General features: G+C 39.4%; 8 protein-coding genes and 3 non-coding genes across 18 annotated transcripts; 5 read left to right on the top strand and 6 right to left on the bottom strand.

Moving 5' to 3' along the window:
- Positions 1-28,546: 28,546 nt before the first annotated feature.
- Positions 28,547-54,882, bottom strand: FASTKD2 (FAST kinase domains 2). Of its 3 annotated transcripts, none has more exons than XM_070731975.1 (12): positions 54,783-54,882; positions 52,354-53,062; positions 49,606-49,709; positions 45,585-45,693; positions 44,203-44,326; positions 43,263-43,402; positions 40,787-40,959; positions 37,789-37,952; positions 33,526-33,741; positions 32,044-32,131; positions 29,868-29,982; positions 28,547-28,904 (listed from the first exon to the last, which is right to left on the bottom strand). In XM_070731975.1, exons 2-12 carry the CDS (start codon positions 53,014-53,016, stop codon positions 28,809-28,811), a joined length of 1,992 nt encoding a protein of 663 aa, XP_070588076.1. In that variant the 5' UTR covers positions 53,017-53,062; positions 54,783-54,882; the 3' UTR covers positions 28,547-28,808. The 3 variants fall into 3 exon arrangements, with proteins under 3 accessions (XP_070588076.1, XP_070588078.1, XP_070588077.1); XM_070731977.1 differs by having other exon boundaries at positions 54,787-54,876; XM_070731976.1 differs by lacking the exon at positions 54,783-54,882 and adding an exon at positions 54,658-54,754.
- Positions 54,804-80,705, top strand: MDH1B (malate dehydrogenase 1B). 3 transcript variants are annotated; one of them, XM_070731980.1, is made up of 12 exons: positions 54,804-54,864; positions 56,402-56,514; positions 58,378-58,512; positions 59,268-59,410; positions 62,387-62,889; positions 64,528-64,669; positions 65,866-66,029; positions 67,826-67,965; positions 71,637-71,688; positions 76,854-76,913; positions 78,466-78,531; positions 79,458-80,705. In XM_070731980.1, the coding sequence occupies exons 4-12, from the start codon at positions 59,292-59,294 to the stop codon at positions 79,520-79,522; spliced, it is 1,311 nt and encodes a 436-aa protein (XP_070588081.1). In that variant the 5' UTR covers positions 54,804-54,864; positions 56,402-56,514; positions 58,378-58,512; positions 59,268-59,291; the 3' UTR covers positions 79,523-80,705. The 3 variants fall into 3 exon arrangements, with proteins under 3 accessions (XP_070588081.1, XP_070588079.1, XP_070588080.1); XM_070731978.1 differs by lacking the exon at positions 54,804-54,864 and adding an exon at positions 54,884-55,000; XM_070731979.1 differs by lacking the exon at positions 54,804-54,864 and adding an exon at positions 54,884-55,000 and having other exon boundaries at positions 62,483-62,889.
- A 20,860-nt stretch (positions 80,706-101,565) lies between these two features.
- ADAM23 (ADAM metallopeptidase domain 23) lies at positions 101,566-192,906 on the bottom strand. 4 transcript variants are annotated; one of them, XR_011557313.1, is made up of 26 exons: positions 192,202-192,906; positions 190,669-190,895; positions 176,580-176,656; positions 172,999-173,062; positions 165,230-165,312; positions 163,595-163,658; positions 160,602-160,674; positions 157,856-157,926; positions 155,741-155,806; positions 154,027-154,098; positions 152,367-152,533; positions 150,055-150,139; positions 148,287-148,377; positions 147,023-147,074; positions 144,962-145,061; positions 142,614-142,685; positions 141,387-141,473; positions 141,036-141,116; positions 138,581-138,631; positions 136,931-136,994; positions 136,437-136,542; positions 134,748-134,867; positions 134,128-134,296; positions 131,506-131,617; positions 106,847-107,214; positions 101,566-102,031 (listed from the first exon to the last, which is right to left on the bottom strand). XR_011557313.1 is itself a non-coding variant. In XM_070731982.1 (26 exons), exons 1-26 carry the CDS (start codon positions 192,383-192,385, stop codon positions 107,169-107,171), a joined length of 2,475 nt encoding a protein of 824 aa, XP_070588083.1. In that variant the 5' UTR covers positions 192,386-192,906; the 3' UTR covers positions 106,307-107,168. The 4 variants fall into 4 exon arrangements, 3 of the variants coding, with proteins under 3 accessions (XP_070588083.1, XP_070588085.1, XP_070588084.1); XM_070731982.1 differs by lacking the exon at positions 101,566-102,031 and adding an exon at positions 123,770-123,860 and having other exon boundaries at positions 106,307-107,214; XM_070731984.1 differs by lacking the exons at positions 101,566-102,031; positions 106,847-107,214; positions 131,506-131,617 and adding an exon at positions 134,382-134,476 and having other exon boundaries at positions 134,178-134,296.
- Positions 192,907-203,281: 10,375 nt separating this feature from the next.
- Positions 203,282-236,099, bottom strand: ZDBF2 (zinc finger DBF-type containing 2). Its single transcript, XM_070731985.1, has 6 exons — positions 236,048-236,099; positions 219,219-219,309; positions 219,026-219,077; positions 218,076-218,181; positions 214,605-214,732; positions 203,282-208,346 (listed from the first exon to the last, which is right to left on the bottom strand). Exons 1-6 carry the CDS (start codon positions 236,051-236,053, stop codon positions 205,814-205,816), a joined length of 2,916 nt encoding a protein of 971 aa, XP_070588086.1. The 5' UTR covers positions 236,054-236,099; the 3' UTR covers positions 203,282-205,813.
- A 353-nt stretch (positions 236,100-236,452) lies between these two features.
- Positions 236,453-267,086, top strand: CMKLR2 (chemerin chemokine-like receptor 2). The gene is made up of 5 exons (XM_070731986.1): positions 236,453-236,487; positions 252,518-252,691; positions 254,702-254,744; positions 255,391-255,440; positions 265,240-267,086. Exon 5 carries the CDS (start codon positions 265,270-265,272, stop codon positions 266,329-266,331), a length of 1,062 nt encoding a protein of 353 aa, XP_070588087.1. The 5' UTR covers positions 236,453-236,487; positions 252,518-252,691; positions 254,702-254,744; positions 255,391-255,440; positions 265,240-265,269; the 3' UTR covers positions 266,332-267,086.
- Positions 267,087-274,750: 7,664 nt separating this feature from the next.
- EEF1B2 (eukaryotic translation elongation factor 1 beta 2) lies at positions 274,751-283,113 on the bottom strand. Its single transcript, XM_070731988.1, has 6 exons — positions 282,860-283,113; positions 281,161-281,283; positions 279,206-279,329; positions 277,431-277,497; positions 276,247-276,372; positions 274,751-274,944 (listed from the first exon to the last, which is right to left on the bottom strand). The coding sequence occupies exons 1-6, from the start codon at positions 282,937-282,939 to the stop codon at positions 274,790-274,792; spliced, it is 675 nt and encodes a 224-aa protein (XP_070588089.1). The 5' UTR covers positions 282,940-283,113; the 3' UTR covers positions 274,751-274,789.
- Positions 276,651-276,786, bottom strand: LOC139158212 (small nucleolar RNA SNORA41). The gene has a single exon (XR_011557614.1). It is a non-coding gene; the product is annotated as a small nucleolar RNA SNORA41 (small nucleolar RNA).
- On the bottom strand, positions 277,565-277,640 carry LOC139158200 (small nucleolar RNA SNORD51). The gene has a single exon (XR_011557603.1). It is a non-coding gene; the product is annotated as a small nucleolar RNA SNORD51 (small nucleolar RNA).
- A 34-nt stretch (positions 283,114-283,147) lies between the features above and the next one.
- On the top strand, positions 283,148-323,561 carry NDUFS1 (NADH:ubiquinone oxidoreductase core subunit S1). Its single transcript, XM_070731987.1, has 19 exons — positions 283,148-283,294; positions 290,482-290,549; positions 291,264-291,355; positions 293,951-294,058; positions 295,066-295,142; positions 295,419-295,500; positions 295,592-295,722; positions 300,617-300,802; positions 301,251-301,385; positions 306,865-306,979; positions 307,792-307,937; positions 308,534-308,662; positions 311,787-311,916; positions 312,031-312,191; positions 313,389-313,543; positions 318,768-318,943; positions 321,330-321,468; positions 322,896-322,964; positions 323,248-323,561. Exons 2-19 carry the CDS (start codon positions 290,486-290,488, stop codon positions 323,337-323,339), a joined length of 2,187 nt encoding a protein of 728 aa, XP_070588088.1. The 5' UTR covers positions 283,148-283,294; positions 290,482-290,485; the 3' UTR covers positions 323,340-323,561.
- A 5,938-nt stretch (positions 323,562-329,499) lies between these two features.
- INO80D (INO80 complex subunit D) lies at positions 329,500-386,651 on the top strand. Its single transcript, XM_070731989.1, has 11 exons — positions 329,500-329,855; positions 345,112-345,207; positions 345,293-345,539; positions 355,300-356,039; positions 356,667-356,775; positions 362,844-363,068; positions 363,446-363,549; positions 366,148-366,281; positions 377,047-377,264; positions 380,107-380,264; positions 381,701-386,651. The coding sequence occupies exons 3-11, from the start codon at positions 345,322-345,324 to the stop codon at positions 382,870-382,872; spliced, it is 3,078 nt and encodes a 1,025-aa protein (XP_070588090.1). The 5' UTR covers positions 329,500-329,855; positions 345,112-345,207; positions 345,293-345,321; the 3' UTR covers positions 382,873-386,651.
- Positions 386,652-526,193: 139,542 nt separating this feature from the next.
- On the top strand, positions 526,194-526,300 carry LOC139158266 (U6 spliceosomal RNA). Its single transcript, XR_011557657.1, has one exon. It is a non-coding gene; the product is annotated as a U6 spliceosomal RNA (small nuclear RNA).
- Positions 526,301-576,716: the final 50,416 nt, after the last annotated feature.

The raw sequence follows: 576,716 nt of genomic DNA on the forward strand, positions 1-576,716 counted from the left end.
GAGTTGAAAGGGACCTCAGAGATCTTCTAGTCTAACACCTGTTCAAGCAGGAAACCTTATATTATTTCAGACAAATGGCATTCCAATCTCTTCTTAAAAAGCTCCAGGGATGGAGCGCCCACAACTTCTGAAGGCAAGCCTGTTCCACTGATTAGTTGTTCCCACTGTCAGGAAATTTCTCCTCAGTACTAGGTTGCTTCTCTCCTTGGCTAGTTTCCAATCATTGCTTTTTGTCGTGGTGCTTTGGAAAACAGATTGACCCCCCACCTTCTTTGTGGCAGCTCCTCAAAAATTGGAGCACTGCTATCATGTCTCTCTTGGTCCTTTTCACTAGACTAAACAAATACTGTAGTCTACAAATAAGAAATTTCTGCAACTGTTCTTCAAATGTTTTAGCCTCCAACCCCCAATTATCTTGGTTGCTCTTTTCTGTACACTTTCCAGAGTCTCTACATTTTTTAAATATTGTGGTGACTAAAACTGGTTGCAGTGTTCCAAGTGTGGTTTTACCAAGGCAGAGTGGTATTAACACTACATGTGATCTTGATTCTATCACTATGTTGATGCAGACAAGAATTGCATTGGCTTTTTTGGTGGTTGCAGCACATTGTTGGTTCATATATAAGTGACTGTCCACTAGGACATGGACCCCTCTCACAGTTACTGACACTAAGCCAAATTTTATCTAGTTCACGGTTGACAAACGTGATCTTGTGGTGTGACATATTGTGATGCATTGTGACATTTTTTGGAGGGGAAAGGAATAATTTTATTTAATGCAATATGGTTGCTAGGATTGATTTGGTAGGAGTATCTCTAAATGGAACTATGTTGGATATCCCTTTCATCAGCAATTTAAATTATTTTAAAATATAAGCAATTTAAATATAAGCAATTTAAAAGCAAATTAGAAGACTTTTATCCAACAATTTAAAATTGAACCAATTTCTTTCAGAGCCTTACACTGTTTATTCATATTGGATTGGATTGCAACACTATTGTCAAGCCACCTGTGTACAGTACTCCGGAAAATTTTCATTTGATATTTTTTTCCATGCTAGTGTGTCATACTTTGCTTTACTTTTATTATTGGAGGACATTTTAAGCAGAGTTTAGAGATAGTTATTTTCAATTTCTCAATGCACGGTCTTTGGATTTCTGCCTGTGTTGGGAACGTTTTTGGTTGCTGCATGCTAGGAATGAGGAACTCTTATCTTTGTAAAGAGCCAGTCCTAATAGTTTACTCTGAATTGATACTTGCAGCACACAGATTTACATACTATTTTCATATGATTTTTTTTTAAAAAAAAATCTATGTACTCTGCTTCAAATTGTTTGGGAAAGTTATGTTATTGGTGATTTTTCAACCTAGTTCAAATGAAAGGCATCACACATTTATGCCTGTTCTGTATTTTATGCTGCTGTTTTCTCTTTAAAATATGTTTTACTTGAATACATTTTTGATACAATAAAACAACTGCTAACACAAGCAGTTCCTGAGGCTGAAAGATCTAACCTTCCTCCAATCTGCAAAGCCTTTGTGAAATAGCCATCATGTTAACTTTAAGAATAGATTATCATTATTGAGGTTGTATTACTTTGGCTGTCAGCCCAGCATGTCCTTGGAACCTGAGGGTCACAAAAATGAATAATACTCTCTTACTACTCAATAAGGCATGGGATTCATATGATTAAAGTGGCTTTTGCATTCAGACAATCCTTAAAAAAACCGGTTCTCAAATTAGATTTAAAGAGATTTTATACTGGCTACCTTGAATTGCCATTAACCCCTCACCACTCTTCTTCCCATTAGGAAACATTTATCTTTTGCTCAGGTGCTAGGATAGGCTTGAAATGGGGGGAAATAAATGAAGGAAGGAATGATTAGTGATGGTCTTCCTTCTTCTTACCAAGAGGGATGGATGACTTAGAGCACATTAAATAAGATTTCTTGCTCTTCGCTGATTTCAGGAATGGCTCAGAATGACAGTTTGATCTATAAGGAAAATCAAGTCCCCGAAAGAGTCGATTCTCTGCACAGCAAGCCCTCCCTATTCTGATTTTCTGCATTGTAAATCTAGATATGGAAGTATTTATCTTGCTGAGAGGGTTAACCTTACTGTGGCACCAAAGCTATACATAGGGGGCGAAATGACAAAATCACAAAAGGCACCAAGCCTTTTGTGTGTGGATTATGATATTGTGCACTCATATCAAATAGGCAGAGCTCGCCTTGCCATACCATGCTTCTATCACTTTAACAAAAACCTCTGTTCCTGCAGACAATTCCCCATCGACAATATTAATTGTACTAAAGATACATCATATTTGGGCTGCAAACAGCTATGCCGCCACTAGGAAATTCTGGTGGTTTTTTTTGCTGTCCTCTAATATTTTTCAGATTTTTGGCAGACCGATATGGTAGCTGTAGAAGTGGCAGAATGTGGCAGAATGTTACACACCTTCAAGATCCTTAGTTACAAAAGGTAAGCTGGACTGACAAATCAGAATTCCAAGTGTGCAAGTGGCCTTCACTCCATTGTTTGGGACATTCTACATATATCTTCATTCCCAATACTGTATTCTCCTATCTCAGATCAGCAAATGATTCTGCCTTTTCTTTCTTTCTTTCTTTCTTTCTTTCTTTCTTTCTTTCTTTCTTTCTTTCTTTCCTTCCTTCTTTCTGTCTTTCTTCCTTCCTTCTTTCTTTCTTTCTTTCTTTCTTTCTTTCTTTCTTTCTTTCTTTCACAACATTCTTTATTTTAAAATCTAGTGAGAATTGAGCCTGAAAATCAAAGCCATTTGGAAAGAAAAGGATTGAATCTAAGTTAACTCTTACCCGAATTTCATGGAAGAAAATAAAATTTCACTTTATTTAACTTAATTGACCAAAGATAAATCGAAATACTATGAATAGTTTCTACTACAATTTTCTGACACAATATTCACCTAAATGTCTACCCCTTCATTTTACATGGAGCTGCCCTTGGAGACTATCTGAAAATTATGACTGATCTAGATTGTAGAATGTGGTGGCACAAACTCTTTTGGACACCTCTCTTTTATTTAATTGTTGAAGAATTAAAGAATATTGATTAGGGTGTCAGGATTTGATTTTGGATGCTTTTATTGTTTCATTTAGTTTATTGCGGTTTTGTGCTCCACCTAGAGTTGTGACACATAAGATGGGTAACTATAGAACTCCTTTAATTAATTAATTCAACAACAAACATCCATCTATTTATAATTTGTAGCTTTATGTAGTACTGTACTGAATTCCCTGGAGTTTTTTCCTGATGAAAATTGAAGGTAGCTAGATATTTTTTAAAAAAAAATATTTTAGAAAACATATTTTATGATTAAAATATCAGAACGCTATGAATCGCATTTTAAATTTGGCATTCCTCCTCGGCCTAAAATAGAAGACAATGTTAAGAAAATGGCCTCAGGAACCATAAAAATGCTTGGCTTTGTTTGAAAACTGGATTATTTGCCCAGCAGAATAAAGTAGAACTACTGGTTATGACCATTATTTGTTCGATAACCTTGGTCACAAACTGATTTGGTCATGACCAGAACCTAATTTTGGAATTTTGGGGGGGGGGGGGGGTTGTTGTATTTTTTTAATTGGAACTCGACTTAGTCATGATCAGAAGCATTCGTGACCAGAGGCTCTACTGTATATGGAAAATTTGATACAAAAGGTGCTTGAAACCAAGGGAAAAGTATTACAGAAACCACAAAAGTGTATGAAGTTAAGCTAATGGGGAGCATGGAAAAAGGAGCTTGGTGGAGTAATGAATAGAAAAATGCAGCAGAGCATATAATATCACAATTGCTGCAAAAAGGAAAATGAGATGCAATTTTATTCAGAGAAAAAGATAGACAGTAGCTAAAGAAAGAAGGATCTGTTATGATTTTAAAAAGAGTAAATGGATAGCAATTTTAATGGAAATAAAATTTTGTATTTTAATGGAAATAAAATTTTGTATTTTAATGGAAATAAAATTTTGTATTTTAATGGAAATAAAATTTTGTATTTTAATGGAAATAAAATTTTGTATTTTAATGGAAATAAAATTTTGTATTTTAATGGAAATAAAATTTTGTTCTGGAAGCAGGTGGAGAAAGCTGAAAAGATTTTCTGGTAGAGTAAATGTGTTATAAAAGGTTTGAAATGATTTTGGGTGAAACTGGTGAAGAGGGTAATTTAGAGATTCATTTATACAGAAACATTGATGATATAATTGTGGAATTGAAATGTGATAAATGTTAGTGTCCTATTCCCCCCCCCCCACTCCCATGCTACAATAGCAACAAACAATCCTCATATGTAGGAGATGATTAAACTGAGCCCAAAGGAGTGTAGTTTGGAGTCACTCTACCCCCACAAAACATCTATGTTAAGTCCAGCCTCCCTTGAATTCCATTCTAACACCATTTTACCTTGATTGTTAGTAGATCAGATCCTTGTGTATAGATAGCATGTAATGAACTGCTTTGAACTAAGCTCCTATTCTTGGTTACTTGCACCTGACATGATGAAAAGATGCTAGAATATTGGTAAATGGTAAGGCTGCAGTAAATGAAAAAGTTATTAAAATATAGATCTAACTTGCTTTTGAAGGTGACTTCTTTGATATACGTATGTATGAAGACTATAGCTATGCCTGGTAACTGGAAGAATACCATTATTGCTTCCTCTCAGTGAATACTGGGGATTAATGTTTTAAGCGTGCTTAATAAGAAAGTGTTTTGCAGGTCCTGCCAAAGGCATCAGAGCCGTTAATGAGCAAAAACAGAAAAGTGCTGTGCAGCTTTATGCCAGGTCTGTGATATTATACACCACCTAAAGTTGGTCCACGAAGGAGAGGGTTGCTCTCTAAATATGATAAATAAAAAAATAAATAGTACTGCATGTGGTCCAGTGTTTTGCCCTTTAGCAAGCCTTTGAGAAACATGAATGTGGGACAGCTTGTTTATTGTACTTTTATTGATTTAGAAAAGGTGTAAGTCTAGAGGAAGGGAAGCTTTGCAGGACTTCAGAACTGAAAGCTGGTTGCTGAATGTGGTTAAAATACTTTAGATGGGTTGTTTCCCAATATATATATGCCCAGGGTGAAAAATAAGAGATTTCCATGGAAATGAAGAATTAATTCCAAATTTTTAAAAACTGTGTGTCTACTTCACCAGAAAAACAAATCAATCAAATCAAATCTTTATTGTAGCTGTAGATTAGCATAAAGTGAATCAATCAATCAATCAATCAATCAATCAATCAATCAATCAATCAATCAAAAGACAGTGAACGTCTCTACTTTTGTTAATTCAGGTCATTTCTCTTTCATTCCTATTTCTACTCACCAACCTCTTCAAAATAGTCTGAAGCCAACCTGTTATTATTTTCCTGTTCACCAGTCTTGAAATTCTGAGACATCCATCCTAAACTACTACCACTCCCAGAGTTTTCATTTATTTATTTTGTTTTATTTGTATATTGTCTGATTCCCAGCAACTCTGTCATCACAAAGTAAAATGACTGTAAAATAATACACAATAGAACAATGAAAACAAAGAAATGATGGCAAAACCAAGACAACAGCAAATAATGCAGGATGGGTTTTAACCATTCTAGCCCAAAACCAGGGCAAATAGCCAGAACTTCAAGGTCATCCAAAACATCAATAGGGTGGGGAGATACCTGGATCTCAGCGGGAAACCTCATAATGGGAACAGGGGCTGTGAGAGCAAAAGCACACTTCTAGGGTCCTGATGGATGCATCATCAAAGGAATCCAGAGTAAAGCAACATTCCTTAACTCTTCAAGGCTCAAAAGAAAAGTAACAGATATTGCAATGGTTAAAATTCATGTTGAGCCATTTATCCAGTTGCACACCTAATTATACCAAAATACACTGAGACGTTACTATGAGAGTGAGTGCCTAAGCCAGTAATGATGAACCTTTTTTGGTTTGTGTGCCAAAAGAGGAGGGAGCACATGTGTGCGCCCACACCCATAATTCCATGCCCCCCTGTACATGGGGGTATGACTCTCCCCACTCCTGGCACATTTGTTTTTTGTTCTTCCCCAGGCTTCAGAGTCTTTCTAGGAGCATGGAGAGGACAAAAATGGCCTTCCCTCCCCTCCCCAGAGGTCCTCCAGAGGCTGGAAAAATTCAAGTTGGGAAACAAGGCCATTTCTGGCCTCCAGAGGGTCTCTGGAGAGGGAGGCTGTTTTCACCCTCCCCAGGTTCCTAGAAAGGCTTTGAAGCCTGGGAGAGCAAAGCTGACTATTTTTGAGATGGCCTTCTACCACATATCTCCCAGCCCACAGGGTTGGGCTTCTCCGGGTCCTGTCAGCTAAACAGTGTCAGCTGGTGGGTCTGTGGGGGAGGGCCTTCTCTATGGCTGCTCCAACTCTCTGGAACCAGTTACCTCCTGAGATTTGAACTACACCACCCTGATGGCTTTCCAGAAAGTGGTGAAGACCTGGCTTTTCCGGCAGGCCTGGGGCCATTGATCTGATGATGATAACCATTGAGATCCGGTTATATATGTTATGCATGGGTTTTATTGTTTTATTTTAACTGTTTTTAAACTGTTTATTATAGGTTTTTAGTATTTTGGATGTTTATATTTGGTTGTGAGCCACCCAGAGTCCCTAGGGAGTTAAATAAAAATAAATAAGGGAGTCCCTAGAAATTAAACAAACGAACAAACAAACGGTCTTCTCCAACCTCTCCGGAGGCTAAAAACAGGCTGTTTCCTACTGCAAAAAGCCCAAAAATCAGTTGGCTAGTGCGCACATGCGCCTCGAACCTGAGCTCACATGCCTACCAATATGGCTCCAATTGCCACTTGTGGCATGTGTGCCGTAGATTCACCATCATGGGCCTAAGCAATAGCTTATCATCAGTGAAGGGCTGCACTTACTTTTTCCTACTGGATTGATCCTAGAGGCCGGTGGGGGCATGTGCGCCGGCGGCGGTGGGTGCGCGCACTCCCATGTAAGATTTTGCTTTTACATATTTGCGGCAGCAAAGAAATTGGCGAAAATCACCAAAATCTTGCGTGAGGTTTTGCTTTCACACCTGCACAGAAGCAAAGAAAGGCCGAAAATCACCAAAATCTGGCGTGTGCAAGCATCCTCACATGTGAGATTTTGGTGATTTTCACCAATTTCTTTGCTTCCATGCATGCGCAGAAACAAAATCTCACAGCAGGGTACATGTGGTCCTGGTGGGGATGCACAGATGCACACACATTGGCGTTTCCGCTACCGGAATGGCGATCCCAGGCATACCGGGGAAGCCCACCCCTGATTTTCATGCTTCAAGATCCTGTGATATTGGATCTCGGTGATGAAATGAGGCAAGAGTCCCTCTTTGAGAAAACTCAAGGAAGCTCTGCAGACTTTGTATAACAAAACCAAGTCCATGTTTTTCCCTTTGGTTTAAAGTCCACTGTTGATCTGAAACTGTGGTTGACCTGGTATAAGTTCTTTGTTTCCTTCAATTAATACAGTATTTATTATGTAGCTGTGTTCATGTAAATTTGGAAGCAAACACATTTCATTGTTCTAACACTTGCCCAGGCAGCAACTTGTGTTGTATCCCAGTGGGAGGTAGAGAACTATGTTGAGAGGAAGTATCTTAGGCCATTTCCCATCACTTGTGACTCACCGCATCTTCATAACATCACCCAGCATTGTTTAAGTGATATTAAATCTGCCCTCATTGCTGTAGCTTTGTCATAATACATAGGGCAATCTAGAAGAAGGTAATTGTTAGTAAGGAAATGACTTTCCAGCTGCTTTGACAAAAAAATCCATTGTTAATATGTGTCAAAGATGGGCCAGGGACAGCTGGAATCGAGTTGAAATCTCGTAATTGCCACATTGCCAAGCAAAGTTCTCCGTGCCTTCCAACACAACCATTGCCCCAAAAGTCTCCCTTCAGCCTCCCTCGAGGACTGAGCTCATGAAGAAGCTTTGTGCTTACTGTTAAATTAAAATGTTCAAAAATATTGAAAGCTACATTGTGTGCTTTGTAATGAAGGAAGACCTAAGTTGGACCTGGGACTCCTATCGGTGGCATATGAAGAGATTCATGTGAGCAAGCACTGAGAACTGAAGGAAGATTTATTCTCCAACATTGAGTATGCCATGGAATAAACTCATACAAAACTCAAGAGTGGGTGGCATTAGCAACATCCGTGGTTAAAAGGAAGTTCATTTTAAATAGGTCTCTGTATTAAACAGGCGCACTGGGGTCTGTACATTTAGTCCTTGACATAGGAACACAATTGAGCCCAACACTTCCATTGCTGAAGAAGGCTGCTGTTGTGAGTTTTGCCCCATTTTATGACCTTTTTCAACAGTTGTTATGTAAATCAATCAGTTCAATGTAGAGAAAAGTAAAATCCTGCACCTAGGTAAAAAAACAAACAAAACATACATACATACATACATACATACATACATACATACATACATACATACAAACAAACAAACTGGGCAAAACCACAATCACCATAAGTGACTGTGAAAGGGATCTTGGAGTCCTGGTGGATAACCAACTAAAGATGAGCCAGCAATGTGCAGCAGCAGCTAAAAATGCCAACACAATCCTAAGCTGCATGAACAGAGGGATACACCCCAAAACTAGAAAGGTAATAATACCACTCTATAATGCCCTGGTCAGACCGCACCTGGAGTATTGCATCCAGTTCTGGTCACCACACTTCAAAAGAGACATAGAAACTCTGGAAAGGGTGCAGAAAAGAGCAACTAAAATGATAAGGGGACTAGAAACCAAGCCATACGAAGAGAGGTTGCTGGAACTGGGCATAGATAGCCTAGTGAAAAGAAGCGCCGGGGGGTGGGGGGGCATGTTAGCAGTATACAGGTATTTGAGGGGTTGCCACAGAGAGGAGGGGGTCACACTATTTTCCAGGGCACCAGAGGGCCGGAGAAGGAACAACGGATGGAAGCTGACCAAGGAGAGATTCAACCTGGAGATAAGGAAGAACTTCCTGATGGTCAGAACGATCAACCAGTGGAACGGCCTGCCATCGGAGGTTGTGAACACCCCAACTGTAGATGTTTTCAAGAGGAGATTGAACTGCCATTTGGCTGGGGAGGTGTAGGGTTTCCTGCTTGGGCAGGGAGTTGGACTTGATGACCTGTAAGGTCCCTTTCAACTCAAATAAATGCATGAATGAATGAATAAATAACTGAAGTTGTTAAGCTAGTAACATGGTTGTTAAGTGAATCTAGCTTCCCCTTTGATATTGCTTGTCAGAAAGTCTCAAAAGATGGTCACATGACCCTGGGATACTATAACCATAATAAAAATATGCCTGTTGCCAAGCATCCAAATTTTGATCACATGACCACAATAATCATATAACAGTCTACAACAGTTGTAAGTGTGAAAAATTGTCACAAGTCACTTTTTTTAGTGCAGTTGTAACTTTGAACGGTCACTAAACGAAAAGGTATAAGTCACAGATTATCTGTATTGAGCATGTATGAAGAGGATCAGCAGTGGGTTTGTCCTGGTTCAGACTGGTTCTTAGAACCGGTAGCACTGAAAGCAGGATGTTTCACCCACCTGCCTGGGATGCTTCTGCTCATGCGCAGAAGCCTTGTGTGAGTGTACACTCGAACTGGTAGAAAAATATTTACAATCCACCACTGATGAGGATGTACTATAGCTGGTTCACTTCATTTATTAATTAGACAATTAATTAGACAACTCAGAGAGTGACTTGAGTGGCTAGCCAGATTGAAGGATATTCTCTTCCAGAAGAAATGGAAGAGAATCAAAACAACGCTGACATGGGGCAAGTGTGTGCTTTACTCAAAGTATTCTTTCCAAGCTCTGCCCAGCCCAGGTTTCAAACAAGAGACATTGTTTTATGTGCTACAGGCAAAGCCTTATGTGCTACAGGCAAAGCTCCCTTTCGGTGTATGGCCTTCAGAGTGCGGCACTTCTAGAAATCTCAGTCAGAATGGCGAGCAGTTCATACTACGTATGGAAAACCTTTGAGGATTTAACTTCAGTGCTTCTGGCAGCTCAAATTTGGGAAGTTGGTCAATCATGACCCATTGAACTGAAATCCCAGTTAATGTGAAGGCAGTCTAGATACTTCCAGGAAGGTCACAAAGAGGAGAAAAAGCCTCTGGTTGAAAGATACTCTGATCTGCTCTTCCCTTTACTGCAGTCTTCTTTTTTTTCAACTATGCTTGACCCAGTGGCTGATCCTTAAGATAGACCTTATTGGAAGCTGGTGTCAGTAAACATTAGAGTCTAAAGATGGCACAAATTTTGTATTCACCCTCACTGGCTGAAAGCAAGGCTCTGCAGCTTTAACCCTTTGCCAAGCAGCCTCTGCTTATACGGCTTGCCAAGCCACTGACGAAGGACCCACACTGCCCTGAATACTTGGCAATCAAGAGATTGCTTACTCCCCGGGGTGTCTTTACTACACAGGATATGTGCAAGACATTACTGTCAAATCCTGGGAACTCTCCTGGCAGAGAGACGATGTCTACACTGACAGAATGCAGCGACAGCAAAAAATAATAATAATAATTCTGTGCGCATTCTGAGCAATCTTCTATCGTGTTTCTTTCAAAAGGCTGCTCGTTTGCCAAGTGTCTTGATGAAGCTTGGGCCCCACAATGCACTATAGATTTCGCTTCCTTTGTCTTGCTTCAGGTAACTTCTAGTGAATCTAAATTAAGGAATCAGATGGTGAACTCTACCCTCCCCCTCCCCAGGGCATGTTTTACTGGTGAGCAACACACAATCTCTTAGAGAGGTTAGTTGCTGCTTTCCAATATCGTTTCCAAGAGCTAGCAACGTTTGCCTAAAATCTGGTAAGAAACATGCAGAGACAGCATCTTATCTAGGATTGTATTTTCCACACAATTTATGGATCCATTTAACTCAGGAAACTATCATTTCATAGTTAGTGCTCTTTCTCATTGTGATACAGCCCCATCTACTGTCCGTAAGAACTACAATGAAATAAAACATTACACAGGAGGCATCTGTGAAAGGATTTCAAGGGAACGGACTTTGCTATTTTCAAATGGGAGTCCCCTTCAGTATAGGAAGAACAGTAATATTAATTGTGGCAATTGACGTAGGAATATGTTCATCTTGGGAGGATTTTCAAAATGCAAAAAATAAAATGAAATGAAATGGTATTAACTTTTATTTTAACCCCCTTTTTGTAGTTTTCATCGTTTATTTATTTCCATCACTCCTATCCCCTAAAACTTCAGGGAGCTTTCATTGTTTTAATAGCCATTCTTATTCTTCAGTAATTCTAAACGTATATCACATTAAGAAGATAGGAGCCGCCTTGTTTTATCAGATAAGCAACAAGCTACTTTTAGCTAGCAGTTGCCTCCTGCAGAGATCAACCAATAAATGTTCCTTTTACCATATCCTTTGGACACATGTCAATCAAACTTCAAAACACAAACAAAAGTTTTCTTTCAAGCAAAATTGAGAATGTTTGTTGAAAAGCAGCCATATTGTTATGCATGTGAAAATCCTACAACCATATTAAGACTTTATTTCTGCAGCATCAGTGAAGGTTTATCAAACAGCGCGCAAGATGTAATACTTCTAAGATAATTAGATCTGGTGGGATCTGGAACAAAAGGAGAATGGAATGAAAATTCCAGGCACAAAACTACAAGGGAAGATTCTGGAAAATTGAGAGCAAATACTGTGCCCACCCTGTCTATACATACCAAATTTGCAAGGAGAATTTGCAGATGAACTTTCCAGGCAGGACTGTATCACATTCACTCATTGATTGTTGAGGGTATGTAATGGACAACAGGAACAAGATTGGGAGGAAGAGCCACAACCCAAGCAATAATCAGATCCAAAAAAAAAAAAATCTGAGTTAGGGGTAGAAATATAATTTGAGAAAGCTTCTCATCCTTCTCATGTCAATAAAGGGAGGGAGTAAACACTCCCTGGACTGCAAGTATTACATTATGTTACTGTAACTTTTTGAAGAAAGTGTTATTAGCATTCATATCTCTGGCATCCCCTACTCTACCTTGAAGGCATGACAGGGAAAGGCATCCAATCTTTGCTTCCCATTATTCATGGGATGGCATCTATTATGGCACTCTCAGGCAATCTGGGAGCATCATCCAGAATTCCTTGCTTTGGCTTTCAGTGATGTTATGAAAAAGGAACAAGCGGCAGTCACATTTGGAGTTAAATTTTGATCATCAGCAATGATGCGCAAAGTTTGTATTCTTTATACTGTACGGTTATTTTGTTCCATGTTTTTGATGATGCTTGGGTTTTATTAATTGTAAATGGCCACTTTTTTCCATTTGAGTAGTCCTTTGCAGCCTTCACTCTACACGAAAGGAGTGGCAATTAGCTGAGAGTATTTGAAGAAAAAGGATGATGTTGGCCCTAGCGGTAGACTCCTACTTACCTCGCTGCTGGTTCACTTTTTCACCACTCCGCATGGGCACACCCTATTGGCGCACGCATGTACGTGCAGTGCCAAAAACTCTGACACCCCCCCCCCCCAAAAAAGCCAAAAACAAGATGACGACCGCATGCACAGTGCCGAAAATGCAGTTTCTGCACTCATGGTCAGAAGAATAAAATTGCAATAGCAATAGCACTTATATACCACTTTACAGTGCTTTACACACCTCTCTATACTGTTTACAGACTCAGCCTATTGTCCCCTAACAATTTGCATCCTCATTTTACCACCTGGGAAGGATGGAAGGCTGAGTCAACCTTGAACCTGGTGAGATTTGAACTGCCAAATTGCAGGCAGCTGGCAAACAGCACAAATAGCCTGCAGTATTGCACTCTAACCACTGCACCATTGTGAAGCAACCTTCCCATTAAATTCTCAGTAATTTACCAACTATGCAAAATTTTAAAAAGACATCAGTAGGGGAGGGTGTCTTTATGTCCTGAAAAATGTCAGTCGATGGAGTGTCCTGCTGGCAAATCAATGCTGCTCTCTGTAGATGTTCATTCCCATATAGGAATTAAAATATGGAATGATGAGTACAATTCTGATCATGAAATAATCCAAAGATTGAAAAGAGACTTAAAATTACCAGGCATCTAGAGTAACTCTCCTATGGGGAAGGCTAACCTGAAGGAAAAAAGAGGCCCAGGATGAATAGGAAGAGAGGAGTGAAAAATAAAAAACTGCCTAGTGGCTTCGAAATATTCCCAATTGAATCGCTTTCTTAATAATGCCTTGAGTCCTATATTTTGCAACCCTAAGCAGTTTTAAGACATGGGGGCATTTTTGTCTGCCTGCCACTTTATTCAAATGAGATCTGATACTTTCACTTTGGGGCAAGGAGAAAACATTGGAGGCTCTTCCCCAAATTCCCATCTCTATTCCTTCATTATGCTAAGCTATAGCTTGTCTAACAAGTCACAGTTGGTTAGGCTCAAACAATAACCTGAAAATAAATCAGTGTATAAGCAATAAACAGTTGACTACATGCTACATGAAAATTACATTATAACTAAGCATGATTGATAAACTAATAAAAGAAGAGCAATTCTCTTATTTCTTGATTATAAGCACCTGTACCAGCACACACATCCAACTATAGAAGTTCTTTCGAGAAACAAGAGATTTTGGTTTTACATAGACATCACAATAACATGATCAATTTTATTCCTTGTTCTTACATCCAGGGCCATGACATGGAACACTTTCTACGTAAATTTTATAATCAAACACTTTCTTTTTTTAAACTTACATAATCAAACTTTTCATGTTTGGTTATGAACAATTCTCTCATTTCAATTGCTTCCCAATGTAATATTGTCATTTTTAATTTCATTCACTCTGCATGGGGTCCTTTGTTTAATTTCCTTCACTTACTTCCAAAAGCATTTTTAAAAAATGTCTATCAAAAGTATTCTGCATTTTTGTGCTTCTTTTATTTTTACCTGTCCCTTCCTTTGTTTGGCTATATTCTTTGTTTGGCTACATTCTTTGCATCTATCACTTCCTTTATATGTATAATAAGTTTCTCCCATCCTTAGTTTTGTAGTAATCATTCAGTTAGGTGCATTTTCTTCATTCACAGTCTCTTGCTCTTCATCATTAACACTAGCATCTTTTTCATATCTCATTAACTTAATTCTGCATTCTTCTGTGACACTTTGTAGCATACATTTTCATTTTGTTCCAGGTAACTTCCATATACGGTGCCTTTGCCTTTAAATTTACTTTCCATTCATTCTGTTGAGAGGTTTTGTCCAAGCAGTTTTGATAATACCATTCATACTTCCTCCTTTGCAGACTTTGAATTTCAGTTTGAAATATCTTGCACTCAGTTCATCTAATACAATTCTGCTTGAGACTTTCGAGTGTTGTGACAGTCAATCAGAATATACAGCAGCATTCTTGATGGCTTAACATCATGTAAGGAACTTTATCTATATTCTGTTGTGATTAAATGATTAATCAGATTAGTTGACTTTACTTGGGCCATGGGTCCCCAAACTTTTTACACAGGGGGCCAGTTCACTGTCCCTCAGACTGTTGGCGGGCCGGACTATTAAAAAAACCTATGAACAAATCCCTATGCACACTGTACATACCTTATTTAAAGTAAAAAACAAAATGGGAACAAATACAATATTTAAAATAAAGAAGAAGTAATAAGTAATTAAGTAATTAATAATTAAGTAATAAAGTAATTTATACTTCTTTATTAACAAGTAAATTTAAACTTAAATCAACAAACTCCATTTCTCCTTCCTTCCTTCCCTCCCTCCTTCCTCTCCACTTCTCTCTTCCCTCTTCCTTTTCTTTCATTTGTTTTATTTTCCTCTCCCTCGTTCTTTCTCTCTCTCTCTTTCCATCTCTCCCTCTTCCTTTCTCTCTCCCTCCCTCTCTCTCCCTCTTTCTCTTTCTTTCTCTCTCCTCTCTCTCTCACTCTTTCTAACTCTCCCTCTTTGTATCTCTCACACTTTCTCTCTCTCCCCCTCTCTCTATTTTTCCCTTTCTCTCTCTCCCTTTCTATCTCTCCTCTTCATTTCTCTCTCCCTCTCTATTTCTCCCTCTTATTATATCGATCGGTAAAATCTCGTGTGCTGTCGCGGGCCGGTTAAAAGACCTCAGCGGGCTGCATCCGGCCCCCGGGCCGTAGTTTGGGGACCGCTGACTTGGGCAAATTAACCAGGGTAACTTTAATTGGAATAATGTATAGCTCATTATTATTGCAGTTTTTAGTCTTTCATAATTCTAGCAGAGATGTTCAATTTAATTTGTATCATCAAATTCCTGTCTTCTCATAATACTGTTGATTAGTATTCCATGTAAAAGATTACTGGTACTTCCATAATTGTAAACACAAGGCACTTTTCTAGGGTACCAAACAGACTTCTCTATACTGTATTTGCAATGTGAAACATCTGTGAAGGGTACTTTCATTAAATTGTTAGGACTACTTTACTTGATGGATCTATTATAGTTATCCCTATCCAGGCCATTTGTAGCCTTCTCCCACAGTACTAAATATTAAAAGCTGCAGCATACACTCTTTCAGAGAGTCCACCTGTTCTCACCACGCTGTTTGCTTCTCATTGAGAAATATAGCACAAAGCAACCTTGCTTATGGAAGAGAATAGGTTGATACATTTGCCATGCTGGAATTAAAAATATTGGGAGAGAAATAATCAAGATGAATAATTATTGTCTTTCCCTACTGACACTGCATTTTAATTGCTATCTCCCAAAAAACAAAGCAAAAAACCCCCATGGCAGCTAATCAGATTGCTGCCAGATGGCGAGCCCTTATTTACTGATAAACCTTTTACAATAACCATTTTGAAGACAGCTAATTTTTGAAATACTGCGGAATTATATATGAGGTTATACACAGATACAACGTCATTGTGCATGGCCAAATTTTAACATGCAGATTTGTATAAAGAAATTGGCTGTTCAAGCAAGGCTTCAAATAATAATCTTTTATTATTATTTAATTAATTGCCACATGGTGATATCACCACCAATCTTGTTCATAGTTTGGAAAGTGAATGTCTGATAGAGCATCCCAGGGTGATTGATGCATTTGCCATTCCTTTGCATTTTTGAAAACCATTCAATGCCTCTAGTCTAGATTAATCATCTGCAGCTTTCATGCTGCTGGGAATTGGAGTCTGGCGATATTCAGAAAAGAGGGACAGGAGTCTCTCTAAGGAGGCAGAGCCTATTACAATTAACTTCTGGGTCTATTGTTCAGAAATAATCTTCAATATGTTCAGTGTTAAAATATTTTGTTTCCCTTTGTATTTATAATTTGGCTGCCCCCCCCCCTTTTTAAAAATTGCATTATTTAGGTTCTTCTAGCTCCCCCTAGTGCCTATTTTGTAAAGTCTCTTACTTTTTGGGAGGGAAGAATTTAAAACAAAAGCATACCAAAGGTGCTTTTTCAAAAAGCAGCTGGACTTTCATTGTTTTTCTTTGAAGATGTTTCACTTCTCATCCAAGAACATTCTTCAGTTCAAGGAAAAACAAAATAAGTCCAACGGCCTTCTGAAAAAGCACCTTTGGGGCAACCATGTCCTGGATGACTGAGAATCCCCATAAACTTTTTTTAAAAGCATTTTCATGTAGGGATGAGTATTATAATTAGTTAAAATATTTCAAATTTATCTGAAACTTTATAATTTTCTAAAATCAAAATTTTAAATGCCCGTTTGCTGTTTATCAAAAACAATGTAAAGTCCTTAAACTTCCTTTTAATTTTTTTTCCACTAAGGATTGAAGTAAACTCACCCAATACTATACTTGTCAGTCCAAAGGTCCATAAGTACATAATAAGCAATTTCAGAAATTGGTTAGAAAATAAAGTATGGGAACCCAGCATCCTTTCAAAGTTGCAAGATAGCCATTCCCTCATCTCCCTCATTAAGCCAGAGGTGTCAAATTCATGGCCCACAGGCCAGATGTGTCATGTGCTGGCCACCTCCACTCTTATTTAGCAAAAGGGGAGGGAGTCGTGATAGTCACTGCCTTAAGCTCTAAACCTAGTAGAAAGTGCTATATTGTGGTCTCCTCATTAGGAGGAGCTGTCTGGAGCACTTGTGGATGACCTCAAGTCCCTTTTGTCCAGACACAAATTACAAATAGCCTGTCTTCTTATCAGCTCTTTATTCTGCTACAATCATTAGCACCAACTTTCACTGAAGGGCTCCAGCACATTTCTTCCTGAGAACACAAAGAACCATAAGTCTCTTACGGGTAGCTACCAATGTTGGGAGGGGGGAAGAAAGCAAAGTCATTACAAGACTCTTTCCTAAGTCTATTCCTTAAAAGCCGTGGGAAAGTAGGAGTTACTTCCTCCTCCTTAGCCATTTATCCCACTCAAAGCCTCAATAAATCTTCTACAAAAATAATTATATTTCCCTCTTGGGCCAAACCTCCAATAGGGTAAGGTATGTGCTAAATATCAGATTATGCCACCATATGTTTACTCTTCCAGAACAACTGCTATTGTTTTTTTCAAAATGCTATTCCCACGATCGCTGATGTCATTTTATTATGCATGTATAGACTTGTAATAAAGCTGCACGTGCACAGAATAGTCACTAAGATAAATCCAAAAATTATGCAAAAAACAGTGCCAGTCACTTTGACCTTATGAGCAGCTGAAGCCACCCAGCACATTCCCCACAGAGAAAGCAAGATAGCAGCATCACAAGTGACACAGACAATGGTCTCATAGGTGGTAAATAAGGTTACCTTCTTTACAACACAGTGATGGGATGAACTGGATGGCATTGCTTAGAGCAGTGTTTCCCAACCTTTTTTGAGCCGTGGCACATTATTCATATTTTTAAAATCCTGGGGAACATTGAAAGGGGGGGCGGAGGGGGGCTAAAGAAAAGTTTGGACAAAAAAACCCTCTCTCTTCCTCCCTTTCGCTCTATTTCTCCCTCTTTCTCTCTTTTCCTTCCTTCCCTTCTTTCTCTCTCCATCCCTTTCTTTCTTTCTTCCTCTCTTTTTTGCTCTCTTTCTCTCTCCCTCCTTCCCTTCCTCTATGTCTCTCTCCCTTGCTCTCTCTTTCTCTCCCTTGCTCTCTCTCTCTGTCTCTCTTGCTCTTTCTTGCTTTTTTCTCTTTCTTTCTTGCTCTCTCTCTTTCACTGTCTCTTGCTATATGTCTCTTTCTTTCTCTTTGCCTCTCTTGCTATCTCTCTTTCTTTCTTTCTCTTTCTCTCTCTCTCTCTGCCTCTCTTGCTAAGTCTCTCTTTTTCTATTGCTATGTCTCTTTCTTTTTCTTTTTCTCTTTCTCTGCCTCTCTTGCTATGTCTCTTTCTCTCTCTTTCTCTCTCTCTTTTTCTCTGCCTCTCTTGCTGTCTCTCTTTCTCGCTCTGTCTCTCTTTCTCTGCCTCTCTTGCTATGTCTCTTTCTCTCTCTCTCTGCCTCTCTTATATGTCTCTCTTTCTTTCTCTCTCTCTCTCAGCTGACTGCAAGCAGGAGCCCTGACGGCGGCAGCTGGACGTGCTGCTGGACGCCGTATATGCCAGGCCCGCAGCGCCAGCATGTACGACGTCCAGCAGCACGTCCAACCGCCACCGTCACGGCTCCCGCTTGCAGTCAGCTGAGAGAGAGAGCTCCCTCTCGCCGCCTGGAGCTCCCTCTCGCCGCCGCCATCTCCCCGCGACTGCCTGCGGCCGCTGCAGCCACCCCCCCTCCCACCGCCAGTTCCCTCCCACCGGGCCACAAAGGACACTTGCCGCCGATGCCAGGGAAGCTCCAGCTGGGCGGGGCGCTGCCGGTGCCTCCGTCCTGGGGCTCCCACTCGCAGCTGTCCCCTGGCTCCTGCCTGATGCCGCGGTTTCTGGCGCTCTCCTGCTGGGCCCCAAAGAAGGAAGGCGGGAAAAAGGCGCGAAGAATGAAGCTCTCCTTCTTCCTTCCTGCCTTCCTTCTTTTGGGGCCCAGCAGTAGAGCGCCGAAAACCGCGGCATCGAGCAGGAGCTGGGGGACAGCTGCGAGCAGGAGCTCCAGGTCGGCACCGGCAGCGCCCCGCCCAGCTGGAGCTTCCCTAGGAGCTTCGCGGCACACCTGGCCGTGTCTCACGGCACAATAGTGTGCTGCGGCACACCGGTTGGGAAACGCTGGCTTAGAGCATAGAGCTTTATGGCTGAAACATTCCTCTTACTGTTTGTTCCCCTGAAGAAATTGATATTAATATGTAAATGCTTCTGGAAGTAAGAATTCCAGTAGGGAGATTGCTTCATAGAAGTTCTTAGGTCACTATTTGCAACTGGATGATATTAGCCCAGGGAAAAAGAATATGTATTCTGTATCTGTAAATGTTGTTAAAGATAGTAATTTGATTATATAGAAATGCAGCAATTCACTCATAAAAGTAGAAAACAATAATGAATTAACAAACTATAATCCACTCATGGAACCATGTAAATTATGAATTAATTAATATACCATTGTTTGCTTCTTGGACAGGGAATTACTTTTGAATTAATCTACATGGTTCTATATTGGTTTCATGGTTCTAAGCATTGGGCAACAGAACTACCCTGTCCAAGAAGCAAACAATGGTATACATACCATATTATGCAAGGAAAATAAGTTTGTTTGCATAAGCGCTCACTTCATCTTTTGTCATAGAGATAAGGCCAACAACCCCATTCCTTTCAGATCAATGTTTCCACTCTGCAAAGTGATTTATTGCATTGCTAAAATCACACACACCAAAAACTTAGTAGGAGTCTGTTTTTATCTAAGCATACTCAGAAACCAGTCAAACTAAATTCAGTTCCCATTCATTGCATTTTCAAGTATACTGTACACCATCAATAAATATTTCTTGACAACTGAACAAATAAAAATCAATCACTATTGCCTTAATGTTCACTTATCAATTTATTTCAATAGAAGAAAGTCTTTGAATCGTATGCTTTCAACTATGGCAAATTGAATCATACTTTCTTATAGTTTCAACATTCAGTTGGCTAAAATCTGGATTACAGGCAAGGCAATCTATCCCCTAGCCAAGGCCCGTGAGTTCAGTCTGTGTAGGGAGCTGCAGTTTTCGGAGTCAGTTGCCAGTGCTAGAGCACCCATCTCACTTAAGGTCATGTCTATTTTCCAAATGTCTCCACCCAGCTAGAGGAGAAATCCCTATACAGTACCACTATCATCTAGCTAGGTAATGCTGATGGTCAATGAAAGTTGAACACACTTCCACAATCCTTTTCACAAACGAAGTGGCTGTTACTAATTGAGTGACAGAAAAATGTCTGTTCCGAGGATTGCTGGTGCTCTTTATTGGCAAGCGGGGCAGTGTCACTTGGTTGTAACCTTCTCCACTAAGCAACGATTCTGTCTATTTCGTGAACGGGTTTGTATAATAGCTGATGTGTCAGTGCAAAAGAGCTTTGTAGACACAGGATAAATGTTTCACTGCCTGAATATAAATACATCAATTTCATGTTCATAAATGTTCCAGTTTACTTTCCTCAATGACTGAAGACAATATCTTGTATAATGTTTCTGCCTTCTCAACTGACATTACATCTTAATTATCCAAAAGGGAAAAAAATGCCTGTGAGTCAGATTGCTGCCAGATGGCCAGCACTTACGGATTGATAAAGCTTTTATAGTAACCAATGCGGGCACATAATTTCTTTAAATTTTATTTTAACAACTGTATGCTGAAATTAGAGATTGCCTCCTCTTTGTGATTATGGACTAGGTTTAGTTATTAAAAGTGCTTATGGCATTTGGCTACACATAGGAGAGCTGTCTCCATCCATCCAAACTCTTCGGGGGATCCACAAGTCCCGCTGGAGCTTGACCAGAACATCTCTTGAAGCATCTCAAGGAGTTTTGAAGATATAATGGCAACTATTTAGTACAATGTTTTGCTGTGTCCAGAATGCAGAATCATTCCTGACAGGTGGCCATCCGGATGCTTTTAAAGTACAACTAAGAAGAATTCACCACTTTTAAGGTCAAGCTGTACTCATTTGGTAGAAAATTTCTCCAAATATGCAGTTTGCAATTGCATGTTGTAAGTCGTCCTGAGTCTGTGGAGAAGGACAGCATAGAAATCTGACCAAATAAAAAATAAGGGTGATAACACGGACAGGATAGCAAACAAAGGGCTGTCTATACTATCATGGGATGTAGATCAATGGCAGGGCATGCAACCATAAATCACAAGATCACGGGGTCTTTCAGACACAGGTACCTACCCCCAGTCAACGATATGTTAACGAAGAGGAATTCCAATAGTGGATGTACTTAGGACAGTAGAAGTCAGCCACAAGCCAGTCCAAAATACATTGGTCTACGCTGTACTACCCTGAAAGTGCACAAGCCGGCCACAATCTGAAAGGGGGGCCATAAGCCTACGTCATAAGACAAAGGTAGTTTCATAAGTACACATCGTGCTACCCCGAAAGGTCCCAGGCTGGCCATAAGGCGAGGGGTGGATCACAGGTCTACGATGTACTACCCTGAGAATGCCCAACATTTTTTTTAAAGAAAAAAATATCTAATTATCTTTTACTGACACTTTTGAAACTCTCTCTGATGTTATCTTTCTTAAACTCCTTAACATGTCATTCAGAAGAAAATGTTGGGCACTTTAAAAAAAAGTAAAGAAAAAAAAAAGAATGTCATCAAATACAGGAGTTAAAAGAAAAGGTTTTTCTCTCTCTTTTTGTTCAACAGATAAGATTAAGAGGATTCACTGACATTTCTCTATAGGACAAATATTTTGATCATATTTATTCATGCATAAAATGTATTAGTAATGATATATATGAAGCAACCTACAATTTAAGAAATCCACATATAAAATTGAACAATTGGAATCAATGACCAATGAGAGGTAATGAGCTTCTTCTATTTTCTTCCTGGATAAATTATGTGCTATCTGCGATTCCTACACAGAACAGGAGCTGACCTTTGTTTTTGCTTTTAATATCAGGTTTAAATACAGCTCCGCTCATATCTTACTTAGAATGGTCCACATATTTAAAATTTTGTAATAAGATTAAAATACAAAGCAATAGCAATATAATAATTTACTTCCATTACTGAAACCAACCAATTAGGAACATTCCTCCTCCAGCGATACACATTTCAACCATGTCAAGTCGTCAGTCTTATTTGCTTTTTGGGGAGCATGCGTCAATGTGTAGAATAACCTTTTATTTAAAAAATAAATCCAGCATAGAATTTTATTCTAATTGAAAACCATTCTTGGATTATAATTTTATACATGGAATTTACTGCACATCCAAGATTTGAGTTCTAGAGTTCATATTTTGATTTGATAATTTACAATATTGATTCAATGTGTTTGATTTACACTCTTTTAAAGTGATTTGCACTATACAGTATTAACCAAGAATATTTAGCTTTATGTTCAACAAGGGCATGTTTTAATGGGTATTACAAATGCCTCTTGAGAATACACTGGCATATATTAGTATTATATTTCAGATTTGTTGTTTAGCTGCTGTTTTTCACTAACTGTACATTATTATTCTTGTATGATTCCTTTTGTTTAAAAAACATAAAATGTAATCTAGTTGTCCATATCATTCTCAAAAATGAATTTACCTGGATTAAAGACTATATCTACCACATGTACATCGAGTCAGGAATATTTGACTGTAAAGTATCAGCTGTATATTTATTCAGTATATTTATAAAGTATTCTCAATTGTAAGGACAAAGAGTTGGGCTGCAGGTGAAAGTGCTTGCACCTTGCATGCTAAAAATCACAAACCTAACTTTGTGGGTACTAAACTCCTGATGCTATGAAAAACAAACTGGAAACTGAGATTTCAATGTCAGTTAAATCCAATCCACCTTACACGGTTATGTGAAAAATAGGAAGAGGAAGGAATATTAGATATGTTTGCTGCCTTGACAAATCTGTCCCCTGTGAACATACACTATGTATTTTAAGTATCCCCCCCTCTCCAGTGTATATTTGGGTATCCTTATTGATGATACTGGATCTTAGACCACTGGATGACCTCCCAGAGCTTTTTAGAAGCATATACTCCAGAAGGACTTTGTGGGATGCCTATTTCCCACTTCTAAATTGTACGCTAAATTTCTATCAGTTCTACAATATCTATACTAAATCATGATCCCCATTTAGGATTAAATCATATTGCCTTCCCTCTGTCCATCCCAATCTGTCGTGAGTCATTTAAAATACGGTATCTAGAAATATGATACTTTGTTCAACCCGATCTAGACCTCTTATTTCATCCAGGAACAGAAAATTCGGATATGGGAACATAGCAATGGTGGGTTCCTGCCAGTATGGTCCAGAGCTGCACACTGGTAGGAACCGGATGATGATGTAACTTTTGGCAATTTCCCCCCAGGTTTAGATGGCGTCACTATGTTGAGAAAAAGCTCTCCCGACCACCCTCATGTTAATGCCGCCCTTTATTCTTCTTCTGAAGCACAGCTAAGAAGCTTCTCAGCTGTGTTTTGACTTGTAATGTCATCCTGAGCATGCATGGAAATGAAATTGTGTGGTGGGACACATGCACATGTGCAGATTCGCACCAGTAGCGAGATGCAACTGAAACCCAACCCTGGAACATGGATTAAGAAAAAACATCAAACCATGTGCCTGAATGAAATATTTGCAATTTGTGGGTTCTTCTGAGTCCTTCATATTTCATTACAAGAACACATAACTGTTTTTTTCTGCAAGCAAAATCTGATATCTAAGACTATTATCTAAGACTAATTTACTGAAGAGTTATAAAAAAGCCTCAAATGTTCCCAAAATTGGAATAAAGTTTTAAAAAACAAAACCCCAAGGACCTGGTTGATTTTAGGTTTATATTTTGTGACAAATTATTAGAGGGAGAGACTTATGCATATAGTAGGAGAATTTTTAATAAAAAGACTGAAATCTCAGTTGGTGCAAACAGTTGGCCAACTCAGCTGGTGAGAAAGGATTGCCTGGCTTAAACAAATAAACAAATCTAAAATTTAAAGGCCCCTAAGGGCATATAATAATAAAATTTATGAGGAGGAAACATATTTGGCACTGGTCGCATCCTTGATGTTCAAGCAAATGTGATGCAAACTGTTAATTATGTTAATGAAAACATGTAAATTAGATGCTATTTTTTTGGTTTATGACACATTTCAGGCCTAAACAAGCTGGGCACCTTTGAGACGTGATTTGTACTTTTTCCAGTTAATAGTAACATTGTAAAATGGAGACAGGGGAAAGGTTGTTAATCCAGATTTCAATGTTCTGATTTAATGGTTCAGCGTTAATGTTTTCATCTTTCTCTAAATACACCCTAATCAGTCTGTGACTATTAAGAGTGTTTATGCCCTTTGGCTGAGTCAGGTAACATTTCTGAGAAGTGGAAAAGGACAGACTCTTTGCCTCCCTGCCTGTTGGAGGGCTGGTTTACATTGAGCCCAACTGACCCAATGGAAGAGTTGGTAAGCATAAAAATCTCAAAATCCATTTGTCATCATGGTAACATCTGGTTACTTTAGAGTAGGTTTGCTACTTTACTCTCAGACAGCCTGGATAGCTTTTTCTTATCAAGATTTTGCATTACAACCTTCCTCACTTTATAGCAATAGCATTTAGACTTATATACAGCTTCATAGTGCTTTTATAGCCTTCTACGTGGTTTACAGAGTCACTCTATTGCCCCCAACAATCTGGTCATTTTACCCACCTCGGGAGGATGGAAAGCTGGGTCAACCTTGAGCCAGTGATGAGATCTGAACTGATGAACTACAGCTATAAGTTAGCAGAAGTAACATACAGTGCTGCACTCTAACCACTGTGCCACCCCGGCTCTTATATAACAAGAGCAAGCCATCCTATCCCTTTCTTGCCTACAATCAGTTCCAAACAGCCTTACTTTCATCTACGAAAAGGCTATATTCAGACAATCCTATCAATGCCTCCCCCCCCACCCCCAATCTGTTCAATTGTCCAATTGAATGTTTGACCGTTTTGCTTGTAATGACAGAATAAAAATCTTGCAGATACAGAATTTGATTACACTCAGCTTATCTGTAAAAGGAACCCAATATGAGTCTCAACCAAGCAAAAGAGATTACTCTAATGCACTAAGAGATAACGAGCTACTTATATTTTCAATTTTTTAAATGGCGAGCAATAAAAAACTGCCTAAGCACTGAATAAATGATATCAATTGAAAAATTAGAATATTACTGGAAGACCAAAGCAAAGTACTTATTCTCAATATAAAACATAAACTGTTACTATAGGCAAATATTGATTTTAATACTTTAAGATAATTGCATGCATTGCATTCATATGCAGGTTTCTGGATGTTTGAGATCCTGATTAGCCAGATCTTACCCAGCAAACTATTTTTCAGCTTTCACAAGTATGTACAAGTATGTGCATGTATATGAACTGTCTGTCACTCACTGCTCTTCCATTTTCTTAGTCTTCCACTTGTGTGGGTCTAATGCCTGTAGTAGTGACTGGGTTCACATCTGTCCATACCCTCACAAACCTTCAGGATGGCAGTGAATATTGCCCATGCTATACCAAACCCCAAAGAGAGGCCTAATCGGTCTAAAAAAAATTAAACAAAATTTTCAAAATTCTAGAAATATGGGATTAAGTTGTTCATACTTATTATGCCTTTTTTCTTATCCCTGTCTGAGAATTTTAGGGAAATAATTAACATTCAATATATCCATTTTAAAAGTACAGTAGTCCGGATTGATTTATTGAGTACTCCAAATTCATGTGAAGATTATATCCTAGCCTTAATATGAATTAATGAATACATAATAAGCAATACAATCTCAAGCCCAATTTAATGCTACCTGTACAAATTATGCAAATTGTATGAACATGGGGTGGGGTGGGGTTTGGGCTATTTCATTATTTAATCCAACAACCCCAGAAAATATAGTGGATAAGTGTATAAAAAGCCTCTCTGTAACTACAGGTGGTCCTCAACTTACAACAGTTCACTTAGTGACGATTCAAAGTTACAGCGGCACTGAAAATGTGACTTATGATCATTTTTCACATTTATGACCATTGCAACATCCCAATGGTCACACAATTTACATTTGGCTGCTTGGCAACTGATTCACATTTATGACGGTTGCAGTGTCATATGTTCACCTTCTGTAACCTTCTGACAAGCAAAGTCAATGGGAAAGTCAGATTCACTTAACAACTATGTTACTAATTGAACAGCCTCAGTGATTTACTTAAGAAATGTGGCAAGAAAGGTCGTAAAATGGGGCAAACTTAGCATCATAAATTTTGGGTTCAATTGTGATCATAAGTTGAAGACTACCTGTTCTTAACCTGGAGAAAAGATGAAAACCGTTTTAGTGAATATTCTGGATATCATTTTAATATTTTACATAATTTTTCTCAAAATATTCTTAAAACAAAAAGACCTACAATATCTGGGCTACTTTTCCAAGTTAGGCCTATTTGTGTTTTAGTTGAGTATTCCTAAACAAAAAGTTCACACCTGAAAATTGATGTCTGAACCTCTTACTGCCCAAGTGAAAAAAATGTGTGTAATGTTCTACATTACATTTTTCAACAACATACATTTATTCAGGATACAATATGATGAATTCTTGCAAGGTTATAGTTCTATGAGTGCTCAAAATATTTCATATGGATTACTTTGAAATAAGTACTGTATACTGCAAGATAGGTCACTAAATCAGGGAAAGCAGATAGTAAGGAATTCATCCAAATACTGAGTTTCCATTACATTTCATTATCCTTTAGTTAACCTGTTGCTGCAAGTTCAGGGTAGAATATGAATTGCTTTTGAAACATTATTTCTGCATGCATATGCATGTATGTATGCACGCGCACACATACACACACACACACACACACATATCATATGTCGCACCTCCCCCCATCTCGCTGGTGATATATGAAACTCTAGTGCCCACATAAAGCACCTGGGTTTTGTTATTCATTTCAATAAAATATCTGGATATTTAATATTTGGATCACTCAGAACCACCTCACTGATGGTGCAAAAGCAATCTGAACAACAGGAAAAGAATGTTTTTTGCCCATCTTGGTCTTTCTAGATACACTCAGAATAAGAATTACATAATTTGTAGTCATTTTGGTCACCCCTAACTCAGAAAAATTAAGAGATTTGAATTTTTCTCAAGAAACACATTTTTGAGTAATTTAGTTCTATTAAGGCAGAAATGGGGGGAAATGTTATCTAGCACTTTTCTTAGTGGGAGCAAAAGTTCTAAATCAAAAGTAATACAGAACTCTTCCTAAATGTGAGTTATGATCAGACAAATAGCACCACCTGTAGGACAAACAAATAGTACACATAAAATATCAGATTCAGCTTTAATAGAGCCTAGGGCCCTAGGCTGTCTTCCCTGGTCAGTTTGACTAGGGATGTTAGAAATTGGGCCAAATCATTTCTTCTAAAATATTTTAAAAACACAAATATCTCTGATTATTGAACTTTACAATGGATTTTCAAAACAGCATCTGTTAAATAATTATGAAGCTAGATAACAAAATACAGTGGTACTTCTACCTAAGAACGCCTCTGCTTAACAATTTTTCTAGACAAGAACCGGGTGTTCAAGATTTTTTTGCCTCTTCTCAAGAACTATTTTCTACTTAAGAACCTGAGCCTGGAAAAATTCCCCAGGAAATTTGAGAGCAGCACGAAGGCCTGGCCAGTTTCCTGCCATTCCCCCTTTAATCCCGGCCATTTCGGGGCTGCCAGAAGAGCCTTTCGGTGGCACTTAAGGAGGCTTTGGCAGTCCAGAGCGAACGGAGCGTTTTCCTTTTTCTGGGCGCTTGGGAAGGGAATAAACCATTTCGCTCTGGTGACTCCCTTGCGCTGCCTCCCATACACCCAGCATGAGGTTGCCTCCTGGGCCGTCTGGGCGCAGAAAGGCAAAAGGGGGTGCTTCGCCCCAGCCGAATCAACTTGGCTTCAGCCAAACCAAGGAGTCACCACAGTGAAGGAAAGGTGCCGGCTACAAAGCGAGCGAGCAAGAGGAGAGGGGAACCCTTCAGCATGAGAAAGAAGAGGAAGCAGGTAGCAGCAGCAGCAGCCTTTTGGGTTTCTCTCTCTGGTGCAATGTATGGGAGGTGCGTGCTCTTCTTGCCAGCTCAGAGACCCTCTTTTTTTTTTTAAGCCTTAGTTTTGGATTGTTTTTATTCTGCTCATCTCACCTTATTCCTTCGGCAGCGACTGTCCTCCTCCTCTTCTTCCTCCTCCTCCTCCCATCCAAATTCCAAGCTTTTATTTCTTTCCTAATCGGTTGGTACGCATTATTTGCTTTTACATTGATTCCTATCGAAAAAATTGTTTCTACTTACAAACTTTTCTACTTAAGAACCTGGTCACAGAACGAATTAAGTTCTTAAGTAGAGGTACCAGTGTACTTATATTTGTATGCAAGCCAACAAATTATTATGCAATCAAGTTCTTACTGAGAATGAAAACAATAGATATTTTTTATTCCTACTCAATAGTTAGAATCCACTGGATATGGTAAATATACTTGCAGTCACATACATATTCATCTTTAGAAGAGATATAAATTTAAGAGACAGGATTATTAAGGAATCTTATTCTGATATTTTTTCTTAAACTACAAAAGCAGCACAATCACTATGATTTAATATTCAAAGCCCAAATCTCATTGAACTCAACTGGACTTATTTCACAAATATTCTTTAAGTACAGTCATCTTTATTCAGACGCTAAATTTTCATCCATAAATATTTGTTTTTTGAGGAACAAAACTGCCTCGTCTTTCTCCAGCTTTTGGAATTCCTTGTAAGAAACCTTGACGACGACAACAACAAAAAGAATAGAAAAGAATTAACTATAAATTAGTACAATTTTTACATCAAAAATTACCATAATGAAATAAGAGGAGGGATATTGGAACTTGTGAGGACAATCTACCACTAATCTTAAAGGGGCCATTCCTAAACTAAAGAACCTAAAAGGAGGGTTTTTTTCCCAATTTATCAAGAAACAGTATAAGTATTAATTATTGTCAAGGTGTGTAAGAATAATTATTGCTTTATGAAGGATCACTGTAAATATTCGCATATATTACAATTTAATCTAATTATCACTCTGTAGATTCTATATTAGATTGTCCTTTAATGTTGACTGATTGCACAGTACTAAAAGCAGAAGTAATAGAAGTACCTGCCAAATTCAATTCACACTATATACACCAGATGTTCAGTCCAAGAGACAAACACTGTTTAATCTCTAAGGTCCCAGAAGATTCTGCTTTTCACTGCAATTGTTTTAACACCAAGTTCAAAGGATAATGCTTTCAGGTTATATTCCAAAGTGATATTTTATGTTAATAAGTAGTATCAATACTTTGTATTGAAAATGGGCCCTAGGCTGATGATACAGAACATATTCTGCAAGGGGAGGGGGGGATAGAACCCAGGATCACTCCATGGATCCAGAAGTTGACTCATGTAGCAACTTGTAGCACCGTAGCATAAAAGATCCGATATACAAATTAATATAAAATAAGATACTTATATCTACTAAGCCTTTTGATTAAAATGAACACAAAAACTTTGAATAAAAGATCTCAAACAATTTAATTATTTTTGCACAGAGGCATTGATTCACAAACTGCAGAGGTCATCTTGTCTGGTTTAATTTTTAAACTTGTTGCTCCTGATGTATCCCTTCCCTAACCCTTCTTTAAAAGGAAGGGCTTAAGTTCCAATATTATTCTCCCTTAATAATTTCAACAATATATTTTCTTACCAATACAACTTGATATCCCAGTTGATTTAAATGTCTTATTTTCATTGCCAACCTGCCTTTTGGGCGTTGTGAGGGATTTGAGAAAGCTCTTGCAAGTGGGCAAAGCACTGCTATCCTGTGAACAAGGACAAAAGAAATGCCTACAATAATAACATAATTAATTACAGCAGTCTTCCGAAGTATCAATACAGCGAAATAAGGATGAAAATTCCAAAGGCTCTTCACCAAAGCCTGTCCTACCTGCATATATACATTATGTAATTTATAAATGTATGTTTCAGTTAAATCCATTTCCATCTCTTTCTGTGGAATACCACTCCCTTTAGCACTGTGGTCATTCAAAGGCTGATACAACCTTCAGCTTAATGCCTGTAGCCCTGCTATAAATCTATTGCCTTTAGAATGACAGTTTAAAAAGATAATGAGTGATCATTACAAAGAATTCTTGTGTGTACATATTTTCCAGAGAGGATGCAGCAGGCACAGAGGGCACATGTTCAATCACAGGAAATGACATGGGCTCTTTAAGTGTGCACACATGTACATTTTGCCCTTCAAATCTGGATGTTTGCACAGAGAAATAAATGAAGTCTTTATTTCTCTGCAAATCATGACATTTAAATCAGTGGTCTCCAACCATGGCAAAATTTAAGACTTGTGGACTTCAACTCCCAGATTTCCGGTAGTTGAAGTCCACAAGTCTTAAAGTTGCCAAGGCTGGAGATTCCCTGATCTAAACAACTATCCCTGGAAATTCAGCCTACAAGACCAGTGATTTTCAACCTTTTTTGAGCCGCGGCACATTTTTTACATTTACAAAATCCTGGGGCACATCACCAACCAAAATGACACTCTAAGACACTCTCCTCTCTTTTTCCATCTGTCTCCTACCCTCCCCTTGTGTGTGTGTGTATACACACTCTTGAACCATTTCCAAAAACGGGTGAGGGCTGAGGCTTTTTCTCTCTTATTCTTTGGGTGCTTTTTATCATATGCTTTAAATCAAGAGTCATTTCTCTCTCTCTCTTGTTTCTTTTTCCTCTCATTCTCTGCCTCAATCATTTTCTCATTTCTCTTTTTTTCTCCCCCTTTGCTCTCATTTCTCTCTCTCTCTCTCTCCCTTATTCTCCTTTTCTCTCTCTCTCTTGCTTTCTCTTTCTTTCTCTCTTTCTCTCTCTCTTGCTTTCTTTCTCTCTATTTCTATCTCTTGCTTTCTTTCTCTCTTGCTTTCTCTCACACACACACTCTTTCTCTCTTTCTCTCTCTTTTGCTTTCTCTCTCTCTCTCTTGCTTTCTTTCTCTCTTTCCCTATCTCTCTTGCTTTCTTTCTCTCTCTCTTGCTTTCTCTCTCTCTCTTTCTGTCTCCCCTCCTTTTTCTCTCTTGTACACCACGCCGGCAACAGAGAGAGAAAGAGAGAGAGAGAGAGTAGAGAGAGAGCAGAGGACAGCTTGCCGGTCCACTATGCGGGGCCCCCTGGATGAGTGGCCCCGCATAGCCCCAGCACCGGACTCCGCCATCCACAGTGCCCAGCGCCCGGCCCCACACTGCCTCCGCCTCCTGGTAGTGCACCCGACTTCTACCTGCAGGAATGGGTGGTGGAGCTCCGCAAAGGGCGGCACTTGAAGGCCGCCACTGTTGTCATCGCGGCGCAAAGCCACGCAGTCCCGGATCGCTCCCTTCTTCGGCCAGCAAAGCCGGCTGCCTGGGAAAGCGGCACGCTTTTTAAACACGAACTTTTCAAACGCACCACTTTGCCGGGCAGCCGGCTTTGTTGGCCAGAGAAGGGAGCGATCCAGGACTGCGTGGCTTTGCGCCACTTCAAAAGTTTCTGTGTGGGGGGTTCCTAATGGCTGCGTACTTTCCGGAAACTCCGGGCAGGGCACTGCAGCTGCTGGTGCCTCAGCCCTGGAGTTCCTGCTCGCAGCTGCCGCCCTGAGGTTACTTCTCAGTGTCGCTGCTGCCAGTGCCCTCCCGCTCCCGCTGCTGGCGCCCTCCCGCCAGGCCCCAAAGCTCACCTGCCATGAAGAAGGAAGGCATGAAGAAGGAAAGTGAAGAAGGAAGGCGAAGAAGGAAGCTCAGCTTCCGGTATCACAACTTTTTGCTCTTCGCTTCGCGGCACACTGGTTGAAAAACACTGTACTAGACAACAAACTAAGTAAAATACACATTCAGTACCTTTTGAGGTTGGGATTCCCTGTCATCTGATCTGCTTCTGTGCTTGTCAATGCTATTTTTTGGTTTGCATCTATTAAAATTTCCAAATCTAAAAAAAAAAGGTCAAACATTATGTTTTTTATAAATAAATTGCCAAAATAGTACAAGGAAAAATGTATTTGAATAACATAATAAATGCAAATAAGTTGCATTTGTTTTACTAACATAAATGAAGAGAAATACCACTCTGATTATGGAGAAAAAAATAACAGTTGACTATAAACAACTGAAGTTTGGACAAAATATTTCCCAAATAATAAGGTTTCATAGAATGGCAGTGAATTCTTTCGCACATTGAAGCAGTGAGGCTATGTAAGCATGGAAACAGAATACCGGTACATACTATCAGTGAGAAAGAGCAGGTGATAAAATTGTATTATTACTAACATGAAAACTTTAAATTGATTTTTAAAAAACTGTAAATAAATTTTCTTTTAAAAGAAATTTTTGATTTCTTTTAAAATCTACATTTAAGCATAATTACCCATTAACTGCTAAGTTTTTATTTCATTATATTTTATATCATTATACGAGCTTTATACTTTGTATTTGTGAGAGTGCGGCTAGGTCAAGGCAATAATAGTACTATAAATAACAGCAGCTCAAAGCTAGCATCACAAAAAATAATGACTGAAAGTGAATCACTTAATTCCCATGTTCTCTTACAAGCTTTTAGTAGCTTTGCCAAATGAAAAGTGCATTTAAATGGAGTAGCCATAGAAAAAGCCAGCTTTTTCTGGGCTCATCTCCTCTTAAGGTGAGGAAAAGGCGATAGCTGGATGATACCCTCATAGACACAGGGCAATAGGCAAGAAACCTGTACGTTAGCCATTTCCATTTACATGCATTTTATTTTTATGGATTTTTATGGCTTGTTATATGTATAGTGATCATATTTTGTTGCAAATAATAAAGGACAAAACTGAAAAAGGTGCAAATCTGAAAGATTCTCCAGGATATTTTTTTCAATATTGTTTGAGAAAGGAAAAATCAAGAGCCAAACCAAGAAAAGCTCTACAAAAGCACATATTCTAATAAAAAATATCTAAAAACATATATTTATTTTTAAATAAATAAATGTTAATTTATCTTTAAAAGACAATTCAATTTTCATGTGTGAAAAGCTGTGTATTAAGTGATACCATTTGTATGGTAAAACTTAAATGACCAAAAAAAAAGTAGCTTTTGAAAAATAAGTAAATTTAAAGGACAACTTTCTGAAATAAAGAATTATCCTTGATAATAAAGTACGGTATGTATGTTCACAGTAATCATAGGTAGAGGGCAGTAAGCAAATAACCTGGACTTTAGTCATAGTAATATATATATAAATCGGTAAATGCTTTGAAAATGTATATGTATAAAAATCAGTAGATGCAATAGGTAAGCATCTGTTCAGGCTTCAAAGCAAATACTGCATATTAACACTGTGACATTTCATACCTAAGTAATAACCTTGAGTCAATTCTACATTTGTTTGTAACAAATTTTCATTTTCCAAAAGCGTAAGCAAGGCTTCCTGTATTTCAGGATAATTAAAATCATGTATTTTCTTTGATAACGATGACAATTTCTCTGATAAAATTGTTGCTGTTGTGGAAGTATCTCCATCAAGTTCTAGACAAGCATTTATTGCAGGCAACATACTCAGATTTTTTTCTACAGAAAAGAAATTGAAAGGAAAGCTGTTAGTCAATGAACTCTTTATCTGCTTGAATAAAAACATACTGTATTTTGCCTAAGGAAGGAAAACATAGGTTTTCAAATATAGGAATGATTTACTGGAGATCTGTTCAATTCTGTAAGCCTTTGTGAAAGCTACAAACTGCATCCTCAATCGGTATTAGCTTATGGTCAAATTTAATTTAATGTCTGCAATTTTCTCCCTATACAGTATTGCACCCTAGAAATAAAATGAATATACCTTGATAAGTACCTTCAGCAGGAGCCTTTGTCCCTTCATCTGTTCTAACTTTATTTTTATTGCTTTAATACACCAAAATAAAACAAAATATAAAAATGCTGTACAAAAAAGTGGGAAAGGGCAAAAAAGAAAAAAGTAATAAAATAAACATATCATTTGTTTCCTTTCTCAAATTTTAAATTAAAGTTTCACAGACACTCATATACTTTGTTCCTTCCACTGTATTGATAAAGAGTAGCTCTTTATAATCTGGCGTAACACTGTCTTTCTAAGGACATAACAATCTTTTTCACAACAATCAAAGCATAATATATCCAAAATTCTTCATAAATAGATCAATTCAAAATTTGGGGATGTAACTTAGCAGTATATTAATATACAGTATTTAAACACAATCTTCCTTGACAAAATGTTCTTGACTATGTGGATGATTTCCAGCCAATGGCCAAAATATTTGTTACTGTATCTTCACATTCATGACATCACTAGGATAGAAAATATAAGTAGCCTTTTAGAAACAGTCCAATAAAAACCCTCTCATAAAATGTTTTCTAAATTATTATCATCTCAAAATCTGAGATAATTTTTTTTTTTAAAAAGCTAAAGACATCAACTTGGAAGATTAAGATACTCCAATTCCTCAGTCAATGTTTGTAAAATTCCAAAACTGAAAAGCTGATTTAACTTGGGAGTAGGGGGATTATCTAATTTAATTAAAATCAGGAGAGTTTCCAAGTCCTCCAGTCTACAAGAATCAAATATGAATATAAAATATCTTAATTAGCAATCTTAGGCAGGTTGTATTCTTTTTGTGATCTCACAAAAATACAGACACAAAGAACAAAATGTTGATCTACAGAGTTAACCCTGCTCTCAGTCCAAATTTTATGTGCTATTTTAAAATAAAATGAGAAAATATGAATGAATCAGCTTTTCAAGTGAACAAAAAACCAACTTCAGTTTCTTCCCTAATAATTTTCAAGTATGTCTAGTGGTTTTCAATGCCCTGAATATAACTAAATCATGACTATAATAACAAAGATTTACGGTACTTGTCAGGAATCCTCTCCAATTTCTTTTTGAAATACATATTTAATTTTGTTTCCAAAACACAGAATAGAACAAAACTTAATAGAAGTAAATGTGTCTGACCAATGGCATAGGTGAAAAGTTTAAAATTAAACTCCCCACATTCGTATGGGAGTTACTGATGAGGGAGAAAGAAAACACATATTGGAACCTGACTGCTTAATAAAATGTTAACATCTATTTATTCATTTGTTTAAAGTATATTTGTGAAATAAACATGCTATCCCACTTATATACTAGAACCAGTACAATTTGTACTTGATGTATAACAGTTCATTTAGTGACTGTTCAAAGTTGCAATGGCACTGGAAAAAAGTGACTTAGGACCATATTTCAGTTATAATCTTTGTAGTAATCGTGTGATCAAAATTCAAATGTTTGGCAATTGGTTCATATTTATGATCACAGCAGTATCCAAAGGTCATATGATCAACTTTTGTGACCTTCTGACAAGCAAAGTCAATGGAGAAACTAGATTCATCTAACAACCAGATTACTAACATATCAACTGCAGTGACTCACTTAACAACTGTGGCAAGAAAGGTCGTCAAATAGGGCAAAATTCACTTAACAAATGTCTCATTTAGCAACAGAAATTTTGGCCGCCATTGTGGTCTTAATTCAAGGCTTATAGTAATGTATATAGTAATGAATATATACTAATCATGAAATTATATGCATTTTTAAACTTATGGATGTTTGCAAACTTCTAGTAATATTTTTCCAACTGAAAAGAGAGCTACTTTGGTTTAGTGGTTGTGGTAGTTAGGATATCAGGCTAGAAAATGGGAGACCATCGGTTCTAGCTCTGCCTTAGGGACAAAGCCAACTGGGTGAATCTGGGCCAGTCACTCTGTCTCAGTCCTGGAAAGCAGATACCCTTGCCAAGAAAACTGCAGGGACTAATCTCACCATCAACTTCAACATACACCTATCTACGGAACAAGTTGTTGTTGCTGTAAAAGTATATAATAGACACACAAACACCACATTATGCAGGATGTTACAAACTTTCATGCATCCATACATGCTAAGACAACTACCTCAAGATTGTTTTATTATAACTATTAACTGATAAAATATTGATAATCTGTCTCATGCAAACTTAATTTGCATAAACAACCTATTTTGCCCACCACATCTCTCCCCAATTTAAATTCTATGTACATGAGCCTGGCCACTTTATATGTCTGACAAGTGAGCTGTAGCTCATGAAAATTAAATAAAACTTATTACTCAGGAAAGATTGGATAAGGCCAAACTTTACCTGTACTGCAGTGGTTCTCAATCTTTCTAATGCCGCGACCCCTTAATACAATTCTGCATGTTGTGGTGACCCCCAAACTTAAGTCTAGCGCCAGTTCTCCCAACAGAGCTTTAAGCCGATTGGCAGGAAGGTCAGAGGGACACCCCCACTATAAACGCCTGATTGGTCAGATTGTAAAAATATGTTCCAAGGCGACAGAATGAGAGCTTTAATTCCTAACACCAGGGGAAATTTGTCCTTTTCGCATAGTCTTAGGCAACCCCTGGAAAACAGTTGTTCGACCCCCAAAGGGGTCCCGACCCATAGGTTGAGAACCACTGCTGTACTGGATAACCTTTTAAAAAAGGAAAATTAAAAAAAAATCACTTCCTCATAAGGTTGGATCTTGTGCTTGAAGGAAGATTCAAAACTATTTTCCCTGCTTTGGCTTTAGATTTGAATTATCTCATCTTGAGATGCTCTTCCTTCTTTTCAAGAGTTTGGACTCTGTTCTCATGAGATTCAAAAGTCATTTATTCAAGCTCTTTAATTTCCTCTTGCCTAGGATCCACAGTGCATCCAAGTGTTTCAACTTTAAGTATATACTTGGCTACAAAGCTTACAGGTTGAGTTAAAATGAGTAGCTCAAAGTTTGGTGCTTCTTTTGGTCCAATTTCAGATTGAATCATAATTAATCAGACTGTCAGCTGAGCAACCAACCTCTTTAAACTAAGAGTCCAGGAATCTTATTTCCAGCTAGGGACAATGCCTCAAGGGAAGAATATTTCTTCCCCATAGGTTCAAAATATATAAGGGATACATAACATTTCTTGCTTATCAATTAGGTTTTAACAAACAGTTGAACAGTTTTTTCTAGAGTCATGGAACAAGAGGAAACAGTCATCGGTTAATGTCTCTTCATGTTGCCCTGAAATATCACTCTTTTTCCTGCTTCTCTGTCATGGTGTGACTTTTTTAAAAATTTATACAGCGTGATGAGTCTAAGCAGGACAATTGCTACAGAAAAATAAAAGATGGCTTTTCCAGGGGAGAGATCTTTTATTTTGTACAGATTCTTTTATAGCAATTGGGGGGAAACACAACTATTTATAGCAAAGGGCCCACATTTCCCAGTGCCTTATTTTTTTTTACCTGATTGTGTCATATGCTACACTGCCTTGTTAAGTTCATTGCCTAACCCAATGAATTTTTGGAGTCTTTAAGCAGTTCCAATAAAGATATCACCGTAATACAGATGTTAGGATACTAATGAATAACGCAATATTAAACTGATAGTTTGGGTAATGGTATAAAACTGAGATATTTTGTTTACCTTTTATTACACAACAAATTTATTTTATATATGTACATTTGTCAGCACAGAAAACTACATAGATATGATCAGCACAGATTAAAGAAAGAAAATAAAAATAAAATAATCTCTAACCTGATTTTATTAGATCACTGAGAATTTCCTCTTGAAGCAGTTGATTAAGGGCAAGTTGGGGAAGATATCCAGTAAGACAGAATGAATATACAGCTCTTAGTAAATCCATATTTTGAATCTTATGTAGATGTTTATTCAATATACTATTCAGTGAGTCAATAAACCTTTTAAAAAATGGAAGTAAACAAATATATAAATTCCTAATAGGCTAAATAAATCTACAAATACTTGGGGCTTATATATCAACTCGCAGCTGAATATTCATGTGATAAATTAGGAAAATGTCTACATATCACTATTTTGCAATAGGAACTTCCTTCCACAATAAAAAACAAAACACATACTGTGTTTCTCAGAAAATAAGACTGAGTCTAAATTTTAGACTGAGTCTAAACTTTCAAGTCTAAAAGAAAATAAGACTGAGTTTGGTTTCATGTAGATATTAAACAGCAGGGGGAGAGGACCGACCCCTGAGGTACCCCACAAGGTAGGGACCTAGGAGTCGACCTCTGACCCCCCACTAAAACTGACTGCGACCGACCAGAGTGATAGGAGGAGAACCACCGTAGAATGATGCCTCCCACTCCCAACCCCTCCAGTCGGCGCAGAAGGATACCATGGCCGATGGTATCGAAAGTCACTGAGGTCAAGGAGTACCAGGACAGAGGATAAACCCCTGTCCTGGGCCCGCTAGACATAATCCATCCGCGCGACCAAAGCAGTTTCCATGCTGTAACCTGGTCTGAAGCCTGTTTGTTGAGAGCCTAGATGGAGAGCGTGAGAGGGCTAAAGCCACTTAACCCTGATTTATAATTGCCCACAACTACCTGTAGCCATTACTGTGTACCTACACTGCAAAGGGTTTGATAGGTAAGCGGAGGTTGCAAAGGGCTGCAGATGGGTTGACACAAACACACCCCAACTGCACATTGTGCAGAGATGTGCACCCCGAACGTTGCTTGGTTCCTACTTCCTGCTCGGAGGAGAAGGCACAACCCTTTCAAACAGGAAACATTAACATTTGCTGACATACAAAAAAAATGCCTATGCAACTATACCTAAATGACAGGTATGTATATTCCCTCACGGGCAATGCTCCAACCTTTAGTCTGCCAATGTCTTGTAAGCAGCAGCAGTTTAATAAAAGTACTTGAGTACTTAGAGCAGCCCAGGCAAGGAAACAGCCTTTTCCCTCTTTTCTCTTGATCCTGATGAATGAAAGGCTACTCTGAAGGCTACCCTGAAAGGGACACCCAGATTCAGGAATTACTCAGACCAAGTCAGCTCCCCCTTCAAAATATTGTTTCTACTACTAGGACTAAATCCAAAAAGTGGAGTTATTAATATAATATAAAATTTTGCATATTTATTACAACTTTACATTTATTACAATAACAGACTTTCCTTTTTTATATAGAAACGCCTATTCTGATTGAGGATTCCTATTTATATCAAATGCCTCTATTAGTTACTAAATATTGATTTCATTGGGTTGTAACACCCTGGCCCTCTTTTTGAAGGGGTGGTGGACCCTTAAGAGATGCTTTGGTTTGTTAAGTAACTTTGACTTTTCTTGGACTCCCTTTTAATGATACATTTGTAAGCTACCAACAGTTGTAACACATTGAGACAGCCTGTAAATCTCAAGGAAAGAAGGGAAGGAGGAAGGGAATCCTTCACAAATCTAATGTTATTATGAACATTATTCTGTTTAAATCTGTTTTCTATTTTCCTCTTTTGGAGTTTCATTTCTTTTTTACTCTTTTGTCTTGGTACCCCTTTCAAATATTTGTTAAAATAAAACAAAAAGAAAATTAAAATGTTTAGGTTCTGTTTTTTGTTTTACCTGGTGTGTGTGTGTGTGTGTGTGTGTGTATAATGTATCATCATATTCTTCCTTTACTGGATTGCAATAATCCATAATTTGAGAATCAATGTTATAATACTTACACCATTAAAAAATTACAGTAGTACCTTGGTTAACGAACGCCTTGATTAGTGTACTTTTCGGATAACAACCAAAAATTTCGACAAAAATTTGCTTCGGATACCGAACAAAAATTCAGATACCGAACAGAAATTTTTGCTTATTACTCGAAATGTTACACCCATTGTCCCTCACTCCCGCCCCCCCTCTCCTTACCTCTTTACCCCTTACCCCCCATTGTCCCTCACTCCCCCCTCTCCTTACCTCTTTACCCCTTACCCCCCCCCATTGTCCCTCACTCCCCCCCTCTCCTTACCTCTTTACCTCTTGCCTCTCTGCCTTCGTCCCCTCGCCAGGGGAGCAGCAAAGCATCACTTTGGCTATGACGAGGCAGACACTGAGTTTGATGGTTCCGGCGGCGGTTTCTTTTCGGGGACGGTGGCGGCGGCGAGGGCCTGGGGGCATGGGCATGGACGTGATGTTCCTGGCGCTGCTGTTCCTCGAAAGGAAGCTACCGGAGCCGCCACCACCACCACCAGTTCCTGGCGTTGCTGTTCCTTGAAAGGAAGCTGCCGGAGCCGCCGCCACCACCACCAGTTCCTGCCGCTGCTGTTCCTTGAAAGGAAGCTGCCAGAGCCGCCACCGCCAGCACTAGCTGGTGGTGGTGGCGGCGGCAGTTCTGGCAGCTTTATTTCAAGGAACAGCAGTTCTGGGAACATCACGTCCATGGCCAGGTCCCCAGGCCCCCGCCGCTGTCCCTGAAAAGAAGGGGATGGGAGTGAGGGACAATGGGTGGGGGTGGGGAGAAAAAATCCTCAATTTTCAATTTTCCCCATAAGAAATAAAGGCTGGGAACCAATTAAATCCATTTCCATTATTTCCTATGGGGAAAATTGTTTTGGATAACGACCATTTCAGTTAACAACCAACCTTCCGGAACGGATTGTGGTTGTTAACCGAGGTACCACTGTCTATATATTAATTTGGTGATAAATTTGAGATTATTCAGAAATGACCATAAATGTTTCAGAATTTATTTCTGAAATGAGTATTTACTAAAGAATAGCTTACTCTTGGCCTTGGCCGCTGGAGAAGTGATTGAAATTAGAGTAGGCTTGCAGAATAATTGTAGCATCTTTCAGGTTCAAGGATTCCGGGTCAAGCATCACTTCCTCAAGAAATTTATCCATCAGTTGGACTGGGTGAACATTAAGATTTTCAAAAGCTGAAATTAACAGAATTACCTGAAATCAAAAGGAGAAGTTAAAGTAACACACATATACTGAGATAACTTTATTAAGAGGATTTTTTTAAAGTAGCAAATGTTGTTGGGCCTGAGAATATACCACTGAAAAGAGAAGCAAATTCCTTTTTGCTTCTCTGCATCCCTGTTTACAATCCTGTTTCTATTCTAAGCTTGTCGGGCAAAATTCTCCCCCTCTGTCCTTTATGAAATAATACGAAACTAATCTGCTACAATAATTTAAAACCAAAGTTGCATACCTGGTTGCATTCCCCAAAGCCCAACTGTTAACTACTTAATGCCTTTCCAAATTGTAATTTTTCATAATACAGAAGGAAGTTTGATATGCATCAGAGTAACCATTATTAGTTATAATTGTTAGTTTACTTTAAATTAAATCCCAATTTAAAGCAAAATGGCTGGAGAAAATGCCCCTAGAGAATGTGAAAGAATAGTGTGTACAATTTGCTGCTCAGAACATACAGTATCAATCCGGTGTCTCTTCCCCCCCCCCCCCCCCCACACACACATTTTTCTTTTTCGCCTGACTTCCAGCCTCATAGGAAGCCCAGTTGTAACATGGGAAAGAATTGATTTGTGGAGTAATAGCCAGATTAAACATTGTACATTTCTCTTCTACTAAGCATTTAATAAATTTTATTTCAACAAAACAGGTATTTGGTGACTGATATATCCATTTCTACTTGTTTACATGTTTCTGGCTTTATAACTAGTGAAAGGGTCAAATTTTGTATGGAATTATTATTACAGTGGTACCTCGAGATACGAGTTTAATTCGTTCCGGTCCTGGGCTCTTAAGTCGAGCAGCTCTTATCTCGAACGACTTTTCCCCATAGGAATTAATGTAAATAATTTTAATTGGTTCCAGCCCTCAAAAAACTCACAAAGTTAGTCTAAATTATGCAGAAAGACATGTTTTTAATGAAGAAATGTACATGTACATATAAATGAATAATGAAGTTTCTTTCACTTAACTTGTAAACTTTCTTAAACTTTTAAATTTACATATGTTCAACTTCTCTGCCACCCAATCCTGTAGGACAGAGGTCCCCAACCCTTTTTGCACCAGGGACCGGCTTTAAGCGATCAAGAGAGGAATGGGTGAATGAATGGACGGAGGGTGGGAAAGAAGGAAGGAAAGAGGGAAGGGACAGGAACAGAGGAAGGAAGCAAGGAAACTTATGAAAGGGGAGAGTAAGAGAGGAATGAGTGAAGGGAGGGAGGGAGGGAAGAAGGTGGGAAGGAGAAAGAAAAGAAGAAATAGAGGAAGGGAAGGTAAAAGAGAGAAAGAAAAAGAGCAAGAAAGAAAGAAAGAAAGAAAGAAAGAAAGAAAGAAAGAAAGAAAGAAAGAAAGAAAGGGGGAAGGGACAGGAACAGAGGAAGGAAGCAAGGAAACTTATGAAAGGGGAGAGTAAGAGAGGAATGAGTGAAGGGAGGGAGGGAGGGAAGAAGGTGGGAAGGAGAAAGAAAAGAAGAAATAGAGGAAGGGAAGGTAAAAGAGAGAAAGAAAAAGAGCAAGAAAGAAAGCTGCAAGCACCCCCCCGAGCCCCCCAGGCCGGCTGCAACCTTTTAAAACACGCGCGCCGCTTCGCAGCTGTCTCCTGAAGCCGAACGCGGAAGTTAGCGTTTGGCTTCAGGAGACAGCTCCTTGGCGCTTGTATCTCGAATTTGGGCTTGTAAGTAGAACAAAAATATCTCTCCCCTCCCAGCTCTTATCTCGAGTTGCTCTTAAGTAGAGCAGCTCTTATGTCGGGGTTCCACTGTACTATATTTTATAAACATGTCCTGCATTGAAAACCTTTTTAGATTCAATGGCAAAGTACCACTGAATCTCTAACACATGGAAGAATTAAATCTGTCCCAAATAACTAGACCACAAAAACACCATATTGCACTGAACATATTTAAATCCGGTCATCCTGTTAAGAAATCCTACTGTATTTAAATTTTTATTTACATCTTTCCTACCTATTTTCACTTTCCTGATAACTTCTTCAAACAAACCAATGTCCACATTTCTAAACTTTTTATAGCTTATACTATTTATCATATAGATGAAACAAAACCCCTTTATTCACATTATTCATAGTCCAGCATAATCTGTGAAATTATGGAGACAGATTATTGTCCACATTGCAACACCTCTCCCAAGTCCAGTTACAGGGACTGTCCTAAATATCATTAATCTAAAATAAAATTGAAAACAATATCAACATCCTAGGTTACTATTAATTTACTCCTGAGAATGCCAGGAATAGGAATAGTGACATCCTATATATTTACCTCATTTCTGTTCCATGTATAGGAGACTGATGCGGCATAATCAGCCAATGCAGAATAAAGTTTCACATTTTGGTATCTTAATTGTTTGCCACTTCTCAAAACATTCAGCAGGTTGGAAAATTGAGTTCCTTCAAGGTTTTCTAATGCGTACAAAGAAAACTAACATTGGAAATTCACTTGGTTGATAACATGTGTAAAAAAAAACATTTGTGCTTTGAGTTTGTAAAAAGAAATGACATGTTAAATCCTGAAGCAGAAAATATAGCATAACTGCAAAACTAAAGAACCATTCAAGGAACATGATTTGGTCAAGTAGAGGTACACTTTTTTGAATAATGTATTAACATGGGATCCAACTTTGTGATCCTTCTTCCTATCCATGCCCACTATATATTGTTAAATAAAATCAAAATACCCCTTGTGCTGCTTTTAAAGTAGCCTAAGAATTATCTTTTTGAGCCAATTCTCTTACATTTTTATTTATAATTTTCACTATAAATGTTCAAGTCTAGTTTTATAAACTATAAGCCAAGGCTGAAATATCCAGATATAAGGGGTCTTCAACCATAATTCAGCCCAAAATTATGGTTGTTAATTGTGTTAGTCGTTAAGTGAACATTATGGTTATTATTTGAACCCATTGTCTGCAATGGATCTTTTTGGCCAGAAACCAGAAATAAATGCCTGCTCCTGGCCAAAAAAAAATTGTTACAAATTGCAGGCACTTGTCCGTAGGATGCTGCAAACATCTGCAGAAAAACAATCAAAAACTCGACAGTTCAATCATAACCTACGTATACTCCCTAATTTCCTGTTCTGCTCTTCATAAGCAAATACGTGTAAACCCATACAGCAAATAAAAAGAAATTGGATTCAAGAACATTATAATCAAATAATCTGATTTGAACATTAGTAATCTAATATGCTTGCCATGACTTACCTACTATCGTCTTACTACAAGCATTCAGGATTGGAACCGAGAGATACTCCATTTCACCCAATACTCTGAACATTTGAAAAGCATTCGGAACTGTAAAGTGACCTATCAGATCCAACATCTTGCTCTAAATGGAAAAAAATTCAAATTAGCCAAAAGTATAATTGGCTTACAAGACAAGGGCTATAAAATTGTTTGTTATCAGAGAGTTAACAAATGTCCTTCTCCTACTTTTACTTTGAAGATTTAAATTTTTTGAAAAAGTAATCAGCAATTTCATTTTTGTTCTTTAAAATGCCATTTACCCTGAATACCTATCTTTGATTTCTAACTTTCTATAGTTATGGTGATTTCATAATTATGTTGTTTTAGTTTGGTTGTCTTTAAACTTACTTATGCTGTTATTTTTACTTATTTATTGATTGATTTATATTTGTATGCTGCCCAATCCCAAAGGACTGATTTTTTTAAAATTATGTTTTTATATATGGCTAACCATCTGGAATTGCTGTGATGAGATGGACAACCATATAAATCAAATAAATGAAAACATGTTTCCTCTATCAAAGTTCTTGTAAAAAAGGAACATGGAAATAATGAAATCAATTCTGTAGTACCACAACTGCAAGGATTAATGTGTAATATTTATTTATTTTTATTTTATATTGAGTCCAACCTACTGTAAACCCAGCCTGGGTAGCTTACATAAAAAAGGAAGAAATAAAATAGAAAAACAGATGATGGTCACCCAAAAGAAAAACCATAAATATTAAGTAAAACAAAAAAACTCAACGAACACCCTGTTCTAAGGCGTGTGAAAATAGCTAGATTTTAAAAGACCTCTGAAAATTATCCATGTGAGAACCACTACATATTTTGGAGCGGGTGGGAATGCTGTTCTAGAGAGCAGGTGCTATGACAAAGACAGACTTCTTGATAGTGGAACAGGTTGTGAACGCCCCATCTCTTGACACATTCAAAAGAAAATTGGACTGCCATCTGGTTGGGGTGGTGTAGGGTTTCCTGCTTGAGCAGAAGGTTGGACTTGATGACCTGCAAGGTCCCTTTCAACTCTAATAATTAATTAAATAAACAAACAAACAAACAAAGCAGTGCCCGGAGATCTGCAATACCTCTTGCATATCTGATTTTTCCGCAAAGGCATATGCACCAAAGACAAATTCCTTGTGTGTCCAATCACACTTGGCCAATAAAGAATTCTATTTTATTCTAATCAAAGATAGGTATTTCATGATTCTTGGCATTCATGGCTCTTAAAATAAATGATCTTTTCCTCTGTGATGATAAAAGCGATAATAACTGATTCCTACAAACGTAATGCAGCAATTGAAAACACAGATGAAAGAACAGTATCAATTTTTTACCTCAAAACTTTTCTTAAGTGCCACTGGTACATCCTTCCCAATATTGCGCATTATGCTTTGCAATAAAAACACATTTGATATTTTGGGGACTCTGTCTTGTAAAAGTAACCTATTAAGAAAAAAACCCTCAGAAAAAGAATATGTAATGGACATAAACTATTGGAGCAGATATCATTGTACACATGTACCTACAGAAAGACTGACACTATGCATCTTCCAATTGAAACAACATATATTTTAAGCATTAGGAAGATTAAATTAAAAATACAATTAATTTTCTTGATTTACTATACACAATTGTGGATTGGAAATTTCCACAGCATCTCCTAAACTTGTCTGTCACACTTGGATGAGTTGCCAGTGTCATAAATTTCCTTCAATTACTTTTTTTTCATATGCCTGGTTTAGAAAGCATGATTTCATTTTTCATTCTGTGAAGGTTCTATAGAGTTAATATGTTTGCTGAGAGTTTGAGGGAAAATATTTATGTTTTTTATTTTAAAAATATTGTCTCTAAACATAGTTTAATAAATACCAACTATGGTATTAGTTTTCAGTTTGATGGTGCTTTGTCCCACATAAATTTCTGATAACATTTACTTGCAGAAATATGTACAAGTTTAAGAAATCTGAACAGCAGTGAGTACGTTTTTGCAAAATTGTATATATTTCCTCTATATTTTAAACTCCTAATCTTTTTTTTAAATTGAGACTCTGAAATTATTTGAGTCAAGGAAAATCTAAGAATAATTTCAAATCTAACTTACATCACTGGAATGATTTTGCCACCTTCTCCTATTTCCTTAATTCTTCCCAAATCAGAAGTTATGTTAAGGTATTTTGAAACCTGAAACTTTTACATTAAGCTCTACTTGAGCAAAAAAGGCAACAAAAACAAAAAAAGGCATGAGACAAAAAACCTTACTATTTATATCCTAATCTTCCTTTCAGAGCCCATATTACTCTACAGTAAAATCAAGGATGTTAAAAAAATCTATTCCAAAATTAAAACAAAATTAAAATAGTAGGCATTTTAAAGGTCTGAATCTCTAATTATTTTATGAAGACATCAGGACAACCATTTGTCATTGAGAAGGATTTACTGCTTGCCAATGAACTATAAACAAAATCCAGTGTTGGATCCACAAGGAAGTGCTTGAAGCTGATCTGAAAGCATGAACTGGATGGTATTAGGCAGACAGGATTCTGCATTTTGACCTACACTTGGTTAAACTCATGGAAAGATTTACACCACCTTAGCTGTATCACCTACAGTTGCTTGGTAAATCAATACGCTTTCCAGGATTCTTGGTGTCAAGAACATTCCCAATCACGAATAGGGAAAAAAGCCCTCTATATGCATTTAGAATTGATTGATTGATTGGATTTCTATGCCGCCCTTCTCCAGGACTCAGGGCAGCTTACAGCATAAAAAAGTACAAAATCAACAATATAAAATCCTAGGCTAAAAGCTACATTTAAGAATCCAAATAAGTAAAACTGTGGTATAGGCCAGTGTTTCCCAACCTTTTTTGAGCCGCGGCACATTATTAATATTTTCAAAATTCTGGGGAACACTGAAGGGGGGGGCGGGGGGCGGGGCTAAAGAAAAGTTTGGACAAAAAAAAATCTCTTCCTCCATTTCACTCTATTTCTCCCTCCCTCTTTCTCTCTCTTCCTTCCCTTCTTTCTTTCTCTCCATCCCTCTTTCTTTCTTCCTCTTTTTTGCTCTTTCTCTCTCCCTCCTTCTCTCCCTCCATGTCTTTCCCTCTCCCTCCTTCCCCCCTCTCTTTCTCTCTCTTGCTTTCTTTCCCTCTCTTTCTCTTGCTTTCTTTCTCTCTCATTCTCTCTCCCCTCCTTTTTCTCTCTCTCTCTCTCTTTCTCTCTCGTTCACCATGCCGGCAACAGAGAGAAAAAGAAAGAGAGAGAGAGAGCTGGAGAGAGAATGGAGGGCGCCGTTGTCTTCGCCTCCGCCCGCCGGCTCTGCAGCTAAGAGGCAACAGCAGCCATCAGCCTCCTCGCCCTCCCAGATGTTCCCAGCGCCCGGCCACGCGCCGCCTCCCGTTAGCCCGGCTGACCTTTCCCTGCTGCCGTTTTCTCTTCATGGCGCAAAGCCACACAGTCCCGGACTCCCGGATCGCTCGCTTTTCCGGCCAGCAAGCGCGGCGCGGCGCTTTCCTGGGCAGATGGCTTTGCTGACCGGAGAAGCAAGCGATCCGGGAGTCCGGGACTGTGTGGCTTTGCGCCATGAAGAGAAAACGGCAGCAGGGAAAGGTCGGCTGGGCTAACGGGAGGCGGCGCGTGGCCGGGCGCTGGGGACGTCTGGGAGGGCGAGGGGAGCCGGCGGGCGGAGGCGAAGACAACGGCGCCTTCCATTCTCTCTCCGGCAGCGAAGGAGAGGGGGCGGATCACGCCCCAAGACAGGAGGCGGCGGCGGAGGAGGAGGAGAGTGGGCGGATCGGGCAGGCAATGGGGCAGGGCAGAGAAGCCAGGGGCGCGTTTGGCCAGAGGCACCGTGGGGAGGCAGGGGCGGCCGCGGCTCCCTTTACTCCTACTGCCGGACCTCCCCGCCCCTGCCTCCTTTTTCCCGCCTTCCTTCTTTGGGGCCCAGCCGGAAACAGCTGCATCGGGCTGCGAGTGGAAGCTCCAGGTCGGAGGCACTGGCGGTCCGGCACTGGCAGTGCCCCGCCCACCTGGAGCTTCCTGCGGCACACCTGACCGTGTCTCGCGGCACACTACTGTGCCGCGGCACACCGGTTGGGAAACGCTGGTATAGGCTATTCACGAAGTTTGAACCTGCGAAAATCGAGGGAACACTGTACTGGCTATAGCTGTTGCAAACTGGAGATGGAAGAATACAGTGATCCCCTGATTATCGCGAGGGTTCCGTTCCAAGACCCCTTGCGATAATCGATTTTTCGGGATGTAGTGGTGCGGAAGTAAAAACACCATCTGCGCATGCGCGCCCCTTTTTCCATGGCCGCGCATGCGCAGATGGTGTTTTTAGTTCCGCACCTGGGAAGACCCAGCAGCTGAGGAGCCGCCTGCCTGCCCGCTTGTCCACCGCTTTTCAGCTTGTCCGCCGCTTGTCCGGCCGCCGCTTTTCTGCCCGCCGCTTGTCCGCTGCTTTTCCGCTTGTCCGGCCGCTGCTTTTCTTGTCCGCCCGCCACTTGTCCGCCGCTTGTCCGGCCGCCGCTTGTCCGCCGCTCTGGGAGTTGAAGACCCAGGGAAGGTTCCTTCGGCCGCCCAGCAGCTGATCTGCTCGGCAGCGCAGTAGCAGCGAGGAGCCGAAGATGGGGTTTCCCCGTTGCCCACGCAAAGGGGAAACCCCATCTTCGGCTCCTCGCTGCTACTGCGCTGCCGAGCAGATCAGCTGGTGGGCGGCCGAAGGAACCTTCCCTGGGTGCCGCCCGCCGCTCGAGAGCAAGAGGGGGAGAGATAGAGAAAGAGAGAGAAGGAAAGAAAGAGATGAGAGAGGGAGGAAGAGAGTGTGAGAGAGGAAGAAGCAAGATAAAGAGAGAGAGAAAGAAAGATGAGAAAGGAAGGGAGTGACATCATCGGGTGGAAAAATCGCGATATAGCGTTTCGCAAAGATCGAGATCGCGAAACTCGGGGGATCACTGTACTCTCCAAAAGCAAGCCTTAACTCAGTTCCAGTGTCCCATCTTTTTGCTTGCTCTAATGCATTCTGCTAGTGATGAACTGCATTAAAAATGTCATCTTGAGGGATCAAGGAAGCTGTCTTCTCTGTCACAAGATTTTCAACTCCTGAGTGGAGAGGTAGGGTGGTAAGGAAAGAAGTATGAGGTTGACTTCAAGAGAGGTTGCAGAGGTCCAATGCAGACTGTGCATAACTGTCTCTCCATTCAGGAGCTGAAAATTCGAATGGAACATCCGCAATAAACGAGGGGTCACTGTACACTGGAATAAGCTACAACTATTTAATAGGAAGAAACTTCTCCCACAAGTGTGGGAGTAACTGATGAGGACCAATGTGCAAACTTAATTAATCTTTTCTTACTGTAGTCCATGATGAAGAGCTTTCACATTCTTGCATTTTTCCATGAATCTCAAAGTGTTTGCAATAATTGAGATACACCGAGTATTAAATTCATTGACACGTTCCTATTAAAATAAAATCAAGTCATTTTAGAAGATTTTCATGGAAAGATAAAATTATAGGCCAGACAGAGGAAAAATTAACAAAGCAAACTCCTACTGCTATTTATTTATTAAATTTATTTGCTATCTTTCTGGCCATGGAGCTTATCTAGGCAGCTTAAAATAATAAAAAAGAAGAAAAATGAAAAAAAAAATGAAAAAAAATGAAACAACTCAAAACTTTATCAATCTGATAACAAAAAGATAGAGCAAAAAGATAGCAGAGAGCAAGAGGGGAGGTGAAATCTGCCATCAATCCAGCAGCCACCTCCAATGTGGAACTCCTCCATTTGGTGCCAAGGCCAACTGGCATCTTCAGGCTCCCTGCAGAATGATAGGAAGGTGGAAGCAGATCTTAAGAGGGTAAAATGTTCCAAGGGGTGGGCGCTGCAGGACCAAAGGCTCTTCTGGATCCCAGTAGTCAGAACCAATGGGATCTGAAGTAGGCCCTCGCTGCTGGCACAAGTAAGATCAGCTTGTCCTAGCGGGATGAGGTTGCAGGCAACGAGCCACAATGTACAGTGAACATTCTCATTCTAAACAAATATTCTGCATACAGCTCATTTTGAAATTGAGATAAAGGCAGCATATTATCTTAAAATTGCCCACTTAGGTGCTACAAGTTAGTTCAAATAACATGCTTACACATTCCAGCTAACCAAATCAGCTATTCTTCCACAGTAAAAACTTCTCTTGGGCACCTGAAATGAATGATTGCTAGAGTCCAAGTAAAAGGATTTTGCCATTTTTGTTGTCTATTAGCTGCCATAAAGACATCAAAACAAAAGGAAGCTCCCTTCAACCCTTTCGTATCTTCTTATCCACCCACATACATGGCCTTCTTGTTCTAGGGCTGCCCTAAAGTCAAACTTTTTCTGGGACCTTATTCTGTAAAAAATATCCTTTCTAGTCTAGATTCCAGGCCTTATAGTTTTTGGAAGATTCTTAGGTACAAACTAGCTCCAATTCTGATTGACTAAGTGATGCATCTGGCCAGTGATGCATATCAGTTTGGAAATAAGTTCTAAATTCAATTCCATTTTCAGATAAAAGAGTACAGACTAAATCGTAAATTAATAGTAACTTTTTCAATGCATAAATAATGAAATTGACAAAGTTGTTCAGAATCTAGGAGCCAGCCAAAAAATTTAGGAGCCAGAATTTTTTTTAAGCAAACTTGGTTTTTAATTTAACAAAAAAAACATTACAAACGTTATAAACCAGTGTTTCCCAACCTTTTTTGAGCCGCGGCACATTATTCGTATTTTCAAAATCCTGGGGAACACTGAAAGGGGGGGGGGGCGGGCTAAAGAAAAGTTTGGACAAAAAAACCCTCTCTCTTTCTCCCTTTCGCTCTATTTCTCCCTCTTTCTCTCTTTTCCTTCCTTCCCTTCATTCTCTCTCTCCATCCCTCTTTCTTTCTTCCTCTCTTTTTTGCTCTCTTTCTCTCTCCCTCCTTCCCTTCCTCTATGTCTTTCTCTCTCCCTTGCTCTCTCTCTGTCTCTCTTGCTATCTCTTTCTTGCTTTTTTCTCTTTCTCTTGCTCTCTCTCTCTCTTTCACTGTCTTGCTATATGTCTCTTTCTTTCTCTTTGCCTCTCTTGCTATCTCTCTTTCTCTCTCTGTCTCTCTTGCTATGTCTCTCTTTCTTTCTCTTTCTCTCTCTCTCTGTGCCTCTCTTGCTAAGTCTCTCTTTTTCTCTTGCTATGTCTCTCTTTCTTTTTCTCTCTCTGCCTCTCTTGCTATGTCTCTCTTTCTATTTCTTTCTCTATCTCTCTTTCTCTGCCTCTCTTGCTGTCTCTCTTTCTTGCTCTGTCTCTCTTTCTCTGCCTCTCTTGCTATGTCTCTCTTTCTCTCTTTCTCTGCCTCTTATATGTCTCTCTTTCTCTCTCTCTCTCAGCTGACTGCAAGCGGGAGCCCTGACGGCGGCAGCTGGACGTGGTGCTGGACACCGTATATGCCAGGCACGCAGCGCCAGCATGTACGACGTCCAGCAGAACGTCCAACCGCCACCGTCAGGGCTCCCACTTGCAGTCAGCTGAGAGAGAGCGAGCGAGCGATCCCTCTCGCCGCCGCCATCTCCCCCGACGCCCCCCCCCCCCCGCTCCCATCGGACACTTGCCGTCGACGAAAGAGGAGCTCCAGCTGGGCGGGGCGCTGCCGGTACTTCCGTCCTGGGGCTTCCGCTCGCAGCTGTCCCCCGCCTCCTGCTCGATGCCGCGGTTTTCGGCGCTGGCCTGCTGGGCCCCAAAGAAAGAAGGCGGGAAAAAGGTGCGAAGAATGGAGCTCTCCTTCTTCCTGCCTTCTTTCTTTGGGGCTCAGCAGGAGCGCGGCATCAAGCAGGAGACAGCTGCGAGCGGGAGTACCGGCAGCGCCCCGCCCAGCTGAAGAACACCGCCGCGGAACACCGGTTGGGAAACGCTGAGGCGCCAGACAACATTTTCTAGGCGCCACTGGCGACCAGGCGCCTGGGTTTGTCGAACCTTGTCCTAGGTTATTTTTTAAGACAAAAAAAATATGAAGTCTAGAGATATACTAAATAATAAATTTAACTGTTGGAGTATCCTTAAATTTTGTCTAGATTAGGGATTGTTTGGTTTTTTTGCTTACCTGGCAAGTCCTCAGTAATGTCTGAACTAACAAGGTATTTTGTGGAACTCCTAATTTTACCACAGAAAGTAGAGTGTGTGCCAAATCATTGCTATCCATATGCTTTGCTTCATCCATCACATGCTGACAAAGCTGTCGAAATTGAGGGTGTTCCAGTATCATCTTTGTCTCATCATAGCTCTGACTCGTAAGTGTCTTTTTTTTAAGTGTCCACATAGTTGAAAAACAGTTACTGACATATTTTGAAGAGACTTGACTTCTTGCAGCAAAGTCTAGTACATCACAGGGAGATACACATTTTTGAAGGTCACTGAAAAATTTCTTGGAAATGTCAAATTCTTCAGTGGTATTTTTAACTTCCTCTGAGGAGTCTAAATGAATGGGTTTGAAGTTCTGCTCATGGTCAAGATCAGTTATTTTCTGCTCATTTGCATCACTGTTTCTATCATAAACGAAAGTATTTTGAGAACCAGTTGAAATTGAAGAATGAAGCCAGCAAGAAGGGACATACAATGGACATTGAATACTTTGTGCAGAATTCTTATAACCACTAATCCCAAATGCAGTTATTTTGATTTCTTTTCTAGGAAAATATCTCCCTGCATTGTGACATGCCTGTAGCCTTCTTATTGACCTTATAAAATACTCCAGCTTGCTGTTCATCTTGCAGTTTCTTTATAATATCTTGCTTGGACAAACTTACTTGAATCTAAAAAAGAAAATCAGAATAAAGCTTTTAACATAACATTAAGTGAATTAATTAACCATTACAGTACATGAAATCAACTGCAATCAGTTTAAGGTTTTGTTTTTTGCTGCAATTTGTACAGTCATCAGTTTTCCAAATGAAGTGCTAACCTAACTAAATCTAAAATAACAATGAGAGGGCTGAATACTGCAAGACTGAGCCAACTTGGCCCAAAGTTTCCCAAATGAGACAAAACTGTGAACACTTAAAATTAATACAGTATTTAGGTTAGAATTACTTTCAGAATTTGCACTTTCATCTAAGAAAATATCATGCAAATTCTGAAAGCCATCCAAAATGTTAAATTTAGTTTGTTCAGTTTTGTCTCAGTTGGGAATTTTTTTGAATAAACTTTTGCAGACATAAAGAAAATGAAGACGTTTTCTTCTCAGTTAAATGTTTTTTTAAAATCTACTATATCTCATAAGTCAGTTTTAAAATAAAGGTTGCTAGCCTTTTTTAAAAAAAGAAATTGGGTTTTAATTCACTTCTCCAATTTTTTACATTTACAGAACCATGCAAGAATTTCAGTAGCAAGTAAACGTGTTCATTTCTCCGAAAACTGGAAGATTCCCATGGCATTAAACAATAATGGAGGAAGAAAGGCAACACAAAATTCTCTACAAGACTTAAGCTTCAGAGTTCATAGCCAGAAGATAAGGCTATGAAGATGGAGGAATATAAGCTAGAGGATAAGGGACAAAAAAACCCCAAAGTTACTCTCTCCTTACTGAATTCTCAGCAGTTAGTATGTTTCAAATATATTGAAACCACTGTCTAAGCCACACAGTTTTTCCAGAATAGAATAGAATAGAATTCTTTATTGGCCAAGTATAATTGGAGACACAAGGAATTTGTCTTTGGTGCATATGCTCTCAGTGTACATAACACAAAATATACATTTGTCAAGAATCATGACGTTCAACACTTAATGATTGTCATAGGGGTCAAATAAGCAATCAGGAAACAATATTAATAAAAATCTTAAGGATACAAGCAACACGTTACAGTCATACAGTCATAAGTGAGAGTAGATAGGTGATAGAAATGATGAGAAAAAACTAGTAGTAATGGTAGTGCGGCCTTAGTGAATAGTTTGACAGTTTTGAGGGAATTATTTGATGATGGCATTTGGGGGGAAAAACTGTTCTTGTGTCTAATTGTCTTGGTTGTGCCATATCTTTGAAGGTAGGAGTTGAAACAATTTATATCCAGGATGTGAGGGGTCTGTAAATATTTTCACAGCCCTCTTTTTGACTCGTGCAGTATACAGGTCTTCAATGGAAGGCAGGTTGGCAGTGATTTTTTTTCTGCAATATACAATTGTGTACAATTTCCTCTGAAATCAGAACCAAACCCAGACAGTTATAGAGGTGCGGATAATAGACTCAATGATTCCTCTGTAGAACTGTATCAGCAGATACACACACACACACACACACAGAGAGAGAGAGAGGGAGGGAGGGAGAGAGGGAGAGGGAGAGAGAGACTATACATGCATATACTGTACTACCAATAAGTACTTGACAAAATAAGATAAAGTAAAATGAAGGTGCCTTTGCCACGCCGCCGCCCTCCTTGTTTCCAAATCCCATTTTCCTCCTTGCTCTTTGTTTCCCGCATGTTCCTTGCTGTTTGATCTCCACCCTCCCAGACTGCCCAGCACTTCATTATCACTTACTTGCCTCGCCGCGCTTAGACGCTCAAACCAAGAAGCCAGGTGACGCAAATTTCACGCGCGACGCGAGGATTCTTTCCTCAAGGTACGGTTGCCTGAAGCGGTCAAAATCAGTCAGTCGCCGAGTGCTCACGATTTCGCCTCCCGTCGGACTGTGCGCGTCTAGTTGCCAGGCGACCCTAGCGGGTTTTCTTGGTCAATGGCGAAGTTCGTGCTGGCAGGTGAAGGGGAAACCCGCTCCAAAGCGACTCTTAGTCACCCTTACTCCCGGTGGTTGGGGAATAATTGAATACTTTTGGACTAAACTGGCGTCGCCTTTCCTCTCTTGAATTCCTGTTGGTTTCATGCGTCTTTGTAGATTGCTCAGACTGAGCGGAGCGGTTTGCGTCTGCAACACAGTCGATGCATGGCGAGAATAATCGAGTAGTTCTTATCTAGGAGAAAGGGTTTTTCCTCCCCTTCCATTCAGTCGTGCTCGAATCTCAGAAATTGCCTAGAGTCCCTGCAGCCTTCTTGGCAAGATTTCAGTTTGCCATTGCCTCCTTTCTAAGGCTGAGAGAGAGTGACTGATCCAAAGTCACCCAGTTTGGTTTCTGCCTAAAGTGGGATTAGAACACATTGTCTTCTGATTTCTAGATTAATGTCTTAATCACTAAACCAAACTGGCTCTTTTTTATTTTTATTTTTCGTTAGATTTGTAAGAGACTTCTCAATAAATTGCAAGGGAAAAACACAAATCCATAAGTACTGTGGATAGTGAAGAGCAACAGTAATCGACTGTGATCCTAAGATAAAATAATTGAAGACAAGACAAAATAATTTAAGCAAACAAAATTTAGTGGTTCTGGCTTAAAATCTAATTTGGGTTGTTTGGTTTTAGCCTTTTGGGTTGTATGAACCAGCCATTGAAACGATTTACCATTGTATGAAGTCAGCCTGTGGTGGATTATTCAGTAAATCTTGATTAAACAAATCACGGCTTAACATTATGCTTCTTTGTCAGAAACATTGTACAATATTAGGCCTGCTATATCTGGGCACCACAATCCATTCAACTGCTTGATAGCAGCAAAGAGAGACATAAACTTTTAAATATTTGTTTAAATCTTCTGAATTTTTTGTTGCTATTATACAGTAGAAGCTATTATATAAACTAACTTTAACCTGTTTTCTGGGTATTTTTAGTGTCTTCTATCAACCAGGGGCTTCAAAATTAAACTAAAAGAAATATGAATTATAAAGTTGTATATGACTATTGTGTCTTGACATAATGTGTTATTGATGTAGTTTAATCATCATTACATTCTGAAGTTCTTTAGTTTTTGATATCAAATTATGTCAACATTACCATGGCTCTGTGTTGATCAAGGTTTAGATTAAGATGTGGAGAACCCAAGTTCTAATCCACCCTCAGCCATAGAAGTTTCTAATGACTTTGGATCAGTCCTTCTCTTTCAGCCAAACCTCTCCCACTGGATGGTTACTATGGGGAAAAATAGGAAGAAATGGCATTCTACATACTGTTTGGGCTCTTGAATGAAAGCTGGGGTATACAGTAAATCCAATAAAGAAATCACATGTTTATAGTTGTGTACAATTTTTATTAACTACTTAATTTCCAGGTAGAGCAGATTGCCCTTACTATGCTAAGGCAGAACTCCTAGCTGATTATCTGGTGAAAAATTTGCCTAACTTCAGAATACACAAGATTACTCAACATCCTGACAACTGGGAGGTAACATTATTTCACTCTGGTTTGCTAATAAGATTCTCTACTTTTCTATTAACCAAAAGAAGTATCTTTACAGATAGCAGAAAAGAGAGATGGGATAAATGTACAGTGCATAAATGTAAAGTTATATGGAAACAATTATGAAGAAAACTAATGACCTCTGCTAACCTTTGAGTTTAATTATTTGCAACATCATATGTAGGATGGTTTAGGGGCATAAATAAAGTTTGGGAGATCTGCAGTAGCTTTTTATGGCTTTAATATTTATTGATGAAAAAAAGTGACATTGATGATACACAATCTCTTCATCTGTTTTGCTTCAGTTGAAACAGACAAATATAGATTTTTGGTTCTTTAGAAAGAATTGCATAATTTAGGTTAAAAGTCAGAGATTAAAAAAACCCTCCACAAATCAGTGGCAAAATGAAGTGAAAATATTATCCACTAGTTGATGTTGCTATATTTGTCTAGAACCTACTATTATGAGATGACGATTAAAGCAGTTAGTTGAGTTATTATATTATCATAGACTATATATTGTCTTTTTCTACTAAAATACTGAAAGTGAACAATAATTGATTAAGATATTTAGGTTAAATATACAATATTAAACCAGACTGTTTTCCTTTATTTTGTATAATGTCTTGAATAAAATGCAATTCTTCTTTAACTCTAAAATGCTTAGGTAAAATTAGTTGATAGAAATTGCAGAAAAACAGAATACGGTACCTTAGGGTTAGGTATGAAGTGTCTTTCACTGAAAGTATTTTCAGCAAAGATGTGTAGGTTTCCCTCCCCCCCCTCCCCCAAGGATAATGTGGATTCTTTAATGAGCAGGGAATTGGACCAAAAGATGAAAATGTCTCTTCCCACTTCAAAACTAAGTAAATAATAAGGATGAATGTATTTCATCTGCAGAATGAGCTGAGTCTGGGCATTCAAATAAGAGTGCGAAATATCTATGGAGATTCTCAGTCATCCAGGTCATGGTTGTCCTAAAGGTGCTTTTTCAAGAGGCAACTGGACTTTTGGTTTTTCTTTTGCTTCTCATTCAAGAAGCTTATGCAGCTCTGATGGGATAGTAGGCAATGGAATATAAATCCTTCCATTTCCTATCATCTCGTTAGAGCTGAAGTAGCTTCTTGGATGAGAAATGATGAGACATGGGTGCCAATTACGAAGTAGGTAAGTTGCTTTGCTAGTATGTGAGCATTCTTCCATCCCAATGAGTTTGCTAGTATCACATTCATAGATTCTATTCAGAAATATATTCTTTTTAAAAAACAATTTTATTCATTTATATACATTAAAAAACAAACAAAACATTAGACAAAACAAAAAAGAACAAAACAATTACATATATATATGTTTATACCTCTAGGATTTAATATAATTCTATAATAATTTCCCCTTTAAACATATTATTATAACAGAATCTATATTATATGTTATATGGAATAATATAACAAGATATATGAGTATCTTTACCATAATGATAATAGTAACCTATATCAATACAAAATTAGTCATTAACGTTTATTTTATTTTTTCAAGCCAATCATAAAGTAAATTCCAGATTTTGTAGTGTTCCAAATTTCTTCTCTTATTTCAATTCTATTGTCATTTTATCTAATTCTGCACATTCCAAAATCTGTTTAAATATTATGTTTTCAGTTGGTACACCTCCTTGCTTCCAGTATTGTGCTAAACTGATTCTTAACACTAGCCTCTTGCACTGTGTGAAGGGAGAATGCTTGGATAATTGTACGAAATGTATGGATTATTTCAACGTCAGATAAAGCCATTTATGGATGTGTACATATTAGTATTGCATGTTAGGCTTAATTTGAGGGCATTTATTTTTAGAGGTGGCTTCAGGATATCTGTAATGAAAATGGATGGAAACACAAACGTTCCCCAATTATTTGGAGAGAACTCTTGGACCGTGGCGGAAAGGGCCTTCTTCTAGGAGGATTCAATGAATTTCTAGAACATGCTCAGGTAAAAATTTGCATATTGACTTGTTGCATAATGATTTTTCTGCTAGCTTCTTTTCCTTACTCATCAATCTGGGTTTTTTTTATATTTTCAGACTGACCAAATTTCAATATACAGTATGTTTAACTGCACAATGCTTCAGTCAGCTTAATTAAAACTGTCAGGGAATTAATGAATGGGAATTTAAATATATCAGTAAAATATCTGAATCTCATTGAAGGACATTTGAAACAATTAATATAAAGCAGGGGTGTCAAACTTGATTTCATTGAGGGCCGCATCAGGATTGTGTTTGATCTCAGGGGGAGGCGAGAGGACATGGTAAGGGTGGCATGGCCAGCTCAACATCACTCATGTGATCAAATGACACTTTTGCTAGTTGTTTGTTTTGTTAGCACTCTGCCAGCGAAAACTGAACCCTGGAGGGGCGTGTGCAGCCCTCCTGGAATCCATTTTTGGTTGCGACAACTTCCTGCAGCCCCCTGCCAGCTATAAAACGGAGCTCGGGGCCCCCCTCCCGAGCTCCATTTTTGCTGGCAGAGGCACTGCAGGCCAGTCTGCTGTTTCTAGGGTGGCCCCATGGGCCAGATCTAAGCAATCTGCAGGCCACATCCAGCCCAGGGGCCTCAAGTTTGACACTCCAGATATAAAAGGATAGAATGTCATTATTATATTTCTATATTTTTGTAATTAAATGTATTTGGTCTTCAGAATTTGAGATAATTTTATATTTATTGATGAACCTTTTTGATCTTCAGCAATACTATGACATCACATCAAATATGATGACTGAAGAAATGTTACTAATAGCTAATGAGAACTTAGAGACTTGCATAGAAATTGAATCAGAAGAGAAAGAACTAAAAAGTCTTATCAATCCCTTGCACATTTGGCTTAATAGGTGAGAAGGTGAAAAAGAAACAACAGAGACTGAAAAACTTTAATTCATTTTTCTTATTAATATAATGGTTACTGAGTCATATTTGTGAACTGGAAGCATGTATACCACTGAGACAATTTCTTTTGTTATGATTCTAAGATTGCCATATCGGCATTCAAGAATTTGGATAATTCCTCTAGTGTCCAACTGCAGATTGTCACTGTCTTTCAGCTATGGGAAAGCAGCAGAATGGTCCTTGCCATCTATCTGACCATGCTGCTTAGTTGGCTCAAAATAGAAATCTGTAAATTTTTGCTGACTCCAACATGTGTTATTGCCATTGAATTGGTTTTCTTTTGTTCCTTCATGTATTATTTTGTGATTGAAGAAAATGGGAAAGAATATTTATCATGTAGTACATGTTTGTATATAATCACCTAAGGCAAATATATGCTCAACTATGCTAAATGCATAGGGCAAATGTTTGGTGTGGGGGGTGTTAATTTCTGTCAGATCATATAAATGATTTCAGTTACTATCAAAAAGCTAAGCTTGAAGAGGGGTGGAGCTTCACAGTGTTACCAGTCACAGAGAATGGAATTGTCTGTTCCTGTGGTGACTTCTCTTTGTTTGTGGGCTCCACAAAGCTGCCTTGTAGGGATGGCAAAGCTAAGGCGGTGCACCCTGTGAATTTGCAGAAGAGAGCGCAACTCTCCTGCTAAATCCCGGATTTTTTCCCTCTGTGCCATGATGTGGAGAAGAGGCAGTCTAGGATGGCTGCCAAGAAGCTGGGAAAGCAGATGACCATCTAAGCAAATGCAGGGGTAGAATTTGATGAGCAGTATGTGAACTGAGTGAGAAGAAGTCTTTTTATTCAAATTGCAAGCCCAAAAGAATTTCCAGGAAAAGACAATTATTTTTAAAGTAGCAGAGATATAACACTCTGAAAAAACTTTAAAATTAAAGGAAAGAAATAAAGGGGAAAAGGCAGAAAAATTACTAAAATTCAGAAAACTGGACTTTTAAACCGGAAAGGCACCACTTTGAAAGGCATTTTGAAATGCTAGAAATGCCCTACTTAAAAATCATTATTTTTACACTAGGTGAATACCAGTGCTCAGGCTTGTCCCCTTCTTTCCTCAGCCTTGCCCCATAAAAGTCTCTCTTCTCCCCTTCTCTCCCTCAGGCGTGCCCCCACAGAGGGAATAGGGATGGAAACTAGAAACTAGAGAGGTTTTTTTAAATAAAATACACATGTTTATATAATAAGAAATAATACTAAGAGGAGAAATTAGAATTTGAATGATGGTATTACTAAGTGTATTTAAATAATATGGTGACTGGCATAAAAACAATGTATCGAACTATTGATTAAATAAATAATGAAAGATTATACTTCAATATGAATAGGTATATGTTTACTAAATGTAACAAATATGATCAAAATACTTTATTTGTATTAAAATGTATGACATGCAGAATATGGTGGTTGAGATAAAAATAACATATTGAAATATTGAGTAACCAAATAATGAAGGATTATAAATTGAACAAGCAAATAAGATTTCAATTTAGCATAAATGTTGTGCTATTATTAGAATTATATAAGCTTGTTAAAAGTACTAAATATGATTAATATTATTTTTCTATTAAAATATATGACATTCAGATGCCACAGTGTTAATGCATTGATATGTTTGTAAAAAATAAAAAATAAAAATTAAAAAAAGCTAAGCTTGCTGGGCATGTGGTTGAAAAATCGCCAGGAAATCCAGATTCTAGGCCCGTGATGGTGAACCTATGGCACAAGTGCCATGCAGAGCCCTCTCTATGGGCATGCAAGCCATCAGCCAGCTCAGCTCTATCGCGCATATGCGTACCTCCTGCTGACCAGCTGTTTTTTGGGTCTGCCCTGCTTGTGTTAGACGTGCGCGCATGCACAGGGGGGCGGGGGGGCTACCTTTCTCCTCACTTTCTGCCACCCATGACTTCCCAGATCTCTGGAGAGTCCACCCCCCCCCCCAAAGTACTATTTGGGGACAGGAGACTTTTGCCCCCTCCAAGCACTGTTTGGGAATGAGATGCTTTCCCCCCTCCCAGCACTGTTTGGAAATGGGGGACTTTTCCTCTTCCAAGCGCCACTTGGGGATGGGAGGCTTTTTTCCCTCCAAGCGCCATTTGGGGATGAGAGGCTTTTTCTCTCTCTCACACTGTTTGGGGTCAGGAGGCTTTTCTCCCCTCCTAGCATCATTTGGGTACGGGAGGCTTTTTCCCACTCCAAGCACCGTTTGGGGACGAGAGGCTCCCCCCTACACATTGTTTTAGGATGTAAGGCAAAAATGAGTTTGTGCACACATGCGCGGAGGGAGTTGTGTGCATGTGTACAGGGGTGGTGTACACGGGAGGGGTGTGGGCAAGTGTACACATGCAACAGTGCATATGTGCACGTTTTTGATAGCCGAGGGAGAAAAAGTTAGCCATCACTGGTCTAGCTATGGGTTAGAATGGCCAATACAGAAAAATTGCTGGAAGAAGGCAGTGCAAGCCATTTCCATATTGTTACCAAGAAAACTACATGAAAGCTTGGTTTTATTTGAAAGATGGGATAGAAATCTCCCCAGTTATCTTTCAAAACTTCTCTTTAAAAAAGGAGGAAAGTACTTTACATATAGTTGGAAACTGCCAGTGCAGTTGTTTTTCTTAGAATTATTTCACCCCCATTCTAGGTAGCGTGTACTAAACCAAAAGAGCAGCAGCACATGAGGTATTTGCTATGTAATATGCAGTTATCCTTTCAATGTATACATATACATACATATAATCTAATATATTGTGAGGGATTTGATTGATTAAAGAGGTTTTGGTCTCTCTTGCCACTTGCTTTGAAAAATTTCACTATTACCACCAACCTGCCCGCAGTGAACTGAAAAATAAATTCTGTGGATACCAAAATGCTTCAAAATTAATGGTTTTCCTTATTGCTTTTTTCTTAATCAGAGCATGCAGTCCTGCCTGTTATAGTTTGATCCCATTGTTAACTAATGGAGAAATATTTGGAATGGAAACTGAGATAAGCCTTCATTTATTTGACAGAAGTGTTTTCAAAGACATTCTTCTGGGTATTGTTATGGAGACTGAAGATTTAGCATCCCCAGTCCTTCGTAGTGTCACTTTACATACTGAACTAGAGGGGATTTTTCTTGATGCTGATATCATCATTTTGTTGGATGACATCCTACAGGAAACAACATTCCCAACACTCGAACTCTGTATCCAACAAGTCACTGATCAATGTAAAACATATGGCCCTTTGATCGAGCAGAATGCCAAAAGCAATGTCAAAATTATTGTGATGGGTAAAACCTTTACCAACCTTAAGTCATTAATGCTTATGACATACGCACCCTCTATAAATCCTAGAAATATTATCACTCTTGCCATGTTGTTGGAAAGTGAAGCCAGAGCTATGGTAGCAAGAAAAATGCAAATGCACCCAGCAGGTATGTAACAGATTGATGCTTAATCGTTGAATTAGTTAGGATTATTTTTGTCTCATGTTTAAAACTGTAACAAAGACAAACTAAAAATGAAAATGAAGCATGTATGTAGAGGTCCAGAGAGATGACCTGGGAGAAGAGACTGGATGCAAAAGAAACACGTTAAATCCAGTGAGCCAGAAGAGTGTTACGAAGAACTCTGTGTTACAAAGAGACCTAGACTATTTCCACTTGATCCTCTCCTGCTAGCTCCCTGGGTACAAGAGAGAGAAAAGGGAAATTGGGAAGACTTCAAATGTTAATGTCTCCCTTCTTGGACAAACAGGTCAGGAAAAAGATTCCACAAGGACATTAGAGTAGTCGAGTCTAATCATATATACTTCATTGAGATAATTTATAATAACAAAATTTTGAAGATCAGTCTTACCCTAGGGGAATTGGATAAAGCTAGTCTGAGTCTTTTTGTACAATCCGTCTCTACATATTCCCAGGAAAATTGGTGTCAGGGCCATGGGAATTAAGTGCACATGTGTTGCTCCTTTTCTAGGTCTTTATTTTTATTTTTATTTATTTATTTGGGATTATATGCTGCCCAACTCCTGAAGGACTCTGGGCAGCTCACAGCCAAATACAAATAAAATGCACTAAAACCACTAAAAAATTCAGAACAATTAAAAATCAACAATTAAGAAAAAAATCATGTATGTCTCTAGTGGCCGGATCCCAATTGTGTGCCATCTGATCTATGACCCCAGGCCTGCCGAAAAAGCCAGGTCTTTACGGCTTTTCGAAAGGCCAGTAGGGTGGGGATAATCCAGACCTCAGGAGATAGCTGGATCCAAAGAGCCAGAGCCACCACACAGAAGACCCTCCCCCGTGGGCCCGCGAGCCGACACTTTAGCTGACAGGACCCAGAGAAAACCAATCCTATGGGCCTTTATCAGTTGCTGGGAGCTATGCAGTAGGAAGCGGTCTCGAAGATAGTCTGGTCCTAAGCCATGTAGGGCTTTAAAGGTAATGACTAACACTTTGAATTGGGCCCAGAGACCAATTGGGAGCCAGTGCAACCCATGGAGAATTGGTGTAGTATGGGTGTACCTAGATGACCCTAGGTCAGTAATGGCGAACCTTTTTCCCCTCGTGCCAAAAGAGCATGGGTGCACACTGACAAACGTGCAAGTGCCCACACCCATAATTCAGTGTCCGGGGAGGGCAAAAACAGCCTGTTTCCCAACTTCTGGTGGGCCCAGTAGGATAGTGTTTCACCTTCCCCAGGCTCCAAAGGCTCCTCTGAAGCCAAGGGAGGGTAAAAACACCCTCCCCAACCACCTGGAGGCTCTCTGGAAGCCAAAAATGCATCAATGTAAAGGCATCAATGTAAAGGAATTCTGATGCTTTAGGGAAGAGAATGTGAAGGACTCAAATAAAGGCCACACAAATGATAGCTGTTATTGATGCTGGTGACTATGTTGACTACATGGCATCTCCAAATTAGAAGAAATATATGCAGTTACTTGGACCATTATTGACTGCTTATGGGTTTGAGGCAATTTGGTGCCAAATAGGGTGATGGAATAGATTAATCTTTCATTTTGTTTGTTGCTGCTGTTGTTTTCAATTTTCCATTGTTGTCTTCAACAGGAATAAAAAACATCATTGTTTGGGGGAACATCAGTGGCAATAGCTTCGTTGACCTGAGCAAAACAGAGCTATATAGATATGACAGTGCCATCTGGGGGCCACCAAGTTTTTTTCGTCCGTTGTTGGATGTGCTATTTGATCGGTATTCCTTTTGATTTTTTTTTAAAAATTGGTATTATAAGGTTCTTGAAACATTATAGAAACAGAAAATGTATAAAATGTTTGTGCTGTATAAATCTACTTCAGTCCTTAACCTATTTCACATTCCTTTAGTCATTTTAACTTTTTGTTTTTTTTTTGGGGGGGGGGCTCTTTGTTGCAGTCGGAAAAGAAAAGCAGCATTTAACTGAAGGACTTGAAAAATTAGATAATAAATTATGTGCTATGGGACTGCTGGCCTTTGGCTGTATTAAAGTATACAGAATCTGCCTATATGCACTATTATCTTTAAGAAATACTGTCTGAGTCACAATTATCTTTAGGTTTCCTCATGTTAATTTAATAGATATTTTGTGACTGACATTAAAGTGTTAAGATTGCTGTCTACCTAAATTTAAAATTGCCTTGTAGCATCAATATTTTTGGTTATGTTCAACACCCAAAATTATTATCAGTAAAAGTATGTATATAAAAAGTATTTTTATATTAGGCATATTCCTATATCTTTACTTCTACCAACAGAGTTCTAGAACTCTGGTACAAATTAAAATTTCTGTGATATTTCTAACCCTGCATGTAACGCTGCGTTGTTAAGAATGTAATGACCTAAAACTTGGTATTTTCTTTTAAAATAATTTAGATTATCATATTAAAAAGTAAATAAATGGGCTGCTCTGGTAATTATCAGCTTTACAGAATACAAAATAACAGAATTGGAAGGGACCTTGGAAGTCTTCTGGTCCAATCCCCTGTTCAGGCAGGAAACCTATAATATTTAAGAAATGGATGTCCAGTTTTAATCTAATGTTCTTTTAAAGTCCCTGAATATCTGTTATAGATGTATTGTGCAAATCTAAGTGGCTTAAAGGTATAAAAGTATAAAAAATATGACAGTACAGTTTCTAAAGTCATAATAACTTAACTCCATAATACCGTAATTATTGTGTCTCTGATACCAAAATGACTGCCTTTTAACAGCTTTCTAAATATACTAACAAAGTGCATTTTTATTTTTAAGGACAGCTGTTTATACAGGAAGAGAGCTCCAGCACAGAAGCTTGTCTCCAGGACCTCTCCTGTTAATTTAAATTTCTTGATTGACAGTCATCTTGTCAGAAGACATTTTCACATTTGTTTTCTGTATTATGTTCTTTAAAAGCTGTAATTTCTTGTTAACAGTGAATGGATGCAAATTGATTTTGTGGCTTCAATGAGTTCATTAACTTCTTGGGGATCTCGTGGTTTAGGAATGGCATCTGCACATACAATCGCTACTATCCTGAGATACTGGTACCAAGGATCTCCTCCTGGAGAAATGATCTCCTTGGGAGTAATTAGCGAAGGTATATGTCTTAAAAAGCTTTTCTGACTCACTTCTTTTGGTGTCACTAAAGCCTTTTTCACCAAAGCTGAATATTTTCAACGTTGGATTCTTGTAGGGAAATCAAAAAAAGTCAAAATGACTGTGTTTTTAAAACTTTACACCTGTAAAATACACAGCCATTTTAGCCATGTGATCCGGATGCAGGGGCTGCAGATGGGGAGCCAGTGGTGCCGCCAATCCCTCTTCTTGGATTAGACCAGGTGTCAGCAACCTGTGGCTCCGGAGCTACAGGTGGTTCTTTGGACCCTTTGCTGTGGCTCCCTGTCAGGTGATCCCGCCACTGGCTGGCCCCACCCCTCCTCCTCCCCTCCCAGTCACTCCTTGCCTGTCCTGAGAAGGTAAGGGCGACGACGGGGGATGGAGATGCGAACAGAGAGATATGGGGGGGGGGGGAGAGACATAGACAGATACGGGGGGGGGGGAGAGAAAGAGATGTCAAAAGGGTTTTGTGTTCCCAGTATTTTCTAACAACCAGTTCTGTGCCCTAATGAGGTGCTGGGTAGGTGTGACTGGGGGTCATGTGACTGGTGGAAATGAGTGATTGGCCATGCCCATCCAGGCTTTGTGGCTCCTGGAGGTTTTTGTGGGAAATGGGTCCAAATGGCTCTTTGAGTGTTTAAGGCTGCAGAGCTCTGGATTAGACTAATAATTAATGTGATGATGATGATGACTTTGTGCCTTCAAGTCAGTATGACTCTTGGAAATTACAAAGTGTAGTTCCTGCAGTGTTCCTACCAAGGTTTTTCAGAAGTGAATTGCCATTGCCAGTTTCCTTAGTGCTGAGCATCCAACTGGCTTTCTGTCCAAGGCAAGACTAGGACACAACCTCTTGAACACTAAATTGGTTTTATCCTGTGATTATACAAGATCTACTTTAAGCATGAGCCAAATCTCTGAATCTCAATTTAGAAATCTAATTGAAATAGGAACATTAGATTAATCCACACAAATGTTTTTGTCTCTATCCATTGTCCACCTTATTGTAGATAAAAGTAGACATATGCACGAAGTCAACATCTACTCTTCCTTCTTTGTTTAACATGGCAACTTCTTCTCAGATGTTATATTTTTAGATATCTGAGAGTTGTTCTAGGGATCTGCATATAGTTCTGGCATGCATATTTCTTATTTGTTCGTTTATGTATAACCTATTTATTATATTTATTATAACAAACAGTCTGCTCCCAGCACTTATAATCAGTCCCTATTTTGAAGTAGTATTATGTGATATCCTCAAGCAAAATGAGAACGTAAAGTAATTTAAGAGGGTTTTTTTAATGAACAACTTGGTACAGTCAGAAATAATAATACTTGACTATTATTCTTGTTCTTGTTATTAACAATAATAATGGTGCTATGTTAGGTTTCTTTCAATTCTATAGATGGATTTCTAAAAAATCATGCATCAGTAAGATTTAATACAAGATTTTATTATCAAATTAATAATTTCTTTGAATCTGTAAAATATTATAATACCTTGTAGATCACGGGTGTCAAACCTCTGCTAGTGGCTATGTCTAAAAAATGTAGATTAAACCTAGGTTATAGTGGAAGTAATAATGCCTAGATCAGAGAGGAGTATTTATTGCTAAAAGTAAGTTCTAATCATTCTGTTTTACTTTCTTAAAATCAGAATGGAGGGATGTGCATTGTATTCTTGTGATGCTCAAACGGCATAGAAAAAGTATCTGGGTATTAATTATGCATTTGTTATTTGTGTATTTTATACACAAATCAATTATTTCTGTTTCTTAGGTCAATTTGGACTGCCTGAGGGGATTGTCTATTCAATGCCCGTAAGGTTTGAGAATGGCAGCTGGGAGATCGCTACAGAAATAGAAATTAATGAAAAAAATCAGTCATATCTTCTAATCCTGGCTTTTGATCTCATTCGGGTAAAATCATATTGTTTATGTATAATTTATTCATTTTTTTCATATTCATTTTTAAAATATCAAATTATTTGTATAATTTGTTCTTTTACTTTGGGTAATCTAGAAACCTTTCATCAAGATATTATAGCTGTTCTACAAAGTGAACCTCATTTGAAAATCAACTTAAGACAGTTATTTAGAATCTAGTGTCCAGTTCTTTTATATTATTGAAATTGAAATATAAACATTAAAATTAATTGTTAAATTATTATATTAAAATTATTTTCTAGATGGTTTGTTAGCTGCTTATTGTGGACAAAAGAAAAAAATATACATAATAGGACGTGATACATGAAATAATTGACAAATGTTATAAATTTATTGTGATTTGAATTCAAATAGATAAGCTGATGGTTTTAAAATAATCAGTTGTCAATGGCAACATGTAGTATATCTGTAAAATATTTCTGTAAACATAAAAATTGAGATGGGTGTGGTCAGTGCTGGAGCGGCATGGAGTTCTCCACACTCTGCAGGGGAACCCCAAATTCCAGTCACTTGGAGACCTGATACAAGTTGGTACTGGGTCAGAACCTCCCTGGAAGGGGCGGGGAAGAGGCACTGGTGGGTGGACTGAGGATGTGTGAACCCCCTCAGGGAACCTAACCAGACTTTCGACTGGCGTTTTGGAAGATGACCTGTTGTCATACTAGCTATGACGACCACAAACAGAAGGATTGCTTAAGAGATTGTGAGTCATCTAGTGAACAGGATCGAAGTGTGTGCTAGAGAGAGAAGAGAAAGTGTAAAAGATGGTGAATGTTCAGCTGATCTAAAGACTTATAAGAGGAATTTAAACATCAACAGGAAAGAAAAGCACTTTAAAATAGAGCAGCTATCCTAAAAGTTGAAAAATCATAGAGAAAATAAAAGGAACTTGATTTAAGGCCCAATTTTGAGGATGTTTTCTTTTAAAAGACTGGGTGAAACTAAAAGGACTGACAGTGACTGAAAAATAAAATTTGGAAGAGAATATCTTAACACTAAGTGAATTTTAATATACAAAGAATATATTTTGTAAAGGAAAAAATGGAGGTGTTCTGTTTGGAGTGGATGGTGCCAGTTACTGGTTGGAAGACTAATTGCATCAAACTCTGGGAATCTATTCATGTTGATAGCTGAGACTGTCCTTGGGCAGAAAGAATTATCTTGGAGCTGAAAAGAAACTCAAAAACAGTTTGTACTGGCTGAGGTTGTATTTGTGAAACTTGGTGAACTGGATTAAATTATTTTAAAAGATTATAAATGAAGAACTATAAAAAAGTACAAACTTTCTGAGATGATGAGAAGGAAATATAAGAAATATAAGAATTTGAAGAAAACAATTTTCAAAGTATTCATTGGACTTATGATTTTGTGGAGTGTGATTTTGAGAAGTTGGTTGGACTTCTAAAAGACTTAGTGAAGACCTAAAAAGGTATTTTATAGAAATTGGAGAAGGAAAGGAAATAGAAAAACAATTGGAATACAGTGAACAAATGAACAAATAATGTCAGCAAGAAATAGAAACAATAAGGATGAAGAAAAAGAAATGAGTAAAGAGGAGAAGAAAGAGAATGAGATTGTTTCTTATTGTAAGCCACTGAGAGTCCTTAGGGAGCTGGGTGGCATATAAATCAAATAAATAAAATAAATCTGAAAATGAAGGGATGATTGTACAGGAAATTGCAGTGACAAAAGGGAAAAAGACATTGAAAATTAAGGACAGGTTAATGATTATGTTGAGATTTATAATTACACTGGGATTTACAGTGATAAAAAAGAAACGAGAGGGGAAGTAGGGAGAAAAGAGTAGGAGGGATTGAAGGTACACATACACAAATAATACGCTTAAAGGGGGGGCAAGGACCTTGGGGGAAAAGAAGATATTGGTACAAAAGTAGAATAAAGAGGAAGAAGAAACTAAGAAAATGGGGATGGAGAAGATATATTTATAAGAAGGGAAGAGTGGAAAATGAAAGGAAAATGGATGATTTGTATTGGAATGTTATTAAAATATTTCTCTATTTAGAATTATTATATTACATTTAATTGTGATAATATCAATTGTTTATAATTTGGTATAAATAATCAGCATAATTGAGTAAAAAGTTTTTTTATAGTTTAATAATTTTAAATTAAATTGATAAAGAGTTGGTGGTGTTAGATTAAATTTTTGATTTAATATAATTAAATATACTATCAGAGAAAACTGATATTGGAAAGAATGAGAGTGGGTCAAGTGTTGGAAAATATATAATCTGAATAATTATTTTTGTATACAAGACTTTTTTAAACATTAGTTTTGGATAATTTATGAACTTGACACAAGACTGATAGGATTTAGATGACTATGGAAACTGTTAGAATGATGAAAGATTTTAATTTATTTATATTTATTAATTAGACTTCTATGCCACCCTTCTCAATCAATTCAGGGCAGCGTATAACATAATAAATACAATACCATATATGTATAAAAATCTAATTATTTTTAAAATATTACAAAATTAACAAAATGCTAAAAATAACAAATAATAACAAATAATTAATATTACAATAAGATTTTTTATTTGAAATTAAACTATTGATGAACTGGATTTTTTTATTATGGGCAATTTGGTTTTAAACCAATAGATGGAAGAGTAAAGACAAAGATTATTGCTGTGAGCCATCCTGAGTCTTCGGAGAGGGGCGGCATACAAATCTAATAAATTATTATTATTATTATTATTATTATTATTATTATTATTATTAAATATAGATAAAAGGCAGATACAAGTGAGAGAAAATTAGGCATTTAGAGCATTTAGAAATGTCAGAACTAGGGGGGAAATGTGAATGATGAATAAAGATATTAAGTGAGGGGAGGGAGCAATACAGCTTAGAATTAAGAGGCATGAGAGACAATAAATATTTTTGAAGGTAAGCTATAGAGGTTACTTTGAGAATAAAATTAAAATTAATTGGTGGCTGGCTCTGGGGACAAAACAAGGTTTGGAAGATGTAGCATCAGATGAGTAACATATATCTAGATTTTAAAAAGTTATATATACAGAAAATATATAAACATAATGATTATAGGAGAGTCACTGCTAGTCTAAAATATATATGGCATATGTAATCGGTCTGTTAAATATGAGGTGAATTGAGATAAGAAGCACTCAGAGAGAGGTAAAGAGGGAAAAAGAGGAATTAGAAAGGTGAAGAGAGGGAAGAAGAAGTGGAGGGAAGTAGGAGGAGGAGAGAGGGACTAAGAAGATAGTAGGAAAACATGGAGATCGAAGGAGGGGAGTATAACAGAATAAAGAAAAACAGACTAATAAACAGGATAAAAATAGGTCAGAAATAGTATGGTGATTGTTGATTGAATAAAAATGTATAAATATGTATATTATTGACATTTTAACATAAAAATTGTGAAGAAAAAAGTAAAATTACAAAAAAAAATTAGCAAAAATTATTTGAAAAATAACAAATTACATTATTCTGTGGAAATTATCATTTCCATTCAAATCAAATCCACTCTTATGAGATTAAGAGATTATTTTGATATGAGACACATCTTTTATTAATGAAAAAAATTATTTAAAAAGTCATTATAAATGCTATTATAAATCACCTCCAATTGATACAGCTTTTTTTCTATTCAGGAAAAACAATTTGCCTTAGGTGAAGTAACAGAACTGAATCCACAAAGAAGAGGTAAATATCAGTAACAAATTATTAGTACTTAAACAGTACAAATGACATTTAGAATAGAATAGAACAGAACAGAATACTTTATTGATCAAGTGTGATTGGACACACAAGGAATTTCTCTCCAGTGCATAAGATCCCAGAGTACATACACATTTAAAAATAATATTCTATTACCAATTTTTTAAACTGAATAAAGTGATGAAATAAATAAGTTTATATTTTAGCTGCCTCAACTCTCAGACTAGAGTGGTATAGCTGTTTATTTGTCCTCATAGTTGATCAAGATCTCCCCACATACTGAAACCTGGCTGGGACCCGAGGGAGGTGTTCCCCTCTCAGAAATGTGCCCAGACGGGTTTCTGGTCTTGCATCAGCCGTGACACCAGGGAAGGGGTAGGGGAGTAGCTGTCATCATCCAGGAGACTCTAAGCCCTCACAGGGTCCCTGCTCCTGAGATTGCCAGGTGTGAGTCTCTCCTCTTGAGGTTGTTGCAACAGCCCTGGCTGCACTGCTCAAGGCGGTAGCCAGGTTGGTGGTGGAGTTCCCCACGCTTGCGGTCCTACCATCTACCGTTGCCAGGCAAAATCTCGGAAGTGGCGCAGGAGTTCATGGCATCCATAACAACCATGGACCTGACCCAAGTAATCCAGGGTCCGACTCATAGAGGGGGATACACACTTGACTTGGCAGTGGGAAAATGATCTGGTGTTAAAGGGTATAGTCATCACGCCCTTGTCATGGTCAGATCACTCCCTGCTGAGTCTGGACTTTGACCGACCAATCCCCCACCGCAGGGAGATGGAGCGGATCAGGTGCCTAATGGACCCAGAAGGGTTTCATAGGGAGCTTGGGGATATTTTCGACTGGTTTGTCCGTAATCCATCCGAGTCTCTAGTGATGGCATGGAGTAAAGCCACATTGTACAATATTGTTTTATCGCTTGTTGTGAGCCGCCCCGAGTCTTCGGAGAGGGGCGGCATACAAATCTAATAAATAATAATAATAATAATAATAATAATAATAATAATAATAATAATAATTATTATTATTATTATTATTATTATTATTATTATTAGGGGCTCTGGACCGGATTGCGCCTTTGCGGCCTCTCTGAGGTAGTAGATTCTGGAGATCTCCTTGGTTTACGGAGGAACTCTGGGGGATGAAACACCAGAAGAGATGCCTAGAGCAAGCATGGAGGGCTAGTAACTCTGAATCTGACCGAACATGAGTAAGAGCCTACCTTGTGGCGATAGAGGCGGCAAAGTCTGTGTACATTACCGCCCTTATTGTGTCTGCAGATTCTCGCCCAGCCACCCTGTTTATGGTGACACGCTCCCTCCTGAATAAGGTGGAGGTGGTGGAACCCTTGCAGGGCAGAGCTGAGGAATCTGTTCAGTTTCTTGCAGATAAAATCACTTAGATTCAGAATGATCTGGATTCCAATTGGGCAATTCAGACCAAGGTGACAGGTTCAGGTCTTAGTTCCATCATTTGGGAGAGTTTGACTTGGTAAGAGCCTATAGGAAGTGGACAAGACCATGGGGGCTATGTGTTCCTCCACCTGCCTACTTGACCCGTGCCCCTCCCGGCTGGTCTCAGCCAGTCAGAAGGTGACATGCGGCTGGATCTAGGCATTGATTAACGCTTCCTTGAGTGAAGGGTTGTTTCTGCAGCTGTTAAAGGAGGCGGTTGTGTGACCCCCTCCTCAAGAAACCGTCCCTGGATTCAGCCAAATTGAGGAACTATAGACCACTCTCCAACCTGCCCTTTTTAGTAAGGTTGTGAGAAAGTGGTGGCACTCCAGCTCCAGCAGTCCTTGGATGAAGCTTATTATCTGGATTTCTTTCAGTCTGGTTTCTGGACCGGTCACACACAGAAACTGCTTTGGTCACACTGATGGATGATCTCTGGCAGGCCTGGGATAGGGGACATTCGTCTACCCCAGTGCTCCTCGAGCTCTCAGCACCCTTTGATAACATTGATGTTCTATCTCTCCAGTCGTTCTCAGTCGGTGTTGGGGGGGGGGCACAGGTCCACCCTTCAACCTCTCCTTTGTGGGGTACCACAGGGTCCATCCTCTCCCCTCTATTATTCAACATCTACATCAAGCTGCTGGGCGAGATCATCTGACGGCATGGGGTGAGGTATCATCAGTACGCTGATGATACCCAGTTATACATCTCCATCCCATGCCAATTCAGTGAAGCGGTGGATGTGATGTGCCAGTGCCTGGAAGATGTAAGGGTCTGGATGGGGGCCAACAGGCTCAAGATCAACCCAGACAAGACTGAATGGTTGTGGGCCTTTTGTCCTAAGGACTATTCAATCTGTCCATCCATTGTGCTGGGAGGAGAAACATTGACCACCTTAGATAGGGTCCACAACTTGGATGTCCTCCTGGACCCACAGCTGAACCTTGATCATCATCTCTTGGCTGTGACCAGGGGGAATCTTTGCCCAGGTTCGCCTGGTGTACCAGCTGCGGCCCTATTTGGACCAAGAGGCTCTACGCACAGTCGCTCTGGCCCTCATCACCTCCTGGGTTGATTACTGCAATGCGCTCTTCATGGGGTTACCCTTCAAAAGTGTTCGGAGACTCCAAATGGTCCATGCAGCCATGCAAGTTTCATGGGTGCACCACGGTACACCCATATAACACCTATACTCCACGAGCTGCACTGGCTTCCTTCAATTCAAGGTGCTGGTTATTACCTATAAAACCCTATATGGCTTAGGGCCAGATTGTCTACAGGATCGTCTCTTGCCACATACCTCCCAGAGACCAATTAGAGCACACAGAGTTGCCCTCCTCCAGGTCCCGTCAGCTAAACAATGCAGGTTGGCGGGACGGCGGAGGAGGGCCTTCTCTGTTGCTGCCCCAGCTCTATGGAATCAACTCCCCCTCCCTCCGATATTTGTACTGGCCCCACCCTGCTAGTTTTTCGTAAGGCCATGAAGACCTGGCTATGCTGGCAGGCCTGGGGGCCCTAAATCAACCACTAGCTTGACCACATATATGAATCTGTATGAATGGCAAGTACGTGTGTTGTTGAGTTGTTTTTATGAGTTTTAATTAGGTTTTAGAATTTAGACTGTTTTTTCTTGACTTCTTTTTATTGTTTGTAATTTACATTGTTGTAAGCTGCCCTGAGTCCTTTGGGATTGGGCGGCATAGAAGTAAAATGTTGTATGATTATCAGTAGTTATCACTACTGATTACTATAGGACTGCAAAACATGCCGGCCTCTGGGCTTCATAAATGCTGATTCACCTAGAATCATTGGTTGTGAGACAGGTGGCAAATAAATTTTGTAAATAAAAAAAATAACCTTCTGCATCACAAAATCTATAACAATAAATTTACTTGGTCAAGTCTGGGCTTTGACTTTTTACTGTACAGTAGGTGAAAGCATTTGATGATATTACATGAGAGATACTTCATTTTTTGTTCATAAAGATTTGTCAACTGTCACCAAACTATTAAGAATTAAGTTGCTCTCTACATGGGGCTACCTTTAAAAAACATTCGGAGACTGCAACTAGTCCAAAATGCAGCCACGTGAGCCATCATGGGCCTACCGAGTTATACCAGTGTATCACCATCACTCCATGAGCTGTATTGGCTACCGATTGGTCTCCAAGAGCAATTTAAAGTGTTTGTTATTATCTATAAAGCCCTACATGGCTTAGGACCAGACTACTTATGGGACCATCTTCTGCCTCACACTTCCCAGCGGCCAGTCAGATCCACAGGATTGGCCTTCAAGTCCCATCAGCCAGGTAGTATTGCCTGGCAGGGCCTAGGGAAAAGGCCTTCTCTGTGGCAGCTCCGGTTGTTTGGAATCAACTCCCCCAAAGATTTGCACCGCCCCCACCCTCCTGGCTTTCTGAAAGGTCTTAAAAACACCTCTGCCGGCAGGCCTGGGGTCATTGAGCATTGGCATTCTGCTCCAGCTGATTGGATGGTTTTGATTGGACAAATAGGGTTGTATGATTTTAATTGTTAGGGGTTTTAGATTAGCTTTTATCTTTGGGTTTCTCACATTTTGTATAATGTATTTGATTGGGTCCGCTGGAGAAGGGCGGCCTAGAAATCCAAGTAAGTAAGTAAGTAAGTAAATAAGTAAGTAAGTAAGTAAGTAAGTAAGTAAATTTGAGCTCTTGGAAGATTTCATCTGTACCATGAGCATACAAGGAACCCATGTTGTAGAAACTTTCCAATAACTAAAGAATATTAGTAATATGACTCATATGTTCCTGTGAAATTTCAAACTTGATCAGTGGATTGTTCTTGATTCATTAGTCTTTGTCACGTGGAATTTGTTGATTGCTGTTATGGGTTGTCAAGCTATTTATTCTTGTTCACATAAAACAACTCTTGTAGTTTCACAGGCATAACAGTTTTTGGCCCAATGATGCACAGTATTCACACCAATGTAGTACATCATAATCATTCAGCAGTGAATTTCAGTTGGAGGGATTCCTTCAGCACTGAACAATTCAGTGTTGCATAAGGTGCTATAACAAGTAATCACTGCAGGCTTCCATTTTATGGATCATAGCAACATGATGTTTTCTGATAGCCATTTGAAGTGAAAAACCAGATGCTAGGGAACATGTCAGAGCTTCCGGCATGTCCATATACCTTCTGTTGGTGACATGAAGCATTGCAGGGATTGATTCCATTCAACCATCATCATTTTTAATATTTTTATATATCAAGAGTTTTACAGTATCAGTCAGTGTTGTGACAGCTGGTTCATCTGACTGCTGTCATGCTTGAAATAAGAGTTTGTTCCTTGGCTTTGTCTTGATTCTTTTAAAAAATGCAGCTATTTTGCTAAATTGGACAGTTTCACAAATTTGTTTCTGTGGGGGGAAAAATACAAACAAATAAAGCAGCTCTGCTATAGATGTCTATGCAAATCAGAGTTCATGGAGCTAACCTCCAGACACATGGATATAATAATGCAGTTTTAACTTCAAACAGTAATAACAATAACATTTTAACTAGTTTATTATTTTCTTTGGATTCTGCCAGACTTCAAAATATAGACATGACAACTCAGTTTGTTATGGCCAATTGACAATGTGTGTTCTATTCTTCTTCATAATAATAGAAAGAGTTTAGCTAAATGAACAACACAAATATTTGTTTCTTACAGAAATCCATCCAATATATCGTGAAGTAGCAGAAGAAGAGGAAGACTTTAAAGTACCTGATGGTAAGGCAAAGAAATGTTTTACTATAATTAAAAAGAATTATTACCATTCCCAAAACATTCTTTTATTTTTACAAAATTAACACAAAAATGAAATAACAAGAATATTAATAATATAGAGTTTTAAAGAAGCGATACCTCAGACTAAACCAAGAGCATACTTGAAAAGAATGTTAAATGTTGATTTGGAATGTGTACATGGAGTTTGTATGTGTATCTCCTGGGCTGAAACAAAAGACCAAACTGGAGAATTGACTCTCAGTCTTCCTCTATGATGAATCCTAGGAAATCTTTATCTTCCTCTTTTTTTCTTGTACATACCTCTCAGAGCTATGTCTCACTTTACCTTCCCCCAGCTAAAGTCTTTCCATTCACTACTTATTCTCCTACCCACATCTTCCTAATCTCTAAGGCTGAATTTAGGTAACAAACCTCTTATGAAGAAAGTTTCTCTATTTCTTCACAAAATCTATACTTCTGTTTGTGTACCTTCCCATTTCTTCATAAAGATATGTCATATCTAATGTTGAGAATTGTTTCAATTTTGATTTTTAAACATCGTTAGGCTTGTTAATCATTTATTGAAATGGAAACATTATTGATTACCATTGTGGGCTCAATTTTAGTATTTAGTACTCTTGCGATCCTGACAGGTTATTGGTTCTAATTAGAGAAGGAATTTAGTTCCTGTTTTAACAGAGAAGGAATTGGGTATATTTTAGTCTTAAGAATTAAATTTGATTTTTTTTCTCTTATTAGAAATTGAAGCAATTTACATTTTAAAATGGCTAATTAAATTTCCTGCTTTTGTTGTTGAAAACCTGGGCTCATAATATGTTTGTTACCTTATTAACTGTATATTTATTCAATTGATACGTTGCCCATCTCATCTTCAAGAGCAGAATTATACTTTTCTATAAATCTATTGTGGTCAATGATAAGTAACAATGATATTTTCAAAACTTCTGAGATTTAACATAAGGCATACAGTTTACCTTAGACTGAATGGCAATGCATATTGTACTGATAAAATACTTATTTGGTATATTGTTTGGTTCCATTACCCTTATTTCCTCTGAAATGTGTGCTGGAAAAGGCCTTTGCAGGTAGTCCTTGTTTAACTATGGTGATGAGCTGTGGAATCTCCATGGTTAAGCAATGTGTCCATAAACACCAAGATCATATGACCATGCGGGCCCCAGTTACCATCGGCATTGAACTTTTTTTCTTTTTTCTTTCTTGTCTCACTATTTTTTTATAGAATAGATTTTGTTTCTTCTTTGTGAGTTTATAGTCTAAAAATACTAATTTTTTAAATTTAGTTATATACGAGTATATATAAAATTACAAACCAACTACTAAGTTTTTTAAGGGATGTTAATAGTAATACCTTAAATTTATATTTAAAAATTATTACAAATCAGTATACATAGATATAGGGGGGAAATAGTGTATAGTGCTCGATAGATGTCGTTATAGCCATCTTTTATTCTTGGAATTGCAATGCATGTTGCAAAAAGCTTTTGGGATTGATCTTTGATTTTGATTCTTTTAGAACCCACAACTTCCTTAATTGACCAAGAAAGACCCTTGGAAAGTGAAGATCAAACTGTTGTTGAGGGTAAATCTTTTTCTACATGCTTTTTTTTCTTTTCAGAATTAGTTTGAGCATGGCACTAGTCAAGGCAGATAAATTATAACTGGAAAAGGAATCCATTTCTCTGTGGCTTAATTCCAGGCAACAAATTACACTCTAGCCCCACTTTTCTTCCCTTTTGGTTGCAAGAGTTAGTAGTTGGCTGACTATTATAACTGGCAACAGCAATGAGTTTAAGTCAGGTTTGCTGACTGTAGCTAATCTAGACAATTGATCTTTTTGAAAAGTATTTCCTTTTAGGTAGCTGAGGAAGTATACTATATTTATAATGTAATAAATGATTATTATTTAATTTGAAAAGATGAAATTGTAAAGGTACTTATATAAATTAACTCTAAAGTGAAACATTAAGAAGCTGGCAAGAGACCCTTTTCTTTTGTATAGCTCTATATTGTCTCCAGTTTATTCAATGTTCATGTATCATGATTAGTCCACATAAATAAGTTCACTGTGAGGCCCTTGATCATTAGCATTAGTAAAGTAGCATTAGAAGCAGTGTTAAAAAGACAAAAATACAACTTCATGTGCATAAATATTTGTTCACATCTAAGTTTACCTGTGTGGCAGGAAATTGATTGCAGATAACCTGTAACAAGCCATTTTTTACAAATACAAATGTGGAAAAAAGATCACATTACTAAAACTAACATGAGTCCTTATTCAATCCTTGATTTAAATTCACCTCTACCACATCTGATAACTAACATTATTTCTCCTGGCATCCAATGACTTTTTCTTTCTCATTCTGAATTATTCTTTGATTAATTTGAATAAGTATCCATTATGCATTCAGTATTCATACAGAACACGCACACACTTTTCTTGAAGTGAAAAAGTATGACCACTATGTAGATGAGCATGTGTAAAACTAACAGTTCTGTCAATTACAGAAATGGAAGATTCTGACGAGTACAAAGATATGGAAGAAGAAAACATTGAAGGTGAAGATGATTAAGAAGCTAAATGCAAAACGGTTCTGTAATGTGTAACACAAGTTGTATTACTTTATTAGTGAATCCAGAAAAACTGTATGATGCACTTCAAGAAATACAATGTAAAGAAGGAATACTGTTTAACTTTGTCAAATTTAATCTACTATTTAAAGTTATTTTGGAATTTACTGTTGTCTGGCATTTTCTGAAAGCTTGAATTTTGACTTCCATTGAGTTAAGCTTTCAGTTAGACTTCTTGTTAGTAATAATTATTAACTGAATTGTAATTTTAGTTTTTATATCACCCAAAACTATAAAACTGGCAAAATGTGAATATGCAAAACTAAAAGTAAAAATGTATCTGACCCAAACATCTTAAAATATACAACTTGAATTGATGGATTGAAATTTGAGGAGAGCAATTTGAATTTGATTCTAGGACAAACCATGACCAATCACAACGAAGAAATCACTAGTAGCCTAACTTAATTTACAAACAAGATTTAGGGATTACGGATTATCTTTTTGTTCTTCTAGAATAAGAAAGATAATAACAAATTATGATTTTGTTCTCTGGTTTCTTCATAAGTGAATGAAGCCTGAATCCTGGGAGTATATAGCATACTAACACTGGTTACATAAATTAGGGATGATTTAATTGTGTCTTGCATAGAGTTTGGGTTAGATATTCTATAAGATCCCATCCAATTCAATCATTCTGTGATTTTATCATTTTGGCTAATCCAGTATCTGCAGGTGCATTATTCCTCACTAAGCTAATTTATGGATTTGTGTGATGTGTGAATGCAATTTGTGTTAGTTCTGTTAAGTAAATAAAGTGAAGATGGCAGCACTCGTGTCTGCATTTATGGGTGTATGCTATAATACTTCTTGGAATGTTACTCAGCTTATTCCTGCAGACATTAGAATAATACTATGGAATCTGTGGCCATCTAGATGTTGATGAACAGTAGATATAGTAAATGAGACTCCTCGGATTTATGGTACTACAATATCTGTAAAGTCATAATTAACATTCCTGCATGCATGTAATTTTGATGTGTTACCATATTTATTTATTTATTTATTTATTTATTTATTTATTTATTTATTTATTTATGTTGCTGTCTATTCGCACATGGCGATTCAAGGCAGCTTACAGAGTATAAAATCCCATATAAAAATATTAAAACTAACTGAAAAGCATCCTTTTGTTTGTGGTTATTTAAGTAACCAGAGTAGTGATGCAAGATAAATTGTGAAAAAATGTGTCCAAAGGTATACAGTTCATATGTGTATTTGGTTTTATTTTCCTTGATATGAAGTATAATTTCATATTTATTTTTTAGAAGGCATTTTTGTATGGGGAAAATATATATACTTGTGCATGTTTACACAGGGATCCATAAACATAAGATAACTCTTCAGTTGGAAGAGTACTAAATTAAGTATCTTACTAAAAAAGCAAGGACGGCAAAATATAGTAGCTTCTTATTTTTTGCATCTTATTTATTTTTATTCTATAGTTTATGATACTTCACCAAGTATAATGATTTGTTTTAAATAGAGGTTAAATTTGTGCAGAGTGAATACAATTAATAATTTATCCTATCAGTTGCAACTGAAAGCATTCCTGGGTGAATTGATTTCTACAACCTAACAGTAATAGATTTAGTGCAAGAAACACTGCCTTTTCATTCTGTATGCAATGGAGTACATAGCTATATAAAAACATAAGCCTTTTTTCTTTTATTATGTGTTAAATGTATTCACTTCAGCCAAATCCATGAGGTAAAGGAGTCAGACAAGCTTAGCCCTATTTTATTGCAATAACATTAAATGAAAGGTAATGTTCTGGAAAAGGCTTATAAATTCAAGGTGTGCTAGAAGTGTTAAATTCAACACTACCCTGCTATGGAAAGACTTCTATTCCATCTGCAATGCTGTTTAAAAATAACTTCACCTCCAATCCAGCCTGTACTTCTTCAGCACTTCAAATGAACACTGCAGACTTTTCCAGTCTGACTGCCAGCCTCTGTTCTATAATGCTTGGTTTAGACTGAATAAAAATACTAAGATACTATGGTTTGGGGATTTTTTTCCATAACAGTAATTCACTATTTCTTATATTTGAAATGTCTTAATGTGCTGTAAACCATAGAAATATTCTGTGGTTGGAGATCATTATGATGATGAGGTCCATCCATCGTTTTCAAAGAGGACTTTGACATCTTGAAGGGGATTTCAAGACTTGCGTGTGAATTGAATTAAAGTGAGGGAGAAGTGCACATAGTCAGCCTCACTTTCTCTTCCCAGATTCCATCTTGCTCCAATAGCAGGACAAGAGTCAAGACAGTTGGAGATGGTCTGGGCGCAGGGGTTGACCAGGGCATCTCTCGTGTCATGCCATGCTCTTACTGTACCACATCACTTGCAGAGACCCGCCCTCATGAACGTTATCATAATCCAGTAGATTTTATCCACTCAGTCCACTGGAATCTGTCTTCACATGCTTGGGATAGACAAGTCCCTATCTCACTGAAGGTCAATGACCCAACAGTTACTCTCATCTTGGTTTGGCCAGCCTGTTGGAGCTGTTGCCTGGGGTGTGGCCGCTGCACATGCTACAGCTACAGGGACCTACAGGTGAGAGCTGAATGACAAGTAGGGACCAAAGGTGAGTGAGCTGCCCTAAAAGCTGCCCTAAAATGGGTTGTCGTAAAAGGGCACAACATGCTCTTACACCAGAGATGCTACCAGTAGTAGATTGCTACTGGAATGGTAAAGGACGCTGCACCAGTAGCAAAAATTGAGCTGTGCGTGCAGCTTCACTTCGCCTGCGTGCGTGCACGTTCCAGCGACTTTTCCTTCTGTGCATTCGCAGGAAGCAAAATCTCACAAGGGGACACAGATTTTGGTGATTTTTTGCATCTGTGTATGCGTAAAAGCAAAGAAACGCCGAAATCTCTCTCGCATGCACATTCCTTTGTGAGATTTTGCTTCCTGCACATTTATTTATTTATTTATTTATTTATTTATTTATTCTATTTTTATGCCGCCCTTCTCCTTAGACTCAGGGCGGCTTATAACATGTTAGCAATAGCACTCTTTAACAGAGCCAGCCTATTGCTCCCACAATCCAGGTCCTCATTTTACCCATCTTGGAAGGATGGAAGGCTGAGTCAACCTTGAGCCAGTGATGAGATTTGAACCGCTGATCTATAAATCTGCAGTCAGCTTCAGTGGCCTGCAGTACAGTACTCTACCTGCTGTGCCATCCCGGCTCATGCGCAGAGGCAAAAACATGCTGGAACATACACACATGCACAGAGGCAAAACGAAGCTGCGCTTGCAGTGCACTGGTAGTGGCGAGAATAGGAATCCACCCCTGGGTGCTACCCCTCCCTGAATACCCCATACACCCCGGAGATTATTATAACAGTATTAGCAATACTGTACATCAATGAAGGCTTTCCTAGCCAGCACCAATTTGGTGGCGAAGAGCTTCAAGGCTAACAGGTCATATTTTAATTATATGACATCATGTTGTTTTGTCAGCAAACATGTCTGGGATCTAGAGCAGTGAAAGTGATCTGCTCTGTAGTGTACTACTTGGCAGCTCACAGGGAACTGAGGCAGAATGGACTTCTTGTGTTTGTAACTGAATTAATTTCTAATTAGACTGTATCATTGGAATTCTGGAAAGCAAGTTTCTGATTGGTTCTTCATCCAGGTGAATTTGGTAAATCCAGCTAATTTTTTAATATCTGTCTTTGAATATTGCTGATGTTTATTATTTTTCAGTGGCTGCTGAATGACTCAAGTGAGATTGTTATATGGTGTTTGTTAATTTAATGGATGTTCTATTTTAGCATTACTTTAGTAAGTTGAAAACAAAAAAAATTGTTAAATGTCCAGACTGTACCGCTTTTAGTTTATAAATCTCAATAGCTTCTGTTTGGAATTGTGCATGATGATTTAATATGATTGATAGTACTTGTCTGTCTTTAAACTGATTTTAGTGCCCATTATGTTTTCAGCTTTTCAACCTGGGTTTTTCCGGTTGTTCTAACCAGATTACAAAGCTTTTACCTCTGAAGATGCCAGCCACAGTTGGTGGGCAAAATGTAAGGATGCTGTTGTGGTTAGCTCTGGCCCAGCTCCTGCCCCAAGGACTGAGGATGTGGATGCAGGGGAAACATCAACATGTCATAGGCCCTTTTTGCTGCCGACAGAGTTAGACAGTGAATTGTCCTCTGCAGAAGGAAGTGACGGTGAGATGGAGGGGGGGGGCTTGGAAGACAGCCCAGGAAGAAGTCAATCATCCTAATCTTCCTTAGATTCGGATGAGGAAATAATGATAGACCCACGCATGCGTAGAGCTATGCATAGGAGTGAACAGCTTCAAAAGTATTATAGGAGATAATTGAGTCCACCTGTGGTTGGGTGGGGTTCAAGTAATTAGGGCTGCTGTTAAATTGGCAGAGTGCTGGCCTCGCAGTGTGGAGATTATCTGATCATACTGGTTCGGACTGTAACTTGCTGTTTCAGGACTCTGTTGATTTTTCAAGACTTTGAAATCAAAGCGTGTGTGTTTCAACTTGTGGAAGAAAGAGGGCTGTGACATTTCTTCACAGCTGCTAGCTAAGTACTTAAGGACTGTTTAAGGGGTTTTTACAGCCTACAAGTTTGTTTTGGGAAGAGTGCTCTTTGCAATACAAAAAAGGGTGCTTTGTTTCTTTTGAATTTTTTGATAAAAAACATTGTTTTTGAATTTTCAAGTGTGTGTGTGTGTCTGAATTTTTTACCCTTGAATTTTCGGGAAGCTCATACCATAGAGCCCAGATTCCATATGATTAGAATGTACCTGCTACCTCCAAAAGCTGGAGTATAAACATTTCAAAGTAACAGACAGAAAAACACTGAAGCCTACAGAATTAATTTTGTTGCGAAAATCTGTAACATTGAAAATTCTTTACCATTTTCAGTTGCTATATTCTTTCTCAGATCTGCCATTCAGTTTCTCCTTCTCAGTGTAATGTCAAAGTAGTTTGTAGGTGCTTTCCCAAGAAACAACTGGACTTTCTTGGTCCCCACCCATGAGAATGTGTTTTGCTTCTTTCTCAAGAAGCTTCTTCAGTTCTGCTGAAAATCTGAACTGAAGAAGCTTCTTGGATGAGAAGCAAAATATCTTCAAGGGGGGAAAAAACCCAAGAAAGTCCACTTGGCTTTTGGAAAATCATGACTTGTATGATTGAAAATTGTCATAGACATTTATAAGATGTTTACCAATGTCATTACTTTATATGTATTTAATGTTTTAGAAATATCAGTATTTTATATTTTGATTTTAAATGCTTTGACTTAATCCAGGTTGGAATTAAAATGTACTGTAAAATAAGTCTTTAAAAAACTGAAAATCTGTATTTTGCCTTATATGTCTATGGATAGAAGATCATGGATTGTTTCTGTTGAATATAAAAAGGGTGCCTAAAGTTCAAATTAAAATGTACTGTGTTGATTGGCTGCTGCATTTAAGGGGGGAAATTGTTACAATGTCAAAGCTTAGCCTTTTGCTGGGGGAAGTCTATAAATACTTAGAGTCACTGCACTTTCTCTCAGATTTTTCGCGCCTAGATTTATTTATTATTTATTTATTACTTGGATTTGTATGCCGCCCCTCTCCGGAGACTCGGGGCGGCTCACAACATGTAAAAACAAATCGTAAGTAATCAGGCAAATTTAAAATATTTAAATATTTAAAAAACCCCATATGCTAACAGACACACACACAGACATACCATGCATAAATTAAACGTGCCCAGGGGGAGATGTTTCAGTTCCCCCATGCCTGACGGCAAAGGTGGGTTTTAAGGAGTTTACGGAAGGCAGGAAGAGTAGGGGCAGTTCTAATCTCTGGGGGGAGTTGGTTCCAGAGGGCCGGTGCCGCCACAGAGAAGGCTCTTCCCCTGGGGCCCGCCAACCGACATTGTTTAGTTGACGGGACCCGGAGAAGGCCCACTCTGTGGGACCTAATCGGTCGCTGGGATTCGTGCAGCAGGAGGCGGTCTCGGAGATATTCTGGTCCAATGCCATGAAGGGCTTTAAAGGTCATAACCAACACTTTGAATTGTGACTGGAAACTGATCGGCAGCCAATGCAGACTGCGGAGTGATGGTGAAACATGGGCATACCTAGGTACGCCCATGACCGCTCTCGCAGCTGCATTTTGCACGATCTGAAGTTTCCGAACACTTTTCAAAGGTAGCCCCATGTAGAGAGCATTACAGTAGTCGAACCTCGAGGTGATGAGGGCATGAGTGACTGTGAGCAATGAGTCCCGGTCCAGATAGGGCCGCAATTGGTGCACCAGGCGAACCTGGGCAAACGCCCCCCTCGCCACAGCTGAGAGATGTTGTTCTAATGTGAGCTGTGGATCGAGGAGGACGCCCAAGATATTAGTAGCTTCCTAGCCTTTAGTGAATGCCTGTTGTTAGCAATAAAAACTGCTAATTTAATCAGTCAGAGTCTGACCTTTATTACAGTTTCCCACCAGCTGAGCTAAGCATCCTCAGACTTTTTCCACTGAGCTATGTTCTGAATATATTTACAGAGTTTTGGGGAGAGAAGAGTAAGGAAAGCAGGTATTGCACATCTGTGTTTGAAACCATTTGCATAGTGTTGCATATATCCTCTAATTTTTTCCCTTGAAAAAGATAACAGGTTGTTCTGGACATGCTCTCTTCCACTGATAATTTGGGGATACTTGGTGGGAGATGGAATCACCTGGGAATAAGCCCTTTATTCTGATACAGTGCTATGTAAATTTTATCTATCAGGGTTGGCAGGTGTTCAATTCTTCTGAAGAAAAAAACATTGAACCGCTACATATAACTGATAATAGGAATGCTTCTGCATTTTAAGCCACATCTAATAGAAATGGAATCATAGAGTTGGAAGGGACTTAGTCCAACCTCTGCCCAAGGCAGGAGTCGATACGAAATATTCAATTTTGTAATAATATTAGAAAATCCCTTGCTGAGCTCTTGTATCTTGAGAGCTTTAAAAATAAACTTCAGATCCAGCTTTTTAAAAAGAGATTATAGTGAAGCAAACCGTATAATTTTCTTTTAAAGGTATTAATGATGAATGCTTCCTTTTGCTTTCTGTCACCATAGTAGCGCTGTGTTTCTCAGCAAACCAGCAAATGCTTGTTCTCACATTCTAGAAAAGCAGAAAGTGAATTTGCTAGAAATAACCTTTGGAGAGCCAGATCAAATGCACTCTTTAATTATTCAGAATAGTTATTATAAATTAATGTACTTGAGGTTTTTATGGTAGTGAGGAGGGCCTAATGGCTAGAACTAAACAAGGCATTATTATGAAGTATTTTAAAGCGGAGAGCTTTTCTTGGGTTGCCCTAGTATAACAAGGGCAGATTGATTTGATCCCCTTTCCAGTTCTGGAGATCTTCAATAGCTTGTTAGCATAGAGGTAAGTCTTTCATTTAAGAAAAATGTATGTATTGAGGCTGGTGGGTTGCCAGTAGTTTTTCATTTTTGATATGTGATCTTTCTTAGGCACAATTGCAATGCTGTCTTCCAGACTCCCTGACTTAAACATCTATTAGGAACTGGAATATGCTGAATGAGCAATTTTTGGAAAAGAGTGCACCATCACTAGAAAGAAGTTAATGGAAGTGTAAAGTTAAGAACCTCACATAATTGATCACTAAGCTTTCCTGATAGTATTTATCAATACGGGGAGTAAATTATGTGTACAATTATTATGCAAATGTGTTACAAATGTGTTCTAATTTAAATTTTGTGGCAATTGCTTAAGAGTTATTAGTTTATAGATTATAACATGTTTGCTTGCCCCAATTTCTTTTAAAACATTACAATGACATTATTAACTGATATTATTAAAATTATTATTTGGTAGGATTTTATTAAATGGATCTTAAAATATCATCCTATTAGGAGAGCTAGAATCAATTTAGAGAGAGCAACAAATACATTAGAAACAGCATGCTTATGCACACTTCCTATTCCCTGTCCCAGTATAACCATATAAATGCAGCATGTAATTGTTATGAATTGCTATACATTCATACAGCCATGAAAACACCAGCAAATCAGTAACAAAATCTTATATCTTATGGAGTCATGAATTTAACTTGATACATAAATGGTTCCATATGTATGAATATCCATACATTCACAAAACACAGGTGCAGAAGCCCACCATAATAGAAATTCTCAATTAGAGCCTATTTATTTTATTTATCAACCTACCTATATATTTTTTAAATAATTGTATGATACATCAACCACTTTCAGGGCAGCTAACAGCATAAAACAATAAAAGCCTCACAAGCAAGCCAAGATAGCAGCTCAAACTTTCAAATAACAAATCAATAATATCTGTCTAAACATAGATTGCTGCAACCATTGCAACACAAAAGGATATTATGGTGAAGATTGAAAATCTATTGGAATGAAGACACTGAGAGAAGAGGCGAATTCGTCTTCCCTAGATGTATCCAAGCAGAAGCTAGTTAGCAGGCTATCAGGAATGTTTTAAGCTGGGGTTTCTGAACTGAACAGGGGACTACAGTCAACATCCTAAATGGCTTCTTCTGACACTAGGATTCAATTAATTTATCTTTGAATGCAACATCTGTAGGAAAAGTGAGTTTGGTGTAATTCTGTTTATTGGAGTGCAGCAGGATAATGGTTAGTGGTGAACACATGTTGGAGCCTAGAGAGATCTTTTCCCCATCACTTCCATCTAAGGCACCTCGAGTTCTTGGAGAAAAGGTAAGAAATACAACAAATACATGAATAAATATTGTCAAACAGAATAGGAAGACCTCAAAGAATAATTGGGTTATAGAAGCAAATTTCAAATAAATTTACTATTGGAAACAGATGATCAGGCTTAGAATGATCTTGCAATGAAGAATGAAAAATCCAGATGTAACCAAAAGAGTTAGAAGAATTAGAGTTAGACAAAGGAGAAAGGTTCACTTTGGATTGATAGACAGCTGAAGAACAGAAATCAGACTAGGAATAAATGAAAAGTTCATACTATCTGCCTAGCTAGATGGCAGCATCCAGTTTAATTTACTTGAACCTGAATGATTGAGCAGGTTGAAACCTGGTTAGTGTTTGGATGAAAGACCATTAGGAAGTCCCAGGGTTGTAGGCTATGTGTCATGGTTCGCTCACATCCTATGCAAATAGTTATGGACTCAGAGGATGCAGAGACTATGGCATCCTGTATCCCTGGCACCTGAGAGTGACAGTGAAGTAGATGACGGGTCAGAACAGCCAGGGCCTGCTGCCTTTCCTGGCATGGGTGAGTCAGCCCTTCCTGTCAGGAATGATTTAGCATTTACTGTGCTGAGTGACTAGAGTAGCGGAGGAGCCTCTTCTGGATGCCAGAGATCAGAGGGCATCTAAGAGACATGAATCGTTGGCTAATAGGAGATTGACCCATTAGTAATGTTGCTGGCTATTGGGTCACTATTTAAGGATGAGGCATGCCCCTCCTTGTTGCAGAAAACAACGTCATTCATTTCGGAATCATCTCGTCTTGACTCTTTAATTCAGTTTGTGTTTCAAAAGAGCACATTCTTAGCTTTGCTAATGAGATTCAGTCTTCCAGTTAATTTCTGAGAACTATGCCTTGGAACCCTTGCTACAGCTGGTAATTATTACCGTGTTTATGTTTGCTCTGGGATTTTGGCCGACTGATAAGACTTTGCTAGATTTGCTTTTCCCTTTGAAAAGCCTCTTAAAAGACTCTTACAATACTGAATCCTTTTATTAGTTAGACAATTTGTGTGCATCTGATTATTGAGGCTCGGCACTAAGACAGAACACTATGTATATATTTTACTTTAAAAGACTTGTATAATCATATTCTTTTGGAATATTTAAACATCACAGACTTCCTGTATGTCCTGAATTTATTAATGCCATGATATCATTTTTGTATCTTGTAGGTACCCCCAGGCAACAGATGAACAAATGGAAAGACAAAATACAACTTCTTCACTCTGCTCAAGAAGCCAGAAACTCTGTACTGGAAACAAAGTGGCATGAGCTAAAAACAAGCCCTGAGAATTACAAGTTTTTAGCTTCAGCAGACAGAAAGTGTATCCTAGAAATGAATTGTCATGACTTAATAGCAAGGCATGAGAATCTCAAGATGCAAGTTCAGAAAATGATACTGGACAGTCAGGTATGAATAACTGTCAGTCATATTGAATGCAATGATACATTTGGAACAGGTGTGGGTTCTAACTTACCTCGCTGCCGGTTTGCTTTCTCCCACGCCACATGGCCCTGCCTCATGACACACATGCATATGCGCAGTGTCGAATTTTTTTTAAAAAAAATAAAGCCAAAAAAAAGAATGTGGCAGCCACGACAGAATCGGTTCCCTGATTTCATCATGAGGTCACCAGAGGTTTGCTACCAGAGGAAACCACCTCTGATTTAGAATGCACTGAATGTGCTCTTCTAATACAAATTGCCAAATTGTAGAATTCACATGCTTTGAGTTCTTGAACTACATGTCTTTCTCAGGAAATAATATGTAAGGAAGAATGTGGCTGCTCTCTAAAGCCGAGTGCTCCCACACCTTCCAATGAATAAAGAAATCCACCCCTCATTACAGGAAGAAAGCTTTTGGGAGGGGAAAAGAGCTTTTAGCCTATTTTCTCCTTGATATATGTTACTTTTCTGTGTGTTTCTTTTGCAGAAGTGTGTGTGTGTAATATCACATTTATATAGCCACCCATCTCAAGAAAAATTGCATCTGATGGAACTGGATTTCCCTTTTCCCTTTTTTCCTTTTGGAAAGCAAGACAAAGTCAAAGTAGCAAAACAAAAATTATGCACAATCATTTTTTCAGGGTTAAAAAAAAACACCTCACAGTCCCTTTAGTTGCTACAGTCCACAATCCAGTCTAGTCCCATCAGTTGCTATAGTCCAGTCCAGGGTTGGGTTCTACCTACCTTTCCTGCCAGTTCGCATCGCGACTGAAGTGCACATTTTGCATGCGTGTGTAAATATGTAAATGCATGAAGTTTTCAGCAACATATTAATTTTAATTTAACATTTTATTCATTTATCATGTGTTTAGAGTATCGTTACAAGTCACCAAAAAACCTTGAAGGAAAGGAATATTCAGAATGGAACTGGTGAGACCCATCATTAGAGCTCAACCATGTGAGATGTTCAAATTTGCACTCATTTTGTACTGAAAGAAAATGGCTGACAGAGCCACAGGCTTATTTCCTCACTAAGAATACAGGATCATCAGAGATCACATCTAAGTCAGATTTCTTCCAAAACACCTATCCTGGAGTTACACATAATGAAACCCCTAGGGAGAGAATTGTACCTTTAACAAACAATTCTCGAAATAAAAAACGTGAAACATATAGGGTCCACTTCAACAAGGAGATTAAGTTCAGAAGTTCCCACTGTTCTTCGGCATCAGAGAGACCCCTTACTGAGGAGTGGATAGAGGAGGAGGAGGAACTGCAACAGTTGATAATAGAACTGAAGAAAAAACTAAGTCTCCAAGTGCAGCCAGGTAAAATGCAAATGAACAACCCCAGTCTTGCTGGTATTTGACATGGGGAATACTGATATTCAATGCTGGTGCTAATGCATTCCATGATTTAGAAAGTAATAATGAAGGAAGGGGTAGCCACTTTTTCGTGTATGGTCACATCCAAGTCCCCAAATTGTTGGATTAGGGAACTGCTGTACTTTGCAAAATGAATGTATATTTGTATGCCGCCTGTCTCCGAAGACTCAGAGCGTTGCTGCTGATTGCTGAAGAGTTAAAAAGAGTGGAAAAGCAGGAGTAAGTAGAGTAACTGGATTGAAATCTGCTAAATGCTTAAAATAAGTGAAACTATAAGAACTAATTGCAGCATGATGATTCAGCTGGACCTGTTTCTATTATCAATTTCCTATGATGGATTCTCCCTTTAAAATCCAGGCAATTGTAATTGGGCCAAAGTACAGAGAATGTCTAGATCTATTTTGAACAATTATAGCTGACGTGTCCTTTGGACCCTAGTAAATCAAATCTTAGAAAGGCCCTAATGAATGACATTTTGAAGAAGCAGGTAAACTCTTTTATCTGCTTTCTCAGTGAACACATGCACACACAGACACACACACACACACACATAAGGAGGCAATAGTATTTAGAAGTCTCTGCCTTTCTTGCATCTAATAATATTTTAGGTTTGAGGAGCTTTCCGATTTGTATCAAATAACTTCGAACACCAACTTGGATGCAGGTTATACTGGACTGAAAATATGTTGCTTTCTATGAGCCAAGTTTGTATAACATTTATTATTATTATTATTATTATTATTATTATTATTATTATTATTATTATTTATTAGACTTGTATGCCGCCCCTCTCCGGGGACCCGGGCAGCTCACAACATACAATGCAAACAATATGTATACAAATCTAAAATAATTAAAAATATAAATTAAAATCCCATTATTTTAAAAAACAGTCAATTTATTCAATCACACCCACATAACATTAATGGTCAGAACAGAGGGGGGGCATATACTAGTTGTCCTATGTCTGGTGACATAGATGGGTTTATCGTATCAGTTCAAATCTATACTGATTCTGCAAAACAGTTTTTGTTTTTGTTCTTCCAGGCTACCTCTCTGAACAGTTACTGCTTGGTGCTGAGCATCTTTGCAAGTCTTTCTCTAATCTCATTACTCAAGTGGCCTCACCAGCCAGAAAAACGGAAGATGGTGGTAATAGCTTTTCTGGACCCTCTGATCTTCCAAGTTAAAAGAAGATAACCATGTACTATATTATAGCTGTTTTTAAAAAATATATATATCCATACATTGAAATTGGCATGAACTTTTACATTCCACTAATCTTTTCTACTATGCTTTTTTCATACTCTGGTTTCTCTTAAAATCAAATAATTATTCTATTGACTGTATATCTTTTAAAAAGCACCTATATTAAGCACATGAAACTTGGTACATGTAATGGTTCTCCCCAAATATGTCTGCATGTCATCACAGGGGCTGTGCAAAGGCTTGAAGAAATATTATGATTCAAATCCTGAGGGGTCTGTAGCCATGGCTACAAAAGGTATTTAAAGGGGGTCAATTGTGCAGAAAAGTTGAGAACCACTGCAGTTGCTGAACTATAGAAATTAAATATGGGAACTCTGCTCATCATAACACTAGAATGCATATGAACCTCCCTGTAGTTTTGTTTGAATCCATGTAGTCAATTTAACAGAAAATGTGAAGCAAGGAACAAAGCAAATTTCTTTATACTTTGAGACTTTTTCCACAGTTCTAGAGAAACTCATGATTTACATCACGGAAGCTTTAACATAGTTTTAAGATGCAGTTATTGAATACTCATCACAAAAAAATTCACTTTAATTAAAGGGAAAAGACACATCTATGGTGTCTTATGCATTCAGTCATAAAAACGAAATCTTTGGGGAGATCAATATGCACGTTAATTTTAGTGTTAGTGTTAGTGTTATTTAGATTTCTATGCCACCCTATTCCTCAAACTTTATTGCAAAGAAGAGTCTAATGGCTGGATTATTGTAGTTTTACCAAAGATAATATGTGCTGCTTTCCATTGCTTTTCAACTTGAATATAAATTATTTAACCTGTTCAGATGCAGGAGTACAGCTCTGTCTCCCAAATTTGAAGATCCATTCTTCAGAGTTTTCTCCACCTCCCCACCTCTCCTAGTGCTGCGCTGCCCACTTGTTTTTGCTTATTTACCATTTCCCGGAATCTGGGCAGGGAGCCCAGTTCTCTAGGCGAAAATGTGAAGGTGGCAAATGTGGCTCACGTTAAGGAAATGAGCTGGAGAGGTTGAAAGGAGCCACTCTGTGGGCTCTGTGATTGAGAATAGAGTCTGCTCAGGTCCCCGCCCTCCTTGGTCAGCCTGCAGGACTCTCCGAGTCGAGTTTTCCAAGGATTCTGCATCCAGAGTGGCTGGCTCACACCAGTTCAGGCTCAGTCTTGGAAAAGAGGAGTTCTTGCCTCCATCCAAGGTGGGGAGATGAGCATTGGATGTGCAGGAATTGAAAAACCTAGGATCTCTATTGCAGCAGAAGTTGAGCCAACGTCAGGCAGTGTATCGCAACATGGGGGTTATTCAGAAAAGAGAAAGAGTCCCAGCACAGGGAAACTTTTTTCACTAGTAATAATAACAATTAAAATGATCCAAACAGAGATGAGTTAATGATGTCTAATATAGAGCCGAGGTGGCGCACCAGGTCAGCGGTTCAAATCTCATCACCGGCTCAAGGTTGACTCAGCCTTCCATCCTTCCGAGGTGGGTAAAATGAGGACCCGGATTGTGGGGGCAATATGATGGCTCTGTTAAAAGGTGCTATTGCTAACATGTTGCAAGCCGCCCTGAGTCTAAGGAGAAGGGTGGCATTAAAAAATCTAATAAATAAAATAAATGTTTAAAGTAGGATTAGGGTTATGCAAATAGCAATTAATAGCTGGAGAAATAAAGCAAGGAATGGGAAGAATCACATCTACAATGCCCTTTCTATGCTTCAGCTATGTTCTTAATAATATTCTCCCTCTATCATCTTGGACATTATAATGTGGTAGCCATATCTGGTCCAAAGGCCAGGAGTGCATGAAACTCCAATGTCCCTGATAACGTATCTCTGCTTTCAGTGTGAAATGTAGCCCCCCACTGGATCTAAATATCGAGAGGTGAGTTCCTCCCAGTTCATACTGTTTCTCCCGAACTGGTAGCAACCCACTGGTGAGATCACAATGACAACTCCAAATCAGAATGGTCAGTGCCAGTCCGTGGGTGCCACCATCTTTTTTTAAAAAAAATATTTTTGATTTTTTTTCAATTTATTTTTTGAATTTCCCCCCCTTTCTGAACATGTGCAGAAGCTGAGTTTCAGCACTGTGCATGTGGTCACCATTTTTGGGGGGAGTAGTTTGGTCCCCCCCCCCAGATTTTTCATTACTGCACTTTTACCCCAGTGATGTGACTTTTGCCTTCATTATATTGCCTCTTAATGAAATCCAATCCCTTTCTCTAAGGCAGAGTTCCGGCTTTGCAGCCCAGTGGTGTGTGTGTGTGTGTGTGTGTGTGTGTGTGTGTGTGTCAGTCTGAAGCTATTTTACTTGAGGCCTTTGGCCTGCCACACTTTATGCTATTTTAAAATATATTCTTTGCTGTGGGAATTTGGGAGGGCCAGTTGCATGAGAGATGTCTGCATGTAGCCATAACAAATTGCTTCTAAATTGTCAAGGTCATCCTTTGTCTTTGCACTCCTGCACCTGCACAGAAGGAGATGGGTGTTTCTGCCAAGTTGGCAGATGAAGATTGCTTAACGTGATGGACTTGTGGGTGTGGGGACAAGAGCTTGAGGACTACTGTTCCTTGGACTCTGATTTACTTTTGGATGCTATTTGGAACCCTGACAGCAGGGAATGGTTACGTAAAGTTGTTTATTATTAGATTACACTTGTGTACAAGCTTTTGCCTGACAAATGTCCATAAGGATGATTGAAGTTATCATCTACCCATGCTGACATAAGATAGTTTGCCAATTTAATTACTTTTGTATTTTAAACCTCTATACATCATGGCATATAGTAACAATCATGGTTACAAGAATAAAATACAGTAAGTTTGATTCTGCTGTCCTAATACTAAATATTTAATGTCAGTCTCGACGTGTAGGTACATTTCATGCAAGGTGTGGGATAGCTATTTTTCTGGGTTAGGGTTAGCTTTAACTTTAATCCAAACCCTAACTTGCTATGTAGATAAAAGTGTAGGAGGGAGGGAGAGGCAACTTACATGATGTATTTCAGAATTGCAAGAATAGCTCTTATAAATTTGGATTTGACAGCTTCCATAGTCCTTAATTTAGCTTCTTCCATATATTCCAATTCAAAGTCATTATTGTCCTCTTATGCCAAAGGCTAACTGAGGCCTCAGCTGAATTTATTTTATTTTTAATTTTTATTTATTTTATTTTGTCATACAAATATTTATATTGTAGTATGTTTAACATAAGTATAAAGTAGAGATAGAAAAGATAAGATGACATTAGAACAGAAACGGTAGGCACATAAGTGCACTTATGCATGCTCCTTACAGACCTCTTAGAAAAGGGGAGAGGTCTATTGTAGATAATGCAAGGTTGAAGATTTTGGGATTGGGGAAAGAAACAACAGAGTCCGGTAGTGAATTCCAGGCGTTGACCACTCTATTGCTGAAATCGTATTTTCTGCAGTCTAGTTTGGAGCGATTTACATTTAGTTTGTATCTATTGCATGCTCTTGTGTTGTTATTGTTAAAGGTGAAGTAGTCGCCAACAGGGAGTACATTGTGATGTATGATTTTATGAACAACAGTTAAATCAGTTCGTCGTGGCTGTAAATTTTCTAAACATAGTAATTGAAGTCTGGAGGAGTAAGGTAATTTGTTGCATGAGGAGTGGAGGATTCTTCTTGTGAAGTATTTCTGGAGTCCTTCAATTGTATTAATATCTATTATGCAGTGTGGATTCCATACAGGTGAGCTGTATTCAAGAATAGGTCTGACAAATGTTTTGTATGCTCTGGTTAGTAGATCAGTGTTTCTAGAGAAGAAGCTACATAGAATTAAGTGCTTAGTGCTTTTTTGGCAATGCTGTTGCAGTGGGCTCTGGCACTTAGGTCATTGGAAATGAGTACTCCAAGGTCTTTGACTGAGTGAGGGTCTTCTGCAAGTTCAGTTTGTCCAAGTGTGTATTTAGTATTTGGATTCTTTTTACCAATGTATAGGACGGAGCATTTGTTGGATGAGATTTGCAGTTGCCAGTTGTTAGACCATTCAGCTACACGGTCAAGGTCCTTTTGAAGGGTAGAAGTAGGGTAGAAAAAGGGTAGAACATGTACAGCAGAGCCTCGGGGAATTCCTGAAGTTCCTTCTGAAACCTCACTGGGTCCATCATGAGGCACTTTTTAAAGACTGGTCCAAAAAAGGGGCATGAGTGGAAGTTGAAATGGAAGCATGTACTCATGAACCAGGCTTCTTGGCTTAGTGCATCCTGAAAACATTGTTTTTGTAATGCAATATGAAAATGGTATACAAAGTTTCTTTATGGTTTTTTTTTTTTTACTGAATTTATCTTTCAATTAGAGTGCAGATACTCTTGAGGCAATTGTTATGAAATTGAGATAAAGTTGCTTTCCTTGAGAATGTAATATAGAAAATGATACATCCTTCCCTCCCTCCAGAATTCTCTGATTAGTCAAGTGCATATGCAATGACATTTTTTGGTCAAAAACATAATAGCAATAGCATTTAGACTTATATACAGATTCATAGTGCTTTGTAGCCTTTTCTAAGCGGTTTACAGAGTCATTATATTGTCCCCGACAATCTGGTTCCTCATTTTACTGACTTTGGAATGATAAAAGACTGAGTCAGTCTTGAGCCTGGTGAGAATAGAACTAGTCAAAATTGTGGAATTTTTGTGTATGAGGCCTGGCCTCATCTTTCAAAACTTCCTGGAAACAGCACAACGATGAAGATACTGGCAATTACGTTCATAGCCTTCGGATAATCTCCTCATTCAGGCCATTTGCAGTAATCTTAAAACAGACTTTATACTTAATTTTAATGAAATTCAGGACCTTTCAAGTCTATCATTTGCATAGTGAACATGTACTTCCTTATTGCTGCTGGTCCAATTAAGGATTTCTGACAAGGAAATGATGAGATTATGGTAGGTCATTGGGTGCTGCTTTTTTTTCATTCTTCCCCATTTCAAGTAATAAAGGAGCAAATATCTTAGTAAATCTCCATGAAAATTATGATTCACCTTGTTTCAATGGATTCATTAGAAGTCAAACAACCAGAATTATTTAGCCAACTGCATTGGACAATAAGCATATGGATATCAGGATACCTGCACAAATGACAAGTTCCAATTCCCTCCTTTCTGCTATGTTCTGAAACCATTAAGACAGCTCCATTCCTTAAAGTTATAGCTGTTGTGGGATCTTTAGCATCTAATTAATATGGATATATTCTAACATTCATCATCTTATTACAGAGCCTCACAACAAAGTGCATCATGTTCATTGTTCATCTACTTATCACCGACTTTCAAGATGCTATTGATTCTTTAGCTTCTGAGAAGCACATCCATTTTAAAGAACCACAATTAAATTCAGGAATATTTCAATTTCTCAAGGGCCTGGTTTACTTGTTCTGTATCTATGCTGAATATTCTTCCTCACAACTTATTAAATTATGTGAACAGTTGTTTCTTTTAAATTTCCTTGGCCCATATCCTCTGGTAGAAAAATAAAACTGTGGAGCTTCTCGTTTCCTCAGTTGCTCCAGTTCATTCGCTGATGTTCATATTTAGCAGAGCATAACCAAGACCATTAGGAGCATCTATAGGCAGAAGCCTAAAGACACAAGGGAGAAGTAAAATGTATAAAGAATGTATTAAAGATGCTCAAAAAAGCTTCTTTAAGGGGTGGAGAAATTAGTATTCTTTTGGCAGCAAGGCAGCGGTGGGTTCTACTTACCTTTCCCACCTGTTCGCATCATGGTTTCATTATTTTCTTAAATATTGCATAATAAAGCATTAAATCAGGCAGGCAAGTGCAGCTGTGCATTTTTGTAAAGGTGCTGAGTGAATACTTGTGAGAGTATGATGACAGCTATTGGAGACAAGTATCTAATGTGGTTTTGCTACATTGTAACTATATTCCACCATGATTAAAATGCTTTTCACTTCAGTCACCTGATCACCTTGACCATCATCATCCTTCTCCATATATTTCACCAAAAGCCTTCATCATGCAACACCTTATCAGTGATTGTAGTCAAAATGATGCCATGGTATTTTTATGTCAATGTACTGATGCTGAGGATGCTACCACAATGCATTAGCACTATGAATTAGCTAGGGCCACCTATGGCACACGTGCCACAAGTGGCACACAGAGCCATATCGGTGGGTATGCGAATTCAAGATGGGCAGGCATGTGTGTGCCGGCCAGCTGATTCTTGTGCCTTCTGGGCCCACTGGGAGTCGAGAAACAGGCTGTTTCTAGCTTCCGGATGGGGGTGGGAAAGGGCCATTTTTTGCTCTCCTCAGGCTTCAGAGCCTTTCTAAGAACCTGGGGAGGGCAAAAATGGCTCCCCCCCCACAGAAGCCCTCCAGAGGCCAGAAGATGCCTTTTTCCCAGTTTGAAATGGGCCATTTCTGGCCTCCAGAGGGCCTGAGGGGCATGGGGAAGGATGTTTTCACCCTCCTCAGGCTCCTAAAAACCTCCTAGGAACCTGGAGAGCAAAAAAAAAAAAGGGGGGGGGATACCAGTTTAACCAGAAATTGGCAAATTGGCCATTTTCTGCCTCCAGAGGGGGTGGAGAAGGTAGTTTTTGTCTCCCCCAGGCTCGTAGAAAGGCTCTAAAGCCTGGGGAGAGTGAAAAACAGGCATGCTATCATGTTCTGGGAGCAGGGGGGATCACACACACGTGAGGGGGCTGCATGGAATTATGGCTGCACTCCCTGACCTTTTGGCACATGAACCGAAAAAGGTTCTCCATCACTGAGCTAGGGTATTTATTAATTTATTATTTATTAATTTATTAAGTTTACTTGCTGCCCATCTCATCTCAAAGCAACTCTGGGCTGCTTATAGAATTATAAAAAACATTACAAACTATTAGTTATAAAATGACAATAACGACAAAAGAAATAAGTGACCCAAGATGGAGGAGGAGGGAGCTGGATGTCTGAGGGAGGGAGTGGGATTAGCTCTCAATTAATCAACCATTTCCAGTGTGAGGATCCTTCCTTATGGTCCAAGCTATCTGGCAGAACCAGGTCTTAAGGTTACTATGGAAAGCCAATTTCACCTCTTGGGATAAGATATTCCAAAGGGCAGGAGCCAGAGAATGCTTTTCTCCTGGACTCTGCTAGTCAAAATTCCTTGACTCGCATTATCTCCTTCTTACCAGTTTTCCAGAAAGCCGTTTTTTAAACCTGGCTTTTCCAGCAGTCCTGGAATTAAGATTGATTGATTGTTAGTGTGTATGGTTTTTTATTATATACGTGATTTTAGTGATGTTTTTACTGTTTTCTACTTGTATTGTATTTATAACCGTGGTTAGCCACTCAGAGTCCATTTCAGAGTGAGCGGCATATAAATGCAATAAATATAATAAATAAATAAAATTCCTTGACTGATGGGATCCTCCTAGAGTTCAGCTGAAAGCCTGTTGTCATCCAGGTCCCCACTGCCTCCAAGCATTGTGAACGGGCAGTCACAGCTCCACTTGGAACACCAGGGATGGAGATGTTGACATACAAATGATACCTCAACCCATGATGACAAATGATCTCACCCAGATGTTAAAAAACAGTGGAGAGAATACTAAGCCCTATGGTACAACACAAAAGGAGTGGCTGCAGGCTGAATCTCTCACTCCTTATCAACACAAATTTAGACCGGCCTTGGAGAAAGAAGCCAAACCATTGCAAAATTGCACTGTACTCCTAGCCTCAAGCCCCACAGATGGCCCAATGGTTACCATGATTCAGTGATGGTGAACTTATGGCACGAATGCCACAGGTGGCATGTGGAGCCATATCTGCTGGCATGCGAGCCATTGCCCTAGCTCAGCTCTAATGTGCATGTGTGCCAGCCAGCTGATTTTTGGCTCGCACAGAGGCTCTGGGAAGGCATTTTTGGATTCCAGAGAGCCTCCAGGCAGGAAAGCTATTTTTGCCTTCCCCAGGCATTGAATTATGGGTGTGGGCACTCGTGCATGCGTGATAATGTACGTGCATGCTCTTTCGGCACACGAGGGAAAAAAGTTCACTGCCATAGTTGATCATATTGAAGGCTTCTGAGACGTCAAGAAGAGCATAGTGTAGCAATGTGTATACCCAACACACAAAATTTTGGATGCTGTTAGGCAGTCAAATAAATGATCCCAGCTAGGCCTTTTTGGTTTCCAAAAACATACTTTAATCTATATATTTCAAGTTTAAAGAAGTGTTGCTTTCAACTGGCTTGCTTTCAACAAGTTTCTGGAAGGCCTGAATGGGTTCTCCCTGGTTTGGACTGGTTTGCCTGAATCAGTAGCAACCCGCTGGTGACATCACAATGACATCACAGAACTGTTTCCGTTGGTGCCAGTCAGTGGATGCCACCATCTTTTTTTAAAAAAATGATTTTTTTTTTAATTTTTGGGATTTCCCCCCCCCCATCTTATTTGTCTTTTTTGGGGATATTTCCCCCCCAGCAATGTGCATATGCATGTGCCAATGAGGCACAACCATGCAGGAGGAAGCGAATTATTATTATTATTTTTTGCGAATCAGGAGCGAGTTAAGTTAGAACCCATCCCTGGGCTGAATCATTATGAGTCCTCAGATTATCCCAAAAGGGTATTATTAATCCATAGGACATTCATTTCATGTATAATGATTCGTGTATTATATGCTGAACTATACATTCATAATGTTTCCCTCCCCTAGTGACAAGGAAAGCGGTGGGCTATGAGCCAAAATGCTAAATTGTGCTTGCCGCAGCAGCTCATAAGTTTTTGCAGGACCAGTGCGATTTTGCTGCTGCACCTGTGGAGGTAGTAAAATTGTGCCTGCGTTTTGGTGAGGTTTTACCTGTGGCTCTGTGCGCGATTTTGCTGCCTCCACAGGTGCAGCAGCAAAATTGCGCTGGTCCCGCAAAAACTTATGAGCCGCAGCTGCCAATGCAATTTAATGTTCTGTCTCATAGCCCACCGCTGGACAAGGACATCCAACATTACACATTTGCAATGCAGGAGAGATTAGCATCTGCAACAAGAGTGAACATGGAAACTACTTTCACAATGTTCTATTAAAAAATACAAAACAGCCTCCATTTTCTTGAAAATTAGGTCTGATGTGAAATTTAATCTACTAACAGCACAGGAAAGAAAAATACAGAAGCCAATTTCCATGTTTATGATATCTTTAATACTAATTTACTAAGATGCAAAACAATAACTTAATTCCCATTCATCTGCAGCCAACAAGATATGAATATTAGCTTCAGACAAAATAAATTTGTTAAATTGTGCACCTTAAAAATAATCACTATTTTAGATGAATATTAGTAATGGAAGCAACAATGAATAGAAAATGACTGATAGCTTTTTAGATCAAAAATAATTCAAGTATTTTGTAAAGTTCTTCAGACATTTGTCTTTGAATTTTAAGTTTGTGCAATACCTATCATTGCATAGTAAAGAAAATCTTGTACAACTCCAGTCCTATGTAATTTATTTTAACATGCACCTAGAATATATTCTTGTTAATTTGCGTAGTGGAGCTTTCCTCTCTGAGAATTGGTTGACTTCAATGGGATCATGCAGCATATCAATATAAGCAATATAAAATTTCCATACATTTCCTGTTGAGTTGAATCCTATCAATGAAACAAAAATATAATGACTGAAATGACCTTTTTATTGTGTTGAACACCGTTACAGTGATACCATGTTAAAAAAAACCTAAGTTGCATGTGTTCTTTACAAAATATTGTAAACGAATGCTTATAAAATAAGTATAGACCTTAGCAGGTTTGATGATGTAAGGCTAGGACCACTGAAAATGTGACAATTCATTTCTATGAGCTTTGTGGTTGTGTGGTCATTTATAGTCTATACATAATCTGTGTATTTAAATGTATCTATACAGAACCGAACAGCAGAGGAGAAATTTAGAAAAGAAATTATATTTCTTATGAAATCGTTAGTGTAACAAAAAGTTACTCCAACTCTTTATCATATGTACATAATTGGGGACCAGTGTGGTCTGATTTTTTAAAAAAAATCACATCGCACATTACAATGTTTTGTGAATTACATAAAGATTTTACTTAATATAACAGACCTTTGTAGCCATATTGAATAGCACTGTCTACTGTGGTTACCACTTCCCCCAAAACAAAACTCAAACTTAGCACCTATTTATTTTAATCTCCAATATACTTAAACACAAAGTGGCATTACATAAAATATTCTATAGAGCCATTTTATATTGGAAAAGAGAGCATTTGGGCACATCATATATAGAATCTATTCCAATTTGTTTTTCAGGTCGGGAAGAACAGGTAAAATTCATTGCTGACTTTGGAGAGTATTAACCTTAATACACCCTGCTGTTCTGTTCGGGTCCTATGTGACCCGAAACCAAGTTTGAGTCCCCGGTAAAACATTTTCCCTGCATATCTGAAACTTGAAATTTCATGACTTTTCATCATTTCTGGGGTTCTCTCTATGAGAATTTTTTTGGGGGGGGGCTTAGTTTTTGCTGGGCCAAAAAACTTCGTAATGTTATGTTTGGGTCAAATACGACCCGGACTGAAAACTCTTCATTTGAAGTGCTTATGTTTGGCCAATTTGAAAACTTTTTTCACTTGGAAAGTAGTCTGAACATTTCTGCACACAATGATATGAAAATTGAAATGAAAAAAGTAAATCTTATTGGTTTATTTTGCTGATATAATGCACGCCCCCCGTTTTTGTGATTTTTTTTCAATTTATGGATAGTTTTGCTTGCAAAATCCATTCTATTTTACTAAAGTTGGTGTGGGATTGGTAGCCTGAACATTTCTGAATATAAGAAAAATATAAAGGAACTGAAACAAATGATTCTTATTGGTTTTTTAACATCAGAAATAAGGTCTCCCCCCCCCCCCCTCGGCTGCTTGCAACCATTTTCACTTTTTATTTTTTTATGCTCCAAATCCGAAATATTCTTTAAAATCTTAGGCATTCATTTACTCAATTTAACAATGCTGATCATCAAAAAATATTTTTGGGGTGGTGGCTAATTGTTTTCTGGGCAAAAAAAACCCCATCACTTCGAGTCTGTTTCTGTTCATATGTGACCGGACCAAAAAGAATTTTTTTAGGTACTTGAATTTGAGCTTTTTGAAAACTTTTTCAACTGGAAAACTAGTTTGAACATTTATGAACATAATGATATGAAAATTGAACTGGAAAAACTGAGACTTATATTTTTATTTTGATCAAAAAGCCCCTCCCCCCATCCTTTCTGAATTTCGTGTCAATTTCTATTTTTTAGGGCTACAAATCCCTAAGGAATTTTCCACCAAAAGGTTTGATATACTAAATGGAACATTTATGAATATAAGAAAAATATAAATGAACTGGAAAAAATGGTTCTTATTGGTTTATTTTTGCCACCAAAGGGCCACACACCCCTCGGTCTTGCTGTGTGCCATTATTGTCACTTTTTATACATATTTGGCTAGAAATATTTGGGATATCCTTTTGAAAATCAACCACATTGTAGCCGGAGAACTAATTTTATGAAACAAATCCATTTTACTAAAAAAAAATATGTAAGTTTGAAATTAACAGCATAATTTTTATATAAATTGAAATAATTGAACACGGGGGGAGGCATACATTTACTGTATGTGCAAAATAAAGCAATATGCATCATTTTTTTCAGTTCAATTTTCATATCATTATGTTCAGAAATGTTCAAGCTACCAATCCCACACCAACTTTAGTAAAATAGAATGTATTTTGCTAGCAAAACTATCCATAAAGTGAAGACTATTTTTTAAAAAACGGGGGGGCATGCATTTCATCAACAAAATAAACCAATATGCATCAATTTTTCCAGTTCAATTTTCATATCATTATGTTCAGAAATGTTCAAGCTACCAATCCCACACCAACTTTAGTAAAATAGAATGGATTTTGCAAGCAAAACTATCCATAAATTGAAAAAAATTCACAAAAACGGGGGGGGGGGGGCATGCAATATATCCGCAAAATAAACCAATAAGATTTACTTTTTTCATTTCAATTTTCATATACAGTAATTGTGTGCAGAAATGTTCAGACTACTTTCCAAGTGAAAAAAGTTTTCAAATTGACCAAAAATAAGCACTTCAAATGAAGAGTTTTCGGTCCGGGTCGTATGTGACCTGAACATAACATTACTAAGTTTTTTCTAACAGAACAGCAGGGTTTTAAATATCAGTATAATTGCATTCCAGACATTCCCCTGCTTTTTTCACTCACTGTAAAACAGTAACTTTGATACATTGCAAGGATTATGTAAAGACAGCAACCTGCTAAATGGAAAAGTCTAACATTTTTGTGGCCAATGATGCACTATAAGCCGAATAAGCTGGAGTTTCAGGAAGGATATTTTTCTTATTTAGGTATCATGCTCTTTATTTTTTGCATTTCCCATTTTGAAAAATGAGGAACCATTTCTCTTATTTCCAACTGAATTTCAACAGTACAATCTCTAATAGTTCTGGGTCTAAATAAATAAGCAAATAAAGAAAAATTCAGGTGCTACAGTTGGCTAAGGACCACAAGTTGCCCACCCCCAAGTTAACTCAAAAGGAATTAAAAATGATTGTCATGCCAAACACAATGGCCAATAAAGCTTGATGAAAGGCATCCCAAAACATTGGTACAGTATTAAGTAATCTAAAAATAAATTCAAACATAACTTGAAAAGTATCAGATTTTGCTTTGCTTTGTTTTTTTAATGTTAATACACAATGGGTAATATATCTTAAAATAATAAAACATTTATATACAGATTGAAATATCTATATGATTCTGAATTATAAATAGCTCATGCCCAAATACATGTGACTGGGAAAAAAGTTTTTAAGTAAGTTGCTTTTTCATTATGCACTTATTGCATTAAACTTATTCCAAAGCAGTCTTCCATTGCAATGAATGATCAAGCATTTGGAGTTTGGGATATGATTGCAGGTTGAGTTTATACTGCTCTGATGTCATAGCAACTGTAATAAAGGATAACAATATGTTTGTTATCTTATGGCTGCTTTAATGACCTTGGTTGTTTAATTAACACTGGCACTGCATCCCAGCACATAGGGGTAGAAAATCCCTAAGTATAACTTCAGCACCAGTGCTAACAAAACCAGAGTGGGATGCTGCCTTGTATATTGGCATATTAACTTGCAGTTGGCCAGCAGAGATGCATCCATACAAGCAAGCTTCATTTCCACTATACTTTGGTAGTTTCTGGAATCTGTCATTATGGCTTTTCATATTTTCTAATTAGAGAAGTGATGAAACATTGTGATTATGGCAGAGCTTGAATGCTTGGATGAAGGGAAGAGGCTAAATTATTGTTTCATGAATGCCACTTCTCTGTTTAAGCAGGATTCAATGTTAATCTGGTTACGCACATGGCAAAATTCTCATTTTTTCTAATTCAAACCTCAATGATAGCAACCACATGTAGCCTAACAGGAAGGTTCAAAGCTATGCCTTGAAAAATAATTACTATAGAAATAAATTCAAAAAGACATGGATATCTGGATGCTATTTATCCACTTTAAAAAAATGAAAGGAGTCCTGAGGGTGAGGGGAGATTAGGCTTTATAAAACAATACACCAAATGCCTTAACCTGTTAAAAGCTCTCAGTATTTTACAAGTACTTAAGGCTTATTTAGGCTTCTTTCCTGACATACAATATGAGACTGAGAAAGGAAAACAACATGGCAAAATGAAAAAGATATAAGCTTGGCACTTCTGTGATTAATTTGAGAGGGTGTCTGCTTCTTACAATATATACAAAATATCTGCATGGATGCAAATAATGCATTTGAAGAGGAAATAATTATTGTATACATATGCATTTACACATATTGGTTTTGGATGGACCTTTTTTTTTTTGGTTTCAAGCATACATATTTAAAAAGCATATCTCTTATTTGTGGAATTTCCCTGCACTCTGCTCAAACCTCTAAAATATAAAGTGCTACCCCAAAATTAAATAGGAGCAACATTTTAAGAACATCTACAGCTTAAGATCACATATGGAATGAAACATTTTAATAAAAATGTATAATAATGGCATTTGATAAGATTTTACCCAAAACCTTTTTTAAAAAAAATATTTCAATGTAGTATGATTTGCCATTCTCCAAAGAGGCTTGCCCCAAAGCAATAAATAAACAAAATAAAGAATACCTATATCAGGTAGAATTAAGGAATTATCCTCTTTTTCATAGGTAAAACCTAGAATCAGCTGTTCTGTGTTTTGTTCTATCATGTTCTTGATAAATAGGTTTTATTCGGGACCCTCTTGCTAGCTCATTTGCTGTGTTTATGCCATGCAGTTCACCATTTCAGAAATTATCATGCCACTGGAGTCTGCCATTTAAAACATCATGCGAACTCAAATTATTAAGAAATTATTTACCTATTTAAATAGTCTGAAAGAGTTTACTTATTGCGCTTGGTTTGTTTGCTCCATTTTTGTTTAGAACAAAAAAATAGGTGAAATAGTTCCTTCCCAAAGTTTGTTTTGTCCCTAACATCCCTAAAAAAAGAGAAATGAGTGGAGGAAGTCCTTGAATTTAAATCTCCAGTAAAGGACAGTTTTCCTTCAGCCCTTTCATAAACATCTCTGCTTGCCACTGGTAGACAAGGACTGGTATGCTTCTGCTGCAGGAAGAGCCAGCTGCTTCAAAGAGTCTCCATAGTCCACATTCGAGCACTGCCACAGTCTTCCAAGAAATTCCTTAGATGCCTTGTTGACTTGGATCGTATCTTCTCTTTTTTACATTTCTTCCAATTAAAGGAGAGATAGGAAATAAGAAATAAACCAGTGAGGCATATGTGAACCACAATTGATAATCATCACATTAGAGTATGGGCTCACATTCAGACTTCCCAGATGTAACCTTGAAAAAGTTTTATATTTAAAAGATTTCAAAGCAGAGTTCTCAGAGCAGTTTTTAAATGAAAACGAACATTTAATCCTACATTCCATTTTGTACAGTATTAAGGACACATCACAGAGAAGAACTCTGGTGACATATCCAGAGTGTGTGATGTCTTTTGTGTCAGCCCATAACTGCAATGTGTAACATATACTTCTTTTTCTCCATACAGAAGCGGCTCTTAAAGCAGAATGGACAGCTATAGGTGTTAATTGCATGACTAAAATTGTGTTGATGTTATCAGCACAGAAAAAGCTTTCAGTATAAACGTCCATTCTATTGATTTATATAAATATAAACAAACAGCAAGGCATTACAAGGCAACACAAAAATTAGATGCAACTTCCCCATAGTCTGGCTTTATGTGGGGCATCAAGCAGGGATTCATGCATTTAGTTTTAACACTGTGCGTGTGCACTGCTCCACCACCACCTTATCATGCAATAACATATAGAACAGGATTTCACAAATTCCCTAACTTTATGAAACATAAAAGCCATTTTTCCACTGCATGCTCGAATTAAAAAGATTTTGCTGTTTTTATTGCTAGTATAGTACTTGCTTTGCTAGTATAGATGATTGTCAAAAGAACAAACGTGTACTATATACTTCTGTACTATATATTTGAAACATGCAGATTACAGCTACAGCTCTGTTATAACAATATTTGCATTGGCTTTTGTATATGTCATATATCTCCAAATATATACTACATCGCTGTGAGTGAATATTCCAGTATAGTACGGTAATACTTATGCTATGAAATATTGGCAGATCTGATATAACTATCCCAAGACATTAATTATTACAATCTCTGCTATCAGAAGTAGGTGGCTGTTTCAACTCTACAAATTTGCTACTTTTCATAGTGTACAGTATTTATCCTATGGTCAGTTATTTTTCTTCTGTTCTCATGTTACAACTCAGGATATTTCTTGTATCTTGTTTACAAAATCTGAAGATACAATGATTTTTTTTGACCTCACAGAACATCACAAAACATCACAGAACACTGCTTTTACTAAAATGGTAATAATAATAATAATAATAATAATAATAATAATAATAATAATAATAATAACAACAACAACAACAACAACAACAACAACAACAATAATAATAATTTATTAGATTTGGCGGCTCTTTTCCCACCATAGCATCATCCCTCATCTACTATTTTCATGTGAAAACTAGCCTTATGGAAATTACCTTATTTAATTTGCCAATTAAGTGTTGAATTTGTTAATTCTACATTTTGTGCACTAAATATAGATAGCAAGGTTATTCATACTTACAATTCTTCCATATTTAATCAGAATTAAATCTTGTTTATTTCTACCAGTTTTTTCCTCAACTAAGTATGCATAGGGTTGTAGTCTACTTCAACTACTGCTCTGATAAAATCCCTTTCTAGGGAATAATAACCATATGAAGTATACCATTAGCATTAATTTATATCTCTATGTTCATGCAGATCTCTTTCTTTTTAAGCTATTATCCTTGCCACTTCTACTGAAAATCGCAGTATCATCTATCTTATCTAGCAGTCTTTTAAATAGTTTGTAACTGATCTCATACTAAATAACATCTCTTCTCCCAAATAGGAAAAAATGCCAGACAAAGCTATGCATGTTGGAAGAAGAGACAAAGGTTACCACACTCATTTTAGAGTTTTACAGTTCATGTTTGATCAATACAAGAAGAATATAATTATATCAACTCATAAGTTAAATTTGCACATGGTCAGCAATTCTTTAAACATTCTTGGATGGTTTATTAATGTGAATTCAGCCCTCATAAAAATAAAATTTACTTTCATTTTATTTCAACTAAGATATGCTTGTAGGAAGTAATCTACCAGAACTATGTTTACTTACAATATCTTTCTAGATAATTTTGCTAAATCAACTTTGTTAGAATAATCATATAATGTGTGGTTTCAAAGGCAGAATTTGATTCTATGAACACTAAAAAGACAGAAGTTGAAACTCAAAGCAAAATATGAAACATACTTGGACCAAATCAAAATACGAAAATATACATCTTTGAAATTGTAATTAAAAAACAACCCTTCCATAAAGAAGGCAAAGAATGCCTATGGTAGGGATGAAGCAAATGCTCTTCAAAATTAGAAAGCAATTTATGTCATAGATCTAAAGGTCCTTCCATGCACTATCATTGTCCTGCTGAGAGAGAGTCATTGTGGTTGCTACCTGGAGCTTGGTGAATGAGGAAAAGAGAGAATGAATGGCCATCAACTGAACAAAGGAGGAAAAAGAAAACCAGCACTGCAGGCAATGCCTCATCCCAACCGTGACATTTTATTTCATAACAGGCAAAGCAGCCTATCAACAAACAGCCATCTCTTCAGCGTGAAGAATTGTAAAAACAGGAAGCTGGAAAAAGATCAGAAGTTCCCACAAACACCCAAGGGTGACATTTGGAAGAGAGGAGGTTCCTGGATTTTGGTCTTGTTTTGTTTTACTTCTGGTGTGTTAAGACTAAAGGAAGGTATGAACGTCTTTTAATATTTTTCACCTGCCTCTCTTTGGTTATCTGCTGAAATCCAGGAGTAAGATATCCCCTGGCTTTGGGCTATGTGCAGCTTCCAGTTGACATGATGCTCTTTCCCTTGTTTATTAATGAGTTGTGCTATTCATACAAGAAGCTCTGCTTCTCACCTTTTGGACATAGCTTTTTTTTTTAATGACCATTCCCATTAAAGAGAAGCTCATCAACATAGTATTTTACTCTTGAATGAAATGAGATGACCCAAGCCACGAATGGTGGTAGAGGACCACTCACTGAAACCCATGTTTCAAAGTGATAATTTACTATTTTTACTATGTTTGCATGACTGCATGATATTTAAATTTTGACAGGTTCAAAAAAAAAAAGGGACCTGCTTTCCTCTGCTGTATGAAATGGTATGTCATGTAGTCTTTAAAATCAGAAAGGTTGTAGTAACTGATGAGAGAAAAATATTTACTGAATACATTTAAGCTTACTGTCCTTATGGCCTGTCAAAAGAGAACAATATCTAATTTGTGTGCTGGTAAGTTTATGTTTTGCCCTTAGTAGATGTTTGTACACATTTCTTTTCCCCTGGAGTTGGGATAGGTTATTTTGCTATTTCTAAGACATCTGTCAACAATGGAATAGCTATAAACACCAAAGCTTCTGACAGATAGTGAAGTCTGAAAGCTGAGAATTATGATTTCTTAATTTGTAATAACAGGGATTTTGCAATCCTTGGCACCTGTTCAGTACATGAACTAACATGATTAAGATTACTAATTTTTCATTGAAGCATCTACAGAGGAAGGTTACATCAAAGGACATCATTTTGAATACCATTTACAGTTCTCCAAATTGGACAAAGGAATAATTATCTCAAATTTGAGCACAATGGTAGGCAAAAAAGATCTGAGGGAACAATGGGAATCACACTTCAGGACAACACATTGAATGCTGAGGTGGAATCAGCTTCCTCTTTAGATATTAAGGAACATTGTAGAGTAAGGAAGTAAAAAGATTCAAAGGCTTTATGAAAACTGTATAAATCTACAAAAAGGGGCTTTATTCTAATGGCAAATAGGAGAAATTTGCATTATTTAAGGAAAATTAAACCAAAAATCCTGAATCTTCTGTTTTAAATCATTGCTTGGGGTACATCGCTATTAACAGGAACAGGATTAGATGGAGTGCTCCCTATTTTGACCACTTATCTGTTTGATAGGAATGCAGTTATCCAGTCATGTAGGGGTCCAGAAATGTCGTAAGATTTCAGTTTTAGTAGTAGTTTATCATGAACCACTGAGTTGAAGCCTTTACAGAAGTCTATGTAAATTGCATCTATCTATCTATCTATCTATCTATCTATCTATCTATCTATCTATCTATCTATCTATCTATCTATCTATCTATCTATCCATCCATCCATCCATCCATCCATCCATCCATCCATCTATCCATCCATCCATCCTTCCTTCTACACCGCCCAATCCTGAAGGACTCAGGGTGGCTTACAATAACATAAAAATACAAATACAATAAAAAAGAAGTCAAATATAAAAATCTAAAACTATAAAACCCCAGTTAAAAACCCACAGTTCAACCATCCAATCAACAAACATGACATTCAACACAATTTGGCCATGATGGATGTCAATTCATGCCCCACAGGCCTACCAGCAAAGCCAGGTCTTCATGGCCTTGTGGAAGGCCAGTAGGGTGGGAGCAGTATGGAAGTCGGGGGGGGGGCAGTTGGTTCCATAGAGCAGGAGTGGTAACAGAGAAGGCCCTCCCCCACAGTCCCACCAACTTGCATTGCTTAGTCGACAGAATCTGGAGATGGCCAACTCTGTGTGCTCTTATTGGTCTCTGGAAGGTGTGCGGCAAGAGATGATCCCATAAATAGCCTGGCCAATAATTTGCCCTGGTTGAGATGTGTAGTCCATATGTTTTTGCAGTATAGGAATTGCAGGTTACTGGATAATTTTTTTCTGAAACCAAATTATTTGTTAGAGAGTAGGTTGTTACTTTTTAGGTGGAGGGTAATGGATTGGCTTATGATTGATTCCATGGCTTTGCATGTGAAGCAGCATAGAGAGATTGGTCTGTAGCTTTCTACTAGACTGGGATCCCCTTTTTTGAAGGTAGGGCTAACTGTGGCTAGTGACCATAGGTTTGGTAGGGAACTGGTCTTGAAGGATTTTTCAAAGATTATGCATAGTGGTTCAGCAATGACAGTGGAGATCTTTTTTAGGAAGTATGCACATAGTCCATCAGGCCTGATTGATAGAGAAGGTTTTAGGCCAAGTAGCACTTTTTCAACATTGTCTTCAGTGAAGTCTATTTGTGTTAAATTGTATTTGTGGCACGACTAGTCAATTTTGTGCATTATCTGTTGCTGTTTACAAAGACTGAGGCAGATAATGTGTTGAAGAGGTTAGCTTTGACTGTTTCATCGAAGCATTCTTTGTTGTTGGGTCCTTTTAGTGGTGGGATGGGTCTCGAGTTCTTGAGTTTGTTATTTACAAAGTTGTAGAAGGCACAGTTGGATTTGGTGCGCAAATGGTTTTCCTCGTTTGTTGTGATAGTTGAAGCATCCCATCTTTATTTGGTGGCATATATTTTTGAACCAGTTTTTGAAGTTGGCTACATAGCCTGTTTTATTTTTTCACCAGAGGGATTTTTATTTTGGATTGTAGCTTCTTTATTGATATGGGTAGTTTGTTTTTCTTGGTTATGGTGGTTATTAATGGTACATGTAGTCTGATAATTCTTTTAATCGAGCAAGATGTTATAGAGGTCATTTGCAGTGGTATAGCCAGAGAATAGAGTTTGCCAGTCAACAGTTAAGAAGTATGTGTCTATGAGTTCATAATTGGCTTTTTAAAAGTTGTATTTAGGTGTCCCATTATTAAGGTGATTCTTGCAGGGGTGTAGATTAAGGCTGAAGTCTATCATGCTGTGGTCACTGTTGGAAAATGTTTCTTTTATTTGTAGTCCATAAATTGCACTTTTGCTGTTGCAGAATATGAGGTTGAGGCAGTTGTTGAGTCTAGTATTGTTCATTACTAGTTGGTCGAGTCCTAGATTGGTAACAATGTTGTATAGCGTTCTATGGATGGATTCAGTCGTGTATTCATTTAGGGTGCAGTTAATGAGAGGTAGATTGAGGTCTCCAAGAAAGATAAGGATGTATGAGCAGGAAGCTGCTCACGATAGCAGTGGGGTTAATTTGTTCACATGTGTGATGTCGTAGTCTGGGGTTCCGTAACAAAGTAGGAGGTGTAGTGTGGCATTTAAGGATAGATCACAAAAAATGGTTTCAGGGAAGGGTGACTTTATGTGTAACTTGGATATTTATTAGGTTTAGTGTCTTTTTGTAGAATATAGTTACTCCGCCTCCTCTGCGGGTTTCACGGTTGGACCAGAAGACAAGGTAGTTTCTTGCTGTGATTATGGAGTTAGGGAGAGATGCATTTAGCCATGTTTCGCAGACAAAAATAATGTCGAAAGTGTCAGTGTTTAATAGGAGGAGGAATTCAGACATCTTGTTAATTACACTTCTTGCATTGATTAGTTTGCATTTGAGATTACTATTGGATTGGATTGAGGAAGGGGCACGCTTTCCTAGGCTTGGTTGGTGGTGTGTGGGATGTTGATTTGTTGTTGAGGAATGGTGGGTTGTATGTTGTGGGATGGATTGCGGGTCTTGTTTTTGATGCGTTCAGCACAGTAATCTATGAATAAGTTTATTTCACCTAGACCCAGTCACCTTTTGAGTTCCAAGCAGAGTTCACAGGAGTGGATGTGTTGTAATAGAGTTAGATCCGTTCTGGATCTAAGTTTGTTGTGATTGGTATTGTTTCTGACAATGGAGTTTATAGTGTATACAAACTGTCATTTGCTGGACTTTTTACATACCACCTTATTTGGTTTGTTGCATTTGCATTTTTCTGTGCTTGGATTTGTTTTCCAAGGATGTAAAAAGTGGTTCTAGGTATATTAGCAGTCATGCTTCTAGGCATGCCAGTAGTTGTGCTTCTAATTTTGTTTCAATGCTTTCTATAGTTGTTTGTTGGGTCCTTGTGGTTGTTTCTAAGGTATGGATCCTGTCAGACATAGCAATAAGGTTGTCCAGTTTTGGTGAGCAGGATGGGCATATAGAGAAAAATGAAGGAGTTTCTTGGAGAAAGTTGGCTACTTGGCTGCCTATCAGTGGTTGGCGGATTTGATGGAGGTGTGGCATTTCTTGGACACATCATGTTGGTTGATGGCAACATTGTATTTACAGCATGTGCTGGGGTTGTTTAGGTTGCTGCTGTTTCCCAGGTTTTTTGCTTGTGGGTTTTTGGAGTTTTTGCTTGGCATGGTCACTGTTTAATAACTTAGAGCAAAGAATCTCTCTCTCACAAGGCTTATCTTTCTATTTCTCTTTCACAGATGTATCTGGATGTTAATAGACTCACAACCAATTAGTCAATGTTGCAATATTCACAGTAATTAATCTGTTAACAATAGATCAGTAAACAATGGCACTCTAAACAATTAAAATAATTATTTAAAATTCTTATAAATCAATCTAAACTATTGTTGCCTATTAACTGGATAATCAATTAAGTATTGCTAATCAAATAATCAATTAGGCAATAATGTGACCGTTGCAATCACATTACAAGCAACTGTGTTCTCTTTGCCAATTATGTAAAACTCTTCAACACCACCGATAACACTGCTATTCTCCAAAAATACCTTGACATCTAGCAATCCAAATCTCAACCAACAAATTTTCTGTCGAACATTGGTAAAAAGATTCAGAACACCAAATACAAGCTGAATAGACAAGACCTTGCAGACAACCTTCACTCTATAAAAACCTTGGAATACTTATATCATATGACCTAAGTGCCAAAGCCCACTGCAACAACATTATCAAAAAGGCTTCAAGAGTTGTTAACCTAATCTTACGTAGCTTCTTCTCTGGTAATATCACACCTCTAACCAGAGCATACAAAACTTTCGTCAGACCAATCCTTAAATACAGCTCATTTATCAGGAATCCACACCACATTTCAAATATAAATACATCAGAAAGTGTCCAGAGATACTTTACGAGCAGAACCCTCCATTCCTCTGCTAGCAACATATCTTACGCAACCAGAGTGGAAATCTTAGGCTTAGAAAGCTTAGAACTACGTCATCTTCAACACGACTTAAGAATAGCTCATAAAAAACATTTACTAGAAAGTTCTTCCTGTCAACGACTACTTTAGAGTGCCTTCCGTCCCCTGTCCTATTACTCTCCTATATATCCTATATCTCTTCTTCTATTCTTTCATGATATACTCTATTCATATATATATATGTATGTATGTATGTATGTATGTATGTATGTATATGTATATGTATGTGTATATGTATGTATATATATATATGTATATGTGTGTATATATATATATATATATATGTAGATTGTTCTGAGTTCGGGTTTTGCCCTGTGTAATATTTTGCATGTTTATGCGACATTTCGGTGAAATCACATCCACCATCATCAGGCTGAAGTTTCCAAGCTTCGTGCTGTTGTAAAATGGAATGTCTGCAACTGTCATTTCTTCCTAGTGTATAGTGTGGGGGTGATTTGGTTTGAATGTAGCAAATAGATTGGGTGATTATGTTTCAGTGATCTGATTGGTTGGTGTAATCATAATTATTAGAAGGATTGACATGGTGATTTTATGAAGTGTTTTTTGTTTAAGGCTGGTTTCCAAATTTCAAAAGTCCAAAATCATAATTATTAGAAGGATTGAATGGTGATTTTTATGAAGTGTTTTTTTTGTTTAAGGCTGGTTTCCAAATTTCTGGTAGGCGGGACGTGTCATCTCTTTTATTCATGCAAAGGGGGCTCCTTTCAATTTCTATGGCTTCTAGGGCAATTCTTCTATATAAATTCTCTGTTTTGTGAAGTAATTTAGTTTTTTCAAAGTCAATTTTGTGCCCTGTTTTTTTAATGTGCTGGACAAGGGAGGAAGTTTTATCTTCTTTTTTAACTGCATTCACATGTTCTGCAAGGCGTGCACTTACTCTTCGGTTGGTTTGTCCAATGTATGTGGCTGCACATGTTTTGCAAGGGATTTCATAGATTCCTTGGAATTCCAATTGGATTTTATCTTTGGGGCTCCTTAGGATATTAGATATTTTTTGGTTGGTGCAAAATGAAGTTTTGATGTTATGTTTGTGCAGGATTTTACTAATTTTGTCTGTGGTGCCCTTGATGTAAGGGAGGATGGTGGTACCATTGTCCTGTTCTTGATCTTGTTTTTTGGGGGGTGTCTCTTTTTTGATTAGATTTGTGATTGTTTTCTCTTCGAATCCATTAGAAATTAATACATCTTTGAGTTTGTTCAATTCAGTTTTTAAGTGCTCATGGTCAGCTAAGCGTTTGGTTCTGGTGATGAGAGTTTTGGCCACTGAGGTGATTTGTGCGGGGTGGTGGTGTGAGTGTGTATTTAGATAACGGTTGGTATGGGTTTTCTTTTGGTAGATAGTGTGTCCTAGGCTGCCATTGGGTTTTTTATAGACCAGTACATCTAGAAAGGGAAGTTGATCATTGATTTCTGTTTCCATAGTAAACTGTATTTTGGGGTGTAGGCTGTTAAGATGTGTGAGGAAATTGTCTAGTTTTTCCTTACCATGTGGCCAAATTACAAAGGTATCATCAACATATCTCAGCCAAAGTTTAGGTTTGTATTTGGATTGCTCTAATGCATTATTTTCGAAATATTCCATATAGAGGTTGGCGATGACCGGTGAGAGAGGTGATCCCATGGGGGCTCCCTATATCTGTTTATATCTTTGTTCATTATAGATGAAGTATGTATTGGTCAGGCAGTGGTTGGTAAGGTCTAGGATATATTTGGGGGGTTTGTGTTTGTCCTGGATAGCTGTCAAGGCTTCTTTAATAGGTATTTGTGTGAAAAGGGACACGACATCAAAACTCACAAGTAGGTCATCGGGTTGTAGGTTTTGTTTTTTGATTATTTGTATAAAGTGGAATGAATTTTGAACATATGAGGTAATAGTTTCTGTATATGGTTGAAGGTATTTGGCTAAAAATTTGGCAAGGTTTTGTAGAGGGGAGCCTATAGAACTGACTATTGGTCTGAGAGGTATTCCTTCCTTGTGTATTTTTGGAAGGCCATAGAGTTTTGGACATATGGAAGATTTTTCTCTGGGGATGATTTTTTGCTGGATTTCTTCGCTGATGGGAGAGGCCTTGATTTTGGATTTGGCAGTTTTTTCTAGGTAGGTGGTAGGATCTGTGCTTAGGAGTTTGTAGGCTGGGTTTTGTAGTAGAGTTGTCATTTTTTCTTTGTAGTCTGCTGTGTTCATCACTATTGTGGAGTTTCCTTTGTCGGCTGGGAGGATGGTTATATGATGGTCTTTCTTCAAATTGATAAGTGCATCTCTTTCCTCCTTTTGTATGTTGCTTTTAGGAGGTTTACTAGAGCAGAGAATATTAGTGACTTTAAGTCTGATTTTGTTGGCTGTATCTGGGTTTATTTTATTTAGATTTGTTTCAATTCCACATATGATGTTTTCAGTTGGGATGCGTTTTGGAGTTATTGCAAAATTGAATCCTTTTGAAAGAATATTGGTTTCTGTAGTGGTGAGTATCCTGTCTGATATGTTATGTACTGTTTTGGTCATAAGTTGTTGTGGAGGGCTGGGTTTCTGCTGTATTTCTAGTTTTTGGAGTTTTTTATTATGTGTGTCTGTCTTATATTGGGTTTCTGTTTCTGCTCTCCAGATTGATATTTGTTTGAATTTATCCCAGAGTATAGGGTGTAATTGGTTGCTGATTTTAAGGTGAAGAGAGAGTAGACTTTTGTTGATTTCATCAAGTATGAATCTTTTTTTGTGGAGTTCATTTCTGATTAGGGCTAATTCAGATCTTTTTAGGATCCTCTCAATGGTTGGGGTTTTTGGGTGGAATTTTAGTTGGAAGTATTTGGGAATTATTCTTTTGTCCCTGCAGTTGCGTAGGAATGTGAGATCACATAAGATGGAGGCTTTTCTGACTTCAAGTTTTTCATAGGTCCTAGTCAGTAGGAAAGTGTCCTCCCCGTAGAGGTAAGATATTTGTTTTCGTAAATTTGCTACATTCAAACCAAATCTCCACCCCCACACTATACACTAGGAAGAAATGACAGTTGCAGACATTCCATTTTACAACAGCACGAAGCTTGGAAACTTCAGCCTGATGATGGTGGATGTGATTTCACCGAAACGTCGCATAAACATGCAAAATATTACACAGGGCAAAACCCGAACTCAGAACAATCTACATACATATACCCGTGAAAATTTACGAAAATATATATATATTCTGTTACTATATTCTATATATTCTATATATTCTATTCCTATATATTCTATTCCTATTTCTTCTTTTCTATTCTTTGTTAGATATATTTTACTATGAGTATCTCCTCTATAACCTTCATCATGTATTTTACTATGTATATATTGATATATACTCACTAAAACCCTCATTGTGTATTGGACAAAATAAATAAATAAAAATAAAAAATAAAATAAAAGTAAACCATTCCAAACATGACTGTAGAAAATACGACTTCAGCAACTGAGTAGCTAATGCCTGGAACTCACTACCTGACTCTGTAGGTTTCGTCACTAAACCCCTAAAACTTTACCCTTAGTATATCCACTGTTGACTTCACCCGATTCCTAAGAGGTCAGTAAGGAGCGTGCATAAGTGCACCAGCCTATCCTCCCTGTCCTAATGTTTTCCTCTTATTAATACCCATTTCATGTACATAATGTGTTATATCTATGTATACTACCAATACATACTTGACAAAATAAATAAATAAATAAATAAAAATATATTATTCAAAACAAATTAAGTAGAAAAGAAATATGGTTATACACATAAAATTTGTATTTCAGTATAGTAAATTGAAAAGATGTAATCACATCTTGCTTATTTAGAAAGAAGCTATTTATTAACTTTATGTAATTGACATAATTTAATTAATTTACTTCAATTAATCTTTATGTAATTATGAGGAGAAATTCAGAATAAGGACTAAAAGGATACAATTGTGATTGGGAAAAAAGAATGACAATATATCATTATAGTTCTTTTGTAAAAGGCTTGGAGGTATAACATGAAATTGGCTGTCTTTGGTATGGAGAAACAATATGCACTACACTGCAAAAACAGATTTTGCAAGCCTAACAGAAGGCAACTCCTTTTTTAATGCTAAACAAGAAAATAATTTAATTCCAGCCATACAATAAACTTAAACAAAAAATTAAAAAAACCATGTTTTGTATCCATCCATCCACCTCTGTACCTTATAAGAAATAAATGGCTTTAAAATGTATCAGTTTATCCTGCACAATATCAATATAATTATTTATTTATTCAATTTCTATAATAACCCATCTTAGTCAAATGACCATAATCGTGTATACTATGAATTTTATATTTTATTTAAAATTCTTTTGGATCGTAGATACATATTTCAGAGTGCTTACAAGTTGAGCAAGTTGAGATACAAAGAAGAAGGGAAAGATCAATTTTAATTCAGAGCTCAACAGGCCTATAAAACAACACTAATATCGTATTATTCCCCATAATAGTGCTGACTGTAAACAAACATTAGGTTTATTCATGTATGTAGCTTTCACAAGATTTGTCAAAATAAGAATTAATATTTTTTTCGACACACCAAATCACATAGAAATCTATTATCTTCACTGAGAAACCTTTGCAAAATGTTTACCCCAAAATTTTTGAATTCAACTTTTTATGCATCTGAAGAAAGTTAATAACTATCACATAAGTACTAGGAAGAATTTTAATTAGACAATATAATAAGAACATGAGTTGGATCCAGAAGTGCATTAATGAAAAGTCATATCACTCATTAGGGACTGTCCTTCCCCCTCGTCTTCCTCAAGCTACTCTCACGAATCTCATCCATTTTCTCCTATCACGGCAGATCTTGATGTTTTTTCACAAATGGGTCTCCTGACCCTCAGAGGATGTAGTGAGGATAAGGGGACAGAAAGGTTCGGCTCAGGGGTGGATTCTAACTTACCTTTCTGCCGGTTCACTTTGTCTCACGCAGTGCCGGAAAAAACAGGAAAAAGAAAAGAAAACCAAAAACAAGATAGTGACCGCATGCACAGTGCCGAAAACTCGGCTTCTGAACATGAAAACAAAGAAAAAAAATCATTTCCCCCCCAAAAAAATAATAATAATTTTTAAAAACCCCAAAACAAGATGGCGACCATATGCACAGTGCCAGAAATTCGGCTTCTGCACATGTTCAGAAGGAAAAAAAAAATCAAAAATATATTTTAAAAATTCAAAAAATAGATGGTGGTGCCTATGGACCAGCCCTGTCTGAACCAGTTCCCTGACATCATGGTAACATCACCAGTGGGTTGCTACCAGTTTGGGCGAACTGGTCTGAAACAGGAGAAACCTACCTCTGGTCCGGCTGGGTGAAGGGCTTTAATCATGATACAAACTAAGAATACTCAGAAAGAACATTCTCAGATAGGTGTTATGATGCCACACTAAAATGTTTAGCTGTTTCTATAGAATTATTCTTTAAAGTGTGCTTTCCATTTAACATTTGAAGACTTTTTAAACTTAAAATATACTCTTAAATTATAGAATTGGATGTTGTTGCATACAGTAATATTATTAACAGATAACACAAATTTTCTGAGTTCTCTCATACACACGAAATGAAGCAGCAAAATATGAGAAGACCTATCTAGATTCTAGTGAGGAAGTCTACCTGTTTTCCCCAACTTTACCCCAAAGAAACATGCACTTCAAGCTGAGAGCTAGGCGAGGCCATCATATTTGAGGTTCTGCTACAGAATAAAATAGTTTTCGATTAAAAAGCAAGAGAACTATTAAGATGTTTTACATTGCATGACTATCCATACAGAGATATCAATTCATACTATTTCATATAATATATATGTAGTAAATGTCACACAAGATGCAAAGTACTATTTGAGTGGAATTTTTTCAATGTAAGATAGAAAGATCTGCTTCAGGAGGCATTTTTCTTAGGTAAAAACCACTAATTTTTTTTGCTTTTTTCCCCCTGAGCCCTTCCCCTCTTCTTCCTCATTAAATGTTTTATTTTACTTTAAAAAAATAGGCTCCTAAATTTTTTCCAATGTCTTACTAAATTTTGGTGACATAATCTTGAGGCAACATCCTTTGTTTATAACTGAGGACATTGCATGAATCCAGCCAATTCAGGTTATTCAAGAAACTATGGATTAAACAAGTGTGTGAATCAAGTCATGATTACAACTTCTAGTGATTCAGTGCGGCTAGTAGTGAAGAATATTGAGAACTGTAGCTCTGCATAGAATAAGAGTTTTTTTTAATTAGTTTGTAAGAGAATCTTGCAAATACATTGAATGATGTGAGTAATATTCACTACAGTAAGAATTTCCATACTTGATATTATAGTTTTAATAATTAGTGCTTACTGTATTGATTTTAAAGACAGTTTCTGGTTCATGATTTATAAAGGAAATTAATTATGCTTGTGCTCCAGACCTAATAACAAGTCTCTAACTACAAACATTTGCCTTTTATGTGTGGGCAATAATGTGAATCAATGTCTTTATCTCAATTCCCTCTGAAAGGGAGTAGAATCTTGTTTTCATGACATTAAGAAGCAATGTATTTTTATTTGCATTTTGTATGTTGTATGATGATTTGTTTTAAATTCAATGAAAATATTTTTTTAAAAAGAAGTAAATTATTATCTCAATGATCTGAACAAAATTAAAAGCAGGACATGTTATTAGTAAGTATATTCCATATGTCCAAATAGTACATTAGCTACACTAATTGCAAAATTAGTATATTTTGTGTTTATTTAGTTTTATATAAAATTATACCTTATTTTTGTTTTATAATTTGTATCAACTGATACGAAAGAAATACTTCTTTCTAACTTCTCCACAATACGTTCTTTCGACCCTAATAACAACAAAAAAAACCCTGTCATAAGGAACTGGATCCAATGTGTTCATGGGATAGGTAGGTAGATTTAAAACAATCAAGATAACAGCTGCAATTGAATAACAGAATTTTTGAAATGTCATTTTGACTTTTTTTTAATCTCACCTGATATGTCCATTCTCATGTAGGGGACTTAGCCTCCAAGACTTCTTAGGGTCTGTCTGGGTGTAAATATTGTATATAGGTTGCGAAACCTCTTTGTATATAATTTGTGCTGTGTCTTGCCTTCTGTATCTCTTTATCATGAATTCCTATTGAGTGTTGTTGTTAGCTCCCCATGCCCTAATGGTGAAGATAAACTGTGAAAGCTCCTTCCACATGACTAGAGTATGAAGGTTTCCAGTTCCATTTTCCAATTCATACATAGGGCAATTGAATTAAAGGAACTGTTTACTATTAAGCTTTTGCGGAAACATTTTCATTAAGCATTCTACCCTAGAAACAAGTCTTAAACTTCACCCTATTAATAGAAAAATGTATATGCTCTCTCTGTATACTGTATATCTCTGTATGTAGTAAAAATAGGGGTTATTAGATCTTCCCCCTGACCAATGAATGTTTCTTAGTATGATTGTTGAATGGATTGTTATGGAAGGGGTTTTTTTAATTAGAATTTTAAGGATTGTTTTTTACGTATATTAATTGGATTGTTTATTACTGTCTCTTTTATATGCTATGAATCGCTCCGAGTCCGCAGAGAGGAGCGGCATACAAATCCAATTAAACTCAAACTTATATGGAGATACAAAAGTCCTAGAGTTCGCTCACCTTCTTTATTAAGTTTAAGGAGAAAAAATGAGACAATTATGAACTTGCAAACATTTCCTTCTTAATTTCAAATTCAGATTCTTGGAAAAATCCCCTGGACTTGTACAGAACAGGTTGTCATGTTTAAAATTGCATTTATGTTGGGCCATAATTACTAGCCTGCCATTTTCTTAGATATTTTTCAAATTTCTATTTTTTCCATTGTCAATTAAAAGAGTCAAAATCATTATATGTTTACTTTTAGGAATACATAGATAAAGCTACTAAACTGTGGTACAGAGGCATCAGCTGTATAAATCTACTTATTTTTAAAATATGTAAGTGATGAAATAACTCATTATAAAATAGTTCTAGTCAAGGTACAGAAGGATAGATGAGGTTATGAAATGAGTATGCATCTGTGTATGCAAAAGATTTTACACATTTTACAAATTGGGTTTCTGCCAAGAGGATATCTGTTTATACATAATACTTGATTTGCTCTTCCAAGATGAAAAAAATAGTTTTGAGATTTGGTTCAAATTTGAGTTTCATACTACTTGGGTGATTTTTCCTTCTGCAAAATTATTTATTTATTGTGTTCTTGGGATGTAATACAGTATTAATTTTGACATTTGGGAATTGATGTGTTTTGCATTCAGATTTTCTGGGCCCCTCAAGGTAGCTTTTATAAGTAACTACTCTTTTTAGAGCAACATTTTTGCACTGGTCATGTCCACAGCAATTTCACTAGCTACCTTAGGTTGAAGATCTCTAATACTATCCAATGAGTCAAATGCAGTAATTTGCTGCATTACAAAGATTCAGACTATGTTGGGTGACTCTGTTACAAACTCTATATTCCAACTTTGCACCCTGGTGACATTTCTGAGATTTCTTAAAAAGATACTTAGTCTTTTACAAAATATGGATTTTTAAAAAGTAAATAACTACTGGAGATCTTGTAGCAGGAACTCAAAATCTAGTGATGTAAGCAGGAAGAAGTGCTATAGCCACTGAAAAAAAGACATGCGGCATTGCTTACTTAAAGCCCCATCCTGTCCCCCCAAGGACAATAGCTGCTACCAGGATGGCACCAGCGATGGAACCTATTATAAGATTGGTGGCGCTAGGACCTGTGACAAAGGATGATGGGAAGAAACAGATCAGAACCAACCACTTAATTCATTCACATCCAGGGAAATGTAGTAAAACAATTTAAAATGAGTGAGCTATTAAATTATTTGAAAGAAACATTTTCAAACGGGCCAACGTTATTTAAAAACTACATGAAGAATTTTTTAAAGATAGATGAATTATCTATCACGCTCCCATATACAAACTAACACTTGCCTAAAATACTTCTTACTAGTGAAACTTTGGACTTCAATTTAAACTTATCTAAACATTTAAAATGCCACAAATATCTTACAATTTTGCAGTATTCAAACATTTTTAAATAAAAAAGTCAGATACTATTGTTTCTTTACTTGATAGATAACTAACTTTTTAAATTATTGGATGAAGTTTGGAAGAATTTTGAAGAGCAAAAAAGAAAAAAAGCAGCATCAGGAGAAACAGAAAAATTACGAAGACAACTAAAAATAACAAAAAACAATAATAGCTAAATCGGTCCATGAAAATAAATGCAAAACCTAGAAATGCAATCACCTGTGGGTGATAGAAGTGAAGTGATAAATCCTGGGTCTATTCTTTCAGATTTTATTTACATCCCATATACACCGAAAAATACTTTTGTTAGTGACTTAAGTAAATATCTTCTGTGGCATTCTAAATCATTGTGTACTTGAATATTTCCATAAAAGCTGACCCTTAAAATAACTAACACCATTACTATTTTACTTCTCAAATGCAATCAGGACAAAATGATACGTATATGATTTAATCTTTTGTCTTAGATTCACAGTAATGTCTTTTAAAAAGCAAGACACAGATTAGTGATTATTTTGAACATGTGCTACCATGGTTAAAAAATTCCATAGTTAAAACTAATATGGACATTTAAAAACAGTTTGTTTTTAAATTTTAAAAAGCAGGATTTCGTGCAAATGTTATTGGAAATTGTGATCATTTATACAAGAAGCAATTATTTATTTTATCCAGTCTTAATGCCCAGAAGCATGCCCTTCTTTGTTTATTCACTCCCCTGCTCCCCTCAGAGAGAGTGTAAATAACAGAAAGGGTGGAGTGCTATTAAAACGAAGAGCACTTTCTATTTACAATATGGGAAATTCTCCATGTTCCTTCCTGGCAAGGAATTTCTTACACCAGGTGTGCTTCTTGGCTTGAAGGTCATATTTAACCATCTACACATAGAAGAGTTTCACTTGAGTCAAGCTTGTAGCCAGTGATGGGCTACCAAAATTTTTACTACCACACTGTGGGTGTGGCTTATGCATTTTGTTTCAACATCTTTCAGTGCAAATTGGGTGTTCTGGGGTGGAGCTCCATTTTCGCTACCCCACTGCGTCCCCCCACCCCCAATCCGGGCAGTAGCCCACCCCTTCTTGTAGCACGAGGACAAATATCTAATAATGAATTCAAGATATATATTTGCAAACATCTTTTCTTATGAAAATGGTGGCATGCAAATATAGAGAGATAGCTTTTGGCAATTTAGAGAACAACAAATTTGATAATCCAAACTGGATTCCCATCGTGCAACAAACTAATTCCCTTTGCCAATCAGGGAATTAATCTGCTGGGTGACTGCTAGGTTAAAACATTCTCTTCTATTAGATCAGTGGTTCTCAACCTTTTGAGTACCACGACCCCTTGATACAGTTCCTCATGTTGTGGTGACCCCCAACCATAAGTCTAGCGCCAATTCTCCCAACAGAGCTTTGAAGCGGATTGGCAAGAAGGTCAGAGGGAGACCCCTACTGTAAACACCTGATTGTAAAAATAGGTTCCAAGATGCCAGAATAGCAGCTTTAGTTGCTAACACCACGGGGAATTTGTCTTTTCCCATGGTCTTAGGCAACCCCTGTGAAACGGTCGTTCGGCCCCCAAAGGGGTCCCAACCCCCAGGTTGAGAACCACTGTATTAGATTCTGACTAATGCAATCTGAAAAATCAATTCCTCTAGTGAGGGCTATCATACTTTTCTTTCCTTCAGATCCTTTATTAAAAAGGAGATGACCTACAAGATCCCTCCCAACTTTAATAATAATCTGAATCTTTGGAGAAGGGCAGCATATAAATCCAATAAATAAATAAATAAATAATAAATCTAGTCTCATCTCCACAAGCATCTTAATATCTAGCTACTGCTATATGGAAATTCAATGCTACTGTTATTTAATTAAATTTTACTGAAAAAATGTAATAGCTTGGATTAATGAATTTTCAGTAACATGCACATACAGTATTTATCATTTCTTAAAACAAAATTGTAGGCAGATCACACACTGACTACTAACAAATTATATTGATTTTTAAGAAAATCTAATTTTAGATGAATCATCGTAAGAAAATTGAGATCCTCTCCTTTTAGTGACCACTAAAGCTGTCTCTACTTTCTTTGGTAGCTTGATCTTCCTAACATCAGAAATGTCACCATCAGTTGAAGAACAGCATGGATTGATGAATGCAGTGTTATGGAAAATGTGAAGTTACCTGAAAAATCTGCTATTCTAGAAATAACATCAGAATAATTTATTGATTTTATAAATACAGTTCAGTATGCATTATTTAAAAGGAAATTAAATAAAAAAGACAGTAATTCTAATAATATTGCTATAAAGAATATCTAATGATGTTCCCATAAATTTCCTAAATGGTTGTTTACCAAATATATGGTTGACACATCAATATGTCAATAACACCCATGTTAACTATTTCAAAATGATTCATCTCATTTAATATAAATATTCATAATAGCTTTGATCCAGTTTTAGTAAAACACACAACTGATAAGCTCAGATGAGTAGCTCTATGATAATTAAAATAGCCACTTGCTAGGCCAAGAAAATGTACACGGTCCTCCAAGCACTGGTGAAAATGCACGTCCAGTGCATATTTGGATGCTCACTGGCTCTGTATAAAGAAAACTGTTTCCATGTACAGAGCTCCCTTACTCAGCTATGGTGCAACAGTGCCAAACATTATTGATCCAAGTCAAAGTTTCTAAATTTTAGTCATTTTAAGGTGTCTGGACTTCAGATCTGCTGGCTGAGGTATTCTGGGAGCTGAAGTCCAGACATCTTAAAGTGGCTAAGATTGAAATACAGTGGTACCTCTACTTAAGAATGCCTCTACTTAAGAACTTTTCTAAATAAGAACCGAATGTTCAAGATTTTTTTGTCTCTTCTTAAGAACCATTTTCTACTTAAGAACCCAAGCCCGGAAAAATTTCCCTGGAAATTTGAGAGCGGCACAAAGACTGCCATTCCCCCTGGGTTTCTCTCTCTGGCGCAGTGTATGAGAGGCAGTTCTCGTGCCAGGTGTATGGGAGGCGCATGCTCCTCCTTGCCACCTCAGAGTCCCTCTTTTTTCTTTTTAAGCCTTAAAGTTTTAGATTTTTTTTGATTCCTCTAACCTCACCTTCTTCCTTCGGCAGGGACTGTCCTCCTCCTCTTCTTCCTCCTCCTCCTCCCACCCAAATTCCAAGCTTTTATTTCTTTCCTAATGGGTTTGCACGCATTATTTGCTTTTACATTGATTCCTATGGGAAAAATTGCTTCTACTTACAAACTTTTCTACTTAAGAACCTGGTCACGGAACAAATTAAGTTCTTAAGTAGAGGTACCACCGTACAGTGATTTGGACAATTCTGCTTTTTAATTATTTAGTTATTTAAATCATATAATTTTACTTACTATTCCTCTAAATGCTTCTGTCAATAAACCAAATTATATCAAGTGCACTAAGTTATCTATTACACAATTGTTTAAACTATAATTTTTTTAAATGTAATTTATAATTTAGAGCATTGAAAACATGTAAACATTGAATTGTATTAATTATGGTGCTGCACAATTGACAAACTATTGTTTTATGCCCCACATTATCCCAGACAGGAGAAAGTTAAACACTGCATGAGCATATCACATGACACAAATATTCAAATCACATGACAAATACAGTCACCACAGAACATAAAGCTAGTTGGAGTACACAGAGGGATCAGATGCGTACAGTTACCTCACACAGTAGGCACCAAACATAAAACTCTGAAACTAATAAATATGCTTACTCTATTCCCCACCCTGTGCCTCCAAATATCACCCCCAGTGCCAGAATGGTCCCTGCCACTGCACCTATAAGCCTGTTAGTGGCCATGCTCACTGTATAGAGGGAAGAGGGAAGATCTTTTTAAAAAAGACAGTCATCACATATATAAAGATCTGAAAAGAAAAATCATATGGCACTTCAAAATGATATACCATTTCATGCATTTAGTAGGCTCCCATTAATGGTTATGTACCACTTATTAATTATGAGGCACAAATCATATCATGTTCAACATAAAATTCATTTATGCTGATGTAATGTGAATTTGGCCTGATTCTTCAAAACTAAGACAGGCAGCATCCATAATACTGGATTTTCCTGCCCAATTAGAAACACATAAATGTAAAAGACTTCAACTGTTTATAATTTCTAAAATTTTAATTCCACATAAAAATGGATTTCCTTCTCTAATCTAGCCTTACATTCTGCACTATTTCTAATAAACAACTGATGTATTCCAACTAACAACTACTTAGGATTAATGAAAGGAAAGATAAATATTCTAATCTATTAACCAGAATAATAAAGATTGTTGGTTGTGCGTGTTACAGTTATTTTTTTTATGTTATGGTAACATCTTATAAACTTTTTAAAAATTAATTTGGAAGATAGACTATATTGAGTATGAATAAAAAGCAATTTGAATTCAGAAGGAAAAATAGGATGTAATATAATACATACAGTATCAATATTCAACTGAGGTTCATCCTAACTTTTTACAAGATGAGAATTTCCTTTAGGAATTAGTTCAAAAATATCCTTCTGAAAGCTCTGGGTTTTTGATGTGTGGAATATGCTTCTTTGAGAAAATAAAAGTAATGTGAGAAATGTGCATCTGTCTCTGTGGGATAAATAGCAGTATAGGGTGTCTTCCCTGAATGTCAGATGTTGTCTTCCTCCAGTTCTCACAGAATCTCACCAATGCTAAAATACCCTCCACTGAAGCCTCTCTGGATCAGTTATAATATTTTACTAAATAAATACCAAACTGTATTTTAAATTCCCAATGACTCTCTAGCTTCATACTCACAATGAGATGTATTATCCTATCCACCTGGAAATTATTTTATTTGGAAAAGTTATTTAAATATTGATTGTATGAAAATACCTTGCAGTTCTAATTCTTAATATTACATTTCAAAGTTTATCTCTGACTTTAGAACCTGAAATATGTAAAAGGACTGAATGAAACGAAGAACGCAAATGCAGTGAAAACAACAAGATGGTTTGTATAATTCTTGTTACAATAGGTACATTTGCAAAGTATGACGATCATCTTCAACTTTCAAATTTTATATAAAAATCTCAGAGCTACAGGTATTCTCAACTTACAATCACAATTGAGGCCAAAATTTCTGCTGTTAAGCAAGGAAGTTGTTAAGTGAGCTTTGCCCCGTTATGACCTTTCTTGTCCCAGGTGTTGAAATGAATCACTGCACTTGTTAAGTTAGTAAGGCAATTGTTAAGTGAATCTGGCTTCCCTTTGCTTGTCAGAAGGTTGCAAAAGATGCACACATGACTCTGGGACACTGCAACTGTTATAAATACGAGTCAGTTCCAAAGTGTCCAAATTCTGATCATGTGACTGTGGGGCTGCTGAAACAGTTGTAAGTGTGAAAAAGAGTCATAAGTCACTTTTTCAGTGCTTTGTAACTTTGAATGGTTACTAAATAAAAGGTTATATGGTGAGAAATTACCTGTATTGTTTATCTAAACAGTCTATTGAAAGCCAACTGAAATAGTTTTACACTTTAAGAATGTTAAAAGTTACAGAGCATAGGAAAAACCATTTTTAAGGAACTAATATAACACTGAAAATATTTTTAGAGTGGAAGTTTTTAAATAGCCACTAGTTGGTTGGATAGAAAAAGAACATTCTTAAATATTGCAGACTTTTAATGACTAAAATTATCTTGAAATTATAGTTCAACTCCAGGGCTAGGATTATAGCCTCCCTTATGAATATGTAGGCAGAACTTTTGTTTCCAAATTGACATTATAATCTGCATTATGTAAACAAAATGAAAAGTTAGAAAATTTAAAACTAGGAATTGGAAAAATTAGGAGGCAAAGGCACGACTGTCTTCTATTTCTGTTACACAAATCTTTTCTTTGGAAACTAATGTTCTTTCAATACCAGTTTGTTCCCATTTGCTCTTTAAGTCTCCTACTCTAGAAATTCCTTATTTTTTTAAATCAAATCTGGATTTATCCAAAGGAGTTTCAAAAGATTTTCAAAACCAAAACTTCCTCCAGACCCATTAGAATTCTATTTTCCATAAAGAGTATTTGTTACTTTAGAAGTAAGACTGTCACAGAAGGACAACCTTAGTAATACTTATTTTCAGTGAATTTTATATCTTAAGGAATGAAATCCTTCTCTCACTAGAAACGGGATCTCTGAGATCATCAGGTCCTATATTACATAACACGGGACAATGAGTCTTTTATTACTGAAGCTTTCATTTAGGAAAAGGATAAGGCTGGAGAGAGAAGAGAAAAGCTGCAACTAAGGCTTGCTTTTTGTTATAAAATGGCACACTACAGGACTGGAAAAAACTTAAAACATGCTTGTACCCATTACTAGTCCCAGGGGTCCTCTAGTTTTGCCCTGTTACCATTTATGAATGTCTGATCAGTTTTACATAATTGGATGCATTTCTAGAATTTGTATTAGCCTTGCTCCTCTTGAAATTTTCATATGTTTACAATCTACCAGTAACATTCCATTCTTTTATTAGGATAGGCTAAAATGTATATACATTAAATGCACTAAAACTCCATATAAGTAATATATCTATCAGAATTAATTTCTGTATAATGATGAATATACAGTATAATGCCATTCAGAAACCCCATCCCCACTATCAGTAGATTGTGTTCTTATAGTCAATATTCCTTCCCACATCATAATTTATGGTTTTATGGTAGAATTAAATGGATTCTAAAATAATGGAATGATTTTTTGCATTCAGAATATTTAAATCAAATTAAATATTTAAATCAATAATCATGAAGTTTTTAAAAATTGATTAAGTTTCAAAAAATAAAAAAATAAGTAACTTGGATTTTACAAATATATATTAATATCCTGTAACTTTTTCATGTTAAACAATCCAAGGCTTTATTTCCCATATACACACTTCTATATAAATAAATATAGATTATTTCTATATATACACATTATTTTAATAAAGGTTTTTAGGTGTTAAAATATAAAAATGTAATCTTTATTATTAAATAAATATATTCATACATTTCAAATGTTAGACATTTTGTCAGAGCGACAGGTAGAATTATTATTAGAATTAATTATGATAATATATATTTTCTGTATTTTAGAAAAATAATAGAATTCAAAATATTTTCATATCATTGCTTTTTGTGAAATACCTTCTGGAACATAGATGTAAAACTTGTATACAAAAAATAAAATTCACATAATAGTTTTCAAATGCTTGGTTACAAATGTTGCTGTTAATAATATAATTATATTGTGGTAAAAGTAACTGAAATCACACAAACCCTTTGGTCCACTTGGTTTCTCTGTTTCATCTTTCCTTCTAGGATCAAACATGCTACAATCTGTTCCTGCCCAAGTAGTGTTACAAATGCAGGTGGCTTCATTACTGCACACCTAAAAAAAAGTTGGCATATATTAGTGTATCATTAAAATGGTGTGTTGGAGGAGACGGAATAGAATAAGGGCTTCTGTTTGGAGAATGTTTCACTGATATCTTTGGATAGCCACATGCTACCAGAGAAAAAGTCATCTTATCATCATAGGAGAATCTGATTTGCTCAGGGTTCCTTCAGAAGCATACATTGCCCAGTTAGCATAGAAACACACAGCAATTAGCAATTAATAGTGTATAAGTTAAAATGCTTTCATTCTAGAATAAAAAAGAATCTTTTTTTTTTAATAATAGCTGCAACTAGGTAAAGAAAACTGTTCCACAGCTTTGGGTATTTTTGACTGTCTGTACGTAGCCTGAAGAATCGCTATATGTTTTCATAAGCAAAAAGACAAATTATGTTAGGAAAAACATTTAGTCATGTCAGAAAATATAACATTTCACTATGGTTTTAAGTGAAATGTTAACCCATTAACTATTCAGATAATCACATAAGAAACAAAAATACTTTATTGTAATAACAACACAAAATTAAATGTATATGCTTGCCAAAGTCTCAAAAGCACACAGTAATATCTCACAAACACTGATAGATATTTATAGCTCAGAGTTGAAATGAGGGGCCTTTGGTGCTCTGTGAGTTTGGTTGTTTTCTTGCAGATCTTTCATTACACAAACCAGGTAAAATAATCAGTGCTCAATGAAGTTAATTAATGTTATCTAGTTCAAGCAATGAAACATTTGCAAGAAAACAACCAAGGTCAGAAAGCATCACAGGCATCTCATTTCACAAGTACTTAGACCCAAGCTCAAGAAATAGGATGGATACTGCTATACTTCCCACAGGCTCAATATTTTTAAACACTCCAGTGTGAGTACCAAAAAGTAACCAGAATGGCTGCCATTCTGCAGCTGGGAATATTCTAGCTAGGAAAGGAAGAAGAAATGGTAGGAAGAAGGAAACTTTGCCAAGAAAAATGTAGGGACATGTTTCAGGCAGTCTCAAGAAACAAATATGATTGAATGGAAGGGAGGAGAAGGAAATAGTTATTCTTTAGATTATTAGTTTCACCCAAGGGGTAAAATCTACGCCCCACAAAGGGGAAGGGGATAAATGAGAGCCACCAGATAAAAAGCTGTATTCAACTGAGGATAATGCCTTCCGTCCCCTGTCCTATTGCTCTCCTATATCTCCTATACATTTCTTCTATTCCTATATCTCTTCTTCTATTCTTTCATTGATATATTTTATTCCTATACAGTGGTACCTCATCATACGAACTTAATTGGTTCCAGGAGGAGGTTCGTAAGGTGAAAAGTTTGTAAGATGAAACAATGTTTCCCATAGGAATCAATGTGAAAGCAAATAATGCATGCAAATCCTTCCGAAAAATCCCAAACTTTAGAAGGGAGGCGAACAGAGGGCAGGGAGGAGCAGCTAAAGGGGGCGGGTGGAAGAAGCAAGGCTAGGCTAAAGGGTGAGTGGGAAGGAAGAAAGGCAAGGGGGGCGCCCCTCCCTTTTCTTTTTTCAAAAGACACAGTTTCAGTGCCTTTGCAAGCATGCAAAATCTTTACTCCTCCAAGCTGCCCCTCCCTTTTCTTTCTTAAAAAGACACCGTTTCAGTGCTTTTGCAAGCATGCAAAATCTACTCCTCCAAGCTGCCCCTCCCTTTTCTTTCTTCAAAAAAGGGGGGGAAAAGAAACCCCTTCATCCCAGCAGCAGCTGCTTGGGTCCGTAAGGTGAAAATAGTTTGGAAGAACAGGCAAAAAAATCTTAAACGCCAGGTTCGTATCTTGAAAAGTTCGTTAGAAGAGGCGTTCGTAAGATGAGGTACCACTGTATCTTCTCTTCTCTTCTTTCTTAGATATATATTTACTATGCATATATCCTCTATAACCTCCATCATGTATTTTACTATGTATATACCCACTAAAACCCTCATTGTGTAATGGACAAAATCAATCAATCAAGCAATCCTTTGCATAAGTATGCCAAATTGGGATACTCACAGTCACTGCTATCCAGCTTATATGTATACCTTTGTACCTAAGTGTAGGATTTTAATTTTCTCTACATTGAATTTCATGATAGGACCCAGTGGTCAGGTCTGTCAAGATCTGTCTGGATCTTGAGTCTATCTTCTAGGGTGTTAGCTATTCCTGCCAGCTTAGTGTCATCTGCAAATGGATGTCAGATTTCCAACATCACAGCGGCATCATGTGAGTATTGTGACTTTTTTCTCCCTTTGCTAAACCAGGCATGTGCATGGCCATGGGATGCATCAGGATGGTGGGCCATGGGTTTGACAGCATTGTAGCAGAAGAAAATATATCCAAGAGTGGCTTATTAATGAAAGTTAAACAATGAGATGAAAGAACAAATTCTTGTACATCCTACCAGGAATTTATGCTTCCTGTCTTTATGTGTAAACATATCCAAATAAATTAGAAGTAAGAAAAATGGTTTTCCATGAAATTGGTGTGTCATGTATTCTGCTGACCTGGGACTTACCCCATGTCCCGAACAAACTTTTCCATTAGCATCCATAGGACAGCTGCTTATGTTCAAGGACTGAATAGAGAGGCATCTTCGGTCCATGCACATCATATTAGGACCACAGGGAGTCCCATCTTCTACATATCCCAAATCTGTTTCATCATCTAAAAGTACATGGGCACAACTACAAGAAGAAGTTTCAAAATGTTACTAGCATTATTAAACTTCATCAGAATAAATAGATGTAAAACATTTATAGCATGCATAACCTGAAAATCCAAGAAGCAAAATAATATGATTATTTTCCCCTTTATTTATGGATGTTTGCTGTTTTGGATGATTGTGTGTCCAAATAAGAAACGTACTAAAAGAAAAGAAAATTAAAATTAATTTGGCAAAACTGAAACAATGAAATTTCAATTTATCTCAATAAAATAATAGAATAATTTTGCATCTTTATTAAACAACCTATTCAGATGCCAGTACAATGAAAAAAATCATAAGAAATTAAACTCAACTTAAATGTGGTTTTAACTTAATTGATTGAGAAACAATCTGTTTGAATGTGCTTGATGTTCAAATTTTTAGGTAAACTGAAAAGGCCAGTCTTGCACACTGAATCAATTTTTACATACCTGCAGTTCACTACAACACCTTGGTGGAAAAAAGAAGTTGGAATAATTTCTCCCTGAAGATGACCAATTCGTGGAACCCCATCAAGATTTGCACAAAGCAATAATCCACAGAATACATCACTGTAAGACAAAGTCAATATACATAACGAGCTATTTTTGAATGGGAAGAGAAGCATTTTTACACTCATTCAAGGCACTTTTTAAATTCACTTCATCACTTTCAGCTCAATAACAGCTTTAATAGTGACACATTTTGATACATTATCCATATTTTGATACATATTTTGATACATATTTTGATACATTTTGATACATTATCCATATTTTTCAGGTTTCTAATGGCTTGTAGCCCTTACTTATTTATTTTTAGTATTTATTTATTTATCTATACTGTTTAAACATAATCTTTCATAAACGTTAGCAATGCCTGATTAATTTTAGCATTTGGACAACTTGCATTCTACAAGTGAATATGTAGCATGACTATTTCTCACAAAGTTTAGACTTAAATTCTTAATTGAAAAAAGAATTAAAATCATTTGGAATTCTGCAACAGTGCAGTCCCAATTGTATTTTTCCCTAGAGGCAAATTTCCAAATTTGTCTAAATAGTCTTTCTCTGTTTCCCCATTTTCCAGCAATAAAGTATTCCATGTTATCATTTGGGCCCCAAAACTTCAGTAGTACTTTTTGTGGGAAGCAAAGATGTCTGTAATGCAGTGGAAAATTCTGCTCCTGTATCTTTTAGGCCAAGAAGCAAATCAGTTTAAGAACAAGGGACCGTTGGCTACCTCAAGGCCGGTGGCATTTGCAGTGGTGGCGGGAGCACATAGGATGTTGGCGATTGGAGCACTTGGGGAGGGGGACATTGGCGTGCAATTTGTATGCGTGGCCCCCTCCCAGCATGCCCTGCGCCCATTGCGGGGCATGACGAACTTCCCAGGGGATGAGCGGTGACCCGCAGTATAAAAAGGGGTTGCGTGCCGCTCACCCCTCCCTTTTGGCAAGACTGCCAGCCTGGCTTGCAGGCACCTATCCACCCTTCCCTTAGCTGCAATGTGACTGGGCTCACCTCCGGTAGCCGAGTAGGAATTTTTGGCAGCCGTAACACTATTAGATTCCGGCCGGGTTTTTTGCCTACTCCACACTGGTAGCTGGGAAGGGGGATGGTTAGGGGGCGTCCAGTATCTAATTTCAATAGGGTTATGTTAATTTGGCCAGAATTTGGAAAGTTAATTCGTCCTCTCATCCCTTTGATCACGGGGATTAGGCGGTAAGGGGCGGAAATAATTGGAAAAGCAGCAACTGTGTGATCTCCTTTGGACACCTATTGGAAGGTGATGGGCCGCTCTTCGCCATGATTACAAGGCTGGGCCGGCCCGGGTTATGGAGATGAGATGCCCCTGGGGCTCACCCACCGCATGCCCACAGACAACAACCTGGGTGGGTGAGCCTCCCCACACGCATGGCGTGGCAGGGAGCAAGGGAGGGCCCAGTTCAAGTCCAAGTTTAAGATTAAGGGTATCTTCCCTTGCTCAACAGGAGGCCTTCGCCCTTTAGTTGCCCAAGAATGTTTTTGGAACAGCAGTTCCATCCTCTTAAATTAATAAAGTGACTCATAACTCCCAGTTCTGTGTCCGTGTGCTTATTCCGCGTCCACCGCAATTGAATCCAGCATTCTCAAACTTACTGTTTGTGGCAAGGAATCCATTTGTCTCCATCTTTTCCACAGTTCCCTTTCTGTGTACCTTCTGTATTAAGCTTCTCGTAACAGTGTTTGTGAGACCCTGAAGCCTCTGTGGAAGAAAACAAGGTAATTTCCAATAATGCTCAATATGGTTTTATTTACTGGTCTCAATGTTTAATCATGCCACAAATAATTCTACTACAGTTAGCTATAAACATACTATGAACGTATTAGGAATGTTTAAAATATTCTCTCTTTCTCACTGAGAATTTTCTATATTCTTCCAAATGATTTTTTTTGAGAGAGAGAGAGAGAGAAAGAAGCTTTTGAAATATCAAAATAGGGTGGGGAGAATTAGTACTAAGGCTGCATATAAAAATTTCAAAAAAAAGTGCATTAAGGGCCCTCACAAATTATTTTTATACAGCATTACTTTTTAATTCATTCAAAAAGGTGATATAATATGCTCAGAAATATTTTTGTATAAATTAACTTACTATTGCCCCAGATGTATTTGCATTGATTATCTCTTGTCTTACACTCTCCACTGTAGCAACGTCCCTAAATAGGAACAAATTATAGTCAGCATCATATCATTCTTCTTTTTCTATAAAAAGCCAGATATTGCCATGAGCTTTGCCCTTTTTGCTAGCAGGGAGCAAACAAAAATTTTAATAATACTGCTTGGCTTTCAAGATAGCTAGGATGCTTGAAATAATTTTCTTTTCACCAGACTAATAAAATGTTAGTATAACTTTATATTTTGCTTCCAGGCAAGATAGGAGATTTGAGAATTTCCTCTTTAATAAAGGGACATTAGAATATGTGAATAAAAAGCAGTTACGTTGCTTTTTAACCTCAAGCCTGAAACTATATATCCCAAGTTGCAAAGCAGAATTTAAAAGAAGGTAAAAGTTGCAGAACAGAATTCCCAGCATAATGAAGTAAACTCAGAGGATATCAAATAGAGCTTAGAGCATTGTCCTATAAACTGTAAAAATAACACATACAATACCCAGTGATATATTATATAGAGATAGAATAATTACACAAGGAAATGGCAAAAGTAAGCTAGAGTCATTAAATTTACATTAATATTTACTTAAATAGTTCCTATATTTAAAGAAAGTTTAAAGTAGATAATAAACCAAATAACAATTTAAACAGCATAAGCCAGTGATGGTGAACCTATGGCACAGGTGCCAAAGGTGGCACGCGGAGCCATATCTGCTGGCACGCGAGTCGTTGCCCTAGCTCAGGTCCAACGTACATGTGTGCCGGCCAGCTGATTTTTGGCTCGCACAGAGGCTCTGAGAGGGTGTTTATGTTTTCCAGAGAACCTCTGGGCAGATGGGGAGGGCATTTTTACCCTTCCCAGGCTCCAGGGAAGCCTTTGGAGTCTGGAGAGGGCAAAACACAAGCCTATTGGGTCCACCAGAAGTTGGGAAACAAAGTATTTCCGGCCTCCGGAGGGGGTGGGAGGAACTGTTTTCGTTCTCCTCAGGCTTTGAATTATGGGTGTGGGTACTCGGGCATGCGCAATAGTGTGCGTCCATGCTCTTTCGGCACCCGGGGGGGGAAAGGTTCGCCATCTCTGGCATAAGCCATCCAAACAAAGAAAAAAAAGAGGTGGGGGACAACATCCAAAGAATAGCATCACCCATCAAGCAAAAAGTGGGGAAACACTGTAAAAAGTATTAATAATAATAACATAAGCAGGATTTATGCTGAAGCCTTTCTAACAATGGTGCACAACAATGGCAGCATGCAATAGGCATCAATAATATACAAAAAGTGACCATGAGGCATGTACCTCATAACTGTGGAGAAGGAAGAAGGAGAAGGAGGAAATATCACATTTTGGATGCCTGATGGCACTAGGTCTTATGGCTCCAGACGCTATATATGCTCCCCCTCCTCTTTATTTTTAAAGCAAAATTTCTGAACAATTGTTTATTCAGTCTGATTTATCTGATCATTTGAAAACAAATCCCTTCTTTAACTGCCAAACAGCCTGCTCCTATAACTTTAGTGAGCATCCATGAGTGACATCTGGTGAAGTGAAATTGAGAGTACTGCAACTTCCAAAAATACAGTCCTGATATACAATCATAGGCTAAGCTCATGCAGGCTCAGTTTTAATTTACCTGATTTGAATCACAAGCAAATCCATCTTGCTTATGAAGATTGGGTGGGCACTGAAAGGCAAAGTGTAAATTTAAAAACAGTGGAATTATCCCTTCGAATTTTTTTGCATTTTCTGTTCACACAAGGTTTTCCTGGATGGTGACCCCTCTATACATATTGATAGACAGTTATCTAAAAAGCATATGATATCTGACTAAAGCTCATTTTCTAACAAAAGCAGGAAAGGTGCAGATAATCTGAACTGAGCTTGGTCACACTAATACGCTTTATAGTTCAGAACTCCTGTAGTACCATAGGTGATTTATCCGCCAACAGGGTGAAACCTTTCTGCAATGGATGTAACAAGGAGAGTTTCGTAATCTAAAAGTTTCTTGATTTGAGATTATGGATAAGAGGATGAATTCGGCCAATGAAATTAATCTGTAGGAACTGATGGGACAATGGGACAAGGTAAGAGGACATGCAGCTAGTAGAATTCGAGACCAAGGTCTAAAGAATAAATTAAAATTACTTTATAATATGTAAATAGATAAACTGCTCTTGAGTTAAAATGGTATATAGAAAATATGCCCCCATTTTGGTGGAGGGGTATGAATGTTGTTTGGTGCTGGGCACTTTGAGCACTGAGTACATTGTTATGTGTTGTGTGAATGTTTTACTGATATATTGTTATTATAAAAATCAATAAAAAAATTTAAATCTCTAAAAGTTTCTTGATTTAAAAGTGTTTTTGTAACTACTATTGTACCATTTTGTACCATTGTAGTTTTAGTTGGTTTTTTTTTTCAGTTTTAGATCATATATAATAATAGCAATAGCACTTAGACCTACCTATATGACTCCATAGTGCTTCACTTCCAGGGGTGGGCTACTGTCCAAATGTGGGGGAATGCAGTGGGGTAGCAAAAATGGAGCTCCACTCCAGAGCTCCCAATTAGCACTGAAAGATGTTGAAAGAAAATGCAGGGAGTCCTGCATAAGCCATGTTCACAGTGTGGTAGTAAAAATTTGGGTAGCCCTTCACTGTTCACAGCCCTCTCTGAGCAGTTACAGAGTCAAGATATTGTCCCTAAAAATCTGGGTCCCAACTTGGAAGGATGGAAGGCTGAGTCAACCTTGAGTCAGGATTTAACTCCTACTATGGGCAGAGTTAGCCTGCAGTTCTGCATTCTAACCACTGGGGCACCATCACTCTTATCAACATATCTTTCAGACAGCCTAGCTTTTGTAAGTGCCTCTTGATTAAGCTACTACATGTCTACTACTCTAAAGGTCTGCCTTTAGAGTGCTCCAATAAATTTTGTTCTTCTAATAATAATTGAATTAAATCATTTCAGTGTTGAATGGATTAATAGCCAATGTAGGACTTCTGTATAACTTATCTAGAGCTTACTTAAAATAACTTTGGAGGTCCTTTCATTAGCCATCAGCAAATATAAGTAGTTACTAGAAAGAATCGTACTTACAGATACCACTCTAGGGAAGACTCTAATTAAAAAGGCACCTGCTGGTACTCTCTGATCACTTTTTCAGTGAAACCTGGCCCTGCTAAATAATTATGCATCTTATTTGAGATCTGAGAATTTTGCTTTATGTTTTATTTTGTTAGAAAGAGTCTTTAATTAAGCAACATTTAACTACTGATATAGTTTAATCATATTTTATTCCCATCCAGACAGCACATTCAAATGATGATTGGTCATGTAAGCATGATGAGTATGTACATAATTACTTATCCTTGAAGGAATGTCAATTTTAAGAATGTAAAATGTGAGTTAAATTACAAATGTAATATCAAAATAGGAACATTTCTTACAAAACATTGTCTGATAAAGTGCATGTCTTTCTCCATAGAATGATTGTGTTTATTTAAAGAGAAATGTATACATATTCAGTAGAAGAGTACTGTACTCTAATTGTTTTAAAGTCTTTCTTAAGAGAGAGCTCAATATTTATATACATGGAAGTCAACAATATGAATGAAAGCTCTTTGCTGGGATCCCAAATTGTTTTTCCACAAATGGAAGGATTCTTTCTACTCAAAACATGTCTACATTCTACTGTACCAATTTTTGTTTATTCCTGCTTCCTCCTGCAACCCTTACTGCCATTGCTTTCTGGATAAAATTTTGGAGGAGTGGGCAGAAAAAAGATGAGGCAAAAACTACCCCTTGTGTCATTTTAATTGTCTTATGTTCCTTCCACAGTAATGTGTAATCCCAAGCATTAAAAAAATATATGCATCTTAAATATGGATCCTAAATCATTTGGGAATATGTTTATCAATGCAGTTTAGGTTTTAGAGATAGAAAGTACATTTTTTTCTACCTTTCTCAAAATCAAATTTTGGTCCTAGGTAAAATAAATTTAGTATTGTTACACAAGTGAGAAGGAAGGAGATCACTTGACTGATAAATCAATATGTAACATCTTCAAAATACATTATGTCATTACCTGGCCGGAGTCACCAGTACAGATTTCTGTAATATCACATTCATTCACTGCATAGCGACACTCAAAGCCTCGTGGAAAAAACTGAAAGTCAAAGAATTCTCAGTTAAAAAACAGTGAAGGAACAACCAAGCATCTAAGACTTTAAAAGAAATCTTAGCCTTTTACTGGGTGAAAAAAAAATCATATAGAAGTATCATTTTCATTCATTGGTAGGAAAGTGGAGGGGGGATTGATATGATTTTCAGTGCCCAGGTCCCCTTGTTCCTAATAGTAGCTCTGCTTTTTATTTTTATCTTATGTAATTACATTTTCTAAATCGCACTTAGTAAATATGAAATTAAAATAACTTACAAGGCAAGTTTCATTACAACATGGACCATCACTGCAATGAGCTCCATTAGAAAGGGAACATTTTTTACAGCATTCTGCATGACAATCCTAAAAAAATATACAGTATATCAGTGATTATTATTTACTTATTTGGCATACGGCATATCATATACAGATGAAACTCAAAAAGAATATTATGCAAAAGTTCATTTATTTCAATAATGCAACTTAAGAGGTGAAACATAATATATGAGAGAGAGACATTACATGCAAGACAAGATAGTTCCAGCCATGATTTGTCACAATTGTGGTGATTATGGGGTACAGCTCATGAAAACCCCGAATCCACTGTCTCAGAAAATTGACTCCCAACAGTTCATTTAGTGACCATTTGAAGTTACAATGCCACAAAATATTTATGACCATTTTTCACATTTATCACCATTGCAGCATCAATTTTGACATCAATCAAAATTCAGATGCTTGGCAACTGACTCCTATTTATGATAGTTGCAATATCCTGGGGTCATGTGATCACGTTTTGTGACTTTCTGACAAGCAAAGTCAATGGGGAAGCCAGGTTCTATTAACAACCATGTACTAATTTAACAACTGCAATGATTCATTTAACAACTCTGGCAAGAAAGGTCATAAAGTGGGGCAAAACCCAGTAACAAATGTCTTTCTTAGCAACAGACATTTTGGACTCAATTGTGGTTGTAAGTTGAGGGTTACTTGTAATATCATATCAACAGCCCCCTTGTACAAGTTATGTTATGCGCCAAATATATTATAGAATGTTGAACCAAAATACTGTAATTAAGATAATAAATAACATTTAAAATACGGGTTGTTTTTCTGAAGGCTCAAAATCCCCACAGCCCGAACTGCAAGATTATTATTTTAATATTGGGACATGCCACCAAGTTAAAACATTTATGTATATAAGCTAAGTAAAGATCAGAAACATAGTTCCAATTAATTAGATAGGAAATGCAAAGTAAGAAAGAATGAAAATTTGAATTAACATTCTACTCAGCCTTATACCAAGCGAAAGAGAACTCTCCAAACAAGAGTTCTGATGATTTCCACGCCTGCTCAGATGATCTCAAAGGAAGTGGGTGCAGGAATAGAAATCAAAAATCTCTTACACCACCTTCTTTATTATTTATGGCACATGAAAATTAATAACACCTTATCAGCAATTATCTACTTTTAAACTTCCATTTTAAGATAAAAATATAGTACCGTTTGGATACCACAGTCACAGTCTTCGCCTGGTTCCACATACCCATTTCCACATTCAGTGGCATCAAACAACTGAAAAAAAACACATATTTAATTAAAAATATTATGATCTAACTACCATTAAAAGATTCAGGTATATATTTAAGTGGTGAATACTTATGCATTACTGTTCAAAGTTGATTATTAAAAATAAATATCAGATTTCTGCTGGAGGTTTTTCTCAGGAGTAATTTAATAGAGAGCAAAACTTCAGAAGAACTGGAACTTGTTCTTCCAAAAATATTTATCTGGCTCTACCATTTTCTGTTCTTTGGATGGATTGGTCATCCAATTAGATGTTGAGTAAAGATAGTAATATCATCTTAAAAAGAGTTAGGAAAATGGTCTAGTTTCCTCTGTGATTCTTGTCCTTACTGTATCTAATTTATTGAATAAATAGCACTGGTACCCAATCTGAATAGCCATTTTTCCCCTCTTTCCTGCATTTTACCTAAGCCAGGAGTACTTTCATGTGATAAAAATAGGAATGCCGAAATAAATGACAATGCCTCTAAAAGCTTAAAGCACCTGTTGAAAGAGGAAGTTGTTAGTTTAAGTGGTTTCTCAAACATGAGGGTATTGCAAGTTAAGTATGTTCAATTAATGCCCTTGGACACAAAGCAAAAATACTTTGTGCTTTGGGAATAAAGCATAACTCCTGAAAATCCTCTTACTTCCAAGACATAATTGCAGGGTTGGTTAAGTTTTACATCTTTTACAAAGTGACATTTCTCTGCTAAGTGAGAATATGTAACACAAAAGAGCACCAGGGCAATATTCTTCCTCTATCTATACCTTGCATTATTTGCACTTGTGACTTTGACTGTGAATTTGACTGAATTGAGAGACAGCTCTTCCCTAGATGATATAATCTTAATGCACAGATTAGAACAAAGGTGAATAACAGCAGATTTTGTGAGGCTGAGATCTTAATCATCCCTTTTGTGATTGTTCTCTTTAGCCAGAAATATTAAAAGAATGAATTCTATCATGCTAACATTAATTCAAAGTCTATACCAGTAGGCCAGTTTGCAATTCTGAGAGCTTTATAGTTCCCACAGGGAAATATTTGCCCACTTACAAAAGGAGCATTATGACACAGTCAAACACAAAAGAAAATATGGACATGGAGTTTGGACAGTACAAGAGATAGCAACTTATTCTTCATCCTTTAGGTTAAAAGAATGATATTTATACTATATGTTTCTCTTACATCCTTACAATGCATAGCATTTAGCTTTTTTAAAAAAACAAAAACCTTTGAGCTTTTGAACAAATTATAGTCAGGGATGAAAACCAGCAGGTTCTGACAGGTTCTGGAGAACCGGTAGTGGAAATTTTGACTAGTTTGAAGAACTGGCAAATATCACCTCTGGCTGGCCCCAGAGTGGGGTAGGAATGAAGGTTTTTCCAATATCCTTCCCTCAAGAGTGGGAAGGGAATGAGGATTTTGCAGTATCCTTCCCCTGCCACGTTCACCAAGCCACACCCACAGAATCGGTAGTAAAAAAAAATTGTATTTCACCATTGGCTGTTGTCCATATTATACATAAACATTGTGCAAATCAAAATCACAAATCACATAATGTTCTTGACCAGTGTTAACACATTTGTCAATCATAGATACGTATTAACTTTCATTGTATTATATCATCACAGATGAAGTTGATCACACAGAATCAAATTCCCACTCAATTGTGAGTCTCACTGTAACTTAAACCATAGTGTTGTTGTGAAGTTAAAATCCTGAGGTGAGGAAGAAACCACTTGAAGGTACTGAACTAAGTTGAAATACATATGAAAATTTATTATTATTATTATTATTATTATTATTATTATTATTATTATTATTATTATTCAGTTTTTCTTTTCATCCCTGTTAAATATTTTTCCATGATGTCTCTTAAGGGTTTGTTATCTACAGTTCATATCTCTTGCTCTGTGCTGTGTGCTATTGTTCGACGCAACACACACACACCTACTCCCTAGGGTAAAAAAACCACACTGCCCAGGGTCACACGCCCTCCTGGCATCACTCCACTCCCCACACAGGTGGCCCTGGCCCACTATTTGAGAAACACTGACTTAACCACTGTAGCAAAAATCAGGGGTAACTTACTTTAATGTGACCAGAAGTTAATAACAGAAGTTCTAGTCCCAATTGTGACCATATGTTGAGAACTAGCTATAGTACGCAAGAAGAGATGACATTTGCCCCCACTTCTTTCCTCCATTTCCTTATCAATCCACTCAAAATCTACCATCACCCAGTTTGCTACCTTCCTTATAAAGGATTATAAAAGGTGCACCTTTGTAGGCCTGTTGAAAAGACAAAAACCTCCTCCTCGGAGTAAAAAATCTCTGTATTCAGCAATGCTGCACTTGGAGAATTTTCTGGGGTGATAGACACTGAAATAAAACAACAACAACAAATATTAGAGATATGGTTCATAGGAAAAAATATAAGAAAATTCAAAAATAAAATAGTATGTGTATATATAATTTAGAAATGCATATAAACATTATTCTGCTTTAAGGTAGTTGGAAAAAATACATACTGGACAAATATGTAACAATGTTGGGTTAGAAATAGATATTCTTCTGTTAGAGGACTGTTAGAAAGAGGCCTTGTTAAAGGGGACATTCCTTAATGCTGGGAAGCTAAGAGATGCTATGTATACAAAATATTTTGAAGGTTAATGTATAACAGATAGATATGGATAGGTGCAGGAGATGCTGAAGAAAGTAACATGAGTAAACAAAGAAAAAGATAATGTATTCCTCCTGAGGCATCTTGGATTAGCTGAAACCCCTGGGGGCCTATCCAGTGAGTCTGGAGGAAGAGGGAAATGGGCTGACAAGATAGAACTGTATATAAAAGTATGCTTGTGAAATTAAAAGGTGTGGCTTTTGGCTCAAATTCTAATTTGAGGTTAGGCTGAAAGAACTACCGTATTTTGCAAACTGCTATGTATTTCTTTTTAATGAAATATCTTTGTTTTCACCAATCCAAGTTGTTTTGTTGATTGAATTCATTTTCAACAATAGCACAGCCATAAATAAATATATAGGTTTTTTTTTAAAGCAAATAGATCACTATAGTACAGTAGTATACTTTTGCAGCAGATATTAATAGGTCAATTCAAAATTTTAAAGCAGCCTTTTCATATTTTACACAGATTTTTGATTGTACTCTGTTTCAGACAAGAAGGATACTATGTTTAATCAAACATCTTACTCCCTATAGGATGTTTTTTTGACCAAACATAAATATTTGTAATCTTTATTTAGGAGTTTTGTTTTGGCACTTTGAAAAACAATTTAATTCTCTACATCTTTCTGTGCAAGCTGGCAAACCACAAATGGAATATTCTGTATTTTTGACTGACTTTGAAGATATTTGGAAATATTGTTTTCTATAAAATTCAGCTATCATGACATTTGTCGAAACAACTGAGCAATGATATTTTACCAATTCAACATCATTTTATTTTGTTTTCAGTGTATTTCAAAGATAAATTTAAAATGCTCTTGTAATGATCAATGTCCTATGAGGAAAGACCAAATTTGTATCACCAAAATAATGTTTAATAATGATACATATCTATGACTTTTCTCCTCCAAGTACAGTATTTCAATTGGCAATTTTAAACAAAGCTCTTTCATTGAGCTCTTTTTAAAAAGTCACAGAAAATTTGGTGTCTGTTATTTGAAAAGTAATCTTAAATCTCCCCCTCCCCCCATTTTTAGCATCATTGCTTTTATCTATTACTGAAGTTCCATTTTTGAGGAAATAAAACAGTTTTCTTTCAAGTTCTAATTTTTTTTGCATTGTGTTTATACAAATCAGAGAAGTACACAAATGAACATCTAGAAATTTTGATCAAACAAGTCAATATTCAATTGAATTCACTTGACCCTGTAATGTGGTTGATATCACACAGAGACAAATTGTAGCATAAGGCGTTATGCACTATTATAACCAAGTGAGAAAAAAACAAGTTATGTGATCCAACCCTATTTATGATTTAAACTTGTTTTTTTCTTTTAAAATTATACATATTTGGTATGCCCCTCTCTAATTTCTTGTTATGAAAACTTAAGAAAAATAAGAAAAACAGGTAAGACTTTAAAATCAAACATTATCTGACTTTTTTTTTTACAACTATTCGTAAAATAAATTCACACGCATAGGGGTTATTTTATGTAGGTTTTTAAAAATTAATTGAAATAATATTTTTCCTCTATGGTAACAGAAAAAAAATAAGATGAATAAGTTCTTCTTATGAACCACATTGTTTTTTAATTTGGCCTGAGCAAAATGAAAACAATAATTGAACTGTGTATAAGAATCGATTATCACTACAAACCCTGTTTCCTCCATGATGCATCCACCCCAGGATTCTGTACAATCACACCCTTCTTAAATGATATAAATGAAAAAGAGAGAGGGAGGGAGACAGAGGGGGTAGAGAAAAAAAATTAGTCGAGTAAGTAAGTACAGTATTTTCATTTTTCATATCTTTGTATTTTGAATAGTATATTTGATAAGCATAAAGGAATTCCACATTCACATCTGAAAGACTGCAATGAGTAAATTAATCTCTCCCCAACAAACACTATGTACATTGCATTTTTTGGAGTATAAGACACACCTTTTTACTCTCTAAAAGGCTTAAAATTCATGTGCGTCTTGTAGCTTTTTTCGAAGCTTTTTTCCCCAGCCCTAACTAGGTGCTAATGATTTTCCCAGCTCTTACCTTGCAGGTTTTTTCATTGTTACTCTCTGTGAAGAATATTTTCCAAGCCCTAAGTCTTTGCAGAGGTTTTTTCATTGCTCTAACTTGCTCCAAATAAGTTTCTTTCCAGCCCGATCCAGGTGCTAATGATGTTGCCAGCTCTTACCCACTTGCAAGCTCTTTCATTGTTACTCTCTGTGAAGAATATTTTCCAAACCCTGTCTTTGTAGGTTTTTTAAAAATTGCTCTACTTGTTCTGAATGCTTCTTTATAGGCTCTAACCAGGTGCTAACAATGTTCCCAGCTCTTACAAGCTCTTTCATTGTTACTCTTTGCAAAGAATGTTTTTCAAGCCCTAAGTCTTTGCAGGATTTTTTTCATTGCTCTACTTGCTCCAAATGTTTCTTTCCAGCCCTAACCAGGTGTTAATGATTTTTCCAGCTCTTACTGGCTCCTTCATTGTTACTCTCTCCAAATAAGTTTTTTTAAAGCCCTAACCAGGGGATAAAATAATGTGCTGAAGCTGACCAGACAAAGGACACTAGTCAGATGAATATCTGGTAGGCAGATTCTTTCCCCTTTTTTCCTTCCCAAAAACTAAGGTGCATCTTGTACTCTAGTGCATCTTGTACTCTGAAAAATACGGTATATGTGAATACATAGACATGCATGATTGATTAAGTGATTATGTACCATCAAATTATTTTTGATTTTTAGTAAGTGAATAGGTAAATTGTCTCCATGAGCATTCATGAGCAAAAATGTTACATGGGCAGAGAAATCTAGTTGCTTGAATTGACTTACAAGATTCTTAGACAACAAAATAGTTAGCTCTATTTAGAGAATATAAATCTATACAAACATTTAATTTAATAATAGGAGACTTGGAACATACTTGGTTTTCTGGATGCTGGCTCCCATTGTATTCCTAGATTCTGAGCCAAGCTTTGGGACAATTCTTGTGCTATTGCCCAGGAAAGCCCATACTATTAGGAAAAGATACCAACATCAATTAAATTAGGGTGAAAACAGAGGTAAATGCAGATTATTATAAATTTAACATAAAGCTTTCATCACAAAATGTTGTAAATATTTTATCTTGTTTTCTTTTACTTTATTTTAATGTATTTCTGTTTGCAAATCTGGTCAGTGACCAGAAATAAACATTATATTCTTTTTTATATAACTTAAAGCTAGATACCAACATTTCTGTAGAAATATCTTACTAATTTAAACAGACTTTATTTCTCTAAGTATATGCAACACTGAATCTGTTAGTACACAACAAACGCATGATGATTTTTTTAAAAACCATCATAAATGATCCTTGACCTGAAAAGTAAGAAAAAATAGAACTAACTTGGAGAATAACCTCCCAGAATTGGCCTTCCCAGTACTGCTATTAGAAATAGGCTTACTCTGTGAAATAAACTTACTATTTGAAAGATAAAAGAAGATGAGGAATCAAATATGAACAGAAAAGTATAAAAATAATTACAGAAAAGAAAGAAAATAAAAACAGGCAAACAAAGAACAATATAGTAAAAAATGTATATTATATTTATTTGTCCTTTAAAGGTGCTTTTTTCAAAAGGCAACTATAGACTTTATTTTTTCCTTTAAGTCGTTTTGCTTCTCATCCAAGAACATCCTAGGACAGAGTCTCTCTCCTAGGATATTCTTGGATGAGAAACAAAACATCTTCAAGGAAAAACAAAGTCCAATTGCCTTTTTTAAAAAGCACGTTTAAGTCAATCATGACCTGGATGACTAAGAATCTCCATAGACATTATATTTATTTACTAGTAGCTGGATACCCATGCTTCGCTATAAAACTATGTGATTGAGCTTGATAAATTTACAGTTAAGGTTGAAAATTTATGTAGAAAGTGTAAGTCCTTAGCATCAGAGCATGTTAATATAAGTTAAGTGGCAGTTGGACCACAGTTCTTTTTCAGGTGGGGATGAGGAGGAGAATGTCTAAACTCCCAGCCCGCAGGAGTTTAGCGAAGGGATAGCATCACAGCATGTTAATATAAGGCAACTGGCAGTTGGAACAGAGTTCTGTTCAGGTGAGGAGGGGGAGTATAATTCTAACTCCTTAGCATCAGAGTGTGTTAATATAATATTGTAGAAGAAATACTAATGATCTGATAATTATTTCGAAAAATCCTATCCTAGCAAGCATCTAGAAGCCAAGAGGAACATAGGTGCTAAATTTCAAGGCTTTATAGTTCTGGAGATTTTGTGATGAGTGAGTGGTATTTGGCTTTTTTATAGAGAGATTTACTGATGATCCATGACCTATTGGCCAGAGATATGTTCTTATCAAAACCAATGAACAAAATGACCACAGGCAGGTAAAGTGCATTGGAATTCCTGCCAGCTTCTACATTGGCTGTTTGTGCAAAGCTGGCAAGGTAGGTTGCAAATGTTGATCATGTGATCTTATAATACTGCAACAGTTGTAAGTGTACATGTGAGATGGTTGCTAAGCTCCCACTTTGCAATTATATGAGCATGGGGGTGGGGGAATGAAACAGCCAAGTATCATTTGTTCAACGCTTTTGCAACTTTGAATAGTTGCTTAATGAGTGGTCAGTAATCAAGGACTTCTTATATAGTCAGGAGACTTTATCATTTCTTCAAAACAGAACTATTACCTCATTTACTCCAACACCTCTAGCCACCGAACAAATTCCTCCAAAATAGCTTAGGCTACTTCTTTTATAATGAAATGTCACATTCCTTCAGAAAAAGATAGATAAAAAACAATATTAATATCATTATCTTCAAATGAAATAGTATAATATAAATTATGAGAACATGGGCTTGTCTTATATAGTTTCTTTAATGTCACTGAAGGAGAATATTCTTAGATATATTGGATACTTATAGTAATTCTATGTCGAGTGCCCTTGTGATTTTTTAAATCTTGTCTCTATTTATAATTAACTCAAGGTGGTGAATATACCCAATATTCCTTCTTCCTCCCATTTTCCCCATAACAACAATCCTATGAGGTGGGTTGGGCTGAGATAATAACTGGCCCCCAAATCAGCTAGTTTTTCTGCCCAAGATGAGACTAGAAATCATAGTCTCCTAGTTTCTAGGCCATCACCTTAGTGGCTATACTAAACTGGCTAAGGATTACTAACTTATTTTCATTTTTAGAAGATGTCATAGGAAGAAATAAATGAGCAAAAATGTAAAAATGAGAGAATACACAGGAAAATATTTTACTTAGAAAAAGGCTTCCTAACTGAGATAACATTTCTCTGAATAGGATTTATTCCTATTTACTAGTCAGGGATGAAATTCAAAAAATTTCCATACCAATTCTGTGGGTGTAGCTTGGTGGGCATGGCAAGGGAAGGATATTGCAAAATTGCCATTCCTACCTCACTTTGGGGCTAGCCAAATGTGGTATTTGCTGATACTCCGAACTACTCAAAATTCCTGCTATCGGTTCTCCAGAATCTGTCAGAACCTGGTGAATTTCAGCCCTGAAACCTGTACTATATAGAAATAATTCTTGGACTTTGTGTTTAATTTTGGGTACAATTAATCAAGTTACAAAACAATAAGGAAAATATTCTGATCAATTAATTTCTAGATTTGTACCCTATGATAACCATTAAGTGTTGTACCTCATGATTCTTGACAAATATATCTTTTCTTTTATGTACACTGAGAGCATACGCACAAAAGACAACTTCCTTGTGTTCTGTTCTATTCTACTCTACTCTACTCTAGTCCCAAAAGGCTAATATAATATCTAAAAGAAAATGTAGGTCCGATAGTATTTGGGTAATCCTTGTAAAATTCACTGGATTTATTTATTTATTTATTGGATTTGTATGCCGCCCCTCTCCGTAGACTCGGGGCGGCTAATAACAATGATAAAAACAGCATGTAACAATCCAATACTAAAATAACTAAAAAAAACCTTATTATAAAACCAAACATACATACAGACATACCATGCGTAAATTGTAAAGGCCTAGGGGGAAAGAATATCTCAGTTCCCCCATGCCTGACGGCAGAGGTGGGTTTTAAGAAGTTTACGAAAGGCGAGGAGGGTGGGGGCAATTCTAATCTCTGGGGGGAATTGGTTCCAAAGGGCCGGGGCCGCCACAGAGAAGGCTCTTCCCCTGGGTCCCGCCAAACGACATTGTTTAGTTGACGGGACCCGGAGAAGGCCCACTCTGTGGGACCTAACTGGTCACTGGGATTCGTGCAGCAGAAGGCGGTCCCTCAGATAATCTGGTCTGGTGCCATGAAGGGCTTTATAGGTCATAACCACTTGAATTGTGACCAGAAACTGATCGGCAACCAATGCAGACTGCGGAGTGTTGGTGTAACATGGGCTTATTTGGGGAAGCCCATGACTGCTCTCGCAGCTGCATTCTGCATGATCTGAAGTTTCCAAACACTTTTCAAAGGTAGCCCCATGTAGAGAGCATTGCAGTAGTCGAGCCTCGAAGTGATGAGGGCATGAGTGACTGTGAGCAGTGAGTCCCGGTCCAAATAGGGCTGCAACTGGTGCACCAGGCGAACCTGGGCAAACGCCCCCCTCGCCACAGCTGAAAGATGTTTCTCTAATGGGAGCTGTGGATCGAGGAGGACGCCCAAGTTGCGGACCCTCTCTGAGGGGGTCAATATCTCCCCCCCCCCAGGGTGATGGATGGACAGATAGAATTGTCCTTGGGAGGCAAAACCCACAGCCACTCCGTCTTGTCTGGGTTGAGTTTGAGTCTGTTGACACCCATCCACACCCCAACAGCCTCCAGGCACCGACACATCACTTCCACTGCTTCGCTGACTGGACAAGTGGTGGAGATGTAGAGCTGAGTATCATCTGGATGGGTCAAGAGTTGCTGTATTTAATAACATCCAAGGATAAAATGACTACAGATCCTTAAATCTCTTAAGAAGAACAGTGGACCAGTCCATCTCTTTTCTTTTTACATACGAGAGGAGATGTACAGCATCCGCACGTTGCTTGATGAAGTTCTGTCGATATCGGGAAAAATCATGAAGCATCTGCCGTGGGTCCGAGTGGACATGAATACGATCTCTGTCTGACCAGGTTTCAACAGCAACTAGAACAACTCTGGTGTTTAGTTGCTCCTTGTAAATCTGTGGGGAGAGACAGGACAAGCACAGGAGTGGAACACTGGGTCAAACATGCACAGTTAGCCAATCAATCAGTGGAAAGACAAACAGGGTAAAGTAGGAGAGAAACATTGGAATATAATTAGATAATATCCTTCCCTAATAATCAATACTCCATTAAATTTACAGTAATGGCAATACTATGAAAGACTATATAATTATCAGTACATGAATATGCAATATTTAATATATAGTTTGTGGCAGGATATAGTTTAGAATGGACAAACCTCACGCTTGTGAGATTTGTTTTTGCTTTAATTATAAATACACTACAAATTTAATAATTCTGAATCTAGGTGCCTGAAGTGAGCAGAACAACAATTTGTTGTTACAGCAAACATATTTAATTGGAAGCTCAGAACTTTTATTTTTTTCTGCTTGAATTCATGAATATCTCTTCAATAAAGTCACTTATTCTTCAAACTGCATTTCTAGCAATCATAATCTTCATTAGGTAGGTAGGTACGTCCTGTGATCCAGTTGGGTATTTTGCGCAACAACGTAACATCACAGATACATTTTCTGTTTAAACAAATAACACCTTGCTTTCATTTTTTTTTAAATGTCCCTATCTTCACTGTCAGGATCATTTCATAATAGGACTAGAATGGGCACAATGGACATGCACAAAATAATTCTATTTTTTAAAATCTAGATAGTCTTTATCTGCACAAAAAACTGAAGTGTTTGTTATACCGGAAGAAAAAGATCTAGCATTGTGTGATGGCTTATTCAATACACTACATTTATCAAGCTCTAAAGAAAGCTTATGTGGAAGTGGCATCTATAGCTGCCTGCATTGTAAGGCAGTTTTTTCAAAGACTTCATTGATTAGGGTCTCTTTTTGGCATTGCCTTTTCCCTTTCAAAGATTTACTTATTCATTTTCAGCACTGGCAACTTTCAAGTGCAAGGTGCTACACAGGATAGCATTACATGAAACTGCAATTCTATAACCTTTCAAAAGAATGAATATCTTCTGTAAAACTCAAAGAAAATCATTTCTCAAAATCGTGGATTTCTTTTCTTTGCATTCTCAGAGGACACTGGATATTTCTTTCTAGGATCAAGGATTCGTTTCTTTTTAGTACCTATGTGTGGATGGTAGCACAGATATTTGTTCAAGTCGTGATTACATCATGTGTGTCAAGACATCACACAAATGATACAAATTGTGCAATTTATGTCCATTGCATGGTGACATCATGACTTAGGCAATGCCCTCTTTGTTACATTACAATAAGGATTTTTTTCCAAGATTTTTTTTGTAGTTGTCAAACTTTGGTTTTTCTTTTGGGTAATATAAAAATTTAGACACACAAGTCTGCTATTGATATAAAACAGTTTTTGTTCCTAATATAAAAAGAAATATGGGAGAAAGGGTTGCCTTTTCAGTTTATCATTTCCTATTGAATTGAATATAGTGTTATTAATTTTATTGACTATGGCAATACTTACAGCATCCACGAGATTTACCACCGATTTCGCAAAGTTATTCGTATTAGTATGGGATGCCCGATGTTTTTTGAACTAGAAGAAAAATGTTAAGTCATAATCCAATTGAAACATTGATTCATTGCTTCCTGGCAAAGCCAAAAAAAGAAGCAACTCCAGTAATATTTCTCTTTGAACATTTTTGCATTGTATTAATAAGGGTCAATAGAATAAAACATGAATTTGCAATAACTTTCATTTATAATTCAAATTATTGATTGTAAGCCTTCTGTGACACATAACTCAATGCAGTTTATTTTTTATTTCCAGGACAAAATGTTATATGAAGGCTGTACTTAATTGTCTTAAATCTGCAATAATAGAAAGAAAACTAGATATCTGAATATCTTGCAGAAAATTTATTATTAAAGTTTTATTCACAAAAATAAATAAACCCTTCTTATAAATGAAGCCTGTTAACATTAATTACTTATTATCAATTTATTTATATACATAGTGCCTTTGGGTCAGTCTTCACTCTTTGACTATCTAAACCAGGGGTGTCAAATTCGTGACAACACATTGTTGTTACATGATGTATCGCAACTTTCCCCCCCTTTTCTAAAATGGGGATGGGCATAGCCAGTGCATGATGCATCTGGCCATGAGTTTGACACCCCTGATCTAAGTAATCCATATAAAATCATTGGGACACAACAGGGGCGAAATTCAAAAATTTTCCCTACTGGTTCTGTGGATATGGCTTGATGGGCATGGCAGGGGAAGGATACTGTAAAATCTTCATTCCCACCCCACTCCAGGGGAAGGATACTTCAAAATCTCCATTCCCCCCGAATCTGGGGCCAGCCAGAGGTGGTATTTGCTCGGTCTCCAAACTACTCAAAATTTCTGCTACTGGTTCTCCAAAACCTGTCAGAACCTGCTGACGTTCACCCCGAGACCCAACAAATGAAAAGAATACTTACTCATTTGGAAACATATTTTATTAATCTTTGGACAAAAGGGTTAAAAAAATTCCAGAACAGATCTCTCCAAACATTGTACTCTCAGATTATAAGCAAATGTGATAAATTTCCAACATCATGTACACATATCATCAAATTTCTAACCTCATAGACAGACACCGCACCAATCCTGACATAATTTTTTATCAGTATTATTATTACCACATTGCAGATAGAAATCTGAGGCTGAAAATGAGGTTTCTTGCCTACAATAATTGACAAACAAAATGGAAACAGGCACTTCCTGATTCATATCTCAGATTTGCTCAACTCTGTACTGCGTTAACACTGGTACTGCTATTAAGACAGGGAATCTCTGCTATATGGAAGTTAGAGTTAGGGAGACAGATCATGCAGGACAGGATAGAGCAGGCAAAGAAGATGGCTGTGATTTTTCTAGCCCCCTCACATAATTTTAATTGCATGACAGATGTAATGTTGAAGCAAACCTTGACAAAGACAAATAAATGGTCCAAAATGAATCAATCTTGTGGTCTTGCCTAGATGCGCTTCTGGAAATAAGACTGGATATGGAGGCATCAAGTAATACAAGTCTGGCTGTTATGATACCCATAACATATTCTTATTCCAAGAATTTTCTGTTGCATATTCCTTAACTCTTTATTCAAAAGTATAATATCATCATTAAGTATGTATGCTTCACAATAAACTTTTATGAAAAAGAATAGAAATAACTAATAGAATTAACTTACCATTTTATAGTCATTAACAATCATGAGCTCCAAGTACTTCATTTCTTCAAAGATGCCACGCACTGCCTATAAATTATTTTTAAAAAATAGATTTTTTTAAAAAAAATATGTTGCTATACTGTTTGTTGTGATAACTTGCACTGTGTTCCTAAGGTCTGTTTTACCAAAGCCAAGAGCAAATTATAGTGTATTAATTTAACTGAGGGATATCCAACTCAATCTTTTTTTCAGTCTTTTTCAAAATAAAAAGGGGGAAATTCTTTGGGGATATAGAAGTCTATTTTTCTAGTCACAGATATAGTTGCCTTTTTTGTTTTTTTCCTACAACTTCTCTTGTTTTAATTTTTAAAATTATATTTTTAAAAGGTTTGCCACTGTTTCAGATGATAGGCTAAAATAATTCCTGCCATGTTGTTGGGTGAAAATTCCATTAAGCCAATGAGCATGACAAAGATGCTTTTAAAAACCGAATTGCTGTGATACCACAGCAAGGGGTTTTAACTTTAGAAAAAAAGTATAAGCTCCCCTACCCCCATACACATGAAAGCTATTTCCTCTACAAGGGCAGGTGATGAATAGCTATGAGGGATGAAGAATTCTCTGGATACTGATCAAATAGAACCATGGTTTGACTCAGTGAAACTTCATGTTTCGTCATTACTGCACATGTATTTTCATGAAGGATCAACTTATATAATGCACAACTTACACCATGAGCACATAAACATTTCATTTGCATTTTCATTGTGCCTGTACAAAATCTTATATAGTTTTGTATCTTTAGTGCTGTATAAATATTTTTCTGCTAGTAGATAATCAATTCACTTTTAAGTGAAGTTTTACATTGTCACAGGGTGTGATATGAAAGCATATGATGCAGTTAATTTCCTGAAACAAAGCATAATTGAGTCAGAAACAAGCTGGAAGTTTTAGTCAAATAAAGATGAGATATATGATTAATAAACATTATTAAATAAATATGTAAATAACATCTTTTCAGGTTTGACATTATGTTTTTCCATTTCTTTGTTGTTTATATATTTATAGCTGTCCAATATCGCAGTGTTTAAGTTTGCATTAAATTCTGATTTTTTTTCCTCTCTGAGCCAGTCGGAGTCCATATTATACAAAAGTTAACAAAATATATGCAATTTGTTGGCCTTCATCTTCCCAGAAAGGTGATCAAGTTGTACACCTTGTTTGGTGGGGTTGGGGTTTTTTTTTGTTTCTCATTGGATTTTGTGATCCTGGCTCTCTTTTTCAAAATCAGAAACTTTGGAATCTCTGACCAGAAGTACAGGTATCTTGATATTTGCAAATAAATTTTATAATCTCTTGAACTTCTCACAGTTACAGAAATGGACTGTGCATAACAATGTATTTGCATTCGTAAGAGTTCAAACCACTCATTCTTTGAATGACAATGTTTAGAGATTTGATTTTCACTTAATAGATCATTGTTTCTAAATATTCTCTTCAGAAAGGTTTATGTTTTGTTGGTATTTTATTTATTTATTGGATTTCTATGCCGCCCCTCTTCATGTCACATAAACAGCAGCATTTTATTACTTAGCTCAACTGTTTCAATCACAAATTATATTTATCCCCAATCTTAAAAAATAATTAATTGTGGATGGCTACATATAAAATTTATATGACAATAAAATTACTTCTATTTAATCTTTAAAAACAGTTTTCATTAATTATATCTTGTAGCAGTCTACATTCTCTAACATAATTCCTGGTACTTCCCACCTCCCATCTTTCCTATAGATTTTCTTTGCCCCTATAAAAGTCTATATGATTAAATACATTAAGAGGGTCTCTTTTTTACTCAGTTGAGTAGCTGAGTAATTTTATCTACTTACCTACTACCTACCCACCTATGTACCTGCTGTTTGTTCAATGATTTATATATTTATGTCAGTTTCACCAATTTGCTGTTTGAAATGAAAAAAAATGTGAGGTGAAATAAATGGTCTCCTGCAGTACAAATCACTTCAGCATGAAAGCTGAGCTCTAACACAGTACTACATTTCACATGCTTTCCCATGTCTTTTAAAGGCAAAGAGATCTTTTGATTTGATGCAGTATTACTGACATCGTAACACTCACAGCCCTTCTTCTTCTTCTTCTTAGCCACTGCAACTCAGACAGGGAGGACCAATCAGATGTAGAATCGGTATCTAGAGATTAATAGCAAAGAATTTTCTATTTTATCACATATCATCTGTACCTTTATCTATTTAATGAAACATATTGACCATTTTCCTTATATTGGTAAAACTTTCCTTTGTTTTAGATCTGCTAATTTTAGCCAACAAGCTACTTTAAACTCTGTTTAAGCATTCAGTTCTCAAATTTATTAACCGCCATGAAAGTTCATCTCCAAATGACTGAGTTGATAATGATGGGATGATAAACTATTATTCAAACTACTCAAAGTGTCAATCCTATCTCTGAGACTTCTGACAGTGTTTGTTCTGCATATAATCATCCTTCTAGAATAAAATAAATTTAAAACACTTGTTTCAAACATCCTGCCTATTTCAGTGAAAGCAGTTACCAACAGCATGTAATATGATGATTATGGGTTGATAAGTTAACTATTTCCTTTCTTGTAACAAAAATTTTATTGTAAACATAGAGATTACTGTGAAAGTTGTATACAAATTAGTTACTCCAAAATATGAGAGCAATTGAACAGCTGGCATTACCAAAGGAAAGTATAAAGTCAGTTTTATAGATACCTTATCTGATACGATAATATTTGGGAAATGTGCTGTTTATAGTATTATAGCAGTCTATGATGCCAATCTCAATTATGAACCAGCTCCTTACTGTTCTTCAATAAAAATATTGTAGGTCTCACTTTGATAGATGTGGAATTTGCTCATTGTATTTCATTGTACAGAGGACAACTCACTCAGAGAGTTAATCTGCAATATCATATCATGGTATAAATTGGCCACACAATTTCAATGATATGGCGCAGTAAAAGCTTTCGAACAATTACACTGCTCAAAAAAATAAACACTTAAACAACACAATATAACTCCAAGCAAATCAAACTTCTGTGAAATCAACCTGTCCACTTAGGAAGCAACACTGATTGACAATCAATTTCACATGCTGTTGTGCAAATGGAGTAGACAACAGATGGAAATTATTGGCAATTATCAAGACACACTCAATAAAGGAATGGTTCTACAGGTGGTGACCACAGACCATATCTCAGTACCAGTGCTTTATGGCTGATGTTTTGGTCACTTTTGAATGTTGGTTGTGCTTTCACACTCGTGGTAGCATGAGACGGACTCTACAACCCACACAGGTAGTGCAGCTCATCCAGGATGGCACATCAATGCAAGCTATTTGCTGTGTCTGTCAGCATAGTGTCCAGAGGCTGGAGGCGCTACCAGGAGAGAGGCCAGTATACCAGGAGACGTGGAGGAAGTCATAGAAGGGCAACAAACCAGCAGCAGGACTGCTACCTCCATCTTTGTGCAAGGAGGAACAGGAGGAGCACTGCCAGAGCCCTACAAAATGATCTCCAGAAGGCCACAAATGTGCACGTGTCTGCACAAATGGTTATAAACCGACTTCATGAGGAGGGTATGAGGGCCCAATGTCCACAGATGGGGGTTGTGCTCATAGTTCAACACCATGCAGGAAACTTGGCATTTGCTACAGAACATCAGGATTGGCAAATTTGCCACTGGTGCTGTGTGCTCTTCACAGATGAAAGCAGGTTCACACTGAGCACATGTGACAGACGTGACACAGTCTGGAGAAACCATGGAGAGTGATCTGCTGCCTGTAACATCCTTCAGCATGACCGGTTTGGCAGTGGGTCAGTAATGGTGTGGGGTGGCATTTCTTTGGAGGGATGCACAGCCCTCCATGTGCTTGCCAGAGGTCTGAGATGAGATCCTCAGACCCCTTGTGAGGTTGGCCCTGGGTTCCTCCTAATGCAGGACAATGTCAGACCTCATGTGGCTGGAGTTTGTCAGCAGTTCCTGCAGGATGAACGCACTGAAGCTATGGACTGGCCCGCCTGTTCCCCAGACCTGAATCCGATTGAGCATATATGGGACATCATGTCTCGCTCCATCCACCATCATCACGTTGCACCACAGACTGTCCAGGAGTTGGCGGATGCTTTAGTCCAGGTCTGGGAGGAGATCCCAGAGGAGATCAGGAGCATGCCCAGGCATTGTAGGGAGGTCATACAGGCACACACACAATGCTGAGCCTCATTTTGACTTGTTTTAAGGACATTACATCAAAGTTGGATCAGCCTGTAGTGCGTTTTTCCACTTTAATTTTGTGAGTGACTCCAAATCCAGGCCTCCATTGGTTAATAAATTCGATTTCCATTGATGATTGTGTGATTTTGTTGTCAGCACATTCAACCTTATACAGAACAAAGTGTTCAATGAGAATATTTCAGTCTTTATTTATTTGAGCAGTATATTAGTCTAAGCTTGTCATAAAGACTGTGTATCTAGAAAAGTGGCTGTTAGCATAAGTGCACCAGCGTGCCTTCCGTCCCCTGTCCTAATGTTTCTTCTTTTACTTTTTTACTAGTGTCATGTATATGAATATTATGATATCTTTACATACCTCCGATATGTACTTGACAAAACAAACAAACAAACAAACAAGCAAACAAATAAATATAATCTAATTCCACATGGAAATTGATAATGTTTCTGTTATATCATGACATACTATTATGTACATTTCTGTTAACTGTACTAATAATTCCTCTGGGAGATGTGCCATTTAAATTATTTAAAGATTTATGGAGTTTATATAGTTATACTAACAAAGCTTATTAAGTACAGTTATGTCATACCAAGATCTTCCAATTGACTGAAAGCATTTGATCCAAATGTTCTCCGAACGACATGTGGTCTACCTGCACTGCTCTGAAGAAGAAAAAGAAAACAAACAGGATACTGTATTGGTGACAAATTCAAGCATTATATTGTCATCATTATATTATATTGATGAATACAGAGACAGATAAATTGAGGGATGGTAGACAGAGACAGACAGATAACATATAATGAATAAACTGAACTCAGTTTCGGGGATATATTTTTGAACCTAAAATTCTTGGCTTAACGATAATGGGTGAGAGGTGAGTGAGTGTGCATGTGTATGCGTGCGTGCGTGCGTGCGTGCGTGCATGTGTGTTCAATATATATATGTTCAAGTCCCAGTGAGGGTATGGCTAGCTGATGAGGCCAAAATAAGGCCGAAATAGATCTATCCTAGTCTCCCTTAATTTTCAAATTTAACAAAAAACATGTGACATGTGTATGTATGTATGTATGTATGTATGTATGTATGTATGTATGTATCAAATGTTTTTAGCTGAATGTTTTCATGAATTCTACACAGCAGGCAATTGCTGAGCCATCAAACCACACCCAGCCACCAGTATTTATAGAAGGAAGGCAGCTCATGTCTCGCTGTGTTCACCCTAGAACAAGGACAGAAACACCAGCCTGAAGATGACGAGTGGGACCTCATCGAAATGTCGCCAGAAATTTCCAAATCCTACACGGGAAGAAACCCGAATATACCAAGACCAAATGGTTTTTTTAAATGATACAAATTGAACTGCAGAATATTTCTCTGTGGATGTTCACCAATAATGCAACTGGACTGAACTCCTCTCCTACTGGTTAGTTATTATTTGGGTGGACTCTGACCATATTTTCTACTGAACTTTTGTTTGCTGTTTTTGGAGACTGTCATTAGTTTTCCAATGCTTCTCCTGGTGCTATTTTACAAATATATAAAGGGGAATCTAAGTCAAATCCAATTGAAACATAAAACTATAATTCCATGTCTTAAACTTACTTTTCCATATTTAATTCTCTAATAATCAATAAATGGGAATATTTATAGCTTGGGGTTGAAATGAGGGATCCTAGATACTCTCTGAGCTTGGTTGTTGTCATGAAAACATTTCATTACTTGAACTAAATATCATCATCAGTGCACTGATGGTGTTAGCTAACTCAAATAATGAAAGACCCCTTATCTCTATCAAACTATTTGCACTCAGTAACCAACAAATAGCTATAATGGGCTGTTGAAGGAAAACCTGAGAATCTTTGTAATTCTATAAAGCAAAGTTGTACATCTTTCCTACAGTTGCTCTATCATGTATATTTAGATATACAACCCCTTATCAATGTATGATATCCTTTGCTATCAAAGGTATTAAAGCATTCTTTTAATAGGAAGTTTTTGCTGCAAACTTCTTTATGTCTTTATTCTTCTGTCTCCTAGAAAGATGAGCATAGCATCCTGTAATAATCCATAGGCTACCAATATGGAATAATAATTGACGAGAGAGAGAAAACTTGTTTCTGCCATGTATCTACACCCATGGGAAAAACCTCCATTAGTGGAAAAAGCTACTATAGTCTATATAACTAAAGAAAATTTTAGTGAACATTTACCTTGATGCTCTAAAAGCAGGGCTATTTTTAGCATCTGCTATTATTTTTAGAACTAGAAGACATCTAGAAAGAAGTCTAGGAGGAGGAGGAGGCCAATGTTATTTACTGCGGCAGAAAAACCAAACAGTTCTGCAATTTTTCTAAACTATTTCAAGCAAAAACTCGGAAATTAGTTTTCCAGGTGGAGAAAAAGAAAGAAACATCTAGCTGCATCTCGAGAAAGAGTCCCATCAAATTTGCCAATGAACAGCCTCTTCATTTCAGAGTGAATAATTAATATATTATTTGATAAATATCAAACCAAAACAGACAATCATTTTAACAAGCTCAATTTTATTTTTAATGTCTAAGTTTAAAAGAAGCCCTTTTCATTTCATATTCCATTACATTTCACTATCATTTTCTGAAAACAATGGGAAATTTGGCTTTGGAAACATTACTGGAGGCTCTGAGAACTAAAAGAAAAAAAAACTGGTTTGGGGACCTCATGAGATTCTACCTGCATATGTAACAATGGCCTGAATTTTCAAATCCTGGTTAGGATTCTATCCTAAGGCCAAGCATGAAAAGAATAGAGTAGAGTAGAGTAGAGTAGAGTAGAGTAGAGTAGAGTAGAGTAGAGTAGAGTAGAGTTCTTTATTGGCCAAGTGTGATTGGACACACAAGGAATTTTTCTTGATGCATAAGCTCTCAGTGTACATAAAAGAAAAAATAACTTCATCAAGAATCTTAAGGTACAACCCTTAATGATAGTCCGGGTACAAATAAGGCCCCTTAAAACCCGCAAATCCCCTCATACACATGCTATATTCAACTGAACCATAAAACATAAATATTTTATATAGAAATAAACTAATTAAATATATCTGCTTATGCAATCCATTCCCTTGTTATTTCTTTATTTGTGCTTATTTTCTTTCTGTCCCTGAAAGAGTGCATGTTTCAGGACCTCCAATGTCATCTGGGGGAAGTAAGGAGGCATGCCTTCTCTCTCTCTCTCTCTCTGCCTTCCCTTTGGAACAGTGTAACACTCCTCCCAAGATGATCTGGTCTTGTTGGCTTTTTGAAAACATTACTCTTCTCAAAGGCTGTGCATTGGATCAACCTGCCTTGCAATGACTTATGAATGTGAATATGACTCTGATTTGGCCTCAGTTTTACAAAAAAAAAATTGCTTTTATGTTTCTAAAAAAATACAAAATATATCAAACACAGGGTAGAAAAAAACTAATGAAATATTCATTCAAATTCAGTGTTATAGATGATATTATATATTAAATAATAATGCTTTATTTAATTTACATTGGTTAGGATTTGCATCCTTTACAACAAAGCAAAGCAAAATATAGGTGGGTCAGTATTAACATACCGTGCTATGAGTTAACTCCAAAGGTTCTATCAGGTAGACATATGTATTGTCTTCAAACATGCCACTAGAATATGAGAAACACATTTTAAATACTTCAATATTAGGTAAATTGGAGTATATATTCATGTATTCCACACAAAATACAAATATCAAGATAAATGGTTTATGCTGCTATTAGGAAGGATAAAGCATCTGTGCATAAAGAAATTCATGAATGCCAATATGGTTGTGCGTTGTTTCAAATGGTTCAAAACCAACAACAACAACACATGGAACAATGGGGGGGGGGAATGCAGCCCAGAGTCCAACCCTTGTATGCTCCAAACACCATATTTGAATCAAATCCACACATATTCCTAGATTTATAACGAGAGAGGTGTTCAATATGTAAAATAGCCTACTTACAAACTTACTTGTTTGCGTGCTAACTTGAAAATATGACATGATCTATCTATAAATCTGAATGTGTAAGTAGAATTAACCTGCTTGCTGTGTTGCTGAACACATCATCGAGTCTCTTTGATGTATGAAATCCTTTATGTTCTACTTATCACAATGGCAGAAACTGGTTGTTGATGAATGAATATCGCAGTTCTTGTCATCTCCTTCAGAAAAAGAGCAACAGGGTATGAAGGAAATTAATCTGGCCAAAGAAGAAGGCGGGCCAAAGAGAATTTGTTTTCCCACTTCCTACACATCAGTTCCTCTTGACACTTGCTGAGGGACTCAGGAACTAGGGGCAGGAGGACCGGGCCTTTGGTAGATAGATAGGGACTAATCAGCCATCCATCAATGAAGAAAGAAGAGATATAAATTGCTGCTCAAATAAGAACAATTTCTACTAAAGGAAGAGCAGTTTGGCTTGGACTGAAATTATATCCATTACTTTCCATTTGTTTCTATTTCTCACTCTAACTTTTAGTTCTAATCACCTTTTCTATGTCTTGTCTTGTCTTTTTTTTAAAAAAAACAAAAACCAAAACTCTTGACAGATGAGACTGCTTAGGGTTTGTTTGTTTTTTTCTATGAGTTGCCTGAGAGGTGGTGGAAACAATATCTAAAATGTCCAATTAGAAAACATGAAGGATAAAATAATGTGCTGAAGCCGACCAGACTAAGGACGCTAGCCAGATGAATACCTGGTAAGCAGATTCTTTTCCCTATTTTTCTCCCCAAAAACTAAGGTGTGTCTTATACTCTGATGCGTCTTATACTCTGAAAAATACGCATATTTATTATAGCTGGGTTGGTTTATACTTTCCTGTATCAAATTCTGGTCTCATTCAACAACTTTTTTCTACAAGCCTTTCCAGAAGTACCAAACATTTTTTCCATTTATCAGCATTTCTTTCACTAATATCTTTTTTTTCTCTTAATGCTTTAATTATACCAACAGTTGTTCTCCAATTACATTGGATCACTGGTCACTTGCAGTCACAAGAAAAATTATGACTAATGGAGGAAGAAGGTTTTCTGTCAATGGGGCAGGTGTCCATGATGGGGAAGAAGGAATGAAAAAAGTCATATTTTTAGTTGCTGGGACACTGTCCCAAACCTATGGACAGTGGAAAACTATCTAATACAAAGGATACAGAGTGGCAATATAATGAGATATTTATTAGTAATTTTACTTACTGAAGTCCATTACAGGTAGAAATAGCAGCTTTGGATTTTGGGATGCCTCTGATACTTCCATGATAATAGCAGTGTTCCCCTCCCTGAAAATGAACAAACATATTCTGTGTTTTTATAATTACTTTTTAAGTGGACCGACGCATATCAGAATAATGGATTCATAGTTTAAGGCTGTATATGGCAATAAAACATAAGTAAAATGTTTGTGGTTTTCTTGAATACAGCTTTTGTGTGAATTGCAAAAAATAAAATGTAGTTTACTAAATAAAATCACTTTTATTCTTTTTTTAAAAAATCTATGGCTTTTCATCTCAGTTTCAAGTCATCACATAGAAGGGTGAAATAGAAATCTGATAGATAGATAGATTGATAGATAGATAGATAGATAGATAGATAGATAGATAGATAGATCAATCATAAAAAGTACAAAATTGCAGCTCTTTTAACTGCATAAAACAAACTTGAAAACAGTTTTCTAAACATGGAAGAAGTGTCCTATATTTAATCTCCTGGATAGTGAATTCACTATTTCTCCTGAGAATATTAGTAATTATATCAGGAAATTGGTATATAATCTCAAGGCTTTCCTCACTATTTACAAATGACTAACTCTGAAAAAATGTTTAAAGAAATCTAGATCAAGTTACTGCTATATGTTTTTTAAAAAGTCCCATTTATTATTTCTAGTGGAATTTTAGCGTTAAATGTGTCTCAAATGCTGTTGATAACATAGGAGTTTCTTAGTTGTCAATAAAAACTTTTAACAGTATTTATATTCTGGAAGTTTTTTGAAAGCCAATTCAGAAATTACCAGTACACTTCCAAACAAACCACAATTCATATTTGAAATGATACATCAATTAATGTTTAGCACAACCAATAAACATTTTACATGAAGCAAAATTCAAAACTATTTTCTCTATCCTCTCTTCTACCAGCACTGATAAAATCTAACATGCAGGTTTCTTCAACAAAGAATTCTCTTGATCTATGGAATCAGATAATAATGATATGTCCTGTGCAGACATAGTTTTTTCTGTGGAGGCTGAACCCAAAGAGTAGAACCCAAAGAGTGAGACATTTGCCTCATTCCATAAATGTATACATCAGGTGAATACAGTGATGGGCTCCTACAAGTACGATCAGGTGTGCAGAACCGGTAGAAAAAGTTTGGTCAGGTATGCAATACTGGTAGAAAAAATTTGAAAATTTTCTTTCTTTCCCTTCTGGGCTCTGGGTATGTTTTTCCTATCACAATAAATGAGATTGAATGTGTATAATTTTAGAAGAGCTATGCGTGTGTGTGTTTGTGTACATACACATACAGTTTATATAGTAGATAATGTATATTTTTGTGTACCTGTGTGTAATATGTATGTACACATATGTCATATATACATAGAATTAAATAGTATATTTTGGATGTTCAGTAGATTGGGAAATTGTATCTCTTTGAGGCAAGGAGAGGCCAGGCACCCGAACCCTAACCTGAACCCTTGATGTGAGTGATGTCAGGTTGGCCACCTTTAAGCCAGTCACATGACCTTTAAACCACCCAAGTCATATGATCATCAAGTCACTCCCACCTGGTCACATGGCCAGCAAGCCACACCCACAAAATAAGCCACGCCCACACAATGTAGTAGTAAATGTTTTTGCAGCCCTTCACTGGGTGAATATAATATAGGCACTATTTTACTACAACACAGAAAAATTTAAAAGTATTCCAGTTTAATATCTGATGAAATACCTATAGTAATAGAGCTTTTTTGACACCCCCCCAAAAATCTTAATTTTATTTAACAATTTGCACTTGCCCATATAGTTGATAATATTAACATTACTTGTCAGAATAATAAGATGTTCAGCAATGATGAAACTGAAGCTAAATTTAAAGCAATAGAATGGGACTAATAATATTCAGCATTTTGTCTGTTTTCCATAAGATTAGCGCCAGCGGACTTACCCGCCGGTGACGTTTGCAGGAGGGTCGGGCAGACACCGGACTCCTGGTGGCCGCCATCTTGGGTCTCGGTCGAAGTCTCGCGAGGCAAGACTTCGGCCGAGAGTCAGGCCAACGTGGCCTGACTGCTGACAGGTCCGGGCGGGGCTTGCCGGCCCTATTTAAGGGGGCGCTGGCCCGGGCTCGGCCTTTTCGCCCGGACCCTGCAGCAGAGCAGACACTCGGCTGGGTGCCTGCTCTCTCGGTGGCCATTTTGGACGGCCTCGTGTCACGCGTCCGCCATTTTGTGGCCTCCTGAGTTCGGCGGAAAGGCCTTTTCAGTGCGGCGGGAGCCGCTTCTTCTCTGCGGAGCCAGCATCGGCTGGTGGCCGCCCGCGGTTTGCCTGCTCCGGTTTCTTCGGGATCGGGGGGTTGTGGGCGCCCATTGGGGCGGTGCGGCTTGGCGCCTCCCTTCCTCGAGGGGGGTATTCGGGTTGGGGGGTGCGACTCTGCCCAGGGGTAAACACCCTGGGTGGGCTACTTCAACTCCGGGCTCCCACGGGGAGGAGGAGGGCGGTGGGGCTTTCTTTGCCACCGCTGTGTGGGTGGTCTGCATCTGGGCCTCCCTTGATAAGGCCTGGTGGTTGGCCTTGCTGCCCGGGGATAATTCCTTTAATATTAGCTATATTAATAAGGGTATGGCCCCAAAGAAGAGGCAAGCTCGCCCCCCCCCCGGCCCAACCAGCAGTGCGGCCTAGGAGGGCTCTGAGGCCTTCTGCCCGGGCTCGGGCTAGCATGGAGGGGCCCCCTGGGGTGGTCCCACCAGAGGGGGTGGTGGGGTTTATGCCCCCAGCCCCTCACCCCGATGTTTCTCCCTCTCTTTCTTGGGCCAGGGTCCTGGAGAGGTTGGATGAGTTGGAGCATTGGCGGTCCAGATCGGGCCCGGGCGGGCCCCCCCTGCCTACATCGGCAGCCTGGGGAAGAGATCCGGAGGAGGAGGTAGCCCAGGCCGGGCAGATGGCCCAGACCGGGCAGATGGCCCAGACCGGGCAGATGGCCCAGACCGGGCAGATGGCCCAGTCAGGGCAGATGGCGGCGTTGCAGGTCCCTGCACGGATGGGCCCCCCATGGATGTCTTCAACCCCGTATGGGACAGGTGAGGCTGCACCACACATGTCCTCCACTTCGCTCCTTCCCTTACCCGGTTCAGGGCTTAACCTGCCGGGTTTGGGGAGTGGGGCTAGTTTTATGGGGCCCCTGTCAGGTACATGCGGCCAGGTTTGGTCCCTGCCGGCTCTGCCGGCAGTGGCGCCGGGGGTAGTTTTTCCACCGGGGTCTGGGGTGGGGTGTTGGACCCCTCCAGCGTCCGCTATTATGCCCCCGCCCCCTTTGGTGTACCCACCGGGGCTAGGGGTGTTGGGAACGGGGGCCTCCACCGTGTGGGACCCGTTCGCCAGCCTCAAGGCTGGGGCCATCCCATGCGGGCTACCAGCCACTCCCCTGGGGTTCCACCTCCACCCGTCGGTGAAGGAGGCGATTTGGAGGGGGGAGTATGTGGACCTCTTCTCCCTATTGAACAGAGAGGTCCCCAAGCAGGACAAGGATGTAGTGCCCGGGGAAAAGCCTAAAAAGACCAAAGTCACCAAGTGTTTCAGCTCATGGCTGTACGCTTTCCTGACTTACGCCTCAGTTGTGATTCAAAGGCAGCCGGCTAGGGCCGCTTCCATGCTCAAATATATTGACCTAATTGCTAGGGCTCATTTTGAGTATAAAGGTACTATCTGGCAGCATTACGACACAGGTTTTAGGATGCGGCTGGCTCACGACCCCTCCCTGCCCTGGGATATGGTGGTGCCGGACCTATGGTTCCAGGCCACATATATGTCCGGCAAGGAAGGGTGCGACAGGACCGATAGCGGTCATTTTATGGAGGAGGAGCCCGCGGCTTCCACACCAGCCAAGGCGGCTATGGGGGGAGCGGGGAAGGGAGCCTCCCCTGCGTGTCATGAGTTTGCTGCAAAAGGGGCGTGTTTTCGTCCCTTTTGCAAATACAAACATGCATGCGGGAATTGTGGGGGGACCCATGCCTCCGTGTGCCCCCGCCCCAAGAAGGGGGCGGAAACAAAGGGTGGGGGTCCAGCAAAACCACCCCCACCTACTGGGGGGAAAGGGGGCCAGCCCAATTAATTTAAAAGCACTTGAGGGTTGGTTGGTTGACTACCACCCTCGCTCGAGAGCGGCTGCTCTCTTGCTAGGTTTCTCAAAGGGATTCAGGATCCCTTACATGGGGGTTAGGAAGGCCTTCATGTCCGACAACCTTAGATCGGTTGTGGGACATGAAGACACCGTTAGGGAAAAGATTCGGAAGGAGGTGGCCGAGGGCAGGGTCCTCGGGCCTTTCCCGGAGCTGCCCTTCCCGAATCTTAGGGTATCCCCATTAGGGGTGGTCCCCAAAAAGGCGAGTGGTGAATTTAGGTTGATTCACCATTTGTCTTTTCCCAAAGGGGAGTCAGTGAATGATTTCATTCCTGATGAACTTTGTTCAGTCCGGTACGCATCCTTTGATGCGGCTGTGGCCATGGTTAGGGAGTGTGGGGTTGGAGCCTTTATGGGTAAATGCGACATTAAGTCGGCATTCCGGCTCCTCCCCATACACCCAGACGACTTCGAGCTGTTGGGCTTCCACTTTGAAGGTGGTTTTTATGTGGACAGAGCTTTACCCATGGGTTGCTCTGTTTCGTGCTCTCTGTTTGAGAGCTTTAGCACCTTCTTGGAGTCGGCGCTCAGGAGGCGCAGTGGTCTGGGCTCGGTCGTTCACTACCTTGATGATTTCTTGATGGCAGGGCCTGCGCGTTCGGAGCAATGCTTTGCTCTAATGCGGGACTTCGAAGCCCTTTGTGCTCAGTTGGGGGTGCCCTTGGCCTCTGAGAAGACCGAAGGCCCCGCTACCAAGATTACCTTCCTTGGTATTGAATTGGACTCAGAGGAGCAGTCTTCTAGACTGCCCCTGGACAAGTTGAATAAAATCAGGGGTAAGCTTGATCTCGTCTTGGGCTGCAGGAAGGTCACCCTTCGGCAGCTCCAGGAGTTGGCAGGGATCCTTAATTTTGCCTGCCGGGTCATTGTACCGGGCAGGGCTTTTTCTAGGAGGTTATACACTGCGATGAAGGGGCTCCGTTTGCCCCTTCATCGTACCCGCTTATGCACAGGGGTCAGGGCTGACCTCTGCGTGTGGCGGGAGTTTTTGGAGCAATTCAACGGACTGTCTTTTTGGAGGCACGAGCTTCTTTTGGAAGCTGAGTTGCAGCTCTGTTCAGACACCGCGGGGACTTGCGGTTTTGGGTAGTGTTAGGGGACCAGTGGTGCTGGTCGGCTTGGCCTCCGGAATGGAGCGCCTCTACTCTGGTTAAGGATTTGACTTTTTTGGAGCTCTTCCCCTTGATAGTGGCCCTGGAGCTTTGGGGGGAGCAGTTTAGGGACAAGACTGTGCATTTTTGGTGCGACAACCTAGTGGTCGTCCACGTTGTGAATGCCCTGTCCTCTAAGAGTGACAGGGTCATGCGGCTTGTCCGCCATTTTGTGCACAGGTCCTTGTCCCTAAACGCGTTGTTTTTGGCCAGACACGTCCCTGGGTTGGATAACGGGGTGGCTGACGCCCTGTCCCATGGTCAGTTGTCCAGGTTTCAGACCCTGGCCCCGTGGGCCCGAGAGGCGCCAGAGGCATTTCCCGGCCACCTTTGGAGCCTGGGCGGGCTCCTGAGCAGTGGAGAGAAGAGGCCTCCAGGGCTATCGCCCTCTCGGTAGCACCAGGCACCCTGAGGGCTTACCAGCACGCAGGTAAGGAGTTTGGGGATTTCCGGCTAGATAGGGGTTACCCCCATAGTTGGCCTGCCCCAGTTGAACACCTGGCGGAATTTTGTGTCCAACTTAGGCAGCGTGGCCTTTCAGTTAGGACAATTAGGTCCCGGTTAGCCGGCCTCACATAGAGCTTAGCGCGGCCACGGACCAGTCTGTTTGTCCGGTGGCCGCTTTACAACACTATTGTAGCTTGAGGGGGTCGGGGCAAGGGTACCTTTTTAAACATCAGGACGGTACCCCGCTGACCCGTTATCAATTCTGGGTGTTAGTGTCCAGAGCAATGGCTCAGGTAGGCATGGATCCCGCCGGCTATGGAACACATTCGTTCCGTATCGGTGCCGCCACTAGCGCGGCACTTTCTGGTTTCCCAGCCCAGAGGATTCGGGAGATCGGCCGCTGGCGGCCAGCGGCATATTTGGGTTATGTTAGGCCCACTGAGGATTCAGGGCAGGGCTTAGGCTAGATAACCTCTCTGTCTCCTCTTCCAGGTCCCCATGCCAATACGAAACCAACGGCGCTGCTGTGCGGCCACAGCATGATATTTTGGGCCGGCCGCTCAGCAGCCAGAAGCGCCATCGGGACCAAGTTGTCATTGGGACGGTGGGTCAAGGTCGTTTGGATGGGCCGAAGAGGTATGTGGTGGGAGGGACTCCTGCCGGCGTTGCTGGGGGGGCAGCATCCCACGGCTGCACCCGGCGGTACTGGGCGGGCGGCTTCCCAGGGCCGCGCCCAGGTTGGACTGGGAGGGCGGCATCCCATTGCTGCGCCCAGATGGCTGGTCTTGCATCTCGGTGGCAATGACCTGTGCCTGCTTGGGGGTCTGCCATTGATCATCCAGGTGAGTGAAGACCTGCGGCGGCTTCGCATGGTGTGGCCCAACACGCAAGTGGTGTGGTCAGAGATCCTCCCGAGGATCACGTGGAGGGACGCCATTTCCCTTAGGGCCATTCACCGGGTCAGGCGTAGAGTAAATAAGGCCCTGGGCAGGATAGTCAGGGAATTAGGTGGGGTTGTAGTGGCCCATCCCCTCATCACTGTAGATCGGCCGTGGCTTTACCGGGCCGACGGCGTTCACCTGTCAGAACAGGGGAACGCCATTTTCTTACAGGACCTGCAGCGTTCTCTGCGTGAGCTGGCGCAGCTAGAGGGGGGAGTCGGGGGGCCAAGATAGAGATCTGACCCCCGCTCCGTGGCAGGTTAGGGGCGGAAAACTGGCTGGTGGTTTAGCAACTGCGTGTTCTCCCTTGGGCATCTTTGGGGATGATTGACAGGTTCTCTCCAAGCTTGTGGTGGAAGCGACCTGAGCAGTTGGGGGAAACCTGTCTTTGGGTCCCGCACCTTTAAGTCCCCTGTTAGGGGTTAGCCGGCGGGACCCCCCTCATGCAAGTGCATGGCAGGGTCTCAGGTGAGGGAGGGGACCCTCACCTGGACTAGCATGGAGCTATGCCCATAAGTTGCCCAGGAAGTTTATCTGACGTCATTTTCCGCCCCGGAAGCATTTGTTTGACCCTGCAGGTCCATTGTTTGGGTCATAGTTAGGTATGTTAATTTATGCTAATTTAATTGAATAAATTATGCTAATTTATTATTAATAAAAATGACCCAGTTTAAATCCAGCTCTTGTGTCCGTGTCGTTACTCCGTCTCTTCTGCAAATCCTTTGTATAGGATTTCCATATGGAATTCTCTGTTTTTCTGTTTCCTAAAGGAAATCAACTCTGACTTTGGAACGACAAATACTGAAGCTGAAACTCTAGACAAATAATACGGTGTTTTAAACTAAGCAGGCTAAGCCTAATCTTATTAAAACTTATTAAACTTGTCCTTCCTGTAATAGCAAAGAGACAACATATCAAATGCCACAGACATTAGAAGACAAAATGCACATTTCACACTTTGAAACATTTAACAAAAACTAAATATATGAGATATGATAATATAATCAAACACAAGAAAAATGACTATACTACCTTTGAATATTGTGGTTTGTCATCTTCATAATGAATTTCGACATAATCAGCAGATAATAAGTCACTACAAAGAAGCAAAGGAAAATGTGTCAGTATAATTTGCTATATAAAACTTTATTCATTGTGAATAAAGAATAACCAAGAGTAATTATTCCTGATGAAATATTATAAATGAAAATCTGGATTTGCATATTGCATATTATTGCATATTTAAGAAATATGGAAATTTTGCATTCTAGTCCTGCTTTAGGTACAGACTTTGGACAGCCCCCCCCTCTCTCTCAGACATAGAAAGAATGCCTGCATCACAAAAAATGTACCTGAAATAATGTTAATTAGTTTTATACATAAATAGCATTTATAGCATACATTGCTTTATTGCACTGCTCAAGAAAATTCACAGAACATTAAAGCCCATAATTCAATACATAGGCTGGCAATCAGTGCCCTCTTCAATGGTTTGCATAAGAAAGCAATAATTTTAGAAATAACAAATAGCTTAAAATAGCATACTTTTAAAACATTTGCATAATTGTCCTAATTCAACTTGAACGTCAATGTTATTACTGCTAAAACCAAACAACAATAAAAGATAAGGAAATAATGCCATACAAAATCAGTCATAGTGTATTCAGGACCATGCCATTAGATACCTCTACCTTTATCACACCTGATTCAAGGTATAGAGATTCACTAGAAACACAATAAGGCACATAAAGTGACACACTGGTGAGTTTGGACTGGACTTATTCCATGGAGGCAAAGCTAAAAAAATGTCCAAGAAAACTTTCCATTTAGTCATCTGGGACAAAGATTCAGCTTGAAATTACTTAAGGGTTGGTAGAATTCCTAAAAGGTCAATAAGGGGATTTCATAAGTGCACCAGCATGGCCTACCGTCCCTGTCCTAATGTTTCCCTCTTATTAGTATCCACATCATGTATATAAACAGTGTAATATCTATGTATACTACCAATACATGCTTGACAAAAATAAATAAAATAAATAAATAAATAAAATAAAAATAAACTTCCTTTCATCTCTGAGCTGAGCTTTTTTGGGCACTCAGAACAACAGAGCTGCCATGTGCCCTTCATCTGCTTGAGGCATGAAATCGCATGCTTATTACAATGAACCTTAATACTGTACAGGAATAGTTCTTTGGTCTTCTGGCCAAACCTCAATTTTATATGTTTACATACTGGCAGAGGATCCATTCAATCAACTCTGATAGGTAATTGCTAGTAACGAAGAGTAAGAATCTCCCATATTTACTTTGGCTAATTTCTTCCATAAAATATTTCTGTTCATAGAACCAAAACCCACATTGAGTTATATAACAGTGGTAAACAGTTTCCTGCCATTACAGTGATCCCTCGAGTATCGCGAGGGTTACGTTCCAAGACCCCTCGCGATACTCGATTTTTCGGGATGTAGGGTTGCGGAAGTAAAAACACCATCTGCACATGCGCACCACTTTTCCATGGCGGGTGAGCTCGCCGCTCGCCATGGAAAAAGGGCACGCATGCGCAGATGTTTTTACTTCCGTTACATACAGCTCGCTGCCCGCATGCCGCTTGTCCGCCGCCCGTACGCACGCCGCTTGTCCCCCGCCCGCACGCCCGCTGCTTGTCCCCAGCCCGCACGCACGCCGCTTGTCCGCACGCCGCTTGTCCGACGCACAGCCGCCCGCCGCTTGTCCCCCGCCCGCCGCCCGCCGCTTGTCCCCCGCACGCACGCCCGCCGCTTGTCCCCAGCCCGCACGCATGCCGCTTGTCCGCACGCCGCTTGTCCGACGCACACCCGCCCGCCGCTTGTCCCCCGCCCGCCGCCCGCCGCTTGTCCCCCGCACGCACGCACGCCGCTTGTCCCCCGCCCGCCGCCCGCCCGCCTGCTGCTTGTCCACCGCCCGCCGCCCGCCCATCGCTTGTCCGCACGCCGCTTGTCCGCACGCCGCTTGTCCTATACACGGCTGGCCGGACTGCCGCTGCCCGGGCACGTCTCTCGCCTCCCACAAGGAGTCACGGTCGGGGGCTCACTTGGTGAGGGTCAGCCACGCGTCTGTCAACACCCCCGGCAAGGCGCTTGGGTCCTCGAGGGTCTCCAGCAGGGCCCGCATGCTTGAACCGTCGCAGGGTCCCATCACAGATTAATGACTCGAACGGGGTGAGAGGAAAAAAAAACCGTCTGGGAAGTTACCGCCCCCGTTCCTGGAGCGCACTTCCCGCGCTCGCGTTCCTTTTCTCCCGGGTTAAGATGGGGAAGCGCGGGAGCCGGAGCCTTGGGGGGCCGCTCTCGCCCAATCAACGTGCGGCGCGAGCCGGGGAGGCAGGGCGCCGAGAAGTCGAGCGCAGCCAATGCCTCTGCTCTCGCTGTTGCGAGGGAGGGTGCGGAACCATCGATCGATATGATCGGGTTTCCCCTTTGCTTGGGTGGCGGGAAGACCTAGGGAAGGTTCCTTCGGCCGCCCAGTCATATCGATCGATGGTTCCGCACCCACGCAAAGGGGAAACCCCATCTTCGGCTCCTCACTGCTACTGCGCTGCCGAGCAGATCAGCTGCTGGGCGGCCGAAGGAACCTTCCCTGGGTCTTCCCCGCCGCCCACGCGCCACTCGAGAGCAAGAGGGGGAGAGATAGAGAAAGAGAGAGAAGGAAAGAAAGAGATGAGAGAGGGAGGAAGAGAGTGTGAGAGAGGAAGAAGCAAGATAGAGAAAGAGAGAGAGAAAGAAAGATGAGAAGGGAAGGGAGTGACGTCATCGGGTGGAAAAATCGCGATATAGCGTTTCGCGAAGATCGAGATCGCGAAACTCGAGGGATCACTGTAGTTCATTGTTTTGTTGTAAAGTGATGTAAAATAAAACAATTATCTACTGTGGAGCATCTGTCTAAATCCAGTTTGTTCTTTCATTAAGATATTTTTTTTTTTTAGATTAGTCAATCTTCTATTTTGCTCAAAAAATGTTAGTATACATTTTAACCACAATTCCAATAAGGCTGCAGTAAGATTCTGTTATGTTTTGGGGCACCTCCGTCTACCATTTATAAGGGCGACTTATCACTGAACTGGGATGCAACCTGTGTTATTTGTATAGAACCCCCCTGCTAACAATCTGGTTAATAACCATATGGGAGTCCTGATTGCATCTTTACACTTGGCAACACTTTCCAGGAAATTAGAGTACATTTATGAATTTTTCTTTCATTAAAATATTTATTTTAATTAAAATATGAGCCTACAGAGTTGGTCTTCTCTGGATCCTGTCAACTAAAAGCTACCTTGTAGGGTCCGGGCTGCCCCCACCCTACTGGTCTTCCAGAAAGCTGTAAAGACCTGGTTTTTTCAGTAGGCATAGGGCCATTGACTAGATGATGTACCATCGAGATCTGGCCATAAAAGGTACGTATGGTTTTTAATTGTTTTTATATTGTTTTTTAGATGTTTAATATTAATATTGTACATCTGGGTTTTTTTCTTTTTTGGTTGTGAGCCACCCAGAGTCCTTAGAGTGTTGGGCAGCATACAAATTGAATCAAATAAATAAATTGAACAAAATAAGTGAGAACCATAGAGATAGACTTACTTGTTCAGGGAGAGGTCAAGAATAAACATAGAATTGAAAGCTTCAATCTGGAAACTTGCCTGAGCTAGATGCACAGCCTGAAAAAAAAGAAGAGAAGAATGTGAGGACAGAAATGGAGACAAAAATATAAACAAGAATTTTTTTTACTGTTGCACTTATTCAACTGAATACAAATAATATGTACACATCTTGTGTACAAGTGCGTCATGCAAAGCTATCTGAGACTTTGTATTGAGTTTGTAGAAACCCCGCACCAAAAGTGGATTGCATTCTCTGTAATATGGACACCACCATCTGTGAGCTGCATCCATGATTTTCCTAGCTTCTTTGTACACTAAATTGGGGGGGGGGGGGGGGTTTGTCATGGGTGGCTAGATTTCAGTTATAGTTAATACTCCTCTGAAGTGATAGTGTGTTGCTATTAGCCTTAAAAGGGGCAGTGGAGTGACCTCTCTTGAATAAATCATACCTTGATCCAGCCTTGCATGATAGCCATCAACCAACTTTTTCTTCTTATTGAAGTTTGTAGATTTTTTTTTAGTGGTGGCTGAGCTATATATTATCTTAAATGAAATAGATTATCTAACTCTTGTCTGACTGGATTCAGGTTCAAGCATGAGATTGTTCACTCTAGTAAGCATCCTACAACGACACCTGTAGAATGGGAGTTTTCCCCTGCTACTAGATTTATTCAAAACTTGTAGCTTTTGGCTCCACTGATAATAATATTCTACTAGATTGTGTATGAGCCAGAGGCACAATTTTGCAGTAGTTCCACTCCTGCCATGAGGAAGGAAAAGAGCTCAAGTCTATGGGTATTTAAAGAATTTAAATTCTTTACCACTTCCATGTAAAGAATTCAGATCCTCCCCATTTCTTTTTAACATCCATACAAAGCTGCTGGTTTGGGCTGAGATATAATGCATTGATGATACTCAAGAAAATTTGTTAACCCAGGTTATATTAGATATGCTGTAGAAATGTTGGTGGTTATAAATTTACACTTAATCCAAGCAGGACAAAATTTCTATTTATCCAGATATATTTAGGATTTAAAATGCTATCAATATTGATACAGATTGATCTATTCCCCACGAAAGAACAGGTTTGCAGTATGGTTGCTTCTGAATGTTTACATAGCTGAGCATTTTTAATAGTTTTACTGTTTTCTACAATTTTCTAGAGTTTTATACTTCACTATTCCAGCTTTTGTGATTGTGGTTCCTGCTAATGCTATACATGTTTTCAGTCTGTTAAACTTATAATGAAAATAAAATAAAAACCCATACTTATACAAATCACAGCATCCAAACCCATACCCATAAAAATCATACCTAAAACAAAATGTGAAAGCACTAGAACTAGCAGATTAATTTTAGATGAAAGAGCTACTTAATTATAAATGATTTTGGTGGAAAGTATCAAGAAAAGAATCAAACAAGCCTCTGAAGTATAAGATTTTTACATCTTAATGCTGCTGTTAAAAATAACTTTTTGTTCCCACCAGAAGCACTTCAAAAACTGGCAAAATGAACGATGGGCCTATCAATAGTTTAGCAGGCACAGCAGGAAATATATATATATTAGCTTTCAAGCTACTTAGTAGCACTTTTAATTGAATCTGGGTTCAAAATGAATTCTTAATCTGTTAAAACAGTAACACAAGATTAGCATACTTGCTATATAATCAACTATCTGGGAATTTCACATTTCTCAGATGCATTTTATTACTTGAAATAATCCAGAAAGGATTAAGGGGGACCAGCAATGCCTCTTTAGTTAAAGAATACCCACCCACCCCATGTGTTAAGAGACAATTTTGCTGGAAACCAGTCAGACTTCCCCAAATATGCCTATAAGTAGCAGCTCAAGAAGCAATTTCTGGTTCACCATTCACTGCATTTGCACAAATGCTTAAGTAGAACTATAATAACCATTAGACAGCAGCAAAAAGTTGAATCTATAGAAGAGAATATATATAGCTCAGGGTTGAGTACTGTGAAATCCTGTGTGGCTTTGTAATTTACTTGCAGATGTTTCATTGCCAGATTAGGTGACATCTTTAATGTTATTTTGTTATCTAGTCACTAAAGACGTTGCCTTAGTATGGTGATGCAACATCTGCAAGCCAACAACCAAGCGCAGGAAGCACTAAGGACTCCACAAAGAGTTGAATACTTGAGGAACAGTATTATTAGTGTATAGAGTTGTTTCAATAGCTAGGAGATTACAACGCTAATGAAGAGTAGTAGTTTGGCTGGCAACTAACTAGCTCTGTTGTGGTGTATGTTTGCTTGTTTCCTAAGGTGCACCACAGGAGAGCAAGATAGTTTCACACCAAAGGAGAAAAACAAGCGGCTCTTCCAGCAGTGTCCCCCTCTCTCCACCAGAGCTGCCTTGCAAATAGGTGTGAAAATTAGGAAGGTTCAGAGCTGGCAGGAATCTGACCACCTGTATGAAGTACCAGTTTGTTCCCCCCACCGAAGTGGTACTTATTTAACTACTCTCATAGAACATACTTTCAAACTGCTAGGTGGCAGAAGTTGAGGCAAGTGACAGGAGCTCACTCCAACACACAGTGCTAGAGCTTGAATCGCAAAGCAGATGTCATTTCCAGCATCATTAAGTCACTGAGCCATCATGCCTCTTGAGGAAGAGTGAACATTTGGCAGATAGGAAGCAACAGCTTTAGCAATGAAATCAAGCTCAGGATTACTACTATATGAATTTTGCCAAATTAAAAATATAACAACTTATGCTCTCCCCAAATGGACATAGCTAGACAGGATATTCAATTATCATGAGCAGTAGCTGTTACTACCTAGAATCTAAACAAATATTGTGACCAAAAGGTATAAAGGATGTTTAACCCTCCTCTTCATCATAGCTGCTAAGAAAACTTTCCTCAATCAAAGTTAGTCACACCAAATAAAAGTTTCTGTTGATTCTAACAGAACCTTTTCTCTTGATACAAACAGCTGCTGGGGAGGGAACCCATTTTTGTCAGTACCTTCATGCAAAGGAAAAAGTTAAATAACCTCCCTTCAGTGCAATCTCAGGGTTCAACATATATATTTATGTCAGCTTCTTTAAAAACTCATTTGAAAATGCTCTCCAGTGAGTCCTTAATATCTGAAAATATCCACAAAGTGCTATATCAGTTTATATTACAGAGACAAAAACTAAAAAATGTGTTCCTTCTGAGCCTAACAAAATAGTTTGTATATGCATAGGTTTAGTCAAGGTTGGGTACACTGAAACTATATGGTGAATCTTGCAGAAATAGTTCTACATGGTAAAATGCTCACCATTTAAAACAGTATTTTTTTTAAAAAAACAATGACACATCATAATGACCTTGGGAGTCTTCTAGTTCCACACCCTGCTCAATCAGGAGCCTCTATATCAGTGATGGTGAACCTTTTTTCCCTCGGGTGCCGAAAGAGCATGCATGCACGCATGCTATTGCGCATGCGTGAGTGCCCATACCCATAATTCAATGCCTGTGAAGGGTGAAAACAGCTTCCCCCATCCCCCAGAGGCTCTCTGGAAGGCGGAAATGACCTGTTTCCCAACTTCTGGTGGGCCCAGTAGGCTTGTATTTTGCCTACCCCAGGCTCCAAAAGCTTCCTTGGAGCAGGGAGAGGGTAAAACGTCCTCCCCCATACCCTCGGAGGCTCCCTGGAAGCAAAAAAACGTCCTCCCAGCCCCTCTGTGTGAGCAAAAAATCAGCTGGCTGGCACATCTATGCACATTGGAGCTGAGCAAGGACAATGGCTTGCGTGCCAACAGATATGTCTCCGCGTACCACCTATGGCACCCGTGCCATAGGTTCGCCATCACTGCCCTATATCATTGCAAATAAGTAGCTGAATAGCTTTCCTGACTCTTCTTAAAAGCCCCCAGTGATGAAGCACCCACAACTTCTGAGGGCAAGCCATTTCAATGGTTTATTGTTCTGTTAGGACATTTCTCCTTAGTTCTAGAATGCTTCTCTCCTTGTTTAGTTTCCATCTATGCTTCTTTGTCCTGTCTTCAAGTCTTTTAGAGTTCACCCTCTTTTCTTTGTAGCAGCCCCTTAAATATTGGAACATTAGAATCATGTTCTCCAGCCCATTTTTTCATTAGATTAGATATATCTAATTACTGTAACCATTCTCCATATATTTTAGCCTCTAGCCCCCTAATAATTCTTTTTTGCTCTTCTCTACACTCTTGCTAGAGTTTCAACATCTTTTTTGATATTGTGGCAACCCAGCTGATAATTTGCATTATTTTAGAAAGTCATTGAGGCCACCTGGAGGTTTATCTGTGTCCGCAGGGTCACATAATAATAATAATAATAATAATAATAATAATAATAATAATAATAATAATAATAATAATAATTTATTAGATTTGTATGCCGCCCCTCTCCGAAGTAGTGCAAATGGAGCTTCTTGGAATTGATGAAAGGACTGTAGACTGTAGAGAGATGATGACATATCCCTCACCCTCTGTTAAGAGAGGAATATTCAATTTTGTAGACTGGAGATAGATGATGACATATCCCACCCCCCCAAGAGAGGACTATTCAATTTTGTAGACAGGAGATAGATGATGACATATCCTCCCCCTTAAGAGAGGGTTATTCAATTTTGACATAGATGGGCTTTTTGATCCCTCTTTCAAACCAGTAGTCCTCTCGGTCCAAAACATGGACTTTGCTATCTTTGTTTTTTAAATGCAGATGGACTGCCGAATCTAATCCTGATGGGTTTGTTCTCCTATGTTGTGCCATTTGTTTATTAGGTGGTTTTTTTTGTTTCCCCAATGTACAGATCTGCACAGCAATCATGTGTACTGCATATAACCAAGTTGCTCAATTTGTATCTGGGTGTTTTATGCTTGGATGGACAAAATCCACATGTATGTTCAGTGGTGGGTTGCTTCTGGTGCAGTAGGTGACTGTGCACGGTAGCAGCCGCCAGATTGTGCAATTTGTGAGTGACCGCTCCTCTGCCGGTCCTTCGGGCGCCACCATCTTTTTTTCTTTTTTAAATTTTTGATCTGCGCATGCACAGAAGCAAAATCTCATAAGGGGATGAACACACCAGTGTCCCCTCATGAGACTTTGGTGCATTTTTTTGCTTCCTGTGCATGCGCGGAAGCAAAATCACGCTGGGGATGCACGCAGGTGAGAATCCCCACGCTGCGCACACAGCGCACCGGTAGCAGCAGATAAGAGCAATCTGCCCCTGTGTATGTTGTGTTGCTGAAGAGCCTCCTGAGCTATTCAGATATTCCTGCAATGTATGGAATTGCTTCATTTCTTGTTCTCTTTGTCTGCTATGGAGGAGTTCCTGCTGGGTCTTTTTGGGGAGGGATTTGATGAAGGCCCTCTTGGGATAGCCACATGTTCTGAGGGATTCCTTGATGTGTTTTAGTTCTTTTCCTTTCACATCTTTGCTGGTAGGCAGTCCTTCAGCTGGCTGGTGTACGGTTCTGATAACTCCTATTTTGTGCTCCATTGGGTGGTGAGAAGCAAAACGTAAGTATTGATCTGTGTGTGGGGTCTTTTTGTAAACTTTAATGTTAAAGCTTCTTTCTTCCTTAATGTGTACTGCACAGTTCAGGAAGGGTAGATTATTTTCCTTAACATCTTCCCATGTGAATTTGATATATCTGCCCACAGAGGTGATATGTTTGGTGAAAAAATATGGCTGCGCCAGAGGTTCGCCTACATGGAAGAGATAGAAACCAAAGCCCTAACCTCCTTCACAGGAATTCCACCCACTCATTGGTGAACGATATTTGGGTCAAGGTCAAAATACCAGAATTGGAAGCATTCACCAAGCATATCAACTCTGCGGACAGATACATCAAATTCATTGTCTAGTCTTCCTTGTCTGTGCAGTACAAAGATGGAGGGAGGTGGGCTAAAATACATCAAGGAAGCCCTCAGAACATGTGGCAATCCAAATGGATTTCATCAAATCCCCAAAAAGACCCAGCAGGAGCTCCTCTATAATAGACAAAGAAGAAAAGAATAAATGAAGCAATGCTGTCATTCCCTACATTGCAGGAATATCTGAAAAGTTCAGGAGGCTCTTCAGCCAACACAGCATACGTGCACACTTTAAACCCATGAATACACTAAGGCAGAAGCTTGTCAACCCCAAGGATAAAATCACCCAGACACAAATTGAACAACCTGGTATATGCAATACAGATATGAGAAATGTACAGAACTGTACACTGGGGAAACAAAACAAACTACTTCATAAAATCATGCCACAACATAGGAGAACAAACCCATCAGGATTAGATTCAGTAGTCCATCTGCATTTAAAAGACAAAGGCCTCTTGTTTGAAGATAGCAAAGTCCACATTTTGGACAGAGGACCACTGCATTGAAAGAGGGGTCAAAGAGGCCATCTATGTCAACATTGAATAGCCCTCTCTCAACAGAAGGGGAGGGATACATCATCATCTATCTCTAGTCTACAGCTCTGTCTTTTCATCAGCTCCAAGAAGGCTCCACACCCATTTGCATTACTCAGGTGATGCTGAGGACACAGATAAACATTCAGGTGGCCTCAGAAACTTTCTAAAAAGATGCAAATTGCCAGCTGTCTGCAAGGAATATAAATCCATCTATTTCCCACCAGCCGGTCAGAATTGAAGAAGCTTTTTGTCTAAGAAGCAAAATGTGTTCAAAGTAAAACAAGGAAATCCATTTGCCTCTGGAAAAAATCACCTTTGGGATAACCATGACCTGGATAACTGAGAATCTCCATAGACACCTAGTAAGAAAACTTATAGTTTCATTTCAAATTTAAATTATAAGATTTTTTGCATTATACTACGTATGCCTTTTCAGCATTTTGGTGGGGGGTTTTTTACATGTCCATCACATATAATAAAAGTTCTTTCTGATTCATGACATTTTCAACATTGATTGCTATATGGTTTGTCAATCTTAGTTGTTATTGTTAGAATAGGATAATTTTTTTTGATACATCTCATTTGATGCAAAATGTTCTCTTTGGCTCTTGGGTCTCCCAGCTAGTTTTGTGACTAAATGGGGCTAGAATTCATGATGTCCCAGTTTCTACCCCAGTAAATTAATCACAACACCAAATTAGCCTTCTAAGATTAATTCATAGACTGTAAATGGCCTACAAGACCTGACATTTAGTATTCCATCACCTCCCTCTTTATATATATATATATTATATAATAATACAGTGATCCATTGTCCTACAAACTTAATTGGTTCCAGGACGAGGTTCTAAAGGTGAAAAGTTTGTAAGACAAAACAATGTTTCCCATAGGAATCAATGGAAAAGCGATTAATGCGTGCAAGCCCAAAATTCACCCCTTTTGCTAGCCAAAGCGCCCGTTTTTGCGCTGCTGGGATTTCCCTGAGGCTCCCCTCCATGGGAAAGCCCACCTCCGGACTTCTGTGTTTTTGCGATGCTGCAGGAGAATCCCAGCAGGGTAATCCCAGCATCGCAAAAACGAGCGCTTCGCTGGCAACGGAAGTCCAGAGGTGGGGTTTCCCAATGAAGGGATCATCAGTGAAATCGCAGCATCGCAAAAACACCGAAGTCCTCAAAACCCCACCTCCGGACCTCTGTGTTTTTGCAATGCTGCGATTTCACTGATGCTCCCTTCACTGGGAAACCCCACCTCCAGACTTCCGTTGCCAGCAAAGCGCCCATTTCTGCACTGCTGGGATTCCCCTGCTAGGATACCTCTGCAGCCTCACAAAAACATGGAAGTCCAGAGGTGGGGTTTCCCATGGAGGGGAGCCTCAGGGAAATCCCAGCAGCATAAAAATGGGTGCTTCACTGGCAACGGAAGTCCAGAGGCAGGGCATCCCAGCAGCGGCGGTGGGTTTGTAAGGTGAAAATAGTTTGTAAGAAGAGGCAAAAAAATCTTAAACCCCGGGTTTGTATCTTGAAAAGTTTATACGACGAGGCGTTTGGAAGACGGTATATGTAAAAACGTGTGAGAATTCTCAAATTGTTTCTATCTTCCAACAAGCTTGGATACAACATGAAAATTATTTTTAAAAAGATATTAATACTAATCGACATGTATCAAACTCTTCTTGGACTATACCTTAAGGGAGTGGCTGGATTTTCTCACCCCAGCTACTGCACCTGGGCAGGTAGCGAAATCGCGTGTGGACACGCCAGTGATTGGGTTATTTTTCAGGACTGAAATCATGACTCGTTAAAACACTCATTCAGATAAGTAAAGAAGCCCACAAAGAATACGTATGTGATTCAAGGTGTTAGAGTTTATTTAAGTATTAATACCCCAAAAAAGAAGGAACTAAATGATATGAATTATTTCTCCAGGTTAGGAGAAATAAAGTTTCAACCTATTTATATTTTTATATGGGCAAACATCCACTACAAAAAGCCTGTGTGTCAGTGGTATCCTTGCTACCTCCAAGAACTAGAAAGGGCATTCAAGGGATGCCCTGCAAAGAGACTTTTGTTACATATAAATGGAATGACAACTGAAGTTTGTTCGTTAAATTTATTTATTAAGTTTATAAGCCACCCATCATACCTAAGAACAGCGAGATGAATGCTTTGCCCTATAGTCAACAATGACTAGTGCAATAAAAGTTGCAGAGACTCCTTCCTTCCTTCCTTCCTTCCATCCATCCATCCATCCATCTCATCCAGAGGTGACTCTCTTCCAGAATTAGCAAAAAAACTTTCATCTAACACATATTTAGAGTTGCTTAACTCTGTCACACACTTTCTGCTGAATCATTCATTGGGCTCCACTGACCACTCCTATTTTTCCTACCTCAATTAGAATTTAGTTAATCATACTACCCTCTTTCCACGTACAGAAGTCTTGGCATGTACCGGTAATTAACTTAACAATTATATTAACTATATATTATGCTTGTCATAATATATAGATATGCTGAAAGAATATGCTCCAGATAATGAGTATTACCAATGCTCTGAGCTAGATCATTCTAGTTGACTTTCCCAAGACAATTTCATAAGGTTTCTATACAGCGGGAGTATGAAGTTAAAATGTGGGAAATGCAGCAAAATATTGCAGTACTATGTCTTCCTTTTCAGCCAGCCAGGGATCTTTCCTTGATATGCCTTTCTTCTTCTTCTTTATATTTATATTGGCTTTCATGATCAACCCTCACTGAATTGCTCTTCCTTTGCCCTATTTTTCTCCTGAATTATTAATGTAAAATCTTTAAACTTGCGTAAGTACTTTTTCTCTATATGGATAATGCTTTTTGGGCTATATAAGGATTAACATTTAGAATACTTGCTATTAAAAGATGTAACAATTACTTCAAACGTTTTAGCTGCGTTGGCAAAGCTAGATACTATTATATTCTTAATGCAGGCAGAATTAGTAACAATTAGATTCTCAGTGCAGTAATTAATTACTGAAATACAAAAAAGCACTTGAAAGACTTGATGGGTAGAGGAAGGAAACAGAACTTGGGAAACGAGCACCGCTACCCACAATAATCCTTATTTTTTCACAATAGTAACAGCATTTGTTTAATTCCAGGAATTTACCTTGTCTGAATAACTTTTCCACAAAACTAAGCCCTTAGTTACAGTATTTTACTAATTATCTATGTCACTTCATATATCTTGTGCAAAGTCATAATCTTTCTTAAAAGATGGGATCTTTTAGCTAACAAAATACATAGGTTTTCTTATTTCGTATAATGCTTCACACCCATCAACATAAATATAAGAGCAGTAAGTCTGCTTACAAATCACCAGGACCAGACGGACTTCACCCCAGAGTCCTAAAAGAACTGGCAGGCACCATTGCGGAACCACTTCTCCTCATCTACCAAAAATCCTGGACCACTGGAGATCTACCGGAAGACTGGAAACGAGCTGACGTAGTCCCCATCCACAAAAAAGGTAAAAAGACTGACCCAGGCAACTACAGGCCTATCAGTCTGACTTCTATACCTGGAAAAATACTGGAGAAAATAATAAAAAAACAGCTTTGCCACTACCTAGAAACAAACAAGATAATATCCAACAGCCAACACGGGTTTGTCAGAAACAAATCATGCCAAACCAATCTCATATCATTTTTCAGCACCATAACCAAATCAGTTGACCAATGCTGAGTGTTGTCCTCAGCGGCTCCAAATCCACATGGAAGAAGGTAGGCAGTGGGGTACCACAGGGTTCTGTCCTGGGCCTTGTGCTCTTCAACATTTTTATCAATGACCTAGATGAGGGAATTGAAGGGGAACTAATCAAATTTGCTGGCGGGGATATCCAACACCCTAGAGGACAGGCTCAAAATACAGAAAGACCTTGACAGACTAATGCTGTGGGCCCAAACCAACAAAATGTTTTTCACTATTGAGAAGAGTAAAGTCCTTCACCTAGGTAAAAAATAACCTAGACACGCATACATGTTTCTGGGAGAAACCCCACTTAGCAGTAGCAACTGTGAAAGAGATCTCGGAGTCTTGGTGGATAATCAACTCAACATGAGCCAGCAATGTGCAGCAGTGGCTAAAAAAGCCAACACAATTTTAAGCTGCATCAACAGGGGGCTACACTCCAAGACCAGGGAGGTATTAATACCACTCTATTACGCCCTGGTCAAACCTCACCTGGAGTACTGCATTCAGTTCTGGTCACAACACTTCAAAAGAGATACAGAAACTCTGGAGAAGGGGCAGAAAAGAGCAACCAAAATGATTAGGGAACTAGAAACCAAGACTTATGAAGAGAGATTGCGTGAACTGGGTATGGATAGCCTTGAGAAAAGAAGGGCCAGGGGGGACATGATAACAGTCTACAGACACTTGAGGGGTTGCCACAGAGAGGAGGGGGGCACACTATTCTCCAGGGCACCAGAGGGCCAGACAAGGAACAACAGTTGGAAGCTGACCAAGGAGAGATTCAACCTGGAAATAAGGAAGAACTTCCTGATGGTCAGAGTGATCAACCAGTCAAATGGCCTACCAGCGGAGGTTGTGAACTCCCCAACTCTGGATCCTTTCAAGAGGAGTTTGGATTGTCATTTGGCTGGGGTGCTGTAGGATTTCCTGCCTAGGCAGGGGGTTGGACTTGATGACCTGTAAGGTCCCTTTCAACTCAAACAAACAAACAAACAAACAAACAAATAAATAAATAAAAGTAAGTGATAAGTTACTGCAAAACCACCATTGTTCAAATGAAGACACAAACATATTGTGAAGGCATTGGGTTCAAATCAGCCTTGCACCACCTCTATTTATACAGGCAGTCCTCAACTTACAACCAAATTGAGCCCAAAATTTCTCGTTAAGTGAAACATTTGTTAAGTGAGATTTTACCCATTTCACAACAGTTGTTAAGTGATTCACTGCGGCTATTAACTGAATCTGCTTTCCCCATGGACTTAGTTTGTCAGGAAGTTGTAAAAGATGACCACAGGACCCTGAAAAACACAGCAACTGTCATAAATATAATCCAGTTGCAAAACATCTGAGTTTTGAATATATGACCATGGAGATGCTGCAAAAGTTGTAACTATGAAAAATGTTCATGACAGTTTTTTCAATCCTGTTGTAACTTTGAGTGGTCACTAAATGAACTGCTGTAAATCGAGGACTATATATATTACCTATATTAAGTGTCTCCGTGGTGTATTGGTTAGAGTACAGTATTGAAGGTCACGTCTGCTGACTATCGGCTGCCTGCAATTTGGCAGTTCAAATCCACCAGGGTCAAGGTTGACTCGGCCTTCCATCCTTCCGATGTGGGTAAAATGAGAACCCAGATTCTTGGGGGCAATAGGCTGACTCTGTAAAATTACTTAGAGAGAGTTTGTAAAGCACTGTAACGCGGTATATAAGTCTAAGTGCATGGCTGTTGCTATATTGCTTCCTAAAAAGTCACTTCCGATGGCTGCATTTTAGAGCTGTGTTAACTGAAACATAAAAGTCTATAGTAAGAAGAGAAAAATAATCTTGAAAGATCAAAGCAGCACACACTCTTGAGAATGTCCTTCAAGCATACTGTCACTCTGGATCTATCATTATTTATATGATCCACAGATATTAATTTCATGTTCTCCAGTGTTGGTCCTGTAGAGATACTGCATGTACCACTGGGAATGGCCTGTTTTCTTTATCTGACAATAGTTTCTTATGTTTCATCAGAAACAGCTGCCAAAGGTCTCCTGAGCTTCAAAATAATGGGTCAGGTGGCACAAAGACTTCACTCCTTTGCTTACTGAACTAATTAATAAAATCAATTTAAAAATCAACTTCTCTTATTTTTTTTTCTAACTACCCATCTTACCAAAGTCATGCATTTCTTCAGATAGATATGTTTCCTGAATAAGCTGTATTATTCCAAGCATTATGAGTTAATATCAAGTATGAGTCAATGAAAAACGCATCAAATTATTAATGATTTTTAAAAAAAATGCCGTTTAATTTGCGTTAACAGTATTATTTTAAAAAATTAAGAAGTTCCCTGTCTATTAAGAACACGTGTGGTTGGGTTTTCAATCCTAAACCATAATAATTGTGTCCAATAGCAATGTAACATATTTATATAACACAAAATTGGGAAATAGCTATTTGACTACTGAAATACTATGTTTAGAGAGGAAATGGAATATCTATAAATGTACCGCAATACATGATCTCATATCATAACAAGAGGGACAAATCACATTTATCCTAATTATTACATTGAGAAGAGATCAATAAAAACAAGACTCTAATACATAACATGAAATCACTGTAGACTAAATTCTAAGCAGTCTTCTAAATTGTGCTCATAATAAATTCACTCATATTGCTTTTCTGATGATAGATAGATAGATAGATAGATAGAGAGAGAGAGAGAGAGAGAGAGAGAGAGAGAGAGAGAGAGAGGAGAGAGAGAAACTTTGCAGGTCTCGATACAGCTACGGTTAATCATTTAAACATATGATTGAAGCAATGACATAAGTGAATCATAACTTATTTAAGTGTCATTGTTTTAAATAGCCATGACTAAGTTTAGCTACATGAAGATGCAGTGTTAGTGTGTGTGTACACATATACACATCTACCGGTACTAAAGATAAAGAATTTGGATCCATAGCACATCAACATCTCCTTTACCTGTCATATGAAATATATTAATTTTTACCATGTCCTTTTTCTAGTTCAGTGCTTCTCAATTATTTTGTTACCTTCCCTCCCAAAGAAGTAAACATTTCCCACCCACCCCTCCTCTGCAATCTGGGTCTCAATGGAATTTTAGTGTTAATATTGTTTTACTTATTATAAGCTGCAAGCTAGGGAAGGCTTATGTGGGAGTAAGTCACACTGAACTCAGTGGAACCTATTTTCAGTTAGGCAGGCATAGGCTACCGTGGTTAGGGCCCTCTTTTGATATGGAGCCAGGCCAACTTAATCAAGCTGATATTTTAGGATTGTCGGCCTGGCCTACAAGCGCCGCCTCTGCTGGGCACTCACAGCGAATGGTATGGAAGGAGACTTTAAGGTGCGATTCGAAGCTTTTGCCCAGCTGCAGAGGATGCTCCTCCTTGTCCAGCAGCAGGTTCTCTATGCCATTCATGGCTACTGCAACGCCCGCTGAGAACAAGAAGCCAAGCAGCTATCCCGCCTGGCCACTTTCTCTTCCGGACTCGGAGCAGCGTGCAACTGGAAAAACACTCCCTGTCCATGGGAATCAGTGGAGTGGGACCATGCATGTTCCCCGGGGTCATATGCATCCCCCTTGGCATTGCTCTGCGCCCACCCCCCAGGGGGCTCACCCCACTATTGGAAAAACACTGCTCTAGTTCAAGTAAGTTGGTTAAAATGATGAGAAAAAAATATAATCCTCTAAAGATGAGAGAAATTCAGGTTATATTCCTTTGTTTTATCTACAGTACTGATACTAAGCTTCACAACTAACTGACAGCATTCCTGGCACCTAAAGCCGATGCAGCAATAATATTAAAGCAGCATTACCAATCTGCTGAATAGACATTCTTGAAGTAAGACAATCCCTCAAGGGACAGAACTATTTTGAGCTACTGTACTGGATGTTCCTTTTTTAAAAATTCTTACCTTACTGTGTTTTTGCTGGTATCTTGTCCTAGTATCCAAAATATGGTAGGGACTTTCAGAGTCTTTGTTCAAATAATAAATAAGTCTTGAAGGCAATGTGATTTCTTTTTGGAATGCACTGCTGTAATTGTTATTTTTGCTACTACTATTGTTAGTCTGTTGAAATGCAGTGTCCTCATTTGCCAGTATGGTTTCTGTTTTTTCCAAAGTTTCATTCCAATGGATTGCTAGGGAAGACAGATAGGTCTACATTAAACCACAAAGGAACCAAACACTTTATATAAGCTGCTTTAAATTCTGTTAATTTTCCTTCAGGTGGATAATATCATTCCAATGATTCCAACATCCCTTATTAAAATATTTCCTGGTATACTGTTTAGGAAAGCAATGACATTAAATATTGGGTATTTAATACAATGTATCTTTAGATAATAATCCAAATGTTAAAAAAATCATTTTTCACAAGGGAAGCTCTTTTAATGAGATCCCAAATACCATGACTCTTGTGAATTTTCTTCAGAAATATTGATCAAAATTGGTAAATTTGCAAACTTCTCACAAATGGAATTCATGTGTCCACTGAAAATCAATCAATTCCCTTTACATAAGGGCATTGCTCATATAAACTGTAAGAATACAGATTCTAAGTACAGTATAGTTATTATACAAAGGTATCTCAATAAATTCAGTAAGATTTCTTTCAAAATAAACATTTAAGTACTAGAGATCATGCAGAAGAAATACATATTTCTTCATCCTTAAGAGTTCTCTTCACAGGGAGTTCTTTTTTGTTTTTCATGTATGAGTTCTCAACTCAATTCTAAATATATTTCCATAAACAGAAACCCCACTTAATGCGCTTCAGATACTTCTTAAATAAGAACCACAAAAAAAGAGCATTCTGACAACCTGCCAAGAACATTTTGCTGCATCAGCACCTTTTGAGATCACATCTTGCCCATCATCATCATATGCCTGACTTTGCACCATATAGCTATATACACCAATAAAGAATCTTCAAGATAAGAACAGGAGGTTTCTCCCTCTCTCTTCCTTTTCCAAACGCACAAAGGAAAAGAAAGAAAGAAAGAAAGAAAGAAAGAAAGAAATTCAGTTGCAGTCAATAATTTAATTAATAATTTGCTGCAGATGATCAAACAAAATGCTATAGGTCTTAGAAACCTGTCAAAGAATCTGGTGTGGAAGCAGGTGGATGCACATACTTAATGGGTGGTGAAAAGCTTCTCACCACAGGGAGCAAAAGACCGGGTGCTGTATGAGGTCTGTCACGAGCAGAAGAAACGAGCATGACAGGGGAAAGGAGGGGGAGGTCCAAAGGGACTCCGGGAAAGAAAAAATAACTAGATATAACGGGCTTTGCTAATATATCTGCATTGGCATGTAACTCGAAAGGCAGCAAATAATAGCAGGTCGAAGGAGAAGAGGGCTGACTTCCCAAACACCACACATGCACTGCGGAAGAAGAAAGAGAGATTCCAGCCCAATTTTCCCACCCCACCCCCGCGCACTCACCGGTGTCCGCAATGACCCCCCAACTCTCTGGCCAGAGCAGCAGGAACGCCAAAAAGAAACGGCGGAAGGAGCCGAGCGGAGGCAGCCGCGCCAGGCAGGCTGAGAAGGGAGCGTTAGAGGAGCGGCGGTGCCGGCATCTGCCAGAGAAGGGCTGCCGCAAAGAACTTCTGCCAGGCGGCTTCATGGCTCATAGCTTTGAGGGGGGGGGGGGGGCAAGGCGGGCGGTGATGAAGGGAGTCGCCTGCTTCGTCGGAATTGTGAGGAGCAACGGGGTGGGGGGAGCGGCGGCACTGCCCCCTTTCCTCCCCCTGGAAGAAAGCGGCGGTCGAGCCGGTCCCACAGCGGTCCTTTTTCCCCCTCACATTGCTGGAGGCGAAGGGAAGACGCGGCGCAGTGACTCCGCTTTTTGTGGTTCCGGTGCCGCCGCGGCGAAACCTTACTACCGCCTCCGCTCCATTATCTGCGGGCGTCCCTCCTGGGAAGAGCAGAAGCAAAACCTCGGCGGCGGCGCCTTCCTTCTGCTGCTGCTGCTGCTGCCGCCGCCGCCGCTACTGCTACGGGCTGGGCTGACAGTCGCTCGCGCTCTTCTCGCGCTCTTCTCGCCCTCTCTGCCATTCACCTTTCAATGCCCCGCGCACTGCACAGGATGACGTCGAGAGACCCGGCCGCGCTCTTCCTCCCCCGCCAGCTGCAGCCCCTGCCGTCACGGGGCGCGGCGGGGGGTGGGGGTGGGGAGAGGGCATAGTTAAAGAGCGCGCATGCGGGAGGGGGGGCAGAAGCATCCTCCGGCTCTTGAGAGGGACCGGGGCGGGGCGGGGACGGCGTTATAGAGGCGGGCGAAAATAGCGCGGAGGGAAGGAGCAGGTGCGTCGTGATGCAGCATCTCGGGAAAGGGAGGGGGGAAAACGAGCGGCTCGGCTCTGGGACCTGCATGCGACGTTCCGCCCGCTTCTTCTTCTTTACCCGGGCGGTTCTTGTCCGCGCGTCCTCTCCTCTCCTTTCGAGATTTGCTGCAGTGGCAAGGCCCCCCGCCCGCCCAAAAAAGGCGGGGAGGGCTAGAAGGGAGCTGCATTATTTTAACAGTTGAGAGGCTCTCGAATCATGTTCGCTTTCGCCGCCTCAGTTACCAGTTACCGGTATTTTATGTTGTTGTTTTAAAATAAACTTGGCGTCGGCTCCTGACTCTCCAGCCATGTATTTTATTTTAGTTATTATTTATTAATTAAACTTATATGCTCTCGAAGGACTCTCGGCGGCTTACAGCAGAAATAAAAACTGAACATCAAAAACAGTTAAGAACAATTTAAAACTCGCTTATATATATATTTTAAAAAACCATACAGTACATCGCTTCTTGTGGAGGGATCCTGGAGATAAACCATCGGATCAACGGCCCCAGGCCTGCCGGCAGAGCCAGGTCGTGGAAGGCTTTTCTCCTCAGTAGTTTCTGGCCAGTGAATAAATACCGCAATTATAAATAGACAACGCAAGCATTGCTTAATGTCATTAAATGAACGAGAGGGCTGCACTGTAGAGGTAGCCGCTTTTAAAACAAAAAAACTCCTAGAGAATGACTGTTGTGTAGAGCAGCGTTTCCCAACCTTGGCCACTTGAAGATATCTGGACTTCAACTCCCAGAATTCCCCAGCCAGCTGGCTGGGGAATTCTGGAAGTTGAAGTCCAAATATCTTCAAGTGGCCAAGGTTGGGAAACACTGCTGTAGGGCATAGGAGGGAGAAATCATTAAGGTGCAATCACCCAGGTCATAATTCACTCCTGGTTGTAAAGGTAAAGTTCCCTTGCTGGAACTGTGATCTTCCTGACAACTTTTGCTGTCCCCCTTTTAGTCATTCAAGACACAATGAACATCATTTCAAGAGGATGGTCTGTCAGCAACTGCCTCTCAGTTTTTGCAAACTTCTGCTGTCATCATGGTTGTCTACAGTGGACCTCTCCCCATTTCTAAGAAGTCTGTAAGGGGCGTGCAGAAGCGCACCGCTGTGCCTACCATCCCTAATGTCCTCTTTTATTTTATGTACGTTGAGAGCATATGCACCAAGACAAATTCCTTGTGTGTCCAATCACACTTGGCCAATAAAAATTCTATTTTATTCTATTCTATTTATCCTCACTTTTACTTATGTTTATACAAACTACTACTATCCTATACATGTTTGACAAATAAATAAATAAATAAAATAAATTGTCATTGAAAGATCTAGTTACCTGGTTTTCTGACAGCCCTTTTGACTGTTTTTTATTTTTTCCAAGTTTCGGGCTTTTCTCCAGTGACTTTGTATTTACCTGTCACCTATTTATTTAAGCTTTGGTGTCAGTATTAGTGCTTCCAGTGGCTTGATTGATTTCACCTAGCTTTGAATGGTTTGTTCTTTTTGCAGTCCAATAAATTTATCCTGCACAACTCAAAAGCACTTTTTTCCTGATTTGGCTTTTTTTTTTTTTATGATGATGATGATGATCCAGATTTCACAGTAACCACAACCTCGGCAACAGAACCTGTTGGTCCATTAGACATTTCTTCACTTAAATGGTATGTCATGTTTCTTGTCTCCCAAGCTATCTATTTCATGGCACTAGTTCCCTCTGTGTCTATTCTTGTAGCCAAGGAAGGTAAACTTCGTTACTCCTGCAATTTCTCCACCTATTTTCACTGGATCCAGCCTCATTGGATAGGAGGGATCAAAACAGGCATGATGGCAGCTATAATCAGTGCCCTGGCCTTTTTGTGTTTGTGTTTACTTTGTGTTATACAAAGTTACAAAAGAGATATTACTTTTGAAATATGGAGTTCTGAATATAATTTTAATATTTTCGATTCTCTTAAGATTTAATGAAAGTTATATGCAATAAGAGAAGATGCAATATGGCTCACTTTGCCCACGCAGGTAATCTGATCTTAACTCATTAAGATGTGGAAAATGACAACTGTCATTGTTGGGAAGAATTTCTATGGTAAAAATAAATGTATTGCCTAGAATGTTGTTCTTATTTCAGAATACCTTTTAGATAATTAATTCACTATTTAAACAATGCCAAAAAGACATATCCAGATAAGGAGCCATGTCTGTCTTGCCGTCTCTACCTCAAAGGATACAGGAAAGGGGCTTCTAGGTCTTTCAGTTGAATGGTTTAGGCTAGGCTCTTCCCATGAGAGAAGAGGATGGTCCCCTGGCATTTCCCCACCAAAAACTGAGGCCAGTGGTCCTTCCCTCTCCTTTCTTGCCAAGTTTAATTTCCCTATAGGAATACCTATTCTTTTTATTTTTTCAGCACAAAAAGTGGGGTTACTATGCTTGTACCTTGAGCAAGGCTTAATCTTTCTGTCATTACTTATTCAGGGATTCCTAATGCAAATTGCCTCTTTCAAAGATGGCCATCCCCTAAAGACCATTACTTATGAATAAATTCTATTGATTGAGTAGGCAAAGTGTACCTGTATGCGGAAATGGATTGCTATCAGGTTAAACTACAACCAACGATTCTGAAATATATGAATTTATGCTGATTAAGGAGTAATGCAGATGTTCATGATCTAAGATGAAGTACTTCTGCTTATAAACAAACAATGGACCATGTCAGGCTCTGCTGTATGAGCTATGTAGTAAATGATATAATTTAATTGAAAGTCTTAAGTCATTCAGTTGCATTGTCAAAAGAATCAGGTGGTTACATTTGTGAAATATGATCCTTGTAAACTTATGTTTGGTTGATTTATTGTCTTGCATCAGCTGAAGAACTCACTTTTAATAGGCGATATAAACAGTTTCATGACCATTTTCATATTTTGAACAGAGAACAGCAAATGAAAAAAAAGTTTATCTATTTATACATCTGGCATACAGATATTCTATGCTTTCTGTGCATATACTTTATTCTGAAATTTGTACTCATGCTTAATATCCATATATTTTGTATGTTTATTCTTTCTATCCTCAGAACCATTCTTGCAGAAACTCCTCTGTACAATAAAAAGGATTGTCATGCTCATCTAACATAAACATCATTAGTCATAAAGCCGCTTGTTTTTAACTTTTTGCACCTGGCTGCTGGTAAAAAAAGAAATATCCACAAGCTGCTGGTCAATAAGTATTAAGAAATCATGTACCTACTCTGGTGACAAAGCGGGATTTAAAGATCCACAGTATGTCTCTTTGCCATGTTCTATATAGCAATTTATTAATCTTGGCTATGAATATCAGTGCTGAGCACAAAAATTAAATAAATAACACTATGAACACTAATAACGTTAGAAAAAAAGAAAAAAATCAGTCATCATTGTACTAATAATTTATGGCATATTATCTGGAAATACAGTTGATAGTAGTTTAGTCCTACAGTTGAATAAGTATGTTTGAGTGTGGGAGCAAGGCATACTTCTCCATAGAGTTGCACAAATTCTCTTTTAAGGAGGGGAAATATTGGTGGTTAAAATAAGCCACTCAACATAAAATAGAAAAAATATTGAGAAACCTTTAAAATAACAGTTTTTCATATAGCTGAGGAAGATATCAAAATTTATTGTGCCATCAATATATACATATAATATGTTTAAATTGAGAGCTTGTCAGATAAAACTGTTAATGTAGTTTTTCTTATTGTTAGCAACCTTTAATGTTCTCAATAATTCATTAATTAAATGGAAGAGAGTTGTGATTGCTTTGTCCTAATGTCTTAACTGCAGAAGCCATGAGGTTGTGGAAGGAAACTTCAAAACCAGCCACAATCTGAAATAAAATATTATATGAATGGTAACTAATTACACAAACATTAAAAAGTTACTAACATTGTTAATAAGAAGTAAACACACTAAATCTCAGTTATATTTTTTTCATTCTGAAAATACACTATACTCTAATCATTGTTGCTAGCAAGTTTTCACTTCATTCTAAACATTTAATCAATTAAGTCTAATCATGAAAGGATTGAAAATATACTGTCTTATCCCAATAGGTAGCCCAGTTGAGGAAATCAATTCCAAATAAAGGAATTGTAAGTACTCTTATTAAGATTGGCAATAAAACAGAATCCTGCAAATCTGATTGTGCTCTACTTCTCTTTCTTCTCCAGTGAATTAAGGAAAAATCTGCCTGAGTCACTACCAGATATCTTGATAATCAGGACTTCAAAAATGTTTCCAGCCCTTTTGCTTAAGTAACAGTTTTGCATAGCAAGGCAACCACCTTACTCTCTGCAATATACTTACAGGTTTTCCACAGCGTTGTCATTCAAGTTAACTTTTGAAGAATTCTAAATTGGAAAGACTCCCCTTTCAGATTCTACCCATAATTTTTATTTAATTTGGTGTGGCTTTATATCCATTTATTTTCACTACTAATTCCTATGTACCATTTGTCTCCTACATGTCTTATCAGTGACATATTTGCTTCAATAACTCAATTCTCCTGAACAATGTGTATATTTTCAGTCCCAAAGTTCTCTGTTGATATTTTAGACTTGTCACCAACTAGAGGTGTGCAAAAATCACTCATCCTGTTTCAGCAACCTGGAGGTCTGGAAACACCAGCTAGTTTATTCTAGATCACCTTGTGGTAATCATACCTTATATGTTGCCCAAATGTGGAAGAGATTTTGGTTAAAAGACTATTAGTTTTTTTATTGATTTATGTGCAAAAACCTCAACTTTTACATTTTTATTTTTCAACAGAATGTGATTAAACCTGACCCCAGAGCCATGCATGAGAACAAAATAGGGCAATTTTAACTGAAATCAGTGTAGAGGTTTGGGATCTTTCTAAGCATCTTGAAAACTAGATATCCTGCAGAAAACAGAAGTTCTAACACTGATTCACAGAAGTTGAGGAATAAGAGTCTCATGCTGAGGAACTGGGGCATCTTAAGAACAAGAAGAGCTGGTGCTTGTTTCAGCAAGGAATCTTTTTTAAGGGATTACGGTGGCTCAGCTTGAGAAAAACAAACATTGATACAAAATGGTAAGAAAAAAAAGTATCAGGAGGATACCAGATGGTATTTATTCTTATTTATGGAATACTACTTGTTCTCTATGTATGATAGCTAATCTATTTTGGTTCAACAGATCTAGCACAGCTGTTTCGATGACTTTTCCCACTAGAGGATTAAAGAAAAATGCTTAGTTTGAGTACTGCATACTGTCATCATTTTTCTGGTTCTCTAGATCGGAACATCTGAGTAAGGAAAACAGGAAAATAGCATGCAGAAGGCTTAGTCTCACTAAAAGGTATTGCTTTCAAATGCAGTGAAGGAACAGACTCTTCTATTCATTGCCAAAAAACATTGTGGTACAGGAAGTGGCCTGATTGCTTGGATGAGATTAAATGGTCCCTCACATTCTTTTCCATCATGGTGTTTTATATAAATGAATAATGGAAGGATTTTTTTTTACTAGAGTTTCCTGCAGTGCTACTCTTTGCAGTCTATTAGATCAATCTTTGTGTGTGTAAGAAAAGAGCTACAGCCAAAACAGCATAGATCTAAAATCTCTATGGGGTGGTTGCAGATTTATTACATTAAAAAAAACCTCTGTGATTTGAGGTGAATATTATGGTTTATGAGAAATACTGTAGGAGAAAGAGCTGCAATTATTTTGGAAAATGGCAAGCACAGAATTATTCCAATTGCTTGTGTTTGCCCAGGTCCTCAGAGAGGGGCGGCATACAAATCCAATTAAATAAATAAATAAATTCTCCTGATCCAACTTATTGTTTTTTTCAGATAGAACTTGCTGCTGGCATCAACAATTTAAAGAAGGCTATGGTGAGATTTCTGGCTATAGCATAGTCTGTAGGAGTAATAAATAAATAAATAAACCAACAAATAAAACAAAATCAAAGCTCTCTAGGGATTTAAAAAAATTCTGCTGTGCTCTTAATGTTGTCTGACAGATTATAGCCTAATAAAGAAGTTACCTCTATGTCTGAAACATTGCATGGTAATTCCAGTTCTATAGCAAATACCTTTTGCTTTACAGAATAGGCAAAGTCCATTCTGTGACCAACAAATAGTTGGAAGACTTATTGTGAATGGCTGTTGAATATGCATCTCTTCAGCCAAACATCCATCCTATTTCTTAGATTTAGTTCTAAAAAAAAAAAAAGATAAACAGTGCAATAAAATTCAACCCATGCGTGTAAAGGCTAAAAGGGAACAATTAATATAACCACATTTTAATTATACCTTAATTTTCTTCCCACACATTAATATATTCACCTGAGATAAAACAATTATGGTTCTCCTGGACAGCATAAGATATGGAATCAAACCACATATTTGAGAAAGCTTTAAGTCTAATTTGACCAGAGTATAGCTGAAGAATGTAGGTCAATTTCTTAGCTGCTGTGATATGCCATATCAAAGAACCAACATCACAGATTTAACTTCCTAATGTTTAGCTATGGACATTCTAGTTGCATTCAATAAAAGTATCAGTTTTTTTAAAAAATGTATTGATGTTAGACCCTGAAAATATATTTGTCAAAGCAAATTGTAGACACAAGTTAATTCTTTGATTTCTAGTTTTATCAATAACCCAAAATACCCCAGACTATAAGAAAAAATCAGACACAATTGCTACAAGTGAAAATAAGTTCCATTTTCTTTACAGCCATTGAAAAAAACTTTTCTGCATGTTGCTTTAAAAATAATCACACATCATCTGTATATCATCTATTTAATAGTTTAAGCTAATTTTCTTTGAGTTGAAATGTTTTTCCCCAAGTCATTTTCAAACAAACTAGAACTGAAGTATTTTTTCTGGGACAATATTATATAATTTAGATAACTCTTTAGATTAATCTGAATGAGTCAATAACTCTGCTTCAAAGTTTGTCTATGGTCTGTTGCTTGAGTGTTGTTGAATTAAGAAGAAAGGATCTAAACTGTAATTGAAATAGCTGAGCACATTCTGAACTAATCACTTCTAATTTAATAGATCAAAGTCTTCAGTCTATATATTTTCTGACTGAACTTGGTATATAACATGTAGTACTAGACAGAATTTAGGACAGCTTAAAATAGAAGTATGGGTAACAAAAGGTTGCTACTATTTTTACTGACTGCATTCAGATTTTAAAATTAGCACTCCAAAAAAGATTGTAAAAGGCTCAAAATTGTTTAAAAGTACAGTATCTGGTAGGAATCAGCAATTTTGAGCATCCTGTGGTATTCTTCAGTGACTTCAATTTCAAGTTAGATTTTTATTTTCAGTTCTGCTAATAATCATTTTATTTATTTATTTATTTATTTTTGTAACTGGAAAGCCTCATAATGAAAAGATAAATTTGGAATTCCAACTCCACCACTCTGGGGATACTGTAACAATCGTAAAATGGTCATAATTCATTTATTTTCAGTGCTACTGTAAGTTTGAATGGTCACTAAATGAACTATTGTAAGTCAACGACTACCTGTATTACTAAAATGTACAAATAAAATGAAAGAAATTTATAATGTTGCAGCTAAGTAATATTTAATTTTAACTATATTACTCTTTTAGAGCACCTGCTGTGATTGAACCCATTCTCCTAAATAGGATCCTAGCAGTTACCTAAGGAAGTTTAAGTCAGCTGAGCCTAAGAAATAAAGTGTCTGTACTTTAAATATTAAAGATAACTTCAGTATGTAACTGAATTTTACAGTATCTGGCAAAACTAAGTGCCATTTCATTCAGTGTGTAAAGCAACGGTGTAATATGAGTAATTGGGGTGTATCTTCGGTATGTCACACTCACAAACACCCTTCTCATTCATTTATTTATTCATTAAATTTATGTGCCATCCATCTTGTCAGAGATGATTTTATTTTGATTTTAATGAAACTGAAATTAATTCAGTTCAATTTAACTTCAAGCATGATTGCTTTCCTCAGGACAAAAATACTTCAATTTTACTGACACTAGGATGTTAACAACTATAGTGTGCTTGCAGCTAAATGGATAGGTTCCCTCATTATAAATATATAAAATACTCTAGAATCCTAGGCATATAAACATTGTTTGTCAATGGTATTACCAAAGTAACTGGCAATCTGTTTTTGTGTATTTTGGTATGGAGATATTACAGGTAGACCTAAATTTACAACAGTTCATTTAGTAACCATTCAAAGTTACAATGACAATGAAAAAAGTGACTTATGACCATTTGCAACATCCCCATGATCATGTGATTAAAATTCAGATGCTTGGCAATCGGTTCATACTTATGACCATTCCTGAATCCCAAAGTCATGTGATCACCTGTTGCCACCTTCTGATAAGCAAAGTCAATAATTAATTTATAATTCACTTAACAATCGAATTAGTAACTTATCAACTGCAGTGATTCACTTAACAAATGTCTCACTTAGCAATATAAATTTTGGATTCAATTGTCATCATAAGTTGAGGAGTACCTATATGGAAGTACCTTAATGAATGCAAGTGAAATTAAACATTTTATTCATTTAATAAATAAAGGGAAACAATAAAAATGAAGAAAAGTTCGAATGGAAAACCAGCATTTGCACAGGTTTAATAAACTAATATCCAGATTTCTATGTTTATAAATTGCACAAAGGGTAAAAAATATGAAAAAAAATGTGTTGACCTATATTGATGGTAACTATTTGTGAAAATGTTACTATTTTTAAAAATGGCATTTCAGCTTTATTTGATCTATTTGCTATATTATTTTGAACATAACATATAATTTTTATTTTGCTCCCACTTTCCTCTAGAAGACATGTGAAGTGAAACTGTCAGAGCTTTGGAAGTTTTTCCCAATCTGAATTTACATGTATTTTAAGACGTTTATTTGCAAAAATGTAATTAGGGAAATGGTTCCCATGGGTACTCTGTAGCATCAATAGCAAGCCCTTCCAGTGATGTGGCAATCTTTCAGTGAGTTTTTAAACAATGTCTTTTATGCTAGGATCCTAGAGATATCTGTTTAAAATCTCAGTTCTGACATTTAAATAGAAATGGATGACTATCATTTTGGTCTGTTGTTTCTATTTTCCAAATTATAAATTATCCTTCACCCTTCTACCACAGTTGGTAAATATAACAAAAGAACTGAAAATTTATTTTAATTTTTGTACATGTCTAGTGTTGAAATATTTTTAGGGTTACATGCTTACTTTTTCCTTAACATAGATTAAAAGCTCTTTTCTTTTACAATATACATTTTAATTTTTAAACTGCATTGTATTACCCTGAAAAATAAATGCTGTACTGAATCCGGTGTGTGTGTGTTTCCCTCCTGGTTCGGACTGGATCCCCCGAACCGACAGCAACCCGCTGGAGACATCATGATGGCGTCATGGATCCGGTTTGGTTGGTGCTGGCATCTTTTTAAAAAATGATTCCATTTTTTTTTACTGTTTGGAAGTTTTTGTTGTTTGAAAAGGACCCCTCCTGCCCACCTCCGGGTTTATACTTACCTTTATTCCTTTACTGAAACAGCTGTGTTTCAAGCTAATTATAGCTACGGAGCAAGCATGGCAGCAGAATTGCACAAGGAGATGCATGCATACTTGCTTCATTCACAAGCATGAAACATCACAATGCGAACTGGTGGTGAAGGTAAGTGGAACCCGCCCCCGGTACTGATATTAGTGGCATCAGTCCCATAAAACAGATTTCTCTTCCATGCCTAAATTTAACACATATTCATGCAGCATTGATGAAATGTTCATTAAAACATTTCTATTGCTGTGCTCCTCTTCTTTGAAGCGAATCATTCATATAATATTCATTATCAGAAAAGGGGGCTTCTGTGCACACAAGGACATCCTCAAGAGTGGTAAAATCCCCCAGGTATACCTTATTCCAAAATTACTTGTTGCAACATGAGGAGATGTAATCTATGTTTGTTTAGAAGCTTCTGAGGTGCAAATCTGGGGATTCAGTCTGAAACTGGAAGCTGAAAAGTAGCATAAAAGGGAATGGGGCAGGCACAGAATGGGAAATTAATAGCAAATATATATATATATAACATATAATATATTTATATTTATATATATATAAAAAGACCGATATAGAAGCCAACCTCCTAACATTTCAAAATTTTGACAGCCAATAAAAATATGAAACTGAGTTAGTTTTTAATTAGAACACACAACAGGTATGCCCATGGCACAGGTACAGGAAATCATTTATAGATGTTTACACAATACGTTTTGGATCCTGAATGATTTATTAAAATGTTGAGCATTCCACATATTGTAATTATATAAGATAATAAGTTAAAAATCTATCCATAAAACCAATGAACTGATAAAATACAGTTTTAACCAAAATATATTCTCTCCAATATTTACTTTACCAACCATAATCTTAAACCCAGAATTGAGGCATATTCAAAAGTAATAGTTATAGAATTTTCAATTCTGCACAGTTTTCTCCAAAAGTATATTCCAAGCTCTTTACAGTACAAAAAATAAGATGTTATACTTCTTCCTCTTTTAAAGAAAATATATCAATATATCAATATAATTATCCAAATTTTTTAAATATAGCCATTTTTAAAAATATTCTATTTTAAAAATGGCTCTCTGTTTGAGGAACCAATTTATAAATCAAACAAACATACAATATAAAAAAATGTTTTATCATTAGACAGCCTGTGCCTTGTGCATCCTGAGGTTGGGAAACATGGAAACATTAAGAAAGCAGGATATAGAGAAATATGTACAATTTTAGAATTGATGAAGACAAGACAATGTACTCTTCTCAGAATACTCATAATAACTTACAGAACAGAATGTAAAAAAACAGCATGTTAGCTACAATGACATTGCTACCAATCATAAATGCATCAGTGAAATTTTGCAGATAAACACAAAAACTTGATTTTTTTCTTGCAATAAATCTTTTATCATGTTACTTTGTTACAAAATTATCAGCTAAAGTATTTTTGTTTAAATATGTTTGTATTAGCATAGTATATGTTCAGGGTCCCATTAATTACTATGTTACAATAGTTGGTGGTAATAGTATACTGGAAGTAATATCCAGTATAACATCCCAAACACTTGGAATGTTTGAACAAAATAGTTATTTTCATATACCTGTTGAAATCATCAGAAAACAGAAATTCAATCAATACAGATGGAGAATTTTTATATTAATTTATGCAGGTAGTCCTCGACTTATGACCGCAATTGAGCCAACAACAATTTCTATTGTTAAGGAAAATTTGTGAAGTGAGTTTTGTCCCATTTTACAATCTTTCTTGCTTCAGTTGTTAAGTGAATGAATCACTGCTAGTTGATAAATTAGTCATCTTGCTGTTAGCTAAATCCAACTTCCTCACTGACTTTGTCAGGTCACAAAAGGTGATCACATGACCTCGGGACATAGCAACAGTGAACCAAGTAGCTGAATTTTGATCACATGATCACGGGGTTGCTACAAAGGTGGTAACTGTGAAAAACGGTCATAACTCACTTTTTTCAGTGCTATTCTAACTTTGAATGGTCACTAAACAAACTGTTCTAAGTAGAGAATTACCTGTATTTCAGAGTAACATATAACTTAGTATATATGCTGTTAGAAAATGTTTTAACAAACATATTAATGCAAGTTAAAATAAAATCATTTACCTTTTTAAAAATTCAAGTTGGAAATCTATTTTAAGCATGAAGTAGCAGTTTTCAGAAACTTGCTTACATATTGAAATTGCTTTAAAATGCTTTCACAAATATATTGTGAGATAAAACTAAGTAGTAATGCATTCTAAGGGCAGACTGTGTGTAGAAATATTGCTTATACACAGCAGTCCTGATGAACCATTCTGTATGATCTTAAAAATCAATTGTTCTTTTAGAAAAAGTTTAAAAAAATAAAAGAAAAAACATTTTTCAACAGCAGCTTCCTTCTAGAAAGACATCCGATACTTTTGAGAAGGTAACAAATATAGGCAGGATGATTTTGTATTTGTGATCTTAATTTAAAATACAATCACTATGTGTTAATCCAAATTTAGATTATTGATAAGGTAAAGTTACTTCTTCAAATACAATGCATACATCGTAAAACTCCATGTGCAATTTCCAAAAAACCTGGTTCTACACAATCAAAGTTAAGGGGAAATTGACAATCTTAACAAATAGCAGGAGTGCCCATTTGGTTCCACACTGCTTTGGGATGAGTTTTAACATCAATGCTGAGCTTCATGTAAAAGATAAACTTCTTTCAATGACTGACACTGGTTTTATAAGAGGAAAATAATACTCTGCTTGAGAAAAATATATAGCAAGCTGCATAACTGGGCTTTTACTGCTTAAAAATAGTTTTAACTTAATATGTAATGTGCAGAACAGTCACAAACATAGCAATATGAACCACTTCTTGACTTATTAGCTTACTGTTTGACCTCGAAATTGTTCTAATTCTGATTTATTATCTTGAAAAGCCATTCCCACTTTTTTCTCTCTTTTCTTAAAGACAATCCCAAAGCAAATACATATGATCTGAACAACATTATTTCACAGTGCAAAAAAGATTCTTGTCTCTGGTCACTTCCCATGCCTTTACTTTGGAAGAAGTCCTTACAGAGGCTCTCTGCTTTTTTTCTGGAATACCCATTGCAGCTGCAGTGTTCAAAAATGTTATTTTTTACTTCCTTGACACTGTCAATTTTTTAATATCACCTTTTTTTTTCTGAAGATACTTTTTTATGGTAGTGTTCTTTGAGTGGTGCCTGAGAACAGGTGATTTAAGAGTACAAGAATTTTTCTTAATCTTTCCTTCTATTTGCTGAGTTGTACTTCTAGGTGGTTGTTTTCTACTGCCTTTCTTAACAAGATCATGTTTGATCAAAATTAGTTCTGAAGGTTTTTTTGGAAACCCTGATTCTCTACTATTGATTTTTTTCCTCTGCCATGTTTTCTTTGGATTGTCTCTTTCTAAACAATCAGCAGTATGGGGTTTCAAGGGACATTTGACTCCTTCCCTCTTAAATGGATTGAATTGAAAGTCACCTTCCTGCTGTGATTGATGTGACTTCAATGGAGAAATAAATAAGTGTTTACAGCATTTCTCTGAACAGTTACAGACCAGGCATTCTGATTTTTCGGATGAAATAGAAGGGTCCTCTGACTTATGATGATTTGAATTCATACCATTTTCCTTAACAGGGTCAAGCAAGCGAGGTGCTGTATGGTTGTCTGGGGAATTGCAGGGCTTTGATACATGCTGGATATCAGCTTGTTTCTTCCTGTTTCCATCAAAGTTGAGGTTCCTGAATAGCTGTCGAACATGCACTGGCTTCTTTGTTTTCCCCCCAGCTATGCATTTGGGAGGTGTTTTTAAAATTCGATTCGTCAGAGGATCGTAATACTTAATAGAGGTCTGCTTGTACTTGTACCTTACAGAATCTTTGCTATCTGTGGAATTGTGACTTTTAACTTTGGGAATCTCTTCAGCCTTGTTCCTAAATTGTTTCATCTCTGGACATGAAAGGACATAGACTAGTGTCTGTGGCTGTAAAGGGGTCATGATTTTGGTATAAGATTCAGGAAGCTTAAGAGCACATAACCTAGTTTTCATGGTAGGTGTTTTCTCATTTTCTGACCATAGGAGGTTGGCCGTCTGATTTTGTACTTGACAGTCCTTCCTAATTATTTTTTGCTTTACTACCGGATAGTGTATTAAACTTGTTTGTGTGCCATGGCTAACCTTGACTACTTGGCATCTTGAGGCAAGGCGGAAAATTCTTTTTTGTGGATTCCTCAGGGGCTTTGGAACATGTATTTCTGAAGTTGCAGATAAGTTGCTGAAGTCAGGACCATCACTTAGTCCATCCGTAAATTCTGGAAGCCCTTTAGTGGGCCCAGCCTCTGTTTTGTTAGGTGCAACTGCATTGATCCTCTTATCAATCTTTTGAGCTTTTTTCCTCGGTATACGATGAGCCAAAGCCTCAGTATCAAAATGGCAGCGGAAGCGGCCTTCTCTAAAATCCCGCACAAGTTCATCAATTTTCATATCATCTTCGTACATGATCTGGGACCAGGTTTTTCCTACAAAGGAAGGAGGCACATGAGGCAGAGCTGGAAGAACTGGTTCTTCATTTTGAATTGAAATATCATTTTCTGCTTCTATTTGCTGCACAGAAACATTTTTAAAAATGGAGCTGAGTTGGGTGCCATAGTTTTCATCTTGTAGATTTACTTTAGCTTCTTTGAGAAGTTCTAGATTTTTAGCAGCTAACTTGGACAGGTTTGCTTGTGAATCAACAGCTGGGTCAAAATCAAAACTCATATCTGAACCATGCAGACTACTATGATCCAAAAGTGACAGAATATTTACACAGGAATTTGTATCTTCTTCTCTGCAAGGCAACTCTTTGGGAGGAGGTTCATAACAGTATTTCAAAACGACCTGTTCAATTATTTCATTTATAGAATTTTCAGCACTTCTGCACAAATGTTCTTTTTGTCTTGGTGATTGGGAAACTGCTTGAAAATTCAGGGAATTGCTGGTGCCCACAGGTTCTCTAGCATTCCTGAGACAGACATTAATCTGAGTTGCATCCTGAGTTTCTAAGTCATCTTGCTTTAAAAAACATTGACCTGAGATTAAAGAGTTCCCTTTATTATAGACAGGACTCTCATGTAAACGTGACACAGTTTTTGACAGGACTGGCTGTAAAGCAAAATTTCTGTTTGAATTCAAAAATCCATCTTGGTTGCATATATCTTGGGTAGCCTGTTCACGTATGTCATCTGCTTTTACTGGATAGCTAATATTTTTTGCAAGTCTTTGAGGAGCAGATGGTACCTGGCTAACAGGTAATGGATGGAGTAAAACATCCTTAGCTGTAAATGAGATTTTCTGACTGCTCTTTTCGGTCAAAAGGTTTGTTGGATTATTTATATTACTGGAAATATCCATATTTTGTTGTGAAGCTCTTAGTTTGGGTTGTTGCCCCCTTCCCAGAGTCTGGATAGGTAGAAGTTCTACAGAAGCCTCCTCCTGCTTTTCATAGCCCTGGGAAATAAGGCAGTCTGATTCAGCAGGGAATCCACTCTCAGTGTTTGGATTTTCCACCCTGCTCGTCTCTCTTTCCTTCTCTTTAACTTCAACTGAAACAGCAGCCCCATCTTTTGCAAGAAGCTGGGAGTTGAATGGCATGTCATCGTAAGTTGGTCTAGAGAAAGGGGGGGAAAACATCAATATTATAAGTTATTGAACATTAAAGCAGAATGAGCAACTAAGGGATGAAAAGCCAGGAGAGTTAATAAAACTTTAATGCTCCTGTTACAGTAGGATGACTAGCAGTACAGCTGCAAATCAAACTGGCTTATAAACCACTCAGAAACTTACAAGTTTGATCTCTGAATTTCATGGATTTGTATGTTGTTTAAATCCCACTGCTATATAATGATGAAGCATGAAAGAGAACTTTCAAGATTCTGTATCATTGGGGAGACAACACCATGATCTCCATAATTATTCTTTGTGTCTAATATTTCAGTTCACAGTAATTAATATATTCTGAGATACAAGAATCAGTTCATGTCTGGGTCCACATAAGATACCAAATCATAAACTAACCAGATTAGTTGAAATGGCATTACAGAAATCTGCAAATTAATTAACTATCTTTTAAGCCAACATAGCTTGAAAAACTAACCTTAGCTAGGTTGATTTTTAAAGAAAATCAGAATAAGCAAAATGTATGACGAGAATAATTTATACTCAATATTGCTATATACACAAAAATAAAAAAAATTACTTCCACTAGAAATTCAGACAAATCTACAAATATCTAAGTAATAAAAATATTAAAGTTTATTTTAATTAACATGAGTTAAACAGGATTATTCTGGATTGTGGGATTATTTTGATGCTACTAGTCTCTCTCTTTATCCTTCTCATAAACAGTAATTTTAAAAATTGATCAGCCAAAAGTTATATGTAGCCCTCGACTTAACAAGAATTGGGGTTTCTGTCATTAAATAATAGTCAAAAAATGCAAGCACATTGCTTAGCAACAGCAATCCCTATACTCCCAGTTGCCGTCATTAATTAAATACCAGTTATTAGATGAGGCAATTTCCTGCCGACTTCCCACAATCAGTGGAGCAGCCAGTAGGAAGTTTCAAATTCTTGTCTTCCAGGAGGTAATGAGATACTGAAGGGGCGGGGGGTGTTAGAGGGGAAGGAGGGTGTGTAGATGACAGACTTGAGGAGGATGCATCACAGGTACACCATAGAGAGGGTGCACAAGGGGGTGGGGAGTGTGTGCAAGAGGCCTAGTGCAGGCAAGTGAAGTGTGCAAGCAAATGTGCACAAGTTGGTAAGCGTGTGCAAGGGTGCATGAGGGTTTGATGTCTTCATTATTTCAATATTTCCATATTTCCATATTTCAAAGTTTATGCTTTAAGTTTTAATTTTGCATTTTACAATGTTTTCATCTTTTCAGAGAGCACTTTTCCTTAATGGTATTAATATTATCAAACAACTTCAAATCAATGATGCTTTGTCCAAATATAAGTCCATTTATAAATCCAATCTAAAGTTAATAGAAACAATTTTTTGTAAAAATAAGATCTTTTGCCACGTAGTATATCCATAATTCTGCAGGTTTCTTTTCTTCAAATAATACTGTCCTTTTTTATTCCTTTCTTTGAATAATACTGTTAATATTAATGTTAATTTTGTCTTTCAAATTCCAACTCCATAGACCTTCTCCGACTGTATCACCAATTGTAAATATCACAACTAGAAAGAAACCCGTATATGATGGATTATTCTGTTAAACGTTCTTATAAAATCTCTCTGCTGGGCTCTTCTGTTAAAATCTAATTCTTTTCTATGCAGTAGCTCCTCAGATCAAAGATGGTGAATTGTATTCAAAACTGACCCGTCATTTCCTTAAATAAGCAGGGAAATAATTTCGATAAAATGCAAAAACAATAGTCCAATAGAAACCAAATCGGCTCAGATCCAAATTCCCTATTTTTAGCAGCCTTTAAAGCTCTTCAAAAAAAAGAAGAGAAGAAATTAGGCATTACGCTGAATTAAAGCTGTATGCCTTCATTCTCGAGCAGCCGCTGCGACCTATTTCTGGCTTTTCCACTTCCGATCGCAACAAATTCTCCAACAGTTCTTTTTAAGTTGTTTTAGCACTCCAAACTCACCAGTACACTGCTTAAGATTTCTTCACCTCGCCAATGCTTAATATTTATTCTCCTCCCAGATGTTACCGCTCTTCTTCTATCTCTTGCATTGCGTTGTCGTCCATGGCTAGCATCGACGCAGGCATTGCAGCCTCGCCGACTTCACGCCACTGCCGGCGCGAGACCAGGTTGGTTCGCCTGGCGGGGGTTTGCCGACCCCCAGCCAGGCCCCCAATAGCGTCCCCTACGTCACTTCCCCTTCAGGGAGGATTGGGCCCGGTTCAGCAGAACTGAGACCCCCAGATGGTGGGAATTTGGGACTATCCTCAGGAGAGCGAGGGCAGTCCCATGTTGCCATGGCCATTGACCCCAGTTAAAACTAATAGTTAATAGGCTGTTAAAGAAATATGATTTCATTATAATGGTTTGTATTAGCCGGCTTTATATTTGTAGTTATGAGATATGTTTATTGTGTTTCTTATTGTATTGTTTTGTTTTTCTTTTGTATTTGTCTGTTTTTGTTGATATCTGTATATAATTTCTGTTTTTAAAGGAAAACTCAATAAAATATTTTTAAAATAAAAAAAAGAATCTTACTCACATCACAGAAGAAAACCCAATATCTTCTTCCCCACTCATCTACCTTCTCTAATCGAAGACTCAAGAGCTTAGTTTGGTCATTCAGCAAGTGCTGCTCCTACCTCTCCCTCCATATAGCATTCTTCCCCATTTAAAAAATAATAATTTTGCAATAATAGTGTAGACCTAACCAGGCTTGGAATCTATTTATTTCAGTGGTCATAATATTGTTAAACAATACATCCAATTTATGAGTTGCTGCAAAATAGAACTTACAATTTCCCTTGAAGGAAACCTATGAAATTTATATCAGGCTTATTTCTTGCTATGATTAGAATCACTTATCAAATGAATCAGGGTTAGGGTACTCTGCTATATATAGAAAGCTAAAACTATTATCACAATGGCCATTATCTGAATATCATGCTAAGCAGTTCACTTTTAGTGAGATATGAACCAGCTTAGCCTCTTCCTGAAAGAGGAAGTCCCCTCCTGAAGTTTAGTGCATTCATTTACATTTTTATTAATGGAATTAGGAACTATTATACATGGTCACATAAAACAAGCCAGCTTTAGAAATGAAACAGCTTGAAATTAACTTTATTTTAAACTACAGTTTCATTCCTGTTAAATAAAAATGGAAGGAAATGGAGGAAGGAAAATTGTGTATAACCAGTAGGTTAAGAGCTGGGGTGGTGCAGCAGGTAGAGTGCTGTACTGCAGGCCACTGTAGCTGACTGTAGATCTGTAGGTCAGCAGTTCAAATCCCATCACCGGTTCAAGGTTGACTCAGCTTTCCATCCTTCCGAGATGGGTAAAATGAGGACACGGATTGTGGGAGCAATATGCTGGCTCTGTTAAAAAGTGCTATTGCTAACATTTTGTAAGCCACCCTGAGTCTAAGGAGAAGGGCAGCATAAAAATCAATCAATCAATCATCAAACAAACAAGCAAACAAACAAATATTGCACCAAACCTTGGTTGACTATGTCTCTACTAATTTAAAGTAGATGTCAATCTATTGTTTACAATTCTTCCAAAAGTTGCTATGAAATTTTAATTTTGAATATGACCAAGGGGAAAAAATTATATGGAGGGAATTGTAATACGTAATGTATTTAATTTAACATTTGTCCTGGCACCACTTAGTTTTTGCAATGCAATTGCTAGCACATCTCTTAAGTGAAATCAATTATTGACACATGGCACTCAATATATAACTTCACACTATACATCTTTTCTGATGTTTCTATTACTATTAATTTAGAAAATAGTTCAGAATATTGATTATACTGTACACTCAAAAAAAATAAAGGGAACACAACACAATATAACTCCAAGTAAATCAAACTTCTGTGAAATCAAACAATCCACTTAGGAAGCAACTCTGATTGACAATCAATTTCACATGCTGTTGTGCACATTCAACATTGTACAGAACAAAGTATTCAATGAGAATATTTCATTCATTCAGATCTAGGATATGTTATTTGAGTGTTCCCTTTATTTTTTGAGCAGTATATATGATAAACTTCAAATTCAATGTAGTTCCAGAACAAAAACACTAAATCGCAAAACATATCACTATATTAATTGAACTAAGTCTTAACTATCACATCAGAATTCCATATTTGCAGCTGCAAATGTCTTAATTCATAATTTTATTTTAGATCAAATTTTATTCCTTTCTCTTTCTTGTGTTTTTCACTTTTTATTTTAGTTTTCATATATTCATGGGCTGAAACAGATATGTAAATGCTCAAATCCCAGCTGATTTTGCTTGGAGTAAATAGCAAATATTGAAAATATTCCCTCTGAGCCTGTAAAGAATGTGCCTACAATAAAGTGTTGGCTTAGCAACTAAAGCATCTCTGGTTGAAAGTGTCTGAGTAATGATTCCTCCAAGTGAGAGTAATGGCTTTGCTCTAAACATCAACACCATGTGATATTTAAATGAGTTCCTGACAAGTTTCAAATTTATTGCAATGGGAACACCCAAAAATAATTTTTGAGATGTCCATGTGACAGTAGACTTTTTCTCCGCTCAGTCATATATTCTGAATATTTGAAATGCCACCCAGGTTTCAACAGCATCACCAACAAACAGTGCTCTTTCTGGATTGCTTTTTAAGAATATGAATGCAGGTGCTGATATATTGATAATAACTTTCGCATGACCAATCTAATTTTAAATACTTTCGATAAGACCTTTTATTAATTGTCCAGTTGTTGTGTAAATTGTTCAAACACAACATTCTTTTCAATCTCATAGGAAAGATCTAATTTATAACCATTTGCTTTCTAACACAAAATGGCCATTAGAATAGCAATTTGTAACTGGCAGGAAGTCACAAGTCTTGGTAGGAAAAACCCTGGCACAGGATCGATTGACATTGCACACATTGATCCACCAAGGCTGCCAGACATTTGAAAACAGAAGGACAACTATAGCACAAGAGAAGCGAGCACTCCACAAAGCCAGAGCTGCAAATGCTGCAACAGTGGTATCCAGAACATTCCGTGCCCATATAGGCCTTACCAGCCACCTGCGGACATACATGCACAGCCCACAACCTGTTAGATGTCAAGGTCCACTTCAAAAACAATGGGTGAACATTATTATTATTATTATTATTATTATTATTATTATTATTAACATTATTATTTATTAGACTTGTATGCCGCCCCTCTCTGGGGACTTGGGGTGGCCCACAACATACAATGCAAACAATAAGTATATAAATCTAATAGTTAAAAATACAGCTTTCTAAAAAATATATGTTTTCCTTTGAGTAAAATTTCTTCCTAAATGTTTCTAAATTGTATATCCTTTGTGCTGAGAAGCCACTACTTAGAGCCACATATGGGCAGAGGACATGGTGGTACTAGAAACTTAGAAATTTTGTACTAGAAACGTTGTCTTTCCGAACACATCTTCTCTTTTCAACAATTGAGCAGACTGCATTTATCCTCTCTTCAACTGTCCTTCCCTATATTGTTAGAATTAGCCAGTTCCCTTCTCTTGCTTGGCCCAGCTCAACTGCATAAAGAAAAATAAAAAACAATGTTATCTAGATGATGTCTTCACACAAGTGAATTTAGCCAATAATTTCATCAGGCAAACTGTCATTTGAACACGTTGACGAAGCATTTCATTCCAAAATGTGAATTACTATTAATTCACAGTGCTTAATGTTTATAAGATTACAATTGTAGACTCCCAGTGCAAAGATGGCAGGTACTAGTCTGCACAGTCACGAGGAGTTGAGAACAGTCTAATGGTACTTATCCAACATGATGTGTATATAATTTTTGCAGGAAATTACTACATTATCATCAGCAATAGCTTTATTATAATGACATCAGAGTGCTCTACATTTTCTCTGATTAGGCATTTAAATGACAGTGTATGTGTGGGTAAAGGCACTAAAAACAGATATTATAGTTTCTCCCTCCTCATTAAAACAGAAAAAAAGTATTGCTCTGGAGCAAAATTTGCTGAAAATGAAAGCAAAATTTAAAGCAAAATTAATCAGCACAAAACCACAAGAGGTTCAATCTAGATTTTTCTCACTTCTTTTACAACTTTTTTCCAAGTTGTCTCCAGCAACATATGTATTTCAGCTGGCCCAACAGGCTGTTAATTTGATAGATTTCTACCTTAATATACTGACATTGTATCGTCAAATTTTGACTAGTTTTACCTGTTGTCGTCGTATCTGTAGGGATGATGTTGCAGAACATCTTGCAGGAAACGCTCCATCAAGCTACTTGTACCCATGCGATTCCTACAGTAACTGACAAAATGTCTGTGCTGGGAACTATATACATGCTGAAGATAAAGAGAAAAGGGTATTTTGTATTTTCATTCACTATTGTTTCCTTTATAAGAGACAAAAATAAATTCCAGTAATTACAATTACAAAAGATTATAAGAAAAATAATACTTTAAGAGTGATATTGTTTGATGTTGTGGAACTTAGAAACACTGGTCAAAAACCAACTGCAGCAAACAAACTAAGAAAGAAAATAAAAAAAATAAAAATAAAATAAAAATAAAAACAACCCTACCCTATTTATTGGGGGGGAGTGGATAGCAGGGGTACCACGGTGTAAAATTTGGTACTTAAAGAAAAGTAAAAAGAGGATGTGCTAAAAGAATCATTTTTGTACCTCTGGTAATCCTCATCCCAATTCTCTAAGCATTTTTTGTCACATTTCATAGATATTACTTTTCAACACTAAACTAGGTTACAAATGAGTAAAATAGGTAGTTCATCAAGAAAATCTTCTAATAATAGTCTTTGCTGTAAGCCATCTACCAACAAGAATCCCAAGCCCTCCTTGCTTATGAATCCTATTAACCAGGTGTCAGTTCTTCAAAGAAAGGGGCGTGCAAAGATCCATATTTGAAAGGCAAATGTGAACTGCGGCATTTGGGAATATTCACACAAATCTATTGGCAACTGCTTAATTTAGAACTCACTTGACTCTCTCAGAGAAACATGGGTCTGATTCAAGGAAATGCTGATAGATATTGTCATACATACCAACTAATACCCCAAATCACCATTTTCCCTTCAAATATAGTCTTACAAGAAAGAAAACATCTTCTACTTGTGAAAGGAGTTGCAAGAGGGTAAGTCCATTTTGGACTGTCATAATAGAAGTGATACAGAAAAAAGAAAATTAAGACATATAAGTGAGGGACACTTCTCTATCATAGCTAATGAACATATTTAATTTTTTTATTTGACTAACTATGCTTTTCTCAAGGCAATAGCTTCAACACTTATAAGTTAACAACACAAATGTAACCGCAAGCTTGGAAGGAACTTTGCTTTGATCTTTTTAGATTTACTCTAAAAGACCAAAGCAATTTTTTGGCTATTTTTGAGAATTTTGAAAGCATGCTATGGATGCTCTCACAAAACTACTGTGATTGAAGAGCTTGTATCCCCACAAATGGCTGTCATGATAGAAGTTACCAATCACAAGACAAACGTTTAATCTATTTAATTTTCCATTACAGTGGTACCTCGAGATACGAGTTTAATTTGTTCCGGACCTGGGCTCTTAAGTCGAGCAGCTCTTATCTCGAACGACTTTTCCCCATAGGAATTAATGTAAATAATTTTAATTGGTTCCAGCCCTCAAACAACTCACAAAGTTAGTCTAAATTATGCAGAAAGACATGTTTTTAATGAAGAAATGTACATGTACATATAAATGAATAATGAAGTTTCTTTCACTTAACTTGTAAACTTTCTTAAACTTTTAAATTTACATATGTTCAACTTCTCTGCCACCCAATCCTGTAGGACAGAGGTCCCCAACCCTTTTTGCACCAGGGACCGGCTTTAAGCGATCAAGAGAGGAATGGGTGAATGAATGGACGGAGGGTGGGAAGGAAGGAAGGAAAGAGGGAAGGGACAGGAACAGAGGAAGGAAGCAAGGAAACTTATGAAAGGGGAGAGTAAGAGAGGAATGAGTGAAGGGAGGGAGGGAGGGAAGAAGGTGGGAAGGAGAAAGAAAAGAAGAAATAGAGGAAGGGAAGGTAAAAGAGAGAAAGAAAAAGAGCAAGAAAGAAAGAAAGAAAGAAAGAAAGAAAGAAAGAAAGAAAGAAAGAAAGAAAGGCAACTTCAAAGAAAGGCTCACTGAGCATCTCTCACTCTCTCTCTCTTTCTATCCCTCTCTTTCTCTCTCTCCCCCCTCTCTCTTTCTCTTTCTCTCCCCCTCCTGGACTCCCGGATCGCTCGCTTCTCCGGCCAGCAAGCCGGCTGCCCGGAAAAGCATCGCGCTTTTTCACTGCCCTTCCCTGTGCTTCGGAAGCCACCGAACGCCATCAGAGGGGCGCGTCAGCGGCTTCCAAAGCACAGGGAAGGGCTTAAGCCGCCGCCTTTTCCCTTCCCCGTGGGAGCAAACATGCTTTGCACCTTCCTAACTCCCTCCCCCCCAGCCAAACTCCCAAAGCATGTTTGCTGCCACACGATTTAGCCAGGACAGGAGCGAAGTAACGTGGACGATTGGGGAGCTGAAACCGGGCAGTTTCAGCTTTCCAATCCTTCACGTTACTTCGCCGCTAACTCCTGAGGTGCGGAAGTTCGCCTTTGGCGTTTGGCTTCAGAAGCGGCGCGGCTGTTTTAAAACGTCGCTGCCGGCCTGGGGGCTTTGCAGAACCCCCCCCCAACCCCCAACCCGGGTTCGGTGGGGGGCTAGGAGGCCCCCAGGCCGGCAGCGACGTTTTAAAACAGCCGCGCCGCTTCTGAAGCCAAACGCCAAAGGCGAACTTCCGCGCCTCAGGAGTTAGCTCGCAAATGGCGCGGCTGTTTTAAAATGTCGCTGCCGGCCTGGGGGGCCTCCTAGCCCCCCACCGAACCCGGGTTGGGGGTTGGGGGGTTCTGCAAAGCCCCCCAGGCCGGCAGCGACGTTTTAAAACAGCCACGCGGCTTCCCAGCTGAGTCCTGAAGCCAAACGCCAAAGGCGAACTTCCGCGTTTGGCTTCAGGACTCAGTTGGGAAGCCGCGCGGCTGTTTTAAAAGGTCGCCACCGGCCTGGGGGGCTTGCCAGCACCCCCCCGAACCCACAACCCGGGTTTGGGGGGGTGCTAGGAAGCCCCCCATGCCGGCAGCAACCTTTTAAAACAGCCGCGCGGCTTCCCAGCTGAGTCCTGAAGCCAAACGCCAAAGGCGAACTTCCGGAAAGTAAGGAAGGAAAGTAAGCCAGCCCGGCTCTTCTCGGCTCGTATCGCGGATTTGAGCTCGGGAGACGAACAAAAATGTCTCTCCCCTCCCAGCTCTTATCTCGAGTAGCTTGTAAGTAGAGCAGCTCGTATGTCGGGGTTCCACTGTACTTTCTAGCTGCACCATATGGTATTTAACACTTCAGTGAATCTTTGGAAGGGGATAATGGAAACAACTCAGAACAAAGCACTGATCTGCAAACATTTTTTTCCCTTCAGAAGTCATTCTCCTTTTGGAAGTACAAAAGAATTCTAGAAAATAAAAATTGTATAAGATTGTGCTGTGTAGCATGCATTTTTAAAAAATTCAAAGACGGGAGAGGGGAAAGAGAGCTTGGAGGCTACAAGAGAGATTTCCATGAGCATTTTGTTTCTATAGGAAAAGTCTTAAAAAAGGAACCAGTGAGCCAGAATTATATTTTTATTTGAATACCTGTTCCAGATTGCTGTAAGGTGCATGGCAACAGTTGCAGTAACCTTGTCTGTTCTGCATAACAGGCAGTCCAGTCTTTGACAGTTCTAATCCTTGTTTATTTAAACTGAAAAAATATAAATTTTGATATAATTTACTTTCAGAGATAATTATAAAGCATAGCAAATGAAACTAACTGCAGAGGAGGTTCTATTATTCAGAAATATCTACTGTATTGAAGACTAAGGCCTTGTGGGAATTTACATTAATTGTGTGATGGCATCACCAGGCAAATGAGGCCAATTACTGTCAGTTTGAAACATGTGTGATGTGTTTCAAACTGACAGAAATTATATAATTGGATTCATATGTGTGATGGGACTGCTGTGGCTCAATGGTAAGACGCCAGGCCTTAAGCACCACTGAGGTTGGTGGCTCGAGCCCCATGAGCAAATAAACGATATAGGGACAAGAAAGGAGCCTCTCCCCGATTGCCTACCAGCATTCAGGCATCCCACAGGTAAAGATAACGCCACCCGAAAAAAAATCCTTTCACAGAGGCAGCCAGCCGCCTCAGTGATCCCTGGCTAGCATGTGCCATAAGCTAATAAAGAAAAGTGTGGTGATGCTATTGTTCAAACAAATGACACTGCATGCAAATTCCATCGTATATTTGATGAAATCAAACAAAACAGAAAATGCAATGAAGTATTTAGTCTTTTGATCTGCCAGCCACACTGTCCTCCATCAGAAATGCCGGACATAACCAAATTAATTAATAAAATTAATTCATCTATTTGCTATGAAAATGATTTTAAAATCATCATAAACATGATAATCTATCTGGTCAGATTAATCTGAAATGATTTAACATTCATAATTCTACTGAATGAAACTTATTTTCTATACTTTTACTCATAATTTCTTTTCATCAAGTCTGCTGGGGATTCATGATTCTACATGGGACTTACCTACTGTTGCTGTCTTGCAAAAAGGAACCTTCATTAACCTTCCCTTGCATACCTGAATGAAAAAAAATTGAAATAGAACATCAAAGTATATTCTTACTTCCCAAGTTTCATTTATCTTTCAGAACAGACAATTTATTTCAACAGATGCTGAAGTTCTCATTGAACGTTTCTTCTTGTCGAAGAAGAGGTTTACCTTGTGCTGAACTGGTAGTGGCTTCATCAGCTTCCTTATTATGTGCTGAACTGGCATTGGCTTCATCAGCTTCCTTATTATGATCAAACATCTGTAAAACAAAACAGCGCAAAACACTGAAAAGACACAAAAGCTCCTCCAATAAATATTTTCTCAGGAAAAAAACCCCCTAAAAACAATATTCTGAATTTCATTAAAAGAGAAGTCCATTTCAGGAATAATCTCATTCTTAAACAAGAGTTTGAGAAGGAAAGTGTTATCTTTCTATGAAATTTATGTTTTTTAAAGAAATCTTCACTTCACTTAGCAGAGTATTATCGTAGCAGAATTGTGCAACACAATGTATATTGGGCACATAAATACACTGACTAAAATATAAGCTTATATATTTTATTTCTTCTTCTTGATGGAACTTGTTGCATGTATTTCACAAATAACAATTTGACAGCAGAATTATATTTCTCTTCTCAAGTAATAACATATATACACAGTCCTTGTACTTCATTTAGATCCTATCCTAATCCTAAATATTCTATCTATGAGCATTATATAAATATTCCCTCATGAACTCTAACATTAAGATAATACATCTTCTTTCTGTAATGCAGATTCACCAACAACCAACATACCAATGAATGGAATTCTCCCTTCTAACTACCAAAACTGACTATACAGTATACCAGTATGCAAATTAGCCTCCATATAGCATTCTACTCCCCATTTTTCATGCTGCATGCTAACAGAAGGCAATAAAATCTCAGGAGATTTAAAAAAAAAAGATGTCATAATGCAATACAGATAACAACTACACAACATACATAGAAACATAGAAGACTGATGGCAGAAAAAGACCTCATGATCCATCTAGTCTGCCCTTATACTATTTTTTGTATTTTATCTTAGGATGGATATATGTTTATCCCAGGCATATTTAAATTCAGTTACTGTGGATTTACCAACCACGTCTTCTGGAAGTTTGTTCCAAGGATCTATTACTCTTTCAGTAATATAATATTTTCTCACACACAACTTCAGATTGTGTCCCCTTGTTCTTGTGTTCACTTTCCTATTAAAAACACTTCCCTCCTGAACCTTATTTAACCCTTTGACATATTTAAATGTTTCGATCATGTCCCCCCTTTTCCTTTTGTCCTCCAGACTATACAGATTGAGTTCATTAAATCTTTTCTGATACGTTTTATGCTTAAGACCTTCCACCATTCTTGTAGCCCGTCTTTGGACCCGTTCAATTTTGTCAATATCTTTTTGTAGGTGAGGTCTCCAGAACTGAACACAGTATTCCAAATGTGGTCTCACCAGCGCTCTATATAGCGGGATCACAATCTCCCTCTTCCTGCTTGTTATACCTCTAGCTATGCAGCCAAGCATCCTACTTGCTTTTCCTACAGCCTGACCATACTGCTCACCCATTTTGAGATTATCAGAAATCACTACCCTTAAATCCTTCTCTTCTCAAGTTTTTGCTAACACAGAACTGCCAATACAATACTCCGATTGAGGATTCCTTTTGCCCAAGTGCATTATTTTACATTTGGAAACATTAAACTGCAGTTTCCATTGCTTGGACCATTCATCTAGTAAAGCTAAATCATTTACCATATTACAGACGCCTCCAGGAATATCAACCCTATTGCACACTTTAGAGTCATCAGCAAATAGGCAAACCTTCCCTACCAAACCTTCCCCTAAGTCACTCACAAACATATTAAAAAGAATAGGACCCAGAACAGACCCTTGTGGCACACCGCTTGTAACCTGTCTCTGCTCAGAATACTTGCCATTAACAATAACTCTCTGATGTCTACGCTTCAGCCAGCTGCAAATCCACTGAACTATCCAGGGATTAAGTCCAATCTTCACTAATTTATCTATCAGGTCTTTATGTGGAACCGTATCAAAGGCTTTGCTCAAGTCCAGATAGGCAATATCCACAGCACCACCTTCATCCAACACCTTTGTGACATAGTCAAAGAAATCAATGAGATCAGTCTGACATGATTTGCCTTCAGTAAAGCCATGCTAATTTGGGTCCAATAAGTTATTGTTTTTTAGGTGCTGATTGATCATCTTTTTGAGTAGAGTCTCTATCATTTTAACTATAACTGATGTCAAGCTAACTGGCCTGTAGTTACCAGCTTCTTCTCTACTGCCCTTCTTGTGGATAGGCACAACACTGGCCATTCTCCAATCCTCAGGAACATCTCTTGTTAACAGGGATTGGTTAAACAAATCAGTCAGGAGGATACCAATGACAAATCTGAGTTCTTTAAGAACTCTGGGGTGGATGCCATCTGGACCCATTGCCTTATTTATCTTTAATCGTTCAAGTTATTCTAAGACATCGGCTTCTAAGATCACTGGAGCTGAATCCGTACAGCTGGAAGCAATGCTAGATCCATCTATAGTATTATATTGTAAGGTGTCTTTTGAGAAAACTGAACAGAAGTAGCTATTGAAATGATCAGCAATCTCCTTATTCCCATCAATGCATGTATTATTCCCGGTACTAAGCTTCGTGATGCTGCAGTTTTTCTTCTTCCTATCACTAATATATCTGAAGAAGGTTTTATCCCCCTTCTTTACAGATTTGGCAATTTCTTCCTCTTTTGAGGCTTTAGCAGCATATATTATCTGCTTCGCCTCCTTCTGTCTCATTTTATACACCTCTCTATCAGCTATACTTCCAGACTCTTTATACCTCCTATAGGCAGCCTTTTTTTCATTGACTATAGCCCTTACATCATTGCTAAACCACAGCGGTTTTTTCTTCCTTTTACCTTTAGTTATTTGCCTTCATACAGTCCAGTGGCTTTTAGGATGGCCTTTTTTAATACAGTCCACTGGGTGCTCTCTCCCCTTTAATTCATTATTTAAATATTCCCCCATTGCATTAAAATTTGTTTTTCTGAAATCCAATACTTTGGTTACAGTACAGGATTGCTCACAATCAGTTTTTACATCAAACCACAAACATAGATGGTCACTGCAACCTAAATTTTCTCCCACCTTAACCTCTGAAACCCAATTCCCATTTGTAAAGACTAAATCTAGAATATTCTCCCCTCTAGTCGGTGTCTTAACCAGCTGTGCCAGAGCTGCTCCTGTAAAGGCCTCTACTATATTCTTATTTTGCATGTAAGGGCACTGGGGATATTCTAGTCAACATCAGGCATATTGAAATCACCCATTACCACAATATCTCCCTTTACTGCCATTTGGGTAATTTCATCCACCATCTTGTTGTCATATTCCTCAGATTGCCCTGGAGGCCTATAGATCACCCCAATTCTAATGACAGAACCTTCTTTATTTTGCATGCAAAACCAGAGTCTCCAGATCTTTACATGTATTTTGAATTAGTGTTGTTTTTAGACTTTCCTTAACATAAATGGCTACTCCACCTCCCCTTCTCTCTATTCTATCCTTCCTATACAGCGTATATACTGGTATGGATATTTCCCATTCATTAGAATTCTTAAACCATGTCTCAGTTATGGTAACCAGATCCAAATTATCTCTAGATATTATGGCCATTAACTCACAGAGCTTGTTGCTCAAGTTTCGAGCATTTGTGCACATTACCCGAAGAACATTGTTTTCATTATTAGTTTGCCCCTTATAATCAACAACTACATCTATTTTATTTGCAGCTCCCTTTTCATAAGCTTCCAGAAACTGATTTATCCTCACTGGTCAAGGACAGAAATCATCCACATCAGTTACATCTCTGTCCCCTTTACTTAGTTTAAATGCCTGTCCATACATGCTTACATACAAGTAAGGTCCTTTAATTAACATCATTTAATATGTTATAATTTCAGGCTGAAACTAACAACACTGCTAAACAACACTGCTACTAAAGGAGATGCATTAGTTGCTAATTTACACTACCACTGATGATATTACCTAGTTTGGGTAATGACACCTCTGCAAGAAAGCAGCCAAGCTCAGAGAGCACCAAGAACCCCTCATTTCAACCTTGAGCTACAAATATTGTCCTTTATTGTTACTAATATTTTACAGAAACACAATTGAGAGTGTTTTAACAAACTGCAGTGCTGTTTGGTTTGATGGCAGCAGTGCCTCAGAAGGAAAGTCTGCCACATACAGAGTGGTATGGACAGAGATTATAGTAAGTTTGCTTCCTGCTATTCAGGATACTGCTTATAAGCGCCTGGGTGGATTTGAGTGGATTTAAACCATGATTTAAATCATTAGTAAAAAAGGCTTGAATTAAATCAATTTAAATCATAATTTTTAAAGAGCAACTGTCATTTCTGTCCCATAGGGCAGTGTTTCCCATTTGCTGGCTGGGGAATTCTGGGAGTTGAAGTCCAAATATCTTCAAGTTGCCAAGGTTGGGAAACACTGCCATAGGGGCTCCTTTTATGACCTACTGTTGACTCACCAACAGTCCCATTCACTTTAATGGGACAGCTGATGATGCGGCAATGACACAACAAGATGAGGGATGTGGTGGGCAGTAGATGAGTAGATGCCCGCTAACAGGCACTGCCATGATGGATCTGAAATGACAAGTGCTCTTTAAATTAAGAACTCTTTCTTGCTGGTAGTTAGAATCTTTAATATTATTATTTGCAAACAAAATGAAGGTTTTCTATTTATTCTATTTAGCTTCAGGTTAGTAAAACAGCAATATGAGAACCAATTTTAGGTTAATAGGCTAATCACACATTTGGAAGAACTACACAAATTATTTTATTTCATTAGAACATTTTATTATATATTCTTGTATTTACTTAAACAACGTTTAGTCGCTGAAGTGCATAAATAAAATATCTTTGAAAAAACAAACAAAACTTAAACTGAATAGATCAGCTGGGTCCACATTAAAAAAAAATTCAGTCTTTTGCAGCTCATTCATTTTTATCTTCATTCTCCTGTTTGTTCATGATCTGGAAAAGAGAAAGAAGCTTTCCTATTTAATCAGGCCCCAGTCAATTTTTCAATTTAAACAAATCCAAAGGAAGAGAATATTCTTTCAATTCCAGTAGAAGAGGCCACTTGCTTTAAAGGTGAAATCATTACTTCAACACTTTCTGAATCCAAGTGCTTAAGTGACTTCTACCAATTCACTGGTGAAACTTTTTTTAAAACCTCATCAGCAGACATCTCTTTCTTGAATGGTTTCTCACTTAGCTCTGAAGTTTATTATAGTTGGCACTAGATATGGATGACTGTTCGATTCCCATGTCATGATGCTAATTCTTCTTCAACACTTCAGTTTGACCTTGGTACCGGATATTGACATTTGTGAGAAAATGAGCTAGAGACAATGCTTTTTCCATTCACTTTTTAAAATATTGTAATTTCTGCTTGTCAGTGTGTAGTTGTTTTTAATACTCACTCGGTTCCTTCCAAATTTCAACAGCAACAGCAATAAAACAGCTATTTTTTCTGGATTTTGTTTAAAGTGTCAGGGCTCCCGCCCAATACCATAATTAAACACCAGGCTTCCAAAGAAATCCAATTATTTATGTCCGCAGGGACCAAATGAACTCTGACCTCACTTAATTTACGTCCTGGCTCTGTCCCTGTTTCCCCCTCTCATGGTCTTCTTGTCATCAGTCATAATTCTTATCATCAGTCACATTCTCCAACAAAGCAATTTTGTGGGTTGTAGAGATCACTCCCCTCCAGCCACCGTGGGATCCCGTGGAGACAACTTGGGCGTTATCACTTGGAATGTCCCTTGTTTTGAATGAGATATCAGCTCCTTGCTGCAGTTGTAAAGTTTGTTTCCCCATCCCCCTTGCCTATGATAACTTGAGAGCAGGCCAGGGATGCTTTGTGAGTTGGCATAAAGCTTCAGAAATGGGTTTCAGAATGCTCAGCATATGTCCAACATTTCTCTTAAGCCCAATGTTGAGGATTTTGGCTGTGAAAGTGCCATCTATTTTTTCTTGATTTTGCTCACAAATGGTCATTAGAATAGGCCAGTTTTTTATATACTGTTCAAAACAGCCCACTACAGAGTTCCATCTAACATCTTGTGGGAGTGTTAGCTTGGTTCCACACATTATTTTCACAGGTGATGCTGCAAAATGATTGTTATGGAAATATTTAGCAATTTCAACATTACTCTATTTTTGGAACACAGAGATTAGGAGGTGCATCAAATGACTGCTACAACCATGTTATGAATTCAATTCCTGAACTATGAATTGTTTCTGCAAGGAAAACATTTCCTTCTTCTGTTGTTATACAACACTTACAATCAGATCATTGTGGACAATACATTTTATCTTCTAGACTTGTTGCACATTGCATATTTCTTCATCATATACTTTATCCAGCAGTTTCCCTACATCTAATCTACTTGGTGGACTTTATCTTGGTCTTAGAGATTGAATCATAGTGTGGGTTTTCAAGCAGATGAAAAGAAGTTTGTTGCATAAACAAATTGAGCAATTTTTTAATAAATTAATTATTTTTCTAAAATGCTGGTTTTTATCACAAACTTATTCATGGTGGTAGTTCCAGATGGTTTCTTTCTTTTAGGTGATATATTGCGGATATTGTGTAAATGATATAACTGATGCATTATCCCGGAGTGGTAACTCTGAAACTGTAGAACAAGAGGATGGCGATTTAGAAAGTAGAGTTTCCAAAATCTGGTTGATGGTGATTTCACCTAAACAAAAAAGTCAATGCTGTTATTTTTTAAAACCATGTATGCCTATTGTGAATTTCTCATTGTATTTGCGTACAGTACAGCCTAAAAAGGAATATTTACATATCTCAACTCATTATTTCTTTTTCTGGCAGCTGTATAAAAATGCAGTGCCATGCAGTAATAAGAGCACATATATATTATTGCTTTACCATACCACTACCTCATGGCAGTCTAAAAAATATGGTAAAAGAAAATTTACAAACCTGAAGGTCCTGCCTCTTCAAACATGGTCCTTTCATCACAGCACTTCTCATGATGTTTCATTTAGGCCAACAGGCCTTACATTTTTGTTACATTGCTTGCATTTTGCATGCATACCTGCTTTACCCATAGGTAGACGAACTTCATTAAAATATTCCCCAACTGGTCTCTACAGCCTGCTGCCATTTTGCTCCCCAAGGGAGGAATAAAGTGCTTCAAGCTATGTGTCGAAAGATCATAATGTTTAGAAGCTGCTGATTTCACTTTCATTTTTACTGCTTGCCCTTTCTCCTCACACTTAGAGCCTGGTGCCACAGATGCATTTTTCTTCAATCATAGAGTTTGTAGTGTACATAGATTCACAAAATAATGGGACAAAGGAATATTCCTGAACTTTGTTTTATTATTTATCTCACGGTTACTGTGAAATTGTGTGAATGCATCAATGTAGTGCATCTCAGCTTCCGGATCTTGGATTCACTGAATAAATTTACAAAAAATGTAAATATTGCAGAATATACAACCTCACGCTATATAACTAAGCTCAATTTCATGCTGAATAAACTAAATTATTAATGTATATTAAACAGAAAACTATTGTTAGATAGATTTTTACTCCAAAAGCATTTTAACATAAATTTGATTTAAAAAAAAAACAATTTAATTTTTAAAAAATCCTTTTTAAAAAATCATAAATTTTTATCTACCCTGATAAATGCTATGTGCTTAGAGCTCAAAGCATTGTTAGAGATCCCATGCACCCACTTTACAGTCTTGTTTCTCTTGCTCCACTCTAGGAGGAGTTTTCGAAGTACAGTGGTACCTCTACTTAGAAACTTAATTCGTTCCTTGACCAGGTTCTTAAGTAGAAAAGTTTGTAAGAAGCAATTTTTCCCATAGGAATCAATGTAAAAGTAAATAACCCGTGCGATTGGGGAAACCACAGGGAGAGTAGAGGCCCTGTTTCCTCCCAGGAAATTCCTAGAGAGGCCCCACGGAAGCTTCTCCCTGCATTTTCTGGCCGTTTCCTCCCAGGAGATTCCTAGAGAGGCCCCATGGAGGCTTCTCCCTTCCTTTTCCAGCTGTTTCCTTCCAGGAGATTCCTAGAGAGGCCCCACGGAGGCTTCTCCCCGCATTTTCCGGTTACAGTTTCGGAGGCTCGGGTTTGTAAGTGGGAAATGGTTCTTGAGAAGAGGCAAAAAAATCTTGAACACCTGGTTCTTATCTAGAAAAGTTCTTAAGTAGAGGCGTTGTTAAGTAGAGGTACTACTGTATTTGAAACATGTGGTAAACTTGTAAACTCGCAAGATTAATTTTTATTGCCATGTACATGTATACATTCAAATTAGACTACATTGTTTCTCTGTGCCATATATGTGGATATATGCATAATTTGTTTTAATTAATTAATTAATTAATGTTTATGTCGTGTATGTTGGAGGTGGTGACCCTTTGAAAGCGGTATACAGCAAAATTTCATTTTAATGCATGCCACTTATTGTACATTCAAAATGACAATAAAGTTATTCTAAGTCAATTTATTTTCAGTGTAATCCAAAGTGCTTGTTAAACTCTAGGCCAGTGATCGCCATCTTATGGCACGTGGAGCCACATCTGCTGGCATGCGAGCCATTGCCCTAGCTTAGCTCCAACATGCATGTGTGCACTAGCCAACTGATTTTTGGCTCACACAGAGGCTCTGGGAGGGTGCTTTTGGCTTCCAAAGAGCCTACAGGCATTTTTTACCCTCCCCAGGCTCCAGGGAAGCCTTTAGAGCCTAGGGAGGGCGAAACATGAGCCTATTCGGCCCACCAGAAGTTGGGAAAGCAGCCTGTTTCTTGCCTCCAGAGGGCAGGGGAAGCTGTTTTCGACCTCCCCAGGCTTTAGATTATGGGTATGGGCACTTGCGCATGCATGATAGTGCATGTCCATGCTCTTTCAGCACCCGAGGAAAAAAATGTTCACCATCACTGCTCTAGGCATTAAATTCAGGTGAATAGAGATTACCAGATTTTTCGGACTATAAAACGCACCTCCCCCCACCCTAAGAGGATGAAAACTTGGGTGCATCTTATACTCTGAATGTAACTTTTTTGAAGCTCTTTTTTCCAGCCCTAACTTGGCGCTAATGATCTTCCTGGCTCTTACCTGATCTGCTTTGGAACAAGAACATATGGTATACATCCAAACACTCTAATATAACTCAAATTTGGCTTTCATCCATATGCGAACATACCCATGCTGAAATAATTTTCATTTTTTTTCAAACTGAAACAATATAAATTCATTTCTTATTTCATTTGCTTGGAAAAACATTATTTATTTACATTTTCTTTACTGCTAGCAAGACATATTGTTGAATATAGGACATCATATGGAGACTTACTAAGATAGGAGTGATAAATTCTATTTACACACGTAAGCCTTTCAGCCCAAAATTTCCTTTCTAATTTGGCATCTGAAAGTATCACTCTAACTCCAGCACATAATGTCTGATGTTTCCTTTCAACAATTCCCCTTCTTTTGGGGTATATATTGGAGTGCATCTATGACTTATTCCTTGTGATATTAAATAATTTTCAAAATTTCTATTTGTGAATTCACTACCATTGTCACCTAATATTATAGTGATTGTATTTCCAAATTTCCTCTTTGACCACATAACAAAGAATTTGAACCATTTCAGTACCTTTGACTTACTCTCCATTGGATATACAAAGCAATATCTGGGTAAATCATTGATAATGGTTAAAAAATAAGATTTACCACTAACACTTTTACAATATACTGGTCCATGCACATCAATGTGTATAAGTTCCATTATTCTTTTTGACTTTCCATTACTTCTTATAGGAACTGTTTTTCTCTTTGTTTTTTCATTGTTACAGCAGTTACACACTATAGTTTCCACATTTTTGTACCTTTAAATTATATTCATCTTTTTCATTTATCGTCTTATTCAAATACTCAAATTTCACATGGCTTATCTTGAATTCTGAATGGCTTCACATTGATCTTGCTCAATAAGATACAGTAAGTCTTCAGACTCCAATAATAACTTCACTTTATACACCATGAACTGTAATTTTCTCCATTCAATTTGCTTAGTGACTTTTGTAACCAATCCCCAGACATTTTGATAAATCTTCAGAGAAAAATTTGCACTTTTAATACTGTGCCTTTACATTTTCTCCTCACACTGCCAACTGTCACAGAAATTCCATCTACTGCAGTTAACACCACCAACTGCCACAGCCTTCAACTGTCATCACAGAAATTTTTCTTTCTTCTTTTTATTATTAAATTTTAATGAAGCACATTCTGGGCCTGTAACCCATTATGTTGTATTTCTATGTGATTTTTTATTATTATTATTATTATTATTATTATTATTATTATTATTATTATTATTATTATTATCTAGATTTGTATACCGCCCCTCTCCATAGACTCAGGGCGGCTCACAACAGTGATAAAAACAATATATGGTAACAAATCTAATAATTAAAATCTAAAATAACAGTTTTACATTAAAAAGTCTAAAAAGAAAAAAAACCAATAGATAAAATACATACACACAGTCATATCATGCACAAAATTACATAGGCAAGGGGGGGATGTCTCAGGTCCCTCAAGCCTGATGACAGAGGTGGGTTTTAAGTAGCTTACAAAAGGCAAGGAGGGTGGGGGCAGTCCTAATCTCTGGGGGGAGTTGACTCCAGAGCGTCAAAGCCGCCACAGAGAAGGCTCTTCCTCTGGGTCCCACCACACGACATTGTTTAGTCTTCTCGACCAACTCTGTGGGACCTAACCGGCTGCTGGGATTCATGCGGCAGAAGGCGGTCTCGCAGATATCCTGGTCCGGTGCCATGAAGGGCTTTATAGGTCATAACCAACACTTTGAATTGTGACCAGAAACTGATCAGCAACCAATGCACACTGCGGAGTGTTGGTGTAACATGGGCATACCTAGGGAAGCCCATGATTGCTCTCACAGCTGGATTCTGCTGATCTGAAGTTTCCGAACACTTTTCAAAGGTAGCCCCATGTACAGAGCGTTACAATAGTCAAACCTCGAGGTGATGAGGGCATGAGTGACTGTGAGCAGTGAGTCCCGGTTCAGATAGGGCTGCAACTGGTGCACCATGCGAACCTGGGCAAACGTCCCCCTCGTCACAGCTGAAAGATGTTTCTCTAATGTGAGCTGTGGTTCGAGGACGCCCAAGTTGCGGACCCTCTCTGAGGGGGTCAATAATCCCCCCCCAGGGGAATTGGATGATCTCACCCAGCAGTTTCATGTACATATTAAATAGCAGGGGGGAGAGGACCGACCCCTGAGGCACCCCACAAGGGAGAGACCTCGGGGTCGACCTCTGACACCCCATTAACACCGACTACGACCGACCAGAGGTAGGAGGAGAACCACTGAAGAACAGTGCCTCCCACTCCCAACCCCTCTAGCCGGCGCAGAAGGATACCATGGTCGATGGTATCGAAAGCCGCTGAGAGGTCAAGGAGCACCAGGACAGAGGATAAACCCCTGCCCCGGGTCCGCCAGAGATCATCTATCAATGCGACCAAAGCAGTTTCCATGCTGTAACCGGGCCTGAAACCCGACTGTTGAGGACCTAGATAATCGGCTTCTTCCAAGGACCGCTGGAGCTGGAGCGCCACCACCTTCTCAACAACCTTCCCCATAAAGGGAAGGTTGGAGACTGGGCAATAGTTATTAAGTACAGCTGGATCCAGGGAAGGCTTCTTGAGGAGGGGGCGCACAAGTGCCTCCTTATAAGGAGCAGGAAAGGACCCCCTCCCAAAAAGGAGCATTGACAATCTTCTGGACCCAGCTCCGTGTCACCTCCCTGCTGGACGAAACCAGTCAGGAGGGACGCGGATCCAGTAAACAGGTGGCGAACTCACAGCTCCAATGGCCTTGTCCACTTCATCAGGTGTCACCAGATCAAACTCTTCCCAGACAGGTGGACACGTACGGGCCCCAGTCACCTCGACTGACTCATTGTCAGTTGACTCTGCTATCCAATCGGAGTCGAGGTCTGCCCGGATCCGAGTTATTTTATCAGTGAAAAATGTATTAAAATCCTCGGCACTACTCTGCAAGGGCTCCCCAACTCCCCCCTGGTTAAGAAGCGAGCGGGTCACCCTAAACAGAGTAGCCGGGTGAGATTCCGCTGATACAATCAAGGCGGCATAATAAGCGCATCTTGCCGCCTTGAGCACCACTTTGTAAGTCTTAATATGAGCTCTTACAAGTGTTCGATCGGATTCTGACTTACTCTTCCTCCATCACTTCCCTTGAAATCTCTTCTGGCGTTTCAACTCCCGGAGATCCTCGTTGAACCATGGGGCTCTACGGGGTCTAGTGCCACGGAGAGGTCGCAACGGTGCAATCTGGTCAAGAGCCTCCTCTGCAGCCTTGTTCCAGGCGTCAGCAAGAGACTCTGCCAAACTGTGAATGAGTGTATCTGGAATAACCCCAAGTGCCCTCTGAAATCCCTCTGGATCCATCAGCATCTGGGGCGGAACCTCCTAATTGGTTCAGCCTCCCTGCGGAGAAGGATTGGAGCAAGGAAGTTAAGCCACAGTAGAAAATGATCTGACCATGACAAAGGCAACACTTCTAAGCCCCTTAGTCTCAGATCATTACTCAATTGCTCAGAGAGGAATACCATGTCGGGTGCATGCCCCCCATCATGAGTCAGACCCTGTACTACTTGAGTCAGGTCCATGGCTGTCATGGTGGCCATGAACTCCTGTGCTAGTCCAGAGGTTTCACCGAGCGACGGCAGGTTAAAGTCCCCCAAGACAATAAGTCTGGGGAACCCCACCGCCAACCCAGCTACCTGCTCGAGCAGCACAGGCAGGGCTGTTGATACGCAGCTGGGAGGCAGGTTCATGAATAACAAGCCCACCTGAACCCCTAAGTCCAATTTCACCAGGAGGTACTCGCAACCCGCAATCTCTGGAGCAATGAGTCTACGCAGGTAAAGGCTCTCCGTGGCTATAATAGCCACTCCTCCCTCCCCTTCCCTGGGGTCGGGGCTGATGCCATATCCAAAACCCAGCTGGCCAAATTTCAGAGAGAGGAACTCCTCCCTCCGGGCCCAGCCAGGTTTCGGTCACACAAGCTAGGTCGGCCTCCTCATCCTGGATCAAATCCCAGATGAGGAGAGTTTTATTTACCACCGACCTGGCATTGAGTAGCAGCAGCCTGAGCCCAGGGCCAGAATTACACTCATCACCAGTGCCTTGAGTTGAGCTCATGGAGTCAGAAGAAGGGATTGCTACTGAGCAGCGATCCCTCCTTCCCCTGGAACGGCTAGCTCCACGGCCCCCATCATATCTGCCTCTCCCCAGCAAGACCGGGATATTTTGACCCTTTGCCACCCCAGAGATAAGTGCCTCCTCCCCTCCTGCCTCTCCAGCATCAGGTGTGCCATTCATATTGTATTCTTTCACTTCATACATATTATAATCCTACCCACCCCATTCCATCTACCATCCCCCTCCCATCCACTCCCATTCACACCATTCCATTCATTCCAGTAGTTACAGACATCCATTGTTAGGTGACCCTAATAATTAATTTAAAATGCAAATTAATTAAAACATTAATAAAATAGTCCATTCACTGATAACATATATAAGTTAACCCCTTAAATTAGTTTAAAAATAATTAATATACATCCATGCCAATTATCTATCAATTAAAATCCCCAGATAATTTAGCTAAAAACAATAAACATAAAAATTTGGCTATAAAATATATAAAATATACAAAAAATATATAGAACATATAAAATATATAAAATATGGAATCAGTTATTAATTAATAGTTCTTGGTCATAAGTCAGCTAGAAAGTCATTAAAAAAACAGCAGCAACAACAAGATGGCACCAGAGTACAGTCTGGCAAATTCTAGAAAGTCCAAGGCTGATATCCAGGTCTCTGGAAATAATGATAGGTAGTCCCCTCAGTGCTGGCACCTTATGGTTTTAAGTTATCTTCTTCACTTCATCCAGCAGTGACTCTTCATAGCAGAACCGTGCTACAATATTGAGTACACGATACAACTCCAATATAAAACTTATGCTTTTATTTCTTCTTCATATTTACACTAATAAACAATTTGACAGTATAATCCGGATAAGACGGAGTGGCGGTGGGTTCTGTCTCCCAAGGACAATTCCATCTGTCCATCCATGCCCTTGGGGGGGGGAATTATTGACCCCCTCAGAGAGGGTACGCAACTTGGGCATCCTCCTCGATCCACAGCTCACATTAGAGAAACATCTTTCAGCTGTGGCGAGGGGGATGTTTGCCCAGGTTTGCATGGTGCACCAGTTGCAGCCCTATCTGGATCGGGATTCACTGCTCACAGTCACTCATGCCCTCATCACCTCAAGATTCGACTACTGTAATGCTCTCTACCTGGGGCTACTTTGAAAAGTGTTTGGAAACTTCAGCTTCCCAAGGTATGTCCATGTTACACCAACACTCCGCAGTCTGCATTGGTTGCCGATCAATTTCCGGTCACAATTCAAAGTGTTGGTAATGACCTATAAAGCCCTTCATGGCATCGGACCAGAATATCTGCGAGACCGCCTTCTGCCGCATGAATCCCAGCGGCCGGTTAGGTCCCACAGAGTTGGCCTTCTCCGGGTCCTGTCAATTAAACAATGTTGTTTGGTGGGTCCCAGGGGAAAAGCCTTCTCTGTGGCAGCCCCACTCCTCTGGAACCAGCTCCCTCAAGATTAGAACTGCTCCCACCCTCCTTGCCTTTCGTAAACTCCTTAAAACCCACCTCTGCCATCAGGCATGGGGGAACAGAGATAACTTCCCCAGGCCTATATTGTTTATGTATGGTATGTTGTGTGCATGTTTTTTTAAATTATGGGTTTTTAGTTTTAATTATTAGATTTGTATTGTGCATTGATTTTTCTATTACTGTTGTGAGTCGCCCCAAGTCTACGGAGAGGGGCGGCATACAAATTTAATAAATAAATAAATAAATAAATAAATATATTTCTCTCTACATCTGTTTTCTATGATGTAGACTCACCAACAGTCAGCATACAAATCCCAGAATTCTATCTTCCAACTGCCAAAAACTGATTTACATACCAATATGCAAATTAGCTGTCTCTTAACATTCCATTCCCCTTTTTCCATGCTATACGCTAACACTGCTCCTCTCCTTTAAGGCAAGGATGGCCCCCTCTCTTACAGTTTTCTGGAGAATGGTTTAGAGGTGGCTTTTCTGGCCTGTCTTTTAATGATTAAGCAGAAGACAAAGATCCATGTCATTATTGTTGTATAACCATTGATAATTGTATTGTTGTGTTATTATACAACCTAGGCAATTATTAAATATATATTTTGTTTATGTGACTGCCTAGAGACCCTCTGTTATGAGCTGTATACAGGGAGAAACAAATATCAAATTTTAAAATAGGCACAATATTTTTCCAGCGACTTACTTCTTTATTCTGTTGTCTGAACTCCCTTCTACATCACTGGTCTTTGAAACCAGATGAAATAGTGAGAGGCAGCTTACAGGAGATAGAACCATTCAGTGCCTCTTACCAATATCCCCCTCTTAGATTCTTGTGTCCCCCTTTAATGCAATTGGAACAGAATAACCTGCATTCAAATGGACATATGTACTACAATTATATGTCATATGAGTTTTGGTCACCAGCAGCAATGTAATCTCATTTCATAATACAATGATGACAGACACAAAATTGGCATTAATCATAATCTATCAAATCTTCTTTCCTATCCCAGAGTAAATTGAATAAAATCTGTAAATTTACAAGTAACTAGACACAAAGAGAACTGAGGAAGAAAGCACTACTTTTTCAAGATCTGCAAAGAACCCCAACATAAATACAGCAGCCATTCACCTGTTTACAGAAACATGGAATGAAGGTCAACTGAAGCACCTCCTTTACGGAAGGGGCACCAGAATAAATAGGAAAAGGATGTAAATACAAACATTGGAATTATGGAAATGGGATAGAAAGAGGCAGGCTGAAACTCTTTTCAATATTATACCCATTTCTAGTTAGAGTTCTGTACTGGGGTATTTATGATAAGAACTTAATTACATAAGCTTCCACAAATATACCAAATCTTAGGTGTAGCTATTTTATATGACCTATTAAAAGATTTAATGTGTTCATACTGAGCAGAAAGCTAGACTCAAAAACATATTTCCAACTCTGTGATTTTATGAAACCGGCTCAAGTGAATTGATTTTGCCATTTGGGTGACCTCATGATTACAGGTTTAGCCTGGTGTCCAACTCTGCCTTATTCAATAGACCAGTAGCCCCGCCATTGCGAACCCAGCCATTTTTTTTCCTCCAAAAGTTGGTGCAGTCTAAAACCAACGTTTACGAATGACCATACCGCAAAAGAAGCTGCAGGGCTCTCACTAAAAGGACACTGGCTGGCTCACACAGCATGCTAAACCCTGGCCGATCACAACTGGTCAATCTACCTGTTGGGATTGACACCCAACACCTTTAAAGCCCAACTGAAATATAGATCGCATGACAAACTCAGCGTAAACCAGGACGTGTTGCCACACAACGTTCATAAGCAGGAACTCCCCCCACACCCGCCCCACTGCGAATAACATCTACGACTTCAGGGGTTGAACTCTCAAGAGGAGACATTACAGGGAGTGCGAGATGGGGGAGTGGGGAGTGAAAGGGTGCGCGCGCGCTCCGGAAGCAGCCTAGATGCCCCGCCCCTAGGCGCGTGCATGGAAGAAAGCGATGACGTCGGGGTAATCTTAACCGCTACTTCTTTCCTTTCGTCTACACCGCGGATTGACGCGCCCCATCTAAATCGTCTGCCGCTTTTCTACGTTCGTTTCTTACCTCCATTGCGCTTCCCCTCCCCCTTCACTGATTCCAAACTGTCAAAAAAAAAGCACTACCCCAACTTCCTCTTCCGGGTTATCAGAAAGACAATCGCTTCATTCCTAGAGAGGCATAGAAGTAACATACTGTATACTGTATACAGTACTGTTCCGCGTGCCTGGTGAGGAACGTTAAGCGTGCGGCGGCTTGGAAACGCCCATCAGACGAGTCGAAGCTCTGCCTGCGGCGGTTCGCTATTATCCTGATAGTCTTTAGGGCAGAGGTATTCAAACTTAGCAACTTTAAGGCATGTGGACTTCAACTCCCAGAATTCTCCAGCCAGCTATTGTTGGCTGGAGAATTCTGGGAGTTGAAGTCCACAAGTCTTAAAGTTGCCAAGTTTGAAGACCTTGGCTTTAGGGAGAAAGAATGACTGGCGCCGATTGCAAGCAGCGGCGGTGCGTTTTGTGTTCCCGGACACTCGACTTGGTCCGAGAGGACTTGTTTTTGCCACTATTAGAAAGAAAGGTGTAGTTTGCACGGAACAAGCCCGGCTGTGCTTGGCTAACCTTTTGGGGTTTACACAGTGCGGTAGCTAAACCGTAGTTAAAAGTTCAAACGCCCCTTGATAAATTACAAAACAACCCGCCTTTTCTTTTTTGCGAGGTGCGTGACCTGGTTGGCAGGAGACGGTAGAGAAGGGAGCTGGGTGCTCTCTGCGTCGCCTCGCACATTCGGCTCTAATAATTTACTAAAGTGTTAAAGCAGGACTTCCCTCAGAGACCTTCCCTCACGTTATTACTTATTTACTTACTTAATTTTTCTCTTCCCCCCTCCCTTTTCGTTTTCCCTTCTTTCTTCTCCTACCCCTCTTTTCCCTTCCTTGCTCTATTCCCATCTTTCCTTCTCTATACAGTATTTATTTATTTGTTTGTTTGTTTTGTCAAGTACCTATTGGTGGTATACAAAGATCTAATAATATTTATTTTATTTATTTATTTTGTCAAACAATTATAGGGTGGTAATTTGTACAAATAAAGCATTAGAAAAGTAACAAAAGAAAACAATAGGACAGGGACGGTAGGCACAGTGGTGCGCTTATGCACGCCCCTTACACACCTCTTAGAAAGAGGGAGAGGTCAATTGTAGATAGTCTAAGGTTAAAGATTTGGGGATTAGGAGTAGAAACCACAGAATCAGGTAGTGCATTCCAGGCGTTGATTACTCCTGCTGAAGTCGTATTTTTTGCAGTCAAGTTTGGAGCGGTTGACATTTAGTTTAAATCGATTTTGTGCTCGTGTGTTGTTGCAGTTGAAGGTGAAGTAGTCATCAATAGGACATTTTGGTATATGATTTTATGAACTATAATTAAATCGGAACGGAGATGACGGAGTTGTAAGTTGTCTAAACCAACAATTTCAAGTCTGGCGGAGTAAGGTACAGTGGTATCTCGTGATACGAACCCCTCGTGATACGAACATCTCGAGATAGGAACCTGGGGTTCGGAAATTTTTTGCCTCTTTTTACGAACTTTTTCCAGCTTATGAATCCACTGCAGATCGCAAAATGACGCTCCGCTGGGCTGTCACCTTCTGAAACAGCCGGGGGGCTTCTCGGTGTTCTCCTGAACGCCGAACCCAGAGGTTTGGCAAATGTTCGGGTTCGGGTTCCAGAGGCCGCCGAGAAGCGCCCGGCTGTTTTAAAAGGTTACAGCTGGGCGCCCAGCGGAGCACCGTTTTTGCAATCGGCAGTGGCGTTTTCGGCCGATCTGGAGGCTGAAATGGAGGTGGGGAATCCCAATAGGGAATTCCATGGGTGGAGCTTTGACGTCACGAAGATGTCCTTCCTGGTCAGCCGAAATGTGGCCTCCAGGAAGGACGTCTTCTTGACGTCAAAGCTCCGCCCATGGAATTCCCTATTGGGAATCCCCACCTCCGTTTCAGCCTCCAGATTGGCCGAAAACGCCGCTGCCGATCGCAAAAACGGCGCTCCGCCGCCGCCCGGCTGTAACCTTCTGAAACAGCCGGGCGCTTCTCAGCAGCCTCCGGAACCTGAACCCGAACCCGAACCTTTGCCGAACCTCTGGATTCAGGAGAACGCTGAGAAGCCCCCTAGCTGTTTCAGAAGGTGACAGCCAGGCGGCGGCGCTTCTCGGCGACCTCCCAAACCCAAAAAGTTCGGGTTCAGGTTCGGGAGAATGCTGAGAAGCCCCCTGGCTGTTTTAAAAGGTGACAGCCGGGCGGTGGTGCCCAGCGGAGCGCCATTTTGAGATTTTTTCCCCCTTGCACGCATTAATCGCTTTTACATTGTTTCCTATGGGAAACATTGTTTCATCTTACGAACTTTTCGCCTTACGAACCACCTTCCAGAACCAATTAAGTTCGTAAGACGAGGTATTACTGTATTTTGTTGTGAGAAGAGGAGTGAAGGACTCTTCTTGTGAAATATTTCTGGACTCTCTCAATTGTGTTGATGTCAAATATGCAATGTGGGTTCCATACAGGAGAGCTGTATTCTAGGATTGGTCTGACAAATGTTTTGTAAGCTCTTGTTAGCAGTTCAAAATTACCAAAGAAGAAGCTGCAAAGGATTAGGTTAACAACTCTTAAAGCCTTTTTGGCAATGTTGTTGCAGTGGGCTCTAGGATTTAGGTCATTGGATATGAGTACTGTACTCCAAGGTCTTTGACAGATTGAGAGTTATCAATAAGTTTAATTCCTCCAAGTTTATATTTAGTATTCTGATTCTTTTTACCAATGTGTAAGACAGAGCATTTAGTGGTAGAGATTTGAAGTTGCCAGGTTTAGTTGCCAGGTTTAAACCATTCTGCTACGTGGGTTGAAGGGTAGCAATATTGTCGGTGGTATTAAATAGTTTGACATCATCTGCAAAGAGAATGCAATTGCTAGTGATGCAATCGCAAAGATCGTTTATGTATAGTATGAATAGTGTTGGTCCTAAAACACTATGTCACTTGGACACCACTGTTAACAGGAGCAGGAAGAGAAGTGGCACTTCCTATTTTGACCACTTGTTGTCTGTTAGATAGGAATGCTGTTAACCAATTGTGTAGTAGTCCAGTGATGCCGTAGGATTTGAGTTTCAGAAGAAGTTTGTCGTGGACCACTGAGTCAAAGGCTTTGCAAAAGTCGATATAGATCGCATCAATTGGATTACCTTGGTCAAGTTGAGTAGTCCAAATGTTTTTACAGTGTAAGAGTTGTAGATTACAGGATAATTTTTTTCTGAAACCAAATTGTTTATTGGAAAGTAGGTTATTAGCTTCAAGGTAGAGTGTAATGGATTGGTTTATGATTGATTCCACAACTTTGCAGCTGACACAACACAAAGAGATAGGTCTGTAATTTTCAACGTTGCTTGGATCTCCTTTTTTGAAGATAGGAATGACTGTGGCAAGTGACCATAGTGTGGGTAGGGAGCTAGTACTGAAAGATTTATTTAAAATTATGCTCAGAGGTTCAGCCAAGGTGGAGGAGAGCTTTTTTAAGAAATATGCACATAGTCCATCTGGTCCAATAGATAAAGATGGTTTTAGATTGTGTAATGCCTTTCTAACGTTATCTTCTGTAAAATCAATTTGTGTAAGATCATTGAGGTTATTTGTGGTGCGTTTAGGAAATGTTGGGCGTGAGCCATTGTTGTTAACAAAGACTGAGCTGAAGAAGGTGTTAAAGAATTTGGCTTTGACTGATTCATCATTATGGTCTATGTTGTTTGGTCCTTTAAGGGGTGGGATCTAGAGTTTGAGTTTATTGTTAACAAAGTTGTAGGAGGCACGAGTAGACTTTGTCCGTAGAAGGTTTTCTTCTTGGATGATGTGATAATTGGTACATTCAGTCTTTATTTGGTGACACAAATTTTTATAGTGGCTTTTAAAGTTTGAAACATGGCACGCTTTATTTTTGCGCCAAAGAATTCTTTTTTTGGTTTGGAGCTTTCTTGTTTTTATGGGTAATTTGTTTTTCTTAGTTTTGGTGAATATTAGTGGTACATATAATTTGATGACTCTTTGGATTTCAAGTAAAAACATATTGTAGTAGTCTTCAGTAGTGATGCAGTCAGAGAAAATTGTGTGCCAGTCAAGAGGTGAGAGGTAGGTTTCGATGAGGTCGTAATTGGCCTTTTTGAAGTTATAGTTGGCTTTTCTATCCTTAAGGTGGTTTTTGTGAGGGTGTATGTTTAGGTAAAAGTCAATCATGCTATTAGTCACTGTTAGAAAAGGGTTTTTTTATTTGTAGTCCGTAAAGTTAAGTCTAGTGTTGTCAGTAACTAGTTGATCTAGTCCTAGGCTAGTAATGGCATTGTAAAGGGTTGAATGTATGGGTTCAGTGGAACATTCGTTTAGGGTCCAGTTTATATGTGGAAGGTTACATGATACTAATAAAAGAGAAACATTAGGATAGGAGACGGAAAGCACTCTGGTGCACTTATGCATGCCCCTTACTGGCCTCTTAGGAATTGGGAGATGTCAACAATAGGGTAAAATTATTGGGGGTTTGGTTATTTGTTTTTCCTCTTTTCCTTTCACTTTTCCTGTCCCTTCTTGGATGCTCAAATGCAGAAGGGAAAACATTTATTGATGCCTCTTTCCCTTGTGATCAAATGCCACTTTTGCTAGTAGTTTGTTTGGCCAGCAAAATGACCCTTCTGTTTTTGCTGGCAAAACGGCCCTCCCGAGCTAGCTCCATTTTTGGCTACAATGGCCTCCTACTCCCCCCATCCACAAGCATGTATATAATTCCTACAATACTTTAATTGTGATTGATTACAGAAAAGCTTTTGACTATGTAGAACCCACTAAGCTATGGGAGGATGGGGGCTTTATATGATCTTGGTGTCTGTATTCTGATCAGACATATCAGATCACTGTACCCTAATCAGGAGAGAACAGTGAAAACTCTTTATGGTGACACATTGGTTCGGGATTGGTAAGGAAGTGAGGCAGGGATGTATATTATCACAATTTTTGTTCATTAATCTACCCAGTGTGATAAAACATTCAGAGGGAACAGAATGGCTTGCTAAACTCTGAATGGTGGAAGTGTTTAGAAATTGTTCACTTTTCAGCTGTCATGTCCAGGAAGGAAGAGAAATTGAACACATGATAACACCATAAGCATTTCTTTTGAGATCACTTATAATGCCCTTGTGATTTTGTTAAGTCATGAGAACTGTTTCTATAAATCATACAATATGCTTTTAAAATTTATCTATCATACAATATGCTTTTAAATTTATCTAGGATTTAGAGCAGGGGTGTCAAAGTTGCAATGACGTGTCATGTGACATATTGTAACTTTTTTCCCTTTGCTATATGGGGGTGGGCATGGCCAGCATATGACACATCCAGCCTATGGGCCCCAAGTTTGACACCCCTGCTCTAGAGGAACTTAATTTTATCTTTTACAGCAGGAATTTACATTGCCTATATAATTTGATTGCTAGTACAGAAGCAGAGAATGTGATATAAACATTCCTTGTGTTAAGAGGTCTGACTTGCAAACAACTTATACTTGTGAATGGACTGCTTGCTTATTTATTTATTTATTTGATTTGATTTGATTTGTATGCCGCCCCTCTCCGAAGACTCTAAAATGGTGGATGACTTTCTCCTTCCTCAAGCCAACAAACCATTGAAATTGCATTTTTAATATGCAGTCTCTTTTCAGTGGTTCATGAAAACGTGGTTTCAATGGTTTGTCAGCTGAAGGAAGGAGAGCATCATCCACCATTTTTAGTAATAGGCAGCCCATTTATAAATTCCATCACATGCAAATTTTAGTTAGGCAGATTTAAGGATGTCTCTTAATCTTAACAAAGGGACTGCCTATATGTGTTCTGTGGTCAGATAAATAATCAGACAGACAGAAAGGCATCCTGAAATGGGCTTACACTCCCATGTAGAAGTTATAACAACACTTTGCAAGAAAAAAGAAAACTCAAATTCCTCCAAGCAAGATAAAAGCTTTGGAAGGAGCTTTCCCATATGCAGTCCATAAAGCCAGAATAATATTGGAACCCACTACACACCAAAATCAAAGCAAAATTACAGGCGATGTTGCAATGTAGAATGATTAAAATGCTCAGAGTAATGCCATAGGTCACAAATGCATAAATATGAAATAGGTAAACAAAGCTATGAAAATGATGAGAAATCCTTTCTGTGGATTTACAAGCACTTGAGTAGTCTGGATGCTTGTTGCTACCAGTGGATCTTGTCAGAATCACTGACATCTAAGTTATGTCAAAGTCATTTAGTATATTGCTACATAGAGTTAGTTTTTAAAAAAATAAATTCTCAAATGCCTGTATGTGTATAGTGCCTAACATCTGTTTCAATATTCATAGATAATTACTTCAGTTACAGTCTTACTGAAGCCAAACATGATCACTCAGAACTCCTACAATAAGTGCATATTAGAAATTGAATTAAATTAAATACTTACCGTATGTTAGAAAAAGTTCAGATATCTAGTATGTTTTATAAATAAACATGGAATGAGCCAAAAGATATAGCAGTTATGTCAGGAATTAATCTCCCCAAATCTGTTGCTGAGCTAAGAAAACATTTAAGCATGGTGCAATACCTTGGATGTTTTTGTATTACTATTGGCAGAAATCCCGCATTCTTTATACGAAATGCTCAAAACAGACACTGTCACTAAGGACATTATTAAGTTGTTGTCGGGTATATAAACAATGTTTAACCACATCCTCAGTTCTGGCACTTTGTGATGGTCACTAGTGTATTGTTATGTGTGCTAATGCTGGTAACTGTGTAATAAATGGAATGTAAGAGTTGCTTCAAGTTCACAGATGAACATTTTTTAAAATAAAAAGGTATTTTTTATTTTTTCCAACAAATGTTACATATTTTATGAACAAAGTGGTTTCCGGCTCAATCTTACATAGCTTTCTATATACACAGTCCATTTCATTAACATCTCTGTTTCGGTTTCAACCCCTAATATTCTCATTACTTATTTCTTTATCTTTATCTTATCTTGAGCTTTCTTTTTATTACTTACGTAATGTTATTAATTGCCCTAAGTTCCTAATCCCTACAATAACATCACTTAACTATCCTATTTGTTACCTAATTTCTCATATTTTTCTATCCCACTGTATTTCAACTTTACCTCATAATTTAATTTTCATATAATTTAAGTTGTCTTTGAAAATAAAATGAATTGCCCTTTCACATTCCATCTACTATTCTGTTTTCCTATAATCAGTATACACCGTCATTCTCAAATCTTACACAAAAACCTTTTAATTAACAGTCCACAATTTAAAATGTATCATATTCCCCATCTCACTCTTTTTGCTAAGTCTGTTTTGCCAAAAATAGTGTACATCATTATATATCTTAATTACTACTAAACTAATTTACCATAAACCTTTAACTTAATTAACTATCACTGTCATGTCTGGGGACGATCAATGAAAGGCAAATCCTGATTGGCCCTGACACAGCAAGCCAAATAGTTGCCGCCAAAACAAACGGCTGTCAAAAAGTTCCTGCACGTTTAAAAGAGTATAAATAGGGCAGCGACTTAGCTGTTGCCCTTGTTGCTTACAGATAGGAGTGAGTTCTTTTCTACTTGCCGATTCTTGTTAAATAAAACAAGATGGACGAATCCAATCTCCTGATTCACTGATTTAACAGTGGCGACGAGGATGGGATCGAACTCCTGCGTTCAAGAAGAACTCAGCAATGGTTCAAGCGCCTGTGTTCTTCAACCCCAATCAAGAAGCATGGAGATCATACATGTCCAAATTCTGAATTTTCTTGCAAGCAAGCAACCTCCATGATGCTTCCAATGACAGGAAACGAGTCATCTTCTTAAATTATTGTGGACCCCCCATCTACAGCCTGGCTACCACACTGGTCGACTCATAATCCGTGGAAACCGTTGCTTGGTCCACACTCCAAACAAAACTTGCTGCTCATTTCCAACCTACCACGCCCGCTCGAGTCAGTCGAAACCAATTTGCTCACATGCGGCAGGCTGACGGAGAATCCACGAACGACTTCACCACCCGCCTCCGTGCTGTCCTATCAAAGTGCAAATTCAAAGACCTAGAGGCTCATCTCGTCTCCGCATGAACAATATCACATTGCAGAAAAAATACCTTATCGAGGAGGACGCCACCTTGCAAGATGTCCTCAAAGATGCCAAGGCGGCTGAAGGAAAGATGCCAGGGCTAGTCGAAGGAAAAAATGGCCAGAAATCTTACACTATAAAACTAACTGATGGCAGAATGAGGTGTAGACACATAGATCAATTACAAAAACATGTGCTACATCAAAACACTAATGCTAACACTCTGCCTTTTCCAGACAATAAACTAACCAATAGAGAAGAACAACCAGATTACTCACCAAGTTCCCTTCAGGTCTCCAGCGACGGTTACCCTGTACCCCTGGAGGCCGGCGGCATCCACGCCAACAGGCCAAGACACTCGGCCAATGTGGAGCAGCACAGGAGCCAGCCTCCCAGGAGAGTAACTCACCACCGTCTGAACTGCGCAGGTCACAGCAAGCCAGTAAACCACCAATCAAGTTGCAGGACTATGTGACGTGGCTAAATAATTGACGGGTAACAACCACCTATGAGAGGAGGGGTGTTATGTCTGGGGACGATCAATGACAGGCAAATCATGATTGGCCCTGACGCAGCAAGCCAAATAGTTGCCGCCAAAACAAACGGCTGTCAAAAAGTTCCCACACGTTTAAAAAAGTATAAATTGTTGGAGTGAGTTCTTTTCTACTTGGTGATTCCTGTTAAATAAAATGAGTTGGACGAATCCAGTCCCCTGATTCATTGATTTAACAATTACCATTAATAATGTTGATACAGTTTTCTTAAATCTCTTAATATTAACCTTATTTTCTTTCTTTCCACTAGCCTTCCCTTTTTAACATTTCCTTTCAGTCTCTCAAAGATTCCACATTGATTTTCTCCTTTTATCCCATTCTTTTTTATTTTTATGTATCTTATATTTTTTTCTCCTGAGTCCTTTTTCTCTCTTTTGAATTTATTAATTGTCTAGTTCTCTCCACAAGTTTCTCTTCTCTCTTCCCACTATTTCCCATTTTACCCTTTGACTGATTTTTTTTCCAGGGATATTCTCCTCTCTCAACTGTTTTCTTGCCACTGTAAACCCCAGTAAAATCATCAAGTTTTTTTCCTTTCAGTCCCTTTTCCTTTAATATTATTTCTTGTTCCTCCTTTTCTTCTTTTACTACCTCCTCTCCTGTGTCTCTTGGTCTGTAAATTCCAATAAAATTTCTGACTCTTCTCCTATTTCATATTCTGTGTATTCCAACAAATTTTCTGATTTTAAAAAAACACCTTTTACAGTTTCATACACATTTTTAACGTCACGAATAATTCCTCACACATCGGTATCTTCATATTGCCATTTAAGCTTTTCATACTATATCACCTTAAATTAAAACTAAGGTCCATATAGTCTCTTTTTTATTTTCAGTTTCTATTAATTTCTAATTCAAATAATAAGCCAATCCAATAATCCAGTTTCAAAAGACCCCCCAACAATGTTTATCAGACTGGGTTTTTGCGAAACTCATCGGAGCTCGCTATTTCTCCAGCCTGTCTTGCCACGATGCTTCCAGTTTCCTCTCAAGTTCACAGATGAGAATTGAAGCCAATAGCATATTGTTCCCAAACAGTCAGATCCAGAAATATGATGTGCCCAATTTGCAAAAGCCTGACTCACATTAATGTAGCCATGTGAATGATTGGTGGACTGAAGTTCTCCTCATTTTATGCAAACTAGAATTGTGCACATTTAAAATGATTTGAAAGCGCTTCTGTATTACTAATTAGACATGTCTTTTTTCCAAACTTTTCTACTAGCTTGGAAAAAGAGGTAGAAATGCCTGCTGTAACTAATAAGAGAGAATTGCTGGAGTTGTAAAAGATTCAAAGCACTTTTTCAAAATAATTTTCAGAATGTACATAATACTCAAGCCACTTGTTTCCGAGATAATTACAGATATCAGTAATATACCAAATATTTTTCTTCTAGATTATGATTTGTAAGCTTTTTCATTTAGCCAAAACACTTGTTTGAACAGATGAAAGGATAGTAGATGACCAGGCAAAGAAGATCAAACAAATCTGGAAAGCATATACTGAAATTCTGTACAGTAAAGATGTCAATGTTCAAAACATTTTTAAAAGATACTCTCTATTTACTAAACTCTTGAGTGCCATAATATGAAATGCAATCAGTACTCTGGATATTCCAAGTTGGAAGTCCATAGGAATTGATGGCAAGCAATTGAAAAAGAATTAGAAAAATTGGCTAGCCAAATGATGCCAGCAAATCTGGATAATAACATAATAGTAAAAACAGATTGGAAAAGGTCAATCTATATAAAAATACAGAAGAAAGAAAATTTAACAGAATAAAATTACAGTATTCTTAATTTCACACAAAAAGTAATAAAATGGTTAGGATCATCCAATACAGATTAGAAAACTATATACAAAGGGATATGCTAGGGATGGCTTTAGACCAGGCCAAGGAAAGCAAGACAAGAAAGCCAAAGAATACCTGGCCTGGATGGGTGTCAACAAACTCAAACTCAACCCAGACAAGACGGAGTGGCTGTGGGTCCTGCCTCCCAAGGACAATTCCATCTGTCCATCCATCACCCTGGGGGGGGAGAGTCATTGACCCCCTCAGAGAGGGTTCGCAACTTGGGCGTCCTCCTTGATCACATTAGAGAAACATCTTTCAGCTGTGGCGAGGGGGGCGTTTGCCCAGGTTCGCCTGGTGCATCAATTGCGACCCTATTTGAACCGGGACTCATTGCTCACAGTCACTCATGCCCTCATCACTTCGAGGCTCGACTACTGTAACGCTCTCTACATGGGGCTACCTTTGAAAAGTGTTCAGAAACTTCAGATCGTGCAGAATGCAGCTGCGAGAGCAATCATGGGCTTCTCTAAATATGCCCATGTCACACCAACACTCCGCAGTCTGCAATGGTTGCCGATCAGTTTCCGGTCACAATTCAAAGTGTTGGTTATGACCTATAAAGCCCTTCATGGCACCGGACCAGATTACCTCAGGGACCGCCTTCTGCCGCACGAATCCCAGCGGCCAGTTAGGTCCCACAGAGTTGGTCTTCTCCGGGTCCCGTCAACTAAACAATGCCACTTGGCGGGACCCAGGGGAAGAGCCTTCTCTGTGGCGGCCCCGGCCCTCTGGAACCAACTCCCCCCAGAGATTAGAATTGCCTCCACCCTCCTTGCCTTTCGTAAGCTACTTAAAACCCACCTCTGCCACCAGGCATCGGGGAATTAAGACTTCTTCTCCTCCTAGGCCGTTACAACTGTATGCATGGTATGTTTGTAGGTATGTTTGGTTTTATATATTAAGGGGTTTTAATTTACTTTTAGTATTGGATTTTATTGTATATTGTTCATGATTGTTGTTAGCCGCCCCGAGTTTTCGGAGAGGGGCGGCAAATAAATCCAATAAAACTTGAAACTTGAAACTTGAAAAAGAAATCAATGTGTGCTTAATTAATTATATAAAGGCTCAGATCCTTAGGAAAGGATTTGATAAAAATCAAATATAGATAAAGATAAAAATGTCAAATCCTGTCTGAACATGTAGTCATAATGGTACAATATTGGAACCAGTTGAAAATGGAGAGTGTAAACAAGGTCTATATATGTATTTGTTAAGCTCGTCATGAGCTTGATAGCACATAATTAAACAGATTCTACTCAACTTTTAACAGTGGAAAGTCACATAACAATATGACATGACTCAAAGCCTTTTTCTAATTCTTCAGTGTAGTGCCATTGCTTCTGACCCACAACTAAAACTAATATTGAGCTTCATATAAAATGCTTCTCCCTTGCATATATGCTATAGTCCTTCCACATAACCTATTTTTCTCAGAATGAAACATTTAAAAATGTATACAGGCACATTCTGTTTGCTGATGGAATTATTATCCCACTTGAGTTGCAACAAGCGGGTGATATACCATATATACTTCATGATGTCCATTCAGTTATCTCTATCATGAGCGCATGGTGGTCTGGTTCAGCCAATGTTTTAAAATCAATGGAAGCAAGTTACAATGTTTATGAAAAGAAAAGAAAAACCTCAATATTAAAAAATCACTGATTATGCCTGATATTCACTGGAAGAGAATTATAAAGATAATTTGCTAATTTGGAACGGTAAATATTTAGTATTATATTCACTGACCTGTTTTCAAGGAACTTCATTTATCAGATAGATGTCGTTTTGTTTAAAGTCTATCATACAATGGATCCTTGACCAAAATGACATCCTGGATCTCAATTGCAAATTAAAAGAACCAATAATCTTACATGAGTAATCTCAGAGAGACTTTAATCCTTCATTGTCCAGACCAAAAGAGCAGAGCGAGGCAAAACCAAATCCATTTGCAACTAGTTCCAGAGCAACACAGAAGCATGTTAAGGCCAGAGAAGAAAATAGCAATAGCACTTACACTTATATAACGTTTTACAGTGCTTAACAGCCCTCTCTAAGTAGTTTTACACAGTCAGCATACTGCCCCCAACAATTTGAGTCCTCATTTTATCCACCTCGGAAGAATAGAAGGCTGAGTCAACCTTGAGCCTGATGGGATTTGAATTGCCAAATTGCAGGCAGCAGGCAGGCAGCAGAAGTAGCCTTCAATACTGCATTCTAACCACTGCGCCACCACAGCTCAAATACGGTGACACAATAAAATCTTCACAGTGTTCTTGCTTTGCAGAAATGAAATCATCCATTATAAGATGTATATAGCATAGAGTATCCTTTCTATGTTATGTATTATAACATATGTAACATATTTTATAACACATTATAAGCAGTAGTGAGTTGCTACTAGTGCAGTAGGGCAGTGTTTCCGAACCTTGGCAACTTGAAGATATTTGGACTTCAACTCCCAGAATTCCCCAGCCAGCATTTGCTGGCTGGGGAATTCTGGGAGTTGAAGTCCAAATATCTTCAAGTTGCCAAGGTTAGGAAACACTGCAGTAGGGGACTGCACACTAATAGTGGCCACCAGATGGCGCAATTTCCACGCGACCACTCCGGTGGCTGTTCTATGGGCGCCACCATCTTTTTTCTTCAAATTTTTGCTTCGTGCGCATGTGCAGAAGCAAAATCTTGTGAGGGGATGTGTAGATGAGATTTCGGCGATTTTTTACTTCCACGTATGCGCAGAAGCAAAAAAATGCCAAAAACCGGTGAAATCTTGTGTGTGAGAACATCCTCGTGTGAGATTTTGCTTGCTGCGCATGTGCAGAAGCCAAATCCTGTGTGTGCACACATGAGGGGCATGGAGATGCATGCACATCTCAATTTCCACCACTGGAACCCCGATCCCAGTTGTACCAGCTGCAAACCATTACTGAATCCGCCCCTGATTATAAGTCTCTTTCAGTCCTATGATTCTATGAAATGCAGTTGTGAGATTATTTGTTTTCAATCCCAAATTATGCACTGGAGAAATTAAAGAATATATCTGATTGGCTGATTGTTTTGCAAGATTTATAAGCCGCTCAAACATCTAATAAATACACAAACATCAAGAGAAACATGCAGTATTTGGACCTCCAGATGTTGTTGGTGTATAACTCTCACCATTGGCTGGACCACTGTTCCCTCCACCCCTTGTTCCAATCTAGGATATTTTACTCTATGGCTTGCTCTTCCTTTCTTAGTAGACTGGTCTTTCTGCCAGCTGTCATTTATAACAGAAGCCACACCTTGCAGATGTTCCAGAAAATTATTCACAGCTTTAGTATTTCATTTTTTAAAGAAGCCAAGTGGAAACATGCCTGGCATTATATTGTGTTTTATGACACAGAAGAAAGCATTAGCTGGAGATGTTTAAAATTATATAGCCCTGAAGGTTAATTTGAGCACTTAGGCCAGTATTTCAGATGCAAATGGTTTAGCCTTACTTTCTTAGATATAAAGATTACATGCCAGGCAGTTTAAAATTATAAGCAAAAAAACAAGTCCTCCAAGTTTATCTAAACCATTAATTAACTGTGGATGAATACTGAGTTAAAATGCCAGCAAACTGGTGCTTATGAGAGAGAAACTTGAACGGAGCTCCAAATCATACAGTATTGTTACGCGATCATACTGCTGAAAGGTAATTAGTTTAGCATGAAGTGACGTGCAGGCAAGTGGACACTATTTTTATATCTATAACTCACTGACCATTTTGCTGTCTACATAGACATGCCAGTTTCTAAATATTCAGACCAAGGACTGCAGAAGGTAAATTTTGAGAAAGGTAAATGTCTGTACAAGGAAGCCTGAACTGGGTGGGGTGGACTGGCCTTATAATGAATTGAGGATGGAATCTGGAGAATTGGATGGGATGGTGGGGTTTCATCATAATTTGATGGCAGCAGACACCTAATTTGCTCCTATTAAATGGTCCTCCAGAGTTCTACTGGGAAACTAGTCTCACTATGCTCTGTGTCCCATACAGTATGACCATATTCAGATTTCCATGGAATTGGGAATTCATCGTACATAAATAACCAATGACTAATTATTAGTCCATCAGACCCTTATTTTGGTAATTTATTTGGTAAAATTTGCATTCAAAATTAAACCATCCCATCTTAAATTATATCAATAAGTTAAGGCATAAGAATAAATTATGTTGCTAGCAGAAATGAAGATAAAATTATCATCTCTCTCAATCAACTGATATATAATTTTAAAATCAATTATGAATACAAGTATATAAATCTGTAAGACATATACTATTATATAAAATTGCATTTAATGCTAAATGGCTAAATATAGTTAACATATGATTAAGATAGTATATAAAATCACTAAATTTTAAAATCTATAAATATTTCAAACCTAATATTAAGGTGTGACTAAAACACTTAAGGGTAGAAATTTAGATAGCACATATAGTCCTCTCTAAAGTGGCTTACAGAATAAGGATATTGCCCCCAACAATGTGGGTCCTCATTTTACCCACCTCAGAAGGATGGAAGGCTGAGTCAACCTTGAACAGGTGGTGAGATTTGAACGGCTGAACTACATTTTCCCCTAGTTTTAAAGAGAACTTATGCCATGCCCACTCTCACTATTTAAGTGGTAAAAAACCACTGTGCTATTTGAGTTTGAGCCTGGTTTCCTTTGAAATGAGGCCTTAAGAGACCTAGTAGTGGTTTGCAGAAGTTATGGACATTTATCCATCAGGCTTAGATACAATGTCTGCCTATCATTGTATGAGCAATTCCCTTTGAGTGATTTTGTGTTGGTGTGTGCCTTCTTGCATCAGTGTCATATTTAACACATTTTAAAATACATACATACATACATACATACATACATACATACATAGATTTGTTTTCGTAGATTCATTTTTCCATATTTACAACAGCACGAAGCTCAAAACTTCAGCCTGATGATGGTGAATGTGATTTCACCGAAATGTCGCATAGACACTCAAAACATTACACGGGGCAAAACCCGAACTCAGAACAATCTACATACATACATACATACATACATACATACATACATACATACATACATACATACATACATATATAATCAAATAATTTAATTGTAATTCTTTAAAAACATAACAAACAAAAATAGGCAAACAAACATTTACAAAGTACAAAAACAAAACAAAACAAAACAACCCCTCCCCCAATACCATTACAAATAACAATCAATGTATAATTTACATCATCATAAAGGAGGGAAAATATAACTTCTTCTGTTATTGAATATCTTTTTATTCTGGCAAATGCAACCGGTATCCACTATTAATCATTTTGGTTATCCATATTTTATCTATAGTAGATTATTTTCTAGCCACCTTATATGTACTCTTTATTAGATATTTAGCTCCCTAAAGATCTTTGTAAAATACTTATTTATAATGGACTGTAATAAGTTACAGATGAGAAAATTTGAGACACTGCTTTGTTAAAAGCTCTGCCATTGCCAGCAATGATATTTGGCTTCTTGATTTAAAATGGCTGAAATGGAAGAAGCTCTGTTGATCAAGCTTGCTGTTTACTTCTGATTTATTTTATAATGGAACGTTTTCCAAAGCTTTTCAGAATCTCAGCCAACTGCATTAAAAGCTGCTTTCATGAATTTGATGATCCCAAATGATGTGATTTCCTTAGAGGGTGGTTGTAGAACATAATTTAGAAAATTTGACTATAGATTACAGTACACAACAACAAAAATCTTCAGAATGGTCAATAGCGGCCAGGAACAAACACCTTGCAGTGACCCACATTATTTCTGTTGGTCAGATGGTTTCAATTAGTTAGTGTTACATAAGAGCCAAGAATAATGTCACTCAAATATTTGCCAAACTGATGATTTGTAAGATATCCACAAAACTTTTTTCCTTCTATTCAGAATATAATATTGATTGCTTCGGCACTGTTTTCTCTCTGAAGAGGCCAGGGAAGAAGAAATTAAAATAATCCCTGCAACAAGTGCAAAGAATTGTGATCCTTTTATAGATGATGAAAAAAATAATTAGAATAGCAGAAGTTTAACATTTTACCAAACAGCCATCTGTTCTTTTAGGTAAGTGGGTTTTAAATTTAAAAAGTTTACATTTAATATATGTTAATTTAAACTCTGTACTCAGTAAGTATGTTTCCCTGGGGGAACATAATCTTTTGATGTTTCTAGGTAGGGAGTAAATCACATTGAGCAGAGTAAGACATATTTTGGAGTAAGCTTGTCTAGGATTGTGCTCGCTCTAGACACTATAAACTAAAGCAATCTCAGCTATAATCTTAGATGTTTCTATTTAAAATCAATTCACACCAAAATCAGTTGGGTTTGTTCCCTACTGTCTCTTCTATTGTCAACTTCTGAAGTCATAAATCTCTAATCTTTTATTTACCTTATTTGAAAAGATGCCCTACTTGCGGACATATAACTTCGTTTATGAACTGCTATGTTAGAGGTTTTTGCTACTTTGATGCTTCACACACAGTTTTAAAATCCTGCTATTAAATGGTAATGATATGACTGATATTTGCATGCTGCTGTGGGGGAGGGGGGAAATGTATACTGCAAAGGATTATTTTTGAAAATCTAGGACATGACCTTCTTTTTCTGAAAAATACACCCATTAATCAAAAACAATGTGGATTTATTCTTGGAAATCTATTTTCCTTTCATTACAAATGCACAGTCTTACTTCTGGAAAGATATAAATAACTAATAGCAGTAACATTTTAAAAGCGATCTTCTTTTCTGAATGGTGCCTTTTTAAAATATCAGAGTTGGATCTGGTTCTCTCCCTCACTCTCCTCTTTTCAATGCTTCAGGTTTGGGGTTCCCTGATTAGGCAACCATTTACCCCTTTTAGGACATTGAAAAATTTGTGCCTCCAGCTGAAAAGACATTGTAATATTACATTAAACAGAATTTGTTGAAAGGTCATGTTGCCAATAGTACGATTTGAATGACAAATGTTTAATGTATTTAGGTTTGTAATTTTCTTCTGGCTCATTTTGCAGCCCTTATTATATTGAACATTTATTTTGTTTTAGCTAATGTTTTCAATATTGGCAAATATGTTAACGCTTTTACTGCTTTTGCAATTTTTATTTTAAAATTAATTTGTAGTGTTTTTTAATTTGTGTGTATATATACACAACATCTAGCTAACTGAAAATAATACTTTTTCTGCTTAAATCTATACAAGAGGATTATTGGGAACGTGGTTATCAAGGTTGATTAAAAAAAACTGTTCTACCTTATCTTGCCAAGTGGGTGGATTGCATAAAGATACAAATAACTTTTTGTGCTTATCATATTAGAGGAGGTTTATTATTTCAAGATTTCCTTTTTAAACCTTAACATTGAAAACTCCCTAGCTTTATAGGGCTTTTTTAAAGCTACTTGGTATGTTCAATTCTGTGTGTGTTTCTTATTTAGTGTTATATATATATATATATATATATATATATATATATATATATATATATATATATATACGCACTATACTATATATAGTACAGCCTGACTTTAGCTACAGGGTACTGAAATATTTTTGTATCATCTGAATAAACCTCTTGAAGGTTATTTTTGCTTGTCCATAATTGTTAGGATTGTGTAATTTGCCAGCACCCACCCAATCCCAGGCGAATGCCAACTTTGCCAAAATAAAAGCTATTTGGATTTCCAAAAGTCACACTTCTCCATGAGGTAACCCCAGATCTGCGTGGATCTTTGGTCTTAGTAGGACTGAGTGGAAGATAGTCCCTGTTCCCTTTGTTGAAGGGTTAGCAGTGCTATATTGAGGTAGGTGTGTGTGTCTCTTTGGGTTTGTATGTGTGTGTGTATGAGAGAGAGAGATAAAGAGAGAGAAAGAGAATTCATCTCCATATGAATACCAAGAGAGGGAATGATTCATTTGGGTAGGATTTTCTTGCTGTGGAATAACAGTGCAAAAATATAAAGCCAGTTCTCATTGAGGAAGTGCTTCCACCTTTCCTGTTGCTAAAGTGGAATCTGAACACTGAAAGAAGAAAGAAGCAGCCAGGAAAACATAATCTAATGAATTCTATTGTATTTCAGGGAGATTTTTCAGGTGCCTTTTCCACCCAGCAGAATTAGAGTGGTAAGTATCCTGCTCTTTCCCCACCCTTCTCTCAGTTTCTTTATATGTTTTTGTTTCTTTTAACCTTTGTGATCTCAGACAAAGCCCTTTTCTTTCAGATGAAGACACTTCAACAGCTTTGCATTTTGAAAAGCACTGTTTTTCACAGTTCCCCAGATGAGGAACTTGTTGGTTTTCTGTAATGTTATACTAAAGGTTGGGGGCAAGTGCTTTCTTGTTTTAAACTATCCTTGATAATTTGAAAGCCAAAACAAAAGTCAAAAAGCTGGTGTTCTCTTTATCTCTCTACCAGCTGTCTGAAATAATATACAGTAACTGTAGTTTATTTTACCCACCCTCATTAGCTTCCTTTTATGGAATCTAAATACTGGTAGGTGAAATTTTCTTAACTTTGGAATGAGACCAGGAGATCAGGACTTTTTTTCTCATTGCCAGGTTATCCCCTTTTGTTCCCTATCACAATTATTGAGCTACAGAGGAAACAATACAGAAGAAAGGATACAAAGGCTATGGGGAAAAAAATCATGGAGAGTTACACAATGTAGAATAATCTTTCTCAATTTTAAAAGTGGATTTAAAGTTATGTAACGGGAATCTCTGGATGTTTTGAAGACTTCAACATCCCTGCATTATTTTTGTTTTGTAGCTGATTCCCAGCTTGAATGTTCTATAACTGGCAGACGCTGCACTAACAAGGTAACCTTTGCCTACTTATCCTTTACTACTTATTGTAAGGCACACATGGGTGGGTTTCAATTTTTTTAACTACAATTCTGTGGGTGTGGCTTATTTTGTAGGTATGGCTTGATGGTCATGTGATGTGGTCATGGCTTTGTGGTCATGTGACTGGGTGGGAGTGGTTTTGCAGTCATGTGATTGGGTGGGGGGGTTGCTGGATGGTCATGTGACTGGGTGAGCGTGGCCAATTTGAGGTCACTCACATCAAGGGTTAGGATTAGGATGCCTGGCCTTTCTTCTCTCAAATACCTCAAGAAGATTCAATTTCCCTGTCCAATTTACTACTACTAAACATCCAAAAATATACTACTTAATCTTATTATATATGTCATATGTGTACATATATATTAAACATAGGTATACATTATCTACCATATATACTGTATATGTATGTACACACATACACAGCTCTTCTAAAACTACACATTCAATCTCACTGCATTTGGAAAAACACATCCAGAGTGTACTTTCTGCCACACATTTAACCATAATGTCTGCATGTTAGAACAATACACATGACGGTTAGATCCAGGAAATGTCATGGATTGAGTAAAATGTAGTGAAATTCACTCAACAATACTCTTGCTTAACAACCAAAGTTTTGGCTCAATTGTGGTGATAAGTCAAGGACTATCTCTGCCTTCCTCTGCATGTTAGCCTTGTCCTAGTAAACTCCTTCTCCTTTCTGGCAATTTTCCTCTCTGTTAGGGGCACCAAAATAATCCAGACAATGCAGCATGGACTAGATCAGTGTTTCCCAACCTTGGCAACTTAAAGATATTTGGACTTCAACTCCCAGAATTGTTTCAAGTTGCCAAGGTTGGGAAACACTGGAGTAGATGACCTCTGAGATAATTTCCAGCTCTAAATTGCTGTACTGTTTCAAAGTGTCTTCTGAAGCCACCTCTAGTGGCAGGGTTTGTGGTGTTTCCTTCCTCTTCTTCCTATCTCTTTCTTTCTCTCTCGTCTCTCCCTTCCTTCCTTCCTCATTCTTTCTTTTTATTTTTCTTTCTTTCTTTTTTCTTTTTTTCTCTTTCTCTCTTTCTCTGTCTCTTTCTTTCTCTCTTCCTTCCTTCCTTCCTTCCCCCTCTCTCTTTCTCTTTCTTAATACCCTATATGAGCCTTACTGATTTATATAAGTGGATTTTATTAATATATATTTTCATGTGATCTGCTACCTATGCTATAAGGAGCATGCCAGCAAAGGATTTAGAACTCTTGGATAGCTTATCAATTGAATGGTTAATGTCATGGAGGTAATAAAAATGATGCAGGAGGCACATTAAATCATTTGCGGTTTTTTGTTAATTTAGACTAGGAATCAGCAATTTTAAACACTTAAAGAGTCATTTGGACTCATTTTCCACAGAAAACAAAATGCCGAGAGCCACAAGACCTGGGTGGGCATGGCCAACCCGACATCGTGCACTCCTACCTAGTCACACGAACCCCTTTACATCTTTATTCCTTCCTTCCATCCTCCCTCCTGACTTTAACTTCCTACCTTTCTTTCCCTTCCTCTTACTTCATCTTCCTTTCTCCCTCTTTCTTTCCTCCCTCCCCTTCTCTCCCTTCCTTTCTTTTTCTTCCTTCCTTCCTTCCTCTCTCTCTCTCTCACACACACACACCTGGTCTGAGCAGAAAGTAACTGTTATTACAGAAGTTTTCATTTCTCTCTATAATATACCTGATACTAATCAATACCCTCTCTTACTTAAAGCCTATACACTTTAAAGGGCAGCCATTTGGAGCCCTACTGGAATGTTTGTGGGGGTCACACATGCACCCACCATTCAGCATCGTGCACATGCACAGATTCATGGCCCAAAGCTGTCCTGGCCAGGAGCCACCAGTAGGAAGAAATCCTGCTGGAAGGAAAGCAGCTTGTCAGGGAGACAATGCTCTCCCGTTGCCTGCGTTACCCACTGGCCAGAGTCTCCCAGAAAAGCTAATCTCCTTCCTGCAGCTCCTGTGGCTCTAGCCAGGATTGGCCACTGCCACACAGGACCTAGCCCTGTAGCTGCTGGCAAGCTGCATCGGTAGCAGCAGCAGCAGCAGCAGCAGCAGAGGTGCCTCCATCATTTCTGGCCGGGATCTGCCAGTGGGAAGGAATCCTGCAGGAAGGAGAGTTGGGGGGACAATGCTTCTGCACCGCCTGCGTCGCCCACTTGCCAGAGTTTTCCTGACGAGCTGCTTTCCTTCCTGCAGGATTTCTTCCCACTGGCGACTCCTTGCTGGGATTGATGACCAGGGTGCCTCTGCCGCTGCTGCTGCCAGTGCAGCTGACTGGCAGCAGCAGGGCTGGGTCCTGTGAGGTGCGGCAGCAGGCAATCCCGGCCGGGAGCCACCAGTGGGAAGAAATGCTCCAGGAAGGAGAGCAGCTTGTTGGGGAGACTCTGGCAAGTGGGCGATGTGGGAACATCATCTTCCCAATGAGCTGCTCTCCTTCCTGCAGGATTTCTTCCCACTGGTGGCTTCTGACTGGGATTGACCACTGCACCTTGCAGGACCCAGCCCTGCGGCCGCCAGCCAGCTACAGCAGCGGCAGCAGTGGAGGTGCCCCACACCTGATGGATGAGTGCCGCACTATTTGGGCCCACCTAGCATGGGGGTGCTGTGGCTGCTGACTTGGGCAGCGAGATTTGGCTGCTGCACATGTGCAGAAGTTGAATCTCGTATGCATGGTGCATGCACGGGCGGCGGTGATGGAAATGTGCATGCAGCTCCATTTCCGCTGGTGAAAAATTCTTATCTCTGCAGAACTGATGTTTTACTATGGCTTGGGAACCATTAAGACACCTCCTTTAGGCTTGGGAACCTAGGCAAAGACACCCAAAAGAGGCTTGGGAACCTTGTGTAAGATGCCCACCTTCAGGCTTGGGAACCTGTGCCAAGTGCCCCACCCATGGCTGGACATGCCTGGCTAATGGGCGTGACCGCTTGGCGATTGGCCACCATGGACCAACGCCTGTTTAAAGCACTAATTGACTTATACAGCCATTAGAAACATCAATGGACCTGTTTCCTCTATCATGCAACAATACTGACAAACCCCCCACTTTTTCGGACCCTTATTTGAAACCTGGCCTCACCCTTCCATTTCCTAACAAACATTCCTCTTTTTAATATTTTTGACCGCCTCTCTGCTCGCCAAGTGCCGCGGGGAAGGAGGGAGAGAGAAGCAGGCGGGTAGCAGCCACTTTCCTGCTTCCCTTCCTTCCTTCCCGCTGATGCAATTGCAGAGCCACGCGAGGTGGCTGCGGGAACAAAGCGTTGTGCCCCCCTGACGGCGTTCGGCGGCTTCCAAAGCAGTGCTGGGCAAAAGAGGGCAGGCGGGCAGCGGCGGAAGGTGAGAGGTGCCTCTTCGCACGCTCGATCTGCCGGAGAGCCGGAGAAGGAGGTGTCCGGACCCCCCACCCCCAGCAGAAGCCAAGGACCCCCCCCAGCCGAGCCCGGTGCAGTCGCCACCCAGTCCCTCTTGGCAAAGCTCGCCCCCAACCCCCGAGGTCCTTGGGCCGAGGACGCCCCCGCTGCAGATCGAGTGCGCAAAGAGGCACCTCTCGCCTTCTGCTGCTGTCCGCCCGCCCTCTTTCACCCAGCGCCACTTCAGAAGCTGCCGAACGCCGTCAGGGGGGCGCGACGCTTTGTTCCCGCAGCCACCTCGCGTGGCTCTGCAACTGCATCAGCGGGAAGTAAGGAAGGGAAGCAGGAAAGCGGCTGCTGTCTGCCTGCTTCTCTCTCCCTCCTTCCCCGCGGCACTTGGCGAGCGGAGAGGCGGTCGCCTCGCCTGCCACCCCACTCTGGGGGTCCTTGGCTTCTGCTGGGGGTGGGGGGTCCGGACGCCATCAGGGGGGCGCAACGCTTTATTCCCGCAGCCACATCACGTGGCTCTGCAACTGCATCAGCGGCGGGAGCCGGACCCAGCCGCCGCCCCCCCGCTAGCTGATTTTGATTTTTGGGCTTGCACGCATTAATCACTTTTCCATTGATTCCTATGGGAAACAATGTTTCGACTTACGAGCTTTTCGACTTACGAGCCTCCTCCCGGCACCAATTAAATTCATAAGTCGAGGTATTACTGTATACAGGTTAAAAAAAAATTACCGGTAAGTTAAAGCATCAAGGGAAATTACCAAAAATGTTGATTGGATAAGACAAAAGCACCCTCTCTCATGCATAGAAAATCAATTATGTTGTTAAACATTTACATATAATACCACATAAGTTAATTTAAATAAACTCTAAAGAACCTGTGAGCATAAAATTTAGGATGTTAATGAGGAAAAAAAATCATAAGGTTATTTAGAGTCCATGAAGAGACAAAGCAGATGTCAATCAACACTAAAGAGTTACAGTATCTATATTATTAGAAGACAAACTACAAACATCTTGTTAAGACAAATACAGGCCTATCTTAGCCCAACCTGAAGAGCAAAGACAGTTTATCTTGCAGGGAATATTAGAAAGTATCAATCAATCCATACATACATACATACATGCATACATCCAGTAATAGAGGAAATAATTTTCTACATTCCAGTCTGCAATGATTTGATAAACTATTAACATAATTTTAAAAGAAGAAAAATAAATTAAAATACAAAAAAAGCCATGAACCAATTTTTCCTTCAGCATTAGAAAATATATCAGTTTGCATTATCCAAAATTTGGATGCACTACCACTGCCTAGCATGGTGCTTTATTTCTATACGATTGTGCCTAATGGAAATTCTTTTCTTAAATATCAGATTTTTGGAAATGTGTAGGAAAATACAGGAAAAACCACATGAGAAAATAATGTGCATATTTGTGTTTGTATACATGCATTAATATATGCATGTTTGTGATCCAAATGACTTGTGGCTTAAGCATTGAAGATATAGAAAAAATGGCAACAAGACTGAGCTCCTTGCTAAGAATAGCAAATATTTTTTTTATTTAAAGTGGCCAGTCGATTTTATTTTCACTGAAAATAACATGTATGCATTCTGACCCCAAAATTGTTTCCAACTGCAGCTGTTTAAATGACTTTCTCATTTTTACATTTTTTTTCCATGAGTCATATGGGTGGTACTGATGCTTTGCGTAGAATTCGTCCTCTTGGGAAGAATTACATGACATAGCTTGCATCCCGGACAAAATGTCACATTTTGAAAATATGTTCAAAAGTTATCTTTGCCACTAAACCATATACCCTCTCTGCTAAATAACATTTGTTAGCTTAATGTTAACGTTTGAAAGAAAAAGTTTAATCTTCCATATGGTTAGAAGATGCAGATAATCCAAGCTCAGTCTTAAAGCCAGTATTGAGGAGAACAGATGAAGGAAAGAAAGAGTGGAAATGAATGGAGAAAGTTGGCATTTGACCTCCGTGCTTTAAATACGTTGAGCAATATAAATGTTATATAAATTCAATCTAAGTTATATAGATGGAATTAATATAACATTTATATTGCTCAACATATTTAAATGGAGATGCTCAAAAGCACAGCCACTTTATGATCTTGGATGGTACACAAAATGATCATATACAAATGATGTGGACTAAAAAGTCCATAGTTGCACTGCTGGTGAGATTTTGGACTTCTGTGTTAAGACAAAGGCAGGGTCAGCACAATGTTCAGAAATTTTTGTTCATTAAGATGCTGCATTTTCACTTAAATAAAGGCAAGAAGTGCCATACTTTTCTTTTCTAGGCTGGCAAGTGTGCTTCTTCCTTGGCTCTTGCTCACTTTCTCAGTCGTATGATGGAGGATTTGCAGTAGATTGCAAGTCAGTCTTGCTTGTTCTTGGTACTTCAGGAATGCTCTTTTTCCTTCAATGGACCAAAACAAGTGCTACTTGTACTTAAAATTATTAAACATTCATCAATTGTGTATGTATCTGTGTGCCCAGGACAAGCCTGTAAGGGTAGGAGAGGAGATTAGTGAAGTTATCAAGATCAACTAGGCTATTCTGTGCATTGCTTCTACTGCAAATTTGCAAAACCTGTAAATTTATTGCAATGGAAAAAAATGTCTGTTCCATAAATCAAAGAGAGAACATTTTTAAATAGCCCTATTTCTCAAATTAAGCTTTGTGTGCAGCTGAAGTTAATATTGGCAGTGTGAAGAAATCTTTTAGTGGTGTTGATAGAATGGAGCAGGAGTGACAGGACCACAGAATAAAGGTTACTAAATTCCTCCCAGTGTGTTCCTGTGACTTGATCTGGCTAATTCCATTTCCTCACAATGTTGTCACTGTTCATTTCAATTAGTAACAGCATTAATTGTCTCAGCCATTGGAACTCAGGACCCTACAGTGGTACCTCTACCTACAAACGCCTCTACTTACGAACTTTTCTAGATAAGAACTGGGTATTCAAGATTTTTTGTCTCTTCTCAAGAACCATTTTCTATTTACAAACCCGAGCCTCCAAAACTGTAACCGGAAAGGGCAGGGGGAAGCCTCCGTGGGGCCTCTCTAGGAATCTCCTGGGAGGAAACAGGGCCTCCACCCTCCCTGTGGTTTCCCCAATCACACACATTATTTGCTTTTACATTGATTCCTATGGGAAAAATTGTTTCTTCTTACAAACTTTTCTACTTAAGAACCTAGTCACAGAACAGATTAAGTTTGTAAGTAGAGGTACCATTGTATAACCACTTGGATTCCTTGAATGATTTTTATTGCTGGTAGGGTAAATTGACAAAATCTTGGGGAAAAGTCTTCAAAAGCAGTTTTAGTTCAAGTTATACTTGATGTAATAAAGGCTGAGTTGATTATGTTTCATATTTTCCTCTGTAATGGTCCTCTTTGTTCTCAGAGTCTGCTATCTGTTCAATCACACAATAATGCATTCTTCCCAGCCTAAAGGGAGATACTGATTTTTTTAAAAATCACCTACTATTCAGTTTGTGGTATTTTTGTTAAAAAAGAGAAAGGAAAGGAAAAAATTATTCACTTCACTTGACTTTTTCTGCAGGGCTTTTAAAAGTCAGAATCAAATCAGGTGATTTAACCAGCTGAATTGATCAGCAAATATGCTAAAAATATGTTCCTCTTATGTGGGGATCATTTATCGCCAGGCTATATTCATAATGCAGACCAATGTACTGTAAGTAATATCTAAAATCTTGCCACTGTGAATAAAATGAAAGTATGTCAAGCTGGTTTTATTATTGATGTTTCCAACATAATTTTCAAAATTGCCCCATAAAGTGTTCTTCTCAATTCTGCAAGCTGTTTTTGCACATGCTGTTCTAAGTACATCTGCATTGCATGTTTTGATTATTTAGCAATGAAGTTAATTAAACTTAATGAGGTTGAGTGGCACATGGAAATTTTCAGTTGTATGACTCTACATGCTTTCAGTGGGATGCATGACACCTCAAAAGCTGTTCTTCAGTTTCATCATTGAGTTGAATAAGTTTTATTTCCCAGATAGTTTGGCTAAAGTTGCAACCTAAAGGATATTTACAATTTAAAAAGTACAATTATTTTAGAGACAGGGAGCAATATCAGGTTGCTACCGATATAGATGAGGATGGCGCACGAGTAGTGAAAATTGAGCTGTGTGTGCAGCTTTGCTTCTGCTGCGGGTGTGTGCACGCATCCTAGTGAGATTTTGCTTCTGTGCATGAGATTTTGGCAATTTTTGGCTTTTGTGCATGCACAAAAGCAAAAAAAAATCACCAAACTATCTCTCACACACACATCCCCTCGCAAGATTTTGTTTCTCGCGCATGCACAAAAGGGGACGTGTGTGCACGTCTGCAGCAGAAGCAAAGCTGTGCACACAGCGCACTGGTAGCAGCGGAATCGGGAATCCACCCTGATGGGCAGCTACTTTGTTAAAGTTGTAGCTCCTTTTTATGTTATGGTTGTACTTACCACTATTTTTTTAAATTAAATTTTTAAATTTATTTTAAAATATAGAATATAAAACACTCACACAACATATAACAAGTGTTCAGTGATTGGTGCCCACCAGCAGACAAACATTCACACCCCACCACCGAATTGGGGGTGTTTCTTATACACACCATTTTAACTCAAGAGCAAAATATCTATTTACATATTATAAAGTGATTCCAATTTATTCGTTGTAGCTTGGTCTCGGATTCTACTAACCATATATCGTCTTACCTTGTTCCAGTCACAAATCAGTTTCATTAACCAAATTCATCCTTTTATCCATAATCTCAAATTGAATATGATACATGCATAGGATGTACCGGTACCAATTTTGCATTGTCCATTTTGTCGCATCCTTCCAACCCAAGACTATTATCGCCATGGTTGTACTTACCAGTATGTGGAAAGTGTGTTTTGTTTTCACATATGCCCTGTGATTTTAAAATTAAGAAAACATTTTCTTCCACCCTGTGGGCTTGCCATAAAAAAATGTGCATGTTGTGTCGAAATGCACAACAAATTGTTTAGGTAAATGTGCCCATAACAGCCATACATCAGAATAAAAGGGATTAGGAAATGAGGCACAGTTCACAATGGGAATAAATAAATGCATGTTATTTCCCCTGAAATGTCTCCAGCATAGAAAAGGTGATATTTGTTTATAGCCTTTAAAAAGAGATTGTGAAGAGTTCATTTATATTTTAATGACATGGTTTTCATAAAATATTACACATTAGAATTTCCTAGCATTTTTCTATCTGACTTTCTGTCAAGAGATTTCTGTGGAAGGACAAGTATTGCGGCAATTAATATATTCTAAAGAAACATCTCTTCTTAATATTTTTTTTATCTTCCTAGATGGAAAAAAAACTATTTTAAACAATGTTGCTTTCTGACCATTTCAGTGTTTTTCATGTTTTACCACTTTTGGTTTCTCGTATAGGTTCTTATAGGACAGTACCTTGTGTAGTAGGTATTGATTCAATGCATATGGGGTACTGTCCTACACTATTGTTTGATTCTGACAAGCAATAGCCAACCAAGCTTCCCAGCTTTTAAGAGGTGCTATGTTTTAGTCTTGCCATTTTTAACGCAGGGGTTTCAGTAGTGCAGTTCTCCTTTTCCACATGCATTCTTTTTAAACTTTAAGTTAGTTTTTTGACTCTTGGATAAGTCCCTAAAGTTTTCTTGTCAAGATTCCAGAAGTGCCTTTTCATTGCCTTCTTCCTAGGGCTGGGGGAGAATAACTGGCCCAAGGTAATCCAGCTGGCTTTGTGCCCAAGGTGGAACTAAAAGTCTAGAACTCACAGTCTTCTGGTTTCTAGCCTAATGTCTTAACTGCAACACCACATATTTTACGGAAAGAGTGGACTTTGCCATACAAAGCTGTATTCTGCTTAATGATACTGTGTGACTCTCAGAAGTGGGTCAATTCATATTTCACATTGACCCACAGATCAAAAAATAGAAACTACAAGCTGCATTCACACATCATGTTATGTCAGACCAAATAAAGTACAGTAGTGGATGTGTGAACCCTGTCAACATCACAGAGAACATTAGGGAAAAAGCACTGAAAGGAGAGAGAGAGGCAGATTCTGTGACAGCTATTCCCAGTCTGTTTCCCTCTCACCCCCAATTCTTTGCCGAACATGACGTAGTCTAAATGAACAGTGTGCTATATTGTAATGTTGGCTTTCCCATATCTTTTAAACAAGACTCCATCTACCATACAGATCAATAGTTGAAAACATGCTGTACAAGATTGAATAAACTGAGCAGCATTTGTGAGCCTATAGATACGAGCAAGATGCTTTAAGTACCACTATAACTACCTGCTCTATTATCCCTTTTCCTCCAGATCCAGGTTCCCAGGCAACAGAGGGTGGTCATGTCATCAGCTGACTTCCAAGATAACTTTACTGAATACTTTGAAGATTATGAGGAAGGTGAGCCACCTCAGGCCCAGGCCTACCTCAGTCATGCACAAATTGCTTCTCTCGTGCTGCAGATGACAGCTTTTCTCTTAGGAGTACCTGGCAATGCAATAGTTATTTGGATCATGGGCTTCAAATGGAATAAGACAGTTACATCCATCTGGTTCCTCAACTTGGCAATTGCAGACTTAATATTTCTTTTGTTCTTGCCCCTGTATATTGCATATATTATCATGGGCTTCCACTGGCCTTTTGGGAAATGGCTGTGCAAAGCAAATGCTTTTATTATCTTGCTCAACATGTTTGCCAGTGTCTTTTTCCTGACAGCAATCAGCCTTGATCGCTATGTCCATCTGATCCACCCTGCCTTCTCCTATAGGCACCGGACACTTGGGAATGCCTATATCCATGTTTCACTCATTTGGATTTTGTCTACAGTTCTTGGAAGCCCAGCACTGTATTTCAAAGACACATTTCTACTACCCCAAAATATCACCATATGCTATTACAACTTTCACCATGACCATGATATTACTGTATTCAGACATCACGCACTTATATGGATAAAGTTCATCTGTAGCTATCTCTTTCCACTCTTAACCATGATTGTTTGTTATTCCTTTCTGGTCAGCCAGGTTAAAAAAAGTACAGTATTAACCTCCAGCAGGCTCTTCTGGACTATTCTTGTTGTGGTGGCGGCTTTTTTTATTTGCTGGACCCCATATCAAATATTTAGCATTCTGGAACTGGCAGCTCATCATAACACTGCTTTGCATGATTTGCTTGAAAATGCTATCCCTCTTTCAACGGGCTTTGCCTTCATTAATAGTTGCCTGAACCCTATCCTTTATGTCCTTCTCAGTAAGAAGCTCTCATCCTGCTTCAGTGTGACATTCTCAGAGTTGGTCAAACACACCCTGTGGGAAATCAGCCGATCTGCTACAGTGAGTGATCAGGGTCAGAATTCGCTGAGTCTGCAGTTGACTGAAATCCCAGTGATAGAATGCCCTCTGTAGGAAATTTTGCAATGACTGCATCCCTCTTTGTAAATTAAATTCAATTTAGTGATGAACATTAATGCAGCTTAGAATAATGTAAATGTATGGCTGAAGGCCCCAACGTATGGCTTGCAGGTATAATAACTCAAAGCTTCAGCAATTAGGCTTGGCCACTAATTATCCTTTAGGAGTTATAGGAGAGTAATTTCAGACTGGAAAAGCAGAGCAATATAGAATAATCTTTGCTTTTCTATCAGTTTCAATGTTGTGAACTTTTCTAGGCTGAGGTTAAAAATGTTAGCAAGAGAAACACCTCAAGAAGAAAGAAGACATTTTGTAGAAACTTAAGATTTCGAAGTACATTTTGTGTCATAGTATTGCCTTATTTTTATCATTCCTCAAAAATAAAAAAGGTATCAGTGGGGAACTCATGGCAGACTAATAGTCCTGTGCTATACATGTATGATGAAGTGTTATGATAAATATTGTCTCTTATATGCCGCCCCGAGTTTGCAGAGAGGGGCGGCATATAAATCCAATAAATCTAATCTAATCTTTATGCTGTCTAAAAATGCACTGTGTTACAATATTTATAGTAATATGGTACAGTACTGAATTATAGTACTGTAGTGATACAGTTCTATATTTACCATGCTGGTAGTACCGATGAAAATGTACAATGTAAGCAGAATTTGATCTCTTCTTTTGTTACTGTTGTTGCTTGGATATAGGCATCTGCATATATTAAAGCACTTTTCTGTTATTGCTTTCAAGGTGGTATCTGAATTTTCCTTAATCAATTTTAAACTGATGTAAGTAACATTTCAACACATATTCAACAGATCAGTTTCTATTTTTCTAATTTATAGCATAATATCCATGTTCAAATAAGCATGATTACAGTTACATTTTTTGCTCCCAATTTCCATTTTCCTGGCAAATATATACATAGAAGTCAACATGATGACTTTGCCAAAATAAATCATTACTCAGAATGGCAAATGACATTGAAATATAAGAATGTCTTTTTAAAATCTTAGATGCTTTGACCACCTACCAAGTTGGATGATCACATTCTATTATTGATGGCAGATGTTTTAGTTCAACACCCAGAAACCCCTATTTGGAAGTGGCTGGATTAGATTAACATCTGTCATCAGTGCCTGAATTCCACATCACTACAAGTCATGACTAGATGGATTATGATAAAATGTGATGTGTGATTCCAGTCTTAATCTAGGCTTCCTCAATCTAGTATCTTTTCAATTATGTTGGACTCCTAGACTTTCTCTGTTAATTCATCACGTTCCATCTTTTATAGATTATCCAGAATAGCTATGAATTTCATTTTTTGGTATTCAGTTTTGAGAGATTCTATCCATTTGAATGCATATTTAAGTAAAGAGACATAATGGTAGAGGAGTTGTTCCAGAGCCCTTTCTTTCCATCCATAGTATGATTGCCTCCTAGTTACCGTACCATTTGAGTTAAATCAATCAATTGATCCTTAGTGGGCTGCTGGTAGAAAGCTTTGGAAAGATTCAAATGGCTTACTCATTCCTTAAATCTAAAAAAAAATGCTGTCAATGTTTTGACAGCAATTTTATCCCTGGTCAGAGTTAAAGTATTGTTAATCACTTATTTTATATCTTTCTGTTAAAGAGATCCATAAGTTTATATAGTTTGTTCGGATAGATCTCTTCTTTGAGGATTTTTTTTTTTGCTGTTTCAGGTCCCAGCGGTGGCGGGTGGGGTGGACACAGGAGGAAGCCAACAAAATGCTAAAGCAGAGGTATTGCACCTGCTTTTCCATGTGACTCAAGTCAGCACATTTTTTTTAGAAATAACACCTAGGATGGTAATTTCCAACCCTCCCTGTCTCAAAATAAGATATTTTGCAGTAATTAAAAATAAAGTGCAAACCAAGCAGTTTAAAGTCTCTCTCCACAAGCAGCCAATTTAAATTGTTGTTCAGCCCTAAAACGTTATATTGTGTATTATGTGGTACACAAAATTACAGAGTATGTTTTTTGTTTTAAATTTGATTACTGTCTGTTTTAATTCCAAATTATAAATTTGGGAAGTTCTACACTGCTCTGAGTCAGTATGGTTATATGTTCTATAAACTATACAAGTAAGTAAGTGAGTGAATGACTATATTTCCCCCAATTCCAAAAGAATAAAGTTTACTTTCATTTGGATTTTGCCATGTTGCCAAACTTAATGGTTGGGGGAGGGGACAGCTTTAAGAATATTCAGACAACCCTGTGAATAGTTTTGGAGATAGCACTGACCATCTCTTTGCACAAATAGAAGAAAATTAACTTGTCCCAATACCATGAAGTGCTGGAGTTAGAGATAAGGCATTTCAGGATGCTAAGATGTCTGACTGTTTTATATAGTTTTCCAAGCAGCAAAAGATAGAAAAAAGTAACAGCACTTTTATTGGTGAAGTCTCCCAGCAAATCCTTAAGAACATCCTGATGACACAACCTAGATGCGATCATGTACCAGTAGGGGATAATGTCATATATAATCCTGGCTGTGTGAATTGGGTGAGATCATGTAGGCATGAGAGGTCTGTTAGGGGTAGGCAGTTTGCTGCATATAACCTTCACATAACCTCTATCTCTACAATAAAGAGACATAAGCCTGAACTAGAATTGGTCCTTTAAATATGGGGTTTACTTACAGTGGCAGTTCCCCACCTTTAAGAGTAACAATAATACTGCAGAATAGAAGAGAAAGATTTGGAGAAAATCACAAAATACAAGGACCTGGAAAGAAAAGTAGGCCAAAAGAAAGCAAAGATAGTACCAATACTAATAGGCCCCTCGGGTGCAATCACAAAACAATTGGAGCACCATTTGAACACCATTGACAAAAGCACTGACAATTGCAAACAGCAGCTTCCTGTGATATCTTAAACCCATGAAATAACAACATGTCCTATCCCAGATTCTTGGGAAGGACTTGATAGGTGGATAAAAATGCTAAATCCTATCTAAACATCTGACATCTGAAAGCTATACTGCTTCGTTGATTACCGATTAAAGCTGGGGTGGTGAACCTATGGCTCACGTGTTCTAGTGGCATGCAGAACTATCTCTCCGGGCACATGAGCTGTTGCCCACTGCGTTTCTGGGTTCTGGCGCATCGGACAGCTGGTCTTCACACGTATGGGAGCACCAGAAACTGGAAGAGCAGCTGCCCAGAGCATGCATGCACATCAGGTGGTGGCTCTTCTGGTTTTCAGCAGACATGTGCATGTGCACTCCTGTTTTGGCACTCAATGCTGAAAAGGTTTGCCAACACTGCATTAGGGCATATCTAGATGGTTCACCATTTATGCCTTCCTTTCTCTACAGCAGTGTTTCCCAACCTTGGCAACTTGAAGAGATCTGGACTTCAACTCCCAGAATTCCTCAGCCAGCAAATGCTGGCAGGGGAATTCTGGGAGTTGAAGTCCAGATCTCTTCAAGTTGCCAAGGTTGGGAAACACTGCTCTATAGCAACCTAGTTCAGTGATGGCAAACCTTTTAGGCACCGAGTGCCCAAAGTGCACCCTTCGTATGCACCCACACCCTTCGCATGTACCCGCACCTCACCCAAACTGCGAGGTGTGGGCACATACGCTCACGCTCTGTGCCCACTCCCCACACATGTGGCAGAGACCTGAAGACCAGCTGGCCGGTGGGAGGCACACACGCATGTATGGCAGAGACCCGAAACATCTGGGGTGACAGCGTGCATTCTCACAGAGAAGGCTATGCCTGCCTCCTCTGGCACATATCATAGGTTCGTCACCACTGATCTAGTTGATTTAGTAGACATGCAAATTCAAGTGGCTTCCTTGATTGAATACAAATTGTTGAAACACTTGGTTGATCTTAATTTAGGTGGCTGAGGCAAGAAGTAGATATAGCTTCCCCCAATGTAAACACAATCATTGAGGTATCAAGAACAAATACCTACCCTAATGAGCCATGAACAAGTATGGAATTTTAAAATAGCCGAGGGCTAGAAGGAAAAGACTGCACTCTAATTGGTATTGACTGTAAACTAACAGGACAATTAATCCATCCCACTAGGACAAGTTCTGCAGTTAAATGATGCTGTCTTCTTTTTCAAACAAAGTCTTGAAGATTTCAAGTTCTCTTAGCTACCACGGTATGAATAAGATTTAGATGGAGGATACTGAATTAAGACCTGTTTCCTCCTCAGGGCAACTTTTAGATTTCTTATGTGATGATAGGGCTGGGAGGGTGCACACAAGCAAGGAGACCCTCCTCAAGCGAGTGGCCACCCGCCCTTTACATGCCTTTGCTACACTTTGGCTGAGCCAGGTGAGCCCGGCTGCTCGTGCGCACACTCCCAGCCTTGCCACAGCCAGTCAGGTGGTCACAAAAGGAAGAGTGGGAAGAAGTTCACCCAAAGGAAAGCCTCTGCCATGGCTCGTGTTCTTTCCTCAGCCAGCTGGATTTCCAAAAAGTTGCCAAGAAGAAAGGAGAAGTGAAGCAGAGATCACCAGGTTGGCCCAGCTTCGGTTTTCTGAGATAGAGAAGATAGAGAGAGAGAAGGCGGTGGGGAAATAGAGATAGATAGAGATACAGAGAGACAGAGAGAGAGATACAGAGAGGACACTTGGGTGCCAAAATGGGAGCAAGTGCCACTGTTCTATAGGTTGCTATCACCTAGTGTAATGGCAAACCTATGGCACGTGTGCCACACAGGGGGCATGCGGAGCCATATCTGAGGTCACGAGAGGCATTGCCCTATGTCAGCTCTAGCACATATGCTTACACCAGTCAATTGGATTTTCAGCCTTTGTTTTGCTCTCCCCAGGCTTCAGGAAAGCCTCCTAAAGCCTGGGAATGGCAAAAAACAGCCCAAAGGGCCAAGTGGAACTTCAGAAACTGACTTCCCGTTGGGCTGTTGAACTGTTTTTCGCGGTTCCCAGGGTTCAGGAGGCTTTCCTGAACTCTTGGGACAGCAAAAATCAGCCTACCGGAAGTCCAGAGGCTTCAGCGAGGCCTGTGTGCATGCAGAAGGTGGTTGTGCACATATGAACGGTGTTGGGGGGTGAGGGAGGGAGGGCATTGCATTATGGGTCCGGCACATGCGCACTCACCCTTTTGGTACCTGAGCCAAAAAAAGTTCACCATCACTGACCTAGCACTTAGATGGAGCTTTGTTGCCCACATTTTCTAGCCTTAGCTTTCCTTGGACTCAATAGTACAATATTATTTGCCCTGTGCATACTATAGGTTAAATGAAGAGAATATAGATTACTAGTAGAATGTCTGGGTTTTCAGGAGAGAGAAAAGTCCTTTCCAATCAAGTTACATCCTCTAGAGACCAAGACATCCGGGCAGAAAATATTCAATTCCAGTCAGTCCATTCAGTTGCTTTTAAAACTTTTAGAATATTTTGCCTAGGCCCAATCTTGCCCCAAAAGAATAAGGAATATGGATTTCTTCTTCACTCCAAGATTCCTCTGCATGGGGTTGGGGTGGGGGTAGCAAGAGAGGAACTGCTCAGGACTGAAGCCCACACAAGGATCAAATTCAAATAAATCCTTGCCTGTCTGGATGCCAACATTTATATCTTAAATGTACAGTAGATTAACAGGACAAAGAAGTAATCTTGAGTCATGCTTGCATCCTTGCTCAGAAAACAATCCTTTTTGCACTTTCAGTGCCAAAGGGATAGACTGAAGAAATGCAGTAAACAGATCTCAAAGCAACACTTTCAAACATACCTTTGCATCAAAGCTTACCACAAACTGCTTCAGCAAGATCCAAAAGAGCACATATCCCTAAGATTAGGAAGCCAACTAGTAAAGCATTAAAAAAGCTCCCCAAAGGCTCCATAGATAGAGACATAAATGGATGCAATGTTCAAAAGACAAAGATGAACAAACACAACTAAAAAAGCAGAAGCAGCCAACCAACGAGCCTTCCATCATTTTTTCAAATGCATTCCAAGTCAAAAAACGCTAAAGGTCCCCTTATCAACATAGAATACGATAACTGCACTGATGATAGCTTGTGAGACGGAGGTGTTCATGTGTATGGTATCCTGATAATTATGGAGCTTTCAGAATCATGACGATGACAACACATTTACTACATAAAGGCATTTGAGATCTCACGGGATCCAAGATCATTCAAAGAATGCAGTTAACATATTCAGCAGGTCAGACAGACCAATGTTATACTACTATGTACTTTTGGGCATTTTATGCAACCTTTATCTATGAAACAAGTATTTTTGCCTTGATTTATCTGATGATTCATTTGTTTAAGTGCATGGGGCATTTACAGTGGGGGAAAAAAGTACTGTCAGACGCCAATTGTGCAAGTTATCCCACTTAAAAGGATGAGAGAGGCCTGTAATTGACGTCATAAGTAGACCTCAACTATGAGAGACAACATGCAAAAGCACATCCAGAAAATCACAGTCTGATTTGGAACGAATTTATTTGCAAATTATGGTGGAAAATAAGTATTTGGTCACCTACAAACAAGCAAGATTTCTGGGTCTCACAGACCTGTAACAACTTCTTCAAGACGCTCCTCTGTCCTCCGCTCTGTCACACTCCAAACTCCATTATAGTGAAGACCAAAGAGCTGTCACAGGACACCAGAAACAAAATTGTAGCCCTTCACCAGGATGGAAAGACTGAATCTGCAACAGGCAAGCAGCTTGGTGTGAAGAAATCAACTGTGGGAGCAATAATTAGAAAATGGAAGACATACAAGACCACTGATAATCTCCCTCAAACTGGGGCTCCACGCAAGATCTCACTCTGTGGGGTCAAAATGATCACAAGAGCAGTGAGAAAAAATTTCAGAACCACATGGGGGACCTAATGAATGACCTGCCGAGACCAACGTAACATAGGGACCAATGAAACAAAGGCTACCATCAGTAACACACTACTGTGCCAGGGACTCAGATCCTGTAGTGCCAGACGTGTCCCCCTGCTAAAGCCAGTACATGTCCGGGCCCGTCTGAAGTTTGCTAGAGAGCATTTGGATAATCCAGAAGAGTATTGGGAGAAATGTCATATGGTCAGATGAAACCAAGGTAGAACTGTTTGGTTGGAACACAACTCGTGTTTGGAGGAGAAAGAATACCGAGTTGCATCCAATGAAAACAGTACCTACTGTGAAGCATGGGGTGGCAGCATCATGCTTTGGGGCCGTTTCTCTGCAAAGGGACCAGGTTGACTGATCCGTGTACATGAATGAATGGGGCCATGTATCGTGAGATTTGGAGTGCAAACCTCCTTCCATCTGCAAGGGCATTGTAGATGAAATGCGACTGAGTCTTTCAGCGTGACAATGATCCCAAGCACACCGCCAGGGCAATGAAGGAGTGGCTTTGTAAGAAGCATTTCAAGGTCCTGGAGTGGCTTAGCCAATCTCCAGGTCTCAACCTTATAGAAAACCTTTGGAGTTGAAAATCTGTGTTGCCCGGTGAAATTCCCAAAACATCACTGTTCGAGATCTGCATAGAGCAGATGGCAAACTGATGGCACGGGTGTCACAGGTGGCATGTGTGAAGCCATATCGGCTGGCATGAGCTGTTGCCCTTGCTTAGCTCCAACGTGTATGTGTGCTGGCCAGCTGATTTTTGATCCTCTAGGGGTGGGTGGGCAGGGCATTTTTATCCTCCCCCAGGCATTGAATTATGGGAGTGGGTACTCACATGCACGATAGCACACACCCATGCTCTCTTGGCACCTGAGGAAAAAAAGGTTCACCATCACTGGCATAGAGGAATGGGCCATCATACCAGCAAGTGTGTGCCAACCTTGTGAGGACTTACAGAAAATGTTTGACCTCTGTCATTGCCAACGAAGGATATATAACAAAGTATTGAGATGAACTTTTGTTATTGACCAAATACTTATTTTCCACCATAAGTTGCAAATATATTGGTTCTAAATCAGACAATGTGATTTTCTGAATGTGTTTTTTCATTTTGTCTCTCAAAGTTGAGGTTTACCTATGATGTCAATTACAGGCCTTTCTCATCTTTTAAAGTGGGAGAACTTGCACAATTGGTGTCTGACTAAATATCCCCCCACCCCAAACTGTGAATTCTCCTTAGATGGTCTTATGAAATAAGCCATTCTCTGCTGTTTATCCATCTAACTTTTTTAACTTCGCCATTTCAATGCTTTCAATGTCAGAACAACCCCCCCATGTCAGGTAAAGAACTATTCAATTAATTAGAGGGCATTTGGTTCACCAGTGTAAAACCACAACTTGGAATTCCTCTCAATGTAAGAATGGGACTATGGTAGAACCACCTTCTATCTCTGAAGTGAAGAATTCAAATTACAGTATTTCCTTTTAGCCTACAAACTTCAATTGAAAACTTGATTTTTTAAAAGTCAAATAGCTGAAGACAATAAATCACAGTATTTCTGCTGCAATAATTTTATTCCAGAAGCTATCACAACTTAAATTTTGTTGAAAGCTGCCACATCCATTGATTGTACATAATCTTCAAATGCAGTGATCTTCTCTTCCAACATATCAGTTCCAATTTTATCATCTTCAACAACACACTGGATTTGAAGTTTCTTTATTCCATAACCAACTGGAACAAATTTGGCTAGAAAGATAATAAAAACAACTGTTAAAACTGATAACCTACTATGTTTATCCTCTATACTCAGTGTGGATATTGTGTAAAAGCATGCATTCAGGAACTTGAATTACAGTTCCCCTCATACAGGGACTCCCCCTAAGATACAGCAACTAAGAAGTGAACTTAAAAGGGGAAAATTAGATAGTCCCTGCCATTCATCATTTTATAGGATACTAGTAGCACTCGTTATGTCTCCTAATAAAATGTGTTAGTCTGGGAAAGTGCCACCAAACTGATTTATGGCAATAATTTATTGCTATAAATGATGAATGTTGTAGAGACACAACCTTTGTCCTACAACATTCATCATTTAAGTTTCAAATGCTGTAGTAATTTTCCTTACTGGAACCTTTCAATAAACGTAAGTGTATTGAAGACTACAATATGCAGGTGCAGCAATAAGTAATTAATAAACTCAAGATTTAAGTAATGTGCTAATGGCACTGCTGTTTGCAAGGAGGTTTGGTAAATTTAAAAGCTGCTTCCATGTCAGTGGATATATATTGTGCAAAAACAATGGAGTGATGAAGATAATGTTGCTAGTCCACATACATCTGCCTATCAGGTGCAAAGAGAACTTTTACATAAGAAGTTCTATAGGGAAAAATAATTCACCTCTATATAAGTCTCAGACTCTCAAATAGAGGATGTGGTAAAGTGCTTTAAATTACAGGAGCCATCAGAATTCAATGACCTAGTCTAGGAGCCCTGGTGGCGCAGTGGTGAGAAGGCAATATTTCAGGCCAACTCTCCCCACCGCCTGAGTTCGATCTGATAATCTACTATGTTTATCCTCTATACTCAGTGTGGATATTGTGTAAAAGCATGCATTCAGGAACTTGAATTACAGCTCCCCTCATACAGGGACTCCCCACTAAGTAGTGAACTTAAAAGGGGAAAATTAGATAGTCCCTGCCAGGATTCAAGATTAACTCAGCCTGCCATCCTTCTGAGATCAGTAAAATGAAGACCCAAATTGTTAAGGGCATTCTAAACCACCCAGTGAGTGCTGTGAGGCACTGTGGGTGGTATATAAGTCTAAATACTGTTAGTTCACAACACGGCCAAAATTCCATTTTCAGGTAGTCAATAAGAAATTTGACTGGCCCTACTACACCAGTTGAAAAAAGCCCACGATTTTGTGAAATGGAAAAAATGAACTTTTGGGGAAATGATTTAAGAAGCAATTCAACTATACATAGATCTTATGCATGTGAAATGTAAAAAGTAATGTCATAATATTTCTATCTCCAACGGGTTACTTACAGGATCCCCACACTAAGCCATCAGCCTGAATACTTCGGACACACTCCTCCAATTTGGACATATCTGTCTCATCGTCCCAAGGTTTTACATCTAATAAAAGGGATGACTTGGCAACCAGTACTGGTTCTAGAGAAACCAAAGAATAACTCAATAAAAGCTGGTTTTACATGATTTCAAGAAGTTATAGCATTTGCCAAAGTAGTGCAAGATTGGAAGATGTGAGATCTAGTCCAGAGAGCTGCTGAGTCAGACATGACTGAATGGATAACATCATCACAGCAACTGTATTGTAACAAATTTCCTTACACAATAATACTAAAAAAATTGATATTGTTTCTATTACTTTCTATTACTGCAAAATAAGATTACATTCAATCAGCATAGGTGAAGAATACAAGACATGATATTGTTCGTTACACCGAAACTCTCTTCTCCTGGTTGAGAAAAGAGCATTCTGCAAGCTTGTAACGGCTATTTTCCCACAGTTGGAATACTGCAACTGCTACAGCACAGAACAGTTTCAGGCCAGTACCTGTGGAATGACATATTTGCTATGAAATCACTATTTTACCATTGACAGAAAAAGACATAATTTAAGTATTACTTCTATAGTCCTCCTGGGAATTTATCTTCACCTGTATTCAGACATTTGAACTATAATGACAGACTTTAAATCAAAGTGATACCTGTAATGATAAATATATCTGTAATACATATACAGTGTTCCCTCGATTTTCGCAGGTTCGAATTTCGCGAAAAGTCTATACCACGGTTTTCCCCACCTGATGACGGTTTTCCCCCCATACCACGATTTTCCCCACCTGATGACGTCATATGCCATTGCCAAACTTTTGTCCACCTTTAATAAATATTTTTTTAAATAAACTTTAATAAATAAACATGGTGAGTAATAATCTAAATGGTTGCTAAGGGAATGGGAAATTGTAATTTAGGGGTTTAAAGTGTTAAGGAAAAGCTTGTGATACTGTTCATAGCCAAAAATAGTGTATTTACTTCCGCATCTCTACTTTGCGGAAATTCGACTTTCGCGGGCAGTCTTGGAACGCATCCCCGGCGAAAGTTGAGGGAACACTGTACGCAGTAATCTTAGATAGACTACAGTTAATCTAGGAAATAATTCAGCCTGAGTAAATTTAAGGAGTGCTGAAGGGCTAATAACTTACTTTTGGCCTTCTTTGATTCATACTGAGCAAGCCGTTCCTCCCTTAACTTTTTTGCTTCTTCACTTTCCTGAAGAATTGAAAAAACAAATTTAAATAAAATAAAACAATTATTTCCTTATCAAGATGACACTCAACAGGATTTCAGAAAAAACAAATCATCATAATTTCAGACGAAAGATGGTGATTTGGTTTTATTCATCATGTCACCAATTCAAAGCTTTGAAAAAGATGAGATTTTAATTTTAAAACACTATCTACAGACAACTTTAATATGCATTACAGAATATAAGATAAGGTTTCCCTTCAAGTGGGGTATGATTCCCAATTTCATAATTGCTACTATGTGTCCATATTTCTCTTGACAAAAACATAAAAATGCTTTGCGACTGCTATTTCTAGAACAGTTAATTGTTTTCCCAGTCTAGACTACTGCCCTAGGCTTTCCAAAAAGTCATCCATACAAAATATACTTGATTTAAGACTATTTAACTTTAAAGGGATTATTTTTCATAATCTCAAATCACCTATTAGGGAAAAACTATTGCCCAATATGATCACTTGGAACCAGCTACTATCATAAATTATTGCTCAAATAATTTGTGATAATGTTATGCTATTATTTTATAGTGAAGGAACAGCTTAGGATCTAAGAGACTTCTCAGTAGCACAATCCTTTTATTGAGATATATGAAACAATAGTCTCTATTTTGTATACAAAGAAATTCTAATGACAACCATTACCAAAGGCCCAGAAAGTTCCAAAAGAACTAATAAAACCACATTCCAATGTCTCACCCTTTTCATTCACCAAACAAATTGATAATGGCTTCAATTGTAAGATGAAAAAGTTACATTCCCCACCCATAACTGAGATAGCTATTAGGAGCCATTTGTCTCTTGAGGTAAAATATTTTTCTTCATACATCATTCAAGAATTTCATCTTGGCAGCCAATCTAAGGCTATCAAAAGCATGATCCTTCTATAGCAGTGATGGCAAACCTTTTTTCCCTTGGGTGCCAAAAGTGTGTGTGCCCACACCCATAATTCAATACCTGAGGAGGGCTCAGGTTTCGCTCTCCCCAAGTTCCAAAGGCATTCCCCCCCCCACACCCGAGGCTCTCTGGAAGCCAAAAATGCCCTCCCAGAGCCTCTGTGTGAGCCAAAAATCAGCTGGCCTGCACATATATGCACTTTGGAGCTGAGCTAGGGCAACGGCTTGCGTGCCAGCAGATATGGCTCCGCGTGCCATCTGTGGCACCCGTGCCATAGGTTCGCCATCACTGTTCTATAGAATATTTGTAACTATGTGATCCTTTGTGCTCTCTGAGCTTGCATTTTCTTGCAGGGGTATCACTACTCTATTAGCATTATCATAGGATTTACTCTCATTTAAAATATTTTTTCTACGCAATATATTTTTCACACAACTGTTCTTCCTTCAGACTACCAACCAATTGAAAAGAATTCCAAATCAACTGTGTACCTTGCTTCACACATGGGTCTGATATGAATTAGGCTTAGATGTGATTGTAATGGCAAACAGAAAATATTAAGCTTGTCAACCTCTGAAAGAACATTGAAATCCTTCAACTGGGAAGCTAAATATTACAATTCTGTGATATGCAAGCTAGCAAAATTGGGCAGTATAGTAAACAATGTCTCACACTGTTTTAACAGTTTAATCTTAACTGCATTATATTACATAATTCAATTAACTTCATGCTTCTTTTTATGTAAGCTCCACACAAAATTAACAGGAAGAAGCTTGGGATACCTCATCTTCATCAGAACCAAAAAGGTCAATGTCATCATCATCTTTGTTGTCTCCACCTGTGCCTGTACTGTCTTCAACATCTGCAGGGCCATATTTTCCCAAAGCTTTCTTCACACCAGGCAGACTAGGAAACAGACAGCATGTAATTATTGACTGCACATTCCTGTTACTTCAATGTGGTTCAGAATAAAGCTGTAGAAGCGCACCCCCCCCCCCTCTTTGCCAACCATTTAACAGCTGTATTTAAGCATATCGAAATTTCAAAGGTAAGACACTAGATGCCAACTTCATAGGCACCTGATGCCTTACAGGGAATTGCAATTTCTAATGTATCTTTAGCACAGGTCTGAGCATCAATAAGGGAGATTTTCTGTCATTGATTCAGTGAACAATGCCAGTGTCTTCAGAGGTTTTTATTTATTACTAAATATAATATCAAATTAAATAACATTTTCTGAAATTGGGAATTTTCTAAATCTACTTGGATAAGATTTAGGATTATGTGGATTATGAAAGACTTGTAACTATTTAACAGCCACCTCCAAAAAATAGCACTAGCGCTTAGCATTAGCACTTATATACTGCTTCACAGTGCTTTAGTGGTTTACAGAATCAGCCTATTGCTCCCAAAAATCGGAGTCCTCATTTTATCCATCTCAGAAGAATGGAAGGCTGAGTCAACCTTAAGCCTGATTACATTTGATCTGCTAAACTGCTGGCAGCCGCTGATCAGCAGATGTAGCCTGCACTACTGCACTCTAACCACTGCGCCACCGGGGCTCTTATAAAAAAAGTCAGTTGTGATCTAAATTTGAACTTACAACTCTCACCCTACTCCTGCAAACATGTGATTACAATTCAGGCACATGACAGCTAGTTTGCAATTATTTTTGCTGGGTTTTGGCAAAAAATGTCATTGGTTAAGTTGGATTCATATTTGCAGCTAGTGATTCAATTTATGATCACTGAAAAAAATAGTTGTTACATGATGACTTATGACTGCAACAACTTATAACAGAAATTTTGATCCGAATTAAGGACTACTTGTAAGTTTATAATGCAATTTTTTCAATGGCATTGACCAGGAAAACTGAATTACAAATGTAAACTACCCAGTTATACAAGTGCTAATATAGAGATCTTACTTTCTTAGAAATATAGAATGGTGAATTTTATATTAATAGCTACTATACAAAAGTGGGAAATGTTTAAGTTTCAATTTGGTTGTTAAGAGTAAAACATATTCAGGTGAGCAAGCAGGCAAGGTTCATGCATGTTACCACCTTTTTCTCTTTTGGGATCTTCATCTCCACTGCCTTCTCCCACCAAGAATAATTTTTGATAGCGAGATGAGCAACATACAGCCTCCTATCTCAGAGGCTTGTCCCCTATCTTCCAATGCCTTTTCTCCCTTGTCACAATCTTGGTATGATATACTCCAAGGCAGTAGTGGATTCCTACTGGTACACCTAATAGCGCACAGCTCCGTGGAGCTGGTGGCGAGCGAAATTTTGCTTCCTGCACCTGTACAGCTAGGTGCAGGAAGCAAAATTTTGCTCGAATGCGCACCAGAGCCACAGAGCTGTGCGCAATTAGGTGTATTGTTAGGAACCCATTACTGCTCCAAGGAGTCCCTATCTTCCCAACTCTTCCATCCCCCTAGCAACCATTATCTCTGATCTTTTCTACATTCCTCTCCCAAACTACTTCTGGCTTGGTTAAAATAGCCTTGGTATTCTGAGCTAGACCAGAGCAGTCTGACATTCACATTTTTGGAGACATGGCCCCATCTTTGGCAGCTTCCTATGCAAAGAATATTTTCCATATCTCCATTGGAAAAATACACCAAACTCTAATTTCTGAAAAAAGAATATTTTATATTTCTGTGAGCTGCATCTGGAACAAACTGTAGGCAGATCAGAAACAGAAATGCAAATAGCAGAAATGAGCCTCACCTTGCTTTTTGTTTCTCATAAGATTTAATGTGGTTGTACCACCGGAGGGCATGGTATAGCTCAGGAGGAGGGGATGAGCCAAGTGCTTCAAATACAGCAACATCTGCCTGTGATGGAACATACCTGCAGGAACCGTAATCATGAAGTTTAATTAGCAAAGCCACTTTAACTTACCAAAGAATGTACCAGAAATGATTATGAATTAAACACCAATATCATGGATTGTATATTAGTGATGGTGAACCTATGTCACGGGTGCCACAAGTGGCACATGAGCCGTTACCCTAGCTCAACAACAACATGCATGTGTGTGCTAGCCATCTGATTTTTGGCTCGCAGAGACTCTGGGAGGGCATTTTTTGGCTTCAGAGAGCCTCGGGGGGGGGGGGGCATTTTTACCTCCCCCAGCTCCAGGGAAGCCTTTGGAGCCTGGGGAGGGTGAAACAGGAGCCTAGTGGGCCCACCAGAAGTTGGGGAATAGGATGTTTCCGGCCTCTAGAGGGAAGCTGTTTTTGCTCTCCCCAGGCATTGAATTATGGGTCTGGGCATTCACACGTGATAGCACACACCCACGCTCTTTCGGCACCTGAGGAAAAAAAGGTTTGCCATCACTACTATAGTCACTTTGCAACTTTCACCTTTGAGAAAATTACAGGATGGCCGAACTTGTTAAACAATTGACACTAGGTGGCTCTTCAGATGCAACTTGTGAACTGTCTGATGGAACAGTTCAATTCCAACCCATTAAAGGTTTGAATAGGGCAACCCTGTCCTACTGTTGAATTGTGACCTTGAGATCTGGTTCTTTGGTAGGATGAATTGACCACTGCCATAATGTATTTACATACAGAAGTAGATGGATTTACAAGAGGAGCAGGAATCCCTTGTCAAAAGCAGTAATTTATTGCTGAAGCAGAAAATGAAGTTGCTGCTTCATTTATATGACATAAATGATAGGGATGTGTCTAATAAATCTACCAATTAACCCAATAAAAATTGTTCCATGCCATTGACAACTCAGGCTCACGGATTAGTTTCAATCCCCCCCTTCATTCCATAGTTTTATTAGTTAGAACCAAAAGAATTAATTGCGCAGTTCATTTCCAACACAAGCTTCATTTATAAAAAATAGACCTGACATTTATTTATTTGATTTGTATGCCGCCCCTCTCCATAGACTCGGGGCGGCTCACATTTGCTATTAGAACCTTTTGAATTGCAGGTGGCTTTTGACTGAAATCCCCGCTGGGCGGCCTTTCATTATTAGCCAATTCATTCCCCTCCTCAGCACGTTCGTCGCAATAAAAACCACATTTATTTAATTATTGCGATTTATAGGCCGCCCAACCCGTTTCGGAATAAAAAATCCCCCGCAAGTTAACGTAGATATTGAGCATTCCAAGGACAAGAATGTTAAAATTCGTTATAAGGCAATTGAGCAGTCTTTCTTTGCCTTCGATATTTTTATAAATGAGTGGCTGTTTTAATCCCATCTGATCGCACGGTGGCTATGGAAGCTCCCAGCCAGGCCTCACCGCAGGACGCCCTCCGCCCACTTTGCTGGGGAAAGCGTGTCAGCGAAAGGCAGCCGGGGCCTACAACGCCGAGAGGCAGCGGAGGAAGAAACGCTTTTCTCCAAGGTTTCCCCCCCGCACAGCAAAGACCAGACGCGAGAAAAGGTGCCGTCCGGGGCCCTCACCCCTCGATGTAACTTTTATCTGCCAAGAAGGAGTTCAGGAGCTGCATCCCGGAGGGAGATTTCAGGTCCCCAAATCCCATGATGGCGCCGAAGTTGTCAGTTGCAAAATGGGAAGAAGGGAAACCTCCGACCAGCAACCACCCACCAGCACGCCACCGTCCCAAAGAGAACGCGTCTCTTTCTCTGTGGTGCTTATATACCCCACGACGGATCCTTCCGCGCGTGCTTCCTTAGAAATAATATCCTTCCGCCGCGCACGCCCCCTCGTTTTCCTCTCCGGAGAAAGTCGCGCGCGTTTTCCGGCCGGTCTTTCCGGGCGGCCGGAAATTACCGAGCGTCTCGCGGAAATTGCCGACAGCGCCGCCATCATTTTACTGGCGAGAGCGTCAGAGGGGAGTTCCGTTTTGAGGTCGAGGAGCCTCACCGGCGGTGTAGGTAAAGGAAGGGGGAAAAGGTGGCGGGGCGTTGGGTCGAGTGAGAAGGCAAGTCCCTTAAAGAGGGCTTCTTCCCGGTGCTGAGGAGGAAGCGCGAGGGGCTTGACAGGGACGCCCTTGACCGAGGTCGACCACCCCAAGTCCTCCGGGCTTGCTTTGTTTTCTTTCTGCCGCGCCTCCCCGCTGCCAGTGGAGAACTCCGTCCTTCCTCTCACCTGCACGGCTCTCCCCCTGGGTTGTTCTGTCAACGCAACAGCTCCTTTAGGGAGTCTTCGCTGCAAACCTGGTTCCTAACTAAGCGCGTATGTCTTAAGTGTTGTAAACACCATTGCGTGGCAAAGAGCGCGCAGCAGCCAGAGGGTTTGAAAGGACGGAGTGGTCGCCTTTACTCTTCTCTACATTGAATTCCATTTTGTTAGATAGGGCCCAGTGTTCAAGTCTGTGAAAATTCCTCTGGATCCCGAGCCTATCTTCTGGAGCAGTGATTCTTAACCTTTCTAATGCCGGGACCCCTTAATAGAGTTCCATATGTTGTGGTGACCCCCAACTATAAGTCTAGCACCAATTCTCCCAACAGAGCTTTAAGCTGATTGGCAGGAAGGTCAGAGGGACACCCTCACTGTAAACACCTGATTGTTTGGATTGTAAAAATATGTTCCAGAATAGAAGCTTTAGTTCCTAACACCATGAGAAATCACCATAGTCTTAGGCGACCCCTGTGAAACGGTCGTTTGACCCCCCCCAAAGGGGTCCCGACCCCCAGGTTGAGAAGCACTGGGCTAGAGTGTTAGCTATTTATTTATTTTATTTATTTATTAATCAGATTTGTATGCCGCCCCTCTCCGTAGACTATATTTCTGGCAGCTTAGTATCATCTTCAAGTTCTATTCCCTCATCTAAGTAGTTTATGAAGATATTCAAGAGTCCTGAGCCTAAGACAGAACCTTGTGGTATCCCACTACTTACCTTTCACCATGTAGACTTAGACCTTTTCTTGGCCATGTCCCACCTAAGCATCTCTAAAATCCTGAGGCCTCCCCCCATGACATATAATTATTATTAGTCAAAAAGTGAACTACTCATGCGGAGGAAACCTAAAAGGCCGGTTTAACTAGATTTAAACAAGGTTCCAATTGCCCCCCTGTGGGGCGTGGGCTCCATGTTGGGAATCGGGGATTTAGACCCTTTTAAGGGATACTCATTAAGTATAATTTATCAACCAGAATCCATCTGGCGGTGATGCTATCTATCCCACTTTTTTCTAGTCAACCAAGAAGTAGCTTGTAGTCTACTTTATTGAATGTCTTGCTGAAGTCTAAGTATATTATGTCTTTCTTTGGTCACTATGTTGAATTTAGTCACTATGTTGAAGAATGAAATAAGATCGGTTTGGCATGCTCTGTTTTTAACAAACCTCTGCTGACTGCTAGTTATTACTTTTCTTTTTTCTTGGCAGATCTGTTTTTAAATTATCTCTTCCAGTATCTTCCCGGGTATTGGTGTTAGGCTGATTAGTCTGTAGTTTCCTGGGTCTGTTTTTTCCCCTTTTTTGAAGAGGGGAACCACATCAGCTCTTTTCCAGTCCTCTGGTAGTTCCCTAGTGTGATAGGATTTTTGAAAGATGTGGTGTAGTGGTTCTGAGTTGACATCTGCCAGCTCCTTTAAAACTCTGGGATGTAATCCGTCAGATCCCAGTGATTTGTATTTATCAAGATCAAACAGTGTTCAGTTACTTTTTTGTGTGTGCTTATTTTAACTTTTATTTCTCATCTCTTTTTTAGAGTTATGTTTTGGTAGATTGAGCTATAGTTTCTTTTTTCATGAAAACCAATGCAAAGAATGAATTAAGCAGCTTTGCTTTCTCTCTGTTGCCTTCTCTCTTTAGTGGACGGACTGTTTCCTTGATTTTTTTTTCTTGTTATATGTTGGAAGAAACCTTTATTATCTTTGAGCTTTGTTGCAAGTCTTTGTTCATTCTGAGTCTTTGCTTTCTTGACCGTCTTTGCAGATGGTCTGCAGACTATCTAGCTATATGCTGATATTCTGCCTTAGCTGTATGCCCCTCTTTCCATTTTTTGTACTTGTCCTTTTTGTCTTTCAACTTGTCAGAGAGATCTTTGTGCAGCCATGCTGGTTCCTTCCTGGATTTTTCGTTTTTCTTTCATAGTAATATTGTGCTGGTATGGGCTTTTATGATCATATTTTTCAGAGTTTCCCAAGGTTCTTGGGTTGTTTTCCCCTTTAGGATTTTCATCCAAGGAATCATTCCCAAGTCCTTTCTGAGTTGATTAAAATCAGCTTTTTAAAAATCTAAGATTCTGGTATCCTTATATTCCATTACGTGTGTTTGCATTATGTTGAATTGTATAATGACACGGTCACTCTCACCCAAGATTCCTGCAGGTTCAGCTCCCTCTATCACTTCTCTGCTTGTAAGAATTAAGTCCAGTATGGCTGTCCCTCTAGTTCCCTTCTCTTCCTTTTGGACAATAAAGTTATCACCTAGGTTGGGTAGGAACCTATTTGATTTCTCACTTGGTGCAGAATTAGTTTTCCAAGTGATAACAGGATAATTGATGTCCTCCATTACTATTGTAGTGTGTTTCCTACATATATTTGTTAGTTGGTTGGCAAAAAGGACATCTATTTTTCTGCTTGTTTGAGTGGCCCTATAGACATGATGGCAAACCTATGGCATGCGTGCCATAGGTGGTGGCATGTGGAGCCATATCGAAGGGCATGCGAAATTTTGCCATGTTCCAGCTCCAGCGCACATGTGTGCATTGGTCAGCTGATTATCAGCCTTGGGAAAGACCATTTCGTCCTCCAAACGCTTCAGGGAAGCTTCCTGAAGCCCTGAAGTGCAAAAAAACAGCACAATTGGCAAACTGGAAGTGCGTTTTTCTGAACTTCTGGTTTGCCCATTTGGGCATTTTTTTCCACCTACCAGGCTTCAGAAAGGCCTGTCCACATGCAATAGGGGCAGCATAGGGGGAGGTGTGCATGCTTGGGGGGGAAGGGTTGTGGATATGTGCACACATGCTAGCACACACACACGCACCGTTTGGCACACGAACCAAAAAAGGTTCGCTATCACTGGCCTACAGTATACACACCTATGGCCATGCCATTCTTTTTTTCCTTTTATATTGACTCATATGCATTCTGGGAAGTTTTTGTCTTTGGTTTCATGCATTTCTGTAGCAATATAGTGGTCCTTTACATACAGTGCAACTCTACCTTCTCTTTTATGGTGTCTGGGCTTTTTTTAAAAATAGTTTGTATCCTTCTATGTTCCAGTCATAGGTTTCATCCTACCAGTTTTCTGTTATTCCAACTATATCATATCTTACCTTCATGTATTAATAGTTCAAGTTCACCCTGCTTGTTTCCCAGACCTTGTGCACTTGTATGTAGGCACCTGAGATCTTTATGTCTGACTCTGGGTATGCTTCTTATGTCCTCTTGGTGTTTGAGTTTGTCTTCCTTCCCATCCCTCCTTACCATTCATTTTGAGTACATTTCGGCCTATTTGCCATAAAAATAACCAACATTCAGTTTTTTTATCCCAACATGCTTACATTATAATATGCAAGCTATAGTGTCTATTCTAAAGAATATCTTGCAAGCCATGTCTCACCAACTGTAAGGTTGATGTAGGAGTGCTCAAATCTGAATTTGTATGTGTTTGTATACACACGTACATATGGAGAACCAGTTGAGTACTGGTTAAGACACTATGTTAGGAACCAGGGGACTGGGAATTCAACTCCTACTTCAGGCACAAAGCTAGATGGGTGCCTTTGGGCCAGTGACTTTTTTTCAGGCAATGGCAACCCAGTTCCAAAAAATGTTAAGAAAGTTTCAGGGACTTTTAGTCTGACGTTCCAGGAAAGACAGAAAGTTCTGTTGGAAGATATTGAAAAAATTCTCAAAGAAAGAGTGTGATATGAAATATAAATATTCCAGTATATTGTACAGTATTGTATTCTACATGGGCAGTTATATTGGCAATGTTACAGAAATGGTTTGCCTACCCTAATTTAGTCACATATAAATGGTAAGAAGAGCAGTATAATAGGTTGAAGTTGACCATTGTGAAAAATAAACTCATGGATTGGCCACAGCTTGAGGTAACAGGGATATTCTTAAGACTATGTTATAAAAATAAAATCTACGCTATTTTCTTATTTCTTAATTCTAAAGAAAATTCAAATTACTGTATATCAAATAACTAAAACAGTGATTATAGAACTCTTGATAAGTGAATAGATTGTGATTTAAATAATTGAACTTTCCTGGCTAGTGATGCTTATATTTGATTTACTTTTTACATTACTTTAATTTGATTTACTTTTACATTTAGTTTTTTGCATGCTTACTCTTTTGCATTCTGTTTAACCATTTTTATTCCTATTGGTATAATTGAAGACTCCAGCTTTCATTTTAGGTCAAAGTCAATGTACAATGGGAAATAGGCAAAAATATTGGGGTTAAATTAAATATGTCATGAGGGTGTAGATTCAGATATCCATGGTAATTTTTTTTAAAAAAATTCATCTATCTTTATAATGATTTTCACTGTAAATATAATGACTGTCAAAATTGAAGGATAGATGATGCTTATAGCTTAGTTCATTGGATGACTATTACATTGCTGAAGAGCTTTCATTTGCTATTAGATTTTTATCTGTAAACTGGATTGGAAATGAATAAGCAGACATCCCACGCTATATAGACTAATACAGGCTAACAGGTAGATTTATTTATTTATAGTGAAGTCACTATGAAAGCCTTCCTTCCTTCCTTCCTTCCTTCCTTCCTTCCTTCCTTCCTTCCTTCCTTCCTTCCTTCCTTCCTTCCTTCCTTCCTCTCCCTCTCTACATACATTATTATTATTATTATTATTATTATTATTATTATTAATTAATTAATTAGATTTGTATGCCGCCCCTCCTCCGGAGACTTGGAGCGGCTCACAACTTTTGGATTAGAGACAGTTTCTATTTTGTCATGTTTTCATATCAGATTAATATTTTTTTTACTGATTTACAACTGGGGCCTGTACTCAGTTCTTTTTAAGGAGTTGAAATATTGCACTGTTTGTTGACTCAAAAATTGCAGTGTACTTTCCTCATTAAAGCAGGTTAAGAAACCTTGTTACATGCATGCTTTTGAGAACTTTGCATTTTATTCTTCTTTAGAGTAAACAGAAGAAGCAGTGGTAGAGACAGGCTACTTTATTCCTCCCTTTAATGATTTGCCTCAGATATTACTCTGATGTTACACCAGATTCTCTCTTGTTGAATGATTTGTTTATAGGTAATAGACCCATGAGTTCTGGGTTAAAAAGAGCTATGACAATAAATCATGGTATGGTCTTTCGGTAGATTATTGGATTGCCTTGGTGAGCATCCTCATAGGATTCAGAGAGAACACAGATGTAATAAACTTGTGCCAAGTGTCAGAAATGACACACCATGTTCTGTGAACTCCAGATTTATTTATTTTATTTATTTTATTGTATATATATGCTGCTCACTCGAAAACGGTCTCAGAGCAGCTAACAGCAATCATAAATACAACAGCAATAAAAGTAGTAAAAAAATATAAAAATAAAATCAGCAATGCAATAAAAAACAATAATAGCAGAAAAAACATACATACTTGCAATCAATCCTAATTCCAGGCCTTCCGGAAAAGCCAGGTCTTAACGGCTTTCCAGAAGATCGGTAGGGTGAAGATAGTGCGGATCTCTGGGGGCAGTTGATTCCAAAGGGTCGGAGCCGCCACAGAGAAGGCTCTTCCCTGAGGCCCTGCCAACTGACATTGTTTGGCGGACGGGACCTGCAGAAGGCTGTGGACCCCTTACTGGCCACAGTGAGGTATGAGGGAAGAGGCGGTCCTGTAAATAGTTTGGACACCTGAGCCATTTAGGGCTTAAAGGTAATACCAACACCTTGAATTGTGTTTGGAGACCGACTGGCAACCAATGTAGCTCGCGTAAGGTTGGAGTAATACGGGCATACCTTAGTATACCCTTTATTGCATGTGTCACTGCATTTTGCACCAGCTAAAGTCTCCGAACACTCTTCAAGGGTAGCCATGTAGAGCGTATTGCAATAGTGAAGACAAGAGGTGATGAAGGTGTGAGTGTCTCCTGGTCAAGGTAGGATCGCAACTGGTAGACAAGATGGACTTGTGCAAAAAGCCCACCTAGCCACAACTGAGAGATGTTGCTCTAGCCTCAGCTGTGGATCTGAAGAGGATACCCAAGTTGCGAACCCCTATCCAAGGGTTAAATTGCTTCCCCTCCCACCCAGCACCAAGGATGGGCAGATAGTATTGCCTTTAAGTACCCACAGCCACTCACAGGTTGAGTTTTAACCTGCTAACCCCATCCAGATCCCTACAGCTTCAAGATACTGGCACATCACTTCCACTGCGTCACTGAACTGACATGGGGTGGAGATATACAGCTGAGTATCGTCAGCATATTATTGGTAACTCACCCAATGTTGTTGGATGATTTCACCCAGCTGTTTCTAAATAAGAGAGGAGAGAGGACTGACCCCTGAAGCACCCCACAGAGGAGGGACCTAAGGTCCACCCCTGACATCCCACTAACAGCGACTGCGATTGGTCTCCGTAAAACAGTGCCTCCCACTCCCAACCCCTCTAGCTGTCACAGAAGGATACCATGGTCGATGGTATCGAAGCTGCTGAGAGGTCAAAAAGCACCAGGATAGAGGCGTGACCCCTATCCCGAGCCTACCAGAGATCATCCATCAACTAGGCGGTTTCCGTGCTATAGCCAATTTTTGGTTATGATCATTTTTCACCCTTATGACTGTTGTGGCATCAGACATGTGGCAGCTGACTCATATTTATGATGGTTGCAGTGCTCCTGGATCATGTAATCACCTTTTTCAACCTTCTGACAAGTAGTCAATGGGGAAGCCAGATTCATTTAATAAGTGTGTTACTAACTTATCAACTGCAGTGATTTATTTAACAGTATGGCAAGAAAATTCATAAACTGAGGACTACCTGTAAATATCATATCTGTTCCATAGTATTCAGATTGCCTTTATAAATCTGAATTAATCTTAGGTTCTCACAATTTTAAATGATAAAGCTATTGCTTGAACTTCCTCTTATAGGGCTTTTCCTAAAATTTATTTTCAGCACTATGTTGCGACTCCCTGCTATCCACAAGACTCTAGTTGGTGTTACACGGAATACTACAGGATGCGGTAAGTTGACTTTCTCTTCAGATTCTCTATATGCTGATTCTTCAAAACTATTTGTATTAAGATTGACAGAATCTTATAGTCTATTTGTGCTGTACCTCCTCTCCTTTCTTACAGTCCCGTGATTTAAGTGTCTGTCTGAATAGCTTACAAATGCTATCTGTTTGTTGTGGCTTTAAGAATTTTTTCTCACAAATCTTCATCAAGGTCATCTCCCTTACTCTCTACAGATAGCTTATAGTGCCAGATAGTGGCATGTCTAGGAAGTTTTTGCCATTACAAGTTTTGTGCCAAATTTTCCTTAATCAGGAGACAGTGCTCACAATCCCTTCTAACTTGGTCGTTTCCTGAGAAGATTACTGTAACACACTACACTGGAATGATTTTGAAAATCATCTGGAAATTTCAATTGGTCTAGAATGTCGCAGCACAGGCAATAATCTCATAATGCTTATATCATCTTTGGGAACTGCTCTCGGCCTCAACTTTCTTCTGGGTGCAGTTAAGTTTACTGATTATTACCTATAAAGCCCAGGTAGATATGGGAAAGCTATCTGAGATACCTTACAACCATCATCTCTACTCATTCAATTAAATCAGGCAGGAGGGGCATACTCTGAGTCCCATCGATCAGGGATTGTTGTCTAGAGAATCTCACAAATTTGGTCTTTTCTATTACAGTATCTGCCCTAATTATCTAATTCTGTTTTATTCAAGTACGCACCACTTCTACAGCAGCTAGCAACCTGATAGAAGTTTTTGTTGATGGTAATTCTGTTTTGGTGCCTCCAGGAACCACAGTACTTCAGGTAGAATGAATTTATGCTCTACATAACCCCATGTAAATATTTGTATTGTTTTAGATATTGTTTAGATACTATAAATACTATAGTATTTATACATACCATGAATCTGGATTTGGTAGTTTTTATTTACTTATTTCCTCTTTGCATCATTTAGGAATATCTCTGCAAAAGTGATTAATCTATATTAATGTACTGGGGAAAATTACTTGATAGTGCACAATTATTTTTGTGCTACCCTCTGGTCTTTCAATAAATGTATGCTAATTAGATCTCTAATTTAGTACAAAGTAAATATGCTTGTTTATAATACCTTTAGTTCACCAGCCAGTATTTCCCAAGCATATTTCAAACAGGTTTTTATTTATGCCATTTGATTATTCCAAACCACTGTGTAGCTTTAATATTAATGAAACATAATATATGGTATAATTATTGGAAGACACATAGGAAAGAATATCTATTGCTTTAAAACTTGGTCCTTGTGATTCAAACAATGGTTTAATGTTGCTAGATTTACACATTGTGGTAACACAAGATAATTCTTGGTTCTGTTTTACCATGTTGGGTGATTTATAACTTATGATTTATGATTTAATGTGCATGTGAATTGGCACATCATTTTAAACTGTAACTTGTATGAAAGAATAACATTAATTTTATAGTGATTTTTTGGTAATTTTTAAATGGGCGTATTATGCAAAAATATATAGAGAATTATTAAAAATGTTTGTAAATTAACTTTGACTTCAACATTTTACACACACACACACACACACACACACATTGAAGGGAAGTGGTAATGACTCTTTTCTGCATATATTTTGAGGAGTTTTTTGATGTTCAAAAATAAACTTGTTGCATTTAAACATTCAGCAACATTCATGAGCTGAGTTGCTATTTTTTAAACATACTACCATAGTTTCTATTTTTCTTTGTCCCATATTCATTGTCTAAACGTCTTGCAAATTTTATTTTGAATTGTTCTTTATCTTTAGTTTTTATTTTTGTTTTGTCACTTCTACAAATAAGGAGAAAGCACAATTGTTTTAATACAGCAACAGAGATAAAGCAGCTTCCATGGCTGATCTGCGTGTGGGGGGGGGGGGAATACTATGCAGTGCCATCTACAGTTGCATCTCTTCTCTGAACTTAGGTGAGAATCGAGGGAAGAGAGCAACAAAAAATTAATTCTCCTTTGAGTCAAGCCAAACAACCTGGTGATTTCATCTATACCGTCATGTAGGGTTTTTTTGACAATAATGCCAAGCAGCAAATTTATTTATACACAGACACACAAACACACACACACACAAACACACACACAGAGAGAGAGAGAGAGAGAGAAAGAAAGAAAGAAAAAGAAAGACAGAGAGAAAGCAGATTTTATATAAATCCTGATTGAGCATTTATTTCTGTAGTCTGACATTTTGAATGAACTTATAATGCTATCATCTTAAGGAACAAATTTTTGTTTCCGTGTATTGTATAGAACTCTTAGTACAGGAAAAAAGTGTGACAGAAAAGGCAGTCAATGAAATTCTAATAGCTTCGCTGACTGTGTGTGTATATATGTTTGTGTGAGAGAGGAGGGTGGGTGGGGAAGAGAGGTGGGGGAGAGAGAGATCATATTTGCCAATTCTTTGGCTCAAGGGTCTCCAACCTTGGCAACTTTAAGACTTGTGGACTTAACTCCCAAAATTCTGGGAGTTGAAGTCCACAAGTCTTAAAGTTGCCAATGTTGGAGACCTCTGCTTTAGATGGTATTGGCCTTTATATTCATTGATTCTTCTCAAGAACATAGGTTGTCATAATGTGTCAGTGTAGCATATGTGCAATTGACAAAATGCGAAGGAAATTTTGTTAAAGTCTTGATTTTTAAAATGCTGTCCACTCTAGATTTTTTGGGTATGCTGCCCAGTGTATAGATAATCACTGGGACCATCATGATCAGTTTTGCTGTAATATTTCAACTTAAGTTTTCTGATCTTGATACTTTATGATCTTCTCCAATTGTTTGATGCTATTCTACTATCTCCTGGTATTGCTAATGAAGTATCCACACTTTCTTTTCAATCACTGTTAAAACTGGTGGGATATGAGCTGAGACTTCATTAGTTTATATTCAGAAGTTCCCATGGTATTTTAACTTGTTCATTTTCAACCAGTTTTTCAATCCATGTTTCCCCAAATTTTTGTTACTGGCACATAATTTTGACAGATGTTCCAGTGAATCATTTGGCAACTGTATTGTGTTAGTGTTTACAATCAGTTTGCCATCTTTCACAAGCTAAGTATATGATGTACCATTTCTTTTTGCACAATCTGCACTTTGAATCATTTGGCAATTATTTGCTTTTAATATAAACTTCTAATGTGAGGACCTACTCTGATTTGGAAGATACATTTTAAAATTTACAGTGTCTACTGTAACTTTTTCTGTTATAGTTGTATTTTTGATAGAAGGTTAAATTTATTACTACAAGACAGCTACAAAAAATGAAAGCAAATAAAAAAACTATGTTTAGAAATGTTGTTTTTTGTAGAAATACAAAATACAAATTATACCTTGACATTCTCTCAATTTTGTTTCATTTCTAGGCCTGTGAAAAGGTTGGAATGCAAATTCCTCGCTTTTGCTATCATGACAGATTGTCTGTGGCTGGAAATTGCAGGATGTGTCTTGTGGAGATAGAGAAAGCCCCCAAGGTATATATTTTCTTGAAATTGGTGTGTTTAAAAAGTTTGAAGTATAGAATATTTGATACATCTGTCACTAGCAGTTGCCTTCTGCTATTATGTTCAATGTTGAGTTTTCACAAATTTCACATATTCACAAATTTTAACCATACATGTTTGCTTAAATTACTTCAAAAGTTGTAATGGGCCTTTAATTTATTATTATGATGGAGAAAACCCAATTCCCATGTAAAGAAAGATTCTCGGGGAAATTATGAGATGTGCAGAATACCAATTTTTCATGTAATGTATGATTAGAATTAATAGCCAGTCCAAATTCCCCCCCTTCCTTACTTTCAGAACATTAAGAGTGCTGTAGGTTCCCCTGGCATTGCTTCTTACTGCCCCAAATCAGATGGTTTTAGAAAGGCCATAAACAAATGCGAAAACCCCCCAATTGCTATCACTGCTTTTGTTGTTCCCACTTTTCCTGCATTTGCCTTTTGATGTGACAGTTTTGGTTAATCATTGTATAACCACTGATAGACTTGCTGTTATATATACAGTATATTTGACTCTAATATCAGATTGTAAAGCCTTTTTTTCTCAGCAACTTTGTTAAATTGTTCACTTTGTTTTTTATTTATAGCTATCCATTACACAGACAATGTTCAATTTTAATGTTATGGGAATAAAAAAACCTATCCAGTTTCTCTACAATAGTTCTTCCTACTTTATTCTGGTATTCTTTCTTCAACTAAAAATCTTTTTGTGCTGAACTAAATTTTTTGGTCAGAAGGGAAATAAACCAGATTCCTTCAATATTGTGGTTGCTATTTTTAAAGCTCTTGAGACTTTACAAAGTTTCTTTGAAGAGTGAGTGACCAGAATGTTCAACAGCATTCAAATCTGATAGCTCAATGGAGTTATATAGAATATTGGCCATAAAGTACCAGTATGTTAAATTGTTGACATTGTGTAAGCTTATACAGTATGTTCACAAATATATGAGTGAAATATCCTTGTAATGGTTGCAGCCGGTTGCTGCTTGTGCCATGCCAGTCATGAAGGGTTGGAACATTCTGACAAATTCTGAGAAGTCCAGGAAAGCAAGGTAAGCTACCTCTTACTGCAAGCAGCTCTCTGCTTGCTTATATGAAAGGGCTGTCCTTGTATATTCTTAATATATTAGAATAATTTCAGACATTTGGATTTCTCCCATTTTTTCATTCTGCATTAAAAAAAGAAAATTCAATTTTTAAGGAAAAGGGGATATACTGTTGTTAGCAATAGTAAATAAATTGATTTATGTTTCATATAATTTTCCAATGTTTTATTATTAACAATCATATTGAAAACATTTTTGTTTTTAAATATGGATCTACAACAGAGAAGGTGTAATGGAGTTCCTGTTGGCTAACCATCCATTGGACTGTCCCATTTGTGATCAAGGAGGGGAATGTGACCTTCAGGTATTATTCCCTAGGATATTTTTAAAATACTTTTTGAAGAAAACTGTTTCTCAGCTGCATGAGGTGGCTTGCTTTTGTTAATTATCTTTAGGATCAATCGATGATGTTTGGCAGTGATAGGAGCAGATTTCTGGAAAGCAAACGTGCAGTTGAAGACAAGAATATTGGTCCTCTTGTAAAAACTATCATGACCCGCTGTATACAATGCACTCGCTGCATCAGGTAACTGCTGTGTACATCAACGGACTATAATATGCTTTCTGATTAGGGGAAACCCATATATCAGTATGTAATGACATTATAAGTGTTTTACTAGACACAGACATTCAAATGCATAGGTAGACCTGTTTTTGGGAAAGTCAGATCCAATAAGAAGACAATATTCATCATTTGTTCCAATGAATAGTGAGATCTCAAGACTGATCCTTTTTTTATTTTCAGTTATGATTCTTATTAGAACCATTGGCCAATAATGATACAACATTAAGTGCAAGTAGTATTATGTCCTTATAACATCATGTTGCCTTCCTACTTACGATTTTTGATTGAATATCTATTAATTAAATGCCACTTGTACAGAAGAAAAAAAGAGTTGTATATAGCAGGTCCTGGATTGGGAGCAACTGTAAAAGTCAAGGAATTTTTAAAAATGTATAAGTTTAAACATCCTGACTTTCTAACCCTTAATTATTCCCCAAATAAGGTGGGAGGCAGGGTAGAAAATGCTTCCATGTTTAGGGAAATTCAGGATTTTAAAAGGATGCTAGGCTTAAAATACACATTGTGCCATCAACATGCCAAAATGCAAAGAATGTTTTTAAAAGTTTAGCTCTACTCAATTCCAGGGAACACTCTGGTACTAGTAGGTGTGAATGGAAGGTTGAGAAGGGTTTTGCAAACTGCTACTACCATGTTTCCCTAAGAATAAGCCCTCCCCCGAAAATACGCCCTCCCCCGAAAATACCATTTACTCTGGTTAAAGTTAGGGAGACAGAGCTGGAAATCAGGTAAGACAGCAAGAAGATCTTGCTCCATGCACCCCAAAATAATAAGACCTCCCCCAAAATAAGGCCAAACGCTTATTTCAAAAAAATATAAGACAGGGTCTTATTTTTGGGGAAACATGGTATAGCTAAAGGAATTGGAAGCTGTTTGGGGCATCTGCAGAGGTTGCTACTAATGCAGTGATTTTTACTATGGCAAAACTAGAGAAAGTGCAGAAGAGAGCAACCAGGATGATTAGGGGACTGGAGGCTAAAACATATGAAGAGAGGTTGCAGGAACTGGGCATGGCTAGTCTAGCAAAGAGAAGGACCAGGGGAGACATGATATCAGTGTTCCAATACTTGAGGGGCTGCCACAGAGAGAAGTGGGTGAGTCAATTTTCCAAAGTACCAGAAGGCCAGACAAGAAATAACGGATGGAAGCTGACCAAAGAGAGATCCAGTGAAAATAAGAAGGAACTTTCTGATGGTGAGAATGATCAACCAGTGGAACAGCTTGCCTGCTGAGGTTGTGAACACTCCAACATTTGGGACTTTCAGGGGGAGACTGGATTGCCATTTGTCCGTGGTGGTATAGGGTGTCCTGCTTGAGCAGGGGCTTGGACTAGATCAGTGATGGGCAACCTTTTGAGCTTGGTGTGTCAAAATTCGCCAAAAACCCGAGCATAACTTGGGTGGTGTGTCACCTTGAGAAAAAAACTGGAGGGTCATGAGCGGTCCCAGCTACGTCTTTTTTTTCACTCCCCTCCTCCTTCCACCTGTTTTGCAGTCATGGTGTTGTGGAAAGAAAGGAAGGAAGGAAGGGGGGAGAGAGAGAAGTGTGCAACACAGTTACTACTTGGGAGAGAAAGAGGGGGGAGAGAAAAAAACTAAGGAACACTCCCGAGTCAGCCAAATCGCAAACGGCGCAATTTTTTTTTAATCGGTGCAAAACAAAATTAAGGGGAGAGGAAAAATTATAATAATAATTGCGCTTGCTGTACCTGCTTGCAGTCGGTGGGAAATTGGAAAGCGGGGAGATTTGCATCTTGGCCACTCCCTAACAGTGTTCCCTCTAATTTTTTTGGGGGGTGGGCGGAAAAGTACAGTGTCTGAGCGACAGTCCCTTTGGGAGTGGACGGCATATAAGTATGTATGTATGTATGTATGTATGTATGTATGTATGTATGTATGTATAAAGAAAGAAAGAAAGAAAGAAAGAAAGAAAGAAAGAAAGAAAGTGTGGGCGTGCGCTATCACACATGAGCAAGTACTTGCATCCATAATTCTATCTCTTCTATGTCTCCCTCCCTCTTTCCTCCCCCCTCTTTCCTTTCTATCTCTCCCTCTCTCTTTCCTTTCTATCTTTCTCTCCCCCTGCCTTTCTCCAAGCCCTTCCTTTTCCCTCTCCCTATCCTACTACCCCTCTCCCTCCTTTCTATCTCTCCCTCCCTCTTTCCTTTCTATCTTTCTCTCCCCCTGCCTTTCTCCAAGCCCTTCCTTTTCCCTCTCTCTATCCTACTTCCCCCTCCCCCTCCTGTCTATCTCATCCTCCCTCTTCCCTTTCTCCCATTCTCTCCCTCTTCCTTTCTATCTTTCTCTCCCTCTTTCCTTTCTATCTTTCTGTCCCTGCCTTTCTCCCTCTTTCCCTTCATTTCTCCCTCTCTCTTTATCTCAATTCCCTCTTTCTCCCTGGGCTGTTGTGCCTGCCCTGCAGCCCCACCACGGACGGACTGCCTTAGCATCGGCGCCCCCCCCCCCACACACGCTGCAGCTGCCGGACCATCAGCGGCACACACACCCCACACACGCTGCATTTCTCCCTGCCTTTCTCACTCCTCTTTCTTTCTTGCTCTCTCTCACTCTCCCTTCCTATCTTCTCTCTCTCTTTCTCTCTCTCTCCCTTCCTTTCTTTCCTTCTCTCTTCCTTCCACTTTTTTCTCTTTTCCTTCCTTCCCCTATTCCCCTCCCTCTCTTCCTTTATATTTATCTCTACCTTCCTTCCTCTCTTCCTCCCTTTCTCTCTCCCTCACATTCACTTTTCTCTCCCTTCCCTCCCTCCCTCCTTCTGTCCTCTCCTCTTTCCCTCCCTCTCTTTCCCTTCTTTCTCTCCACATCTCTGGCGTGCAGCTGGCTTTGCTGACTGGCACAAGTCTCAAGCCAGCTGCCCCGGAAAGCCAGGAAGGTCCTCCTGCCCCCCCCCCCACCGAAAAAAACCCGGAGGTCTGCCGCCACCAGCCTGAGCCTCCCGTTGCTCCACTCGGCTTCGCTGTGGACCTCAGTTGTGTTTTCGGGGGGAGGGAGCGGCGGGAAAGCCCTGTTCAGGCCAGGAAAGCTGGCTTTCCGAGAAAGCAGCGCGCTTTTCAAATGCACTGCTTTTTTGCAACTCTTTCCTGGGCAGGGGGGAGGGAGGAGGCCTCTCCCCCCTCCCTCCGAAAACACAATGGAGGATGACAGGCAGGGCGAAGCGGGGTGGAGCTACGGGAGGCTCAAGCAGGCAGTTCGGCGGAAGAGGAGGAGAGAGGGAGGATCGGGCGGGCGGGGAGCAGCGCCTTCTACTGCTGGCGCCCCCCCGCGCCCGCCCCCCCACGCACTAGCAGGGGGATGGGGATTGTGTGCACATGGAAAAGGGTGCACGGGGGTGTATTTTGGGGGGCGCGCGTCCTCACGCGCGCAGCTTACGGGCAACGGTGCTCCCTAAAGCTCCCCGTTTCTCCGGTGGCCGCGTGTCACCAAAAATGGCTACACATGTCAGTGCTAACACGCGTGTCATAGGTTCGCCATCACTGGACTAGATGATCTACAAGGTCCCTTCTAACTCGAATGAATGAATGAATGAATGAATGAATGAATGAACGAACGAACGAACGAACGAACGAACGAACGAACGAACGAACGAGATATGGTTAAATACATAAAGTGTTAATCATATTAATGGTATTGGATTAATATACTTAAATTTTTATATACACACACAGAGACATACACTTTGCAGCTTGTCTCCTAACATGCTGCTCAAAAATTAGTGAGTTCCTCAGCTAAAAAAAGATCTTACATGAAAATCATCAAATACAGAAGTCCTCATTTAGCAACTGGTTAAATTAGTGATGGTTTGCAATTATCACAGTGATGAAAAAGTAGCTTTGTGACCAATCCTCACATTTATGGCCTTCACGGTACAATGCAGTGTTGAAACCAAACTCTCATCTGAAACTTCCCATCTATATTTCAAATAAGCTCCATTTTGACAAAACAATTGAAGTAATTGAAGTGGTACATATTTGCCAAAATCAAAATTTGAAGAACTTCAAAAATTATAGAAAACACTGGGAAGATTGTTTCATTGTACAGAAAGTCTCTTTCTCTATTTTACATTTTAGATCCCGAGAATAGATTCATGTTTAATAGTGTGCAGAAAACTTGGCAGAGGAGGAAGAATCCCATTATTGAAGTTTTCCTTCATTTTCTTTATAAGCTTTGTTCTTCATTTACATATGAGGAGCCTGATTGATTATCTGCTTCTGCATAGTACTTGCTGTAAAATCTAGAGTTCCTACTTGTGTGAATAGGTTACTTCAGCCTATGCATAACTAGCACTCTGAACCTATTATTTATTTATTAGATATCTATGCCGCCCTTCTCACTGCGACTCAGGGTGGCGTACAATATCATAAATACAACAATAGGTAAAAGAAATGTAATTTACTTTAAAAGACTGATATAGATTACTAAAAGTGTTAAAACCCCTTTTACAGATGTACACACTCATCAGATTCAATCATTCATAATATTGGTCAGAGACAATCTCAATGCTCACGGCCCCCATGCCCACCAGCAGAGGTGGCCTAAAAATCCAGCATTATCAATGCAGTTAGTGTAGAAATGATGTTATGTTCATTGCTTAGTTTTTGGAAAGCAGTTAAATTCTTAAGTTTCATACCAGTTCAAGCTTTTGAACATTTTTAAAAAGCATTATCACAAAGAGCACATTATAGTGGCTTTGATATAGTGGATGTAAGCAGAGTATGAATGACTGTAGAAATGTGAACTTTTTCTAGCTATCGAATGAACTGGTACTGATACAATCTCTGGTAACTTTCTGTGCCTTATATGTTTATGCTTGTCTTTACCAGATTTGCAAGTGAAATTGCAGGAGTTGATGATTTAGGAACTACAGGAAGAGGAAATGAGATGCAAGTTGGCACTTATATTGAAAAAATGTTTATGTCTGAATTATCAGGCAATGTGATTGATATATGTCCAGTGGGTGCTCTTACTTCTAAGCCTTACGCTTTTACTGCTCGACCCTGGGAAACAAGGCATGTATCTTTGCTCATATTTGAAAGATTATATTATATTTTATAGTATCTGTCTTTTATTAAATGTCGGAAAAGTAAGTTAATCTTTGAACCTTGTAACCTCTTGGAAGATTATGTGATGAGATTAATAATATTACTGTTATATTATGAGCTCTCCTAGAGGCAAAATATTTATCATTTACTATTTCCTTAGGATACAACCTAGAAGAGGGAGGAGAAAGAAAGGAGAATTAAGACAATAATGAAACAAAGGGCAGCCTTTTGCAAAGCTATGTCTTGAATAGTTCCCATTTCTGGCTGTTAGTTTCTAGGGGAAAACAAGGGTAGGCATGGGCAATATTGCTGATCCCTGACCATGGTTGTTGCAAATATAGTAGCATGTGATTTAAGATCTATTATTAAAAATTGATAATGCAATTACTCAACTAGTTTGTGTGCTTTCTCTTAGGAAGACAGAGTCTATTGATGTTCTTGATGCAGTAGGAAGTAACATTGTGGTAAGCACACGAACTGGAGAAGTGATGAGAATTTTGCCAAGATTACATGAAGATATCAATGAGGAATGGATCTCTGATAAAACAAGGTATATTTTATAATTCACTGTCATCTCATTCAAATGTACATATTTTTATTTTTCATAGTATGCACTGGAAGTTTGAATGGGTTTTAGAATTATTTCTAAAATGATACTTTCTGAGGTGCATGGAAATTAGTATAAAAATTGGTTTCTATGATCCAGATAATAAAGGTATTATTAATCAAATATAATGCATCACTGTTTTATTGAAATTGTTTGAAGTTGGCTGTGGTCAATAGGGTTGTTCGTAAAATGTTTAAAACAATTAATTTTTAAATAGGAAACATTTAAGATTATATTTTTGTGGTGCTTTATCACATCACACATACTGGCATTTTGAATATAGATGAATAAAAACTATTAGTGAACATAACAAAATAGGAAAGGGCAAAATTATTTGATTAGACAGAGAGGAAAATGAACACATAATTTATGGATTTGACTATTAGGATAATTTATGAAAGAAAGAAATTATGATGTAACATTAGAAATATGGATAAAGTATAAGGATAAAGTATAAAATATCTAAAACTGTTTAGAAGATTGGAAGCTACTTCTTTAGTACTTTTTATTTTCCTTCCCCTTTTTTCTTTATTACTTTTTTATTCTGCTTTAATTCAAGGTTTGTCCTGTTTTTAATTCTATTGAAAAACTCAAAAATATTTTTTAAAAAAGAATTTTGTCATAATCCTGCATCTTCAAATGTTTGTTAAATTATAATCATTAACACTTGCTTTCAATATTTTTCTCCAAACAAATGTGAAACTGATAGGCCTGTAATTTCCTAGTTCCCCCTGAACCATTCTTAAAAATTGGAATTACATTGGCTATCTTCCAGCCCTCAATAGAGGTTGAACATAGGCGACATGTTGCATATTTTAGTTAGATGAGCCTCTGTCTCAACAGTTCCTTAATAACCCTTGGGTGGATGGCATAAGGCACTGGTAATTGGTTGATGTTCAGGCTTTTAGCACTTCTCCGTTCATCATTATTGATCTCAGTAATGATTCCTTTCCTGAAAACAGGAGATCGTGATTAGGGATATTTCCCTATTTTCTTCCCTATGAAGGCAGAAGCAAATAAATATTTCAGATTCTCTGCAATTTCCTGTTCTCCTCTTGGCAAAAGATTCCCTTTTCATCCATGTGGCCAATTGTTTCCCTGGCTAGATTCCTGCTTCTGATATATTTAAAGAATCTTTCTATTACCTATATTCAGAATTTTGGTGACAATTCCTCATTATTATTATTTGGCCTCCCTTGTTGCCTGTTTGCATTTCTTTTGCCAGAGTTTATGTTCCTTTTTATTTTCTTCATTATGGCAAGTCTCCATTATCTAACCTTTCTTTACAACGCCAATTAACTTTATAGACCTCTGCTTGAATTTAGGAGCCAGTTTTTCAAAGTAAGCTTTGTTTATTAATACAGATACAGTGGGGGGGGGGAGTATTTAGTCAGACACCAGTTGTGCAAGTTCTCCCACTTAAAAAGATAAGAGAGACCTGTAATTGACATCATAAGTAGACCTCAACCATGAGAGACAACAAGAGAAAACACATCCAGAAAATTACATTGTCTGATTTTTAACGAATTTATTTGCAAATTATGGTGGAAATAAGTATTTGGTCAATAACAAAAGTTCATCTCAATACTTTGTTATACAGTGGTACCTCGGTACTCGACCACAATTTGTTCCAGAAGTGTGGTCGAGAACCGATTTGGTCGAGTACCGAATTTATTTATCCCATAGGAAATAATGGAAATGGATTTAATTGGTTCCCAGCCCCTGTTAACTTGCTGGGAACCAATTAAATCTATTTTCTTTATTTCCAATGGGATAAATAAATTCGGTACTCCAAGCTGCAGGAAGGGTGGGGATTGCTGCAATCCCAGCAGCTTCAGGGGGCTGAGGAGCTCTATAAGAGCTCCAAGCTGCAGGAAGGGTGGGGGCTGCTGCAATCCCGGCAGCTTCGGGGGGCTCCTTTCCTCATTGCTTCCTCTTATTACTTGTAAGCAGCTGCAAAAACTTTCTCCTTCCCGGCGGCTGCAACTTTCTCCTTCCCTTCGAGGAGCAACAGCGCCGGGAACGTCACGTAATGAAGGGAAGCTGCTGGAGCGGAGGCAACTGCTGAGATGGCTCCGGCGGCTTCCCTTCATCACGTGACATTCCCGGTGCTGTTCGAAGGGAAGCCTCCGCCTTTGCCACCACCTGGAAGGAGAAAGTTTTTGTAGCTGCTTACAGGTAATAAGAGGAAGCAATGAGGAAAGGAGCCCCCCGAAGCAGCCGGGATTGCAGCAGCCCCCACCCTTCCTGCAGCTTGGAACTCTTATAGAGCTCCTCAGCCCCCTGAAGCTGCCGGGATTGCAGCAGCCCCCGGCGGTAACATTTCGGATAATGAACAAAATTTTCTCTGGCTGTTTGGTATCCGAATTTTTGTTCAGATACCGAAATGTACGAGAACCAAAGCGTTCGAGTACCGAGGTACCACTGTATATCCTTTGTTGGCAATGACAGAGGTCAAACGTTTTTTGTAAATCTTCACAAGGTTACACACACTGTTGCTGGTATGTTGGCCCATTCTTCCTCCATGCAGATCTCCTCTAGAGCAGTGATGTTTTGGGGCTGTCGCTGGGCAACACGGACTTTCAACTCCCTCCAAAGGTTTTCTATAGGGTTGAGGTCTGGAGACTAGCTAGGCCACTCCAGAACCTTGACATACTTCTTATGAAGCCACTCCTTCATTGCTCTGGTGGTGTGCTTGGGATCATTGTCATGCTGAAAGACCCAGCCACGTTTCATCTTCAGTGCCCTTGCTTGATTTTGCACTCAAAATCTCACGATATATGGCCCCATTCATTCTTTCATGTGCAAGGATCATGGTCCCTTTGCAGAGAAACAGCCCCAAAGCATGATGTTGCCACCCCCATGCTTCACAATAGGTATGGTGTTCTTTGGATATAACTTAGCATTCTTTCTCCTCCAAACACGACGAGTTGTATTTCTACCAAACAGTTCTACTTTGGTTTCAACTGACCATATAGCATTCTCCCAATACTCTTCTGGATCATCCAAATGCTCTCTAGCAAACTTCAGATGGGACCGGACATATACTGGCTGAAAAGCAGGGGGACACATCTGGAACTGCAGGATCTGAGTCCCCAGCAGCGTAGTGTGCTACTGAGGGTAGTCTTTATGTTGGTCCCAGCTCTTTACAGGTCAGTCACTAGGTTCCCCAGTGTGGTCCTAAGATTTTTCCTCACCGTTCTTGTGATCATTTTGACCCCACGGGATTTTGCGTGGAGCTCCAGATTGAGGGATATTATCAGTGGTCTTGTATGTCTTTTATTTTCTAATTATTGCTCCCAGAGTTGATTTCTTCACACCAAGCTGCTTGCCTATTGCAGATTCAGTCTTCACAGCCTGGTGCAGGGCTACAATTTTGTTTCTGGTGTCCTTCGATAGCTCTTTGGTCTTCACCATAGTGGAGTTTGGAGTGTGACTATTTGAGGTTGTTGACAGGGGACTCTTATACTGATAACAAGTTCAAAAAGGTGCCATTACTACAGGTAATGAGTGGAGGACAGAGGAGCCTCTTAAAGAAGACGTTACAGATCTGTGAGAGCCAGAAATCTTGCTTCTTTGTAGGTGACCAAATACTTATTTTCCACCATAATTTGCAAATAAATTCATTAAAAATCAGACAGTATGATTTCCTGGATGTGTTTTCTCATGTTGTCTCTCATGGTTGAGGTCTACGTATGATGTCAATTACAGGCCTCTCTCATCTTTTTAAGTGGGAGAACTTGCACAACTGGTGTCTGACTAAATACTCCCCCCCCCCCCACTGTATAGACATGATAATAGATAGAAATACATGTTCCTTTTCCTCTTTTAAAGAGGAAACTCAACAGTATTCTGCTTGTTGTATGGGTACAGTTCTCAACTTATGACCACAATTGAAGCCTAATTTTCCATTGGTAAGCAAAACAGTTAAGTGAGGCCTTCCCCCCATTTCATAACCTTTCTTGTCATAATTTTAAATATATCACTGCAGTGCTTAAGTTAGTAACACAGTTGTTCAGTGAATCTGGCTTCCCCATTGCCTTTGCTTGTCGAAAGATCACAAAATATAATCACATGATCTCGAGACACAGCAACCATGTATACATGCCAGTTGTTAAGCATCTGAAATTTGATTATGTAACTACGGAGATGCTGCAATGGTCATAAGTGTAAAAAAATGGTTATGAGTCAGTTTTTCACTGCCATTTATGACTTTGAACAACCACTAAACAAATACTTGTAAGTCAAGGAATAAACTCATTAAACTCTTAGTTTTTAATCCCTTTATTTTATTTAAAAGAAAGATGTATTTAAAAACAGATACTATCTATGGATGAACAAAGTTATTTATTTATTACTACACTTATTGATAAAAGGTATTAAAGTATATTAAATTATTTTGATATTATATAACAAATATAATTTTAAAATTATCCCCACTATTTTTATTATAAATATTAAAAAAGAAAAAGGAGACCCTCCCCAAAATATAGACTAAAATTTCTGACTTCCTTCTTTGTGCTCCAATGAATTTGCAGTACTTTTTGACATAAAGTATAAAAACCATATTTTAAATGTTTCTTTATACCTTGCTGCATACAGAAGCCATTCCTGTTTAAACTTAAATTTCTGTTATGTTTGTAGTGTCATGTCGGTTTCTCCTTTGCTATGTATTCTCCAAGTTTAAGTACTCAAATATTGCTAAAATTCTGATATGTCTTTTTTCCAGAGTTGTGTGAACAATATTTTTGCAGCTGTAAAGATGTATCTTAATAAATAAGTTAATGTGTTCTTGCATTGTATCTAATAAAAAAATTAAAATGTGACTTCATTTTGAATTTGATCTCTAAAGGATATGTATATCTTTCCAAGACTTATACATTCACCGTGTATCATGGTATTTTTAGCAGTTATTGCTGTAGGGTTGAAATTGATGTGCTAACTATTTTTCTGATACAGTTCCATATTTTCATCAAGATTCATCTTATCTGTACTTTTAAGTTTATATTGTTTGTGCTCCAGTAACCTAAGAATCTGTGGAGCTGATTACCTGGGCCAGTTCCTTCCTGTATTGACATTCTCCTATTCAGGGATATACAGTAATCCATTCTGTTCACCTTGACACACAGCTTGCTCTATGTGATATTTGGAAGAGAAAAGTTGGCTGTATCTTTTAATTTCCCTTTTTGAAATCCCACATAATTGTGTAGAACTTGGTAAGATAGTGCCTCTTTGAATGTTGAATTTTATTACATTATTTATTGCATTCTCAGTTTCAATACATATATTTCTCTCATCAGTTTCTGAGCACTGCTTAACAGTAGATCTAGTATTTCCCTCTTCACCATCATGAATAGTGATATTGGGAGATATATATTTCAGCTTCAGTTGCTTGTATAATCATTTTATCTTTGCTTTTCAGATTTGCATATGATGGCCTGAAACGTCAGCGGCTTATTGAACCAATGATAAAAAATAAAGAAGGGCTGTTCACTTATGTACCTTGGGAAGAAGCCTTGAGCTATATAGCAACTGTGGTAAGCATATGGACTTGACAGACTATTTATCACTACTTCTAAATTTGATACACATTTACGTACGAATTCTCATACTTTGAGGAGTGCTACTTTCCACACTTCAAAACAAGGAGCTTGTTTATTTAATTTATATGATTATTGAGTGACAAATGCCGTTTTAAAACATCATAGTCTTCTACCATTCATAACAATTAAAAGCTACATTGTGAAATACAATAATAAACTGGGTACATGCAGTGAAACTATTTAACAGGATCCACACTTCCTTGGGATCTCCAAACCCAATGGCGCGACCTTGTTTTATGGGTCTTCCAAAAGGCTAGCATGGTTGGGGCCAAATCCGGTGGTGGTGGTGAAATGATGTTCCAAAAGGTGGGAACCATGGCAGAGTAAAAGCTCTTTTTCTTGATCCCTTCAAGTGAAGCTCCTGGGCCAATCAAGGGACCAGCAACATGCTCCTTCTGCTAAAACTAATGGGACTAATAGATGAAATTGAGGAGAGGCACTCCTTCAAACAACCTGGCCTGATGCCATGTAAAGCTTTAAAGGCCATTTTGTATTATGTCTTGTGGTTAAAAAGGGTAAATAAAAATATTTGTGCATCGTAGATTTAAAAAGCCCTTTTGTCTCAGATCTCAGAGCCAATTTAAATTTATCACTGCACAGGTGTAGCTTTGTACTTGTATGATATCTCTTGTTTTATGAAAATGTTTCTCTTGGGAAAAATAACTTTAAAAGATTGTTCTTTTTTTAAAAAAAAAGTACAGTGGGGATCTAATGCCTGTTTTGTGCTATTTTGTTTCCTGCTGCAGCTTCAGGGGAGTCAAGGTAATGAAGTAGCTGCAATTGCCGGAGGGTTAGTGGATGCAGAAGCATTAGTATCACTCAAAGACTTGCTGAATAGAATTAATTCTGATAACCTATGTACTGAAGAAGTTTTCCCTACTGCAGGAGCTGGGTAAGAGATTATAACTGGAGTGATTTCAGTGAAAGAAATGGTAATGGAATATATTGAGAGAATTTGGCAAGATTAGAAATTTGGACAATAAATGAAATTCATGTAAGTTCCTCCAGCCCCTATTCTTAAAGGCTTCTAAATAGTCTTTATCAAGCATTAAATCCATAATTTATAACTGGAAGCATCATATAACAATTAAAAAGCTTTTTTCCTAGAAAAAGATAAGTATGCTTCTTGTTTACTGTCCGATAAAATAAAGAAAAAAATAAGATTGGTACTGTGCAGATGTAGTAGTTCATAAGTGCTATTTTAAAGTCTCAAAGCCAAATTTGAATCTTGGTGGCACAATGATTAGAATGCAGTATTGCATTCTGCCCACAGCCTAGAGTTCAATCCTGACGGGGCTTGAAGTTGACTCAGCCTTCCATCCTGTGCTAAAACGAGGACCCACATTGTTGGATGCAATATGCTGATATTTGTAAATATTTGTAAAACACTATGGAAGATGGAAGTCTTATTGCTATTGCTATTCCTAGTGGAGTGCTATATCACAATTATATTTACAGTATTATGATTGTTTATGCATTCCATTATAGAACAGACCTGCGATCTAATTACTTACTTAATACCAAGATTACAGGAGTGGAAGAGGCAGATTTGCTACTTCTGGTTGGCAGCAATCCACGCTTTGAAGCACCATTATTCAATGCAAGAATTAGAAAAAGGTTTGTTAACATGTAATGAAATTGATTTTCTTTCTGTGGATTAGGAGGTACAGAGGCCAGACATTCTTTTTTATCATTTTTTATCTTGAACATAAATCTGTTAATAGAATCAGAGCTGAAAATAATTCTTTAAGTTTCTAGTCCAACCTCCTGCTTCAGACCATTCAAGCTCCAAAGAGCATCTAGAATGGAAGGTAATTGTGTTTGCCAGTATGTTAGTGGCTGAAATAAGATTTTGACATATGATGAGGATTGTATGATTCTTTTATATTCTTTAATGCAGTTTCCCCAAACTAGCTGCCTTCCAAATGTTTTGACTTCTAGAAGTCTTAACCATGGCCATATAGCCAGAGAATTCTAAGATACATTTGGAAGGTAGCTACATTGGAGTCAGCTGGGCCGACAAACTCTCTGGGGCCTTATTTTTTAAAATTTAAATTCATTTAACCCTGCTGTTCTGTTCGAAAAAACTTCCTAATGTTATGTTCAGGTCACATACGACCCGGACCTAAAACTCTTCATTTGAAGTGCTTATGTTTGGTCAATTTGAAAACTTTTTTCACTTGGAAAGTAGTCTGAACATTTCTGCACACAATGATATGAAAATTGAAATGAAAAAAGTAAATCTTATTGGTTTATTTTGCGGATATATTGCATGCCCCCCCCCATTTTTGTGAATTTTTTTTCAATTTATGGATAGTTTTGCTTGCAAAATCCATTCTATTTTACTAAAGTTGGTGTGGGATTGGTAGCTTGAACATTTCTGAACATAATGATATGAAAATTGAACTGGAAAAATTGATGCATATTGGTTTATTTTGTTGATGAAATGCATGCCCCCCCCCCGTTTTTTTGAAATAGTCTTCACTTTATGGATAGTTTTGCTAGCAAAATACATTCTATTTTACCAAAGTTGGTGTGGGATTTGTAGCTTGAACATTTCTGAACATAATGATATGAAAATTGAACTGGAAAAATTGATGCATATTGGTTTATTTTGCACATAAATGGGCCCCCATGCTTATACTCAAATAGGCTTATACTCGAGTAGGCTTATACTCAAGTACAAGACAATATGGTTTTATATTCAAAAATAAACCAATAAGAATCATTTTTTTCAGTTCATTTCTATTTTTCTTATGTTCAGGATTGTTTCAAAAGGATATTCCAAATATTTCTAGCCAAATATGTATAAAAAGTGACAATAATGGCACACAGCAAGGCCGAGGGGGGGTGGCCCTTTTGTGGCAAAAATAAACCAATAAGAACCATTTTTTCCAGTTCATTTATATTTTTCTTATATTCAGAAATGTTCAATTTAGTATATCAAACCTTTTGGGGGGAAATTCCTTAGGGATTTGTAGCCCTAAAAAATAGAAATTGACACGAAATTCAGAAAGGATGGGGGGAGGGGCTTTTTGATCAAAATAAAAATATAAGTCTCAATTGTTCCAGTTCAATTTTCATATCATTATGTTCATAAATGTTCAAACTAGTTTTCCAGTTGAAAAAGTTTTCAAAAAGATCAAATTCAAGTACCTAAAAAAATTCTTTTTGGTCCGGTCACATACGAACAGAAACAGACTCGAAGTGATGATTTTTTTTTGCCCAGAAAACAATTAGCCACCACCCCAAAAATATTTTTTGATGATCAGCATTGTTAAATTGAGTAAATGAATGCCTAAGATTTTAAAGAATATTTCGGATTTGGAACATAAAAAAATAAAAAGTGAAAATGGTTGCAAGCAGCCGAGGGGGGGGGGGGCTTATTTCTGATGTTAAAAAACCAATAAGAATCATTTTTTTCAGTTCCTTTATATTTTTCTTATATTCAGAAATGTTCAAGCTACCAATCCCACACCAACTTTAGTAAAATAGAATGGATTTTGCAAGCAAAACTATCCATAAATTGAAAAAAAATCACAAAAACGGGGGGGGGGGGCGTGCATTATATCAGCAAAATAAACCAATAAGATTTACTTTTTTCATTTCAATTTTCATATCATTGTGTGCAGAAATGTTCAGACTACTTTCCAAGTGAAAAAAGTTTTCAAATTGACCAAACATAAGCACTTCAAATGAAGAGTTTTCGGTCCGGGTCAGGGTGACCCGAACATAACATTAGGAAGATTTTTTGCCCAGCAAAAACTAAGGCCCCCCCCCCCCCCCCCCCCAAAAAAAAAAAATTCTCATAGAGAGAACCCCTGAAATGATGAAAAGTCATGAAATTTCAGATATGCAGGGAAAATGTTTTACCGGGGACTCAAACTTGGTTTCAGGTCACATAGGACCCGAACAGAACAGCAGGGTATTTTTAAAGGATGCAAATAGGTACATTTCAAAGATAAAATGCTATTACCAGGATAAGAATCACCTGTTGCAAAAGGAATGGACACTTGTCTGAAGGTCCACTTGTGCATTGTACTTCCTTTTTCTTTTGGGAGAGGAATAATGCTAAACTATGGAATGTGCTCTTTGAGTCCCTAGGCTCTCTGCTGCTTAGAAGGAATTCAGAAACTTCTGTAGATAGAGCTCAGCCAGAAAAGTACAAAAATAAACTCATCCCATAAAGTTTGCCTATATGTTAGAACAGTGATTTTCAACCTTTTTTGAGCCGCGGCACATTTTTTTACATTTACGAAACCCTGGGGCACATTGAGCGGGGGGAGGGTGGGCTCATTCTCTTCCTCCCTTTTGCTCTATTTCTCTCTCCCTCCCTCTTTCTCTCCCTCCCTCTTTCTCTCCCTTCCTACTTTCTCTCTCCATCCCTTTCTTTCTCTTCCTTCCCTTTTGCTCGCTTTCTCTCTCCCTCCCTCCCTCCCTCTATGTCTTTCTCTCTCTCCTTCCCTCCCTCTCTTTCTCTCTATTGCTTTCTTTCTTTCTCTTTCTCTCTCTTGCTTTCTTTCTCTTGTTCTCTTTCTCTCTCTCTTGCTTTCTCTCTCTTGTTCTTTCTCTCTCTCTCTTGTTCTTTCTCTCTCTCTTTCTCTCTCTTGCTTTCTTTCTCTCTCTGAGCTTCGCGGCACACCTGACCATGTCTCACGGCACACTAGTGTGCCACGGCACACTGGTTGAAAAACACTGTGTTAGAAGACCTTACATATTTTTGTGCTTACTCCTCTTTCAGCTGGCTACATAATGAGCTAAAAGTGGCTCTTGTGGGCAGCCCAGTCGATTTGACCTACACTTATGAGCATCTGGGAGATTCCCCACAGATACTATTAGACATTGCTTCTGAGAAGCATCCATTCAGCAAGGTACTTTCAATAATAAACTCTGGTTTTATATCTAACTTTTCTTACAAAATTACAAAGTTACAATGTCTTTAACTATGGAGTGATTTTTCACTGGTGTCTTGTTATTTATAAAAGGTTCTGAACCAGGCAAAAAAGCCAGTGGTGGTGGTGGGCAGTGCAGCACTGCAACGTGATGATGGAGCAGCCATTCATTCAGCTATTTTGAATATTGCTCAGAATATTAGGACAAAAAGTGGAGTAGATATTGACTGGAAAATTGTGAACATTCTTCATAGGTTTGTCCAAGTTCATTTTCTAGTTTGATTTCTACCTCTTATATTAGAGTCATATTTTTTTAAATCATAAACTTGTTTATGTACAATTATTTTTATACCACTTGCCCAAGGGGTTTACAACTCTAAAACAATAAAAATTGCGATAAAAACCATAAGAGTTTTATATGGCCTAGCTCCCCATTCAAATACTGATAATCTCCTAGTGCTTTCTTCTTTGAAAGCTCTGTGAAAAGGCATGATTGCAATTACTTTCCTAAAAGATAATAGGATGGTGGCATGAGACTATGACCAAGCTCATCCTGGATATGTTCTCAAAGGGAACAGAGGCCTTCAGCCTGGAAGCAAACCAGCAATCAATGCAATTCCTATAATAATAATGTCACTATGATGTATTTTCAGACTTACTTGCAAGATTTTGTAAAGAGAACCTTTCAATAAAGGTAAAACTGATATTTCTGGGTCTGCTGCATTCGTGGACAAAAAGTATCTCGGACCCAAATGGCTTCTAAACAAATAATGTGATAGCTCTGTTTTGTAGGATTTGTTTTGAACCTATTCTATTTCAGCTATACCCTTGAGTTGGTAGGCCGTGGGTCAGGACTTCTTTGTTAACTACAGCCATCTTGATGAATTATAAAATATAATTTAAAAAACGAACAGATTATTAAAATTACTGATTTCCCACTGGTTTGAGTAAATTGATATTTAGAAATGGGCTTAGCTCAAATGCCTAATAATACACGTTGAATATATTTAGAATGACCTGAACATTTTCTTTAGAACTGAAAATGATTGAACTCTACACATAAGGACTTTTTTTCCTATTAAAACTCTCCCTACACTTCCAAATTACATGTTTGACATACATTTTAATGTATTAAGCTTCAGAGTCTGGAAAGTAGATCACGTATTTAGAATAAGCTTTCATAGATATGGATCGGAATAAATAATCCATACCTTTCAAAAATTTTGATTAAAAAATCTATATACTTAGTTGAAAGGAAAAGTTTCCATTAACTCATTTTGCTGGATCCTTTTCCAAAATGCTTTTACCAAAGATAGTAAGACCAGATATAGAAAGCTTTATTTGTGTCAGTAAGACATGGTTCTGCAAAATAGGAATTGGTTTATGGTCAAGGGTCTAGGGTTTATCAAGTCTGAGAATATTGGCTGAAACAATAATTTCTTCCTCTACAGAGTGGCAAGCCAAGTAGCTGCTCTTGACCTAGGTTACAAACCAGGTGTAGATGGTATCAGGAAGAACCCTCCTAAAGTGCTGTATCTTTTAGGGGCTGATGCAGGTTGTATTACCCGACAAGATTTGCCTAAGAATTGCCTTATCATTTATCAGGGTAAGTAACTGCAGTACTTTGCTTTGCATTTGATTTAGCAATACGTCTGATGTGTCTGATGTGCATTCCAAAAGTACTATAGATGACGGATACCTATACATTATTGTTTTGAATGAAACAATGTATATTTCAAAAGTTCTGTTTTAAAAACTTAGTTCAGTGGCATAATGTTGAGGATTCTGTTACAAATAGGACACTCTATTTTTCAGAGTATAAGACACACACTTTTCCCCTTAAAAGAGGGTAGAAATGTCGGTGCGTCTTATACACCAAATACAGCCATTTTGGGCCACCTGAAGCCCTGCCCCCGCGTCCCATTTTTGCAAAAAAGGGGCCCATTTTTTTGTTAAAACCGGGTGCACAGGGTTTGGGAGGCTTGCAGAGTGCTCTAGGTGGCCAAAGAGGAGAAAACCTTTTTTTTTTAACATCTTCAAAATCTTGGTGCGTCTTATACACCGGTGTGTCTTATAGTCTGAAAAATAAGGTAATAGGATTTTGATTGATAATTCTGGTTTTTATCAATCAACTGGGATATTTTTAAAAAGAGAATAATTATACTAATACAGCAGTAGAGAGTCATGTCACTTGTTTTTGGTTTAAAATCGAAGAGTAAGAAAAAGACATCTGCTTGAAGCTTTCAGCCTGGGAGGTAGGTTACTGCTGATCTTGTTTTTGTTTTATTCCTTGTTTTGTTTAATACCTTGCTATGGGAATTTATAACTCTTGTACAATGCATTTTTATTGTAAATTTCCAGACAGATAATGTAATGTTTATGTATGCACTACTGCTATGTAAAGAGAATCTGCTAAAATTGAGTAAATGTGTACTACAAAAACCACCAATGAAGTGCTATTACAGTTGGCTTGTTAGGCTTTGATGGGATATTGAGCTTCAGTGTGAAATGCAAAGATTCTGTGTTAACCTGGACTAATTTGTTTAGGTTTGCTATTTATGTGACTATTTTTGCCTGAACTCTTCATTGAAGAGAAGACATTTTTGATTTTTGTTGTTGTTACTTGCGAAGTCATGTCTGACCCATTGTAACCCCATGCACAACTTTCCTCCAGGCCTTCCTGTCCTCTACCATCCTCTGGAGTCCATTTAAGCTGATGCCTACTGCTTCAGTGACTCTGTCCAGCCATCTCATTCTCTGTTGTCCCTTTCTTCTTTTACCCTCAGCCTTTCCCAGCATTAGGCTCTTCTTCGGATGAGTCCTTCCTTCTCATTAGGTGGCCAAAGTATTTGAGTTTCATCTTCAGAATCTGGCCTTCTAGAGAGCAAACAGGATTGATCTTCTCTAGGACTGAGCGGTTTGATCACCTTGCAGTCAAGGGGACTTGCAGGAGTCTTCTCCAGTACCATATTTCAAAGGCCTCAATTCTTCGGCGCTTAGCCTTTCTTATGGTCCAACTTTCACAGCCATACATTGCAACTGAGAAAACCATAGCTTTGTATACAGTGATCCCCCGGTTATTGCGTCCCCGATCATTGCAAACAGGGTAATTCGCGATTTTTCAACCCGGAAGTCAAAACACCATCTGCGCATGCGTGCCCTTTTTTCTATGGGCACGCATGCGTAGATGGTGCCCGGCAGATCAGCTGCTGGGCGGCTTCCCTGGGTCTTCCCCCTCTTGCTGGCGGGAGGGCGAGCAGCGGGCATCAGCAAGGAGTTTCCCCACCGCCCACGCAAACTCCTTGCTGCCGTCCGCCCTTCGCCCGCCCACACCGTTCATTCTCGCCGCTTTGGAGCTGAGTCCTGAAGCGAATTCGCTTCAGGACTCAGCTCGAAAGCGGCCAGAGCGAGCGCGGACAAGCCGTTCGCTGGTGCTAGCTCTCGCCTGCCTGCCCGCTAGCGAGGAGCCGCCTGCCTGCCCGCTAGCGAGGAGCCGCCTGCCTGCCCGCTAGCGAGGAGCCGAAGATTGGGGGCGGCGCGGCTGTTTTAAAACGTCGCCACCGGCATGGGGGGCTTGCCAGCACCCCCCGGACTCCCAACCCGGGTTTGGGGGGCTGCTAGGAAGCCCCCCATGCCGGCGGGGATGTTTTAAAACACCCGCGCGACTTTCCAATGAGTCCCGAAGACAAACGCGTTGTCTTCGGGACTCATTGGAAAGTCGCGCGGGTGTTTTAAAACGTCCCCGCCGACATGGGGGGCTCGCTAGCACACCCCCAAACCCGGGTTGGGGGGTGTGCTAGCGAGCCCCCCATGTCGGCGGGGACGTTTTAAAACACCCGCGCGACTTTCCAATGAGTCCCGAAGACAACGCATTGTCTTCGGGACTCATTGGAAAGTCGCGCGGGTGTTTTAAAACGTCCCCGCCGACATGGGGGGCTCGCTAGCACACCCCTGAACCCAGGTTGGGGGTTCGGGGGTGTGCTAGCGAGCCCCCCATGTCGGCGGGGACGTTTTAAAACACCCGCGCGACTTTCCAATGAATCCCGAAGACAACGCGTTTGTCTTCGGGACTCATTGGAAAGTCGCGCGGGGTGTTTTAAAACGTCCCCGCCGACATGGGGGGCTCGCTAGCACCCCCCCGAACCCCCAACCCGGGTTAGGGGGGTGCTAGCGAGCCCCCCATGTTGGCGGGGACGTTTTAAAACACCCGCGCCGCCCCCAATCTTCGGCTCCTCGCTAGCGCTGCGGAAGTAAAAACACCATCTGCACATGCGCAGATGGTGTTTTTACTTCCGCAGCGCTACTTCGCGAAAACCCGCTCGTTGCGGGGGGTCCTGGAACGGAACCCTCGCAACGAGCGGGGGATCACTGTACGCACTTTTGTTGGCAGGGTGAAAAACTAGTACATATTTAGTATGCTGTCTAGATTTGCCATAGCTTTCCTCCCCAGAAGCAAGTGTCTTTTAATTTCTTAGCTGCAGTCCCCATCTGTGGTGATCTTGGAGTCCAAGAGCCCAAAAAACCATTTTTTATAAGAGACACTAAACAGGTTTTTCACTACTGTAGATGCCTTCTTGTTTATATTTACTTTATTCTGATTTTATTTTTGTTTTCAAAACTTTTAAAAATAATAATAATAATAATAATAATAATAATAATAATAATAATAATTTATTAGACTTGTATGCCGCCCCTCTCCGAAGACGCCATTCAACCATTCAACTTTTTTTTTGGGTAGTCTGGGTAGTAAGTAATACTAAGTATGGACCCACCTAGTCTCATGGCACTAATATGAAAAATAGGAGTGGCAGGTGGTCCCGAGTTCCTTTTATTTACTAGGGTCAGAATATTTGTGCTGTTTAAATGTTGTTCTGTTGGAATCCATCCAGTTCAAAACATCCCAATGAAAGCAGGGTTGTTTTGTTCTGAGATCAAAACAAAACATGTCTATTGCTTCATGCACACCTCTGAAATTTTGTTCTGAACTAATAAAGTTTAAGCCAAGTAACTGCTCAAGGTAAACTAAATTATTATTGAAAGTAATCCACTTGTATTATTCTTATACTGTTTCCCTGAAAATAAGTTCTTATATTTTTTTGAACCCTGAAATAAGTGCTTAGTCTTATTGCCATGCACTCAAAAACCCGATTGGACTTATTATCAGGGGATGTCTTATTTTGGTGAAAACAGGGTAGTAATTTTATTAAATGTTATAATTAAAAAGAAAAACTAATACATATTTAAAATAAATGGGAAAAATAGGACAGAAAAGATAGATGTCTTATCTATAAACAACCTGTAAAACTTCTTCAGTGCTGATCAGCAAAAGTTCATGAAAGATTACCAGAGATAACATATCTATTTTAACCTTGATCAAATAAACCAATTTTATATACTTTCCTTTTACTTTTAATAATCTTGATTTTTAGTGCCATCAGACAATGTCATAGAACTTTTTTCATTTTTTTGTCCCTACTCACAAATTCTTCAAAAATTTAACAAACCTGTTTTGTAAATCCAATATAGGAATTTTCTAAGTTACTCTCTTGGTTTATTATTTCTGCATTCCTTCTAATTATTAAGACATCAGCTAGTTTCTTTGTATGGCCAATGTAGCATCTTCTTTCATACCATTCTTACAGTGTGTCGTTTTTAAATCCACTTACAATCACCCTCAATGTTGTCAGGTAAAACTTGTTCCTCTTTCATAAACTTTTGGAAACACAGTATATCTATAAAGCAAACATTCTTACTTCTGGATCCATTGTTTATAATATCCTTCAATGTGTTCAATGTTAAAATATTTTGCTTTATTTTGTATTAAATCAAATTAGTAAATCAACTGCTCTTCCCTTTAATTGTAATCTTTAGCTCCCTCTGGCATGCACAATTATGTCCAGCATAAATTTGCATTACAATTATAAAATTTGTTTATTGTGTGGTATATGGAAGAATGAACTCATAACTAAAATGATCAGGCATTTTTTCCTCCTGGGATGCATAGTGTTGTTGCTACCTGCAGGTTTCAACAACACCTGCCTCTCTTTAATTGGAGAGGGTCTTTTTATAAAAAAAAACTGAAAGCAAGCATACAGGACCACTGAGACTGCCGACCTGCAAACCTAAACAATCCTACAAACCAAACCAAGTCTACTAATTATATACTTTTATATCTTGATGTTTTATTGTGCACCCCCCAGAATCCCATTTTGAGAGAGATGGATGGTTCAAAAATTTGAAACATAATAAAAACATACTAAAATTAATTGTCAATAAATCATGTAGGTCTAATCTATAAGTGTGCAGTTTATAGCCAATAGCATATATAATCTAGGGAATAGCTGTTAATATGTGGTGAGGAAAAAATTGGAGTCTGGCTTAAAATTTTATTGAAAGGCATCTGTCTCACATATAATCTACATAGCCAGCCTGTTCTTCCTTTCCTACTCCCTCACTCCAATTTTAATCTTATATCAGTGTAGTCTTTCTAATACATCTGATGGAGTGAGCTGAAGTTTCCAAAAGCTTAAGCCTTAATAAAATTGATTAGTTGAAAAGCTGGATAAATAGTAGTATACTGTATGTATAGCATGGATTTACAACAAATAGATCTGTTGGAAACCTGTGAAACTGGAGATTTGTTGCATGAATTGTTTGAATTCATTTTTATGTGGACACATAATGTACATTTCATATTAGGTCAGAATTAAATATTAAATGCAATTCTTATATTAATAGAAAGGTTGTAGCTAAAGAAATAAATGAGTTGCAAAATTATAAAGTTCAGTGAGAAATTAAAAGTAACCCATTGCTGCTGCAATCTTTTTCAGGTCACCATGGTGATACTGGAGCATCTATGGCTGATGTAATTCTTCCAGGAGCAGCTTATACAGAAAAGACTGCAACCTATGTAAATACCGAAGGCAGAGCTCAACAAACCAGAGTAGCAGTGACACCACCTGGCATGGCAAGAGAGGACTGGAAAATTATTAGAGCACTCTCCGAGGTACGGTAAATGCCCTAATCACTGAATATTTCCAAATTCCAGATTGAATTAACACTTGAGAAAAGGAGTTGAAATCATGAACTTTTTTAATTTAGTCAATGTTTGAAAAATAATTGATCAAAGAAAGATCATAGTAATATAAACTATACGTCTATCGTAACTGTATTTTCTGGAACTGAGAGATTTGAATGTGAAGATTATTGATTTGTATTTAAAAGCTTGTGGAGATTGGACAACTGAATGTGCATTTTGACATAGGATTCTGTAGAAAAAAAATGGATATAGTCAGTGTGTTTTTGCTATGCTATATTGAGTTACAAGTGTTTTATGCTGAATGGGTACTATTATATTTTAGGCCAAATATTCTTTAAAATATTTTTTGTGACTAGAGGATTTGCGAGGAAGAATGGCAGAAAAATCCCCCAATCCAGTTTGTCGCATCATACTCCAGTGATCTCAGAGGCCAATGTCTTAAAATAACTTGAACGATTAAAGACAAATAAGGCAATGGGTCCAAATGGCATCCACCCCAGAGTTCTTAAAGAACTCAGATCTGTCATTGCTACCCCCCTGACTGATTTGTTTAACCAATCCCTTTTAACAGGAGATGTTCCTGATGATTGGAGAATGGCCAGTGTTGTGCCTAGGCACAAGAAGGGCAGTAGAGAAGAAGCTAGTAACTACAGCCAGTTAGCTTGACATCAGTTATAGTTAAAATGATGGAGACTCTACTCAAAAAGAGGATAAATCAGCACCTAAAAACCAATAATTTATTGGACCCAAACCAGCATGACTTTACTGAGGACAAATCATGTCAGACTACTCTCTTTGATTTCTTTGACTATGTCACAAAGGTGTTGGATGAAGGTGGTGCCGTGGATATTGCCTATCTGGACTTCAGCAAAGCCTTTGATATGGTTCCACATAAAGAGCTGATAGATAAATTAGTGAAGATTGGACTTAAACCCTGGATAGTTCATTGGATTTGCAGTTGGCTGAAGCCTAGATATCAGAGGGTTGTTGTTAATGGCGAGTATTCTGAGCAGACAGGTTACAAGCGTTGTGCCACATGGGTCTGTTCTGGGCCCTATTCTTTTTAATATCTTTGTGAGTGACATAGGGGAAGGTTTGGTAGGGAAGATTTGACTATTTGCCGATGACTCTAAAGTGTGCAATAGGGTTGATATTCCTGGAGGCGTCTGTAATATGGCAAATGATTTAGCTTTACTAGATAAATGGTCAAAGCAATGGAAACTGTAGTTTAATGTTTCCAAATGTAAAATAATGCACTTGGGCAAAAGGAATCCTCAAGCCGAGTATTGAATTGGCAGTTCTATGTTAGCAAAAACTTCAGAAGAGAAGGATTTAGGGATAGTGATTTCTGACTATGGCCTGTGGGCTGCATACAAATGGGTGAGCAGTGTGGTCGGGCGGTAGGAAAAGCAAGTAGGATGCTTGGCTGCATAGTTAGAGGTATAACAAGCAGGAAGAGGAGATTGTGATCCCCTTATATAGAGCGCTGGTGAGACCACATTTGGAATACTGTGTTCAGTTCTGGAGACCTCATCTACAAAAAGATATTGATAAAATTGAACAGGTCCAAAGACGGGCTACAAAAAATGGTGGAAGGTCTTAAGCATAAAACTTATCAGGAAAGACTTAAGAACTCAATCTGTATAGTCTGGAAGACAGAAGGAAATGGGGGACATGATCGAAACATTTAAATATGTTAAAGGGTTCAATAAGATTCAGGAGAGAAGTGTTTTTAATAGGAAAGTGAACACAAGAACCAGGAGGCACAATCAGATGTTAGTTGGGGGAAAGATTAGAAGTAACGTGAGAAAATATTATGTTACTGAAAGAGTAGTAAATGCTTGGAACAAAGTTCCAGCAGATGTGTTGAGTAATCCACAGTAACTGAATTTAAACATGCCTGGGATAAACATATATCCATCCTAAGATAAAATACAGGAAATAGTATAAGGGCAGACTAGATGAGGTCTTTTTCTGCCGTCAATCTTCTATTTTTCTATACTCCAAAAAACCTGGGGTTGTAATTGATGCTAAAGGTGTTTCAACAAAGTACCAAGTAAAGGCTCTGAATACTTATACCATAATATTTATTTATTTTTCCTTTTTAATAAATTTACAGACATTTCTAAAATTCTGTTTTTACTTAGTCATTATGGGGTACTGAGCATAGATTAATGAGAAAAATATATTTTAACAATTGTAGAATCGAAGTTGCAGCATAACAAAGGTGAAGGGGGGGTATGAATATTATCTGAATGCACTGTATATAATTTTGGGGGTGTATATGGATATCAACATAAATATATATATCCACACTGGATCTTGAATTTCGTTCTCTCTCTATGTCTTTTAGCTGACTGGTGTAACTCTCCCTTATGACAATCTTGAGCAAGTGAGGAGGAGATTAGAAGAAGTGTCTCCTAATTTGGTTCGATATGATGATGTGGAAGAAGCCAACTATTTTATTCAAGCAAATGAATTGTCTAAGTTATGTTCCATTATACCATTTGGATGTAAAAACTTCAAGATAGTTACTTTTCATATAAATTATTATAATAAAAATTATGATTGATATTTCTGCCTTAAGCTTGTATAACCTAATGTTCCACTATTGTACAATAATGTGTTAAGTTTAGTGATTTGTAATATAATAATAATAATAATAATAATAATAATAATAATTATTATTATTATTTATTAGATTTGTATACCGCCCCTCTCCAAGGATTCGGAGCGGCTCACAAGTAAAACATCATATATAAATCCAATGTTAAAACAGTTTGAAAAGCCCCTATTAAAAACAATCATACAACCCAAACATACCATACATAAAGTCAAGACAGCTAAGGATATATCAATTCCTCCATGCCTGAGTTTTCAAAAGTTTGCGAAAGGCAAGGAGGGTGGGGGCAGTCCTAATCTCCAGGCGGAGCTGATTTCAGAGGGCGGGGGCCACCACAGAGAAGGCTCTTCCCCTGGGTCCTGTCAGATGGCATTGTTTTGTCGATGGGACCCGGAGAAGGCCAACTCTGTGAGACCTAATCGGTTGCTGGGATTCGTGCGGCAGCAGGCGGTCCCAGAGGTATTCTGGTCCGATGCCATGTAGGGCTTTATAGGTCATAACCAACACTTTGAATTGTGACTGGAAACTGATCAGTAGCCAGTGCAGGCTGCGGAGTGCTGACGAAACATGGGCATATTTGGGAATGCCCATGAAAGCTCTTGCAGCCACATTCTGCATGATCTGAAGTTTCCGAACATTTTTCAAAGGAAGCCCCATGTAGAGCGTTGCAGTAGTCAAACCTTGAAGTGATGAGGGCATGAGCGACTGTGAGCAATGACTTCCTGTCCAGATAGGGCCGCAACTGGTGCACCAGGGGAACCTGGACAAATGCCCTCGCCACAGCTGAAAGATGGTGCTCTAATGTAAGCTGTGGATCGAGGAGGACGCCCAAGTTGCGAGACCCTCTCCGAGGGGGTCAATAATTCCCCACCCCCCCGGGTGATGGACGGACAGATGGAATTGTCCTTGGGAGGCAAAACCCACAGCCACTCCGTCTTGTCAGGGTTGAGTTTGAGCTTGTTGACACCCATCCAGAGCCTAACAGCCTCCAAGCACCGGTACATCACTTCCACTGCTTCACTGACTGGACATGGGGTGGAGATGTACAACTGGGTATCATCAGTGTACTGATGAAACCTCACCCCATGCCCTTGGATGATCTCACCCAGATCTCACCAATATATTTTCCCATCACTTTCTCCTGGATTTTCTTTACAGCTGTTTTTCTTTTGTCTATCTTATGAAACATTCCAGTATATAATGAATTCTTTGGGTGTTTTTATGTGATCTAGCATGTAGATATTTATTGTGTGAAATGTGGTAATATTTGCTATTCTTTGTTTAAATTATAGGTAGTGAATCAGAAACTTCTTGCTGATCCTCTTGTTTCTCCTCAGCTTACAGTTAAAGACTTTTATATGACAGGTAACAATAGTCTTCATGCAGAATTCCTTGTATAATTAAGTAGCAAACAAAAATGTGCTTTGCTTTACAGTTGAAATATTTGACTACTAAAACATTGATCACTGAGTTAACATATTCTATTAAGCCACAATTTGTTAATAATATCAGACATACTACAGCATTGTTTGTAAGCTATGGTGGCTAAATTTTACAGAGTGTACTAATTCAGAACCAAATTATTTCAGTTAATGCATACCACCAAGTCAGACTTTTAGAACAATAACACAGATGTTTATCTTTGCAGATCCAATAAGTAGAGCTTCGCAGACAATGGCTAAATGTGTGAAAGCAGTTACACAGGGCGCCAAAGCAATTGAAGAACCCTCCATTTGCTAAAGAATGAAATGCAGAGTCCATCAAGCACAGTTATGATCGACTAATATTTTTAAATAAGCAACTGTTTTGTGGTCTCTTTTTGTTCCTATTTTCTTTATGGAAACTAGTGAAAGTTATTACAATCAATTCTCTAGAATGCATTGAATAATTATGTTCAGCACCATTTATCATACTGAATGTGTACAAGTTGGGTGTAAAATTAAAACTATTATTTAACCAAAACTGTGTCTCTTCAGTAACCAGCACAGATAATTTTAAAAAAAATCCCAAGCAGAAATCAAATTTTCAACAGTGAAATTGTTAGGTTTTAGTGAATTAGCTTGTGACAGTGTGACACTTAACATACTTGAGATTATTTTATAATTACGCATAACTATTATTCAAAGAAATAAATTTTGTTTAAATCCTGTTGATTTTAGGGGAAGTTCTTTAAATCATTCTCAACTGGACTGGACTAACCCTGCAGTATTCTTGGCATAAATTTTAGAAGTACTTTGCCACTGCCTTCTTCCTAAGGCTCAGAGGGTGTGACTGTTCCAAGATCACCCAGCTGGCTTTGTGCTTAAGGGAAGACTAGAACCAGTCACATTCTGACTTCTAGCCTGATGCCTTCAACAGTAAAAACAAACTACCTCTCTTGTTTGAATGGATTCATCCTGAATTCTAAATGCACTGAGTAGTGATGTAATCACTGTACTTAAATCCTTCCAGAAATCCAAACCAAAATGGTATGATTATATAATATATGAATTTCGAAGCAAAAAATTCTCCAGAGCTTAAAAGTTAGCATCTGCCAGTAATTTCTGCAACTAACCACCTTCTTTTTCTAGGAGAACACTTCTGTTCTCTTCCTTTGCTTCCAGGAAAAGATGGATTTGGTTTAAGGAAGAGCAGACACATGTGTGCTCTGAGATCTCTGAATAATCTCCATGCTCAAAATCCTGCAGCAGTGGTATAAATAGTTCTTAAAACAAATGTAAGAACATGCAACAACAAAAAACACTATCTAGCCAAATATTCCTACCCATTTTTCACAGTTATGGCATTTTTAAAAAATTAGTTATTCTGAAGTAATTTATAATAGAAATAATGTGAATAGAATAGACTGCTTATCAAATACAATCAGAAGTGGTACATTAAAGATTATTTTATATTTAATTCAAAATCTACCAGATATTCTGTTGCTTTGTAAATATTAATTTATATCCTCTTTTTATGCTACCTAAACAGAAAAGGTTACAGTCAATAGAACTGATTTCTGAAATCTTATTTCAGATTTTGGAAAACTTTCATTTCCCTGAAACTATTGGGCTGGAGATTAAAACTGTCTCACTGATAATCTTGTTTAGAATACATTAATAGATAATTATTTTGTTACTCCATCATAAATAATTATTTTGTTACTCCACCACTATTAACCAATTAACCCAATCCCTTGTGTTTAACTGGATTACATTTATTCAATAAACTACAGCAGTTAACTTTCTATACCAGTACAAGCTTTTTGCATTACATTCTTGATTACATTCATCATTCTTGTGATCTAAACAAATACAAAAGGATGTAGACTGAAATCAATAGAGTTATGTTCAGCTGTTCCCAGAAAAACCCTATTTCAGATCTGAATTTGTTTATACAGCTCTGGGAGATTTGTCCATTATTTAGAGGGTTTAAAAACTTCATTGAATTTTGAAAAAGATTTCCAAAGCAGGAAACAACAAAAAACAGTGCATACTATAAAGGCTCAAACCAATAATTAATATCTAAGAATAATATAAAGCCTTTAAACTAAGAGGATAATAACAAACCAGTTTGCAGTTCACAGTAGTACCAGAATAACTGATCATCAGGGTGGACAAGTGCCAAAAGCTTTCAAATCTTGGTGACAACCATATCTTAGGGATGTATGCATTGTGATCTTTAAAGTTGTCACATAGTAATTATTGGCAGATCCGGTATCCGTCAAGTCTCTCAGAGTTGCCTTGAACTGTGAGATGGGCAGCAAATAAATTTGATAATAAAAATACCAAATCCAGTTTGAATATCTGGCTGTGATGAACCAATAATGATGATAATCTTCAAGAATTATACTTCGCTAATGGGTGGGTACATAACAGACATACAGTACATACAGTAAGACATCCAATATTGCAAGCCAGAGAAGATGTTGAATATCTTTACAAGTACCATATTCTGTAATAAAGTGAAAACCAATGTGCCTTCAGGACAGATATAACATGTTCAAACTATTCTCTTCATTGCAGAAATCCAAAATCTGGATTATGTTTATCATTGACTTCATGGATACAGTACATCTGTATAGCTTTTTTGGAAACAAACAAAAATATTTCCTGGGATGCTTTTTTCAACTTTAGTTCATAGCACTGGAGTTTCCTGGACTCCCACTGGAGTTTCCTTGTCTCCCACCAAAGTATTACCCAGATTTTCAAGATAGCCAAGTTTTGCTAGGTGCTCAAACATAGTTGGAATTTTTTGCAGTAACTTTAGTTCACAAGACAACATCAGTTTTAACCATGTATACAATGCATTGCATTAGTAAGATTGTGATTATGTTTTCCATGTCAGAAATCACTTGTACAAACAATGGAGGTGGTTTTAGTATTCAATATTTAGTGTAATAAGATAACATGCTTGATCTTTCAGTGGAGATGCATTTCTATGCAAAGGAAGCAATTGTCCTAACCCACAAGAAAACCATAAACTATACATTTTACTCTCATGCTCTCATGGGTCGATTTAGTTATTCATTGAACTTAACACCTCAATTCTCTCTCTCTCTCTCTCTCTCACACACACACACAATATATATATATAATCTTGAGCACCTTATACTTTAGAGTGGGATAATTAAATGAGGGGACCTATATGTTCCCTTTAACTCTTATAGCAAAGAACAGATAATAGTGTTATAGGTATGGAAAGACTCCTAAAATAATCCCTAGGCAGGCTCTTTGATGCTAAATATCTCTAAAATAGTCCTGATTTCAAGACTAGAGTGAAAGACCACTTAAGCCTGGCACCAACAAATCAGAAATCAATAGATCATAGAGAGAAACCACATTTACACACAATTGAACAGAAACAATGAAAAAGCTAAGAAGGAAACAGACCAGCACACATTATCTCCAATAGCCAATACCCTGATAAAGAGGGATTAATCCTGAACAAGCAGAAAACAATACCCTAGATGAAGGAACTACCAAAGAGAAAACCACACCCCTGCCAACACTAGAAGGGCAAGCTACTATATATACAACAAATCCCACACCCACTAATGTGAAGTTACCTAGTTGGTTAATGAAAGATCTACAATCAAGCAACCAAATTCAGAGAGAACCAAGGAGTTTGAAGACCTAATGCTACCGGTATATATAAAATAGTGAAATGGTAAGTAAGGAGGGACAGATATCTCAACTTTACTCCACCTATATTCCACATTTCTTCCAAAAGTTTCCACCATTATTATTATTCTAAAGTGATATCATATGTTCATCTTTCTGCTGTGCACTAACTTAGTACTGTATATGCCTGCTGTTTACCATCCATCTTTACAACTAGTCCTTGATCAACTACCATAATGGAGCTTGCCCATTACTGTTATAAGTTGTGATAGTTCTAAAGAGATCACCATATCACTGGATCCATTTTTATGATTTATTTTTGCAGCGGCCATTAAGCAAATCCATTATTTGTTAAAGGCTGTTTTGTTGTTGAAAAGCATTAGCAAACACCAGTTTTCGACAACGGTGGTCACATGAGCCCAGAATGTTGCAAATAGCTGTAAATGCAAGCTGATTGTTAAATGCTCAAAATAAAGCCATGTGACAGATTTACCTTTCTTAGTTGTAGCCTAGAACAAAAATTATGGAAGTTGACTTTCCCCAAAGCTGTGTTTGCACATTAAGCCATGGTTTAATGTCAACTGGTTGCACCTTCACAATTCACACACCACAAATCATATTGCTAGAACAAGCCAAACCCAATGAAATACAGGTAGTCCTCAAGTTTAGTGACCATTTGAAGTTACAGCAGCACTGAAAAAAGTGACTTATGATCACATTTCACACAACAGTTGCAGTTCAATCATATCCAATTCTCAGAGACCATCTGAACAAGTTTTCTTGGCCAGATTTCTTCAGAAATGTTTGCCATTGTCTCTTTCCTATGGCTAAGAGAAGATGACTGGTCCAGAGTCACCCAATTAACTTCATGCCCATGGCTGGACTAAAATTTAATGTGCCAAAGACAATCTATAGCTTTTGAGAATTTAATCCACTTTTTTGAGTTTTATTTTCTCAGAATATAGCCAATCCAAATCAGAATAGCACAGACTTGAAGAAAAACATACTTCCCCTTTTGTCAAAATAACTTCTTCTTTTTCTTGTCCAGGGAAAAACAGCCTGTCCTTTCAACTACATTCAACTATAAATTAAAATATATGGAAAGCTTTGTATGAAGAGCTCTCATGGAAAACCTGCACTGCACCATATAGTAATCATTGAGACATCAGCAATATAGCCAATTTTAGCATTTTTCAATAAAATATCACAATATAGATGACCTCTATTACCTCTATATCATAACTGTGCTTATACTCTACAATACAGGTACTGTCCTTCACTTTGTCCATTGTTAAACCACAGTAGCTTAACAATGGTGAAAAACATCCAATTATCCAAAATGGTAAGGTTGGCAAATGTTTAAATGAAAGAAAATAAACAAAACATTGAAGGTTCAGTTAAGTGTAGAATTAATAAATTAATAGAAAAATATATATAAATTTACAAATTCTAGATTTCCTCCTGTAAAACGCTTCAATTATGTATACTGTAATACAAAGATAACCATTTTACCTTCAATCTGACCATTCTGCAATTCCAAGTTATTTACTTATATAGACTGGCCTTTCTAAAGATCAAAAAATAACACACTATCAAGGAAGGCAAAACAACTGCTGCTAAATATCCAGTACTAAAGGTATTGCCAAGATTAGCAGATAATATTGCCAACAGTTGGGAAAAATATTTAATACTAGATTCACTCTGCTATGTTTACAGGACAGTAATCTGAAAGTACATGTACAATGGTTCATAGAAATTAAATTAATTTTACATTATGATTGCAGGGCCCAAACAGACATTCTGAAACATAAATTCAGGACTGATCTAACATAAGTTAAAACATACATTTAGTTAAATATTACAAATATAACACAATTCTTAACTATACAATTAATATAAAATTCAGTGAGCCATTTTCTATACTATATAAGATTCTAAGATTATAATTTTTCTGTTGCCTTGTCCAATTTAGCTTTTACAGTATGTTTTACAAACTCATAATTTATTACAGAGCCAACTTCCTATTGGGTCAATTTTTTCCTCTCAAAAATAGAAACTTAATAACTTTCTCAACTTTGAAAAATACCTAGTTTTGTACTTCAGTAAAAACACAGCCCAAATGAAGAAATTTATACAAGGGCTAACACTCTGACAAACAGTCTATTCAATGTCCAACTCCATCCTTAAAAGTTTTAAAAATCAGTTTGCTTTACCTTTTACACTACTTAGAAATACAGTAGCCTGGGGGGGGAAAACCCCATATATTGCATTTACTAATATTTCATTTTTAAAAAAATCCTTGGTTTCCAAAACACCAATATTTTCACCACCAAAAGTTTAATTTCTTTACCTTACCTTGAGCAAAAAAAAGATCCAGTTCTGTCAAAATAATCCAATATCAATCCATGAGAAATTTCAATTTTTTAAGTATTACATCACCCATAGTTTTTACTCACACATTCGACTTCATCCCAGAAATATGACACATAGCCGTTTTTATTTTAAAATAATACATGAACAAAAACTTCTTGAAAATTTTAGAATGAAATTATTTCATTCTAAGTTGCACTTCAGCTTCAAATGAAAATTGCTCCACAAATCGTACCCCCCCCCCGCCCTGTATCTCTCTTAAAAAGTATTTTTGATACATCACACTTCATAAAAACGCGCTGTAATTTTCTCCCTTTTTCCACTTCTTCCTCATCCACCTTCTTCTTTCTCTCTATACTACCTCCAAGATGGTAGGAAAGTTGTTGTTTTGGAGGGCAGAGAACCGCTCTCTGGTGTTATGTCCTCTCAGTGCCTGTAGTGGTGCTGTAGGAGGCTGCTCAGCTCTCTTCTTGAGCAGCCCCAACAGCCCTGCCTTCTTTGCTGGAGAATATATTCAGGGATTCCCCTTAATAATCACCTACCCTCTGAGCACTTTGTAGTTTTAAAATAATAAAGAGCTCCCGTTCAAAGCTTTCGTCTCTTCTAAAAGCAGGAATATTTCTCCTCAGAGCCAGGGGGGCAGCAACAGCAGCAGCTCCTCAGCACTGAAGCCGCTCCGAGCCCATTCCCCGGTCCCTCTGCTGGGGAGGAAACTCTGGTCTGTCAGCCCAACAGAGGGAAAGGGGGGAGAGGAGAGAGGAGAGAAAAAAAAGCAGCTGGAAAGGTAAGCCAGGCCCGGCCTCCATCCCCGGGCTCACGTAGAGCAGCAGGCGGCACGATGTCCGCAGGGCGGCCGGCCGAGCAGGATACGCGAGGCCGGGGATTCGAAGGGGCGCTCTAGGCCTCGAGGGGGACTGGTGGGATTTTGGAAGCCGCGGGGTGCCGCGAAAGGAAAAGGGGGGCGAAGCGGCCTCTCACTCGTAATGGTGGGGAAGAAGGCTTCGGGTCGGGCCGTCTTAGGGGAAGCGGGGGTGCTGAACCCAGGGCAGGCCTGTGAGTTCCCCGCCCCCGCAGGGTCCCGCTCCAGCGCCCGGCGGGCCAAAACCCACCAAGATTAATGCGGGTTCGGTCGAAATCCTCCCGACTCCACGTTGCTTTGGGGTTCGGGGGTGGCGCTTAAGCCCGGGAGTGCCGGCCAAGGCCCTGAGCCGGCCGTTGACGGACGGGCGGGTGGGTCGGGGGGGAGGGTTGGGGGCGGCAGCGGAGAGCCCCGGGGCAAGGAAGGCGAGAAAGGGGGATTCGGCGGCGATTGTTGGGATAAAATATCCCGCTGGACACTTTATTTTGGCCGCGTCCCCCGCATCCAGCTTTTACCGCGGGTGGGTGCGTCCCGGCATGGTTCGGGGAGCGCGTCTTCTTGGGCCCCCGCCGCCGGCCTTTAAAGTTTAATTTGAGGCATCGGAGCCTTCCATACTCTTCGAAATCCCCGTCCCTTTCCCTCCCGAGTTTTAAATTCAACCCCATTCTGAAATGAGTGTCCCGTGTCCCTTGCTAAATTGCATAGAGGGGTCTTCTCCGCCTTCTCCACGCCCTACATTGCCCACTCCGTCGCCTCTCCTTCGAAAGCCTTAAGGTTAATTCTCATTTAAACTTCGGCTCGTGGAAACTTTCCGAAATGTCCCCCCCCCCCCGGCACCTGGGAGCCGATTTCAGGTCCTGGGAAAACGGGAGGAAGGGAATTTTGCTACATGATTGTTGCAAGGTCCTCCCAGCAATACTCGTTGGAGGGTTTGTTTTAGGGCATTGGCGCCTGGGTGGGAAGGGGGTGGTCAGGACTGCTTGCCCACCACCCAGCTTCCTACGCTGGGATTCTGTGCAGGATTTACTCCGATCTTCCCATTTCGGAAGTTGGTAGGTGCTGTCACGCAGAGAGCCCTGTGTTCATTGAAGGAACCTAGTTTTGTGAATGAGTTGTAAGTACAGCTCATGAACTGTCCCTGGTCTTTAAGGGGGTCAGCCGATGGCTCTTATGCCTAAGTATTGGGTCCAAAATTTCTTTGGTGAGACACGTGGAAGGGATTGTTGAATTAGTTGTTTGGCCAGTGGTTTTGAAAAAGAAAAAATAAAGAAACCACCTTCAAGAGAAAGTTGGAAGGGCAGATCATTCAGATTAAGTTTCGAAAGTGAACCTACCATTGCATCTGGATAGTTGAGTGAGATTACCTAGACAAAATTCAATCCTTGAGGCTGCTGGACTGTATCACACAAGAATAATGACTATGTTTCTGGACCAGTTTTAGGAAAAGGTCCTTAAATTAGCCCATCTATTCTAAACTAACATAGGTGAGTTCTTGGTGAAGATGCAAATAATGGTTGATATATCTCTGTCAACTCAAGAGAATTTGGGGCTTCTATTTCTCAAACTCTAGTTTTTCAAACCACATATGAAACAATTTCTGAAAAAGCTGAATTTGAATCTGTTATTTGTTGAAAAAAGAAAAAAGTTTATTAAGCAAATGCTTACAGTTTATTAATATATTGTCGTCAAATTTGCATGAGTCCTTGATGAATGCAGGATATTTCTTTTCTGGCAGAAATCTAAATTCAATTGCAAATCATTCATATAAATATTCTTTTATTAAACATGTACAGAGTTGTATCTCAACATGGGATGCCAACATTTTAAATATTTCTTATTAAACAGAATAGCAGCTACATTATTTGGATCTTTAGAGCCTATTTCATGATGGGAGGATTTTATTTAAAAAATTTGCAGAAAAGTTAGCTTTTCAAAAGAAAAGCCAAGTTCTACTCTATACTTTCCTAAAATTAAGTTTATTTAAAGCAACACTTTTGACTGACAAGAAGTATTATTTTGTGGCAATTTTTGGTCGTTTATGATGATTGACATGTTTTTTTCAGAAAAGATTTATGGTCCAAGGGCTTAGCAGTCTTTCTACCTGTTCCATTACTTAACCTTAAATATTGCAATATTTAGCTTTTATTACAGAATAACAAATCTATACAATATCAATTTTCCCCATTTCCACTTTCCAGGGTATATTAAGATGTGTTTATATATTTTTAAAAATAAAAAAAATGCATTGAATAAAGCCAATATTTTATTTCTCTGACCCCTCAGAATCATTTTTATATTATTGCAATTCTTTTCTCAGCCTCCATGTGGAATGAGTAGCAATGTATGTAGCTGATCAATAGGGGAATGCAAAAATTGGCCTCAGCTAGTACCTTAACCCCATCTTCAGTTTTTGTTGCACTTTAACTAATTTCTCAAACCACCTAAAGGTCAGTTGCAAAGAAAGCTGTAGTGTGAGGCTCATAAAGTGGCATAGGGAGATGGCAGAGGAGAATAGCTCAGTATAAAGTGAGATGAAGCAAGAGGTCTTCCCTGCTACCAGGTTTCAGCACTACAGTTGCAAGACAGTATTGGCATAAGTCTGCACTACTGTTAATTTTATCATTGTTCCCATCATCCATCTCTTCCCACAAATGACTCTATTACTGTAACTTTGTTGCTTGTATCCTTACAATTTATATTGACTGGTTCCTAATATGATTTGATTGCTTATATGTAACCGGACTATCATTAAGTCTTGTATCTTATGATTCTTGATGAACGTTTCTTTTATGTACACATGTTTATGAACATGTGCACCAAGACGAATATATTGTGTGCCCAATTCCACTTGGCCAATTAAATCCTATCCTATCCTATCCTATCCTATCCTATCCTATCCTATTGCCAGGAATTAATTGGCTCTCATGCTCAGTTGTGAAAATGGTAGGTAATCATGCAATTGCACCAGTGACCTGCATGGAGAGGTATTCAGAGTCACATTTACATTTATTTATTAGATTTGTATGCCGCCCCTCTCCGTAGACTCGGGGCGGCATACAAATCTAATAAATGCTCGGAAAATGTAACCCAGAATTTAGGAACTCATGCAATTGGAATTGAGCAGCTCTTTGAAACAAGGCAACCAAGTAACAATGCTAAATATAATCCTAGTAGCATTGTCAGAACTCTATCCTGATACAAAACTGTTAAATAAAGTTCATTAACTAAAATCTAGGTACCCAAAGACAAGATTATTTTTCTTAAATTGAGTTTTCTGTAATATTGCTCTGCTAGTCTATCTGGTTGCAAGAGAATTAAGATCAATTAGGAACATTTTCATCATTACTGTATATGTTTGTGAGCTCAGGTGAATATTATTTAATAGTCCCATGTAGGTGTTTGTATTTAGCCTGTTATCTTCAACATCTGCCTGTATCAGGAGAATTTTTATAAAAAATCTACTCATAATAAGAACTCAGAAATTATAATGCATTTATTTCATAATTGTAACTGATCCTGCATATTTATTTGTTTGGATTTCTATGCCACCTTTCTCCGTAGACTCCGTAGACTCATGGCACATGGCATATGTGGATGAAGGGTGATGGGTATTCTAAACTAATAGATTCTTCTTCTTGTAAAGCAGGGATCGCCAATCTTTTGGACCTCAGGGACCACTAAATTCATAATTTTAAATCCCACAGACCACTAATATTAATTTTTTTTAAAGATAAATAGTATTTAGTGCAATATAAAAATGCAAATAAATTTTCTGTGGACCACCACAATTTTCTTACGGACCACTGATTGGTGACCGCTGTTCTAAAGCACCAAAATCCACACATTAAAATTGTAGTATCAGAATCTTAAGACAAAATGCTTTTTTTCATTAATAGGACTATTTTAGAAGAAGGAATATGTTTCATTGATAAAACATTGTTCTGATAAAATGGATAAAAAACCTAGCATATATTTCATCATGTGGGTGAAGTCTCAATATTTTGGTACTAAAACTATGATTTTTGGAAATATGGAATTGTGGCAATCTAGATTCTGTATTTTTTTTAATACCTCACAGTGTTCAAATATAGAATTAGAGACGATAATGAAAAAAATCTTGCCTGGACTAAATTAACATGTTTCTGATATGTGGGAGTTAGTATTAAGAGCAAGATGATATGAGTCATTTTCATTTTGATCCTAAATTCATGTGAAAATATCTTGTACAGGTTTCAGTGGAAACTATTCTAGCTGCTCAACCATGGTTGGGAATGAACCACATTAAATATCCTTTTCAGTAAACTTACATGGGGTTGAGATACAAACTTGCATATAAAATAAATTTATAAGTGCTCTAATATCTATGTAGAAGAGAGAGTTTTAATGATGGCATTGTCTTAGTAGATGTTTTTGAAGCTCTCTCCTATGAGCCCAAAAACTAAAAAAAAGCAATTTGCAATTCATATACATGAACTCTTGTTATAGATTAGTGATGGCGAACCTATGGCACAAGTGACACATGGAGCCATATTTGCTGGCACCCAAGCCGTTGTCCTAGCTCAGCTCCAATGTGCATATGTGTGTCGGCCAGCTGATTTTTGGCTTGCACAGGGGCTCTGGGAGGGCATTTTTGGCTTCCAGAGAGTCTCCGGGGAGATGGGGAAGGGTGTTTTTACCCTCCCCTGGCTCCAGGGAAGCCTTTGGAGCCTGAGGAGGGCAAAACATGAGCCTACTGGGCTCACTAGAAGTTTGGAAATAGGCCATTTCTGGCCTCCGGGGATGGGAGAAACTGTTTTTACCCTCCTGAGGTATTGAATTATGGGTGTGGGCACTCGCACATGCATAATAGTTCATGTGTATGCTCTTTCAGCACCCAAGGAAAAAAAAGGTTCGTCATCACTGTTATAGAAAACCTATATGCGAGATTAACCTTGTAACTGCTATGTAGCGGTACATGGTAAAGATATTATAAAATTTTCATTAAATTAATAATTATTGATACTATATGATTTTTAATATTAATCTTTGTGATGCGATGTATAATAAAAAATTTATCTTAGTACTGTAACTTTACTGATGTAAATTGTTTGGTTGCCATCCTACAAGTATTTATTAATGAGGATTATTGATTTCAGTGAAACTTGATTCTTTGGTAAATATGGTTATAATCAAGTTGCCAGAAACATATTGTAGCATTTGTTGTCATATGATAAAATCGAACATTATATAAGGAAATCTAAAACATTTTCTTACTTCTTGTATTTTTCACATTTCCTTTAAAAACCCCCAATTTATAGTGCTGGCAGAAGCATTGTCTTTTCAGTGGGAAAACTGAACTGGATTTTACTGTATCTCAATTTGTTAGCTTATAAGCAACCCAATTACCTGTAATTTGTCACTCTGATAGTCATGCTAGTTGTATTCAAATTAATGTCCTAGAAAAATGGGTATTTGTGAAGGTGGCAAACAGTAGATTCAACCACTTTCCAAATTCAGAAGCAAAATGAGGTAATTCAGGGCAACGTCCTGAAATCCTATCAAGCTCACAGCCTTAACAAGCTCTGATCTTAATTTGTTCTTCTGGAGTTTTGTGGCACTTCAAATGCCAAGGCAGCTTTACCAAAATAAATAAAAGCTCAGTATTTACACTTTCAGGCTGATTATTAAACTTATTTTAGAAGAATATCATTCAAACATCTATCCACCAAATTATGTAAAACCTCAATTTTTTCTTACAACTTTTTGTTTGGAATTTTATTCCAGTGTGTCCTCTCGCCTTAACAATGAACAAATGTTTATATTAGCAGACATTTTCCTCTGCTAAAGGGCAAGTGTTTTTTTGAATCTTCTTCTGGATGTAGACTTTGATTCTTCTCAGCCTACTTTTTGAATTACAGTACTTGGGCTCAGACAGATTGATTCTGAATTTCTGGGTAGTCTCAGCACCTTAAAATTTGTGTGCCATTCTATTTCTGAAGGTTCTGAGCAGCTTGAACTAGTTAATAATGCAGAAACAGAAAGTTAAAAATAGCAAAAAAGTAATAGTAACAAAACCCCCAGAAGGAATACTGCAACATTAAATCAAGAATAATGGTATGCTTCATAGATTTGTCCTAGGGGTGGGTAGCCTGAAGACCTCAGTTGTTATTTTGTAACCCCTCACAAGACAAGACCGGAATCCCTTGGTATTTTTTATGAAGCACCACTGCCATATAATTCCTTTAACTTGCCCTAAATTCTGAAAAGTTGTTCATTTGTATCAAGTGTGTCACAATTGGTCTTTGAAGGCCTAAAAATAAAGTTTAATGTGTAATTATTGTTTTGATTAAAGTGTAAACCACAGTTGAAAAAAAGGCTCTGGTTTACAGCAAAGATAACCTCTAAAAATAATCCTTTTTCAAAAGGATCTCCAAATCACTTCTTTACTTGTTTGTTTGTATTATAAAGATTCTGTTAAAATTGTGAGCATTTCATAACAGCTGACAGAAGATTTAATTTTGTAGCAGTTTTTAGTATAAGAATTGTAACCTTACGTATGGGTCAGAAAATGAGAATATACTATGTTTCATATACTGTATTGTGTTAAATGTATTATTCTGAAATATGTGTATTTCAAAGGATAGTAAATGATACATTTTGAAATCACCAGGCTGTTTTCAGTAGAACAAGAAGACTGTAGTAGTAGTAGTAGTAGTAGTAGTAGTAGTAGTAGCAGCAGTAGCTGTTTTCATTCAGAACAGGAGATTTGAAAAAAAGGTATTGTTTACATTATTTTACATCCTTTACAATGCAATTCTTAGACAGAATTAGGTAGTATTAGGTGTAATTGGACCTTTTGTGAGATACCCTGTGCCAAATTTGTATTGATATATAGCTGATTGTATAAATGGAATAATTACAAATGCAGAATGATAAAACTAAAGAGTCATTAATTCCCATTGTAATATAAATTTTGGATGCCTGATGTCTATGTAAACAGCAGACATGCTCAGTGTATTCCAAATAAAAGAAGTTTGTAATCTTAGGATTTTGTGCAAAAAGGAAGGATTTACATCACCCAAATCACACTGTAGTTGTATGGTAAAGATAGGAGAGGGTTGGGAAAATGCCTTTCTAAGAGGGAGGAAATGAGAGCAGAGTCTGAAGCCTCTTAACATTTTATTTATTCATTTACTGTTTATGTGATTTATATACGTGCCGTCTCACCAAGGTGATTTTAGGAAGTGTACAGAAATTAAAACCAAAGGAACAATTAACAGTTTATAAAACATACATACAACACTCCCTTAAACAAAACAAATCATGAATTAGGGACTGAAAATAAAAACTTTCTCCGTCCTTTCTGAGGTATTAGGGAAAAAAAGATGAGGGATGGATTAGAATTTTTGAATAGATAGCAGTTCTTATTTGGCTCCGCCAAAAGGTTCTGGGATACATAGATGGGTATAAGAATGCCCTTATTTGAAGAAGATTGGTCTAAAGTTTAGTCCAATCCAAAGTTTAGTCTTTGGTCCAAAGAAGCTTGTGCCTATTGAACAAGTAGTGCCTTTACAATTCTTTTAGTGAATGAGTGGCTAATTGAAATAAGGAAGATGTGATCCTTACCAGGTAGGCAAAAGTGTCAGTACCAGAGGAAAAGAGTCACTTAGGTAAGATGGGTGATTGTACAAATTGAATAAGTAAGTAAATAACACAGTGTTTCAGTGTTTACTGAAGTTTTTTCTGTGCTTTAATGAAGGAACACATGAAGAAATAGTTCACACATAACTTGACTATGTAGAAGAAACTGAAAATTAAAAATAGCCAAACTAATAAAAATGGACAGAATTAACACTCAGGGAAATGTACAGTATATAAAAAGGCAAGAAACTGAGCTCCTTGAAGCAAGAAATTTCTCCTTTGAAATCAGAAATTGAGATTAAATAGAAAAGATTTGATTATTGTTCTTTCTTTTTTTAGCTTATTCCATGTGTGTGTGCGCATACGTGTGTGTTTGTATGTATATGTATGTGTAACATTTTTGCTGATAACAAAAAGTAAGGGAGATTAATATACTGTAGATCTATTTCAAACTATTTTGCTCTCATCAGCTAGCCATACCCTTACCTGGATTTGAACCTGGGCAATCTGCCTATAAGGCAGTAGCTTTAACCTCTCTTCCTCCTTTTCACTCTATTTCTCCCTCCCTCTTTTTCTCCCTCCCTTCCTTCCTTCCTTCCTTCCTTCCTTCCTTCCTTCCTTCCTTCCTCTTTCTCTCTCTCTTTATCCCTCTTTCTTTCTCTATTCCTTCCTTCCTCTCTTTTTTGCACTATTTCTCTCTCTCTCCCTCCTTCCCTCCCTCTATGTCTTTCTCTCTCCCTCCTTCTCCCCCCCCCTCTCTCTCTCTCTCTTGCTTTCTTTCTCTATCTCTTTCTCTCTCTTTCTCTGTCTCTCTTTCTTTCTCTCTCTTTCTCACTCACGTCCAGCCGCCACCATTGTTGCCTCTGCACTGGAGCTCCTGCTCACCGCCGCCGCCCCCTGGCTACTGCCCAGTGCCGCTGCTGCCGGCACCCTCCCGCTCCCGCTGCCAGTGCCCTCCCATTGGGCCCCAAAGGCCACTTGTTGATGTTGCCGCCCCCGCCAGGGAAGCTCCAGCTGGGTGTGGCGCTGCCAGTGCCTCCACCTTGGAGATCCCGCTCACAGCCACCGCCCCCAGCTACTGTCTGATGCCGCTGCTGCTGGTGCCCTCCTGCTCCCGCTGCTGGTGCACTCCCGCCAGGCCCCAAAGGTCACTTGCTGGTGTTGCTGCCCCATCAGGGAAGCTCCAGCTGGGCAGGGCGCTGCTGGTGCCTCTGACCTGGAGCTCCTGCTCGCAGCCGCCGCCCCCGGCTACTGCCCGATGCCGCTGCTGCCGGCGCTCTCCCACTGGGCTCCAAAGCTCATCTGCCACAAAGAAGAAAGGCGTGAAAAAGCAGGCACGAAAAATGAAGCTCAGCTTCCAGTCTCGGAAGCTGAGCTTCGCAGCACACCTGACCATGTCTCGCGGCACACTGGTTGAAAAACAGTGCTTTAGACCACAGGTTCTCCTCCTCTCAGCTTGTACCAGGGAAGACTTATCTGTTTTTTTTCTGTTGAATCACCCTGGTATACCCAAATATGGGAGGGAGCATACTGCTTCCTTTTTGGCCCCACTAGGAGCAATATCCAAGACAGTTAATTTTTTATAGTCGACAAACTGTATTCTATATGTGTAAAATATTTTCGCTGATAATGAAAAGGAAGGGAGACTAGTATAGATCTATTTCAAACTATTTTGCTCTCATGAGCTAGCCATACATATATATATATTTCTCAGAATAAGGTTTTCTTTAAATTAGTGGAGTATTTGTGGTGTTCTTTCTGTTCAATATTAACTTTTTAGTTATCTGCTTCTCCTAAATAGGCAAAAAATAAGAGATGCTGCATTCCTTAGTGTGCAACTGCTTTAGTTTCTCAAATCTTTTTTTTCTTTAGAAAGAATTAGGGAGGAAAAGCTCTAATAACTTTTAAAAATGCCCTTTGACTGTTGGATCAAGATAGATGTGTCCAGCAATTCTTGCTCAACCCTGATGTCCTTGGTTATGGGCTGTCCCCATGCTCTTGGAGATGCACTACACAAGTTAATCCATTAGCAGAATCCAAATGGCATCTTGGCAGTGTAGTATATTGAAAGAATATGTTGCCTCTTTGTTTACCAACTCTTCCAAAAACTCTGTTGAAGGTGTTGTAAAATGGCACTACAGAACAACTTTCCGAGAGATCCATCTGACTAAAGGACTGTTTTTTCTCAGGTAGAGTCTGATTATTAAATGATTAATAAAGGGTGCTGTTGGGAAGCATTGTCTTGGATCCTCATGCTTACACTCCTACTCTTACAACTCATGTCCTCCATAGGGTCTACCCAAGGTTCTGCTGCTTATGGGTAAGAGGCTTGGGAAATTTCTCATATTCTGTGCTTATACCAGTTTTGCTTTCTCTGCTCATATTAAACAAACTGAAGGTACCTTCTTACTTGTGCAACATTCTTGGTTCTCTCCGTTGAAGATTTTTGTTTGTTAATTTTGCAGTCCCAAGAGCCAACTTGGGCTAGGAGCTGCTGTCCCCATAAAAATATTTCATTCAACACCCTGCCTGTTCTCTACCAATCCCTAATAGTTTACAAAACTTAGAATAATCTCTCCACCAATAAGAAAATAAGTGCTAAGTTACACTGATGCCTTTATTCACAATGCTCAGTATAAGATTGTTGCTAATTTCCCAAGAGAATTGTAGTAATGTGAAATAAATCCCTCTTCTGTATCCATGACTTCATCACATCAGAAGAGCAGTGTTGTTTCTCTCCTTTCTTTCTTGCATCACTAAGGCCAGTATCATCAAGGAGCCATGCTAGCCCAATTGCTCCCTTTTCTGCAAAACAACCCTCAGAGCTATGCAAGTGTAATAGCTCCTCCTGGGCATATAATATGGATGTGGGACTTACCTGGGCATAAACGGTTACAGTCTCAGTCTTTCAGTTCTATATAGGATATAACATAAACTACTAGAGGAACTATGAAGATAAATAAATGTGCATGTTTAGTAGGCCGAATTGGAATGGAAATAGGATTGGAAATAAATTTTAAAAAATGAAAGATTGGGGATTTATTTAATTTAAAAATAAGATTGGAGAATTAACTAAAGAAAATCTTAGTAAAAATTATTCCACTATGAATGAAGAATATACATAAGAAAGATTTAGTGTAAACTTGGAACAAAGGGCTGAAATAGCTAAGGTAACAAGAAAAAGAAACACTACGAAACATCCAGATCTTTTTACCCCTATCCCTTGGAAAAGACTTAATAGGTAGATAAAAATGCCAAATCCAGTCTAAACATCATCATAATGGTGATGATGATGATGATGATGATATAAAGAACAAAAAAACCTTACCGTAGCCGATATGATCTTAAAATCGAATTATAACAACTGGGTGCTGTGCCAAAAGAACTCAGCCAGAATTTGAAAACAATAAACATTGACAATATCACGCTCTGTCAGTTGCAAAAAGCTACCATACTTGGATCTGCGTGCATCATACGAAAATACATCACATAGTCCTAGAGCCTTGGGAAGTGTTCGACTTGTGATACTGTGATACAAAATCCAGCATATCAATCTTGTTTGCTGTGTATTTTTGTGAATAAAATAATAATAATAATAATAATAATAATAATAATAATAATAAAGATATCAGGATCTTATAATTGAACTATGATGACTCTGGCATAAACCTTTAAAGATGGTCCCAATGGTAATCGGCACACGGTGCTATGCCAAAAGACCTCAGCCGGCATTTGAAAACAATTAACATTGACAAAATCAAAATCTGCCAGTTGGATGTCAGATTAAATGGATGGAAAACCAAAGTTTTGCAGGGTCTGCACTTGAGAAACATTGAAGGAAAATGTAATACCAACTTCACATAGGTATGGCTTAAGAGAGGAATCCTCCAGAAAGAAATGGAAGGCTTGATATTTGCTACTTAAGAACTAATGCCATGAAAGTGAAGCTATACAAATCTACTAACAATCCAAACTGCCGACTTTACAACAACAAAGTTGAAACTGTTTCACACTGAATATGTGAGTGCAGCAAAATCGTGCAAACTGAATATAAAATTAGATATAATCGAGTTGCTAAATTAGTCCACAAGTCATTATGTACAAAATATGACATACCTGTATCTAAAAAGTCATGAGAACACAAAGTGGAATAAGTTACTGAAAATGAGATGATAAAGGCAGGGGAAAATAGGACTATATAAATCAAAACTGTCATCATTATATGTAATAAATAGAGATAATGAAACAAATTTAAATAAGGTTATAGGAGAGTTGAAGGGAAGAGGGATAACTAAGGATGAAGGATGGGAGGCCAAGTAGAAATCATACAGAATGGTGGTTGAGTAATGGAAGATGGCTACAAATAAATATCTGAATGAAAGGGAGAATAAAGAAGCACTATTTAGGGAGGAGATAGAGTTAGAGAAAATAATAAGAGAAAAAAGTAAGGGTACCAAGGCGCAAGCAAGTAATATATATAAGATGTTAGTGCAGTCAGATGGGTATGTGACCCAAGGATTGACTAAATGGTGGCAGAGTGAAATACAAGTAGATGTGCAAGAGATGAAAAATATAGTGGAGAATATTAGAAAATTAAGAATACAAGGTTAGAGAAATGAGAAGGAAAATATTACATAAATGGTATTACACACCTGTTCAACTTGCATATTTCCAGCAGAATGTTAAAAATACTTGTTGGCATGGGTGTCAAGATAAAGGAGTGTTTATGCACATGCTTTGGGAATGCCCGGTAGTGCAGAACTTTTGGCAAAAAGTGCAAGAGGATATTAAAGGATGTTAAATATACGACGGATAATTACCAAGGAAATGGCAGTATTACCATATTTTTCGGTGTATAAGACGCACCTTTTAACTTCAAAAAAGTGCACAAAGAACTGAGTGCGTCTTATACACCAAATGATATTGGGTGGCGATCAGTATTGGCGGCAGCAGCCTTCTCCTAGTCCCAGCGGTAGCTTTTCACGTGGTTTGGTGGCTGGTGCCGGCTGCCGCTACCAAACTGCGTGAGAAGCCAGTATCACCAGACTAGGGGAAGGCTGCTGCCACCGCCACTAACCGCCACCCAACAGTCAGATCCGCTTCATCCTTCTTCTTCAGCCACCCCTCTTCAGATGGAACTGAAACCCGGGCGGCTGAGGAGGAAGGATGAAGCTGATCTGATGAGTACGCAGCACTGCCCATTTGCCTCAGCCTCCATTAGAAGCAGCGGCCACGGTGAAAGCAGCAGCCTCCCATCCTTCCCATGTTGGAAGGATGAAGGCTGGACTGATCCATCCGCTAGCTGTTTGTCCTTCGGCGGCATCCTTATATCAAATCCTGCACAGGGAAGTAGCCTGTAGCTCCTAGGGCACCAGGAGGGCAGACCCCTGAGGTAGGAGTGCAAGGGTCTTCAAACCTGGCATGTTTAAGGCTTGTGACTGAAGGAGGAATTCTGGGAGTTGAAGTCCACAAGTCTTGAAGCTGTCAAATTTGAAGACCCCTGAGTTAGGGGTTAGGGGTGCAAGGGTCTTCAAACCTGGCAAGTTTAAGGCTTGTGGACTTCAGCTGCCATTTCTGTGCTAGCATGACTGAAGGAGGAATTCTGGCAGTTGAAGTCCACAAGTCTTGAAGCTGTCAAGTTTGAAGTTTGTAAAAAGTGTACATGTTTTTAAAAAGTGTACACAGTTTTTAAAAGTATTCTGTTACACTGGTATTTTATTAAACAATATAATACTACAGCATTTGGTTCAGAATACATTTTTCCCTGTTTTCCTCCTCTAAAATCTAGGTGCGTCTTTTACATCGGTGCATCTTATACACTGAAAAATACAGTAGTTAAAAGCAATGTGATGAGAGAATTCAGAGAAATAAAACAAGCAGTGATAGAAAGCGCTCAGGCGGTAATCGTCTTGGGTTGGAAGGATGCGATAAAATGGACAATGCAAAATTGATACTGGTACATGGTGGATCATATTCAATTTGAGATTATGGAAGAATGGGCAAAAATTCCTTTGCCAACAATTCAGAATTTGTATGAATCAATACTGTGGAGAATTGAGGCTGTATTTGCCGCAAAAGGTGGACCAACACCATATTAAAAGATATTTTGATGATTTTTCAAGGTGTTTCCATTTTTTTTATCCACCCCCTGCCATTTGTTCAGTTCCTTTCCCTATCTTTGCTTTTCTGGCAATTTTGAATTTAGTAATAGGGGTATATAAAGCCTTGTCTCACTTTGAAGAAAGATGGTTCTATATTTGTTTGCTTTGTCAACTTAGAATTCATTCAAATCCTGTACATATTTCTATTACTTACTGTAAATTTTTCAGATTGCTATCTGCAAAATGTTGGTAGTATAACAGTGAAGGATCATCATGATGTAATATGATATGCAGTTGTTCCATGCTAATGACTTTCTGGCTAACAGTCAGTACATCAAAACATAGTGGTAGAATGCTTCTAATGTTCTTTAAATGTTTTAGGCAAAAAGTCCTGTTTATTTAAACATTAGTTTTCCTTTTGTTTCTCCTATCCCCCCCCCCCTTTGCTTACATGACTGGGTAAGCAAGTTGTGCATAGATTGTTTAATTTGATATTTGAACCAAAATATATTCCTTATGTACTCAAATCAGAATTGCATTTTAGGTTTAAACTGGAATTAGTTAGCTTGTGATGCTTGTTATTTTAAGCACAATAAACCATCATCTTGAATGTGGGTACATTGTACATCTCACCAAACTATGTCTATGTCTGGTTTATTTATCTGCTCAGATGAACAAATAGCTGATATATACTAACACATGTTTATTGATGTTATTGTTTAATAAATCAAAGGTGCTGGTTTAAAGTACTGAACAAATATGCTTGTTAGCAAACACTTTAAACTTGGAACAACTTAGGCAGTTCAAGAGCATGTAGCATGGCTTCAAAAACTAGCTGCACACTTTTCTTTAAAGCAAACCCTTTAGAGGTAAAATATATGATTAACCTCTGTCCCTTGTTTCAAAATTCACTAGTAAATTTAGTTGGGCATTTTATACTTGATTTCAGGCAGAAATACATACCTTATATTGATCCCCGATGGAGGACATGAAAATCATTTAGAGCTAAGAAGAGATACTTAATGATGCAGTTGAGGCATTGCACCTTGTTCCATTTATCATCCAATGAAAGTAGTTATTATTTAAAGAAACATTTCTGTAAATCTATACACTGTACACTAATTTGCATATGACTTAATCTTTAAGTTGTGGATCTGTGGTTAAAAGGCTGAAGTTCAAAGAATCTGAAAGTTGTGTTATAGATGGAAATAAGGACCCAAATACATTTGCACATGGAGGAATTCAGTGGAACAAGCTGACCTTGGGAAGTTCATGTTATCTGCAATATATTTTGCATGTAAATATTTAGATAAATATTATGTGAAGGCTAGTTGCATCTTGGGAGTTAGGGACCAAAACATTTTGGCAAGTATCTGAATACAGTTAGGTTTTATGCCATAAGCAGTGTAGCTCGCTCAAATGTATTATTTAATATTTTTCCTGTGATTTTCCCCCCCTAGACAATCTATTTCATCTTGACTCATCACCATTCCAAGATAGTAGCATCTCTGAGGATTTCTGCTAATGTTAATATGGTACAGAAGATTTAAAATTAGGTAAGTCCTGATGTCCATATAGATCAATATTTGTCAGCAGCTTTTCCTTTTACATTTTAACATTTTTGTTGCCATTTTCTTTCAGCTGATGTTCACAAGAAAAAGAGTCACGTGATGTATGAAGGCAAACATATACACTTTTCTGAGGTTGACAATAAGCCGTTGTGCTCCTACAGCCCCAAACTGTGTAAGCAGAGGCGATTAAATGGCTACGCCTTCTGTATCAGGCATGTTCTGGAGGATAAGACCGCCCCTTTCAAGCAATGTGAATATGTGGCGAAGTACAATAGCCAACGCTGCACCAACCCCATCCCTAAATCTGAGGACCGTAGGTAAGTCACAGCAGCAAAACTAAGAAGTTTTAGTTTTGTATCAACAAGATAATAAAAATGGAAGCTACATAAATCTGTGAATGATCAGTGATATTAATGAGAGGTCACTTGTGTAATTGATGAATGTACAGTAGTACCTCTACTTAAGAACTTAATTCGTTCCGTGACCAGGTTCTTAAATAGAAAGGTTTGTAAGTAGAAGGAATTTTTCCCATAGGAATCAATGTAAAAGCAAATAATGCATGCAAACCCATTAGGAAAGAAATAAAAGCTCGGAATTTGGGTGGGAGGAGGAGGAGGAGGTAGAGGAGGAGGACAGTCATTGTCGAAGAAAGTGAAGTGAGGGGAATCAAAAAAATCCAAAGCTTTAAGGCTTTTTTTTAAAAAAAGAGGGACTTGGAGGTGGCGAGGAGGAGCATGTGCCTCCCATGTGCCGGGCCTTTGTGCTGCTCTCAAATTTCCTGGGAAATTTTTCTGGGTTCGGGTTCTTAAGTAGAAAATGGTTCTTAAGAAGAGACAAAAAAATCTTGAACACCTGGTTCTTATCTAGAAAAGTTCTTAAGTAGAGGCATTCTTAAGTAGAGGTACCACTGTATTTATTTACTTACAGAACATATATGACCACCTATCTCACAAAGGGACTCTATAGGTAACTTATAATAATCTACAAAACATAGGGAAAAAACCCCAAAGGTGTCCTTCCTTCCAAGTGCCAGACCAAATATTGGCCCAGTTGAAGCCACTTCAAAGCTTGCTCTAAAAGCTGATTATAACAGCTTCCATTTTAGCCAGAGGAGTACAATAAGGGGAATCTGTTGGGAAAATAGATGAATATCACAAAATTAGACAATGGGTCATCAGAAAAGTCTTCTCACTAAACAGACAACCTTTTAAAATATGAATTTCTCTGCTTTTTAATAACAAAAATAGAGAAAAACATAAAACTTGGTGATAGGTTGTCAATAAGAAAGAGGAAAAAACATATAAAAAGTGCTATATTTAAAGGGGTCCCCAAATGTGGCAATATTTTTGAATGTATGCATGCAACCATGAAATCTAGTTTATTTCCATGAAAGCTGAATACCCATGTACACAACCTACTGTGCCTAAAAAACTGCAGAAAGGAAAATTAAGAAGCAGGCATGCTACAGCCTAAAGCACCATCAATATAAATCATATTTTTATTTCCAATAAACCTCTAGATACCATAAAGGCTTGTTAGGAAATTTTAAATGCTGGGAGGCTGTAACCTAGTATTTTACTTTTGCAGCCTTTTTCTGAATAGGCAAGTTCCCTATGATTTTATGAGTATAAATACAATGTGCTATAATAGAGTACCTACAGTATATGGCCTCTTGGACCATATTTGCTTCTGTCATATTTTTCTGAACCATTCATTTTTCCTGTTTTAAAAGTTATTTGCTTATCTAGTGGCCTGTTAGTTGCTAGTTCTCCTTTCAAGTGGCTAAGTATACTATTATTATTATTATTATTATTATTATTATTATTATTATTATTATTTATTAGATTTATAGACTGCCCTTCTCCTCGCGGACCCAGGGCAGCTTACAAGAGTAAAAAGACAGAGTAAAAATAGAATACAATTAAAACATTAGAAAAAACATTAGAAACAATAGATAAAACCCAATATAAAAACCATCAATCACCCCCCATTCATGCTAATGGCCAGAGCAGAACTATTGCTCATGGTCCCCAGGCCTGCTGGCATTAATCTGTTTTTTGACGCCTTTCGGAAGGCGAGGAGAGTGGGGGCAGTATGAATCTCTGGAGGAGCTGGTTCCAGAGGACCGGAGCCACAACAGTGAAAGCTCTTCCCTGCGGACCGGCCAGTCTGCTTTGTTTGGCCACGGACCTTGACCTGGAGGAAGCCGACTCTGTGCAATCTAACCGGTCACTGGGACATGTGAGGCAGAAGACGGTCCCGTAAATTAACATTTAATATTCACATTTAAGTATTAATAATATGAAATATAATATGCATATTTTCCAAAATTTTCAGGCTATTTTTCTGGCCGTTTTCCCACCCCCTTTCAGACTGAAAACAGCACAAAAACAGGCCTGTGTGGGGCCATTTTCAGGCTGTTTTCCAGTGCTCCGACGCCCACAAAGACTAACTATCAGGAAACCAGAAGAGCAGCTGGCGACAGCATGCATGCCCACAGAGAAGCCTCTGCTTGCCACCTCTGGCACGGGTGCCATAAGTTCACCATAATGGGGTTAAATCTTAAAATGGATAGTGCAACTGTTCTGATCCTCTCTTAAGTTCTTGTATTTTGCTGAGGGGTTTTTTTTGGCTTGCAAGTCTTAATAAGGTGTTTCTAAAAGGATAAAAGTAAAAAGAGGGGTAAAGAAGTTAAAATCAAGTGCTTTAACTTGGTTATCAGTCTATCCCAAGTATATTCTTAAAACAGTAAAAAAGCAGTGAGGACTGTGATGTTGATGCTATTATACATCTTGCAGCAAATTACCTGTACTTTGTGTGCAGAATGACTTCCAGAGCTTGGAGTATGAACCTAGTAGAATAGGTTGTAGGCTTATCTTTTCAGGCCAACATATAGCAGAGTTTAATGTGTGGCTAAAGGAGTGGTGTAAAAGGGAAGGCTTTGATTTCATTAGTCATGATGTCTGCAGCTGCTCCAATGAAAGGTTACAAAAGGTTTGCATTCATCAAAGAAAGGGACTGAGCTACTTGGTATTAAATTCACAGATTTCCTGGATAAACATTTAAACTGAACAGTGGGGAGAGTGATTTAATTGATACAGAACATTTCTGTCTCCAGCAATCTAAAATTAATATGGCTAACAGTGCATGCAACATAGCTATGTGTGTATGTAGGTTTATCAGCCCTGCTGTCAAGCAAAGCCAAACATTTTATAGTGAGTGACATATCAATTGCACCAATCAAATGGGTGGCAAGAAAGTAGGGGCAGTCAGGCACAAAACAGGTCATGTAAAGGTCAGGTAAACACAAGGTCAATCAAAATGGACTTAAATGTCTATACACCAAAGCACAGAGTATGAGGAATAAACAGGGTGAATTAGGAATTCAAGTAAATGAGGGAAAATATGATATAGTTGTCAATACGGAAACTTGGTGAGATGAGACTGACAAATGGAATATACAACTAGAGGGATTTAAATTGTTTAAAAGAAATAAACCAAATAAAAGAGTGTTCTGTCTGGGTTCCCCCAGATGCCAACACCAACTAAAAAGAGTAGCCAGACACGCTGGTAAAAAGCAAAGTCATTTTATATCTTTGAAAACAAACACAGATAACAAAAACTGTTCTTACAAACTGGAATGCTATGAAGCTTCACAGAAGAGTCACGACGGCCAGACAATACAACAGGCTTCTTGCTGGCACACACACACCACTGTAGATAATAAAACCCACGCCTCCCCCAAGTTTTCAGCCTTCTAGGCCACAAGCCAGAATCAGGGACGCCAAGGATCGAAGCAAGGTCACAGGACTCCCAAAAGATAACTCTCCACAATACAGGAAGGGCGGGCCTGCCTTTTCAACCTTGCTGAGGAGAACCACACCCAAACCCAGCTGTTGCCTATTAGGGATGGAAATACCTGGCTAATTGGCCCCTTCTTTGTGCTGCCCGTCTCTGCCTCATATCTATGATGGCTTGTGCGTTCTCATCTAATGACTCCAGGCTACTCGCTGGGGAGAGCTCCCCCCCGGGGGTCTCAGGCTGCTTTCCCTCCTCCTCGTCCTGACATTCCTCTTCCCCGTCTGCCTGGTCCTCCTCCTCATGTTCCTCGTCCTCCCCCTCTGAGCATGGAGCCGGCAGAGTTCCAGCCATTCCCTGAGGAGCCTCAGACTGAATCACAACAAAGAGGAGGCGGAGTATAAGTGTTGGTAATGACCTTTAAAGCCCTACATGGCATTGGGCCAGAATACATCCGGAACCACCTTCTACCGCACGAATCCCAGCGGCCGATAAGGTCCCACAGAGTTGGCCTTCTCCGGGTCCCGTCGACCAAGCAATGTCGTTTGGCGGGCCCCAGGGGAAGAGCCTTCTCTGTGGCGGCCCCAGCCCTCTGGAACCAACTCCCCCCAGAGATTAGAACGGCCCCCACCCTCCTTGTCTTTCGCAAATTACTTAAGACCCACCTTTGTCGCCAGGTATGGGGGAGTTAAGTTATCCTTTCCCACTAGGCTACTACAAGTTATGCATGGTATGTTTGTGTGTATGTTTGGTTTTTTATAATAAGGGTTTTTTTAGTTGTTTTTATTAAATGGCTTTTTCCTGTTGTTTTACCACTGTTGCTAGCTGCCCTGAGTCTGCGAAGAGGGGCGGCATACAAATCCAAAAAACAAATAAAAATAAATAAATAAATAAATAAATAAATAAATAAATAAATAATAATAATAATAATAAAAATAACTACATCTCTACAGAAATAGAGCACAACAATAATGAAAAATACCTGAATGCATTTGGGTCAATATTAAAGAGGATGGGGGAAATGACATTGCTATAGGTCTATACTATAGGCCACCTAACTAAACAGAGGAAGTAGATGAAGTTTTTGCTAGTCAGCTAACTAAGATATGTAGGAAGCACATCATAATAATGGGGGGAGGAGGGTTAATTACCTTGACATCAACTAGGATACAAACTCTGCACCAAGTGGAAGATCGAACAGGTTCCTAACAAACGTAGCAGACAACGTTGTTACACAAAAAGTATTGAAGCGAACAAGAAGATCAGCCATATTGGACTTAATTCTCACTAACAGAGATGAAACGATAGAAGCTGTTGAAGCTACAGAATCTTTGGGGGCAAGAGATGCAATATTGGAATTCAACATTATGAACACAACACAAGCAGTAGAACAAATTCAAACTAGAGTCTTGAACTTTAAGAGAGCTAATTTCAATAAACTTAGAGCTTGAGAAGGATTCAATGGATGAGAATCCTCAAGGGAAAAACAGCTTGGGAAATTTTGAAAAGTGAAATTATAAAAGCCCATTCTAGCACAATATTAATGAAGAAGAAAAATAATAGGTCCCAAAAGAAACCAGCATGACTGCATAAAGAACTCTGTGAGAAGTTGAAAGACAAAAAGGACAAGTATAAAAAGTGGAAAGAAGGGGAAATAACTAAGGCAGAATACCAGCAAATAGCCTGAGCCTGTAAAGATGAAGTGAAGCTAGCCAAGGCTCACAATAAACAAAGGCTTGTGACAAAAGTAAAAAGTAGCAGAAAAGCTTTTTCCAACATAATAAAAACAAGAAAAAAGTCAAGGAAACTATTAGTTTATTGCAGGGAGAAAGTGGCAAGAAGGTGACAAGTAAAAAGGAGAAAGCAGAGCTACTTAACTCATTTTTTGCATCTGTCCTTACACAAAAGGGAAAAAACAGTCCAACCTATCAAAAGCAATATCACAGAAAACATATCAGTAACACAAGTAAGAATAGGGAAGAAAATGGTAAGGGAACCCCTGTCTACCCTAGACAAGTTCAAATTGCCAGGACTAGATGAATTACATCCCAAAGTTCTGAAGGAATTGGCAGATGAGATCTCAGAATCATTGAATTATATCTTTCAAAGATCCTAGAGGATAGCACCAAAGATCCTAGAGGATAGCACCAAGTGCTATTATACAATAGAATATAGCATTATAGCATTTAGACATATAGTATACCGCTTCACGATGCTTTACAGCCCTCTCTAAGCGGTTTACAGAGAGTAAGCATATTGCCCCCAACAATCTGGGTCATTATTTTATCGACCTTGGAAGGATGGAAGGCTGAGTCAACCTTGAGCCTGGTGAGATTCAATTTGCCAAACTGCTGGCAACTGGTGATCAGCAGAAGTAGCTTGCAGTACTGCACTCTAACTAATGCACCACCCAGGCTCTCTGGACTACTGGTAGTTAATCCTAAAAAAGGAATCTATCCACCACTTCACTATTTTTATTTTGAGATCTGCAAGGTAAGAGTTGGGAAGATCGTTAGCAGCTAGTTATGGCTGAACAAAAAGCTACATTCAGAGTGTAAGAGGTATCCAAATTATCAGCCTCTTTTAGGGAGGAAAATGGTGCGTCTTATACTCCCAAAATATGGTATTACAGTGGTCCCTCGAGTTTCGCGATCTCGATCTTCGCGAAACGCTATATCGCGAGTTTTCAACCCGGAAGTAAACTCCACCATCTGCGCATGCGTGCCCTTCCACGCATGCGTAGATGGTGGAGTTTCCCCGCCGGGCAGAGGCTTCCCTGGGTCTTCCCCCTCTTGCCCCGGTAAGGCGCGAGCAACGGCGTGGGCGGGTGGGCGGCACACGCGCGGGGAAACCCCAGGGCCGCTTCTCAGCTGAGAAGCGGCCCCAGCAACAGCGCGGGGGGGGGGGGGGGTGGCACGCGCGCGGACAAGCAGCAGCAGCGAGGCGGCGGGGAACCCCAATCTTCGGCTCCTCGCTGCTGCGGTGGAAATAAAAACACCATCTGCGCATGCGCAGATGGTGTTTTTACTTCCGCACCGCTACTTCGCGACAAATCGATCATCGCGAGGGGTCCTGGAACGGAACCCTCGCGATGATCGAGGGACCACTGTAGTTTGTTATAACATTTTATCTTGTTTTAAACTTTGCTGGCCACCCAGAATCACATAATTAAAATGGGTAGCCTATAAATCTAATGAATTAATTAATGAAGCAAAAACAGCATGTTTTATTAGTTATAGAAGCAAATTAATAATTATTGGAAATTGTTCTATCCCTAGCCTATGCAGCTTGAAAACAAAGGAGAAATCCACACATTGATATTTCAAATCAGTCTTTTTATATATAAAGTCTTATTTTTACAAGCTAAAGTCATACATGTGAGATAATCTTGGCAGTTTCTTAGTGAGGGTAATTTATTAGTGAGGGTAAGATATAACAGTTCCGTGGCTAGGCTGCTGCCAAAGATCAAAGCTGTTCATATTCCTTCATGAGATAAGGAGTCTCCATTTTCACAGATTTACTGTTACAGCTTTCCAGCATCTAAGCAGACAGGGCACTTTTTCTCAAAGGATTTTAGGAGGAAAATAACAGTTGTCTAGCGTAACCTGGTTGAGACCTCAATCATCATCCGATTCTATTGCAAAACATTGTAACTCCACCCCGAATTACCCATACTCCACACTTAAATACCTATAGGAAGTGGTCAACAATTCCCTAGAGTTAACAAACTACAGACTACTTCCTTTTTCCATACAAGTGTTCTTGTATTTTTCTTAATCCTCTAAAGTAAACATCTAATAAAGGTTCCAGATCTTCCCCTTCCTCCTCTAAATAAGCATATCTGGCACCTCCGGTGGTCCTTCAGGTTCATCCAGGTCTACTTCTCCCTCACTCTCATTCTTTGCATCAGCTGGCAACACCACTCATCCTCCTTAGAATCTATCATTATCAGAGTTGGATGAGGAGCACTCACAACATAAATAATATAGTTCAAGTTATCAGAGAAAGATTCCAATAACATTTTGTATGAGCTGCTTTGGAACTTGCTGATGTTTTTAAACTATGTGTAAAATGAATTACAATCATATAACTGGAATAATTTTAACATGAATGAATGAGCCTCCAGTAAATCTTATTCCAGCTATTTTATTTGGAAAATGAGGTTCCTGGCCATCTTTGCCATTTGGCTATCCAAGAATATATCCTAATAAAAATATGCTGTTTCAAAGGACAGCATGTTCAAATGTAAAGCATTTTTCCTCCAAGAAGTCTTAACTTACATGTTCCAGGCTATAAGTTGAATTTTCATTATAGTGTTTGAAAACTAGGAAGCACAGGGAAATCATAATTCTGTGGTTGGTGTTATAATGGCCAAAATGTAGTTGAAGAATCATTGAGTCTACTTCTAAAATTAAACCTTGCAAGACAAAGTCCAACCAAAAATTACAGAATGTGGGATGAGGGTGAGGGTGTTTGTGTGTGTGTGAGAGAGGCTATCTGTAGTTATAGTGTCTTGAGACATGAGTTGCAGAATACTGTAAAAAGAAACTTTCAATGAGTACAAAAAATATGTTAGGCTTTATACTTCCTACTTGATTGGACGGACCGACTTACTGACTGACTGACTAACAGTGCTGCAAGTAGCTGTTTATTCATTCATAGAATACCTGGTAATAGGCCTCTTGAGGACAGGGTTTTAAAATCATGGCTGAAAACTGAAAAAGATGGGAATCTAGTACTCTGGCATCTCACCATCTAAGGAATTGAAGACATCTTACATAATTTTTTCAGTTCTTCTATATCCATATCATCGCAACAATCCTGTGAGGATATTTAATTTATAAAAATGAGAAGTACAGTGGTACCTCTACTTAATAACTTAATTCGTTCCGTGACCAGGTTCTTAAGTAGAAACTTTCTTAAGAAGAAGCAATTTTTCCCATAGGAATCAATGTAAAAGCAAATAATGCATGCAAACCCATTAGGAAAGAAATAAAAGCTTGGAATTTGGGTGGGAGGAGGAGGAGAAAGAAGAGGAGGAGGACAGTCGCTTCCGAAGGAATAAGGTGAGATGAGGGGAATCAAAAAAATCCAAAACTTTAAGGCTTTAAAAAAAAAAGAGGGACTCTGAGGCGGTGAGGAGCGCGACGCTGCCTCCCATACACTGCCACCCATACACTGGCTGCTGCTGCTGCTACCTGCTGCCTCTTCCTTCCCATGCTGAAGGGCTCCCCTCTCCTCTAGCTCGCTCGCTTTGTAGCCGGTGCCTTTCCTTAGCTGTGGTGACTCCTCAGCTGTCTAGAGCGCTTCTTTTCTCTAGGCGCTGGCAGAGGTTTTATTCCCTGTCCAAGCGCCCAGAAAAAGGAAAATGCTTTGTTTGCTCTGGACTGCCAAAGCCTCCTTAAGCACCACTGAAAGGCCTCTCTGGCAGCCCAGAAAAGTCTGAGATGGCCAGGATTAAAGGGGGAATGCCAGGAAACTGGCTGGGCCTTCGTGCTGCTCTCAAATTTCCTGGGAAACTTTTCTGGGCTCGAGTTCTTAAGTAGAAAATGGTTCTTAAGAAGAGGCAAAAAACACCCGGTTCTTATATAGAAAAGTTCTTAAGTAGAGGCATTCTTAAGTAGAGGTACCACTGTATTAAGTAGAGGTACCACTGTATACCTGGTAAATTTCATTGTGAGTAAGGGACTAAGCTGAACTTGCTCCTACTTTATCAGACATCAGTATATTGTATTGCACAGTTTTCTCTTGGAATTGGTAAAGTTAAAATGATAGACTTTTCTGTTAAACATTTTTTCTGTGACAAGCTATTAAATTAGACAATTTTTACACTTTTCTTCATTTCAAGCATAAGCCTGAAGTGTTAGAGAATTAAGTTTCCACAATGTGTTAATTCTAACACAGCTATTTTTATTAGGATATGAAAAAGATTGTCTTGAAAGATTTCTGTTATGCTTAAATAATCAGTCCCATCCTCCCTTACAAATAGTCACCATTTAAATATACAAGTTATAACTTCAGATGTTCAGAGCTCTGTATATGAGAACTGTTCCCATAAAATGTTTACTGTAATTCAAGTTTTGCTTCCATTTTTGAAGAGTTGAGCATGACAATTTATATGTCCTCCACTGAGTCTTCTCAAGAATATAAATAGATTTCCCCCCCCTCAGTTTTGCCTTGACTGACAAAGTGTTGATAATTAGCTCTTTCTTCCTGATTCTATTCAGGTATAAATATTGTGAGAAAAATGCCATATTTTTTTGCTTTTGATTTTCAAAGGTATTGCAACAGCCACCTACAAGTTCTTGGCTTTTTACCGAAAAAGGAGAGGAAGAAAAAGAATGATCCAACAGAAGAGGTAAAAGTTCGGCACCAGATGGATTCAATAGCCTTCAGCCTGACAGTTCCTCCATTGGCTTTGAAGATGCCCAATGGCCTGGATGGGATGTCTCTCTCTCCACCAGGAGCCCGACTTCCTCTCCACTACTTGGAAGACCCCTTTGCTTTCAATGAGGAAGATGAAGAGCTCAAGAAAGGGACAGCTGTGAAGAAAAAGTTGCAGAGCAAATTAGCCCAAAACCGTCAACGCCAGAAAGAAACTGAGATTCTGAAAGTTCGCCAAGAGCACTTTAGCCCCGTTCCTGCACCTTTGCAGCAGCAGCCTTTGCAACCACAGCAACATGCCCAGCTCTCACCCATACCAACGTCTTTAAAGCCAGCAGTGCTCCCACAGGGCTTAGTCTGCAAGTCACCTCAACCTCAGAATACCAGCCTACCAATGCAGGGAGTGGCACCCACCACACACGCTATAGCACAAGCCAGGCAGTCGGCCAACAAAAGACCTCTGCCTCTCTTGCACCCTACTAAGGTTCATGCCCCAGACCCACCCAGGGCTGACAGGATCCTAATGAAAGCCACAGCCTTCTCCCCATACTCATTCTGTAGGAGCCGGTTACAGAGACTGGTGAAACTGTGCACTCAAAAACACCAGCTGGATGCTGATCTCTTTCCACATTTAGGTAAGTACAGAAGTATATCTGCATTTTTGTTGGGTGTAAACAGATTGGTAATTGTATGTGAGCAGACTAATTGGAGGATCATTGGGTCTTTTCATTTGTTTATTGGAAACAATAAGGCCGTGATGGCGAACCTGTAGATTGCGCGCCAGAGGTGGCATGCAGAGCCTTCTCTGTGAGCACGTGTGGCATTGCCAGCTGCTCTTTTGGTTTCCAGCATGCACATGTGTGCCAGCCAGCTGGTCTTAGTGGGTGCTGTAATACCGGAAAATGGCCAAAAGTAGCCAAAAAACAAACTGGCCTTTTGGGGGGCATTTTGGGGCCATTTTCTGGCCATTCTTAGGTTGGTTTTGTGCTGGTTTTCTGGCCATAAATGGCTTGGAAAATAGCCTGAAAATAGCCCCGAAACCAGGCATGTGTGCGCCATTCAACTGATCTTTGGTTTCTGGCGCTCTGGTGATGGTGGCCAAAAAAGTTCCGACATCACTGGAATAAGGTAATCCATAAAGGAATGTCTCGGTATGCTTCCTCAGAATATACAGGGTGCTCATTACTGTTTACTATTGGAAAAAGAAATTCAGGGGCACTTGAATGTGGCTGAAGAAGCTCATTTTCTTTCTCTCTTTTCAGGGTTGGACTGGTCTGAAGATAGCGGAGAAGAACTGGAAGAATTAGATCAAACCTCTCCATACCAAGTTGCATGGTCTATCCGGGAAGCCCTCAGATATGAAAGGAATGAGTGAGTACATGAAGAAGGGCAAAAATAATACAAAATAAAAGACAGTTGGACACACAAGCAATTGGTGTACATAAAAGAAAAGATACATTTGTCAAGACTCATGAAGTACAAAACTTAATGATTGTCATAGGATTCAAATAAGCAATCAGGAAACAATATTAATATAAGTATAGAAGCAGTATCGGGTTCCTACCGGTAAGGATAAGGATGCCGCACTGGTGGTAAAAATGGGGCTGTGTGCACAGCTTTGGGTCTCTGGCATGCACGCGCATGCATCCCAGCATGGTTTTCTCGCGAGGAGATGCACGCAAGAGAGAGATTTTGGCAATTTTTTGCTTTGGTGCATGCAGAAGGAGGGTAGGAGTTGAAACAATATATGTCCAGGATGCGAGGAGTCCATAAATATTTTAACAGCCTTCTTTTTTTTACTTGTGCAGTATACAGGTCCTCAAGGCAATTTCCAATTGGAAAACTGAGTCAACTGACAATGAGTCAGTCAAGGTGACTGGGGCCCGTACTTGTCCATCTGTCTGGGAAGAGTTTGATCTGGTGACACCTGATGAAGTGGACAAGGCCGTTGGAGCTGTGAGTTCCGCCACCTGCTTACTGGATCCGTGTCCCTCCTGGCTGGTTTCAGCCAGCAGGGAGGTGACACGGAGCTGGGTCCAGGAGATTGTCAACGCTTCTTTGGGGAGGGGGTCCTTTCCGGATCCCTACAAGGAGGCACTTGTGCGCCCCCTCAAAAAGCCTTCCCTGGACCCAGCCATTCTCAATAACTATTGCCCAGTCTCCAACCTTCCCTTTATGGGGAAGGTTGTTGACAAGGTGGTGGCGCTCCAGCGGTCCTTGGAAGAAGCCGATTATCTAGGCCCTCAACAGTCAGGATTCAGACCCGGAAACTGCTTTGGTCGCTCTGATGGATGATCTCTGGCGGGCCCGGGACAGGGGTTTATCCTCTGTCCTGGTGCTTCTCGACCTCTCAGTGGCTTTCGATACCATCGACCATGGTATCCTTCTGCGCCGGCTGGAGGGGTTGGGAGTGGGAGGCACTGTTCTCCAGTGGTTCTCCTCCTACCTCTCCGGTAGGTCGCAGTCGGTGTTAGTGGGGGGTCAGAGGTCAACCTCTAGGTCGCTCCCTTATGGGGTACCTCAGGGGTCAGTCCTCTCCCCCCTACTATTTAATATCTATATGAAACCGCTGGGTGAGATCATCCAAGGGCATGGGTGAGGTATCATCAATATGCAGATGATACCCAGCTTTACATCTCCATCCCTTGTCCAGTCAGTGAAGCAGTGGAAGTGATGTGCCAGTGTTTGGAGGCTGTTGGGGTCTGGATGGGTGTCAACAGACTCAAACTAAGACGGATTGACTGTGGGTTTTGCCTCCCAACGACAACTCCACCTGTCCTTCCATTACCCTGGGGGGGGGGGAATCATTAACCCCCTCAGAGAGGGTCCGCAACTTGGGCGTCCTCGATCCACAGCTCACATTAGAGAAACATCTTTCAGCTGTGGCGAGGGGGGCGTTTGCCCAGGTTCGCCTGGTGCACCAGTTGCGGCCCTATTTGGACCGGGACTCACTGCTCACAGTCACTCATGCCCTCATCACCTCGAGGCTCGACTACTGTAACACTCTCTACATGGGGCTACTTTGAAAAGTGTTCGGAAACTTCAGATCGCGCAGAATTTATTTATTTATTTATTGGATTTGTATGCCGCCCCTCTCCGGAGACTCGGGGCGGCTAACAGCAACAATAAAGCAGTGTACAATAGTAGTCTGATGTTAGAAACAATTAAAAACCCATTAATATAAAAAACCAAACATACATACATACATACATACCATGCATAGAATTGTAAAGGCCTAGGGGGAAGAGGGTCTCAATTCCCCCACGCCTGACGGCAGAGGTGGATTTTAAGCAGCTTACGAAAGGCAAGGAGGGTGGGGGCAATTCTAATCTCTGGGGGGAGTTGGTTCCAGAGGGCCGGGGCCGCCACAGAGAAGGCTCTTCCCCTGGGTCCCGCCAAGCAACATTCTTTAGTTGACGGGACCCGGAGAAGATCCACTCTGTGGGACCTAACTGGTCGCTGGGAATGCAGCTGCGAGAGCTATCATGGGCCTTCCTAAATATGCCCATGTCACACCAACACTCCGCAGTCTGCATTGGTTGCCGATCGGTTTCCGGTCACAGTTCAAAGTGTTGGTTATGACCTATAAAGCCTTTCATGGCATCGGACCAGAATATCTCCGGGACTGTCTTCTGCCGCACGAATCCCAGCAACCAATTAGGTCCCACAGAGTTGGCCTTCTCCGGGTTCCATCGACTAAACAATGTTGTTTGGCGGGACCCAGTGGGAGAGCCTTCTCTGTGGCGGCCCTGACCCTCTGGAACCAACTCCCCCCAGATATCAGAGCTGCCCCCACCCTGCTTGCCTTTCGTAAGCTCCTTAAAACCCACCTCTGTCGTCAGGCATGGGGGAATTGAGATATTCCCTTCCCCTAGGCTTATAAAATTTATGCATGGTATGTCTGTATGTATGATTGGTTTCTTAAAGTGGGGTTTTTTACGTTACTTTTAATATTAGATTTGTTTATATTGTCTTTTTACTGTTGTTAGCCGCCCCGAGTCTACGTAGAGGGGCGGCATACAAATCTAATAAATAAGTAAGTAAGTAAGTAAGTAAGTAAATAAATAAATAAATAATTAATAATAATACATTTTTCAGATGATAAAAGCTGAAAGAGTTTTAATAAAAGTACCAGTTGATCCTTTTAGGAGAACAGATTTCATAAATAGAATATTAGAAAGTCTCACTGATTGCCACCTCACTTACAAGATAGGAACTTCTAAAAATAATATACTGTAGTGCATTGCCATTTATATTATTTAATTGTGAACAAGAGCATGGACTTAACTGGACATTCACTTCATGAGATTGGTCCGGCCAAATTTCACGTTTTTCATCAGGCTCCTGACCCTGGGACAGGAAAGGTAAAATGGCAATTGTCTACTCAGAGATGCCAACTGCTGTAAATGCTGTTCCTAAATGGCTGGATTTCAGGTCTTGCTCATGATTTAGGGGATTATGGGAATGCTGCAATCGAATTATGCTCATAGCTGTATGGCAGCATGCTAACCAAGTAGCTGGATTTTATTATAGAGTGTGCATATTCAGCCAGAGTATTAGTACTGCATGATTTCAGTCTTCATTCCCTAGGGCAGTGATTTTCAACCTTTTTTGAGCCGCGGCACATTTTTTACATTTACGAAACCCTGGGGCACATTGAGCGGGGGGGGGGGGGGGTAAAAAAAGTTTGGACAAAAAAATTCTCTCTCTCTCCCTTCCTTCCTCTTCCTTTCTCTCTCTCCATCCCTCTTTCTTTCTCTTCCTTCTTTCCTCTCTTTTTTGCTCTCTTTCTCTCCCTCCTTCCCTCCCTCTATGTCTTTCTCTCTCCTTCCCTCCCTCTCTTGCTTTCTTTCTCTCTCTTGCTCTCTCTCTTGCTTTCTTTCTTTTGTTCTCTTTCTCTCTCTGCTTTCTTTCTCTCTCTTGTTCTCTCTCTTGCTTTCTTTCTCTCTCTTGCTCTCTCTCTTGCTTTCTTTCTCTTGTTCTCTTTCTCTCTCTGCTTTCTTTCTCTCTCTTGTTCTCTTTCTCGCTCACTCGCTCTTTTTCTCTCTTGCTTTCTTTCTCTCTCTTGCTCTCTCTCTTGCTTTCTTTCTCTCTCTTGCTCTCTCTCTTGCTTTCTTTCTCTCTCTTGCTCTCTCTCTTGCTTTCTTTCTCTTGTTCTCTTTCCCTCTCTGCTTTCTTTCTCTCTCTTGTTCTCTTTCTCGCTCACTCGCTCTTTTTCTCTCTTGCTTTCTTTCTCTCTCTTGCTTTCTTTCTATTTTTTCTCTCTCTCTTGCTTTCTTTCTCTCTGAGCTTCGCGGCACACCTGACCATGTCTCGCGGCACACTAGTGTGCCACGGCACACTGGTTGAAAAACACTGCCCTAGGGGATCTTAGGAATTCATGGCTATCATAACTAACATAGATTTATTTCAGATCCTTGCTGCCTTGCCCAAACAGCTGGGTACATTTTGAATTTGATATTTACTTCAGATCCATTGTACAGTAATTTGATTCTGAGGGACCTTTTTGATAACCCACTGCAATGGGGTTTCTCCTTCACTGCCTCATGAAAATGGGGCTAACTAGAGCTGCCAACTTCTCCAGGGAAGAGAGACTTATAAAAATGGTCCCTCCAGACAGCAGATTTCCAATAGGAATAGTGGATCAATTTCTTTGGATAATTTCCATGTAAAACTGTTGAACACGTTGATTTTTAGAACATAGAAGGACGGAACAGAATTACCATTGATTGATCTCTTGCTATCCATTGATCCTTTGCTGTTCCTTTGGTTCGTTGAGTTGTCCCACTGAGTGGAAAATGATGTGGGTAAAGAGATGGTAAGAGTCACTGCTAAAAAACAAGAAGCCAAATTGATTAGATGCAAATAGGGTTAAAAGTGGCGAAATATAATGAACAGAGGCCCTGTATCCTTCTTGCACCTGGAAAAGTCTCTCTAATCCTTTTGGGAAAGGATGGATTGGGATATCTAATCAGCGTGATCATATGGCTGAATATTTCATTGCTAATATTCCTCACATTTACTCCAAGCTGAAAGTCAGATGGACAGATTTTAACAAAATACAGAAATGATCTCATCTGCTGTTACGTTGGAGGGTTTTGTGCCTGTAGTTCCCCCAAAAGTGAACAGAACCTCTGCAGTCTTAGCTCAACCACAATAATAATAGTGATAATAATGATAATAATAATAATAACAATAATAATAATAGCAACAACAGCAACAACAATAATAAAATGAGCCGAGGTGGCGCAGTGTGTAGAGTGCAGTACTGCAGGCCACTAAAGCTGACTGCTAGGTCTGCAGGTCAGCAGTTCAAATCTCATTACCGGCTCAAGGTTGACTCAGCCTTCCATCTTTCCGAAGTGGGTAAAATGAGAGCAATATGCTGGCTCTGTTAAAAAGTGCTATTGCTAACATGTTTTAAGCCACCCTGACTATAAGGAGAAGGGCAGCATAAAAAAATCAATCAATCAATCAATCAATCAATCAATCAATCAAATTAATTAATTAATAGAAATAATAGAAATAATAATCATAACAACAACAACAACAACAACAAAACAGAGTTGGAAGGGACCTTGGAGGTCTTCTAGTCCAACCCCCTGCTTAGGCAGGAAACCTGTGTTGGACCTCTGTTCTATATGGCTAATAAAAATGACTAAGAAAGGGATGGGGATTGGGTCTATGTTATAGTCAATGATCTTCTGAGGGAAAAGGAAATTAATCCCTTAGAAGGACAATGGTTCATTCATAGCTTCAATTCGTAGCTTTGTGAGGAAGATTATTGAGAAGATCATGGGGTTGCAATTGCACTTTATAGGGGATACAGATTGTTTACAATCATGGAGGTCAGTGTGGGAGATAAATGACTTTTAAAAACTGACCTGTGAGATTTGACAGAGAAAGGCCTTCTAGTTCTTTTAGCAGTTTGCAATAATGTTGACCTTCAGGCTAGCTATTGGGAGTTGGGAGGAGGGGACATCATATTGTAATGATTTGCCTCTTACCAAAGTAGGTAGGCTCAAAAGGTGGTTGCAGGGATGAATGTTAGACCCATATGCAGTTCATTACAGAGTGCCTCAATGTTCAATCCTTTTAATTATCCTGCTTAATATCTACATGGAACCACTTGGAGAAGTCATTTATTCCATCAATGTGCAGATAAAATCTCCACTCCAGGCTTCACTGGATGGGGAAAAATTAGCTAGAACGCAGCTTGAACAAGATGAGGTGGCTATTGATTCATCTTTGACTTTTGGTGGAGTGGTACTACTGCAGAAAGACTGGGCTCGCAAATGTGGGCTCTTCTGCTCAAAAAGCAGGTGGTGGCATGACCAGAGGGCTTTTGTACGGTTGCAGCTAATACAACCTTTGCTGCCCTACCTGGAACAAGATGCAGGTTATTTTTATCAGCTTTCCCCCTTTCTCCAATCTTATAGGCTTGATGATGATTATGCCAGTGGCAGGAGAACCCGCATTTCCCAACTTTGCACTTACTTTCAGCAGAAATACAAGCACCTCTGCCGCCTGGAGCGGGCAGAATCTCAACAAAGGAAATGCCAACATACATTCCGGAAAGCATTGCTGCGGGCAGCAAGCAGAGAACCGGAATATGCTGGGCAGCTGATTCGAGAACTCCGTAGAGCTTCATGTCCTCGGACCAGGTGAGGGACTTCCCCGTACAACTGCAGCAACCTAATTCTTAGGAAATGCAAAATAGTGTTTTAATGGAACTTGGAAAAGGTTGGCAGGAATTGTTTTTTCTGCAGTTCTGATTGACCTCTGAAGTCTGTGTCTGTCTTGTTGGGTTGGAGAACTGAACCAGATAGTCATAGAGGTGCAGATGACAGACTCAATAATTCCTCTGTAATTCCTACTAACCATAAATAAATACTGACACCTTCTCCTGCTTGTGAATGTTTTGCAGGATGGATAAAATACTTCTGTAATGTGAAAATAGACATGAACAATAATTAAATTTTAAGATTTTTGATAAGACTCGGTTAATAAACATTTCTCTGTGTGTGTGTGTGTGTTTCAGCTCAAGCCAAGTGAAGCAGAGGGATACATCACCATGCGGTGGAACTACAAAGGGTGAACCATGCACTAACAAGGCTCTTCCATTCACTAAACATTGTTTTCAACGTATCCTTTTCATTATTCCTCTGTTTATTTATTAGTGTGGGTGTAAAAGGAATGAATTTTGGTCTGTTTTTGTTTTCAGTAAATAGCACTAGATACAGTATTTGTATTTTGTTGTACTGCAGATTGGCTTCTAAAAAAGTAGGTCGTCATAATTGATTTATAAGGCAAGAAGGCCTACTTGTAAAATTAAGCGTTCAATTCCATACTTAAAAATAGTGAATATAGCATAATTTCGTATGATTTTAATGACTAGTTATTGATTAAAATTTCAGCTTTTTTTAAATAAATAAAAAATAAAGATAAAATGCTGAATACGTTAACTGTAGGAGTAGATAAGTTCTACTAATTGTTTTATTTACTGTATCATATCAAATTTCTATCTGCTGAATCTTTAGGACTCTCAGTGATTTAAAATATACTAAAATGCAGCAAAAATCCAAAGAATAATAGAATATTAGAAGATAATATGTAAGAATAACAACAGACATCTATATGCCTTTCTTACAGTCCTTTCTTAAAGATAGACCAGAGAAGCTTCATCTTTAAGCTTCTGGAAAGTTATCAGCAAGGGACCCATGCTAATCTCTAGAAAGAGCTTGTTTCATAATGTAGACGATGTGACGTGGAATACCCCCTAGGGTTTTCACAAATCTCCCGAGGGGAATTTATCAGTTGGGTTGAATTCGGCTAGATAGATAATTCTGTAAGTATCCAGATGCCAGGCTATAAAGAGCATTATTAATCAAAACTAGTGCTTGGAAAACTATTGGCGGCCAGTGTAGAACTATAAAATGGGTGCAATATATTCATATGATTCATGCCAGCCAACAAATGAGCTACTTCGTGCTGAAGACCCTTATGAATAGTCTTCAAAGGCACCAAAGCAAAACGAATTGCAGCAAACTAACCAAGGGAGGATCAGGATCTGAATCACTGTTGCAAGGTCCTACCATTCCAAATAAAGTTTCACCTTTCCAGCTGATGAAACTGCAAAGGCCTCCCGAACATGGTCTACCTGTCCATCTAGCAAAAGCTGTGAATCCAAGAATATATGAATTGCAGAAACAGTGAAATAAACAGTAAATATTCCAAATTAGATTAAAGGATCTTAGAATTTTAATGTCTTCCTTTTACCCTGTTCTTCATGCTTTATACAGTTACTTAAATCTCTTCCAGCATTTTCTTCATTTCCCCCCCCCCCTAAAAACACAGGTTTATCCTTAATTTATATTCTTTCTAGGCATGAAAACACTGATAACTATAAAGTCAGCAATGTAGGCAGGAATGATAACATAGAAATAACCTTGTAGATGAAATAGGAATAAAGTATCTGAAAGAAACTAGCATACTGTACATAATGATAATGCTGAAATGTTTTAAAAGTCTGGTCATGTAAGCTATTTCTGGGTTAGAGTTGAACAATTATACATGTTATTATTAGCACACTCTACAGATTTGTGGATTGTACTTTGTTTTCATTAGAAACCTAAAGAACAATAGAAGACGATACAGAAGAAATATACTTAGTATACTTATACTTTTATGTATGAGCCCTAAGATCTGTTTTCAATAACAGTAATAAACGGAGCTTCTGATACTGTTCCTCATTAGCACCTTCTGTTTGTCTTGCCTTCTTCATTTCAACAGACTGTAGGATGGGAAAGAGTCACTTGCTGTCGATATTAAAGAAGTTAGTAAACCTTCCAGATACCCTGCAGGTCTTTCAGAGATTTTTATTCCATCCTTCATGCTTATATGCATTAAATTACTTTACATATCTGACAGCAATTATCTGAGGTATTTTCTGAACAAGTAATCAATTCCATGAACTATATTTATTTGGGCAATTATTTATATCAGTAAATCAGCCTTTCTTTCACACATCATAGATTTTATCATCTAGCTTGTCTCTCCAAGCTTATTGTTTTAAACATTCCCTAGGCATTAGTTACCCATTCTTACTCATTGTCTTGTTGTACCGGACATAGCATTGCTTATTTTGGTATTTATTAAGTAGAGAAGACATGTTAAATATTAAACATGTTTTTATAACCATGAAAGTGAAGCAGTATTGCATGAAAATATAATTTTGCAGAAATATATCTGCTACAAATTGAGCAAGGAAACATAACTAGAGAAAGACTAAAGAGACTCCTAGTTATATACCTTTTAAGAGCAATCTAAGTTCAAATTCAGAATCCTATTTATTGATTTCCTCTATCCTCTTTAGAAAGATAGGTTTTTCCATTATAGATGATAGAAATTTTCCTTTTAATATATTATCTAGTTTTTCTTTAGTTCAGTAGAAAATAATCTACTGATTATATTATGTCTTCTTTGACAATTTTGATTAATAATTTTTAGGAAACGAACACAGGCTCATTAGCAAAATACCTAATTCAGTAAACCTATTTTAAGACAATAGAAAATCATTGTCAATTCTGCTGGAAGGCAGTCTGCTATTAAGTCTTCCAAATTTTGAAATATAGAAATAAATTCAATTTTTAAAGTTGTGGGGGTTTAAAACTCTTTGAAAGTTGTACTAAATCTCAACAGTATTGCATATTATTCTTTAAACTGGTGTATATATACATGTAGATATCCTCTTGAATCGATCGCAGCAGCTTTTTTCAAGTTGTACAGCTAAGTTTGCTGATGGACAGCAATGCTCTGTTCCCGTTTTTGACATTACACATCAGACCCCCTTATGTGAAGAACATGCCAAAAAAATGGTAAGTACATTTGATAGTCAAGCAAAAAAACAAAAGAAAGGGAAGAAAAAACTAGGTGGGTGTGGCTTGATTATCATGCAATCGGGGGGTGGCTTAAAGGTCATGTGACTGGCTTAAAGGTGGCCAACTTGACATCATCCCATCAAGGGTTTGGTTTGGCCTCTCTTCACCTCAAAGAGATACAATTTCCCTTACTATTACTGAACATCCAAAATATACTATTTAATTCTATGTATATATGCCACATGTGTACATACATATTATACACAGGTACACAAAAATATACATTATCTACTATATAAAGTGTATGTACACGCGCGCACGCATGCACGCACAGCTCTTCTAAAATTATACCCATTCAACCTCATTTACTGCGATATGAAAAAAAAATTCTACCGGTTCTGCATACCTGACTGTACTCATAGGAGCCCATCACGGTATGCAAGATTAGGTTAACAACTTCTAATGTCTTTTTGGCAATGCTGTTACAACATTGTCCTAAAGTTATTGCTCATTAACTGTTACAAAGTAGTGGTATATGAATTGTTCTGAGTTCAAAATGGTTGTTTCCTAGTATGTTTTGATAACTTTGAATTGAAAATGGTGATGAGTTTGAAATATTGTGTTTGGGGCCAGAAACATTTCCAGAATGATTAGAACTGCCTCCTAGTACTATTTTAACTTGAATAGGGCATTTTGAAATAAAAATTGACATTCAGATAAAAGGATAGCGTATTTGTGGTATTTTCCCATTTGTTCTGATAAGCAGGATAGAAACATAGAAACATAGAAGTCTGACGGCAGAAAAAGACCCCATGGTCCATCTAGTCTGCCCTTATACTATTTTCTGTATTTTATCTTAGGATGGATATATGTTTATCCCAGGCATGTTTAAATTCAGTTACTGTGGATTTATCTACCACGTCTGCTGGAAGTTTGTTCCAAGGATCTACTACTCTTTCAGTAAAATAATATTTTCTCATGTTGCTTTTGATCTTTCCCCCAACTAACCTCAGATTGTGTCCCCTTGTTCTTGTGTTCACTTTCCTATTAAAAACACTTCCCTCCTGGACCTTATTTAACCCTTTAATATATTTAAATGTTTCGATCATGTCCCCCCTTTTCCTTCTGTCCTCCAGACTATACAGATTGAGTTCATTAAGTCTTTCCTGATACGTTTTATACTTAAGACCTTCCACCATTCTTGTAGCCCGTCTTTGGACCCGTTCAATTTTGTCAATATCTTTTTGTAGGTGAGGTCTCCAGAACTGAACACAGTATTCCAAATGTGGTCTCACCAGCATTCTATATAGCGGGATCATAATCTCCCTCTTCCTGCTTGTTATACCTCTAGCTATGCAGCCAAGCATCCTACTTGCTTTCCCTACTGCCTGACTGCACTGTTCACCCATTTTGAGACTGTCAGAAATCACTACGCCTAAATCCTTTTCTTTTGAAGTATTTGCTAACACAGAACTGCCAATACAGTAGTCAGATTGAGGATTCCTTTTCCCCAAGTGCATTATTTTACATTTGGAAACATTAAACTGCAGTTTCCATTGCTTTGACCATTTATCTAGTAAAGCTAAATCATTTACCATATTGCCGACGCCTCCAGGAATATCAACCCTATTGCACACTTTAGAGTCATCGGCAAATAGGCAAACCTTCCCTACCAGACCTTCCCCTATGTCACTCACAAACATATTAAAAAGAATAGGACCCAGAACAGACCCTTGTGGCACACCGCTTGTAACCTGACTCTGCTCAGAATACTCGCCATTCACAACAACCCTCTGGTGTCTATGCTTCAGCCAGCTGCAAATCCATTGAACTATCCAGGGATTAAGTCCAATCTTCACTAATTTATCTATCAGCTCTTTATGTGGAACCGTATCAAAGGCTTTGCTGAAGTCCAGGTAGGCAATATCCACGGCACCACCTTCATCCAACACCTTTGTGACATAGTCAAAGAAATCAATGAGATTAGTCTGACATGATTTGCCTTCAGTAAAGCCATGCTGATTTGGGTCCAATAATTTATTGTTTTTTAGGTGCTGATTTATCCTCTTTTTCAGTAGAGTCTCCATCATTTTAACGACAACTGATGTCAAGCTAACTGGCCTGTAGTTACCAGCTTCTTCTCTACTGCCCTTCTTGTGGATAGGCACAACACTTGCCATTCTCCAATCCTCAGGAACATCTCCTGTTAACAAGGATTGGTTAAACAAATCAGTCAGGGGGGTAGCAATGACAGATCTGAGTTCTTTAAGAACTCTGGGGTGGATGCCATCTGGACCCATTGCCTTATTTATCTTTAATCGTTCAAGTTCTTCTAAGACATCGGCTTCTAAGATCACTGGAGCTGAATCCGTACAGTTGGAGGCAATGCTATATCCCTCTATAGTATTATTTTGTAAGGTGTCTTTTGAGAAAACTGAACAGAAGTAGCTATTGAAATGGTCAGCGATCTCCTTATTCCCATTAATGCATGTATTTTTCCCGGTACTAAGCTTCGTGATGCCGCAGTTTTTCTTCTTCTTATCACTAATATATCTGAAGAAGGTTTTATCCCCCTTCTTTAGAGATTTGGCAATTTCTTCTTCTTTTGAGGCTTTAGCAGCATATATTATCTGTTTCGCCTCCTTCTGTCTCATTTTATATACCTCCCTATCAGCTATACTTCCAGACTCTTTATACCTCCTATAGGCAGCCTTTTTTTCATTGACTATAGTCCTTACATCATTGCTAAACCATAGCGGTTTCTTCTTCCTTTTACCTTTAGTTATTTGTCTTACATACAGTCCAGTGGCTTTTAAGATGGCCTTTTTAAATACAGTCCACTGGGTGCTCGCTCCTGCCATTTTATCCCTCCCCTTTAATTCATTATCTAAATATTCCCCCATTGCATTAAAATTTGTTTTTCTGAAATCCAATACTTTGGTTGCATTATAGGATTGCTCACAATGAGTTTTTACATCAAACCACAAACATAGATGGTCACTGCAACCTAATTTTTCTCCCACCTTGACATCTGAAACCCAATTCCCATTCGTAAAAACTAAATCTAGAATATTCTCCCCTCTAGTTGGTGTCTTAACCAGCTGTGCCAGAGCTGCTCCTGTAAAGGCCTCTACTATATTCTTACTTTTGCATGTAAGGGCACTGGGGATATTCCAGTCAACATCAGGCATGTTGAAATCACCCATAACCACAATATCTCCCTTTACTGCGATTTGGGTAATTTCATCCACCATCTTGTTGTCATATTCCTCAGATTGCCCTGGAGGCCTATAGATCACCCCAATTCTAATGACAGAACCGTCTTTATTTTGCATGCAAATCCAGAGGGTCTCTAGATCTTGACATGTATTTTGAATTAGTGTTGTTTTTAGAGTTTCTTTAACATAAATGGCTACTCCACCTCCCCTTCTCTCTATTCTATCCTTCCTATACAGTGTATATCCTGGTATGGATATTTCCCATTCATTAGAATCCTTAAACCATGTCTCAGTTATGGCAACCAGGTCCAAATTATCTCTAGATATTATGGCCATTAATTCACAGAGCTTGTTGCTCAAGCTTTGAGCATTCGTGCACATTACACGAAGAACATTATTTTCATTATTAGTTTGCCCCTTATCATCAACAACTACATCTATTTTATTTGCAGCTCCCTTTCTCCATTGCATCTGGAAGGAGAGTCCAACATGGGTATTACTCCAATCCTATTGGTAGAGACTGAGTTAATTTATACATATTAATTGAGCACCGCCCCCTCTGCTCTCCCCATGAGCCAGTTTTAAAAACTCAGTCTAAGTGTAGAGACATGCTGAGTTTGTTGAGAGACCCTATAAGGGGTTAAATTGATTTAAATAATAGTAAATAAAATGTATAAACCTGTTTAATCTGTTTTTCTTTCTCTTTCAGATTGGAAAGTCAGAAGAGGAACAGGAGGATGGGGTCTCTGCCCTCCGTGGGCAGCACCCCCAACGATCCTCCTCAGGGGTTTTGCATTCCCCCCGAGGGAACACCCCGCAGAGGAGCAGCCAGCCTGGGGTCCCTGACCTTCGAGGTCACACCAGGGCTGTGAGCCGAAGGTGGAGGGGAATGCCCCTCCACTGGGAGGCTCGGAAACGTCCCGGATCGGCCGGCATGGAGCCGCTTCACAGCTGATCGGGAGATCAGTGCGGCGGCGGCCGCTGAGGCCATTGGAGTCGCCGGAACAGCCGCCGAGAGCCGCGAGCGGCTGGGAACGCCGCGGCCCCTCTCACAGAGCCGCGGAGGCCGGAGAGAAGCGGGTCCCAGCTCCGGAGCCCGGAGCGACCCGAAAAACATCCCGGACGCCGCAGAGGCGCGGGCGCCGCCATGTTGGGGGATGGCAACGAGGAGAACGCGTCACTAGGCGCGAAATATCGCTCCTCCCCCCCCGACGGCGGAAAGAGCGCGAAGGGCCAGGAAGCCCAGGGCGCAGGCGCAGACTCAGGAATAACGAGGCGCCATTTTGCATGACTCGACGGAGGCAGCAAACAAGGCAACCGGAGGCAAATAAATCTAATTTCTGGGATCCACGAGCTTGTGAGGTACCAGGCACTGTGAGTACTATGGAGGATCGCCAAGTCAGCGATAAGCCCGCTTCCCCTAGGCCACCAAAAGACAAGCCAAAGGGGAAGGGAAAGGAGAAGGCAAAGGCCCCTCATTCTCCTGCTTCCACCTCTTCTATCAAGGAGGCCGAAAAGCGCATCAAAGCGCTTGAAAAGAAGCTGGAAGCTGCCTTACAATCATCTCCAGCAGGGCTCCCTCCAGCACAGCGACAGGGATCAGACCCGGTGTCACCCCCAGCTACCTTTGGGCCTATGGGGGTCCATCATGAAGGGGACTGGTCCCCAGACCGGCAGTTTTTGCCAATGCCTCAAGTCATGCCTTCCCCCAGCACTTCCTGGGCCAGACCAGGGTCAGCGGGGCCTTTGGAAAGGAGCTCCCAGGGACCATCTGCCACCTTTACCCCCACAGCACCTGGATGGAGATCACAGCCTGGGGCATGGCAGAATTTGCCCCCAGATTTGCAGGACATTATAGCCAATGCGTATTCGCAAAACGTGGCCATGGGAGCACAGCAACATGGCAGGCATTCCCAACTGGCGAGGGATTCATGGTCGGCACCGCCCCCCTCGGGATTGGGGTCCTTGTTGGAAGAGCCGGATCAGTTGGAAGGCAGTGACCCAGAATATGGCTTCTCAGAGGATGAGACAGTGCCAGAACAACCACCCACGGTGGGTTTATTTAAACCAACGCTTTTCAGGCCCTTGTTATGTAAGGCCAAGCATGTGATGAACCTTCCCGGCTCAGCCAAAACAACAGAGACCACAGAGACGGGAAACACCTCGACCACCCTCCTTCAGGAGCCTCAACCCGAGTCCGACCACTTTCCTGCCTCGGACATTTTTGTGAAAGGGCTCAAAAGACCCTGGCAGTACCCTGCAGCAGCCCAAGGGCCTACCAACATCGAAAGGAAGTTCTACACCTTCGATGAGGAGGTGGAGAAGCTCTTGGAATTCCCTCCAATCGACCAACCTGTCGTGACACTTGTGTCAAGCGCCTTGGTGCCTTCAGAGACAGGCGACAGCCTGAGACCTGAAGAGAGGAGGACAGAAACATTGCTGCGCAAAACGCACCAGATGTCGAGCTGGAGTTTCCGAGCTGCGGCAGCAGCTTCATTCATTAACCGAGCCTCACTGCTCTGGATACAGGAGATGCAGTCACGCCTCGGCCCGGAGGATGGGCGTCTCCGCCAAGATCTAAGTAAGCTGCGAGCGGTGACAGAATTCTCCGCGGACGCTACCTTACACGCGGCCAAGTTCTCCGCCAGGAGCATGGCAGCCACACTGTCATCTCGCCGCCTCCTGTGGTTGAAGAACTGGCAAGCGGATCTTAAGTCTAAATGGCGGCTGGCATCCGGTCCATTCCAAGGATCAACACTGTTCGGTGACCTGCTAGAAAAAGTCCTTGTGGAAGACAAGGACAAGAGGAAGGTCCTCCCCAGGTCCAACCGAAGGCAGGACCGTAGATCCACGCCATACTCTAGACGACAGTCCTTTCGTTGGGACACTTCGACCAGCTCCAACCAGAACCAGCGACCCTTCTCGCAGGGTCAATACACTTCACAATCCTACAGGAGCGATCGCGGCTCCTTTCAGGACAGGCCACGGGGATACCATCAGTCCAGGAGGCCGTTTCGTGGCAACAATCAACGAGGGTTCAAACGCAACTCAAAGTGACTCAGCCACTTTACAGCCCTTGGGAGGCAGGCTCCAGGGATTCAGCGTGGCCTGGCAAGCGACCTCCTCCGACAAATGGGCTGTGGCTACCGTGACACACGGACTCAAGTTGGAGTTTATTCAGTTACCTCCCAGTCGTTTCTTAAACTGCCCACAGATAAAGGACTTTCAAAAGAAATTACAATTACGCAAGGAAATCGCACACCTGTTGGACATCCAAGCCATAGAACAGGTCCCCCATCAGGAGGAAGGCCAGGGATTCTATTCCATGATATTCATCGTTCCCAAGGCTTCCGGGGGCTGCAGGTTGATATTAAACCTGAAGCAACTGAACCTCTACATAAGATACCGGAGGTTCAGGATGCATTCCTTGCAAACTATTCTGGCTTCTATCCGACCACTGGATCTTTTGACATCCATCGATCTCAAGGAAGCCTACCTGCACGTTCCCATTCACCCGGAACACCGCAGGTTTCTTCGTTTCTGCTCGGAAGGAAGACACTTCCAGTACAGGGCCATGCCATTCGGCCTCTCATCGGCACCGCGGACCTTCACCAAGCTCCTTGACGTGCTCACAGCCAGCCTACGGGCGCGGTCCATCAGACTGATGGCCTACCTGGACGATATCATCATTTTGTCCAGGTCCACAGCAGCGGCCAGGAGAGACCTTACAGAGACCATTCACACATTGCAACAACACGGCTTCACCATCAATGTGGAGAAAAGCCAGCTCACGCCCACCACCAGTTTGCTACACCTTGGTGCAGTCATAGACACCCAGACAAGCACGGTGGCGCTGTCACCAGAACGACAGGACAACATACGGCGCCTGGTGTCCAATACACGACGGGGACCAATCCCCTTATCTCAACTGTCAAAGATACTAGGCACCCTAGTGTCAGCCATTGGTATCGTCCCTTGGGCCAGATGCCACATCAGGACATTGCAATGGTTCCTGCTGCCAGCCCAGAGGACAAAGGTGAGCCACTCACACCGACTAGTACACCTGCCTCAAAAGGTAAAGGACTCTCTGGGATGGTGGACATCGACCGCAATAACCGTCGGATCTCCATTCCGAATACAAGACCAGATCATCCTGACCACAGACACCAGTCTTACAGGGTGGGGGGCCCACGTTGGGCCCCAGATGGCTCAAGGCCTGTGGAGGGCGGAAGATCTATCGCCCATCAACATCAATTTCTTAGAGCTAAGAGCAGTTTTTCTGGCTCTACAGACATTTACACAGTTGGTTCAGGGACGGCACGTGTTGGTGCTCACGGACAATGTCGCGACCAGGGCCCACTTGAATCATCAAGGGGGTACGCGGTCACAACGCCTCATGGAGGAGACGAACAATCTCTTCAACTGGGCCGAACGTCATCTACTGTCCCTGTCGGCGGAGCACATTGCGGGAGTCAGCAATACGCAGGCAGACTGGCTAAGTCGGTCTACCTTAGACCCATCAGAATGGAGGCTAGAACCGAGCATTTTCCAACAGATGAGTGTCAGATTTGGAACCCCATCAGTGGATCTGTTCGCGAGTTCCCTGAACGCCCAGTTGCCAAGGTTCTACACAAGGTTTCCAGACCCGAGGGCGGAGAAGGTCAACGCCCTGTTGACACCCTGGCCCCCGGGATTACTGTACGCCTTTCCACCAACGAACCTGGTACAGAGGGTGGTGGAAAAGATCTTGAAGGAGAGAGCGGAAGTACTGTTGGTAGCCCCACACTGGCCTCGCCGACTGTGGTTCTCCGACTTGGTGGCACTGTCGGTGTCACCCCCTTGGAGGATTCCGGATCAGATGATTGCTCTCAGCCAGGGGGATCTACAACATCCAGACCCCCAGTGGCTTCAACTAACCGTTTGGCACTTGAACGGCTCAGACTACAACAACTGAACATACCTGACAAAGTCATTGATACCATACAGGCCGCAAGACGCCCCTCCACGTCTCGCATTTACCAAGCAACGTGGGCCGCCTTTTGTAAGTTTTGTAAACAAAGCCGAGTGAACCCTAGGACAGCGTCGGTGATCTCAGTCCTCGGATTTCTACAAGCGGGACTAGAGCGTGGGTTGGCGCCTAATACGCTTAAACGACAGGTGGCGGCCCTTTCCACCATGATACAAGTGGAAGGCATACGATCATTAGCTTATCACCCGCTGGTGAAAGACTTTTTACGGGGAGCGTCGAACCAACATGCCCCGCCGGTTAGAAGATTTCCTTCGTGGGATCTCACGTTAGTGCTGAGGGCCTTAACAAAGCCACCATTTGAACCTTTAAGATCCATATCGATTCGCTTACTCTCCATAAAAACAGCCTTTTTAGTCGCCATCACGTCGGCAAGGAGGGTGTCGGAACTGGCCGCCTTGTCAGTTCGACCAGATCTCTGCACCTTCTACCCAGACAGGGTGATACTGAGATTGGACCCTTCCTTTATTCCGAAGGTGAACTCGGAATTTCACAGGAAACAAGAACTGTGTCTGCCTGATTTTTGCACCCACGGTAGCCATCCGTCAGAGTTAAGATGGCATAAGGTAGATGTCCGCCGTGTGGTCAAGATTTACATTAGACGAACGAGGTCGTTTCGGCGAACGGAGAGGCTGTTCATCGCATTCTCTCAAGGGAAGAAGGGACTTGGACTTTCATCTACTTCAGTCAGTCGTTGGATCAGGGACTGCATCGCAGAAGCATACAAGGCCCGAGACCAACCCGTACCAACGGGGGTGACTGCTCACTCTACGAGGAGTGCGGCTGCTTCTGCTGCCTGGGCCACACAGGCGTCCATAGATGATATCTGCAGAGCTGCCACGTGGGCAGCTCCCTCGACCTTCATAAGGCATTACAAGTTGGACTCCTTTGCTTCGGCTGAGGCAGCATTTGGGAGACGTGTTTTACAACGAGTTTGTGTTTCTCCAACGTCCCTGACAAGACCTTCTCCCTCCCATGGGCCGTAAATCTCTGGTATATCCCATGTTGGACTCTCCTTCCAGATGCAATGGAGAAGAACCGTTGTACCTACCTGAACGGTCTTCTCAGTGCACTGGAAGGAGAGTCCAAACCCACCCAGTATGATGAAGGGTGCAGGGACGCCGGAGTGGGCAGTTGAACCAGTTGAATCAGTTATTAGTTGTTGATAATAAAATTGGTTATCCTCTTTTTTATGCTTCGTTTTTAAAACTGGCTCATGGGGAGAGCAGAGGGGGCGGTGCTCAATTAATATGTATAAATTAACTCAGTCTCTACCAATAGGATTGGAGTAATACCCATGTTGGACTCTCCTTCCAGTGCACTGAGAAGACCGTTCAGGTAGGTACAACGGTTCTTTCATAAGCTTCCAAAAACTGCTTTATCCTCATTGGTCGGGGACAGAAATCACCCACATCAGTTACATCTCTGTCCCCTTTACCTAGTTTAAATGCCTGTCCAAAAAAGTTCTGAATTCCTCACCGAGTACCTGGGTACCTCTGTATGATGGATGCAAACCATCCCTCTTAAACAACTCCCTATTAGACCACCTACTGACATCATGACTTACATAGCCAAAACCTTCAGCTTTACACCACTGCTTTAACCACACATTAAACTCTATGATACACGTTGTTTTATCCTCTTGGCCACAAACCGGTAACACCTCTGAGAAAGTCACTGAATCTGCTATTTTACCCAGCTCCACACTTAGACATTGAAAATCTCTTTTTACTACATTGACATTTCTCTGGGACAAATCATTTGTGCCAAGATGCACCACCACATCAATGTTATTACCTTTACTCACATTCTGATAACTATGATATGCGAAACTGACTAATCCACTTGCCAGAAAAATAATCTATTTGCAACTTTAGCCTCTGTGAATCATTCTTTCTAATGATTTCAATGTCATTTTTCGTAGCCTTCAAATACCTGCTAATCTTATTTTAAATTAACATTTAGGCTGTTATGGTTATATTTGGAAATAATAATAATAATAATAATAATAATAATAATAATAATAATAATAATAATAAATATCATTATAAATTTATTTATTTATTTATTTATTTATTTATTTATTTATCTCCTTCCTTCTTTCCTTTCCTTCTTTCCTTCCCTTCCTTCCTTCCTTCCTTCCTTCCTTCCTTCCTTCCTTCCTTCCTTCCTTCCTAAGCCGCCTACTCCCAATGGGGCTCAGGGCGGCTTACAACTATATAAAAAAATATAATACGATATAAAAGAAGTTACATATTAAATTAAGATGATAAACCCCATTGTAAAACATACAAGACAACAGTCTCCTCAACACACACGCATACCACTCATACACATATATTTTGGCCTCTGTGTAGTATTAGTTTTCTTGCCCTTGCTCTTGGTGAAAATATTCATGGCTGGTTTTTCATGTTCTCAGATAGTCTGTCTGAATTTTGTGATGTAATTATACTCTTGGAATCTCAAGGAAAAGAAAAAAGAAAAGTATTTGTTAATATCTTTTTTCCCTCTCTGAAAGGATAACTTCTTGAGAGGAGACAGCTGTCGTAAAGTTCAACACCAGCAGCAGAAGAAACCCAGGAAAAAAACAAAGCCCCCGGCGCTTACCAAAAAACACAAGAAAAAGAGAAGACGGGGGCCCCGGCGCCCCCAAAAGCCAATTCCTCCTGCTGTACCCCAAGGAAACCTTATTATGCCCACCAGCATCTCACTGCCAATGGAGTTAGCTCATATACGGTCAGTGCCCAAATCTGAATAAATATACAGCACATTTATTTATCATACTTATTACATTATTTGTTTCAGAATACAGGTAGGCCTCACTTATTGACCACTTGTTTAGTGATTTTTCAACAGTACTGAAAAATGAGACTTACGAGTGGCTCTTAAAGCTCCATCCATTGTATCCTGCTTGCAGACTCATGATTGCAATTCGAGTGCTTGACAGCTGGCTTGCTTTTACAACAGTTTCCATTTGCCATCTTTACAATTGATAAGCAACATCAATAAGGAAGCCGGCAGGAAATTGCAACTTACAGTTGTGTGACATCACACTTAATGACTCACGGTGGTTTGCTTAAAAACTGCAGATAGAGCTGATATCTTCAGTTGTCACAGTCATGTGGCATTTCACTTAATGCCTGTGTCAATGAGTTGCTGGTTCCTATTGCAATTGTTAAGTGAGGACCCCCTGTACTGGAAAAGACAGAACTGTAGTTATGCAGCTATTACCAATATATATCTGGACAGGGAGTCTCTACTCACAGTCACTCATGCCCTTATCACTTCAATGCTCTCTACATGGGGCTACCTTTGAAGAGTGTTCGGAAACTTCAAATCATCCAGAATGCAGCCCTGCGAGCGGTTTTGGGACTTCCAAGGCATACCTGTACAGTGGTACCTCTACTTAAGAACGCCTCTACTTAAGAACTTTTCTAGATAAGAACCGGGTGTTCAAGATTTTTTTGCCTCTTCTTAAGAACCATTTTCTACTTAAGAACCCAAGCCCAGAAAAAAATTTCCAGGAAATTTTAGAGTGGCACAAAGGCCTGGCCAGTTTCCTGCCATTCCCCCTTTAATCCCAGCCATCTCGGGCTTTTCTGGGCTGCCAGAGGAGCCTTTTGCTGGCGCTTAAGGAGTCTTTGGCAGTCCAGAGCGAATGAAGCATTTTCCTTTCTCTGGGTGCTTGGAGAGGGAATAAACCTCTGCCAGGGCCCAGAGAAAAGAAAAACTCCTTTCGCTCTGGGCAGCCGAGGAGTCACCACAGCGAAGGAAAGGTGCCAGCTACAAAGTGAGGGAGTGGAGAGGGAAGCCCTTCATCATGGGAAGGAAAAGGCAGCAGGTAGCAGTAGCAGCAGCCAGTGTATGGGAGGCAGCGTATGGGAGGCAGCCTCATGCCGGGTGTATTGGAGACGCGTGCTCCTCCTCGCCGCCTTAGAGTCCCTCTTTTTTTTTTTTTAAGTCTTAAAGTTTTGGATTTTTTTGATTCCCCTCATCTCACCTGGAACAAATTAAGTTCTTAAGTAGAGGTACCACTGTATTTCTCCAGCACTCCACGACTGCATTGGCTGCCAATTGATTTCGGGATGCAATTCAAAGTGTTGGTTATGACCTATAAAGCCCTACATGGCATCGGACCAGATTAACTCCGGGACTGCCTTTTGCCGCATGAGTCCCAGTGTCCGGTTAGGTCCCACATAGTTGGCCTTCTCCAGGTCCCATCAACTAGACAATGTCGCTTGGTGGGTCCTAGGGGAAGAGCCTTCTCTGGGGGCCGTGGCCCTCTGGAATCAGTTCCCCCCAGAGATTCACACTGCCCCCACGATCTTTGCCTTCCATAAAAATTTAAAGACCTATCTATGCCGCCAGACTTGGGACCTTTAGACCCTAGCCCTCTGGCGACGAGTGTAGTATGTCTTGCTGTGTGAATGGGAATGAATGATTTAAGGTTTTTAACGTTTTTAGCTATATTAATTGGATTTTTTAGATATGTATATTGTTTATTGTTTTGATATGTTGTGAGCCGAGCCGAGTCCTCGGCGAGGGGCGGCATACAAATCCAATGAATGAATGAATGAATGAATGAATGAATGAATGAATGAATTAATTAATTAATTAATTAATTAATTAATGAACAAGACACATTCATATGTTTATGTGGTTAATGATTATGGGTTCTTAATGGTACTGATAGTGCCTCAGTTTATTGAGATGTAAAATATAGCAACCTTGGTGTCATGCAACAAACTCCTAAAATGTTACAAAACAAACAAGTATTTTCACCGACATGTATTAGTCATGAAAGCAATCATTGGAGTGATTTTTGATGCTCTACATTTCTTCTGGATAGAAACTACTATATTTATCTCATTGTTTAGTCTTAAATTCAAAGATAATTATTTTTCCATCAGTTCTTATGACTTTCTCCTTCTCATTTAACTTGGAGAAGTTAAAATAATACCACCTACTAGCACTTGAAACTGCATTACAGCTGATATTTTAAAAGTGGCATTCATTTCTCTTCTCCTGATAATGTGCAATGTGCTGTCTGAGTTAAAATCCCAGTACATGATCACTAGAGGTCCCGTGTCTAACAAGGAAAGCTATTTGGACCCATGCTGCAAATGGTTATGAGTGATGTGTGTGTCCCACGTCCCTATTTTTTTAAAAACATGCCATATTTGTACCTGCTTCTTCTTAAAGCTATATTTAAATTCCTCTTGTCTAGTGATAGGTGTGGCTGATAGTGTTTCAGTTTCTGATACAAATGTAGGCAGTGGTTTTTTCTGTGTCAATCTTTAGTTTAGCAGGCTTTCAGCTCTGATGTCAGCACATTATTGGGGAAAAGAGCGTGTGCATATTATTGGGAAAAAGAAGAGAGCGATGGCATCTTTTCCTGTCAAAAGCATTTTCTAATGTTAGGATTCTGGTGTGGTCATATAAGTTCCTCTTTTCTCTTCATGGATTTAAACTGTTTAAAACATATGAAAAGATGAACAGACTGTTTCACCATAGCTGGGTGATCTTAACTGGATCTGGTTCTCCACCAAACCATTTGACTACTTTCCTTGTGTCTTAGGAGTCCCTCCACACCTGAGCTGAGTACAGATGAGCTGCCAGATGACATTGCCAATGAAATCACAGACATTCCACATGACCTGGAATTGAATCAGGAGGACTTCTCTGATGTCCTACCACGACTGCCTGATGACTTGCAAGATTTTGATTTCTTTGAAGGTATCTTCTTTTGTTTCTACACAACATTCCATGCTAACAGAAGGTGCCACTCAAAGCTCAAAGTAAGATAAAAGGGTGACTTGACATTTTGGAACTAGTTACATGATTTCAAAATCAAAATATATTGGAAAAACTGCTGAAAGATTGGAATGAAATAAGTAAATGGCTCAAGGTTTGTTCTACTGTTGCATGGCAGATATATGCTACTTTTCCCTACCTGAAACAAATTAGCTTTCAAGCAATGTGATTTTACTACACTGGTCTTTTTTGCCTCACAAAACCATGTTATATTTTCCTCCCATTTTAAAATGTAGTTTTAATAAGGAACTGTATCTAAAGGGATTTTAACAATATTAATGATATGCGGCTTTTTATTTTTTCATTTATTTGAAGGTTTCAGGTTCATTTGCTGATTTTGTTATTTATAACGATATGTTGAAGTTTATGAATGAAAAGAAAGCTACGTTTTAAAAAAATGCAGCTCTGAATAAAAATTAATTGCAACTGTCCACTGTGAATCTTACAAGTTTGTTATTACAGAAAACTGTCTTCCTTGAAGCACATTTCCCCCTTCGGTGTACTTAACCATGGTAATAAGAACTTTCTCCAAGTTCTTCTTTTTATCTCCCCCATTTCAGAAAGGTGGCAAGCACTAGTAGGTGGAAAGGCTTTTTCAATCATGGCTTATTTCCCCAAGGAGGTTTGCACCAGCATTACAATTTTCCCTTAACTATTACTAAAGTGTCACTTTGGAATCTGGATTTTCTTTTAAATTGTCATTGAATGTAATGTTTTTTAATATATATTGTTCTGCTGTCTTACTTAATTTTTATTCAAGGACTTCATACATTTTATTTAATATTAACTGCATGCATAATTTTTTGCAGAAAAAAGAAAGATATAAATTGAATAAGTAAATCAGAGATTAGTATAGATATTGCATGGATTGTTAAATTAGTGAGAATTAAGTGCATTTTCTCTTTTATCCCTTTATATGTCAAAATGTTAGTCTAAGTAGATCTGGCAAAACTGTTTTTGTATACTGCTTCCTGAGAATTAACTACCGGTATCCTTATTGTTAACAGTGAAAGCCAGTATGATATTCTGTTGGTTTAATTTAGGTTCTAGACCTTCCCTGGGCATGGAAACCAACTGGGTGACTTTGGGACAGTCACTCTCTCTCAGCTGTAGACCGGAGAACTGGGGTGGGTAGGAAATCTGTCTACTAACACTCTGATCTTGATTGGCTTCCTATTTACACAAAAAGAATATTTTCATTTGGTAAATCATGGAGGCTCATCTTTTGCAAACCCCATATTTTGGAATTACCTGCTACAATTGGTTGACATCTCTGTTGCGTTAAATATTTTAACAGCTTAAGGTATATGGAGGAGAGAGGCTAATTTTATATTTGTTTGTTGCTTGTTTTGATGAAGGTAAAAATGGGGACCTCCTCCCTACCACTGAAGAGGCAGAGGAACTGGAACGGGCCTTGCAGGCTGTAACTTCTCTTGAGTGCCTGAGTACTATTGGTGTGCTCACTCAAACAGACGGTGTACCAGTTCAGGAACTATCGGACAGAGGAATAGGGGTGTTTTCCCCAGGTGCTGAAACTTCAGGAATTCAATCTTTGAGCCGAGAAGTCAATGCAGATCTAGGTGAGCTGCTGAACGGGCGCATAGTGCACGATGACAATTTCTCTAGCCTGGACCTTGATGAGAACTTGCTCCGTTCTGCTACCTTATCCAACCCATCTACGCCCCTGGCAGGGCAGATTCAGGGGAAATTCTCTGCCCCAGCCAACGTTGGCCTTACTTCGGCTACTCTGATAAGCCAGAGTGCGCTTGGGGAGAGAGCCTTCCCAGGACAGTTTCAAGGACTTCACGATGGCAGCCATGCCTCCCAGAGGCCACACCCTGCCCAGCTGCTAAGCAAGGCAGATGACCTAATCACCTCACGACAGCAATACAGCAGTGACCATTCACACTCCTCACCCCATGGAAGCCATTACGACAGCGAGCATGTGCCATCACCTTACAGTGACCATATAAGGTCCCCCAGTTCCACCTCTTATTCTAGCGATAATTTGGCAGCTACTTTCTCTTCTGAGATGCCCATCATAGCACAGCATCTGCTCCCATCGCAACTGGAGGTGCCGCTTAGTGGGGTGGTGAATCCCAGAACTCACTGGGGGAGTCTCCCTGTAAACCTTGGTGACCCTTCTCCATTTAGTAACCTGCTTGGTGCAGATGGACACCTCCTTTCCACTTCCCTGTCTACACCGCCTACTACATCGCACTCAGAGACCACCCAGCCTGCCTTCGCCACCGTGACCCCCAACAGCTCCAGCGTGCTTCCGGGGTTGCCGCAGACCAGTTTCAGTGGCATGGGTGCTGCATCATCGGAACTCATGGTCTCCACTTCTCCTAAGCAGCAGCTCCCACAGTTCAGTGCAGCCTTTGGCCACCAACTAAGCTCCCACAGTGGCATTCCCAAGGACCTGCAACCCAGCCACAGCTCCATAGCTCCTCCAACTGGCTTTGCAGTAACAGGTGCCACAGCTACGAGTACCAATAATGCATCAGCTCCCTTCACCACCTCCAGCTGAGTTTATCTGCCTGTGAATGACAGGCAACTTCGGTACCTTATGTAACCATCATTGCATCCGCCATCACCACCTTTTCTCTTCCTGGTTTTTTTCACCCCCTTCTTTTTACAGACTTTTTTTTTTAATTTAAAACAAAAAAGAGGGGCAAATGTCCTAATTCAGTACAGACCAGGGTTTTCCTGTTAAGCTCTGTTCTAATTATCCTATGTGCTGTTTTTGTATTGGTGCTCATTTATTTCTGGCAGGTTGCTGTACTTATCCAGTTAATACTCAGTTAGGGAATACAGCACAGATACTGGATGTAATTAATTTTAGTCAAAGAAAGGTGAAAATATATGTAATTGACCTTAGAATCAGAAATGAGAAGATACCTCAAATAAAACAAATGCAAGTTCCTAAGGTTCAGATTGGACTTTCAGACCCATTGGAATTTGGGGAGGAGAAGGAAGTTGCTTTATTTTTGAAGGTGTGGGTGGGATGAAAGTCAGCATTTTAATTTGATAACTGGGCACTATAGAATTAAGCCAAGACCATAATCCAGTTGTTAATTCTGTCAGCTTAACAAGTGGGCTCTTAACCTCTTCTGTGAGTTTAGAAGTGTGTTTGTGTGTGTAATTATATAGATGGATACATGGCAATTCTTTTCTTTCTTGTCTTGAAGAAGCTCCTCAAACTATTGACTGTTCCTACTAAGATTGAATGAATATATATATATATATATTCATTCATTTGAGTCTATTAAATAGAAGGAAGATTGTTTGAGCAAGTCAGATTGTAGTACTACATCATCATAATTTTTCCCAATCTTCTCATAATCCAATTTACGTATTCAGGATCTGTTTTGTTCTGTTCTGTTCTGTTTTGTTTTGGTTCCATCAAATCTATATATGTTAGAACTGGTGGAATTATTTTGCATAATAATTGCCAGCTACAGATATCTAAGACTCCTTAAATTTTCTACAGCAGTAGAGCACCTTCAATGTATTCATAATATTTTAGAAACAAGTAGGTATATTTTGGGAAATCAGGCATGGGAAAGAACCAACATTCCACACTGCTGAAGTTTTGTTTTTTTAAAAATTACATAAGGCATTATTTTGCTTTTTATCATTGCTTTCACTAATGTTGGATTGTTTTTAAGGTCAGGTATTCTGTTTGTATGTTTCATGCTTTTAATGCTGAAAACATGCAACCATCCAACTGTAAGGAGTTTGTCAGCCTAAGGCTGGCTTCTCTGTGAAATGTTATTTATCAATCACATTCATCATCATACCTACTTCTACCCCACCCCCACCAACACTTTGTATTTGTGATTTTGGTTCTTCAAAAAATGGAATTAGATTATGCATTTTACTTGTCATAAATTCAGATTTTTTTCAGTGGAGATAATCCTGCCTATCTGAAGTTCTCTCTCACCTTCATTTGGGGGGACATGGAAACAATGGCATGGCTTTCTTGAGAACAGCCTTTGTTATATGTTCTGGCCGAAGGTTTAAACTGTACATAATTGCATCTAATTTTATAATATATTTAAAAACATTGAAGAGAAAGCACACTTTAGTATGTTGTTTTTATTGGTTTTAGATTAGGAACAGAAGCTCTGGGTTTTCTTTGAGAGTGAACCAGCTATTTCCTGCAACAAATTTGGAATCCACTTTCACTGGTGCTCATGTGTAAAATCTGCCCCTTTGCTCTCAAACGTTTTGAGGAAAGAGTTTTCCAGGAATTCCCTGTTGATAATTAGAATGATTGCCTTCTTCCAAAAAAAGCTGTGCTTCTTATTATTCTGAAAAGATCAGGGAAGTTATGAGTTTGTCCTTGAAAAAAAAAAGTAAGTACCTAGAAAACACATTTGTGCTTTGAAATTTGTGAACTCTACCTTCTTTCCCTACATTGAAATTGACTTGTGTAATAAACATCTAAGTGTGATAAAAATAAATTTGTAATGTAAATCTTTTAAGTCCTATGAAGGAGCTGAAGTAAATATTTTAGTGCTTTGAAACATAAGGCACAATTGCCAGAATGCAATCTCTCCCCTCCAGGCCTTGTCTTTTTGCTGAAGAAAGTTTAAATTCCCCTTCATCCCTATTTTTTACAAAATCTGAAGAATTGAAATTATTTCCTCTTATTTGGGGGTATGATAAAATGCCCGATCAATACCAGTTGGTTGCTTTCTTCCCCATATCTGAAAAATGTAGTAGGATTGCCAGATCCAATGACAGGGGTATCCAGCACACCTTTCTCCTCATATGATCCTCTGAAAAGCTGCTTTTAAAAGTCAAGGGAGAGCAGCATCCACGGTCATAATGTAGTCAGTGGGAATTGGCCGATTGAAGTCTTTTCCTACCATCCTAGTTAATAAAGCTAACTAAAACTCTTCTGGGACACCTGATGTCATTCTCCTGAATATAACCCAGGGGCTGTGCTGGCATTACCTATTATGATAGGATGGTCCCACCCTTCCTCACACAGAGAAGGTTTGTGTTTCTATTCTTTCCCAGTACATGGGCAAAGGATAAATCCAGTCCATTTTGTTTCCATTTTTGAATATCCACAACAAATAACAAAGGTTATTTTTTGATGGTGAACTTAGCCTGCTTCTATTAACCAGAGTTTAAATAAATAAATAAATACAATAGACCCAAAGGGGAAGTTTCCCAAGGTATCTTGGGAACTTGCAAGTGGGAGATGGGAGCAAGGGAGGAGCCTTATCTCCTCCACCCCATCCTACCCAAGATCAGCCATGGTCCAATGGGGAGATTAAACCCAATAAGGAGAGAAGCCTTAATATTTGGGCAGGTTATAGGCTAGGCTGTCTTAGTGTAAATTAAAAACAGAAATTCAAGCTAGGGCTTCTGATTCCTTAAGAAATTATAATATCGTTGTTGATAACAGTGGATTCAGCAACATCTCTTGTTTCTCTTTATCACTGTTTGCTATTCTTAACTCTTGCTCTTGCTTATTCCATTCCCTCCAGCCAAAAAAAGCCCTACAGTTCAGAACAGTCAAAGTCTTCAAATGTATTTCAACCAAATACAAATTTTTCATGTTGCACTGCACATTGAATCTTGGGAATTTTCATTCATAGATTTAATTTTATTTTGCACATTTCATGTTTTCGTTGATTCCTTTTGTTTTTCTGTTAAAGGGCCTGAACTAGCATCCAGTTATATGATATGTGTCATAATCAGAATATATTTCATGTGTTGGTCAAGGCAGATAATATGACAGAGTAATATTTTTTAAATGGCATTTCCCTGAGAGGAAAAATGGCCCTTGAAAAGGAGGGACCAATTTTGCATCTTTTTGGCATGTTAAGAAAATAGCTTGAAAATAATGCTTTCTCTGAATTATGATGCTCATGAGAAAATTCCAAAATGTTTTTCTTCTTAACAATCAGTTTTTCTCTGATAAACAAATCGTGCAGTTTTTGTACATCAGTGTTGGAAAAAAGTTAACTGAAAAACAACTTAATTTATTTCTGTTGCAAATTGATCTGTATAAATGGTGCCTTTCTTCCCTTCTTTCTTTCTGCTGCTGTTCTGGTTGTGTGCCACTTAGCTTTCAAGTTGTCTCCAAGTGATAGGATTTCTAGAAATGCAAAAGAAAGTATTGTAGCCTCCTGAGCATTGCCACTGGAGGGCAGCAGGTAGAAAGGTTTTTTTCCTCACTGTAGGGAATCTGAGATTTATGGACCCCATAAGTAGTATCCAGTTTGACCTGAAATGTGTGTGAGAGAGAAAAAAACACTCAGGGCTTAAAAAAAAAAGAATGAAAAATAATTCTGTTATATTGCTAACATTAAATGTGCAAGCCTATATGTATATACACCTTTTCACACTCTAAGCATATGAACTGGATTCATATGTTGAGCTTGAACAACTAATGTATGTCTTTACCTTCTAGGACTTGTAGTCCATTATTAAATGTATAGGATGGTAATATTTCCAAATCCAGGAAGCGCACAACTGTATTGTGCCATAGACTGGGTTGAGTTATCTTGAAACAACCCTTGACTTGCAAAAAGAAAGTAAACAGGGAATGGATCTAGCTTGAAGAAGTGGACAATTAGCTTGTGTAATGAAATATCTGTTCTCTCGAGAGAATGGTGTTGATTGTGGACCACTTTCTGTGAATGGTGATGCTGATTACTAACCAGTTTGGGGCATGTCTCAGGGACTCCGTACAGAAATAAGAGCAGGTAAAGTATTTTTAAGCAAGTAAACTTTTCAGAAATACAGAATATCATCCAAGTATGAGCACTAGAAGGAAAAAGCCATGTTTATTTTTGCAGCTCATAAAGAGAGGTGTCTGTTTCTCTGTGTGTTAGCGTGTATGTATGCGCATATGGGCATCATTCTCCTCTAGAAATGGTGCTGAAGTCCAACATATACAATCTTTTCCTCTGCCGTGCTCAGCTTAAGTTCTCCCTCTTTGTCATACCAAGTAGATTCAGAATATCTACTGCAGGTTTTGGGTTTAAAAAAAAAATCAATAAAAGGTATATTAATTTATGCTTTAACATCACCTCATAAATTATTTATACTAAACGTTATTGACTGTAATGAATTATGCTACAAAGGTGTTTTAGCTATAAAATTATATGCATTTAAAAAAAAGCCCTACATCCCTCTCCCCTCCAATGAAGAATCTTTTTACACTGGATGTTTGCTGTGACAAGGTGTACAATTATTCTGTGCTATCTTACAGGTATAAATATAGAAATAAAAATATAAAACAAAGTGAAAGTGTTATCTTGTATTGCCAAACATTCTTCTTCTTCTTCTTGTCCTTCTGGCACTCTGATTTTTTTCTGCAATAATCTCTGTAACTCTGATGATGAGTTTTAGTTACAGGTTAAAAAAGAAATCAGAAGTTTTGCAGCTGAAAATTATGAAATGCATCCCAGTTTGCTCTGCAGTTTGGATGTTCAAATAGAACATCAGTCCTAGAACCCACAGTGTCTTCTCTGAGAATGTCATTCTTTTTATCTTCATTACAAAGGAATTCCCATTGTGGCTTATAAATAGAGAACCCATATATCGTGTGTGCATTTGTGATACGACATACATGGAACACACACAACCATATGTATGTATAAATACCCATTGAGGGAATTGTACATATGATATATGAATGTTTCTATAGTATGTGAGTCACCAATTTTATGCTGTTTCTAGAAAAAGATGGTCACTAATGGAGATGATAGAATGTATTGTGGAAATATGACTGCTAAATTGAAGTTCATTTTATGCTTTCCATTGTGCAAATAAGCATATGGGTTTTTTGGCTTGTTTCAAGGCTAACTCTACCATCATGTTTTCTCATTTCTGTTTTTAGAATCTAATTGTACTGAGCCCTGTTAAAATGACAGAAAATGCTGTATTTCCAATATGGCCTTTTAACATAAATAAATAGATAATACGTTAATGGGATGCTGATTAAGGAGAATTTAAGGTTTTCTGCATATGATAGGAACACCGAATGTGGGAATCAGCTTTGCAAATTTTAGAACAGTTTTCCTGCCTCTGATTTTGGAACAATATACTTAGTTTTTTATTTTGCATATGCAATGTGGCTTCTTATCTTCATATTAGCTTTTCACACAAATATACTGTACTTGTGAAAAGATGCTTGAAAATCTTGATTGGTGGCTTTTATATAGAAATAATACAACTTTTTACTCCCAAAGATAGCCACTCTGATAATTATTTTAAATACTGTTCACTTTGTATTTTGAAAGGAATGGCTCTATTCTCACTTGGCTCAGTGCAAATTTAATTCTGACTTGCCTTCCTTTGGCCTATTACCCATCTCCCCACTTTATTTTGACTAAGCACTGACCTTGACTACAACTACAGCTTATCTAGATTTTCCTCCTGAATAAGATCTGGACTTATTTTAAGCATCATTTCAGGTTCTGATTTAAGCATACTTTTCTTTAGCCTTATTAACCACAGATAGCAGCTGAGTTAGAGCATCAAGTGAAATTATAGCATTGCACAAACCCCTTCCCTTCATGACAAGGACAACTCTGAGGAAAGAAGGAGGAGAAGGAGAATAGACATCTCAGTCTGCAAACCCCCAAGAAAACATTAAAACCATATTTTCAAATTGTATTGTTGGCAATTTGCTTTTACCAAATGTCTAAGGTTTTCACTTCTCAGGAGTCAGGGATGTAGTAACAGAAAGTGAGAGGAGATGAACTAAGCCGAAAAACTCTGAAAAGAGCTAAGCATTCCTTTGTGTTATTAAAGGTTCACCAGTGGGTCAGGCCAAATCACTATCTCCACCATACCTTCTTGCCTGCAGGACCTACTAGTGAACTCCTTTGGTCCCCAGCCTCCATTTGGAGATTGAAAAACCTCACAACCACAATCAATTACTTCTTTGGGGATTCCTCTGATTGGGATGGCAGTGCAAAGGGATTTGGAGAGGATCTCTTGTTCTGCAATGTGGAAAAATTGTTGAGAGAGGCAATATTTTGCTTATATTGGCTAGCAGGGTATCTGCACCAGTCTTTCAGAGTAGATAAGGGACCAATCCCAAATATTTTTGTTTCTTTCCTTTCTCATGTGGATGATATATGAACAGCAATATCCAAATTTTAAGGAGCTCTGCCTTCAATGCTGTGTGTTGTGTTGTGTCGCTATAAAAACCACGTCATTTACATTAAACCTTTCCTTCCTAATTTATTTTGTTGCACATATTTCCATCATACTGTTTATTGAAGAAAAGCTTGCATTTCAAAATAGATTTTATAAATCAGCTTTTATATTATACACACACAGAGAATTGGCTGATTCTCCTCACTGGTTGTTTTTTCTTCCAAGTATGTTTTAGGGAAATCTTTCTTTGTACATATGCATGCAATGTGAAGGGGGAATTGTGGGTTGCTAATAGTCTTTGCTTCCTATTCGTAATGAAAATGGGAAGTACCAGAGTAAATTTATTTATGGAAAAGAATAGACTTATGTGTATATGTGTACAGAGAGAGATATACCAGATGTGGCAGCACTTTGCTGAATGTGGATTTGCCCTTTTATACAAACACGTAACATTAATGTGAGATTTTTCAATTTAAAATATGTGCATATTTGCATCCATATGCTAAGTATACATCTAGGGCAGACATACAAAATATATTAATTGAGTACATGTTTGGGGGAAAAATCTGTGTGAGAAGGTGAAATTGTCATTACATCTGAGAGGTTTTGATGATTTAGTTTGCTATTTGTTATACTGTTTTTGTTAACATAGATTCCTTTAGCATGTTGGCTTTTGTTTCTAATAAAAAAGTCTTCTACAATATGATTTTGGCCCATTTCCTCTCACTTGAAGAGTTGAAGTAAATTATTAACCTCTCTTTTGGTACTTAATAATTTACCAGAGTTTGTTCAAACCTTTCTTGGCTGGAGGAGAACTCCTACAGTCAGAGCTAACCATTCCTTGATGCTCATCCTCAGTTTCTTTAAACAGATTATTTGGTGGTCAGTTACTTACTCTGAATTCCTTTCTTGTTTATTATATCAAACAGAAACTCTTGATTTGGTTTTTTTTTTTGTCATTTTCATTTCCACATGTGACAAACAAATCCCAGATCTTTGTTTTATCTTTACATTCCTAGTTCTTAAAATTCCTAACCTTCTGATTATCAGAAAACCTGAAAGGTTGATGTTTCATGGAGTTTAATTGCTATTAAAATTGTTTTGAAAAAGATAGATTGGATTGGATTCAGCCAAAGGTTTGCTTATGTAACACAAACACAAGCCTGCACCTGGTTGACTTCAGTGCACACAATCAGCTACATAATAAGGGTTTCAACTGATTGCTGAAAAAGGTTAATTTTCCATAGATAAGGGAGGAGATGTGAGGAATTTTTAGACCACTACTAGTTGTCTTGTTACATGATGAAATATTTGATGTGTATTCCCTCATAATCCCTATTCTTTCAGATCTGAGTTAATTTTGAGCCTAGGAATCTTATCAGAACTAGATACCAGTAATATAGAAACTCTGTTGAAATTTAAGCTCAGCCTGTCATTTGGTCTTCAGAATCCAAAATGTCCCCATTTTAACAATAATAATAAATGATGGAATCAATTTGTTTCCCTAACATACTATCCTCAATATCCATGAACAATTCAAGAATTGGTATTTGTAGGGCTAAATATTTCTGTATATGGTTGCATATGTACATAACACACCTTCAGGGCATAAGTAAATAGGTATAGATATAGATATGTATGCAATATATATATATTATATATTTTCTCATTCCACTCTGCATTCATGAATGTGAAATAGAGTGTAGACCATTATATGAATTTTGGTTCAGTTTTGACATTTAGCAAACTGCTGTCCCCTCTGGTGTACTTAAGCTGCACTCTGCAGTTATATGTCATAAATGAAATAAAAATATTTATAATACTCAAAAGCCATTTGAAATTGTCTTTTAGCAAAAAGAGATCCATTTATTAAATGGTGCCCTATATCGGATAGGAAAGGTGCCTCTTCCTAAGTGTGGGATATTGATGATTGTAATGTATTGCCTTTTCCTTTTAATCTTATTTTTAAATTTGTAAAGGTTTGCATTTTCTGCAAACCACTTCCCCACAATCACCATGCTTCCATCACTTTGCATTTGATTCAGCTGGTGTCATGGAGGAGGAGGTGCATACTTTGATGCCTCTGCAGGAAAAAAAACAATATTGCCTCATTGTTCTATCATAATGAATCATCTTTTTATTCATTAAGAAAGTTCTTCACTGGGAATTACTGTTTTCAAAATAATTTCTCAAACTTTTGTTACTTATTGGGGAGGGTGGGGACTGGGAAGAGAATTTTATAATACATATCATTTATGTAACTCTTTGTTGTTGTCCGAACTGAATTACTGCATTCAGGTACAGAATGTGGAGAAATGGATGAATTTAAAATATGTGTAGGTTGAGCAAATCCAGATACTAGATAAAGTTGGAAAAGAAGAAACCATCAAATGGATTGAATGCCAGTCAAAAACAATCATAATGTACATTCTGTTTCAAGCCTAAGGGGGCATTTTGTGTCATTTTAAAGGCAAGGTAGATCTGCTTCATAACACAGAATTATTATGAAAATTATTTGTAAAACAGGGAAGAGGCTGCAGTGAGAAAGCCAAGGCATTGTGGAAAGTACATCTTGCTTGTGTTAATTTGTGGCCACCTGAGTGATTGCACAGTGGCAAGGATTCAGAGGTTTCATTCAGATGTTGTTCCCATCTCAGTACTCTGGTTGCATTTTTCTTCCAAGTACATTGTCTTAAAAGCAAAGGAAATCTTTTTAAACAAAGCTTAGGATCTTACAGGGGACGTGAGCAAAGCTGATATAGACAAGAAAGCCACTACGGCATCCAATCTCTGGATAAACATGGGGAGGTAGGGACAATCAAGAACATTAATTGTATCCCAGTATGTCCCAGCATGCATAGAGAAAACCAAGTTTTCACACATTTACTGCTGGAAAGTTTCAAGGCAACATCCTACATGGAGGTGAGATTGATACTTGTAATTTCCCTTTAAATCAAAAGGCCACATTTTCCTCATATTCTCAATGAATGTATTGTATTATGTTTTTTTTTAAAAAAAGACTCAAAAATTGTAAGAGGGGTCACCTTTGGTTAACTAGTCCTTGTTTAATTGGGTTAAGGGTTTTTTTTGTATAGAGAAGTTTACATTTTTATGTATATTCTTGTGTAAAAATGTAATATGTGTATAAAACACTGTATGTATTATCTGTATATAGTGTGAGAAAATGATTTTTCCCTTTCTTTTGGATGTATTAATAAATCTTGCTGTGAAGAAGCCTTTGTTTATTTAATTAGGATAACATTATCAGCTGAAGGTATATTGTTCTATATTGCAATGCATAGTGAGCGTACATTGTGCATACAAAACAGCCTGCATAAATGATGATATTGTCTAAACCAGGGGTAGGCAAAGTTGGCTCTTTTATCACTTGTAGACTTCAACTCCCAAAATTCCTGAGCCAATCTACTAGCTGAAGTTGAAATCCACATGTCATAGAAGAGCCAACTTTGCCTACCCTGGTCTAGAGCTACCATGTTTTCCCGAAAATAAGACTTTGTTTTATATTATTTTTTGAACCCTGAAATAATCACTTGGCCTTACTGCCATGCATTCAAAAGCCTCATTGGTCTTATTATCAAGGGATATCTTGTTTTGTGGGAAATAAGGTATTTATCTAATTTTGAGAACATAATATTTGTGTCTCTTTCAAAAGGCAGATTTCTGGCTGTCAAGAGAAGATCTTAACACATAGGTAAATGTTATGTACTTAAACAAGTGTTTCATAATGCAAGACTGATTAACTATGATAGCTATTAAGAGATTAATTTAATTTACGGTAATTTAATTTATAAGCTGCCCAACTCCTTTTGGATTCTGGGTGGCAAACAACAATGTAAACATTATAAAACAGACTATAAATAGCAAAAAACCAGTATAAAATATAAAATCCCACAACATTCGTTCAATAAACACATTAATTTCTTCTGTCTGGAGCTGAGTAGCATAGCTCAACAGCCCCAGGCCTGCCAGCAAAGTCTGGATCCAGCCTTGTGTCTCCTCCCTACTGGCCGAGACCAGCCAGGAGGGGCACGTGTCCACTAAGCAGTGGAGGAACTCGCAGTTCCCGTGGTCTTGTCCACTTCATCAGGTGTCACATGCTCAAACTTGTCTCACACAATAGGATTAAGACTTGCTCCTGTCATCTCAGTCGATATCGCCCAGTTGGAGTCCATGTCCATCTGAATCTGAGTGACTTTGTTTGCAAGAAATGGAACAAATTCCTTAGCTCTACCCTGTAAGGACTCATCCGCTCCCTCCGTATTAAGAAGGGAACGGCTCCCCCTAAGCAGGGTGGCAGAGTGAGATTCTTTGGACAGAATAAGAGTGGAAATATGGAAACATTTTGCCGTCTGAATCGTCACTAGATAAGTCCTAATAAAGGTTCTTAATAATGTCTAGTTGGTTTCAGATTGACTTAGCCTTCCATCCTTCCAAGATCGGTAAAATGAGAATCCAGATTGTTAGGGGCAAAGTGAAAACTTCTTAGAGGGTGTTATGAAGCATTATGAACTGGTATATAAGTCTATTGCTATTATGATTACCAGGAAAAGAAGTGAAGTGAAAGACTTGAGTTAAGCTGAACTCCTGGGGGTATCACATCAACTGAGAGCAATTTGAAGATCCAAGGTAGAAGATAGGATAGGAAAAGGATAACTGTTTTGATTTGTAATGTCTAGAAATTTAAATGCTACTGTACTTATGTGTTTAAAATTAAAAACATTTTTAAAAAAAAGAAAGAAAGAAAGAAAAGGAAAAGGATAGGACGATTAGGAGAAGTGAAAATAGCTATGGATAAACTATAGAAAGCAATCTTTTTTTTTAAACAAAGCCTGACCACTTTTAGAGTGCGATCACTAAAAGGAAACTTGTTTTATTTTATTAAATCTCTACACTGCCCACCTTGTCTCAGTGAGCTGAAAAAAATTCTTAAAAGCTTGTTTTTGCAAAATAATGGCTGCAGGTTGTTCATTTGCTGTACGTTTGGGACTGGTTGAAAGGCTGGCCCAGCCAGCTATCTGTGATCTGTGAAAATAAATTAATCTTTACCATTTAATGTAGAACTTTAATAAATGAACATACTTCATTTATTGATTAGCCCGATTGTCAACATCTCACTCAGACAGCATAGCATGGCTGTGATCAATCCACAGCATCAATGGTTAGTAGCTAGGTCTAGAAGTAACTAGATCCAAAGAGAGGTCTCTGCTTGTACCAGCTATCTGGAGAACCTCCATTTGAAATATGTAATGACAGCTTTATTCTGTATATTTTCTTTCAATCTGCCCATTCAATCTCACCTCATCTTTGCAGCAAGTGAAAGGACCTTCAGCTGCATTTCAAATATATGAGCCATGGTGGTGCAGTGTTTAGTGTGCCATACTTCAAGCTACTTCTGCTGATCACAGGCTGCCAGTAGTTTGGCAGATCGAATCTCACCAGGCTCAAGATTGACTCAACCTTCCATCCTTCTGAGGTCGGTCGAATGACCCAGATTGTTGGGGGCAATGTGCTGACTCTGTAAACCCACTTAGAGAGGGCTATAAACCACTGTGAAATGGTATATAAGTCTAGGTGCTTATTGTTATTGCTATATCTCTTAACTTGAAAACTTTTGGACCGAGCTTGTCAGTCATCCCACCCTGGTCAGTTAGGAAAGAAAGACTCCTGGCCCATGATTAGCCAAAAGTATATGGTTACAGAAAAGGGAAAGCAGGACCTGAGGATTTTGCATACAAAAGATACAATTAACTTTCCCTTGCCCCCGACCTGCCCCTCCCCCTCCCCAGGTTATCAGTCAATGTCTAATCAGAGGTTAACAAATCATTTGGAAAACAGTCCCTGTCTTCCTGTGTTCATCAGTTCTGCATTCTTTTGGTGTAACCTTGAGACTGCTGATGTTTCCCAAAGGACGGTACTGCTTGGTTTTGTTTCCTCTGAGTTGTCTCCCTCTCCCCCTATCTCCCAGTGCTCCCTCTCCCAGTTACCTATGTCAGGCTGACACCTTGGCTAAGTCCATGGCTTAGCAGAATGGCAGCCATGACAGAGCTTGTTATATACAACAAACTGATTTTGGATGATCAGAAATGATCATGGAATGACATTAATGCTGTCTGAACAGTGAGATTCCGGATTCAGATCTATATTCTCCCGATAGGTACACTTTACGCCAGCCGGCAATGTACTGATGCAACTTCAGCAGCTTTGTGATATGAATTAGGTGGGTTATGGGATGTGGCAAGATACTGCATTCTCTGCAAAATGGGAGAGGGCGGAGAAAACAGTCCTGCAGTAAGGAATTTCTAATGAAATCACACTGCAGCAGAGTTGGCAGCACGAGAGGGAAAATGGTACTTTCAGCTGTCATCCCTTGAATAGGGATGCTAATGCTGTTTCTGTTATTTAAGCTCTTAGCCTGTAATCATCCCATTTCTTGCCAGACAGGAAGTATCTCCAGTTTTATTAATATTATTGCTGAATTTGTAGTTTTTGAAAAGATGCTGAATTGACATCCTTGGGCTTTGACTAGCATTTATTAAATAAATAGGACAGATTTATCATCTTCCATATACAAGACTGCCAGTAAGCAGCAACCAATATTCTTGCTGGAAAAAATATTTTTTTATTTTGCACCAAAATCCAAATTCTATGAAAATAAGAAATAGTAAACTAACTTTATGGTATACAAAAAACATTAGAATCCTGTACTTGTTCTGAGCCAATACAGGAAGTTTGTAAAAATAATTTAATATTTCAGCCCAATGTTTCTGATAATAAATCAAAACCAGATCCCTTCGGCTTTGGCCAAGATTAGAAAAAAAACCTCTATGCCAAGAAAGTTCCATTAAAAATCCAAGAAGATCAGGAATGCCCTACAGACACATTTGTTTCTGTAACTTTCCAGGTTTGTGGGTAGGGAGGGGGCACAGATCCATTTGTGCTAGGTGTTGTGGGGAGACGGTAGTCATTAAATTTGTAGCTACTGGAGGTATGTTGTTATAAAAAGTATGGGTAATCAGAAATGGACTTCTTTTGTAGACGCCTGTTGCTGGGTTGTCACTGGTTAGAGTTTTAGACACTTGTAAACCCATTCAAAATCCTATATTGGTGTGGGATCTGGAAACCTAAAGAAAATGCATGTTGTCTGATGCACCTGCTGATCAATTGAGATGCACTGGAGATGCTCTCTTGAAAGTCCTGCAACGTGATATGTGGCAACTCACAGGAAGCCATTCTCGATACAGTAATCCATCTGTCTTCTAGTATAGCTAGCTGGCACCATGCCATTTAACTTTCCAGCACTGGTCTAAAATGCAGTGTATAGCGGGGTCTTTTCTGTTAAACAAACAATGTATTTCTGATCCAGTTTTGTCTGGTACTATGGTTTCAAGTTTTAATAGTTTTACTTAAGGTTTGAATGGTTTTTTAAAAATACTTATTTTTAAAGAGGAAAACAAGGGGAAAAATTAAGGAAAACAAGAAAAAAAAATTCTGTCTCTGCCTCCCAGCAATTTGCCTCCCAGCAAACAGCAAACAGTACATATGATATACTGTACACTGTTTCCTGTGCATTTTTGTGCATGTGTGCCTGACCCATAGAAATAGCAAAGAACTAGAAAAATGTACTCTATGGCAGTATATTAATGCCAGAAAATTTTCTTAAATGTAGTCACACTAACTTCCCCCATGTATTTAAATAGATCTATTCCAAACATGTCTAAGTCTGGGTTTAACTCAGCTGCCTTATTTTAATATTAAATAGGACACTTCTACATTTTAGATTACAGTGTTCCCTCGATTTTCGCAGGTTCGAATTTCGCGGATAGCCTATACCACGGTTTTTCAAAAAAAATTAATTAAAAAATACATTGCAGGTTTTTTTCTATACCATGGTTTTTCCCGCCCGATGACATCATACGTCATCGCCAAACTAATAATTTTTGCAAATAAATAACAAAAAAACTAATTATTGTTAATAAATAATTATGTTTATAAATATCAGGATCACTAAGTGTCTTATTCAATGGTGAGTACCAGTAATAATGGTGAGTAAATGGTTGTTAAGGGAATGGGAAATGGTAATTTAGGGGTTTAAAGTGTTAAGGGATGGCTTGTGATACTGTCCATAGCCAAGAATGGTGTATTTACTTCCGCATCTCTACTTCGCGGAAATTCGACTTTCGCGGGCGGTCTCGGAACGCATCCCCCGTGAAAATCGAGGGAACACTGTATACTTGTACATATCCTGTTAAATTGATGTGGCTTTCTGGAAGTATAGTTATTCTCTGCTATTTAAAAGAAGATGCAATAGCACTGGGCTTCTTCAGATTAAGCATTTATTTTTAAAAGCTTCTTCATTTTGTTGAGTTGTCTAGAACAATAATAAAACAGTCTTTAAAAATAAGTCTAATAATTTGAACATTTTATAGGCATTTATAGCTATTGACTTGCCTCCTTGCAGCAAACAACAAACAACCAATTTCAGCACAGTCTGATTAGCACAAGAAAGTAACATTCTGCTTTTACCTCTCTCTCACAGCAATTTGCCTGCTTGAAGCTTTAGTTTCACTTTCATTTTAGCATGTGGGCTTGCCTGCAGCTTCGATCAAAAAGCTGAGGGTCGGGAGGCAGATAATGAGTTGCTTGTGCTAATCAGGCTCTGCGCTGTTTGCTGCAAGGAGGTAAGTTGCTGGGAGGCAGAGACCAAAGGATGGAGGTGGTTGGGTGGATGGGGCTACATTCAGTGTATAAGACCCACCCAAGTTTTCACCCTCTTTTGGGGGCGTAAAGAAGTGTGTTTTATATTCCCAAAAATACTGTTGGACTGTAACAGTGAGCCATAAATTGTTTCTCACCTTGGAATTGTTTAATGATGAAAAAGAAGGAGCCAAAATAACACCACAAATAAAAGATGTGTAATGGATGTTACTGGAGTGGGAACAAAACAGTGTCCAACATCCTTGTCCAAGGACCTCACATTTTAAATTGCAGTGCATTCAAGTTATTTAACACAAGCGATGTTCTTGCCACTAGCTGTGAGCTTTTCTTTTCAGCTTAGCAACTTTCTGCACCTTTCTCCACCTTCCAGCTTATTCCTGCTGCCATGGCAAGCTGACACCACTTTGTCCCCTGAAACAATGCAGGGCTGACACCACCTCAACAACTTTAAAAAGATAAAATCCTGTGTTTATCTAGATTTATTTTGAGAGTTTTTACTCCTGTGTTTCCCCACTGCTTTCTTTCACACATTTTTCTAATGTTTAGGCAGTTTTCCGCCACGTACTTTTAAAAATAGCTCACCACAAATACACCAGAGAGTCAAGCATGATGCTGCATCATGGATTTAGCATATGCCCAGGATAATCATGCAAGTCAGACTCTATGAGCTTTAATTTCATTACTTTCCAAGCTTCTGTATTCATTACTTTCCAAGCTTTTTAAAAATGTAAGCGTGTGTCTGTATGATAAATTTAAACAACATTAAATACATTAGCTTAGGACAGATTTTTGCCCATTAACTGAGAAAAGATAAAGATGCGTTTGAAAGATTTGGAACTTTCAGCTCACCTTGACTTATTGGCTCCTTTGGACAAAACATAGTCACCATCTTATTTTATCCAATTATATTTAGCTGTTCATGTTTGGCTACATACATAATTTCTGTTATGAAAAGACGTACAATGATTATGCTTTTGATGGCATATATCCAGGGGATAAAGGCTGCTAAGCATAAAGCTTCCAAAATGGAGAATATGGAAAGCTAAAATTCTCCAAGTTGAGCTTTGTTAGAATAATTCAGGATGATTCTACTTACATTTTTTTTAGATTAGTTCAGAAAGTGCTTCAAGATCCATCTGCATAAAAATCAATGTATTAAGTAAACAAGTGGGGGTTTGCAAAGAACCCTCAAAATAAGGACACTGTATCCTTACTTACTTACTTATTTACTTATTTACTTATTTACTTATTTACTTATTTACTTATTTACTTATTTACTTATTTACTTATTTACTTATTTACTTATTTACTTATTTACTTATTTACTTATTTACTTATTTACTTATTTACTTATTTACTTATTTACTTATTTATTTAAATTTGTAAACTCAGAGCGCTTTACAAAACCCTAAATAACCCACTGCAATCATACTATCAAGCATCTTCAACAATCATGTCTTGGCCGGAATAAAATGTCAATCTCACGGCCCCCAGGCCTGCCAGCAAAGCCAAGTCTTCAGGGTCTTACGGAAAGTCAGTAGGGTGGGGGCACTGCAGGTCTCGGGGGGGGGGGGGAGTTGAGGCAATGTGGGTGTACCTACCAGCTCTTGCGACCACATTCTGGACTAACTGAAGTCTCCAAACACTTTTCAAGAGTAGCCCCATGTAGAGCACATTGCAATAATCAAGATGTGAGGTGATAAGGGTGTGAGTGACCGTGAACAGAGCCTCCTGGTCCAGATAGGGCTGCAAGCCTGCAACTGGTGAACCAGGCAACCCTGGGCAAAGGTCCCCCTGGCCACAGCCGAGAGGTATTGATCAGCTGTGGATCCAGGACCCTGATTGCAGACCCTCTCTGAGGGAGTTAAGGTTTAGAAATTATATTTATGCCTCCGTTTCCTTGCATGCAAAAGGCTATTGCATTTGGACAGAAAATGCATTCCTGAACTGCTAATACACATACACAGCAATGTTCAAATGGAAGAAAAACTCAATGTTGGGCCAAAGTTCTTCAGAGTGGCAACCTCACTCTGTTTATGAAATAAGAGAGGGTAGTAATGAAAACAAACAAATAAAGCACACATGGGGATTTGGGGCTTTTCAATTTTTATTGATTAGGATAGCATACAGAAAATCAGAGATTTATACAATAACCCATCTTGTACATAATCCTGAACAGCCAACAAATGAATTAAAATACATACATATAAAAATAAATACCCCCCTCCCCCCAATAAAGTTAAAGAATATCCTATTCCAATCAAGGAATTATTGTAGAAACTACAGTGGTACCTCTACCCAAGGACGCTTCTACTAAGAACCATTTTCTACTTAAGAACCCAAGCCCGGAAAAATTTCTCAGGAAATTTGAGAGCAACACGAAGGCCCGGCCAGTTTCCTGCCATTCCCTCTTTAATCCAGGCCATCTCAGGCTTTTCTGGGCTGCCAGAGGAGCCTTTCGGTGGCGCTTAAGGAGGCGCCAAAGGGCAGCCCAGTGCAAACTGAGACTTTCCTTTCTCTGGGTGCTTTGCGAGGGAATAAACCACTTCGCTGTGGTGATTCCCTCGCGCTGCCTCCCATACACCTGGCATGAGGTTGCACCCTGGAGCGTCTGGGCGTGGAAAGGCAAAAGGGGGTGCTTCACCCCGGCTGGATAAACAAGGCTTCAGCCACACTGAGGAGTCACTACAGTGAAGGAAAGGCACTACAAAGCGAGCAAGCAAAAGGAGAAGGGAGCCCATCAGCATGGGAAGGAAGAGGAAGCAGGTAGCAGAAGCAGCCTTTCGGTCAAAGGAGCGGAAGATTCCCTCCTCTTGCCCGCCTGGGTTTCTCTCTCTGGCACAATGTAGGGGAGGCAGCCTTGCACCAGGTGAATGTGAGGCACGTGCTCCTCCTTGCCACCTCAGAGTCCCTATTTTTTTTTAAGCCTTACAATTTGGGATTTTTTTAAATTCCCCTTGCCTCACCTTCTTCCTTCAGCAGCGACTGTCCTCCTCCTCCTTTTCTTCTTCCTCCTCCTCCTCCCACCCAAATTCCGAGCTTATATTTCTTTCCTAATGGGTTTGCACACATTATTTTCTTTTACATTGATTCCTATGGGAAAAATTGCTTCTACTTACAAACTTTTCTACTTAAGAACCTGGTCACAGAACTAATTAAGTTCTTAAGTAGAAGTACCACTGTACTTCAGCACAGGCTAGATATTTCTTTTTCTTTACTAAATCCATATTTTCTGCTATCACCCCAAATGGTAACCTTTCTTCATATCCACATTTCTAATTAAAAGCTAAACACTTCATTTAAGTGGCTGAAGATCTTTTAGTGATGATCAATACATTTAACAACTGAAACATGCCAGCAACATAAAAAGTACCAATGAATGGCAATTATTCCAGGGAACCATGCATGATAGGGTGGCAATAAGAACTCATAAACCTGACTGAGATTTCATGAATGGCTCATTTGCTTTTTTAGGATGTTTGTGATGTTTGATGTGATAGCCTCAGTGAGGCTATACCTATTCGTGTGCACATGTCTGCCTGCTTCCATTTCCATTTCATAACTTCACATGTTCCTCTTTTGAGAAGGCTCAACTCTAGCCCTCACGTTTGCAGGCCAGTGCTGTTGGTGTACTAATAAAATGTTCAGCAGAGCACTATGAATCAGAAGCATCACTTAAATAGTGAGAGGGCTGCTTTCCTTCTAAACTGGCCAATGAAAGACAAAGAAATTGGTAAACTAAAAGGGCCTCCTTCTGGACATCACTGAAGATCAGTAGCAGAGGCAAGAATGCTATTTTTCATGTGTATGTGTGGCACCGCTAACCACCAAAAGCATGACAGTCAGCTGGGAGTGTTGAGAGACAAACTGGAAGATAAAGGTATAGGTGGTCTGATCAAGCCAAAGTACTATCACTGACAGCCTGATTAGATGCAGGGCTCAATCAGCTGAAAGCTTTTGACTTTCCAGTAAATTGAGAGGGAGGCACTGGCGTGAGTGACGACCTTGTTCACTTGGAAAGCTCATCCTTGTTAGCTTTTTTATTCAGGGGATAAATTGGACCTGCTTCATAAAAAAACATTTCTGTGGTCGTATTTTCTTATTTCACCACAGTTTGTTCAGTGTATAATGGTTGGCTATTTACGCATCAAACCGAATCCATAAGCCACATTTTAGAAACTTTTAAGGCTGGTCTCAACCAGCACACGGTATAATGTGACTTATTTGGTTTTGGCCTAGCATCTCAGTTACTCCAGAAGAATTGTTTATAGGCATGTTTACATTCCAAACTGGTTTTTACAATAACTTCTCATTTCTGAATCTTGGTTAGGTTTTTCCTAAACTGAATCCTTTTGTCTTGTATTTCTCCTCCCACAATTCCCCCCCCAGTAATTAAATTCATCCTGACCCATCTCAGATCATATTGATGACATTTCCGTTGTTCTGGTGGTTGGGTTGCAAAGGTGGAGTACTTGCTGTAGGCAAGACCTTGGGGGAAAAAAAAGCTAGAAGGGGAATGGGGAGAGGAAACACAGAGTTGGGTGTTTGCTTTTGTGTGGAACAAAAGCAGGACAAGTAGGACTGCAGGGTTTTGTTTATTGGTTAACAGAGGTGAACAAGAAGACCAGTTTCACTAACAAAAGTCTTAAACCTAAATATTTCCTACTCATTTTAACCTTTTCTACTATTTACACCTCAGACCTTTCTTTTGAGCTTACTGCCTGGTTTACAGAATCTTTAAAGAAGCTTCTAATGGCTTTGCCTACTAATTCAAACAATTACATAGTCTCCTCTAATATTCATGACTACTCCCTACTCTAAGTGCTTTTAAAACCACTTCAGCTGCTTTAACCCGCTTTCACTTTCAGACTCAATTTTCACACAGGTTCCCCCCCCCCCCCCTTTTGTTTGTTCTGCTAGCTCTCAGCAGATACTCTGTTTCAGTCACTCAACAATTCCTTTTAGGCTAGGTTAACCAACTCCCTCTCAGATTGTTATTTTGGTCTTGGTTTTGGCAGTGTTATAAGACTACTCCCTTCATCCAAGCTATTCTCTATCTCTCTTATTAGCTTCACAAAATTTCAGCTCCTGGTATTCATTTTGCCATCTAATCTTCCTCCTTGTTTCTACCTTCTGACAAAAGTGTGAAACCTTCATATATGGGAGCTTCATCGGGAAATTCCCAACTCTTCCAACCAAAACCTTGTTTCTGTTGGAGTCCTACTTATCAGTTATTTGTGGAAATTATTGCCTTGGTTTTCAAAAGATTTGGTTGTTAGAATTGTTTTAACAATTGGTCACATAAGTTGCCTGCCTAAATCTTTTCATTTTAGGAAAACAAGGAAATGATGCTTCTAGGTTAACCACCTGGCCTTTAGTTTTCAACTGGTCATTTGCTCCATGATCATGTGTAGAATTTAGTCAGGGAATACAAGTATCCTCCAAAGGACCTAAGACAAACAAGACCACCCCTCTTTCTGAAATAATCTTAGGATCCTTGATCATGTAAACAAAGCCCATCTGAAATTAGTTCTGCTTCAAAACAGAGGAAAACACAAACTAGTCCAAATTCACATGCCTGAACTGTGTTTTTCTTGGCAATGTTATCAAAGGCTGAGAAAGATCTGGGAACTGCGTTTTGCTGCTGGCTAGGGGTCAAATCCTGCTCTTCTCAGTTTAGTTTATGCTACTGGCAGTACCGAGAGAAGCTGGCATGAAATAATATACAATTATTGCATAAAGGTATCTGTTCCAGTTTTTATTAACAGAACCATCATGTATATTAATGAAGGTCATTCTTACATAAAGATGCTACCTATTAAAATAATTGTCAATTATCTTTCTAACATGCAGAATTAAACAAACCTAACTGGTTATAAACAGAAGTTTCAGGTGCCTTGAAAAACTATCTTTCTTAAGAAGGAAGGCATACATTTTAGAAAAGGGAGTGAGGACACAGTGCTGACTGTGGCAAATTGTCCCATTCCAAAGAAAATTGCCCGCCCCTTTCATGCCCATGGTGTGGACTTTGAGGTCTCTCTCTGTCTCTTTTTCTCCCTCCCCGCTCTTTTGGGTTAGAAAGGAAAATTAGCAGAAGTCTTCTCAGTTCACTAAGAAGAAAAGAAGAAGGAATAAGTCCAGTTTCACTGGTCTAGTGGTGGAGGTCCAGGGCAGAAGTGAGTTCTTTCCAGGTCCACCCAAACCGATAACGACCTGCTGGTGATGTCATGATGATGTCATGGAACCAGTTCAGTCAGTGCTGGTCTGTGGGTGCCAACATCCTTTTTGAATTTTGTTTCTTCTGAGCATGTGCAGAAGCTGAGTTTCCGGCATTGTGCATGCGGTTGTCATCTTGGTTTTGGCTATTATTATTATTATTATTATTATTATTATTATTATTATTATTATTATTATTATATGATGATGATGATGATGATGATGATGGGATTTTTGGGCACTGCGCATGCACGCACATGAAGTGCACACACATTCACACAATGCAGGAAGAAGTGAACTGGCAGTGAGATAAGTTAGATCCCATCCCTGGTCTAGGGGTACACTAGTCCTCTGAGCTTATCCTAGCCCTTGGTACACCATTGATAAACCATTGATCGCAAACACAGGTATGAATCAATGAACGGATGCCTCAAGGTAGCGGTGGGCCACGAGCTGGAAAGCTAAATTGTGTTTGCCACCACGGCTCATAAGTGCTTGTGGGGCCAGAGCGATTTTGCTTCTGCACCTGTGGAGGTAGAAAAATCGTGCAGGGGGTCGCAGGGAAATCCTCGCCAAAACAAGGGTGCACCTGCGGCTCCATGTGCAATTTCCACAGGTGCAGAAGCAAAATCGCAAGCACTTACAAGCTATTTTTGTAAGTGCTTGCGAGCAAAATTTAGTGTTCCAGCTTGTAGCCCACTGCTGCCTCAATGTGACACTTAATTGGTGCCAGAGAAGGAGCCCATATCATGCTTGAGAACTGCATTGAAAAAAGAACAGCAGGGTTCATACTTTATGTGAGCATCTTCCTCTCAGATGCAGGTATCTTGAAAATGGCTATGGAGAGCAGCTCCACACAGTATGGTACTAACTATTGAATGCAGGATTCTGTAATCATATCAGACCAGCAACAGCCTCTGAGTTGGCAGGAGGGGCCCAGAATTTATAACCGGGGCTGTCAGCTCCATACAGTAATCAATAGGAGTGCAAATGTTGCATGGATCAAATTAAAGGACAGCAGAAAACTGCACAGTTGGCTTTTGCTGATGTAAATTAGAAAGAACCCATTTTGAAACAGGAAAGCATGATTGCAGGCTGCCTCTGCACTGGGAGAGAGGCAAGTTGAGAATGACAATGATTGTTCAAGCCTCTCAATACAGCCACTGAAGCATTTTCCTTCCACAGTTGCTAAGTGGGGTGGACACCCCCACCCCACCCACTCCCTTGCACAATGGGCTGCCCCCTATTTTTGACCCTTCTTCAGTCTTCTAAGAAAATGGAGGAAAGGATTTGGATTCCCATTCTTTTATTTGGAGAAGAAGATATGTGTTTGCCTGATCCCCTGAAATATTTTCTGAAATATATCTTTAATTAATTGTATCTTAAGATGCAGCATTTTAGTTTTTCATCACTCCTCCCAACACTAACCTATCTCATTTATGTGACTCAGATGAAAGGAAACAAAAAAAAAACAAAAAAAAGCATCACAAATATTTTTTTAAAAAATAGTAACAAAAAGCATTAAAAATATTGAAGCAGTAAAACCATAAAACATAATTTGATGAAGAGTACAGTTTCCCTAACAACATAATGACTTTAGAGATTCCATACCCACATTACTTGAATATGTTGTTGTACTTTTGTCAGTTTTTGTACCTGTCATTTTGAAACACACACACACACACACACACACACACACACACACACACACACTCTCTCTCTCTTTCTTTTCCTGGAGAAGAACAGGCATTTCCTTTGCTCAAATTATGCCTGTCCAGAAATAACACTCTGCAATTTCCCTAAGGCAGCCATACACATTTCTTTCCATTTATCTTGTTATGAAATATACTTTTCTCTATTTCCACAAAACCTCCTAATTTGATAGTTCTAATGTACAGAATAAAATATTTGATTTAGTCTTCAAATATATTTTCCAAAACTTGTTATATATTTGTAACTGTTTTTTGCCCTTAAATTTCCAGTTATCACCAGTGTTGAAGTACAGCCAAATAGGCAATATCTGCAGGAATTTTGCTGGTGTCATGCACTGGATTGAATGCATACAGATACAGTATGATTAAAAACTGACCAAGATCAGCCATCCACGCTTTCTGGTTTTTCTAATCTATTGGGTGACAGTCCTTGGAATCCATAGCTAATAAGGTTATGCTCAGAGTTTAGCTCAAAGTGTGGTAAGATGGATGTTACATTGGAAAATTTAACTTTTGAGGTGCACTCTAATTTACAGACCAACAAGCGTATATCCCTCAAAACCTACAGAACTTACTTCCGAGAGAAAACCCATTAATTAAAGCTGTAACCTTATTTTGGATCACTATATTTTTGTCATTTGCCATGAAACATAAGAGATAAGTGAGGAAGAAATACAAATTAGCACAATAAATGCATTTCCCAGGTTTCAGGCCAATGTATTTTATTTCTGTGAGATCTTATACCTGGAGATGTCTGGGGGGGGGGGGGGGTAGATGCAGTATCGTTTACATGTGGTTCATATGCTGAGCCACTGAACAATGTAATTATCAGAGATACACTTATATGGTGTTAAAGCCAGAGGTAACCATCATTACAAATCAGTGGGATTCAAATTAGTTATGGTAAAATGACCGTATTCATTTTAGTAGTGCTTTTGCTCTAAGCAAAGCTGATGGGCTGAAGAAAATCTAAATGTTATCTGAGTTTTTCATCCCCCTGCTTTCATTGTTTTTGAAACCACAAAGTCACAGGAAGGATTAAAATGCATTTTTCCATAGTAATAGGTGCTAGAGGTCTTGACTGAATGCTAAGATGGCATAAGTTCTATGTATGCCCTTACCTTTTTATCTTTTACTAAGACAGCCCCAACTTCCTCTGTATTTTTTAAAATTTCCTGGCAAAATGGTGGAGCTTGGAAAGTTGTAGCAATTTCAATGTCAGCCGTTTTTGTGGAAGGTACAATTTCCCAGTAGTATTCACCTATAGAGGTGAACTGAAAGAAAGGATAAAATTTTACAGCACTGATTTAGTTAAGCAAGGGCCCAGCTCATTGGAGACGGCTCTACTACTAGAAGAAATGGAAAGAAAGTGAAGAAAAGGATCATAAGCAACAAGGTGGATGGACTCAGTTATAATAGCAATGGATGCATCATTAGAAGTAAGAGACAGATCATCACAGAAAAAGAAATATTGTCACTAATAATCAACTATGATCTGAGGACAAATAATCAAATACTTCAGTTACAGACAGTTACAAGACTTTTCAGCTGAACCATGTGAAGTTTGTGCCTATTAAAAAGTTTGTGCAGTACAATTCTATGGAAATGTCATTACTCTGACCATGTCAAGCTTTCCCTAAATCCTAGGTTTTCTTCCAATTCTTTGATTGGATGCAAGATTTTCACTCTTATTTGTATCATCCTCCATAATGCTATTTTACTTAATGTTGCAACTTCCCTTCTTGTGATCTTTGCTCAGACATTGCCTCATCTTCTTCAAGGTCTTCTGTTTCCTGAAAATTTTCCACCAATCCTTTCCTCTGCACCTCTCTACACCTGGAACTGCCTATGAGAGTACGTTGAGATGATCATTCCTTTATTTCCTTCCAAGAAACATTTTAAACTATAACTTTGTCTTCCTACATTTAAGTTAATATATACATAACAGAATTGCACATTCTTCTCAAACAAGTCTGTTCAGTCACCTATGTTCCCCAGTTTCTTATGCTTATTTTGGATTTTAAATTCTCTAGGTTCTTTAGGATGTGTCAGATCTGAATGTGGTGATTTTTTGGGTGGTGGTGATGGTGGTAATATTTCATGTACCTGGCCACAGTTCATAATATCAAGTTTACCCAGGGGTAATTTGCCTATGCTCACTGGGGATGTTTTTTGATAATTTTAGAGTATTTATGGGCCAATCATTCCACATTGCTTGTTATGCATGTTTTTAATAATTCTTTTCTGAATAGGTCTCAATTATAATTAAACACGTTAGTTTACTATTGGGCTAAGAAATGTTTAGAGAGTGATGGGAAAGTTATGTCTGCCTGATTTATGTTAGAGTAGAGAGGATAAGCAATAAACTGACAAACATTATGTCAGACAAGCTATATCAATCACAATATGCAAATATATAACATCTGAGAGGGAATTGTCCAAAGTTAACTAAATACCAGGCATAATAGAGAGCATAGTAAATAGCTACAGAATAGAAATAAAATACTTTATATGGCCCATTGTGAAATGAAAGGTCACTCTAGATCATTAGGGACTATCCTAACAAGTTTTCTATAAGGTTACTTTGCTGGCAAGCTATGATCTATTGAGCAGAGAACCAGATAATTTTTTAAAATTTTATTACTATCAGTGGAACTCAAAAGTGTTTACCTTTATTTTTGGATTCCTTCTGTATTGGCAGCTAACACAGCATATTTGGTATCAATACTATACATTTTTGTTTGCTTGCTTTAATTGCTATAATCTGGCTTTAAGAGGTTTTGGGATCCAGAATCAACATCCCATGAGGTCCTCATTAATCAAACTACCATATCATTTAAACGTTGTCATGTTTATCAACATTGGGAAATTTTCACTGTAGCTATGGCAATTATTAAGCATGACTTGGGCCATTTGGGGGGTGGGGTGAATTTAAGGCTGTTTCCTAGAATTTGATGATACTCTTCCTAGTTGCACTTTCCTATAACAAATAACTAACCATTTTTATCTGTGCACTAAAAAAATATTTTCCCATCAGCAGTGTTTTTATCTCCTCAGTGTATATGTCAGATGATTGTATCATTCACTTGCAATAAAGTAAAGTAAGATTATATCATTCTGATCTTTTTCCTTCCTTTAAAAAGATGGGCAATTGATTATATTGTGGAATGCAGTACTGTATTAGACCAAGGAGAACTTGACATGACTTTGACCAGCCGGAACACATTCATAAATGAAAAAGAAAATGAATTTGGTATACTATCATTTATAGTAAAGCACAGTGCCTTCCAGAACTCTAGCATAATTTCCCAGGCTGTGTTAGTGGTCAGAATTTGAAGCATTCTTCCAGAGATGATCAGAGAAATATCTCTTAAAACAAAAAGTGTAAAAAAAGCATCTGCTTTGGTATATTTTTAAATGTATTTGGTATACTAAATCGTAACTGTGGAAAACAAGGTATGACTAAGACTGTTCTCACTGTTAGAATAACACACAGGGAAGGTAATTTATGTTAGCAGCTGCTGTTCTCTCCAGCTGCATTATCAGAATAATTCTCCATACATTCTTCTGTGGCAAGCAGCATGAAGTTGATTATGGGAGTAGTGCAGAAGAGAAAAGGCTTGTAAGCAGAGAGTCACCATCCTGTCTCTTAGCGGCCACACTGCGTTAACACTAACACAGTGATGGAAAGCTTTTCAAGCTTGGTTTCTGATACCTAGTATAGATTTGCTGCCAGAATGTTTGCAGTTTCATGGGAAGATGTGGCCTGTGGTACCTGAGCACTCTATATAAAAAAATTATGAATCATTGCCACTGGCTATGCATGTATACAATCAATCCAGCTCCCAGGAAACACACAGGTTAACTGGTAGTAGTGCAGAATATCTTACTTTGCACAAGACCTAGCTGCCATTGGTCAATCCCAATGCAGGACAGTTCCCCACCCCCACTACCCACCCACCACCCAGTTCCTTCCAGATGGCTTGGATGACATTTCCTGGAATTCTGGCAAGTGAAGTTTAAAACATCTGGAGGACACCAGGTTGAGGAAAGCTGAAACTGGAGGAGAAAGACAACTCTGTAAAAAGTAGGTCCACCTGCCATTTGCCCTCTCTGAACCAGCTCTCTTGTACAAGGGCATTGTTTGCCCTGCATCATCAGTGCAGAGAGTCATACAGGCTCTAGCCCCACGCTCCATAGATAATTATATTAATTGCATCCACGAATTAAGAAAAAGACAAGGGTTCTTCTACTAAGGCTTCTATCTGTGAACTCTCTAATTAGTAATCAGTGTCAGGATTTGCAGTGAAACCTGTAATCAAGTTATCTACATACACATCATCAAATGATAAATTATTGAACTCATTAGATATATTCAGTCGTCGTTAGCAATCCTGGTATAATTTTGAAGAACTCTTTAGGATGCTATTAGATCTTACATTCAAATCTCATTGGTATGAGCAAATAGGTCAGCCATTAGAAACCTCATTATCTTTTTTATGAGTTACAAGTACTGGAAGAGTTCGCTCAGAAGTGCCCTATGAACACATGGTCCTATATAATCTCTTCACCTTCTACCTTCTGTTGTCCCGTGACGATTCTCTGTACTATTTGATTGCTTCTTATGAAAAAAACATTAACATTTTTATTAATATTTACTCTGTTACTGAAGCAAAATGCGCACCAAAAACACTCAACTATGGTATTATTGTCTGTTACATTGGCATGTATAATAGACAAATAAATAATGAAAATATAAAGAATACAATTAATCAAGCATTAGAATTAACCACTATAATAATATCAACCAATAAAAAAGGACAAGAACAGAAATCTAAAACTAAAAAAAATGCCTCCCAGTTCAGCGGGAATCTAAAATATCTCCACTTCAAAGATCCTAACTGAATTAAAATGCTGCAAATATTAAAATACAACTTCTGAGCTTTTTTAAGGAAGAGCAATTTAAAAAAATCCAAGTCTCTATTGATCTCAGTGTTCAAGGAGATCTATATATGAGGTGGCAATCTTTTAGGTACTAAATTCACAATTTGTGCAAACCTTTATAGGCTGAAACTAGCACCTTGGGACTGAGATGCAATTCAGATGGAGAAGAACATTTTCAATATATTCATACTCCATTTAATTTCTCAAAGCGTAACCCTAGGATGGGGGCCAGCCTTCTCCCTATGTGCTTTCACTCCCAGAGGAGGGAGGTCCTTGCTAACTTGGAACCTATGCTTCAACATGGCAAGATACCAAATCTAGGGGCCACATACAGGACATTAAGCTCTGTTTGTCAATCCAGTTAGAAGTCACCCATATTTAGATAAATGCCAAAACAAGATAAGTCTTCCTTAGCTATCGATACTGTCCAGTAGTGGACAGCAGTGGGTTGCTCCTGGTTCCGACTGGTCTTAGGACCAGTAGCGCTGGCAGCGGGAGGCTCCACCAGTGAAGGGCTACCAAAATTTTTACTACCACACTGTGGGCGTGGCTTATGCAGGACACCTTGCATTTTCTTTCAACATCTTTCAGTGCAAATTGGGAGCAACCCACCGCTGATACTGTCATTGAATAACTTGGGAACCATTTTAAAAATATTTCTGATGAGCTTCATTTATTTGAGAGACACTTTGGTGTGGTGGTTAAGACATCAGACTAGAAACTAGAAGATCACGAGTTCTGCTTTGGCCTTTAACAGCAAGCCAGCTAGTCTCTCTCTTCCTTCCTTCCTCTTTCTTTCTTTCTTTCTTTCTTTCTTTCTTTCTTTCTTTCTTTCTTTCTTTCTCTCTCTCTCTCTCTCTCTGTCCCCCTTTCTCTTCCTTCCTCCCTCTATCTGTCTTTCTCTTTCCCTCCTTCCCCCCTCTCTCTTTCTCTCTCTCTCTTCCTCCATTCTATTTATTTTTCTCTCTCACTCCCTTTCTTTCTCTCTCTTTTCTCTCTCTCTTTCTTTATCTTCCCTGCCCCAATGTTGCCCGGGTGGAGGCAAAGGTGAGAGAGGAGACAGCGGGGTGAAGCAGGTCCAAAGCTCAGCAGGTGCTTCCCTTCTCCCATGGAGTCTCTGCCTAACGGACCTGGACAGCCCCCTGACATGCCTTTCAAGTTCCTCTGCTGCTCTTTCACTCACCCTGCCCAGCTTAAGACCAACATAGAAGGCCAGCTGCATGGGGGGGGGGGGAATGGAAGGATGACCTCCCCCCCAGTTCTGCTGCCCCATTACTCACCCACGCAACTGGCCTTCCTCTTTGGAGCAGGGGACTGGGAAGGAAGAGCAGCCAGCAGAGGCCCAGCCAGCACTTAAGCTCCTCTCGGGTCACGGCAAATCCTCCCACCTGCTGTTCCCTCTTCCGCAGGGCTGCAGTGCCGGGAAACAACTGGGCCCATCTGCTGGTTGGGCAGGGAAACGGGCAAGCAAAGGCCCTGCACAGCTGGCCTGAAGTCCATGCAGAGACCTCTGACCAAGCTGGGTTAGGGGCGGGGAGGGCGAAGCAGCAGCGGAAAGCCTGGAATCCCCTCCCTCCAGCCTCTTCCCAAGGGGGCTGGTTGGGAGGAAAAAAAGTGGGACATTTTTCAAAGAGTGTGGGACACGGGACAAATGATGAAAAAGTGTGACTGTCCCACTGAAAGCGGGATGTCTGGTCACCTTAGTCAAGGACAAATAACTTCTGAAAAACCTTGCCAGGAAAACTGCAGGGACTTATCCAGGCAGTCTCTAAGAATCAAACATGACTGAACAGAAGAGGGGGAAATCCATTTATGCTCCATTTTTCTTTTGTTTTACAAAATCAAGTCTCCATGACACTGGCCTTGTCTAGGCCTCAAGCCATGATTTAAGCACCTTCATCCTGCTCTTTTCCACACTCCAAAATGCTGTTAGTGAGAAATAGAATAGGGGAGGGCAGTACAATGCAGCCCTTTAACTTTTCCTATTGTTACAGCAAGAGCTGGCTTCACCAGGGAGAGATGCCTGTGTAAATCCAGTTCTGTTAGTTCAGTATTTTGTTTTTTGTTTTGTGTCTTCAAGTCAATGTTGACTCCTGGGAATTGCCTAGACAAGTACCTGCAGTTTTCTTAGCAAGGTTTTTCAGAATTAGTTTGCCATTCTTCCTTCATAGAGCAAAGAGAAAGTGACTGGTCCAAGGTCATCCCGCTGACTTCCTGCCTAAGGGGAGGCTAGAACTCATCATCTCCTGGTTTCCAGCCACTTCTTCACCTCTACACCAAAGTAGTTCTCCTTAAGTCTACCAACGTAATAAAAATAATTATATAATCTTATGAATACGTTTGCAGGCATTAAATGATTTGTGGAGTTTTGCTCAGTGGCAAAGCACTTTAGCATTAAATTCCCAGTGCTTTTTATGAAGACACCTAAAATCAATATTTGTAAAAATCTCAAGCCACCTTGTCAACTGCCTTCTCATCCACTATAGGAAAAAAGGAAATAAAAATAGAGGAAAGGCATATTGAACTTTAAAGAAATGCCACTTTTTTTCCTCAGGAAAAAGATTTTTTTAAATATATTTTTGCCACTAGATCATATACAGTATTGGTGGTGACATGGATAAGGATGGCACTAGCAGAATAAAAAAGATTAAACAAAAGTTGCTTTAATTGAAACAAAGGTAATGAAAATAGATGTTGCAGGTTATAGTCACCTGGGCAGAGATGTTGGAGTATCACACCGTGCAAATAATTGTTTTATCTTCCCTCTTTAGAATATTTACTTCATCCTTTCATAGATTCTACCCCATAGGAGTAGAGTTTATATAGAAATATGAAGACACACTCTACTAGAAAGAAGTTCCCTAAATATGGGCTCCAGCATGGGTCAGAAAGCTTAGAAGACAAATTCTCTGGTCCCAGATTTTGATCCTACAGAAATATGAAGGCCCAGAAGGGATGTTCAAGGTGCTGGTAATGGTATGGAGCGAAGCTATTCAAGGTACCTACATGGTGTGGGGCAAGGTTATTTGAGGGACCATCTCTTCCTAATCACATTTACCCATCCAGTAGGATGGGCATGTTTTGAATCCTATCCACAAAGGAATTAATGGATCTAGGAGGAGAATCCCTTCTGCTGTGGCACATCACTCCCCGTGAGGTCAGGTTGACTCTGATCTTGATGACCTTCCAGAAGGGCTGGGTCATTTGGTCTTGGGATTTGGTAGTGGTGGCATAGAGCAGGGGTGGGTTCTGGGTTGTGTTACTGCCAGTTTGCACAGGAATGTGCCACATATGTATGCATGCATGTGCAAAAGGAAAAAAAGATAGTAGCACCTATGGTGCCACTGGCTGGGGGGGGGGGCATGACAAGCCTGGGTCGCAGGCACAGCTGGTTCCAGCAACCCAGGCCGCCAAGTTGCTACCTTTTCTATAGAACCGGTCCAAACCGGTAGGAACCCACCTCTTGCAGGGAAGTTGTACTCTCCTCCACATTAGGTTATTCTTAATGGTTTCAATAATTCTCATTGTTTATTTTTTTAATGACTCTTATTAATTTTTGGTTTTTGTTACATTGTTTTGCATTTTTAACTATGTATACCACTCACAGCTACTCACAGAGATGGGCAGATAAATAAATAATATAAAAAATAAACTTTCTGTGGATGTTGATAACTTATGGCTGTAACCTGAGAAAAAGGGTTTTTTGATTGCTTTAGAGTAGATAGTTTCATGAGAAAATAAGGAACAATTCACATTTTGCCCCCAGACTCAGGTTTTACTCAAATACCAAACTAAGTTACAAACAAAATGAATTAATTGAACTGCCCATCTGAGTATGGGAAATGCATATCCATTACTTGAGTTTTGGATTTTGTTTTAATAGAAGTAATAGATCACAAGAATTGTGAGTTGCATAGAGAAAAGCCTATAAGTGAGATTTTATATCTGGATTTTTTTTGGGGGGGGGAGAATGTACCAAAAATTCTATTTTTACAGTCAAATTCCCTTGAAGGTACAAGGTCATCTAGCTCAAGAAAACCTATCCAGTGAAGCTTCTAGTTTCAGTGAAGGGACTCACAGCATGACAGCTGGTTGTTTAGTGATAGTGAATGCATAAAATCAGACCTGGGATAGTTCCTCAATTTTTTTTTTAGGTAACTCCTAAGTTGTGTGTGCTTGAAATAACTTGAGTCAACCATTTTTTTCAATGAAGAGAAGTGGACAAACAATCTCTAATGCAAGAGCGATTTCTACACGATCAGGAAAGTAATAATCTCAGAAATGTTCTTATCTCCCTGGAGCTCAAGACTCAGATTGTTTAGTTCTGCATTACAGTACAAAGAAAAAAAGTATTCCAGCAAACTCAATAAGTTGAACTTTAGAATTCTTTAAAATGTCTATAAGTTAAGCCTATAAAACTGCCCAGAATCTTTCCCTTTCTTTGCTATCTCAAGTGAGAGTATGAAAAGATATGAGAGGATGTTCTCAATCAACACCCTCTTGCAGAGCCTACGAGGAGGCAGCCCAGACAGGTATGTTTCAAATGGAGTACTTTGACACAGAATGCTCCTTGCCAAATGATACAGCATAGGCATGAACTTTGGCAGAATAATCTTCTTGACAGTTGACTTATTGTTGGAGCACTGACATCAGGGATGGTGGAGGATAGAAGTTGAAATGAAATGTGGCAATTTCTATAACAGAGGTTTGGAAAGTTCAAAATACATCTTGTTCTTCCTTTCAGAAGTAACAATTTTCAGGAGTTATTTTTATAGAAAGAACGTTAAATTCTATTTGCACAATAACTCCGAGTGATGAAGATGCCTCTTATGTCTGCAGACTGATCCAGCTGAAGGGAAAATCGCTGATATTTCCGTACATCCCCTTTCGTCTGATGTTTTCAATCTGCAGAAAGGCTCTCAACTCATCTGCTGTGTTTGCAAACATTTGCCATAGTTTAATCAATGCCATTTCTTTTTGTTGTTGTTTGTTGAATATATCCTCAAAGGGAGTCACCAAATTCTCAAAACTTTCTTTTTCATCAGATTACCAACCTTAAAGAATCTTTTCCTTTTGCAGGTTGCTCTTTTTTCTTTCTATCCTTTATTGATTTTTACATCTGAAAATATAAAGGATCTTCAGTTTAATGCTAAATTTCTGCAATTCATGCATGCTCCCCCCATAATTATCTCAACCAATATGCTAATTTAACACAGGCACGATATACAGAAATATCCAGAAAGCAAGGAGTTAATACATGCTGGAGAAAAAGAGCCTATTAGTTAGTTAACAAAGCCTAAAAAAACCTTTGCATGGTTTGGTAGTGGGAGGACAAATAAGAAATTATTTAACAATAAACACTGTTAATTATTTATGTATTCATTTATTACATTTATATCCAACATTTCATCAGGAAAAACTGCCTAGTGTAGCTGGAAGATCAATAAAAGAGAGACAGTCTCTGCCCTTAAGCTTACAATCTAAGTAGACATGACTCAGGGGAAGGAAGAAATAACTTGTGGAAAAGAAAACAGGAACATTGTTATTATGCAGTTTTCTCAACAATATTGAGAAAGTGATTTATCAGTACCTTTTTCTAGGTGGGTTTTTTTGACACAAATCACCCAACGTCTTCCATATCTAAGAGAGGACTAGAATGTGGGTCTTGCACTCTCACTCCAATGCTCACTACACCATGTTCTTATTGCATACAAGGTTCCTCTACTTTTCCTCTAGGATGCCTGATAGAAATGCACTGTCGGAGGACCACAGAAAGAGAGGAAACCTGATGGAGTTGGTCATTCAGGAGGATTCGTGATGCACCATATTTCCTTCTTCCCCTCATTCCTCTCTTGCAGCCTAGTGGAGTTTGCTTTTTCTTATTTGTGGTAATTGCCGAGTAATAGAAACCAGTCAAAAAGAGCTGGTTTGCTGTAATGTTTAAGGCACTAGAAACTAGGAGATGGAGAGTTCTAGTTCTACTAAGTCACAAAGCCACCTGGATGATCTTGTGCCAGACACTCTCTTTTAGCCCTAAGAAGGAGGCAAAAGCAACCCACTTTCAAATTGTTGCTTTAACATTAAGTTGAGGGTGCACATATTAAAAGAAGTAGTCACATACAAACAACATTTTCTCTTATGAGAAGTGGAGAAGAAATAAAGTCTTCTGGGGCCATATGCACAGCATAAGACTTTACAACATGAACATGCATGTCAGTTTGAAATCAGTTTCAGAATGCTTTGCTCCCAGAGGTTCATATAATGTAGTATTAATTGGATTTATATTATTGTTCTGTTTTTGTATATGCTGTGAACCGCCCCAAGTCCTCAGAGAGGGGTGGCATACAAATCCAATTAAACAAACAAACAAACAAACAAACAAACAAACAAATAAATAAATAAATAAATAAATGTCAAGTTCTGCTTTCCTAAAACTGGACAAAAAATATTGATAGATATAGTTCTATTCTGGTAATTTATTTCAGTGGCAGCTAGGAAATATGCAGTGATGGGCTACCAAAATTTTACTACCACACTGTGGGCGTGGCTTATGCATTTTGTTTAAACATCTTTCAGTGCAAATTGGGTGCTCTGGGGTGGAGCTCCAAATTTTGCTACCAGAACTGCGTTCCTGACCGTTCCCGTAGGAGCCCATCACTGGAAACATGTATATAAGGTTATAAGAAAAGAGAGATTTCTCATTGTTTTCCTCTTTGCTGTGGGGAAGTGAAATTGGTGGCAGGAGGAAAGACAAGTGGTGAAAATGATTACTAGCAGATTTTTATCTCCCCATTTAAAAATATTTACAGTAGTCAAGTGGTACAGGGACGTAATAGGGCTGCCTCTCATTTCCCCCTGTGAATTGGGTTGGATTGAGAGAAGGTGACCGGGTCCAGCTCATTCAGTCAGCTTCATGCTTAAGGGGGACTAGAACTCAGTATAACATTTCCCTCCACAAGTAATCTTACCTATTCTATTGGAAATCCAGAAAATGTGGTCCCCATTCATAAGAAATGCAGTGTGCATATTTCCAGCAGTTTTATCAAAACTTTCCGTAACCTTTAACTAATTTACAAAAGTTAATAGATGTATTAACTCCATCCTCGGAGAGGGGTGGCATATAAATCCAACAAACAAACAAACAAACAAACAAACAAACAAACAAACAAACAAACAAACAAACAAACGAATAAATAAATGGCACCCAAAATTTGAGAAGCAGGACTCCCATGGGATTGAAATTTGGCAAATATAGGATTGCTTCTGTGCTACTGCTTTGATCTTTGGAGATTCAGCAATTCAGTCCTGTCCTAGCCCACTGGAGGTTGGGAAGCTTGGCCCCAGTATTAGCTGCTGAAGAGTGTCATTCCCAGTCAAGCTAGCAGGAAGTTGCTCCTGTTCCTACAGCTTTTTTTTTTTGCCATTGTTCATTCTATTTCTCTGCTTATGCAAGGCAACATCTCTGAAATGGGTCATGGGTTGTCTAAATTTACATAATATTCAACAGTGAATCTGAGGATGCTGATTCTGTGTGCATGGCTTGGTAGGTGTGACAGGGGAAGGATACTGCAAAATCTCCATTCCTTCCCCACTCCTGGGGGAAGGATATTGCAAAATCTCTACTCTGGAGCCAGCCAGAGGTGGTATTTGCTGGTTCTCCAAACTACTCAAAATTTCCACTACTGTTAGAACCTGCTGAATTTCATCCCTGGTTCAAACATATATTTAACACTTTGTAATGGGAGTATTTCATGAGGTGTTTTGATCATCTGATTGTTGTATTCATGGGCTACATATTCATTTTAAAGATTGCAATTGTTTATCCTAAAAATATACAATGAAACCATTGATTTTTAGACTAATCCTTAAATGCTGTTTCAACAGACTAATATATGTGCCAGATTGTTTGTTTTTTTAAATACAGTCCACTAGATGGTACTCTAAGTTAACAGACAGTGAAAGGAGTAGCCCAACTAATCAGGTCCTTGTAACCTCATATCTTCAGTGACTAAAATTCCCTCTTTCGGATCATCATGGAAAGACGGTCTCTTTCCAAGTATCACAATCACCAAAATGTTTGGGTCTATAAATGTGTTTTTCAGAGAATAGTGATTATGTTACAATTGTTTCATTGATGCCTCACTCACGTCAATAGTTGATGGAGTGAAACATGTCAGCATGCATTTTAGAAAAATATTAAATAAGTCATATTGTATGATGAACTTCTACAGAAGTACTCTACCTATATGCCTTCTGGGTTGTGCCAGACGTAAACCTATTCCAATGCAAACATCGAAGGATTCTGTTGCTGGTGTATAAATCAGGCTGCCTGTTGCTTTTCCCTATTACAGCTTTTTCCATTTGCTATAAACTCACACATTTTGCCTCTCTGTTGGATATTGCTGAGTAGTATTGTATATTTATTTAAAATGTAGTAAACAAGAAAGTCATATATTTTAAGGTTACACAAACCACCAAAATGATCAGGATTGTTAATATAATGTGTGTGTTTTGTAATCCAGCCTGGGAATGTTTATTTTCATAGTGCTCTCGCTGGAGTTCTTGCGTAGTCCATTCCTTATTAATTTCATGCTAACCTTGATTTTCTTAATGAGCCAGATCTTCACATCAGCCTAAGCACAACACAGAGATTTCACTGAAATCTGAATTACATGCACAAAAAAGGCTCCCACGTTTAATGGCCCAATTTCACTGCGCAGCTCTGCATAGCATAGCATAAATATGGGCATGATAATAAACAGGCACTATTTTTATCTAAATTTTAATGAGACATTTTAGATACCCAAAGACCTAACAACACTGCAATTCTGCCATCTTTCAAATAGGTTATCATCTTGGGTAGTTTCTTCCCCACGGAGGTATAAATCAGCACAAATAGCAATAAAAATAAATAAAAATTTAAAAATGAAATACATCGAAATATGTGAATAGATGAACCGAGTTTTCAAATTTCTTCAGCAGTGTTGATAAATTTAGAGTTAGCTTCTCATGTGGCAGTCAAGCCACCCTGAGTCTTCGGAGAGGGGCGGCATACAAATCTAATAAATAAATAAATAAATAAATAAATAAATAAATAAATAAATAAATAAATAAATAAATAAATAAATAAATAAATAAATAAATAAATAAATAAATAAATAAATAAATAAATAAATAAATAAATAAATAAATAAATAAATCGATAGACAGACAGACAGACAGACAGATTGATAAATTGATAAATAGATAAATCAATAAATCAATAAATCAATAAATAAAAATATATGCTTCTCACCTGGCACATATTCCTTGACTGCCACAGATAAATATCATTCCTATCCTTGTACTTACTTCTTTGCAATAGATTTGTGAACTGGCCCATGAGCAAGATGTTGAGCAGTTTTATCATATTAGGAGGACTCTGCTCTTCAAGTTTGAGAATAAATCATTTCTTAGGAATCGGACCCAATATATGGGTTGGGTTTTTTTTTAAATCAACTAAATATACAGCTGTCTGCTAAATCTAAGATCAGAATAGCTTGCCTGTGCCAAAGAGAGATGTTGGGGGACAAAGAACAGAAAAAAGTAGTTGCTTGGTGGGTTTTCCAGAGGTACTTAGTTGGCCAGTTGGAAAATTGAATGCTGAAGCTTTTATCCTACTACCAAGATCCTGTTCTTAGAAATACACTACAGGATTTTTTTTCCAGAACCCATTTCATTTAAGTTAGCAATTAGGTACTATAGCTAATACAAGAGTCTCCAACCTTGGTAACTTTAAGCCTGGAGGACTTCAACTCCCAGCCAGTTTTGCTGGGAATTGAAGTCCTCCAGGCTTAAAGTTGCCAAGGTGGGAGACCCCTGAGCTAATAGGCTTTTCCTTGCTGATCCCCAGCTGAACTGTACAAATGCTGCCTTTACCATCTTGTGACACATTTCCACTTCCCTTTTGTGACCTCTACAGGTCTCATATAATACAGCAGTCTTATATAGAAGTCAACAAAGATGTAAGCTAGGTCCTTTTTCCAGCAACCATCATGACATGGAAATAGGAAATCTGTGCCTGTTTTTATTAGAAAGTTAACAGAATTTAATACAAATGAGAATATAAACCTCACCACTCTTCAAATGGCAATAATGTGAAAACGCTTTTTTCAAATATGTTTTTTTTCCAAACTCCGTGCAAGTTCTGGGCTTTCCTTCTATCCAAGTAATAATCAGGTCTAACCAAGCTTAGCTTTTCAAGGTCAGACAAAGACAACTAAATGCTGCCAGCCGCTGTGACACAATCAAAGGAACCGCAGCCCATGGGTATTTTTCTTTTAGTGGCTTTTCTTCACCATCTGAAAAGGATTGCCATGTTTTGCTTTGATTCTGCTTTGAGGGGAAAGAAAAAAGAGGAGGCTGCTATCAAAAAGTAAACAGCTGAAGGTTTCCAATATAAATGGGAGAAACTTTCCTTGCTCCCCCCACCCATGTCAGGTTATTGTGAACTTTGCGAGTGGTGATTTTCAGAAAACTAAAATTGCAATTTGAAAGGATCTTCTGTTGATGCTGAATAGCTCCATTTTCACAATTACAGGTGGGTGCGCTATAGAAGACAATCTTCTCTGTGAAGAGTTGTCAGTGGATTCTCCAATGGAAGGTGTCATTTGTTTGAAGAGTTTAATTTAGTTTAGTTTAGTTTATTTAGCATGTATGAGAAAGCAAATATACAGTAAGTATGAACATAACATTATCATATAAGCATAAACAAGTATAGATACTTTATATACATAAGAAATGAGTGCAAATAAATGGGAACAGTTGGATAAGGATGGTAGGCACACTGGTGCACTTATGCACACCTCCTTACAAGCCTCTTAGGAATGGACAGTTTAGGACAGTTTAAGGTTAAAGTTTTAGGAATTTTAGACAGTGGTGAAATCATTTTTTTTTAAACTAATGGTTCTGTGGGTGTGGCTTGGTGGGCATGGCAGGGGAAGGATACTGCAAAATCTCCATTCCCTCCAATTCCTGGGAACCAGCCAGAGGTGGTATTTACCAGTTGTCTGAACTACTAAAAAATGTCTGCTACTGGTTCTCCAGAAACTGTCAGAACCTGCTGGATTTCACTTCTGGTTTGAGGATGTAACAACAGAATCAAGTAATGCATTTCAGACATTGACCACACAATTGCAAGTTTTTGGAATGGAGTTTGGGGCGGTTTCATTTAATACTAGTTTAAAAAATAGAGAGGCCTCCTAAGATGCCATCATTGTTTTGTCTTCCTTTTGTGTATTCAGGATCCAAATCCAAGTTTCATCTCCCCAAACACTTTCCAATATGGTGTTTGGCTTGAACTGAGTGAAAAGTGAAAGCAATTGCAATTGTTGCATTCCAAATCCAGAGAAAAGTAGCTTTTTCTTCCTATTTTTCTATTAAGGAAAACTAGATAAATAAATGGGTTTATTGTTGTGAACATGTCAGAACAATGTGACCTAGCATAATCTATAATAATACAATATAGAAGTAATGATAAACTGAGAAGTTATAACCACCCATACCATTATTTTTGATTCCCAGACACCATTTGCTCTATCATTCTGTCTTAATATTGAATTTTTTTTAAAAAAATGAAGAGAAACTGAGTTAGAAAAGAGAGAGATCTTCAGAGACTTAGAAATTCAAGAGTTGAAACTCTCCTTTTAATCATGTATCATCACATGAAAGTTATACTCTTAATCCCTGTAATCTCTTATAGGTGCTCATTCAAAACAGGCCTCTTGGGTGCATGCTGACTAAGGCCTTTCTGCACTTACCATGTAAGCTGCTCATGTCCTGTGCTCATGCTAGCTTGACACTAAAATGGCTTTTAAAAATCCTCTCTGAACTAAGAAACTTTGGCAATATCTTGCAAGGTGTTTGGTCTGGAATGTGTACGGCTAACATCCTTCCACTGAACAATTCCTGTTGCTGTTTTAGGAAAGCAATTGCCAGTAATTTTCCTTTCTCTGGGCAGTTATTTTGATCATATATATTTGTGCAAGTGTGCAAGTCTATTTAACACAACATTAAATGTATTTTTAAAAAGGTGTTCACTATACAGGGGTGGTTTCTGAATTGTTTTAATGCTAGTTTGCTCAGGATTGCACTGGGTGTGTGTGCTTTGCACGGCCACACCCCCTGCAGCAATTAAAAAATAGCTGCTTTGCATTCACAGAAGCAAAATCCAAGATGGCAGCACCCATGGACCAGCACTGACAGAACTGGCTCCGTGATGTCATCGCCGGTTTACTAACAGTTCTAAAGAATTGATTAGAACCGGTAGGAAACCACCTCTATCACTATACCTGCATTGTGATGTTTTAACTTGTCTTGCTTAAATAATTCTGGAGTCCCCTTTGACTTTGTTTATCAGATCACAAAAGCTGATCACATGACCCCAGGACACTGCAACAGTCATAAATATGACATTTCAGTTTGGGGACTTGGTGTTGAAAAGGTTTGTCATCACTGGCCAGTCTTGGCTGGATGACTTTATTAAAGTGCAGAGAAGAGAGACGAGAATGATTAGGGAGTTGAAGGCTGAAACGTAAGAAGAGCGGTTGCAGGAATTGAGTACATCTACTCTAGTGAAAAGAAGGACCAGGAGTGACATTATAGCAGTGTTCTAATATTTGAGGGGCAGCCAGAAAGTTGAGGGGGGGGGGTCAACCTATTTTTCAAAGCACCAGTAAGCAAGACAAGAAACAATGGATGGAAACTACAGTAAACAAGGAGAGAAGCGACCTATTTCCTAACAGTGAGAAGAATTAACTAGTATAGCAATGTGTCTTCAGAAGTTGTGGGTGTCAACCTCTGGAGGTTTCTAAGAAGAGACTGGACTGTCACTTGTCTGAAATGGTATCTTCTGCTTAAACAGCAGGGTTGACTAGAAGACCTTCAAGGTCCCTTCCAACTCTTATTCTATGTTCTACTATCCCATCTTGGCAGGGCTCTCAGAGCTAGCTTAAAGCAGCCCACTTCCTCATCAAACAGACTGTTTGAAAGCATGCAATTTTCAAATAGTCTTCAGCTCCAACACCAAGCAAATTGGAACTGCCACATCTCCAGTGACAATGGATTTGGGTTAAGTTATTTTCAAAGAAATCTTTTTCACTATGAGGTTTTGTGTTGAGCTAAATTTTAAATCATGTCTCTGCCTGCCCTCCCTTTTCTAAACAGAAAACAAGATGACCCCAAGAGGCCAGGATATGCTTTCTGGAAATGTGCTTTTTTGGTACATCATGCTGCTCCTAAAGGTGAGAAAACGTCATTAATGGAATTGCAGCAGGAGAGCTGTGGATTGATGTTCCATTGCTGAGCAGGAAAGCGTTGCCTAAAAGCTACCAGTTGAATGCCACCGTCTGTTATCCGAAATCAACTCTGGACTCCCTTTATCTTCCAGCTGTGTTGAAACATGATCAAACTGGCTTGTTAAGTACAACCTAGTAAGTGTTTTTATTTATGTGCTATTCTCCCCCTCCTTTGAATGCCCCCCACCCCCCAATGTCATTACTTCTGGCTCTCAGAATCTGCAGTTTTAGAGAGTTAAAACAACTTTCTCCAATGGAGGAAAAAAAGAGGGAATACAAACAGCAATATCTGCAGTGGTATTGCAAAAGTAAGATAAGATGGTGGGCCCACTTACAAAAGAGGCAGGGATTCAGTGATGGACTGCTATGGGTACGGTCAGGTATGCAGAGCCGGTAGAAAAAAAATGATTTTCCCCCTCTTTTTTTCCCTTCTGGGCTCGGGGTATGTTTTTCCTATCACAGTTAATGAGGTTGAATGTGTATAATTTTAGAAGAGCTACGGTTGCGCGTGTGTGCATGTGTGTGTGTGTACATACACAGTTTATATAGTAGATAATGTATATTTTTGTGTGCCTGTGTGTAATATATATGTATACATATGGCATACATACATAGAATTAAGTAGTATATTTCTGATGTTCAGTAATAATAAATAGGGAAATTTGAGGCGAGGAGAGGCCAGACATTCTAACCCTAATCCAAACCCTTGACATGAATGACGTCACGTTGGCCACCTTTAAGCCAGTCACATGACCTTTAAGCCACCCCGGTCACATGGCCAGCAAGCCACACCCACAAAATAAGCCACGCCCACCATGTGGTAGTAAACGTTTTTGCAGCCCTTCACCGCAGGGCTTGTACTGCAACTCCCTAGCCCACCATGATGCCTTTTTTTAAATTGCACACATGGGTACAACAGGAGTCTGGATTCTCTCTCATATGTCATGATTCATATTATGGATAAAAGAGTGAAATTCCACATCATTCAATGCAACTGTGCATTCATACAATGTGAATATATAGGCCCACTAAATCTACAAGCTCCCTAATTTAGATCCATGGTAAATTTCTCCTCCTCCTCTTTTTTTTTTTTAAACTCCCTTCCTTCTGCTAGTATTTCTCTTCAGGGAGCTGTCAGTGGAGAGACCCATATCTCCCTGACATACATTCCTGAGATATGCCGGCAGCAAAGAAATAGAGATTTGAATTGGGTAGATTTATTTCATAACAATCCAGACAGTTCTGTTTAAGAAGTTGACTTTATTCAAGTCTCCTTCCAAAGGGGGGGGGGGGGTGTTAGCCATTAAATGGGTGGCAGGAAAAAAAATCCTTGATTAAGTTGTTTTTTTAATGAAGAACTAAAGCTGACCAGCAATACCGCTTATTAGTAGCAGGTTTTGGAGATGAGGCACATTACCCTTTTTCTTCTCTTTAGCCACATCTCCCCTGGAATGGTGGTTGTCTGTAGATCTACATTCTGGTCATGTCACTCTTGGTCTTGACCTTTGGCAAATCGCTCCACCTCTGCTGAGGTTTTTTTTGTGTGCTACATTTTGTTTTGCCCATTTTGCTGCTCAGACAGTATTTATATTATGGCCAAGCCACCAGAGAAAGCTTTTCTGAGCTGTTGTGGCTCAAAAGAGTTCCTCTGAGAAATCACTAAATTCCAAGAACTTGTTTTGAACTCTTAAGCAGGCTATGTGTATTTGGTGATTCAGGGTAAGTGCCAGAAAGCCATCTAATTTTGTGCTAGGTACCAATGAGAAGCTTAACATTCATGGTATTCTCTCTTTCACACTGATATGTTCCCGTATACACACACAGATATATATATATATATATGCCTTTATAATAATCCAAAGAGGCAACAATAAGAAGGTGTTATGAAATAAGAGCCTTTTTAGATGTCATGGTGACTGGTCCTTTTCATGATTAGTAGGAGTGAAATTGATATACTTTACTCTCACAAAATAAGCTTCCCATTGGCACTGGTAATGAAAGCAAGATTTTCTGAGTGTAGAATTTTGGTAAGCAGAATACCAAAATGTGTTTTCATTTTGCACGTAAAATACTGAGCCCTGGGATAAAAAACAGTAAAGTTCTAACTGAACATCACACCACTATTTATATATACTTTAAAAATATAGCCTTACAGTATGCAATAATGTATCTCTCTATGAAATAGTTTATGCATTATTATTAATGCCTGTAGGTTAATAATTTTGGTATTGGAATGGGGATCAATTTCATCCTATCGCAAATAATGATATATGAATTTAGCCCTCATGCAGGACGAAACAGCTTTTTTCCCCCTGCGGTGCTGGGGGAAGGCTTCCATCTGTTTCAAATCCCTCCTTGCACCAACAGTTACTTTATCCAATAGTTAGTGTGACTATTGGTATGGAAACGTTAGTGGAAGCAAAGATGGGGACTCAGCCTAAGGGAAAGAAAACAACATATCACTCTGCGATAGCCTGTGAAAGATATGCCAGGCAATGCAATTTCAGCAGGGGAAATCCACATTTACAACTAATTTTGAGAGGCAAGATTCACTGTGTTTCCAATTACTAGAAAAACAAGGTTCCTCAGCCAAACTCTGTTCATTTTGCTTCTTTCCAAGCTGTGAAGTGCAATGGGCTGATTTTATTGAACACCTCATCAGCCCTAGTTGAGTGCTTAATCAGCGCTGCAAACTCTTGAACAAGCTATAGACATGTCTGGTATTGGAAAATAACGACTCTTTTGTTTCAGCTTCTTAACTGTACTTAAGATGTGAAGGGAAGATTAACCCTTCATACTGTACTGGCTGCTGATTTATTGAAAGGAGTGGGAGACCTGCTTCCTACCCAGAGCCATTTCATAGGTTGCGTCAGAGGGAAAACATGATTGAGCAGCCATGAGGCACTTTCTTATAGCAAATATGCTGGGGTGCATCAGGTATTATCCAGTTTCCAGTGAGAACAGACTCCGCTTCTTAGGAAATAGTAACTATGGTTCATTCAACTGAAGAAATGCAACTGAGGCCTAATGGTCCCATTTATGCAGTAACAACTATATAATTACCATAGCACAAAGGTTAAGATGTTTGACTTTGGAAAGATTCTATCTCACACCTTCCCTTGACCATTCGTGGTGAACTTAGTTCAACCATCTTCTCTATAGAAGCCATTTTACAGGGTGGTTGTTGGGAGGATAAAAGGAAGGAAGAGAAGATGTCTTGGGCTCCCAGAGAAAAAGCAGGATGCAGTACAACTGAAACATTAGATCTACAGTTCTGATTTCTTAATTAATCAGTGTCCTTTATCATCATGTTTTCATATTATCATCATACAGTCCTACTGAATGTAAGCAACGAGGTGTATCTTTAGGAGGCTATAAATTCAGCAAAAATCAAAAACAAGCAAACTGTCCAACTGATATAAAGCTTTGAAGGATAATTCGTGCACTGCAATTTTCTCAGCATGCAGCATTATTTGGAACATGATATTTATAAAAATGTGCATTTCAAAGAATACACAATGTTTTTGTAAGACATTGAGCATCTTCTAAACACCCTCCAAAAAGTAAGCACTGTTTTCTCCGTATGGAGATGAAATCTAATTTGGGAACTTCCAACTTCCTGGATCAGCAGTTGGGTAACTTAAGAAAGACAGCGATTCTGGAGCACAATATGTGCCTTGCACACAAGAGAATTTTGGTTTGTTACATGGAATCTAAAAAAACACATGTTCTGGAAACCCTACTGTCCCTGATATTCTGAAAGTCAAAACTGAGGCAAGTAGACAGTTGATAACTCTCATCAGTTTTTTAAATTTGCATGTGGAAATGTAGCAGCATGTCTTTGAAGAATTTTACATTAGCTGTTTGGTGTCCTATCCAACCATCTGTCCTTTGACCATACACAGATAGATGGAACTTGCAATCAATATTAGTTATTGAGATGGATTTTAACATTTCTTCAATGCCTGGAGATTGTTAGGGGCTGGATGGGGGGGGCAATGGGTTGAAACTAAACCTTGGCAAGACCGAGTAACTCTGGTTGGCTCAGGGAGAATTGCCACCTCTGGTCTTGAATGAGGTGATATTACCTCAAAGAGACCCTGTGCGTTATCTGGGGGTTCTCCTGGACTCACGACTCCTGCTTGAAGAGCATGTGGTGGTCATGGCCAGGAGGGTGTTTGCACAACTGCAGGTTGTGCCCTTTCCTGGACCAACTATCTCTACTCACAGTCACTCACACCCTAGTCATTTCCTATTTGACTATTGTAACATGCTCTACATGGGGCTGCCCTTGAAGACACCCAGAAGCTGCAGTTGATGCAAAATGCAGTGGCCTGCATGAAGTCCAGATATCTTCAAGTTGCCAAGGTTAGGAAACAATGACTTAGGGTGGCACAAGTGGAGCAGCAGGCAAAAATGAGTTGTAGGCAAGTGAAACAGCCTCAAACCTACAGTGACGTGGGTCGCCACTAGATGTCAGCAAATGTAATAACAAAATTAAATGTTGCTGTCTGTCATCTGTTGGTCAGATTTTTTTCAGCCTAATTCCAAATCAAGCAATGGCACTCCATCCTGCTTCCATTTGTCTATAAGAGATACTTGGGCGTGAAAACCCCAGGTGCTTGAATAGGTCTGCTCCTTTGATTCTAATCAGGAGCAATTCAGCTGGTGACTTACGTTATGATGGGAGTGTGGGATCCAACAGGTTTTGGACTCTTGCCCTTGCCTCAGATGGGGATGGATAGGTTTAAAAACAATATGTGATGATTTTTGACTATCAGTAATATTTTATTTCATTTTTCAAAGACGATGGCCAATAGATTTTATTCTGGATCATTGTTCATTTTTAAATAAAAATGCATGTGCAATTATGCACAATATGTGCATAAATCAAAGATGCCTTTTTCAGAACTAATGAAGCAGAAATCTGTTTTTGCTAATTTAAGTGATCTTCCTGTTGACTGAGGAATTAACAAAGGAGAGAGAGAGAGAGAAAAAGAAAGAAAGACTGGGCTGGGAAAAAACAGCAAAAAGAACAAAAAGCTTTGGCTGAAACAAAGAAATGTATTAAGTTTTAGCCACTGCTTCACAGCAGTACTGCTTATAGCTCATCAACAATTTATTTTAACAACAACTAAAGCTATTTCTGAATTGTTACTTTTGTTAAAAAAGATAATCTGCTTTTCCTTGAAACACATTAGAGTTTCGAATCATAATGTTGGATTAAACCAATGTGCCAGATCCCCCATCTGAACATGTTTGCTCATGGTGGTAAATATTTTGTTGCATGCTGATCTAATTTGCATGCCACGGGGAGTCACAGATTGTGTTAAAACAGTTTAGCAAGCCAGTATGCATATAACATTAAATTAAAACCCAAGATGCAACAAGAACTTTAGTTTCTTAGCCGGGCCTTTTGGACTTCTTCCTCAAAGGTGGAGGACTAGCATTCTTGTTCCAGAATTAAATCGGCTTCACCAAATGAGGAGTCAGGATAATGGATGGTCCCCAGAACTGAAGTTTGCATTTCAGAGTTCAGCGATGCATATGGTAATTTCTTTAGTGGTGTGTGTACTAACATATTTTGCAGAGTTTTATGTTTCAGAAGGTTACACTATATAACAGTATTTCTCAAATAGTGGGGCGGGCCCCCCTAGGGAGGCGCGGAACAAAGCCAGGGGGTGCGCATGACCCTGGGGCATGTGCTTTTTTTGCTGTAGGGTTTTTTTTAACCGAACAATAGCACACAGCACAGAGTAGACGATATAACAAGTGCATATAACAAACCTTAAGAGTCACCATGGAAAAATGTTTAACAGAAATAAAAAGAAAGGAGGAGAGAGACGGAGATAGTGAGACAAATGTAAGTCTCCCAAAAGCTAAGATGAGGAAATACAGTATGACAAAGCCTATATAGCGCGTGGCTTCACTGTGACTACGGTGGGAGACGAGGAAAGACCTACATGTTTACTGTGTCTAAAAATGTTGGCAGCAGACAGCATGAGCCCAATTAAATTAAGGCATCACTTATACACATTACACTGCAATATGCTGATAAGCCATTTGAGTTTTTTCAGCAAAAAACATGCTGAATATTGCAAACAATCATCCTGGCAGACAGTTGGGGGGGGGGATAACAGAAAATAATCGAGAAACACTGCACTATAAGGACAAATAGCTGTAGCTTATTAATTAATAACATTAGATTAGAATTGAACAATCTTTTTAAATTAACTGCCAGATACCATGTAGGAAGGTAACAGAGCTCCAGCCACTGGAGACGTCTTTGGATAGCACTGGCTCTTTGGCTTAGAAACGGAGATGAGCACAACCCCCTAGAGCCAGAAAAGACTAGTGTGTGCAAGGGAACTTTTACCTTTTACCTTACCATATATTGTGCCAGGAAACATCCTACATTTGTCCATATTCATATCCATTGTTAATATTAATATTGATATCACCAAGCAGAGTCATAAGGATGGCTGGATTGAAAGAACATGCTATATTAGCCCTAAACAGAATTGGATATTTTATGTTTCCATATAGTGTAAGAACTAAGCTATGAAATTAAGCTGGAATACAAACTATTTGTTTGAGCAAAGCATAACAATTTTTGTTAACCATGTTTTAACATTGTATTTATTTCTAATACTTATATAACTATCATACTTTTCTTTAACTTACTGTATTTTGTATAAATGAGTCCCACATTTCATTATGCTTAGTATTATATATTCTTGCACAATATTTGCATTAGATATGTATATTTTATTCACAGTTGAAACTGTTTACTGTTATAATGGCTTATTATACTTTGTTTCCTTGTTTTCTTTTTCTGTTGTATTTTAAAACATTTAAAAAGCATTTGTTATAGCAATAGCAATGGCACGTAGGCTTATATACTGCTTCATAGTGCTTATACAGCCCTCTCTAAGCAGTTAGCGAGTCAGCATATTGCCCCCAATAATCGGAGTCCTCATTTTACTTATCTTGAAAGGATGGAAGGCTGAGTCAACCTGGAGCTGATGAGATTTGAACTTCCAAACTGCAGCTAGTAATCAGCTGAAGTAGCCTGCAGTACTGCACTCTCACCACTGCACCACCTCTGCTCTATTTGTTATGCTTTTTTCCCTCTTTAATAATGTATGCATTTCAATCATAACTATCTTTGTGGTTTGTTTCTTTTTCCTTTTTCTGTTGTTATTTTAAAAACAGTAAAAAAAAACCCACAAAAAACTTGGTTTAATGTTGTGTGAACCCAACTTGAAAGCTAAATCTGGTTATTGATACATATTTGTGGAGTTATGGGGATTAAGACTGGAGTGCAAGATCCTTTTAGTAGATAAACAGACTATATTCAAAGGGTGGGGGAGGGTATAAACTATTACCCAACGTTTGCCAGAGAAACACTCTAGTACCCCTAGGGAGCTTTACGCATAACCTTAGTGATTCTTGTCATTTGAGTGGAACTCTAGAAAAAAGCAACTTTAGAGGAAGCTGGAATTATCAGCCATTCACAAATAACTACTTTTGTTAATAAAGATGATGCATGATAATCTCAGTATGCAGGTGAGATATCATCTAAATCCCCATCTGGAAAGAAACCAAGCAAAAATATTTTACCTCAATTTTAACTTCTATAGCAATTCAGTAGTTCATATTCTAACAAAAGAATGCATTTTTCAGCCCTCCTCTCTCCCTCCCTCCACACCCCGTGTTGGCTGATAAATCCTTTAAGCAGATGCTGCTGCAATTCCCTTAATGACACCAGTGGACTTATAGTCAGATGCAAACCATAAACTATAAAAACCATAAAAACAAGAACAACAACGATCTATACGGAGAAGCCTTGAAAACATAGACAAGATAGGAAACATGTAAGGATTATCAAATACCAGTCATTTTTCATGCCTCTGGATTTTGGAAACCACGGTTTTGCATAGGTTATTGCGTTTTTCCTCTCTAAGCTAAGAGTGGCATGTTTATAACTGTAGGGCTCAAGAGTTTTTGAAGTCAAGATTATAACTCAATCATTAGACAGTTCTCATATCTACCATATTTTTCAGAGCATAAGACACACCTTTTTCCTTCCTAAAAGAGCCTGAAAATTTGGGTACGTCTTAGACTCTGAATGTAGCTTTTTTGAAGCTTTTTTCCCCAGCCCTAACTAGGTCCTAACGATCTTCCTGGCTTCCTACTCCTTGTAAATAAGGTTTTTCCAGCCCTAAGTCTTTGCAGGCTTGTTTTCATTCCTATTCCCTCTGAAAAAAACTTTTTCAACTCTAACCAGGGGATAAAATAATGTGCTGAAGCTGACCAGCTAAGGATGCTAGCCAGATTAATATCTGGTAGGTAGATTCCTCCCCCCTATTTTCCTCCCCCTTAAAGTAAGGTGTGTCTTATACTCTGAAATATAAGTTTGGGGTCTTTATTCATTTAAAATTAATTTCTTAGAAGCAATTTGTTGACCTCTCCCCTTTTCTAAGAGGTCTGTAAGGGGCGTGCATAAGTGCACCATTGTGTCTACCATCCCTATCCTACTGTCCTATTGTCTTCTTTTATCATTACTTTCTATGTTATACTTATATAAACTACTATCCTATACTTGATTGACAAATAAATAAATAAATAGTAATAAATAAATAAATAAATAAATAAATAAATAAATAACTTGATGGTCCTGATCTTATAAAAAGATTTAAAGTTCCCCCTGTCCAGTTGCGATTGACTCAAGGAGGTGCAGCTCATCTCCGATTCTCAGCTGCATTTCAGGGACCCTGCATTGTCTGATAGACATTTCTATCATCATGGGGCCAACATGAAAATACAGAATGCAGTAATCTTTCCTGCCGAAGTGGTTACCTATTTATCTATTCACCTATGTATGTTTTTGAACTTCTTGAGAACTGAGGCGAATAACGGGAGCTTGCACGGTGCTTGGATCTCAAACCCATACTATCAACTTTTCAGCTGACAAGCTCAACTCACTGTCTTAAGTGCTGAAGCCATCCCATCCCCCCACCTAGGCTCATATCAAATATTTTTCAGCATTAGAATTTTAGGTTGGCCTTAACTGAGAGCACATCTGAGCAGTGTTCCCTCTAATTTCTTTTTGGGGTGGGCGGAAAAGTATAGTGTCTGAGCGGCAGTCCCTTCGGGACTGGGCGGCACAGAAATAATAAATAAATAAACAAACAAACAAACAAACAAACAAATAAATTAAAAACCCACCCTGTTTTGCCTCAGAGAATTTCAAAATAAAATACTGTACTGTGTGTCTATAACAGTGAGCTCATAATAGGGCAACTCTATCAATATCAAAATGCCACTTAAATAGTTGAGCTAGTTTCAAACTAGATTTTGATTTTCTTTCTCTCTTCCTTACTCCCATTTTTTTCTTTCTCTTTTCCTTCCTCTCTTTTTTCCATCTGTTTCTCTCTCTTCCTCTCTTCCTCTCTCTCTCCTTCCCTCTCACTCTTTCCCTCTCAGCTTCTTGGCAGGTTTGGAAAACACTGAGTTGATGATGATTTTTAAGTGAGCGATTGCTCACTGCTCAGCTTAGAGGGAACTATGCATCTGAGTCTTCAGGACAGTTTTCAATCTTTTGGAAGAGACTTTGATTACAAGAAACGTCACTCAGGACTCAATAGTCAGTCCTTTACTTCCTTGGAGCTATATTATTATTCAGGTAACATAAGTATAGAACAAGTGGGATGCACTTTCCACTTTTTTGTATGTGTATGTGCCCATGGGAGTTAGGACAGGCCCTGTTCCTGCACAACATTTGTTCAATATCATTCAAGCAAATCAGAAAGCAATCTTGGCTTAGGACCCTTCAGCTCTTTTCTATCACTGCTACCAGAGGGAAAACACTGTAATATTCCTGAATTTGAACATATCTGTCTTTTGGAACCGATGAGATAATAATATACTGCGCTATGGATTATTGCACTGTCAGCTCTACAGGGACCAACACGCTATTTACATAATGCCCTTTTAAGCACAAATGCTGGGTTAGGCACTGGATTCTCATGTTACTTTTTTTGCTATTGGATCAATACGAATCAGTTTCTGACATTTTTTCTAGGCTCCATTCAGCTGCTATTTCAGAACATCAACCGTTAACTAAATAATGGTAGTTATGTGGTAATAATAATATAATGCATTTCATTCAAGTGTTGGTTTAGGATCAGGTTAGGGTTCTGTTCATAAACTTTTATTTTGTTGTAGAGCATAGCAATACAGTTCTCTTTAGTATAGAAATTATATATAGAAAGAGTTTGATCTGGTGACACCTGATGAAGTGGACAAGGCCATTGGAGCTGTGAGTTCCGCCACCTGCTTACTGGATCCGTGTCCCTCCTGGCTGGTTTCGGCCAGCAGGGAGGTGACATGGAGCTGGGTCCAGGAGATTGTCAATGCTTCTGTGGGGAGGGGGTCCTTTCCGGCTCCCTATAAGGAGGCACTTGTGTGCCCCCTCCTCAAGAAGCCTTCCCTGGACCCAGCCGTACTTAATAACTATCGTCCAGTCTCCAACCTTCTACACATTTCAAAAAGTAGAGAGATAGACCAAGACAAAAATTAAATGGACGGTTAATTTAATATCAGCACTGTAATATCAGCACTATGCTGATGATATACTATTATAGATAGCCAGCTGAGGCTATCCTAAAGATGCTTTGAAATCTTGGCCCAGTGTCTTGAGAGTCTGGAGCAGGAGTCCCCAAACTTGGCAACCTTAAGACTTCTGGACTTCAACTCCCAGAATTCTCCAGAAGGCATAGCTGGCTAGAAAAGTCTGGGTGTTGAAATCTTCTGGTCTGGATGGATCAAAATAAACACAGATTGATCTGACTTCATTCTGTTTGCAATCTTGGTTCTGGGAGAAGTCGCAAGCCCCCTAACGATGCAAATCCATCATAGGAGATTCTTTCTGAACCTACATCTTCTGCTAGAAGTGCAAGTGAAGGCTATGGCCAACTCTTTGCCCAATTGCAGACTTTTTTGAACTATGATTTGCTTGCAAAAGGTAGGTTGCTATACTCTATATGAGGCTGGCTTTGAAAATTATTCTGAAGCTTCACCGAGTCAAGAATACTCATCTGCAAACTGGAGATAGCAGATTCAGCAGCGTAACTTCTATTTTGCGATCACTGCATTGGCTTCTGGTTGGCTTCCAATTCAAAGTACTGATTATTACCTTTAAAGCCCTACATGGTTTGGCCCTGGGTGATCTTTAAGGGAAGGAATGCTGAGGGAGAAGAATGCGATGATAGCTTGCTGACTTACTTTTCAATAGCTGCCTCCCCCCTCTTGAAACAGTCTGCCTCCTGAGATAAGGAATGATCCCAAATTCCTGTATTTCCCCCACCCCAAGACTTTAAAATATATTTTTTGTTCAGCAGCATATTTTGATGCTGATGATATCGCGATAGCTTAATTAGGGTGTAAATGGTTTAAAATACTGCATTTATATTATACAGTATGGGGAAGTACCTGCAGCTTATAAATATCAATAAAAATAAACAAATAAACCAGCAACAGTAGTGTTAAGCCTCTAGCAGCTCCATCCATCTCTTGAAAAAGAAATGAACAGTGCTATCCAGACAGGGAAACTTTATCTCTAAACTAGACATCAAAGTAAATAGCAAATCTTTTTCTTGCCATCCAGATGCAAATTCAAAATGTCCTTCTTCATTACCAGTTATATGCAGCCCTAACCCTTTCTCATTTTTCCATCTCTGTCTTTTTCTGTATGCTGAATCAAAGTGACATTCACCCATCCTTGAGCCAACAGAAAGCTACACCAGCATATAATTTGCTAGCCCCACTGCCATTCTCTCCCTCCCTTTCCTATTTTGGCTTGAGGTGAAATGGCACTTATTTACTTATTTACTCCAATAAATGTGAGGCGTGTGAAGGAAAAGGTTTTTTTCCCCCTCAGCTGTTACTCTTTCCTCTCATCCTGAGCTTATGAAAAAATATTTACCAATCATTCTTCTTAATGAAGGATGGATTTAAGCTAGTGGATTGAACCATCATACTCCCAGTTTTCTGTTTCTATGCGAATGCATCCAGAATATTCCTCAATGACAGGTAAGCAGTCATGGTGAGGGTGGGGGTGGGGGTGAGAAGAAAGATTGGAGAGGAAATTGAATGGTTACACCACCAGACAACTGTGCTCCTTTGAAAAGAGCCCTAATTGAGAGGCTGCGCGTCCTCAGCGAGGGGCCGACATTTGCGTTAGTGCTGGATCAACACGGCACCGACTTCCTGGTTAATCGCTCAGCGCACTCAGCATGGCTCACATGGCCGGTAGTGACTGGGTTCATAGAACGGCCTTTTAAAACGTCTGCAAGCTGCCCAGCTCTTCCCCTCTTCAGCCTGGCTGCTAGCAAGCGCAGGGACAAAAGCTATAAGCAGTGGACCAATTTACATACCTTGGCAGCACCCTCTCCTGTGCAGTGACAATTGATATTGAGGTCAACTGCAGAATCGCCAAGGCAAGCTCTGCATTTGGCAGACTAATGACCAATGTGGAATAAGCCTTGCTACAAAGCTCAAAGTCTACCGAGCAGTAGTGCTAACTACCCTGTTGTATGCTAGTGAGACTTGGACTGTATACAGGAGACATGCTAGGAAGTTGAACCACTTCCACATGACCTGCCTCCATAGAATTCTGGGGATCCGGTGGCAGGATAAGGTGCCTAACATTGAAGTCCTCTGCAGAGCAGGCCTGCCATCAACTCCCACCCTGCTGAAGAAAGCGCAGATACGCTGGGCAGGCTTTGTTTCTAGGATGCCAGACCATCGCATCCCTAAACAGCTCCTCTATGGTGAGCTGTCTAAAGCAAAGCAATCACACAAAGGAAACAATACAAAGACACATTGAAAGCCTCCTTCAAGTCCCTCAATATCGATACCACCTCCTGGGAAACCCTGGCACAAGATTCACCAACATGGCGTATGCTGATCTACCAAGGCTGCCAGACATCTGAGGCTAGAAGAACATTCCATAGCAGAAGAGAAGTGAGTACTCCACAAAGTCAGAGCTGCAACAATGGTGCCCATACATGTCTGCCCAACATGTGGCAGAACATTTCATGCCCCTATAGGCCTTACGAGCTACCTGTAGACACATCGTGTACAGCCAGTGATGGGCTCCTACAGGTACAGTCAGGAACGCAGTACCGGTAGCAAAATTTGGAGCTCCACCCAAGAGCACCCAATTTGCACTGAAAGATGTTGAAACAAAATGCATAAACCACGCCCACAATGTGGTAGTAAAAAATTTGGTAGCCCATCACTGTGTACAGCCCACAAACCATTAGATGTCAAAGTCCTCTTCAAACATGATGGATGAATATCAGACTGTTCAAGTACAAATGATACATTTGTATAATACTGTGGCTCCCAGCTAAACTTTCACTGGAATGAAAATACCTACCTGCATATATTAAGACCTCTGCTAGGATGCTGGGATTATTCTATTGATGTAAAATCAGCCAAAGCAAAGCAGTAGCCTTTTCTGATAATGCTCAGCAGAACCCACCTGATTTCTTCTAACCAATTCAACTGAATTCCTTCACATTGCATATTTAGGAGAAAATGGGGAGAGCTCTCTTGTCTGCCATTCTCTTCCTTGCCACGGAAAGTTCATGAACATCTGAGTGCAAACTTCACACCAGTCATCACTTGCTTAGGGGCTATTTACATATGGCCCATAATCACCATGACTACAGCATAGCCAGTAACTCACTGGAACATCTCTGGGAGACAAAGTTGGAAAAATATAATTATACATTCATAGATGTGCAAATATTTTTGTAAACTGTTAGACTTTCTGTTCTCAGTGGCTTTCAAAAATAATGGTTTCTCAGCAGACTTGATCAAAAAATTAATGCATCTTGTCTGGTTTGCATAGTGCTTAATTCATAATAAGGCTGGGATTGTGATGTTCGCAGATCAGCATGCATGCAGAAGCTTGCATATATATTTATGAAACTCTTGATGTACTTTGTGTGTATGTGCGAGCTCACGGGCACTTTGAAACCCTCTTCTCTGACATATTGCCCCTCAGATGGGCTGAAATTGGAACTTCTAAAATTCCCAGCTATGATAGTTGACTCCAGTAGTTGAGAATTCTGGAAAATGCATCTCGTTCTAAATCATCTGAATAGGATGAAGCTGGGAAAAGCTCCTCTGAAATCTAGTCCATAATAACTGCAAGGTAAGGAATCCTCTGTGAAGGAGATGAGGCAAATGGATTTAAAACGACTTGCAGCCCCACTGACAGCTGCTCTAGTGCCTTCACTTTCAGTGAATGAAAGAGACTTCCAGACATATATAAGTTTTTCATAGATAGTGTTGCTTTTCAAAATATCCATGAAATTCATCCAAAACTCTGAAATAGGAGTTGACCATGAATAATCCCATAATTCCACAGAAAAACTCTACTGAAACACTTTTCTGACAAGTAAGTCTGGGAAGTTTGACTTCACATGTGTTTACAGGTGCTCCTGCATAGGCTGTGGGGCAAACTGGAAAAGTGCTTAGGAAAAAAAATTGATGGCAACCTCAAAGAGAGAAAGACCTGTCCATTTTGGACATAGTGCCTTTCCTTCCATACTCTGCGATTAAAAACCTTGTGCCTGGCTAGTATAAACTATAATTTTCACACTTACATGTTGAGCTACACATAACTTCATGAACAATATGAGAAATGAAATTTATTTTTCAATGCAAAGAAAACTGCACATTATACTCCAGAGATGAAAAATTGGATTTTCTAAATTTTTAGTAGTTGATTAATAATTAACTGATGAAAACATTTATGCCCTCCACTTCACTGGATAATCTTCCCAATTTACAAGGATTTAACATTTTGCTCTAAAGTATAAGTGTAAAGACAGATAAGACTGGGGAAAGGAAAGCATTCATACACCAATTGTTATTTCTATCAGGATGCTAGTTTGTCTGTCCTCCATAACTCACTGCAATGGCTGTGGAAAAAGCAGAATTAAATGAAACTGACTTCATAGGAAGTTCCTGATTGCCTTTTCTGCCTTGGCTTGCAGAGCTTGAAGGGATGGCTGCTGGTGGAATGAACAGATCCCTTGTACAGTAATCACAATGACTGGAGGCAATTTTGCCCTACATTCTTAAGCTGTATGTTTCCTATGCTGTCAGAAATGAATCCAGCCTTCCTGAATTTCAACATGTCCTCCATTTTGATCACAGATGTTCTATTCAGATTGCACTAAACATGCTCCTCCACAATTGCTGGGTTCTTCTGCTCCCTTTATTCTCCTATCCATAGTAGCATCACATGTGAAAATAATTTTCCTTTGTGGGTACATACAAGCAGCAGCAGTTTTACAATCCTTCCTGTTCCTGGACTACAAAGGAAATTGGGTAGAACTCTTATTGATTTCACCAAGTAAAAAAAATAAAAGAAATAAGTGGCTAATGTTTTGATATTCCAAATTTATCTTTTAAAAAAAAATAAATTAGACTTTTTTGTAGTAGGCACTAGGCAGTGCAACTACCCAGTACATATTGGTGTTCAAAAATAGAAAGCAGAGACTGAGAGAGATCTACCTACCTGAAATTCACCATCTAATTGGAATGGGGGCATTTGTATAAAATGGAACAAAGTGCAGCAAGGAACCAGGCTACTCAGCTTGTTTGAGGCAGAGCCAAAAAGCCAAAGTGTACAGTCTCTGAGTGTACGTAGGATGACACCACCAGTTCCTATTTCTTGTCCTTTGGAGAAAAAAATAGCTTGCTTGTCCATGGCTGTAGAAGCATGTGGCTTGATCCCAATAGAGTCCAGCAGGGTCTGAAGGCTACAGATTTCAAACTCTATCATCAACTTGTGAGAAAATGATCTTTATCAGATCCAGTCTAACTGATTTTATTTGAATTTGATGCAGTGAGTTATGGAGGACGGACAAACTAGCATCCTGATAGAAATAAGAATTGGTGTATGAATGCTTTCCTTTTACCAAGTGAAATAATGAGCTTTCTGCCACTGACTGTGCCTTGAAGCAGTGGCAGAACTGTTCATTTATTCAGAATGATTTCATTTACTGTATTTTTCAGAATATAAGGTGCACTCCCCTCCCAAAAAAGGGTGGAAAATTTGGGTGGGTCTCATACACCAAATATAGCCCTGCCCACCCACTGGCCCCCACCTTTTGTCCTCTCCCTCCCAGGAATTTGCCTCTTTGCAGTAAACAGCAAACAGTCTGTTTCAGTTTTAGCTTCAGCATGGCCTGATTAGCACAAGCACCTGATTGTTGGTTGGACCGGCCTCCTTACCATCATCTGTTTCAGGCTGCAAGGATTGCTATAGCCTATTGCTGCCTCCGGGTGCCCCATGTTTGGCCTCTGCATCCCATGTTTGCCCTCTGCACACCTCACATTTGGCAGCTGCTTGCTCAATTTTCTGCCTATTCTGATCCACGCCACCCAGAATGGGTTTGCGGAGGCTGAAAATGAGATGCAAAGGCTGAAAATGGGACACATGGAGGCAGCAATAGGCTATGGCAATCCTTGCAGCTTGAAACAGCTGATGGTTAGGAGGTCGATCCAACCGAAATTCAGCTGCTTGTGCTAATCAGGCCATGCTGGAGCTAAAACTGAAAACAGGCTGTTTGCTGCTTACTGCATGAGGATTCATTTTAAATTGCAACTCAAACACAACAGTTACAAAATACAAATAGAAAACTGCCATGCATTACCAACTGCTATGAAAATAGTAAGATGAGATTAATACATCCATCTTTTCCTTCACATTATGCTACTAATTGAAATTTGTGAGTTTTCTAATGTTTTGCTCTATTTGGTCCTTTATAATCTTAGCCAATCAGATGAGGATCATGTGAAGAATGCAAGTTAGGCTGAGAAAGTGGCTTTATTGTGTTAAAAATATTTGAAAACAATCACCACTGCTCTGGCCTACAAAAATAGTTGATCTGTGCAATGAGGAAGCAATTCTGCTTCTATCCTTTATCATATTAGCAAAGACATTTGTGATTGAATCTCTCCAGACAGATGCCTGAGGCACATAAACATAATCCCTCTTTTGAGGGAAAGGTATCTAGCAAATATGACATTTTTACAGAAAATCTAGTTCAAATGTGGCTTTATGTCATGGAGGGGAGAGATTATGCCCTTGCCAGTCAGATAAATTCATGAACTGAGCTTCAAAACAAAAAAACAAATTAAAATGGGGGAGAATCATTTTGTGGATCCCAAAGAAAGGGAAGAAGCAAATAAATGTTTTTTAAAAGATTTTTTTTAATCCCAGCGAACATATCTAATATTCCTTCCTCCTATTTTTCTCACAACAACATTGGCTGAGAAAGAGACTGGGCCAAAGTCACTTGTCTGACTTTGTTCCTAAAGTGGGAGTAGAATTGTATTCTAGCCTGGTGCTTTAACTACTAGACCAAACTGCCTCTCTGTTGGCTTGCAGAACCAGTGAATTCAACTTTTGTTTATATGTTGAATAATCATGAGATTATTTTTGCTTCCCACCCCCTACCCTGAATTCTTGGTAGATCAATTTATTATTGCTGGTAGCAAAAATAAATTTAAAAAAAGATATTGTAGTCCTCAGTGGTCGATAAACTATATTCCTCAGGAGATTATTAAGTATTTTTTTCTTTCAGTTTTTATAGAAATTTATTCATAGAGTTGACTTATCAGTACAACCTTCATAGATAGTATGGTGTGTTACTTCCATTTCCCTGTTTTGTTCCTTGGCTGGCTCACTTGTCAGCCCTTACATTTGCTTTCTGAGCTTTGTTATCCCATTATTATGCTTTTTGAGTTATTTTCTTGAAGTCTTTTTATTTTCATATCAACCATTCCTGCTTGTTTTTTTCTTTGCATAATCCAGAGAATCATAGACTCAATCACCAAAACCTATTGCTTTGACTGCTTCAGCTTCGACTGCAACAATACACGAGCACATAATAGATGCAAAGTTTTGGTAAACGTGATTGCAGAAAATACGACTTCAATAACAAAGTTGTTAATGCCTGGAATGCACTGCGAGACTCTGTGGTTTCTTCCCCAAGCCCCCAAAACTTTACCCTTAGACTGTCTACTGTCCACCTCACCCCATTCCTAAGAGGTCTTTAAGGGGTGTGCATAAGCGCACCGGGGTGCCTACAGTCTCTGTCCTAATGTTCCCTTTTATTTGTATCCATTTCATGTACTCATGATCATGTTTATACTTATATCTGTTATCTAATGCATGCCTGATAAAATAAATAAATAAATAAAGTAAAATAAATAAAATAAAATATTGTCTTCCCAGCAGTAAAGCACACCCTGAAGCCAAAGTAAAAAAAATGACATCTGGTGTGGTCTTGTACATGTTTGCCAACTTTTTATGGATTTCTCTTTTGGCTATAGTGGCCTTTCCAGGATGAAGATCATCAATTACCATCTGTTTATGCTGAAGCAGCCGTTTGTCATGAGCTTCCTCGTTGTGATGGTCACCATGTCATGCATCTTGGCAGCCTCTCTGATGCAGGGAATCAATTTCCCTGAATGTGTACTAGAGGAAAAGGTGTGCTTCACACACTTTGTCCTTCTTGTGCTTCCTCTTGAACTTGTCATGTCAAAAGGGCCACCCCTCAAACTGAAGATCAGCACGATCTATTCAGCACCACTTTTTTTTTGTCCGTAAACAATAGCAGCTGCAATTGGCTTGTAATGATTGGAATACACCGAGAACAGCAGTGATTCTGGTGTCTTTCGCTGCTTGGTGCTAAGGGTCACTGATGCAAGCTAGGACTGTGGCCACAACATTTACAACAGTCTTTCCTAAACATGCATCTGCAATCCCCTATGTTTTGATTAACCCCACAGATGATATTTTCTCCTGAATAAAAGCTTCTAGTTGAAAGTCTGGTGCTTCATCTCTGATTGCACAATGTCATGATGAAATCGGTAGCGAATCATACACTTTTCATCCAAGACTTTGTTAATGGGATTGGTTGTCTCTTAGTTCTTTACAGCATCATCAATAACTCTGCATGTCTTAGTGAATAAGACATAGTTTGGCATTGTCCTATTAACCCTATCATTTCCATCTTGACATGTTGGAAAAATACAAGAGTGAACTGATGATGACATGGTTAGCGGTCTTGCCCGCCTGCACAGAAGAATAAATTCAAGAAACCTGTCATGATACACATGAGAGACAATCCAGAAGTTTATCAAGCATTTTTAAAATCAAAATCAAGAGCAAAATAATTTCATCTGCATTTACCTTGGTTTCTTTGGCAGCCATTTTAAGATTCAAATGAGAGAGAATCAAATTTCTCTTTGCAATTCATATATTACACCAGTTTACAGAAAGGTTATACTGGAACTGAAGGGAAAGAAATGTGCTCTTTTTGACCTTCTTAAATATTGCCCTGAAATTATCTATCTATTATTACCAAGGCTTCCCAATATGCATATTTCAGTACAAAACTGAGAATAGAATAGAATAGAATAGGACAGGACAGGACAGGACAGAACAGAACAGAACAGAATAGAATGGGATTTTATTGGCCAAGTGTGATTGGACACACAAGGAATTTGTCTTTGGTGCATATGCTCTCTATGCATAAAGGAAAATAAGCATTTGTCAAGAATCATGAGGTACAACACTTAATAATTGTCATAGAGTTCAAATAAGCAATAAGGAAACAATCAATATTAATATAAATCGTAAGGATACAAGCAATAAGCTAAAGTCATACAGTCATAAGTGGGAGGAGATGGGTGATGGGAATGATGAGAAAAGCTAATAGTAATAGTAATGCAGCTTTATTGAATAGTTTGACAGTGGTGAGGGAATTATTTGTTTAGCAAAGTGATGGCGTTCAGGAAAAAACTGTTCTTATGTCTAGTTGTTTTGGTCTGCAGTGCTCTATACTGATGTTTTGAGGGAAGGAGTTGAAACAATTTATGTCCAGGACGTAAGGGATACATTCAATGATCCATAGAATTTTGCAGAGGCAAAGAAACTACTTAGTTAGAGATGTTCTGGTGCAAAAGAAATCCCTAAAAATAGAACATTGAAAGCGCTTCCTTTTTTTCTACCTTAACCCAAGTAAAGTGATGCTGTTATTCCACTTTTGGTCTCTGAAATGGCATTTTTACAAGGACACCATTTTGCTTCTTCATGATATGATTCTGTTACATTTTTTCAAAGATACTTGAACCTTACTTCTGAAGTTCAAAAGCAAACAAAATCTACAGGGAAGCATTATATGCTCTATTTCCTAAACTAGAAAAATAAAGCAAAAAGCATGGGGATATGCCTGCCACAATTTCTTCTGCCCAGTTCTCCTTAATTCACTTGCTTTCTACACTGCAACCACTTCTGAAAGGATAGTTTCTCTCTAACAGCTACAAAAAAAAAAGTATATCGCTGGAGCGTTATTTCTATTTGCTGAAACTAGAAGAAAGAAAGGAATATTTTGAGAAGAGCTCAGTATGAACTAGTCCAACATTAAATATAATTCTGGCTGGAGCGTTTCGTAGTATTTCAGGTATTCAAAGAAGCTTTACAAAAGATCAGAGAACAACATCATCTAAAGCAAGGGCAAGATGGCATCTTTACCTCATATTAGGAGCAATCATTTTGAGGTTCTCAGTACTGTTATTTGAAAAACATTGGGCAGTAGCAGTAAACTAAAAAAAGGAGAAAGAAATATATTGGTTTTAGACCATGAGCTCATGCTTTTCTGCAGGAAAAAAATAGCAAGTGTTCGGAAAAAAAGCAACCCATAGTGCCTCTCAGAAATGTTTTACACGATCTGCACTGGTGTGCTCAATTTCATGCTATTCAGGTTAGAGCAGACAACCACAAAAACATGAAAACATCCAGAAAGTGGTTCCAAAGCATGCAACAAAGATGACAAAGGATGTGGAGAAGAAAAGTTTACAGGTTTTTGAAATAAGACAGAAGGGGCCTGAGAAGAGAGAGACCCTGGTTTTTATTTCCTCACACATGACTAGTCGGACAGTTTGCGACTAGGCTCTGTGGTATAGAATTAATAAATAAAAGTAATATATAACATATAAATGCCAGATGACTATTGCTGTTATGAAGTTAGTTACTGCCCGCTTAACTAAAGCCAAACCCCAAACTGAATGGAACTGCTGAGGATTCCTCTATATCACTCCTTACTTAGCAGAACAACATAGATTACAACCAAGATGGCCATCAAGAGACTGCTATAATGTGCCATTTGTCTTCTAAACAATGGATTATCATGCATACCAGATACCCTGTAGCTATTCATAAGGGAGTCAACTGCTCCCTTAACAAAATGACATCATCTTGTTTAACATGGTTCTTCTGAAGCCCCCTTGTAAATTTACAGCCATCAGCAAAAAACACATTAGCCTCAAACAATGCTCGTTCCTCATAGTAACTGTGGGATTATAGCAGGCAAAAGGTGGCTGCCTGTTATGAAATCTGCATTCCATTCACATAACTGTCCTGCTCTAGCTGTGCTGTAACTCAGTATTAAACTATACTTAATAAAATCCATATTGCGAACCGCTGCTTTGGCCAAAAGGGAGGTATGTAACATTGCATATATATTGACTTTCACTGTTGGTCAATGCCAAGATTTATAGTCTCTACAGGTAAATATTGAGTGAGGCAGGCTGTTACTCAGTTATGTTTGCCTCAGTCAATAAATCCAGATGTTGACTCCCACAGAGCATCTCCTCCATTGGTTATAGTGTGGCCTGTGCTAAGGGATGCCATTCAACCAGAAAAGAAGTCTTGAATCACCTAACACAATGCGGTTGTAAGAAGTGATATTTAAACTGGACCCTGTTAAAATATTTGAGTAATCCCTGAACTGCAGATTGCTTGGGCAATCCTGTAAAAGGTCACGTTTTACCCTTGGTATTATTGATAAACTACAGTAAAAATAGATCAGTATTTCAGACACTGTCAAGGAGCTAATCAACTCTTTTGTACAAAGAAAAGAGTACACATTCTCTGATTTCCACGATTTCAGTCTGCCCTATGATCAATGTTTAAATACAGATGATTCTGAACTCTTTCTACCTCATTTTGTACCTTTCCCTAATGACCCAGTTACTGTTCACCTATGAAATGATATGTGAGTGGGTGGGAAACCCTCATTATCTAGAATGCTGTTTCCATTGAATTAATGCAAATCATGGCATAATACTGTATTAGCATAACAAAGCCATTTTACCATAAACCTAACTCAGGGAGTAAAGTACCTAAGAGCCAAGATAACAAGAGCAGCAGCAACAACAACAATAAGAATTTTACAAAATACATCAAGAAATTGCAGCTTCCTGCAATAACACCAGCGGAACTGCAAAAAACTGCCCTACTCGGAACATTGTACATTTTAAGAAGATACTTGGTTGATGCCTAGGATGCTGGTAGCAACCATATTTTATTTATTTATTTATTTATTTTGTCCAATACACAATGAGGGTTTTAGTGGGGTATATATATATATATATATCCCAGTGGGTATGGCTAGCTGATGAGGCCAAAATAAGGCCGAAATAGATCTATCCTAGTCTCCCTTAATTTTCAAATTCAGCTTAAACATGTGACACATACAGATAGAATTGTCGGCTATCAATAAAATTAACTGCCTTGGAAATGGCCCTGGGTTGGGCCAAGAGGCAAAAAAGGAGCTGTGATGTTCCTTCAATATACCAGGGTGATTCGACACAAAATGTAACCCTTCCCTGAAGAGCTGAAGGGATTGGATACTGTAGCCTAGAGGATAATTCTCTGCCTTACAAGGCAAAGGTTGCAGGTTCAAGTCCCAGTGGGTATGGCTAGCTGATGAGGCCAAAATAAGGCCGAAATAGATCTATCCTAGTCTCCCTTAATTTTCAAATTCAGCTTAAACATGTGACATATATATATATATATATATATATATATATATATATATATATATATATACTCGTCATCTTCAGGCTGGTGTTTCTGTCCTTTTTCTCAGGCGAACACCTTGTTCTCAGTGTATATATATGTTAAATGAACTCTGCCTTGTAAAGCAGAGATCTGATAGCTCACACTGCTAGTTCTCTGCTTTACAAGGCAGAGTTCACCAGATCGAATCCCAGTAAAGGAAAGGGTGTGGCTAGCTGATGAGGCCAGAACAAGGCCGAAATGGGACCATCCTAGTCTCCCTTAATTTTAAAATTCCAGATAAAAAAACAATTAACACATACAGAATATAGTTGTCGGCTATAAATATATTAACCGCCTTGAAGTGGTCCTGGGTTGGGCCTAGAGGCAAAAAGGAGCTGTGACGTTCCTTAAATATACCAGGGTGATCCGACATAAGAAAAACATATAGCCCCTCCCTGGTACAAAGCTGGAAGGGTTCTGATCTGATAGCTTACACTGCTAGTTCTCTGCTTTACAAGGCAGAGTTCACCAGATCGAATCCCAGTAAAGGAAAGGGTGTGGCTAGCTGATGAGGCCAGAACAAGGCCGAAATGGGACCATCCTAGTCTCCCTTAATTTTAAAATTCCAGCTAAAAAAAACATTTAACACATACAGAATATAGTTGTCGGCTATAAATATATTAACCACCTTGAAGTGGTCCTGGGTTGGGCCTAGAGGCAAAAAGGAGATGTGACGTTCCTTAAATATACCAAAAGCAGCCAGACACGCTGGTAAAACGCAAAGTCACTTTATATTTTTGAACACAAACACAGAGAAAAAACTGTTCTTACACACTGGGATGCTATGAGGCTTCACAGAAGAGTCACGACGGCCAGACAATACAACAGGCTTCTTGCTGGCACACCTACCACTGTAGAGAATAAGACCCACGCCTCCCCCAAGGTTTCAGCCTTCAAGGCCACAAGCCAGAATCAGAGACGCCAAGGATTGCAGCAAGGTCACAGGACTCCCAAAAGATAATTCTCCACAATACAGGAAGGGCGGGCCTGCCTTTTCAGCCTTTCTGGGGAGAACCACACCCAAACCCAGCTGTTGCCTATTAGGGATGGTAATACCTGGCTAATTGTCCCCTTCGTTGTGCTGCTCTTCTCTGCCTGAGATCGATGATGGCTTGTGCGTTCTCATCTAAGGACTCCAGGCTACTCGCTGGGGAGAGCTCCACCCCGGGGGTCTCAGGCTGTTCTGCCTCTTCCTCGGCCTGCAATTCCTCCTCCCCATCTGCCTGGTCCTCCTCCTCCTGTTCCTCGATACATGATGAAGGTTATAGAGGAAATACTCATAGTAAAATATATCTAAGAAAGAATAGAAGAGAAGTTATAGAAATAGAACATATGAAAGAATGGAAGAAGAGATATAAGAATAGAAGAAAGGTATAGGAGACATAGGAGAGTAATAGGACAGGGGACGGAAGGTACTCTAGTGCACTTGTACTCGCCCCTTACTGACCTCTTAGGAATCTGGATAGGTCAACCATGGATAGTCTAAGGGAAAAATGTTGGGCGTTTGGAGATGACACTATGGAGTCTGGTAATGACAACTCGGTTACTAAAGTCATATTTTTTACAGTCAAGTTTGGAGTGGTTAATATAAAGTTTAAATCTGTTGTGTGCTCTTGTGTTGTTGAGGTTGAAGCTGAAGTAGTCGCCGACAGGAAGGACGTTGCAGCATATGATCTTGTGGGCAATACTTAGATCTTATTTAAGGCGTCTTAGTTCTAAGCTTTCTAGGCCCAGGATTGAAAGTCTAGTCTTGTAGGGTATTGTATTTCAAGTGGAGGAGTGAAGGGCTCTTCTGGTGAAGTATCTTTGGACATTTTCAAGGGTATTAATGTCTGAGATGCAATATGGGTTCCAAACAGATTAGCTGTATTCGAGAATGGGTCTGGCAAAAGTTTTGTAAGCTCTGGTAAGTAGTGTGAGATTGCCAGAGCAGAAGCTACGTAGGATTAGGTTTACAACTCTTGAAGCCTTCTTGGCTATGTTGTTGCAGTGGGCTTTGGCATCTTTTGTTATTAGTATACTGAATAACCGAGTGGGGGTTATCTGTGATAATTTGATTATTCAGTTCGTATTTGGAGTTCAGATTCTTTGTCCCAATGTATAGGACGGAGCATTTGCTGGTTGAGATTTGGAGTTGCCATGTGTTAGACCACTCAGAAACAGAGTTGAGGTCTTTTTGGAGAGTAGTTGTGTTATCGTTGGTGTTGAAGAGTTTTACATCATCGGTGAAAAGGACACAGTTGCTTGTGATGTAATTGCAAAGGTCATTGATGTAGAGAATGAAGAGTGTTGGTCCCAGTACACTACCTTGGGGAACACCGCTTTTAACTGGGACGGGGGTGGATATGGTGCTTCCTATTTTGACCACTTGTTGTCTGTTTGACAGGAATATCAACCATCAGCGCCAGTCAATGATAAGTGTGGTACATTTTTAAATGTTCAGTTGATTGAATTTCATGTTTAATGAATTATAATATTAATAATAAGCTACTCACAGACAATTGGAGCAAGCATGAAGTTGAATTGCTCCTTAGCTCCTATAAAGTAAGATATGCATATTTAGTAATTTTCAGCACCATACTTCTCTCTACTAAATGTATATCCTGTTTCAGATGATAAATATGCCCATGTTGTGATGGATCATTTTGTCACCTGCCTTCTGCAATAGCATCATCCTGAAACTTTACTCCCGCTTCTTAGTGATCTTTAAAAGGGCATTGAAAATGTGGCTTAGGGTGGTGGGAGAGGGGAGTGTTCATTTATATTTCTCTGGTGGAAAAGAGAATTAACCATTGCTCCTTCCTGATGGTCATTTTTTCCTGTATTTTGTATTGTTCAAAGTCATGGGAGTTGTGTGCTTAGACGTTAGAAGAATGGATAAATGATAGAAAATAGATAGGTAGATAGATAGATAGATAGATAGACAGACAGACAGACAGATGATAGATAATGATAGATAATAGATGACAAATAATAAAGAGATGTCTCCTCCCTCCCTTACTGAGTTCAAGGCAATAGCAATAGCACTTAGACTTATATACCACTTCACAGTACTTTTACAGCCTTCTCTAAACAGTTTTACAGAGTCAGCATATTGCCCCAACAATCTTCAAAAGAATGGAAGGCTGAGTCAACCTTTAGCCTGGTGAGATTCGATCTACCCAATTGCAGTCAGCAGTCAGTCAGTCAGAAGAAATAGCCTGCAGTACTGCATTCTAATCACTGTGCCATCACAGTGTACGTAAGTCTCACATCTCCCATTTTTTGTACAAGAACTCTGTGAAGTAGGTTGTACTGAGAGTCCGTCTCAAAATCATTCTAGGATCTCCTGCGGCAGAGGATGAACTAGAACATAGGTTTCTCCGTACTAATCCAATGTTTTACTCTATATAAGTAGAATTTTGGGAATTTCAAAGGGCGTTCAGGAGCAGATAGGTCAGCTATTAGATTAAAAGGTGCCACCTTAAGCTAAACAGGTTATTGGCCTCTATGAAAAATACCTAAGGACATCCCAAGTGACATGAGTTTTAAGGAAAATATATTTTGTACCCATACAGTGTGGTGTCTCTGAAACTAATATTGGATTCAGTACAAAATTTTCACAGTTGGAGTGTTGCTTTTTCATAGATTACATCTGGGTTTTCTTCACTTATCTCCAGACATCATGGAAACCGATTTAATCCATGTGGATAAGAGAGTTTTTAAGATCTTAGTCATCAGTTTTGTACCGCCAAATATTTATTCTCTTGAAGATTAAACATTTGTATTAGCTTTTCACCTAGACTATTTCCCTGGCTCAAATATTTCAAGCCCATGGAATCTGGCCGAGTTCATGGGACATATTCAGCTCCGTTATTGAATTAAATCAATCTTCTAGTTCTTATAGAACATTGAACTATAAGCAAACCAAACAGATTGAGTTCATGCATAAATCAGCAAAAATATATAAAACAACTAAGCATTTTGTACAAATCCAGCCATTAGGACTCTCACTGATCAGATCAAACATGTTTTATAAATGCAACCTTTGTGTGACAGTCTCTTAACTATGCATCATGATTTGGCAAAGGGACAGTGAGTTTCTTGGTTTTGCAGCAGATTGAAGGCTGAGAAATTATGTCATATGCCAAATGATAATGCATGACTGGTGAGCAGAGAAAGATATTCCAACATTTGATTGGAATAGAAAAAAACTTTTTATGTCACTTTCCACATAGGAAGTCAAATTAAAGCCTTGGAATGCCATTAAAATACACATTGTGGTTGTATTCAGCTCAGTTCAGCAAACGGCTGATGTTCAAACTCAAACAATGTCTTTTGGAAGCAGTATCTGACTTTTCACTCTTCCATTTTTTTCTATCCCAATCAATACTAGGCTGATGCCGAAGCTTCAGTTTGGCACACAATATTCTAACCACATTGAAAATGCATAACAGCTGGCACCATGTCAGAAGGGACAGCCAGAGGGAAGCAAAATCTCAGACAGATGGATGGAATGCTTTGAAACAGTCTTATAAAAAAGGTGCCAAACTAGCTTTCCTCAACATTATCTGGTTGTTGGGAAACATGTTTGCACCTCTTTGTATGACAAAGTGCATGGGCTGCTATATATACGACATGGCCTTTTGATAAGGAGTTAAATGAAATGACATTTTTTAGCTGAGGTTCTGTGCAAAAGCAAAAATAAAGTTTACTATTAATTTTTAGCTCGCTTGCTTTCTTCCTACCTCAAAATGGCCTCACAGAATGAAAGCAGCCATGTCACAGAAAATGAAAAACAACAACTAGAAATGGGTCTTAATGGCTAATCTGCTATATTATCCTTGGTAACAAATGTTGGCATGAAAAAGAACACTAATATGAAAAGTCTCATCTGTATTCTGAATGCTTTTTCACAGCACATCTTCCTGAACATTTAAATTAGCTATAGGTATACATTTACAGATAATCTACTGTATAACTGATGTGTCTTTGAGAAGTTGAGAGACAGGGATTCACCCATCCTCAGGAGAGACCAGTTCAAATGATGAATTTAAAAGAGGACAATATTTTCCAGGGTAGAGAACAACCCTGATAGTTGCTTTACTGCATAATTCAACTGAAGCGAATAGCATATTCACACAGATATTCCCATATGGGGAATGTTCCAAATGCTATGATATGCAGGGAAGGAAGGCTAATGTTATTTAAGGACAGTAACAGCATCACTTTGTATTGTGGTATTTTCAGACTAGATCATCTTATTCATTGCCTCATAGATGTACAAATTAGAACTTATTCACACATACATCCCCAGGTGCCATTGCTTAAATGGGTTGTTCCATTCACAATCAACATTCATTCAGATAAAATTGCATGGACACTTCAGTTTCCTTTGTTTTCCCACAGAGCACTGGATAAGTCGGTGGGACTCCCATTTGCAGTACATTCACACATTGAATGTTAAAATAAAGATTATCAGGGGAAAAAATCATCTAAAAAACCCTAGACTTTATGAATTGTATTTAAAAAAACCAAGAGAAACACCCTGATTCCTGTAATGTATAGTTTGTTGTAAAATTCTGAGCTTGTTCTGTACTGAGGGATTCAATTGAACACCCTCACATATTCTTCAGGATCTACTGCTAGAGTATCCACCTTGCTTAGTTCCTGCTAACCATTGACTCCAACAGGAATGGGGCTGGTGGTAATCTGAAGAAACTAGGTACAGTGGTACCTCTACTTAAGAACTTAATTCGTTCCGTGACCAGGTTCTTAAGTAGAAACATTCTTAAGGAGAAGCAACTTTTCCAATAGGAATCAATGTAAAAGCAAATAATGTGTGCAAGCTCATTAGGAAAGAAATAAAAGCTCGGAATTTGGGTGGGAGGAGGAGGAGGAAGAAGAGGAGGAGGACAGTCACTGCGGAAGGAAGAAGGTGAGGTGAATCAAAAAAATCCAAAACTTTAAGGCTTTAAAAAAAAGAGGGACTCTGTGGCAGCGAGGAGGAGCACGTGCCTCCAATACACCCGTCTCTAGGCTGCCTCCCATACACTGCCTCCCATACACTGGTGGCAGCTGCTGCTACCTGCTGCCTCTTCCTTCCCATGCTGAAGGGCTCTCATCTCCCTCGCTTTGTAGCTGGCACCTTTCCTTCCCTGTGGTGACTCCTTGGCTGTCCAGAGCGAAGGGAGCATTTCTTTTCTCTGGGCACTGGCAGAGGTTTATTCCCTCTCCAAGCACCCAGAGGAAGGAAAATGCTTTGTTCGCTCTGGACTGCCAAAGACTCCTTAAGCACCACCAAAAGGCTCCTCTGGCAGCCCAGAAAAGCCCGAGATATCCGGGATTAAAGGGGGAATGGCAGGAAACTGGCTGGGTCTTTGTGCCGCTCTCAAATTTCCTGGGAAAATTTTCCGGGCTCAGGTTTTTAAGTAGAAAATTTTTCTTAGGTAGAGGCAAAAAAATCTTGAACATCTGGTTCTTATATAGAAAAGTTCTTAAGTAGAGGTACCACTGTACATTCATACATTCTTCTGACAGAAAAATAATTGTGATTATATCTCATGTGTAGGACAATCTTATATGCATCATCTGTTTATGTGTATCACCTACTGTTACAGCCCAACATGCAAAGGTCACTGTTAGTGCATACAGGTAGTCCTCAACCTAAACAGATTATTTAGTGACCGTTCAAAATTATGACACTGAAAAAAAGTGACAATGGCCATTTTTCACACTTACAACTGTTATGGTATCCATATGGTCATATGATCAAAACTGAAATGCTTGGCAACTGATTCCTATTTATGATGGCTGCATTGTCCCAGGTTCAAGGGATCACCTTTTCCCACCTTCTGACAAGCATAGACAACGGCGAAGCCAGATTCACTTAACAACCATGTTACCAATGTTACATCTGCGGTGATTCACTTAACAACTGTGGCAAGGAAGATTGTAAAATGGGGCAAAACTCACCTAATAAATGTCTCACTTAGCAGCAGAAATTTTGGGCTCAATTGTGGTCATACATTGAGGACTATCTGTATAAGTGAGAAAGAGAAGTGCAGAAAGAAAAAGTCAAAATGACTTTACAGTCCTTCATAAGTGGAGATGGAAAGTTTCTGCTAATTTTTAAATAAAGAAATATACTTTGTTTTCTCGAGAGTCTTGTTTCTTTTCCAAATTAGCAGGGCAGTATTGACACAAACTGCAGTAGTTGGGTCTAGATTTTTTTAAAAAAACCTAAACAGGAACTTTGGCAAAAGGGTGCAGGATTTATCTGAGATCAAAGATTTATTTGATTGTGAGTTGGTTCTTCATTGCAGGAAATTATATAGTCCTTGACGATTGTAGATGGTAGTAATTGTATCTTACAATTACACCCATACATACTTAGATCATGTGACAAATTCCAAAATTGGTGTCAACCATCTTCTCATTCTAGCAATCACCTTGTTGCACATTAGCTGGAATATGAGATGGAAACCTGAAACCTGCCAAATTGCTTTCATACAATTTTGTCAGAATACAAATTACCACGTGATAAATGACCAAAACACAATACAATACAATCAATCAATAAAAAGTCCTAAAAGGAAGTTAAAGCACTTTTTACGGAGGAAAAACCATCACTTTAAAGGCAATCTCCCATATTAGAGAGAATATGATTGTACAAGCTTCAAAAGTGATTTGAAAGGAGTGCTATGGCTCTCATGTGAACTGAGCTCTTTTCCGCTTTTCATCAAAACAGCCTGTGTTTTCTCAAGCTTTTGCATGATGATATCCAAAATGGACATGACTGCTTGGAGATTCAATGTCATAAATCAGCTCCATAAGGCAGCTCCTTTGTTGCAGGCTGGCTCTGGTGCATTAACTAGGAGCCGAAAGATGTTCTGCTTGCACAAGAGCTGAAGCATTATTATTATTATTATTGTTGTTGTTGTTGTTGTTGTTGTTGTTGTTGTTATTATTATTATTATTATTATTATTATTATTATTATTATTATTTAGATTTGTATGCCGCCCCTCTCCGAAGACTCAGAGCGGCTCACAACAGACAATATACAGAGTACAAATACAATATTAAAAGCAATATTTAAAACCCTTACAGTATAAAACAATCATATAACCCATATAGACCATTCATAAATCATAATAGCTGATGGGTATATCAATTTCCCCATGCCTGGCAACATAGGTGGGTTTTCAGGAGCTTTACGAAAGGCAAGGAGGGTGGGGGCAGTCCTAATCTCCAGGGGGTGTTGATTCCAGAGGGCTGGGGCTGCCACAGAGAATGCTCTTCCCCTGGGCCCAGAGAAGGCCAACTCTGTGGGACCTAACTGGTCACTGGGAGTCGTGCAGCAGGAGGTGGTCCCCGAGGTAGTCTGGTCCGATGCCATGTAGGGCTTAATAGGTCAGAATCAACATTTTGAATTGTGATCGGAAATTGATCGACAGCATGTCTTCCAAATAATTTTCCACACCTGTATAGCTATTTAAGGTCTGAGCTTTACCTACAGGTAAGAGATGGCACTTTGTGAGAAATTTTTGTTGCAAAAATTATCCCCTGCATACCATCCTACCAGTATAGCAGGAACCTCTAAGTGAGCAAAAATGGGCCTGGCAAGCAAGATCTAGTGTTCCTATCTCAGCCCAACAGTCTTCAACTTGCAGCCACCCTATTGTATTACCCCAAATCCATAATAAGGGCAATGCAAGGTAATGGTCACTGGATTGGTATTGATTGTCCACAATAATAGCTTTATGTAAGTTGATGGTTTCCATGGAGTTGTGGGATGTACCTAAGCCTATTACATGACACCCTTCATTCCAAGAAGGAAAACATGCCTTAAAAGCCAGTATTTGAAGAAGAAACAGCATGAGAAATAAAGAACACCCCCAAAATAATTTTCTTCGCAAGAATTGCAAAAATGCACTCCAAAAATGTACCTTTTAATTAAGAAATATGAACAGATAAACATTTGATATTCAATTGACCGCTCTGTGCATAGAAGGTGGGTCAGTCAAAAGGCAAAATTACCGTATATTAATAAGGATGATTTTGCCACAAATCAAACAGGATCCTTTCTGGATTGTGCAAAAGGAAGAGTGCACATTTTATCAGAAAACATATAGGAAGTCAGAAAACCAGTATACCGATATCCGCATATCTTCACAATTGTTTTTCATAGTACAGTATTCCCTTTCAGAGTAAGGAGTAGTATGCAAAGTATTGAAAAGGATTAAGTACAGTTAAGTGAATAAAGTCTCAAAATAAAATCTATATCAGACTATTGCTTAGAACCATTGTTGCTTCCACCATATATCGCACCTCATACTGCCTTTTTGTTAGATTCACACGTAAATGACAAGGAGAGTCACAGCAATAGTTCAGCACCTTTATTAACTCTTAGCTGAAGCTAATATGGACTTCCGGTGGGCTGCAGGGTAGCCACTTTTAAGGACTTCCCTGGAGTCTGCTAGCCACTGACAGGGGTTTAAAAGTCTCACTTCTAGATTAGCCAATCAGCAGCCACTATGCAAATAATTACAACGTATGACTGTATGTAACACTTTTGTTCTTTCAACTTCCCACATTTCTTTCAGAAATCTCTTCATTTTCATCTAATCATGACTCCCTTGTTTTTTTCCCTCTTCACCCATGCAGTTCTCCATCATATATTTCTTTTACAATTTGATCTTGCACAGCTTTTTTTTTCACTTCCTCATTCCAACCAGTATCCTTTTACATACAGTGATACCTCAAGATACGAACCCCTCGTCTTACGAACAACTCGTGATACAAACCCGGGGTTCAGAAAAAATTTGCCTCTTCTTACGAACTTTTTTCGAGTTATGAACCGGCGTTCGGAGACTGCTGGGAAGCCGCGCGGCTGTTTTAAAAGGTGACAGCCGGGCGGCGGGGCTTCCCAGAAGCCTCCCGAATGCCGGTTCGTAACTCGAACAAAGTTCGTAAGAAGAGGCAAAATTTTTCTGAACCCCGGGTTCGGTTCGGGAGGTTGCTGGGAAGCCCCCCAGCCCGGCTGTCACCTTTTAAAACAGCCGCGCCGCTTTCCAGCTGTCTCCCGAAGCTGAACGCGGAAGTTTGGCTTTGGCGTTCAGCTTCAGGAGGCAGCTGGGAAGCGGCGTGGCTGTTTTAAAAGGTCACAGCCAGCCTGGGGGGCTTCCCAGCACCCCCAAACCACGAACCCAGGTTCGGGGGGGGGTGCTGGGAAGCCCCCCAGGCCGGCTGCGACCTTTTAAAACAGCCGCGCGGCTTCCCAGCAGTCACCGAAAGCCGTTTTTTTGCGGGGTTTTTTTGGTTGCACGGATTAATTGACTTTACATTGTTTCCTATTGGAAACAATGTTTCATCTTACGAACCTTTCGTCATACGAACCTCCTCCTTGCACCAATTAAGTTCGTATCATGAGGTATTACTGCTTCTGTTAGCATAATTCCACCCATTCCTGTGGCATAATTCTTTCCAATTTGTTCCAGCAAGCCTCCACAGTCATTTAATTTATTTTGCATTCTTTCTGTAAGGAAATAATCTACTTTCTAATACTTTCTCAAGTATTTGTTTTTCTTGTTTTACTTTCATGCTAGTTTCTTTCGTTTCTTTCATTTTTGCCATATTCATTTTTTCTAATATCCACTATTAACACTACTAAATAAGCGTCTGTCCCACATTTGGAATCTCTTGTCTCTTGACTAACTTTCAGAATCTTTCATCACAAACAAACGAATGAAGCAAGTTTGTCAGTTTTTTCACTTTCCTTGTTTATGCATAAAAACATATGACTAATCCACATACTTGAATCAGACTTTTTTCTAATTCACCAATCACCACCACTCTGATTTATTCATCTCATTGCCACCTATCCATTTGTGTCACCTAACAGAATAAATTTTCCCTTGATTTGCATTGATTCAGAATGCTGAACAGTTTTTCCCAAACTCATTCCTTGCTTTTTCATTATCACCATTCACTAGAGCGAAATATGCAACTATCAACAACCTAGGCATTCCTTCTTTCGCACAAACACAACATTCTGAGTAACACCAATTCCTATTTTTGGGCATATATTATAGCCTTGTCATTCATAATTAAATCTACATATTCACTTCTCTGCATGTATTTACCATCAGTTTACAGTAGTCTTTTCAGTGACTGTTCAAAGTTACAATAAGACTAAATGACAGGGACTTAGAACTGATCCTTGAGGTTCCGGCCATAACAGCATACATGTGGCCACATAATTGAGATCCATCTGCTTAGCACCTGGCTTACAATTATGACATTGTAGTCAAACACAGTCATGTGATTGTGATTTCCAACCTTCCTTGCTGGTTTCCCACAAGCAAAGTAAATGGGAAATCTGGCAATTCAGAATTTGTGATTACATGGGATCCTCACTTAATAATCTAAATGGTCCTCATTTAACAACAGCAATTGGGATTGCCAAAACTGCTGTCATTAAACAGCATCACGTGACTTCCCGCTTTATCATCATGTTGCTTTGTGATTGCAGTTCTGGTTCCAATTGCTTGTCATAAGCTGAGGACTACCGGTAGTCAATTGAGATTTTTTTGAACAATACTTTTTAGTTAGACACAAAAGGTGTATATTATGCAGGGGTGGACTACTACCCGGATGGGGGCGGAATGCAGTGGGGTAGCGAAAATGGAGCTCCACCCCAGAGCACCCAATTTGCACTGAAAGATGTTGAAAGAAAATGTAGGGCGTCCTGCATAAGCCACGACCACAGTGTGGTAGTAAAAAGTTTGGTAGCCCTTCACTGATATTATGTTACCAAACCTTATAGTTCTTCGTCCTTTTGATAGCCACAGTACCAGTCAGTTGTGGCATACCTGAGTAATATATCACAGGTACAACAAAATTCCAGTTGTATGAGTTGCATGCAAGCTATGATCTTTAATCAGGAGGCGGATTTGCAAACCAACTTACTGTTGCCCACATGTCACCAGCTAGATGTATGAGCAGCATATTGATGTGCATTCAGGTTGTTCTGCCAGTTATAGTGCAACAGTCCTAATAATGTTTCCTATGTTACATCTCCATTGCTGTAATAGAGTAATTTTCTACAGTAGATTATGCAATTTGTTCAGGCAAATGCAGTATTCTTCAAGATGTATCCATAATAGAGTTTTAGGACTGACACACAATTCTTGTGCTTAGATAGCATTTTCTCTTAGGTAGAAAATGCTACCTAAATTAGAACCTGAAGGTCTACCTTTAATGGCTGGATGGAGTTTTGAATGTGGCTTCCCTGCTCATATTTCTAACTCTAAAAGAAGTCTCATCTGCTGCAGTTCACTTTCTGCCCACTTAAGCTGGCTGCCCTAGTATCAGGAAGACCTTGGCCAGAAAACAAGCCTTCGAAGCACTTAACAGTAGGCATTAAGCTAATCTCCAGGTGGAGTAGCTATTAACTTTGGTGCAGACTCTTTTTGCCCCATGCCAACGATTGGTTAATAGAAATGCCCTATTTAGCAGCTCTCCAGGTCGGCTACAGCAGAATGGCCGAGGGAAGGAAGATGAGTGGAATATTTTATCTTGCTAGCTAGAATACACTTGGGTTACTATGGTGACCAAGGGACGATGCTCCTTGGAGTTTGCTACATAATTGTTCAGAAGAAGGATTTAGGGATGCAGAACAAAACATGGCAGGGAAACATCAACCTAATAAGTTGTGGATTGAAAGGAAGCCAGGTTGCTGCTTAGATCCCATGGTGTTTGTCCATGTGGGGGCCTGAAAAATATTCCTGCATTGAACCAGGGGCCTGTTCATTATATCTTGGCTTGTTCTTTCAAAGAGCCCTTTATAAATAGTGCTCTTTTCATACCTGGGTTGAAAATGAACCTTCCATCCTTTGAAGAGGCAGATAAAGGGGGAAATTTCTCTCTCTCTGCCCCCCTTTAAACAACCCCACTTTCTAGCGTCTTCATTATAACACTGATAGAAAACAGCGTGAATATTGAACAAGATGCCAGAAAGGATCTTAAACTACCCCATCGTGTTTTTATTGAGCTGTCTGAATAGCCACTAAAGAGATAGGCTCGTTAATCAAAGCAACAAGTGTTCAAGGGTGGGGGATTGCTGAAAAAGGTGTAACTGAAGGTTTTTTCCTTCTCTCCCCGTCACTAATATCTTCAAATAATTGTCTTCACCCCTGTTGTGGTTGTTGAAATTGCAGTTGGTTCTTTTCTTCTTCTTTAACAAAACCAAAGTTGTATCGCTAGTAAGGGGAGTATGGGAGGAAGAACGCCTTTAAAACAGAAGGAGGAGGAGGAAGAGAAGGAGGAGGAGGAAGAGAAGCAGGAGGAAGAGAGCAGCAATATTTGCCATTACAAGAAAGTGCAGCTTATGGTTAATGTGGAGTGCAGAAAAATATCTCATGCAGAGATTGATTACGCATGCTGCAATTGGCAGTTAGATCACATCTCCTGGCATGCAGCTGAAGTTAAGAAGGAGCAATTTATATGTGGTCCAATTTGTAGCATGTCTGAAAGCCTATCATTGACACTGAAGCCTATTTGACTATGTGATGTATTTGAAATGGGCACTGCATCCGAGAGCACATTATGTGACACCTAATACAGAATTGGTGGAGCAGGCTGAGTCTCACACGAATTGTTTAGAAAGGATGTATTTATATTTCACACACAAAGGTCTATTGCAGGGTTCCAAAATCTCTGATCCACGAAAAAGATATATATATTAGAATATCCTAATTTGGAGCCCTTCATCATCTACCATATCAAACATGTACCTTAGAGGAAATCTGCCATCACAAATGAAGGACTGGTGTGCACAGCTAAATTTATTTACATGTAAATCATGCAGAAAAGAATTGCTGATTGACAAAATGTGGTGTGAACATGTCCACTCAGGTTAAATTACAATTAAAAAAAATCTCTCTGGTGTAAAAACAAAAAAGGACAAGTAGTAAACTTCAAAAGCCGTTATAAAAGCATATGCAAACAAATAAAAGCAGAATGTCTCAACTTCCACAGGATACAAGAGGAAAACCTCCTACGCACCAAATCCAATCGAGCTTTCTACAACTTTGTCAATAACAAACTCAAGGACTCTAGATCTATCCCACTTCTCAAAAGACCCAACAACAAAGAATACCATGATGATTCATCCAAAGCTAACCTTCTCAATTCATTCTTTGGCTCTGACTTTGTCAACAGCAATGGCTCATCCCCAAATTCATTACTCGCACCTCAAACTCTCTTAATGACCTAACCCAAATAGACTTCACTGAAGACCGAGTTGAAAAAGCATTACGTGACCTTAAACCTTCCCTGTCAGTTGGACCAGATGGTCTATGTGCATATTTCCTAAGAAATCTCTCTTCTGCTATAGCAGAACCACTGAGCATAATCTTCGAAAAATCCTTCAGAACCAGCACACTTCCTAAACTATGGTCAAAAGCTATGGTCATCCCTATCTTCAAAAAAGGAGACCCCTCTCTTGTCGACAACTACAAACCAATATCACTATGCTGTGTCCCATGTAAAGTTATGGAATCAATTATAAACCAATCAATTACTCTCCACCTAGAAACTAATAATCTGCTCTCTAACAAACAATTTGGATTCAGAAAAAAACTATCCTGCAACCTACAGCTCCTCCACTGGAAAAACATATGGACAACTCATCTTGACCAAGGAAAAACTATAGATGCAATTTATATTGACTTCTGCAAAGCTTTTGATTCAGTGGTCCATGACAAACTACTAAAACTCAAATCCTATGGCATCTCAGGATCCCTCCAGAGCTGAATTACTGCATTCCTATCAAACAGGCAACAAGTAGTCAAAATAGGAAGCTCCATATCTACACCTGTTCCTGTTAAAAGTGGTGTCCCCCAAGGTAGCATACTGGGACCTACGCTCTTCATTCTCTACATCAATGATCTTTGCGATCTCATCACAAGCAACTGTGTTCTTTTTGCATATGATGTAAAACTCTTCAACACCACTGAAAACACAACTACTCTCCAAAAAGACCTGAACTCTGTTTCTGAGTGGTCTAACACATGGCAACTCCAAATCTCAACCAGCAAATGCTCTGTCCTACACATCGGCAAAAAGAATCAGAACTTCAAATACAAACTGAATAAACAAATTATCACAGATAATCCCCACTCGGTCAAGAACCTTGGAATACTAATAACTAAAGATCTAAGTGCCAAAGCCCACTGCAACAACATCACCAAGAAGGCCTCAAGTGTTGTTAATCTAATCCTATGTAGCTTCTGCTCTGGAAATCTCACACTACTTACCAGAGCTTACAAAACTTTCGCCAGACCCATCCTAGAATACAGCTCATCTGTTTGGAACCCATACCACATTTCTGACATTAACACCCTCGAAAATGTCCAAAGATACTTCACCAGAAGAGCCCTTCACTCCTCTACCCGAAACAGAATTCCCTACGAAACTAGATTTACAATCCTGGGTCTTGAAAGCTTAGAACTATGACGCCTTAAACATGATCTAAGTATTGCCCACAAGATCATATGCTGCAATGTCCTGCCTATCAAAGACTACTTCAACTTCAACCACAACAACACAAGAGCACACAACAGATTCAAGCTTAATATTAACCGCTCCAAACTTGACTGTAAAAAATATGACTTTAGTAATCGAGTTGTTGAAGCAGGGAACTCATTACCGGACTCCATAGTATCATCCCCTAACCCCCAACATTTTTCCCTTAGACTATACTTGGTTGACCTCTCTAGATTCCTAAGAGGTCAGTAAGGGGCATACATAAGCGCACTAGAGTGCCTTCCATCCCCTGTCCTATAGTCTCTCCTATATCTCGTATTTCTTCTCTACTATATCCTCTATAACATTCATTGTGTATTATTGTGTATTGGACAAAATAAATAAATAAAAAATAAAATAAATACAAAATATTTTCAAAGTGACCTGTGCTCATAGGTTTTTTCCTTCTTTTTTCTAGTAAAGTGGTAATTGTGTATGTGCTCTACACTTAGTGGGGTTATATATAGCCAGGGTGGTGCAGTGGTTAGAGTGCAACACTGAAGCTCCATGGTGATGTTGTAATAACGTCTATTTGCTGGCCACGGTTCGGGCCCGGAGTCCGGGACAAGCCACTGCCATGTGGCAGTGCATCCACAAACAGTGAAGGAGTCAGACTTCAGCTCCAGTGGTGGTTTCCTCGAAGAGAGGAGCTATGGTGCTGGATCCAAAGTCACTATGAGCTAGTGGAGGACCTAGGTTTGCAGTGGCTTTTGCTTTGAACAGCAATGACTTGAATAGCCCTGAATCAAACAGCACTGAGGAGGTAGGAGGTTCAGGGTTGAGGCCCTCATCCTCCAAGAGGTCTAAGTCAAGCTAGTCATTGTTGTGATTCAGTCTGAGGCTCCTCAGGGAATGGCTGGAACTCTGCCGGCTCCATGCTCAGAGGGGGAGGACGAGGAACAGGAGGAGGAGGAGGACCAGGCAGACGGGGAAGAGGAATGTCAGGACGAGGAGGAGGGAGAACAGCCTGAGACCCCCGGGGGGGGGAGCTCTCCCCAGCGAGTAGCCTGGAATCATTAGATGAGAACGCACAAGCCATCATAGATATGAGGCAGAGAAGGGCAGCACAATGAAGGGGACAATTAGCCAGGTATTTCCATCCCTAATAGGCAACAGCTGGTTTTGGGTGTGGTTCTCCTCAGAAAGGTTGAAAAGGCAGGCCCGCCCTTCCTGTATTGTGGAGAGTTATCTTTTGGGAGTCCTGTGACCTTGCTTCGATCCTTGGTGTCTCTGATTCTGGCTTGTGGCCTCGAAGGCTGAAAACTTGGGGGAGGCGTGGGTTTTATTATCTACAGTGGTGTGTGTGCCAGCAAGAAGCCTGTTGTATTGTCTGGCCGTCGTGACTCTTCTGTGAAGCTTCATAGCATTCCAGTTTGTAAGAACAGTTTTTGTTATCTGTGTTTGTTTTCAAAGATATAAAATGACTTTGCTTTTTATCAGCATGTCTGGATACTCTTTTTAGTTGGTGTTGGCATCTGGGGGAACCCAGACAGAACAGTCATCAGCTTGGGACCCCTGCAATCGAGACCCCACAGAATAATCTGGAGAATATTCATCAGGTTGCCACACCTGTTGATCCTGTGGGTGCAGGAATCAATTGCCCAGCTGACACAAGACAAGAGGGAGATTGCCGACCCAATTGCCTTAAGCTGTCCTCAATGCCTTGTTTTATGGTTTCATTTATAATGAATTACATGTTGGGATTGGATATTGTAGAGGGGGAGGCAGCACGAAGCCTGGCAACCGTCGGAGTAAAGGTGACAGAAGGCAGGGCCTGTGAGGGGCCTTGGATGATTCCTGTGTGGGATGAATCTCCTCTAACCCCATGGGTCTGCGTCCAGAATGTTAAGACCTGGACTGTCCAGAGACAGCATTGCCAGATGGTCATATGGGGTGATATTGACTCATGCAGGGCCTGCATCATCCTAAATCAGCTAGCTGGTTCTGCCAGCTGACCACGAGGTCTGACCACAGCTAGACATGGTGCATATCTTTTCCAGGGCCACCTGGGACCCTTGGTCTGAGAGTGGCCCTCTGAAGAGACCCTACTATGCACACTGTCTTCACCAGAAGAGTCCAGGGAATGGCCTGATTCCCATTCGGGCATGGAGGCGACACGGGCCTTCTTTGGCTGCTTTGTAGATTTAGCCTTTAAACTCCTGGGCTGGCTGCTGTTCTCTGCCATAGCTCTGAGATTAGGTTCTCTTATAATGGCTGCCTCCTTGTACTGTCCTGTTTTTAGGACTTAAAATAGTTGGGACAAAATGGCTGCTTTTGGCTGTTACTGAGCTGATTATCCTCCAGCAAAATGGTTGTTACCAGGCAAGATATCCTTCAGCAAAATGGCCGATGCTGTGCCAGGCAAATTATCCTCTGGCAAAGTGGCCATACCACACTGTGAGGCTCTGTCTCCTCCTGTCAGAGTCCTGGTTATAGGGCCAGGTAGGGCTGGCAACGCGATCACTAGAGGCTGCAACCAGTAAGTATGGTGGCTACTAGAACAAGCAGAGCCAGAGGAATCCTTCGGGCTGGGGCAGCTAGCCATGCAAGCTGAAAACTCCTGTAGCTCTATAATCTGAGCTGCCTGCCTTTGCTGACATGGGTTAAGAACACAGTGCTCTTCTGGCTGTGGGTCACTCAAGCGTTTAGCTCCTGTGACTAGAAATGATCTCACAAGTGAGCGGAAGGCAAATAGTCTTTCAGGAGGTGGTCATCTGTGAGACACTAAATCCGAAAAGGTGCTAACTCTGTGGCCAGACCCACGATGCTTGAAACAGCCAGTATCAAGGATGGAACTGGAGGATCCAAAGGAATAGCAACACCCCCTGCTTGACTTCAGGTGGTGAAAGCTCAGCACCAGAGAAAAAAGCAGAGGGTGAATAGTCTTTCAGGAGGCAATTAGCTATGAGACCCGGCACCAGAGAGAAAAGGTCAAGAGCCGCAGCTCCTCGCACTGTCAACTTCAGTGTCTCCAGGCAATGCCAATGCTGCTGAGGGGAAAAAAATCATATTACTTTGACTAGAAAAGGGTGGGAGTAATAATCCAAGTTGGGATAAAAGGACACATCCTGTCAGGCTGAGGACTGAGTCAAAGAGGGGGAAATGGAGGCAGAGGCAGAGATCTACAATTTGACAGACTCAGTCCTTATTAGATGAATAGACGGTGTTATCCCATGGATGTTGGCTCCACCCACTATGAAGAAGCAAGCAATGTTTTTGTCTATGATGAAGATTACTGAATGCTGGCTCTGTCAAGAAATTCATAGTGCCAATTATTCTTTTACAAGGTTGTTCCAGAAACAAACAGTGAAAAGATAGGGAGGGATTGCAGAAGTTTAAAAAAAAACAAAGACATATTTATTTTATTTATTTATTTATTTATTTATTTATTTAGATTTGTATGCCGCCCCTCTCCGCAGACTCAGGGCGGCTCACAACAAAGTGAAAAAACAATTCACAACAAATCTAAATTTCTACTAAAAACATTTAAAAACCCCATTTTCTAAACACACATACATACACACATACCATTCATAAATTGTATATGCCCGGGGGAGATGTCTCAGTTCCCCCATGCCTGATGACACAGGTGGGTCTTAAGGAACTTACGAAAGGCAAGGAGAGTAGGGGCAGTTCTAATCTCCGGGGGGAGTTGGTTCCAGAGGGTCGGGGCCGCCACAGAGAAGGCTCTTCCCCTGGGGCCCGCCAACCGACATTGTTTAGTTGACGGGACCCGGAGAAGGCCCACTCTGTGGGACCTAATTGGTCGCTGGGATTCGTGCGGCAGCAGGCGGTCTCGGAGATATTCTGGTCCAGTGCCATGAAAAGCTTTAAAGGTCATAACCAACACTTTGAATTGTGACCGGAAGTTGATCGGCAACCAATGCAGACTGCGGAGTGTTGGTGAAACATCGGCATACCTAGGTAGGCCCATGACTGCTCTCGCAGCTGCATTTTGCACGATCTGAAGTTTCCGAACACTTTTCAAAGGTAGCCCCATGTAGAGAGCATTACAGTAGCCGAACCTCGAGGTGATGAGGGCATGAGTGACTGTGAGCAGTGAGTCCCGGTCCAGATAGGGTCGCAACTGGTGCACCAGGCGAACCTGGGCAAACGCCCCCCTCGCCACAGCTGAAAGATGGTTTTCTAATGTGAGCTGTGGATCGAGGAGGATGCCCAAGTTGCGGACCCTCTCTGAGGGGGTCAATAATTCCCCCCCCAGGGTAATGGAAGGACAGATGGAATTGTCCTTGGGAGGCAAAACCCACAGCCACTCCGTCTTATCCGGGTTGAGTTTGAGTCTGTTGACACCCATCCAGGCCCCAACAGCCTAAAGACACCGGCACATCACTTCCACTGCTTCGTTGACTGGACATGGGGTGGAGATGTAAAGCTGGGTATCATCAGCGTACTGATGATACCTCACCCCATGCCCTTGGATGATCTCACCTAGCGGTTTCATGTAGATATTAAATAGCAGGGGGGAAAGGACCGACCCCTGAGGCACCTCACAAGGGAGAGACCTCGGAGTCGACCTCTGACCCCCCACTAACACCGACTGCGACCGACCGGAGAGGTAGGAGGAGAACCACTGGAGAACAGTGCCTCCCACCCCCAACCCCTCCAGCCGGTGCAGAAGGATACCATGGTTGATGGTATCGAAAGCTGCTGAGAGGTCAAGAAGCACCAGGACAGAGGATAAACCCCTGTCCCGGGCCCGCCAGAGATCATCCATCAACGCGACCAAAGCAGTTTCCGTGCTGTAACCGGGCCTGAAACCCGACTGCTGGGGACCTAGATAATCGGCTTCTTCCAAGGATCGCTGGAGCTGGAGTGCCACCACCTTCTCGACAACCTTCCCCATAAAGGGAAGGTTGGAGACTGGCCGGTGGTTATTAAGTACGGCTGGGTCCAGGGAAGGCTTCTTGAGGAGGGGGCGCACGAGCGCCTCTTTATAGGATGATGGGAAGTATCCCCTCCCCAAGGAAGCGTTGATAATCTCCTGGACCCAGCTCCGTGTCACCTCTCTGCTGGCCGAAACCAGCCAGGAGGGACACGGATCCAGTAAACAGGTGGCGGAACTCACAGCTCCAATGGCCTTGTCCACTTCATCAGGTGTCACCAAACTCTTCCCAGACAGATGGACAAGTACGTGCCCAGTCACCTCAACTGACTCGTTGTCAGCCGACTCTGTTTTCCAATTGGAGTCGAGGTCCGCCCGGATCTGAGCGATTTTATTAGTGAAAAACGTGTTAAAATCACCGGCACTACTCTGTAAGGGCTCCCCAACTCCCCTCTGATTAAGAAGGGAGCGGGTCACCCTAAACAGAGCGGCCGGGCGGGATTCCGCTAATGCAATCAAGGCGGCATGATACGCGCATCTTGCCGCCTTGAGCGCCACTTTGTAAGTCTTAATAAAAGCTCTTACAAGTGTTCGATCAGATTCAGACTTACTCTTCCTCCATCGCTTCTCTAGACGTCTCTTCTGGCGTTTCAACTCCCGGAGCTCCTCGTTGAACCATGGGGCTCTACGGGGTCTAGCGCCACGGAGAGGTCGCAAAGGCGCAATCCTATCAAGAGCCTCCGCTGCAGCCTTGTTCCAGGGTTCCGCAAGAGACTCCGCCGGACTGTGGACGAGTGCATCTGGAATAACCCCAAGCGCCGTCTGAAAGCCCTCTGGGTCCATCAGGCATCTGGGGCGGAACATCTTAATTGGTTCCGCCTCCCTGCGGGGAAGGATTGGATCCAGGAAGTCAAGCCGTAGTAGAAAATGGTCTGACCATGACAAAGGCAATACTTCTAAGCCCCTTAGTCTCAGACCATTGCTCAATTGCTCAGAGAGGAATACCATGTCGGGTGCGTGTCCTCCCTCGTGAGTCGGACCCTGTATTACTTGAGTCAGGTCCATGGCTGTCATGGTGGCCATGAACTCCTGTGCCAGTCCAGAGGCTTCGCCGAGTGATGGCAGATTGAAGTCCCCCAAGACAATAAGTCTGGGGAACTCCACTGCCAACCTGGCTACCTCCTCGAGCAGCACAGGCAGGGCTTTTGACACGCAGCTGGGAGGCAGGTACGTGAGAAACAAGCCCACCTGAACCCCTAACTCCAACTTCATCAAGAGAGACTCGCAGCCCGCAATCTCTGGAGCAATGAGTCCACGTAGGCAAAGGCACTCCCTGGCTATAATAGCCACTCCTCTCCCCCTTCCCTGGGGTCGAGGTTGATGCCATATCTGAAACCCAGCTGGGCAAATTTCAGAGAGAGGAACTCCTCCCTCTGGGCCCAGCCAGGTTTCAGTAATGCATGCCAGGTCGGCCTCCTCATCCAGGATCAGATCTCGTCTCTGGACGCCTAAGGGACATTTTTTGACTCAATAACAAGCCTAAGAATATTTCTCTGACCTTCAGAGCTGAGATGTTATGCTTTAAAAAGTTTTCCATTGGCCCAGCTGAGAGTGAAAGAGATTTAGAAAACATAACCTTTTGATCATTTTTTAAAAACTCTGTGACTGAGAAATACAAGAAGCACTACTGCATGGGAAATATTATGTTGTGGTTAGGATGAAAGTTAAAAACAAAGTTGGAAGGGACCCTGTCAGTCTTCTAGTCCAATCCCCGGTTTATTAGGAACCTGATGGATCTTCCACTTGGTGCAGAATTTGTCTCCCAGTTGATGTCAGGGTAGCTAAAATTCTCTATTACTATTGTGATGTGCTTCCTACATACCTTAAGTAGCTGACTAGAAAAAAGTTCATCTACTTCCTCTGTTTGATTGGGTGGCCTATAGCAGTGTTTCCCAACCTTGGCAACTTGAAGATATCTGGACTTCAACTCCCAGAATTCCCCAGCCAGCATTGGCTGGCTAGGGAATTGTGGGAGTTGAAGTCCAAATATCTTCAAGTTGCCAAGGTTGGGAAACACTGGACTATAGTATATACCTATGGCATTGTCATTCCCCCCACCATTTTATTATTCACCCAAATGGATGGGCATTACTAAGCACAGCTGATAAAACTATTTCTTAAACTCCAGACACCTGCCTGCCAACCAGCATAGGCAAATTTAAATTCTTTGACTTCTGAAATTTCTGGTGGAGATCGGGGAAACTGAAGACTGCTCAACAAAAGCCAAATTGATAACCACAGCAAAGACCAAATAAACAACGAGTAGACCAATTTCGTGGAATCTCTCTGGATAAGGAGAGAGTGACAGATCACCCACACAAGCTTTGGAAAGCACGAGTATACCACAGCACAGTAGTTTTCTGTGAATCTGAGTTCCAGGAGATGGCAAAAACAACCTTCTTGCTTGCAAGTGCAGCAAGCCTTTTTAAAGGACACTAAGTTAGTAAATCTCATTTTCTAAACATTTTTGGAAATTGCCTAATAATCATCTGAAAGCTATTAGAGACCTTCAGAACAATAAGTTTTTAAAATCTTCATTAGTCAATTATCTTCAATGCTGAACAAAACTATTATAAGCTTAAGTTTTAAAGAAATTGAAATAAATACCAAAAAATTAATTAAAGATCCAGATAAATTTGGAATATGGACTTTTACTATAAGATCTTGAAATTAAATATAAACATCTTATGGGAAACAAAAGCTATTCTGGCTTTTGTAAATCAGAACAAAGATAAATTGTGATTTTAGAAACTGAAGACTATTGGGGACTAAGGATTCTAAACCAAAGATTTTTAGAAGCGTGGTTTTTAGGTCATCTAGTATTACAATTTAAGAATGACACAAAACATTATACTGTAATGTCAAAAATATTAAAAGAAAGTTTTGAAGACTGGAGACAGAAATTAATAAGTACAGTATCAACATTGTCAGTGATGATAACTGATTCTATGGATAGGCTATGTCTAAAAGATGTCAGATGTGGAACAATTTCTTTTGACAAGACAGAGAAAATACTGAAAGTGGAACTACAATGATAGACCAAGAGAATTACTGGAGAGCCGGGGTGGCGCAGCAGGTAGAGTGCTGTACTGCAGGCCACTGAAGCTGACTGTAGATCTGAAGGTCAGCAGTTCAAATCTCACCACCAGCTCAAGGTTGACTCATCCATCCATCCTTCTGAGGTGGGTAAAGTGAGGACCCGGATTGTGGGGGCAATATGCTGGCTTTGTTAAAAAGTGCTATTGCTAACATGTTGTAAGCTGCCCTGAGTCTAAGGAGAAGGGCGGCATAAAAATTGAATGAATGAATGAATGAATGAATGAATGAATAAATAAATAAATAAATACTGTATTTGGAAAAAGGTGCTTTACTAGATATAAAATTTAGTGAAGTTTTAGAAATTTAAGAAGTGCAAATAATAAACCAATAATATACTTATTTATAAAATCTTTTTTTAAAAAAAATGTTGGATCTACAAAAAAAAAATTAAATTCTTGAAAAAAGTGTTTTCAACAGGATAAAATTGAATTAAACAGAAATCAAATCCTATGACATTATTTGATTGAATTAAAGACTGTTAAGAGATAAAAAGGAAGAATGTGAATTGTATTTGGTTAAGGTTAAGGTTAAGGTTAAAATACAACATTTTTTTCTTGCAAAATTCTTGCAACCCAGTTCTGTGACACCAGAACTAAAAAGTTGATGGTGTAAAAGTTGCTTATAGATAAGGAATAGGACATGGGATATAGAGAATTCGTAATGTTTGCCGGCTATGAATAAATTAACTGCCTTGGAAATGGCCCTGGGTTGGGCCGAGAGGCAAAATGAAGCTGTGATGTTCCTTCAATATACCAGGGTGATTTGACAGAAAAAAAAATATAACACTTCCCTGGTACAAAGCTGAAGGTATTAGATACTGTAGCCTAGATGTTAATTCTCTGCTTTACAAGGCAAAGGCTGCAAGTTCAAATCCCAGTGAGGGTATGGCTAACTGATGATGCCAAAACAAGGCCGAAATAGATCTATCCTAGTTTCCCTTAATTTCCAAACTCAGCAAAAACATGTCACACACACACACACACGCACACCCTGCTGTTCTGTTCGGGTCGTATGTGACCCGAAGCCAAGTTTGAGTCCCTGTAAAAAATTTTCCCTGCATATCTGAAACTTGAAATTTCATGTAGTTTCATCATTTCAGGGGTTCTCTCTATGAGAATTTTTTTTGGGGGGGTGGGGGGCTTAGTTTTTGCTGGGCAAAAAAAGTTACAAATCTTCTGTTCCCGGGTCACCCTGACCCGGACCGAAAACTCTTCATTTGCAGTGCTTATGTTTGGTCTTTTTGAAAGCTTTTTTCACTTGGAAAGTAGTCTGAACATTTCTGCACACAATGATATGAAAATTGAAATGAAAAAAGTAAATCTTATTGGTTTATTTTGCGGATATAATGCACGCCCCCCCCCGTTTTTGTGAAAGTTTTTTCAATTTATGGATAGTTTTGCTTGCAAAATGCATTCTATTTTACTGAAGTTGGTGTGGGATTGGTAGCTTGAACATTTCTGAATATAAGAAAAATATAAAGGAACTGAACAAAATGATTCTTACTGGTTTTTTAACATCAGAAATAAGGCCTCCCCCCCCCTCAGCTGCTTGCAACCATTTTCACTTTTTATTTTTTTATGCTCCAAATCCGAAATATTCTTTAAAATCTTAGGCATTCATTTACTCAATTTAACAATGCTGACCATCAAAAAAATATTTGTGGGGGTGGGGGAAATTTTTTTTTTCTGGGCAAAAAAAAAGTCACACTTAGTCTGTTCGGGTCATATAGACCCGGACCAAAATGATTTTTTTTAGGCACTTGAATTTGGTCTTTTTGAAAACCTTTTCAACTGGAAAACTAGTTTGAACATTTATGAACATAATGATATGAAAATTGAACTGGAAAAATTGAGACTTATATTTTTATTTTGATCAAAAAGCCCCTCCCCCCATCCTTTTTTAATTTCGTGTCAATTTCTATTTTTTAAGGCTACAAATCCCTAAGGAATTTTCCCCCAAAAGGTTTGATATACTAAATTGAACATTTCTGAATATAAGAAAAAAATAAATGAACTGAAAAAAATGGTTCTTATTGGTTTATTTTTGCCACAAAAGGGCCACCCCCCCTCGGCCTTGCTGTGTGCCATTATTGTCACTGTTTATACATATTTGTCTAGAAATATTTGGAATATCCTTTTGAAAATCAACCACATTGTAGCCAGAGAACTAATTTTATGAAACAAATCCATTTTACTAAAAAAAAGTATGTAAGTTTGAAATTAACAGCATAATTTTTATATAAATTGAAATAATTGAGGCATACATTATGTGCAAAATAAACCAATATGCATCAATTTTTCCAGTTCAATTTTCATATCATTATGTTCAGAAATGTTCAAGCTACCAATCCCACACCAACTTTAGTAAAATAGAATGTATTTTGCTAGCAAAACTATCCATAAAGTGAAGACTATTTAAAAAAAACGGGGGGGGGCGTGCATTTCATCAACAAAATAAACCAATATGCATCAATTTTTCAAGTTCAATTTTCATATCATTATGTTCAGAAATGTTCAAGCTACCAATCCCATACCAACTTTAGTAAAATAGAATGTATTTTGCAGGCATAATTATCAATAAACCTAAAGAAAATTCACAAAAACGGGGGGGGAGGCATATTTATGTGCAAAATAAACCAATAAGGATTAATTTCTTCAGTTCAATTTTCATATCATTGTGTGCAGAAATGTTCAGACTACTTTCCAAGTGAAAAAAGTATTCAAATTGACCAAACATAAGCACTGCAAATGAAGAGTTTTCGGTCCGGGTCAGGGTGACCCGGGAACAGAAGATTTGTTACTTTTCTTAAACAGAACAGCAGGGTTAATATTACTTTTATTTGTTTCCTGCAGTTTTTATTTTTTTCTTCTATTTCCTTTACGTCTACGACACCCCCCCCCCCAAAAAAAAATCTGTCTTTGAGCACCTCTCTCTGTAGGTCTTTATGGATATCCACAGGAGTAGGCTGCTGCCCGGACAGGGGGGAACACAGTGGGATAGCGAAAATGGAGCTCCACCCCAGAGCACCCAATTTGCACTGAAGGATGTTGAAAGAAAATGCAGGGTGTCCTGCATAAGCCACGCCCACAATGTGGTAGTAAAGGTTTGGTAGCTCTTCACTGAATACCCGGTAGCAACAGCAGTAGCACTTAGATTTATATACTGCTTCACAGTGCTTTGCAGCCCTCCCTAAGCAATTTTACAGAACCAGCATATTGCCTCCAACAATCTGGGTCCTTTCATCAGAAGGATGGAAGGATGAGTCAACATTGAGCCTGGTGTGATTTGAACTGCCGAACTGCAGTCAGATGGCAGTCAGAAGTATCCTGCAGTAGTAATGCACTCTAACTGCTGTGCTACCACAGAACATGCAATTCAAAACATGGTAGAGAGTTTGGGCTATCTAAAGGCCAGTGAAGTATTCCCCTAATGTTCCCCTGTTCAACACAAGCCATGATACCCTAATTGTGCAGATGAGAGCTCTTTGACCCAGGTTTAATTGCAGGCACAATCATGGTTTTTAAAAAACATTTAAAGCCATTTAAGGCTTTTTAGTTGAGTGTGAATGATTCACACACTTTAAATGAGCACTTCTACTGAATCAGTCATCACAGGAGGCTCTGAGGTCAGATTTTAACAAAGGGGTGCATCCTGGGTGTCTACAAGGATGTTGTCAAGGCTGTCCCCTCATTGAAGGACACTGTCTCTCCCAGCTCCATTAAAAGACTGCACAACAGGTAGAAATGAACAGGTGCCCTCTGTGCCTCTCCACCTCACAGGAAGGGTCACCGGTTAGCTTTTATGCACGGAGCAGTGAAGGCTTCACTGCATAAAAAGTCAGGCCATAAAACTTTTCATTGCGACCTTTTCAGCTGTGAGATTTTCCCATTAATCAAGCCACTCATCTTTTGTGACCTTACATTTCTTCTGTCAAGGTTTATTGTTGCTGTATTTAATGCCATGTCTAGATTCAGGTGGTTTGCTTGTTCAGGTAATATCCTACCTCAGAAAGGATTTTCAGGTCTTGGTACTTGGGCTGGGGGGAGAAGTGCCTTTTAGGGATGATTATATACAGTATAATGGCAACTCCCAGCCATTTAATTGTATATGGAGGAAGACATTTCCAGCTGCCCATTGAAAACTGGAACTAACTTGACTTTGCATTAATGAGCCTGTTTCTTTTGCCAGTGGCCTGTAAAGCATGCACTATATCAGCAAGACTCCTTGGTTTTTGTTTTGCTTCATTGATTTATGTAGTAGGTGACCATGCAGCCTTCAGCAATCATATCCCAAGAGACCTTATAATAAAATGTAGGTCCCATCCAAGAACAACAAAATATCTATTGCTTAAGAATTAACTGCATTTGGGATAAACATTGTTTCAAAGAGTTAGCATCTCTTCCTCCCTCTCCCTCTCCCTCCCTCCCTCTCTCTCATACACACACCTCTTAACAATATTCTTTAACTGTACATTCAAAATGTCATGAATTTAGTATGAACCCACCTTAGACAGTGCTAACACACTTGAACCACACTGTGAAACCAGCAGCTGCTGAGCATATTGCCAAATAAGCAAACATGTTAAATAATAGTAGTACAATTCCGGTGAATCGATGCAGTCCAATAAAAAATGGATCTTGAATGAATTACAATTTCTGGATTACAGATTCCAGCCAGTAACAGAACAAACCATTATTTCCTCTTAAACCAGGAGAATTTTGGCTTGACAGCCTTGCCATTCAGACAGCTAAATGGCGAAAGGCTGGGCTGCCAGCTTTATTGGCATTGACCCTTTCTTGCAATCTATTGGAACAGAACAGTCTTCTTTTGAGATCTTCATATAAAAGATTATGTAACTTGTCCCTTAAAACAGTGTTTCCCAACCTTTTTTGAGCCGCGGCACATTATTCACATTTAAAAAATCCTGGGGAACATTGAGCGGGGGGGGGGGGAGGGGTGTGTGTAAAAAAAAGTTTGGACAAAAAATATCTCTCTTCCTCCCTTTCGCTCTATTTTTCTCTCTCCCCCCTCTCTCTCTCTCTCCCTTCCCTCCTCTTTCCCCTCTCTCTCCATCTCTCTTTGTTTCTCCCTTCCTCCCTCTCTTTTTTGCCCTCCTTCTCTCTCCCTCCTTCCTTCCCTCTCTCTGTCTTTCCCTCACCCTCCTTCCCCCCTCTTTCTCTCTCTCTCTTGCTTTCTCTCTCTTGCTGTCTTTCTCTCTTTCACTCTTCCCCCTCTTTCTCCCTCTCTCTTTCTCTCTCTTGCTATCTCTCTTTCTCTCTCTCTCTTTTGCTTTCTCTCTTTCTCTCCCCCCTCTCTCTCCTTCTCTCTTGCTATCTCTCTTTCTCTCTCTCTTTTGCTTTCTCTCTTTCTCTCCCCCCTCTCTCTCCTTCTTTCTCTCCCCCTCTCTCCCTCTCTCTTTCTCTCTCTCCCTCTCTTGCTATCTCTTTCTCTCTCCCCCCTCTCTCTCCCTCTCTTGCTATCTCTTTCTCTCCCCCCTCTCTCCCTCTCTCCTTCTCTCTCTCCCTCTCTTGCTATCTCTTTCTCTCTCTTTCTATCCCCCCTCTCTTCCTCTCTCTTCCTCTCTCTACCTCTCTTGCTATCTCTTTCTCTCTCTTTCTCTCCCCCCTCTCTCTCTCCCTCTCTTGCTATCTCTTTCTCTCTCTTTCTATCCCCCCTCTCTTCCTCTCTCTTCCTCTCTCTACCTCTCTTGCTATCTCTTTCTCTCTCTTTCTCTCCCCCCTCTCTCCCTCTCTTTCTCTCTCTCCCTCTCTTGCTATATCTTTCTCTCTTTCTCTCCCGCCTCTCTTCCTCTCTCTCCCCCTCTTTTGCTATCTCTTTCTATCCCCCCTCTCTTCCTCTCTCTTTCTCTCTCCCTCTCTTGCTATCTCTTTCTCTCTCTTTCTCCCCCCCCCTCTCTCTCTCCCTCTCTTGCTATCTCTTTCTCTCTCTTTCTATCCCCCCTCTCTTCCTCTCTCTTTCTCTCTCTACCTCTCTTGCTATCTCTCTCTCCTTCTTTCTCTCCCCCCTCTCACTTTCTCTCTCTCCCTCTCTTGCTATCTCTTTCTCTCTCTCCCCCTCTCTCTCCCTCTCTTGCTATCTCTTTCTCTCCCCCCTCTCTCCCTCTCTCCTTCTCTCTCTCCCTCTCTTGCTATCTCTTTCTCTCCTCCTCTCTCCCTCTCTCTCTCCCTCTCTTGCTATCTCTTTCTCTCTCTTTCTATCCCCCCTCTCTTCCTCTCTCTTTCTCTCTCTACCTCTCTTGCTATCTCTTTCTCTCTCTTTCTCTCCCCCCTCTCTTTCTCTCTCTCCCTCTCTTGTTATATCTTTCTCTCTCTTTCTCTCCCCCCCTCTCTTCCTCTCTCTATTTCTGTCTCTCCCTCTCTTGCTTTCTCTTTCTCTCCCCCCTCTCCCCCTCTCTCTTTCTCCCAGTATCCGTGGGGCGACGGCAGGGTGATCAGCTTGAGGCGGAGCTCCAGAACGGAGGCACAGACGGCGGTGGCTAGAAGCCATACATTTCTGGCGTTGCGCTGGGCATGGACATGGGGCTTGAGCCTCCGTCCTGGTCCAGCCAGCAGGCAAGTGCCAGCCACGCAATTCCAGCATTTCCAGCCGCCGCCGTCGGTGCCTCTGTTCCTCTGTTCCGGAGCTCCGCCTCCGGAACAGAGGAACAGAGGCACCGACGATCACCCTGACGTCGCCCCACGGCTACTGGGAGAAAGAGAGAGGGAGAGAGGGGGAGAGAAAGAGAAAGCAAGAGAGGGGGAGAGAGAGAGGGACCACCCTGCCACCGCCCCACGGCATGGCTCCTGCCCGCTGCCGCCGCCATCACCCTCCCCCTGCGCACCGCCCTCCCCGCTGCCGCTGCCCTCCCACCAAGCCCCAAAGCTCACCTGCTGACAGGGCAGCTCCAGCCGGGCGGGGCGCCGCAACTGCTTGAAAACTTGGAAGGCGCAAAGAAGCAAGCTCAGCTTCCGGTCTCAGAACTTTTTTCTCTTCGAAAAAAGTTGCGAGGCCAGAAGCTGAGCTTATTTCTTCGCGGCACACCTGACCATGTCTCGCGGCACACCAGTGTGCCGCGGCACACCGGTTGGGAAACACTGCCTTAAAAGACGCAATACAATGTCATGTGTTTCATGTTCAAGAAAGGCTACATTTTACTGTTTGGGAGAAGTCACCTTTTGCAGCACTACAGAGAAAGGGAGGCAGGCTTTGGAAAACTCTTCTGATGGTCTGTGTTCTAGAAAAAGACCCAAAGAAACAGCATGGGGGGAAAAGTCTCAAATTAGAACCAACTCATTTGTTCAGTAGTTCTCTCGTTATTTAGATTTCAAGACTGAGGCACACACACACAGAGCAAAAAACTATAGAAAGCTTTCACAGCATCAGGAACATGAGAGAATTCTTGTCTCCACTTTCATACATTTTTGTTCAGTGGTGAAATTTAAAAATTTTCCCTATCAGTTCTGTGGGCGCGGCTTGGTGGTCATGTGACTGGGTGGGCGTGGCTTGGTGGTCATGTGACTGGGTGGGCACAGTTTCGAAAAATAACTATCACACTTTACACAAAAATAACATAAAAGCTACACAACTGACTCCTACACAACTGACACACACAATGGAGCAGCAGCTGGACTTCACACAAAATGGCCCCTGCAACAAGCAGGAACTTCACAGAGTCATGGAGAGCTCAAAAAACAACTATAACACTTTACACAAAAATAACATAAAAGCTACACAACTGACTCCTACACAACTGACACACACAATGGAGCAGCAGCTGGACTTCACACAAAATGGCCCCTGCAACAAGCAGGAACTTCACAGAGTCATGGAGAGCTCAAAAAACAACTATCACACTTTACACAAAAATAACATAAAGGCTACACAACTGACTCCTACACAACTGACACACACAATGGAGCAGCAGCCCCTGGAACAAGCAGGAACCTCACAGTGGCACAGAGAGCTAAAAAACCCCACAAACCCTATCACACTTTACACAAAAATAAAACATAAGCTACAAAACTGACTCACATACAAAAGTCTTCAGAGAGGGGCGGCATACAAATAATAATAATAATAATAATAATAATAATAATAATAATAATAATAATAATAATAATAATAATACAAAACCAGCTGAAATTCACACAAAATGGCCCCTGGAACAAGCAGGAACCACACAGAGTCATCAAGTGCCACCAGCCAGAAGCCTACAGATACTTGGGCATCTGGCAACTGGATAATATCAAGCATGGCCATGTGAAAACAGTGATAAGCAAAGAGTACATCCAGAGGACCAGAAAAATTTTGAAGAGCAATCTGAATGGTGGCAACACTATCAAGGCTATAAATAGTTATAGTTTTTCTGTACTGGTCCTTAGTTTGCTTCACCTTGAGAAGCTTCCTATTGTTGACCTCCATCAACGCTGGCTCTTTGCTCTCCTTCACATAGTCAGCTAATGCATGCTTCTCTTCTTCCACTGTCTACTTCACTTGCAAAAGTCTTCCACCGCCTATTTTCCTTGGTAAATAAAGCCTGTCAATGTCACTGCGGGGGTGTAGTGCATGATGGATCGTCATTAATTTTCTGGTTTTCCTGTTCAGGTTGTCCAGCTCTGCTTGAGTCCAGTTCACTATGCCAGCTGTGCATCTAGTGACAGGTATGACCCATATATTTATAGCCTTGATAGTGTTGCCACCATTTTTTTTCTTATGCAAAAAGTCCATAGATGGTTTCCAGCCATCATGAATGTCAAGAATAACTTTTCTCTAATCAAATAAGTCAATTTGAGAGTAGAAAAACAGATTCAAAGAAGAAGAGAAGCTCTTTACATCAATGGATAAGAGCCCTTTTCTTTGGCTGAATTAAGGTTTTTTACTTGTCCTGGAGATGGCAGAATCCTGTGCTGGTATGGGATTGGTTGGTTAGCATTTGTACACTGACATCCTGTATACACGAGAAGAGAAATATCAGAAAGGGAGCCGATTTCCACAATAGTGTTCAGACACTAAAGCCACCATTGTGTTGATCAATCAATAACGAACCAGATGATGATGATGATTACGTGATACAAAAAGAAGTTGAGGAATTAATATGGAAAAGGTGATGAGGATTGGAAAGGGAGGAACCAAGTGGTTACTCAGTAACCCTTTCTAACTCCTACTGTTTACAGGACTCTTTGTATATGTGGAATAAAGAAATCAGCAGTCTGTGAAATAGAATGCAAAGGGAGGGATCAAGGCCTTGCCCAAGTGACATCAATATGCATAGCTCAGAAATGAATTGGGAATCTTCCACAAGCATATCCTGTAGCCACAGTTCTACCCTCTCTCTGAGCAATGCTGTGAGAATTTTGGTTTTAGGAATTTTGGTTTCATGCTACTGATTTCACTGTTCCTGTGCTATTTTTCTGAAGAAAAACAATGGAATCAATAATGCTATGTACTATATATTGCAAGCATTTACCTGGTTATGGATTGTCTTGTTTGGCAGCCAACTCAAACTTAAATAGGAAAGACAGCGCCATGCAAACTAGCAGGCAATTTTGTTAATAAGCTACAACTTTGTTTCATTGATACGGTATTAGCATTAGAAGGGCTCAGTCTCTTGTCCTCAAGAGTCTACATTGCTGCAGTTGGAAAATAATCAATTTTGGCTCAGTTGCACTTAAAACAAAATCCCAACATACACTTTTGTTTTGATTTGTTTAATATTTAAAAACAATATATTGCATCACTTTTATAAAAAAGAAATGTGTTATAGTGCAGTGATCCAGGATTAATGATCTGCTTGAAGTGTCACTGAAAGATTTCTTAATGACAGTGTTCACATAATGGGAGCATGGGCACTGGGAAGTTGCTTTCAAGCTGTTTATTGTTTACCAGTAATATTGTTTATTAGAAAGAAAATTTCATTAGAAGCTATTTGATGAGTACGTCAAGCTGTCCTGAAATCTCTGTTCCATGCAGATTTAGTTATTACAGCTAACTGATATCACCCATATTCATGCTGCAGCCTCTCGCCTTTTGTTTCAGTGGATCTTTCCAGAAATCTTGGTTGTCTTGAACCCCTGTTTTTATTTATGTTGGAATCCACCAACTCACCCTGTCACAATATGATTTCTTCCAAGAAAATGAATCGTTTCTATGCAACGATTGGAAAAGGCATATACACATCATCTTTTATAATCAACTCTAGCCAAAATTAAAGCCTTACCTGAGCAATAGGATACATTACCTTAAGAGTGTAGAAGGAAATAATTTTCATTAATAATGTGATATGGTTGGACTTGAGAGACTCCCAGCTGACTGTAATAGATATTACAGGCCCCACTGAAAAATGGAGGGGGAAGGGAGGGATGATTTCATCATCTGTTGATGTATGTGCAGCTGGAACATACAACTATTGGCATTGTTATTTCTTCTGATCATGGCTCGGTTTGCTTGAATTTGGTCCGCTAGGATCCCAGAGTGAGATACATTTATGCTGCCTCATTGGATTATTTATTTAATTATTTAATTGGATTTGTATGCCACCCCTCACTGAGGACTCGAGGCGGCTCACAGCAGATACAAAAACAGAACAATATTATAAATCCAATTAATACTACATTAAAACAACCATTATGAAGATAAAATGGTACAAGTCAATGTCACACTCTATGAACAATTGCACTTGCTGTGGTACACCACTATTACACAAAATCCCATATCCTCTGTATAAATACCAATGGACTCTAAGCCAGGGCTCTCTAACCTTGGCAACCTTAAGTCTTGTGGCCTTCAATTCCCAGAGTTCCTCAGACTAGCTGAGGAATTATGGGAGTTGAAGTCCATAAATCTTAAAATTGCCAAAGTTGGAGACCCCTGCTCTAAGCTACTGGTGATTGATCAGAAAAGAAATCTTAGGACTGGTTTCATCATGACACTGCTGGGAAAAGGCTAACTTCATATTACGGTTATTAAGAAGGAATTACAACTAACATTGCTGGTGTCCTAAAAACCTTTATGCAAAGCTTTAGCACTGAAATGTTTGGAATACAGTCTGTACTATTAATCACTGGATCTCAAAATAATAAAAAAATATTGCTACTCTTGAAAAGCTGAGAGAAAAAGGTAATTTAGATGACCAAGTAGTGGAACAACTCTTACATTACATAATACAATTTATATAAATGTCAACCTCAAGGCTTGCCCTCACAATCAAATGTATCCTAATAATGTTTTCTATACAATTTGTCCTCACGATATTGCCCAACCCATATAGTTAACAGCTAAGTGAATTTGGATGAGTGTCAGTGAAATGTCATGGGGCCCATGATACTATATTTTTCCTAATGTACCATCTGAAATATGGCTGCAGGACAATGCACTGAAGTGATAAGAGAGGTGAAATAATGAAATAGGCCAGAATTCAGCTAATTCACTTCTCAGCTTTCTTCACTGGCATTCTAGGCATTCTCTCAGTCACTTCATCTCCTACAAAAACTCTATAATCCAAGGAACAATCCAGGATTGGCCAAAGAAGTCACTTGTGACTGAGTTTTCAAAGGCCTGGATCATATCACAATGCCAACAACAAACGAGGTCCTCCACAGATTCACCTTCTTGGTTGTCAGTAAACTCTTCCCAGTGCCATATGGAAGCCATACTGTGAATAAACTGTTCAAATATGTCCAGCCCTAGAAAGATGCTGGGTCAATTCCATTTGGAATATGAAGAAAGTCAACCTGGAACATTATTAGTGGTAATTGTCCCTACATCCAAATCACATACCAAGTCTTCTCTGAGTCCTTGGAGAGGGGCGGCATACAAATCAAATAAATTATTTATCATTATCATTATCATTATTAAAGTGTCTGCCTACATATATTGGGCCTGGGATAATCCGAGACAAGTCTATGGTGTCCATGAACTCTTCTGGCTGACTCAACCCATGATCCATGATTTGAAGATTGAAGTCCTCCAACCAAGTCTTCTCCGAGTCTGCGGAGAGGGCCGGCATACAAATTTAATAAATAATAATAATAATAACAACAACAACAACACCACCACCACCACCACCACCAAAGGTTTGAGTGTTTTTACCACCAATTCAGCAATAAGGTCCAGAAGCCCATGAGAAATCCTGCTGGGAGCAGAGCCCCTAGCTTATGTCTCCAACAAAAGCTTAGTATACATTTACAGCCTACTACTTGCAGGAGCAGAAATCACGATCATCAAGAAGTTCTACCAACATCACTACCACTGCATTCTAGGACAGGAGTCTCCAAACCTTTGGACCTCAGGGACCACCAAATTCATAATTTTAAATCCCTCAGACCACCGTGGGGGAAAGCTCAGGCCCATAGCTTGGAAACCTCTTTTGTGTTCCTTCTGTCAAGAAGCTTGTTCAATCTGAGTGAAGGAAAATGAAAATGGATTGGTGGGAAAATTAGTCCCGTATTCCAGAGCTGTAGCCGTAGTCCTTTCCCTTCCCTCCTCTCCTCTCTCATTTCCTTTCCTTTCGTTTCCTTCTTTCCTCTCCTCTCCACTCCCGCAGCCTGGTGGAGGAGCTGCTCCGGCATCACTAAAGGGTCAGTCCCGTGACTATTACAGATCTGGAATATTTATTTATTTATTTATTTATTATTTGGATTTGTATGCCGCCCCTCTCCGATGACTCGGGGCGGCTCACAACAAGTGGAACAAATCATAAATAATCCGACTAAATTTAAAATATTTAAAGATTTAAAAAACCCCATCCATATACTAACAGACACACACACAAGCATACCATGTATAAATTAAACATGCCCAGGGGGAGATGTTTCAGTTTCCCCATGCCTGATGGCAAAGGTGGGTTTTAAGGAGTTTACGGAAGGCAGGAAGAGTAGGGGCAGTTCTAATCTCCGGGGGGAGTTGGTTCCAGAGGGCTGGTGCCACCACAGAGAAGGCTCTTCCCCTGGGGCCCACCAACCGACATTGTTTAGTTGACGGGACCCGGAGAAGGCCCACTCTGTGGGACCTAATCGGTTGCTGGGATTCGTGCGGCAGGAGGCGGTCTCGGAGATATTCTGGTCCAATGCCATGAAGGGCTTTAAAGGTCATAACCAACACTTTGAATTGTGACCGGAAACTGATCGGCAGCCAATGCAGACTGCGGAGTGATGGTGAAACATGGGCATACCTAGGTAAGCCCATGACTGCTCTCGCAGCTGCATTCTGCACGATCTGAAGTTTCCGAACACTTTTCAAAGGTAGCCCCATGTAGAGAGCATTACAGTAGTCGAACCTCGAGGTGATGAGGGCATGAGTGACTGTGAGCAATGAGTCCCGGTCCAGATAGGGCCGCAACTGGTGCACCAGGCGAACCTGGGCAAACGCCCCCCTCGCCACAGCTGAGAGACGGTTTTCTAATGTGAGCTGTGGATTGAGGAGGACGCCCAAGTTGCAGACCTTCTCTGAGGGGGTCAATAATTCCCCCCCCCCAGGGTAATGGAAGGACAGGTGGGATTGTCCTTGGGAGGCAAAACCCACAGCCACTCTGTCTTATCCGGGTTGAGTTTGAGTCTGTTGACACCCATCCAGGCCCCAACAGCCTCCAGGCACCAGCACATCACTTCCACCGTTTTGTTGACTGGGCATGGGGTGGAGATGTAAAGCTGGATATCATCAGCATATTGATGATACCTCACCCCATGTCCTTGGATGATCTCGCCCTGCGGTTTCATGTAGATGTTAAATAGCAGGGGGGAGAGGACCGACCCATGAGGCACCCCACAAGGGAGAGACCTCGGAGCCGACCTCTGACCCCCCACTAACACCGACTGCGACCGGCCAGAGAGGTAGGAGGAGAACCACTGGAGAACAGTGCCTCCCAGCCCCAACCCCTCCAGCCGGTGCAGAAGGATACCATGGTCGATGGTATCGAAAGCCGCTGAGAGGTCAAGAAGCACCAGGACAGAGGATAAACCCCTGTCCCGGGCCCACCAGAGATCATCCATCAACGCGACCAAAGCGGTTTCTGTGCTGTAACCGGGCCTGAAACCCGACTGCTGGGGACCTAGATAATCGGCTTCTTCTAAGGACCGCTGGAGCTGGAGCGCCACCACCTTCTCAACAACCTTCCCCATAAAGGGAAGGTTGGAGACTGGACGATAATTATTAAGTACGGCTGGGTCCAGGGAAGGCTTCTTGAGGAGGGGGCGCACGAGCGCTTCTTTATAGAGTGTTGGAAAAACTCCCCTCCCCAAGGAAGTGTTGGTAATCTCCTGGGCCCAGCTCCGTGTCACCTCCCTGCTGGCCGAAACCAACCAGGAGGGACACGGATCCAGTAAACAGGTGGCAGAACTCACAGCTCCAATGGCCTTGTCCACTTCATCAGGTGTCACCAGATCAAACTCTTCCCAGACAGGTGGACAAGTACGTGCCCCAGTCACCTCAACTGACTCGTTGTCAGTCGACTCTGTTTTACAATTGGAGTCGAGGTCGGCCCGGATCTGAGCGACTTTATCAGCGAAAAACGTGTTAAAATCCTCGGCACTGCTCTGCAAGGGCTCCCCAACTCCCCCCTGGTTAAGAAGGGAGCGGGTCACCCTAAACAGAGCGGCCGGGCGGGATTCCGCTGATGCAATCAAGGCGGCATGGTACGCGCATCTTGCCGCCTTGAGCGCCACTTTGTAAGTCTTAATAAAAGCTCTTACAAGTGTTCGATCAGATTCAGACCTACTCTTCCTCCATCGCTTCTCTAGACGTCTATTTTGGCGTTTCAACTCCCGGAGCTCCTCGTTGAACCATGGGGCTCTACGGGGTCTAACGCCACGGAGAGGTCGCAAAGGCGCAATCTGGTCAAGAGCCTCCGCCGCAGCCCTGTTCCAGGCCTCCGCGAGAGACTCCGCCGAACTGTGGACGAGTGCCTCTGGAATAACCCCAAGCGCCGTCTGAAAGCCCTCTGGGTCCATCAGGCGTCTGGGGCGGAACATCTTCATTGGTTCTGCCTCCCTGCGGGGTAGGATTGGAGCCAGGAAGTCAAGCCGTAGTAGAAAATGGTCTGACCATGACAAAGGCAATGCTTCTAACCCCCTTAGTCTCAGACCATTACTCAGTTGCTCGGAAAGGAATACCATGTCAGGTGCGTGCCCTCCCTCGTGAGTCGGACCCTGTACTACTTGAGTCAGGTCCATGGCTGTCATGGTGGCCATGAACTCCTGTGCCGGACCAGAGGTTTCGCCGAGTGACGGCAGGTTGAAGTCCCCCAGGACAATGAGTCCGGGGAACTCCACCGCCAACCCAGCTACCTCCTCGAGTAGCACAGGCAGGGCTTTTGACACGCAGCTGGGAGGCAGGTACGTGAGAAATAAGCCCCCCTAAACCCCTAAGTCCAACTTCATCAAGAGAGACTCGCAACCCGCTATTTCCGGAGCAATGAGTCTACGCAGGCAAAGGCTCTCCCTGGCTATAATAGCCACTCCTCCCCCCCTTCCCTGGGGTCGAGGTTGATGCCATATCTGAAACCCGGCTGGGCAGATTTCAGAGAGAGGAACACCTCCCTCTGGGCCCAGCCAGGTTTCAGTAATACATGCCAGGTCGGCCTCCTCATCCAGGATCAGATCCTGAATGAGGAGAGCTTTATTTACCACCGACCTGGCATTAAGCAGCAGCAACCTGAGCCCAGGGCCAGAGTTACACTCACCACCAGTACCCAAGATTGGGCTCACAGAGCCAGAACAAGGGACCGTTATTAAGCAACGATCCCTCATTCCCCTGGAACGGCTAACTCTGTGGCCCCCGCCATATCTGCCTCTCCCCAGAAACACAGGGATATTCCGACCCTCTGCCACCCCAGAGATCAATGCCCCTTCCTCTCCTGTCTCCTGAGCGTTAGGTGGGCCAAATCTATCATTCACACTACTATCAATCAACTCATCCATATCATAACCCCACCCACCCCCACCCACCCAGTCATACCAGTCATTCCACTCATACCCACAAGTATATTTATCTCAGTCATCCATTAATTTAATTGATTAAAAATCAATTAAATTAGTAACAGTGTAAAATAGCAGTTAATAACAATTTAAACACTAAAACGTTAAAAATATAAATATATAAAATATAACATAAAAATTATAAGTTAATATAAATTGATTTTGTTTGATGGTATAAAATCAGATCTTAAAACATTCTTTAATCATCAGCAATCAATCAGTCCAGATGTGATGTTCTTTTGGTCTTCATAGGTCTTAGGTCTTAGTCTAGTTTAAAGAGTCTTGATCTTAAATCTCCTCTCTTTCTAGCTGTCTTTTTTAAATCAGTCCACAAGGGGGCATAGTTCTTCAATCTGTCCACAGTCCACAAGGGGAATAGTTCTTCCGCGATGATACACACAGATCACGAATTAAGGTTAAGAGGGGAAGGAGGGGAAGGAGGGGGGGAAGGGAAGTAGATGGAATAATCCTCAGTTTTTAGACTCCCCTTGGCCCCCAGTAGCTCTCACCCACTGGTGCAATATGGGAGGGGGGCTAAATTATTGCCCCTAGATGTCCTCATTTATCTGTTGGCGTTTGAAGCTGACCACCACTGGACTCCATTCCTTCCCCGCTGTCTCTCTCCCCCATGTTGTCTCCGTCGTTCCCAGTCACCGCCATCTTGACACCGGACCTCTCACCTCCCGAGTCGGGTTGGGGGGTCTATCTCAGCAGGGACTCGACTCCTCTCACTCCCCTCGGCTCCTCTCATCACATCCCTGCCGGTGCCGCGAGCCTCCGTCCTCTGTCCGGTCCCGCCGCCATTTTCTGCGCCAGTTAGATGTTTCTCTGGTGCCGCGCTCCCTGTCAGCTCTCCCTCGGCACCCCCACAGCAGTGGCTCAGCATTCCTCCGTCCTCTCCTCTCTCCAGAAAGGCTGCATCTCCCAGATTTTTGGGGGAGGGATTTTTTTCTGCCCTTTTTTTTCTTATGCACATGCATAGAAGCCGAGTTTCTGGCACTGTGCATGCAGTTGCCACCTTGTTTCCGGCTTTTTTTGGGGGGGGGGGATTTTTTGCCACTGCATGCAAGTGCCCATGAGGTGCAGCCACATGGCATGGGAGGAAGCGAACTGGCAGCAAGGTAAGTTAGAACCCCTGATGCAACAGTCAAAAATGAGTGCAACCCTGGCTGGCCAGAATGAGCCAATAGTGCTGTTGTGGTGGGGGAGGGGCAGGGACTTTTTATATACACAGATTTAGTGCTCTTTTGAAAGAGAACTATACCTGTTTTTAAACATAAGTTTAACACAGGGTATTTTCTCTCACTTTAATTGAACCTTCCTCCAAGACTGCATCCCAACAATTGAACTACTAGCTAGAGGTATTCAGAAATAGCCCAGCTGGTGGGACATAGAATAGCTTCATGCATACGAGTTGCTACTTTGGCAACTTGATCTGTGAGTGATCTTGGCATTCATCTAGTCCTGTTCCACTCTGCTTTAAGAAGACTGACTGGTATTTGTTTCTCCTAAAAGCAGATGATGCTTAATGGAAGGGGAAAGGAAACCAGAGAATTATTTTTCCCTGAATCTGTCCGGCATCACTTACTGGCCTTATTATTGAGTCAAAATAGGGATTAGCCATTGGGGAGAAAATTTAATGCTGGCACATTTTTCTGCCAGCTCAAAAATTCGCAGATCATACTTTAATGCAGCCATCTTGTGCTCACATACAACTATAGAAGCTATGTGGTGCTGAATATAATAGAATGTATTATATCTCTATACTTTGTAGCAAACATATTTCACCAATTTTCAGTAAAAATAGAACGACTGGTATGGCAATACATTTCCCCCCACTTCATATGTGCCTTCTATCTCTGATATTTATATACCACTACTACTGGTATAGAAAGTATGCCTTTAATTTTATTTACATAAAATATATATTAATTTTATAAATAATTAACATACATAACATATTCGTGACATCAAAGCTCCGCCCACGGAATTCCCTATTGGGATTTCCCACCTCCTTTCTAGCCTCCATATCGGCCGAGAACGTCGCCGCTGATCGCAAAAACGTCGCTCCGCCGAGCGGCGGCACCCGGCTGTAACCTTCTGAAACAGCCGGGTGCTTCTCGGCGGCCTCCAGAACCCAAACCCAAACCCGAACATCCGGGTTCAGCGTTTAGGAGAATGCCGAGAAGCCCCCCGGCTGTTTCAGAAGGTGACAGCCGGGCAGCGGCACCCAGCGGAGTGCCATTTTGCGATCTGCGGTGGGTTCGTAAGCCGAAAAAAGTTCGTAAGAAGAGGCAAAAAATTTCTGAACCCCGGGTTCCTATCACGAGGGGTTCGTATCACGAGGGGTTCGTATCATGAGGTACCACTGTATATGTGTTTAACATATTTTTGCTGATAATGAAAATACAGTATATATAATGTATATACTATATACATAAAAAATAATGTGTTTATATGATCAAACAACCTATTTTTAAGTGCAAACCATAAATACCAAAGGCTAAGCAATAAATACAAACTGTTACAAGTTTCCAAGCAATATGGCTATTGTTTCTTCAGCAGCAGGCAGTTGTCAGTCTTCAATCTGATCTATTCTCTAGGGTTCCTATCTTGTAAAGAAAACAACAACCTTATCCTTAGTGGAAATGCATGGAAATCATCAATCCTATAAATGTAGTTTAGTCCTACAGTATCCTGCAGGGGATATCTTGCTGTTTCACAAGCTGAAAACTTTCACATCGCTTTGGAACCATTAAACACTGCATACTATTGGCAATCATATTATTCTAATTTATTTAAATACTTATCAGAAGAAGATATAACCTTCAGTCGGCTTCTCCTATAGTAGCATCTATTGTAGGGGCCCCAATAGATAGTAGTACCTTCTTCTGCAACCATGGTCTAGTTGCCCAAAGATCCAAAAGAAAGTCTTGAGTCGTAAAAAGGAAGGGTAAAAATCTATTTTTTTTAAAAAAAAAAGATAATGATTTGCATCAGCTTCACAGGAATAATTTTTTTTCAATGCATACAATGCATATTTCTCCCAGAAGGAAGACATACTTCCTCTCTCCAGGGTGACTGGAAGAACAGCCTGTTTCTTTTGGGAATTGGAAATTGAGTTCATATCTGTTCCTAAGTTCTTTTTTTACTCTTTGCCTTCCTCATTAAGTTTGTGGCAGGGCAACAATCGCAACTGATGGCACTCTTTTCCAAAGTTATTTCAGTCTTTGCAAATGAGGGGAAGGGGATAATTCAAATGGCATCTCCATTTTTCTTTCCTCGATTATTATTATTTATTAGACTTGTATGCCACCCCTCTCCAGAGACCTGGGGCGGCTCACAACATACAATGCAAAACAATATATGTACAAATCTAATAATTAAAACTATGACTAAAATCCCATTATCTTAAAAAAACTCCAATCAATATTTCACAATCATATCCACACATAACATTTAATGGTCAGAAGAGGGGGGCATGTACTAGCTGCCCCATGCCTCGCGACGTAGGTGGGTCTTAAGGATCTTGTGAAAGGTGAGGAAGGTAGGGACAGTTCGAATCTCTGGAGGGAGCTAATTCCAAAGGTTTGGGGCCGCCACAGAGAAGGCTCTTCCCCTAGGCCCTGCCAGGTGACATTTTCTGGTCAATGGGACCTGGAGAAGGCCAACTCTGTGGGACCTGATCAGCCGCTGGGATGTATGCGGCAGAAGGCAGTCTCGGAGGTATTCTGGTCCGATGCCATGTAGGGCTGGCTTATCAGCTCAGTCATCCTAGCAAAAATGAATATAGCCAAAGCCTCTTACTTAGTTGTCTGCTACTCAACGGAAATGTTATCTTACAACAGTGTGAAATGTGTTGTGTGCTAGCCCTCTACCCACAACATGCATTCAGAAAATGATGCACCAACTTGGATTGCAAGGCTTATGAAGGCCAGGTCAGGGTGACCTAAGCAGCAGGTGAACCAGATACCTCTTACCACAGCATAATTCCTAGCAAAGATGGCCGACTGAGGAGCATCTCAATGTGGTTAGATAGCAACTTGAGGCCCACTCACTTAACCCAGCTCTGTAACTGGCTGGTGTTTGACAGATACTTCCTCCTCCCCATACTTACAGGCCATCTGTAAGAGATCTGTTCAATGTGCAATTGAACCCTCCCTCTTGCACACACAAACAAATGTATCATGCTGGCACAAGAAGCCCTGCGGCTTCCTTTAGTACGAAAGATGCTGCTGTTGGAAAGTTAATTATTTGCACTGTAGCCAGCAGCACTAAGTAATTGTTGTATTTTATTCAGTGTCCCACCCCTGTGGCTTTCTGAATTAAGTTGTTGGTTAGCAGGCAGAAGACCCTCAGGCTGGCCATGCTCAGCCAACAGCACAAGGTGAAGGGAGTCCAGGCTGCAAATCTTTGATTAATAATGTCAAAGAGTTGGTGTTCAGGAGTGGTTTCCTTCCCCAAGCAATATTCCAGGAAATAAATGTCCAGACAGAAAGCCACTCAAACATAGGACGCTTCTGCCAAATGGCTAAGGTGCTCTCAGCCTTGGACAGATGATTCTTGAGGAACAGTCACCAACTGGGGTGTTGGGAAGCTACCCCTCAGTGCCCATATCCAATTTCATCATTCAACAGGAAGAAAATATAGCATTTAGATTTATATACCGCTTCACAGTGCTTTACAGCCCTCTCTAAGTGGTTTAAGCACATTGCCCGCAACAATTTGGGTTCTCCTTTTACCAACTTTGGAAGGATGGAAGACTGAGTCAACCTTGAGCCTACTGAGATTCAATCTGCCAAACTGCTGGCAGCCGGTATTCAGCAGAAGTAGCTTGCAATACTTCACTCTAACCACTGCACCACTGAGGCTCTCTGATGTAAAGATGTAAATATTTTCTCAGGTATCTAGGAATGAACAGATAGAAAAATCTAGGGTGGCTTCTGCTTTTTCTTTCTCTGTCCTTATCATTTTTCACTGTGCAATGACATCAACATGCATTTGTGGATAAACGTGTGATATTTATAAAGCTGAGGGTCAATTTGGTCTAATGGTGAAGGCACCAGTCTAGAAAGCAGAGGATGGCGAGTTCTAGTCCTTCCCTAGGCATGAAAGCTTGCTGGGTGACATTGGGCCAGTTCCTTTCTCTCGGCTCACAACATCAGATTGGTCAGTTGCTGTTGCTACCAATAGATCAACATTCAGTTGATTTGAAAAATCAGATCCTGCAAGTGGGAAAAATGCTAGAAAGAAAAAAATTAACTTCCTGCTGCAAGCTCAGAGAGAAGCATGATCTCTAAATAGCTTCCCATTGGTAATTATATTCACAGACAGTCTAATAATCTACTGGATCTGCTCAACTTGACAAAAAAAAAAAAAGAAATATTGAAAAAGATCATTTCAATAGCTACTCTCCTTCTTACCAGTCTTCTTATGGTCTTTATCTATTTCCTCTATTTCAAGCTTTTTTGCCTCCCTTCTTTATTCTTCACTGAGTCCTGTTCCAGTTTCTTCCAAAATTATATTTAAGGATCATAAATATATTTGGAACACTCCTACACTCATTGACAGACACAGCATATTAGGAGCAAATCAGATTTTTCCCAATGAATGCCAAGGACATGCCTGTGATTTATTATGCAATAGTCCATTCCAACTGGATTCTCAGTATGTTGGCAGAGCCTTGAACCTAGAGTAATGTTGTAGCATCTGTTTCATAATTAGTAATATTTGCTCAGAATCCTAGCTGTGGGATGATTAACCACAGCCCAAAGTCTTCTTCCATATATCACAGAAAGGGAATTGGGAGTTTTCATGTCATTTACTACTAGGCTGATGCATTAACCCTAAGGTCTACATTGATTTCAAGATCATACCCTACAGATTTGTTTCTCATTTGGTTTGAAATTGATGGATCTATACCAGCCAACTGGAATCCAAATCACTTAGAATAACTGGTATACTTACACTGTTCCTTTCTCCTGCCTGCTCTGAGTGTCCATCCTGAGAACTGGCAACCTCCTGTTTTTGCATAATGTCACGGAATGCATCTCCTGATGAGTCATACCTGAACTGATTGCTTTACACAGCAGCATTTTGGCATAGGTCAAGATTTTCTATAGCATCACAGACTCGATAGAACCATTTGACATATGGAACCTGGGAAGAAGCCAGACTTTGCAGGATGCAGGATGTGCATTCATGATCAATTATAAAGAACCTCACAGAGCTAACGCTGAGCCAGCAGGAGGGGAGGGGGTGTTCACAGGGAGGGAGGACAATTGGCTGGTTGCCAGCACTGATGATTTTTATACTAATGTTTAACCTCACCAGCATCACCAGAACGTATTGATTATGCCAACAACAGGTCCAAGATGGAACTCCCAAGTTCATTTTTCATCCACGAAGCAATATTAAAATAACTATAATAAAAGTGATAATGGAAGCTAATAGCAGACTTTTTACGTTCTGGAGAGGTTTGCAGTGGAAAGTTGTTAATTCTCACTCTTCTGATGATAGCTCTTGCAGCAACAAAGAGTGGATTAAAATCCGCACTAAGTACCCTTAAAAGTGGAAATTGGGGGCGGTTTCAAACCTCTGCATAATCTCTTGATATTTTTTTCTGTATTTGATATTTGCAGCTGTCCATGAGAATGGACTGTCCTGAAGAGCTCTTTCCTATCAGTGTTCATAGTTCCATGTGGCATATTCACACATCATTATTTAATTGTAGCAATCAGATTTTTGTTGCCCGTGTAACAATTTTCCTTTGTTGGTCAATTTCAGTCATACACTCCCCACCCCAAGAAGTTCCTACCACTGGGCTCCATGTGGCCAGCTACAACGGTCATCTGGAAAGTAAAGTTACAAGCAGTAATGGGCAGCCAGAATTTTTACTGCCATACTGTGGGTGTGGCTTATTTTGTGGGTGTAGCTTAATGGTCATGTTACTGGGTAGAAGTGGCTTGCTGGCCATGTGACCAGGTGGGAGTGGCTTGAATGATCATTATCGTTCAAGTGAACTGTTAAGTCCTCAACTTACAACCTTACCACTGTCGCTCGCTGGGGTGACAATTTGCTTCACATTTCCCACGCTCTCCTTCATGGGTCGCCCCCCACCTCAAACTGGATAACTAGGCAAATGGGTGCAGCCAGAAGCATAAATTCTGCTAGCACCGCTTCCACCCACGCCTTCTGCTTGCAGCTCAGGTAGGAGATGGCCACGTGAGGCTGGAGGGGAGCCAGGCAGAAGAGGGGGAACTCAGCTGAGGCCAGGAAGGAGGAAAGAGGAAAAAAGCAAGGAGCACAGATGCAGTAGCAGCAGCAGGGGAAAAAAGGAGAGCTGAGCCGAGTCCAGTAATCCAGGAAGTGGCAGCTGCCGATCAGCTGGAGCTGCGCACGCATCTTCATTTGCGCAAGTGGAACTGCTTTCCACCCCATACTGCCTGCTGCCCACCCCTGGTTACAAGGCACATAGCTCTTGCAGGGAAAGTTTGTGGGGGAAGTTGGTACTACTATCACGTAGCAGGAAGCAGTGAAAGTGGTCAGTAGATCATCGAGTGGCATTTTGGTGAAGGTTAGAGATGAGCGTCCTCTTTCCATTTCCCTCCAAGTGCAAAGTGCGTGCTGTAATATACTACCTGAATGCTAAGGGCATGATGAACACTGCTGCGATGTGTGCCCAAGATTTGTGTGTGATGGGTGCCCAAGATTTTTCTCGCCGATTGCTGAGTTTTGATTTTTTTGGCTGAAGGAGAATGGGTATGGCACCACTGACGTTTGCTCTCTGGATAAGCCCATGTCACTATACACTTGAGAAAAGCTTCACCTTCAATGTTGAAACAGTCAAGAAATTCTTGGGCAGCACTAACTCTGACACTAAAGCAATTTTGTACGCTTCAATAAGCATCTTGGCCACATATCACAGCAGCACTCATGCCCTTAGCATTCAGGTATTTATTTATTAATTGGATTTGTATGCCACCCCTCTCCGTGGAAGTATGTATGTATGTATGTATGTATGTATGTATGTATATATGTATGTATGTAGGTATATGTATGTATGTACATACGCGCCTGGACAGTATTGTATTTATATGCCGCTCAATCCAAAGCGGACTCAGGTAGCGTATTACAGCGTGCACTTCACACTATAAGGGAAATGGAATGAGGACACTTATCTCTAACCTTCACCAAAACATCAATCAATGATCTATTGAGCACTGGCATTGCTTGTTGTCTTCAGCTGGTTTCCTGCTACACGATAGTAATATCAAATTCCCCTGTGAACATTCCCTGTGAGAGCTACGTGCCTTGTAACCTTACTTTCCAGACAATCCTCATAGTTATCCAGACTGTAGTTACACAGTCATGGCTGGATCTATCTCCTCTTGATAGAGGAGGAGGAGGGGCAGTCAAATGGGAAGCGAGGCCACTCCATTCCTGAGCAATCCCTAGATAGATGTATGTTTTCCTTGTGGAAAGGAAGTGGCAGTGCACTAAAGCAGGCAGCTTTCACATTGGCAGAGGAGCACATGTTGTCATTATCTCCCACAAACTTGACTTGAATAGATATTCCTCTCTTTGCAACCCACTTTCAAGCTAATTCTTTCTACCTGGTGTGAGCAGAATTTCTGTAAAAGAATTCGCATGATACTTTCGGAGAGAGAAAAAAAGAGGACAGAGTTTTATTCTCTCTGGGTTTAAAAGGAAATGGTTTGCAAAGCATGACAGACTCCCCTAAAAGAGCCGTGCCTGGACAGAAGCCAAATGCAGGTTAATATCCCTATCAAAGGTCCTCCCATTCCTACGTCAGCTATTCTGATAAGGTGAGTTACAGCCTATTGCAACTAAACACGCGGATCCTACCTGACATAGTCTAAAGTCCCTATTTTCCTTCTTCAACAGTCTATATATGGTCATTTCTATAACATTCTACATTCTTCTATTGAGTACAATAGATTTTGGTCCTGTAAATCATTAGTTCTGCTAAAACAAAACTTAAAAGTGTTTGTCAGTGGAATTTTTCCAACTTCACTGTTAAGTCTTCCAACAGTAGCAACACCTGGAGAGTGGATATAGTACACTAAATGGTCAACTCACCGATAATGTGGATACTTTTCCTTTCAAATTATAGTAATTACTTCCTCATTTTCATCAGTTGACTAAATCCACACCTTTAAAATTCGGTATGAATTGCCATTTTCTCTCCCCCTCCCTGCAATGCATAAAATTGACATACCGTATATTTCCATTCTTTGTACAGCATATCTATAAGAATATTTGTATCCCATAGGTTCTGCTTATCCCATGAATGTTGGGGCGGGGGGGGGGACAAGCCTCACTTTTGAATGCCCAGCACTGAGAGCAAAAGTGACATTCAGCTCACACTAGTCTTTTTTTGCCCAGGCATAGCAAAGGAAGATTATTTCTGGTGCCCAAGCTGATCAACTGCAGGACCGTGTCATGTGAGTGTATCTCTGGCAGTATATTCTGGTTATAAGAATTGTCCAAGTATATAAAATATTCAGCCCCCTTGCATTTTTGCCTCTCTCTGCCCCTGAGAGCAGGGTGACTATAGTGAAGGGCTACCAAAAATTTTACTACCACACTGTGGGCGTGGCTTATGCAGGATGCCCTGCATTTTCTTTCAACATCTTTCAGTGCAAGTTGGGTGCTCTGGGGCGGAGATCCATTTTTGGTACCCCACTGTGTTCTCCCCCCATCCAGGCAGCAGCCCACTACTGGGTGTCTACCATCCATTATGGCTGGCATGAACCTTTTAAAAAAGATTTTCACATTCACCTAAAGAAGTAGCATCCTAACTACCCACTTTTTTAAAAAAGAAATTGCATACCTGAGAGCAGTTAATTCCAGGAAATACGCATACAAAAAAAACCCCCCACCCCCACCCACCCCATCTCAGCACTGGAGATGATTTAACAAGTGTCAATGACATGAGCACCTCATTGAGAATTAATGAAAAGTCCTTACATTTGCTCATGATGATCAGGTTGGAAGTTTGGGTGATTAGATGTGATTGTGCACTTGGCCTTTCGCTTCAGTTCTGAGAGAGAATGACACTTTCTCTAAATTATTTGAAAATTTTTCATCCGCTACTGCAAAAGCCAAACTGATTGCATTCCCTTTAATTGCCTTAGATGAGGCCGAGGTTCAATCTTACTCGTTCTAGGATTCCACTGCTTGCTGTTCAGTGCATTCACGCAAGCACTGAACTCTCAGACTGTGCTCTAATCTTCCTGATGACCCAAATTGACTTGATGGCTGTGGGCAAACCATCCTTCTTCAATCCTCTGCTGCCATTGATTGAGGTTGTACACTTAAACCCAGGCCCGTTTTGGAGACTGATGCAAGGATTGCTAAGCCAATGCCCATGAATTGAAATGATGTCAATAATTATAAATTAAGATTAAGAGGAAACCAGATAATATTGGAAAGTTTAATTTTTAAAAAGTTTTCCTAAGCTTTCTGAAACACACCCAAGATTTAAAAGGGTTGTTTTGGATGTGCTTGGGTCTGTCTGGACATCAGGATGTTGTGTGCACATCAGATTCACATATTCACAAGTTTTCCAAATTCACAGATAATTAACACCCAACCATCTCTTTCCCTTTCCGACAAGAGTGCTTGCTTGACAGCCCTCCTATTCACTCAGATTTTTAGGCAATCATACATTCTCATTTTCTTCAAAATAAAAATAATATATTGCTCGATCTTCCCTATATTTCTATACTTTCCTTAATAGCATCATTCTGTTCCCTTCAAAGCTCCTAATGCTAAGTGCCAGCCGTTCTGCATTTTGGCTTTAAAAAAAAATTATGTTAGGCCAGGATCCAGAAGCTGGAAGGCAGGGAAACCAAATTGCATCTCTGAAAAGAGATACCCACCCGTTTCCCCAGCTATGGTTATGCTTATTGGCCGTGGTTACAGCAACACGTATTTGGCAAAAGCCTACGCCTTCATCTAGCAATCAGGCCATAATGAGTTACAGATAATCTTGAGTAGGAAAAAAAGTACACAGTACACTTTTCCAAATACAGCTTCTACACGTAATGGTGAACCTATGGCACGCATGCCACTAGTGGTTACAGAGCCATATCTGAGGGCACATGAGTCATTGCCCTATGCAAGCTCCAGTACACACGTGCACCCTGGCCAGCTGATTTTCTGTCTTGGGGAAGGCCATTTTTGCCCTCCCTAGGTTTCAGGAGGCTTCCCTGAAGCCTCCACAGTGCAAATAATGGCTCAACAGGCAAACTGGAAGTCTGTTTTTCCAAATTTCCCATTTGCCCATTGGGCTGTTTTTCAGTCTCTGGAGTCTTCAGGGAAGCCTGAGGGTGAAAAACGGCCCAACTGGGTGTGTATGTGTGCATGCGCAGGGATGCACGCATGCACAGTGTGGGGGGTGTTGTGTGCTGACATGGGGGTGTTGTGTGCTGGCACACATGCTCAAGTGTGTGCACACAGTCCCATTTTTGGCACGCAAGAAGAAAAAAGTTCGCCATCACTGGCCCATAGTGTATGTTGGTGGCATCAGAAATCTTTGGTGTGTAGATGTGTCTTTACTATGTTGGTATACATTTTCTCAGTACTGATTTTAGATGTTAGAGGTAGTCCTCAATTTATGGACACAATTGGGCCTGGAATTTCTGATGTAAGTCATTGTGTTATAAATCAAACCAGACTAAATCTTACAACAATTTTTGCAGCCATTAAACAAATCACAGCTGCTAAGGAGCGTTAACTTCTCCAATGGATTTTTTTTGCCTTTTTTCCCCTTTCACACAAAGTGTTGCAAATTGCCACTGCAACTGGTCATAAACGGCAATCATATGACTGTGGGAGTAACTGCAAAGGTCATAAGTGTAAATCCAGGTTATAAGCTACTTTTTCCAAGGTTATTGCAACTTTGAATCATTGTTAAATAAACATAAATTGAGGACTTGCTTGTATTTATTCCTCATTAGCTTTGCATTACATTGATTCCCATATTACAGGGAGCAAACAGTTGGGGGGTGTTGAGCACATGTAGAATGTTGAGACTCAGTCCAGGTTAGGTTTATGAAAGGCAGTCAGTGGGTTAGATGGTCCTTCCACACAATACTTGTCATAGTAAGGGTAGACATGAAACACCCAATTGTAAGAAGGCTCTGGTGAGCTCCCTCTTCCCCACAGTTGCTTTCTCCCAATCCATCCAGATTCTTTGTTTGCTTTGTGCCCAGAAGGACATATCTAGACAATGGCCTGAATTCCAAACAGACAGGAATCTTATTTTTCAAGATTGCCCACTGGTTCTGGGTGGATCCAGAGAAATTCTTTTTTTTTTAAATGGACTACAGGATGAAGTTTTGTACTGTAGCAATTTATTTTCTTAAAAAAAAAGAAAACAAAGTCATTAAAAAAAATCAAACAAAATAGGAAGCTTGGCAGATGTTAAAGGATATACGGTATCTATGGACACAAATGGTGCCCCTGTTGATAATATTCTCAGAAGTAATTTTCTGAATCTAGTTCAGTATTTCTGACCCAGCAAAGCTAATCTATATTTCAGCAAGAAGAAGCTTTTCCATGGGGACATTCTTCTAGATTGGGCCCATTCACAAGCAGGAAAAAAGATTCCGCATCGCTGATTCTTGCTTCTGGGTCACAGCCTCTGCTACAACTGGAAACAGATGTCCAGCATGTTCGGCTCAGCTAGAGCCAATCAAAACGGACTCCTTCTAGTCCAGTGCTCAGAGTGATTCCTATCGTCTAAAATATTGTGCTAAATTAGAAAGGCTGCAAAGCATGTTGGAAAAACCAGCAAGCAAAATAAGTTATTGCTAACAAAATTTTCTAATCCTCTAGCAGAGCCTGTTGACTGCCTGGGATTATATGCAGACCCAAATTGCCACTTGACTTTGTAAAATGTGTTATCAATATTTTATATCTTGTGGAACAAAATTTTAATCTGATTAAATTGATTTTTTTTTAAAAAAAGTATTTTCCCTTTTCTCCATTATCATCATTTCAACAAAGAAAAAAGTTAGAAAAGATGTGCTTTTTTTTTAAAAAAAAGCACATAGCCAAAATATATTCCTATATTGCAAAACTCCTATGGTGTAATCTATCACTTGTAGTAAGCAATTTTTCTTATCTTACCACTAATCTTTGTATTGCATTTTATCCAGATCTTGTCCTAGATCCCGATTTGCTTTTCCTATTTCTGTGCTTAATTGTTCTCAGCTTTGCGTTTTCTTATTTTGAACTGTATTTATTTTGGCAGCTTGTCATTTAATTTCATTTCTACTCTTTCTTGGTTCTCAACCATTACCAACCCTTTTAAGGGATGATTAAGCCTGGACTGTTTTTCAGAGACGAGTGGAAGCATACAAGACATCCCTTTCCCTTCCCAAGCCTTGGTCTCAGGCACTTCCCTCTGGGAAAGTATCGACTTCTCTGTAGTATCCCCTGGTGCCCTCTCACCCTGTAACCAGGACTATCAAGCCCTTTGGTAGCATTTCCATATTATGCTGGCATATGCAGTGCCATTGGGCACTTTATAAATAGTACCTGTTACATTTCCTTCAATTGTATGCAAAGGCTTCCACTCCAATTAACCACTACGGCACGATAATTTTAAATAGAGAGGTTCAGGGGCCAAGGAAAACAGCCTAAAAACTGCAACCAATGACTAGCTCTCCAACAATTGCCCCCTCTTTGCCTACCTCTCCCTCTCACATCTGCTGCCCTCAATCACTTGCTTGCTATGTGTTTGGATACCTTGCAATTAATTATGAAAAGATTTGGGAAGGTTCATCGTAGAAAATGGAAATAGTGGACTTTAAGTAAAAATAAAAATATAAAAGAGACAAGAGTTCTGCCAGTTTTCACCTCTAGTCCAAGAGACAGAAATAAAGAGCCAAAGTGGTGTTTTCTTTTTGTTTTCTTAAAAAAATAGTTTACCAATGGACACAACAGATGGGAAGATAAAGTGGCCACCAAAGCATGTTCATGCCAAAGAATGGTAAATAGTATGTTGCATATTGTTAGAGACTCACCCTTGGATAGGAAAGGAAAACTGTTGGTGATTTAAAGATCTAAAGTACCAACATCTGGTTATTTGAAATGTATTTGAATAGTAGTAGCTCAGGTTGGTGGTTGGGCTGTTGGTTTGCACTCCGAGCTTGGCAATGTAGTTGCAAAAATTTTGTCACCATTTAAGGAGACATTGTCAGTACACTTTGAATTGTGCTCGTCTGTCAGAGCACGTCTTTAAATATATTTTTTGTGATGCAGATTAGTGTAGATCTGGTTTGTTCAGTTACTTCTAAGTCATGGTTTGATTTTGGACTGTTTGGCTGGATGTTGTTATTGAGACATTTATTTATATAGAGGCATTTATAAGACAGTTACTGATGTATTTAGAACAGAACTTTCTCTCTTACTTAAAACAGCCCGGGCCCCAAAAGTGATGTTATATACATTTCTTAGATCCCTAGACAGATATAACCAAAGTAAAAGGGAGTGGCTTATGATTATATCTCCAAAGCAATAATAAAAGAATTGAATCATGAGCACAGTTTGAACTGGGAAGCAAAGCAGTTTAATAGGGCATCTTCTTCCTTCAGCAGTGGAGGTACTCGCAGGTATATATCATTGCCGTTAAGTTTAGCAAGGAGAAAAAGTTTAAAATAGTCAGGAAAGGAACAGTAATTACATGGAACCCTTTTCTTATGAAACATTGAGAAGGAAAGGGAGGGGTAAACAGGGATTTTTAGAAAAACCAGAAAGGAAAAAGAAAGTACAGTATTCATTTTAAAACTTTTTTTCCCAGCATAGGCCAGAAGTATAATCAGGGAACCCACCTACTGGTGACCGAGGAAAATGCAATCAGAATACAATACAGGGCCATCAGCATGACCAAAATTAAAGCAACAGTTGAAATCCAGAAATAGATATCTTAAGGCATACAGATGTCAAACAACTTGAAGCTATTAAGCAGAAAACTACAAGTTCTGCATGGCTGCCACATTGCAGCTAGAGGGGAAAAATAGATTTGCTTCAGTGTCTAGTAAGTCAACTCTCCTCTTCGGAAGAACTGCCACCATGAGATCAAACAATGGATCACAAATCATTCATGAACAGCTCGAAGCCTTCCCACAGATGCCCTAATGCCCAGTGGATTTCCACTAGAGTTTTTAAAAAGTGATTCCCCAAGGCAAGGATCCTAATGCTTCTTTTTGTTCAAAGAAGATATGAAACTATGTGCTCTTCCTCTGACCACATCTGATGTTGCCAAACAACAGTAAAAGAAATTACCATTGCAAACTCAAGGCTTGCCATGAAATAGCAATAGGTAGCTTGGAATATGTAGCATATTATGTACACTGAGAGCATATGCACCAAAAGACAAAGTCTTAGCCAATAATAAATTCTATTCTATTCTATTCTATTCTATTCTATTCTATTCTATTCTATTCTATTCTACTCTACTCTACTCTATTCTATTCTGGTCTTCTAGTGCACAAACATAGGGCAATCCACCTTTCTTATTGTACTGCAACATTTAAAGCCTTGTTAATTTTTTAACCAGGCTTTATCTGGATCCAACCCAGTGTCATATGATGGCATTGAAACTACAAAGGGTTGAGGTTGCCAGGGAGACTGTTTCCACTCTTCATTCAAGTCAAACCAGGAAGATCTCTCTCCCTTCTGTTAAGAAGATAGCTGATTAAGTAACCCATGCATGCCTTCTCAATAGCAAGGAGGTAGCTGGAAGGCCTTTGATTGCCCTGCATGACCAATCTTTCTCTCACTGGCATATCTATGGCTAGGAATGATCTCATTTAGATCTGAGATATGTGAGTATATAGGGCTATCCAGAATGCAGTGTCTCCGAATATCGTAGTGCTTGGTATCAGGAAGGAGGAGTACCTACATTTTCACTTTTAGCAGAAAGGAGCTTTGTAATTGACTAAGCCTGCAGTGGAAGCCAATTTGTGAATGAGTAAGCCTCCCAGGTGTGAGCACAGGTTCTGCAACTTCTAAACATTAGCTCCAAAAAGTGTGGATGATTTCTCTTGTAGCATAAGTAGATGCAAAAACAAGACAAGGCTCTTGCCATTTACATACCTTTTTTGGTTTTAACATTGCATCCTTCTATCCATTAACAATAAAGATCAGAGCATGTAAATAAAAATATGGAAAAAAACTAAAAGGCATATCAATTAAAATATAATTAAAAACTCATTAGATAAAGTACTCTAATTGTAATTAAAATTAAAATGCATGAGTAAGAAAGAAGTAACCAGCATACATCAGATTAAACTCTCCCCCCCCCCAAAAAAAGAATCAAATGCCCAAAGAAAGGTTGATGAAATTTAAACATGTTTGCCCATCAACAATGGCCAATCAAGATGGAGCCAGTTTGGCTTCCTGTGGCAGGAACTGAGAATTTAAAACACAAAGCTTTCCACTTTCTTGCTCTATTCTGAAATTGCCCTACATTTACACTTTTAGTCAGGGGTGGGCTGCTAGCCGGAACGCTAAATTGGGCTTGCCGCCATGGCTCGTGAGTGCTTGCAGGGCCAGTGCGATTTTGCTTCTGCACCTGTGGAGATAGCAAAATCGCGCACAGAGCTGCAGGTGCACCTATGTTTCAACGAGGTCTTTTTGCTTCTGTGCATACCGAAACACAGGCGCACCTGTGGCTCTGTGCATGATTTTGCTATCTCCACAGGTGCAGAAAAAAAATCATGCTGGACCCGCAAGCACTCACAAGCCGTGGTGGCAAGTCCAATGTAGCGTTCCGTCTGGAGCCGGATGATCGTGAAAATAATGGTTTTCCTGAAACGTTCTGCCCAAGTGAAAGTTGAATTTTGAAATAATGGGATAGAAAGATTGACATCTTTTAACTGTGATATTAGAGAAAACCCTTGAGAATACCATGACACTCAAGAAAACAAACAGATGGGTCACAGAACAAATCAATCCAGAATTCTCACTTGAGCCACAAAAGATTAGGGTCAAATTGGCATATTTTGGTCACCTGGAGAAGTCTATAATGCTAGGAATGGTAAACATGAAAAAGAAGATGACTAGAACCAAGTGAAGGGACTATTACAGCCATGATGGATTCCCTAGTAAAATACAGTGATACCTCGTCTTACAAATGCCTCATCATGCAAACTTTTTGAGATACAAACTCAGGGTTTAAGATTTTTTTGCCTCTTCTTACAAACTATTTTCACCTTACAAACCCACCACCGCCGCTGGGATGCCCTGCCTCCGGACTTCTGTTGCCAGTGAAGCACCCGTTATTGCACTGCTGGGATTCCCCTGAGGCTCCCCTCCATGGGAAACCCCACCTACGGACTTCCCGACCAGCATCGCAAAAACACAGAGATCCGGAGGTGGGGTTTTGAGGACTTCGGTGTTTTTGTGATGCTGTGATTTCACTGATGCTCCCTTCGCTGGGAAACACCACCTCCGGACTTCAGTTGCCAGCAAAGCGCTCGTTTTTGCAATGCTGGGATTCCCCTACTGGGATTTCCCTGCAGCATTACAAAAACACAGAAGTCTGGAGGTGGGGTTTGTCATGGAGGGGAGTCTCAGAGGAATCCCAGCAGCACAAAAATGGGCGCTTCGGCTGGCAAAAGGGGTGAATTTTGGGCTTGCATGCATTAATCAATTTTCCATTGATTCCTATGGGAAACATTGTTTCATCTTACAAACTTTTCACCTTAAGAACCTCATCCCGGAACCAATTAAGTTTGTAAGATGAGGTATCACTGTATTTGAAGGGCAAGGACGAGGGATAGCTTGTCCTGGAGAAGTTGTATTTGGTGGCTAAAAGGTGACTCCAACTTGAAGATATATGATCAATGAATAATAGGAAGGAAATAAATATATCAAATGAATAAAAAATACTAATTTCACATAGGGTGTGAGCAACACAAGTTGCCTCTCCTATTTCAAAGGATAGGTTCTGTACTTAAACAAAATTGGTATAAGGTTCTTTAACATTGGTATATTATGAGAGTTCCTTTTAAAAACTGTTTTAAAAAATATAAGGAATCAGGTCAGATAATTTTTAAAAAAATTTGGTGGCAATGTTGCAAAGCTGAACAATTATGGGAAATGGTTTACATTAAAATTAAAAAAAAGTTGAATTTCTTTTTCAACTTGTAATATTCTTATTATATTTTATTAAATCCCATATTCCCATAAAGTATGCTGAATTAGCTTTATGCATGTAAACTGCTTATTTCTTTTTAAAACTTTTAATAGAAAAGCTTTAAAAATACTAATGATAGTAAACATATGGGACAGAATATCTAGTGACTGCCACTCATTATGAAGTGATTATTAATTGTCTGCTGTGATAATGAGATCACGGCCTGCAATAATGTCTGCTTATAAGAGTTTTGGCAATTTGGGTTAGTGAACAATTTAACTGCTGGTAAGAGAGTAGGGAGGGCTGGGGATAGGACGTGTAAAGATTCTTGACCCAGGAGTTTCATTGATATCTCAGGGAGTCTTGGAATTAAATAGAACCCACTTTTTCATTTTTTTTCCTCATCACTTCCAGGCATTTAGCCAATACATTCTGCTCTCTATTCAGTCTCTATTTCCAGGTTCCTTCCCAGATTTAGTTCCTCCCCTGTTCCCTGAGGATCACTATTTCATGCATATTGCTGGGCAAACGTAAAAGCCTTAAAGTGTTTGGGCCCAGATTGTGATATCTACTGTATTCCCAGATATTTCCTGCTACCTCAGGTGTGCAGCTAGCTTTGGCAGTGTTTGTATGATGTACTAGACCAAAAGAAAATGTAGTTCCCAAACACTATTAACATTTTGCTTCTCTTTTTCAAATTTTTTAAAATATATTTTTTGATATATTTAATATGCAATAAAAGTAAATGAGGCAAACAAACAAAAGATAAAAAAGGAAAAGTGGAAAAATGAAAATAAATAAAAAGAAATCAAATCATTGTTATACCTTCCTTCCATCCTTCTTTCTATCAAGTAGTTCTCTTTAGCCCTTAAATTAAATTTAATCTCCTAAATCCAGCAATCCTCAATTCAGTTTTTTCTTCTTTCAACAAAATGTCTATGTACAGTTTCCAGTCTTCCAGTTTCAAAAAAAAATCTGTTGCTTTTCTTCTCACCAGACTATCTTCTCTATTTCTGCATATTCAGTTAATTCTACAATCCAATCTTTCAATGTGGCTATTTCATTACTTTTCTCATTTTTTGCATACAATAATCTAGCCACAAATACCATATAATAATTAATTTTTCATCTTTCCTTTTTAGCTATAAAACTTAATAGGAATAATTTAGTTTCATTGTAACATTAATCAGCAGTATCTTTTGCAATAGTACTGTACTACTGTATATGAATTTGCACCCAACATTCCTTTGCTTTTTCTCAAGTCCACCATGCAAGGTAAAAAGCCTGTTTCCTTTTCACATTTCCAACACTGATTTGATATTCCTTTATACACTTTAGCCAGTTTTGCCAGTGTCATATACCATTAAAACACCATTTTCTAAAATTCTCATTTAAATCATGTCACCAGTTTTCCCCAATTCCTCTCATCTACCCGTATTTATATTATAACTAAAATTTGTAGCCCATGTCACCATGCAATCTGTAACCTGCCCATACTCTGTTTCATACCTTAATAACAATTTATATATTTGCAGGATGCAAAGTTTGGAACTTACTATGTGGTCCAGATTTGAAATGGATTCCATTTTGGAGTTGCACAAACTGGCTTAGATATTCAGAAAAAAAAATCCTAGACTTTGAACTCTAAGTATATCTCCAACAAGAGCCATTTTTGTTTTGGATAGCAAGGAAATGGCATTATGAGTTAATTGATAGAACATATTTTTGGGTTTAACATATTATTCAAACTGTCTTTGTATGAAATTTTGCCTTTACCTGAAGCCACATTGTGAGATATCCACAACAGACCTTGGTTTGGGATGGTTTACCCACTAAAATTTCTTTGTATTGACACTCTTTGGCCTTTTCTGTTATACCCTTGTATTAACAAATCTTTCATTCTTATCATACGTAGCATGTGTGCTTGGTGTTTATCTGTTGCTGCCATAAAGTGTTTGTATTTACATTTTAATGTTTTTTAATCTACAAAAAATGGAATAAAACAAATAAATCCATTCAAACAGATTCCTGGTTTCAAGTTTATATCTGTACATACTGTAATATCTTGATGGAATTTCATCCTTGCTGGTATTTTTGATATCACTCACAATCAGTCCAAATGTACATTGTATTTTTGCTGCTTGTGATTACTTCCCACAAGGATCTAATTGCTAAAAAGGAGCATATATACAAAAAGATGCAAAGAGAATATGTACACATCTTATCATCAGCATATTCCAAAGCACCTATTCCAGAAACGTATCTATTTCTGTACCTGGTAGTGACGAGAGCCTTATGTGCCAGTAGCCTGGCAAATCATTCTGGGCATGAGTGGGCAGCCTGGCACACAATCAGCTGTGGAGAAAGAACTCTGATTCAATGCGGAGTGATCTGGAATGGCCTGAATTAAGAGATTGGGAATTACTCGTCCCAGACATTATTTGGCTAATTCAGAAATCCTTTTTAGCATGACTGCCTGAGCCACCTAGTGGACAATGAAGTCCTCTTGCAGCACTTGCTCTCTTGTGTATGATAGACTTACTAATTAAAATTAAATAACAAACCAGAAGAAGCTGAGATGGAAATGCTCCAAGTATAAGTCAACATGAGGCTTGAGTCAGCATTCTCTCCATTTAGAAACTTATAACTAATAACCCTGAAAGTTAAGAGTTAATTTGATAGAAGCATGGATGGTTAATATGTCTTTTTTTGTGTCTGCCAAACATTACAGTTGCCAGGAATAACTTAGAGTTCAATCCTATACACACCCATCCATTCACCACCGAAGGATGACTGCCTTAATGGGCAAAATTAGCTTTCAGTCCCAGCCAGCATCAGGAACAGAGCTGTAAATATGAACTTAATAATCATCATCCAAAACACACAGAGGGAGGGAGGGAGGACCACAAACCTGGCTGGCACTAGACACAGTTTCAGAGGATGCTTTGAAACAGCAAAGCAAGGCCTGGAAGGGACCTTAGAGTTCATGTAGTCCAACCCTCTGCTCCCTGTCAGAATGGACTCCTGCATTGGCTGCACCCACCCAGTCACATGATGACCTGGTCATGCCCACCCAGTAACATGACCATGTGGCCATGTCCACAAAACAAGCCACACCCACAGACCCTGTAGGGAAACATTTCCCATTTCACCCCTGACTAGAACTCAGTGTTTTCCAGTCTCTAGTCTGATGCCTTAATTACTACACCAAACTGGTTTCTTGCTGCTTTGACTTAGGATAACAACAGTAGCACTGCTAAAGCTGAATAAGCACAGACTGCAAGACCGCTTCTCTGCCATTTGGTTATGAAAAGGTAATCATCCACAGTGTAGCTACAACTCAAAAGCATTAAATTGTCAGCTTGATAAGGAATGTGATGAGGGAATTTGCATCAGGGAAATAAGGAGAGGAGGAGCACTTGCATTGTGGAGCCGGGTCCCAACTTCGTCAACATCTTGTATACACTCCATCTTCTTGCTTAACAGTTTAGTTTCAGCTATTCAAACCTGCACAACAGACCAAGATGAAATGCTGTTTACTTCATTCTGGTGGGCTGTGGGCACAAAGGGATCAGCTCCGCAATTATCCATGGCTTTTGGTCACACTTCTTGTGGGGAGGACATAAATTCAAGTGCAGGACAGACCCCGGGGAGAATCTTGTTTAAACCTGTTAAAATATTTTCCTAAGCTTCTGAATTAACAGAAGCAGTTGTAATGAATCTGCCTCTCTCCTAGGCATGAGCTTTATCAGCATGATCTCTGCTTCACATGGAATCATCATTCATGCCAGAGTCAGGATACTGAATCTGTTCAGTTCCAGCAACATTCACAACCTTGTAATTATCCAGGAGAACCTAACGTAGAAATGCCCAGTTTTAAAGCCACTGAGCAATATCCAGCTTCTCCCTCTCTCCCTTCCCCCTATCTCCCCCCCAAACACACACACACACACACAGAGAGAGAGAGAGAGAGAGAGAGAGAGAGAGAGAGAGAGAGAGAGAGAGAGAGAGAGAGAGAGAGAGAGAGATATTCCCTCAATATCTGAATCAGAGAAGCACTCCCCCTTCTGAAGAATTACTTTTAGAAATTATGGTTTGGCAGAGCAGGGTTGTGAGAAGTAAAAGGCAGGAATTTTCATGGATCAATCCATGATTGGGAATTAGCTTTCAAAAGAGGTTACCTTTCAAAAATGGAATGGCTTGTTGTTTTTAAAAGCCACTGTTCAGCCTATTTCTAAAATAGTGGATCCCAGAAATTACAGATTGATTTTAATGCTCCAGAACTTGAAACCAGCCTCTCCTCCTCCCTGTTTCCAGTCCGTTCTCTCTGAACGATATTGCTCCATTTTAATGAATTTTGTAGATTAGATCAGTGATGTGAAGTTGAATGTTTAAAAATCAGTGAGCAAGGCTAATTAATCTGGTCTGGCTATGAAGCACATTACTGATGTTGAGTTCTTTCTGGATTAGCTTCAGTATTATTCTTGGATGTCAGTCAGGATCAGAAAATGTTAGCATTCTCCAGTACTCGATAAGGCTTACATTTTTGGCCAGAAAAATGGGAACACAAATGACTCATGGGCTTTGGTCTCAAAATATTATTTGATATATACTCCTCCCCATCCTACCCAAGCCCCGTCATCCCAGATGGAGTTAGGCTTTAACTTGGTAATCAGAACACAAAATTAAAATTAAAATTGAAGGTCATGTCTATCTCAATTTACAATAAATCTCCTCTGCCCTGGTTGGTGGGAGAGGGTTGCTCTTCTGATCGTGATCCTCAACCGGCTGAGGCACAAACTATTAATAAATTATTAAGGTCAGACTGATGGGGAATGATGAAGTTGCTGGTTGCATTATTTGTTTTTTTATTACCGAATGAAGGCTAAAAGGCAGGTGTAGCCTTGCAGGCTATCTAGACAGGAACCACCTGGAAGTTCATTTGTATGGTAAACTCTTCACTTCTTTGGAGAAAGTTTAAAGTATTAATAGATGTAATAAATCAGTGCTTGAGGATGTGACCTCAGTGATCTATGAGTGAATATATTGCTCTATCTGACCCAGCTGCAGCTTGTGAAAGAAATAAAAGGAATTGATATGCATAAAGTCAGATTTGTTTTACAAGACAAAAATGCACAGAGTCAGGACAATAAGACCCCCCCCATTAGAATTAACTTTCAATTTTCAAACATTAGAGTTTCCTCAAACTAGGTGATTTTTACAAAAAAAAACTTTAAAAGACAGATCTTGGTGGAGATCTCCCCCCCCTCTATTGTTCAGTTTTATTCAGCCTTGAGCTGGAAATGGAGTAAGTTCATGTAGTATGGTATGTGTTGACCTAGAGTAAATCTCATTCAATGCAGCAAGTCTTTGGATTAGATTGCCCTGTAAAGGTGTCAGAGTCAGGCCATCCTTCAAATCAGGCATGGCCATGCTAGAGGGGATATTCCCTCCTCCTCTCTCCAAGGACTGATACCCTCATCAAAACATCCTGTAAATTGAGTCAGACTGAGAAGCTCAAGGTTAACCAATTAGTTCCATTGAAACCTCCCCTCCCTGCCTGAGTGATTGCATTTTGGTCCAAAATATGGGCATTGCGGGGGCTGACCAGAAGAACTTATGGGGTCATAGAAAGCAATCAGAGATGTAAGGTTGGTGATTTGCTTACTCCCTCTTCAAAGTCACCAGTAATAAAGTCTTTGAAAAGGTACAACAAAGTGTTTTTATTGCCTTCCCACATAAGAGAGGAAGCCTAAGTGTATTAAAGTAAAATATATCCACACTTTAACATAAAACATCTCCAAAACATATTAAAGGCCATGGTTAATTCATTGGTGGCAACAATCGATTGATTCTCCTGTCCTGGGGATGAGACCAATCCAGTAGTTTGGGGTCTCCTCTAGCCAGCAGATTCCTCCAGAAGGAGACCTACCCTGTTGAATTAACTGCTGAATTTATTCATTGTGCACATTTTCACCCAGTTTACTGCTACTGTAGTTTGTTGTTGTTATTCCAGTTAGACTTATATAAGTCTATAGAGGACCAAATTGCTTCTTGCTAGTGGGCTCTGCTATGAATACCTAACATGTCCCTTTATCTTTGTTGCCTCTAAAACAATGCCAGCAAGCTGGGGAATTCCATCATGCAACTTCCTTTAAGGGAAGTACACCTATCTAAGAAACAGGGATTTCCATATGCATGGTCATCTGGGAACTGAAGAAATGATTGAACTTTTTGCATATCAATGTTGGAAATCTATATGTCTAATTGGCATGCTTTCTATAAGATGGGACTTTTAGAATAGAGTAGAGATTTTATTGGCCAAGTGTGATTAGATGCACAAGGAATTTGTCTTTGCCTATACTCTCAGTGTAGATAAAAGAAAAGATACGTTCATCAAGAATCATAAGGTACAACACTTAATGATAGTTCAGGTACAAATAAGCAATCAAGTCATATTAGGAACCAGTCAATATAAATTGTAAGGATACAAGCAACAAAATTACAGTAATTCAGTTATTTATGGGAGGAGATGGGTGATGGGAACAATGAGAAGATTAATAGGAGTTGCAGACTTTGTAAATAGCTTGACAGTGTTGAGGGAATTATTTGTTTAGCAGAGTGATGGCATTTGAGAAATAAACTGTTCTTGTGTCTAGTTGTTCTGGTGTGTAATGCATTGTTTTGAGGGTAGGAGGTGAGGTAATTTATGTCCAGGATGTGAGGGGTCTGCAAATATTTTCATGGCCTTCTTTTTGACTTCTGCAGTATACAGGTCCTCAATGGAAGGCAGGTTGGCAGTAATTGTTTTTTTCTGCAGTTCTAATTATCCTTTGAAGTCTGTGTCGGTCTTGTTGGGTTAAAGAACCGAACCAGACAATTATAGAGATGTAGATGACAGATTCAATAATTCCTCTGTAGAACTGTATCAGCAACTCCTTGGGCAGTTTGAACTTTCTGAGTTGATGCCGAGAGAACATTTGTTGTTGTGCTTTTTTGATGACTTTTTGATGTTAGGTCAGGGGCGGGCTTCTATTCCCAGCCATACTGGAACGGGCTGGGAGCATGCCCCCTCTGAGCGTGCTCCCTTCGCAGGATTCAGCTTCTAAGCATGAGCAAAAGCGAAAAAACCCAGAAATAGCCTAAAAAATGGTAAGTGGCCGCTTGCCACTGCCATTCGTCCCACTCGCCACTGTTTGCCCCCCCATCTGTGCGCCTGTCACAATGGCTCCCTGCCGCCTTTTTCCCTGCCCGCCCCCGGGCCTCTCACGGCACCGGCTCCCCACCACCACCTACTCCCACCCGCCATGCTATGCTGCGAATGGCCTGAAACAGGGAGAGGTCGATTGTAGGCAGTCTAAAGTTAAAGTTTTTGCGATTTGTGGAAGAAATCACATAGTCAGGTAGTGTATTCCAGGCATTGATCACTCTATTGCTGAAGTTGTATTTTCTGCAGTCGAGTTTGGAGCAATGTTCTCTCTAACGTGCGCAGCACGCTGTGGCGCAGACAAAAACCAAGCTCAGCGTAGAATTTTCCATGCCAGCGCGATGGAGCCAGCGGTCCATGGGTTCTAAGCCCCACCTGGCTTCTCTGACTCTGTCGCTGCATGCCGCTTTCCTGGGTGGCCTTGACGTCAGTGGGCCACTGTGCATTGGGGGTGTGTGTGCAAGCCCCTTGCCTCCACCACCTCCTCTTCCACTGCCCACTGCCTGAGCACATTTACAAGGGGCTGGTGGAACATCCGATGTCACTTTTGCTCTTTTTTTTGCCTACCTTTAGCAAAAGTGACATCGGCTCTTCCACTAGCCACTTGTAAATGGGCTCAGGCAGCGGGGCAGTGGAAGAGGAGGCCATGGAGGCAAGGGGCTTGCATGCGCCCCCCCCATGGCACAAGGTGAGCATAGCGGTCAGGGCAGCAGGGGGGCCCTGACATCAAGCCCTGCGACGGCCAGCAAAGCTGGCCGCCCAGGGAAGCAGCACGCTTTTCAAACAGCTGGTGTATGCTGTAACATCTGAAAGACCAGTTTCACATGGTGAAAAATCTATGTGATCATTAAATGAAATCATGGCATTTAACCAATTTTAAAAACCTAGCCACATTTCCTTTATCAATGGATGTTTATTATTTAATATAAATTTTATTTTCAAAATGAGAATGAAGAGAGATGGGGCTTTATTATCGATATAGCAAGTAAAATGGAGAGGTCTCTAACATGTATCTTTGTTCCTACAGGTGGTGCAATATCAGGAAGACGGAGAATACTCTTCTGCAAAATACAGTGATACCTCATCTTACAAACTTAATTGGTTCTGGGATGAGGTTTGTAAGGTGAAAAGTTTGTAAGACGAAACAATGTTTCCCATAGGAATCAATGGAAAAGCAATTAATACATGCAAGCCCAAAACTCACCCTTTTTGCCAGCCAAAGTGCCCGTTTTTGGACTGCTGGGATTCCCCGGAGGCTCTCCTCTATGGAAAACCTCACCTCTGGACTTCCGTGTTTTTGTGATGCTGCAGGGGAATCCTAGCAGTGCAAAAATGGGTGCTTCGCTGGCAATGGAAGTCCGGAGGTGAAGTTTCCCAGCGAGGGGAGCCTCAGCGAAATTGCAGCATCACAAAAACACAGAAGTCCTTGAAACCCCACCTGAGGCTCCCCTCCATGGGAAACCCCACGTCTGGACTTCCATGTTTTTGTGATGCTGTGATTTCGCTGAGGCTCCCCTCGCTGGGAACCCCACCTCTGGACTTCCGTTGCCAGCAAAGTGCCCGTTTTTGCACTCCTGGGATTCCCCTGCAGCATCACAAAAACATGGAAGTCCAGAGGTGGTGTTTCCCATGGAGGGGAGCCTCAGGGGAATCCCAGCAGCGCAGAAAACGGGCACTTAGCTGGCAACAGAAGTCTGGAGGCGGGGCATCCCAGTGGCGGCGGCTTGGGTTTGTAAGGTGAAAATAGTTTGGAAGAAGAGGCAAAAAAATCTTAAACCCCGGGTTTGTATCTTGAAAAGTTTGTATGATGAGATGTTTGTAAGATGAGGTATCACTGTATTAGTATTAGGAAGGATTAGCTGGAGGGTCAGACATTGGAAACCAGCCTGACATCATAAACTTCAGCTGTGGGAATCCTGGTCAAGCATATGCATTATATAAAAATGGTCTAAGGAAGAATGTCTGTTTAAAGGATCAGTTAGCAAGCCTGGATATATAAAATGCAGCAAGTAATGTAGCAATGGGAACTAAGAGAATTGAAGAAACAAGAAGGTAATTGCTTGGGGCTGGTGCTGTGGTAAAAAGAGCCTGGCCTGGGGTCAAACTTTGGTTGTGGTTTATCCCTGCAAACTTTGCCAGGCCACCTCATATATATTTATAGGTATAGATATAAATCAAACCTGATGTGATCTACCTCTATGGATACAATTGTGCAGAGTTTATTGATTGTTTGCTCTTTCAAAAACATCCTAAGCTGCACTGTCATGCAGAATTGTAACATTTGTGATCTTCTGAGTTAATAGAACTGTAGCAGCTTTATTTCCCCTTCTTCTCCTTTTAAAGGATTGTAAGGATTTTCCCCTTCTAAAGTTTATTTATGCTGCTCTATCCAAAAACTGAACAAGCTTCTGGAAAAGCAGAGGGGGTTGTATATTTGAAGTTTTAAAATTCAGGATTCAGTTCTATATGTTTCTTTTTCCAATAATCCAAGGACTTATTTATTTAAAATATGGATTGAAGGAAAGATCATTCTTTTTCAGAATATATTAAACAGAAGCCTACATTTTTCCCAGTTCATAAATTCAAATGGGAAAGAAGCAAACCACACTTAGCTTTATTCCATCGGAGCTGTGGTTTTGAATGGCTTATTGTTATATTGATGACTGATAATTATATTGACCTCCATACTACTAGTAACATTAAAAAAGCAATTAGAACATAAGAAGATAAAAAAAGCCATGCTGAATCAGGCCAAAGCCCATTGAGTCACACAAGGGCTCACCAATTGTACATGGGGATCTTGGGCAGAAAGAGAAGGCAAAGCCCTCCCTTTCCTTTGACCCAACAAATGGAACCCAATGAAATCCTGCCTGCCTCAACCAACATAGAGGTGGCACTTGGACATCTGTTTCAATAACCACTGATACACTTGGCATCCATGAATCTGTCTAATCCTGCCTTGAAGCTATCCAGGCTGACAGATGTCACAACCTTTTCTGGAAGTGAATTCCATAAACCAACGACCCTCTGGGTGAAGAAATATTTCCCTTTATTTGTCCTTGCTTTCTTACCTATGAGCTTTAGGGAACTGCTCTACATGATAATTACATAACTTAGCATGGATTTGTCAAATTTAAATTTTGCTAGACTAGTGCCATCTCCTTTTGCTAGACTAGTGCTATCTCCTTTTAAAAAGAAGTCCTTAGTAGATATGGGGAATGTTGTAGACATAGAATTTTTCTCTATCCACCTTTTCTATCCCATGCATGATTTTTTACACTTCGGTCAAGTCACTTCTTAAACGCCATCTTTCAAGGCTGAATAGACCAAAGCATTGCAACCTAGTTTCCTCGATCACTCTTGTTGCCCTTTTTTGCATCTTTTCCAGTTCCATCATATCCTTCTTGAGGTGCGGCGACCAGAACTGTACACAGTACTCCAATTTAGTTTGCTAATCAGCCTATCATAGGATTTTTTTTCAAATTCTTTCCTAACATCAATATATATTAAGTCTACAACATTCCCTCTATCTACTAAGAACTTATTTTAAAAAAGGAGATAGCACTAGTCTAGCAAAATTTATATTTGACAAATCCATGCTAAGTTATGTACTTATGTAGAGCAGCTCGTAAAGAAATATCTATAAAATAGTTTGGAAACAAGATGCTTTACAGGCATTGCTTTAGGAACTACTCTATAAACATTTCAGGTATTGATATAAATTCAACTTGCCTATATTTAAGTAGATCTCTTTCTCTCCCCTCCACTCAGTTTTGAAAATACAAATAACATTTGTTCTCTGGCCACCTGGCACTTCACTGATTCTCCATGATTTCCCAAGAATAATATATAAGGTTTCAGCCAGTCCATTAACTGTCCATAAGACAATCTGTGCTCCTTCCAACAGACGAAAGAACATATTGTATCTGGGTCATTACATTTAGTGCCATATCCTTTGAGTTGTCCTAAAAGCTATGTAAAGGATAGTGATGTGTAAGAACAACAAAGGAACCATGCAAGCCTTCTTGTCCCTTCTTTATATTGCATGAGAAAACATCTGAAGATGAAAGGATTGTCAGCATTTTTGCAACCAGGTGCTTCCCCCAATACTGTATCTGTAACCAAGGATGCATGTTGCTATAGCAGCCAGAGGAGGGAAGAGGGCGAGATATGTCCTAAACAGTGCAAAGGGGTTCCAGGAGGTTCCAGTTGGAATTCAATGGTTTTAGATGAACCTAGGCAGGCAAAAGTCCTTTGCCAAAGGAAGGAGCTACTTACAGCTCTAGTACTTCTAAAGAAGAAAGATGTGTTTCAGATGTTTAAAAAAATCAGTGTAACATAAGTGTAAAGTGCTAGTAGCATCTCATCCAACAAACCCACCATTAATTCTGAACTAGAGTAAAATGCTCATATAGAAATGCCCAAAGTACCCTGGTGAGATTTCCCTATTCATGCCTTTATCTTTTCTTGCCAGCATTTATTTTTAAAGAAAGAAATTCCAGAACCACTGATTAAGTGACAAAGCACTACTGACAGAAAATTGGCTTTGTTTGAAAAAAAAAAATTCTGCCTTACTCTTTTACAGAACTAGTTCTTACAGAATCTTAAGTCTTCCATGGAATGTAGTTAAATCCTTTAATCACCTGGTTACACTTTTACTATAGGGCTTATGTCTGATCAGTGAGAAATTGATCAATTGGTAGAAAAATGCCTGCAATGTAGGAGTAGGAAAGAAAGTAAAACGGTGAGTCCTTGGTGTCCTCTGTGCCTGGCTGTTTGCTTGAAAATGTTTTATTACCCAACTATGTAAGTAGCTTTTTTGTAAATTCTTTGGCTATGTTGTATATTGGGGTCCCTGGTAAAGATACAATTGGTTGAAGAGGTATGTTATGCTTGTGAACTTTGGGGTGTCCATAGAAGCATGGCAGAATGCATCCACTGTTTTTCATCAGCCACCATTGGCTGTCTCCCGACCACCCTATTTGTGCTTAAAATGGCCTTCCCACCTTTATAAGTGTTTTGCAATGACCCCTCACTGAAAATCTCAATTTGTCATGGTCACACAGAGTTCCATGTCCTGTGAAGCTCTGTTTGCTCAACCTAGAACACATTTGCTTCCTGGGCCACCTTTATAGATGTTTTGTCCAAATACACACACACACTTCTATTTATTCAGACATTTGATTCTATATTGTGGCTTTCTTTGCACATAGCTGTCTTTTTTCTAGTAATCAAATGTTCTGCCAATATTTTCTCCAGCGATGTATACCAGCAAAGAGAACCAGATGCTCTTTGTTTTCCTTCAAAATATATTTCAGTGTTGGTTTTGTTTAGTATTTCTGAGGATTGGCTAAAATACAGCTTTTAATAAACCTGGCCCACATTGCACTGGTTCTCTCAACATACTAACAGTTTTGGCTGCCGCTCCAGATCTTGATTTAAAATCTGTCCTCATCTTTCATACAAATGAGCCTCTTGAAAAATAAAAAAACACCCAGACCAGTTTAATTCATCTCACGTGTTCAACTTCATCTTCATTCAGAGATTGTTCCATTTTTAAACAGGAAAGGGATGTGGAAAGCAACTGAGTTTCAGCATATTTCTCACACACGTTAGCCAATCAGTGAAAGGGAAGAGAATTCTTACCCCTTATGGATTTTTTTGTATGAAACAGGGAAAAAAATGAACCTACAATTTATGGTTTTAATGATTAAACAGAACAGATTATAGAAAGAAGAGAGTTATGTTGTAACTATAGAATAAGAGGTATACAGTGATCCCCCGGGTATCGCGATCCCGATCATTGCGAACGGCTATATGGCGATTTTTCAACCCGGAAGTAAAAACTCCATCTGCGCATGCGCGCCCTTTTTTCTATGGCCACGCATGCGTAGATGGCGCCGGGCAGATCAGCTGCTGGGCGGCTTCCCTGGGTCTTCCCCCTCTTGCTGGCGAGAGGGCGAGCGGCGGGCATCAGCGAGGAGTTTCCCCACCGCCCACGCAAACTCCTCGCTGCTGCCGGGCCCGCCGCTTGTCTTGTCCGCCAGCCACTTGTCCGCCGCCTGCCTGCCCACGCGCCCGCCGCTCGCCCGCCCTTCGCCCGCCCACGCCGTTCGCTCGCGCTGCTTCCCAGCTGAGTCCTAAAGCCAGAAGGCAAAGGCGAACTTCCGCGTTTGGCGTGGGCGGGCGAAGGGCAGGCGAGCGGCAGCGAGGAGTTTGCGTGGGCAGTGGGGAGACCCCAGCGCCGCTTCCCAGCTGAGTCCCGAAGCCAAACGCGGAAGTTCGCCTTTGCCTTCTGGCTTCAGGACTCAGCTGGGAAGCGGCGCGAGCGAACGGCATGGGCGGGCGAAGGGCGGGCGAGCATGCGCAGATGGTGTTTTTACTTCCGCACCGCTACTTCGCGAAAAACCGATCATTGCGAGGGGTCCTGGAACGGAACCCTCGCAATAATCGGGGGACCACTGTATTTATAATTGTATTTATAACTGCTGTAAAGAAGATCAGAAGCTGGAAATATCTTTTTCTTCTTTTTACTTCCCTCCACAACATACTTCCTTTGATTTCTTTCTTCTTTTTTCACTTTATATTTATTTTCTATGAGTTTTTAATCTTTTTAAAAATATCTTTAATAAAATTATACAAATATGTGAAAGAGAGAACAATTCTTTTTCCTCTTTATAAAATGAATGTTTACTTGTAACATCAGAGACCTTGAAAAACAACTACAAAATGATTTAAAGATCCTTGCAAGATACAAGATCACATATTCATCATGGGGATTAATACATATTATTTTATTATTGTCTTCATCCTAAAAGAATAATTTCTTGAACTGGTGGCTTCTCTCCTTCATATCCTTAATAAAAATGATGTACTGAGGCTGAGAGATCAATTAACAGCAAGGTGTGTTTTGGACCCAAGTATATACTCCATTGAATCTCACTTGCATTTTTGACTGCCAGGAATCCATAGTTGTAATATACAATATTCTGTAGTTGAGATTTATCATGGCGGAACCTCATAGTGGAGGTTTTTGATCACTGATTTCCTGGGTGATCAATGCCTTTTGTTTACAAGTCTTCCTCTTGCAGTCTGCTTTGCAGAAATGTTGAAAATTGGCAATTGTTAACAAAATAAGCTATCTCATTGTTGGGGGAGCAATCCCCCCAAATATTTGTGCTATTGAGTTTCTTCAGTCTGTGATTAGTCTCTGTTTTGCAGAATAATGCAAATACACTCCTCTAGAACCCTGAATCCTGATCAAACATTCTCTGCTCTCCTGCTGCTGCCTACTGGGCATCACAATAAATTGCTCTCTTGCTTCCAAGAGGCAGGAACAAGTACCGGTATTTTCTAAGTATTTCCTAATTCCTACAGAGTACTTGCTGGAATACTTGCTGATGATAACACTCAATCATAGGGAGTATGGTAGTCTTAACAAGGACTGCAGTACTGTGTATATTCCTTGGTTTGTTTGTTACTTTTATCTCCTTAACCTTGTTATATCTCTCCTTCTAAATAAAGTTTTATTAGGAATTCTGGAGATTTCCACATTAGTACATTAGAACCATTACATTGGTTCTGGTAGATTGCTAAATTTCATGGAATTGATTCAAGCAACAAGATGCATACGTATATAAAATGAAAATAACATTTCAGTCACATACTAATTTCAATGTTATATTTTTCTTGTAGGAGGAGAAAGCACCGAAGTATAGATGGTTGACCCGCTAATTTGCAAACATTAAATTAGGATTTCAGTTAAGGAATCAGAGGCTATCACCCTCTTTCTGTAAAATAAAGATACATGCATGCATCTTCTTGCTATACATTCAACGAGATAAGATTCAGTGCCTTTTAATTGGTTTTTAGCACTTTTTAGGCTGTGAAAGAAAGAAGTAGGACAGGAAGTGCAATTGATAACCACAAAATGTGCAAACTGCATTTTTCAGAAATTAGTTTCTATTTAATTCTCAGAAAGCAGGAATATATTATTGAATTGTTCATAATCAAGTACGTAAGAACAGTTAGGCTCAGTGTCTGATCTTTCCACTAAGACCTGGCATTTCTATCTAGCCCACCCAGAGAGGGAATAATGAAGGAGATTAGATAGATTAACTGTTCTATGAGAAGTATAGCCCTCTCCCCTCACCCAAACATGTCAGTTCCTGTTGATTCTATATGGAGTTCTAAGCTCTATGCTTAGTTTAAGCTCATCTGGGAGGATCATGAATTGAATTGTGGTCCATTGCACATGCTGTTTTTACATCTTATTTTATATTTTACAATATGAAACCAGTTTCAGGAAAATTATTTGAAAGAGTAGTGAAGGATAGCTTGCCATTTCACAGGTCCAATGTCCTCATCAGCTGTCTTTTTCTGGATAATGGGGATGTTGTCCAAATAAATATGTACATATTAACCCAGAATCTGAGAGGACATGGTTCCCCCCATCAAACACACCTTCAATATTTTTACAGAGCAAAGCTATACTTTCTGTTTGACCTATATGGGCCCTATAATGATATAAAGGAATGACCTTGGAAGACTGGAGGAAGAGCCACCACTTTGACAACTATCATACAAAAGCTATCTCAGTCTACAAAAGTAAAAGGGGTGTGGGAACATCTCAGAAGGGACTCCCCTAATTCCAGGAAAATAACCATAAAGGAGGAGAATGATTTTAGACCTACAAAAATTCTGAAAGTAAATATTTTGTTACAATAATCTCACAGAAAGGATAGCATTGGTACTCATGACTTGTGCTTCTTACCTAAACTGACAGTCCTCACCCCCCATCTTTCTTGTGCAAGAATGGATGACATCATTCTCCAACTACTATCAGTCCCTCCACCCTGTTCCATTTCAAAACAGTAGTTATCTGTCTTATTTGGGCCACCTTTAGCCTTTCTGATGTCTGTAGAGCTTCCTTTCAATCTTGTGACAACACAGCTCTGATTGGCTGAAATGCCTGGTGTGTAGCCGTTTCTTCCTCTCAGGTACTCTCAGGTGTTACATTCTCAGATGGACAGTGGTTGCAATGTTTAGAGTTATTTTATGAATGGTCCAATAATAAGCCATTAAGTCAAATGAATTAAGCCAGTAAGTCAAATGAACTTCCCCTGCTTTATATTCCCCACTGCCCCACCCTCAAGAAATTCACTACTTTATTCAACTCATACAATCTACAAAAAGGGGACTTTTGGGTTTAGTGAAGCATGCTCTCCTTGCTTTTCATCCAGAAGCACCCTTAGAGTTTTCAAAGACAGCGAGATAGACACATTAGAATGAAGTTGAAAAGTTTCAGGTGAATGCTAGTTTGCTTCTGTGAAGATGAACTATGCCTGAAGGAACAACTTGTTCCCTTTCCTTTAATCATCACAGAACCAAAACAATGAATAGAGAGGGAGGGAAAGGGAGGAAAAAGAATTGAGTATCAAAGAGAGAAGGGAAGGATGAATGAAGGCATTCATGGGTGCAAGCTTATGGGAAAAAGATAGGCACAGTCAGACCCACTCATTTAGGGGTATCCAATAAGGTTTTTCTCCCCTATCTGGATGAGAAAAGCAAAAAACAGAGAAACAACCAATCAGGACCTGCATGGCTTTTGCCAAGACTGAGCACCAACATGGCCTCAATGCCAACCTGCCAGAGTCTTTATGTTTTTAATGTTGGCTTCAGAAATGGCAGATTGCCTTGGGATTGATTGTCACACAGAAAGCATGAGTGAAGAATATGCATTGCCTTTTTCGTGTCTCACAGCAAGGCCACAAGTCAGTATACATAACAGAAAGAACTTAGATATCTGGCCTTTTTAAAAACAAACTTTACTCCACTTACTGAAGAAAATTTTATTTGATTTTATTCAATTTGAGATTTATGCATGTTGTCAAGTATTCCAGTTGTTCATTTCTGTTGATGACAGGCCTCCAGTTTAGATTCATTGTGGTTCTTAAGATCTCCTTAATATTTTAATGCGGAAAACAATAAATTTTGTTTTTCATAAGCTTCTCCCCCTCAGTAGACTGGTGATGCTCAACTGACCTCCTCATCTTTAGTTTTCACAAACCATTTTGTAATGGATTTCCCCCCTGTCTGTTTGGACAAGAGCAGGAACAATAGGCTTTAAAAAACCCATATACCCATACTCAATATTACAAATGAATTTAATTTTCTATAAGCTTAGACAGTTCTTCATAACTTGACAGGGGATGACATTCCTTTTCTTCAAAGCCAGAATCCTCTGTGGCCTTGTTGTGCTTTCTATTAAAATACTCTCTCAACTGTACTTGAAAAATCTGGCTTTGCAGATGCTAACTTCTTTTAATGAACTGTGATTTATGCTTATATTTTCCTCTCTGATGTGTCAGTTGAAAGACATGTACACATATCCCACGCTGTGTGTGTGTGTGTGTGTGTTTCTGAGTGTGCGCGCACATGCGCTATATTACAATCTTTGCTGAAATTGTCCTCATTTTTATCTGGGAGAAGAAATCACTTCATTTTTTTAGAAACTTTTCATGTGGTAAGTTCATAAAGTTTGCCTTTTGGAAAGGTCAAGAAAGGCCAAGGTGGCCAAGATTTTATCCCACAATAGTGGATTACTGCTGAGCTGTAAAAGTCCAGTTAAGCAAGTCTGCTGTCTTTTTAAAATATGGCTTTGAAGTCTGCTTTGGTATCCTGGACCTTGAAGAAAAATAAAAGGAAATCATAATCTCCATTTCCTTATTTAGCCTTGCTGAGAGAACAAGGCTGGGTTTCTTTCTAGGCTCTTTTCCAGTGTCTCCAGTAACTTGAAATGTTAAATGACAAGCATGTGGCAGCGATCTAGGTTTTCTAGATAAAGAAAACACATGTCTACACATAAAATTAAATCCGAATTGCACTTTCCCAGATCAACTGTCTCCAATCCTCAACATGGCTTGTGAATAGACTGTTTTCTCGGGGTGGAGAATTGGGCCTGCTTCATGAGTGGAATGGAGTGGAATGCAAAATATCTGTCTTGGCAGAATCAGTGGCATCAGAAGGAAAGTGTTATTTTATGGAATGCACCCCACTTATACTGAGAGCAGCCTTTAAAAGAGAGCAGCCCCCATTATCATGAGAAAGAGACAGGATGACAAAAAAGGTGTTCCAATGTCTGCCTTTCATTGTCTTCCACATCAAAGTCTAAGCTTCTTTCACAATCAGAAGGAAAGATGGACGTATGTCAGGAGTGGGATGCTCCTGGTTTGGCCCATTTCAATGAATCAGTAGCAGTGGTGGCTGGAGGCACCACCCACCCACCCACCTGGGACACTTCTGCATATGCAGAACCAGTAGCAAACCAATTTAGAACTCACTATTAGTGATGGGTGAACTGAACCCGCACAATTCGGGTCCATACTGAATTTTGCGGTGTTCGGTATGCTGAACACGAACCCAACATTTTTCCAAAGTTCAGGCAAAGTTCGGGGTCGTGTTCGGCCTTCGGAGCTTTGACATCACCGGGAAGTGATCACCTTGGCATCCTTAGCAACCTGCTGGTGACATCAAAGCTCCGCCCCTGGAATCTCTTCATGGGAGGGATTCCCCATTCGGGTTCGAGTTTGGGTTCGGTTTGGGTTCAGCCGAATTTTGTATAAAATTCGGACGAACTTGCCAAACCCGAACACCGTTGGGTTCGCCCATCACTACTCACTATTAGTTCATGTGGTGTCCATGCATCCATATAAGGTGGAACTGGAGTTATGCAACATTAGAAGGCGCATTTTAGAGACTTGTACAAGTCATAGTTGGAGCGGAATTGAAATTAATACTGCAAATATTAGTATCTAAGAAAAAGTGATGACAATGAAGTTATAAATGGCGTGTGAATATTGAAAAATGGCAAGGATCTTTGTAAAGATGGTATGACTGGGGAAATGTGATTTGCTTCTGGAATGCTTCATTTAATCTGTGAGTCTACAGCCCACTTTGAATAGTTCTATAAAAAAAAGCATGCATGAGAAAAGATAGAACACTTCACCAATAGTTCAACACTGACTAGGGAGTAATACATGGATATAAGATGTTTAACATATTTATGGACAAGAGTATACGGACAAGGAATACTGATAGTGATAGAGTGGTGCTGTTTTAGGACATGCATGTCTGTGTACTTTTTGTATGCAGATTGGTACGAGTTCATTTCCGTGCTTGCACTTGCATGTGACATTTTTGCACATGCACAGAAATATCCCAGGTAGGTGGGGGAGCCTCCCACCGCTGCTGCTACTGGTTCTAAGAACCAATCTGAACCAGGAGCAACTCACCACTGGTTGAATCTATAGAAACAACAAATCTATAGGATACAATCTCTACAAAGTTCTTGAATCTATAGGGGGAAGAAATTAAAAACTGGTTTGTTGATTGGAAGATTAAGCCAATGCATGGTCAATATTTGTAGGAGATAGAAGGAAAAGCTGACAAAAAGCCACATGGATTTGGTTCAGATCAGGTATGTTTAAAAAAAGAAGAAATAGGAGGTTTTATTCGAAGGGCTCAAGAACAAGCTTTGCCAATTAATTGCATGAAGGTGAATATTCAACATGTAACATACAGCAGATATCGCCTTTGTAGAAAAAGATGAAAAAAATTGACCATTTGATCAAACCGACCAAAATTTCACAAACTGACTACAAGCAACATTATAACTGAGGTGCCAGATTTATTCATTGGAAACTTTGCCAAAGGTTTGGATTTGAACATAATAAAAACTATCTAGACCATTAAATTGAGGAAGTTTTATAAAATGAGTGATAATAAGTGAGTGAAGTAAGATCCTATGGGATCTTCGGAGAGGGGCGGCATACAAATCTATTTGTTGTTGTTGTTGTTATTATTATTATTATTATTATTATTATTATTATTATTATTATTATTGATCCAAACAGACAAGCATTTTGTTTATAATGTGCCTGATACGACGGTTATTGAAAAGATAAAAGTCTGGTTCATTAATGTTGCTATTCCAGTGATACTAGGATTGAGGAAAAACACTTCGAAAAATAATAGATAATGAAATAATGGAATACCTGGATTTGCAGATCCAAGTTGAATGCTTATGGAAAAAGAAATCCATTGTTGTATCAATTATTAGAGCCCTCAGAGCAGCACCAAAAGGACTTGTTTGATATCTGCTCAATAGTGTCCGTGCATATATCCAAGATGTTGACTAGAGTTAACTAAATGTGTCCACCTTATAATTAATAGGCGAAAAGTAATGGAAACTGAAGGAATAAAGATTTCTTATGAAAATATGATGTGGAGTGTGGATGGAGATAATCATCACAAATATCTGGACATCCTTCAAGCTGACATCGGGTACACTAAATACAAGAAGGGTTAGGGTTAACATCATGATAGTGAAGAATTTAAAGTCAATGGAGGAAATATTACCACAGCAATTAACATCTCGGCAATTCCAGTCACTAGATACACAGCTGGAATAATGGACTGAATTCAAGCAGAACTAAAAGCCCTGGGTAGGAAGAGCACAAACATAATGCTAATGAATCATGTCCTCCATCCACACAGCGATGTTGACAGATCCTAGTTAGCAAGGAAAATAGGTAGGTATGGAATGTTGCAATGTACCAGACGTCTAAAGAAGAAAATAGGGGAATTGGAAGAATAGCTGAAGGACAGTGACAATACGATGTCATGCTATGACATCACGCTGAAACATGACACTACGAAGGCCTACTGAGCATTGGAAATATCAAACTGGCCTATAAAATCAAATAAATATAGAAAAGAGGCATGGCAACGTAAGATATTACACAGCCAATACGTAACAAATCTAGCAAGAAAAGCAGATAGCGTGCTCGCTTCGGCAGCACATATACTAAAATTGGAATGATACAGAGAAGATTAGCATGGCCCCTGCGCAAGGATGACACGCAAATTCGTGAAGCGTTCCATATTTTTTGTACAAAATACTGAAATAAATTGCTAAAATATGAAAAAAAAGAAAAAAGAAAAGCAGATAGCAAGACCTAGCAATCACTGAGAGCAGAAAAGTTGAAGAAAGAGACAGAGTAGCTAATTTTGGATGCAGAAGGCCAAGCTTTAGGAATAAATGCATGCAAAGTTGAATTGAGAGGACAGCAACAGAAAACAAATGCCGCTTCTGCAAAGAAACTGAAGAAACTGTGGACCACCTAGTTAGATGCCACAGGAAGCTTTCACAAACTGACTACAAACAACATATGATGTTGTTTGGCATGTTAAAACAGCAGCCATGGTATATTGGAATATCTGCAAGAAATATTATTTGCCTGCAAGCAAGAACTGGTGGGATCACAAACTACACAAAGTAATAGAAAAGGAAGAAGCTAAACTGCTCTGGGACTCTAGAATCCAAACAGACAAGTGCTTGCGACATAACACCCCAGGCATTATTGATAAGAAAGACAAAAAGGGCCAAATAGTGGACATGGCAATACTTGGAGCATCAATAGCAATAGGTGTCTTGGTGCTATCCCCAAACAGCTGGAACATTATATAAAAAGCTTCAGCATTGATAAAATTGCTATCAATCAGTTACAAAAGGCTGATTTATTTGAAACAGCTTACATCCTGCAATATTGCCCTTAACATCATCAAATAAAACATCAGGCTATCCTAGGTCCTTGATATGTAGATAAAAATGCCAAATCTGGCCAACTGTGCAACCAACCATAATAATTAGTTTTATGGCTGTGAGAGTTGGATATGTCACACACAACATCAAAGTAAATTGAGTACAGAGGGAATGGGACATGTCAAGTTTGCATATGGTGAAATAAGAGAAAATGGGAACAAGAAGGATGAAGAAATCAGAATGAAAACAAAGGTGAATGACCCAGTGGTTTGATCATATAGAGACAATTAAGGAGGGTCAAATTGCAAAACAAATAGCCGAAGAAAAGAAAAGGGAAATTAATGGTTGGAGATACTTGATGGGAGTCTCAGGACAAAAACAGTATTTACAAAACAAAAAGCAACATCTGAGTCAGTATATTGATTTTGTGGCCAAAGGTGCTTGTAAGGACAGAAATGTCTGGAGAAGTATAGTGAATGGTATTAGTTTAAATTAGATTTTATTTTTGTTTCCTTTCCCCCCCTATCTCTCCCATTTCTCCCATTTTATATTTCTTTTTTGCTCTTTGTAAAACATTGAGAAAAAGTGTGGCTGTGTTTGTGCATGTGTGCCTTTGTGTATAAGTATTTGTATGAATCTGGGGATTCTGGAGCATGTGGATTATTCTGGCTTAGACCTGAGCCTGGAACAGAAATGTAGTGATGGTGACTTTTGTGGATGATCCATGATCAGACTTCTAGTAAACACTAGTATTTTCACACCTTATTTCATCAGCTGCCTAGCTAAAATGGATTCAAATAATTTTTATAAGATTAAATGTACATATTTTGTAAGTTTGGACTGCACAAGAAATATTTGGGTGACTTTTGGCTTTCTCTGTTCCATAGAGTTACTGTGGGGATAAATGTGGAACATATGCATTTCTATCACATCGATATCCTTAAAGAAAGATGGGGGTATATGCTGTTTTTTCAGCATATAAGACGCACCTTGGTTTTTGGGGAGGAAAATAGGGGGAAAATCTGCCTACCAGATATTCATCTGGTTAGTGTTCTTTCTGGTCAGCTTCAGCACATTATTTTATCCCCCGATTAGGGCTTTAAAAAAACCTTATTCGGAGAGAGTAACAATGAAAGAGCTTGCAAGCTGGTAAGAGCTGGGAACATCGTTAGCACCTGGTTAGGGCAGGAAAAAAACATTCGGAGCAAATAGAGCAATGAAATAAAAAAACCTGCAAAGATTTAGGGCTTAGAAAACATTCTTTGCAGAAAGTAACAATGAAAGAGCTTGCAAGCACTAAGAGTTGGGAACATTGTTAGCACCTTGTTAGCAGCGACAGGCCACGATTCCCAGCACCACCGGAATGGGGCTGGGAGCGTTGCGCGTATGCGTGTGACACGGGATTCAGCTTCTGTGCTCCTGCCCTTCCAGGAGCAGTGGTTCCGCTGCGAGTGGCCTGAGTGCTCTGCCCACACTGCCTGCCTTTCCTTGCATGATGGCTTCTCCCTCCTCAAGAAGATGGCATGCAGTGCAGGGAGGAGGGCGAGTGGCCCCGAGCTCCAGTCGCGTGACCTGTTCTGTTCTCTCCTGCATCACAGGCATCTCTTGACATGGCGACGGCACCCCGAGCAAGTCGTGGCCTTTGTGAGCAGAGCACTGCTGCTTCCAAAGGCCATGACTCGCTCAGGGCACCATTGCCATGCCAAAATATGCTTTCGGCAGAAAGCAGACCACATGGCTGGAGCTCAGGCAGGCAGCTTTTGCTACTGGCCCCAGCTGCCACTCTGGGTGTGCATGGATGTCCTTCTGGCAGCAAAAATTGCCTGTTTCTTTGCTTCTACTCATGCATGGAAGCAAAAGAAATGGTAATTTTTACCAGAATCATGCCGGTTGCATGTGCACAGTGTGTGCATGCCCGGCGGCAGTGGAGCTAAGCTACACACTCCATTGCCACCACTGGAATGGCATTCCCAGCATTCCAGCACCTAGCCCATCCCTGCTTGTTAGGGCTGGAAAGAAACATTTGGAGTAAGTAGAGCAATGAAAGAACAACCCTGCAAAGACTTAGGGCTAGGAAAACATTCTTCACAGAGAAAAACAATGAAAGAGCCTGCAAAGTAAGAGCTAGGAAGATCATTAGCGCTTTAAAAAAGAGCTACATTTAGAGTATAAGATGCACCCAAATTTTTAGCCTCTTTTAGGAGGGTAAAGGCTGTGTCTTATACTCCGACAAATACAGTACATCAAGCAGATAAAGAAGAAAAAATTCTTTTTTACTGCAATGATTTGCACTTCTGAAACTTCCTATAGAACCAGAACTGTTTGATAAATCATTGGTATTAACTGGATTATATTTGGATGTACTGAGATAATTTAATGAGAGTTTGGGGCAGGAATTGGATTGAAGATGAAATTCAAAATAGATCCAGAGATTGTTTCATTACTGAATCTACAGTAAGAATTTGTAAGACTAGCTCACTGCTTATTAATGATAAATCTACATACTCATAGCTGTCTAGTGCTTAATTAGTATTACAAATGTCAATGGCAGGATGCATAACAATGTTTTTAATTGAATCTCATTGTAGTTTCTGCAGTATTTCACACAAGGCTTAAATGGAGAATAGAAAATATGCATCCTCAAATATCAGTTCTTAAATGCTTTTAGCTAGTAATGCACCATATACATCATGTTCATAAGAGGTGCACCATTAATTAACATTAAAGTGGTATCAGTATGAGCTAAAATTTCAGAATCTAGGCAAATGAGAAAACGGTTTATACCCACAGCTCCCCTTATTCTTCCACAGTCTGCTGCTTTCTTCCCTCTTCTTACTGTTGATGCATGAAAACTTTTAAACAAGAAAGAAATTGAAACCATTAGAGATCAAGGAAAACAAATGAAAACTTGGCAGATCAAGAGATGGCTGAACTAAAGCAGCCTTCCCCCACTTTTGTTTTTCCCGAGCTGAAACATTAGTAGGAAAGGAGGGTATCAGATCCCATGACAAGGTAGAGAAAAGGAGAAGCCATAGAGTGGAAAACTTGCTTTGTTCTCCAGAGCCCAGGGTGCTCGACAACCAGCTCATTTGCCTTCGTGACTGTTGTATCCTGTAATGGCTACCTTGTAACTCTGTAAATAGTTGTTCCTCTTTCAGCGCTGTCTGAGCCCAAGCAGGAAGTCGCTCCTGATTGGCTCAGACGCGGCCGGCTCTAGCTTTGGCGGGAACCGCAAATATATAAAAGGAGCGGTTTCTCCAGGCAGAGTCAGTCGGCACTCGCTGAATTGTCACTTTACCTTGCTGAGCTGTCACTTGTTCTCTGAGCTGAATAAAAGTACCGATTGCTCAAAACCCTGTCTCTGGGTCTACTTCACTGGCGACGAACGGACGGAAGAAACTTCGCGTGCAACATGGACAAAATCCAGATCGGCCAGGCTCCGGAACTCTTCGATCCCGAGAAATCGACATGGGACGAGTACATGGCCACCTTCGAGATCTTCCTCGAAGCGGCGGGAATGCAGGACGCCGAAGCCGATCGCAGACGGGCTATTTTCCTTAACTACTGCGGCGCAGAAATCCGTAGACTTGCCCAAACTCTCACCGAACCGGAACAAGCGAGAGCCACAGCGTGGGACGTCCTACAACAAAAACTGGCGAGCCATTTCAAGCCGACCAAACCAGCCATGGTTTTTCGGCATCAATTCCACATGATGGCTCAGAGGGAAACCGAGTCGATCAGCCAGTTTACAACGCGGCTTCGAACGGTACTTGCTCAATGCAAGTTTAAAGACCCGGAAGCTCGCCTCACCGACGCCTTAGTTTTCGGCATGAAAAGCAGCACGGTGAGAAATAAACTCCTCATCGAAGAAGAGCCGAGCCTACAAACCGTGATTAAACTGGCGCAAACCGCAGAAGCAGCCGACGCAGCGGCGAGAGAATTGAAAGAGCACGGAAGGCGAGAACTCATTGCAAAAATCGACTCCGCGTCTCCCAGCGCCGTGGAAACAGACAACAGCCAACAAATTCCCAGCGGAGACAACTGCCTCCTGGTGCAAGACCAGCCGAGACACCTGAGAGCTACTCACCCAGCCCCCTGCGCGGGCTGCCGGGGAAATCACCAGCGCCATCGATGCCCCTTCCGAGACGCTACATGCCGCCGTTGCAACCGGAGAGGCCACATCGCCATCGCATGCAGAGCAACAGCGCCAGAGGAAACATTTGCCACACCGCAATACCAGCGACCTCAAAACCAGACCCCCCAAGCGCGAGAAAGGAGACCATTCCGCAACGCGGGTCAAAGGAACTACTCAACCGCTAACCGCGACTACTATAGAGGTAACTCTCAATTTTCCGTGAATAACACGGCAACCAAAAAAGGGGCTAAAATTGTTATATCACTGTTACTCAATAACCAACCTTGCTCAATGGAGCTGGATACGGGCTCTAGATATACCATCATGCCCTGGGAAAAATTTAAACTGTATATGCCTAATGTATCTAAGGCTGACCTAAATCAAACCTCTTTGGTGATTAGAGACTTTCAGGGGGGGGTAATCTCGGTCTTGGGAACAGCAAATGTACCTATCGCATTCAAGAATGTTAAATGTACCCTTCCCATGCTTATTGTAACAGGGGCCAAGCACTCTCTTCTGGGTTTAGCATGGATGGAACCACTGGGGATCGAGATTTCGGGTGTGTGTAATGTAAACTGTTATGATATGCCTAACTTTGTGAAAGAGTTCCCTGAAGTGTTCAGCCCCACACTGGGATTGTATAAGGGGCCCCCTATATCCTTCTCTATTGACCCCAAGGTCCCACCGATCAGACTAAAACCTCGCAGGGTCCCCCTGCCGCTCCTCCCCAAACTAGACATACAGCTGGACAAACTCATTAGCCAAGGTATTTTGGTCCCTGTGGAGCAGGGGCCATGGGAAACTCCCATAGTTACCCCTCTGAAGCCAGATGGCTCTTTAAGAGTTTGCGCTGATTACAAATCGACCCTAAACAAGGCACTTCAACACCACCCCTACCCCATCCCGGTTGTGCAACAACTGCTACACTCCCTGGGGGAGGGAAAAAGGTTCGCAAAGATCGACCTGGCGCAAGCTTACCAGCAACTTCCGGTCGATGAACAAACAGCAAACGCTCAAACAATTGTAACGCACAGGGGGGCTTTCAAATGCACGAGGTTACAGTTTGGGGTAAGCATAGCCCCAGGAATATTCCAGAGCATTATGGAACGCCTATTGTCAGGGGTAAATGGGGCCATTCCATACTTTGATGACATCTTAATTGCAGGGGAAAACCAGGAACAAGTAAACAAAAGAATAAGGGAAGTACTTAAGAGGTTACAGGACAAAGGGTTAAGAATCAAGCCTGATAAATGTGTCTGGGGAACCAACAGTATAGAATTCCTAGGATATAAAATAGATAAGGAAGGTATCCACCCCACAACAGAGAAGCTGAGAGCAATTAGAGAAGCCCCAGAGCCACGAGATAAGAATGAGTTACAGGCATTTTTGGGCCTCCTTAATTTTTATTCCGTTTTTTTAAAGCAGAAGGCAACAGTAGCAGAGCCTCTCCATCGTTTACTCCAGAAGGAAGCCCGCTGGACATGGGGGAAAACTGAACGTGAAGCTTTTTCTCAAATAAAAAATTTATTAAATTCTAAAAGTGTAGTAGTCCAATATAGTGCTTCACTACCCATTAGGCTCACGTGCGACGCTTCGCCGTACGGCATAGGAGGAGTCCTAGCTCACGTTCTACCTAATAAGACAGAGGCCCCAATAGCATTTTTTTTCAAGAACCATGACCAGCACAGAAAGGAATTATAGCCAGTTAGACAAGGAGGCTCTAGCATTAGTGGCAGGGGTAAAGAAGTTTCACAATTACATTTTTGGAAGAAGCTTTGAGCTAGTCACTGACCACAAACCCCTACTAGGCCTGCTAGCCCCCAACAAGCCCACTCCACCTTTTATGTCTCCAAGACTAATCAGATGGGCTCTTTTCCTCTCAGGGTATCAGTATGAGCTCACCCACAAGGGGGGGAAGGAAATCAATCATGCAGACGGTCTCAGCAGATGCCCCATAACAGACTTAGTGGAAGACCCTGTTCCTTCCACAGATGTGTTAATGATAGAACTCGAGGAAAACCCACTAACCACAGCAAAAGAGGTAGCTGCACACACGCAGCAAGATCAAATCCTTAAACAAGTGGTGAACTGTGTTCTAAAGGGATGGCAAAATGATGTTGTGAAACCTGAATTGTGTGATTTTAAAAACAAAAGACTTGAGTTATCGTATGTAAAAGGTTGTTTGCTATGGGGGGATAGAGTGATCATCCCCAAAAGCCTAAGGGGAAAGGTACTCAAAATGTTACATGTGGGTCATCCTGGGATTGTCAGGATGAAGAGCCTGGCAAGGGGGCATTTATGGTGGCCAGGGCTGGATGCTGATATTGAAAGTTGGGTTTCAAAGTGTGATCCGTGCCAAGAGTCACGGCCCAGTCCCCCCAAAACAACTCCGGCTGAGTGGGAACAGCCTGCTGGTCCTTGGTCTAGAATCCACATTGATTTTGCTGGCCCAGTGGGGTCTCAGTATTTTTTAATAGTGGTTGATGCCTTTTCCAAATGGTTGGAAATAATAGCAATGAACAACATAACCACAAGTGCCACTATCAAGGTATTGAGCAGACTGTTTGCATCCCATGGTTGCCCAGATCTCGTAGTGTCTGACAATGGGCCACAGCTAACAGCCAGGCAATTCGAATTGTTCCTAGATGGCCTAGGGGTCAGGCATGCCCTCATCTCGCCTTATTCGCCCTGGGCTAACGGATTGGCAGAACGTTACGTACGGGTGGCAAAGGAGGCATTGCGCAGGTCAGGCCCTGGGGATGTGCAACAGAACTTGGACCAATTCTTACTCACCCAACACATTACCCCTAACTCGCACACACATGTAAGCCCTGCAGAGTTATTGATGGGAAGGAAGTTGAGGTCACCACTAGACAGGTTAAACCCAAGATTCTGTGTTAATAATAACCAAATGTGTACAAAACCTGAAAGAGAAATGTATTTGGGACAAAATGTATATGTAAAAAGTTTTGATGGAAATGTAAACTGGATGAAGGGAATTATTGTTAAGCAAAATGCACCTAAGACCTATGTTGTTAAACTAGAGGATGGTCGTTTGTGGAAACGACACATAGACCACATTCGGAAGCGAACAGAAAATCAATTGCCACAAACCGCTGACATGGACTCTCCCCCTTCAACAGACTTTAGTACATTGCCCGAAATAAGAGACACGCAAAGAGACTTATCGGGCCAGGGGGAACCATCCAGCGACGCCGAACCATCCTCGTCCTCCGAAGCCTTCGTTGGGCCCGCCAGGCCAAGTCCGCCACACCGGGAGAACAGCGGCGAGCCATCCTCCACAGTCGGTGGCGAAGGAGAAATTGAACTGCGCAGGTCAGCGCGAGCTCCTCAGAGGCCCCACCGATTGGACGACTTTGTCACATGGCTGTCTTGATGGATGTGTCCAACTATGAGGGGAGGGGTGTTGTATCCTGTAATGGCTACCTTGTAACTCTGTAAATAGTTGTTCCTCTTTCAGCGCTGTCTGAGCCCAAGCAGGAAGTCGCTCCTGATTGGCTCAGACGCGGCCGGCTCTAGCTTTGGCGGGAACCGCAAATATATAAAAGGAGCGGTTTCTCCAGGCAGAGTCAGTCGGCACTCGCTGAATTGTCACTTTACCTTGCTGAGCTGTCACTTGTTCTCTGAGCTGAATAAAAGTACCGATTGCTCAAAACCCTGTCTCTGGGTCTACTTCAGTGACCCTGCCAAAAAACAGCCAAATCATGCCACAGTACAATCATGGGTCATGGGACAGCACAATCAGCACAAGTTGGGTCATGCCACAGCAAAATCTCCACAGCAGCCGCCGCTATGGATGCTACTAGGGGAGCCAGTAATCATATGAAAGGCCCACAGCACTAAGGAGTTAGGCAGCTGCCAAGCCTGTCAAACCACCAGTTTTCTTTCATCTGCCCTGTGCTTCCTCCAGGCTGCAGAGTTAGGTGTATCCCAAACCAGTGTGGGTTTACATTAAGCTGACCTTCTAACTCTTCTGGCTACCATTTGCTACTCACAAAATTATTCATCCAAACTAATCATTTTTTTAAATTATATGCTGTTGATGCTAATACATAGAAGCAGTGGTTGTGTATGAAACATCCTAAGCAGCAGCTGGGACTTAATTTATTCTTGTTCCCTCACTCCTAGTTTCTGCACACTTATGTACAGAATTTATTTCTCTTCTCTGTTGAACTCACTTTGATGCTATTTTTCCTCAGGCAACTCGAGTTTCCATTCCAGATTTAGTTTAGGAATCTTGCTGCTATATTCCTAGATATCTTAGCCCTTCAGAATTGATGCCTCTAAGAATGAGAGATATCTCTAGAGATAGGGTGCAGGTCAATGGATTGGGGTTATTTTTGGTCCTTTTAAGATGTGCCTTCCCTGTTCTTAACTTTTATATTTGCAAACAAATCCTACTGTTATGAAATTACAGGGACCTTTGACTATCTTCCAGGAGAAATTAAATTTTTGTAAATATTGTATTGTATTGTTCATCCTGCTAAAAAGAAACGAGACATAGTAATAACAGCATGAACTGGAAATAAACATTACACTTCTGTTGATAGCAATTTGTGTAAATAACTTGCTAAGAATAAATAATGACTATGAGAGCCTCAAAGCCCTGTTCACATCTTCCTGACCCATACTGTATTTAAAATAAAGAACAATATCTTATAATTGCATTTCATGAATTGCATCATGTTCTGTCAAATTTGGCCTGTAGGGATAGGAATTTTTCCACATAAAAGACGGGGGCAATCTTTACTAACACGGGGTGCTTCAAAAGGATTGGGTTTCATCTCATATAATTCTCAACCTGTCAACTGGATGCTTAGGAAATCAACTCAACTAGGGATATATAGAGAATAATAAAGAAATTAGTTGTGTTACAGATTCCCTCTACCTGATGCTGTCCAGATGTACTGGATATTGGTCCCCATAATTCCTGATCAGTCCAATGGCACAAAGCCATGGGAACTGAAATTTATTACATTTCAACAGTATCATGTTTGAGAAGACTGTTGATGTCATATACTATATAAATTAGAATGACTTTTTAAAAACTGCTGATGATTCAGGATAGTCTTTTGCTATGCAAGACAACTTTCCAAGTGGTGTGCCAGATAGATGTAACTTGGTGCCTTAACAGGAAGATGCAAGATTCGTGCTGGATGGCATTTCCTCATATAAAATTCTACAAAGATACTGGTAAGTAGCTAAACTACAATCACAAACAGGAGACTTTATAGGCTTCCAGGGTAGATTTGAGCCCAACATGAAAAAGTAACTTGATATGAAAAATAAATATATTTCTTTGTAATAATGTGAGAAGGGTTCTTTCTGCCCCTAAAGCCCAGGGGATCCAAAATGGAAAGGGGGCAGAATTGAGATGGAAACACAGCACAATGCCTATGATGTGCATAGTTGTTTCCTCTAATTGTCCAAGAATAGTATTTTTGGGGAGCCAAGGCCAAACAGTAACATGATTTCAATCATTTAAATATCTAATTAGAGCCTTTGACAAGAAATTAATTAAAATGGGTCTGAGTCAAGATCTTGGGAAAGATGAGGACAACGGGCAGCAGAAAGTCTTAACCTAGGCTACCTGCAAGCAATTAATTAATGGTTCATTGAGATTTCACCCATCTTCTTGCTAAGTGGCCTTTCAGCATTTATTTGAAGTTGTTGCTGTAAGAGATAAACATGTCTCTAATTTTTCATAGCTAGGCATCTGGGCCATTAAAATGGAATAATATGTTTGTTAGGTTATAATTAATTCTCGAAGATGCTTTGGAGGTGAATCGTGGTCTCCAAGACATCTGAATAAATGCGGAGCAATGGTGATCATTAAAACTTCATTGCTTTAATCACTGTTGAATTGTTTCAGATGCACTCCTATCTTTTGGCAGGTGACCCTGGGAGAAAATGATAGGCCACCCATTTACCTCCCCCACCCACCCCAAACCAAGTTATTTATGGAAGGGCCCTCGTGTAGGTGGTGTTCCATTTCTCCATTTTGCCTTTCCCTTGCTGGAAAATAAGAAAGTAGCACAATGCAGCTCAGGCTGTTCTATTTCCAAGCAAAAGGAATGTACTTTCAAGCTTCATGGGATGCCCACACCCTGAGCCACATCCAGTTTTTAGACTCCAGATGGAGCCAATGAGTGCAGCCACTTTATCTCTTGTGTGCCGATCACTTGCTTTGGAACTGTCTGCTGCAGCGGAGGAAGAAACTGGAGCCAAAGTGATTTATAGGCTGTTCTAGAAGGACAGGTCTGACACTGATGGAGTCACTTATCTCCTGTTTGTGGCTGGCCTGGTGACAGCCTTTCCCTCAGGTATCAATCAGCCCACCTTCGTGAGGGAAAGAGCTGTCAGGAGGATCACATTGGGGCTGTCATCTCCAGTGGCAGTGCCAGCTGCCCCTGTGGCTTCAAACGCCTCCCTTTTAGCCTCACGCAGGAATAAAAATCAGCAGCAAGGGAGACACACCACAGCTTCCTGCAGCATCCCCATTAGCTTGGGTGTGTCTGGTTCCAATGTTTTCATGATGTCCCTAAGTTAACATAAATTTTCCCCTCTGCCGCATCTATCTGTCACTGCAATCTTAAAAACCCATATTACTAATTTGCACGAATTGGATGTGATGGGTGATGTTATTACAGCTAGGAGAGAGAGAAAGAGAGAGGGGGCAGAGAGAGTAGAGGAAGACACACACACACAGAGGGCAGAGAGGGGTGAAGTTGGTGAAAGAAAGGGAAAGAGACAGAGAGGTGGGGGAAGCTGGGGAGCAGGGAATTGTTGTTTACATGGAAATATCTGTAAAGCAAACACCCAAGATCTTTAAAATATTAACAAGCCAGCTTTTATTCTGGTTGACATTGAAGTTGAGGCTGGAGGAGGGGAGAGAGGGTCCATAGGAAAGGAAGTGCAAAGCCAAAACTGGATGCTATTTGCTCTATATGCCTTGGGAAAAATGATGCCAAGTATCAGTAGGAAATAGACCGTAAGGATGGCTTTGTGACAAACTGTATTTTTAGAGACTTTAGTACTGATAATACAGTACAAATGATTTCGAACTGAAGAGAGGTGATCTGAATTTTAAGTCATCCCTCTTTGGAAATGACTCATATGAAGGGAGTGCAACAAGGCAGGCTCCAGGTAGGAGCACAAGAAGGCAGGTGTTTTTTTTTTTCAGGTGAAGGCCTGCAAACATGTATACTGGGGCATGATTTCCAATGTCCTGATTCAAAATTAAAATGTAAACAGTGGTGCTTTGGTGAGAAAAAAAAGCAGCCAAGACATAGGAAATATTGGTAAGTAGAGGCATCCATTTCTACTTTTATTGCTTGTATATTCTACGTATGCAAAGCAGTGGGTGGGCTTTGATTCAAGGATGCCTGGTTCAGGCATGGCTTTGCCAATGGGCCTGGGGACCCCAGGGTGATTTGGAGCCTAGGGTTGGTTAATTGTTGTCATGAGGGGGAGAGGCAGGAACTTATTGAAATTTTATTTCTGTAAGCCTCCTGCAGTCATCGGGATTTGGGTGGCCACATACATTTTCTTAATAAATAAATACAATAATAAACTGATTCATTTGGATACAGAGAAGGAACTGAAAAAGGAAGCAGCAAATCTGCTACAGGCTGGCAGAACAGGATTTAGCCAAACAAGGGTCAATTGCCTTGTGTTGGATTTCAGCCCCAGAACAGTTAAAGCAGGGAAGCGGGAGAAGGAACCCTTTGAAGGACTTTAGGCTCATCTCCCCATCTGCTTGTAGTTGGCCAGCTCTGCCTGAAGTTACCATCCAGGGCTATTGATCCTTTGAACAATGATCTGGGGAAATGCTAATGCATGGCTACACTTAGCTTGCCTGCCATCCAGGGAATGAAGCACTTGACATTAGAAGCTAAACTGAAATCGCAAGCTCTTCAGGGATACCCAAGATGAAGGGCTGTTTGTCAGAACTGCTACAGAAGGGAACGGGGGTGATCATGAATGGCTATGTGCATGTGGACTGCAGTTCTAAAGACACATTGTGGAGCAAAACAGCATTTTCAATATTAATTTCTGAACATGTGCATATTTATTTGTTTGTTTGTTTGTTTATCTATCTATCATCTATCTATCTATCTATCTATCTATCTATCTATCTATCTATCTATCTATCTATCTATCTATCTATCTATCTATCTTTTGGCTCCAAAAAACTTGCTTGACTTGACAACAAGCAGAAAGTTTTCTAACCATCAAGATGCTTAGGTGGCTAGTGAGAAAAATATGCTCTCACTCACATTTTTGGGTTCAGTCCTTGACTCTGAAAATGACCTGAGTGATCCTTGTTCATTCTCTGATCCCTAGTTAATGCTTGTTGTTGTCCAGCAGCTTTCGCTGTCAGATGACCTCCTCCTAGGCATGTGCCAGCACCAATTACATTGCAAACTTTCCAGGAAGCATCTGATGGTAACAAGTGACAAACTTTGTAGAAGCAGAATATAAGCAGATCCTAGTTAAATTGTTGGGAATTATGAACTGATTTTTGCTGTTGCCCAGAGGGAGCCCGGGAGACATTTCTACTCCTCTTATGCTTTTCTATCATGAGTTTTGCCTTTATTTTTATAATCACAAAAGGAATCCATGGTGGGAAAGGAAAGCATAATTTCCCTGAAGTTAGCAAGGTCTCTAGAGGCAAGTGCGGTCCATATTGTCGTTCCCTAACCTGCTTTATTAACACCGTTCCCAATTATTATCATCCACCTACTTTCCTCCAAGGTATGAGTGACATATGTATTTTATGATCAGTTGCAGCCTTTGGTTGCTGTCAGACTCAAGAGGAAATACTGCTTTAATATCAAAAACACTAAAAGGCAGCTTAATCCCAACTAACGCTGGAAACAAAATGAAAGCATGGAGGGGACATGGCAGAAAATAATGTTGCCAGGGCATGCATGAGCTATGTTTAAATATAAGCAGGGATAAGATCTTTGGAAGAGATTGAAACAGTCCATGCCTGCTTTCAAATGAATCCATCTTCTGCAGGGTGATGGCCTTGATTTTTGCATTAACTTGTTTTCTGGGGAGAATATTGAGGGCATAGCAGTCAGTCTGACTGATTTATGGCTCTTTTGGGGTTAAGGACTGGTATCTTAAATCTACAATAATTAAATAAAATAAAAGATTCCATCAGTAATTCTTTTTACTAGAGCATTGCCCTCGATTGAGGGTTTTTGTTTTGAATCAATAATCCTTAATCCAATCAAAAGTCATGACCCCGCTTAGGCTCTTTGTATGAGCTGCAGAGGCTGGGCCAGTTTTTGCATTTTGCAGAGGCTGGGCCAGATACAAAAAAATATACAAGATTCCCTTGATTTGACATTCTTCTTTTCTTCTAGAATTCATTTTGGACTTTCTAGTCTACTTTTCAGCACTGATATTCCCACAGGTGGGTGGGTTGATTCCCTGACCAAGTCCTAGCCTGGCAAAGGCATCTGTGGGGGTGGGAGGAGGAGGAGGAATGCTGCTGCTTCTGCAAGACTCAACCTTTATATACACAGCTCAAAAAAATAAAGGGAACACTTAAACAACAGAATATAATTTCAAGTAAATCAAACTTCTGTGACATCAAGCTGTCCACTTAGGAAGCAACACTGATTGACAATCAATTTCACATGCTGTTGTGCAAATGGAATAGTTGTGCAAATGAAACATTCAATGAGAATATTTCATTCATTCAGATCTAGGATGTGTTATTTGAGTGTTCTCTTTATTTTTTTGAGCAGTATATATGTGTTTGTTATGACATTACTTCCACGTGCCAAGGAGAAGCACTTATAGATCAACAGTACAATAATACTCTCATCATTTTGATAAAACCCTCAGATTCTACAAGTGCTTCTGTCACCAGCTCCATCTCTGATTAGCTTCTAAACCCAGATTAGGCCAGCCACTTGATGCTGTCTGCTCAGACCTTTATGTGGTATAGCAATTCTCATTGCAGGTGGGTGATGGCTGTGTCTCCCTGACTGAGAAAGTGTTTTTCTTGAATGATGTTGAATTCCTAGCTAAACTTTCAACTAGCAACTTTTTAATGTGTTTAATTGCTACAGCACACCAGCAAATTAAAGACTAGGGGCCAGAGTACAATATATCTCTGTGTGAATAGGAGTGTTGTTGTTGTTGTTGATGATGATTTACATTAGCCTTTCATATCTCAATGCTGGCACAACTACTTACTACATCAAGAGCCATCGAAGAAAAAGTTTCCATTTTAGTTGTACAACTGCATTTTCTACAGTTCTGAAGACCATGCCATTAAAAATGTAACAGTGGAGCAGTTTGTTTGCTTGCTTCTAAGTTAGATTTTAATCCTCTGGGTGCTCCAGGCAGCATACATAATGCTCCCTCCTTCAGTGTGTTCCATTTAATAATAGTTTAATGGTCTAAATTGGGCTGAGACACAGCCACTGGCCTGAAGTCTCTCTGCAAACAGTTGTAGTTATTTCATACCTAAGTTACTGTGAAGAAGGCAGCTGGTAGGCAGTAACCTGTGGTAATGTCTTTAGTGAAGTTGGAGTGGCTGGTGATAGACAAAGATGATTCATCTTTTTGTTTCCCAGAAGTCAAGGAGATGGGGGCGAATGGGGTATGGATGTGTAGGAAAAGAACAGCTTGTAGTAAAACAAGAAATGGAAAATAGGTACATTTGTAAAGTACTCTGAATTCCCAGAAATCTGATTTGATTTAACAAGCTGTTGGGACTTCAATGTTCTTCCATCTATACATCGGTATAATTTTTCATCATTAAAAATGCTACCGGTACTTTTATTTATTTTTTTCTGTGCATACATGTAGCAAAATACTAATTTGGAAACTAATACAATATAAAAGTTCCAGATTTCCTAGTAACTAATAGGTATGCTAACACACTCTTGTTCCTACATGTGCATATGCTATTATTTGATTCTTTTACATGTTTGCATTGAATATTTAAAGTTGGCTACTATGATACCTATCATATCTACAAATGATTTGCATCTGTGAATGGATATCACATTAGCCCTGTTCAGAGAGTGATGTTGATTGTAAGTCTCAACAGATAGAGAATAGGGAGCAGATCCAGTTTTTACAGGTCCAGCAATTCTTTCTCTCCCTGTCCCATACATCAAGGTCACCTTTTGCCTATTTTTACTTCATTGAAATCAATAGTGCAGTAAGCGGGGATGGCTGTAAAAACTGTACTGAGGAATCCATTTCAATTTAGGAGATTTGTAGACTTTCATTAAACCATACATGTTCCTTGCAGGCCTGGTAATTCCAATGGCTGCTACATTCTGCAAGGCCTTGCAATATCCATGGGTTTTGAAAATAGACCATATTGACCTATATAGCAAGTCAACCACCAGAAGTTGACCATGAAGCGGACCCTGCATCTACTCTCGGAAGAAGAGGATTATTGGGAGGTTGACCATGGAAAATGTGTTATGGTGTTTTGTATTATGTCATAAAATGTATTGGGATAATTTTTAATATTATAAATGTTTTACAAAATTGGATTTTGGAAGCATTCTGTAAGTTAGCTCATTTGAAGTACCTTGCTTGAAAATGTTTCGCCTTATGGTCACTCTTCATTCTTTATCCCCATTCTTCTCCACTTTCCAGTGGATAGGTTCATAGGTAGCTGCAGGAGGGTAGGGGAGAGAGGAAGGATAACGAAACTGGCTGGGAAGCTGTCACGGGATGTTGATCATGTGACTGCAGCAGAAAGATGTAACACTGAAGCAGCCACAAATTTTACCTGCACACGTTCCAATGTGACGCCATAACATAACTTGATGGATTCACTCTTTCTATATTTTAAGGCAGAGCTAGCAAAAAGCAAAAACAAAAAAGGAAATAACAAGAAAGCAGCCTCCAAAACTGTCAAAGAATATAAACAGTCATAAAGTATTAGAACATATATTATTTACAAATAAGCACATTGTAGGCACCAAAAGACACCCCAAAACTCAGATTCAGCTTATCTATGGATGAACTAATCTGTGGATATGCTGTATATAGTATATAGCAGTGATGGCAAATCTTTTTCTCCTTGGGTGCTAAAAGAGCGTGCGCGCACACTATCAGGCATGCATGAGTACCCACACCCATAATTCAATGCCTGGGGAGGGCAAAAACAGTGTTCCCTGCTCCCTTGGAGGCCCTTTGGAGGCTGGAAACAGCCTGTTTCCCAACTTCTGGTGAGCCCAGAAGGGTCGTGTTTCGCCCTTCCTAGGCTCCAAACTTTCCTAGAGCTGGGGGAAGCTCTCTGGAAGCCAAAAACACCCTCCCAAAACCTCTGTACAAGCCGAAAATCAGCTGGCCAGCACACACATGCACATTGGAGCTGAGCTAGGGCAACGGCTCACGTGCCAGCAGATATTCACCTGTGCCATAGGTTCACCATCACTGGTATATAGTAATACTTTTGAAAAGTACCCATATTTCCCATAAATGCTTGTATTTAAATCAATTTGTGGTTGTTAAACCTTGAAAAACATGGATTTTATGTTTATCTGTAAAATCTAGTGAAATCTAGTAAACTACTATTGCATCCATTTTGTATACCTGCATCACATTTGAATACTCGTGTTTACATCATATGGGATTAAAAAATGTTAATTTTCTATGAGAGTCTTGTTAGCAAGATGGGATGATAGGCAGAAGAGGCAAAGTTTCTTGATGTGACTTGCATTTGAGATGCCTTGTCTAATGAGATACTGATTTTATTCTGAGCATCTAGTTAATAAGGTGTTTGGGATTTGTTTTTACTGTTTTGCTTCCATTTTTAAAAACTTGATTCCTGATGAGCTCCAATAGAGTTTCAGTCATAGAGTTTGGTGCAGCTTGTTAAGGGACTATCTACAATCAAGAAGCTGTGGATTGTTTATTCTGAATGCTCTTTAAATGTGGAACCAGCTATCAATCCTGGGAGTTCACATCTGAGTTCAAAGTATTGTAATATGACTGTGAAGTTCAGACTTAATTAGCAAGACTGAGAAATATTGACCCTTGCTTAGAGGCAGCATTCAAAGTGTACATCCTAGGTTTCTGCATGTTGGACTTAAAGCAGGAGAGACAGCATCCTCCTGATTATGTTTATTTACTTTTATTTATTTTTATCCCACCAGTTTTATTATATAACTCAAGGCACCAAACATATAGAGTACCTAATACTTCTCCCTTCTCCTAGTTTCTCCACAATAAAACCTGTGTGAAGTTTCTTTGGGCTAAGAGAATAACTATCTCAAAGACACCATGGAAGCTGACTTCCATGCCTAAATAAGAGTTTTTAAATTAATTTCATCCTTGTTTATTTAGACGTCACATCACTAAATCACAGGTAATCCTATGATTGCCACCTCTCAATTGCTATGGGCTTCAATAACTCAAGCCCCTTTGCTCCTTATGTTACATTCAGGTTAAGTTACAGGATTTTGTTTATTTAGTACCTTCAAGTCAGCCTTGGCTCCTGGCCTGGACTAGTCCCTGCAGGTTTCTTGGAAAGATTTTGGGACTGGTTTCCATTGCATTTCTGTTTTCCAACCTGCTATCTCAACCACTATACCAAACTGGCTCTTAAAATATCTCCCTTGAAATCTGTGGTGTTTACCGATTATGATAAACTTATGTCCAACTGAATCAAATGTCTCCATAGTTCGGACCATAGACACTCCCACCCAGCTGTTTTCATTCTGTTTCAGTTCCTCATATAGCAGTGGATGCATTGCCTGCATTAAAAGGCTAAGAAGCGGCAGGGCACCCCTTGAGCTGGTCAGTTTTAGTGATCATTTACCTTTGTTTTCAAAGCGAATTCAAACAAGGCGCCTATCTCAAGTTGCACAGCAATGGAGTAAAAAAAGAAAGAAAGAATACTCTTAGATCCTTAGTTGATGAAGGAAAAATGCAAAAAGTGTGTTTGGAAAGGTGGTCTCTCTGGATCCACCAGTTATATTTAATTTTGAAGATAAAGCCTATTAGGGCAACATGATAAATAAGTACATGAAAATTTAAAATAATCTATCTTGCTTAGTAACACCCATTAGTATTAAGTGCTTCTGCTTCCCTTCCACTTCTCTGAATTATATAGACATTTCTCTGCCTGGTAACAGTTAACAGGGGAATGTCTAAGCGATTGTTTTCTAAAATCCTGCTGAAAAGGATAGCAAGGCTGAATTCTGAGTTTGCAAAAGGGTTCAGTAAGAAGTCTGGGTTTATATTAAGAACCCTGATCTAAATCTTGGCAATGAAACAAGGTCTTTATCCCTAGCAAAGCTTCTGGCTTCCAGTAGAGAGCCAACTTAGGGTTTTGTCTTCTTCCAGTTCCCATTCAGACAAATTAAAACAGGCAGCTGTGCATGCCAAGCAAACAAGGGATGGTTCATTCTTGCAAGAGACCAAAGAAGTTCTTGCTCAAAGCATATTGTTCTGGGTGGGGATGGTGAACCTTTTTGCAGTCATAGGGCTCCAGGTTTAGGAAGGATAGTGAACTCTCATGAGATTTGATGAGATTTTGGCACGTTCTACCATGGCCATTTACGCATGTGTTTAAAAAGGTGGAAAAGATCAGGACTTTGATCATAGTTGCTACCTTGTGGTAGTTCATCTCTCCTGCAAAAATTGCTTCCATCTAGTTATCATTATGGATCTCTTCAATGTATGTCACAGAATAATTAAATATGAATAAAACTATTAAAGATACCTTTAAATCATTTTTCAATCTGCTCACTTAATCCAGAATTTATTCTCAATGTCATTTAGGGTGTTACATTTCTTTTGGCATAGCTGATCTTGTTCCCCTGGTATACTCTGAACTGATTTATAATGGAATAGCTTGAAATACCAAAACTGTTTGCTCTTTTAAGATTGGAATATATATTCTCCAAAGGACCTGGAAAAATAGATGGAAAACTGAAAATCAACAGTGTTAACAGAGTGTGCCACCTGCAAAAAAAAAGGTAAATATAACTCTAGGGTGCCAGCTTCATATGTTTTTAGTTGCTAGAAAAAAAATCTTTGGAACTCATGTATTTTATGAGCAATAATTCCTCAGTATCTCCCGTTTTTCTGCTTCTGCTTGAATGAAAATATAGCTGCTTTAAAGAACCCCATTAAGGATGCAGCTGTTTTAATGAAATGGTGTTAAAGCAGCTACTTCTTTCTTCAGACTCTGTGGAAGAAAAGAGACAAGAGTGCTTTATTCCATGGCAGAGTAGTCATTCATTAGAATTTCCAAAACATTCTACGAGGGTGAATTGAAAAGTAATGCCATTTTCTTTATTTCAGTTGAACTTTTAGATAAAAATACCTGAATTTTTCCCCAGTTATAAATGATTTGCATTTACATTCTGAAATATTTTGTTTCTTTCTTACTTTTCGGGTTTGTAGATTCTCAAGGAAAATTCAAAATGGCTGCAATGGTTGAATGCTGAGGGGGAAACTCCTGTGCTGAGGGGGAAACCCCTGTGAACATTCACAGATGATTGCAAAATGTGTTTGTGAACATTACTGTAGAGAGAAACGGTGACTATGTTGAGAAGTAGAGGTGTGATCCACAGAGGACCAGCTTCATTTTGATGTATGCCACATGCTCCTGTGTTGGTAATTATACCCATCCTAAATAAAATGGCATTACTTTTTGACTCACCCTCAGATTTTTGAAGCATGTATAATCCATCAGCAGTGCAATGATGATTTCCCCTTTACTGGATATGTTCAAGTAAGGTCTAGAGAACCGACTCTAGGACTCTAAGATTCTTTGATTTGGATTCTGCACTAAATTGGATTCCAGATCTAAATGGCTCCTCCCAACTCTGTGATTTTATTCTATCACACCCTTACAATGATAGCAATGGTGGAAGCTGCCACTCATGACTACTTTTCTTGTATTTGTAGATATTTTCCTCCAGGCATATATTGCAATATGTGAGCTGCTTGTAAAAGTCATCATGTTCCGTCAGTGGGATGTATAAGAAACAGCATGAGACTGAAGTGTGACAGGGATAAAAGATGATTCTCCAAAAGGTAAGACTGAATTCAAGCAGAGCAGAAAAACAAGGCGTATTCTGTGGCAGGACATCTCACCCCTTCCCCCAAAACCCAGTCATCCCACAAGATTTGATTTGCTTCCAGCTGTAATAAGTCTGTCCGAAAGATATGAGAATGGAAAGCCAAGTATCACTTTTAAATGGAACAATAGTTTTTAGTGGCCCCAGGCTGCAGATGTTCCCTCTCAGTCACTGCTGCCTCTTGACAACTTTTGCCATGGCTAAATCTGGTACCAATTTCCACAGTGTTGTGTAAACATTTGTAGGGAGAAGCCAGATAAAGAAATCCCCCCTGCAAATAAGAGATTAACGGATGCTGGTAGGCTCTATTAATGCATTAGAAATACCCAGTATTTGCCTGAAGGATACTGAGCCAAATAAAGAATAAGGAAATAAGAGTATTTGAATTCATTTTTTTGAATCTAATCTTAATGCTGACACTCATAACGGAGAAAAATGAAATGAGTAGAAATGCTAAAATACTGGAAATTAATAAATGTAATATCTAGAGATCATTGTTCTGGAAATTCTGGACATTGTGTATAAGAAATTAAAATCTCTGGAGCAGGGATGTCAAATTCAAGGCCTGGATGCCAGATCTGGCCTGTGGGGGAGTCCTGAAAACAGTGAAGGACCAGCCTGTGGTACCTCTGCCACCAAAAATAGCAATAGCAATAGCATTTAGACTCATATACCACTTCACAGTGCTTTACAGACCTCTTTAAGTAGTTTACAGAGAGTAAGCATATTTCCCCCAACAATCTGGGTCCTCATTTTACTGACCTTGGAAGAATGGAAGGCTAAGTCAACCTTGAGCCTACTGAGATTCAATCTGCCAAACTGCTGGCAGCTGCTGATCAGCAGAAGTAGCTTGCAATAATGCACTCTAACCACTGCACCACCAAGGTTCTCTCAGTGGACCTTGGGAGGGTCATTTTCGCTGGCAGAGGGTTGCAAGAAGCTGTCACGGTCAAAAACGGAGCTTGGGAGCCCATTTTTGTTGGCAGACTTCTTGGACCACCACAGGCACCTCTGACACAAGTGATATCAAGGTGGCCATGCCCACCCTGATCCCAAGGTCAAACACAACCCTGATGCAGCCCTCAATGAAATGGAGTTTGACACCCCTACTCTAGAGGTATAAAATATAATGCACTATTTGAGCAGTTTTGGCTGGCAAATATGGTTATTTCTAGCTGCTTCATTGAATGAAGGATTCTTCTGAAACGAAATGTGGCCTCCAGGAAGGACATCTTCATGACATCAAAGCTCCGCCCATGGAATTCCCTATTGGGATTCCCCACCTCCGTTTCAGCCTCCAGATCGGCCGAAAATGCCGCCGCTGATTGCAAAAATGGCGCTCTGCTGGGCGCTGCCGCCCGGCTGTAACCTTCTGAAACAGCCAGGCGCTTCTCGGCGGCCTCCGGAACCCGAACCTGAACCCGAACGTTTGCCGAACTTTTGGGTTTGGTGTTCGGGAGAACGCCGAGAAGCCCCTCCGGCTGTTTCAGAAGGTGACAGGCAGGCTGCGGTGGTTCTCGGCGGCCTCCCGAACCCAAACCCGAAAAGTTCAGCAAAAGTTCGGGTTCGGGAGAATGCTGAGAAGCCCCCCGGCTGTTTCAAAAGGTGACAGCCAGCCGGCGGCGCCCAGCAGAGTGCCATTTTACGATCTGCAGTGGGTTCGTAAGTCAAAAAAAGTTTGCAAGAAGAGGCAAAAAATTTCTGAACCCCCGGGTTCGTATCTCGAAATGTTCATATCATGGGGGGTTCATATCACGAGGTACCACTGTAATAATAATAATGATGATGATGATGATAAAGTACTCAAGTCTTAAAATTGCCAAGTTTGAGGACCACTGGTGTAGAGGATTGGATGGAAGTAGGGGAGAGGAGAGGAAAAAGGCCAAAAAAAGAACAGAGGATGAATGAAGAAGGAGGTAGAGAGGGAAAATAAGAGAGGGAAAAGGAAGAGGTGGAAATGGCAAAGGAGTGAAAGGAGAAAAAGAGGAGAAAAGGAAGGAAGTAGGAAGGGAGAGGAGGAGAGGAAAGCGGAAAGAAGGAAGGATGCTTTGATTGTAAAACTGGGGGAAATATAAATATGAGAAAGTCGACAAAAAATAAATCTTTTTTATTGATTTGATGGCTGTATGATTAATATTAAAATGGAATATGTTAAAAAGGTTAAAAATATTATTAAAGGACTATAATTAAATTTGAAAGTATAATATTGATATATGTATGTATGTAGAAGCATTGTTTAAATCGAAAATGGAATTTTTGTATTAGACAATGAAATAAAAAAATTAAAAAAAAACCCCAGTGTCATCTTATAGGACCTTGGAAGTGTGAAAGATATCCTCAAGGAGACTTGTACTACTCTCAGCCTTCTGGCTTTTTGCAATCTGCTTAAGATCTGATGACTTTCCCAGACTCTGGGCTAGGATAAAAGCCAAGCCTTTGGTTGGTTATTGGTCATTTAGCTTATTTGGAGAGGGGTGTTGCTTCTGGCTAGTTCTCTTTTTATCTTTTAATATATGCTGCTCAAAAAAATAAAGGGAACTCTCAAATAACACGTCCTACATCTGAATGAATGAAATATTCTCATTGAATATTTGCACAACTGTTCCATTTGCACAACAGCATGTAAAATTGACTGTCAATCAGTGTTGCTTCCTAAGTGGATAGTTTGATTTCACAGAGGTTTGATTTAGTGCACTGATGTGTCTATCGTCACCATCATCAGGCTGAAGTTTCCAAGCTTCGTGCTGTTGTAAAATGGAATGTTTGCAACTGTCCTTTCTTCCTAGTATATGGTGTGGGGGGTGGAGATTTGGTTTGAATGTAGCAAATAGATTGGGTGATTATGTTTCAGTGATCTGATTGGTTGGTGTAATCATAATTATTAGAAGGATTGACATGGTGATTTTTATGAAGTGTTTTTTGTTTAAGGCTGGTTTCCAAATTTCAAAATTCCAAATTCATAATTATTAGAAGGATTGACATGGTGATTTTTATGAAGTGTTTTTTGTTTAAGGCTGATTTCCAAATTTCAAAATTCCAAATTCATAATTATTAGAAGGATTGACATGGTGATTTTTATGAGGTGTTTTTTTTGTTTAAGGCTGGTTTCCAAATTTCTGGTAGGCGGGACGTATCATCTCTTTTATTTATGCAAAGGGGGCTCCTCTCGATTTCTATGGCTTCTAGAGCAATTCTTCTATATAAATTCTCTGTTTTGTGAAGTAATTTAGTTTTTTCAAAGTCAATTTCGTGCCCTGTTTTTTTAATGTGCTGGACAAGGGAGGAAGTCTTTTCTTCTTTTTTAACTGCATTCACATGTTCTGCAAGGCGTGCACTTACTCTTCGGTTGGTTTGTCCAATGTATGTGGCTGCACATGTTTTGCAAGGGATTTCATAGATTCCTTGGTATTCCAATTGGATTTTATCTTTGGGGCTCCTTAGGATATTAGATATTTTTTGGTTGGTGCAAAATGAAGTTTTGATGTTATGTTTGTGCAGAATTTTACTAATTTTGTCTGTGGTGCCCTTGATGTAAGGGAGGATGGTGGTACCATTGTCCTGTTCTTGATCTTGTTTTTTGGGGGGTGTCTCTTTTTTGATTAGGTTTGTGATTGTTTTCTCTTCGAATCCATTAGAAATTAATACATCTTTGAGTTTGTTCAATTCAGTTTTTAAGTGCTCATGGTCAGCTAAGCGTTTGGTTCTGGTGATGAGAGTTTTGGCTACTGAGGTGATTTGTGCGGGGTGGTGGTGTGAGTGTGCATTTAGATAACGGTTGGTATGGGTTTTCTTTTGGTAGATAGTGTGTCCTAGGCTGCCATTGGGTTTTTTATAGACCAGTACATCTAGAAAGGGAAGTTGATCATTGATTTCTGTTTCCATAGTAAACTGTATTTTGGGGTGTAGGCTGTTAAGATGTGTGAGGAAATTGTCTAGTTTTTCCTTACGATGTGGCCAAATTACAAAGGTATCATCAACATATCTCAGCCAAAGTTTAGGTTTGTATTTGGATTGCTCTAATGCATTATTTTCGAAATATTCCATATAGAGGTTGGCGATGACCGGTGAGAGAGGTGATCCCATGGGGGCTCCCTCTATCTGTTTATATCTTTGTTCATTATAGATGAAGTATGTATTGGTCAGGCAGTGGTTGGTAAGGTCTAGGATATATTTGGGGGGGTTGTGTTTGTCCTGGATAGCTGTCAAGGCTTCTTTAATAGGTATTTGTGTGAAAAGGGACACGACATCAAAACTCACAAGTAGGTCATCGGGTTGTAGGTTTTGTTTTTTGATTATTTGTATAAAGTGGAATGAATTTTGAACATATGAGGTAATAGTTTCTGTATATGGTTGAAGGTATTTGTCTAAAAATTTGGCAAGGTTTTGTAGAGGGGAGCCTATAGAACTGACTATTGGTCTGAGAGGTATTCCTTCCTTGTGTATTTTTGGAAGGCCATAGAGTTTTGGACATATGGAATATTTTTCTCTGGGGATGATTTTTTGCTGGATTTCTTCGCTGATGGGAGAGGCCTTGATTTTGGATTTGGTAGTTTTTTCTAGGTAGGTGGTAGGATCTGTGCTTAGGAGTTTGTAGGCTGGGTTTTGTAGTAGAGTTGTCATTTTTTCTTTGTAGTCTGCTGTATTCATCACTATTGTGGAGTTTCCTTTGTCGGCTGGGAGGATGATTATATGATTGTCTTTCTTCAAATTGATAAGTGCATCTCTTTCCTCCTTTTGTATGTTGCTTTTAGGAGGTTTACTAGAGCAGAGAATATTAGTGACTTTAAGTCTGATTTTGTTGGCTGTATCTGGGTTTATTTTATTTAGATTTGTTTCAATTCCACATATGATGTTTTCAGTTGGGATACGTTTTGGGGTTATTGCAAAATTGAATCCTTTTGAAAGAATATTGGTTTCTGTAGTGGTGAGTATCCTGTCTGATATGTTATGTACTGTTTTGGTCATAAGTTGTTGTGGAGGGCTGGGTTTCTGCTGTATTTCTAGTTTTTGGAGTTTTTTATTATGTGTGTCTGTCTTATATTGGGTTTCTGTTTCTGCTCTCCAGATTGATATTTGTTTGAATTTATCCCAGAGTATAGGGTGTAATTGGTTGCTGATTTTAAGGTGAAGAGAGAGTAGACTTTTGTTGATTTCATCAAGTATGAATCTTTTTTTGTGAAGTTCATTTCTGATTAGGGCTAATTCAGTTCTTTTTAGGATCCTCTCAATGGTTGGGGTTTTTGGGTGGAATTTTAGTTGGAAGTATTTGGGAATTATTCTTTTGTCCCTGCAGTTGCGTAGGAATGTGAGATCACATAAGATGGAGGCTTTTCTGACTTCAAGTTTTTCATAGGTCCTAGTCAGTAGGAAAGTGTCCTCCCCGTAGAGGTAAGATATTTGTTTTCGTAAATGTTCACGGTATATGTATGTAGATTGTTCTGAGTTCTGAAATCGAGAGGAGCCCCCTTTGCATAAATAAAAGAGATGATACGTCCCGCCTACCAGAAATTTGGAAACCAGCCTTAAACAAAAAAAACACCTCATAAAAATCACCATGTCAATCCTAATAATTATGAATTTGGAATTTTGAAATTTGGAAACCAGCCTTAAACAAAAAACACTTCATAAAAATCACCATGTCAATCCTTCTAATAATTATGAATTTGGAATTTGGAAATTTGGAAACCAGTCTTAAACAAAAAACACTTCATAAAAATCACCATGTCAATCCTTCTAATAATTATGATTACACCAACCAATCAGATCACTGAAACATAATCACCCAATCTATTTGCTACATTCAAACCAAATCTCCACCCCCACACTATATACTAGGAAGAAAGGACAGTTGCAAACATTCCATTTTACAACAGCACGAAGCTTGGAAACTTCAGCCTGATGATGGTGAATGTGATTTCACCGAAACGTCGCATAAACATGCAAAATATTACACAGGGCAAAACCCGAACTCAGAACAATCTACATACATATACCCGTGAAAATTTACGAAAACAAATATATATATATATATATATATATCCATTTTACAACAACACGAAGCTTGGAAACTTTAGCCTGATGATGGTGGATGTGATTTCACCGAAACGTCGCATAAACATGCAAAATATTACACAGGGCAAAACCCGAACTCAGAACAATCTACATATATATATATATATATATATATATATATATATATATATATATATATATATATATATAATATATATATTCTCTCCTTATCTCTTATATCATATATATTCTCTCCCTCCCATCTACTTCTTTTTACTTTCTATTGTCATATATATTACTTAATGTCTATTCTCTTCCGTATGTATTGTATATTGGACAAAGAATAAATAAATAAATAAATACTTGAAGTTATATTCTGTTTTTTAAGTGTTCCCTTTATTTTTTTGAGCAGTGTATTTTGTTTTAATTTTTATATGTATATAAGGAGTCACTATAGACTCTAGAGGCCTACCTCCCCCAACAGACTGTGTCCTAGTGAAAACAAGTGAGATCTACAGATAAGCAGGGGAATTTTTAAGTTCATGGGAAATCATTGGTAAACAAAAAAAGCTGGCAGTGCAGCACATGTTTTTTTTTCTTTGTACAGAAAAATTGCAGAATGAATTTAAGCTTAGGTGCAAAATGTGACTATGAAATTTTTCCTTTTCCTTTCCCCTTTACTCAATAACTCTATAGAGCAGAACCAAATTTCATACTGTGCCACTTTACCTTACATGTGTTCCAACCTGTAGAGTCTGGCTGAATAAAGTATTCATGGATTTCAATAATTCCTGCTCATTATAAAATGCAGAAGAATGCAATATGCAAAACTGCAAGAACATTCACATTTCATATATGTGTAGTGGTCAGAGAATTCAGCTCTTTGTGAATAATGGGGACTTATTTTACCACATAATTTTTACTTGTTTTCTGGTAATTACAAATGATATTATAAGAAAGTCTAATCCAGCTAATGGTGGCACTGTCCAAGATCAAAACACCTGGTACATTTATTGAGAATTAACTAGTCTGAGCAATGTGGTAATAATTTCCAATAAACACTCCTAGCTTTGGGCTATGAATTCTGCTAAAAGGCCCAGGCACTTCAGCCATTACCAATTTGTTACTCTGATTTTAATGGGGCAGTCAGAATAGCTTGATTGGACTGTAGCCAAGACTTCACATAACAAGTGTTTTCAAAATTACAAACTGCCATGGAAATTTAAGAAATTGCAATTATATGTAATCATACTTTTAATCCACCTCTCACTGTATGTAACTTGTTATGCAGCACAATTAATCTCCCTGGGTGGAAAAGCCCATTGCCACCTTCATGAAAGACTAATCCAGTCAATCCTATGGACAAAGGCAGAGTCAGGCGGAAGAATCCGTTTTGGCAGCTAGGCCGCCCATGAAGCCTCAGAAATCAGAAAGTTTACCTCTCTTTCCCAGCTACAAAATAAGCAGACTCAGAAAAGTTATCTACTATAATGTTTATTAAATAGTACTTTTAAAAGGCTTTTATACAAATCATAGAAACACAGTTTGGGTTTTTCTTTAAACACTGAAGAATCACAGTAAAAGCTTTAAAGTCCACACGATCTGGCACAGCCAGTAAAATGGTCAAACTACCTCGAGCTGATAAATTATGCAAAATCCCATTTCCTGCATTCCCCCCTTCCCCGCCTTACTCCCTAGACCAGGGGTCTCCAACCTTGGCAACTTTAAGACTTGTGGACTTCAAATCCCAGAATTCCTCAGCTAGAAGACTGAGGAATTCTGGGAATCTAAATCTACAACTCTTAAAGTTGCCAGAGTTGGAGATCCCTGCCCTAGACATTTCCCTAGAAAGCAAAGACCAACTCTACTGCAGTTCTCCTAGTGGCCATGGTGAAACTGACCATGGGAGCCAGGAAGGCAGGCAGGGAGGGAGGGATGGAGAGAGAGGGCAAGCAATATTTCAGCAAAGGCATTGGTAACACTAGGCTGCATTTCTTTGTCCGTTTGGAAAAGAGGGAGGTTAATAAAGAACATGGATCATCAAGCACAACATACATTTGCAGATGACAACGTACTGACATGAAAAATATGCACCTTTTCTTTTCTTCTTTCACCCTATGAAAAATACAATCAAACACCATTTTCTGCATCAGAACAGTAAAGCACCCAGCACGGAGGTAGGTGAGGTATCAGCTATGCAGCATTATGGCCGGATTCTTGTTCACTGAGTGCACACACAACAAAGTCCCTGTACCTGCCAACATGGAATACAAAGTGTGTGGGACTCTTCAATTGCATGCCATTTGCTCTGCCCTCCCAGTTGAACCTATGCCGAGGGCAGCAGCAGCCTCCGCCTCTATGAAAGATACAAGAAACCCCACATAGCCACTCACATATATAATACATACAGAGAACTCACAAGCACGCGCAAACACATATACATTGTAATATATGTATACACGAACTCTCACTCTCTGTATGCCTACTACAGACAGCAACACTACCTTTTAATATATCTATATCATCTCTGAGGTCTTCCTTCCTTCCACAAGTATAAGAGAAATATGCATGGGACCCCATCCAACTATGCGTTATTTTTCCACTGAAAAACATGGGAGTGCTCCAGTCATAAGCCTTAGCTGGCTTGTGGACCTTTCCCCAACATTGGTAGCAATAATCAGGTCTGCTGAAGGAGCCTCTGTAAAGTTGGATGACCGCACTCTATACGGTACTTCGGTTTAGGGTGAGCTGAAGTGTATTCGTTGTAGATGGTGTATCTGGATAGGTGCAGTCATTATTCCGTTAGAGCAAGGCTGCTTTTAAGGCAGTGCTTTTCAAATGTCCTGCTACACACGTACTTTCCCTATGCTGAATTATGCTATGGAAACCCGGGAGTAAAATTAAACTCTTACACAGAATTGCGAGCATATTCCAAAGTTTTCTCCAGGACACGAACCACTAGCTAGCCAGCTGTTTGCTCTGCATGAACAATGGATGTTCCAAAACTCTGGATGTGGCTATTTGTTTCAGGAATGATGGATGGCATCTTGCCCATGCTGTGTTTACAAGGACATATATTTACAGGTAGTCCTCAATTTACAACCTTTCATTTATTGACTGTTCAAAGTTACAATGGCACTGGGGGAAAAATGCAGCATCTCCACAGTCACGAGATCAAAATCCAAGGAGTTGGCAACTGGCAACTGTACTTCAGCAATGGCTGAAGAGTCCTGGGGTTGCCATTTGCAACCTGCCCAACCAGCTTTTGATAAGCAAATGGGAGGAGACGGATTTGCTTAACAACCTTGGCATAAAAAGTAGCAAAATCTGATGTGACTCACTTAATAATCACCTTGCTTAGCAATGGAAATTCTGGTCCCAGTTGTCATCATCAATCAAGGACCACCAGTTATGTTATTTCTTTCAATGAGTTGCTCCCCCTGCTGGTCATCCATGGAACAGAGAAAATAGTGTGAAAAATCAATGCTTTAATATCCTAATCTGTCTTGGAATGAAATGCCCCAAAATCAGCTGCACTAAGCACACTTTAGACCTGCACAGACCTATGAATCCAGTGTGCTAAAGTGAAAGTAAATGCTGGTTCATATCCTTGCACACAGATGGTTGTTACCACATACACTAAATCTTCTAGACCAGGGGTCTCCAACCTTGGCAACTTTAAGGCTTGTGGACTTCAACTCCCAGAGTTCCTATGCTGGCTGAGGAACTCTAGGATTTGAAGTCCACAAGCCTTAAAATTGTCAGGGTTGGAGACCCCTGGTCTAGACATTCAGCTTGGTAAGCATGCATATAAAACTGCTCAGAGGAGCACTTCATAGTCTGTATGACAGTAGATCCTGTATATGTAGGATAGCTGCTGCAAATCCTTGCTTCATATATGTGTGTACATATATGACACACGTATACCCAAAGATGTACCATTACATTCACAAGTAGCAGCTCAGAAATGCATTCCTGTGAAGTGTAACAGGTGAAATGTCTTTAACAATTCATGACAATTAGATATATTCCTAGAAAAGAGCTTAGGCAGCACAACTTCACAAAGATGAAGCTATATCAGTATCATAGCACTATCATTGAACTATCATACTAAGCTATCAGGTGTCACTCCTCAAATTACCACATTTTTTAAAAATGAAAATGCTTGTGCAATCTGCTAATTTGAAAAATGTGCCACACTTCAGTCCCTATATTTTAAAAAACAAAATAACAAAACAAAAACAAACAAAACAAAACACCCCATGGATTGAAGATTGCTGCCAAGATCTGAACAAAAGGCATTGGAAATTTGAAAGTTGGTACTGTAAACTGGTCTGCAAGACACTTCAAGCATGGCACAGCACTCATGAAAACATTAGTTATATATTTTTGACTATCTGAAAAAACAAAACTCTACCCAGTAGAGATCTGATGGCAATGAAGAAGTGAAGGAGGAAGAGGGATAAGGAGAAACATAGAATGCCTCAGTTGTAATTTGTTACATCACACATCACTAAGGGAAAAATATTTTTCTAAGGCACTTTATTAAAAAAAACCCTAAAATACATATTCACACAAAGCCCTTCAAAAATAAACAAGTTGCTATGCAAACCACCATAAGCAAGTTGCATTTTTCTGAAGGAAAAAGTTGGTGATAGAAGATTGCTTCAGGTCCATTTATGTGACACCCAGAATATCAGCTTAACCTTGATACCCTGCAATGTTGCCATAACCTTGGATTTCCAATGGCTGGGTCTCCCGAAAGGACCTGAAGCTGTGAAGGACCGATGCCTTTGCCAGACAGCACCACAATTATGATTCTGTTCAAAGGGTACATTAATTTGCGGAAAAATGAAGTCCTTCTTATTGGCTAATGATGACATCAAATCATATCTGCCAGTTAGAGGTATCATCGCCACTCTGTGATGGGCTGAATAACTGCATTTACTCCACGAGCTTTTTAATACTTCTCTTTTCCCCATCAGAGTGGACATAGCTTTAACAAAATATATTTATCTATCTATCTACCTAGCAGCCTGTCTTCCTCTTGAAATATATAAAAAGCCATCTCCTGAGTTCTTGGGCACCTTATAATTGTGTCTTTTGTTTCTGACAATATTTTTACACTAAAAAAACCAACAAGATTTTAAAAAGAGGGACAGAAAGAAAAGGAGAAGAAAGAGCCCTTGTGATGAAAGGCCTCTGATGTTTCAGTCCAAGATCTGGATTTAATAAATGGCTCTTTTTCACAAATCACTTTAAGGCTCTTCAGCTTCTCTGGAGAAGGTGCTTCTGTCAACTTTCACACCTCAAGCTGCCTGTTTGTTTTGCTTGGTAATCCAGGAAGAAAGTGCTGTTTTTCCTGCTGATCCATGAGCCAAATCATCCCCCTTCCCAAATCCCGACCACCACTCCTTTTCCAATCAATGAAAGGGAGCCACACAATTTCATTGGTGGGGTGGGGGGATGGGAGTGTTGGAAGTGGCTGCAGCTTCCTGGACTTGTTTCACCCATCCCTTTCAATCGAGCACCATTTCTGAGAGGTGATCCACTGGCTGCGGCACGCGTATACCTGTGTGTGCGAGCAAGTGTGAGATTATAATTTCTAAAAATAGAGAAGGGAAGGAGAGGCGGCCATTTAGCAGTCTCATCCAAAGAAGGAAGTGGCAGATAATTATACACATTTTGTCCCTGGTTTCCTCAAAACCAGGTGGATCTTTTGCCTTGTACAGATGCAATTGGCTCATAGAAGAAATAAAATGGAGAGCATGGTGGCTGCTTTGTTTGAGCCCACTCAATTCTTCCTGCAAGAGCAATTACCAATATTTCTTACAACTGGTAATCCTCTTCCAACTTTCTTCCTGCTGCTGCTTTCTTCTTCTTTTTCTTCTAAACAACAGCAACCCCCCACCCCTTCAGCATTCCAGCATGGGCTTGTGTAAAATTATGGCATTCAGTTCCCATAGAAAAAGTAATCTTCCCCAGCCACTACTGCTGGAATGAAATGTCAAATGTGATTTCAGTGCAATCAGTCATGCTTCAGAGCAACACTTTTGGTGGTTCATTTTGACCTTGTGTTTGATGCCATCATAAAGCTCAAAGTTATAATTCTCCAGAGTGGTAGAGCTCCGGGAAGAGAGGCTAGTGTAATAACAGGTGCAGTACAATAGTAGCCCAGCACAAATTGCCCCTAGAAGGACTCCAAGAGAACTCATGGCTATGATGGTAACCAGGATAGGGTCCAGAGTATATAGCCAGCTCTTCTCTGTGTCCACCAGTGGAGTCAGTGGGGAATTTGTAGAAAGTGTGGTGTGATTTCTGTCCAGGTTTATGGCATCTGAAATACAATGGGAAATAAGAGGTTGTCAAAAAGCAGTCTCAGGTAGGACTAGTGAAGGAAATGTGTCAGCATTCCAAATAACATCTGAGAAATAAGTCAGAGTCCAAACCTTGGCCTTTCTCCAAGCTCCAATTCATTGACAGAGCCATGTTGGTTACAAACTGTAGTCATCCCAATACTACATTTGCCCTGTCAAAATGTCCCTGAGGGAAAAGGACTCCCACGGACAACTTGTGTGTGTGTGTGTGGGGGGGGCAGTTTCTAGGAGAGGGCATCAAGAGGGGGGGGGGTAAGTCATAATATGTCACATGGCGACAGCATGACAATGTGGGTTTGACACCCCTGTTCTAGAACATCTATCTGAGCTTGGTTGGAGAACGGGCCTTTACATATCCTTTAACCAAATTGTCAGTGTGATTATAGGAAACCTTCTCCTGAATGAACAAGACCTTCATTCGTATATTTACAGGAAGATTAAAATGTCTGAAGCTAAAAAGTCTAATAATACTTTTAATTAAACACTGTTGCTTTGATAGATACTGTGTAAATCATTTTAAACTTGTTCTCACAACTATCTTTACTAGTGGGCCTCTTGCTGGCCCTTCTACTTTCTCAAGCCACAAGCAACAGGGAGTTTCTGTCTCCTACATGGGGACAGAAGGTCAATATTCATTGTCTCAGCCTGACATCCAATTTGCATAACTTTATAATATTTCCCCTTCCCATGTTTTTTGCCTGCTGTTTCAAAGAAAGGCTCTGTGGTTTTACTTTAGTGAGAAAGGCTTAAAAGTGCATGGTTTTGCTTGCATCCCTGGTAAAACAAATTGTATCTTTTAGTTGCCAAATGTTTCTGCTGCCTAACCTGTCCCTAATTCATGCTCCTGCTAAAGCTTTACATTTGTCTTCCTCTAGATCCATCACATCTGAAGGATGCTAATTCTGTAATAGTGAGAAAATACCAGAAGGCTGGCAGGGAGCATATATGTTTAGCAACAATTATAGAAGAACTTCTCCAGGCCTTGAGGAAGGAGTATTCTAGACATTAGCTTGCTGAATTCCAACTTGCTCTTATACTATATCTGAGAAAAGATATACTGGATGTTTTTGTGAAAGTTCTGTGCGTAGATGCATGTGTGTGTGTGTGTGTGTGTGTGTGTGTGTGTGTTCTTCCTCCATTTGCTCTTCTCCCTGATTGTCAGAGTCCTCTGATCTTGCACTTGACACATGCAACATCCGCCCTCCAATTAATAGACCGAGCTCTCGCAATTAACAGGCCCTATTTTGTATAGTGCAGATGCTAATTAGTCTTATGCAATGTGAAAACAAAACATATCCTGGCTATGGGATCAACTGCTCTTTAAATACTGTACTTCGTTCCTATACACTAAAAAGGATTTTTCTAGTCAGAGGCAAGGACTCACATATACATCCTTACCAATTCTAAAGCAAACTTATCTAATCCACATACCTTAGATACATAAATGGCTTACTTGTGGCTAAACAATAATTTGCTTTTCAGAGAATCAAAGAAAGTAGAATTGAAACTTGAATATTGAAGCAGAGAACATCTGCTACTTACCATCTTCAGAGTCTTCACCAAAGTCTTCCCCATGAATTGAAATCTCATCCTCTAATGCTGGGAAATCCACTGGAATGAAAAAGATGTTGTAAAACGTCTAATTCAAAATGTAGGAAGAAGATACACTTCCCCTTAAATAAGTACACACTTTTCAAAAAATGTTTTATTTTTCAAGGCTGTTTATAGCCAAAGCTAGTATCCATTCATATTTATCAGCATACTGTGGGAAATACACACATCACTGTAACTTTTTAAAATAATATAATTTCTATGTTTCTACCAGCCTACAGGGAAAATGAAAATTGGAGGAATAAAACCAGATAAGTCTGATTACTAGTGAAGGAAGCTTCTTTATAATGGCTATGTTTCATTAACAGTATGATCACATTTCCATAGTGCCTATTGCTATGAACCATACTCTGTATGTCATCATCTGACATACATCTCAGTAGAAATAAAGACCAAATGACCACTTTCAACTTGGGTATCAAATGCACTCAAACTGGTTTATGGAGGCTGTATGATTGCGAAAGCCAGATTAATCTAGAATGTTAAGAATTCCATAAATGCCTTCAACTATTCATGCAAATCATAAGCCTAATCCTTTGTTATAAAAAAAGCTTTACTTAGATTTCTAGAAACAAACTGAAAAATAAGTCTAGAGATGCTGTAGTGTGTGCTAAGATGTCATCACAGTATGTACTTTGTTATACCTCTCCTTGGGCGTGTGAAAAACATTGAATAAATGTTTCAAGGAAGTATAAGTAGCTGTCTTTCAAAATGTACATGCCACTTCCTCAATTTTTTCTCCTCACTGTTACTTCCTTTTCATTTTGCTTTCTGCCCTTTGTTACCCTCAAACATTGCCTTCATTGTCTCATACATTCAATTTCTTTTCCATTCTCTATCTCTCTTTTTTTGGTCCTTACATATCACCCATGTCTGACTGTCTCCCCCTCTTAGCAGCTCTTTCCGTGCTACCTGCTTCAGGCTATTTACCTTGGAGTCTGAAAAAATCAGAATGGTGACTACTGTAAAGTCAGAATGGATTTCTCTGCTAGTTTCTCCTTTTCCTCCGTTTCATTTTTCTGCTTCCCCAATTTCCATGCCACTTGCTCAAAGTTTATGTAATCTGCTCAGATTTTCCTCGCTTTCCTCTTGGAAGGGGTGACAGAGGATAACTTATGTGTCACTGCCCACAGAGGTATGTATGCTAGAGGGAGAAGTAAATGTATGTTTGTACACCCAGCTTCTCTTTTTGAAAGCAGTGTATTCAAGAACCTTTTTATATCTAATTACCTATCTAATTTGATCAGCTGACAGTCAGACATATATATGTTGATGAATAGGAGAAAACTTAAGTTAACAAATGGAGTACTAGACATTTCATAGATGGGATGAACTGTCCCAGGGGTTATTATGGAAATTAGGTGGTTTTTCAAACTAATTTAACATACTTACGTCTTCTTTTTTAGCAATTATAGTTCCTTGGGAATTTATATATTGAAAAGAGAATTCCTTACATTTTTTAAAAATAATAATCTTTTGTCTGCAAGGGGGGATAACGTCAAACGTTCTACTATATTTTAAAATTTGACTTTTATACCTAGATTGTTTGTGGGTGGGCATTATACTTCCTTATTAATTTTCTACTCTTTTGTCATTGCAATCCATAAGCATTATTTATACATTTGTACATCAATTAATTTTATTTAATTTTTTTAATGGTTCGTCCACATTTTGGACCTGGCATCATCCATTTTGGGAATAGGACATTCTTATCATAGAATGTTTGGGGTCTTTGATGCTATGGAAGATATAAGGATTAACAATAGTTGTGCAATAGATATTTTGCTTTTTTTTCTAACTTTAGGGCAATATCTCACATTTGTAAGGATAAAAAAGCCTATATATGAACATATATGTAACCATTGGTACACTCAATACTTGAAGGTTCACCGTTGATAACAGCAATTAAATCTGTTTAATTACAATCAATCAGAATAGAGCTGGAAGGGACCTTGGAAGTTTTCCAGTCCAGCACCCTGCTCAAGCATGAGATCTTATACCAGCAGTGTCAAACTTAATTTCATTGAGGGCTGCATCAGGGCTGTGTTTGACGTGGATGACTGGTTGGGTGTGGTCAATTAAGCAGGCATGGCCAGTTTGATGCCACTCCCCAAAGTGCTGGCATGTTTACTCTTCGCATTGAGTGGACTGGGCTGAAGTGATGTGGGCTGGTCCCTTACATTTTTCAGGCCATCCCTATGTGTCAGATCCAACCACAGCACAGGCTGCATCCAGGCCACAGGCCTTGTGTTTGACACCCCTGTCCTAAACCATTTCAGATAAGTGACTGTCCACTCTCTTCTTAAAATTCTCCAGCACCCACAACCTCTCTCGGCCGAAACGTGGCCTCCAGGAAGGACATCTTCGTGACGTCAAAGCTCCGCCCATGAAATTCCCTATTGGGATTCCCCACCTCCGTTTCAGCCTCCAGATCCGCCGAAAATGCCACTGCCAATTACAAAAATGGCGCTCTGCTGGACGCCGCCGCCCAGCTGTCAACTTCTGAAACAGCCGGGCACTTCTCGGTGGCCTCCGGAACCCGAACACGAACTTTTGCCGAACTTCCGGGTTCGGCGTTCGGGAGAACACCGAGAAGCCCCCCGGCTGTTTCAGAAGTTGACAGGTGGGCGGCGGCGCTTCTCCGCCGCCTCCCGAACCCAAACCCGAAAAGTTCGGTTCGGGTTCGGGTTTGGGAGAATGCCGAGAAGCCCCCCGGCTGTTTTAGAAGGTGACAACCGGGCGGCGGTGCCCAGCGGAGCGCCATTTTGCAATTTCCCCCCCCTTGCACGCATTAATCGCTTTTACATTGTTTCCTGTGGGAAACATTGTTTCGTGTTATGAACTTTTCGCCTTACGAGCCTCCTTCTGGAAACAATTAGGTTCGTAAGACGACGGATTATTGTAATGCACTAAATCCAATTAAGTAAAATTAAATAAACTACTGTAAAATCGTTAGCTCTATTAAAAAAAATCAATCATACCCATTTGAACCACAACCATACATAACATTTTGACAGCCAGGGGGTAGATCTAATTACTCCAGGCCTTGTGACATAAGTGAGTCTTAGGACTCTTACAGAAGGTGAGGAGGGTGGGGGCAGTACAAATCTCCTGGGGAGCTGGTTCCAGAGGGCCAGGTCCCTGACAGAGAAGGCTCTTCCCCTCGGACCTGCCAAACAACATTGTCTAGTTGACGGAACCTGGAGAAGGTCGACTCTGTGGAACTTAACCAGTCGCTAGGACTCATGCCGCAGACAGCAGTCCTGGAGGTATTCATTCTTCCCTCCTATGAAACTGGCCTAGATTGCAGTAATTAGTTATTATCTACCTTCCATTCTTCTTGAAGCAGAGGGAGGGTTCTGTATCCCTGGAAGAGTTCTCACTCTGCTAATAAAAACAGACCTCCCCACCCTTTTTACAGGGTTTGTATAATTCAAAAAAAGTCAATCTACACATGGCCAGTTGGTTGTTACATGTGCGGATTACTGCCACCACAGTGACACTGTTGGAAATGACGAAGTGACTTTTGTAGCATCTGCTTTGTGGCATTTTCCTCTAGATCAATCTTTGGTTGTTGTTGAATCATCAGACATTGCAGTTCCATGTTTGAACACAACTGAAGCTCAACTCCCCTCATGAATAAATCCAATCAACAAATGTGCCTCATTTTTATTCTTTAGTGTCAGAAATGGTATCACACAAGACTGTCCCTCTCATTCTAGGGGAAAAGTATTCTGCTGTTCAGCATGTTTCACACAAGTTGAAACACAAACAAAAAACAATCAGCTGACAATTTGTAAGGCCAATGAAGTGAAACATGAATATGTGCTTGACAAGCATGGCACAAACAAATGCCTCCCACAGAAGGTGGTGATACAACAGTCAGAAATTACAAGCAATTATTAAAACTACAAATGTACTTGCCACAAGAAAACTAAACCTGAACTGCTACGCAGAAATGTGTGAGGGGCTCTGTTACCTGTACAGGCCTTGCTAAGTATGTCTGAAAAACAAAGCAAAATCTTGCGCAGGAGCAAAAAAACCAACAGCAGTTCAACAACAGCTTGGAGCACTGGGTTTTCAAATCACCCTCAAGGCCAGATGGAGACATTTTGCTGCCTCCAACAAGAGTCCAGAGGACACCCTCCTCTGCCACAGCCAATTTTCAGCTGTGTTGCATCATTGTATCTAGTCTTTTTTCTTTCTTTCTACCATTGTTGTCATTCAACAGAGCAAACAAATTAGGAATTATTTTTAAGAATTTTCTTGCAATGAATGAAATTTTCTTGCATTTAATGATGAGGTGGGCAAGAGGTCTGTGTGGTGGCCAGTCTTTGACTGGACCATCATGTCTGCAATGATTCCACAGCCATTTTGATTTCAAGCACTTCCAGTAAGGGAGAAACTATGAGAGAACTCCCTCCCTCCTTCCCTCCCTCCCTCCCTAGGGCTTTTTCTGAAGCTTCCCAGAGTGCTGCATTCCTCTGAGAAATATCAGTCAAGAACACAAGTAGCACCCTCCACACCACTAGCAGCAAAGCGCAAAACAACCATCAAGTGCCATTTGGAAGAATGTCTCAAAGCCTAAAAATAATCTAGAATAAAAAAGATTCCTCTGCCCCAAGGGGGGAAAAGCTTCTAAGACATCAAATTTTGTAGAGCATTCATGTAGAACACAACTCTTGTATTACATCTCTGGAGTTGTTGGCAGCAGACTCACTTTGTCCGACTGAACAATCAGCACTGTTTCCATTATAATATGTTCAGTCAAACACTTGGCTCCAAGATTTGGAAACTGCAATGTTGGTGCATTCCCTTAGCCCTTGAGCCTCACTCTTGCACGGAGCTGTCTGGTGGGGGAAGAGCACCCACTAAAAGAGCCTTAGCACTGACTGGAGAACCCAGTCTGTCTTCCATAGTATGGAGTATGGAGCAGGATCCTAACAAAGGCAGAGGTGGGTTTCTCTCGGTTTGGACCGGTTCGCCCAAACCGGTAGCAACCTGTTGATGAAATCATGATGATGTCACATAACCGATTTGGTCAGTGCTGGTTTGTGGGCACCATCTTTTTTTTTTAAAAAAAGATTTTTTAAAAAAATTATTATTTTTGGGGAAGAAATTTTTATGGCTTTCCCCCCTTCTGAGCATGTACAGAAGCCAGGTTTCCATTATTGTGCATGTGTTGACATCTTGTTTTCAGCTTTTAAAAATTGTTTGGGGGGGGGCACTGCTCATGCAGTGCATGCAAAGTGCCCACATTCCCATGAGGCATGTCCACATGGTGTGGGAGAAAGGTTAGTTAGAACCCACCCCTGAACAAAGGCATTATCCAGCTGTGAATGTTTTGTGTTCTGGTTGTGTGTTTTATTCCTCTTTCTGAATATTTATCTTTCATTTCTGTTACAGTGTTAGAACTCTTGTTAATACTGTATGCCACCCAATGTTGTTCAGGAGACAAGCAGTTTTCAAAGTTTGGTAACAAACAAGACAACAATTGGTACTAGCAGTGACTGATCACCTGAATACTCCATGAACCTTTACAATCCCATTTTTAAACCAGTCAAATTGGCTCCCATTATCAAAACTGTTGGCAGCAAATGCACTGTTTGGGGGAAGGGGGATCCTTCTTGTGTCTCATGAATCTTCCAGAACTTACTTTTAGGGAATGACCTCAGCTTCAAACATTGTGAACGTAAAAGTTCTCTTTCATCACATTTTCTATATCATGCATGATTTTAAATAGAGTATCCCCCTCCCTTCTCTCTCCTTTTTTCAACATCTCTGCAGTTAGTCCTTGCTTACTGACCACTCTTTGAACGACCATTCAAACCCGTAATGTTGCTGAATGAGTATTATTTATGACTGTTCCTTAGTACAACTCTGGCTGTCGCATATACTTGCAGTCATGTGATCGAAATTAGAGTGCTGGGCAACTAACTCATACTTACGTTGCAGTGCTCCATGGTCACATGATTGCCATTTGTTCCTTCCTTACTGGCTTTCCTCAAATAAAACCAATGGGGAAGCAAACAAAGAAGATCACAAGTCGCTCAAGTAACTCTCCCCTCCAACCTCCCTACCCTCATGCAGTGCTGTGCCTCTTATTTCCTGGCCCCCACTCTCACCACGCAATGACACAGCACCCCTTTCCATAACTTGTATGTCACCTGTGCTTAGCCTCCTAGGACCTGTCTACTTTCAGTTTCATAGACAAATATACCAACAAATCAGAGAAACACCAATGGGATCACTACTCGACCACTATGATTCATAGCAGAGGCCATGATGCAATATCTAGAGACTGTAGCACTCATGAATACAACCCAAAGTATGGATCAGGTATGTAGATTACATCTTTGTCATAAGCAAAAGGGAACAACTAGAGAAGACACATGAAGCTATCAATAACATCTTCAAAGGAATTAAATTTACAAGGGAACAGGAAAATAACAACACACACTACCCTTTCTGGATATCTTCATCAGCAGAGGCAATGATGGGAAATTAGAAACATGAGTCTGTTGCAAAACCACCCACACTAAGTGTTCCGCTACAAAAGTAATAATCAAAGAGAAGCTATGTAAGAACAGTATTTAGAGGAGCACAAACACATTGCAGCAACCCTGAACATCTGGAAAATAAAACAGATCAACTCTACAACTTCTTCTAACAAAATGAATACCCACGCAATTTTGTCCAAAAAGTACCTGATCACTCAAATCACTATAGCACAAGCAACACAAGCTGTTAAAAGGATTTTGTGTTTATTTAGTGTGTATGGCTGTTAAAAGGCTAACACCGCCATATATGAAAAGCATCTCAGAAACAACCAACAGACTAATACTATCACTGTAGCACAAAAAACAAATGAACCCCTAACAAAGCATTTCAAGTAACACCAAAAGATCCAGCAGAAAAAACAGGAGTAATCTATAACGTAAGTTTAAGGACTGCAGTGGCCACAATGTTGGACAAAGACAGAACAGTAGCAGAACACATCCATGAATCCCACGTAGCAGTCAGAAGACATTATGAAAATTCCTTAATTTTGGAACATAGGCAGAGAGTTCATCACAATTTCAGCTGAGAAACTGTGAACATTTTAGAACAAATCTAAAAACACTACAGAATTCCTGGAAGAGCCTGGCACTCCAAAAAAGTCTGCCAGCAACAGGCACATAGATATAAGCAACATTTCCATAGCATTCAAGAGAGACAATAAAAAACTAAAAGACCATAACAGTTCCTTGCCAGCAATCAATATTCAGATAAGCAGAGATTAATACCAAACTTAATACCAGATCAACAATCAAGCAGTCTGTAATACCCCAATCAAGAAACTACTAACTCAGATAAACTATTAAAGAGTAAACAACAGTTTAATCAAGTGTCTTCTAGCTTCAGTGTGCAAAATCATTATATGAAAATAAATTTCTTTTTAATCTAGACAGAAGGGGTTTAGTTGACTTAACAGGGTCCCTTTAGGATCAAGCCAGGAGAATTACAGGTAGAGGACACTTACTTGGAAAAAGCATCTACTGAACCTGGTGACCCAATATATAATTTTTAGAATTTTTACATAAATAAAAAGCAAATGTAAAGAAAAATATGAAGAAATAAGAGAAATAAGGAAGAAAAAAAGTAAAACTGATCCGAAGGAAAGAAAAACAGGACATTAAAAATATGAAGGCTTTCTTATCAACAAACTTATCATCTCTCTTCCCTCTTGGTGTTACAAAAAATTCTTCCACAGCTTAGTTAATGTCTTTTCACTTCACTTTTTTCCATTTTTCACCACGAAATCCATATTTTATCTTATTGTTTAATCAAGTCATCTTTTTAAACAAGTTGCTCTGCTATGGAGGAAGGGTTTGATTGATTGCTTAATTAATTAATTAATTAATTCAAAAGTGTTTAATAAAACACTACTCCAGATTTAACTTTTCCCTTAGTTCATTATTTTTAGTTTACATAATTGAATCTCTCAGCAAGTTTTTTGCTTTTGAATCTTTTTAGATTCTTACAGTTATTTTCTTACTTTGTATTGTAAATTTGTAATCCTCCCCGTAGGCTGAAGGTACAGTTACCCAGATGGCTTTTGCTGTTCTACTATATTGAAGATCTTTTTCATTTTAATTTCTTTTTCATTTCATGGAAGTGCTTTAGAAAGGGGGTTGGGCAGCCCACTATTGTTTAAGCAGGCTGGTCCTGAGGCTGTGAGCATGCTGTATCATCCCCTCCCCTGCTATGAATTATTGACAGGTTCCCACCAAATCCTATAGTCTTCCTAGTGAGGGAGGAACTGCCCTCTGGAGCTCATGTAGGTGATCATATGGCTTTCCTCTTGACCAGAGAAAGACTATTAGTTCCAGCAAGGCACTCAGCTGTGGGTCTTTGCCTGAATTTTTGTATTCATCCCTGCATTTCAGATATTTGGCTATTGTGCCAAGTTTCCATCCAGAAGCCTACTTTAGGTAATTGGCCTTCTCATCAGTGGCCCTTCATTTATGAAATGCCCTCTTTGAAGATTTGCAGATGTCCCCATCAGTTACAATACTGACAAAAAGCTCTGGAAATCCAATTGTTTAAAGGGTTTGATGTGTTTTGTTGGTCAACTGTAATTTTATTGATATTTAAATTAAACTTGTTAAATTCTTTATGCTGGCTGCAGTTGACTATTGGGATAATTCTTAAAGTTTCATTTCAATACTGCAGATTTACTTTTATGCTTTATTTTGTTTGCTGAGAACAAATACTAATGTAATATTATGACAGAAACTTCCATTGTTCCACTGAAAGCACTAGATGGCACCAGTTCTTATATACTTCCAAACACAATTTCAGAAAGTCGTCATTAAACTACCAGTAATTTAATTATTACACAGCATGAAATTTTTTCCCTCCCAATGAGTCAATATCAGAAATCAAACATGAGTGCCCCCATAAGAACAATAACAGAAAACTGAGCCAAGAACATGATGATACTGAGTGACATCTTCACTTTCCTTGTGACAAATACTATTTTTTCAAGGCTTCTCCTAGAAAGTGAGATGCCCTGTTTAGCCTTAGAAATCCCATCAGAGTTTATTATTAAATAACATGTAAGTAAAGACTGAAAATAGGAATATGCACTTGGTGCAATGGAAAATGAAACAAACGTTTCCCATTACTTTATGGTAAACTTTACAACAGTTACAGAATGTAAATCCGCCTTACTAATTAGGGACCAATTGATAAAATGGACCCATGAATATCTGATGTGTATCAAGAAACGATGGCATTCAAGCCAAAAGCACCTTAAACATTGTCTCTGACATGAATGGGAACCATAGCATTACTCTTGGGACTAAGATCTCATGCTCACATTCCTATTACTGCAGTATGGATATCTCACTGTTTTTAAGGAACATTATCTTCACAATGCCTTCTTGGTGTCATTGCCAGCATGCTGTGAAAAGAGTCTTTCATGCTTCTGCTATTAAAGTGGTATTTTCCTTTTCTTCCAAACAGCTTCTGCTCCTTTTCTTCCTCCTCCACAGATCTTGCTTTATAGTCAATTTATAACATTTCAGATTATTATTATTATTATTATTATTATTATTATTATTATTATTTATTAGATTTGTATGCCGCCCCTCTCCGTAGACTCGGGGCGGCTCACAACAGCAATAAAACAATGTATAACAAATCAGATAATCTCTGATCACTGGATCTATGGTTATTTTGGGCAGGGGTGGGTTCTTACTTACCCTGCCATCAGTTCACTTCCTCCCAAGCTGCTTGTCTATGCACACATTGCACATTGCTTGGCCATGTTGCGCAGGTGTGCACATGATTCATACAGGCATGCACAAAGGTGAAGTGCTGAAAACTCAGCTTCTGCACATGTGCAGAAGCCCAAAAAACAAGATGGCAGCACCATAGATGCCATTACAGGTGGTTCAAGGGCGTGGCAATCAGCGATCGCTCCCGGTTTGACGAGCACAGAAAAATTCCCACTACTGGATCTATAGAACCAGTCCGAACCAGGTGCAACCTGGGTTGGCCTGCGTGAGAGGATGAATTGGCTTGCAGAGTATTTTATTTTGACATGGGGATCTACCAGAGCTGCCCAAACAAATGCCACTGCTGATAAACTGATGAACTGCAGTCAAAGCCTACATAAAACAAAATATAAAGCATCTGACAAGTTGGATAAGTAATATTGGAAGGAATGGAAGATGCAGTGAGAAGGAGCTTTGTTGATTTCTCTTCTAGTTTTAGTTCAACTCACAGGTTGCATTCTTGAGCTCCTGGAAGATTGACTGGACGATCAGTATGTATTTGTTTTACACAGGAATATGGGTCTCATTGGGCACCACCCTCCATATCCCTTTTGGCTTGGCTGTAAAAGAGAGTGGATACTTGACTTGCACACAATAGATTTAAAAAAACAACAACAACTAAGTGAGCAAGTCCTATGCAAAAAGCTCCAAAGCTAGAAATATCTTTTATTGACTGGTTGATGTGTCACAGAGGAAGACAGCAACTGGAGCACTGCACCCACCTATATTACTGAAAGTGAATGGCGTTTCATTTTCCTATGGGCTACCGTTGCTTTTCCTATTGGCAGGTGTGTCTATATAGTAGGAGACTGGAATTCAGGAAATCCATCAATTGCTGCCCTGAAAATGTCCCACATTAATCTGTAAGGGCAGCACCATGCTCTGGCCTTGTTGCCAAGGCACCACCACACTTTGTTGTGAGGACTATGCAAAATAAGTCAATGTACTGTACTTTTATATCAATTCTAAGACTAGAGGAGTGCACATTAACATGACCAAGAGGAAGTACAGTACTTACATGAGAGAAGTTAGCAGAAAGAATAGCTTATCTCTAAAACTAACATTATTTTAGATTTAATAGAACAGGACTTTGTGTATTCAATATTTCTCCCTCATTGGGGCTTAAAAATGCTTAACCTTGTTCTCTTCCATGTGAACTTTCTCAGGGACACTGGAGAAAAATGAAACCTAGTTTGTGTATGTATGTATATATTATGATTCTACATACCGTATATATTTATCAGGAGAGCAACTTTTCAATAAATTTCTGCTATGTCTATTCCAATCAGACAAGCATAAGGCACGGGTTGGCTTGACATCCAAGCAGACAAGGGTCAGCTATTTTTATGGAAGGTAGCAATCATGTCACTGTTAGGATGAATAAATGTATCCTTTCTATTTCTTATGTTGCTTTTGGTTTAGTTTTAAATGTAAACCTGTTGCCAAATACAAACTACACCCACGGGCGTGCACACACACATACACACACAAACATATATATATTCCAAACTTGCAAAGAACTGATGGTATAGATCTATCACAAGCTTTTTATCTTTTTGCAGCCAAGCCATACCCTTCTAGGATTCAAACCTGGGCTGCTTATGACTTGCTAGGCAGTAGTTTTTCCTCTAAGCCACAGGCTCTATTCCCTTGTATCAGCTGAGCTGGGGAAAGATTACATGTTTTTCTGTCAAGTCACCCAGCATACCCAAATATAGGAGGGAGCTCACTGCTCCCTTTTGCCTTTTCATATATATGTGTGTGTATGTGTGTACACACACACACACACACACATTTTTGCTGATAATGAAAAGGAAGGGAGACTACTATAGATCTATTCCTTTTCGCTATCAGCAAAAATATGTTACACTTATTGATTATAGTTGTCGGCTATAAAAAAGCTTATCTGCCTGTCAGCTATAAAAAAGCTTATTTTTGGCCTCTTCTTAAGAACCATTTTCTACTTAATAAGAACCTGAGCCCGGAAAAACTTCCCAGGAAATTTGAGAGCACGAAGGCCCAGCCAGTTGCCTGCCATTCCCCGCCACCTTTCTGTGGTGCTTAAGGAGGCTTTGCCAGTCCAAAGCGAATGAAGCATTTTCCTTTCTCTGGGTGCTTGGAGAGGGAATAAACCTCTGCCAGCACCCATAGAAAAGAAATGCTCCTTTCACTCTGGACAGCCCAGAGAATTTTCCTTTCTCTGGAGTCTGGGCGCTTAGAGAGGGAATAAACCACTTCATTGTGGTGACTCCCTCTTGCTGCCTCCCATACACCCGGCATGAGGGTGCCTCTCAGAGCATCAGGGCATGGAAAGGCAAAAGAGGGCGCTTTGCCCTAGCCATATCAACTCAGCTTCAGCCAAACCAAGGAGTCACCACAGTGAAGGAAAGGCGCCGGCTGCAAAGTGAGCGAGCAAGAAGAGAGGAGAGCCCTTCAGCATGGGAAGGAAGAGGAAGCAGGTAGCAGCAGCAGCACCAGCTGCCTTTCGGTCAAAGAAGCGGGAGGTTCCCCCATCTCACCTGCCTGGGTTTCTCTCTCTGGTGCAGTGTATGGGAGGCAGTCTTGTGCCGAGTGTATGGGAGGGGCATGCTCCTCTTTGCTGCCTCAGAGTCCTATTTTTTAAAGCCTTAAAGTTTTGGATTTTTTTTATTCCCCTCACCTCACCTTCTTCCTTTGGCAGCAACTGTCCTCCTCCTCTTCTTCCTCCTCCTCCTCCCACCCAAATTCCGAGCTTTTATTTCTTTCCTAATGGGTTTGCACGCATTATTTGCTTTTATTTTGATTCCTATGGAAAAAATTGTTTCTACTTACACACATTTCAACTTAATAACCTGGTTACGGGACAAATTAAATTCTTAAGTAGAGGCACCACTTTATATATATCAGATTTCTCAGTTATTCTAAAATTGTTTATTATTTATTAGAATTTTAGGGAGGGAAGGAGGAGAAGACCCAATAGCACAAGGGATAATTTGGTCATGGAAAAAGCTTTTTGCCAAGAGGCATCTCATGGTCCCAAATGGAACTCCAGGCTTTGTTCACTGCAGAAAGGATGCTATACAGTGTTGACTAGTTGATTCACTAGAGGAGAGGAGCCCCTCTCTTGTCAGCCTAGATTTCTTCTATCCTTTTTGGTCTTCAGGAGTAATCATGTAGAAATCTGAAGACCAGGATAGCTGATTATGATACTGTAATTTCTTTTGTCTCTCTGATTTGTTGGGGATGCATTAAAAATTATTTGAATATTGAATAGTCACATGTATTTATACTTGCTAGACGTTCATGAGACTGATACTGTTGGGATTGTTACTGATACTGTTGGGGCTGTTGTTTGATCAAAATCTTTATTCTTCACATTCCTAATTCCTTTGTTATATAGCCATAATAGTGAACTTCTGGCACGTGGAGCCATATCTGAGGGCACACAGGGCATTGCCCTATGTCAGCTCCAATATACATGTGCATGCTGGCTGATTTTTGGCCTTCCAGACAGTGGGGGGAGGCTGTTTTCACCCTCCCCAGGCTTCAGGAAAGCCTTGCACTATTTTTCACCCTTCCCAGCCCAGTGGGCCTACCGGAAGTTCATTTCTGAACTTCTGGTAGGCCCAGTTTTCACCATCCACAGGCTCCATAGGCTTCACCAAAGTCTGTGCGCATGCATAGGGGGCAGTGTGGAGGGTGGATGTGAACATATGCACAGGGAAAGAGCACTGAATTATGGGTTTGGATGCGCGTGTGTGCGTCCTTTTGGCACCCGAGCAAACAGAGGTTTTCTATCATTGTTACATAGTCTATGAATCATGTAATGAGAATTTTCAAGTGTTTGGGCAATGGCAGGAGTGAGTACCAATCATATTTCCAATAAGTATATGTAATAATTTTACATTGCCACTTACCATTGTTAAATGTGGCATCCCTTCTTCACTATGAAGGGATGACTTTATTTAAGTGTGCAAATGATGGTTATTTGACAAGAACTAAAATTGGTATTCCAAAGGTAGTTGTTGGATTTTTCACTGCAGTGATCTTTCTGTATCAATCTTATTGCCAAACCAATACCGTGAATTCTCAGTGAGGAAACGGATAACTGTAGAATAGGGCCCAGGATGCGGGTGGGGGTAAAATCCAATTAACCTCAGATGAACGTATTTCCATTGCTGCCTTATGTCATGGGTATCTCTCTAAATAAAAAGTGTTTCTTTCTCTCAGCTTGATCCGGAAGTGAGAAAGGGCTGAATGCTTGATAGAAAGACACTTTAATCTGACTGACTTTAGAGGAGCTGGTAGGTCAATTTGTAGTCTTGCAAGGAGGAACTATATTGCTTCTATTGGCCTCAACATAGCTACCCACATATATGTTCACAGTGATTCCAAAGTGAAGCTAAGTGTTATTACATAGGTTAGACATATTACCTAGGGAAATATTTACTTACTGGCTTCTTTTAGAATTTGAAAACCATAAACAGTTGTCATAGTTTGGACAGCAACTTCTAGAGGCAGATACCTTCCTAAACACAGACTGAGATTCCACAGTGAATGTAAAACCTTGGGGAAAACTAATGATATGAAAACTATTGTAAGCAATGTCTTATAAATTGGCTGATTGCCTATTTCATCATTTTTGCTCAGTACAGAGCCAGAAAAGAGCCAGTGGGCTTGAATCAAAGGGCATGATGACACATCTTCAGCTTTATACAACCAGCTGCCGAAGATGGCCTGAAAAATTAGGGATAAGGGACAGAATATTTCTAATAGAAGAGTGCCTTCCAACCTGGGTTCCTACAAATGTTTTTCTCTGCTACTCCTATCCAAACTCTGTTCTGGCTAGTCATTCGAACTGTTGCAGATTGAGAAAGGCTGGCTTAGAAGGCTATTTGCTCCAGTCTTTTTAAATGTTAGTGTGAGAGATGAGTTGCGCATAGCCACTGTATTGATTCTTTACGGTGCTCCCCCCTAAATCAGAAATGAGACTGGTATTGATTGTAAAGGCAAAGTGAATACCACTGGATACCATAGAGGATTGTTTCACTAAAATAATCTGATTTTCAAATTCACAGAGATGACACAAAATAGAATAATGATTCATTTCTTCTATTTCTTTTCCTTTAAACATCTGCAGAAAAGTTCTGCTTTTCCATATAGCAAAACACTAGAAGAGGCAGCATAGGCAGTAGCTGTCTCTATTTAAATTTTGTTTACAAATCTTGCATTAGTTTTGGGGGTCATGAAGAGACATATACATGCAGGCACCCAGGTTTTATTTAGGATAGAGGCAGACAACATGCAGCTCCTTGCAACCCCTAGCATCTCCTCTGTGTCTTATTACGGAAAACTGTTTTTAACATGTTGTGGCAAGGAACAAGATGAAAGGGGTTAATGTAACCCAAAGTTGGAAAAAAGATGATGACTGCATGTACAGTGCCAGAAACCTAACTTCTGCATGTGCTCAGATGAAAACAATCAATTTTTTAAAAAAAATTAAAAGATGGCGGTGCCCAAGGATCGGCACCGACCGATGCAGTTTAGTGACATTGTTGCAACGTCTCCAGCAGGTTGCTGCCGGTTTGGGTGAACTGTTCCAAATTGGGAGGAACCCACCCCTGGTATACATAAACTATAAATCTAAAAACTGTATATAAAATAAATAGCCAACAGTGTTTGTAAGAGCTGCAAAAAGTATCTTTAATTCAGAA

The sequence above is a fragment of the Erythrolamprus reginae genome, chromosome 1 (genome assembly GCF_031021105.1).
Source record: "Erythrolamprus reginae isolate rEryReg1 chromosome 1, rEryReg1.hap1, whole genome shotgun sequence".
Taxonomy (NCBI): Eukaryota; Metazoa; Chordata; class Lepidosauria; order Squamata; family Dipsadidae; genus Erythrolamprus; species Erythrolamprus reginae.

Excerpts from the sequence above, each read along its gene's own strand:
- EEF1B2 (XM_070731988.1), bottom strand. The coding sequence starts at position 282,939 with ATGGGATTTGGGGACCTGAAATCTCCCTCCGGGATGCAGCTCCTGAAC. Across the intron at positions 277,498-279,205 it reads TTGGTTCTGATGAAGATGAG|GAAAGTGAAGAAGCAAAAAA; the intron begins GTATCCCAAGCT and ends TCAATTCTTCAG. Across the intron at positions 274,945-276,246 it reads TGGCTTAGTGTGGGGATCCT|CCAAATTTGTTCCAGTTGGT; the intron begins GTAAGTAACCCG and ends TTATCTTTCTAG.
- MDH1B (XM_070731978.1), top strand. The coding sequence starts at position 54,979 with ATGGCGAAGTTCGTGCTGGCAG. Across the intron at positions 64,670-65,865 it reads TTGGATGTGCTATTTGATCG|TGAATGGATGCAAATTGATT; the intron begins GTATTCCTTTTG and ends TCTTGTTAACAG. Across the intron at positions 76,914-78,465 it reads AGACTTTAAAGTACCTGATG|AACCCACAACTTCCTTAATT; the intron begins GTAAGGCAAAGA and ends TGATTCTTTTAG.
- FASTKD2 (XM_070731975.1), bottom strand. The coding sequence starts at position 53,016 with ATGAACAGCAAGCTGGAGTATTTTATAAGGTCAATAAGAAGGCTACAG. Across the intron at positions 44,327-45,584 it reads CACTTAAGAAAAGTTTTGAG|AGCAAGATGTTGGATCTGAT; the intron begins GTAAAAAATTGA and ends TTTTCCATTTAG. Across the intron at positions 29,983-32,043 it reads GGGAATCCCAACCTCAAAAG|GATAGCAGTGCTTTGCCCAC; the intron begins GTACTGAATGTG and ends CCTTGTTCACAG.
- CMKLR2 (XM_070731986.1), top strand. The coding sequence starts at position 265,270 with ATGTCATCAGCTGACTTCCAAGATAACTTTACTGAATACTTTGAAGAT.
- ADAM23 (XM_070731982.1), bottom strand. The coding sequence starts at position 192,385 with ATGAAGCCGCCTGGCAGAAGTTCTTTGCGGCAGCCCTTCTCTGGCAGA. Across the intron at positions 142,686-144,961 it reads TTTTCAACAGGCCTACAAAG|TTGTTTGATGCCACTGAATG; the intron begins GTGCACCTTTTA and ends GTTTTTTTTCAG. Across the intron at positions 141,474-142,613 it reads GTGACTGTGGTATCCAAACG|GATTGTCATGCAGAATGCTG; the intron begins GTACTATATTTT and ends ATATTTTTTTAG.
- ZDBF2 (XM_070731985.1), bottom strand. Across the intron at positions 219,078-219,218 it reads CACTACCAGTTCAGCACAAG|GTATGCAAGGGAAGGTTAAT; the intron begins GTAAACCTCTTC and ends TTTTTCATTCAG. Across the intron at positions 214,733-218,075 it reads CTTACAGCAATCTGGAACAG|CATGTATATAGTTCCCAGCA; the intron begins GTATTCAAATAA and ends CTTTATCTTCAG.
- INO80D (XM_070731989.1), top strand. The coding sequence starts at position 345,322 with ATGTATGAAGGCAAACATATACACTTTTCTGAGGTTGACAATAAGCCG. Across the intron at positions 356,040-356,666 it reads TGATCTCTTTCCACATTTAG|GGTTGGACTGGTCTGAAGAT; the intron begins GTAAGTACAGAA and ends CTCTCTTTTCAG. Across the intron at positions 363,069-363,445 it reads GCTTCATGTCCTCGGACCAG|CTCAAGCCAAGTGAAGCAGA; the intron begins GTGAGGGACTTC and ends TGTGTGTTTCAG.
- NDUFS1 (XM_070731987.1), top strand. The coding sequence starts at position 290,486 with ATGTTGCGACTCCCTGCTATCCACAAGACTCTAGTTGGTGTTACACGG. Across the intron at positions 308,663-311,786 it reads AATGCAAGAATTAGAAAAAG|CTGGCTACATAATGAGCTAA; the intron begins GTTTGTTAACAT and ends CTCCTCTTTCAG. Across the intron at positions 312,192-313,388 it reads ATTGTGAACATTCTTCATAG|AGTGGCAAGCCAAGTAGCTG; the intron begins GTTTGTCCAAGT and ends CTTCCTCTACAG.